The following is a 576,716-nucleotide window of genomic DNA, read 5'->3' as shown; positions in this document are numbered from 1 at the left end:
CGAGATCCTCGCTTACATAACGTCCAGTCCATCCAGAGGAGAAGAGAGATCTTTGTCGTTTGGTTAAACATCCCGCTCTAACGACCGACCGACCGTCCTCTCTCGCTTCTATCCTGTCGGACTCGAGACCGTAGGACGAATCGACGATTTCAGAAATGATTACCCGGCGTATATCCGCGATTCGATGCGTCCGAGATCGAAGATCGTTCGCTCGATCGATTTTGAGGGAAACGGTTTGTTACAACAGCAAACAAATAAATTGCGCTTCGAACGCAACGCTATCATAAAGATTATTCTCGACGGTGGAATTTTGGGAAACGTAAACAGGAAACTGTGAAAACGGAAGTAATAGAATTCCATAACTACCATAAATAAAAATGCGTTAATCCTTTGCACCCCAAGGATTCATTTTAATAAAAATAACTGGCTGTTTAAATTCAATTTTGTGATACCATTTTAAAGAATATTGAAATTGTCCATTTAATTAAAAAGTCCATTTGTTTCGGTTAAATTTTGCTCCGTTGCTCGTGATTTTTGTCCCCTCAAATAGAACCGAGCAAAAAAAGAGAAATAGAAAGAATAGAATTCTATAAATAAAATATGGAGCAGACGTGGATAATTCCGAAGGGCAGAGACTGACGCAAGTACCACCGTAAATAAAATTACGAGCATCACGGTAGACCGTAAACCGGCGTGTCATTGGTAGAAATGGCGGAAGCTACGCGAGCAAAGCTGTTCACGTTTCCACGGCCTTCGATTACCGTGCGAAACAATGGAATACGAACTTTCCTCGCTTTCAACGACGGTCGGCCGCTGTTTCAGCGGTTGTGACGCGAGCATTATCTAACTGGCTCGGCTACGCTGGAGGAAATCTCTCTCGCTCCGCGCCTAAGTAACCCACTAAACTACAAGAGCGTCGGGGAACGAGGACAATGGATCCTCGAGAGTCGCGAGCGTCGTTGCAGCAGCCTCGGCGTGGAACTGCGCGTGCAGCCAATTGCATTATGGAGAAAGCTAGCCCAGGTCTTTGCATCTTTCGCCTCTCCTCGCCTCGCCGCGAGCCACTCAACTTATTTCGTTCTTTCGTTGCCGTCCCTGGCGCTTATTATCTCCGGAAGGGTTGAAACGAGCCTCGCGATCAAGATTGCGCCCAAGAAGAGATCGTTCGATTGGAGTCGGAAAATCCTTTTTCAACTATCGAAACAGGCTCAAAAATATATTAGAAGACTTCCTAATAATGTCAGAGACATTACTCGAAAAAGTACAGGGTGTACAAAAGGTGGGGACCAAACTTACACTACACATTACTCAGGTCAAATACATGCAAAAAGTTCAGATAAACTTATGACTTAAAATACTTTATTGAAAAGATATTTATGATTTATAGTGTTTCATCTGTATTGGAAATAACAATAAATGCATTTCTTGCATGACCTCATAAATAAAGGTGAATTTTCCAAGTAAATCTTTGAACGCTTATATCGTTTCAACGAAGCATTTTCAGTCACAAGTTTATATAAACTTTTTGTATGTATTTGACATGAGTGATGCGTAGTATAAGTTTGGACCACTTTGGACGTCCTGTATATTTACAAACAATTTACAAAATGTACGCCTTGATATTGTTTCGCAACTGAAGGATGGAAAAGAGTATCGATCGAAACTGGAATGTTTGAAATATAACTGTAAAAAGCCCGGGACAGGCTCTAGCGTAGAATTCTATTCAAGTTGGATCGACTCAAGCACCTGATCGTTTAAAGGAGAATCAAACGGTGCTCGAATCGAACATTCTGATACCTTTCGAGGCATCGATTCACCTTTCTCCTTTCCTGGAGTGGATCGCGGACAGAAATATGTCGTGTAAATGGCAAGTAAGGTCCATGTAAACGGTCCCATGCGGAAGGTGATATAGGAGATCGGTCACTCGCCACTTAACCCCGCGGATCAGGAAGTCGTTTTCTATCTCCCCGACGAGCTCTGCGTGAAAGGGAATATCGAGAGTGAACGCGGATCGTGGACGAAGGGAGAGTAACAGCGCCGAGGAGATAAAAACATTAATTGCGCTTGGGAACTGTATATCCCTGACTCGCGTTCCTCGAGAAATCGAAGAAACAAATGGAATCGCGTACAATTTCTCTTATTAAATTAATCCCAGGCAAATCGCTTGACCCCTCGCTTTTTTATTTCAAGCTGGACTTCGTTTTCAGTCGAAAATACAATTTTTTAAATAACTTTTTATGAGGTGATTGTACTTATAATTGAATACTAAGATAGTTTGTAACTGGTCGTGTTGCTGAAGAACGACGTCTAGGAAAAATTGGTTGTAGCTTGTATTTAAATATGAATTTATGTGATTTCACGTTTGGAGCTCTGTTTAAATTGTGTTTACATACGCAACTATCGCAATGTAGATCAACTAGATGTGTATATTTTGGCAAACTATATAAAATTTTTAAGTAAACACGCAGTGTCTATTGTCTGACTAGATAGTGTGAGATTAATTATTAGTGCTAGAAATTCAGTGAAAACAAATCATTAACCCACGAATGAAATACTCGATTAAATCGAATTTATTTGAAAATTTGGAAATGCAGTTATCTCCATCAATTTCTAGAACTGCTTCGACGAGGCGATTATCTACTATAACTATAACTCACGATCAGTAATCTATGAATGAATCATTGGAAAAAGAAAAAGAAAATTTATATATTTTCCAATTTATAAGTGTGAAATTATTTTAATCGCAATGGTTGAGTTTCTTCCAATGGAAACGATACCAAAAGAGGCCATATTTGCTCTCATTGGTAAGAATTAAAAATGGAATACAAAAAAAATGCTTTTTATGACAGTAATGTTAGTAAAGTGAGAGATATCAATAAAAAAAAAAGTAATACTATAATGCAAATATAAGAAAATGATCATACAATAGTTGATAAATACAAGTATTAACATAACACATACTATTTTTAGGGTATAATACACGCCTTATTTAATGCATATTTAAATAACAAATTTCGTGAATATTTGTCTGAAATGTATTAATGTTATAGAAACTTTTACTCTTATTTCCATTTATTTTGTATTACTTTTACTAGTTTCTTATCGTTAAAACAATTTTTCTACTATTCAGTTTACTAACAATTGTTTCACAAAGTAAGTAGTAGTTTGAGAAATAGTTTAAGATTGCAAACTACATCTTTTCGAGTTGTACCACTATTGCAACAAATGAGCAATTTATTTTATAATCAAAGGTCGAATAATCGATGAACTACATATATATAAGATATATAACATTATTTTTGGTAATAATAATCTATTGAAACCTTGAAAGAAACAGTTGACAATTCCTGGAATAGACCCTCCCTCGATAACGTTCGCATCGCTGCAAATTTTTGTCTCATAGAGGAGGAGTGTAAAAAAAATAGCCAATCGTTAATAATTCGGAAAGGGTCGAAGGGACGTCGAAAAAGGATCGACGAATTCCGTTGGAAGCAGACGCCAGGACACGAAGACCCCATTAGCCCGGTAGAAATTCCATCAAACCGGCGCGCGGCGCCGGTGCGGCCCGTTTCGTGCCACCTTTCCACACGCTTCCAGGTAACAGCGTTACGAGCAGCGCGGATTATGTTTCATGTAAATAGCATTACACGAGATCAGTCACTCGGCGAGCGCACCGGTCGATTCAATGCAAACGTCTGCATTATTTGACTGGAGTGGCTCGACAGAGGGATCGCACGCCGCATCCGTCGCGACGCTTGTCGGCTACACGCCGCGGTTGCGTTCGTGAGCTCTTCCATGACGGCCCGCGGAGATATAGACACGTGAGACAATTCCTGTCACGCACGTCCAGGGACTCGCGTGTACAGGGTATTCCCCGGATAAGCGTCCACGCGAATCGTATTAAGTTTGCAATTCAAACCTCGAACAAATAAAAGACTAACTTTGGTTACTGCACAATTTTTAGAAATCAAGATACGCAGCATAGAGTATTTGACCACCTCTTTCAAATTTTATTGAAATATATTCACTATTGTGCGAGTTATGGCCATTTGAAAATTGGACCACGTGTATGGGTGTTTTCTAACTTTACGGTGTTAAGAAACAACTTTTCCAATATTCTCAGAATTTCTACACATTCTTGACTAAAATACGCGTCGTTTGCATTTCGAAACATTAAAATCGTCCAATCCGTTCGGGAATTATGGCTTTTTAAACATACGCATGAAATATCAGGGAATTCAGGTATTCATGATCAGACATTGTGTTTTCGGTAAAGAATTTTTTTTCTCGAAAGCGCGTAAGATTTCGAGGGTATGTGTATTGACCAAAAATGATTGTAATTGACCCCCGCAACCAATAGTAATTTTTTCAGAATGATTTGAAAAAATTTTTTGCACACGGCACATTTTGGTAATTTCAAATAATGTTCAGGTATTTTTATTCTGAAGAACAAGAGTTGAAAATGCAAATTGTACAGATAAGACTCTTTATAGTCAAGATTTACAATTTATATTTGTCTCAAAAATTTAACATACACATAAACAACAACTTTTATAAATAATTACGCTTTAAAAGCTATATGAAATAAGATGTCAAGAATGGGTTGTCGAAAATGATTAAAATAATTTAAAAAACAGTCTCCTTCTACGCCTCCATTGAATTGGATTAAAATTAATGATAAAGAAAGTGGGGAGGAAACTTAAAAAGAAATCGCTTAAAAGGAAATTTCTCCATTTTTTTTAACCACTAATTTTAATGCAACTCGACAGTGACATAAAAGAAAAGCATTTTTATCTGCTTTCATATAAGATATTTAAAATTGTATGCTAAAGCTGTTGTTCATTTATATATTAAATACACTTGTGTGCTCCATATCTTCATTTTTTTTATTTAAATCGCGTTCCAACTCGAAGTAGAGTTTTGCCTGTACTTGCTTCTGTAATTTGTTGAAAATTAAATTTAACAGCTATTTTGTTCCATAAAAATTTCTATGAATATAGACATATAGACACGGGTTATTCCAAGGTGTACATTGTCAAATACTTTTCTTCCCTACTTGACTCGTCGCTGGAACAAAGTTAGTTTTCGTGGAGGAGTAACTCGAGGTGACCTTGAAATCTTGAGACCTCCGAGGAGCATAATAGAACCGCGGGGAACTATAAAAAGACCATAAATGGTGCGTCGCATGACATTTCAGCCGCTTTGAATGCCGTGTGGTTCGTGCTCGGAGAAAAACAGTATTTACAAAGTTATGGTTCCAGCTACGCGCGCCATCCTGTGCGGCAGAAACGTGTAATTTCTTTGTCGCTGACGTAATAAAGTTTTCCTCGCTCCGTTGTTTCCCCTAGGTGTATCTTTTTCCTGCCCCCCGCGCGCGCGCGCGCGCGCGGTATCGCAGTTATTACCGCGGCGAGTCCTGTTTCGCTCGTTGCTTGGGTAAAGCCCTCGTGCAATTTGAATGTCTATGCCAGCGTGAAAATCATGCAGGATAAAGAGCCTTCCAGGGCAATAATTATCCGTGGGGGGTTTCTTTATTCTCGGTCGGAATATATATTTTTTTTTTCTTCGCCGTTCCTAGCTTTCCTGCCTTTTTTCAAAGGAATCCTCTGTCCGTCTCGTTGAGGAAACAGGGGAAGGATCTATTTATGGCGCGAGTTGTCCATTGTTTCGTTAACCCGCAATTAATTTGCACGCCGAATGGAAATTCAGGTTTGCTGGATTAGGATCTGAACTTGGAATCTTTCGTTTACCCAACAATTATGCCGTGCGAGCGCTTCGACGACCTCAGAATTAATTCAATTACCGACGCTCCCCTTACGAAGTAATCATCCTTCGAAAGCGTTTACTCCATGAATTTTTATGAGACTGAAAGCCCCATAGTTAGCGTTAAATTGTTCGATAGACATATGCTGCATCGTAGTATATCGTGTTACATATTACTTTATTTTTTAAAATAAATAAATCTAACTGTAATAAGTAATATATATGTATTCCTTATTGAAAGTCGTTGTTCAGTCCTTGTTACTTCATAAGTTGGAAGTTGTGTTGGATTTATTTACCCACGATTACTGTTGCACATCTTTCAGAGAAATTCACTTTGGAAATATCAAAGCACTATATTATGCATTGAATTTAATTGACTTCCGTACGAGTAACTACAGTTCCATCTCTGGAGGAAGTTCCAGAATTGCTTCTGCCTGAATTACCAAGCTCGCCCCTTTACGTTCAGTTTAATCAGATTCCAGAAATTCCAACTTCAGACGCAACCCTTTTAGAGAAATGATTCGACCAAAAGTGTCCTCTAATTCCTACGGGGCCGGCAGCTTCAGAGTCGCTACTGTCTGAATTAACGATCGTACTCTTCTTCAATTTAATCAGACTTAAGGAATCCCCTACTCCTCTTCCAAGAATTACAGTTTCACCTCTGTCGGAGAAAATCGTCTGCTAATAATTTCTATGAAACCAGAAAATCCAAAATAGTTGATTTAACAAACTGTCCCAGGACAATTTAAATAGAATTCCATTTTGCAACAATTACATTTCCACCCTTTTTGAGAAAAATAATTCGTCCAAAAGGGGTCTTCATATTTGTCATAAAATCTGACAATATTTCTATAAAATTAGAATAGATTACACAAACTCATAATCAATTTAATTAGGTTTCAGGACTCCTAGTTCCATCTTCAATAATTAATATTCCACCCCATTTTCAGAGAAATTATTATTAGTCTAAAAGGGATTATCACCAATTCCCATAGCATTAGAGACATCAAAGACACTATTAGTCGTTTTAGCTGTCCTGATACTCCTCCATATAATTAGATTCTAGAGATCCAAACTTTGCTTCTACCAACTATAGTCCCATATCTATTAAAGGAACGCCCCCTAATCCCATGATACCAAAAAGTTCCACAGTCGCTACCTAAATCGACAAACACACCCTCATTAGATAAATTTAATCAAATTCTAGAAATCCTCAACTTCCAACAACTACGGTCATATCCCTTTCAAAAAAACGATTAGTTGTCAGGAATCCTGGCTTCATGGAAAAGTTACGATTAAACTGTCATAATCAATTACCAATTCTCACGATATTAAAAACATCAAAGACACTATTATTAAAATGAATTCCCAATATAATTAAATTTAAGAAATCTCAACTTCTTTCTACCTAATCCCAACGAAAACCAAACCAAAAAAATCCTCTGATTCTCAAGCCATCAAGAGTTCCACAATCCCATTAGATAAAAATCAGATTCCACGAGTGTGAAACTTGTCTTCGTAGAATAACGATTCCAGCTCGAAGAAGCGTAGATTCGTCCGAAAAGCAACCGCGTTCGATTCCCACGAAACCAGAAACTCCGGTCACCAGTGTCTCATTCAAGTTTACCAGGTTCCAGGGACCGATCCTCACTGAATCACGCCCTCAGCTCTCGTTAATAGCCCCGACGAAGGTCCGGCAGAAATTTGCTAGCCAGCAGGGGACCCGGTGACGAAGGTGTCGTTGATTCCACGCACTTCCGCGAAACGAGATATCCTAGACGATTCTGCTTCTTTTTGCGATCCACCGGGATCGGGGAAGCCGACGACACGGCTGAATTTACGCACGCGCCTCGGATTGTGCACGCCGGGAATTCTCACTTTCCGAGCGAGGGACACCGCTCCTTCGTCTGACTTCTTATTTCCACGGGTGCTTGTCTACGACGTAGGAAGTTCACTGCTCCGTGGAACATCGCGTGTTTTCCGCTCTGAATTTATCGACGCGGTAGCCTGCACTTTAAACAGGCGATCGCCAGTTTTTCCCGACTCGACTCTCGGTTTTTCCGCCTCGAATCTGGATTAGGCGCACATCCTATCTGGTTGGGACTGTCCTAGGTCTGTATTTGGTTTCGTCCATTCTTTCGAATCTGAATTAAGTCTAGATTACGTCTGTCACTTGGTCCTGTTAGTTTAGATCTGCATTTGATCTGATTTAAATCGAGGTCTGCTTCAGAGCAGTGCTAGGTTTGGGTTAAATCCGTAACTGTAACTTGGTCCTGTTTGTTTGATTCGTCTCGAATTTGTATTAGGATTGGGTTAAATCTAGATCTGCACTGTGTCTGTCTTATGTCAGTCGAGTGGATCTGCGGTCTAGTTCTGTTGACTAGATCTCTTCTATTACCGAGGGTCTGGATTATATCTAGCTAGATTTGGTTTACGTTTGTATTAAGTTTAGGTTAAATCTGTAACTGTGTCATAGCTTTGTTTGTTGGATCAGCTCTGTCCAACATGGATCTGAGTTAGGTGTGTTTCAATTCCAATTTCATGTAGTACACTAGCAATAATGAGAAGGTTTTAAAAGTTTGTATTAAATTTAGGTTAAATCTATAACTGTAACATAGCTTTGTTTGTTGGATCAGCTTTGTCCAACACGGATCTGAGTCAAGTCTATTTCAATTCCAATTTCATATAGTACACTAGCGATAATGAGAAGATCAATTTCTGTTTGAAGGCTGTTCGTATCAGCGATAGAACTGTAATTAGCTAAGTAAGGGTATAATCGTGTACAAAATGGAGGACGATCAGCCTTCTGCGCAACGTTTCGCATGGGACGAGCGTGCATTTAATTTTCTGAATCACGTGGCTTTGACCCAGTTCAGGCTTATCTGTCCGGACCAGTCAACCCGGCAGTCAATATTAGTTCGTGGATAGGAATGTGCACTATGCGCATTATGCGGAGGAATGAGGCTGCTGTAACAGTATACGTTACGTCGTCTTGCCTTATGTGGAGCACTCTTACTACGCGACTTCAATTTCTAGGGTACATGAAAGTCTCGCGGACGTAACGTATGACGCGTACGCTGTACGTACGACTTCAGTTTCATCTTAATTGCTCGTTTCGCTAACGTCGATCCATCTTCGACGCGATCTCTACAATGACCAAACGATCCGGATGATAAATATCGACGTGTCGACCCGGAAATTGTTATCGTTCTTCCAGAAAAATTGTACAAAGTTTCAAAAATATTATATTTATGCACCGCAAATATAGAAACGAATAAGTCATAATTTGAATGAATCGAGAGGAAAATTTTAATAACGAGTGGGATCTTGCTTCTTTTCTATTAATGTTTCGATCGAAATTCATCATTTACAATAATTTTCTTTTAAACTATAAATCCTTAAAAATATCAATGGTGCTATATTCATGCTCTACAGCGTAGAAACGAATCGAAAATTAGTATTCGTCGTTCGCGAATAAAATTTGCCCCGAGACGAGGATGGACCAGCCAGAGCGTGGTATCAAAACTGGCGGTTAAATCGTAAAGATGGTCGGAAATGCAACGTTTCCGCAGCGAGTACACCCTTAATCCGATAAGCGTCATCCCGTTTATCGATGAAACAACGCGTCAGATCCGCCGCGTTGCCCTCGGCCCCGAAGAATCGGCCGGCAGGTTTATCTCGGCGATCTTCACGCTGACGGCGCCACGAGCAGACCCGTAAAAGGAAAAGAGGAGGTAGGGTTGGGGTGGAGAGAGAAGAAAAAAATTGAACTAATTGCTGCCCTCCCGGAGCCAGATTCCCGGAACGAGGCTGAAGCGCTGGCCTTCTGATTAATTAAATTACTCGGCGTGAAATCAGAAGAGCGAGCCGCGTTACGCCGACGATGGAGCACGCTATGTGTACAGTTTGCCTACTCGGGGGCTCGTGTTCACCGGTAAATCGTCGAATTAACGTCCGTATCTTGCCACCGCGGCAATTTCACGCGGCTCACGCGCCATTTTTTTTTTTCCTTTCGGATCTGGTTTGCGCGCGTGCGCGTTCCGCGATAACGATCCGCGGATGTATAGACTGGAGAAAGAAAGATCGATCTCGGTTGGTGTCGCCTCGACCTCTAATTAAGGCTACGGGACCCAACATTTTTAAAGTCCGCGTATAAAAATAATTTCTATATCCAGACAATATTTAAATTTATTAGATATTTCATCTGAGATTTATAGAGGAAAATAAATTTAAAATTATAACTCCTATGTATAACTTCTATATAGCTTTCTTCTGACCCCTGTCTACGATGCAATATAATTAATATCTCCATTTTCAATTTCTTAAATTCGAACTTTATTTACTTCCGAGATACAGAAGAGTGTAAACCTTCCTTCGTTCTACTGGGGCGTAAATTAAAAAATCTACGCAATAGGTCATAACAGATTATTTGGTCCAACGATTGCATCGGTCAGAACCAACCGAACCGCGAATCTTTTGTTACGTGTTATTAAACGAGTCGATTGAGTTCTAATGAATTCTATTTAACGCGAAAACCTGAAAATGTCACGCGTGTCTCTGTCCAGACGCGATTCTCTATGGACGAGGGATCCTCTTTGCACGGGGCCATCGAAGTGTTCCGTTAGCCTCGGGTAATGAGTCCGCCGACTAACAATAATTAACAGAGCCAATCAAACGCTCATTAGGTAAAGTAAATAGGGGATGTAATTACGAGCGATACCGCGCTCGGTGCGGTACACCGTGGCGCGCGACGCAACGTAATCGTGCGTGCGAGTAATAAGCGGAGTTTACATAGTAGCGTTAGATGTATGCAAGTATCGAGGAAGCCATTGCAGTATTTCTGTGGGATACGAGAAAAACTACGAGCACGGGGCTGGCTGCTGTAACCGAAGGATTATAATAACGACTGGACCGCGGATGTTTAAGCAAATGCTGAAGCGTAAATGATCGGAACAAATCCCGATACCTAGCCATTAACGCAAATATTAATTATTATTAAGCACGTGTCGGAAATCGGAACAGCGTTTTGACTAATTTATATTATTTGATCGTGTAACTTTATTTACTTGTATTTAAAATTATATTGACGTAGGCTTCTTTTAAAATGTTTAAAAAGTCGTTTGTATCGTCGAAGTTGTATGTATGGCGAGTTTTGTTGAGATATAATCCGCGATAAAAAGATAGCAGGCTAAGTAAGTTTGATACTTTTCAGTTAATAATACATTACACGTGTAAATAAATGAACGTAAACATTACGAATGCTGTATTAATAACATAACATTTATTCAACTTCAGAACTTAACACACAAATAAATGAAAATTTATGCGAAACTATACTGAAAACACGCATGTTAGAAAGGTGCAAATAATTAGTAATCAAATTAAATATTCGAGCTGCATTCCACCTTCTGCAGCGCAAGGTTCTACTCTCTGTAATAAAGTTTTATGTATAGGTTCAATTCTCTGGAACTTCTTTGTATATTTTTGCATATTTTATATAAATTTTCCCTTTACTTTGTGTGTTAAGTTCCGAAGTTGAATAAATGAGCATTCGTAATGTTTACGTTCTTAGTGTTACGTATCGCCGAATAATTTCAAATATTGTGGTAATCGATTCGATAAAATTAAAAATACCTAGTTCCATTTAAAAATATAACAGTGACCTTAATTTTCTATCGAAAATCAATTTCTTTTTAAATTTTAAGCAACTGCAATGTCTCGTCGCTTAAGGGGCTTTTCTACTTTGTGGGATTAAACAAATTGATTTTTGTTTTGCATTTTCTTTCAGTATGTAGTCTTGAAAATATATCTACCAAATATTAAATTGAAATTTGAAAAACTGACGAAGTTATAACAACTGTATAACAACTGGACGTGAAACTTTAAAGCTGTTTTTCTCGAAACTACATTTCTCGGCACTGTGTATGTGATAACGAAAAAACTATTCAAGATATCACCATGAAATTTATACAGTATCTTTAGAACTGGTCTCCCTATAGCATGAACTACGATAATTGCGATATATGCAATACTTTTTCTTTTATTAACAAAAAAGCAACCGAATATATGAAAATATTCAGTATTTTTTCGTAAAATAGCTGCCATTTTGCCATTTGTTGTTTTTTTGAAAAGATCCTAGTTCATGCTATAACCACATTCATCTACATTAAGAGTATCGTTGGTTTTTGGATTTCGGATAACTTCTTCGCAAGATATCACATACGTAGTCGGGCGCCGTTCGTAAAAACTGTTGTTTGTTGATCAACAAAAACAACGTAATCAATAGATATTATGCGTTGCAAAAATTCGTAAATATAGCTAAATACATAATAAATGTATCTACAAAACACGGAATTAATCTCTCTTTAATAGCCCGTAAAAAAAAATCACAAAGAAACATGTATTTTTCGTGCCTACAAGGTAGAATGGCCCCTTAAATACTGATTAATTTCGATACGAAACATTTTGTTGTCAGACCATCCAAAGGGGGCAGAAAAATCGTGAGGACTAATTCGTGTCTCACCCCGTATAAAATCCGTCGTACGTATAATGATCCCCACAAATCAGCCAACATATTGTGGTAATCGATTCGATAAAATTAAAAATACCTAGTTCCATTTAAAAATATAACAGTGACCTTAATTTTCTATCGAAAATCAATTTCTTTTTAAATTTAAGCAACTGCAATTTCTCGTCGCTTAAATACTGACTAATTTCGATACGAAACATTTTTTTGTCAGATCATTGAAAGGGGGCTGAAAAATCGTGGGGACTAATTCGTGCCTCACTTCGTATAAAATCCGTCGTACGTAAAATGATCCCCACAAATCAGCCAACATATTGTGGTAATCGATTCGATAAAATTAAAAATACCTAGTTCCATTTAAAAATATAACAGTGACCTTAATTTTCTATCGAAAAACAAATTTCTTTTTAAATTTAAGTAACTGCAATTTCTCGTCGCTTAAATACTGACTAATTTCGATACGAAACATTTTTTTGTCAGATCATTGAAAGGGGGCTGAAAAATCGTGGGGACTAATTCGTGCCTCACTTCGTATAAAATCCGTCGTACGTAAAATGATCCCCACAAATCAGCCAACATATTGTGGTAATCGATTCGATAAAATTAAAAATACCTAGTTCCATTTAAAAATATAACAGTGACCTTAATTTTCTATCGAAAAACAAATTTCTTTTTAAATTTAAGTAACTGCAATTTCTCGTCGCTTAAATACTGACTAATTTCGATACGAAACATTTTTTTGTCAGATCATTGAATGGGGGCTGAAAAATCGTGGGGACTAATTCGTACCTCACTTCGTATAAAATCCGTCGTACGTATAATGATCCCCACAAATCAGCCAACATATTGTGGTAATCGATTCGATAGAATTAAAAATACCTAGTTCCATTTAAAAATATAACAGTGACCTTAATTTTCTATCGAAAATCAATTTCTTTTTAAATTTAAGCAACTGCAATTTCTCGTCGCTTAAATACTGACTAATTTCGATACGAAACATTTTTTTGTCAGATCATTGAAAGGGGGCTGAAAAATCGTGGGGACTAATTCGTGCCTCACTTCGTATAAAATCCGTCGTACGTATAATGATCCCCACAAATCAGCCAACATCCAACATCCACGCGAAACAAGCATCAGACGAAGGCAACGGAGGCAGTGGAGAAAAAAAGGAACAACGATCAGCCACGCGTATACGTGGAATATCGACGCGAGTCGTCGGTTCTTCGCGGCCCTTTTAAGGTGCCGAAGGGTACCACCTTCCCCCCTGTCGCGACGCTGGTCGAAGGCATTCCGCGCGATAAGAGGGATTCCCTGGGCCTATGGCGTAACAATGCTGCCAAGCCAGCAGAAACGCCGGCTTCTAATGGAAGGGACTCCGTTTCCTGTCTGGGGCTACAGATCGCGCATACTAAAAACTTCATCCACGGCTACCGTTACCATCCGCGCGGCTCTGGCCTTTTGCTACCGGCGGCCACCGTCGTTCCGTCATGCTGCACAGGCGAAACGACGCGAGATGAAGTTGCATCTAGCTTCCTGCCGCATGCGTGGCGTGCGCAACGCGAGATTTTCAACATCGATCACCCGCCGCCGAGGGGTCGACGTTCCCTGACCCCGAATTTCCTGACCTCGACGCCGACCCCACGAGCGCGGGAATTTTTTTCCCGCCGCTCTTTTTCGCGCGGGAGGTCTCTTCTTCCTAGCGCGGCTAACGATCGCGCCACGCGAATTCAGGAAAAACTTTTTCGCGATCACGCTTAACAGGTTACTTCGCGTGGTTTGCGTTTCCTTTGGATCTTTGCACTCCCACCAAATTTCTAAATTACTTTGCTGGATTATTTTAAATTTCTACTAGGAAAATATAATCGTATAGGAATCGACCCTTTGCAGTCTACTGACGCCGCCATGGCGACGAACATAATACGTTATAACTAGACTGCGGATCTTTATGCAAATTCACATTTTTATTAATAGAATTAATGAAACGGAAGCTTCGCAGAGGGCTGTCTCAATCCCTAAATATAATAATTCGTATCTTACTTTAAGTATTTCTTATATAATTTGCATATTAAATGCATTTTGTAGTTTTTTGAGGATTAAAATTTCCCATAAAAGCATAAACATCCGCAGTCTAGTTATAACACACTATGATACGATTTATACGTTTTTGTGGGGGAAAAAGAGCATTTTCTTATTTTTACAAATCGAGTTACTAAATTGCATTGATATTATTAGTTGTTCATGTACACTCGATTTAAGTTTCATTTATGGTAATACAAACTGGAATTTAAGAAATACATGAATAAAATTTGAATTATAGGTATTGCTAGTTGTTTATATTAATAATGACTGTCGAATTGCAAAGGGTTAATATAGTTTGATATGACTCTTTGAAAAGTGCAAAGAGTTTAATCTAACCTCACTATTATTGGTTATTAGATACAAGATTAATAATTAATTTTATTTATATGCAGGTATATAAGAATTAGTAAAGCAATAAAATACGAGAAATAAAATTAAAATTTGCGTTGTATAAAAATGAGGGAAATAACAAAATTAGAAACAGATGACTATATAGTCCAAACGTTAAAATAATAATTGTCAATGAACATTGATCTGTTTATTTATAAACCCAGCATAAAGGCTTGGAAAATTATTTTCCCCTTTCTTAAACTGTAAACTACAAAAAGAACTTATTTGAGAAAACATCGTATAGGAACGAATACGTATAATGTATTATACCGGTATTGACACATCGAGTTCTTTGTGTTTTAGAACTTTGAAATCAATTCAATAAACTGTGTATTCATGTAGGATACGCGAAAATTAAAATAAATTGAAAATCTGTACAATTAAAATACAGTGAAGACTTGTAGAATTAAAATAAATTGGATATTTGTAAATCTACACAATTTATTTTAACACAAATGTTTAATAAATAAAAAAACTGAAGTATAAGAATTTGGTCCATGTCTAATCTGTCTGCACATGAATCTTCTATTATATGAGAATCCACAAAATTTGACATTTCACATGCATCGAGTTAGTATTCCCTACATTATACATACATTATAGTGTAATCATCGCCTAAAGTTCCTCTTGACACATTGACGCCATGTCACCCACATGTGGAAGACACGATTTTCCATTAAGGAGCTAAGAAAATAAATTCTTAAAATTAGATCTTGAAGCAAATAAATCTAAAGAGGACTCTCGAATTTCCACGAGGCTATAAAAATAAGTTCCACGACAAATTTTGAGTATCCCAGTTTCTAAATTGTCTCAACACAAAGTTTCGTTTTCGTAGACAATTCTAGAGGTTTGGTCTGATAATCAACGTGTTAATGGGCCAGAACAACGAACACACGTAAAATGAACGGAATTTTTTAACTTTCTGGGGTTAAAAAACTGCTCGGTTGCAAGAAAGAAGTAATCGAAGCGTAGGTTCGAGGACTTTGGGGTTCCAAAAATCACGGAGCCCGTTCACGGAGGATCCCGACCAGTCCCCCCGACCCGCGAAGTTTCCCCATATATGGGACCCACGTACGAAACCCTCTCTCGACTTCCACCTTTACCGTCGTCGTTTTCTTTTTTCCTGCCTCCTCGCGGCGTCTTTTACTTCCTGCTCGGTTCTACGGTTCGCGAGGCCGCGCTTAACTTTCCTCCGCAAATTGCGCTGCCTATGCAGCGTTTAACCCCGCTAATTGCGGACCGAAATGTAACTCCGACGAATCCGGCATCGCGCTGCTATCGGCCGGCGATATCACGCTTGGATTACGGAATGGCGCTTGTAAAGGGAATTCCCCCCACCTCCCCCGTCCTTCTCCCTTGCGGCAGGTCGAAAAACGAATTAAATCACTGACCTAATATGCGCGGGAGAAGGAAGCCGGTCGCAGCTGCGAACTTCGAGATCGTCGAGGATGCTGTTAAATAATCCACGCTCGAATTGCTACGTGGGAATACGGAGACCTTCCTATTTGCTTCCAACCTTACTTTCCTACTTGCTTTTCGTGGATTTTTCATAATTAAACTGTGTGTCATTTTATGTAATCATTAAATCCTTGCTCGAACGTGCCCTGAATTCAATACGTAATCTTCTTTGTATTCGGTTTGAAAGTAGTCTCGATTTTTCAAATATCTGTACTTCATTTTTCCTGGAAAATTGACGACGAAGTAAACACGTTGATCAACGACACAAGAAAATATTTTTTGTTAAAGCTGGATAAAATTTGGTATCAAATTTTGCTGAATTTCCAATGTAAATATGGAAGGATGAAAGGAGAGCGTCTTCAGTTTCCACTGTCTTAAAACAGTCTACTAATGAGTATTAAAAAATTTTAATTGATTCAAGTGGTTTGCTCGAGGAATTGCGGTATTTCCCATTGATTCCTCGAACCTCGGTGGTTTTCCATTTTCCGTTGGCTCGTCGCGTGCAAGAAAAACTTGACTCGGCTGGAAGACTCCGCGGAGCTTATAATTCAAACGAGATTCCACGGGTTTCGCGTGACTGCGTGGCCCAGCCGCGAAAAGTGCATCTGCGTATGCAACGAGCGTGCATCGGTGCGGGTGCAACGCGGCGCTGGCTGCTGCTCATTGACATTTAACTTTCGAAATTGAACAGAGAACGGCGGGATGCGGCCTCTCAGACCGCGGCAAAATACCACCGGGCAGATAGAGCTAACATTTAAATGCCATTGCTGCCCCGCAAGACGCATGGCTTGCGTCGAGATGCGCCTGAAAGGGCTATGTTCCGACGCCTCTTGTGTCCCTGTTCCTCCTCTTAGACCGAACAGGAACATCCAGCCGTAAAATGGTCCGTAACGCTTTCACGCTTTTCGCCACGAATCGCTTGCAAATTACGACGAAATCGTGACAAGATTAAAAAACGTGTCTGCGACCAAATCGATAACGCGTATAATAGCGACGCAATTTTTAGACTAGCTTAGCGTTACAGAGCTCATTGCCTTTAAAAACTATACGTTAACAGCCTTTAACAAGCAATTAATGGACTCGCGTAAGTTTATGATTAACGAAAACATTCTATGAGTAGAAATGTTTTCATCAATCTTAATTAACTGGTTTCATTCTGCAATTGTTCGAAAATTATTGTTAGTTTCGGTTTAAAATTTCGAAGGAAAAGTATTTTCGCTAAAAGCATTAAGCACTTAATTCTGTCGAATGGAAATGTGTATATATTCTAAGATACAGGTCCAAAAGAATTGAGACGGAAGAAAGGACAAAGTTTAGGAGATTTTTCACTTTTGAGCCGAGCGTTCGAGAGAAGGAAGAGAAATTGGCTTATCTCTAGCATTATTTCCAACATAGACGTCTCGTGTTTTCGCGCGCAGAACGCTTTCTAAGGCTCGCGTGACCGTGCAAACGATTTCTGACCAGGAAGCAGGAACAAAGTGGCCAGAAACGGCGAAGATCTTCTGTTCGTGAACTTCTAGCAATCTATTTTAAGAGTACGGAAACCGGCTGCTTTCCTTTTCGAAACATGCCCAGCTCGATACACGAATAAGATCAACACGACGCGATAGGGTTCGCTAATTGATGAATCGGGCACTTTCGTTGAACACTTAGTGGATTCTAAATACGCAAATACAATTAAACGATCGATATATTATACCTAAACATCTTTATAACTGTTTGAGATTCATGCATCGATCACTGCAGATGAAATAGTTTTGCAACAGGAAACGTCAATCCGTGCATCTGTATTCAATGTTGAAGTGAGATGTTGCAGAAATGATAAAAACAGTTGTTATACTTAGTGAAGAAGAAGACAATTTCAGACTCTTCAGAAATTAAAGAATTGCATCAAGGGAAACTGGAAATCTTTGAGTAAAGAATTTGTTAATTTATTTAAATCTCTACCAAATCGTTTATTAGCAAACAAAAGGTGAAGCAAGAAAATATTAAAATAACATATTTGTACAGATAATAAATTATTTAAGAGATATATGCTATCTTTTTGCAATATTTTAATATAAAATGTATTCTTTTTGCAATAAATATTTTGAAATATACTTTTATAATTTGTTATTATTATAAGACATTACAAACATCAAAAGCAATGCAATATGAAAAGTTAAAAAAATCTTTCACTCATACAGTGTGCTATCTTTTTGTTGCGTAGTGTATTAACTTGTGCTTGTGCGAGAATACTGATTTTTTAACATTCAGATCCTAATTCCTCAATTTTATTTGGATCGACTACATCGATAAACAAATTTTTTCCTGTATTTCTCAAACATTCAATAAAATACCCTGGACGTATTCAATTATATATTTTTAACAAAATTCCCAAATATTTTTTAAGGAACGTCGGTTATTACAATCGTAGACCAAGGAAACGAAGCAGTCGAATTGAAAAAACGTCCACGAAATATATTGTTTCAAAAGTTAAAATATTTTATACTTATACAGTGTGCTATGTTTATGTCGAGACAAGAACAAACGACAGAAAAGAGCCATTTTTAGGGATCTACCTAGATCCGAACCGTTTAGATCGTCTTTGAACTACATCGTTCGAAGACTGATCCAGCATCGGTCGAGAAACAAAGTTGAAAGATGGATGATGGAGCAGGAGGCGACCCTTCTCGACGATCCCAAGCCCTTAATCCGTCGACACGTAATGGGACATAATGCGAAATTAGCCGGTCGCTATGTACAGTTACGCATTACGCTAACAAGACTTACTTCCGATTATAGTCGAGTCCCCCCATTGTTTGAGGGAGCCAAGCATCGTGCTCTTTAGTGGTCCCGGGCTGCTCTCTCTTCGGTTATTCCCCGTGCGTTGCCCATTTATCTATCTATTCAGTCGGCCTGTACAATGCGCGATAGATTCCGTGTAATCCGGCCGACACAATGCCTTCAAAAGCCGCCTTGTATCACCAGGGAATCTGACACCGGAATCTTTTCTGATTTACACTCGCGTCAGACTCTTCTACCCGATGTCACGTGGCTAACAAGCCGCCCCGAAACAAGGACCTCAGAGAAATGACTCCAATTAATCCCTTGCCCTATGATTTAAAGTCCAACAGCGTGAGCCCAAAATTTAAACAAAACTGCCCAGCCTTCGGGCCATTCCACGATGGCACGTGGTGTTCACATTTGGTCCAAATACCTGACCACGAGTCTCACACATGGTAATCCGTTTTGGTCCAAATACCTGACCACGAGTTTCACACGTGATAATCAATTTTGGCCCGAATACCTGACCACGAGTCTCACAAGTGATGATTAGTTTTGGCCAGAATACCTGACCACGAGTCTCACACATGGTCGTAAGGCAAAGGGTTAACGAAATGTTCAAGAAATCGAATAAACGATAAAAAAATATCGTTCAGGATTCTCGTAAATGTTCTCATCAATCATACTTCACAATGACACGTTGTGCAAAGGGTAAGATACCATGGTCACCTGACAAGGTCGATGAGATTTCCAAGGTTTCCAATACTTAAGATTCTAATTACCGATGTGACTTCTACTTCTACTTGACGCGTATTAAATTTGCAATTATAAGTTTACAAGTGTTTCGAGAACTCGAGATGCTCTGTAGAAGAATTGCTAAAGCCATGCTAGACAGGTAACTGATGTCCCTTCTGTCGGAGAATAGCTGCCGCGTGTTTACTGACTGCAGATTAGATCTACGATTCCGAATCTTCTTGGATAACCATTTTGGGTGTCGGATGGTAGTCTTATAGAGACCTACCCACTCTCGCGTTACCCTTCAAACAGCGAGATATCTGAATTGCATAACACGGGGTTTCGAGTGCCATCGAATCCTCCGAGACCCTCTTCATTATACGCGAAATTTATTCGAACCTGCCAGTCTGTAGATTTAGTACAGTTCCAGTTATCGGTTTATCGCGTGATTGGCACATAATAAGTTACTATTTGCATTGTTTCACCGCTCACGTTCGAACGCAAAACCATTTACATCGAATTTTGTACGACCAACGAGGAAGTGAATTACGCCGGCGCAATTGAATTAAATGTTTGTATTTTCAGGCGGAACGCGAGGTCGTGTTGACGTCAATCTTGTCGAGTGAATTGAAAGCTATGGGAGAACCTCGAACGGGATCTAATATAATGGCGTCGGGACTAGCGACAGCTCGCGCGATTATAATATAATCGTGATTGAACGTATACAGTTGTCAATCAATGTTACTTGATTCCGAACTCGCCTATTCTCGAAATTAAATCTACGCACGACTACGCCGTATCCTTGCGACTTCGATGACCATCTATCGAAGTTCGTTAATTTGTAACGTTTCTGGACCCATTTCTAAATTTCAATTATTCGGTAAAAAGTTGAAGTCTCAGGTGTTATATCACTGTGTAGTAAATACTCAGTAAACTCAATGAAGAAAAATAAAACAACGATCATCGGTAAGGTTGCAATACGTAGCAGTGGACGAGCTCTGTTTGAAATTTGCAAAATTCTGGTCTCGAAGGACCATGTCGCGAGAATTAATTTATCCAAGGGATTCGAGATTTCGAGGAATTCGGAGCATAATTGCAGAACGGCTGGAACGGCGGTATTCGGCGTAGAAAAATGACGTTCCGCGCGAACCGCCGTGCCATCCACATTCTGCTTATCCGTAGTACCACATTCCCCTTGATCCGGGACTGTTCTTTCGTTCTCGGTGCAATAGCTGGCACGAGAGGTCGCGTCCTCGTGGTAGCAGAGCGCGTGGTACGCGATTAGCCGCGACGTGGATTGTCAAAAGCTTGGGCAGGCACGTGATGTACCGTTAAGCATGCGTTCGCCTATCAAATATTCGACCTACGACCTGGCGACGCTCGGCAGCGTGAACGCGGAAATGCAGGTACGCGCGCACCGTCGGCCCTCGAATGACCTTACGCGGAGTCCGTTTGTCTCTTTGCCGGGATACTCACCGACGGAGGCTCGCTTTCGATGGGATAATCGCGGATTCCTCGGATACAGTGATTTACGATCCCGCCTGCTCGTCGATGCAAGACGAATTTCGTGGCGACGAGAACCTGCGCGTCGCGAGATTCTAATCGTCCCCTCCTCTTTTTAACATTCTTCTAACCTCTCTACGCGTCTCAACTTTCAACGAATATTTTCCCATCTTTCTTCCAGATACTTTCAACTTACGCGAAAAGAACACCCTACGATCGATGAACCTCGCCCTTTCGCCTTACTTCCTACAAAATATTTGATTTATTTACCGGGAAGAGGATTAATAAAATACTTCAGTTAAGATTTTTTACACGTCCTTTGAAATTAACACTTTTGTATCTACTGTTGTAAACTACTTTGTTCGATACAATAGAGGCCAAAAATACTGAAAAATTATATATTTCAATGATAGAGTTTGAGAAAATAAAATTTGTTTCAAATCCACCAGTGTAAAAATATGGTTACGATCGAAAACATACGTTAATTTGATTTCGTCGTGGAAGAATACAGTCGTAAATGAACAGAAACTATTTTGTTCGGTACGAACGAGGCTAAAAATACTACAAAATTATATATTTCAATGATGGAGTTTGAACAAATAAAATTTGTTCTAAATTCACCCGTGCAAAAATCGTTAATTAACTCAAGTAATTCGGAACGATGAACAATGAACTCGTTTTTCACAGAAAATAGCTTCAATGTTAATCACACAATTACTCACGAAATGTATAATTTAGTGTATAATCGTGTTACAAATATTCCACGCGATCGTTTCCGTTACTTTCGAGTCTACGAACAGTGCGAACGATTAGCAGCCAATTAATTGCATCGAGCTGAAAAATGTTGTCGTGCCATTTTGGGTATTTCGAATAACTTCTTGGCTCCTAATGGGAACCATGATCGTTCGACCGTTGAGAACGGTGATTATTCTTGCGGACTGTTCGTCGATCCGCGATTACGGCGCCGCGGATATTATACGAATTGTAAATGTCCGAGATGGTTGTTTAATTGTTACAGAAGGCCATTATTTGCGTAAATCGTAGTCGTCGAGGAAATTGTTTAGGCTCTGTAAGCATTTTGAGCGTCCGTACGACCGTTACGCCGGCTCGTTATTCGCATGAATTGTTAAGCGACTCGTAATTACGCCGCGACGATGGGGAAAAATCGTTTGATTTATAAATGTCCCGGGATGACATTTTATTACCGCGAATATTGAACGGTACTTTCAATTTCTCTTATTGGTACTTTTCATTATATTCATTTCAGCAATCTCGGTTGCGATTGCAATAACGGTTCATAAAATGAGAACCCACGACGATTTCTCGAGCTTTCGCAACGATACGAATTACTTCCATCTAATTCCACATCACAGTCTCATCGAACAGAAGATTCGTTAAAATACGCGATCCAATCTTTACGATCGCCTAATGCACAATTTCTCGAACGCGGGTTTCCCATGCAAGATTCTAACCCAATTCGACCGGCCAACCCGGAGCTCGATATACCTGGGGGTACCGGGGTTCAACAAATCTGTAGATCCTGGAGTTTTCTCGGAACCTTCTTCTAAGAACAGCGCGTATCTCGGTGTTCAATGTTCGCAAAAACGTTCCTTTATCGCGTCCTCACTTCCACCTCGCGTTCCTTGATAATCATCCTTCGTAAAATTCCCTCTCGACTCCAGGAAGAAGACTCGGGGCGAGCTCGAAGAAAGAGGATCAGCAGTCGGTCAACGTCGTCGCTTCAGCGGCGCAATAGAGAATTCAAATAAATCGCTAATCGCGAGCATTTATCCTTTCGCGCCGGTGACGTACGGAGTGGCGAGTATGCGGTAAGCCATCTTCCCTCTTTCTTCCACCGTTGCACTCGACCTGTTCCTTCTGTGCGTCTTCATCGGTTTTATACGCGAGCACCTTTGACCACTGGCGCCGTTCGTAGCCATCGCGGGGCAAAAACCGCTCGCGAGAGCACTCTTCTCCACGGTTCGTACCGTTACCGTTATTTTTCGGGTCGATGTCGTCTTAGTAATGCGATCACTGGCTACGTGACATTTAAAGGGCAAACGCGTACGTCGATCCGGGGATCCTCTTTGATCGCTTTAAAATTCCAGACTCCCAAATGTTCCTATTTCTTGGCTTCGTTGATCCCTCGACGTACGATTTAATTCCAAATAATTTTTCAAACGTACGCTATTTAATTTTGTTCAAGTTTGGTCGTACAAGGAATGGCCACGAAAAAGAATATCTCGTGAATGTTAACACTAGATTTACGAAAGCCGTCAATTTGACGGATGTCAGATTCCATATTTAAAATTGTAGAACGCGTAAATATTATTTTTTAACTACTTATGTTAAATTTGTTTGGTACAATGGCATGTATACATATTCTAATTAAAAGAAAAATCGTATTTTAAGGTAATCGTCAACATGAAAGGTATCAATAAATATACGTGCGATCCATGCCCGTAAATCTAGTGTTAAAATGTGTTGACTTTAGTATATAAGACTTAATGACGAATCAGTAGCCTCATGATTGTAAAACTTGTCACAAGTCAGACTCGTCATTGTATAGTAATTACATGTCGAAACAAGAACGAAATAAAGTAGAAGTTCCTTTGCTTTTTATTTGATCGCATGAATTTTCTTGTCGTTATTTGATTTTTCTTGTTTTTAACGAGGAAGGTTTAAGTTTTACAGCATCTATGAAGAATTGACGACGTGGTCTGGAATCCTCCCAACCTCGAAATAACGTAGAATTTTGATACGTCGCGATTATCAAATTTTCAAATCGTTTTCCAACGAACAATTTTCTGCAATTAAGATAGCCCTTCCACCAAAGGGTATTACGACTTTCGTAATTGTACATTCCTACCTAACGACCTATTTCTCTCTGCCCCTATCTTCCCTAATGGCTTCCAAGGCATTAAGAGTCGAAAGTTCGAAAAATCAGGTGAAATGGGTCGACACACATTTTGCGCTCGATATTTTCGCTCTACCTGAAGATAATACCTCGTGTGCACATGACTCAATGCGAGATATTATCTTGGAATAGAGTGTAAATATAGACCTCACCTAACACAAGATATTATCTTGCGGTTGAGCTAAATATCGAGTGCGAAATGGTGATGCGTCGGTTCGTTTTGCTCGATTTTTCAAGCCATTAACGTTTAACATCTTGATCATCGTTAAAGCTGGCAACTGAAATACTTTGCATGTATTAGCTACCTCGGACTGGGAGTTTAGACGCCATTTTCGTTTAGGGCACGCTAACTAATAATTTTCTGAAAACGTTCCCACGTCTAATTTGGATCGTTTGCAGGATAACAAAAATATATATGTGATTATTATAACAATTTTTAAATAATTTTTTTTGTCCCGACACGCATTCAAGATATTGTGAATAATAGCAAACAAAAAGCAACGCTAGTTCTTTTTCTTTTTCAAAAGAAATTTTAACGCCAGACGTACTACTCCTACACTATCATTTTAATATCTCTAAAGAGGTTTCAGAAAATTGTAAACGTACAGTGTGTCACAAACTTGTCGACTTTAAAATATCATGTCTCGGTTTCTCGAGACTGTGAATACGTAGGTGGAAAACACTTAGCGAGAACGGTGTTGAATCTTGATCAATTTGAGGCGGAATGGTTGTTACGGGATCACACGGATACTGTGCCAAGTCAGGGTTAAAAGGAACCCCGCAAAAGGCTGCGCCTATGCGTTCAAACCACTCCTTTAAACGAGGCAGCATCGAGCACGGACCCCTTGGCTATCGAGAAGAGAGAGACAGGGGAAAGAGGGGGGTGGGGTCGGGAGAGGGAGGTAGAAAAATGAAAAAGTCACCGATGCCATGCGAGCGACGTGACCTCTCGTCGGTGACCCCGGACGAACCGGCCGACGACGACGAGGAAAGGGGGAATGCCAGACCTCAGGCTACGTTCACAGTTCGCCGAAAAAGGCATGCTACACAACCGGCACGCCGATTGTGTTGACCGGTCAACGTGCCTCCTTTGACAGTCGGCGTCTCTCTTTTCCTGGTCGCGTTAATTTATGGCCGATACAAATGGAAATATTCACCCGTACGACTTCTTCGCGAGGGACTCTTGTAATTCGAAGTCACCAGCCAGCGTGCATCTTCACTAACCCACCGAACCCACCATTTTATACTGGATTATTTCGTGGCGCCATCTTATTCGCTGCAACGCGATCCCCAGAATTTTTGTCGGAGCTTATTTTAAATATAGAGCACTTTATTCCTTGACCTACCATCGTGACGTACGACTCAATAATAGCCCTAAAAATATGATTGGCGAACGTAAAACACTTTAAACTGAGAATATTCTTTCTGAAATACGATACACCTAACCTTTAAATACCAGAAGAAGAAAATGGAGTAGTTTCTTATGAGACGATTCCTTCCGTGAAATTATATCTTTCCAAATTGTTGAATTTGGGTTTAAGTGAAATTATAAATAACGTTACGAAAAGTGTTAATAGAAAAATTTCGATCGATGTTTTCGAGCGTAGGTCGCAACGATCAATTATATTTTACATGCTTTTTTTTTACAAATTATGTAACATTTGTTACCTTAATAACAGAAAGGAAGCAGAAATCTGTTTTGTATTAATAATAAAAAAAAATTATAATTTCCGAAAAAAACGAATATCTGGAGCATTTTATTTCTGGACTCGTAACCGAGATACAGGGTAAACCTAACCTCGAAGCGAACCGAAATGTGCATCGTGCGATATTAAATCGCAGAATGAAATGCTTGTCTATTCTCGACCCCGCTTTTATATTTTGAAGATGGCCTTGTTTCGAGAACAATAGTCGTCCTATGCTGGAAGCTAATGTTAGTTATTCGGTACGGGCGAATGGAACAACGGGTGAGCCAAAGTTAGAAACGAACTGGAACGAGATTAAACCGTAGAGTGAAACTAGTTTGTTCCAGGCACCCCCTTTATACTTGGAAGTTGACCTCCTTTTGGTACAAAATGACACGGTGACAATAGCATTCCCATGCTGAAGACTAATGATAGTCGTTAAGTACGAACGAACAGGACTCTAGAATAAACCTAACCTCAAAGTGAAGTGGAACGTTAACGAAATGAAACTAAATCGCAAAACAAAACGCTTATACAATATACAATAAAATTGTTGTACTACAATATAATTTCATTTTTTATTTAGTTTCAATATATGTGGTTTCATTTGCATTCTAATACTGTTTGAAGTTAAGATTATCGCAGTTCGTTTATATACGAGACATATGCTTGTATATAATTTTATATATTAAATAATTAAAGTGATATATACAATCTTGACGCAATGGAGATTATTATTAATCCCCGGAGTAAGTATATTATATCACGATTTAATCTCGATTCATTTGCGTACCAGTTCGGTTTGAGGTTAGATTCACCGCAGTCGTCCGCGTTCATAAGGTTATATACGGTTCACATTAAGGATGTAATTAAAGTTAATACATCACCGTGATGCAATTAGAACGCATTATAAGTTATATAAATTATACAAGTTGCATCACGGTTGTACGTGGGATTGTACATGTGAAATTAGAAATAAAATACGATACGTAGAAATAGAAATAAATATACAGTAATGGTGCAACGGCACACCTATAACCTGTTATTAATCTAACCTAGAACGTCGGCGGTCGACCTTGCGTCGATCGTAGCGCCATCGCGGTAACAGTCGTTCAGTCTCCTGCCGAGTTTCGTTTATCCCCGACGACGGAGCAGCCGTCTTTAACGCAAACAGCTACCCAACGATGCCAGGCGAGCTAGCACGGCGGTAAACTCGCCACTCCGCGGACAGAAAGGAAAAAGTCTCCCGGGACGGCTGCCTATTTATCCATTCCTAGTACGACTCGTTAGTCTCCTTCGACTTTCTTAACTTCCTGATTGCCTTCCTAGTCCGCCGCATCGTGTACCTGCCTGGCCAGACAAATTCCGGTCGTTAAAGCTCAAGTGTCCCGGCATTTCCGCGCGTGTGTGAACCGCGTGAACCCTGCCGGCTAAAACTCGAACCCTCTTTGGGGTCCGCGTGGACTCGATGGCTTCCGTTCGCCTCGCCAAAAAGGGAAAGCTCCCACTCGTGACACGAGAAACGCTTACGGTAGTCCCGTACGCTTTGACTTCTTATTCGCGAACCTCCGGTCCGTTAACCCGTCGTTGTTTCACGCACGAGTACGCCATAACCTAACTTTCGAACGTCACGGATGACGTACTGGTACGCGGAGGATAGGCGTGTCGCGTACGTGGTCGCTGAAATTTCAGACGATAGTAACTTACGCGCCAGATGTTTGGCTGTCGAGGGTTCTCAGTTGATCATTTTTGCAAGATATTGGGTTTTGCTACGAGAAAAGGAAGATCACTATCAGGCTACCTGAGGATAATCGTAAATCAAGGATCGAACTACAAATTTCCTAATTTTCGTCGGATAAAAGATAAAACATCTTTGGAAATGAGTTTTGTTTCAAGTCGATACCATGGTTCCAGAGAAAATAATTATTTACGAAAAAATCATCCTGTATACAAATTTAAATTTATTCTCAATTAAATAAACAATGTATAACCCAGTTTCATCACATATCAGTCATCTAATCAATAGGAATTGCTGAAACTTCATTGGGTATATGAGGTCGAAATAAATGGCAAAATAAACATAGAAGATGGCATAAATTATAACAGTAGTTATATTCATCGTATGGAGGATTAAATGCCCTTTAAAACGAGCGTTCGAACAAGTCGATAGCTTTATTAGTTCCGGAGATATAGCGATTTTAGTTTCAAGTCGATGCGGTGGGTAGTTTCGGAGATACGAGGATCCGAAGCGTTTGTTTACGTTTCATTCGGATCAATGAACTCGCGCGCGCGACAGTAGTAAACAGTGCGTAGTAAATTCTTGGAAATACTACGACTTCCTGGTCACGTGATTCTCTCGACTCACGCGCGAGAGAGAGGTACTACGCGACGCGTCAGACGGAGACAGAGATAGTCAAATTAAGAAAAATACACTTTTACATAAATTACGATATCTCGAAAACGGAAAGTCGGATCGACAAAATTCAAAAGCCATTTCAAAGAGGAAGCTTTGCCGCTGCCAACGGTGGCTCAATAATGAATAAAGCACTGGTAGTTTCGGAACTACACGCGTCTAAACTTTTAGTATTTTTAATACGCATTAATAGCCTTTCCTAAGGCGGAGAGCGGAATTTTAAAAATTACCCTTTCATTTAAATTACGATATCTCGAAAACGGAAAGTCGGATCGACAAAATTCAAAAGCCATTTTAAAGGGGAGGTCTTGCCGCTTCTAATAGTTGCTTAATTATAAATAAAGCACTAGTAGTTTCGGAACTGCATGAGTCCAAATTTTAACTATTTTTAATACGCATTGTTAGACTGTTCTAAGACTGTAGAAACTGAAGATTCTCTTCTTTTACCTTTGCTATATATTTCCTATTTGCATCAGAAGCTAACCAGAACTTGATACCAAATTTTGTCTGCTTTTTAACAAAAAAATATAAATCGTTTAACCGGTTAGACTACTTATTTTTTTCAGAAAACAAACAATAAGAATAGAAGTGAATATTGAAAAATTCATTGTACGTATACTATAAGGAAAGTCGTGAAGTTAAATGGCGCTAAAATAACATTGTATATTAGAAATTTTAAACTAAAATTTAAAAACGGTCATTTGTTCAAAGTTCGTAGAGTGGCCTCGATCGGCCAAAATATTCGAACAGCTGGTAAAAATGATCAATTTCGTATGTTATTCCTACACGGCGAAGAGAAATCGTGCTCAACGAATCAATTCGTTGACGCGTGACAGCTATTACCGCGCGAACTTCTCACGTCGATCACAAGGATCGGTTTAATGGTTCGGTCATGGATCGGGCCAATAATGGACTGTCGAGCGGTACAAGCGAACTCGAGGCTGTTACAGGATCCGACTCCGGGTAAATAGAGGCTGCCCGTGCATTCACGACAATGTGAGAAGATATTCTTCTCTAATTCAGGTCGCGATGTCAGACAGGATTGTTAACGAACAAGAAATTGCCCGTCCTGCGGTTTTGCCGTTCCGCGAGGCGTGTCTTTGACCTTTGAGGGTGGATCGTTTCCCATCGGCGGGAAAGATATCCGCGGATGGAAGAAATGACTTCTGGCCGTAATTAAACCATTGACGTTCGAGGTACCGTAAGGGTCAATCCGCGGTGTCTCGATCATGGCAGTCGACCGAACAAGGAACGCAGCCAACGGCTTTCGCATAACTGCAACAACGCAATTAATGGATGATATTCGTACGAACGGCAGCGAACACTGACGACTGTTCAGAGTGGAAGGAGGCGGACGAACGGCCGAGGTATTCAGAGGATTCCTCGTAATCCGTGACTAGACCCGGTCACCGATTAATCTCACGACGATCGCTCGATTCAATTCGCGTTCCTGCCGCCGTGCTACGACCAGCGCGCTTATGGTGTTCCTCTCGAAAGTTATTTCCAGCATCGGGGTGGAATCGAGGTGAAAGGTGTCTCTTGAGATCCTAGCGGCGTTTATCCAGAGAAATTTTCCTACGGTAGCCGCGGAAGGCTAGGTTAGGAATACCTTCGGATGCCTTTCGTCAAACTAACAACGCAAAACCATTTAACGGTCTGGGTTAGGAGACAAGAACAAACGTCAGGAACGAAGGAAACATCATATAATGGGCTCTACATCGGATGGTTTGATGAAATGGGTTTGCCTGTGTGTCAGGAGACAGAAACAAGCGTCAGGAACGAAGGGAATATCATATAATGAGCTCCATATCGCGCGTTTTTCGAATCATCGGATAGTTTGATGAAAGGTAGACGTTTCAGAGGGTGATCGTTTATGGAACTCACCGGACAAGGCACTTAGAGGATTCTACCAGGGACGTGTTCACAGATTTAAGATACAACATCCGTTTCCAGTTTGTCATTGCAAACATGGGGGATGCATAAATACGACTCATACATTAGTCACCAGTCGCTGAGCGTCCTGGCTGAAAGAACCCAATTGCTTCGCGCGGTGTATAACAACTGCATTAACTCTTCCAGTATAAGAAATATTCACACGAGTACCTGATACTTCGGAGTCGCGAAACGTGCCATTCAATCTCTTCTGCCATCAAGATCCCATCTCCGATCGTTCCTTCGCGTCTTGTGTTAACTTTGAAGACGGATGCGCGTCGATTACGCGAACGCTTCGATAAATATAATAATGTACGTTTCGTTTCAGCTGTACGGTCTTACCCCACCTTCGAACGTTCAGTCGAGATCCCATCTTTAATTACTCTCCGGAGGGTAGAATAGCAGACACTGTCTTCCTGATTCGCGAAAGCCATCAACCAGGTCCGAGCAGGATACAACCGGCCATCCAATCTCTGTCAACGTACCGTCTCTAATCATCCGGCCCAAAAGGAGGCATACCTCGGTCTCGCCAAAGTGGGAAGATCACCGGAATCAATCTCGCGATTGAACCGAAACGAGGCTCCCGCGGCCGTGTTCCACGGTCAGGATCCCACCTCCAATCATCGTTGAACACGGCAGCCGGGGCACGGCGTATGTCCATAAATTTCCGCCGGTGCTTGCGGCGTAAAAATCAATCGACGCTTCCCGCGAAATTGTCCTACATCCCAGGCCTGCCTTGGATTCTTGGTCTCGGTCGCTCCGTCATCGGGCATCCTCGCGGCGTCTCTGTTGCTACGGGCAAACAGGCACGGCCGCCAGCTCTACCGACTGGCTGTCAGTGTACCTGCCGGCCAGACAAATTCCGGCCATTAAGCGTTCGAACGTCGTCGTGGCGGCTGTGAACCCGCTCTCCTAAGGCCCCCGTGTGCCGTGGAATATAATGGTGGACCGTGGATTGACCCTTGCGGTACTCCCACCATCACCATCACCGGGATCACCTACACACGCGGCCGACCACAATCGCGGCCGTGCGCCTTGGCCAACGACGCACGACCACCATCGTGTGTCCCGGGGCCTGTCGGGCCCCGAGACGCGCCACGACGCCTATACGCTTCGCCTCGCGACCGAGCCGTACGTGCCGGGGTCATATTCTCATCGTCGATGCATGGCCGCCGCCGTGCGTCGTTGTCGTTGGGTACAGTCGACCGAAACAGTTCGTCCTAGGCTCACTTAGGGCCACCAAGTGTGGGGGGAGAGGGGACGAAAAAAAAAAGGTAACCAAGCGGAGAGGAACTGCTGGCTGCCCGATAGAAATCTGATCGCTCGTTACTCGTTCCCTCTCCTGTGCGCCGCGTCAGAGATATCGTGACCGTTTTTGCGCCGGGTCATCGGGGTTCAGCCAAACGATGCATCCGCGGGGCTTTTTGTTCGCGTCACCGTGGGGGGAACGCTGATACGACGAGCAAATGGAACCGGGGGCCCGATCGCGCAATCGATTGATGGGTGGCACTCCGGGGACTTCCAAGGAAGTATACCTAATGGGGACACTAACAGATTAGGTTCGTTGAAATACTAGTACGGATAGTTAATAAACGTTGCTCGAAGGACATCCGTGCACGGTCATCCGACCGGTTTAAACATGACAAGTCTACTGTAAATGATTCGATCGATGCTGTAACTGACCTTGCGTGACCTTGAACGACCTTCGGTTGCAGGTCATTGTCATTACGTGGGTAGAAGATGGATACGAAAATGTTCGATTTTAAAATACGGAAGTACCAACGAGGGTCGATAATTGAAAAATAAGTTGAAAACGTGGAATAACATTTTTTCTCGTAATGTTTCCTTTTTTGGATATTGGGGTTTGAAAATTTCTCGGAAAATAAGTTGAAAACGTAAAATAACATTTTTTAATCGTAATGTTTCCTTTTTAGGATATTGGTGTTCGAAAATTTCTCGGTTAAACGTTAATCGTATACGATTTCGTTGAGACGTCTGTTCGTTACTCGCTGTTTCTACTTATACCGTTGTCCAACTTGTACTACTACTTTATTCTATCTTTTTGATTTGTTTTTTTCACGAAAAATCTGTATACGCATATTTCTATTCTTGACTATGTTTTAGAAATTACGGATCACGAATTTTTCCTATTATTTAGTACTTTTTTTTCAAATGTAAAACCATGTACTAATACTTTAACTATACAAATAAATCAATATTAATTTACTTTAATTTACTTAAATTAATTTAATTAATTTACTTTTTTTTTACCTTAACAAAATTTAATATTTTCAACCATTTAGTATGTACGGACCAGCTGCACTATATTTGCAGAATTTATTTTCATAACTCTGTTATCCGTATGATTATATCTAGAATTCCCGCGAAGAATGAAATATATTTGAAGTGCATGGTTAGTATCGTAGCGGCCTGAAGCGAATAGATTAATAAGAGCCACGACACTGAAATGCTGAAAGTACACAGCTCAATCATAGTAACTAACCTATTTGACCCTTCTAACTGCGGAGGTATCTCTCGTACTCGTCACTATAGGACTGTACAACCAATTTCTTTCCTGAAAATCTTTTACTCGCTGATTCCTGCATATAATAATACGAACGTTAAAAAATTAGAATTGTGTAAAAAGAAGAAATTATAAATAAAAGTATACATTTGAGTACAAAGACGAAGTACAGCTATTATACTCTTATTAACCTAACCTTGATTATACAAATACACGTTCCACAACCTGTCATTAAAAGTCCCCGCGTCTAATGTCTGTTATTAAACCTCATCAACGAGTCCACTGATTAGTTTTTCTTCCAATTTCAAAGATTTCAACCACCCACAAATAAATAATAAGTCCAAATATTACTCTCCTTCGAGCAATTTTGTAAATTATACACACGGAACAGAGAATTTTTGCGTTCCTTATCGACTAATCTGACATGGACGATTCAGCGTTTAATACGATTACGTTGTTCGTTCGAGGAACGTGAGCTTCCCTCGCGAAAAAACGCTGAGAAAACACGTCGATCGATCGAGCACTTTTCACGACCTATTAACTCCAGATGTAACAGACCATTCTTCTTAACGCGATAATACGTTCACGGTATCGCGTTCTGAAACAACCGGATGCTAGCGAAACGCAAGCCCCGAGTTTGGTAAGACGATACAAAATGGATCGTGGTATGCATTCCCTTCGATCGAAAATCATGCAACAAAAGCCCGATCGATTTTACCGTTCGAGAATAAAGTACAAAATGACGAAAATTCTAACGGAATTATAACGAAGAAGTTCGTGACGTGCGATCGAATCAATCGCAAAACAAACTTCTTGTCTCGAGTTCTTGCATAATCGAGAGCCAAACAAGAAAGTCATCGACCTAGGACGCCCGACGTCGTGACGGGGAAAGTCTCGTTAAAAACGCGTTAATTGATCGTGGATGACTCGATGAAACGCGAGCTACGAGTGACTCGACTCACCGACAATGTTGGTGCTCTCTCCACGTTGCTCCGTCTTTTCGATTCCGTTCTGCCCCTGAAACAAGCAACAAAAATTATGAAGAATTTACGAGCATACGGTTCTATATCGTCTGTTTAGAATGTAAAATGTTAGAGCAACGGGTTAAGTAATTCGACCTTGATACAGGTACTTTGTCGGCTCAGAGATCTCCGCTAACTTTCCACGAACAGTTTCAATTAGTTTTGGCTGTGAATTAACGAACAAACAAACGAAACGCTGCGGTATAGGTGGTGCACAAAGACAGTGGGAGTCGAGAATCGGCGTTAACGAGCCATTTACCCGTTACGCCTTAATTTGTCCAACCGTGCATGCTCGCCTAACGACGATCAATCGTCGGAATTAACTTTTTGCTTCATTTGCGGCCCCGGTGGATCGTTAAACCGACGAGTCTCTGCTCTTGAGCTAGCGAAACTTACGATTAGATCCACCGTGAAGTTTAACGTTCCTCTCGCGTTACCTCGCTGAATCCTCCGAATATTAATCTCCGGTTCGGCTCCATTATTGGAACACCTGCGATCATTAGATCATAGTCCCTGGCGCACATTGATCCGCAATCAAGTTAACTTTAACTTAGTTGAATTTACAATTCATTCGGAGAGAAAAATTTTCAAGTATCCTCCGGGGATCTTTTTCCAAACCGGTGCTTCTGGAAACTGGAGGTCAGATTAGTTGCCGGAAGAATAAATAAAAGTGTGTTTATTGCACTCTCTATTTGAAGAATAATAAAAATTCTTCATTCTCAATCGTTCCGTTAGAAAATAGGATTACTAATTGTATACTTATTGTTTACTTTTTGGAGAAGTTAAAAATTCGATTGTGTAGTCTAATTTTTCAAAATTTATTAATTCACGTTTAGTATACAAGGTATACAAGGTTCACGTTATTATGTGATTTTTTAAAAACTATTGTGGAAACATACTTAATCCGTAAAAGTGAAATGTGAACATTTTTTGTAATCTTACTAACGCAGAGTTCTAATAAATTTACTGTTATGAAATATTTAAACTTATCATATAATACACGAATGAACTCGTCTTGATATGTACTTTCATATGACGTCAAAAAATATATAGCATTACATTTAAAAAATTGAAAGTCACCTTCATTTCTTGCAAAATAATGTAAATATGCAAAATTGATATTTATATATAATCACAATAGTTTTCGAAAAAATCGCCGGCTAGTAATAACGTGAATACCCTGATACACTTTCCTCGCGACTTCATAAGAGATGTGTTCCGCCATTTTTGGAAACACAAGTTTAGGAAGTGTACAGTGTACTCTTACTCGACGATTACAAAAAATGGCGACTCCAAACATTGTAGAAACGAAATATATACGACGATCGTTGCGTTTGGAAATCAGTATTCCGGGTACGTAGGGCATTGGTGGACGAAAATTCGAAATCCTCATCATCGTTCCCAATAAGTCCGAGTACCCGGGACCGAGACCAGTCCAGGAACGTGACACCGCGTGTCGGCAACAGGCTCGAGCTGCACCGGATTATCCAAGTAGAAAATGTAATGGAACGAGTAAAGTTTGCGTTCACGCGTCGTTGAACCTGGCTAGAACCAGCAGCGGAGAGGAGAGACGGCACGGAGGAAGGGAAAGAGAGACAATGCCGTCGACGATAGAGCACCGCCGCGATTAGGTAACCGAGAACCGTATCGACGTGCTCGGACCTGGCTGTGTGTGGGTGTACGATACACGTGCAAGAGGAACAGATAGGGCGAACACATTGGCCAGATAACGCGTTGCATGGACCCGTTCCAGATTCCGGGGACCAGCCTAGTTTCCGCAGGAATTTCCATAAAACGTCTTCGACTGGTCTCGGGGAAAAGTCTGGGGATGCGTAGGTTGACGATACTTGAACGATCTTTCGATTAGAAGAGATTATGAGCTGCTAAGGACACGGTGACATGGTGCTTTTTTGATTATTTTGTGTAATGGGAGAGTGTATAGGGAGTTGAACATTTCTATTCCTCGCGATTGGGGGGATTCCCTTTGAACCAACCAGGATTCAAGGGTGCTGATGATGATTCGTAGAAAAGATCATTCTTTCTATCTCATTTGCTCTCACTCGATATCCTCTTTTTCGGTTGTCGACTGTTGTGTATGTATAAGTATCTGTTAGTGTCGAATTTTGCTTCTGGAGCGACGTTCATTTTAAGAATCATTACTGTATTGGAGTTATTTCCTCTAATGGGGGGAGTTGTATAGTAAAGATTCTTAAAATGAACCCCAAACGTGATTCATAAGTTGACCATTTCTATTTCTCACAATTGGGGGGATTCCCTTTGAAGTCAGATACGAACCAGGATGTAGGCGACGATTCGTAGAAAAGACAATTCTTTCTTCAACGTTCATTTTAAGAATCATTACTGTATTGGGATCTAGAAGAAGAAGAACTTAAAAAATTTCTTTAGTAGTCTCTTGATAATGATGTGTCAAGGGGTAGACATGTTCATAATCTTCAGATTAGAGGGGTTAGAGGCTTTAAAGCATGAAAATACTTTAGTATTATGGTATTGAAAGAATCTGAATGAAGGGGGTTAATTTTTTGGGATACTAACACGGTTCTTTTCTAAATATCTTGTAAATTATGAGAGACGAATTATGAACCAGGCGATGAGAGACCTCTAATAACTATCTAGGGGCTATGGAGTTTGAAACAGTTGGACACTTCTATCGATGAATCCTCTAATAGAGCTTGCAAAAAAGGACATGATCTCTTTCTTAGCTACTTACAACAAGATCAGTTTGATACTTAATCCACTAATACAATTTATACTAGAAATGCCCATCTTTCTCAACACGTTGACCATCATTAAACTTAGAACGTGTTGTAAAATTGTAACTCTACTGTCATTAGGAATACTGAAGAACACATCGTTGAATTATAAAATATAACCAATTTCGCGTTATAGTTTGAACAAACCTCGAGGACATCTCTAGACACGAAAAACAGACGCCTCCAGTCAACTTGTTAATTCCTCGATAAATAATTATAGGATTTTCATTACCATCCCGGAAGTTAGGACTCTTTCCTGATTAGTTCGCAACTGATATCGCCTAACCCGCATATAATTCAGTCTTCATTACACGAGCCTATCAATATTCCTCTTAACAAAGCATGACCCAAGATGATTACTCCGTGAATCATTAGATGGTCTCCATCACCATCATGGAATTCCTGTTTCCCCTGTGTTTCAAACCCAACCAACAATTTCGCATGATTCATGTCATCAGTTCCTTACCAATAAATTCTCTATCACCGTGGACTCTAACAGGTCTCGTGCCATTATTTGCTGGCAAAGAGAAGGGAATTGGCCTGGCAGACGCCAATAGAGTTGCTCCACAATTTATTGACTCCTGTCATCCATTGAAATTTGTACTCGATTGTCGCGGAACAATCGGTACACGGATCGACTCGTTGCTCAACTACCTATCGATACTCCGCTAAACAAAGCATGCACCAAGACGATTCCTCGGTCAATCGTTAGAGGCTTCTAACGATCCATCCAAACGGATCATCGGATCCAACGTCGATTCCTCGAGACGCGATTCGACTATTTTCAAAACGTTAGCTACGTTCAACGAGTCGATAAGAAACGGTTCGAGTCTCCGATTGTAAAGGTTAAAACGTTAAGAACTCCAGCCATTAAATACGAAGGTTATCACCTCGAGCGTCGCCGGTGTTCACGGTTCGAGCTCATTTTAGCAACACTGCGTTTAACAGCGCCTCCAAGGACAAAGCAGTCCTCGTTGGTGTTTCTATCGTTCGCAGCCGGATCCCCTGGATTTTCAGCGCGCCAGGTCCGCGAGAAACCGGAGAGGGTGGCTCGGGACACCGCGAGGCAAAAGAATAGGAGTCACTCGGCGATACAGGGGCGCGGGTCGTTAAATTCTCTCATGGGTGATTATCGGGCACGGGTAACCTTCCTCCGTTTTCCGTTTTATCTGCTCGCGGGATCCCCGTGTTCTCCGGCGAGCGTTCGCGTTTCGCCTCTCTCGAGATCGTCGCCAATAGATACGGCCGGTTGGAAACTCCGCGGCGCGCTCGCGAGAACGCCACCAGAGATAGAAACGCGCGAAACGCGCGTTTAAAGACTCGGACAAATTGAGGCCGGGCAGCGTGTGTCCGCCTTCGAGCCGGCGCGGCGCATTCTACTGCCGCGACGGAACGCGCGTATAAATATGCGAGTGCGCGGGGCCGTGTGGGCCGTGTCTCTGCACGCGACCGAGCCGGTTTCCTTTTTTCGGGGCCCCAACGGTTAACTGTATGTCACGGGGCCTTCGTCGCGGTGGGGGCAACGCGCAGACCGATCCGGGAATTTAGAAGGTTCGCGCGGACACGTTCCGTTCCAGCAAACGTTGCTCGCCTTCGGCAGTTTTCGATCGTCTCGTCGCCATAGCGGCATGGAACGCACACGGAAACACGTGATTTTAGGATCTGGTCCATGGAAAACATTCGTACTGTAGAAATTATTTGTAGAAAGTTAGTTAATGGGAATCTAGGTACCAATGTATGACTTGGAAGCTTTTTTAAAACAATAACGTTTATTAAATGACAAAATCAAGTTAAATCTAACTCACGGTAATTCTCGCGACATACAACTCACAAAAGCACACAAATATCTACGAAAACTCACTCACAACTCGCTAAACCTGCATTTAGAATGAGTATTAGTGTCTGATTATGTTAGGGTGAAGTGATTTTTTGTGTCCACTTCATGTATTAGTGCTCTAGGGAAAAATGTCAAAAACCTCGTTGTCATTTGTATGTCTGGCGATGAGAGTAATAGGGTGTTAATTATTTGTAATTAGTTATGAGTTTTTCTTCATTGCACGAAAAAATATCTTACCGTAAGAAGAGAAACAAACAAACCATGACAAAAATAAACATCGACCAATATATTGAATTACAGTTTTTAATATATCGTCTGTTACATTCTAATACGATCTACGTTCTCGCGAATAGTACACACGAAATATACTACAAATACAGGGTGGTCCACGCAATTGTTACAAGTCATAACTCCGTTATTATTGCATTTCCGAAAAAATGTCAAAGGAAAAAGATAAATGGTTCGAAGAGCACTACATCTGTAGGCCTTTACATTTTTTTTACATGCAGCAGTGCATGTGCAATTAACAATTGCATCATTTCTTTAAATAGAAATGCATATTTTTTTTTAGACAGATCGATTTTTTTGTTCATTCTACGTAAAACATGATTAGGGTACCATGGTCAAAAAATTATTAGATCTCGAAATATTTTCAAAAAATATCTTTATTGAAGAAATTATCTGCAGTTATTCTGAGATTCTCTACAGAATCTATGGGATTTGAATAAATTCTATCTTTCAAATAATCCCACAGAAAAAAGTCAAGGGGACTTAAATCAGTTGAACGGGCTGGCCAACGTATTGATGCAAAAAACTTATTTTTTAAAAAGTTTCTGTTATGATAACAATATCGAAAGGGTGTTTACCTTTACAACATAGTCATGAAGTGTTTGAGCATCTTCCTCAATAAAGACATTTTTTGAAAATATCTCGAGATTTAATAATTTTTTGGCCATGGTACCCTAATCATTTTTTACGTAGAATGAACAAGAGAATCGATCTGTGTAAAAAAAAATATGCATTTCTATTTAAAGAAATGATGCAATTGTTAATTGCACATGCACTGCTGCAACTAAAAAAAATGTAAAGTCCTACAGATGTAGTGCTCTTCGAACCATTTATCTTTTTCCTTTGGCATTTTTTCGGAAATGCAATAATAACGGAGTTATGACTTGTAACAATTGCGTGGACCACCCTGTATATTCATAATATGCAAGAAATATGCAATACGTATAGAATATATATTATATAAAACACATGTGATATGCATCATATGCAAAATGAAATATATATTTTTCCATTACTCTAATAACAAAATAAATTTCTGTGCAGGTCCCAATGTTTATATATTTCTTATTAAAATATGTATTTGCATAAACATCCGCTGTCTAAGGATTAGTCGTGGATTAAAAATAACGTAACTGGCGCTGAGAAGGTTAGAAAATACAGAATTATGAAACGTTAACATAAATACTGACAACATGCAGGTTCGTATCTATTTCGTTTGACTACATTTGACTTCGTGCAATAAAAATAAAATGTGAATGGTTCTAACGAAGGATTCGAAACTACAGAACTTGAAGTTTACGTGTGAGTTTGATTTACAAGTTCGATGTTGATTTATGTTAGCACACGATTTCGATGAAAAGTAAATAGATAATATCTGGAATTCCGTTCCGTTTGATCGAGTCTAATAAGTTTTATGGAAACGTACGGAATTCTGATTAGAGATCGGAGGATCTAGAATTATCGAGAATTATGGCGCCAAAGGGACAATGTTACTGGGCGCACGGAACCGCGCGAAACGGATACGAGGAAAAGGAAGAAACGTTGCTCTGCTTGCAAATAGTTATCTGATCGAAATTTTCTGAGCAGCGTCAGGGGAACGCTATCGTTTTCAACGCGGCGATGGTGTCTAATGGCGGTATAATAGCGCACGGATTTGACTCGAGAAGGGAACGCTGGCAGGCGACCACGCGGCAATAAACGTCAGTGGAAACGGCTGAAGATTAGCCGAGATAAATCTAATTGACCGCGGCGAAATAAGATAATAACTGCATAAATATCTATCGGGCGTCATTGTTGTCAGCGAGCCGGTCTCGAATAAAAGCAACGGAACAATGCGTCTCTGACTGCGCGTCGGTAGCCGGTTGAACGCTGGACGATGAGCTACCGAGAGATCGTTGCCAGATAGATACAAAGATATGTTGGACAACGAGCAATAATAATCTTATTTGCTGTCAATCCCGAGGCCCGTATCTCGTTCCATTGAAAACCTAACCGTCGCAGCTTTATCGATCCCCTTTGTCCGGAATAAAATCCCCCGTTCGAAGGGACTTTTATCCACTCTGGCCTCCACTATTACCGCATCAGTCCGTTGAAAGATTCCCTCTCTTCCCCTGTAACAGTTATCGGGAACATCTATTGGAAATTGTAACGACCGGTGTATCTCTAAATACCGTCTCGTTTCCACGGAACTCTCGTAAGAAATACTACCTGGCTCCTAAAGATTTCTCGAAACGCTAACAGGCCTTCGCGGAGCCTCGTTCGTCATCCGCGAAACGAACCGTTCACTTTCACTCGCGAACAAAAAGAAAAAAAATAATATAAACGAACATCCTCATTGAATGGAAAAAGAAAATCAGAAGGGATGAAATAAATTTCCCGAGCGAGATGGCGAGCAGAAGAGGAGCGCAGACACCGTGAAACGAAATACGAGGCGCGCCATGATATAGTGGAGGGAAAGGTTAAGTCTCGAACTCCGTGGACGATACGTTATATCAGACTCCGTACGAAAACTAGTAGGGCAACATGACTCGGAACGTAGTTGCCTGGAGGGTTCCCATTATAAGACCGGAGTATCCGAGTCGTTCCAATGGCAGGATTAAACGTATTTCGAATGAAATTGGTAGTACTTGCAACATTGAGCCTCGCCGTCGCGCACCGTGTCTGCGTTCGTGTACGATTCCTTCCCTCTCCCTTTCCCTCTTTCTCTCTTTCTCCATCCCTCTGGCCGGCTGACTAGCAGCAATAAATATGCTGATTAAGCGGCAACATACCGCCGGTTAATTTGCAGTATATCAGTATCCAACAGTGTATTTTAATTGGTCGTGAAGCATTATTGCAACGTATAATCAATGATGCTACACATCAACGACGATCCCTATTAACGCTTAGAACACGGACAAGCGGGAATCCGGGAAAAATCGGCCGAGCCGCGCGGTATTGAAACCAAAGCGGCCGTCCCACAGGCGCGACTTTGATCGAGAGCGCAATACTTTAGCTTATTTCCAGCGAGCCGCGAGCCTCGCTGCGAATGGGAAGCTTCCTCGCGGACGCGATAAATTTCGACCTAGGTGCGATACTCGTACGAACCAACTGGACATTTCGGGACTTTCCGATTCTTAGATTGGAAATTCTAAGACAGACTACCATATCTCGAATTTAGTGGGAGACGAAATATGGTACCCTCTATTTTCACCTTAAAATGTACATAATTTTTCACTTAGAATCACGAATCATTGACAAATTGAAGAAACAGGGCTCCTCTCTTCCACTATCGATTAATGATATGGTATGCCGCACTCGCCAGCAGAGGGCGACGCTCTCTCGCAAGTACTCGACCGATCACCTATTCCTACATACAGAGGGTTCGAACACCCGTGAGAAAAATTTTAATGGGTGATTCTAGAGGCCAAAATAAGACGAAAATCAAGAATACCAATTTGTTGATTGATGCTTCGTTAAAAAGTTATTAACCTTTAAAGTTTAGCTTGTAGAACGACAATCTGCAAACAGCTGTATAAACAATGTATGTTTATGCATTAATACGCATTGTTTGCATTTTGAAACATTAAAATCCTCCAATCCGTTCAGGAGTTATGGTTTTTTAAACATACGCATGAAATTTCAGTGGAATCAGGGCAGACATGGTCAGACATTGTATTTTCGGTAAAGAATTTTTTTCTCGAAAATGCGTAGGATTTCGGTGGTATGTCTATTGACCAAAAATGATTGTAATTGATCCCTGCAACCAAAAATAATTTTTCCAGAAAGATTTAAAATTTTTTTTTCGCCGAAAAATTTCAGCACCTACTCGAATTTTTTTCTCGAAAATGCGTAGGATTCCGGTGGTATGTCTATTGACCAAAAATGATTGTAATTGATCCCTGCAACCAAAAGTAATTTTTCCAGAAAGATTAAAATTTTTATTTTCGCCGAAAAATTTCAGCTCTAGTCGATTTTTCCTAAAATTTCGTTATTCATTTTTAATAAATTTGTTGGACGTCCTACGGAAATTTTGTTTAGTACTATTTTGTAGGTATCCATGAGCTCTACTTCGGAAAAAAGTTGCAATGAGATATATTCATTATTGTAGGAGTTATGGCTGTTTGAAAATTGGACCAGTTTTAGGGGGTTTTTTTCACTTTACGGTATCCAGGAACAACTTTTACAATATTGTTAGAATTTCTACATATTCTCCACTAAAATACGCGTTGTTTGCATTTTGGAAAATTAAAATGCTTTAGTCCGTTCAGGAGTTATGATGTTTCAAAGATTCGCATGAAATTTCGGGGAACCATTTCTGGCCAGAAATTATATTTTCGGTAAGGAATTTTTTTCTCGAAAACGCGTAGGATTTCGGTGGTATATCTATTCATCAAAAATGATTGTACTTGACCCCTGCAGCCAAAAGTAATTTTTTTAGAGCGATTATTAATGTTAAAAAGAAACTCTCTAAATAGTTATAGACGTTATTAAACACTAACAAAATAGTTATTTAAATAGAAATTTTCTAATACAAGATAATTTATTTTTGCTAGTGTCTCAAAAACTATTAATCTCAGACTCTATTTGATACAATACTTTTTTATGTAGAATTTAATATTTCATCTCAATTCAGGAAAAACTATTAACCATTCCATTTAAAAAATAAAGTGTCCTTCATATCCCCTCTAAGAACCATGCAACTTTTATCTGAAACACTTTTTTGTACAACAAATAATTTATGAGTTATTTGAAATCGTCATGTTACGAGACTGTCACTGTATAGTATAGAGATTACTATTTACGTCGAAGAATAATCTTCCTTTGGAGATGTTAAAACTGCATAAAAAAAGAAATCTTGCAGTCCTTTTGAATTCATCCTTCTCTTCTAACATTTTTCTCTAACTTCGCTCGAAACGAACGTAAGATTCGCGTAAGAATCGCCCCCGTAAACGTTGGTGGTCGAAAAGAGCGAAGTTCCAAGCGGAGATTTCTGGAAATTCCCCGAAGCTTCTCGAAATTACAGAGTATACTGTGCTCGCGCAAGAAGCGATTTCGCTCAGCTAATTACGATCAACTATTAGACAGCCAGTTGTGTCAGATTAACTCCGTAATGCCGTTGTCGATGCTACGTACAATGCCTGGCGTTGCGAAACTGTCGTTGCGGAGTCGCAGATTTCGTTGCAAAATCGCTAAAAGGTCTGCAGCTGACAAGAGCGCGACACCAATCCTCGTTGCAACCTTGAAGCGTCGAAGCCTAGATGCACTGGCGAGCGTGAGACTCCGGCCTATTTAGCTGCATCGGTGCACTTTACCGCGAGAGGGGAATCGAGATCGCGATACTTTTCATCGTTTCACAATTGAATAGATCATTCTCGCCCGGGGAATTTCATTCGAACCGATCCGGGACTAACGCTAATCGCGATCATTTTTAATTACGCTGAATTGGCAGCCGCGGAACGGAACGACAGTACGTTTGACTACTTCGAACACGGTACGATTGCACGACAGACTTTCCATTGTTCTCGGCTTGATCGAAAGCATCAGTCTCGCGAGCGAAACTAGTTTCTCTCGATCGGTGTCGACAGATGTTTACATTTCCACTCGAGTATCCCGTCTGTTTTATCAGACTTGCAGACTTGTCGAATTCGTTCTAGTTCCAGGGTCCAATTAATACCTTACTGACACGTCGTGGAACGTACGATTATTTTACACTGGTCATAATCATGTTGCAGACGTGCCAGCAACTTACGTGGGGGCTCGAAAGACGTAGATAAATTGGAATAAAAATTTTCTTAAGTTTCCTTATTTTTTACTATATTAATTTAATACAAAGTTTGTACTTTCACTGTGTACGTTTAAAAAAGGAATTTAGTGGAAGGCGTTTAGGAAGCCTCCAATTCCAATAAACCGATGATGTCAGACTTAATCGCCGCAATCATCGGATAGAATCGTTACTTTTATCGCGCAGACCTTAATCCTCTAATAATTCTCGTAAAGTCAAGACATCAAACTGTCGTTAGTCGGCTAAGAGAATAACCCGCAAAAAGTGGATACTCTCCGTTGGAATACATTGTGAAAGCACTCTGACCTTCTGCAGCGTCGCCAGTGATCGTCGAAGATCGTTATAAAGGCCGTTCCGGAATCGGTTCCATTAACTTTAAGTGCCGTCAATTATTGCTCATCGCGGAATTAATCTCGCGCGCCGACGAAATTTCACGGCAATAATAAACGTCTCCGTGGATAATCCGGTGACTCTTTGTTTTCTGTCTCCCGAGGGCGACGTGACGCGAGTTTACATGGATCGGTCGCTGTACAAGGTGGACTCGTTTAAATCGACCCACTCGAACACTTTCAAAACAGTTTTTATATTTAATAAAAAAAATAGTAGTAAAGTTGTATCGTATAGAAATAATTTATTTAGTATTTCTCGCTGGTATCGACTTTCGAGAAGAACGCACCGATCGAAAATGAGTGTCGAATTCTAGATCGAATGCTGGTCGAAAGAAAACGAACAGAACTGGTCTGCAGCAATACATATCCATTCCCAGGTCACGTATCGGTTGTCAACGTGCTGACAGGGTGTCAGTCACCGTACAGTACGACTAATCGCGCAAGAAGCTACTGGCTTACCAACTACAGAATAAAAAAACTCTGCATCGATTAGCTAACAAAGTACCCCTTCGACGGATAAACGTAAAAATCCCATTTTTACGAAACGTAATAGATGCCGTTAATCTGTTGCTTATCTTTTAAAATAGGATGCAACTCTTCCTGCTTTTCCAGTTAAACGTTCCCTTAGTCACCTCCTCGCAACCTGTTCTCGATATACCTTTCGCGATTAGTATCTTCTACTCTTAAATGAATTACTTAAAATAATCTCGTTCGCCGTTTCTAAATTAATATCGCGACTCTTAACTATCGTCTCAAATTAAATATGCTCTTTTTCACTATCCTCGAAACGTTAACCATATCCTGAGAAACACTGTCGCCTAGTAGCTTCTGGAAATCAATCCGCGGCAGTGTAATGTTCCTATTGTTGTTCGTTGCTTTAAATCTGTAGATTGACTGCTCAGGCCTTTAACCTAACCCCCCCTTTTATCTGCTGTTAAACCCGGTCGTTGCCTCAATCTGTTCTCCCTTCCTCGTATCTACCCTAACTGTCCTTACTTGCTTAAACCATTAGTGTAATGCTTCCCTGTCCTAATGTTAACAAAGATCGTGTCTCTGGGAGTTGTATCAGGTCCTGGCAGCAAGAATGACCCAAAAAAATATTCCTTACATCAACTAGAGCCTGGCAGGTCTTCCATAACCAGTCATTTATGACTCGGATAATGACGAGGAGGCCAGTTAATTCGAGTCCAGAATCACTCATTAGCGATGCAACAGGGGGTATGCATGTTCATGATCTTCGCATCAGAAAGATTATATGCTCCTAGTCCCGATACTCCTGAATACTAGGAAGCTGGACTGGCTTAGTGGCTATTTGGTACAAGGGATTGTCGAATACGAGTCTAGGTAGTCTTACCGACGAGGATAGTAATAGAACTTGGACTAATTGTAAGAAGAGACATTCTTGGTTAGTAATAGTTAGACAGTCCTTGTCTAAGTATTTCGTACAAAGGATTATGGAAGATTTTGGGACTTTTTATCTGTATAACAGGGTGTTATAGCTGAGTTAGGCTATTTGTGTGAAGAAACTACATCAATAGAATCTGGACGAAGGACCTTTGGTTACTAATATACTCCTTTTATAGATATTTAGTAAAAAAGACTGTGAAAAAGAGTTTGTTAGGTAGTTTTAGTGACATGTCACTGTTAGAACCTGGACCAACTGATCATGAATCTTCCAGTAGATGACAATGGCAATATGGTTTACTAGTAGCTGTTTGTATCGACGGACTATACGAGTATGACTGATTTGTATAGTCTTATCGATGAGAACACCAACAGAATCTGGACGAAGGGTGCATCTTTGGCCGATGATAGTAACATAATCCTTTCCTGAATATCTGGTTCACGAGACTATAGAAAATAAATCAGTTAAGTAATCTTAATGACCAATCTACTATTAAAACCTGAACCAAGCGATCATGAACTTTCCGATAGATTGCAATGCTGTAAAGTTATGCTAAGGAGCTAGGGAGTACGAGCAAACTAGATAGCCTTATTAATGAGTTTCCTGATAGGGCCGAAAGTAATGGAAACCGTGTTTTTCTTAGCCATTTAGTGAGAGATTAATTTATCACCTAAGTCTCTTTTATCCAGTTTACGTTACACATGCCTATCGATATCCCCCTTAACAAACTATCTTCCAAGTTGATTTCCCAGTGTATCGTTGCAAAGTTTTCATTACCATCATAGAATTTCTGTTCCTCGCGTGTCTGGAATCTAATCAACGATCTGTTCGAAAAGATACAACATTAAATCGTTGTTTAAGACTTGTTTCTGACCATTTGGTTTGAGGTTAATTGTTTCCTAGTCTTGGGCTCAGTCTTAAATTGTACATGAAGTTAAGGCTCGACCAGTTTTTATTATTAACCATGCTACTCGCGGAAGCGTCCCGACAAGCTACCTAATAAAGAGTTAAAGAACCATCTGGCCACTGTTGGAGCTAACCTCAACGTATATTAAATCCCTAAAAGCTTCCTAGTTCCAGAAGTATTTCCAAACCCCCCCACAACCTAATTCAATTTACCATACACCAAGACGATTAACTCAGCGAATCGTTATGGGGTTTCGATCGACATCACGAAATTCTTGTTTCTCCCGTGGCTCGGACCCAACCGACAATTTCGTGCGATCCTTGTCATCGGGATTCCTTGCCATTAAATTCTCTATCGCCGTGGCCGTAACAGGTCTCGGTCTCGTGCCGTTAGTTGGTAGCGAAGAGAAGGGAAACATCGGCACCGGTGGACGCCGATAGAGTTGCTCCGCGCTTTATTGACTCCTGTCGTCCGTTGAAATTTGTACCCGGTACGCGCGGGACACCCGGTACGCGGGCCGACTCGTTGCTCAACTTGTCTCGCAAGAGCATAACCTTTGGAGAGACGGACCGACGACGCCGCGGACAGAAAGAGAAAGGCGGAGGGGAAAAGCCAAAGGGAAAGAGGGTAGACGCCGCGTGCATAGGCAACGAACTCGCAATCATCGTCGCCGGGGATAAACCCGGGGCCCGGGCGTTATTGCGACCCCGGTCCCGGCCGGTAACTTTGTAATTTAGCGACCGCTTTTGCCGGCCGCCACCGCGAATTACGACGCGGTCCGCGTTTCGACTAATCACGGCCGATAACGCGCCACCGTCCCGTGAACTATCGCCGCTTGAATCGCCAGCAATCCGGTTGCCGGAGTTGCGTGACCGCGAAAATCTATTCCTTCGTAATGCTATCTGTTATTACGGGTATATTTACTTAAGAGTATTAACGAGCCCGCGGCTACCGTGGCTAACGACTCTGGAATTGATTTAGATTGTTAATCGTTTCGAGTTAGGGTCGGCTCGTTCCCCGATGCCCGGCAACTAATGGTTTCAGGGATTCGAGAATGCGTCGAGGAAACGTTCCTTGGCGCCATCGCGGCCAACGGGAACGAATTTATCAAATTCAGATACCCGTGACGGACGTCGATGTTCGTCTGGAAGAGCTGACTTTTGTATTGAGAGTTTAGGACGAGAGATTACGGACTCAGAGGCTAGCTATAAAGCTTTGAGAACTCGAGGTTTGTGGAATCCTTCTTTTAAGAGACACATGTCTAGCTTAGACGTGGATGAAAACAAAGTTGTCGACATTCGTTGGATCGGGGCTACCAGAGGGCTACGCTCTTGACTCTCTCGCAAGCGCTTGCCTGACCACCTCGGCCACCTCTGAGAAAGAATCTAATGGAAGATTCTAAAGGCGAAAATGAAACGAAAATTAAGGATACTAATCTCTAAACTGAAGTCTCTAAAACGAAGCCTCAATCAACAAATTGGTACTCTTGATTTTTGTCTTATTTTGGCCTCTAGAAAATTTCTAAAATTTTTCCCAGGGGTGGCTGAACATCCTGTATACACTCCTCGATCGACTACCCAATATCCCATCGTCTAAGGCCTGCCAGGAAGCCATAAGACGACCCAGTCCTTTCCTTTCCTGTCGCCTAGAGAAGCAACGCCAGAGGATTATCAGTTCGAGGGTGAGCAGTCGGACGACCCAAGGCCCCACTTTCGCGTTACGTCTCCTCCTTCGACAGGAAAACGAATCTCTCTCCGAGAGCGTCCTCCATAAATCTAGGCTCTCGTATCGCATTAACGGCCCCATAACTCGACGAGGACTCGCCGATCGGTCGCAAACCCCGCCAGGGTAGATACGAGAACCCGACGGTCAAACTTCCGTTTCTAAAACTGGCCGGCGATCGAAGATCCAGCCGCGGAGATAAGCCCGGGCAGTTTCAACGTTCATTCAATTAGCACGTTATTCACGCGAGGCGCGGTCGTAACTTGGCGAACGGTGGCTACGCCGGCCGCGAGTTATGACGTTTCCCTTGCGTGGCCGTAAAGATTGCGCGGCCTCTCTCGGGGGGTTAGGTTATCTGGCAGCAAAATCGGCCGACTATCCGTGAAACTATCCTCCCTGTTTACGAGTCGGCTGCGCGGCGCGCGACGTAACCGCTGATAGTGGCCCGGTAATTGCGTCGGGACTGCCACCACCTCCGACTCCATCCCCGGGGACCCTCCATCTCGGATGCCCGGTCTTAAGTACGCCGTGGCTGCTCTTAACGCAACCGGACGCCCACGCTCCCGAGCCTCGCGTCGCTAACAAGGGACTGCTTTTCCACCTCGAACCGCTGTTTCTGTTGGTTATTGGAAATTCACCGGTCGAAACCTGTTGTACGCGGAGCGCAACAACTAAAGAAACCTCGCGGGGAAGCGTGAAGCCTCCGAGAACCAAACCATTAAGGAGGTATCCTAGCGTGAGATGCGTTTTTCTAAACTTGGGGGATTTTATTCCAGAGAAACTGTAACACCTTTTGCACTCGAACGTACAAGGATCGTTTGCACGCGTTTTAATATTCTACAATTCTTTTGGGGGATCGAAGAAAGTTAAAATTTGGTGGTATGTACTAGATCCTCTCAAACATAGTCGGTGTCCATTTTGCTTATTTGATACGAGGAAATGCGTTTACTGTCATGGTGGACATTGGTTTATACGTGTAAATTTTTGAATGATTTAGGAATACTACAAAGTAATGAGTAGTCTAGATACTGAATATTTTTTGTTACGCTATAATGTCGAGAATACCTCTGCACAAGACACTAAATGTATTACTTAGTATGAATTTAGTAGAACATTTATCTTTCTAGGAAAATATGGTAAAAATGTTGGTATCATTCTTTCGACCGAGCCCTAGCATACGGAAGAACTTGGGTGGATATAAATTGTGCCAAGTTCATTTGTAGCCCAAGCAGTTATGAAACATCGATCGTTGCCGTTGCATTGGTTAAGCATACATCAATGTCTAAACCTATCTTGGCGAACCAGACAATGAGAGAAGTTCAACAACGAGCGATAACGCGACCTTTGGCGCGAGCCTCGAGTGCAAGAATTCGTGTAAACGAAAATCCTGATGTCAAGGTCATCGAAAGGTCAAGCCACGAGCGCGAAACGTCAGCGTACGTTGGCTACAAAATCGCGCGAACGAGACCGCGCTGAGCCCCACTTCAGAAAACTATCGACGATCTCGAAGGCAAGATCAGCGATCGACGACCTTCGAATAACCTGTTCCAAGAAGAGTATCCTCCAAGACGCATTTCGCGTATTAAATAAGTTACACATTTCTGACCATCGGGACTGGCTTGTTCGACCGTTAGAGTCTTTTAAATCCTGCTATTTATTAATAATGGTACCGATATCGGGATCCTCCCGATGAATATTCCCCAACGGATGCTTCGAAAGTTCGATTCTCGGTAGCGGATCGACGCGCGAATTCCGAGCGGCTAATCACGCTCTACCTCCCTCCCCTCCCCCCACCCCATCTGCCTCGAAACCGGCAGAAATCTGAGAGGATGTCCGTTTTTCTGGATGCTCCCCTTACCTCCATATTTTCTCGGTAAGGATAATCGTTCAGTGGAACGCGCCCGAAATAAAATTTCGCCGAAGCACGTACGAAGAAACTGGTTCCAGCGACGAGAGGCGCCCTCCGCCACTCTCTCTCTCTCCTAATAAACGAAATTAACTTTCCGCGGGACGAGCGGCCCGAAAAAGCGGTCGCGTTCGTCGGAATGCTCGTCCTTTCCGAGTGTATCTCCGCGGGCAGAATAAGGATTCTTCTTCCAAGGAGGAGGATCTCGCTCGCTCGGCGCTCCTCCGCGGCTAACAGTTCGGATTTAACGAAACGAAGACGTCCTGTACTCTCGATATTAGGTCTTCCCGTATGTTCGAGTTTTGTACTACAACTTAAAGCAATATTTTAAACATATAATGGAATTTTATGAAAAACAGTAAACCTCTTCTCGTTCGATAACTACCTCCCCTTCGTTTGGCAACTATATCGTCGCTACAAAATTTCTTTTTTTTTTTAAATGTAGTTCAATGCTTTTCATTAAAACTTTGACATTTTCAAATTGTTTAATGAGTCTAGAGATTATTGCATTTATAAAGTTTTATTATACAATGCTAACATATGGATTCAAGCACGATCGAGAAAATTTCGTTCCGTAAGCAAGTGTGAATTCCAAATTTCGAGCTTTGACGAAATATCTATTTGTTTCAAATTTCTATGGATTTTACATGTTAATTTGAAATTTCAGAAATGCCCTGAACTAACAAATTTTGTTTGTTTTCTATTAAGAAGGCAGGACTCTTTAACGTGTTCAAAAGTAAGGCATATTACAAATAACTGCAGAGACGAAAATAAATATTTGATTGATATAAATTTTTATCATAGTATACGCTATACAAAACAGCGATAATTTTTTAAAAAATGATCCTCGTTTGCGTTTGTGACGATATGAACTGAAACAAAAATTTAAAAACTGCTTGAAACTGTAATTTATTCTCTAAGGATTGACGTTCGAAAAATTTGATTTTAGTAAAAACTATCAAAATGACAGCTATGTATTTGTATTTGAAAAGTAGAATTTGGACGAAAAATTTCTATGTTTTCTGTTTAGATTTTCCAATAGATTAAAATTAAAAAAAAAAAATGGCTACGTTTGATAATACCAATAAAAAAAGATATTTATTTTATTTCAGGAGGTGGTTAACGCTTCGATCAAACTTGCAAAGAGTTGTATTTACTTTTACTCTACTATTTGCTTAATATTATTCCCAAGGAGCGACAGGATTCTAATAGATCGGGATTTTATCTTGATTTCTCATGAAATATTCATAATCGATGTCTAACCTAAAAAGTCTTTGTACCTCGCAAAGGTTAAGAAACGCTTTAAATATTCCCAGCTAAAAGACTACAAATAAGATCTATTTCGCGATAGTAAGTTTCACCGTGGAGTTCGGAAGAAATAGAACCTAATAAAATTGCTAATCGCGTCTTACGTTAGATCTACAGACAAAGTTTTTTCGACGTGTCCAAGTATCCAAGACAAACTTAGAATATCATTTGAGCAAAAATAATCAAAATTCACCCTGTCAACATAATACTGGTTGCTTTATGACAACGTACGAGACGAATGGAAAATGCTCTAGCAGATGAACTGGTTAGAATTACCATATTTAACATTTTTTACTTTTAAGATACTATTAAGGGTATCCGTTAAATGGTGATTTTCCATCAAAAAGTGAATGGAAAATATCGAATAAAATTTTTCCATTCGAGGATTTGTTTTCAAGGAAAACGACTTTGAAAATTTATGGGGCACGCGCCGGATTGCCTCGATAAAACGGACTTTGTCGTAGCATTCTGGTTCCTTGAATTTTGAAAAACGAATAATGTAAAGCAATGTCCTTTGTTTTGGACAGTTAAGGCAATTTATTATAACATTTGAAGGACTAAAAATGTAAACTATTACATTAAACAAGGTTCGTTGAAACTTACGAAGAATACGAGTATGTGTATATTAAAATGGGCACCATTTTGAGGAATATCTTAGGTGATAACGTTATAACAAGTAAATTAATAAAAGAATCTGTTTTAAAATTTTTTGTGTAACCTTAAATTTAATTCAGATAGTAATACACAAAGAAAACTGGTAAATCGAGGCATCCTGGTGCGCCATAAATTTTCAAAGTCGTTTTTCTTTAAAACAAAGTGTTGCATGAAAAAATTTTACTCCGCATTTTCGATTCATTTTTTCACATAGAATCGCCATGTTGCTGTTTGTATCGTCGATTATCACCTTGTACATTTGTAGCGATCATAAGGCCAAGATTTTTTACAGAACTGAAATGGGGGGAAATTTTGCAAATTAAAAATAATATTGCATTCACTTTTTCACCGTTCGAAGTACCTAGCTATATTATTAATGTTTCAGAACTTGGCTATTACGACGAAAATCTTTGAAACGTCGAGACGAGGCACTATTCAAAGACAAAATTTAGCAAATTAAAAGTAATTTTGCATTCACTTTTTCACCGTTCGAAGTACCTAGATATATTATTAATGTTTCAGAAGTTGGCTATTACGACGAAAATCTTTGAAACGTCGAGGGGAGGCGCGATCCAAAGGGGATTGAGGAACACTGGCTCGGAGTAGCACTAAATAAAGTAATCGTCGCGGTTAATGCAAGTTTGTTCAACGACGGGTGTAACCGAGGCGGCTGGTAAGTAATGCGTGCTCGGGTTCACCGATGGACAATTTGAAAACCGGTCGACGAATTTTCTCGGGCGCATCGTCTGAATGCTAGGCGCGCTGAATCGGCACGCCGCACGGCTGATTACACGCGTTTATTGCAACGGCGTTCGATTAGCGCGTTTAATTTATCGGCTGGTTTACGCCGCTGAATACGGCGCGGACCTTTATTGCCGCGGAGATATGCTAATGCAGCGCCGATAGTTGGCCAATATTCTCCTGCTCGACTATCGACGCCGATCGCGACCGAGTATCGCGCTTACTCGCGCAACCGAGCCCGCTCTTGTTCGATTTAGTCACAGTTTCGCGAATTACGGTCACCTTGTGCGTTATCGTTCCAGCCTCTTCGCCTTTATTAATGATTCGTGGCACGAGAATCTCCGCGCAACGATTGCCAATACCAGCGCTGCTCGCTCCTTTCATTCGCGTTAACCGTCTTCTTATTCGTATTCGAAATTCGAACACCGGAAAAATAGGCTAAAATATAGGCCAGATGACGGTTGTAACATTTATAATAAATATTAACACAAGTTTCGGGTGCATAATAAAAAATAACGTTTGGAACACGCTCATCTATCATGCTCAGCGAAAGAAATAATTTTTCTTACTACTTTAAAATAATTCATATATTATATGAATTATATATTATATATTATATATTCATATATTATTTCAAAATAATTAAAATATTTCTTACTACTTTAAATACTTTAAAATTCTCTTTTAAAAAATGTAATCCTTCTTTCTTGTTTCAAATCTTCAATTAGCTGTTTCATAAAGAAATGTAGATACAAAGCATTCATAAGCGTACCATTAATGAAAACTTATAATAATTAAAGTTTAGAAGTAATCAGGGTATAAAAATATCAAAATATAAAGAAAAGACAAGAAGATCAAGAAAATTATTGCATTGTGTTTAAGGAAAATAATGAAAAATTGGTTCAATGTTGTAATTGTCAGGATTGAGCACATGAGAAATGCACTGACCAAAATGATTAGTATATTTATTATATTTGTAACCTCTAATAAAAATTTCACTTTCCAATGTATGAAAACATTAATTTTGTCTTTTTTCTTCTAATAAATATCTTCATTTTCTCAAATTAAAATAGCGTTACTATCATCTCTATGGTGCGTTACAATCGTCCCAGTTTTATTTAATAACTCAGATATTCGTTAACATATAACAAAATAGCTGCAATTCAGTAATCCCAGATGAGACCATTTAACATGTTCGTACAAAGCACTGTCGTGTAAGTGCAATCTTATGATAAAGGTCAAGCGTTTCAACCATAATCGATCTACACTACGAATGCACCGAAAGGAACGCAATTAATATCAAATTTGATAACAGAATTCGAACGTGGAAATATTATTGTGATTCTGCTGATTACCGAAACTATATTTCACGTTCCCTCGCATTTTCCAAACGAATTAAAATTCTCCCGCGTTCTGCGTAACTACTGAAATAAACATTGTACATAATTGCAACTATAACTCATCCGGTTAATAGTCTATGACTTTGGTCAACTTTCACGAGCGGTGGCGCACTTTTTCTGCGGGAGGTGATTCACCAACGATGACGACATTAAACGTAAGTGTGTTTAGGTTTTTATTTTGCATTCAAAGAACCAGCATGGCATTGCAGAGACACGCAATTGCTTTCAGAACGATGACAGGAACCATAGATTGTCATCCAAGAAATTACGTTTCGCTACGCTTATCGCTTAATGAGTTGAGACGTTGAAATGTGCAATACTTTCTGGCACACTCTAATAAGTTCGAGCAAAAATTTACGACATCAATGCACATGCATAAATCAAACGTTTTTCGCTATATAATTAGGAAAGAAATATATCATTTTTAATCTACACAACGTATAAAAGTGTTGTACAGTGCAAAATAATAATTGAAACAGGATGTTGTTACTGCCTCATATTATAGAGTGGACTGTCGTTAGTAACAAATTTTTTCATCGATTCATTTTTTGCACTTCACAATATTTTTATACCTACTTTAGATTTGAAATAAAGTCGTTAAAAAGAAATTCTCCCGCTGGAATAACTATTACTTCGATAAATTAAAATATAAAAATAGTTCTGTATCGTAACGAGTTATACATGTTTTCTCGAGTTATCAGCTTTCTATCTGCGAAGATCCGACAAGGTCTTAGACCCAGAGTCGATACTTAATGTCTCCAACAATGATAAATGTATCCTATATTTAGCGACGATTAATTTTCTAGGATTCATATTGTCATGGACAATAGTCCTGTCCAGCGTGTCACTCGTAAAACCGAGCTCCGCGAATTCCAGTTTGCCGCGTGAAAAGAAAATGACCTCGGCGTTAACATCACGTGCATCACGCTTTTTTCCAACCAGGATTGATAAAACGAGTCTCCTTCACCTGGATAGAGAACGAGTTTGCTAGATTCCTGTTCAGTTTCCAGCCCGCTTTCACAATTTCCTCGTCGTTTCCCCAGGAAACATCTTGGCGGTCGCTCGATTCCAGTTTCGTGGAAAGTACTCGGAATTCTCTTTCGACGCGAATCGTTTCACCGCGTTGCTCTGCGAATTTCGACGCGACTTGCTTCCCAGTTGTTAACGGTTACCATAATCGAAAAAAAACAATAATTTCGTGCTCGTTCGGTACAGACTACGATCGTTTGTATTAATATTTGGAATAAAAATCATAGAATCTGCGATTTATTTAATAGCATCCTTTAGGAGTGCTTAGAAGTTCAAAAATTGAATTTCCACAAAGTTTAAATTATTTCAGCTAAAAAATAGTTGTATGAGTTTTAAGTTTCTAATAATAATCTGTACCTTTCGGATTGCAATTTATATCGACCAAATACTTATTTATCTCGTCGTTAATCTGATTTTTTATTCAGAGAATCGTTTCTATCCCTGTTTGTGCACCAGTATCTGTCTCGTGGAACAAACAACGTTCTCATTAACGGGCGCTAAGGTCTCGAGCCGATTTCCAACGAGTCGATCGAACCAATCGATTCGTTTCCTCCGTTCTCCAGCCGTCACAACGATTCCAGCACCCCCTCCGCCCCTTGGCATTCCATCGATCGGGTCGAAGCGCATAAAAATCGTCGCAATTAAGAGATCCTTGTAACCAATCGTCTGGCAATCATTCGTTGCTTAATGGTAGCCGTTGAAATTACGCTTGAAAAGTAACTGAAACGACCGCGGGGTCGTGCGTCATCGCGCGATTTGCGCAAGCGGCTTCAATCGACGCGCGAGCATCTTTAATCGCTCAATTGTCGCGCACGCGACCCCCGCGAAACTCCTCGTTAGAAGCTTTCGACCACGATTACTTGCGACGCGTTTGCGTTCTGTCGTCACCTTTCATCGTGGATTACGCGAACGGACCGAGAAAATACTATGTTGGCCGGGAACGTTGCGACAAAGCAAGGATTCGACGACCTCGAACGAAAACGAAATGAATTTTATTTCTGAAGATCATTAATATATGTATATGAAAGGTGAAAGAATGTATGAAATATTAAAATTATGTATTTTATAGAGAAAGGAACCCTTATAGAACCCTTGGTGTGGCTTTTCGCACCTCTAATTAAAATAATCTGAAATCTAAATCGTATTTCTGTAAATAGAATAAGTAATAGGTATTTTATTTTTTTCATTCCTTCTTTCTACGTTATTTCATTTTATTTATAAAACGTAGAGTATGTATTCCATAAAAGTATCCTATTTACAAAATAGTGAAAAGAGATAATTTAAAAATAAGATGTATTACGTAAAAAAAATAATAAAAAGAATAAAATACCTATTAGAGACACGAAGAAGTATAGAAATTGCAAGAAGCGTAGAAATAGGATAATACGGGTGCGCCGAGGTACAGGAGTACAGAGGTACAACGGAGTTGAACTACAGAAATACGTATGTAAATACAGATATTCTAAAATATGGGACTATAGAAATTCAAGAGTTGAAAGATATAGGAGTACCGAAATTCAGGAATGCTGAAATACAGAAGTACGTGAGTATAACTTTCTAGAATACAGGCGTATAGGGAGACAGAAGTAGAGGAGTACAGGAGTTCAGAATTATAGGAGTACAGAAATACAGCAGCGCTGAAATATAGGGGTATGCAAATATAGATATCTAGAATATAGAAGCATAGAAACGTAGGAGTAGAGAAGTACAGGGGTCCAGAAATATAGGAGTACAGAAATACAGTGACTTTGAAATACAGAAGCATGTGAATATAGATATTCTGAAACGTAGGAATAGAAAAGTACAGGAGCTCAGAACTGTAGGAGTACCGGGGACACAGTAGTGGTGAAATACAGAGCTATGTAAATGTAGACAGTCTGGAATACAGGAGAGCATAAATACAGGAGCTCGGAGGTATCTGTATACAGAAATATAGGTGCTCGGGAATATAGAAATACTGAAACATAGGCGTACAGGAATATAGAAATATAGGAAAATAGGTGTATGGAAATATGGATGACCAGGAATATAGAAATTTCAGGAATACGAAACTACTGAAAATAGGGGTGCAAATGTATATAACGAACGTGATCAAAGATGAATATAAAAATGTACAAAAATATTGAAGACTATAGAAACGTAAAAAAGCAGTAATTTATGGATACCAAAGGTTTTGGTACATTGTAAAATCGGTGTTTTTGTAAACGTAAGAATACTAAAATATTAAAATACGAATAGACGTTTCGTCTTGCTTCGAACATTCTTAAGACCTCGCCCTTTTTTATTCCAACGTACAAAGACGTTAATCACCAGCCTCTCGACAATGACTATAAGCACGTATCCGTCGAGATACTTTGCACGAGGAATGCCAAACGTTCGTTGCATTTTCATTTGTTTTAATACCGAGTCCGTGTATCGGTTCTTAAACAATTTCGTTTCGGTACGCTGCAGTGGGACGCGGTGGAATTTCACGGTTAAATTCCTGGCGCGTCGAACGTGGCCCGCTTCCACGTAAAGTTTCGTCCTACCCGTCTCGAACCTGCCGAACCGGTGACCCAGTGACGTACTAAACAAAGCCTGCCCCATCCTTCGATCCGCGTGCTTTTTGACGAAAGGTATGCCGGGAATTAAAAGGGGAACTTCCCCGTGTGGCTGCCGCAGCCCGAACGAGTTTCTAATATTATCTCAATTGCAAACGAGCGGATCGAATCGATCCCACATTTTTCTGTTTTCTCATTAATTCACTGCTATTTTATGCATACAATACCCGACAAAATGATAGCACGCTAAGTAATTTTGATTCTTTTCGTAAACATATATTAATTATATATTGCACATGTTCAGGGTCAACATGTTTTTCTACTTAGTATGTCAGAGGTAATTCGAATGATAGCACACAAAACAACAAATTATTATAAGACATTTGTACGTTTAAGAGATAATAAGATTTTTCATTGTTTTTCAGTATTGTAAAATGAAATTTAATTTTCTCGCAAAAAATATTTTGAAATATACTTCTATAATTCGTTATTATTATAAGACATTACAAACATAAAAAACAATGCAATATATTATTTCAAAAATAAATACAGTGTGCTACCTTTTTGCCGCAGAGTGTATTTCGATAACATTCTAGAAAGTTGGAAAAACCAGGAAAAGATAATTAATTTAACAATGGCTGCAAGAAACGTCGATCGTATCTTTATCAAAGTTCAGAATTACCGTATTAATTTCTACACCGGCCAGAAACTTTCTTTATAAAAGAAACGTACAAAGAGCAGCTTTATCGAGGAATATTCATGGAGTAAAATTTTCAATCCGGAATAAAATCGTGAAAGATCAGAACTTTCCAATCGAGAGTCCGACGAGCTCGTATCCTCGAACACTGATTGCCAACCCTTTAAAAACGAGCACGCAGTTAATAGGTCAAGGGGCAGGCGATAAGCTGGAATCACCGAGACCCGTTCGCTTTGTTCGTTAGGGGTTAACAGTATTATAAATAACCTTCGCGACGACCTGTTCTTGAAATAAATAAACGAACGTGTTTGAACGACAAGGCGAGCCGGTGGTAACTGGGACGAAGATATTAAATAAAGTAACGTACAGTTTCCTTCGGAAACAGTGTCACCGGGCAATTAAAAAAATCTCTATCGTCGAGATCGGATGGATAATATCGTTAGCATTGTTCCTGACAGGTAATTAATCCAACTCGGCAAAACATACTTAACTGGTAATGGCATTCGAGATACACTGGCTTATAAAATATGCTCGTGTCAACATGGACTCGACTTCCACACAATTGCATAGTCTCTAATTAATCAAAATGAAATAATTATTTTCTAACTGCGTACTTAGGGTTTGCAAACGTTTAAAATGTTATTAAGTATCTAAGAAAGACTTTGCAAGTTCGAGTGTAATGAGTTCTTCTGACGTGTCTGTCCATTGCCCACTGTTTCTACTTAATTCCTATCTCGTGTATTTTTTCATTTTTTTTTCATGTAAAATCACATTATTCATGTATGCTTTAATTACTAGCAATTTTTCAAATGTGTACTATTTAATTTTTTTTTTATATAAGATGTTCACGCTATTACTAGCCAGAGATATTTTTGAAAACTATTGCGATTAGAAAAACGTGAGAAAGGTAAAAATTTTATAGTTTTTTCTGATCAATAGAACAGTGTATATCACTTTGACATATTTACATTATTTTGCAAGAAATGAAGGTGATTTTCAATGAAGACGAGTTTATTCATGTACTATACGATAACTAGACTGCGGATCTTTATGCAAATTCACATTTTTATCAATAGAATTAATGAAATGGAAGCTCTGTAGAGGGTCTCTCATTTTTTTTTAATCACAATAATTTTCGAAAAAATCGCTGGCTAGTAATAAGGTGAACACCCTACATAAACGTTCTCCATATTTTGATCGAATCCAAGTTTATTCGCTGCTTCCTTCACGAAGATGTTTTTGCCAAAATTCCCCGAATTCGATTAATTTCGTCTGAAAATTTCCTGTCGCGCCATGGAGACTTCCCAGCCAACAGAAAACACAGACTCTTTTTAGGAAGGATCGTTTCCAGCGTCGACGAAGTCTGCAAAACTGTATGAATCACCGAGGAAATTCAATTTAAACTCTAAACAAACCAATCGGTCGATCGATAATTAAAATTGCGCCCGTGCGCGAGCATTAAGCAAATACAATGGTTGGCGGCGCGATCGTTGCAACAGTCGTTGTCATTCCAGACACATTTTCTCCTTTGTTCTATCCATCTGGCAGCTATCTGTCCTCCGCGATTCGATTTCCCAATGTGCAAGCCGGGCCCAACCCTCGATTCTTTTCCTTCGCGTCGTTTCGTTCCTCTTCCACGCTTTTTATTTTTCTTTTCTGTTTCCCCCTTTGGCTACGCCGGGCGCGTCAGGGTGTCGGGCGCACCCTGTTGGCCGCACCCTGTTGTCATCGGAACAGAGAACCCGATTAGGCGAACCGGCCGCTCCGCGTAATTAAACGCAAGAATTTTAATCGAGCCACCTCTACCACGCGTTTCGTATTAATTAAGAGAGTGTTACGATAATCGAGACTACCACGATTCCAGGCTTCTTGGAAACCATCCCTTAAAAGGGTTGGAAATTTATGCGCCCCAGATACCAGAGAAATAAACTTTGGTAAATTTTTACGATCGATCAGAGAAATATTTCTTTTTTCTTTACCTTACATCGACGAACAAATTATTTCTCCGAATCGTATTTTATTGAGATCGAAACGTTATCGAAATTTCTGAAGACGATTTTAAGCGAAAGTCGAAACGTAAAATTTTCGTTTGCTCGATCTGCATCTAGATTTCTCGGGATATTTTCTTGCGTTCCCTATATATGGTTTACAATGGCCAATGGGTAAATTGATTGGTCTTGGTTCAATATATCTGAACCACTTAACTGCCACGCCCGAGTTAACTCAAACAACACCGGATAAACACGTGAAACCGTGCTTGGTGAAAGATCGCAAAGATTTGTTCGTAATTTTGATGTGATATATACAAATTACTGTCAATTCTCTGCAGAATATTCACATAATTGCAAAAGGCGCACGATATAAATGTTAGACTCTCGCGTCTCGTGTGTCTGAAATACATGAACGAGATTTTGTAGTTTAAATTGTAGCGATAATGGAAAGAAACAAGAAAAACGACACCAGAAACAATATTGTCTTGAGTAAATCAGTGATCTTCCTCACTTTTTCATTTATACGAATAAAGAAAATTCTAATATAATACTGAATCGTTCATTGATAATAAAGTAATTGTAGAGTATATACTCTACATAATACTGAATAATAATCGTGAATAACCCCTTGACGTACGATTTAATTCCAAATAATTTTTCAAATGTATACTATTTATTTTTGTTTAAATTTGGTTGTACAAGAAATGGCCACGAAAAGGAATAGAATACCTCGTAAATGTAAATATGAGGAGCCTAAAATTTGCCTACAAGAATTTGTAACGAGTCAGACTCGTCATTATAAATCCTATCAGTAATAAATTTTGCAGTATTCTCTTTTAATTTTTAAAATTGTGCGAAATTCTCTACGTTTCGAGCAAAAAAGAAAATCGAGACCTATTTCGAGTCTACATCGCGCGGAGCCGCGCTTCTACATCAACCTTTGAAGTCACAATAAAGCGTTAAAGTGCATCGCGTAAATTGATTATGCTATTTCGGAGCTGGCGAGCACTCGGTGCGAGAGAGCCTTCCCGTGTTCGTGCCGAAATGGTTAATAAAATTATTTTTCGAAAAAGGACAGAACTACGGCCGACGATTTGACGCGTAGAACAATCCGCGGACGATCCAAAATCCCGCGAAAGTCGTAACGACAGCTGGAAAGCCTATTAAAAATACAATCGCCGCTGAAAGTAGTTTCGCTATCGGCTCGCCGAGACACACAAAGAAACACTCGCCGACTCGGGACGATAAAACGAAAACGAGCCGCGATAAACTGGCTAAAAGTTCGAGCGACCGGCCGAATGGCGCAAGATAACGGAATTACGATCGTTCGTTACGAAAAGCGGGGAAAATGGGGTAGTAAACTAAACGCACTAGCAGCCAGCGTACGTATGTAGATTCGACAGGAATTTTTCCAACGACCGATCGTAACGAATGTAAAACCGACGAGCAGAGGTGTTCCAAGGAGTTCCACTCGCCGGAATATAATAGTAATCGACGAGCTTTCTAGAAAAAAAAGTCCTAGAAGACCGAAACGACCAGTCGAGATATTTACGTAGGAAACTTTAGTGTCAAGTTTTTAAATATACGGAACGTGTCGCGTAATTGGGACCAGGTGTACCTTAAACTTGGTAAAATTCGAAAATTAATAAAGTTGTGCAACATTTGCCAGTGAATAATGAAACTTTTGAAGCGATCGAAATTTAAATAATAGACTTTTCTGACTTTTATGAATGATAAGAATAAATGTATCTTATTTAATATTTAAAGTAATGATTCACAAAAATATACAATTAATATAGTGCTAAAGCGTATCAAAATTACCTGTATTATAAGAAAATTTTAGCACTATATTAATTGTATATTTTTGTAAATCATTACTTTAAATATTGAACACGATACATTTATTGCTATCATTTGTATCTTTATTGCATACATGGGCAATTATCATCCAGCATCATATACACTGTGAACGCAATAAACATTTACAATAAAACAAAAATTAAACAATTGGGGTCCTTGTTAGATACACGAGTTGTCCAATATTTGTTAAAATAATACGAATGATGAATTCAAATAAACAAGTGAACTACTCGAGAAAGATAAATAGTTAAAGTGTAGAACATTATTATTTCGCGTACCAGTGACATTTCGATAGAATCCAACGATTGAGACGTTCGTTTGAATTCGACGAATAATACGGTCCACTTGTTCGTTTAAATATTGATATTTTATTGCTCCGGTGTAATGACACGGCAGTTTTCAGCGTGCATAAAGGCAAGTTACGTCGCGCAACGAAGCGTATTTCTCGGTCAGCGTCCGCGTGCGTATCGACGCGTTCGTTTCGTGATCGTCGCAATTTCTCTGAATCGCTGGCGTGCTTTCTAACATGCATCACGACTAAAGAGGTTACCAATCACCGTTTCAACTAATTGCACGTGTCTGCTTAACCAGCCGATAAAAACTTTTTGACGCTCGCTCACCGACCGACATCGAAAGTTACGTGAAAATTTCGAAATTTCGTTTTTCTATACTTTGTAAAAAATCGAACGAAACCTTTCTCTTTTTTCTTATTTACAGTGAACCAGGAAATAGGGAATTGTGGAATTTGAACTTAATCATATAAAACTTATCTTGATTCGAAATCGACGATAAGCTAATCTTGTTTATAAATTGTGATTTGTACAAAGATATTTCGTTATCTCTGGCGTGTTTCTAATTAAATTTTGTACATTTAAAAAGTGATCGAAATCTTCAAGAATCTCTAATATCATCGAAGATATACTAAAATAAAATATTCTTCGACGACATTAAAGACTTCCGTGCTTAAATCGACGTTTCGAAACACATGATAAATCGTGAAATATGTGTCGAATCGTTCGAGTCGTTCATTGGCGTGCAAATAATCGGGACGTAGGATGATTCGTGGCGTGCGAGCTAAGCGGAATGGTAAAAATTCAACGTCGATTGCCAAAAGTTCGGGTGCTCGCGTGCTCGTTTATGCACGACGCGGGCAGAAACTGCTAAGGTTATTTCTAGAGAGCCGAGGCAATTCAACCTAATCCCTTAAATCGTCCAGGATGATGTACCTAGACGTTTCGTCGCGAATACTTACGGCCGGTGGTCACGAACGCGCGCGAAGTCGGTGACTCTGTCGGAATTTCTGCTCGTGGCTCGGAAAAGAAGAAAAACTCCCGTAAATTTCGTTCCACGATCTCGATCGTTCAACCCATTTGTTCGACATTGCAAAACGTTTCACCCAAAATGTTAACCCCTTGTTGTACAACAATGAGTCTGACTCGTCATAAGTTCTTGATGTCAAGTTTCACAACCATGAGGCTTCCTACTTGTCATCGAGTTGTATGCATTAAAGTCAAAACAGTTCTTTTCTATCTATTCTTTTTCGTGGCCATTTTTTATACGAACAAATTTAAATAGTATACATTTGAAAAAGTATTTAGAATTAAATCGTACGTCAAGGGGTTAATCACGATTATTATTCAGTATTATATATTATATAAACTCTACAATTACTTTATTATCAATGAACAGTTCGCTACTAGATTACAATTTTCTTTATTCGTATAAATGAAAATATGAGGAAGATCACTGATTTAATCGAGACAATATTGTTTCTTGGAGTCTAAAATATTAGGTCGTCCAACGCGTTCGTGTACTTTTCATTTCGTAGTACACAATCGACTGTTGATACTCGACTCGATAGCTTTCGTTTTTATTGTAGTCGTTATTAACGATGTAGGTTAAAAACAATGGAGTCTCGAACGAATGAAAATAAAATTCAAACACGCGTTTGCAACAGGATAACGCGTGAACTTCGCGCGTCAAATTAAGCAAGAATGACTTCGTTCGAGATCCTAGAATGGAGAAGAGAGATCCAAAGAGCCGCGATTCTCCGTGGATCTGTTACGTAATTGCTCTCCGTCGTTGCGAAAAATATGAAATTTCTGCAACGAGAAACTCCATCATTTCCTCGTTCACGGAAACGTCAGAAATATTATTACGGCAATAGGAATGGGAGATTTAGAGCGAGAGCGGACGCGTTTTCTCTAGATATTGGCCGAACGCTCCAGGTGCATAATTATATCGTAAAGCGAGCGTTCAATTGGTTTTAGAGCCACGTGGAAGGAGGTGATTTTAATATCGTACAGATTGCGGCTCGTGCAAATGCGATCTACGCGATGGAGGTTAGCGCATTACGCGCAATAAGAGTCACTGTACAGGATGCTAACAAAAATTCTTCGGGACTTGGAAGGCCTCTCGCAGAGGTCAGCAACCCAATGCGAATTGCACGCGTTTATTTACACTGCGGTGCATAACCATAGCATGGCTGACATTTTTAAAATCTTTATAATTTAAATGAAAAATACAAAGAAAATAATTGTATAACATGAAGAAGTAATTAATGAACTTCAGTTGAAACATACTGATGTACAATTGGTGCAAAACTAGAGCACCATTTTCATTCTAATTACACTTCAAGGGTTTTGAGTTAATATTCAAATTATAACTTAATCATTTCATTGTAACTTAATATTGTTATTACGTTATAATTGTATTGGTGCTATAGTTGTGCACCTGTAAAATACTTGTGTTATTGTTATATTTTGTGTTAAATAAATGTTATGTTCGCCCTTTCATTTTGGCCTGACTTACGTAATACTATTAATATTTAGAAGTCATTAATTAATACTTTGAAACTCTCGAAAATTGGTGCTATATTTATCTTTCGCAATGTAGTTACATTATTGGGGCTCTGTTTAAGTCACATAAATGCATATTTCGTAAAAGGGGGTAATGAAACATGATCTGAAGTATACGAGACTTCGAGGGTTCGAAAATGTAAACGCCACCCCTATAAATTACAAGACAGAAATAGAAATATTAAAGTTTGACGATTTGCCAATAGACAAAGAAATATCTCATAAGGATTAAGATACAGATAATGTATTTTTCTGTCAATGGGAGAGAACTAGAGCCTCTATAGTCACCCCCTTGTATTCCTAATACTTTTTAAGATTATTTTCTGTAATTATGTATGGAATATAAAACCAAGATGGTGCCTATCTGTCCAAAGTTTAAATTTTCGAAAGATATTCGTGTCACCAGTTTTGAGAGAATTGCTAACACAGTAAACGGAAAATTAAAATCGAAGTTAACGACTCCATAATGCTCGTTCGTAGAATCGAATAAATTTCTCCGATTCCCGGGGATTGATATTCCAATTTCGTCCATGGAAATTGAACAGTAACGTATAGCGTAACGCGACACGTCACCCACCGGAGAGGACAGAAAATTGAAAAAAGTCCAGGGTTGAATCAGTTTGCATACCGACGTCCTGGCTCATCCCGACTGTTTCCCATTTGCAGCGTCGCGCAACGAATGCCAATCCCACACGGGGCCCGCAAAAGGAGGGGTTCGCTTTCTCGTCACGTATCAATAACGTCTGTCATTCCCTGCCACGGCTTCCTTATCCCCCGTGTAAATGTGCATTCTCCTCGGGAACCAACCGCGTAAAAAAAGAATAAAAACGCCACGCACCGTTCCTTTTGTCAGCGTAGACAATAGAGCCCGCTAGAGAGTACCGCTTGCGAAATCGTACATCGCCATTTTTTAATTCGCCTGCCCCGACACCGGTCATTTGTATGGTCTGACGCTTGGACGTCTCCGACCATGGAACTATCGACACCCAACCTCGTCTCATGGATTATTAATTTGCCACTCGTTGATCTCCATCTTCGTTCTATTTATCAATCTTCGATAAACCAGCGGTTCTTAACCTTTCCGAGTTCAATGCGTATTTTCGAACAGCGATGAAAAATTAATCGCGCGTATTCTAATTCGGCACACGAATCCATTTTATTAGTTAATTAGATTTACTAGTGCATCGTACCAATATTCCAATTTTGTCTTTTAACGCGTTGACAATTTTTTGGACAAATTCCCATCGCGACTCTGAGCGACCAAAAAACTTGTTACTTTTTTTATGAATAAATATACATTTTTGTAATGAATCGTTACTTACAAATCGTACTCATGGTTCGTAGCGGATCAAAGTACAGTTTTCTTATTTTATTTTTCATAATTGAAAATGTGTGGTTTTCATTCATTCTATCATCAAGTGACAAATAAGAGGACTCTTTTATAATTAAATATAAATTTCTGTAACGAATCGTGCTTGTGGTTGGTAGCGGATCAAAGTACGGTTTTCTTATTTTGTTTTTTACAATTGAAAATGTGTGGTTTTCTTTCATTGTACCATCGAGTGACAAACAGGAAGAAAACTCGAATCCCGAGTTTACGAAAGCGAATCAGGCTCGAACTTTCTATCAGCGAAGACTTGGAATACTAACATCATACGGAGTTTAAATTTCGAATGCAGTTTCTGGTAGTCATTTTTGGCAAGAGTCACTCTTGTTGCAGCTCGCGTCGTTTTGGGGTTACCTTTGTTAGTGCAATGCCTTTCTGACTCTCAATGAACGACGTCTACTCTGTAAATCACGACTAACTTTCTGCTCTTTTTCTCCCGTTCTCGGTCGCTCCGAAAAATAAGTATTTTGGGGGGAATTTACTTCAGATGAACGGTACAATCAACCCGGTCGAGGTTTCTATAACATTTTTAGCTCGTTTTTATTATGTAATAAATATTTGAGAAAATGGCAACACCTCCATAGCGGGTAAAATACTTTAATAAAAAAAGAATTTTATATTAGTCAGATGACCCTTTTCAATATGAACTAGAATAATTTAAATTCTCAAATTTAACCAAATGGTGTTTTAAAGAAAGCATAACAAAACTAAATCATGATAAAATTACTATAATAAAATTTGTTACGAAACCAATGCTTTGATTTTAGACAGTTGTAAACAACATAAATTAAAATTTGTCTCAGTACTTATTTTTATAAGCTCGCTAAAATTTATGAATTATTTTTAGTTCCAAAGTGAAACGTCTTCTAAAGCCAAATATGGCCGACGAGGGAGTCAAAGAATTAAGGGAAAAATGCTACTGCAAGTAGAACGTGCTCAACGACGAATATGCCTCGCGAAGGCTGACTATAACGTTTAACCCAATACTACTAGCGCAAAATCTTCTTTCTCCGCAAAAGGCGAACGTTGCTTTCGCGACCGATTTTCGGGGTTGGACAAAATGTACGGGAACGCGAAATTTCGTACACGTTTACGTTTTTTTTAGAGACGACAGGATGTTTGAAAGGGGTCGAGGGCCGTGTTCGAACATTCTACCTCGCGGTGCAGTACCACGAAAATCGAGCGAGTGTTCTTCGTGCAGCGAATGGCAATCCCACGCGTGTGCAATGTAACAAAGGCTCGACTTTCTCGTCACGTATCGATAATACTTTGTCAAATCGTGTGTCGGTACTGCGGCACTTCCTGTTCCTTCCATCGTGCACACGCTCCTCGTAATTTATGCGTCACAGCCGGTATAGAAATATTAAGCCGTTCGGCGCTTCGGAGGTCGTTCACCTTTTTATCTGGTCCCTCTCTCGTTCACGTTTTCGTGTCTCGATTCTTCTCCGTTTCTTCGCGAGATCGATGGGAACGTACCCCGAAAGCAGTCTCGCCAGTGTTCGCAAATATTAACCCATTAACCCTCCCGGTCGATGTTGATTTTTTCAATTTTCCGTGCAAAGATTCCGACCATCTTCATTGGTTACTTTAATTCGGTATGGACTGTATACAGGGTGTCTCAACTTCGGTGGTACAAGCGAGAAGGGGATGGTTTTACATGAAAAAACAAATGGAAAATAAAAAATAAGACTTTTTCATTTGAGCTCTTATTGTTGAGAAAACCAATATGTAGTGTTAGTTAACTCTGTTTATGGATTTAGAGTGGATTTAAATGAAAATATGGCATATAATAAACTTATTAGGTTAACTTAATTAATACAAAAATTGTTGAAAATTGCTCATTGTGTTCTCTGAATTATAGTTCTATGAACGCATTCTAATGTATTCTGTATTTTTAATTCTTCAATTGACAAATAATTCTCGCTTTTAATCGAGGAAAGCTTAAAATATTTTTATACATTTTTGTTTTAAAATATTGTTTAAAAATTGGATCATTTAATTTTGATTTGTTTTTTCATGTACAATAACCCCCTCCCTGGTTGTATCAAATTCATATCAAATTCAGGAAGAGCTTAATTATAATTTGTTTTTAAACCATTTTAAAACAAGGTTTCATACATAAAGTCACGATTTTCAGGGGAAAAATAGTTTGGTACTCGATGGATTGAAAGTGTAATTTTTGCAAAATGCTTCTAGTATATAATTTCAATTGCAATTTCAAAATAAGACCGAGTTGTTCACGAGACGATTATTCGGAAATGATTCCATAGAGAATGTAATAGAGGGAATTCTATTTTAAACGTAAATCTAGTAGATTAGACAGAATCGAGTCAGACGCAACGTCGCCGTCTGTGCCCGCTATTCTTCGCTAGAAAATTCATTGCCATACTCCACGTTCGACACTGAAACATTCCGAGACTGGCTAGTCTTCGAACTCGAAGGAATTTCAGTCGCCAAAATCCAGGTATGCAAATTTCTTCTACGAGAACGGCTCCAACGACCAAAAATCCTAATCGTTACGTCAGGAGAACGGATCGCGGTCAGGATGACTATAATTCTTGTGATTCGACGAAATCGCGCATTCTTGCATAATTTGCACGGAAGGATTTCATTCGAATCAGAAAAAAATGAGAACATCACTTAAAAAATTTTCTTTGATCCTAGTTGAATTTCTATTTAATTTATTTGTTAAATATTTAGAAGTTACGAAGAAATAATTTGATTCCATCGAGCCCAATGCACAAACAAATCATCTCGAATTGCCCGATTTAACACTAGAACTAACGACAATTATAGTGTATTTATTTGTACGAAAGAAATTAAAATGATAGATACTTGAAGAAATGTATAATGCAATGAAAATAAATGTTCATTCGTTCTCTTATAGAATGACCATGGTAAATTTGCAAAAATCCAGTTGAGTAAATTTGTAGCAATTTTTATTAGAAATTACTAATCATTTTTACCAGTTTGGTAGTCCTAGTGCTAATTAGTAACACAAAAAAAATGGTTTTAGTTTCTCTAATTGGTTAAGTGATTGATGTTCGTTCGAAAGTAGAAATACACTAAATCGATCGTACAAGATAGATAAATATGGCAAAATTCGAACAAACAACATAAAAAATATGACTATGACACGCGTTTAAGTAGATAATCCCGATCCTTGGTCAGACATTATCGAGTTTAGTATTGAAGTAACAGTCGACACAGTTATATCTTCTGTATTTATTGCACATCGTATAATACGTTGGATATTGTTGTTACCTCATTATTACTATTGTTATTGTTTAAAAATTATGCAGATTATTTATGGGTTAGGCTTAATACGAACCTAGAGCCTCGTCTTTTATAGATCTTTTATAGAGGATCTTTGATCACGATCCTATTATTGTTATGTTACAGAATATTTATTGTTTCGGAAAAAAAATAATTCTACTTTCTATTGAATATTCTATTGTATTGATACTTCTCTTCAGGCACTGTGAAATGCAACTAACGTCGGTTCAGATCTTAAAAGCATTATTTGATAGTTAACATTTAGTTGTATATTTTCACGAAAAAGCTTGAGGATCGGATTTTTTTTATAATTTTGGTATAATTTTACAAATGGACATCCAAATGGAGCATTTTCCATATATTATACTGTTATATTTTGAAAAAGGAACAAATGAAGCGCAAATCTGTACAAAATGTAAAACTTACGAAGAGAATGCCACCAAAAAACGAATCAAAAGTAGTAAAAATGTTTTCTAAACATTTTGATTTTATTTAAAATACGCTCTCCTAAGAGATCATTAAATAGTGCTTGTTAAGCTTTTTATTAGAATTATAGAGCTATCTAAAAGATGGGAATAAATTATAAGTTAGAACCTAAAATTTATTATTGAACGAAGATATTTCCTACCATGAAAAAATTGCCTATTTGCACATTTAGAACCACCGTACTAATACTCGTGGTACCACGTTCCTCTTAACCCTTTCAGTATTTACCACTAAAATAAATTCTCGAAACTTGCCATGCCATTTATCAAAATTATACCTATTTCTAACTCATATTGTATCCGTACGCAAACAGAAGTACCGGTATCTGGTTGGATTGCGTAAACAACTCGGGGGCAACAACTGGTCGAAACAATTTGCCATGCGTGTACGAACGCGCGGGTTTATTTATCCCACGTGAAGCCGGAGTAATTTAGCTAGTTACGAAGCGAAATTTAGCCAAGTCGTAGTCCGGGGGTCCAACTGCGAGATCGCGCGCGGTTTCCGTGTAACTCGGAGGTACGCGTTCCGCGGAATCGAAGGCGATGGAGGAAGTGCACGGGGCAAACGGCCTCGAGCCGTCGATCGAGACCGCTAAGAAGGTCTCGGCTGGCCGGCTCGCAGTTGCACGAAGACACGAACGTCGCCGTACAAGCTTTTGCGCAAGAGGCATAATTACGGGCCGAAGAGGAAGCGAGCCGAGTGCGTTAGCACACGTAGGACGAGCGTTGAACGATGAACTTGACACTGCGCGCCAGGGAAACCGGGAACTGGTGAGATCGAGAGCGAACGCGAGAGAGAGAAAGAGCACACAGGTTACGCCAACCAATCCAAGGATGGCGAACCTACAGCCTTTTCGATATTTCATCCATCGTTTCATCCTTCGACGCTCCTCCAAGCGTGTTGCCCTTAAAAAAACTGGCCAAAACGTATCGCCTCGCGGTTCGGAACGAAAACTGTTGTATGTTAGTTTAGATTAGGTCATCGTGGGATCTGAGTTAGGTCTATGCTCGGATGCTGAAAAGAGTTGGGCGTGAAGCATGGGAGATTATGCCCCTGGCGATTCCCAGTGCTCCGTTCGATTCCAGAGGTAGGTCACCGGGGACGTTTCAGCAGGTATAAATCCTACATTCCTCGAGAGGTCATCTTTTCAAGACTTTTACACGCGTAAAAAAAGCTCGGTGTTTATCCGGGTTAAATCTTGGCTGAATCTAGGCTATGTTTCGGAGCAAACGATGCCACTCGTGATCAATATAGATAAACTGTGACGCCCTTGCAATGGCTTCTTCAAATATTAGCAAATATTTACATGTAATACCGAATAGTTTGTACGAAAAAAATGCTCCTCTAACGATTTGTGTAAGTACTAAAGTTTAATCATCGAACTCTTATCGATTACGATCATCCTACAGTTTAAGATATCTTCTTCAAATTTTTATGTTTTATACTCGTAAAACAGACCTGTTATTTTCTATGGTCGCTACATGTACGAATATACAAGGTGTCCACGCTATTACTAGCAAACGATTTTTTAGAAAACTATTGTGATTAGACAAAAATTAGAGAGGAAAAAGTTTTATTGTTTTTTATAATCAATACGACAGTGTATATGCATATTTACGTTATTTTGCGAGAAATGCCATATTTTTTTATTTCATATGAAAATATGTGTCAAGACGAGTTCATCCATGAACTATACGAGAATAAAGGAAGTTTGAATATTTCATAACATTGTGTTTATTAGAACTCTATATTAGTAAAATTACAAAAGATATTCAATATGATTTCCTTGCGCACGAATATGCATTTCACTTCTACGGATTACGTTTTCACAATATTATAATTTTCGAAAAAATCGCTAATAAAAAATTACACAGTATACATTCAAAAAATTAAATTAAATCGTACGTCAATGGATAATAAATAAAATTTCTAATCGCCTCGAAAGTTTCGCTAATGGAAAACCACGTTCAGTTTCGCGTCTCGTAAGTTTGAAATATTAAAGTGGAACGCGGGAACGCTTATCGATATCTCTGCAACTTTTAGGTAAAAGGAGGTTTCAGAAGCCAAGGCCGCTATTTTTCTGTCCCACATTGCGTTCGATCGAGATAGCGACGGACTCGTTCGAGAACTCTCGAGTCATCCGTGAAATAAACTTCGCACCTGCAGCGAGAGAAATTGTAGTAGAATTCTGTCGACGACGGTGGACTCGCCTTTCACTGTGGCTCTAGAAACCGAACGATGAAGAGTCGCCATCGTTCGGCTGAATGGCCACCCTTCCACCGCGAGTTACGAAACTGGGACAGCCACGGAAAACGTACAATTATAGATATTAAACGAGAGAGCGGGAACGGGAACGAAACGATACGTTTACGCGACAAAAAAGTTCGTCCTCGGGTTCGAGGCAGGTGGACGAAGACGAATTTACCCGTCAGCGACACGTGACGCTGACGCGTCGGACGATCACGATCCCCATGACGTATTAAGATCGCGAATTAAGATAGACGCCGGATTCAAGGCAAGCCATAAAGGATATCATACGCAGCTCGTTTGTGTTGGATTTGAAGTACGTGCAGAGAAATCAGTCTTCCTTCTTTCCTCGGACGTTTAACAACCCGACTGCTAACGACCATTTTCGAATCATGATGTATTACAATGTTTCGAACTCCGATCGAGATAAGCTAACGAACGTTCGATCGTGCAAAAATCTACTGAATACGCACTGCTTAACGGTCAGACAGATGCTCCGAAACGTGGTCAAAATTCGAACGGTCGATTTATCACCGCTCCGAACACGAACGTGATCAATCATTTCGAAAAGTAATATATTACGAGCGTGAGATAATGGAAGAATAAACAGAGACGAATACATCAAAATATTTCCCGATATTTTGATACTGGTAATTCGAATGAAACATATGTTGCAAATGTGTAAACATGTGGTATACCTGTGCAACGAATATATCTCTTTATTAGATAAGATAGAGGAATTGTTTTTTACCTTTGTGTGAAAATAAAGATTAAAAGTCATTTGCATCTCCCATGTTCTTCTACTCGTGACTTTGTAAAATCTGGCAAATTAAATCTATTAAATTTAATACCTACAAACCCAAACATTTATTACTAGACTGCTAGTGTTTATACATTTATGTGAAATTTTAATTCACAAGAAACTACAGAATGCATTTAATATGAAAATATGTAAGAAATGCTTCAAGATACGAATTATTATATATAAGGGTTGTCTCAACCCTCTGCAAAGCTCCCATTTCGTTAATTCTATTAATAAAAATATGAATTTGTATAAAACTCCGCAGTTTGTTTATTGCAATTTCATGATGGATGGTACTATTAAAAAAAATTTCATAATTGCACATATTGGTCGTGCTTTAGGGATTTTATCCGAGTGTGGATTCGACGAGGCTTCCTCCTCTCGCGGATCTTTTCCCGAGAGATTATTAATGGTTTTCCTTGCTGGCTGCTACCACGAGCCAACGAAGCTCGCCGTCAGACGGTCGCTAAAAAATAATTAACCCAATATCGGAGATCGCTCCACGGATAGCGGCGCAGTCGATCATACCAGACTTCCAGGTTTCGCAAAGGTCGAGCTACTCGAGATGAAGAGGTTCGATACTGCCGCGTTCCGCTGCTCGTAAGAGAGATATACAGGGTTCGTTCTAGATTCACCGGGTCCGGGATCACCAGCTTCCTTCTTTCTCCCGTTTGTATAACAAAGTAAACGTGCCCAGCCAATTTTACCAACGCCGTGGTCGACTGTTACTCAACAGCGGGGGCGTCGCGCCGATAATTTATATCGTCGTTTCTGAACTATGAGCCGCTATACGTTATGCCAGGAGTAATACCGATCCGATGTTAAAAGTCGACTTCGAGCAATAAACGATTTTATAAGTAATAATTAAAAGCTCTGCTACCGAAAACACTAGCTTCGAAATCATGTTTAAATGAGTTAATATCAACGACAAGTCTGAAGCTATTTTTGAGGTGCTGAGAGGAATTGCAGTGATAAATTCTGATACCGGTGCTTGCAAATTTTTCAGAAAATCGAGGTTGAAACGGATGTCTAAATATTGGAAATAGTAAATGTTCTTATAGTCTTGTATATTTTGAAAATGTCATGAAATTGAAAAGCTTAAATGCTTTGAAATTCTTCTACAAATCTAGTCTTTTTGAGAATCTTCAACGTGGTCTTGGACGTTTCAAGTGTCTTAAATATCTTGAAAGTTTAGATATCTTGGAAATTTTTATACTCTATTTACTGGACAAGAGTAAGGATAAAATGGTATTCATTTATAATTAAAAAAAGAAACAAAGTGAGATTTTGAGACTCTACCAGGTGAATGCACCTACATAGGGGTTAAATGTCTAAAAATATGGAATATATTGAAGGCTTTAAAGATGTTAAAAGTCTAAAATGTCACGAAAGACAAATCTCATGACTACTATCATAGTTTCTGAAGTCCCGAGTGTACTGAATATATTCGAAGCCTGGACAGTCCCGTAAGTCCTGAATGCCTTTGCAATCTTGAATATCTTGACCGTTTCAAAAGTCTTAAAGGCCATGAAAAGCTCGAACGTCTCGAATACTTAAATCTGTCGAAAGTCTTCAGACATCTTGAAAATCTTAAAAGTCTTGAACGTCTTCGAAACGGTGAATTCATCCGCGGTTCGAAAGCCTCTAACATTGTAGCGGATCGATGAGGCTCGAATCGTTGGTTCTGCACCGCGTCTCACGAGTCACGAAAATTGCTGCTAATAATCGCTAATGATCGTGTACGAACAAAGAACAACCGTTAGCTTTCGGTGGTAACGATAGAACCGAAGGTAACGTTAGAGGTGGCGTTTATATGCAAATTCGCGACTCGAACCTTCTCACGTCGAACGGGTCGGCGACGCGACTATCCTACGGTGAAAAAGCCAAATTATTATTCAGATAGCGAGGGAAGCCGATCTATCCTTCCCCGATCGCCGCGCCATTAGTTATGCAACGCAGTACGTACGCGTACGTCCTGACTTTTCGTCCTTTCTGTTGTACATCGGGTGTCGAATGAGTTTCGTATCAGGTCGTATTCATAAAGAATTGAACGCGACTACAAATACCAAATTTACGAAAATTAAAATCAAATGCTGGAGCTTTGATTTAACAGATCGATCAAGAATATCATAACAATTGCGCCATTTTGGAAACACTCCACAAAATACATCACACAAATCAAGCTTTCTTAGCTTTGTTCTTCGAAGGTTACTAAGTTCATACATAATAATAAAATAAGAAATGAATGGGATTTATATTTGAAATGGAAATTAAAATCAAATGATTTAATCGTTCCATCAAGAATGATGGCATAGCTAAGTTCGTAGATAGCAATAAAATAAGAAATGAATAGGATTTATATTTAAATAAGTTTCTCAGGGGCACGAGAACTGAAACGGTGTGCGAAGTTTGCAGGCTTTGAAAAATTAGTGTACAATGGCTACGTGTGTACAGGCAGAGCATACTACGCGGTATCTTTCAATCTTGTTTGAAGAACGTGAAAAGCGACAGCTTGCAATGTTAGTATCGCCGTATACAATAACAGTCGATGCAACTATGAGTTTCTCATGCCTGCTAATGGACGTCTAACAGTTCAAGGACATCAATCAAGATCTCGCAGTCCCAAGAAGCCGAGGAACGTGTAAACTTGAGGTTTCCGGGTACGAGACACGTCCGTTTGGAAAGCAGTCGCGAAGACATTTCACCAGAACTGCTCCATCGGGCGTTCTACGTGTTCTGTTCTACTGTTCGAGCAATTTCACTTTCGTCGAGGAAGGCTGCATCCTCGCCAGTGGGTATACAAAACAGAAATCCGATCGACTGTCACCCGGTAGTCATTAACCACGTATTCTCGCGAATCCACGAACCTAGACACGTACTAAGCAACGAGAAAACACGTTTCGGACGATGATAAAGAGACGTGCAACATACGCGATCCGGAAATAATTGGAGGGATCTGATACTTGATCGACTGGCACTCGATATCGAGAAGCTTTAATGAGTCGATCGATGTATTTGACAATTTTATCCCAATGATATCGGATAAAATTCTAATAATAAGACCGTAGCTGATCGATGGGAACGGAAATATTGGTAACGAGTCTGCAAAACGGAAGAACTGGCGGCTTAATTAGCAACGAGTTACACGAATCGATACACCCACGCGTGCACTGTGCAACATAAAAGCCTGCTCCAGATGAAGGTAAACAGATATAAGTATACTTGGAGAGATCTGATTCTAGGAACAAATGATTTATAGTAGCTAATCTAGCCTCTCAGAGTGGCGTCTGAACAATGTCAGTCTGAATCCAACCACGTTGGAAGTCCTGACATTGTAACAGATCAGAGACACAGACAATGGTTATCCAAAATTGTAATCTAATCGACTGTCATTAGCATCGTATTCTCATCCATGCATAAACGTATTCAGGCAACGTGCAACGCAAAATTATGTCCAGGGTAGTAATAAACACGTGTCGATGCATAATTCAGGAATAATTCATGAGACCTGACTTTTGATCAACCGAAACCGAATACCGAAGAGTCTAGGGACAAAAATAAGTATTTTATAAATTTATAAAGCATCGATAAAAAATCTTAAAATAGTTGTTGTAGAAATATTCTTAACAAAATCGTCTAAAAAACAGAAATGCAATTCAAACGCTTTAAGTTTAAACATTGTAGCAAATCTGTCAATATGAGAAACTGAAAATCCTATAGACTGTGTCTTGGCGACTGGTTAGTATCGCATTTTGATGATTCGACAAACCTGGCCAGGAAACGTGCAATACGAATGCACGTTCTTCCAGGTGATAATGAACACGTGTCCAAGGTGATTAAGCAGTCCACGCCAGGCCTTTTATATCCACGTGGATAATCTCACTTAGCTAGAGCGCGTTTAGGAACAAAAACATAATGAAAAGCACAACATCGGCGGAGAGGAGGAGGGAAACGCAAGAGAACGCACGCGTGACTGCGTGCTGCACGCCTGCACCGGATGCGTTTCCTCGGCTGTTACTTTGAAGGGGAGCGATCCGGCATACGAAAGCAAGGACAACCAGCATTCCCGCACGAAAATCTAACAAACCGCGACTGCGATGAAAAACTTGCGACAAAACTCTTCGCGAACGTGGAAACCCGAAATGAACACGAGATATCAAAATCAAACGATGAAACTAAACTCGCGAATCCGTATTAATCTCTTTACAGATGCAAAATCATTTTTCATTGGTACTAGAATCGTATTTGTTGCAGGTAAAAAAGATAAGTGTGAATCATGGAATACATATATGACTGAATATTCCTACTTTGATTATAAGTGTTTTGTGAATGTATACAGAGTGTCCAAAAAAATTGGAACCAAAATTACACTAATATTCAGGTCAAATAGACGAAAGTTTATATAAATTTTATACCTGAAAATGCTTTATTGAAAAGGTATAAGCGTTCAAAGATTTACAGGCAAAATTCGTTTTGCAATGTAATAGAAACAGAAGGTCAATTTTGGAAATGTATTCAAAATGTAGTTATTTATTATTTCCAATATAGATGGAATATTTGAAAGAGTTCGATTACTAATTCGACGAATGGAAATTTATATGAACTTTTATTATTTATTATTGATCTTGGTCACAGGTAGAGTAAGTTTAGTCCCAAATATTAGCTAAAGTGGTGGACAATTCTTAGTGTGTATAAACAAGTGTATGAAAATTCTAGCTGCAAAAGATCGAATATGTAGATCTTGGAAAAAAGTAAACAGCCAAGATCGTTGCAAGAATAGACAAAGTTAAGCAGAGTATAGAGTCTATATTTGATCTAATTATAATTAAATCCTGTTCAAGTATACAGTATTTTAATTTAAAATGATCTTTCTTTGCTCGAATCTATCGTTTCTCTCGACTTCTTATATCGTCGATGCTCGAAAAAGTTCAATGCGTGGTTCGACGTGCCCCGCGGCTTCTTTGCGAAGTAAATGTTTCCCCGGCGATGAAGAACCGGTGTGAATACTGTTTAGATACAGTATGAAAATATTTGACGCCGACAAACTAGCGTGCACGTTCGGTTCAATGGAAATACTTTCGCCGCCTGTGCTTCCACGAATAATAAACGTTGGACAACCGACCGACATTGAACCGAATATCGCCATTGAGAGTCATTGATTCACGATCGAGGCAAACGGTAATTAGATTAGGGGTTACCAGTAGCGAACCTTGCTTTAAAATTTGCAAGCAAGTTAGAAATATAAGACTTTTAGTGACTGGAAAATGACGAATGTGTGGAATCTCATAAATTACTTGCAAGCATTGAAAGTTGTAGAAGTCTTGAATGTCTAGGGAGTCTACATTGTAAATCTCAAATAGCTTGAATTACTTGAATGTCTAGAATGTGTACAATGTCTGGAAAGAGGTTCAAGATCTTAAGTATCTTGAGAGATTTTAAAGTCTTGAAAGTCTTGAATGTTTGAACATTTTGAAAGACTACGAAGTTTTGTTAGTCATGGAAATATAGAATGTCTTTAAAGTCTTATAATCTTGCGAGTTTTGAATGTCTTGAATATCCTGAAAATCTTTGAAAATTTCAATTGTTTTTAAATTCTTGAATATCTCGATAATGTAAAAAATGTCTCAAAAGACTCGAAAGTCTCAAATGTTTTTACCTTCGATATATTAAAAATCGTGATACCTACACGAACAACCCAGATAGACGAGCAAAACGTGTACGAATAAAACTAACAAGAAACGAAATCAAGGGAGGAATATAAAATGCAAAGCAGAAATTTCAAACAAATTGTCGCAAATTATCTACAATTATATAAAAAGTGATATAAGAAAACGTTGCGTTTTCAGGCTACGGGACAAAATTAATCGCGAAAGCGTTTGAAGGATGATATCTACGAGGGGTCTGGATCGTTTCTATCTAAAAAAACACGATGATGATAATTCGTCCACAGTGATTTCGCGCGTGCAGAACACGAATAACTTGCGACTAGGGTAGGTCGATTTTATAATTTGTTTACCGCGCGTGTAGTTGAGCACCGATCCGGTTGGACACCGCAATGAAAAGAGCAAGGTCTTTCGAACAGGATTATTTATACACCGTGCATTACCATTACGATATTATTCACTTACCGGAGTTGATAGGTGTTATGGAAGTCAATTATGCGACTACCGGAAAGGGGGCGCTGTGTAATAACGCACCGTGCAATTTTCGATACGTACCGATGTGCCTGTAAATTGGCCGCAAGCATCTCGTAATAGAGTCCAATTATTGCTTTTCAATGAATAAAAGGGATTCTCCGATCGTTGCTACAAAACTACGCCATCGCTATTAAAACGCTGATGGATAGTAGGCTGTTAGAAACATTTTCAACGATTATACGAGTTTTATTTGTTTATCCGGTAGACAGCCCGCTGGCAAATCAGTAAATTAAATCTTGTATAAATATTTTAGTTGTAAAACCAATATTATATATTATTCATCAACTTCTCAATGAGTAGCTGTGATAAATACCTGTGACCAGAAATTTCTTTGGAAATTAGTTGTGAATTCGACTACGTTTAACTCGAACGGCTTACCTGAAACAAAAAGAGAAAATCGAATTAGTAAGGAAGAACAACAATTTTGGTTTTGATTAAATCAGGAGTGGGGGATATTTTTGAGGTCCTAAATTCCTATTTCAAGTTTGTAGATTAACACTAGATTTACGGACTGAGCCAATTAGACTATATATAAAACTTAATTATTATTTTTTAAATAGAAATGTTGGTTTTTAGTTATGTAATGATATATACATATGTAAATATTAATTCCTCCCCAATTTGACTCACAAAATGATTTAGCAGTTAATCGCTTTAAACACATGGAATTTATGGCTTACGTTTATCAGAATTTTAAAAAACTTCAATTTCGTTGTATGAGTCAAATTGGCTCACTTCAGTAAAAATAAGTATATAATTAACTAGTTTAAAGAATATTTCGAATCTTTGAAGGAATGAAATTTCACACGAAAGAATTAAAAAATAAACGAATAAATGAAATCTTATTTGTCTACGTAGATCATCCTAATAAGTACACCTAAAATGTTTCAGGTACCGAATTTGTGGAAATATTGTTTCGTTCGTGTCGATGAGAAAGCACCGTTTCCATTCGCGACGACCGAGGTATCGCGTCGACGGTCCTAAAGGTACCAGTCTTCATTAAATACCAATGGCATGTAGCGCAAACAATGAATTCCAAGTCGAGGGGAGGGAGAAGGAGAAGCAGATCCAAGGTAAAGGGAGAAAGGCAGATGATCTCACGCGGCAAAAAGCGAGACGCCAGCCGCAAAGATCACGAGCGCAATTACGCCAGGCGTTACATGGCCGATCGAATTTAACGATCGCGCGCGCCGGATTGACTAAATAAGAAAACGAATCGCCCTCTTTTCTAGTTGACTCCGAGGCGCCGTGGAAATTCGCCGCGAGTTCGGTGCCCAAGGTTCGACGAAATTCAATTAACCTGGCCTGATTACGATTGAAATTCTCCGATCACGTGTAACGATTCTACGGCTGTTAATCGTGAAGGATCGAACTGGTTATCGACCGAGCAGATAATTGAATTACCGTGAAACTCCGGTTGGAACTTGTTGGGATTCTGAAGCGAAGGTCTAGAGCGTCGATGCTCGGAGAAATTGGAGAAGTAGGACAACGCATGGTGGACCAAACTTCGTTCGTAAAACAATAAAAATAATCCGCTCGTTTCGATAAAAAATTTTCTGTTACTGCTTCTATGGATTCCAACGAAGCTTCGATCTAGTAGGATTGGATACACTTCTAAAGGATTGTAAAAAATAAAAGATTTATTTATAAAACGAAACCTTCGTAACAAAACTTATACACATCATGCAATAAAAGATAGTGACAGAATTTTTCCAATTTCCACATTGCAATGACAAATTTAAAAATAAAATGTAAGCTTGTCAAGCACAAAAGAAAGATAGAATTTAATAAAACAGAAAGAACTAAACTTATAAATTGTAACATTTTCTAAATTTTGTATTCGATCTTGGAACAAGCAAATTAATTCGAGTCATCTCCAGTCTATCGAAATGGGACAAGTTTGTATAATGTAAGAAACGTTTTAAAAAATAAAAAATCAATTTGTCCTGAAAGAAACGTGTGATTTCCTTCGAGAAAAAGTGCAATTGCATCTGGCAGATGCGTCGCTGCTGTTACGAGAGTAAACCTCGTTAAACTACTCAACTTTCTTCTCTACGGTTTCTTTCTTCGATGGAACAGGTGGGACGACCCGTCCCAATTGCACGAGGCGTACTATATATTTCTACACGAGACTTGTCAGTCCTCGGAAAATTGCATTAAACTGAACGTAGCGCGTTAAGAGCCACAGAAACGAGTCATCCGTGTAAATCATCCAGTTCCGGCCCCCGATGTAATGGCGCAATGATAATATCGAGTTACACGGAGACGCGAATTAGTAATGTGCAATTTACATGCGCGACAAAGTAATTTTCAGGAAAGGGGACGTTCCGATACTTAGCATTTAATGGCTATTAGACGACCTCGAGCCTCCTCGCGCACTCGTGCGATACAAAATGGCCCCTACTGTAACAGGGAGTTACACTTCGTGTTTCGAGTATCGACACGCTGGATGTTCATATTTTAAGATTCGACGCTCCGAGGGCTTATCTTATACACGATATTCAGTTGCATTCGCGATCGCGGTATACTAGATTCGTGCTTTGCTTTTGTGTTTCTCGTTAAATTCGCGTACAATTGGAATAACTAAATAAGAGTACAATAACTTTGTCATTCAAAATATATTCTTAGAAGTAAAAGAACCACAATGAAGTGACTTCCTGAAGTTGAGGATACATTCGTGCCCTCAAAGCAATATTATTAATGGACGAATCAAAATGTTTTCTTCGATTATAAAAATCCTTCCAAGTTAAATTTCTAATAAAACGTAAATATTTGCTTTCCCCGAATATCCGTTACAATTCGTGGAACTTTCCATCGATGTCGCGATGCACGGTTCGAATCGACTACGGGTAAAGGGTTTTACTCTTTCCACTTCAAATAGAACGTATAAACGATGTCCGATGAAACAAGAAAATGAAAACACGAAAACATCGGTTTTTCCAATATGTCTGCTCATCTGCCTGGAACGAAGCACGAAGTAGAAACCTCGTCCTGGATGAAACGACTCGCAAAAGGAACAAAATCCCGCGCGGCTCGCGTGCGATATTTACATAGAAAGCCCGTAACAGAGACCTGTTCCCCGTGTCATAGTGGAAACCACGACGTCCGCAACCAGCGGGAGGCGTAGTTCGTTGAACTTTTTCACGACGTAACCGTCTAATTAGCGTCGGCGTACAAAGTGGAGTCGCGCGAGCACGCCGGGAACGTGACGTCACGTATTTATAAATAATTGTCAGTACGGGAAAGCGTGTATCGTCACGTTCAATGCCGCGCGGTCGTTCTCGTTCGCCGTCTTGTAATTTTATTCGCGTCGGAATGGTATTCCTGATGACGCCAACGATGAACCGTCCTTCAAGAACACGCACCCCTCACGTTCCTCCCTTCGCTTCGTATCATTTTATTAAATCCTTCTCACTTTCCATCCTTTTTTCACCCTCACTTTTCTTCCACAGTCCCCTCTTCGCGACTGTAGGAAAATTTCAACGCCACCCCCTTCATTTTTCATCGTCGTATTTGGTACCTCGATTACACTTATCTATTCGTTTACCAACGTATAATACATTATGTATGTGATCTTTATGCAAATTCATATTTTTATTAACACTTCTTATTCGTACATTCGTTTTTTTACTTGAAGATATTTCTTATATTTTTATACAGGGTGTTCGGCCAATCCCTGGGAAAAATTATAATGGGAGATTCTAGACGCCAAAATTAGACAAAAATTAAGAATACTAATTTGTTGATCGAGGCTTCGTTAAAAGGTTATTAACGTTTAAAGTTCCGCCTGTAGAACGGCCATCTGCAAGTAGACCTTACATCCAATCGTATTTTTTCGACCCATTTTTCTGGGGTTCTAGAGCTCCATTAATACGCATTGTTTCAATGTAGAATCATTAAAATCCTCCAATCCGTTCAGGAGTTATGATATTTTAAAGATTCGCATGAAATTTCGGGGAACCATTTGTGGCATCACGTTAGATTTTCAGAAAGGAATTTTTTTCTCGAAAGAGGATAGGATTTCGAGGGTATGTGTATTGACCGAAAATGATTATAATTAACCCCTGCAACCCAGAATAATTTTTTTAAAATGATTTGAAATTTTCTAATTTCGCCGAAAAGTTTGTCCACTTACTGAATTTTTTTCTCGAAACAGGATAGGATTTCGAGGGTATGTCTATTCACCAAAAATGATTATAATTGACCCCTGCAACCAAAAATAATTTTTTTACAATGATTTGAAATTTTTTAGTTTCGCCGAAAAATTTGTCTACGTACTGAATTTTTTTCTCGAAACAGGATAGGATTTCGAGGATATGTCTATTCACCAAAAATGATTGTAATTAACCGCAGTAACTAAAAATAATTTTTCCAGAATGATTTGAAATTTTTTAATAACTTTTTAAGGAAGCCTCAATCAAGAAATTGATATTGTTGATTTTCGTCTTATTTTGGCCTCTAGAATCTCCCATTAAAATTTTTCCCAGGGGTGGACGAACCATATCAAGTGCATTCTGTAGTTTTTTGAAAATAAAAATTTCCAGGAAATTATAATACAAAGAATTACCAAAAAAATACAATGATCGATTGAAAACATTTATCGCGGATAACGAACATGTTACACTGATTTACGATAGCTGTTATCAGAGAGCGCGGTATCGAGGGGATCGAACCAAATAAAGAACGAATGAATTTGATAAATTAAGAGAGACTAGGCGAACAATCAAGGCAACGCTCGGTAACAGTGAATCATCTAACGAGGATGTAAGTACGCGTCACTTTGACGTACACCGACGGTGTAGAATTATCGTAATCTTAGAACGTATCTTCGTATGGGAAGAGGATTTAACCGTTTCAATGCTACCAGGACGCGCGGCGCGCGTAATTTAATGAGGCCACGAACGAAGAGGCTTTTATTTCTCGAGACGGCCGCGTCCGCGGCGAATAGAATGCATTTTTCAACGATTATGACATTGCGTCTTAGCGCTATCGTGGGATTTTTATACGACCAGCGAAAGAGAATTTCGAATCGCGTATAATACTTCGTTCAATTCCGATCTCGAGAATTCTGTTAGAGTGTCTTCGTCAATCGTTCAAAGAAAAAGCTGACGAAACTGGTTTCAGAATTTTCTTGGTATCGATGATCTCCCTATTCCTTGTAAATAGTGAAACACCAGATTGATTACTTTCTTCTGTTGTTTTCATAATACTATTAAATTGCACGATAATTGCGTTCGAGAAATCAATTTTGATGAGTTTCTTTAAGTTATGTACCGAAAGAAACGATCGCTGTTTGAAAATACTCTACCACAAGAATTTCTAAAGAAAAAAGCAAATTAAAACGCCTGGAATCGAGAATAAACTTGACGAATCGTAATTTCCATGATATAAATTAATTAACGCTTTGCACGTTCTTTATGATCTAATAAAACATCCATCAGGGGATTTTGTAGTTTAGAAGAGTATATTTAGAAACTCTCGAAGCTCCATAAAACACCTATAGCGAGAGTCTTTTTTGTTCGAACGATAGACTGGAATCTATGAGACAGGAATTGACAATAAATCAGATCAGAAGTGATTGTCTACCGCCAAGCTATTGCTGCAGGTTAACTATCGCTATACATCCTTTTATTATCTAATAAAACATCCCACAGGGATTTTGTAGACCAATAATGTGTATTCGCAAACTCCTGACGCCTTGTCTCGTATTAAAAGTACTTTTTGCTTGAAAAATACTTAAACGAGACTCCACGACAAGCAAGACACACTCTTTACTATCTAATAAATGACGAATCAGAGACGATTTTGTGGTTCGACGAGAATTGTTCACAAACGAGTACTTTTTGTTCAAAGGATAGACTGAAACCAACAATAAACCGGATCAGGAGTAATTGTCGACTATCACGCCATTGGCACACACAAACACTATAGCACCTATTTATTATATAGTAAAGCATTCATTATTAAAAGTCCTTTTTATTTTATGGATGACTAAACATAAGTCGATAGTAAACCAGACCAGAAATAATTGAACACGACCACGCTGTTGATAATAAATATTGACTAATAACAAGACTATACTATATACCCTAGTTATCGTCCAATAAATATTTAACCCCACACCTATTGGATAAACGTCACAATATCTTTTTTATCGATAAAAATATTTGATTTCTATTCCTCTTTTGTTATTCAAAAATGACCAATAATAGGTAGAGAACACTTATAAATAAACTCACCGTTTAGTTTGTCAAAGAATAAATAAATAAATTGTCGTTCCTTTTGAAGAAAGAAACTACCTTAATACACGTATAATGCTTGTTAAAATTTCCAAACAAACCGATAATTTTCATCGAACCAACGAATTATCAATTATTCACTGACAGAAACAAACGTTTATTTACGAACGTTTTAATCCTATTGTCGGTTATATTCCGATAACAAAGTTCATCGATAATTAACAAGGTAAAGATAAAAAACTTTTTTCGATGGTCCACGAGGAACAAAACAATTGCAACGCTGTGCTGCATTATCAGATGATAAATAGGATATATAACCTTAATCAATCTGCCAACAACGTAGTCGTGTTCAATTATTCCTGGTCTGGTTTACTGTCAATTTATATCTAAGTATCCATCAAGCAAAAAGAACTCTTAATGCAATAAGTGTTTATGAAATTTTAAGAGTTTCAGAATAACCCTTATCGAGCTAAAAAAAATTCTGATGGGTACTTTAGTAGATAATAAAGAGGGTGCACAGCGTTATTTAATGGTACCAATAGCGTGGTAGTCGACAATTATTCCTGGTCTGGTTTATTGATCATTCGTGTCTAGATATTTATCAAGAAAGAAAAACTTTTAATACAAGAAGTGTTTATTAAGCATTAAGAGTTTCTAACCAACCTAACTAATTTGTTGGACTACAAAATACCTGATATATCCGCTTTAGCAGATAATAAACAGTGGCCTGTTATTTATTGTATTTAACTATTTTTGTCAACTAATCTTCTTGCGAACGTGTGGGGAATTATATATCGAAGAAGACTCACCCTTCTGGATTTTAATAAATGTTTAGTGGCTATTCCGCACGAGTTTATGGGTATATGCGTTTGAACAAAATAATATATGCCCATAATTATAAAAATGATCCGAGCTATATACTTCTTGTTTCGAGATATTTAAAGGATTACATTTGAATAAATTAAAACATATTTCTATATTAACGGGCCCCATTTTCTGAAAGATTATTTTACTTATGGATCGAGGTAGGTTTATTAACGAAGTTTCCTCCTATTTCTTGTGACATTCCCATTGCCTCCAGAGTAAATAATTATTTAAACCAATGCTGAAAATCAATCTGCGAATTATAAATTCTCACTTCCTGTATGCATAGCCATAGATTCTAGAAACTAAGTGTTTATTAGGGATTGAGATAAAATTGAGTTTAGTTAGCGTAGAGAAGTAAAGATATGCCTTCCATACATAATAAAAAGACAATAGATTAACGAAATTGGTAAATGATCTGTCAGTGACTTTTCAAATAATAAATAAATAATTAAATAGGAAAAAGAGGGACGTGTTGTTTGTAAACACAGCTAACGTCCGCGATACCGGTACGAGAGTGGACGATACAGCGTCGCGCTGATTACTGCTAATTGTAACGGCGATAATAGTGATCAGGGATACCGCGGCACGTGCTTCCGGTGAAACGTAAACGTTGCACGGTTGTCGAAATCGCGGCTAGCAGCCCATCAATTACGGGACGTACATAAATCCAACCGGCGCGACCAAGCTTCCACACGATGCGCGAGTCGGGACGACGACTGAAATAGGCGTCCCGTGAAACTAGTTTTTACCGTAAATCCGTGGACGAAGCGGAGTCGGAAGAGTCCGGGGATAGGACTGGCCGCAAACTCGACCACGAGCGCGACCTTCCGCGACAAAGGGACTCTCCGTCGTCGTTGGCGCAAAAATAAATCCTACCCGCTTATAGAGCACCGCAGCCCCGACTCCCTCTCTCGAAATAGTCCTCGAGAAACGTAGTGCCGAGTTTGGATTACGATCGTATCATAGAATCCGGCTTTTTTACTCCGTCCGCTTAAGAGTGCATCCTTGATCGCGACCGGCAAAAATAAGATGCTTTTTACGGAACGTTTTTACCCTGGAAAACTACCAGAAGGAACGATTTGATGTTTCAGTGGAAGACCGTAGGAGCATCTTTGATATATCTTGACATTTTTTTAAAGATACTTTATTAGGCTAAACCGATGACGGTTGTAACATTGTGAATATCTCATAATATATAATAAATATTAACGCAAGTATCGGGTATGAAATGCAAAATTACATTTATATAAATAGCACTATATTAATCAACTGTATCATAAAGGAAATAACTTTTCGATACCCGATAGTTTTTTACACTTTAAAATCGTAATTAAATGCTCTTTTAGCTAATTCAATCCTTCTTTCTTGTTTTAAATCTTCGATTTTATGTTTCGTAAAGAAATGCTGATCGTTGCAGATCATTCGTAAGCGTACCATTAACGAAAACGTATGATTAAAGTTTATAAGTGCAGTTGTGGACAATTGTAACATATAACAGAATAGTAATAAGTGCAATCTTATTCTAAATTTCAAGTATTACAACCGTCATCGGTCTACCCCATTATTCATATGTTTAAGGTAATTCGAGTAATTTATGGAAGTAAAAAGCAGGTTCGATATGATTTGTTTAATCAATATCAACGTTTCAGAGAATTTCGTGGCCCTCTGTAGATCAATGAACTTTAAATAGCGAGTTCGATTGTGAAACACTAGATTAATGGTATCGTACGATAAGAATCGGAAATAGCGACAAGAATGGATCAAAGATACTGATAAATCGTACTTGAAGAAATTAAACTTACATAAATACTTATGTAACTTACATTAGTTACTTATAGTCTGCGACAAAAGGATCGGTTCGCTAGGTTTTATTGTACTTTCTATTACACAACCGTATGTGATCCAATAACTTTGTATTCTTAGCTATTTCCAAGGACATAGTCGAGATAATACTCGACAGGAATTACTGACAGTCACTTTCTATGGTGTGAATGTAATATTACGCAAAAGTGAGTCCTTTTTGGTGCCTTAAAAGGGACTGTTGCAATAAACAAAGAGTCAAAATATCAGAAATTTATAACTTAATGTTTACTCTTGTTTGAAGCTTATTTACAGGAAATGGCTACATCATAGTAGCCGAAACGTTGATATCGATTAAACTAATATAGTCGGTGGAAGACTCGCCGAAATATGGACTGTGGAAAATAATCGTGATTCGATTTTCGATACGAGTCAATTTTATGAATATGTTAGGTCGTCCCATAAGTTCGTGCCGTTCGATATTCTGAAATTGTAATTTAATAGAAAATAAACAAAATTTGTCAGTTCAGGGGATTTCTGAAATTTTAAACATACTAACATCAACAATTCATACAAACTTGAAACAAGTAGATATTGTGTCAAAGCTCGAAGTTTGATCGTGCTCGAGCCCGATTGCAAGAATATTTTTGTTAGCATTTAATAAAACCGAACCTCATACGAAATAAAATATAATAATCTTCATTAGTGGATAAACAATTTGAAAATGTCAACGTTTTAATGAAGATCGTTGTACTACATTTTTAAATAAAAGGTCGAAGAAGTAGCGAGGATGCTTTTGCCAAAGAAAAGGGAGTTAAAAATATTGCTTTTAGTTGTAACCTAACCAAACCAAACATTTAAAAATAAAAAATGAAATCAATCTTCCCATCAAGGTGTGAGAAGCGGAAAGTTCCATCGAGAGAATATTGGTATTTCCAGAGTGAAGGTTTACGTCGGATTCGACTCGTCCAAGCACACCCTCCGAATTGAATCGTATTAACCGATCGATTATACCTTCGAGATATCGCGCGGTGCACTGGCCAGGCTCGCGTCGTGCTCACCGAGACCGTTCGTATACTCTCCTCAAGGTCACGGTCTTCAAGCAGGGGCTGGATGCACAGCGTTGTCAGTGAAAACTAGCCTTCAGACCGCAGACATTCGCGCATTTAAGGCAACAGGCAACGATCTTGCTCGCGCTTACGATCGCGTCCCTTCTCCGTTGCACGCGTACGCGGGTCTGGTCGCGTTTAAGTAATTAATTCGACGTGGCCGATTCGCGTTCGTCGATACCACGAGCGGAACGTGAAATCGATCCGGTTCGTTGAACCTCGCCGGATGAAGGAAAGAACCGTCCGCGATATAAATAATTCCGGGCGAAATTATTGGCAGTCAGATCGGACGGGAGGACGACAAAGGCGTGCTCCGCAGCTGGTCCGTCTGAAAAATTAACCGAGTCGTTCTCGAACATGGCGGGGAGAGGGTAGATCTCTCGAGAGAGAGCCGCTTTTCAAGTTATCGGAATCGAAAAAGAGTAACGAAAGAGAGGAGGCGACCGCGCCGTTGTCCGAGCCATTGATCTCTCGACGGAGAGAGGGATCGCCGCTTTTTCACCGACGTTTCCACTACTCCGGTACGTCTACCCGGCGTCGACTGGAAGAACCGAAGTCGATTAACCGAACATAAATACGTCTTGCTATGGACAACCTAAGCTAAGGACAACATCGCGATAAACGCGCAAACCGACAGTCAGAGTTACAATAGTTTTATTTAGTCTTTACCGAGCGATACAAAGCTACTACTTCGACGTTTCCATCTCCTTTCTTGGTACTCTTCTTTTACGGTGGACCTCGGAGGAACTGCTACGCAATTTCGATCCTGCTTTTAAAATGCTCAAACGCTGCGCATTCCCTGCCCTTAAATACGAGTGGCCACGTTGTCAGCCATCTTCCAACATACCCCAACTTATCAGCTACGAAATTCTTTATATTCTACAATACAATATATATTTCACCATACACGTTTTATACGTTGCATTTATTTAACATGAAAATTTAAATTTAATGTTCTGTGCCTGATAAACACTGATCTCATAGTTCTTATAAAATGTTGGAACGCCATGCATTCCCTGCCCTTAAACACGAGTGGTCAGCCATCTTCTAACAAACAGCAAGTTATCAGCTACTAAGGTGTTTATACACGTTGCAATTATTCAACATGGAAATGTCCCGTGTTCGAAAAACACCGATCTGATTTGCAACTTCGTTTTATAATTTCGTACTCTGTGAAGTCTTTGAATCTAAGGAACGTGTACAAAAGCATTCTATAAAGGTCCAAATAGTAAAGAAATTATTTTCTCCTGCACAAATAAGTTCACTCTCGTGTAACAGTTCGCGACTAAACAAGACGCATTCTGCGTCGATCAAAATTACAAGGATAGTCGGGAGCAACAAACGGCTACTTTTTATTCGTTCTAAATACGTAAAAGCGGTCGGCCCGTTGGACTTGCATCCTACTCGGTGGCGTCCGTCCGTCGTTTTAATATTCGCCTTACATTTCCCGTGCTCGGAGGATGCGCGCGCTTACGAAAACAGCGCAAAAACCCGCTAATCCTGTTTCGTTCGGGACGTCGTTACACGGTTGCAAGAATTATTATCATTATTGATTTTTATCGATGAGACCGCGGCGAGGACTCGTTACCCGTACCGTGGACGAGGCCGACACCCTCCGAGCAATGTCTGTCGTTTTTCCCGGTTTCAACATCCGCGTCAAATGAGTACTGTACCGAACGCGTCATTATCGGCACAAAGTTGCAATTGCTCGTTTCTTTTCGCGTACAGGATGTTTATCTGCAGACAGATGATTCTCCGTACCAAAATAAAGAGCATCGTCTCGATCTCGATTTAAAATCTGTCTATAATTAGTTACAGTATGTTACAAAGGCAACAAAATGGTCTTACAAGTCCAAATGTGTATGAAAGGGTTAACGAAATACGAACTGTCTGTGCCCTAAAATCAAATTTAAATTTTAAGTAAAAATGATTAAACGTTATCGTTATTTATAAATTAAACTACAGACCTCCTATGATTAGAGAGACAATTCCTTGAAAATATTAAAGTTATTAAAAATAGGCGTATCGTAACTCTTCTTGATACATTTAATCTCTTATCGTTTCCTCGCATATAAATCAAATTTAAATTTTAAGCAAAAATGCTTAAATGTTATCAAGACATTAGAAGACCTTATAACGGTAAGAAATAGCTCGAAACTGAATGAAAGAAAATAGTCACTGTTACGTACATCGTGTCTAAACGTCCCATTATTATGCAACGTGATATTAATAATTAGAAAGACAGCGACAGTTGGGCTCGTTTCCCGAAGACACGAACGAGATCGAAAGTGTGACGAGAACGGTGGACGGTACAGTTTCGGATCGAGGCCCACTCTCGCTTTTTCGCGACGAAACAAAACGATAATAAGAGTGCCCGTGAAAAGAGCGACGCGCATTCGCGTGCACGTATACAGAGACAGGAAGCTGACGCGCAAAAAAGCAGAAAGCAATCACGATCAGGCCCGAATATGGGCGAGTAAGGTCAGGGTGCGAACGCAGCTGAGAACGAGGAATGCCATTACGCGCGTTTCGAAGTCGCCGCTCGCGCGGTTCGCCCCCTCTTCGCCTCTCTTCGCGCTCGCGATCTTTCTTTTGTCAAACATTTTCTAAATGTTAACGGCCAGAGACAACACTACGGTGGAAATCCCCCCACGGAGTAATTCAACTCGGCCGTGAAAATCAGTTTCGTCGACGTCGAGTCCGGAGTAGATCTCGCGCGTCGTCGATCAGCCGTGTCTGGTTAGGTTCGGGTATAATCTACTTAAGTCTCGATTGGCTAACTTTCGAGCTAGATCACACTTTCTACGACCGATATACGGCATTCCACAATTCAAGAACTCGTATCGAAAGAATCAGGCAATGTTTATATCGAATTGTTTATTAAAAACGTATATTGTTATTATTTAAAGTCTATTTCCCCATTACGAATATTTATTAAATGGTTGTTGTGTTTAGAAGAATTTTGACTTCAACTTGAGAGATTAGATTAAATGTAAACTGTATTTATTACGTTCATTGAACAAAATGTTTACAGGCACTCTATGTTTGGCAAACAGTTTTCAAAATTGTTACTGCAATTTAATAAAGGAAAAGTTTAGGTTGAAACACGAATTTTCTTTTATCTTTTCAAATAGAAACTATTCTATACCTGTAAATACGATGATCAACTTCTTTTTAAGTGGACATGCCAGTTTTTCATCGACGAATTTAATAGAATAACGCAGAAAGGAAAAAGATCTAAGTGGAATTGAAAAATTCTAGAGATTCTACTATTCGATTTATAATAGAAGAATTAATGAACAAGGTAACAGTCACTCTGAAATATTAAATAATACAGGAGCCTGAGACTGCAAATGAACAAGTAAAAAGAGAATTGAACTTATGAAAGAACAGATTTAGAAGATTAAAAAGGGATTTATTTACCCACGAAAAGAAATTCAAAGTTTTTACTTCCGATCATGGGCATTAATTTTATACTGTATTTATAAACAAATAAATTCTTTGAAGAGAGCCAAATTAAATATTCCAAGGCGAAAAACATTAAGAGTAATTATATCCCCGAAGGTTGGAGTTTATTTAATGGTAGCCATTTGAAACTCGTATCATTATTTATGAATTAAACAGCGGAGCTCTTGTGTGTACAGAGACAATTCCTTGGAGCTATCGCTGGTACTATATTTACCACCAATTCATAAAATAATAAAGTTATTAAAAATACGTATATTAATCTCTCATCGTTTTCTTATGTATTTCTATTATTGTTTCGAACGCATAAAAATTTCTTTTAACGGTCTCATATAACTGAAGAGGACGAGTGGAAACGTGGTTGTTGCTAAATAAAGCACGTTGCCTACATCCTAGCAGCGTCTTGCCAATCGATATATTGCTCCCTAGATTTTCCCCTATGAATGCTATTTATTTTCAATTGCTCGAGCGGTGTAAACCTCGCGGACCCAGTGGCGCCTCTCGTCCGGCGATGGGAATTTCGCGTGATTTCGGGCCCAGCCGAACGGAAAGGCAGGACGACAGGGTCCCGCCACCGTGTTACGTGCGGACGCGCGTTTAAAAGCGGCCAGCGATGCGCGCTGGATATATATCGCGTGTTTCGAGCCGAGTGCAACGCGGGCCGAACCGTGAGCGCGCACGGCGCGGCGTGCATCGCAATGCAGCGCAGCCAGCATAAAACAAGCTGCCATACATGGGGCGACCGTCAGCCGACTCCGGGTTATAGCAGGACCAGCTAGCTCCGAGCTTCGGAGCGAGAGGGACCTGGAAAACGGACGCAGGGGGGACGGAGAAAGAGAAACGAGGTTGGCGAAGGGGGGACCGAGGTTCCGAGGATCGAACGAGAGGAAGATTACGAGGATGGTAGAGAGGGAAAAAGAGGGAATCCGGATGGAAGGAGGAAGGGACGGAGGATAAAGGTACGAGAGAGGGCAAGTGGAAGAGGAGGCCAGACCGAGGGAGAGACAGCGGTAAGAAGCGGAAAGAGAAGAGTGGTTCAGGGGAGAAGAGACAGACACGAAGGGTGGAAGGACGAGGAGAGACAGAGACTCGGTGTACCGTGTTATCCGTGGGTACATGCGCACTCTGGGGCCGTGTTCATGAAACCGGGCCTCTCCTCGAGATAAGCCCGACTCGCTGCTCGCGCACGGGAAGCACGTGAAAAGGTCTCGAAGGTCCTCGACACCCTCGGCTGGACGTCGATTTTCGACGAACAATTCTGACGAGGACCAGCTTATCGTGCTCGCGATCGCGAGTAATTGGGTAGCCGAGCGTGGTGGTTTATTAGCGAAGGAAGTTGACCGATCAACGATAAGCCAGAGCACGACACCCGCTGATGACGGAGATCGTTTGTCAAAGTCTGACCCAATTCTGGCGCTTACTACTCGACCGATTTACGAAATTCTAACGACCGGCGTCCGCTCGCGAGTTTTCCGCTGGAGAGTCGATATCGAGAACGACTGCTCGTTCGCGCGGGCAAGCGGAAGTTGCGTCGTACCGTGCAAGGTCGGCTACCAGGTGTCCGTGTGAAGGAACCCTTACTCTCAATGTTGTGTCCACCGGAGATTCTTACTCTCGATAGCGACTCTCGAGGTCAAAACTCTTCGGTGAACATCGGGTACGGTGGAACCCTGATTATCCAAACAAATCGAAACACCGTTCGAATAATCGAATGTAACTTCGTTTTCTTGCGAAGATCGATTTTGAATTATTGAAATTACGACACGAAAAACTCGTTTAGCCAAGTTTCACCGAGGAGGATTCCAAGGACAAAAACGGTTAAAACAATTGTTAAATATACGCCTGAAAGGCTATTACTGCTATAGAATTGTATTTAATGACATCCATTTTGAGAAAAATATACACCTATAATTATTAACACGCTACCATCGTTCAGATAAAAATCCGTTCGCCACTAACCACGCTGTATTATGATATTCTTATTAGGTGCACGATTCTAATTATAAATACAAATTAAATATAGTAAGTGTTTTCAATATGGTATCCCTTTCGGATCATAGCGCTATCTGTTCTTAGGGGTCGCTACTTTTAAAAACCAGTGGTGTAAAAAAAAACGCAATGGATAGATTCGTGGGAATGAATTTACAGTACATTTGTCGCATTATCCCATCAAATTTAAATAAAGGGAAAACAGCTGTCGAGCAATCAAGTATGATCCATTTATCATTCGAAGCGCGAGCAAGATTATCCTTCGAAACGTCCTATACTTACGATAGACCAATGGGTTCCAAAGAACGGTATATTTAACACTAGTCGCGGGTAAAAGACAATCCCCTCGGTCATTAGCCCTTTCCCCGACCAGACCTCTCTAACTTGGATCTCAATTCCGTGCTCGCGTGCGCGTTAGAGCGCCGATTATTCACGCCCACACGGTGCACCGTGCGTACACGCTGCCCTCTCTCTCTATCTAACAATTAATCTGCCATTAAAGGGAACGCAAAAAATGCCTTCGCTGAATATAACGACGCGTCTCCCTGGAGCAGTAAACGCCCGCTAGTTTACAAGCATCGCGCGTGCGAGCGCACTTCCGCCATTCGGGAATCGATACTTAACCCATTTGCATCATTAGTGCGTACTTTTCCACGACCATTATCATCATACCTTACATTAAAAATTATTCTTCAATTCACCGATAACGGTACAGTTTTTATTCCCGCGTATTATGCAAATTGGGGCTCTGCCTACTAGTTCGCGCAACATAATTTGAAATTTCTTTCATTTTTTACGAAACTATTGCACATAAGAATTTCAAACCTTGTACTGTGCGTCTGTGAGAAGTTGACTTGCTCTGCCTATCCGTCATTGGACTCACCAAGTGACTGTAAGCACCAATCAGACCCGCATTCCTTTCGCTAGCCAACTTCTTGCGAACGCACAGTACATATCGCTGTGTTAATTCAATATCGTAAAAATATCAGTTGATACATCAGAGGCCAAAAATAAAAGGCGAAAGAAAGTTTTAGCAAAGGAAAATGTTTCCAGTTTTTTTTTACTTGAATCAGTAGCGTTATAGAAATTTCTATCGGCGTGAAATCGGATTGAATACGTTCGGCGAGGAAGGTGTTGATCCGCAATTAATTAGACAAGAAAATGGCGCATTTTATCGCGATGACTGGCGGGTAGCGGCGCGCGTTGCAACGCGTGCGCCGCGCGTGCGTGTCCCTCTAGCGGGCGGCGTTCGCGCGCGACGACGAATCGCCGAACGCGAGCGAGCGCGAGCGAGTGATTAATTCGACGCGTACAACGCCGTCGACTGTACGGTTCCGCGCGGCGTTTCTTCGCCGAGATCGAATTCCCCGTAACCTTGTAAAGCGGCGGTTACACGGCGTTATACATATCGGCGAAGGTGTCGAAGCCGCGCGACTACACGCCCACGCGCCAAACGGACAGATGGATTGGACAGATACATACGCTTATTGGCTTTGGGAGCGCGCTGCCTCGACTATCTCCTTAGCACCGGGGGGATTAATTCACGCTCGAAGAACGGAAGTGCTCGAAGACGGCGAGAATTTCATCGACCGCGGCGACGACTTCCCACACTCTCGAATTAATGAAAACGGAGACACCTCTCGTTCGCGTTGCGGTTCACGGAGTTGTCATTGACGAGGCAACGTGCTCTGTTTTATTAGGTCAGCTACTACCGATGGAAGTAATTTAGCTCTTTGCGGTTCCGAGACTCTTTTCTTTATATAACGTTTCGCAATTCAGCTATTTCCACTCGCAACCGACGACTCGTGTGTATTTCCTCATCGCCGGTGACATTATCGGAGACATTTTTTCTGTAATATTACGCGATTCAGCTATTTCTACTTGCAATCGACAGCTTGCAATCTGGGTTTGCTCTGTTTCTCTCTCGCAAAGAGTCGGAAAACCAATGGTGTATTCATGGAGAAGTCTTCCTAGCGGCGCGTCTCGTCCCGATCCTCTCGACGTGACAAATCGAATCGGGGCCAAAGGAACGGTCGACGAGCAAGACCGATGAATAGAGGAGAGGATCTGTCGCGTTTAGGTCGATCTGTACTTTTTCTGCGACCTGTCTGGACGTCGTCGTCGTTCGCGGATCTAGATCTCACCGGATCTAGAGAGTCACCGGTTCACCGAGACGCGCTCGATCGAGTTATTTTAGACACGGTTCCACGCGAAACGATCGATCGCGGTTCACCGTTCGCTCTTTTTGTCGTTCCGCCGATCGACATTCGACGAGTTCGCGTTGCAAATTCAGAATCGATGACTCGTGTAAACACGAGAGACGAAGCGAGATCGTGCATCCTGGAATTGCTTTTTAGTTAAGTGCAATAGAAACGTGTAAAAACTTTACGACGGCGTTAATGCGAGACAAACGGTTTATTGTTCGGGGAATTTATCCAGTGGGACCGTTTCTGTTCGAGAGTAGAAGTTCAAGACGACAGTTTTGGTAGGGTTGGAATTACGCGTCGAGAGTAATATATTGCTTATCGCTCGTATCCACCGGAGAAATGTCAAGGTTGCTGTAACATTCTCGTTAATAATGCGATATAAATAGCGGTCGGGCTGGTTCTGATGTTAACCGCAAATGACGGAGAAAGGGAAGAGACGGAGATGATTTTTTTTTATTCCTTAAGTGCAACCGACAGGTCGCTTTTCAAGGAATACCACCGGTGATATTACTCCGTCGGTGTCTAATAATTTTCACGAAAAAACCTCGATATACATATATACAAGGTGTCCCAGTATCAATGGTACAACCAGAGAGGGGATTATTCTAAATGAAAAAAGAAATCAAAAGTAAAGAATGAAATTTTTTCATTTGAGGCTTTGTTGTTGAAAAAATTGATTTTGAATATTCACCGCGTATGTTTGCATTTAACTGTCTTAGATAGATAGATCTCGATACAGATTTTTATTATGTTTTCTGCACTTCTGCACACTCACATTGACAAAACCTCCTGAACACGTATTACAATTTTATTTATTGTCTTAGAATGTTATTGACTTTGATTTTGGACTATGGTCCACAGATTTGATACGTATATTCATACAGAAAGAACATGAAAATTCAAGGAGCTATATTTTCTAATATTTAAATTTTGAAAAATTGATGATTTAGACAAAAATATAATCATTACGTTAAAAAGAATCCAAAGTATAAAATAAACATTTTCCGTGCAAGTCGTTGTTTTTTAAATAAATGATGTTGATATAACTTTTCTACTTTTACTTACTACTTTTTATCTAATTCCAACTATTATAATTAGGCTGATGTTTATGCATTTATGGGTTATTTTAATTCTCAAACAACTACAGAATACACTTAACGTACAAAAATATAAGAAACACTTAAAGTAAGATACGAATAATTATATTTAGGGGTTGAGACAACCCTCTACAAAAGTCCAATTCCATTAATATTATTAATGAAAATATGAATTTGTATAAAGATCCAGTCTAATTATAATGGCTAACGAAAGACAGATAATGTTTGAGAGCATCGATACAAGTAGAAACAACGAGTAATGGACAGACAAGTGATCGACTCGCTTACCACGCGTACCAGACAAATTTTCAAAACCCATGTTTCTTTTTTAACAATACTTCTGAACCGTTGATGCAACTTCAGAATGACTGAATCCTTGTTAGATGAAAAATTTCAAAAGCAACAATCAGAAAGCGCCGGCTAACGTAAAGATTTCCACTGTCGGGAAAAAGAAAAAAATTTGTACGCTTACATGACGCGAAATTCTATCAGTGAGTGAATGGAAGTACGTCGCAGCGTTTTCTAGCAAGGAAAGACCTCGTGCTTCCGTTCCCGACCGGAATTTCGAATTCGGGGACGCGAAAAGGCCCCCTAAGGGCTTGATCGTATACTTTTCCCCTGTCGGTACGCATCCCCGCGTGCTTTTTTTCCGTCAACGACCTTAGTGGACAGGGGAGAAGAGGCTCGGGCGAGACTATGATCGGTCGTAGCCTTGAAACCTGTCCCCTCGGGCCCGACGAGCGCAGCGCGGGTTCCTCGATTTACACGGCGCCAGCGCCGAGGTTCGTCGTGGAAATGCGTGCCGCGGCGCATTCTTTTTATTAATGAGCCATCGCGACGAAGGTCGTGCCTCCTGATGATCCTGATTAAACGACGATCGTTCGCCGGCCGAGCAACGCGTCTACCAGAAAGAAATTAATTATTTTACTGGAACTTAATCTCGTTTCTTCTTTCCACGGGCGGCCCATTAATCAACGACCTCGCTACTTTGTTGCAAGCGATGAGGCCTTTGTGCAACTGCAGAGTCTGCGTTTGCGGCTAGATTGACGTCACAGTGACATTTACCAGGCATTCTACCGTCTCTACCCGACGCGAAGTTTCTTGGGCATTAAAATAGCTCGTAACTGTAATTTCTAACGAGTAACGAACGCGCGTACCTCGTATTAATAATTTCCAAATAACCTTCGAACGTAAAAATGATTGCACGGTTGGAGTAGAATTAGAAAATGCTATCTTTCGAATAGTCGCGGACCGCGGTCCGGTTCGCTGTTCCTTTCTGCGTGTCGCCACGCTCGCGAGACCAATATGGCCGCCACGATGTTTCTCAACCCTCTCCCGAGCGATCAGAAAGCGCAGACCGTGGCGTTCGAGGCGCATCGAGATATCTGATTATACAAGTCTCGGTTTATAACCGATCCTATTTAGGAAACACCGTCGCCCGGCGTGCTTGTCCGTAAAAAGAAGAGCCTTCCGCGAAAGGGCAAAGGGTCGCGAACGTGTTCGCGTGTTCGTCACCCGGCCACAATTTGTCTCTTCGACTTTCGTTGTACCGCGCGAGAGTCTCGGTTTTCGTTAGCCACGCCAGTTCCTGCAACGCGCAGCCTTAAACGTACCACCGGAACGACAAAAATCGGCCGGCGACCATTGGTGCACGCGGTCTTTGTTATTTACGAGCAGCGATACCCGAGTATTAAGTAACGCTGCTTTCACTGTCGCCTACACGCCCGTTTGAATTCCTGCCGGTTACTCCCAAATCCGATCGCAACGCGACAGAGTTGTATCGTTCACCTGACGTGCATTGTTCGGTGCTGCTTTGCCAAATCGGTCCTCCACCCACGAGAATCGCGCCGTGAAAATCTTTCTCGCCGTGACTGGCACACCGGGATACCAACCGCTGACCATACCGAAACGGTGCTACCAGTTCGCCGGTTGCTGGCATTAATAATTCTATTGTGCAACGCGTTAAAACACGTATCAGGATCCCTGAATGTTACTCGACTAAAATACTTTTCCATCGCGGAAGTGAAATTTTAGGTTCAAAAATATTGTGCAATCATCTATGCGTCGAACAATGTCACTGAACTTTGAATAATAATGTCTGAAGACCATCTACTTCTTAAAAAAACTTTTACTTAAAATTGATAGCTTAACCCGTGTCCTCGACTACTCTGGATTCAAAATGTAATCACTATTAAATGCATAAGGGGCGCCACTAAAATGTTGTTGACTCCTAACCTCGATAGTTGCTCCCAATGTATAACCGAGAGGGTGCTGGGATGGAATTCCGAGCTGGACAACACTTTCATTATTTCCTTTTTCTCGTTTAATTTCGCAGTTTCTCGCCTGGTTACATCGAAACGCTCTCGTCCAGGTCGCGACCTCGCCCTATAAGGAGCGCTCGCATTTCCGACACGAGCACGCTGCACCGCCACGACTCGATCTCCCTGCGTTTTCTTAAATATTTTCACGACCACAGTTTCTGCTACTTCTACTAAAAAAGAACGCTAAAATAAGATTGTTCTTAATATTCTTAATTTACTTTAAAAAGTAAACGTTTGTGGAAGAACATCGATGCAAAGATATTTTTGATTTCGATTACAAAGTAACGCTGGCGCACCGGGTGTGGTTTTCGCGAACGCAGCCAATCGAGGCGACCGCAGAGGCGCAGTAATACTGTTTCCTCGAGCAGGAATCCCAACGTTACTTTTTCGAACGTTTCACAATTTCACGACCGCTCGACGAGAAAAACCGCACCGCGGGAGACATCCGCGGAACGACGGAGGAATGCGAGCAGATCGAGCCAGAACGAGAGAGGATGCGCGTGCGCGAACACACCGGGATCCCCACAATGGGTAACCTTGAATTTAGCAGAGCGGAAACGACGGCCGCATCTCACCCGGCGATCTCTCTTTCTCTCTAATTACTTTCTCCGAGCCGGTCTATCGCCGTGATCTGGTCTAATATGAGCGAGAAACCACCTTGGCTCCGCGCATGTTGCCGCGCATGACGTAACAGTAACCTACTTCCGCCCCGCGTGTGGTTCATTCATGTACCCATGAAAGAAACGGAACGACGAGAGTAAAACGAGGGAAATAGAACGCGGCCACACAGAGACCGGCCAACGCCGCTCTCATCCTTTTCTTCTCAGACACGCACTTGTGCGTCGGTCGCCGCGGTTATCGCTGCATCTGTTGCACGATACCCGGCCGACTCCGGCTAGGCTCGTTGCATTAGACCAAAAGTGGCGTTCAACGCGTTGGAAACGTGCTCGTACGCCGACACCTTTACGATCGTCCAGCGAAATCGTTAACTTCGTCCCATCTGATCGGTGCCCCGATGCCCTGGCGCGAACCCTCGTCAGATTCGATCTACGTTTTTAGGAAAAATTTTATTACGAACGGATGCACCCCACGCTACGGCCCCCAGATATGAAATTTAACGAACGCTATTTTGATTGGAACTACCGAGACTTGGTATGGTATATTTATTTGTTACCAAAGAAATTAAACCGATAAATACCCGAAGAAACCTATAATGCAATGGAAATAAATGTTTATTCATTTTCTTATAAAAAACTACGGTAAATTCTCAAAAACTTCTCAAAAAATTTTGAGCACTTTGGTTTAGTGTTACACTGTCCAACGGAAGAACAACGAGAAACGACAAGACAAAAACAATGTTTAAAGTAAGAATAATCCGAGTCTTAAATTGCTACACAGATAAGTACGAGTAAACGCCTAAATTAAAATTAATTCCTAGCATGTTTCGACTAAGTTCTACCCCTAATTCCGCGAATCGGCGCACGAAAACGCATGCATTTGCATAAACGTTCGGGGCCCGGTAATGAGGATCGTTACGCTTGTAAAAATAATGGCCACTGACAATTTCGAGGCCGTACGCGATACAAATTAGGAGCGCGCGGCAAAACGGACGTCGCGAGAGCGTCCGTGCGTGCGCATATCCGTCCATAAAAATGGCCGCGGACGCGCACGCACGCACCTCTGGAAACCCTCGGTCGGACGTGCAACGGCCGTGCTTGCTTCTGGCGGGAATCGTGCGGAGGATCATTTGCGTTGCGCGCGTGAAATAACGCCGGCCTAACGATCGACGCTAATAGCGAGGAGGAAAGGATATTAAGCGTCCCTCCGTTTCGCGCGTGGGAGTATAACTCTTGCTTTTGCTGGAAACGAAGACGAGCCTCGAGAAGTTCGACCACCGTCCTGGGGTCACGCGAGAACGATCCTCTCCGGCTGAACCCTCACCTCCGGAGAAACACGAGAAGCGAAGGAACTCCAATTGTAGTTCACGGACGGTACCAATGATTATCGAGTGGATAAGTATTTAAGTAGACGGACTCTCGACTAGTGAACAGAGAACCTTTCCAAAGACGAGACACGCGAGTAAAAGGCGCGGGGTAGCAATAACCTCAAATCTCAATAAGTGTTTTAATATTGGGAATTAAAATATCCGTCTCGCTAATGCATCCTTAAAAGTTTTTTTAAATAAATAAATATTTATTTAGTCTCCTCTAGAAAACTACTAGGGTTTATAGAGTGTTCGCGTCGTTGCCAGCATTCGTTTCGTAAACGGTAAGTGTATTAAAGAAACGAAAGAAAGAACAGTTTTGTTGTCTTTTATAGCCATCGTAATTCGCAATAATTCTCACGACGAGTGCAGCCTCGCTAAACTCGACGTAAACAACTTATGCGGAGTCAGACTCGTCATTGTACGACAAGGGGGTTAGAAAGTGAAAGTCATGGTTGGAGTGTCGCGCTTGGAGACTCTCGCTATTAGATTCGTCAAGCTTCCTGAAGCGTCCAAAAAAAGCTATCGCGGATACTCGACAGCCAGACCAAAGCGTCCAGGGGAACGAAAAGGAAAAAATGATACGCTGCCCACGAATTCGCGACGGAGACCACTTTCGCCGGTCTCGCGTACGTCTAGTCGGGCAAGAGGTGTGCGGTCGCGGCTGTTAACTCGCTCGACTCTACGGGTCCCGCGAGTTGCAACTAAATATGCATATTGTTCGCGCGCGGTCGGTGTCTCGCCGTGCACGGTGCTGGAAACACGTTTCAGGATATCATCCGAGGCGAACAATGGGGAATCAAACGAGGAACGTAGGCGCTCAGAAAACGTTAGGTCGGGCGAATGTTCTGGCTGGCCGATCGGCGTTGCAGAATGCGGTTGACATTTCTCGGCAAGTAGAGCGTTACCCCGAGGAACCGATCGCCGATACCCGCCATGCCGTCGATTCGCTGTCGTCGCAGCTGCTGCGTGTCGATCTTTCTCCGAGGAGAAACGCTTCCATGTTTCCTTCCTGTTCCTAATTCCAGCGGGGCGGAAATATTCCAAACCCGTCGACCGTTGGACCGTAAACTCCGACGATACTCGAAGCATTCGCTCAAATCGAAGGACTTGATAGAGGTTGGTAGAAGGGACGACAATGTTGAGTATAGCCTAGTTTCTTCCAAGTGACAGGATACTTAGACCCCGGTTGCCTAAGATGACCGGTTGAATAATCTCGACGACAGTTCTATTTCGCAAAGTAGAGTTAAGGGCTTGGTATGCAAATTGCAAATTTAAATGTGTCAGCTCGCACACTGTCCGGCAGAGACGGTAGAAGGTTAGAAAGGCCGTCCATCGATACGTGAGACTTGCAACCCGACATCGTATTGGTAGTTCGTGTTGCTACAACGTGTAGATGTGTTGATTGGATATACTACATTCCCGATACTCACGGGGGTGTATGCTAATACAAGCAGCGGACTCGGGTGCAGCGCAGCTACCTTATAACTCAATAACTCTCACTGTTCCGTAAGACAGTTCTGGCTGACCATATTGGAAACTAGTTGTTGAATTATAGGCCCTAATGGCACCTAAAGCGTTAAGTGACCAGTACCATTGCATGGTAATTTGAGTGGTAATGTTATGGATTGAATGATATCGCTGGCATCGATAAAAGTGATGACAGGTTTGAGTGTTGCCTAGTCACTTTCCAGCTTTGTAGTGATAAGGTACTTAAACCTCGATCCTCTAACATAGTCTTGTATCATATTGTTAAGGGCTTGCGACACTAAATTGAAGTTTAAATAGATTATGCTACAGACACTAGATAGTCTGGATACATGAGATTTGCAATCTAGAATCGTAATCTGGGTTACAATGTAGAGATGTGCTAATTGGATGTTACATAGTCACATTCTAGCTCTGCAGTGATAAGGTACTTAGACTTCGATCCTCACGACATAGTGGTGCGTCATATAGTTAAGGGCTTGCTACACTAACTTGAAGACATATCAGATTTGCAATCTAGGATCGTAATCCGTGTTACAATGTAGAGATGTACTAATTGGATGTATTCTACCATTCGAGCAAGTATAAGGTGTATGACGATAGAAGCAAAGAGCCTGGATGTAGTACAGAATCGTTATTACTGAATCGCACCAGTAAGAATTTCCTCTGGTCGGTCTTATTGAAAACTGGTTGGCTGTTGGGGTGTAGTGTCCCTACGCATCCGAGAAGCTGGTCGTCCAGTACTGAGAACTGCTGGACAACTTGACGGGAAGTGATGCTGATGGTACCTCGGGGATTGAATGGTATCACAGGGATCGGCCAAAGGCACGACAGGATTGAGTATTCTCCAGTCACCCTACGGCTGCAGGGTGACAAGGTGCTTAGATCCCAATTTCTTAAGCCGATCGACGAAGTTAGTTTAGATACGTCGAGTCACGAACCGTCCTGATGAAACAGTAGAGGCGTACCAGAAGACGCTTAGCGCTGAGCACTGCAAGACACCTTGACTGAAAGTGATGCTGATGATGCCACGAAGGTCTCACCATGACTTAAACGATACCCCAGGGGTTGGCAACGGTATTGACAGGATATACTATATATTCCCTAGTCCCTCCTAAACTCCAGAGGTTGAATTATCGTTATGGCAGCGGTACCCCCATATAGAGCTAAGGCTTGTCGTGACAGTTGCAATTTATATATATCAACTCGCCCACTCTCCTGCTGAGACAGTAGATGTTTAGAAGACGTATAAGCCTTGCAACCCAGTACCATACTCGTGGTTCGTGCTACAACGTGCGGGTACACTGATCGAGTGCATCCCCAATCCCAGGAGGAAGTATTTGGTCTGCTATAAACAACCTGGATAAAACGAAGCTAGCTTTTGAAAATTGGAAACCAGCGTCGTTGGCTGATTCAGGGACCCGATAAGATCGAGACACGCGATGCAAGATCATACTTTTGCTAGGAAAATTGTCAGATATTGTACGTGACTTTACCTACTACTTGTCCCTCAACTTTGTTACGGCAATATCGTTTGGTCGGAGGTTCTGATTACTCGCTCCTCGGTTGCACCGTCGTTCCGTTGTTAATCATGCGACGCGACAAGACCGCATTACGGGACACTTTTTTCCAAGCGCGAACGCGGCTTTAATTTCGCTCGAGTAAGCTTTGTTGCGTTAATCCCGAGCAACGCCTCTCGGGGCCGGGTCGCGGACCGAGCTTCGCCTGGCTGGCCTGTATTTATCATTACGACGGCGGATTGTACTTTCTACGGGGCACAGAGAGTGGTTGTTCTGAAATTCAGCGATCTGGCTTGGCATCCGACGCGAGATACCTCTTTCGCGAGAGCGCGCGCGCCCGCGATTAATAATTCTTTATCGAACAGATGTTTCGACACGTCAGACATGCAACCGGACTATCCATCACCTGGTTGCCGACATAACAGGAAGTTGACCTGAAAAGCCACGGTCCCGCCGTTACATACTATCTTCATTATGTCACGATCGCCACGAGTCCGGCGTTACACTCCAAGAAATATGTCCCGGCTGATTTGATTCGCCTACAAATTACTGTCGCCTCGTTGCGACACGCCAGGATTGATCGACATATCCCGAAACGCGATCTCCGTTTAAATCAAAATAATTTATTAGAAAAATAATATCACGAACACTTCGGGATATAAATGCTTGCACGAGAAAGATATATGTAAATTCTTATCTGTTCCACGAGTAAACGACTAAGAACATACGCGTATCTACTCAATTTATCGTCTGAGAATATAAGTCATGACTTTGTTCGTGACGATATAATGTGTGAAATACGTAAATTAATCAATTTCAGTTAATTCAAAATAACGTGTAAACACGATGCAGGATTAAAAAGATTAAAAGGCAGGATTACCTAAAATGGTAAGTAGATTACGGATCTTGATGCAAAATCATATTTTTATTAATGAAATGGGGGCTTTGTAGAGGGTTGTCTCTACCCCTAAAAGTATTTCTTATATTCTATTCGTATTTAACAAAATAATAAAGTCTTTGATGGATGCTGTTTGGTCGTTTAAGGATTCCAGAAATCGTAACGCGATAATTAGACAAATCTGATCGTAGTTTGGAATAATGCACCGAGTCGTACGTGTCGTATGTCATTCGACAAAGGTCTCGACGGTAAAATTGTCTCTGTGGTCGACGATCCGTGAAAGCGGAGAGAATCGTAGCATCTCATTGGGACGAGCGACAAAACGTCTGGGCTGAAAGTGATTACATAAATGACGACCATTCGTGCCGTTCAAGTAATTTGCCTGCTGTGTCTGGGGACCGTATTTTGCAAGCATTTAATAGCCTATGCAAAACAGAAGTCATAGTTCTTGCTTTACTTTCTTACACGGAACATTTATAACAAAGTTCACGGAACGTGCTAATTAATAAGACAGTGTTGGTCGATATCGAACGACGTTAATTTCTATTATTATTATTTTTACTATTAAACATCCTTATTACTCGTATGTGGAAATATATAGATGAATATATTGGAAGCGTAAAATCTAACGTACGAAAAAAGTAGGCGTGCAAACGATTAAATGATAAACGAATTGCAGAGTTTCACAGAATGTGTTACAGAAGCATATACAATTTACCTAGAAAGTTTCTAAAATGCTAATCATTCGCCAACGTTCGGCAGAAACGTTAAGTAAATATTTGCAAAAGTACTGAAGATACAGAGTCCTAATTAACGCGTTGCAAACATTCTGCCTGCTCAGTCAGCTATCATATATGTATAATAATTTCCAGTTTAGATAGACTAACAGTTAACTCGACGTGTCTCTACTCTAAACCAGTCAGCTTATTTGTAACAAGACTGCGGATATTTATGCATTTATTGGAAATTTAAATTTTCAAAAAACTACAGAGTGCACTTAATATGCAAAAATATAGTATCTTCGAGTAAGATACGAATAATTATATTTAGGGATTGAGACAATCTGCAAAGCTCCCATTTCGTTAATTCTATTAATAAAAATATAAATTTGCATAAATAACTAAGAAAACAATCTTTACTACTCTGTTTACGTTAATAGCAACTACTAAGTTTCATATACACAATGCTTTGTTTGACTAAAATTGTTATAGAAAAATTTTTGCACAGAGATCTGTAATCTATTATAATTGAGCAAAATCTTGATCTTACACGCGAAATCGTTTAATTGAAAAAAACTACAAACCCTAGTTTGTCTTTGACATTTCTAGGCGTACGTATCCCCTGATAACGATCCACGAGAAACTCGCAAACCATTAATTTCACACAGCAACGCGAGCCGCCATTTTTATGTGACGCTTTGCGTCTTCCAACGAAACGAAAGTAATCCCAAACGGTCGATTTGAGTGCTTGCAACGCGAGTATCGTACAATTTTCGAGCCACGTTCGAATACTTAAAGGCCACGATATCGTTAATCCGCGCGATCATCAATTTTCCCCGGTATAAAGTCGATGTTATCGGCGCGTATGATCGATCGATGGAATCCGAGAGCACGTTCGTACGAGAGTTTCGATGTCAAACGATTCCCGCGTTGAAAACGGTTTTTCCGTGATCCCGCGCGCGCGGCAACACACGCGATAGGTCAGCAGCACGATAGCGCTATGCTCGGGATTCTATCGCGGGCGCAGGAAAGTGTGTCACACTGGTCAGAATGTGAGAGAGACCACGGCAGGCCGATTGCGCAAAACGCTTAAATCTTTGGAACGGGTATAACGGGTATTCGTTCAGTATGCCACGAAGAGGCATACAATGTGCACCGGAGGTATACTTGTAACACTTACCGCCTGGCGTTACCATCTTACGTCTTATTGTTAGATCGTTACATATGTATGGATGGTACGTGTGACGCGCGCCTTCAAACAGAATCACCGATTTCGAACGACCAATTCTTACCAACACTGACAACTGCTCGTCGAATTAATCTGTACTCAAAAATTTCAACGCTTCGTTTTGGGTTGATTTAATCTTAGAAAATAAATATGGATACGAAAGAAACAGTGATCTATGGATAGATAATTTGAAAGGATTGCCGGAGACACGAGAAGAATCAGCAGTATTAGCATAATTACACAATCCAGTAGCAGGATAGATGTAAGAAAGATTAATTTTAAAATTATTTGCACGGAAAAGAATTTGAATAATCAAGTTCTTTATGTTCGTCAATCTTTTTAACTATATTTATGTTCAAGATATTCTATCAAAGATATTTTATATAAGATTTCTATTTTAATTAAAGAAGAACTATAGAACAAAAATTTTGCGTTATATTTCCCAATAACCCTTAACGATCCAAGCTATTTTTCATATAGAATAAAAGATATTTCTTTTTTAGTAAAAATTCATTGATATATTTTCAGAGTAATAAGATAGTGAATTTATAATAATAAACATTGGATCATTAAGGGTTAATATTCGAAGTTTGTTCGTAATATTCAACTAGCTATAAAGCATTCGACTACTCTCAACCCTAATTTTCACCGCATCGTTTCGAGTTTCGTATACCATGGACAAATCTATGAACCACCGTTGTCGATGCTCTATGATTAACGTCGAATTAGCGACCCATAGAACGCAACTAAAAAGAAGAGAAAATCCTCAAAGTATTATGCTTCCAGACTTAATAACAGTCGTATTCCAGCGTCTGCGAATAGAAAAAGGATAGAAGAGATATATTGCATATTTCTTGCCGGATTCGCGCTTAATGGAGGCCGATGCGTCGGGGGTCTGGCCACCCACTCCATCCCATAGATCAAAGAATATTCCCCCCAAACGCTTTCGATCCCAATCCCGCGTAACATCCTTCTTTTCTGCAACTTTCGGACTCTGGTGTTTCTGTCAGCTCGCGTTTGTGCGGCCTATAACTATCTTAAAGGACCACCTAGACGCGATCGAACGGCCATTCCAAAGGGCCATTCCACGACGGATCGTTTCGTTTCTCGATACCGGGGCCGCCCCTCTGATCTACCGACTTCTCGATCCTTTTCGATTTCCAGGAAGCAGACTGCTTTCGAAGGTGACCTGTTTGGGTATGCCAGACGCGCCAGACTCATGGTCAATTTTTGGGAATTCTATTAGATACCTTCCAGGGAGTGGTATTTACTGCGCCATTTTAAGGGAATGTTAGATGCTGAAATATGTAAATGAACGCCGAGGACAGACAGAAGTGGATAAACCTGGATACCGTTGATTTCTTGGCTACCAATAATTTATGATGTTCTAAGCATAGCAAAAAATCCGCTATTATAGACTGTTGTATACAGGGTGTTCGGCCAACCCTGGAAAAAATTTTAATGGTAGATTCTAGAGGCCAAAATAAGACGAAAATCAAGGATACTAATTTGTTGATTGAGGCTTCGTTAAAAAGTTATAGAAACATTTCCGACCATACAGTATATTTTCGGTAAGGAATTTTTTTTCTCGAAAATGAGTAGGATTTTGGGGGCATGTCTATTGACCAAAAATGATTATAATCGATCCCTGCAACTGAAAATAATTTGTTTAGGACTATTTGAAATTTTTTTTTTTCACACCTACTCGAATTTTTTTCTAGAAACTGGATAGAATTTTGAGGGTATGTCTATTCACTAAAAATGATTGTAATTTACCCCCGCAGCTGAAAATAATTTTTCCAGTTCGATTTGAAATTTTTTAATTTAATTTTTTAATGACTTTCTAACGAAACCTCAATCAACAAATTAATATTCTTAATTTTTCCCAGGGGTGGACGGACAGCCTGTATAAAATTGGCAACACTTATTTCGGAGTTGAGACAACTGTTTGAAACTGAAAATCTTTGGCCACTTAAACGTATGTATAAAAAATTGACATAATTCCCCCGTTTCGCCCAGACATGCTACTCATAACTATAATTTACTACTTTCACGATTTCCCGCGACGTCTCTTTTCGAAAACCGGATAGAAATTCAGCCGACGACCGGAGTTCAGCGACGTCCCAGAACGTCTAACGCTAAAATTAGCGCGGAATACCGTTTTTTAACCTAGTCACAAAAACCGGTACAGAAACGTAGCACAACGAAGGTGTTCTCCTCGAAATGCTCGCTCGAACGACCATATTAGGATTTCTAACCATATTAACGGGAATTTTGACGGCGGTGAGCGACGTCTTTCGATCTTCCGGCTCTAGGAACGACACACTCCAGTTTACGCTCGCGAACGTACGGTAACGCGACGCTTTCGCCTGAAACGAGGCAATAAACGTTGTCCCGGAGAGACCGAGGATTCGCCGGGCGAATTTAATAACAATAATTTATAACGATTCGTTCCTGAAAGCGCAACGAAACGAGAAACGCGCAGTTTTCGCGGCAAAGAGGCGTTTGTTCCCATTTAAAATGGAGCAACGAGAACTGCCTAGGCCTATGTCTCGAATCGGACGCGAGCTAGACAAGCGAGCCCGAGGTGCTGCGCGCATTATCCGCGAAGGTCGTTACGCGAGCGCTGCGCGCTATGTCAAACGGCTAGAATTGCCATAGTCGAGCAACGCGAAAACGAAACGGGGGCAACGAGAGCCAGCTCGGACGCGAATGCGCGCTCCGCTATTCTCTGGAAGAAAGAACCGCCTCCATTGTGCGCCGTGAAATCTCAGAACGCTTGCTTGGAACGTGTCCTCAGGGCACGTTCGAGAATTACCATCTGGCTAAATGACAAAGATTTAGGTTGGGTTTGTCTTAAGTCTGCGTTAGATCTTTGTCAGATCTCTCTTAAACCTCTGCTAACCTTACATTAGTCGCACGAGTGAGAGTATGTTATTTAATCGCACGACGAATGGCTAGAATTGTCACCAATTTCCTGTTTCTTTTTTTAGAAAACGTAATTATAATAGTGTGTTTAACCCTTTGAGTGCTAGGGACGCATATATAGTTTGTTCGAAAAATATCAAGCCACATTACGTATCAAACGAGTTTTTCGTAAAATTATAGGTTTACAAGAAAACCATTTATTAATGAGCAAAATAGACGAAAAAGATTGCAATTTACAAAAGAGCATATTAATAAGCCAGAAGAATTTTGGAATAAAGTCATATTGAGCTATGAGTGTAAATTTGAAATTTTTAATACCAAAAGACAACAAAAACATGGCGATGGTCCCCTGGGTGGTATGGGTATGGATGGTATGGGGGTGTCATCTACTAGTGTTGGAAAGTTGAACTTTATCGAAGGGAAAATGGACCAAATACAAGTATTTTAAAAAATAACTTAAAAGCAAGACTTTATTTTTGAAGAATCTGAAATTCTTTGCATTAGTGTTCACAACAATTTATGCACGTTTTTTCTAAAGAACGTATCCACGTTTGGAAAAGAATTTCCTCGTCGCCATGTTCTAAACGACATCGAGTAAGTATGTAAATTTATCAAGAACAAAGAGAGTTGTCATTCTTAGAAACTTTTGTTTAAATGTTGAAAAACTAAACAAGTTTACGGAAAGGTATAAAGGAAACGGTAGAGAATGTTTTCCTGCGCACTGTTAGGTGCTGATGGTGACGCATTGTCAATTCAACCCGCTTTAGAAGTATAAAGAGAAATATAGACCTAAGTGACTAACAAAGGATTTTAAGTATATGTTAAGTATGTGCTAAGTAAGTATTAAGTCAAACCTACATTTACTGTATGTTAAATCTCTGCTTTGCCTGTGTTACATCTATGTTACAACTCTATTAGCACGTAGGCCGCGTACAAATTGCTATTACTACTGCTAAATCAACCAGTCTGAAGTCTACGTCAGGACCCTTGGTTACATCTTTTGTTAATCAATATTTAATATATATGAAGTTAATTTCATATTATCTCCAGACACTTTTGCTATCAACTACTCTAGAATGACATTATCACTAATTAAATTTTTCCACTCTCTTTTATCCTCAGCCCATCGCGGACAGAACAACAATCTATGTTCTGCATTATTGCATGAGTTCCCACACTCGAAGTAAGCGCTGTTTTCACTTTTATTATACTTATTTTTTTCCCCCTCGACCCATTATAAAACAGCTTACGTGCTTTTCCCACCCACATCTCCACATTTAGGATCAACCTTCCGATCCTAACGCTGCTTTTATATTTTTTCCAAATCTCTCGTCATTCAATCGCTATACTAGTCCTTATCTTTTCAAGGGTCTCCTTCTTCCCCTCCTCATAAAGTCTTGCTAGGGCTTCCTCGAACATTCTTCGTCTCTTTTTCATCGTTAACTCTATGTTTTTGTCGGTGCACAAAGCGCATTACATACCATCGAGCTATAAACTACGGCCACTCTCAAAGGTGCTATTTTCCGAAGGCTTCTATGATCAGATTGAACTTAAACTGCGTATAGTCTATTGTTAGAATATAAATTACTGAAAATTGTTGAAGTTAGACACAAAAAAGTGGAATACCTTTGTATTTTTGTTGCTTTTTTCATTAACATATAGTTAATAACTTTAATGGAAATCGCCATCTTTATTCATAGGGAATAATAAAATCGTCGAAAGTAATGCCGATTATTTCCAAGAATGCAAGACGTATGAACAAATGGCAAACTTTTTGAAGAAAGGCATCGAATTAACTTTCAGACGTTCGTCTGTTCCAACGTTCGTCTGTTCCAACGTTCTTCTTATCCTGCAACTCGAGGTCCTTAAATATCTAAAAACGTCAAGTCCGAGAGTCTATGTGCAATCTCCCTCCGACAAAAACTCATTTCCATGAAAAGAAGCAAGGTACTGGGCATCTGATATTCCGTGCCGGACGAAGAGCCGTCCGAACAACGAACCCGCCGTGCAGTTTCTACGCCATTGCGCGAGGGTTGCGCCAAAGAAACTCAAGCTAGGGGATCAAAGACGCGTAAAGACGCGCATGCAATCAAACGAGGGAGTAGAGCCACCGGTCGGCAACGTGCATTTAAACTGCACGCGGTGTTTCTTGGTAACAAACGGAGGGAAAAATACGCGCAGGAACTGTTTCTCGGGCATATAACCGACCATAATGGGAAGGCGGAGTGCAGCCTTATCCCACAAGCGGGTTACGTTCGGCCGCCGTTGTTGCCCCGACGCTTGCACCCACCGTGTCTGGGTGACGTTCCCGTGTATCTGGGTGAGACTACATGGAAACGGATAATGAGAGAACATAGGGAAAGAAGAGTCGTGAGCTTTACTGCTCTTGACCCTGCTCCCCAGGTTGGAACTGCCGTGCTCGAACCGAATGCTCCACTAGAACCGTCCGACGATTTTAATTTATTGCGGGACAGTTCTCTTCTATTTTATGGATTATAATAAACGAGAAATATTCTACGTGTGGAGATTTATACCGAAAGAAGATACACGAATCTAACGATGCTCTGATTTAAGAACTCTAAAGTCAGGGTAAATTGTTCAACGTTCTCTAGAGCAGTTTTACTCAACGAATATTCGGTCAACTAACTTGTATTTTTGCGAGAATATTGATTTTTGAATTCTATTCTTCTTAAACATTCAGTAAAATACCCTGGGCCTATTGGATTATATGCTTTTAAACAAATTCCCAAATATGACTGTTTAAAGAACATCGATCACTACGATCAGAGACTAAGGAATCGAAACAGTCGAATTAAACAAACGTCGACGAAATACGAGTGTGATCGAACGAATTCGCGTTTAACAGATCAGAAAGGCAAACATTCGATCGTAAAGAGAAAAAGAGAGCATATTTTGCGCTCGGTTCTCACATCTCGAGGTCTGATATTTCGCGCCCCTTTACGGAGGGAAATGCCTGATCCGCAATTAACGACGGCCGAGTTTCGCACGGTTAAGGAGCACTAAACGGTTCTTGACCCGGTTATTAAGCCTCATATCCTTCGACCAACGATTTCTCTCGTTAGAGAAAAGACATCCACCTCCTCCTTCTCACGCGAAATCGAGCATTGCCGTAACAAAACGATATTACGCCGCTCTCAAAGCGATTTGAATGCAAGAACAACCGGCCAATTACATGGCTAGGCTGGCTCCGATCGTTCCGCACGGGTACTACGGGTGGTGAGCATCCGCGAGCTCGACGTCGAAATACCCAGAGACCCAATTTACCCAGTACCGACCGACGGTTATTATTAATTTGCCCCATAATCGTGCGCATCTTATGGCTGTAAAAATGCACGTACCGTCGCTTCCTGAGCTCGTTTGATAGCTCTGCGGCATGGTAATTATCGTCTCTTGGAACTTAGGCGTTGCGTAGAACGGAGATCCGAAAAGGTGCTGCGAGGCAAGAGTTAAATCATGGAGCCAATGACTGTGGCTAATGACTGATCATTAGTTGACAATACTTAACTGAGACGGATCATTCCTTGGGAACTCGTGAGGTATACCCAAGCATTGAACAACCTTGACTGTATGTAACTACCGCAAGCGGCTATAAAACACGGTTGACCGGTTTTTATTTAAATGAAAATCAAATGAATCAAATGAAATTTCATCCGGAACACTATCGCATTTTAACCGCTCGAATAATGGTAATTCGAATATAACTAATCGTTTACGAAACATATAATCTTACGGTTGCACGTCTTTAATCTTTTCGACTAAAATCCCCATTGATAATAAACTCTCAAAAATTCTAATCGCTAAATCGAAATTCCATCCGAGAATACTTCTCGCCAGTATGCTCAATGACTAACTCGTTCGATAAGATTCTCTCTCACGGTTTCATTTTCTTCGCCAATAATAAATCTTAACTAATCCGACCATCACAGGTCCCGTTCGCGTTACACCATTAGTTTATTCGACGAAGTACCGTTCAGCGTACGACGGTTAACCCACACAACATTAACGCGTTAATTGCCATGTCTGTTTTTCACATCCACGGATATCCTCGACGTTTACTCAAATTTTCGTGCGAAATAGAAATATTTAAGAATTTAACGACACAGTTACCGTCTTAAAGGTTTATAAACATCGCGATTTATTAATTATACGTGTTCGAAATTAACGTCGTAAATTAAAGTAAATATTAAAGTTATTTCCGCACGGCCTCGACGTTTTTCGCCGTTACTATTGGGTCTCACGATGTTACGGATACGCCGTTTATCAGAACATATACTAACTGGACCTGGGCACGCCCGGTCAGCTAATCGTTACCCTCGATACACCCCAGAATATTAATTAAGCGCGTGATTAATAAAGAAACCGAGGCTGGACCCGGGCAGAAGTTAGCGGCGATCATTGCGACCGACCAGGCGCCACAGTTATCGTAATTATTGTAATTGGCGTTTACGAGGGCCATGAAGAGTCGCTAGCTGGTCCGTTTCTTGGAAGCATCGAAGCGGAGAAGCGACTCGATCTTCCGGTTCTTCGACGATCGAAGGTCGGTCAGAGCCTCGTGGATTAGAGCACGAGAGAGGGAAAGAACCCCTCGATATTTTAACAACGTTATTCCGTTCGATGAAACTTATTAGGCGAAGTAGAACGGTTACTTGGATGTGAAAAATGGAAAATTGTCGGAGGCACGTCGCGACGTTTAAGTTCCTTGGATAACGAACGATCATCGAAATTGCACGATGAAATATCACCGTACGAAAATAATATAAAAATCACACCCTAGATGTGTGACAATATCATTCGTAACTAATTAAATATCTGTGTTAGAAGCAATTGCCAAAATGTATTGCAAATTTTGTATTTTAAATTTTACAGTTCCCGAGCATGATTTCTTTTGTTTGACCGGTGGCTATGTTGCCCGAGTTAACTCGGGCGCGGCCGTTAAGTGGTTAATACGAGCGTCGCTCTGGTGATTTCAATGCACGGTAAGAGTACAATCGCTGGACTCGAAGCATCGAAGCGTTCGTATAGTTCGCTGAGCGATGGAGTCGTAAGTACAAGCAGTTAATCTATCGACTATTTTGAACGGTGTACCTCAAAATGTCAGCTACCGATACACGAACCAATGATATAACAATAACTTGTTGTTTCTCTTTTATTCTCAAATCAATTACTTCACTTGAAACGAGCAATCGTTTCCTATTTCTCCCAGGAGAATATTTGCACCATAATGTTTTATTTTATTTCGAACTAAGTTTGAACAACGACTAATCTATTCCATTCGAGACAGATTTCGAGAACTGTTATTAGAAATCATTTTAGCCGAAAGAAATAATGATCAAGATGTCGCGTTTCTTGGTTTTAATTGTCCCAAAAATTTGGTTCGTTCGATATCGCGAAGTTAGAGGAACTTTAATGACTCGGAGATTTCCTGGATACTCCATCGAAACGGAAAACGATCAAATCGAAAGCTTATTGCAGCTTATTATCGGGCAAAAACTCTTTCCATGCTTGAGGAACCCTCATGCTCAACGATCTACGATTCGTACCTTCAATAATTGCGACCGATAAAACGTTCCATCGCAACGATTACTTTCCGTGGCGGTTTTTTACGCGAATTCGCTATCTCGTTCGGGGAAAAATAAAATGGAGTAAGACTCGCGTGGCGAGGATGCATTAATGCACTTTGTCTAAAAATCCCGCGGAGCGTAACGCGTTTAGCGCGATATAATCTGACACGGTGATGCAACAGCGCCGGTAATATATTAGCAAGTCAAAGTTGCAAGAACGCCAAACCGGTTCATAAAGCGTTAACAAACTATTTCGAGCGGGCGACCGTAAATTATCGTCAAGCCGCTCGATGCTGAATCGGGGCTCGAGCTTCGCTGTCGGGAACCGCAACAATGTTCGCGGCTTGGTCTACGGGCAAAAACGAATTCCAGAAGAAACTCGTTGCGACGGCCGAGAGTTCGAATCACGCCCTCGAAAACGAGAGTCTCGATTTATTCCCCGCGGACTACTCTAGCGTAGAAAGTCGATAAGCGTCGTGAGCGTTGGTCACAGCTCGATGGATCGCGAGGCGTCTCCGAATTCCGCGAAGCGAAATCGAATTACTATCCCAATCGACGAAGTTCGAATAAAAAGAATAAACAGAAAAGTTTCGAAATTTGGTACAGACCTATATTAAGGCGAATCTTTTCCGAGGTGCCAACATCCCTTAACTTTGAAATAACAAAACTTTGCGTTGCAACGAAATTAACATGGTATAAAGAAACGATCGAGAGCTTTATTTGTCGCGTACGAAAACTAAAATTTCACGGATTTTGCACTTTGATTTTTGATCGTAATGGTTCTGGAGGTGTGTGCATCCGGAGGAAACCGGCGAACCCCTCCTAATTGAAACAAGAAACTGTTTTCCATCGTGGTGTTATCCGCGACCAGGAGCGAGAAAGAGAGAGTCAACCGTTCGCGAGATACGTCGCGCGATGACAAATTTACGATTCAGATCTAATCGCGTTAACCGGCAATGAATGTGATTAAGGGAGCCCCGGCGCGACCAACGACGAAGCGCGAACCGCAAATCAGCCACGGTCCGGACGTTCGTTACCATAAACCAAACGAAATCTGTATCCCAATTAGCATGCAATTAGCATAATTACCGACGACTCGATGCGGGGCATAAATATGTCTTAATGACGGTTAAAATCGCGGATCGAGGAGACAGGCGTCCCGGGACACGAAAAGAAGTCGCGAGAGAATTTAACTTCCTGATGCGCTCAACGCGTGGATCGACTTCGATGTGTGCACATTCTGAATGCTAAGATAGGGAAGTGTACTTCAAGGGACTTTGACTCGAGCGTATAAACTGGTTGAAGTCATCCCCGAGACTTCTCTACTGGTTTGCAGTACAGAGAACATTAATTCGCAATGACGTTTAATTTTGTTGAATAACCAGCCTTCTTTCGATCGTTACCATCGGATCTATTCCACCCGATAAATTTATGCGTGCAGTTCGTTTCGAAACGATTATGCATCGCTGTCTCTGCTTTTTTATTTTCGAGCAAGGTTGGAAATTCTTCGAATAATTTGATATTGAAATAATTTATAGAGAATACTTGTTCTATCATCTATATCACATACTGTTGAAGTACTACGCGAATTCAAATTCTGAAACCAATATTAAAGCATCAATTAATTTTAGCAATACTGTACGACAATGTTGTTAGGATTTGTACGAGAAGGCGAAACTGATTGAAATTCAAAAGATACGCTGCTGCGACCGAACCCTCGTCGGAATCGTTCCTAAAACAGGAATTGAGAATTACCCATCCCGTATCTCTTCTAAACTCGTCCGATTTCCCATTGAAAGGGGCGTGCAGCTAATTAATCGCTCGCTTGGCTGGCAATTATTCAGCATCGGTAACCGTGAGAGCCGTGGAAGCAGGGAATATCTAAACGCGCGTGATTTTCCGGTGAAACGATCGACGATCTACGCGCGAGTCTCGCTCGCGCAGCGACCGATATCGCGACGAGAAGCTGTTCACCTTCGCGAAATCGATACTGCTAGGTACCGATTGATAAATGAGACCGGCACGGAGCCCGTCGGTAGCGGACTTCCTCGCCCCGCGGCGATCGATCCCGCGCTTTATCTATCCACGTAAACTAATTCAATTGGATTTCACTCGGAACATCTCGAAACGAGAACTCCCCCGACACCGGTGATCGAATACCGGCTGGTCGATAAGAATCGCGGAAAATAAACGACGCTGCCCCCGGCAGCCATTTCAACTGCCGCCGCGGCAATGTCCTTGCGCGCATTCAAATCACCGGTGTTAACCACCGCTCCGCGGCTATTGAGACATTTATCACCACTCGTATAAAATTGAGAAAAACAATGCACGGTTTCGGAACGGTAAAAGGAAAGCCATGTTCGGGATAAAGAAATAACAAGTGAAGGATGTCTAAGAGTTTACGAAATATTGATCAAATCACCGAGCTCTGTATTCGTGCTTATAACATTAGGTCGCCTGAAAAATTCGATATTCTGAAGTTGATCAGGATACATTGCATTACGTAATTTAATAGAAAGGAAACAAAATTTGTCAGTTTAGAGAATTTTTGAAATTTTAAACATACTAACATCAATAATTCATAGATTTTGTGTAAAAACTCGAAGTTTGATCGTGCTTGAGCTTGATTGCACGAATATTTCTATTAGCATATAATGAAACCGAATCTTGTAAGAAATAAAATACAACAATCTCCAGGCTTATTGGTAGGTAAACAATTTGGAAATGCAACGTTTTAATGAAAAATAAAATGGAGGGAGTTATTGAACGAGCAGAGGTTTATGTTCTGTTTTTTATAAAATTCCATTATATGTCTAAAATATTGCTTTAAGTTGCAGTACGAAACTCGAACATATGGGACGACCTAATATCAATTAGCACCGGGTCCAGAGTGTATTTCGAATCTTATTCAAACCAAAAGTGTTACGAACGTCTCGACAAGTCGTGTGTGTCTTGAGTGGATTAAGACGTTCAATACTTGTCAGGTCTTCTAAGAGCCACCACGTGTTTCAAGACACTAGGACTTTGAAGATTGATTGAGACTCGAGACTCATTAAGTCTTTGAAGACTCATTAAGATTTTGACATCTTATTAAATCTTTAAAAACTCATTAAGATTTTGACAATTCATTAAGACTTTGAAAACTCATTAAAACTTTGAAGTCTCATTAAGACATTTACGACTCGTCAAGACATTTACGACTCATTAAAACTTGGAAAACTCATTAAGACTTCGACGACTCATTATGACTTTGACGACTTATTAAGATTTTGACAAGCCATTAAGTCCTTAAACACTCGTTAAGTCTTGGAAGACTCGGTAAGACTTTGGAAACTCACCGAGACTCGGAAGACTCATTCAAACTTTAAAGACTCAGAGTGACTCGTTCGAGAATTATTGAAACTCGTTGAAGACTTTTAACGTTGGCCAAAATTGTCAACGCTCGATAATACTTCAAAGACCCACAGACGTAAAGACGTTTCAAAGTCATTAAAGCTCGTTAAGACTTTTGGTTTAAGCGCTACTAACTTAATTACTTCGAGAGAAATATCCAAACGCCTTTCACTCATCTTACTTTCCTCGACTATCCAAGTACTACTTGCTTGCCTATCCATCGGCCGGCACGCCAGTAAATTTATTTACTATTCAAGTTTATAATAGATGAGGTTGTTCGACAATTTTGACTCGAAGTTAACGACAGAGTTGAAATGCAAACAACAAGAATTAATTGGTATTAAATACGCCGCGATTATTCTGTATCATCTCGTTGCATTCCCGCGTCGAAGCGGACTGCCGACGTCGTGCCTCGCAGTATTCACTGTTGTTTTCAACCGAACGCCACGTACAAATAGCTAATAATTACTCGGTTGGATGCAGGAAGACGGAACCCGCGTTTCGTGTAGGTGTTTAATCTCGAGGAATGTTTCCTGCTTAATTTTGCTCGTTAGAGGTAACCTTATTGATTTTACGCGCATAAGATAGAGACCTGACGCAGGTATGAAACCGTAAGAGCATTCCGCCATTTTTTAGGGGACGCAGTTAAGATTGCATAAATAGGAAAAACTCGATCTGTAAGTCAGAGTACGCCTAGCAACGTTTGTATAAGGGAAAACAAGCTTCGCTCGGAAGGGATTATCCCATAGACCTCTCGCTGCTTTTTTCGACAAAAAAGTAGTCGAGATTACGGTATCATTGATTTTCAAAACTAGCACTGGGTCGATAATTTACGTACGTAACTGTTCGCCGATAAACACTCGAATCGAAATTCCAATTAATGAAAATTCTTCGCGTCTCGCGGCTCCTACCCGCGCCGAGTCGTTCCGCGCGGAATTGTGATCATCGTGTTCGCGATAATTCGCCATATCGGGGATAGCAAAACAAACGGGGACCAGTTCTAATTAGTATTCCGTGATATAGTTCCCTCGGAGCTCGTCTTATCTTATCGCGTAATACGCCAACAATGTTCTCGTTATCGTCGGCTCGCGGACAAAACCGACTCGCGTAATTCGGTTTTAACGCGTATCCCTGTAATCACCGAGCTGTTATCGAACGACAAGCTGGCCGAAGGATACGCAGGTATTTCAGCATAAAACCGTCGAGAGCGAGCGGAATTGCACCACAGTCCACGGGAACAGGAAAACGTCGCGCATTAACGATGCACCTCTCGCTGAATTCATGTTTCCTGGTTTGTATAACGAGACAGGGATTCCCTTTGTTCAATAAATTAGCGACGAAACTTGTCTTCGGCCACTTTGAGAAACCTAATCAGGGAATAAGTTGTCCATCGGGGGCAATGGAAGACTGTACTTTCGTCGCCGCGAGAAAGGCAACGCAACTGCAATCGATGAGAGTCGAACGCCAATCTGTTCATTTCTCTATGAGTCTAGTATTCTAAGTAACTATCACCAATGATTGTCTGTATTTAATTGTCTTGTATTTAATCTATGCTTGGCTCGTTTCTAAACATTGCGTCACTTGTTCCTGTAAATGGTGAACGTGAGATTGAACATGACTACGTATCTGATATACCCATGCAATTCGTATTCATTTTATTCTAATTGCTAATAATTAGAATTTGTTACGATGAATATCATGTTTTTATTATGATGAATATAGTTATTAAATAAGAAGAAAATAATAAAAGATGTTAAGTGTGTACTCAAATTGAACGACGATATTCAGAATGTTTCTTAGAACAGGGTTAAAGTAATAAAGTATTCAGGTAATTCAGTATATCGCTGTTTCCTCTAAAAGGATTGATCTGCAGACTAAAATTGCTCTAATGACTGAGCTTTCTGTAACTAGTTTAATGAACTTTACAAATAATACTTTACCGAAATATTTTACTCTACACTGTGAAGCATAACTATAGGACCACTGATACTTTTAAGATTTGTATAATTTAAAAAAAAAATTTAAACAAAGTAATTGTACAACACGAAGAATCATTGTAAATAGTGAGCTTCAGTCGAAACATACTGAAGTGGTTTGCGTATGTATCGAGATAAAAGTAATGCTCTCATAGATAAAAGTCGAAGAAGTGGTTTGAAACATTTAACACGAAATTAATGAAGTAGCCAGCATGTTCTACAGATTAAAATCTTTATGCACACAATCGATAGTTTTCAAGTATTTCACAGTTAAGGGAAGCTGTAATTGAATCATGGAATGCAATTAACGAAGAAACTTTGAGAAAACTAGTGACGAACATGCCCAGTTCCATTTTTGAATTAATAGAGAAGAAACAAACTCCTAGCATTATTAACATTTTCCATTCTATTCATTCAAATTGTAACTTCATCATTTCATTGTAATTTAATATTGTTATTACATTATAATTACATTGGTCCTATAGTTGTGTAGTTGTAAAATACTTATGTTATTGTCATATTTTATCTTAAATAAATTAATAAATTATGTTCGCCTTTCTTTCGTTACTATAATTTCATTTCAGCCTGATTTGCATAATACTATTAATATTTAGAAATCATTAATTAATACTTCGAAATTTTCGAAAATTGTAGCGATGCTATAGTTATGCTCCGCAGTGTACTAATGTTTTACTTTATGTTACTTAATTACCGTCCATTAATGTTATACATCAACCTTATTAAATGATATTTAGCAATGTAAATATTCTGCCCCGTGTTTAAGTTTATGCAATCGTTCGATCGAGCCAAATTAAACAGTATTTTCGAAGCGCATCGAAGTGTAGGACACAAGAAAATATCATCCTCGTTCATACCTAAGATCAGAGTTCCCATAGTATCGTCTACCTGTGGATCCTGTTCGTCGGACCAATACGACCATCGCAAAGGGCCCTTCGGGGAATTAAGGCGAACCTATGGCTATTTTCAAATACAAACGATTTCCCCGGCGCGTTATTTTCCCATTCCTCGATCTCCGCAGCATCACCCTCGCCGAAAGAAGAGGACTCGAAAGCACGGCCATGGAATCGCTATCCCGTGCACCGTGAATTAGAGATCATCCCGGGTGCCTCCTAACCGCGGCGTCCTTTCTTCCAACTCGGGTATTACGACAGGATCGTATCATCAAGGGGGCCTTTCGAGGAATCGCGAAGATGGACCAGGGAGCCCTTGTACGGCCTAGGGACGCCTGGCCAGCATCCCCGGGACTAACAATGTTTGTTATGGCGGAGACGTACGGCGCAGAATGTACGCATTATATCATTACGCATTATTACCCATTACATACCTCGTTACACCGTACATATCGTATATTACGCCAGCTAACGTCTGCAGAAAAAAACTGAGGGATTTCCCTTCCTTCCCTTCGCGCGCCGTTGATGAGACTCGCGGGACCATTATCATGCGCGTCCGCGTGTACCTGCGCGCGCATCCCGTCCCGCGTAATACATACGTGGCGCGGAATCTCTAATTGTATAGTAAATAACCTTCGTGAATTACGCATATAATGCTTAATGCCGACGTCGAGAGGCACACATTGTGTGGCATCTATCGCGCCGTGACATTCAGGCCCCGACGCTTCGACAGATCTCCGGGCCCAATGGTACCTCTCTCACTCTCTCTCTCTCTCTTTCTTTCCGAAGATTCTCATCCCTTTCTCCCACTCTTTCTTTTTCTGTCTCTTTTTCTCATCGACAGACGCAACGTCAATAGGAATCACTCGGTGCCTAGAATATCGATAATGCAAAACGTCCCCCTTTGGAGAAGTTGCGCCAAGAATGGCGAATGGCCTGTCCGTAAAGACGTTTATTGGCTCGATTTCAGAACCAGCCGGTCTAAGGCCATTGAACAGAATATTGGCGTCTTTAGAAGGAACTTTTCCCGCCGGCAGACCTGTTGAACCCGAGACGAACGCGCGTGCGTTTGTACGGCCGATAAAAGTCACGTTGCGAACACTACAGTGTGCGACGTTTAAATCCACCGGGAATATGCGACTATAAGTTACATTGAAAAATCTGTGATACGAAAATCGAATATCGGTACGAGTATAAGTTGCAAATAAATTTTTAGTAAACGTAGACGCAGCAATCTTGAATTTTCAGTTTTGTTTGCGATAAACGAGTATTAGACCAACACTCGCGTTTGCGTAATGTCAAGCTTTACATTTCCCGTGAATTTAAGGTAAGAAATGACAGTCATTGATAGCGTCTATTATTCTGTAATACGCATCGATAACGAATGCACAAAGCATATAAAATTATCGATAAGAGACGATAAAGCAACAATAACAATAACACGACATTCCATCGATAATATCATCAAGAGATTGGTATGGTATCCGAATGCAAAACAATCTATAAAAGAACATAGTATCTTGTAAACATAGTAGACGTTTATTTAAATCACTAGCAGTACTTCAGAAAAGATTATAAATAGGACACGTAACGAGGCTGAAACCAAAAAGTGTGGTCGATAAGATCTTCTACGACAGTACTTGATAACAATTCTTGTAACAACCGAACGAAACGAATATTCCATATTATTATGAATCGGAAGATTGAATACATAAATATTGCGATAAATAAGATACGGACCTAAAGAGAGCCATCGACCGTCGTTCACGTAACTATTTTAGCGATAGCGCGACTGTTAAGAGGATCACGGAACCGCGAAACGACGAAGAGGACGCAACCCGGAACACGCGTGGTTGCACAACCCGTACGAAACCTTCCAGCGTAACATTGACTTTTTCAAGTGTAATTGCCGCTCGCGCTCCGATTACTAATCGACGCCACGGTGAACGTGACACATATTCGATTTTAACCTCGACGGCCGGCACTCGTGCGCGCCGCGTTCACGTATTCACGGGCTATTGTCCGTTCAGGACGCAGAAAAAAGCTGCGGGAAAATCGTGATCGTCGCACAAAGCCACAAGAATTACCGTGATTCGAGGAAATCGTCAGCGAACACGCTTTTTGTCAGAACCTTCGATGCCAGTAAATGGTACTCGTGCCACACTTGGGTGCATTTCGTATAAAAAAACAATTTTAAAATAATGTATAGAGCAACCAATTATTTGAAGCAAGCTCTGATTCAAGTATTAAAGAATAATTCGTCTGAAATGATGTTATATTTTTTTAATGGGAACATCGATGCCAGCAAATGGTACTCATATCGGAGTTGGGCGCAATTTAATTATGAATCGATAATTATTTTTAATGAATTGTTATTTTATGCATCAAATAAAATAATATTATATATTTTTAGAGATGGAATAGTTAATAATTTGAAATAAGCTGTTATTTTTCAAATACTCCGTTTGAAATATTATTTTATTATAAAAATTAGAACAATAACTCGTCTAAAATAACCAAGTGTTTATAGAACACATAATTAAGGAAATGAATGCTGGAGATAATGGAACTGTATTATATTTTAGAAATAACTTTTTCATTTCCGAATAGTCATGAAGCATGTTAAATTTTCTTTTTGGATCACCAAAGCAAAGTATTTAATTTCCAACAGAGGTTTTATTATGAATCTAAAATTCATGTATTTTTAAATATTTCGTTTTGATATTTCTAAAACTTTCCCAATTTTTTACAATACATCCACATAGTACACTTGTTACAAAACCGAAAAACAATATGAAAATACGCGTGAATCAAAATTATTATGACTTTTTTACCATTACAGCTACACTATCTCGTTATATTTGTTCTTGTGATAACCAAATCCTCTGTAACTATTTCGCAAAAAAATAACAGCAGCCTTCCGTTATTAAGCAACAGTTTCATATCAAAAAATTTACGAAGAATCTTTTGTAAAGTCTAAAATCAAATAGAATTATAATTTTTATCTCGAATTATATTTAAGCAGTGGCCAATTAATGTATGAGACTAATATGTTCGTTTATTTTAAATATCGAAAGATACTCTAAAATTCGGAGCAGCTATGTATTATAACTAGACTGCGGATTTTTATGCATTTATGGGAAATTTAGATTGTCAAAAAACTGTAGAATGCATTTAATATGCAAAAATATAACAGAAACTCAAGTAAGATAAGAATTATTGTATTTAGGGGTTGAAAGAAACCTCTGCGAAGCTCTTATTTTGTTAATTTTGTTAATAAATATATGAATTTGCATAAAAATCCGCAGTCTAATTATAACTATTTATTTTTCTTTATACATTTTTATAGACGTGCGCCTATCGCTCCTTCTAAAGATAAAATTCCCGTGGAAAACGATCGAAACCTAAACGAAAACAAAATTTGTATTTATTATATGCTATTTCGAGCACGATGCAATTCTACTCGTTCCCAAGGCAATATCCTGACCACTGCTAAGCAAAGAAGTCAACGTTACGAGAATCCGGATTTGCAAACCAGTCCGGTTCAAGCCGAGCATTAACAGTTAATAATAGTAACACATAATTACGATGTTTTAATATCGGAAGGGATCGCAAAAAATCCAGCCGCGCGCATTACACGTCTGCATGTAACCTATTATACTGTGATGTGACTAAAAAATACGTCTGCTGAGAAACACCTATAACAATCCTTTTTTCCAATTGATACGTTCGAAGGATCATTATACCGACAAACGGAACATTATCTTAGTCCGGTGGGTCGATAATAGCGTACTTGATCGATTCTAAGCGCTAAATAGTTTCCTTATTCTGTGCACATACTCAAGGCTGCAGATATTCGAAAGTACAGATACTTCGGAGTACATATATACAAGGTGTTCCCTCTAAAGTGTGACTGCTCCCTTGGAAAATGACGGGGGATGAAAAAATAATTTGTTTTCCCCATTAAAATACGGAGGGTCCTTTGATATCCACTTTGAGCCCTTAAAAAAACAAATTAAAATATTCTAACGGTGAAAAACGTAAAAAAAAGATTTCGAGGAACTTATACTATAATTGCATAGATGCCAACAACTGTTCCAAACTGATATCTAAAGAAAACAAATGCATTTTGACAAGAGTTACTAAAAATTGCAAATATTTTATAACGTACAGGTAATCGGGACTACAAATGTTCATGACTCTTGGTACTCGAGAGTCCAGACTTTCGGTAGCCAGAATAGCCAATTCTGAATCCTATGTAACCAGTGTTCTACTGTACTCATAGTTAGACTAGATTGTACGTCTTCAAATCACTGAGCCGTCGGAGAAAGGTCGTCGTAAAAACGGGTCTAAGTGTTTCGAGGAGCGAATGAAAAGCCAGTAAGGAGTAAAGCTGATCAACGTGATCCTCGACGGTAGGACGGGCCACTAACGGTAAGGGACCAAAAAAAACGGGGAAAAAGGTAGAAGACGAAGAAGAGAAGAGCGACGGCCTACCAGTCTTGGTTTTATCGATCACCTTGTGAGAGAAATCGCTCCCTCCTTGACCGCCATTTTTTGGGCGACGCTAACAAATGGAGAGGATAGAATCTTTCGGAGCCCATCGACGCGGAGAACAGAACGCTCGAGAAGGGAATCGATCAAACTTTAAAATGTAGATGGAACGAGCTAAACGAAGTAACCGGGTCAACGAACGTTTTGTTCTATTCGGAAAAGGAAAGGGGAAATAATATTTGACGAGATGTGGAGCGCGTTCGGGAATGTTTTTCCGTCGTAAAACAGTGAATCGTCGTTCCAGGTAATGGAACGTGTCGCGTCAGTGTGTACATAGTCGAAAATAAATTGCTCTGTTTCATGCGAGATTAAGATAACGTGAAAGTAATAGCTACGCTAACGAAGAGTATGAAGAAAGTACTCTAACATCAAATGAAATTATTTTTTTCAGTGCTCCAAATAACTACCTTTCATGCGCTTGATATCGAAATTAACGATTGCAGCGAAGTTATAGATCTGTACAGGGCAGCATTCCTTACGATAAACTAGATTATGAAAAAGCTATCGGTGTTCGGTATGTACGATCGCTCAGGCTCCGAGTGGATACGAAGTGTGTACGGCCGATCTAACGCGGCAGACGCTCGCTCCGTCTATTTAATCGTCCGAAAAGTTCCGCGAAACACCTTGAAGTAACTCGGACCCTGAGGGACGGAGGGTCCAGCCGACAGGTCGCCACGAAACGATACCCTACAAAACTTTCTACTCACCTGCTGCCGCTGTACGATCCAGAACGTGGTGGACGACGGTCGCCGTGAGGCACGTCCGTTTGCAAACTAATTTTTGTTTTCCCCACTGGTAACTCCACTGTGGCACTATATTACTGTATATGTTACTATACGTACGTATGTATATCTGACTATCTGTACGCCGTACGCGGATAACCGGCCGCGAAGCGTGCGTTCGCGTCAACAAGGGACGCGGGTCGGACCGACGAAAAGTGAAACAAAGTCAGACCATCGGGTACGTGGACGGGGGCTTCGAGGGAAAACGTCGATCAGGGGACGGAAAATCGTGCGAGAGACGGAGAGTGACGACTGGCCCTGCTCTGACACAGATCACTGACCAATTCCGCTGGAGGACTGACGCGATACTGACTCGCCGTTGCATCTGGCGAGGAGCGCGACAACCGGCTTCGCGGCGTTCGTTCGCGTTCGGAACGCTTCGGCCACGCTCGGCCCGCGAACCTGTAGCCGCAGACGCGCTCGCGTACCGACTGAGTGCGCGTCCGTGCACGCAAACGTACACGCGTGTGCGTGCAGATACATACTGGGTATAGTACATCAAGGTAAGTAACGTGTACGAACGTATAGGTACGCCCACGCAATTTAGGCCCCTGACGATAATGAAGAACTCGGCTGTACCTTACGTGAGCGTGCATTATGGCCGCGTTCGCGCGTTGATACCGCGTCTCGCGAACCGTTTCCCGTGACCGGGTAATATTTATTTTCTTTTTCTTTTTATCATGTGTATTGATAGAATCTGCCAATGGTAATTAGCGATTGGTTCTTTGAAACTCCCAATAATATAAAAAAAAAGTATTGACGCTTTGGAAAAAGGTTAACATTTTTTATTCCAACGAAGAAAGGTTTGCCTAGAGAAAGCGTAACACCGAGCTGGAAAAATAGAATATTCGAGCAATTATGAGACACAATGACGGGCGTGTCATGGTTCGAGATTGTACGTAATGTAATGGGGTAGGAAATGTAGCATTAGTCGATGGAATCACGAACGCTGAGATGAATATCAACGTGTTGCGAGATAATTTACCGCGGAGTACAATTATATTAGACGTACACGAAACAATTCGGTTCCAGCGAGATAACGATCCGTAGCGTACGGCCAGAAAAACAAGAAAGTGGCTTCTTTACAACGTAGCTAAACAGCTTCTTGCTCCGCTGTAATTACCGGAAGTAAACTCCGTAGGAAAACCTTTAGCATATATTGGGCTTGAAAATTCAATAAGAAAAATAAGCATTTCAGGCTGGAACCATTCCTCGTCGGACAATATTATGCAGTAAGCTCCGACGCGTGTTTTTCGCCACTACGGTCGCGTTGCTTTTACTCTCGTTGCTTGCAACTTTCATGAACTCTCGAAACAAGCGAACTGTTCGACCCGGAGCTATGAAGCTGTAGCACGACACTGAAGAAAAGTTACCGTTTGCATCGTTACTTATACCAGATCCTCGAGGAGACCTACAGGTGGGACGACCTAATATCACGGAAGCGATCCAGGGAAAAGGATTCCAGCGTTCAGCAGATAAATCGAGCGATCCGACGAGGTGGCGTTTAGCGATGTTAACGAAACAATTTACTGCTGCGCGCGTTCGCGGCGCATTTGCATCGGCCCGTGCCCGTGTAACGCAAGCAAATTTATGGATTTGATAATAATGACCTCGCGGCCGCATTACGTTGCGCATATTACGGAATTACACGGCATTACACGACGTTCTGACGTTAAGTGCAATATTCAAAGATATAATAGAGTGCGGTAGATCATAGGAGGCCCTAGCTATGCCCGTAAAAGCGAAATAAGGAGTTGACGCGGAACGAGAAGGAAAAACGCCCCGGCCGCGGAAAAGTTATTACCGCGTGTGCCTGTAATATTTTCGAAATATTCGGAGCCATAAATGCGTTAGGCCTACCTAAGTGGTATGAAACGATGTTTGCACAGCGCGATATTCTTCTCGTTAACTGGCTTCACCGGCTAGTAATATAATATCCCTTCGATCCTTACCGAATATCGTGTAACGGTGCCGTTTAACAGACGGTCTATAAATGATTAGATAAAATAAGAATCTCCGGGTCTGGACAATCTTAATGGCCGATAAATAACAGCAAAGTAATTTTCGCGGTACGTCGACGGTTCGACCTATCGCATGTCCCACCGTAAACCTACGATTCTCATCTTCCTTCCCTTGCTACTTACGATAACGTCGATATTGGGGTACTAATCTTCCTAGAACGTTCGATCGTCGAAAACGGGGGGGATCGATAACACGGAGAAAAAGAATTCGCGATCGGTGAAAACTTTCGCAGCTTCAATGATTTTATCTACGATGTAGATTACATTAAAGTGCTACTTTTTTATAGTCATCGCGAAAAGACCGACTGTGCAAATACTCGTTCGACGAAAGAAAAATTTGTTAGGCACACTTTTATTTACCATCCGTTTTTAATATTGCTTCTCGACGTTAATTCATGAACGAGTAGCAGGTACGCACTGGAGTGGCAAATTAACGCGCGTACCGTGCTGAGTTGAGATGTTTGCCTCTGCGAGATAGGTCCCATTCGTCAGAACAGTATCACCGCCTTCATTGAAGCCTACGGTTAAGTTAGATTTACATATAGAAACTGTCATCTGTTGGTCAGTGCACCGCCTGGTCTCGCAGACGCGTACCACAGAAATGTCCTTCGGGTTGAGACTCGGTGGGGTTCGGACTGCCTCACTCTAAAGAACAGGTAGGTGAAATTTAATCGATCTTGCCTCCCCTTGGAGCGAGTACGAAACTACAGAGCGAGCGAGAAGCGGATAGAGCGATTAGGGAACGCGTAGATCAAGCGAGAAACAGCGAGAGCGAGCGAGATACGGTTACGCTTAATCGTCGAGAGTCTTCCTTGTCCCTCGTTAATTACATATTCCTCGTCTAATTTAAAATCACTCAAATGTGCTCGTGTGTATGGTATTATTTTCATTCTAAAAGCCTCGTGAATTTCACTCGAGTAATTTTATAAAAGATAAAGCAAAGGAATATAAAACTTTTACTTTTTTAAAGTTAATCGAGGGTCGTTGTTGCGTCTCGAGGCGAAAATCTGTAATTTGTATAACTCGTCCAGCGCGATGGTTACAACGCTGGGTTCCGCGTTGGCCCATGCAGGGTCATAAAACGCTGTTTTGTGCCCATATATGGGCATGATTCAAAGACTTTCTACAATGGAATTTTTCACGACCCCCACGATAGCTCATCCCCTGCGCTCGCCGAACAAGCCAATTACTCCGACAACACATTACATTATAATAAACATTTTTCCAATCACAACTAAGCCTCGTATATCGATTATTGTTTCCACACGACTCTACAGCATTAATTTGTTCTTGGAGATTGTTAAATTTCCCAACAGTCTTCAAACTTCAGATTTTCCATCGTATTTGATAGCTTTGACCTTCTGCAGAAATGTACTTGTACATGAAATCCAATTATCAAGCATTACGCGTCCACAACTCTTTGATTTAGACATTTCGTACGCTGATTCGCATAAAACATACAACACTACTGCTATCTAGTAACGAAATATCTTACCGCAAGAAGAGAAATAAAGACCGCGACAGAATTAAACATACATAAAAAACAAAAATTACAGTTTTGAACATATTGTGTGTTACATTCCAGTACGATCTACGTTCTCGTGAATAGCATATACGAAACATGCTAGAAATATGTTCATAATATGCCATATGCAAAACAAAATATATATTTCTCGATTCCGCTAATAACAAAATACATTTCTGTTCAGGCCCTAATGATTTAAATATTTTCTATTAAACTATGCATAAACAACCGCTGTCTAGTAACAAAAGTTTAGTAGACATCGATAGTAGTAAGATGATTGTTTAGCAAAATCTCGCATGATTTTTGGATTCGAACTACTGTGCAGTGTCGTTGCATTCTACAGTACCGCGACCATTTCCAATAGAGTAGAGAAAAATCGGCCGACGACGATTTCGCGGGACACGCATACGGCGCGCGTTACCCGGGAGGTTTAATTATAAGTAATCTCGCGTCCTCGCTGAATTTAATGCGCATACGAGAGATCGAAGAAACGAGGATTTAAGACCGTGTCGCCGGCCCGTTATGAAAAAGCGACATTATGGCTGATGATACGGACACCGCGCGTGCTCCGAGTTCGCCGATCGTCTGTATAGAGGATCGCGGCGAGAAAAAGAGAGGGATCCACGCGGCACGGCAACACGCTAAACAGTACATTCGCAATCATGAGGGTTGGCGGACATGTAAATGTACGTGGGACACTGATCACGCATACACACCGGGTACCACCATACGCCGGTTCATGAAACCATACGGTGTTCGCGTAAATCCTCGCTGTTTTTCCAACCCGGGAATAACGAATGGCTTCGGAGATTCCGGCGGGTTCGGCTCTCACAATTAAAACGAGAAATCAGCCACGAAGTGGAAAAGCCTCGCGGTGTAAAACACGTTTCGCGAATATACGATGGGAAGCATAATTGAACCAATAAAAGAGTTTCTATGAAAAATGATAATTCGCTTATCTATGTACTTGCATAGAATATCGTTAATCTACATTTATCGTACTTTAATCAATGTTTAATAGTTCTATTATATCCTATTTAATTTACAAATGATATAATTTTGCATCACTTTTTAGTGCACACAACACTGTTTGCATTCATCGTGAAAGGACCACGTACAATAAACTTTTACACGATTTTTTAAAGTTATGACACATGTTCTCTACTTTATCATAAGCGATACATCCTTTTTTATACGATGTTCTTGAGTCATTTTCCACCCAATTAATTCCAATAAAAAATAACGTCAATGGTTCTAAAACTTTTAAGCTGAGGAATCCCTGGCTCCACCAATTGCTAGGAGCCATGATCAAGAATTATCAGCCCTCTCAAAGTTTCCCACATCATTGAAGATGAGTACTTGTCGACCTATCTTAACTGCAAGTTAACTTAATGAGTTTTACTCTCGGGTCTACTTTAAATTCTGGTCAATTCTGATTCATAGCGACACTTGACCCATTTCTTCTCTGTACCGTATATTATAGCCAAAATGAGTCCACCAACTTCGTCGAAGTTGAAAACATCAACTAACTCGAGGTTTTCGATCTGTGCAAGATCAGGAAGACCCACTCCAACCTCTTGCTCCCATAGAAGGATTTACAATCAGTCCTTGGGTATCTTGAAACCAGACTGAATCACTCGTAAATCCGCTCGAATGCGGTCAATGATCGAAAAGTAGCATAGTCGCGGGCGCATAATTTACCTAATAACGAGTCCATTAAGAAATACCTTTCGTCTTATTAACGAGCACGATAATGAGACCGTAGACCCCTGAAGAATTTAACCTCGAACTTCCGTCCGCGGTTCACACGAATAAGGCATGTCCCCGAACGAATCAGGCCGAACGTTTCCCTGCGGTACACAGGCGATCCGCAGCGGTCGTGAGATAATTATGTAAATGAATTTCGATCGTTAGGGGGGCGTGGACGAGCGCTCCTCCGTGACACGACCTGACCTCAGCTGGCCGGCCCCCGCCTACCGCCGTCATTTTCCCCACAATTTTCGTGCCTGCGTGTAAATACATCGAACGGTATATTACCTGCCACTAGCGGCGCACCGTACTCTTCCGCGACACCAAACGACCTTTCGTAGACAATGTGTACACCCGTTAACTTTTAATCGTACGAAAAGACCGCCCCTCGAAATTACACGACTGCTAAAAGATTTTTCTTCCGTGGCATTGACACGATGGAAGAATGAAATATCACGACGTCTCCGAATAAACAAAAATTATAAACGGTGTCTTGTTTTTTTTCCGAGCACACAATTACCGAGTTAGATACGTCAGTGGACGTGGCTGTCGCCGAAGGCGGAGTCAAGAAACGTCCCCTTACGCCACGGTATCTCCCGGGTCAGAACACTCGTGCTTCTATCTATACAAAAACTTAATTACATAGGATTACTTTAGGTTGAGCTGTAAGAGCACTGATTCGTGCTATGCACCGTCCTTTGCTATCCAGGTTGCTATTCTTTTCTAAGGCGTTAAAACGACTATCAACTCCATTGCAACGACGAAACGACTACCTAACGACGAATATTATTGGAAGTTACTGATATTACGGTACCACTCATACCGTAGAAAAAGTCGCGGAATATGACGTTGATACATTGACCCGCTGCGAAGAAAATTTTATAGATTAATTTACCAAGAAACGCTTTATTTTCATTTGACTGGAAGTATAATTCTACCATATCTCAAGTATACAAATTTTTACTTCAAAATTTCTGCTGGAAGTTCAAGTGAATTTAAACTGAAAACAATATTTGAATTTTTGTATGTTCCAACTACAAAATAAGATACCTAATAAGCCAAGAAGCAAAATATTGATAGTAGATTCAGAAAAATTTTACTTTTTGATAAAATAAAAATAATTTTATAAGAAATATTAAAATAAAATTCGCAAAAATGACTAAGTTGCAGAAGTTTAAGTAGATGTAAAAAATATAATATGCGTAAACTATTCTCTACGTGGTGTTAAAGACATATTGACTTATTCAGAGATTTTTGAGATCTTTCAAGATGTGTAACAATGCGTAACTACTTATTCGGAATAATAATGTTCCTTAAAATGATTTTAGAAACCCATCGCAGAAGTTTACTCGAGGTATTTTGATCGAAAATTATACGACAACTGTTCTCTTTGCGCGAATTGTTTATCTTATTTAATACATTCGTGAATGTGCACCTTACGTGCTCTTCGTTTCTTATTGACTCGCTATCGTCACGAATAAGACGATGAATAGTGACCTCGGAATCCAGGAAGTCGCGTTAATTTTCATTTTAGCTCGCGAGTGCATTTTTAGGTTGAGGCATATCGTAAGACTCTTTCCTTAATTATACTGGCAGCAAATATCATTAGGATATCGCCGGGGAATTAATATGTGGTTGCCGTGACGATCGGAAGGTCGAGGCGTCCTGGGAAGACCTGATTATAGCCGCGACATTAAGCAATCTCGCTGTATCGCGGGACATTTCGTAAAATTGTGCCTCATGTAAATTCAGAAACACCTCTGGACCATTACGGGAATTGCACGACACTTGCCGAGTGCATTAGCGTGAATCGGCCTGCTGGCTTTCGAGTCGTTAAAACCATTCGCGAATAAATTACGCGTGCCATATCCTATCTGTCGCGAATAAAGTAATTACAAACCTCCTTCTTCCACGAATCGGGTAAATATGTCTCTTACTTAGGAGAAGATAGAAGGTGGACGTGCGCGTCAGCCCCCTGTGGATTTTTGCCCGAGTTCTCGGTTAGAATCACCGATCGTCCAACTACTGGATCCGACGTGCCAAAAATAATTCAAACAGGTTTCCCTCCGGGAACGCGTTCGTTACCTAAAAGGAATTAAACGCGGTCGTATCGTTCTGTTTCTACTGAAACCCCTCGAACCAAGAAAAATAACCTACTTCTTTTCACGACAGAATAAGAAATAAACGGAAGCAATCCCAGCAGTCTCTATCGCGACTAACCTGGGAAAGAATGTACAACGTGACCCAAGTAGAAATGTTCCATCGGGGGATGATAGACCCGCTTGATCCACTTTCTTAGAAACTGTCTATCGTAGCAGAAAGCTAGCCTCTATTCATTTAACTTGGATTATCTCACAGATTTTTTGTAACAAAAAGAGTATTAGCTTGTACTTGTGCGAAAATATTGATTCTTGAACATTCAGGTCCTGATTCCCCAATTTTAATTGGATCGACTACATCGATAAGAAAATTTTTTCCTGTTCTTCTCAAGCATTCAGTAAAATACCCTGAATGTATTCGATTATATATTTTTAAACAAATATCATTTTTTAAATAACATCGATCACTACGATCATTGACTAAGAAAACGAAGTAATTTAAAAACGTTAAAAAATGTTACGCTTGTACAATGTGTTACTTTTTTGAGTGTAAGAAAGTTGCGTCTCACTTCCAGGGGAAAAAAATAGTTTTTCAGAAGAGAAAAAGTTAAATCGAGGCAGAAACTTCCCGAACCTGCCTTTGGAGCTCGAGTCCTTCGTATCTGGTGTGACCTGTAGAAGGAATTCTCGAGATACGTCACGATGACAAAAAGAACGACCCAAGAACGGAAACCAAAAGAAGAAGGAAAGAAGCGAGAAATTGGTCGACGACGTGGCCAGACCACCAAGGCTGCCCTAGCGCGAGGCACATATCCGCTCCGACTCGTAGGGGCTCGTATTTAACGGCATTACGGTCACGAATCATGCATAATTTATCTGAAAGCACGGTGAAAAATAGTTTTGACCCGTAGGGCCAGTGGCGAGAATGGCGTTCGTACGACGCGCTAGGCCTGCTGATGCTGTCTGCATAGAAAGTGGTTGCTCTCGCGTTAAGTGCGAGGGTGCCCGGACTGGTCCCAACAGCGATGTGCCACTTTAGGCCGTTGTTAGAACCGTCCATTGATTTCGATATCCCGTTACGGTCGGCGTGGTTCCCGGGCACCGTGTGTCAGCCTCCCGTCCCGGCTATCTTGATCTTTAGCATCGTCATTACCGTAATTACGGTTAATCGTGTTCACAATTTCCTTTCGTACACGCGTTTCGTGCGGGATCCGCCTTCGTCCGTCCCTGTCCTCTTCGAGTTAATCGGGGAATCGATATTCATGCTGGTAATCGGAGTTGTAAGACCGTATTATCTTCGAGCGGTTTGCGGAGAACGGAATGATCCCTGGTTTGATACAACGTGACCTTGGCATTGTGATTTGCAAATTGAGCGAAAATTAGTTTCGAGGGACACGTTAAGTCGTTCCGGAAAGTTCGTGGCGTTTCTACGACTCACAGCGATCTTCGTTTCTTGATAATCGATTCATTCGTCGATATAAATTAAAAAGTCTAAAACTAAGATGGAACAACCTTGGAATTGTAATTCACAAGTGCATTTTCGAAGCTAAGAAACCAATTGCAACACCGAACAACAAAGACTTGATATTAAAATTCGATAAGATTTGGATTCAAGGAATATTGTTTCCGTAATATTTATACAACTTTTAAGTCCGGAATGATCATAGAATCTAGCAACGTGCAGTCTTACACAGATTATGCCTACGAAAGAGGGTGTCGGAATATCCGAAATCGCGGGACGAGCCGAAATTCGCGATGGCTCCGATAAAATCTTCGTCCTCGCGTTATCACCTGCCAGAGGAACTTGGCACCGCTCGCTTCAATGGCTTCCTAACAGTGTACAACGCCACGGAGAAACCTGTTTGTCATGTACCTCGTTCTCTGGATATATTAACAGCGCTCTGTTGCTCGCGAGCAATGCCTCGCACTTAAAGGAAATCGTGTTTCTCGCTGGTTGTATGGCAATATTACGTACAGACAATAAAACTTCCCGTTCCGATGCGTGCGCCGTAATCGTTGTTCCTTTCAAATTTAATAGAGTTTACGGCCAGGCGCGACCAGCTACGTGCTTTCATGTAAATTAATTACGTCAACTTTCTCTGATTGCCTGTGTCGTCGACCGCGAGAACGTATATCTTCGGCCGTCGATGGATTTTTAGGCGAATGAACAGCATTCTGACAACGGTCACCGTCCCGTAATTGATCGGCTCAACATACGTGCACAGGTTTCGACGATTGTTTCGCGCGCAACCTTCCATCCGAGCAAAAAATGTTTATCCAAGTAAGCAACGTTTGTTCAAGACAAATACAAACGGACGCCTTTTCACCTTTCGTTGGCAGCGGAATAATTTTAGAGAGTTTCGACGCGTTCGTCTGTTTGGTTTTTAATACTCGGACGGTGGATGGCGAGCCTGGGTAATTTCTGAATTTTGGAACAAAATGTGTATTTTTCATTAGTTTGAAAAATCTAAACGAGACTGTCAAAGTCTAATCAACGTAAAAAAAGTGAGGCAGGTTCGCCATACACGGGTCGAGACTCATTTTCCTTCGATCGAACAATACGTGCAACGCTGAAAACTCGAGAGTTGAAACGGAACGGACGCGTACACGCAACTTGTTTCATACGCGACCTTCGCCAGCGAAAAGGAATTAATCAAAGAACCCGAAGGACTCATCTACCCTGCACGACGACACCAATGGTTATCTATAGCATCGCAGGGGGAAACAAAACCACCGCTGAAAGCGATATCCTCGCTCCGTTCGATCGAACGCTCGATCCACGGCGCAACATCGTTTGTCATGCTGTATCGAGCGTTTTTCTCGAGTTTTTCAAACGTCATCGCTTCCAAGCCCGTTACCGCTGACACTCCCGCTGACCGGCCGCGCCAGCAGCCACGAGATCCAGTCTCGCATAATTTTCCACCTGAAGATGTATGAATGTTACCGGCGATGTCCGTCGGGTCAAAGTACGGCGCTCTGTTGGAGCCTGTGCCAGGACAGGACACCGGAGGTCAGCTAGTCTCTAACAAATGTACCTGATATACAATCTTCGATTTTCGAAAATACTACGGATTCGAACCAAACAGAAAAGACCCGAGGGAGAAAACGTCTTTGCATGCGATAGTTCTTGGAACCAAGAACGAGTCGTTCGAGTACCCTTTTCTTCGATGACACGAAGATTATTGAGAGGACTAGCAATTCTGGGTCTTTAACCCTTGGTGTGAAGCGTCTAAAGGATAGGTCAGTAGTGATATAGGCCAAATTATGGGTTTTCAAACTTTTTAAGACCTTGCATACTATAAAATCTTCACTACTGTCGAGATTCTTGAAAATGGAGGAATTTCTGGAAAGCTTCAGGAATTCTTGGAAACCACTGGATCTCTAGAGATCTTTGAAACTTACAAAACTATAAATGCTCTGATCAGCATTTCTTTATAGAACACCAAATTGAAAATTTAAAGCAGGAAAGAAGGATTAAATTTGCTAAACAAGCATTTAATTACGATTTTAAAGTAATAAGAGAGGTTAACTTTCGGGTGTCGTTGTGTTAGTATTTATTAGCACTGCTTCCAACATTAATAATTTGTTTCTCAATACACGGTGGCAATTTCTTTTTAAGTCCTCCTTTCTTACGTTTTCCACATATCGAGAAACCGCGTAAAAAATTCAATACAAATTTTCGTACCATTACACGAATTCCCATTTCTTTTTTCCAGCGAAGTATTTACTATGTAGAATTATGTAAATTAACTATAAAAATCTGCGTCAAGTAAAAATTTTATAACAAACACTATTGAAGCGTAATTAAATGAAAATGGTGCTATGACTTTGCACCAATTGCACAATGTTTTTCGACTTTATCTCGATACCACCGAAGTTCATTATTTGCTTCTTCGTGTTATACAATTACTTTCTCTGAATTTTTCCTTTAAATTATAAAAATCTTTAAAATGTCAATGGTGCTATAGTAATGCTACGCAGTGTATAACCAGCACGAGTCTCGAGCTATTGAATCTTAGAGCATCTTCAAAGGTAAGTGTCTAGACCAACAAGTCCAGGGTCGTTCGTATAGAATCTTGTGACTCTCCGGGACTATTTCTGTCCAACGAAACCGTAGTACGGAGAAACGTGTCAAACATCGCGTTGCAGGAGTATAAATGTACCTTCTGTTCCGCAGAAAGTAACCAAGATCATTAGTATTGGCCGCACGTTCTAACAGCGGGTCGTCGGGCAGCAAACAAAATTATTCTGTCGATTCGAGGTTCCGCGAGCGGTCTGCACGCGGATATGATAAATGACGATCTCGTCGTTTTGCACGACCCTTCAGAACGACTCTATCCGCTGTCACTAACGAGCTGTCACACGCTGAATTCCACGCCGCTGGTGACGCACGCAACGCTCCGGACATACGCCGGCAGATCTGTATCTGATATTTATTTATGCGAATAGCAGTGCCCCGTACAAATTAAACGGATGCGCGCCGCGCGAGCTTCCAGCATCCATCACACGCGTTCTTGCTCGCCTCTTTGCCGGCTCAGTTTATTTCCCTATGACGCGTGTCTCGCGTTTCGAATCTAATCGCGTCTACTCCGTTACGAGATCCTATCGCCCCGTGTCTTATAATATATTTATAATGATCGCTCGATATCATCGAAAACCGAATTGATTACGAAATAAAACGGACCCTTCATACGCTCTGCGTGACTTCAAGATCGCACGAACGTCGCTTAAAATCGTACGCACATCGATTATGTACAGTTTAACATTTCGAAATACGAAAATGTATTTTGCTATTTTTTATCGAATCACGATCGTAGGATCGTATGATAAGAAGTACCTTGTTCCAATAAAAGAGCGGAAAGAGCGTCGAGAATGTCTGTGTCGGTGATTTCAATGACGCTAAAAATTTTTTGCAACTTTAATTCGCAAAACGTTTTAGACCCTAGCATTCGCTTCCTACGCCGGCAGCGAAACTGCTATACTCTTCGGAAGTATAATATAAACATTACACGCGTCGTTTTGCACGTTTTCTCGTGATGCACCGTAATTTCGTCGACATCCTGCGTTTAATTAAACAAAAAGTCTCTTTCCTTAACGCGCACGACGCTCCCGATGAAATCTTCCCACCACTCGGCGTCGTGAATCGATAACGTAAACACCGGCACCAGCTTTGTTTAACTTTTTCCTGCGTGTAAATTGTAACGCGCTACCATTCAATCGAGCTGAATTACACCTTTTGCATCTCGGGGCAGACCGGCGCGGACGGAAAAGTTAAATAATGACCCAACGCGTGTCCGTGGACTGCCGTGTATACTTTCACGGTAAAGACGAGATCTAACGAGTATTGATAAAGCTATTCCAATCAGTCAATCGTCACCGATAACCGTGCGCGTTGAAAGAGATACGGATGGTTCGAAACATTTATCGCGGGTCATCTTTTTCCTTTTCGAACTCCAGTTTAATACAATTAACTTTTAACCACGATTTCGTTCATTCTACCAACAGTAGTGCATAAGCCTATACCACAGACGAGATATACGAGTAGACCTTACATCCAATGTATTTTTTCGACCCATTTTTCTGGTACTTTAGGGCCCCATTACCATTTTGATGCCACTCGAAACATTACCAATAGGTTATACAAATGAACACAAGTGGAAATAAAACAAAAAATAAAATTACAGAAATTTTATTGTGTTTTAATGAAATGTTTATGTGTGAAATTTAGGGAAACCATTTCTGGCCACATATTATATTTTAGGTAATTTTTTTCTCGAAAATGCGTAGGATTTCGGGGGTATGTCTATTCACCAAAAATGATTGTAATGGGCCACTGCAACTAAAAATAATTTTTTTACAATGATTTGAAATTTTTTAGTTTCATCGAAAAATTTGTCCACCTACTGAATTTTTTTCTCGAAAATGCGTAGGAATTCGGAGGTATGTCTATTCATTAAAAATGATTATAATGGACCCCTGCAACTAAAAATAATTTTTTTAGAATGATTTGAATTTTTTTAGTTTCATCGAAAAATTTGTCCACCTACTGAATTTTTTTCTCGAAAATGCGTAGGAATTCGGAGGTATGTCTATTCATTAAAAATGATTATAATGGACCCCTGCAACTAAAAATAATTTTTTTAGAATGATTTGAATTTTTTTAGTTTCATCGAAAAATTTGTCCACCTACTGAATTTTTTTCTCGAAAATGCGTAGGAATTCGGAGGTATGTCTATTCATTAAAAATGATTATAATGGACCCCTGCAACTAAAAATAATTTTTTTAGAATGATTTGAATTTTTTTAGTTTCATCGAAAAATTTGTCCACCTACTGAATTTTTTTCTCGAAAATGCGTAGGAATTCGGAGGTATGTCTATTCGCCAAAAATGATTATAATGGACCCCTGCAACTAAAAATAATTTTTTTTAAATGATTTGAAATTTTTTTTTTCGCCGAAAAATTTCTACACCTCTGGTTAGTGTAGCAGTCAGATTGGGCCATGAAAGTCTACATATAAGGTATAAGGTCTATTCGTATACCTCGTCTATGCCTATACTCTATGTATGTTATCGTTGATAAGTTATCGACGATGTAGAATCTAGCAAAATGACTCTGTGGTCGTAGACCCCGCTTCTGAGCCTCTATAAAATATCCCTACGCGCCTTTCAAAATAATTACGTCATCCGTTTCAGACCAGCAAAACAAAATGTATATTGTATAGAAGGAAACTCGGTCATAGCGACTCCATTAATAGATTGTAGAATGTAGCAAATGGTTTCAGTTGCAACGTTGACTTTCTCCCATAATCAATGAGTTCGTTTAAACGCTACATTGGCAGAACACTGATTGATATACAGTTGAATGTATCAGTTGTAACGTACTGTATATCAATGTTTCTTAACCATTCTTGGCTAGTGGCCTACTTCTAACTATTATTTATCTCTCTACTTTCCCCTATGGTTGCTGTTAGTTGATAAAAATAATACTATACCAATTGTTTATTTATAACGCGTGATATTATAGAAAAAAGTACACCGGTGCTTGTGAATTAATTTCCACAATTTCATAACCGATGCAAACAAATGAATAACAATTCGTGACAAACTATAAAAGAATTTTACGGAACGCGTCACGTGGAACCAATCGGTTCCCGCTAACAAACTGTCCATCCGACCGAGCACGGTTTTTGCGCTCGGAAATCGCATTGCATTATCTCAGCCACGATCGACGTAGCTGCAAAAATCGCCAGCCATTCGAATTAATCGTTATCCCCTATAAATCATCCTGTCTCGTAGAGTCGCGGGAGATACGAGAGGCGTGCGCAAGAAACACCCTGTGTATACACGGGGTAATTACTTAAAAACCCTTTAGCAAGTGTTAATTTCACGTCCAGCCGGGGGCAATATGCCGAGTAACCGCGTCTAAGTAACTACGCCGCGGCCGAGAACTTAGGCCCAATGGTATTTCGATATCTCATGGAGCGGTCGCGGCGTTAAAAATCGGCGTCGTTAGGTCATCGACGTCCCATCAATTTCTCCTCGTTCCCTCCTCGCAAAGCAGACACCATATTGTTGCTGTGTTCCCGGTTCGCCTGTAATTACTAATTACAGGCCCCCGACAGAAGTCACGGCTCCGGAAGCGACCGGACCGCCATGACTCTCCGTACACCCCTCCGCCTCGTCCCCGTTGCCCCCGCCGTTCCGTCCACCTCTAACATTTAATATCCTCGGCAGAATTGTCTAATACAGCCGAGTCATTGATTGGCAGAAGGTAGAAGCCGGTTACCTGGCTGCGCCAGAAGCTCCTCGTTCCGAACGCCAACGACGAAGATTAAATTTCCTGTATGATACGACCATTCATGAATATAAGCCCGTGGAAAAAGAAACGGCGACCAAACAGAACCGCGTGACGCGGTTTCACGCCGCCGACAGACCGTTAGTAATTCCGTCTGAGATGAATTTCCGTAGGGATCGAACTTCCTCGTGAAAAACTGATGCGAGAAGAGGCGGACTCTAAACGTCGCTGAATACCGCAAAGCGACGGGCATTGAAGTCTCCGCGTCTTCGAACGGTGGATAATGGAGAACGAAAATAAACGTCTTTCGCGCTCGTCGGGAAAGAAACATTTTTAATACAACGTTCGTCCGTACGTCCTGAACAGTCAGGAAACAATAGTTTCTTACTGGACGTGTAACGGAAAAGTTGTAGCAAAGACACATAGAAATTAATTGTACTCGTCTGTTATTCAATTTTTGTCCGAGGACTTTTAAAATTTTTTGTTAATTTCTCCACACTTCGTTATTCAAAATTATTCTTTTTCGATGTGGATGATTAATTTTGTGTTTCTATCACTAATATTATTATTAGCACCACTAATAGCTCTTATTAAAGCAGTCTGCGTTTCTTTTGTGCACTGCAGTATCTATATACTGTCTCGTTTGAAATTTTCTATCGCATTTGATAGCTTTGTCATAAGCTTTACAATATATGCTTTGTCCTTCTGCAACAATGTATTAGTCTTGTATGTATGGAAGCCAATTATCTAGTATTATACGTCAACAACTCTTTGATTTAAGCATTTCGAACGCTGATTGGTATTAAACATACAACACTGCTGCGATCTAGTAACCGACAACTGTGCGGAATAAGTAAATAAGACATCAGATGAAGAAGTATCTTGCCTCAAGAAGAGAAACAAAGATCGCGACAAAAATAAACATGATCTTCGATTAACATATGCATGAATTGCAGTTTTTAACATATTGTCTATTAGATTTCAATACTATCTACATTCTCGCGAATAGTATACTCGAAATATGCTAGAAATATGTTCATAATATGCAAGACATATGCAATATGCATCGTATACAAAATAAAATATACATTTTTCGATTCCTCTAATGACAAAATAAATTTTTGTCCAGGTCCCAATGCTTTATATATCTTCTATCAAAATAAATATCCAAGAAACGATTGATTCGTATAATTTTAGAAAAATAAAATTCGCTTCACAGCGGGTTGAATTTTCTAAAATCCTACTTTCGATCAACGTTCGATTCAAAATGGAGGACATTGCTAACCACGCGTAACTCCAGACCCCACCACTCGAACGTCAAACCTTCGCCTCGTAGAATTGTTGCTACCTAGGATTACCCTCCCCCTGCTGCAGTTTCACCACGCGTCGCTGAATCGATCGTTTCACGGCTAAAATCGTCTCGATCGCAGAAAAATAAATCGCGTAAAAACGGTCGTACAATATACTCCGAGAGGCTGGGGATCGTTTCGAGTGGCCCCGTAATTACTTTCAGCAGATTCGCGGGCAAAAAGCGTGCAAAACTGTACGAATAAAATGTTTTGCCGGCGTTATTCTTTTCTTCTTGCACTCTTTCGAACTTTGCAACAAGAGCGGTCCCGTGCTACCTTATCGATACAGCGTTGCGAACACATCCAGAGCAAGAAGATCGATCGCTGAATAGCCGAGCAAAATGACTGAATGAATAACGGAGCAACGAGGAGCGTGAAGAAGATAATTGAATGAGAAACGCGGATTTTTACTGGGCGTTCACGGCGTGGATGTTGCGCGTCGATCAGCCGAGATGAAAGCACCACGAGCCTGTCGACGGCGAGCGTTCATCGCTTCTTTTTTTTCTCTCTCTGCCAGCAGCCGCGGACCCCGTGCACCACGATACGCTTCTGATACGGTACAGAAGGCTTTCCCGACACCTTCCGCTCGATTTATATAATATCGCTGCTCTGCATAGAGCGGTTTTACTTTCCGTTTTATCCCTGCCTCGTTACGCGCGTTGTTACGATCGAACCGAGCGAACGCTTTCGCCTTCGACGGCTCGAAAGCATCGAACACCCTCGGAGATCGGCGTGTAACCGTTGCAAAGGTTATGGACGCGACCCAGCCTATACGTATTCCAATATTAAAAAATTGTTAGACGGTAATGCGAATAGAGTAGACTCCCGTATAACGCGGTTGATGGAGGATTCTCGTGTAACAACGTTCAAATTAAAGTTTTTAATTCTTTTTCATAGAGAATTAAAAGTTCTACTGTAGTAGACTTTTAGGAACATAAAGAAAGACTTTAAACTATACGAAAATATTTTTTAGTCCATTTTTTATTATCTTTTATTAAATAGTAGTTAAGTCTTTTAATCCATAGATCAGAACGTAACAAACGAAAAATTGTCTTAAAGGTTGGTTTCCACTGGTACTAAACCTATAATATTTTAAACAAATAATATGGAAAAATTTTTTCGTATAATTTGGGTCTCTCTTCATATCAATCGACAATTTAATAGTACCTTCCTCGATTAGCGAGGAACTACCGTACGTTACGCGTCGTTCGAAACACTCTGCGAGCACAGGACTCCCAACGGTACCGCGAATCGCGAAATTCAACGTCGAAGGAAGATTTACGGAACGCAGGGTGTAATCTTGCATTAACGAAGTAAGTAGAACAAATAGATAATAAAAGGGCGGCGTTTCGATTTCCCCGGCGGCCGGAAAACAGAAATCGACGGCAGCCGTGACATCGTGCGCGTGCGCGTCGATTAAAGCCTGATTCACGCTTGTTTTACACTAGGAATATTCAAATATTTCTTAACTAATATCGCAAGGTTTAAAAAGAGCTTTCGAATGATTATAAGTACATTTTTTTGCACAGATTTCAAGGTTTTCGATACTTTGATAAATAGGATTATTCTTGTCACTATGCTACTAGAACTGATGTCAATAGAAGAATAATCCAATACTCGAGCACCTTAAATATTTCGATTGCTATTGACAATAGAATTTAAGAATTATTTTTAATTCTTAAAAATTAAAATTATTTTTAAATTAATAAGAATTTAAAAAGAAATGTCAGAGGTATTGTCATTGATATCGAGGCAAATACAATAATGTGTAACAACATAACCTACTATCTTGATTTTATGTACTGTCACGAGCTCTGAATTTATTTAAGTTTGCTTTGGTATAGCTCATCAATTCTCATAATATAAAAACGTTAATATATGTATATATGTTAACAAACAAACCTCACTGACTGCAATTGCCAACATATTATAATAAAATATTGTGAATAAAATGAACAAGAAAGTTGAACTCCTTCCTGTATGTATTTTTTAAAAAGACTTCCAGTGATTTCCAAGACGTAAGAGTACGAAAATTAGCCAAGATACCAACAACATTTTACTATGAATGAACATACCAAGAATGAAGAAAGAAAAAATACGGATACGATTGTTTTGAATTTGAAAAAATTGTAAAAATTATAGCAGTTTAAAGAAAAATGGAACTTTCAACGACGTTTTTTTATCATATATTTAAAAGTAATTTAAAAAGAAAAAATTGATACGTCAACTGATACAGAATGTTATTGAGTATATATACATATACCAAATTTCATTGTGTAACGCCATTTTCTCCTCTATAAATGAACGTAGACATTTAAAAAAAATTCTTCTCAAAACGTAAAGAAATTATTTATACACGATAAACAGGCCATTTCGACTGAACGCACACATTTTCCATAGAAAATTCGTGAAAATACCGTTTGTTTTGGGTTCATCAAGAAGGCATGACCTCTTAAGTAAAATAGATAATTGTATGGACACCCCGCGTTACTCGTAACCGAGCAAATACCGTAGACATAATATCGTCCAATATCTCACGGTAGAACCACGAAACATTGAATTTGATAGTTTCTGCCATTACATAGTAACTATTACTAATTATCGGGGAAACCGATGGGCCGCGGTAACTATTAAGTGGCGGCAAATGATACGTAGAAGCGTGGATGCCCGCTAACCTACAAATTAAAATCGGATAAAATACGGATCGTTAAAGTTTGAGCAAAACTGCCCTCATCATCTCCGCAGACTTATTTAATTAAGTCTGCTTACATGATGGCGACTCGAGGCGTAGAGTTAGCATCGTTTCGACGGAAAACACGCAACTGTTTTCTTCCTGGACGAATAAAACGCTCGCGATTAAAGCGTGGCTCGCGTGGAGATTTAATCGATGTTTTTGAGTTCAAAACGATCCATGCTAAATGAGGTTTATGAAGTTATTTATCGGTCACCGACGATTACTAGCTATAAATTAGAATTCAAAAGATAACGAAATCGATCATCGATCGAACGTTTGAACGTCAAAGTTAAACTAAACTATTCGATTCTTGGATCGATATCTAGGAACAATCAATCACAGATGTTCGAAAATTTAACAAGTGATTTTACGTGAAAAAGGATGACGAAAATCAAGAACGTCGAAATTGCATTTGAGACTTTGTGTTGAAATGCGAGAAAAACTAAGATTCTGTTTAATTTCTTTTCTGTAGCCAAACATACTACTAGCCAACACGCCCCAAACCTCACTGGTCTAGACCAAACATCATTAATTCACAGACAGGTTCAGCCCTAACGCCCCTAATCCTCGCGAATGATAGGTTAAATCCAATTCATCGTGTTTAGGGTCTAGACTCTGTATGAATTAATGATGTTTAATTTGAGTTAGGTGTATTGTCTGTAGAACCCGATAGAAGTTTTCTATAATAGTAATATCTAGTTTATTAATATTATCAACAGTCTCTATGTAGTTTAGGGGTATTACGACTGGGTTAGGGTTATTATCTCCAGACTGAAATCTGTATATCTGGGTTACGAGTACTGGATTTAAATTAGAACAGTTATTTTCTAGTCCTGTGTGGGTCAAGGTACCAGATCTGTCGTACGTGTGTCAAAACTAACTCATAATAATTACAATGCATTCAAAACATAAAGGGCGTTAGGTCCATCCATCGATCGTTTCTAGAAACATTCTTTGACGGTTATTACGCAGAAGTATTCACACTCTCCACTGGTGTATTGTGAGGCGGTCCCTTTGAAGAATGTTTCGACTAACAGTCGACGAACGAATAATGTAAATACAACTTGGAGCTACGGTCGGCCCTCGGCTCTGATAATCAATATTGACCGATGCCAGTTAAGGAGAATGATTACCAATTTGTGTGTTCAATCACATACCAGTGACCACTACCACTAAACCAGGGATTCTTATCTTGAGAATCGTGGGCCCTCGGGAGACGATATATTAAATTGTAACATGATTCATTATTAACATAGCTACGATTTTTAAATTATAATCTCCATTAATATTTACGATGATAGAAAAACTCTCGCGATAATTTTAAGATTTCAATGTTTGAGAATGTTTAATCATCGTTGAGTTCGTCCTTGCTTCTTCAAAAGCCTCGATTGTAATTGTAATCGCTAGGAATTTTGTAATTGTGATCGTAGCCAATCACAATTACAATTCTCAATTACGTTTGCAGTCGCGTGCAATTGCATACTATAACTGTGATTATTGTCCCTGTAATTACAACTATACTAATTGATTACGTAATTCTGATGGCTGGGTGCCCAAGTCTGGTGCCAAGTTATTAGGTCGTCCCATATATTCGTGTTGAATTTTGTATTACAAAACTAAAAGCAATATTTTAAACATATAATAGAATTGTATGAAAAGCAGTAAACCTCTTCTCGTTAAAAAAAACTTCTTTGATTTTTTATTCAAACGTTTACATTTTCAAATTGTTTACCCACTAGTAAGCCTGGAGATTGTTATATTTTATTTCTTACAAGGTTTGGTTTTATTAATTTTTTAATAATTCCACACATAAGCCAGTGTGGATTCCAAACATTGAGCTTTGACACAATATTTATTTCTTTCAAATTTCTATGGATTGTTGATGTTAATTTAAAATTTCAAAGATGCCCTATACTGACAAATTTTGATTGTTTTCTATTAAATTACAAATTTTATCCTCGTTTAATTTCAGAACATCGAAGGCCACGAACTTATGGGAGGACCTAATATTATTTTATATTATATAATAATAGGCAGAACAAGCCTGTAAAATCAAATAGGCACCGAGAAAGATACGCATGGGTCAGACTGGCCTTGCATTCCTTTTAGATAGACATAGAAACCCCTGACCTTCTGGTATTAAATTCAATCTATACCTATCAAACGCGTAGCCAGTGTTAAACTAAGATTAGTATAACTATCTGCGAGGTCGGATCGGGATAGAGGCTGCACAATGCAATAACGTCATCTTTCGAAGAAATCGTCTTTCGCTTTAGATCGCCTTGACTCCCCCCGGGTCAATGCCGATGTATCATCCAAAATGTTTGACGAGTCCTCGCCATGACAGCTGCGATTATTTGCATACCAATGCCCCCGAGGGACGTTCCTCTTAGCTCGTACGAAATTTGGAAAACATCGAACATTCTATTGATAAACACTTTAATACTCGTAGGCCGAAAAAAAACTCCATTACAATAATGAGATTTAAGTCTTCACAATAATGTTACCTAATATTTGCTAAATATCGTTGAGCTAACTTGTCGAAGACTCTTGACAACCGTGTAACGCGTACCATCGAATGAGGTTAACGTACACGCTTTTTTAAAGAGAAAAGGACCACAAAAATTACGTTTTTACCCATTTTGGGCCCACCATGCTTGTTGCATAATCGCGTCAACGCGTTCGATCCCAAAAAACGGAATTAATGCAAAGCAAGTAGGGCAGACCAATGACGGTTGTAACATAGTAAATATCTCGAAATTACATTTATATAAATAGCATGATATTAAACTGTATAATGAAGGAAATAACTTTTTTATACCTGAAAGTTACCTGTTTTTACTACTTTAAAATTGTAATTAAATGCTCTTTCAGCAAATTTCATCCTTCTTTCAAATTTTCAATTTGGTGTTTCGTAAATAAATGCTGATCGTTACAGAGCATTCATGAGCGTACCATTAATGAAAATTTAAATAAATGAAGAATATTATTGCATTGTGTATAAGGATTCAATGTTTTAAAAATGATTTATATTTGTCACATTTTGGAATCTCAATAATTGAGAAAAAAATACAATTTTTTATTTTTCACCTTTCTACATATCAGAACATTAATTTTATCTGTTTTCATTATAGTCTCGAAAATTAAAGCGTTACTATCGTCTCTATGGTGTGTAACAACCGTCCCATTTTTATTTAATAACCCAGATATTCGTTAACATATAAGAAAATAGTTGTAATTCAATAATCCCAGATAAGTCCCATTTAACATGTTCGTACACTGTTGTGTAAGTGCACTAGCTTTTATGTAATCTTATTCTAAAGTACATGCGTTACAACCGTCATCGATCTACCCTATAGCGAGAGAAAGAAATGAACGGAGGATTTGTTTTTTATCGCACGCGTCTGAAACTCGATCGACTAATTTCAAGGTTCGATAGGCCGACGATGCGAACGATCACGCTTCTAAAACCGATTTGGATGGATTGATCGTCGTTCGATTAAATGCCAATTGTGAGTAACGAGTGGCTATCGGAACGTACTGATGTACGCACGCCTGTTGCGTTCATTTCAGAAGCACGGAAGTCCGTCGGATTCCGTGTGGATAATAACATATTCTCCGGTTTCTAGATACTGCTCGGCCTATCCACGGCTCGGGGATAATCAATTTATTGCTTACGTTACGAGAACACCGCGTAAATATCATCGATCCGTTACATCCTTTGGTTAAACTTCTTCGATATCCCGTGAGACATGTGCACACGATTGCATAAACGTTCCTCGAGATCGCTTCAAACAACTCTGCAGATAATTCAGCAGGGTACAAATTATTCTGTCGTTTTCGGATGTTTATTGGGGAGGGCTTGTCAGTGTTCGAAGTCAAACCGCGCAAAACAGATAAATAGAAAACCTGTTGGAAGCAGAGTTTTCCTTCTATTTGTCCGAGGAAACGTTTGCTCGATACACCAAGGCAAAATAGTTCACTGGAAACCGAGTACTTAACGATCCTACTGATCCTGGTCGTCTAAGTTTATACAGCAGATGATTGTAGGGTGGTTTGTCAACAACTAGACACCTAATTACCCTTTTCCATCCAGTATTTTAAGTCGAGGTTTGCATAGTAATTTGACACCATAGATCTATAAGAATTTAAACATCCGGTAATTCCAATCGATTATATATCACAACCAACGTCTATACAACATCTACTAACGTCTCTACTGTCCTACTCTATTTTGTGTTCTTAGTTTTTGGATGCAGGGATGGTGGAAGAAAAATTATCCATCCGTAACACCAAACGATCTAATAGTTTTTAAGCTACCTACACTTCGCGACAAAAATATAGCACACTGTATGAGTATGAGAACTTTTAACTTTTGAAACAATATATTGCATTGATTTTGATGTTTGTAATGTTAATACTTTCACAGGATTTTAAAACTAAAACTCTCACAGTATTAAATATTTACTCGTGTGATCGTTGTTCTGGAGAAACAAAACGTTTAACATACTAAGCAGAAAAAACGTATTTTCCCTGAACACATGCAATATATTATTAACTGAAGAAAAATTATTATTATTTAACTACATTTACGAAAAGTATCAGAATCACTTAGTGTGGTACCTTTTTGTTGCGGATTGTAGTTGCTAATTAAGTACTCTGTTCTCGTTAGCTTCCGTGCAGACTGTTCGTTGGAGAAAGGAGGGAAGAAAATCGGAGCAACGTTTCTGATTGATTTTCTATTAATTTCCAAAGGATTCGATTAATTTCCCTCTAATTACGACAGGCTTGTTTGTAATTGGTAAACGATTCGCAATTACGCTTCACGATCGTCGATAATAAAATGAACAGAGCCAAACGAGGGACGCTACGGATGAAAAGTAACGCCTGAGAACACCGGGGGAGGGGCTGGCAACAAATTATCGACGTTACAAGAAATCTAATTATGATTGGCTCCCCTCGGTATAAAATATAATAATGCCGACCGACAGATACAGTAAACATAATTTCACGCTCGCGCGGAGAAAGTAATTTGGCGCTCAATGAAAGATGAAATTTCAATTGCGGCTAATTGCACAACCGAGCCACGAACGAGACGCTCCTTCCTGTTCGCGTGAATAGAGAAGTGATGACGATGACGGATTCGAGTTATGATACAGTGGATTGCTAATTACTACCCGGAATATTACTTATCGCCCCGCGTGAATCACCGCTGTCGATGATATATTGCAGTCGAAAGAGGAGAGAAAAAAAAAAAAATAATACAAAGAAAGAAAGAAATAGAGGTGGCTAGACACGGTCGGTTCGTGTAAAAAATAACTGGTAACGACGCTTTGTTGGTAGACAAGCGATGACTACGATTTGCATTCAGCCGAGACAGAAGTAATGAAAACGCTTCGGAGAATACGTTTCTGCGCCCGTGCTCGCGTCTACGAGAAAGCAATACAAGAAGTTCGCGTGCGGAATAATCCTCCGCGCATTGTCTACGGATAATGTTATTGCCGTGTGCAAATAAACGTAATTAATTATTAAATTAGGGAGCACAAAGGAGTCGTACATACACGCTGTCGTATATAAATCGTGCGTGGAAAATAACGGAAAAACGCTTCTCCGGATATTCGATGCTTAGTAAAAAAAATCTACGCAAGAAAAGCCCCGTATTGACCAAAATAATCTATTATTCAAATTTTAATTGCTTCGAGAGATTTTTTCTTGTATTTGCAATTTCTGAGGGTGGGATTTTCGAATTTTTTTCGCAACAACTCCCGTACTCACCGGTAGAGGGCTACGCTCTCTCGCAAGTACTCGACCGAGCTATTCCTATACATACTGCATATACACTCCTCGACTGATCATTGGAGTGTAAACCCAAGACCAAAAGCACCCCTCTCCCGTTTTCCTTATTAAACAATAATTATAAGACTAAGAATTTGTAATAGAAGATCACTGACGGTGAATTCGACAAAATTTTACCAATTATTTGAAATTGAGGATTTTCGTTGAATTTAGACGAGGGAAGGATTTTAGAACCCCCATTCCTAAATTATGATACGAAGAAGAACAGTATTTTGACCTCTTTAAGAGATGTTTGATCGTTTTTGTGTTAGAACAGTTTAGTAAATTGCTACAATAGCTGTGCCTCTGAAAGTCTCCTTAATCTCTGAAATGTTCCAAGTTCCATTTGTTCTCACATCAAGCTGTGAAAATGAATTCCCTTTAATTCCTACCATTAGAAGCGCCGACGATCCTATTCGATTCTGAATCGATAACATTGTTCTGGTCGTGAGATAGAAAATTTTATCGAATACTCTGTGAATTGCATAAATCTGTCGTCGATCGCGCAAGAACTTGCGGGAATAGACGCTGATAGGAAAAAACCTCCGCAAATACTGAAATACCATCGGAGAAAAACAGAAATTCGTCTAACTTTCGAGTACATTGTTAGTTTGCTTATTTCTTGTACATCTAACGCGACGCACAAAATAATTTGAGTATCCAAAGCCCGTGTTCCGATCGAATAGTTTCCTTGATTACTTTGAGCAGGGTGTAACGAGGGGCTCGTTAAACGAGATTGAACGATTTCTACGGAATAAAACAACGAGATCGAAACGGTAGCGGAAAATCTTTCGATTGCGGTTACCCGTTCACCGCTGCCCGTGGAAGTGACTAAGGTGTAGTCGAAGAACGAAAGCGTGACAATATGCAGAGAACTCAAAGAAAGACATTTCCAATCGTTTCCCACAATGGTAAACGATGTGTAACGCGATAATGGAAATACGAGTCCGCAGTTCTGATTTCCAGGCCCCTTTTTCCTGGTAGCCTTAATAAACTAACATAACATAGTCACACAAATAACAGTATTATAGTATACAGCATTATAGTGCGGATAAGTTGGAAAATACATCCCCTAAAACATGCATTCGTACCTACAGGGTCAAGAATTTATTTAATTTATCAATAATATACTATGACTCAAATTTGCTACTTCATATCAATACTGCGGTTGTTTATGCATTTATGGGAAATTTAAATTTTCAAAAAACTAAAAGTAAGATAGGAATTATTATATTTAGGAGCTGTGACAATCCTCTACAAAACTCCCATTTCATTAATTCTATTAATAAAAATATTAATTTGCATAAATAACTAAGAGATCTTTATTACTCTGTTTACGTTAATAGTAATTTTATAAAATAAACTAATATTTATACGTTGAAGAGGTAACTGCAACTACTAAATTCCAAACACACAATGCTTCGTTTGACTAAAATAAATACTTGCCACAGAAAAATTAATCATTTCAAGGTGACAGTCATTGAATCATTCGAGTATTTATTCGTAGTCACGATTTTTGACGATTCAAGGTTATCTATTTCTCTATAACATGACTATAACTTTTCATTGACATAATGTTATAGCTGACGAAACGGTAAATGCAGTAACATGATACAATAGGACCTTTAAATAACCTTTCACTAAATTACCATCCAGAACCAATTTCAACGAATCCTCGAACAAGAAATACAAAGTCTAGTCTATTACTTTTATATAAATGGTCATTTCACATACACACAATCGAAGTTCTATTGTATCAACACGATCACGCAACATTCAAAGTACGTAAACAATTTCAAAATTTTTAGGAAAATTATATTTTACTTTCCCTCTAAGTCGTGAATGCACGTTGAAATTAGAATTACAAAAATGATTTCGTTCGTTGAAAAAAAATTAGGAAATTGGAAATAATTTTTGTTAACCATTTATAAAAATTGATTTTGGTATTTGAAAAACTCAGGTTCCTTGGAGAGTGAAACCTACTTACAGTCTTCCCCAGAATCATTCTCTTCTTGATCGATCAGGTAATACCCTACATTTTTTTACCATCCTCTGACCAGCTGAATCATCTACTCCCGGTACATGACTTTAAACCTTCCTTACCGATAATTATTGTAACGGTTCTTGTAACCTCTGCATCCCTCTAATCACTCGATTTGACTCGACAATTAGATGATCGCGATATTAGCAAAATGTGGACCGGCCACGAGCGATGTATTCGCGATCCTCGATAACGCGCGGCGCGATCATCGCAACCCACACAGTGTAATAAGATTCGACGAGCTTCTAACGAGAAAATACGTCGAATGTAGTTACGTGGAATTTTAACGCGGTCCGATTACATCTGAGGAAGATCCTCGTTAGGAACAGTTACCGACCTGTATATACGTACCTACATATACATACATATATGTATATACTTTACAACCAAATATCGTAAGACTTTACAGATCCTGGAAGTAATTGAATCGCCACAGAAAACGTCGAGGGCGTCTTTGACTCGTTCTCGCTTGTTAACACAGCAATAATTGCTCGGTAATTGGCTCGAAGAATCTTGTATCATCTAATGTGGAAAGAAACAAACGAAGGAAACGACACCGTTGTGTTTCAAACAACATAGTTCATATTTATTAAGTAAAGTCTCGATCAAATTTCGCGTTTTCGAAACGTTTTTATTCAGAAATAGTTGCGTCTATTTTGCTTCACTCGTTTTTTACGAACGGGGCGATGCTGCCATCTCGTGGCGTGAAATTTAACTCGTTCAATACCTGTGATCCTATAACAGACGGGGCATAGGATACCTCGTATTTTATATCTCGTCTGTGGTGTCACCAAATTCACTGAATTAGTATTGATAGACAAACAGTTGTAGTGTTACGTAAATACATGTGAGTTGACTATGGCAGAGATTAAAATTAATTTCTGAATCTGTCGATAACGTTGCGAATGACACGAAAATGGTAATGGGGTTTCACGACCCCATAAAAATAGGCCGCAAAAATACATTGGATGAAGGATCTACTTCTATGTATAGTTCGTTACGATTAATCGTAAAAGATCATTGCCACGAAGGCGAAATATTCTCAAACGATGTGATTTTCAACGATAAAATGTTATCCACGAAAATAATTACTTTACAGTAATTATTCAATTTATAAATATTATATCGCCGACTTTCACAGTTAGAGTTGTAGGAATGATTGTATTTATTTTATCGAATGTTTGAATATATCGTAATTTTTATAAATATTCCGAAATTTGCAAAAATTAAAGTTCGTTAATTATTTATGCTTTAATAGCATATTCCAATTACGTAGTTTCTACGTTTTCTTACACTTGCATCGAAAATGTATGCAAATTAGAATTACAACAATTTATAAAGACAGATTTATAAGCAGTCAATATAATAAATAATACTCGCGGCTAAAATACAATTAAATATGAACCTTTCCAATTTACCCTTAATGTCTACTGTTACCCATTCCTAAGTATCTATATCGAAAAAGGAAAAAAGTTCATTAACCATTTTCATGGTTCATCTTAACAAGGATCGATTATAAAATTATGTATCAACAAATACTTAATAAATAGATAAAAATATATAAATATTAATATGTATGTTCATTTGTGTTATAATAGGTTAAACGTTACCAATATTCCCTTCGAAAGTCGAGTTGTCTGCCATCTATCATGGTGTCGTTTACGCGGCAATATTCCATGGCGTCGTATTCCAGAGACTGCCACAGAAATAAAATACAAATTAAAGTCAAATGCATTGCAGTAAACGTATCTAATCATAATTAAACAATAATTGATGTACACGATACATAATTTTGTTTGGGGAGATACAATGAATCGACGCTGATTAGATATCGAAGAAAACGCGCGAAACCCGATTCAGTTTTTGTCACAATTCCGACTCAATTTATAGTAGAAAAGTATTAATATTACACGAAAGCAGCGTCACAAAGTAAACGCGAGTAATAATAATGAAAAGATATCAAAAAGTTCAAAATACGTACCTCGTTGGTCGTGAAACGTCGACAGGTCTGAACAGGTTCCGACACGTCTTACCCCGCTAATTTTTACAATAGTAATGGCGACCCCTCGTTGTACCCAGCATCGCTCGCGAATTAGGTGGGAGGGTGGGGGCGCCTCCGATGTTTCCCGAAGCTTTTATTTCGAAAAGGAGTCCTTAACAGAAATAAAATACAAATTGAAGTCAAATGCATTAGAGTAAACATATCTAATAATAATTAAACAATAATTGAACTTGAAATAATATTAACAAGATACGTAATTTCGTTTAGAGAGATATAATGAATCGACGCCGGTTAGATATCGAAGAAGACGTGTGAAATACGATACAGATTTTGTCACAATTTCGACTGAATTTATAGTAGAAATGTATTAATTTTAAACGTAAGCATCGTTAGAAAGTAAACGCGAGTAGTAATAATAAGGAAATAACAGGCTAGAAATAGCTTGGTCGCGAAACGCCGACACGTCTTGCTTCGTTAATTATCAGAGTACGAATGACGACCTCTCGCGGTATCCAGTAACGCTCGCGAATTAGGTAGAGGGGTGGGGGAGACTCTGATGTCTCGCAAAGCTTGTATTTCGGAAAGGAAGGTTGAACTTCGTTCTCAAAACTTTGTTAATTCGCGAAACTAAAGATGCCTCAGGTAAAAACCGCGAATACAAAAAAAAAAAAATACGGAGATACTAGGCCTATGTACTAGAGAACAACGTAAATATCTTGACTTTATTGATAGTTGACGGTACAATGTATAACTTAAATATAACTCATATTTCTGTCGATTTATGGTAGCAGGTGATAAGATTCTTGAATTTATTAACATTATTCACTTCGATGATGACATGTAATTATAATGCACGAAGTCACATTTCTACGTATAGAATGTGTACGCGAGACGACGAACATTTCCATTCGATTATCGATCAAAGAACTTTAATTCTAACCAATTCAAATAAACTGCAATTCTAACAAAAATATCGTGGATATATCGACACTTCCTATTTCGTAGCACTCATCGTATCTAGATTACACGTTTTAAAATAAATATATTTCTTATAAACACTAGTTTAATCGCCAATTAAATATTGTTTACAAATGAACCGAAATACTAACCACGTAAAAATCAGTAGTTTACAGCGTACTCTGTATTTAAGAACAATGACTCTGAGAATCATATTTAACCCGATCATCGATAGTCGGTAACATCAGCTTCTGATGAAATATCGAAAAAAGTTTTTAACAAAAATTATTACGCATTATACGGTCGTATGTCACATGCGACATTATCAATCAAGAAAATATTGTTAAAAAACCAATTGTTTAATTGAAACCAATTAAATTTTGTTCGTGACGTCAGTTGAATTTATGATCAAAAATATATTAATATTAGAATAGAAATAGCGATAAAATATCAACAGATAAATATATAATCAAAAGATATACGCAATATTGAATTCTGCAAAATATTTCAACAATAATAATTTCAAAATTAAAAATAGCAATCAATAATGTAATATTACATTCAGTCACAAGAATTTAGTATTTGCAAACATTCCAACTTTTAAAGATTGCATTGATTATATTGTTTGAAATGGAAGATCATAAGAAAAACATGAAAATGATTTTCACAATGATAGACACGGAATCATTCGTTTATAAATACCGCCTGAATAATATTTTGTCGCTTCACATTGGCTGTGCTGCAGATTCGATGCACAGAATGACGTTGGCTATCTTTCCGGTTTTGATCATTCTTTCACTAAGGCAAGATGGCTGATCAGGTACGTGTTTAACGCTAACAATGCCAATATGTACAGTTTCTTATGTTTAATTAAGTTATTTTCTATATATCACTATCAGTACGAACATTCTTAACGTAATAATTAATAACGGAATGAAAAAATCCGTTTCTTCGGAATGTTTTAAAAACATTATGACTCGTAGTGCAAAGATTGCACGTGGTTAGACCATTCACGTAGTCAATACTTGAATTTAACGACAGGGCACTGTGCCCCGTTATCGTGTATAAAAATGAAAAGTATACAAATACGTTACTGTTTTTATAGACTGAACGTGCGTTTCAAAAACAACCCACGATCTTTCTTAATCGCAAGAAAGGTCTGGGTCCTAAGAGAAGGAAGCCCATGAGATACAGCCGAAATGTTGGGCTTGGATTCAAAACACCTCGTGAAGTAAGTCCCCTTTTATTTATTTAAAAAGTAATATTTACGGAAGGAAAGTACTTACAGTGGAATGTCCATTATTGAAACACAAACACTGTACATTTTAAAACTTGTAACTATAATACATAAACAATTTTTGAACATTCTGCCTATAATTCTATTATCCTAGTTTATTGTTTCACGCATATCAAGTATAAACATATAGTTAAAATTATACATTTTATCTACATTTAATTTAAACTTTTACATTGAATTTAAAAAGAAATAAAAGAATCTCTAGCTTGGTCATGAAATGTTGAAAAGCCAATGATTATTAGAATTAAATGTAGTTATGAATCAAAATTATTGGAATTTTAAAACAAGGTGTTGTAATTGAGGCAATAATATATATGTCCAGGAATTATTAATTCCCTCTTTATAGTACAGTTAACATATGTTCTTTTATACAGTAATCCTACATTTTTTTTAATTATTTTATTTTCTATTATGCTGTGTAGCTGCAACTTTGGTTTTCTTAGATTGATTATTTGAAAAATAAATTATTAAAATAAATTTATTTCCCTATTAGTTTTGATAATCAACATTCTACTGTAATTTCCATTTTAATATAACATTTCAGGCTCTTGAGGGAACATACATTGACAAAAAATGTCCATTTACTGGCAATATTTCCATTAGGGGACGTATTCTCACTGGTGTGGTGCAAAAAATGAAAATGCAACGGACCATTGTTATACGTAGGGATTATCTACATTACATCAGAAAATACAATCGTTTTGAGAAACGTCATCGTAATATGAGTGTACATCTAAGTCCTTGCTTCAGGTTAGCATTATATGATCATTTTATGTAACTTATAAACTCTTTACATTAATGAATATTGAACTGTATGATGATATCAAACGACGGTCTTCTGAAGAACAAATTGAAGTATTATATATTCGTTTCCTGAATAAAAATATGTACATAATACATTTGCAATAAGCAAACATGTTTCTTTATATTTATTATTACTGTTATTTATTACAGGGACGTAGAAATTGGTGATGTAGTCACTATTGGAGAATGCAGACCGCTCAGTAAAACAGTAAGATTTAATGTCTTGAAGGTCTCTAAAGGTACAGGATCAAAGAAGAGTTTTAAAAAGTTCTAAAATCGTGGAAACTCACCCTATGGTGAGTACAACTCCCAATTTCGAATAAACATGCTTAAAAATATTAAATGATGAAATTTACGACGGTCTTCTGAAATGATTAGAGTGAAGGATATATATATCGTATTCTGAATGTAATTATTATTCTTTAAAATATATTTATGATATAAAAACCCAATACTTCATTTGGATATTATTTATTGCAGAAGAATTTGATTTAAATTGGGAAAGGAAGGTACGAAACATTGGATTGATGAAAGTCATAAGAAATATGAATTACCATCTTAATCTGTAACTAATGACATTTAAGATAAATAAAAACATAAAGAACATTTGTACATGAAATTCTTTCAGTTGAACGTGTAAAACCTTACACTCATGCTGTTCTATAAATAATATATAAGTATTAGAGGGTACATTAAGCGAGGCATAACTTAATGTTAAAAAATATATTTTTATAGATTTCAACAAGAAAAAGTCACTATTAAAAGAATATTTTACATAAACTCAAAAAATGATCTATAAGAAGCTTATTGTCAGATTTACATTATTATAAAATATAACTACAGAAGCTGATAGTTAATTCAATTTGTATACTTTTTTGAAGTAATAACAATATTATGGCTACTAAACAGAAATTTATCACAAATAGTACATAATATCAATGTTTATGCTCAGTGCTGTTAGAAAAAAACAAAACGTAATTAATATCACGTAAGACTGAAATCTTATTTTCGAAGTTTAAAAAAGAATAAATATAGTACAAACTTTGGGTACATAAATATAATACTAGTCCAAATGAAAAAAAAGTATTAATAAAAGTGGCTTTAAAAGTTAATAATGTCCGAGTTAGAAAGAAAAATTTGATTTTATCAGTGTCTGAAGTGTCTTCCTTTCATTTTGATTTGAGACATTATCTGTTTGCGATTAGCTCACGTTTAAAAATACGTAAATAACTTATCAAAATAAGTACAAAACTATTAGTAAACTTTGGTCTAGAATTCACTTGTTTACAGATTAAAAGACATACCTATTATAAAATTGTTGACTCAAATGTCCTCTGTTTGTGATTGTATGCCAGTTTCTTGTCGAGAAATAAGAGTGAAACCTGGCATTCTTGAGCGAACTTTACTGAGGATACGTGTCGAGACATGCATTGAAATAGGCGTAAAACACTTCGAACACCTGCGGTGATATAAAATTTTCCTTATGATTTGAAAATTTGATTCGTACAACTATACTCACTAGCACACTTTTACTTATTTTGATGAACACTATGCGTACCCAAAGTTTGCATCGTCAATTTTAGCATATCCTATATTAAGCCTGATGAACTAGAGATCCGCGGGCCATGATTGGCCCTTTTCCCCCACTTCCTTAACCTCCCACTCGATCGCCGAAAAGTCGCGGACCGCGGTGTAGGAATAGTGAGCAGTATAGCCAAGAAATAAGCTAAATGTTATTTTTGAGGAGTGGGGACCGGCAGGATATCGTGGGGCCTTCATTCGTCGCTTGCATTTTTTATAGTGGAGGAATCGGCTAGCTGAAGGGAAAATCGTCTGGCCCGCGGAAAAGTTCGTCAGGCCTGTTCCATATATTTTTTAATTCTTCTGTATAAAATCCTTACAGGTAGCTCAACTGCCAATGAGCATATCTTTGGCAATCCCTGTTTTCGGTTATCATACTCACATAATATTCAGTACAAATACATCAAAGTTTAATAAGATGTATTCACACATGCAATAGCATAAACATTCGCATCTCTTCTATGTAATACTAATGTGTTAAATAGATAATCACAAAGGCACTTTAACTTACATATTATACTATTTAACATTAGCGTCGTTTTGATAAAAATGTACCTTATTTTTACATTCTTCTAGTATAAGAAAATAGTATCTTCAGATCTTTCAGTAAATATCATTTTATGCCAATACTAACAATGTAATGGCAAGTACTGTGCTCCGCTGGCAAAAATTCCTCTGATTGCAATGCAGGAAACTTCTAGTCAGCAGAGCACTGTAGATAGACATTTTCAGTTTATATTTAAAAGTAATCTCACTTATTCGAAAAACGTAGTTTTCTACAGGGACAGGCAAAATGAATTTTAAAAAGTATTCAAATGATGAATACAATAATGCCTCACTAATTCGTTTAGTATTTATTTTGAATTTATTCAATTGTTTATAAAAAATTTGAGGAGCAAACACCACACAAATACCATATACACATGATCTGAAACAGTAATGTATTTTTTATTCATCAATGAAACTGGATGTTTTCTTTAGATGTATTTCAATTATAAAATCATTCAAATGTGCCCATCCCTGTTGCAAACTTTCTGAACCTAATAACTTATTCATTATAATAACAATTAATATATTTTTTAACTAAAGCATTACTAGTGATTAGCAAGTGTCTGATTTTTAGATGAAAATTGAGTTATGTAAAGTATGTATATAATAGGCCCTGCAAAACCTAATAATAGGGAAAATCCAAGGAGCTGGGTCCAAGATAATCCACAATCGTCACCAGAACATTTAAATGTGTCTGTTAAATGAGAGTTGTTTGAATTACTCTCTGTTAAAGTAAGCAGTGTATCACATTCTGAGCTAGTAATTTCTAACAAATTATTACTGTTAAACGACGACAAAGGCTCACACACAGAATTTAATATAATTGTATTAATCTCTGCCTCTGGCAATTCAGTTACTACTGGTTTTTTTATTAAATCTATCAATGAATCGTTGGTGGCTGCATTTGCTGTCTCTCCTTCGGATGATAGTATACTTACATCATTTTGGTCTGCCTGCCCACTTCGAGATTGCTCCAAAGTTTCACTCAATATGGAAAATGGTTGAATAGGTACTTTTATAAAACGCTTTGCAAAAATTTCATTTTCTTTATGAATTTTGTTGATCCTTTTCAATTCAGATATCTGAAAGCATAATGTTTTTATTTGATTTTTATTGCAATTCATGATAATTATTAGGGGTGTGTAAGAACCCGATGGTCGAGACGAATCGGGATGAGGTCAAGTCGAGTCGGGTCGAGCTCCCGATTCTTTTGGGAATCTCGATTATTTCGAGAATCTCGAAACTTTCGAATACCTGTCCCGAACCCGAAAAAATTTCGTGTTCCCGACCCGACTCAATATTTCGGGATCTCGCACACCCCTAATAATTATATACTTTGGCAACATCACCAATTTTAACAACTCGGATCATTACAAGCAAAATGTAATGATCTGGTTCTGTTTTCAAGATAATAAGAAGTTTCAAATAATTAGATATTAAAAATCAAGAGCCAGTAACAATTATTTTTTGCTCCAGAAAATATTTAGTTATCCAGTTTATTCTAAATCTTGTTTATTTTTTTGTCATTACCGTGCATCTATATCGCAGTGCCAAAGCTTGCAAGGTATCCTCAGACTTCAATTGAACATTAATCACTTCCACCTTACGTGGTAAGGATGTAGTCTTAGTACGTGGCTGCAAGGGAATGTTTTCTTCATTTTCACTGTTCTCATCGTCTGAATATAAAAAGACATAATGTGGGGAACCTTCCCTTTGATTTCCACGTTGATAAACCATTTGTCTGGAACAAATTACACATTTTAAATCATCTTTAATATTACACAGATATAAATGCTTTTAAACAGAACATAAAATAATAAATCAACGCGAAGAACGTCAGCTTCGTATAAATAATTTTATGGATGACGTTTAAATATTTGATCTGTCAAATGTCGTTTTACAAATAATTACAGCTGTCAATTACCTTGCACTTTTCGGCCGTTCGTAAATTTCCTTTGTTATTTCTTGTCACTCGTCATACGTATTATTTGAACGTAAATTACATTTATACTGGGTACAGCATCGATCTCGAGTAGAATGCAAGTTCCTTTCACTGTCCATATGTATTGGATCAGATATTCATGATAAAGAAAGGTTAGGTTTTCTTCTACGGAATCAGTGAAACATAATATACACTGCGTCTGCTTGCGTTTGATGCAAGAAATTTTCGTAATAAATTTGCATATTAGTTATTTTCCAAGATGATGCGCTACTCAGAAGAAGGCGAGCAATTGAAAGATAAATCTAGATGTGCCCACATTCGAGCAAACTTAAAAATGTGTTTATTACAGAGTGATTGTTGTAAAATTGTGAGTGGTCATACTATACTTTCGTATCTATCGTAATCTTTATTTGCACTATTACAATGTTTATAAACTTCATATGAATTACGTATGTAATGCTTTAGCGGTCTATATATAAAGATACGACTTTCAATGGGTCCCTTTGATACAATATATTTCGTCAACATAACAGTGCTTTATTTCAGCATAAACATACTCCAAGAGAATGTCTTTTGAAAAAAGATGGAACTGTACCAGATGATTGTTATTTGCTGAAACAAACATTTTTTGAATGCAAACATTCAATTGTAAGTTTCACTAAATGTAAATGTATGGACATGAATGTATTCATCTTTATTTCAATTTTTCAGATTGATGGAAGACGAAGATTTAGAGGACCCAAAGGTAATTAGCGTTACCTCATAGTTTCAGTATATTTTGTATATTCTGAGTTTGTATGATATGATAAATCTATGTCCCCAGTTGTATATTATGCGCTAATCTCTATTTTACATGCTCTGTAAATATAATTACCTTTAAAATATTGAACATACGAACTTTGTTATTTTTTTAATTCAATTTTTATAATAATTGTATATGTGAATATAGAAATTTAATAATTTTGTTATGCTTGAGAAAAATATGACATATTAAATCTATCCTGTTTTTTTTCTTAGCAAACTTTTATTTTTTGATGAACTTTTATTTAATAAAAATGTATTCATTAGATAGATAATCTGTTATAAAATAAAGATATTATGAAGTTGCTGACAGCTTTAATTGTATAGTGATCATATGTCTAGATTACATATTTCATAAATAATAGTTTAATTACAAACAAGGTTTATGGGAGTTACGTCACATAATTGAATATCGTAAAAAATCAGTGATTTTGAAAACTTTAAAATAAAAGAAGTGAAGATAACAAATTAAAATTATGTCAAAATGAAAAATCTTTTAATCCTTACAAAAATAGAAGAAGGGGTTTAAATCATTTTACTATTTTTTAAAGTATTTAAAAATTGTAGATTAACAAAATTTCTATTGATCTATATTTTACTTTTGAAAACGCGCCTTAATTCGAGTATCGAATCTCATGTTCCATACATCGAGATCGAGATATATGTCCACCATCTTGTGGCAGGGCGCCACATGGTGACTTGAAAATGGTGATTGTGCGCGATATGAATTGCCGCTTAGCTGCATTTTTCATTCGTTTTTTCTATTTAAATTTGTGAACAAATAGCATCGGTATTATGCAGATCGAAATTTTCGAAAGCTAATTGACAAACGATTCCATTGTATACACATGTCTTTATCAAAATGTAAATTTCATTTCACGCGATTATCAATATTCGAAGGGGCGGTGTTATCTGATATTTAGCGCGCATGATGACGATAAAATTCGCGAATATGGCACCGCGTTACGAAAGAGTGGTGTTATGTCGCGGTTTGTCAGAAAAGAATGATTCGCAAGAGGTTTACGTGAAAACATTAAAATCTGCCGGTTATACGTGTGACTATTTGCCCACTTTATGTTTCGAGTTCATAAATACATCGGAATTGCGAACATGTCTCCTTTCGCCGAACTCGTATGATGGTAGTAATATTTCTAACGTTCTTGTTCGTTGCAGTTCTGAATTATGTGCATTCCAATATCACCCTGATCCACCGTATATTAATGTTATGTTAATAGGTCTCGTCTTGACAAGTCGACATGCAGTAGAAGCGATTGTACTTTCATCGAAAGAGGACGACAACATTCTACTCCCATGGAGCAAGTTGCCAGTATATTGCGTAGGGCCAGCAACTGAATCTTTTGCTAAAACTCACTTGGGTACTGAAAACTGCTTTGGTAGGGAGACTGGTAATGCTAAAGAACTAGCAGAAAAAATAGTTGCCAATGTCGCAAAAGGATCAAAACCTTTGTTATACCCTTGCAGTGAAATTAGTCGAGAGACAATTGAAAAAACTCTTAATGAAAATGACATACGAGTTTGCAAAATAGTTGCTTATAAAACTTTACCTAATAAGACTTTAGAACAGGATTTGTTGAAATTCATGGATAACTTGCCTAGAATATTTGTTTTCTTTAGCCCTTCTACTGTAGAGCATGTAGTAACTTTATTGAAGAAAAAACTTTACGATATAAATAATATAAAAGCAGTTGCTATCGGGCCTGTGACTAAGCAAGCATTATGCGATGCTGGTTTAGATACTTTTGCTACTGCTGTCAATCCTGATCCAATGTCTTTGTTGAAAGCTATTAGTGATGCTGAAAGAAATGAAGTTAACGAAAACACTGTATGAAGAAATTCAAGAAATGATGTGATATTGGTTTATTGTTGTAAGTATATGAATCTTGTTAACTCATTAAGACTACTTAATCCATTGACATCATGATTGAAAAGAACATTCTTGTTAATACAAAGTTGTTACATTTTGATTTAAAATTAGGTATCACAAGTTTGATTCATTATGGTCTCTATGGATTAAGAGAATTATTTGTTAATGTTTTATCGTGTTGTTTATGTAATTTATTTTGGTAGCGTTTTAAAATAGATCATTAATCTCAACCACTCACTGGGTGGATATTTTCAAGTCTTATTTTTGTTACAACAATAAATATATTGTGTTTTTTAAACATACCGATTTAAAAAATAGCATTAACGTGTATTTACAATACAGCACTACATGAATATAACATAAAATATAACATTGCTTGCAATGTTAAAGAACAATTAAAATACGTTTTCCACAACGTACTAAAATATTGCCCTTTAAAAATAGTACATTTAGACACTGATAAGGTAAAATGGAGTACAGTGTGTAGAGTTGTGCGTGTCAGTCTTTGCTATTAATATCCACAGGATTTCCTAGTACTTCTTAAGAAAGTGTGTGTGAATGATTGTTGGAGAATACTGCATCTTGAAAGCATTTATAATACTTGATATGACTGTGCCTTTTTTTTTTGTTTGATATAACCTCTTCCAGTAGTATTTATAATTTATTAGAAATTTAATATCTACTTCGATTAACAACATTACTGAGAAGGCACGAAATATCTGCTCCAACGATTGTCGATTGATTAGCATAGTAAGGCTGCGGAGGGTTCCCCCCGTTGTTGTATTTCATTTGAACGGCAGTTTCATAATCAGGTGCGGGTCTGTACGATGGAAGTAAGGCACGTAAGTTATTTATGTCTGTAGATGACACGGACACTACAGGGGGATATGGCGATGTAGAAAGGTCATTGTAACTCGTCCATGGGGTGTGTCCTTCCGCGTTTCGGTTATCCAAGTTTACAGACACTGCATGATCTCCTGAGTCGTTTGTGTCGCTATCCTAAAACATAACATAAACATTTTATTTCACCGTGTCTCGCAACAATCGCGAAACGGCGATACTATCTTCAAAACTATTGGATATATAAGGAGGTTTGTCAAATAAATTCTGTATAGTTTTTAACAGAAAAAATGCATTTCGCGGATGTTCTTTATTAGACAATAAAATAATACTTACGAAATATCCGTTAGCCGAACGTTCCAATGGACGAAATTCTTGATGTTGCATGTAAAATGTGTGCTGTGCTATGCACAGACGCCATACATACTTCGCATTACGCGATTCGTTGAAAATAAATTGCTTTGCATCTTCACTCTCAGCTTGACATTCTATTCTAAACGTCTTTTTGTGATTGATGACATTACTTATGTCTTTCCATCTAGGATACAGATAGTTTTACGTTATATTTATTGATACAAGATTCTGATGTATTATGTGAAATAATTACCTGCAAAACTGTGTTGTCTGTGTGCTTGGATAAACAACCATAATCCCATTGATGGAAATGCCAAGTATTACCTCATTATTACCATTGTCCTGCAAGTCAATTGTTCCGTTCGGTCAACACGGGGTTTCCCGCTCTTTTATGTTGCCAGATGCGGAACCGTGACTTAGTCGAAAAAGTCTTCGAGTATTCCGTATCTGGCAGATTTCGTCGTAAACTTATGAAGCGCTTTGTCGAACCGAAAACGCTAAACCCGAGTTGACCAGCGAAGGGCTATATCGTTCCGCGACCATCGCCAACTTGTGGAACAATACAGTCATAAAACAGCTGCAAACCCGTTTTTTCCTCGGCAAAATTAACGCAACCTTCGACTTGGGGAGGAAACCTCGTCCAGGGTACCCTAAGACTCTTCCTCCACCACATTCGGGTGTGAGGAAGGAGTTTCCCGCTCAAACGGGGCATGAAAATGGGTCCTCTTTCTCCAAGTCGATGGCCAATCTATCGAGCTAAAAGTCAACACGAAAATCGGTTGACTCCTCCAAAATCGCGTGTCGGAGGGGGTTAGGTCTGAGGAAGAAACGGGCTTCGGAAACATCGAACATTCTTCGTTCGATCACCAAAGCAATCGTGCTTTATTCTTCGTTCAATAGTCGAAGTCAGACGTATCGACTTATTCGATAAATCGTTCAATCGTAGTTTACTCGTGAACTCGTCGTTCAATCGCCAAGTCCAAGGTTTCGTATAAAGGACTTCGTAAAATCGTTAACGCATCATAGAAAATCATAGCTTCCGTAAATAGACAAACGCGACATCGTTTCGGTTGCGACTTAATTTGAATAAGTTACTCAATATTAATTTGGCGAGTGACAGCTAAGAGACACGCGCACTACAACGGTTACTGGGCCTTACAACACCAGGAGAATTTAAAAATACTCGACGCGACGGTATGTTTCATCAATTGTTGCAAATCATTGATATTGTTATGTTAAGATGTTAATGTTTTACCTTAGTAGAAAATGTTTCATTCCCATAACCCTCTAACTGCATAACAATAGAAATATATAATTCCTCCGATGCAGCTTGAGTAACACCAATTAGATTCTTATATTGGCATACAGCAGTATGCAAAAGAGAATCTAAACCCCCGGGATCTGCCTGAATGACATCCTAATGGAAAAGAATAAAATAAAAAATGAATTAAATGAATCTAATTAAGATTTTCTTAATATTTCCTTAACTACCTTAGGAAATAGTGTACACTGTTGTAAGCATTCCATTGTGTGCCTTTCAGCATCGTAATTACCAAATTCTGCTTGCATCGAATAACTTGCTAAAAGGGTAGCTTGTCTAGAATTGCAATGAAATCTACCTTCCAGTACATCACTTTTCAACTGAAGGTAGTAATGATACCTAAAAATAGGATACTTGAAAATTAATTAAAAATAATGAGATTTCAGAGTATCTACCTTGTCATTTCATCTTGAATAAGTTGCACATCTGTTACATAGTACATAACTCTCAAATAGAGACTGAAATTTTTTGCCTCTTTCTCGAGCTGTTTCTTTAATGGTTTGTCTACATCCACCCATCTTGGAGATGGAGAATCGTGTCTAGATATATAACGTAGGCCAAAGAATTCTGGTTGTCCCAATCCTAAACGTTGAGTGACATTGTCCAAGCATTCTTGTCCAAGACTGTCAATACTAAGTGTACACTCTATGGTAGTTGTGTCTAATAGCTCAACACAAATCACATACTGGTTTTTTGAAACCACATTATACTGCCGACTTTTTTTTAAATGAAATTTAAACGGCATTTTACCTACGCGGTTGACTGAAAATTAATATGAAATTACACAAAATTGTTTTAACAAAGTCAACTTGTTTTATATTTTTGTCACTGGTACGTCATATCAAAGTACAGTAGTCCGAATATCTTAAAATAAACAATTTCACAGAGTACGGTAGTCTAACAATGATGGAATAATAGTGAAATAATTACAACACTGTTATAATAAAGGAGTAAAGCAGGTACAATAATCGTCTGAAAAATTTAAATATCGTATCGCTACGAACAAACACCAAAATATTTCACATTCCATGATACTTTTACTTTTAATTGAAATATATGTGCATACAGGTACTATGTACATTCCACTCTGTTAAGCATGAAAAATGTATTATTTTTCCCGATTAACAAATCGAAAGCATTTCTAACCTCGTTTTTCACGTCATTAAATCTAGTTACAATTTTGCGGGACACAGTTCTTCCACTAACCGTCGTAAAAAATTAAAACTAAAATGAAATGAAAAATAACTGTAGAGAAACCATAGAAAAACTAGATTAATTATTTGATATGCATAAGGAGAACATATTAATACGATTATAAATACAATTAAAGTCTGCTTCACTGGAATTCCAGTATTTTTTTTAAAAGCTTTTTCGCAACATACAATATATCTTTTTTACAATTGCATAAAATTAATTATTGATATGTACATTCTGACAAAGTCAATGACATTCGAGTTCATATTCCTGTATTAGTAAAGAATTAGAAGTGTCAAATATAATTAAATGACACTATTAAACACAGTTATTGAAAAAATTCCCTAGACGCATTTTTATCGATGTTATTTAAATTCTTTGGACGTATTATGTAGGATGACTAACAGTCTTATCAAGATTGATTGCATGCCATTTAACGTAAATTCTGTTATCGTGTTTTATCGAAAACATAACAAATTTCGGGATAACTTCTGTGATGTGTACGAAATCGAAATTGCTAGATATTTCGCGTCTTCCCTATGTTACATACTTGGCAGCAAACTTTAAAGCCTTTGATTATAAAAGAACAATTCTCATACCTTAAGTTTCACGAATAAAACTAACAAGACAAATAACTGAATACCTGATATTCAATATAATAAATATATTTCGTAACAATAAATAAATTACGATTTTAGTACACGCACTAATACAACATACGTCTTAAACAATGCAACATTTAACATCTTATTAATTAAACGAATCTCTGTGTGTCCATTCTAAATCGAGTAAAATTGTGTGGCTGTAGAAGACTGCATTTCTATTTGGCCCATCTTAAATTGCAGTCGATGCAACCATCGCAAAAGCGTGGCATTAGATTCACGACGGGATGAGGCGAAATGCTCCGTCATCTTGTTCGGTGGAAAGTCTCGACAATTTTGCAAACGCACTTGCAGATGCCCTGGTAGCTGAACATAAAAATGTCTTTCGTTAAAACTAGTTTTATTCCGATAGTTATCTTAAATAAATATTTAAAGAAATTATATCAGAACCTGAACGTGACGCGAATACAAAATGGGGCTCCAGAGTGGTAGTAATTTGCTCAGCAAAATGGACCCGCACTCGAGAAGTGCTTCCAATAAACTTAAGAAATGCAAGTTAACCATCTCAGCCAGCTACAAATACAAATTTTTCATTCATAATCGTTATTGAATACACATTTTTTAAACTAAATACTTAGTATGAACTTAGTGTGAAGGTTCAAAAATATACTTTTATATATAGTATACTCTATTTATGTAGCAAACTACTTACGACTCTCGAACACCCAACCAGTTGCAGTATGCAAGGCGTTATCTTGCCCCAAAACTCCAGCAATATGTTCATCGTGATATTATGTCCCTCGCTGTTCGATGGATTATTTTTCGACAGCTCTTCCAGATACATAGTCCACAACTGAACAGATAATTATGATACTCTTCGTGTAAAAAAAAAGCTAACATGGAGTAAAAGTCATTGTTTTCTGTTACTTTCGTAATAGCGATGTGGACTTACCTGGCAAAGTATAAACGCATGGAACAACGAGGACATGTGCAGAACTGACGCCTTGGATTGTTCAGGGAACCCAGAAAATATCACTTGCACGTGATCCGCAACATGACAGGACACTTCCTGGGGTATTGGTTGTGCCGTCGGGATCGATGGCCCGTGGCTCTGCGTGTTGTTGTTGCCAGCATACATTGCCGTATGTGTGAGAGAGCCCAACAGAAGCCAGGATAGCAGCCTAATGTGCCCTATGCAGTCGACGTACTCGCGAGCACTAAACAGAGGCATCAATTGCTACAGTGTGGCTGTAAACTGAAGCACATTTGAGTCTCAGGCATCAAAACCCCAAGAATGACCTTTGAACACTTTGTCTACCTAATCCAGACCTATTGAAGTAAGTGCACGTTTCATTTTTATCCTTAATGGTATGATTTTCCATATCAATTGAGTGTGCCCATAATACTTAAACCATATACTACAAGAACCATAAAATCGACACGGTACCACGACCTAGACTTAATACAGGATTAGAATTTAATTCTATTTGCGGTTATACTTATTTTACTATAATAGTTTATTTACCCTTGGGGTATCATAGAAGGGGCGCTGTTGAGCCACGGTAGATAACGGAGCACTGCTCTGTTCTCCCTGTTATTGCCCCTCGTAATTTCCAATGCCACGTATTGCGCGAGACCACACTTTAATATACCACCCAACGTGTCCTCGTTCAGTCCTGCCTGCATGCCTTTGCTGTAACTCTAAGCAATCAAAGAAGTTTGTATAATTTAATAATGAATTTCTTCATCATTTCGGTGTCAATAGGCAGAACGTGTATTGATTTGTTAAGCGCAGTATGGCGACGAAATTTTGAAATCGATCTGGCACGAACGGTATAGAATAAGATATAAAAAAATATAATAGTATTTGTGTTTCTCAATTTCGGTTGAGAAACAGGAAAGCACAGACTGTTGCAATCGTTACCTTCACTTTGCTCAGGGTATGAAAATCAGCCAAGAAGTCTAGGACATCTGCCAGCTGGTTCTTCAGGGACTCTGAGGCGTTAGTATTGTAGATCGGCGACATATCCGTGTGAATGTTCTCCAGGGCGATTGTGTTAGGCAACGATCCTCCAATGTCCTAAAGATTTAACGTTTTGGGTGTCAAACTATCGATCTGACTTCTATCGTGCGTTGATACTATCGATTTACCTGAAGCACGAAGTGTAGAAGCAAAAGGAAATTGGAGTCTGGAATGGTGGTCTTGAATTTCATGGCTTGAATCAGTTCGAACACAATCGTCCTGCCGAAGAAGTGCTTGTCCCTGTCGCGGGTAAATCCTCTGTGACAGAGATAGCATAAGTCCGTCAGGTAGCTGTATCGTATCGTGGAGTTTTGTATGGCGTAGCTCAATACTTTGGCGAACGGGTCCAGCATTCCCTGTAAACACGTCCTCGTGCTTTAGTGTTACGATAACTGATACTTAGACTGAGAAATTGAAAGATCTTTAAGATGATCGAGGAATTTTCGTAACGAAACGAACCGTGACCATAAACTTAAAACACGTCGTAAATCTTTTGCAAACGATGTTCAAATGGCTTCTCGTCATCGAGAATGCCTGACTATTATTGTTATTACACCGGATCGGTGTAATATTTTGCAGTATTTAACGTCTTTTCAAAAGCGGCAACGATTGGCGTTATAATGATAATGATGTGCAATTTACGACCTGGTAGGCTGAATAAATACCTTTGATTGTTGGATTCCTGGAACCTTTAATAAAGATATCATAATTCTTAACAACGGCGTGGTGTCCTCGATAGAAGAAAGCATCAAAACGAGTCTTCGAAAGAGGCTGTCAAATTGTGCCAACAGTCCGTTCCAGGTTGTTGCACCTGGACCCAGACCTGCTTCCAATGGCAGACAGTCCAAGTAGCACGCTATATTATATAGTATCACTGGCAGTCTTTCCGTTGGCAAAGATTTCTTTGCGTTTAAAGCCTGAAACGAAAATGATTACACTTCAGTTGCTTCATAAAGTTCCTCTGCGCCCAGCAAATGTGTTATGTTACCTCAAGTACTAGCTGCAAAGGTGCAATTGGATTTAGTTCGTTGAAATCGACCAGAGCTTGAGCAACGCTTTTAAAGAACTGCATCCTCGTAGACTCTGAACGATAAATGGTACAGACGGATTAGTGTCATTGGATGCTTGTCATATAGTTTTGACAGGAAAATTGAAGTCCATAGAATGTACCGTTCAAGTGCGTTTGGAACATCTGCATAAATACACCGTTAGGCGCCAATTGGTGAAGAACGCAACGGAGGAACTGATGCGCCACACTAATCGCGCCACCTGGAAGGTGCATGTTGGTCTCGCTTTGCCAAGGATACATTGCGTTTAAGGCCACTCTGCAGATATCCCAAAAAATAATATTAAAAAGAAAATGTCTGGACATCGTATCGTTTATGTAACAAAAAGTATGCCTGAATGAACTGTTCAACCGACTTTGTGATGACCCTCAGAATCTCTGGTAGAAGAGGCGCTGCTAAGGACGGCTCGCGATGAACAAATGTACCCAAGTTGATGATGCAAAGGCCGAGTTCTTCGTCAGAGTATTCTTCCTTTATCGTCCCACATTCCGAACACCTACAACGAATCCAAGTTACATTTGCATACGGAAAACAAACTCCTAGCGTTACAATCGCAACGCGAATACCTCTCGTAAATGCAATCGTCTCCAATACGAAACAAGCTCTGCTTCAGGTTGAAATCGGCATGATAGGCCTGTTGCGAGGCAGTGTCGAAATTGGGTTGCAATTGAGGACCCGGCCTGGAAATTGGTGAAAATAATAACAGATACTTTTCTCGAATTTTCCACAAAATTGTTGACCGTGCTTTAAAATCTCGTACCAAGATTCCGTGCGCCTCGTAATCGGTGTATCCTGTGCTTTGATAGCACCTTTCCGAGGCCTATCGCGCTGAATGCGTACGTGATCTTGTATCTTCGTCTTTCGATCATGGTCGAAGGAACGACAGGGATAATCTAAGGGATCCGGCATCGGAGGTGGTGATTCTAAAGCTACTTGCTTGATCAGTCTTCTTGGACTTGCCGACCTACTAGAGTGTACCTCGTTCGATGTTGGCACTAGCGATGCTGACTGAAACATCAAGTTATATAACGATTTTGATTGAATCAGTTCAGAATAGAAGTCTTTTGTTGTGGTCCAACACTTAAAAGGCTTAATTTCATTTCCACTAAGTTAGAAAGTGATTGTTCTGTAGATATGAAAAGCCAATGGAGTACCATGTTCTCGGAAGTTGTACTATCTTGCTTCACTGGCGCCAATCCGTCGCCTTTGTTTCCATTCCCATTCCCATTGATGAATTTATTAGAATCTGAAACGTGGAATAAGACATCAACTATCACCAAAAAGTTACAATTTTGTCGACTATGAAATAGCAAGCTTGATACCTTCGATTTCTTGGACACCAAGAGCTTGACGAACGTGTTCGACCAAGCCACTGAAGTCTCTATGCGGGCCAATGGGTAGAAGGCGTTCAGGCGTAGGGAATTCCAATTGAGACGTACTTCTGGGACTCGTGATGTCACTAGACATGCAGGTCTCGCTGTCCTGATCGAACGAGGAACCTAATAAACATGATCCCTCCGTCATTAAGATCCTACTCAAATCCGGTCGAATCATTTACTTATTTACTAGTCTCTCTGATTTTACTCATCACTCACTGACTGTCAAGACGTTCATCTTTGATAAAGGTGACTCTGGCGACCCACATGTGTCTTCGCAACGCAGGATACGTTGAGTGGGACGTGGTCCTACGACGTCAACATATTTGTATAGTCTGTCACGAATGATTGTATAATTCTTAGAAGGAATATAGTGCGTAGGATTGACTATACCCTTGATAAACTCACTATATTCCTTTTACAGAGTATAACATTCCAAAGTGTTTACCCGTAGGACGAGTCGTAGTGCCAATTGGTAGTAAACGCTCAACCGTCGGCGTTGTTAAGGGATGAGGGATGTCGTTCCAGCCGGTATGTTGGCCGTTTTCCGTGCTAGTGACTTGAGACGAGATCGGGCTGACCGCTGACGAACTCGACTGATCGCTACTGGTAACCGTCACCACTTGACTCGGAGACACCGGGGACGGCACAGTCACAGGTTGATCTATCCGTTTCTGTCTACCCAAGTGTTTGGAACTCGGCGAGTCCGAATTACTGGAGGTCGCGGTCGTTGGCTTCTCTTTTGGTGGCTCGTGTCTGCAACGTGGATACTTTTCACTCGCATATTCCACTCCTTCAGGATTTTAATTTAATTTTCAAGGCGTTACTTTTGAGCTTGAGACGTCCCAGTAGCAATAACAAGAGCAGTTTCGGTCAGGCCAAAAGGTTTGGATGACACCGCGTCTCCATTGAAAGCTACTTGCACAGTGACGCTCTTCTCCTGAATCGTTTTCTCCAACACTGGCTTCTCTGTTACCGCTTTCTCCAGAATCCCCTTTTCCGGGCCTCCTTTCTCCGGCACTAACTCAGAGAGAGCCCTTGCCACAGGGCTGTATTTTTGGAAATCTGGCTGTCCACCTAGAAACGAGCTCGTCACCATCATTTTTACTCCCTCGTGTACACTCCATTTCTTTTGGGGCCCAGCTTTCGTACTCTGCTTGATAAATAGCACCGATAAGCGTCAGATTATTGCAAAATAGTAGCAGTACAGTAATGCTCGGTTGAATGGCGTAGGATCTTTGGAGAATCTTATCAGTGAATCACAAAAATACTTGATAATTCAATCGCGCACTACTGTACGGACAACAGTAAAATTAAACAGGTACTTGATGAGAATCGTCTTCGCTTCCTAAGAACCAAGTAGGTCTGGAAACTACGTCCGTTTTCTTATTAGCGTTCTGGCTACTCCACTCCGATTTAGTCACTATGTCGATCGCGGTCGAAGTTCTCGGACCATGAAGAGACACGCTTCTAGTGACCGCAGCTGGGCTGTCCTCCAGTTCACCGAGCGACCCACCACTGCTGCCATGTAACGTGCTGTCAGATTTTGGGCTCTCGGGTATTGCAGCCAGCTCGGACTCCGTATCATCCGTATTGCTCGAGTAGCTTTGCAGAGCATTCACAATAGCGGAAATTATAACAAGCAGCTACTAATGTAAGCACAGGCACATGTGATGTACTCTCTGGGTCCTGGGTACTATCGATAAGATACTCTAAGATGATCTAACCTTGTACTATTTCGTGAATGCAACATTTAAAGATACACGATGGATCCGCTAGTCCATTATTTTCTTATTTTCGTTTATTGGTGTATGATACACTACTTCGTGACGACAGACAATCGACATTCTTGCTCTTTGGATCTGAGGTGGTGTTGTTGCAAACGTCTAAGAAGTTCTGGGGACTACTAGTCTAACTGTTGTACTATATGTTCCGTTAGATTATGATTTCAGATAGTCTAGGGCTGCTAGTATTGTTATTTCAGTATTGTTTTTTCTCAATATATTCTCAATGAGATTCTTCAGAAGTAGATTAATGAAATGTTCATGACAGTGCAGAATCCACGAATGTGTTGATGAGAAAAAACATTCCAAACTAAAGTAGCCTAATGCTCTACCGTCTCCAAGAGAATCTATATGGTATCATCTAAGATGCAGTGGTATAAGACACAGTGGTATAAATAAAATGACCTGGAATGCTTGTTTGTGTAACGACACGACGGTGTACTTTCTTCCCAGTGAGTCGCCATTTGACTGTGCGTGGCTCCCGGGCTACGTTGGTGCACCGAGACCATTGGTGTCCTTATTGGAGGACTCTCAGCGTTCATTTCTCCCATAGTGCTGGCCGCTAAGTCGTGGTCCACACCAAGGGACGGTTGAGATACGTCTGTCAGTGACAATAGTCGTTTTTTAAACAGTGTCACTCGTTGACGGTTCTTAATTTAATAAAATTATCGTGAAATTACCACGTGATCTGGAAGGTGGAGCACCCATGACCACCGTAGCCGGGATCCTCTTGCATTGATGATGCTGCATGTCAAGCGTGTTTAACACGATCTTGATTAAAACCTGTAGCTGACTGCACCACGGTTGTTGACCATACTGGCACTGAATAAATCATTGTGTTTATATACACGAATCGAGTACGATGAGGATCGTTTTAGAAGTCATCCATCTCACCTTGTAAAGTATCACGAGAAGAGACATCAACCAAGAACGCCTGTTCTGGGGTTCGAGGTACCAAAGGCTGTATGTTGGAGCTTGATGATCCGAAGAAGGTATACCTTGTGGGGGACAAGGGCAGTGTTGCAAGATGGCTAGAACTGGAGGCGTCATCACCCATCCCATTACGTGATTTTGGTCCAGGAGTTGAGGGAGGTTCGCGATGAATACATTAAAAACCGGCGACACTCTGGAACGAATCGTGGAATAATTTCAGTTACTAATTAGAAGCGTTTTACTCGACAAACGATCATCGATGAAGTTCCGTACCGTAGGCGTTGCGGAAAAGTGTGAAAAGTGCGTTCAGTTTGGTTGTACCCTAACAAAAGGTACAAGTGGCGCAGCACGATCCCTTGCGTCTTCGAGAGTGGCTTCTCGTCCGTTGGAAAAGCCTGAGTGTTCGACGTTTATGGTCAATACTGGTTTCTATCAATTTGATCGAAATTCATCATCGTACCTGATCCTGCCTGGAAAGAAACTGCATCAAAAGGAAAACCAATAAATGCATCGTTTCTTTATCTAGCTCTTCGAAATCGACGATTTTGTGGGTGCATCCTGGTAACGCGCTAGCCTCGTCGACCATGTTGAGCGAATGGATATGCCCATCTGTAATAGTCACTGACATTAAGGTGCATTCTCGTCCCATGGGAATTCGATCAAATGCAAAAATTCGTTCTACAAAATATTGTTGGAAAAAATTTGACAAAAGTTTTAATACGACTATGCGATAAAAAGATGAATTGTTAGTCGTGTTAAAAATAGAATCTTCTATTTCCCTTGCATTCATATTTCATTTAATTCATCGTTCATTGTCAACGACCATGCACAAGCATAGTGTTTAATCACTGACATCAAAATAATGATTGTGATCATTCATGATACCTGACAATAACAATCGAACTTATCTTACTACGTGCATTTACATTATAGTCAGATGAAAATCAACTGGACGATTAAAATCACTCAATAAATTCATGTTTACTCAGTTAGATAGAACTTCATATGTATCCACATAGTATCATTGCGATAACATTATCTTTGAACGACCAATTTCTTTTCATCAGATTACAACAATGTTTGCAGTATTTGCAATGCATAATTATGATGAAATCTACATATAAATTTGTACACACTATGTGCTATTTAAACGCGTTCATGCTGCAATCAACGCCAAGGTCTAGACTAGGTAGCAATAAATGGTATTGAAAAGAGGAGGAATAAAACTGATTCCAGCGTAACAAATTTACTTTGTCCTGAAATAAAACTTACTCGGTCATCAATAAATACTTATAGTGATACTCGAGTTCCAAACATTCTCCCAACTATGAGAGATCAACAATCTTTCGAGTCACTCGATAGGTATAGAATGGTAAAAGTAAAAGCTGTCTCGAAAGGCTGATCAACGATCAGACTTACCACATGTTCCACACCGAACACACACGTATCCTTTGACATCCTCAAAAATATGATCACAGATCGCGTATACAGAGGAGAGGAGGGAAACATTTACGTGTAACACATATGGAATGCGACGTCTAAGGCTACGGCAAACACTACTCTACCTGGTATACTGTTATTAGGTGGGGTGGACCCCAGCAACTGACCCAGTCCGAATCTGGAGCTCTTGCGCTTCAGCATAGGCGCCGAGTATTGCCGGCTGTACACCTTTTCCTTTTCTGCACGATGCAGGAAGTGGAACAAGTCAGAAACACGTCTACGATCAGGGTGTGAAGTAGTTTGATCATCGGTTTCGGACGACTGATTAGCGTTCATTGACTCTATAGCTACGTGGATCAGGCGTGAAAGTGTACGGGAACCATTAAAGAATCAGAATGCCTTGCGCGATACCGCAATTTAGGTATTTTTCGAAATTATGAATTTTCTTAGCTCGACCAATGCATCGAGGTACCTAGAATTTAAGAAATCTAGGAGTCATTCAATCGCCTGATTCTTTTATGGATCAAACTGTTACTAACAGTGCCTTCAGAGCTTGGTAGATCTACGATCTAGCCTGATATTACTTCTAGCTTAGGAATATAGCCTGTCTGTGATCTAATTGTAATTAGTTCTTCAGTTAACCGGATGAGTTAACCTTTCCTTTAAACTGCTATGGTTCGTGTGACCACATAATGATGGATATACCTGAGCACCTAGCGTGGAATGGATTACGTTACACTTTCCGTAGCTGTTATGTTTCTTCTACCTGGCTTGGTGTCCTGTCGAGAAATCATGGACGTGGGTGCAGGCATAGTGCGCTTATAGGGCCACTTGGCACCGAAACTTGCACTCAGCGTCTTTATCGGGTTGGTTCCGTTACCATCCGATTGCGACAAGGCTTCTTGGGCTCTGTGTAGCTTCTTCATAAAGATCTCGCTGCTCGTGTCCGTATTTCGAAGGTCTACGGAACAGTTTGTCCATTAGTGCCTTAGAAGTATCGATCGACAGCTACTCTCTAAGATTCTCTTTCTGAAGATAGTTTCGATCTCAATCGATATCAGAACTGACCGCGCAGGTAGGGTATATCTCCAGACCTTTCCAATTTGATCTGAGCTTCGAGGAAGAGGGCGTCGAAGCGATTCAAGAAAAACTCCCAGGTGAGAATGTGTCTGTCGCTGAGACTGTTGTGAAGTTGGTACAGCGATTGCAACACTATAGGCCGGTCCTCTATCTCCGTGTCGAATTGGGTCTCCAAGCAGAGGATCAGTGACTAAAAAATGATCGAACTCAGTGGAGGACGTTGACACGATTTCTCAAGAAATGCAAGGATCCGTGCGAATCTTACCCTCATAGCTGTGTCGTGAATGGTACCAAGATACAGGGTGGCTCTCTGAGCGACGTACACGTTACTGTCGTCCATGCTGGCGATCAGATAACAGAACGCGTTCGCCAGTGCAGCTTGCAAGGTCATCACGTTTCGCAGCGGAGTGGAATCCATGAATCTCGCGATCAGCGTGACCCTTTCGACTGTTGAGTATCAATGAATATAAAAATTCATCTTGGAAATGTTCTTTAATGGACCTGCTATAGTCTGTATAAAATTAAGCAGATCACTATCCCTACTACTTGGTTTCTATCATCATAGCACAAGAATGCTAACTAATGCTGCGTTGTATGTCTAAGAATGGCAATATAACTATCAATGTCTGCAATCTATTAACATTTCATCCTAAATCTGCTGGGCGGACACGTCGCCAAATTATTCTGCGAATCAGTTGGATGAATTCAAGTGGAATAAAATGTCAGCTCCGTACAAATATAGCGCTGATGCAAACATAGATGTCGTATTCTGGCATAATTCGTAGAAGAGGAAGTGGCCTTAATTTGGCGCATGGGCATTCGATGTCATGAACGTGATTTAATGAGCTTGTTTATCTTTGCAACTACGAAATGAATTGTATTGGCTCTTCGTACCTGCCACGAATCGAACACGCCAATCAGTGTTATGGAATTCTTCCTGGATCAGACACCAGAATGTACGGGTTCCGGATGGCAGCGTAATACAATGGAGCAATAATGGCACGGTAACTTGCGCAATATGCGAATGTTCAGCATTGAGGAGTTCCCACAGACTACAAGCACAAGGAAAATATCTCAAATAAATTGTCGTCCATGATTTATCAAAGTTTGCAGACCGAAGATTCAAGATTTTACTTCTTTATGAGTAGATTCTCCTGCCACCATATGAAGAATCCTTTGTAATCCTTCACCGCTATATTGAAGGCGTCGCCATAGAGGCACATCACGTTCAAACATTGAAGCATGTAGTAGAGTATGTCAGGCTTCTCGATCGTCATTATTTCCTGCACGAGAAAAGGAAAAAGATAAATTACATCGTTTCGGAATGAGACTCGTACCCCACCTTTAGCAGTTTGTGTATGTACTGCAATTGTTCAGGAAGATCCTCGATGTTGAACCTGAACTTCCCAACGGAGGTGTACAAGAAATCGTCCGTTTCGTTTTCCGGACTTAGGTTCACCGGCTGATCGTTCTCTCCGATTAGCCGCGGTTTCGCCACGTTCACCGTCGCGGTTGCTGAAACAAAGGTCCGGTATAATGAGTTTAGCCGCGGCGCTAAACTCGTTAGAGGCTGTTCTCTAATGCCTCGAAGTAGAACGAGTCCCTGCGTGGCCAGACGGCGGACGCGCGGTCTCACGCCGATCGATGGGCTTCTTTTATTCAAAGGTAGCAATTAATTCACCGAAGTAGAATAACTCCCTGTATGACCAGACACTGGACATAAGGGTTCAGACGATCGATAAGCTTCTTTCGTTTGAAATGCTACGAACAGGCTCTGATTAAGGGGTTTGCAATATTTGTCCTTCGAAAGTTCAACGTTTATAATTCAAAAGAATACGAGCGCGATGTCAAATATTCTCATTTGATTTTATCAGATGTTAGATGTACGATTATTTAATGGGAACATAAGTGTACTTACCAACGTCGGTCTCCGACAAAGTGACGGCTCTGGCGACGGCTGACGTGACCTTCTCCGTAGGCATGATGGCAGCGAGATCCAGTTGCTCCGAAACTGTCTCTACAGTGGCTGTCATGATCTGTCCGAAGAACTGATATAAACGATCAAAATAGCTAACCCTGGCCACATAGATTAGCCTACCGTGTCAGTGGTCACGCAACGCCATTTCGCAGTGGAAGAAGAAGAGACAGAGATAGGCACACACAGTTTAGACGAAGAGCATGCTACAGTTTGTTGTTGCATAGAAGTGTTTCGCACGGAAATAGGGAGACAGACGAGTGTGTCATTTCTTTTAGGCGGTGTAACATATCGCGTATACAGATTCCGATCATGTCAAGGACAACGTTCTAGGGACATACCTGCGGCATGTGGACGAGCACACCACCCACTGAGTGCATTTCCGTAGGCGGCATACTGATCACCACATCAGATTTCGAGTCGCCTTTCCTCGAAGCCTCCGGGCTCTTCCGACCGTGATCCTCCGCGGTTTCGTCCACGATTTTCTGATAATCATCCACAAATGTTAGAGTCGAAGCAGATCGTTTGTTAACCCCTTGCACTACGAGAATCTCTATTAACATGAATAATGTAATGTGACTTCTAAAAACAAACAAATTTATAAATACCTATAATTTAAATTTTATTCATATATTTCCCAATCTTGAATCGAGTCTACGTATTACGTTTGTCGCCATAGCCAGTGGAGCGCAAAGGGTTAAGTTTATCGAATACGATTATTTGAAAAATCAATGGTGGTGTTTCCGAAATAGTTCGAGACCTATGATTTGATACGTGACTCATTAAAAAAGGCGCGTCTCTACTTTTGGTTCTGTCCTCATTTAGACGCAAGATGTCACGGAGCTGAAAGTGCCAGAAACATCGCGTGAGCGTCGAACGCTGATTCAGTGATCTACTTGTTCGAACGCGCCGCGATCATGGTTATTTCAGGCCCGTGGCCTAACGAACTCACGTCAGGCGGGTAAGCTGGATTTTCCGGCGCCATGTACGTGACCAACTGCAGGCACAGTTGATGCCAGATCACTCTGGACTCGCAGTAAGTGCACTCGGCATCGTAACTGTCCGCGCTGCACACGTGACAGCTGTTCCAGTTCGAGGCGACGATGGACTTCATCAGGTGGCACGCGTCCCTGCACACCCACGTGTTGATCCCCGTGTGCTTGTCTATGTTCTGAAGCTCCATCTTCAACATTTCACACAACTCGGTGTCAATCTTTCGCGATGAGAATTTTCTATATCTTCTTATAAATTCTTTCTATAGTAAAAGTCTCTCTAGTTTTCTCAGGAACGGTAAATATAACATTGTTATCCGGTTCTTGGTTATTCGAGCTAGCTAACATCTTTCTTCAGAATTGTTTCGTCTCTACATTACAATTTTACAGTCTTCTACGTAATTTTACCTGCTTCAGTAGTATGTCCAGCATGAGTATGCAACAGGATAGGTTCAGTTCAGCGTTGGTTGTGAACTCCATGTGTCTAGGTGTCGGGACCATGTCGTCGGACAGTGGTGTTGATTTCCCCGACTCGTTTTCTACAACTGAACGCACACGTTTTTCGAAACTTCAGAGTAATTGTAAATCAATTATTTATTTTGTGCGTACATATAGCGTTTCCGTCCTCGTCCTCCTTCTTCGACCCCTTGCTGGGCTTCTGCTCGGACTCGGTGGTATTCATGGCACCCATGACGGCGACGCCGTCGCTGAACATCGAGAACAGTTGACAGAGAGGAATGCTGATCTCCAGCATGGTCAGTGTTTGCAACCAGTTCAGCGCCTGCTCTTGCACCTTCGCGCAGGTGTTGACGAACCGCTTCGCCACGAAGTTGTACATCTTTTTCGCGTCGAACCCTAGAGGGCTCATGTCTCTATCCAGGATTTTGCTGGAATTAGTAGTTGAAAATTGAAGCTTTCTTCGATCTCTATTTTTATCCAATCCAGATAAAATTTTATTCCATACCATAAAATCATCTTTAACTCGTGGAGCTCGTGTTCCGGGACATCGTTCACCATTGCTTCCATCCAATGTGGCATCACGTAGTCCCACACATCCGACGTGATCACTTCGTAGGGCACCAAACAGAACAGTCGATTCAGCCCATCTTTAAGATGCGACGTCCTCGAAGCCAGTGTTTCCCTAAATTACAATTAAGAATTTTCACGTTTCTAACATCAGAATTTCGGGTCGTCATTTTATCCGCGCATTGAAGTCACTCTGATCAGCGTTTTGAATAATATTAACGTTCATCGAAAATTGTCCTCATCGTCTACCCAAATTTGTTATTCTCTAGTGAATGTCGAGCTTTTAATCATAATTCGTACCAGTGGCCACCGACGCGAACATAGTCCGCCGGATGCGGCAGAAGACAGGAGATGAAGACCTCGTAGTGCGTCTTCATCACTTCCGCCAGCCAGCCGCAAACGTATTCGGTTTTCAACTTCTCCAGCGCGCTCTCCGCTTGCCCTGCGAAGTCCCCAGCCGAATCAGACCTCGTTCCCGCGAAGATTTTTGTTGGGAGGAACCGCGAATCCATTGACGCGCGTTCGAAATGAGCGGTGAGATTGAAATTCGTTGAAATGTTACGAGCGAATCGCGTGTTAAAGTAGATGAATTCGAAAACGCAATACAGTAGCGAATTTCGGGACACATCGAAAACAGAGGAACAATTTAACAATGTAAAAGCTGATTAAATCTGTGTTGGCTGTGTCACGTGGCATGCGAGAAGGTTCGTTAAAACTCGATTCGACGCAAGTGAAACGCGTTCAAACGGATTTTAGTATAATTCATCGATCCGAGGATTCTTCGTAAGGTCGTGTTGTTTAATTTTTCTATTCCCATTACGGGATCACTACTTCGATGCATAGAAACATCGTGGATCGTCAGCGTGAAAATAGAATTATTTTGCCACGAGATACGATTTGTCATTGGATAATAAAAGATCCACAGATTCTATGCATCGATGACTAGAGACTCGATCAGCCGCGACGCAGACGCACTCTTGTCCCTTCTCACTTGAGGTTCCCGTGACCAAAAAGAGCATTCAATTAAATACACAAACGCATATCGTTCCAGCGGTACTCGTGTGTATGTGGCATGCACACGCAGAGGCAACAGTTTTCTTCAAAATGTGTACGCGAGAACGCACAGGCGCCAACTAAGCAGACAAGGAAAGTCTTACTGTTCTATCATCGAATCGTATCTACGTTTACTCGAAAACTCACAGAAATCGAATCTCTAATATTACATGGTCGCTAAGAAATCGTTCTAAGTACTCGATACCGTAGAAAATTGAAATGATCATGACAGAATCTCTACTCACAAGAGAAGAACATTTCTAGATGCTTGCAACAACTACAACGATAGAAAGTTAAAGAACAAAAATAGAATAGAAACGATAAAGTAGGAAGCAGCGAAATAGATCAAAGAAAAGTTCAGTATCTCCAGAGCTGACGCCTCTGCGAAAAGAGTTGGGTACAGCGTGCCACGAGATGGGAAACATCGAATACACTTATTTACTGGTACGATTTACAGGGACACCAAAAACGGGGTCACAGAATTTTCAGAGACGAAAGATCGGGCAACACAGAAGCTATTTAGTCGAAACGTGTCGAACAGCAAAGGGTTAACAGTTAAGCTTGGAAAAACACCGACGTTACGAAAGCACGAACACGTATACATGAATGTTTACCCACAAGTCGTACAGAGAAGATTCGGTTTTTGTTTCTTTCGAAACCGCCATTTTGCCTTAAATTCACTTTAGCTGCCTGTATCTTTCCCGTTAGAGTTTTCAAAAATAATTAACTTAACGGTTAAGTTGCGTGAAAATATATAAAACATGGAACGAGATAAGGCAAAGTGACGAAAGAACAAAAACAATCAGCGTCTGCAAGGTGGCGTAAGAGTTGTTGGTCCACTCGAATGTGCCTACGATCGCGGCCAGAGACTACCTACGTCTAGTGATGGGCTCGAGAGGCTTCGAATCACTTTGAGCACAAGGACCAACCGCCACATATTAAGAACGATCAAGATATTCATTCGACTTTTTTAAATACTAAGACCTGTTTAGACTCGAAACGCAATTTGCATCACTGTTGTGCTCAAAAGTGTCCAAGAGAAACGCAGAGTATCGGCTGCCCATCACTACCTACGTCTTCTACGTCTACGTCATAAGTGTATATATGCGAAGTGTTAAATTACCAACAGAAAAGATAAGGTGCATAAGGCTTTTTTTAGTACCATCGAAAGAGTAGGCAGTAACATGAAACCAATGAAATAGCATTGACAATAAACGCCCGAGAATTTCGACCGAGGTATCCTGGTTCGGGTTGCAAAGCCCCACCAGCAGCCAGACACCGTATCTTCCAAGAAGCTGCCTCTCCTCCAGCGTCGACGGATCGTACTGTCCCCCACCACCGCTACCGGCGCCGCCCCCGCCACTAGCGCCACCACCGCTGCTGGCTCCGCCTCCTGGGAATCCTGTGCTGCCCTTATTAGTATTTATTTCCGAGATGTCTCGATTACTATCCATACTTAGCGGTTCAGCTTCCTTAAGCAGGCTGCAAGTAAAGAGGAACGCTTATGCGGATGATGCATGACACGATCTGCGGTCACGTCTGGCTGTGGTCGGCTCGGTGATGTGCAATTTTCGGTAGGCTAGTTTTTGGAAAATCTGATGGACTCTTGAGCTTTGATGGAATCGACATTCTCTGTGGCGCTTTCGCTTAAAATTGTCAGACGTTAGGAAAATTCGCGTTCGTTCGACTCAAGTTGCACGCGGAACATTTTATGGAAAAAGAGAGTAGATCGAAGAAATAAAGAGGCTAAGAGGATAATAGTTGCGTTTGGACAGAAAATATTGTCCGCTGGAGGTCACTTGGAAGCTATTCCCACCATCCACTGTCCCATTGCTCCGCCTCTCGAGTCTTAGCTCCGCCTCTCGGTGCTTTGCTCCGCCCCTGAATCACTTATTTGCAAATTTTAATGATGTAACACTGGATATCGTATTTAATACGATACGTACAAGTAGGGAGTGACCTCGAGCGACCAATATTTCCAATATTTAACGAGCAATTATTGCAACAGGGATAAATGAACTAGATTTCTTGTTATTTCATGCGTTTGCTAACAATTTTAAGCGATTCAAAAGATAAAAGGGCATCAAACGTCGAAGAGTCACAGCTTCCACGTTCAATAGTGATTTGAATTCCTTCAGGATCGAGTTCATCCTTCGTGAAACTTTAGGGATTCGTGGTGAATCGAGTAACGATGAGAGTCAATCGAGCATTTTGATCGTGAAAAAATTCATGAAAAATTACTTCCTGCGACAATGTCGATCAATGATTCAGGCATGTTTCTGGAAAAGATGACGGAGAACTGATCGGTCTAGTTCGACCACAACGTCTATCGGAGCAGACGCGACGTCAGATCGCGATCTTCTGGGATTTATATCGATAAATTTACAATGATGAAGATGTGATCTTTGAAAGTTGACGATAGACTAATAACCAATTAGTATTTCGAGTAACAGTAACTACAATTTATCAGGTTTCGTGTTCTAACTATTAAGGGGGTTCATGCCAATTACAATATTAAAACTACGTGAATGCAAATCGAAAATCATCTTGCAAAAGTATGGCTAAGAACAGGTAATAATTTATGATGTAAAAATCTTGCAGAAAATTGCATTTTGTCCTTTGTCTAAATCGAGAAAACAAAATTGTACTATCGAAGTGTTTTGAAACTCGACGTTCACTGTTCTTTGTGATTTCGAAATTATGTACAGAAGATAGAAGGAAATCGCGACAAGTTGATCACTGTTAACCAATTATCGATCGCGACAACGACGGTAAATAATAAAAATAGGTTCGAACGTTCCATTAAAATCGTGTTCATGTGCATGCAGCATACCAGTGTGTCTCAGGTAATGGGTATCTATTCAAGCCTGCACCAGTAGGTCTGTTTTTATTTGTGGAACGGTACCAGGAGCTGGTGTGTAGTATCCAGGACGTGCACGGTGTCCTCGGTAAGGCGCAATGCAACTTTTAAGGTGCACTTTTCCTATGCTCTACTGTGGGCGAATGCTTCAAAGTCACGTGTCTTACGCGGCCACTTGGACAGTCAGAGAAAAACTTGTCCGCGCTAAAACGACCAGCTTCGAGCGTCTGAGACTTCTTTGAACCGATTTTATTGTTCCACTCTCCAGACCTGCATCCTGACCAGTTTATAGGCATTGTAAATACATCCGCAGTACTAACCTATCGTTCTCTTTCAGCTAAACTTACATTTACTTCTTTCCAGAATTTCTAAATCGGTTAGTTCAATATTTGGGCTATCCCAGTCTCTATTTCCTAATAAGTTTATTATTCTACTTTTGAAAATGTTCGACTGTTCAGTTTATTAGTAGTACAAGTATCATCTTGTGGTAAGAATGTACTTACAACTTATTAGAATTTGAATCACAAGTCTCGTTCATAAGCTAATCAATTTGTCAAGAATTTTTTATCTGATCATCTGTAGTTTTACTGAAATTTAAGATGACCTTTTATCTGTAAAACGAGCTTCTAATTTTGCATTTGCAATGTCTTTGCTAACTTTTTCACACTACAGTCTCAGAATCTTCAGAAGCATGGCGGTTCTAGCGGCAACAGTTGATCGAGATACGCGTGCAGGATATATTAATTACAAAGAAAAAATCCACATGACTCACTGAAGTTGAAACATCGTCGCTTAAATTATTTGTAGCTGTGAAATCCTGCTCGCGATATCTCGTCCATTTTCGTGAGTATTCAAAAGACAAAATACCGAGCATTTGGTAACCACGTTTAGTGGAAGACGATCAACACTTACTGATGCTATCGCGAACACAGTTCTAGACTCTCTCAGACGTTTTCTGGACCCCCAATAAACGTGACTACAATGTCTTACCAAGCAGGATGGACCAGCACGAACAAACACGCAAAGCAACAATGATCCTGCGATCATTCGTTAGTACGCGTCATCGTGTTTTTTTTTCGAACAAATCGAGGGTTAAATATATCGTAGTTAGTGATTAACAACCATCGTTAGCGACCTGTGCCCGTGACGAATTGTTCCAATAGTTTCGTTAATCCATGAATACTTTAAGCGATGGGCATAATAATAAACTTCGCGTTAAAAAGTTATTAATTCGCTCTTTGATTCGCGCTTGTAAACATTCGATGGTCGCGATCTGCGGGTTGGTAAACACGAGCAGAACCAATCGAACTGCATCAACGTGCGTCACATTCGTTCGAGTCATCAAAAAAACTATCCTCTCGCAAAACGTACTTCGACATGGACGAAACGTCGGAGGGAAGAGACAAAACACTGATCCCAATGATTCGTTGTAGCATATTCCATTAACAGTATGATCTGGTAATAGCAATGGAACGTCTACACCGTATCTTGGATAAGAAAATATCAGCAAAATCTTTTGTTCGTCACTTTTTCAGCTCTGTATAGTATTTAATATACACTGCCAAACTATCGGGAAAAATAAGAAGAGGCGGAAGAGTTTCCCTGAACTCTATCTCGAGTTGATCCTTTCATAGACTAGTTTCCACCGAGTTCTCTTCCCTCCGCGTATGACATCGTCTCGTCAAACTCGTGCAAATCAGAACAACTGAGTGTTTCTTATCCAGTTTCCATTCTCCGTTCCCATTTCGCTCGAACGGTAAGCGGTACACGATTTCTCAGCAGACACAACAGAGGATGAAAAACAACCGACGTCTCTCACCTGACGATCGCCTGGACCATGTAGGTCTGAGTTTGAGAGTCCAGCTGCGAGATGTGAGGCAACGCCATGTGATACACGTGATCGCCGCCACGACGATTGTTGTGCCTGATGTTGTGACACTGCTGACAGTAGCGTATGGGGTGGTTGCCATTGTAGCTGGCGCATTCGGTCGAGAAGCAGACGCTGATCGCTGACTTGTCGGTGGCTCTGCAGTTCTACAATGTGGTCGAAGCTTGTTTAAAAATTTCAAACCTATCTCATCCCTCAAATTAGCTTCATTCTAGTTTTATAAAAACATTTCTCGATTCTTTGAGTCATTCTTGTTACGACTCTTCCAACTCGCCTTGTTCTCGCATATCATGGACACCTGTTGCATGGGGTGTAAAATATCGTAGAACATTTGATTCGGATGCTCCCTGTGGATCTCGTTCGCGCACTCGATGCAAAGATAGATCGGAGGCGGTGTTTCCGTCGCGAATGTGATGGATATTCGATGATCGTAGCAGACTTTTCCGGCTTCAGCGTTGCCAGCGTTAGGGCAGGAGTCTCTTTGACAGACGAAAGGCGTGAGATCGTCTGAAATTATATTCGAAGCGAACGGTGAGCCTCGTTCTTGCATTATGGCGAAGACTCGAGCGATCTTTGGAATACACGTACTCGCGAATTTCATTAAAACCGCTCTACGGTCGAAGAGATTCGGATTGAAAGATGGCCAGTAGTAGAAGAGCAATTTAGCAGCGGATGCTCTTGCTGGCGCAGTACCGTAAGCAACCACGCAGAGGATGTCTTTCACCACGCCAGGTTTCAGCGCCATCAGACACTCCAGCAGTTGGCAATGGTGCGCTGAAAAAGCATTCTATGAACTATCTAATAGACGATCTAACGATTTGAGAAGCTGTTGCAGTATTGCCTCGCTTCTTCTAGAGCCTCAGAAATTAACCTGGTTGACTCGATCAGATTGCAAAAAGAGAAGCAACACTGTGATTCTCAGTTGAAAAGTTGCTTATTTAAATTTTATACCTGGATTGCTGGAATACTGAAAGATCATCATGATCACGGCGGCTATGGACTGGCTAGCAGCGTTTTCCGACCCATCTTCGGTTTTCCTTGCTACAATATGAGGGATATATTGAATTTACGATCGTGTCAGAATTATTTCACGAATCGAGGAAACGGAACACTCACTGATACTGAACGGCAGGATGTAAAAACAGAGATAGTTGACGATCTCTTGGTGAAGTTCCACAGGAAGTACAGAGATCGCACTGGCTGCCAAGTATGGCACGTTGTCGATCAGATCGTGATCGAGGAAAGGCAGTAGACACGCGAGACATTGCAGAAGTGCCTGACCAAATGCTGAAAAATCAGTGTTTTAAATATTTTGTGATCGATTAAAAAAGGGGTAATGCTTGGAAAATATAATAAATAAATAGTAAAAATATAGTTCTTGCGAAAGAAAATAGGAATGAGCGAAGTAGAAGCAGCGATCCTCGTGGTCAGACCTTGCAAACCAATGTGAATGGAGGGAACGACGTCCATCAGCTGAGTCAGAGCGTTGTACAACTGCTTGTAATCCAAAGTGGGGTAAAGTGCCATTCGTTCTACATCGAATTTCTGCGCCCTGACCATTTCGAGGGGGGCTTCGCGAACTTCTTTCAGTAGAGCTGGAAATAAAAAACAAATCAAGTATCGATTCAACGTAGCGGAATTGAAGTTCTTACACAGTAATGTTTGGGAGAAAAATTTCACTGTATTTGCCATGTCGAAGCCAGAGGGTACAGGTTGACTGCCGTGAAGAAGTCGTTGATAATAGTCGTGAAGACTGGTCAACTTCAGCGAATCTGATGGAAGAACACACGTGTAAAAATCGAAGACCCTGATCATTCTACAATTTAATTGAATTAAATAAAACTGGTACATATTTTATCGTATACTTAGAACCTAAATGTTTTCAAGATTTTAAAGCTAAAAGTCTTAATCTTACAAGCACCTACAGGACAGATACTAATAAAAACACTCGGTTGCTCTTAAATTGCAATTATTTTTCTTCATATGACAATCAAAAAGAGTAAGAAAACATACTTACACGCTGCAAATCGGGTCCCCATCTTGCATAACTTTTATAAACTACAAACAGTAAAATTATTCTCGAAGTGTCACGATATTTGTCTCATAGTTTTGCTCAATCTTTATTATTACAATAACAATGTATCTGCACGGATGATAACAAAAACAAACGAATCACGTAACACCACTAATTCTCCGAAATGAAAATTAAAAAGAGCGAACCTGATACACTGCAAATCAAGTCCCCATCTTGTATAACTTTTATAAAGTACTAACAATACAATTATTCTCGAAGTGTCATGATATTTGTCTCATAATTCTGCTCAGGTGCCATGTACCTGCACAAATGGTAACAAAAATAAGCGAATCACTCAACACTAACAACCCTTTGTGTTTGGTTTATAATTTCGTCGACTTTTTGGTGACACTGTCGCGTCGATCGACGACACTGAACACGAGACTCTGCTTCTTGACATGTTTCGTCAAGTTGCAGAATCAGCACGGGTCCATCCCAGAAGACATGTAGGTGGAGAATGAGCGCGGGCGCCGTATCGACCTGTTTGGCAGCACTGTGCGCTCTCATCTTTTCATCCCCTTCCAGGATGAAACTCCGTTCCCGGGAAAATCCAAGAAGCGTTTTGCGCGAATTTCACCCACAAAAATGTTTTAAATCTTCGAACGAATTCTTCATAAAATGATTTGCTTGAATACACACTGAAGAAGTCATTTACGATATCGTAATCCAGATTAACCCTCCGTGACTTTAGAAGTTACATACTCCTTACCTACACCTCTGAAGTCTGAAATAATTACATCAAGAAATTTTATACTATAACTTGTATTCTATATAATTATACTTTTTCTCATTTCTTTTTTGTGTATTGAGATTGGATATAACAGTGGGATTATTTATTGGGACACATTTTTTTGTTAAATTTATTATGGGTAGTTTTCATGACAGTAGAATTAATGGAGTTATTTGGATTTTGATGTCCTCATTAATCAATTATAAACAGTAATATCTGAAAGGGTTGATTTTCCCTTAAAGTACAAAAAACTACTAAAAATCTACCACAATCTGTGCGTGTCACTTATCGATTGTCTGTTGTAAAATCGTGTACCAAATGTATTCTATGGTGAAAGAAAAAGCAGTTCTGAAAAGAGTCGTGTGTCACGTTGGGTTAGACATTTTAATCGATCGATTAAATTGGATACGATTATCGGTGCTGTTCATACAAGTAACATCGTTCGTCCAACGACGGAAAATCGTCTCAAGACACGTTACGCAAGAAGCTTCCTGCCAATTACGTAAGTTCGATCGCATGAGGTTCGACAATTATACGGTAACATCGTTATCCCTGATCCAATAAGTCGTAATTACGGTTTTAAGAGATTACCGTTCAGCGAAGAATTTATGATGGCGTCGCATTAGCGAATGAAAACCTTTTTATCAGTCGCAACGATTTTGGATGGTGTTTCGGCGATGTTGATAAGATAAAGTTGCAGCGTGCAGATTTATTCTATGCAAATACAGGGTATGCTTATGTTTTCGCACTTTGTCGGTAAAATTATGCGAGTTTTTTAATTCTTTAGGTATCTCGAAACTCTTATTTTTGTTCCTCGAATTTGATGATTTATATGCCTTTTAATTTCGAGGTTTGAAAATCTATTCTTCCTTCATTTTTCCTCTCCAATAAAATTAAAAAAAAGTGTATAAAGAAGATAGTGAAAGAAGTCTTGTTTTATATAGAGAGAAACAAGAATAGGGTACTCATCAATTTTTCAATCACGTCGAAGTAATCGTCGTTAGACTCAGAGTAAGGTCGATAACCAATCGAGATAGATCAATAAATGTAAAGAAAATTATATATAGAAGTATGTACAAAGACGCAATCTGCTATAAATACTTTTTATTGATACAAATCTAGAAATATAAGATCGTGTTGGTCTCAGTTTGTTCCAAGGCCCGAGAATTTATTATTTTCGTTTTAAAAATTACAGAATTTGTTTTTCCATCGTTTTCAAGGCCTGGTAATTTATTTTTCCTCGATGTTCAGAATTTTTTAATCGCCATCGTGGTATTCTTCGATCTGGCGTACGTCCAAAGGGCGTGCAGAATTGTGTTACAGATTTCGACCGGGCTTTCGTGCTAAACCACTGTCCACGGTGGGCAAAGTGTGTCACGTGGGGTCGATTCTAGGTCGACCTATGACGTGCAAAAGCAATCGATATTATCTAAATACGATGTACACCTGCAAACGGTGAAGTCACTCTCTGGAATACGTGCACCTTAAGTGAACGCGGATGCGGTTTCGATCGCGTCGAATCACCGTATTAAAATAATCCAGAACGAAACGGGAAGTCTCCCTTAAATAGACCTCGTGTTTCTTTCGTAAAGGCAAATTATCGATACGATTAAACGAATTGTACGTTTCTTACAAGGAAATATGCTTAGTCATAATTTCGTTCAAACACGAAACCATTTGTAGGGGATTAGAAAATATCAAACACGTATTTCTTTATTCTCGTATCGAATGGTTTAACGGGGTTGAAACGTCCTTTCAAAGTTTTACTCCAAAATATTTATAAATATATTGGATACTGACACAGAAATTCACCCACCTTTTCTCTGTTTTATTAAAGTGGGAAATGTGGACAGCAGTATGAGTATTACTATACATTACATTGCTTTGTACTTTGTAATATTTATCGATAAAAATTCCTGAAACGTTTCCAAGCGAATAGGTCGGAGTACCCAAAGGGATTGGAGCATAGGACTGCGTCTTCTCCTTGATAAAGGGGTAGGAATCGCGAGGGGTGTGAAGAGCCCCGGTCCGAAGGCAGGTGACCGGATCGATTCTTCTATCTCGCGCGCGCGCGCGTGCACACGTGTTCGTATACGAGATGCGTGACTGTGTGAACGATTACAGCATTGACGTAGACGCGTGTCCATGCGAAATCGCGTGTCGAAGAACCAACTCGGGAAAGCTGAACAGGGAAGCGTAAAATAAAAAAAAAAAATCGAGCGAGAGAAAGAGGGATACAAAAGTGGAAAGAATGGGGTAAAACATGGGAAGGGATGAGGACGATCGGGACGAAGAAATAAGTGATAATTATCGAAGCGAACGAAAAACATAGAGACACGTAAAAATAAACAATTTGGGAAGCAAAGTACGGAGAACTGACAAAAGTGTTCTAAGAATTACAAACTGAACAGAGGGTAGCAAAATATGGAAGAGAGAAAGAGAAGAGGAGATACATATTAACCTGACAAGGATAAATTAAAAATTTAATATAAAAGAATGAGAGTAGAATGTACAAGATGATCAAGACGAGGAGAAGAATGGTAGTTGAGGGTAGATAAGCAAAGAAAGGAAAAATAAAAAGATACGAGGGCAGTAAAGGTCGTCATATTTACAAAGATGGGTGAAAGACGAGCCGGAAGAATTCGAAACTAGGGGTTGGAACAGAGAAACACGAGAGGGAAAGGAAGAAGAAAGTAATAGTACAACGGCGAGAGGGTAGCAAAAGTGAGTGAGGGTGAGGGATGAAAGAGGGTAGTGGGTGGAGAGAGAGGGAGGAGGACTGAGTGAGTCGACGGATATACATGGAAAGCGGGGTTGCCTAGGACACCACATGGACGCCACGTTCGACTGCGACGTCACGAGGCTCGAAGGGGGGTTAAAGTCTCGCAACCCTCCGGGCATCGAGGTGTCTTAGAAAACAGTGCTCGCGGGGCAGGCCACGTTGGAAGTCATGCCGTGAACCTCGCGTCGCTCCGCGTCGATTTCTGCACCCCTTCGATCCCCGCACGGAAGGTACAGGAAACAGATCATCCCTTAAGCTAAACACGTAGATCGTAGTTCGCGCGACCAGTTCAAAGAGTGATTAAATTGTCCAAGATAACAATTCCGAGGCCTTCGAAAGTAGAGACTGCTACTTCTTGAAAGTTCGGAGCAGGTAACTACGAAACTTGAAGATTGTACGACGCGTCTCTGAGCAAATCTTTCGACTATGTAATTGGGTGTAATTTAGTTGTCAACGGAAAGTCGAAATAAATTAGTAAACGAAAGTTTCGAGTTTGTGAAAGTAATTGCGGTTTTACTGTCAGAAAGGTATTGGAGATAAATAATTTTGTTTTTCTCCCTGCGCTGGTTTCGTTGAATCTAATACAAATAAGAAGGCACGAAATTGCTCGAGGTGCTTTGATTTTACCCCAACGCGTCACCCATCGATAGTCAGAAGTTATTTAGGGTTTCGATTTCAATACGATTTGAAGTTAGAGGGATTCTTATAGTCGGTATCCTTTCTATTGTTAAACCCACTCACTGTGGGGGTCACGAAACCTCAATTACCTATTCCTGGTAGCCAATTCCTCCTTGTGAAAGTTTCCAGTCATCTTGATTCGTTGCTTCTTTGAAGTCCTTTTCACCAAGTGGAAATGTCTTTGTCGACTCGGGCTATTCTCCAACTATCCAATAGATTATATAATTCTACGATACCAAATGTTCCATATACAAGTCAGTGAAACTGGAGACTCGACGTAAGTTATATAATTATAGCAAATGTCAATATATGAAAATATTTTTTAATGTAAGTGTTGCGATTGGTTAAGCTGCTCAAGAATTGTGACATTATTCCAAGTAAAGGCTTGAGGGTCTAGTTCATTTTAATTTTCATGGCCATAAGAGGCGGATGGAAAGAAAGTTTCCATGATACTTTTTCTTTTATAGACAGTTGTTGAATACTTTCTGATATGAGATTTTTACAAATTCTACATAATTTTACTAAAGGAGTATTCCTTGATAAATTCCAGTTTTAAGAAAGTTTCGCACCACATACGTATTATTTAATTTATATTTGTTCCATTCGACTGGAAGTAAAGATTCCATAATTCTTTACGGTCGATGGAAAATCGTTTAAGATAGAAGCAACCGAATGATCGTTTATGCGCGCGTTCGTCGTCTCCGCGACTGATCTCGTAAATTGATTAACGCCACCCTCGACGGGATAGCCACGGTGCCTTTCGGTGGTCGGTGAGATAATAAAAAGCAAACAGATGAATCAACCTAGCGTACAAGGCCAATAGGCAGCGACCGGAGATCCTGGGGGGCTCGTGAGGGCGGCCATCCCCCTTTGTAGCCTTGTCAACGGGCATGACGAAGCTGCAAGGGTCCATGTGATTTGATTATGTTGGTAATATGGTCCGTATGCCACCCTAATTGCTGCGGTATACCCCCCACGACGCGATCTTTTCGCAACGATGACGTAGGAACTCGAGATTAAGATGGCGCGACAGTCACGGGGTCGAGAAAACCCCCTTTATTTATCATTCTAACGCTCAAATCGTTCAACGAACTAGTGAAACTATTAATATTAACTGACTCTTCCATTTGCAATATCCAATATCACATGTAATGGACTGTATAGGAAAAAATGGAAAAAGATTAGTGGCTTGAAAAGTGGTATTTGCAATATTACTATTACTTATAAGAGATGTTTAAGTCATCCACTTTACTCTGGTCTACATTAGAAATGGTTTTCACGTCCTCCTCTCCACTAGGGGCACTTGCCTCCTCTAGGGGTCACGCTCCCTACTTTGGAAAATACTGGTCTATTTTCCAAGACAACCCTCTTGTTTACCGTAGGAGTTGTGTCTGTACTAACACTTGAGGGTACAATGATTTGTGGATCAAGGTCGTCTGAAGGTCATACGTTACATTGAGATCACCTTGACATCAGTTATAATACCTTATAACTAACAATATACAATTTCTTTTAATCAATTAAGTATCAAATTGGTTTCGTAAAATTAATGTTTATTAAATAGGACACTAGTACACAATGCATTAAAAAATAGGCTTCTCGATTTTCCTAGACAAGATTGCTCGAGTTGATCGATTCGTAGATCAGACGTTGCGCAATTAATTAAATCGCATGCAGAACATTTTCTGCACGTTTCGATACATTCCATTTGCATCAACGTGCGCAGTCCAATAGTAAACGATATGGTCACCGCGGAACTAGAACGATTTAATTATTATGTTGCCTTCGGAGGGATAAACGAAGATGATGTCAGAATTATTGTTGGAACTGTGACGTCGGACTATTATGGTTAGAAGTTTCGAAGGCGATTGAAGGTCTTCCGTGACTGCCTGGTCATTAATATATTTAGCACTGTAGGTCAGTAACGATCTGAAAAATTCCTTTATCGCTCCAGTTTCAAACTGAACCGATTTAATAATCTTATAAACGATCATTTACTTCAAATCCTCTCCAGGAATTTACCGTTAACTCTTTTACAAGTTTTTATATCAAGCTAAAATTTATTCTTTTACTTAATCCCATTATTAGTACTTACAAAACTCCAAATATAATCTAAGTTATAGAAGGTTCATCAACCGAACAGAATCAGTTACTAATCAGTTCGTTTCAGTGTATAAAGTACTTTGGACATTTGAACTAAAGCTCCATACACGAACCAGCCCAGCTTTCAAACTTTGGTCAAACTTTTAACACGAGGTTGAGAACCAACGACCGAGGTTCACGAACTCCGTTTTGATCCCGAGAACCCGGGAATCCCAGGCTCGTGGTCAAAGCACAAGTGCCAGAAATTCGCTCGGTTGGGTTCGAATCCCCATTTTCAGGGCGGTAACTGTTCCTCCGCAAAAGCTTTTTGTCTAATCGAGCGCGAACGGGGGAAACCGTCCACGTATCGACGAGCACGCCACGCCACTCAATCAACCAGCCATCGCTGCATAATTCATCGACTGGGTTCGTTTGCGAATGGAAATTAGCGCGCGTTTCGTTCGCCGAGAGACGCCTTTCGATACGCCAACAGGAATAGATTCCTCGCAGTGTGTTGGTGAATGCGTGTCGTGGGCCCAGATGCGGGCCACAGATACGCGGAACACCTTAACCCATTAATCGTGGAATTCCACCCCTCGAAAAGAGCTATACAGCGGCTTACTGCTTGTAAACAGACAGATTTATCGAGGCTGTAGCTCGTAACTGCATTCGCTACTGCCTTGCTTTGGTTACAAATTTGGCTATTAAAAGCGAGAAAATTTAATACGTTCTAAACCAGTGCACCAAAATGAAACTTGCGTACTCTTAGGGGAGGAGTTTTATAATCCCAGGGGGGAGCACGAAATTTTTAATGTAAAGAAACGTGGATAATTCAAAGGGGGATTTTCATTAAGGACACGATTACATAGGTAATCGTTAGGGTTTTGGAATTTTTAAGTCTTCTGTCGGATTTGTTTTACCTGTCCAATTATCTAGATACAGATTTATTCGAATAATGCCTGACTTTGCTAGGCAACGGTCCAAATCGTTACGTTGTACATAGTTGTTGTATTAAATTATTAGATAGGAAGCGATAGGCAGGTTTTTTGGTACGTTTCCAATTGTCTCTGGCAGTCGCCTCGAGTCGAGGTTTCCGTTGTTCATTAAGACGGTAAATCATTAAACGCGAGGCAAGAAGTTCGCGTCGGTGACGCGGTAATAACAGTATTGGTAAATAATAGCCTGGTTGAACTGGCTGCGGCAATGTAGATAGCTAGTAATGCGGTAGTGGCACCGTTCCGTTGTAAAGTAGCCTTAAGGTGTGCTCACAGCGTCTGGTTACGTGAGCGTTCTCGCTCGATAGCGGGCAACAGTTTTGTCTTCGGTGCTCGCGGGAAACAACGCGTATTGATTCGTCTGGAATTATGCCCGACGTCGTTCGATATCGTTGTGCGACGATAAAAATATGCATCCCGATGGTAATCGCGATCACGGCTACGGCGGAATCGTTGATAGTAAAATAAGATGGAAATGTGAGTCACTAACGCGTATTTCGTGCTCCAATTTCCCGTTGGGAAATCTATCGACCAGCACTCGCGATCTTCTTATCGAAACATCGTTACGAAGTTAAAAATAACAGAAGCATATTTAAAACTAGCCTACTGAAAACATGGACATCAAGCATATGGCTACTAAATTGGGATTAAAAGTCAAAATTTTGAAGTTTTAATATCGTCGAAGTAACGATACTGGCTTATAGGGTTTCATAAAAGGAGCAAATAAGTTCCACATCGTTATCTTCCAAAACGAGTATTTACATCTGTAAATGAAGTTTTGCTCGCACGTTTCCATCTTCAGCGGCCATTGCTCTACGCGCATGGCCATCTTACCAATTCCGCGCGTTCGATATCGTCTGACGTTCGAATAAAGAATTGTACTCTCAGCCGTGAATATCCATTACACAAAAAAGCTTCGAAAGACTTTCCTGTCCTTATTACAGAGATTTCTAAGTCAATATTAATATTTCTCCTTACAAAATTCTTCCTTAATCTTCCTTAAAGATTTCTGAAACTGAACTTTTGTTCGGACCAAATGGAATTCAAATAAATTGAGTGTTACCGGACTCAAACTATTTCCAAGGGCGGATATTTATTTAGTACGGTAAATCGAGGAAGCAAAAAGACGCAGAACGGTGAAAAGACCGCCTGGGGAACGAAATTAATTATGCACGAGCTACTTTCGCGGCTGAAACGGGCGTTTAGACGGCCGCCTTCGAGCCTGTTCTGGTAGGCTGGTAGTGACAGTGATCCGGCGCGAGGCATGAAACAGTCTGAGTCCTTGCCGCAGCCTTGCGTTTTCTCCTTGAAGCTTGAATTCTATTTAAATACGCGGCATACTACGAAGCATAGTGGTGGGGGTACCGTAGAAGTCACGGTATTTCTATGTTCTTTCTGCGTTGCTCCCACGCCGTGGACAATATTTGCTAGCAGTGTCTCTTTCTCTCGATTCAACGACACCGTCACGGTGGCCAACAGGAAGCTCCGAAAGGTCGTCCGCGATTATCTTCGTGACAAGACACGATTTCAATCTTGATAACGAGTTTTATTATCAGACAGTTCCTTCCTGATTACTCCTCGTCCCTTTTTTGCGTCCGATTTGCAATATGTTTGTCCCGAGATTAGGAAACAATTATGCGGTATAATAATTTGGATCGTTGCTCGGTGGAAAATTAATTTTAATAATATCTACGTCCTATAAAAATTTCGAAACCACTGATTCAATCTTTATCACGCGAGTAATGGAACACGTTTGCATGAAAGCAAATAATATAATATCGAAGTGCATAATTGACGGGACGCAGCAAAAACGCTGTTATAAAACTGACGCGATCTTATTGACTATTTGCAAACCAGTTTTTCATATCTTGCAATGACTCATTATAATTCGTTATTTTGATAAGGGCACTGTATCTCAAATATTTTTAATGTGCCTGTAAGCTGGTCAGTTCCATAATTAAAATGGCTGTAACTCGAAAATCAGGTTCTCTCTTTTTTCTGTAAAATAGGTTTAATTTTCGTGAATAAATAAATAAATAAACCGTGTTACTTTTGTGTGCTAAACTCATATACGAAGCAGAGGTTGCCGCAACAGTGATTAGGGGTTAGTGTCCTTTGTGTTTGCAAGCTGGGTTCTCCTCGCACGCGCAATGATAATGACGATAATAGCACGTTGTTATTGCGTCACGAAAGTATATACACAGTTCGAAAGAATGTAAGTCAACGGAGAAAACGAGAGAACAAGTATAATTATGTTGCGAGGTATAGTTATCTTCTGCGTGGTTGTGTAAAGTTTTCCAAACTTTGTGCACTTTCATCTCCTGTAATTCTATACGCGAATATTTGAATCACCAAAGTGTCGAAATAAACAACGTAAGATCGATCGAAATATATTATTTCCGAAGTAACATTGTTCGAAATAATTATTTTTAAATTACTATTCGAAACTTTCACCCAATGTCTCAGATACGTATGTTCAACTAGAATCTTAAAGGAGCATTCTCGTGTTTCTTTTTTATTTTTTTTGTAAGGAATTAAAAGTTCTATTGTAGTAGACTTTTAGGGGCATGAAGGGAGATCTTTAAAGTATACCAAAATATTTTTTTAGTCCATCTTTATTATCTTTGATTAAATAGTAGTTATGTCTTTTAATCCCATCCGATGTTAACCATAGTCTTAAAGATAATTCGTTTCCACCAGTGCTGAACCTATTTTAAACAAAAAATATGGACAATTTAGGAAACTATAGCATTTTGAAGAAAACTATAACTTTTCAAAGTAAAAAAAAGCTAACTACTATTTAATAAAACATAATAAAAAATGGGCTAAAAAAATATTTTCGTATAGTTTAAGGGTCTTCCTTCGTGTCCTTGAAAGCGTAGTACAATAGAACTTTTAATTCTTTACGAAAAAAATAAACAAGGACACTTTATGGATGTTGGATGTTTAGCAACAATCGTGATAGGTTTGCGAGAACGTTGTTAATACGGTAGGAAAATTAGGGACAAAGAGACGTATCGTTCTGGTTCACCTTGGCGCGGAGCCCGTGGAGTTCCTGTTCCCTCTTCAAGGTCCTTCGGTGCCCGGTCGCCGTCGTCGTGAGTCAAAGGAGTCAACGCGCTCCCGGCAGCTGTCCCTCGTGTTTTTCCGTCGTCGATGTTATTCTTGCGCAAAATTGTCCGCCCGGGACATTGTTCGCGATGACCTGCCGCACTCTCATGGCCACGCGGGACTCGACGATCGGAAGATTAACTGCTTGGCTCGTTTCTTCAGGGTGACCGGAGGTTAAAGGGGTGGAGAAGGTTTTCTTTCTTCTCCTTCGGCTTCCCTTGGGACTTCGAGTCAGGGAAATTACTTTACGAGCCACTGGCGAGTCGCATACCTCTCTCAGTGAGCCATCGACCATTTCAAGTTTCTTGCAAATACATGAAAAGATAATCAAGGATAAAATTTTTCCATTTCAATTTGTCTCGTCTGTCCAGTACCCGCTGATTCTACTTATACTGAAATCCAAATCGCACACCATTGCATACATAATGAACTTGTCAAGTCGATTTCCTGATGAACGAATCCTCGAACGAGACAATATTATTCTTCGTTTTCTGTTTATTTATCCTTCGACCCAAAATTATACAGGATATTCAGTCACTTTTGGGAAAAATTTGAATGGGAGACTCTAGAGACCAAAATAAGGTGAAAATCAAGAATACCAATTTATTGATTGAGGCTTTGTTAAAAAGTTATTAACGTTTAAAGTTCCATAACGATTGGAAAATTTTTCGACGAAATTAAAAAATTTCAAATCATTCTGAAAAAATTATTTCTCGTTGCGGGGGTCAATTACAGTCATTTTTGGTGAATAGACATACCTTCGAATTCCTACGCACTTTCAAGAAAAAAATTCGAGTGCCTAAATTTTTCGGCGAAATTAAAAATTTTCAAATCATTCTGGAAAAATTATTTTTAGTTGCAGGGGTCAATTACAATCATTTCTAGTGAATACTCGTACCACTGAAATCTTACGCACTTTCGAGAAAAAAATTCCTTACCGAAAATACAATGTCTGACCAAAATATTCCCCTGAAAATCTTTAAAATATCATAACTCCTGAACGGATTGGACGATTTTAACGTTTCAAAATGCAAACTACGCATATTTTAGTGAAGAATATGTAGAAATGTTAAGAATATTCAAAAAGTTATTCCTTAACCCCGTAAAGTGAGAAAAACCTCATAAACAAGGTTCAATTTTCAAACGACTATAACTCCTATAATAGTGAATCTATTTTATTGAAATTTTAGGGGGAAGTAGAGCTCATGGGTATCTACAAAAAAGTACTAAACAACTTTTCCGTAGCTCCTCAAACAAATTTATTAAAAATGAAAAACTAATTTTTAAGGAAAATCAACAGGGGTAGGTGCCCAAAATTTTTCAGCGAAAATGAAAAGTTTCAAATCATTCTGAAAAAATTATTTTCAGTTGCGAGGCTCAATTACAATTATTTTTGGTGATTAGACATACCCCCGAAATCCTAGGCACTTTCGAGAAAAAAATTCATGTAGGTGGACAAATTTTATTAATAATTTTTAACAATAATTTTGTTAATAACTTTTTAACGAAGCTTCAATCAACAAATTGGTATTCTTGATTTTCGTCTTATTTTGGCCTCTAGAATCTCTCACTAAACTTTTTCTCAGAGGTGGCCGAACACCCTGTAAACGTACGTAGTCGTGTTTGCCCTTCTACGATGAAAAGGATAATATTATCGTAAATGCGCAACGACATTCCCAAAAATCGCAGCTGCGAAAATATTTCCATAATGAAAACAGCCGACGCGAAAACGTTCTTGGAAGTGACGGAAGTCGGTAGGTTCGGGATACTGCGTATCGGGTACGCAAAAAACGAGCTGCTGGAAGCCAGGTCCAGGGTTAATCCGTCGAGTATGGTGATTCTGGCGGACGATCGTTAATGGAAGGTCCGTCGTGATTTTAAAGACGCCTCGTCGCGGTCTCGACCTCCGGATTTTCCACTTCCCGGTACATACGTGATTCAGGCTCCGCGCGACGTAGCGTTCGCGAATCGGTAAACATCAACAACCGCTGCGCGCCGCGACGATCACGATTCGAGGAATCCGTCGAACCGCCGCATGATTCGCGATCGCGATTTCGAACGACACGTCGCTGGTGCCGTGAATAACAAGGATCCGTTTTCGTTTCAGATCGGGCTGACGAGATTTCAGCGCCACGAGCATCGTCGAGCTGGAATCATGTAGCTCCTACTGTTCGAAGCTGAACGGCGACTAGGACAGCCAAACTGGAGACTAACAAGATACCTGGAAAATGTCCGATCTCGACCTCCTGGTTAGAATTCAGGTTTGAGTGGAGTAATAATAATCTTCAGTGATCGGAATTGATAAAATTTATTTGTTCTTGGTTAAAATCGTACCATCCGAATACAATACTCGCTTCTCGCGTTCTATACGAAGCCCGTGGCTCGATTACCGTAGATCTTACTGTAGATCGTTTCAGGGCATCGACAGGCGCCAGTGAAAGGGCACAAAGCGAACGCTCTGAACGCGCATTAAAGTTAAAGTCACCGCGAGACGTGCCTACCTAAAATGGATTTCCCTCTGAAATACGTTCTCATGGTTGCCTTTTACAGATCCTCGATCAGCAGACTCGAGACCGACGGAGGCACAACGGACGTATCGGCCGGTTCTATCGAATAATAGCGGCGAGAAGGTCTGGCGTGATTTAACGAGGAGGTATGCCAGCGCGACCTCCGTGCTCGACTTCCCGGTACGTGAGTCAGGATCGCAGGAATCGGCAGCTACCACAAGGATGAGCGCTAAGATATCCCTGGCTGGGCCGTGCACGGCGCAGTCAGCGGTGAACCATCGTGGTAAACCATCGTCGGGGCTGTTGCTCGCCGGGACGTCCGTGAAGAGACCGTCGTCGATGAGTAAGTTCGCTCGCGAGAATCTTCTCGATCGAGTCCTCCGTTCTTCGCGCGGACTCTGCGTGTGTCATTAAATCCACGATCGAGGAAAACCGTGTCAGCAGAATATTCATTTGGTCTGCGTGGCTTTGTCGAGGATCCCACGTGTGGACGAAGAGTGATAGTGACAAATAGGGTGACGATTCGTATCGACACATTCAGAGACAACACAAGTGGCGAATATCATTATTTTACAATTGACTTGCCCTCTCACGTTAAATCACATCGAGACCATTCACTTCTAGAATTAATTTAAACGTAAAATCCTGTTTTCTTAGCGGTATTCTTTTAACCTCGTCAGGACCAAATTATTTTGTTTCTAATAAACAAAAATGCAAATTTGACATTATGATGTAATATTCAAAATAACTTAAATACTAGACGTACACATATGACTCAGTATCCCTGAAGAGGTTAAACTATCATAACTGGTGAACATGTTGATGGAAATTAAGATAATGTCTTTTAGTTGAATCATTCCAAACTTACTCGATGTTACATGTCTATAGTGTCACGGTTCAGGTCATTGAAGGATGCGTTGAAATGCAACAAAGGGTCTTCGTGCATTTCATAATTCATACCACAGATATTGTACAAGTTAGTGGCTATTTAGCCTCGAGCAGAATCTCGCTCCTCGTTGCACGAAGCGATGAAGATTATCAATATCAGAAGTCTCTTATCTCTATAATAGATGTAATAAATTCCCAACGTATACGACCTTTGCAATTTATAACGACCCGCCGATCGCGTTGGAAAAATTTGTCGATTACCTCACGAGACACTCTGTATGCATTGCCGTTAAAGTATTTAGTATTGGCGAGCTTGCATTACGGTCATCATAGCACGTCATCGTTTTATAATGCGTATCTCTGAACCGAGTCACTGATATTTAAAACAAACCAACTGCTTCAAAGTCTAGAAAATAGAGTCCAGGTTCAAAGGGTAATCAGAAGATCGCGAAACTAGGACGACAAGCGTTATCACCGGAGGCAGAAGCGCGTGCAAACACCGACGTCCCCGTATCGCTGATTTCCATCGCGGTTAACGCTGACAGTGAACAGCAGGACGATGAATAATCAATCGACATGGGCCGCGTGACCAACCATTGTGCCATAACACCCGAATAGGAATTCCAAATCGCAGAAACGTTTATGCAACTGCGACCTGGAATAATTTCCGATCGTCTCATTGTTCGGGAACGGAACATCTGCTTCTCACGTGCAACGTAGGCCTCAATGCCGATCCAACTTCGCGTCGTGTGGATCTCGTCTCGAGGTCGTTACCTCGCCGAAAATACGCGAAACCGTTCGTTTCACGGGTTTCGGTTCAACGGAGTCGCGCCCGATCGTCGAATAAGCAACTGCTGACTTTGAAACGGAAGTTGGGCCACCGCATTCCTCCGCATTTGCAGCGTAAGCAACGTTAAAATTTTTACGAGCTATCGTTCGAGTTATGAAACGAAGTCGAAGAAAAAATATCGAGGAAAAGGATAGGGACAAATAGGAGAATCGTTCTGTGTCTGAGTGGTAAAAGCATTTCGGCGGATGACACATTCCAAGGAACAATAGCGACACGAGATATTCCATCAATCCCTTTTCCCATGCTTCCCCGCGAAGATGATTCCTTGGCAGGCGAGACAAATTCGAGGAAAGGAAGACCTCGCGTCTTCGAGATCATTTTGGGATTCTTGGACAGCCTCGCGCCACGTGCATCTGACAATGGTTTGTTACAATAATCAGTGGCAGGCTGATGTCCAAGAATCTTGAGACAATACCGAAGAACGAGAATTGGAAACTTGCCCTACAGACACATTCAAATCTCTTTCAAATCTCATTCGCTCTAAAGTGATACAACAAATGTTCATTTATTTGTGATACTTTTATTCTCAAGCTACACTAAAACTGTTTATTCCTTCCAAAGTCTACAGACCTCATAGATAGATTTCTTCTTAACATTAGAACTACCGAACTGGTAAAAATGACTCATTCCTAATTTTTAATCAAAATTTTTGCAAATATACCTTGGTTCTATAAGAAAATAAATAAACATTTATTTCCGTTGCATTATACTTTTCTTCGAGTATCTATCGTTTTAATTTCTTTGGTACAAATAAATACACCATAACTGTCGGTAGTTCTAATGTTAAATATTAGATATCGTACAAATTCATATTTTTATTAATAGAATTAATGAAATGGGAGCTTCGAAGAGGGTTGCTTCAACCCCTAAATACAATAATCATATTCTTCGAAGGCATCGTTGTGTCTTGTACAGAGTATTATAATATTAGTATAGTATTTTCGAATTTGGTACAAGTCCCACTCGATTTTTCACCTGGCCACCTTTCTGAAAACAGTCGTGGCGTCACATTATCGCGTAAAATTTTGCAATTCGTTGGGCAAATGACACACAATGAGCCGCGATTTAATGACACACCGTACACGTCACGAGATTACAGGCGTCAACGAAGGATACGTTCATTAGCCGTAGAGGTGACTGGCACCGAGGAAAGAGCAGTCAAACGAGCCACTGTTCCAGAACTGGAAGCATCGTCCAACTCGTCGCGACCGAACACGTTGTCGGAGAGAGAGAGCACAATGCCAGCCTTAGCGCGTGCCTGCACTACTGCCACTCTGCCAAGGATCAAGAGATTCAAATTCGCGTCGATCGGTGAGTGCGTTATCTTCCTGTGCCCCCCTTTCCGTTGCTGGATCCGTTCTCTGGAGAATTTTCTGTCGCGGTGCATTCTCGTTTGCGTTTCGATAAAGTTATTTGCTGGAGTAAGATTCTGTCGGGGATTACCGTTGTTTATACAGATACGGACTCACGCAAACGCCCGGGAGACGAATCTGCGTGCAATAATACTGCAAAAACGAGCGATAAAATTTCTTTGTACGAGACATCGTATTCGGGAAAATTGAATTTGAATATCACGAAAGAAAAATTTGATTTAGATTTATTAAACTCCGTGTATATTAGCGAAATAACGGACGCCAGTTCTTCGAACGTTGCGATCACGATGTCGTGTGTTTCTTTTCCCTATCGATGACAATTCATACGCTTGATCGTAGATCACGCCGCTTGCGTCAACGAGCGATTATCAATTTATCGATGATGTTGTTCAAGGAGACAACGTATCACATATGGAGTATGCGTACATTTGTCTTCCATGAAAGTAGCACATCAATATTTACGTTCAGCGAAGTCGATGTTTCGTCATTTCTATTGACGGTTTTTCGTATCGATTGTGTTTTCGTTTCTATTAGTTTCAATAACAATATCTACGTTTCGAGTATCGATAAGTCTCGAAGAGGCTGATTATTAAATCAGATTAACGCCCGAATATTTTATAGGTTGCTACGAACGGACTTTTGAGTGTTCCCAAAGTGAAAGATTGAATTTTAATATTTAAATAATAACGCATCGTACCTATTGCAATACATTACTCGACTATTATGAATATCTAGATCAAGGAATCGAACAAATTTGTTGACTATTCGAATGCATAAAAGTTGACGAGCTATCTCGCTCTAACTTTAACACTAGCATATTTTTATAGTAATTCGATGCGTTGACAGTTACATTAAAACGCAGCTTTTATTTTAATTAGAGTATACAGGGTGCTCGGCTACCACTGGGAAAAATTTTAATGAAAAATTCTAGAGATCAAAATAAGACGAAAATCAAGAATACCAATTTGTTGATTGAGGCTTCGTAAAAAAGTTATTAACGTTTAAAGTAGTAGTCTGTAGCAGTGGTTCTCACTCAATATAAGAAACTCTACTCACTGACGTATCGACAGTCTCACAGTTTTCTAAGTGAGAACCACTAGCAGCTGTTCGTAGATTGCCGTTCTACAGGCGGAACTTTAAACGTTAATAACTTTTTAACGAAGCCTCGATCAACAAATTGATATTCTTGATTTTCGTCTTATTTTGGTCTCTAAAATCTCCCATTCAAATTTTTCCTAGGAGTGGCGGAACACTCTGTATAGTTATATTATTGCATTAATTAAATTCAACATAAATTGCCAAAAAATAATATTTATGAGTTCTGTAACGATAGGTTTAGTATCTGAACGCGTCAAATTGTTAGTGTTAACATCGTATCGTATCGATACGGCGCGTCGATCGGTAACGGGCCCGCTATCGGCCGTATTCGCGAACCATCGATCGGACGCTTGTCGTAATGAAACTCGGACGCGGCTCGAATACGTAATTACCGCGGAAATAGTATTACGAGCGGGTCTGGTCAACGGCATAAATATAAATACCGGCGGTCGACGGTTGGGTAAGTAAGCCGAGCCACCGTCGCGCGACACGCAGAATCGGTGAGTCAACTTGTGTGTGACGCCACTCCAGTTCGAGAACCACTTTCTATCTGCCCAGGCGCTCGCAGACACGGCATTCCGCTGTCTTTCGTATCGATGGCTCCCGCCCGTCACTTTCCGCTGGAAAAAAGAAGCGATTCTCGCGGAAAAAGTGCAACCGCGCCGGGCAGATTTCGCGACAACGGCGAACGATGAGTTGGCTCGACGATTTTTCGGAGCGATCGTATCGCGATTAAGCAACCTGGGCTCGAAGAGTCGAGCGTGTAACTTTGGACTCCTATTGCCGCAATATTTTGTAATACCTTGCAGGAACTCGAGCGATTATTAAATTAATTAATTGGAAGAATTCAGTGTTCCAAAATGGCAGGTACTTGGTACCACTGTCAACGCAAATACTGATGGATTACTTGAATATCGTTATAGTAGTTCTATAGTTAGACATTAGTTTTTCTGTGTCAAGCGAACTGTACATATTTATTTGTTTCAGTGTTTCATTGACCCCCTTTCAGAGTCTATAAACTGCAATTATAACTTAATCGTGCAATTTCTTTAACCCCTTACCGTACAATAACGAGTCTGACTCGTTAGAAGTTCTTGATGTCAAGTTTCACATTCATAAGTCTACACACTCGTCATCAAGTTTTATACAGGGTGTTCGGCCACTCCTAGGAAAAATTTTAATGGGAGATTCTAGAAGCCAAAGTAAGAAGAGAATTAAGAATATCAATTTCTTGATTGGGACTTCCTTATAAAGTTATTAAAAAATTTCAAATCATACTGAAAAAATTATTTTTAGTCGCGGGAGTCAATTACAAGCATTTTTTGTGAATAAACAAACCCCCGAAATCCTACGCACTTTCGAGAAAAAAATTTAGGAAGGTGGATAAAGTCGACAAAATTAAAAACTTTCAAATCGTTCTAGAAAAATTATTTGTAGTTGCAGGGATCAATTACAATCATTTTTGGTCAATAAGCATACCCCCGAAATCCTACGCACTTTCGAGAAAAAAATTCTTTAAACGTTAAACGAACTTTAAACGTTAATAACATTTTAACGAAGCCTGCATCAACAAATTGCTATTCTCGATTTTCGTCTTATTTTGGCCTCTAGAATCTCTCATTAAAATTTTTCCATAGGTGACCGAACACCCTGTATATTAAAATCAATTTTTACATTCACGAGATATTCGTAGAACAAATTGATTCTTTTTCGTGGCCATTCCTTGTACGAACATATCTAAACAAAATTAAAATACGTTCGAAAAATTATTTGGAATTAAATCATACGTCAAGGGGTTAAAAATAATAATCTCTGTTAGTAGAATCATGGCGATTGTTCGTCGTGATTTCGCGAATCTGCCTTTTATCTGCCACACTTCGTGACGTCAGATTGATAGCACAAAGACATATGTTTACACGCAAGCGCGGCTGTGTACCGCGCGTTATCAATATAGCAGCAAGTGTTACGAACTACCATAAGCCTTGAGCATCTGAGCCTGTGTAAATCGCAATCGCTTGATATACGCGACAAACAAGAAGAGAACTCGAGGCTGTCGTGAAATTGAGAAAATCACAGCGCTCCTCTCGCCTCGGAGTTAATTTTATTCGTGATAAAGTGTCACTTTCGTCGAATACGGCGCCATAATATTTATAGGATCAAGGGCGGCGGAAAGAAAATTGTTCTCTACGATAGAAGTTGATTGGCTATCCTTGGCCAAGTTTACTTTGACTCGACACTTTCGACGTCTCAATTAATTCACGAGCGATCAGTAGAGAAGATTTCTTGTTTTTGTAGAATCGAGATCGAAGAGAAGATTCTGTTAGATATAGGCTAGAAAAAAAGCTCTTATACTTTAACGCGCCATTCGACTATAATTGCAGTTAACTCTATAGGAAACTAATCAATTCTTTAAGAAAGTATAGCATCGTTGATGCTTTATTCGATTCCGATGTAGCTAACGTTTCATTCGAAGCCAATCAATGTTTAAATTAAACTTGGTACCCTTCACATAATGGGAAACTCAGTAATAACTAATTTACTCCATCCAAAAGTAATTTGTAACAGAATGATTTTCGTTCGTTACTTTCGATTTCTTCTTTTTCATTACAGTACAATAGCGTCTGTTGTGCGCCAATTTTAATATTTTGATGGATATTTCACGCTAATTATTCTCACCTTTTATTATCCAGCTGAAAGGTAACTTGACTTAGTCATAACAAAGTTCGACACAACATCACACGGTTCTGATTATCCATCAATTCGCATGTTTTCTCGAAAAATGCCTGTCTCGCGACAGAATCTTTCGACCACCTCCGACCGCCATTTTCACTGGAAGTACATATTTACACAGTGCCTCATCCAGACGAAAAACAACCTAACTCGGGTATAATCAAATTGGAAACAACATTGCAAGGTTGTGATTATCCTCAAAGTAGCATTCTTTCCATAGAGTGTGATTTTTAACTAATAATATAGTAAACTAATTTCTTTTTAGTACACTAATAAATCTAAAACTTTTATTCATTCCCAACCCTGCCTATTGTTCGTGTCTCCGTCCGCTCTTTTCGCCATTTTGGCAGCCCCTCGCGAATCATTCTCATTTCTCATCCGACTTGAAAATAACATAACTCAGGCGTAACAATGTGCGAAACTGCGCCACAAAATTTCGATTATCGCTCGACGCGCGTATTTTCTCGAAATTACGCCTGTCTCGCGACAAAATCGTTGGACCGTCTCTGCCTCTGACCGCCATTTTCGCTATTTTGGCGGAGATCATGCGCTCGCGATCGTCGGCGCGTTGGCCGGGTGCATTGGAAGATGTCAATTGAGACAGTTCTAACAGGCAACGTAAACCTTCCGTGTGCGGAGGCATCGTGCAAGCATGTTTATCGCTCGTTCGACCCGAGTGATGCTTCTGTGTATGATGTCAGAGTCTATCTTTGGCGCGGAGTGGATGACCACGCGCTAGCGAGCTCCGCGCATCTGCGCACACGCGTGGAAATCTTTAGTGAAATTCGACTTGTACGATTTGAATTGGGCAACCCACCGAAGAGGAAAAAAGGAAAGTGCGTTTTAAACGCTATTTGCCTCGTTTCCAATCGCATAAACGGTTACAATTAAAACAGTTTAACGGCGAAAAATAAAAAACAAACAAAAGTGACGAGAAGTTTCTTAAAAGCGGGAGTTTCGAATCGATAGTATTTTCTTGCGTTTAAACATTTTTATATATTTTTTATTTTAAAATACGAACGAGTACAAGTGTTCTATGAATATATTGTGAGATGCTTCGCTCTCCGTCACAAACTGAAAAGCACTTTTGGCTTATGACACGTTGAAATCGTCCGTTAGTCGCGAGTCAGTGCTTCCTCGTAGCGGTCTTCCGGGCCTATAATTTCACTTTTACGTACGCGTGCCCTTTTTTCGTGGGATCGAAATAGAACGACCGTCGACGCACGATTTTATATTCTGAATCGGTAATGGTGACCTGCGATTCGAGTCGAGCATTATCGGCAGCGGGGCGATAAATCGTTCGCCACAGTGTCACCGTGTACATTCATATTTATTTAACGAGCGGACGAAAATAGACGCTTCTAGGTTGCGAGCATCCAGATTGGTCGTCTACGACAGCGTTTCCTAAACAGTGTTCCGTGGAACACCGATCTTCCACTCGATCTGAACAGGTATTCCGCGGAGAATCGTAATTACTAAATTAATCCTCAACAGCCGAAATTGCGTTTGTCGTCTGGAAAAAATTATACATCGATATGAGTTGAAAGGTGATTTTTCATAAAAGCAACCTTCGTTTTCGTAATAAATTCAGAACCTCCTTGGTAACTGACCTCGCGATAATACCAGTAAATATAACACTTTATCGTGGAAGGAATGAAAGAAAATGTACGTGGCTGATTTGTTTCAGTTCGTTTTGAAATTCTATTTGCTACTTTCTTGGTGTTTCCTGTATGAAAATGAATGGCAAACGGCGACGTAAGATGGAAATCTAAGCAAAGAAACTGAAATAGACGCGACTCGGGCGTGTAAGGAGAACCATCGATGAATCAGGGGTATGATTTTTGTACATGTTCACCTGAAAAAACAATTTACGTCTGCGCAACATTGGCTCGCGATTCAGCGGAACACCTTTTCGCGTTCGATGAAATTGGTATTCGCGGGAAACGCGTTAAGCTTGCTGAGCAAACGGACTTTCCAGGATCAAATGCTCGGAGCAAAATTAAAACTGTCGCTATTTAATACTATAGTTCGCGTGTTGAGAATGTTTACCGCCCAATCAGCGTGACGCAGCATGCAAGAATGTAGCAAAATTAACAGACGCGAGGCGATTTTCAAGAAACGCAACGTACATACTAATTACACGAACGCGCAAGAAACTTCTAGTCGCGAAATATCGTTCGGTAATCGAGCGTATGATGAATTATTTATGACTGCGCGTTCGTGAAAATCGCTTACGGGCAAAGAAAAATGAAAAAAAAGAGGAAAAGAAGACACGATAAACGATAATAACGGTGTATGGATGGCGCCATATTGGTACATCGCGCGAATAGACGATGGTGAGATACGACAAACGTAAAATTTCATCGGAAATACAACGACGATTCTCAAGAATACGTATAAATAACCATCACGTGAACTTTCACCGTGTCGTAAAACCAGACGAGACCGAGAGACAGGTGGCGCCATTATTGCTTATTCTGTCGACGCAAATTTCACGGAATTTGATTCACGATAATACTTTATATAGATGCAATTGTTCTATTTTATTAATCTAATTTATATGAAAGACGTTATAGAAATAACTTTGTACACGTGTATAGAACAATGGTAAGATTGTTTTATTAATCTACCTTACATCGACTCTACAATTTTTTATATAAAAATAATTATTATAATCCTTTATTAATCTAATCTAATCTAAATTGACAATGTTACAGAACATTGACTTTAGTACTCTTTATACCTATAGGAGCAATTGTTCCAACATTTTATTATCCTAATCTAAAATAATGATGTCGCAATAACGACTTCGGATATGTGCACGGACTAACAATTGCAATAGTATTTTATTAACTCTACCTATACTGGCACTGTTACAAAGTGATGATTCTAAAATTGTTTGTATAGAAGCAAACGTTAGAGTCTTTCATTAGGTTAACCTAAATTGAGGATGTTACGATGGATTGACTCTGAAACCTTTTATATGGAATCAATTGTTACAACATTTTATTAGCGATATTGCAATCACTAGACATCTGATGTTACGTAACAGTGACCCTAGAGTTCTTCACACAGGAGCAATTATTATAGCGCCTTGTGCGTTGCTGACTACGTTTTCTTGGGCCTTAAAAAACTCGTATTTACAACCGTGAGCCTCTTAAAAGCGAGATATACACTTATCGTGCACGTCTGCAAGAAAAATTTAATTCCCTAGACATCTGTTCACCAGCCACGGACGTTTCGTTGCAGACAGTAGGCGACTCTTCCGAGAGTCCGCCTCTGTCGCGTGGCAAATCGTACCATATTTTCATTAAACTTGTCTGAATCGATCAGGTTTACGACCATAAGTACACGTTTCTTTAATTAACAATAGGTCATAAACTTGGAGCGTCGAACGCGGCATCTTCGACGATCTCTTTGTGACCGCAACGGACCCACGTGCTCGGTGTCATGGCGCACAATGGAACGAAATGTATTAATTTCTAGACATTCAATTACCTTGGGAGCAAACTGATCGAAAAAGTTAAAATTCGCCACCATTACTTCTATACAGAGTGGTTCAGAAGTGCATTTAAATTCTTAAAAGTTTAAAGAAAACAATACATTTATAATATGTTTTTCTGAACTGTTTATAACGGATACTATTAAGTTTGATCTAATGCAAAATAGTCACTTTTAAAATCATATCTTATAATTGTATTAAGTAACGAAAGGGTTAATATCCTGCCAGGAACAGCGACCATTACATGGTCACCTGACGCCGTTCTTTTCGCGATATCGTCCTTATCAATGGAAAACTCGTCATCGATCCTCCCGAAAAAGTGGAAGCCCTCTGCCAATGGGTACTCGCGTACTCGTGTGCATGTGTGTGTGCCTGTGCGCGCGCGCGTTGAGTGGCGAGAGGTGACTCATTGGCTGGCTTTCAGTCACGTGTACGTGCCTCCACATGTACGTGAATGCATTCGTGCGTCTATGTTGATGTACACACAGCTCTCCATTTTACAGTGCCGTACATCGAGCGTACGGATTCGAGTGAAAAAAAAAAAAAAGAAATACTAACTTCCTCGTATCGTTGATAAACCTAAGTGTTTAGTCACCTGACGTAACGAACAACCGAAGCTTTTCCTTATCGCGCGTGATGCGCACTGAGTCATGCGTGATTTCAAACCGTTGGTGTTGCTTTCGAAATATCGCGATGAGAATTGAAATTTTCTGGACGAACGTGTTTCAAAATTACTCGTTTTTCGTTGCACAATTCCAAGAGGAGGCATTTTATTTGCGTATTTCTTTTTTAAACTACTTCCAATTGCTCAAACACGATAATTAAGATACAGTTTTATCCAGGCGTGAGTTCTAAAACAACTGCTTGTTTGATGTAAGTTTTCCTGTTTTGTTTCGAGCTTGACAAAACGCGATCCTGAAATAAACGATAAACACAAAGTTTACTACGGCTGTCGGGTTACGAGCGAAAAGTGAAACGTGACGGAGTCGGAAATAAATTTGCAAACAGTAAACGACGAGACGGTTGGAGTACTGAAAAACGTGCTGTATAGTTGACTCGACGAAATTAGCCAAATTAACACCGTCACTCCTCGTATACAATTCTTTTTTATCGCGGGTAGAGTATACACAATATTATTAAAGGATTTGTAGGATAGACTTGCTAAACAGGTACTAATTCTTGCTCCACGTGTGCGAGGAAATGTGCCAACAGTCGAATGCTTAAAGTGTGGATTATGGTTGGACTGGTATAATATTGGTCTCGTGACCGGCTCTTCGGCACTCGCCAGCGCAAGGATAACTTTGGTAATTTCTTTCACACATTCGTGAAAATTGGTAGTTAAGGTTCCGTGACAAAATTCAGTTTTTTGTACTCTGGTATAGGAAATAAAAATGGACGAGGTTTCGATCTTTGCAAGTTTTGGAATCGGTGATATTAAGGGGCTTCGACACTAGTGCTCTTTTGGCGCAGAGTTAAGTAGATACTTCTCAAAGCCTAGTTAATTTGTTTAAGTTATCTCCTAGATACTCCAGAGCATTCATACACAGCTAATTTTAATCTAATTCTTTGTCTGAATCGTATTGTTAAATTTCAGTATCTTATTATTGTTGTTATATTCGGCTTTACCAGTGTTATACGGATTATTGTCAAGCATCATGCAATGTTTTCTCTGTCGTGCCAAGAAACGTCTTGTTATGTGACATGTATCCAGTATAACAGATCCCTCCATTTGTTCGGTTAATCCATTGTTGTGGTATGTTTGTAGTCGTTGTCGTAAAACCGAGATATAAATAAATAAAATTTGCGGCTTCGCGAAATAGTGGTACGATTCACAAAGCGTTGAAATTTTTTCACGAATCGTCTCGATTTCAATGAACGAGAATCGAAATTTAAGGCGACATATTTTTTCTTTTCGAAAATAAAAACAACCATAAAAAAAATATAAATATCGTACATTATGATCCAACCATAAATTGCAGGGAAAAAGAAGAGACATATAGAGTGTCCAGAATGGTTGGGGTCAAACTTATACAACGTGTTATCGAGGTCGAGTGGATGAAAAAAGTTCATACAAACTTACGTTTGGAAATGCTTTATTGGAAAGTTAAGTAACCTGTTATATGAAATCACAGACAGACATAAATAAATAATAATAAAAAACAAAGTGTACGGAGGGAAGACAATATCGTCTTCGTTTTTAGAAGATCCAGTTAACTCAAGGATAGAAGTATGCTAATTGGACTTTGTGATCCTGATTCTGTAGGATCTAGCACTCCATAAAAATTAATTTGTGGTTTTCAGCTGGTGGACTCATTAGCTCTTATTTCTAAAAAAATAAAGAAGATATGACTATTGCGAGCGTTACCGTTCGATGATTTCATCTTTACTTCGGCGCGAATTGTCTGGAAATTATCGTTTCATCGTGATCGAAGTTCAATGATAAAATTATTTCGAGTAATACAGCTGTCAACTGGCCATCAAGTTCTCGTGACTCGACGCCATTAGACTTTTTCTCGTGGGACCACGTTAAGTCTTTTATTTCTTCCAAACAAACTGTAAACTGTTAACGATCTCGAAGCAAACATCGTTATTGATGCGATACAGTCTGATTTACATATGTTCCCCTAATCGCGGTGGTCATTTAAGTGATATTAAGTTTCATATATATGATGTCATCGAATATACATAAAAATAGAACAACGAGTTCCAGATTATCTTTCGTAGCATTCATTTTGTTTCGAGTCAAAGTTCTATATCAATCTTATTGGAAAATCCTGAAAAGAAAATAGAATAACAGGCCCCAGACTATCTTTCGTAGCTTTCATTTTGTTTCAATTCGAACTTCTATATAGATCTCATTGGAAAACCCTGATGTTTCGACTGAACCTCTTCATGGAAACACAAAATAGAATAACGAGTCCCAGATTATCTTTCATAGCTTTCTTTCTGTTTCGAGTCAAAGTTCTATATCGATCTCATTGGAAAACTCAGTGGTTTGGCTGAACGCGAACACAAAGGAATGAAAAATTGGAGCACGATATCGTCCGAGAAGAACAATTCGTCGCGATATCAGCGTACGTACCTGCGTTGGTTCGCGCTCGCGCGCTCGTACCTCACAAAAGTCCCTCCCGATGGCTCGCATGCACACAAGTTTCCCCTCCGGGCCGTGGCCTCGCGTCGCTAGCACTCGTGGATCGCGATCGGTCGTACCGCGGGGACGAGTGCCGCTCAGTCTCAGCTCGTCGGCCGCCGTGAACGGATCTATCGAGCACGCTCGGTCGATCGCACGGCACAGCATCGTGTTTACTTCCGGCCTCTATCGTGATACAGACCGACACCGGAAATGTTGACGAAACGAGCCAGGCACGGGGGACGTCGTACCCGCGTGCCAACGCTCTCCTGAACGACCGACCTCAAGCACTTCCTCGTTCTCGTAACTCGTCGAGGATCTAACCCTTTTTCTCAGCCCTATTGTCTCTCACTCTCTCTTCCCTTCACCAGATACTCTTGTCTTTGTCTGTCACACCGGCACACACTGTCTTCTTCTTCTTGTAACCCCTGGTCCTTCCGGCTCGGTTCAGTCCCCCGCGTACCCCGAGGACAGTGCACCTCGAACCGTAATTCGGACGGAGAGGACAGTGGTGGTTCCATGCGGTCGCACGTGGATTATCGTCGACACTTATCCAGGATACGCAGTGCACAGGCTCGTGAACAGGCATCGAACGACAACGACGGTGCGTCACCGGCACGGCTCGTGAGGCGGCTGTTGGTTTCGTCGTAAAGGCGAACCGGTTCGACCGATCGGGAAAGGTAGGTGCCTCTGACGAACTACGGCTCCGTTCGGCCCTATTTTTTTTTCTCGATCCCTCCTCGACGTTAACTCTCGGCTACCCGCGTGTCCTGCCGATCCTCGGACGCGATCAATGAACGCTGGGGACCGACTTCGGGGCACCTGTCTTCGCCAGGCGGATCTGGCAGAACAGATACCTATCTCCCGTAATTGGAACCGTAATCGGTAGTGTGGATGACTCTGAGATCATTCCTCGCTAGACTGAGGTCACACCTGAGCAGGAGTTACGCGGTGCACTGGGTCACTTCAGGTGGCTTCGGTTCTTCCGCGACGGAAGACTCGATGACGCGCGCCCGGCGATGGTTACGAAACGTTGTTTGGTCCTCTGTTTTCGTCCGTGACGGGAGCAACGTGCAGTTTTCGTGATCGAGAGTGGACCAGAAACTCGAAAACTGGGGTCTCGTTGGCAATTATAGGACTAAACGATAACTATAGAAATTTGAAATTGTTGTTGGTAAATATTTTAATCAAAGTGTTCCTCTTTGTGGCTCGAAACTTTAGCAAAAGAAGCAATCTGCTGGTTCTATAGATCTCTGTTTAGATCTCAAAGCTGTGTCCCGGGGAATTCCCTTATTTTCTGATCGTTCATAGACGTTCATTGCTAATATTCAATTAATTGAAGATTACTGTGTATGTATTTATGATCGAGCGTTTTGGAGCACAAGTAAAAAAATATCACTCACCTAAAAATTACTTTACCCACGTACACTTTGACTGATTCGTAGCAACTGGTTTGTAAAGAACTTCTCGCCGCGCATCTTCAAATAATTAAAATACGACACATAAGAGAATCCTGAATTGATTAGAGAATCATCTAATAATCGATGACTTCATAGTTACGTTCAATGAATGAATTAAGTATCAATTTACATGATACTTAGTGGGATTGTCGAGGAATGAAATCTTTCGACGATTACTATTCATGAACAATGACTTAGCAGTACTCAGTAGCAATCACAAGACTAACGATCCTTGCAAATCCTTTCTACCAAAGTGCAACATCTGTATAGTCTGAGGACGGGCAGTAGTGATGGAAATAACATCAATACCACAGAATAAAGTATCATTTTACATGATACCGTTTTAATTATACGTATCAAGTACAATTGACACTTATTTTAATACCACCCATTAGCTACTTACATCCTCACTCTTATACTTATTTACGTTCACAAAATTCCAGATTTCCGTGTAGTTTTATTTTGTATTTTTTATTTAATAATCATTCGTCGTAGCGACGAAGTAAACGCAAAAGAATATATAAGTTTAAATACGTGAAAATGTGATATATATTGTAAAAAATAAGACAGAAGGTTCAAGTGGATATTGATATAAATAACAAATAATAAGAAGCTGTTAAAACTAAATTAACTAATATTTTATAATATTATTTTTACACCCTGACAGTTACAAGTACCTTTCCTATCGGGAAATTTTTTCTTTCATTTTTAATCTTCGGCTGGATAGTATTTTCCATTTTGCAATAAGTAACAACCGTGACTCATTCTGACTCGTGTATTTATGTTTCTCCTCTTCATGGAGGAATTATTTTGTTTAAAACGAAAACAATTCATTTATCACTCTTTTGACGAAACGTAATCATAAATATCTATTTTCAATTTTAGTGTTATAGTTTTATTTTATCTTTCGAAAAAGAAATTATATTTTGGTTGTTTGTACATATATTCAAAACATCGTACGCGAGTCCTATAAAATTTCTTCGTTGAGCTTGAAAAGGGTCTTCTTCATCCTTGCTACCAAGTATGTACTTCAGACTTTGATACTCTTCTATTCTACCCGTGAAGTGTTCCGGTATCGAATTGCTCAAACATCGTCGACGAAAAGACAACAGATGAAAATAGAGTTCAGAGAAACATACTAGCTACTATTAAATTATTGGAATAATTATTATTAGAATATTTATATTAAATAAATCATCGACCAAAGCTTCTAAGCGAAAACAAGTTGTTCCTAAAGTCATTCTGAAACCGATCTGGATTTACGGAATTCAACTGCGGGCCAAGTAAACCAGCATAAATTGAAGATTGTAATCTCAATGAATGCTATGACATCAAGGATCTCCGCAGATTTGCTACAACTTCTTAAACTTCACAACACTCCAATACTCTAGTAAAGTATTTTATAAACAATCGTCCCGTGGTACGAAGACTTGGGTGAAAATGACCTACAGATCCACTACCAACGTCTGAAGTATGTTACACTGCATAGCTCCGCTAATAGAAGGGAGTGACATCGATGGATGACTTCTCCCTCCAAGTCATAACCCATCATCCAATTTGCTCGTTGCAATTAAAGTTTGTAGATTGCAAGATCATCATATGGTATGTGTAACAGTAGTTGATCGTTTAACAGAACATTGTCACAAAAACTACACATAATTAAGTTCTTATGGAACGGTCGCAACAAATTTATGGGACCACTTTTATCATCTTACGAGACTAAAGCTTACCAAATATGCAATTGTGTTCAATTTTTATAAAGGAGTCTATCTTATTGAAAAACAAGAGGCAATTCTTTGTGTGGGTGGGCAAGGATGAAACTGCGTGATTAGTCTATCATCTGGGCCTCTAACCTAGGGTCATTAGATCCTTAGACTTTTCCGGAGTATCAAGAACAAAATAAAAGAGCAACTCTGCCCAAAAAAAAGAAGAAAAAATGTTTTGAGTAGGACGACAACGAGACGTCACGATTCGTCGACGTAAGGACGATGGAAGGCAGAATGCTCTGAAGAGGAATGGATCTGGAGGTAGCCGCGGAACGGAGGCAGCAGGTGCTGGCGCTACACCTGTCCGCAGGCTGAATACCCGGGCCCAGGTTGTGCGCGCCGTTCGCCGCTCGAAGCGTCGAATTCCACGGCGTTTACTCATTCCAAACAACGAACCCGAAGACTTGCCGTGGCCGAGGAGAAACTCCGTGGCGGCGCTGCGAACACAACACACCGCTGGCCCGACTAACAGAGGAACAGAGAAAGAGAGACAGAGACAAAGAGAGAGAGAGAAGGAGAGAGAGAGAGAGAAATGAGCGAGCACAGCACACCAGGGAGAGAGACCGGGCCAGAGCAGCCTCCTCACCTTCTAATATTAGTTGGCTGAGTCACTCCGATTCGATATTGCGGCGTCGCTGCGACGAATAGCGTTGTTAAGTCCGTTGGCACGGCATTGACACAAAAGAGCCGCCTTGCACGCGCGGGTCACCGCCGTTGGCTGCTCGAGTTCGCTAGAACAATCGCGACGATTCGTTCTGTCCTTGCGAGGGACACTGACCAAGTCATTCGCGTCGATTCCGTTCCCGAAATACGCTCACCCGCGTTACTGAAACGGTTCCTTCCCGGATAACTGAAACGCAGTTGTACCCCGCGTGATTTCCCTCCGGTACGGGTGACTCATCGACTCGGGTTCGCGAGAACGACCGCGACGGTTCGCTCTGTCCTTGCCGCGAGACATCCTCGAGTTACCGAAACGGTTCTTTCCCGGATAATTGAAACGCAGTTATACCCCCGCATTATTTTCTTTCGGTACGGGTGACTCATCGACTCGAGTCCGCGCGAACAGTTCGTTATGTCATTACGGGGGACGCTGATCGAGTCTTTTGGATCTATTTCGTCCTTGAAATATATTGACTGATTCGCGTATCGACGCCTTGGTGTACTCTTTTAGCCTGTACTACCATGATCCGAAAATCACATTAGGGATAAAGACATAGAATTATGTACTAGACTCAACATTCTCTGTATTACTGAGGAAGGTTGAATGACCCAGTCATGACTCCAAGTACTGTTTTCTCGCCATTAGCGAGCATCTACTGCAAACGACTCTATTTGTAAGAGAGAAACAGAATAAATTACTGCAAATTCTTCAAAAATGCAGTTTATATAAGTTTCAGAAATGACAGTTGTTTCGAAGAATATGGAGCCAATGGTTCATCTATTATTTTGTAACCCTTTCAAGGGTCGAAATAGCAAGGATTTAATATAGTCTGATTCTAATGGGACCATTCTGTTCGTCGTTTGTCGAACAAAAGAGTCGGTTGCTCGCGATCCGGTTAAGCCTCGTAATTTCGCGAACGGCGTCGAAACGTCACCTCGAAGGGCCACTGAAAAATCCCCGACGCATCACGTAATTTCTAAGTTGGGCCACCATCGTTCTTGCACCAGGTCTTTCGTAACGTTTCGGGACCACTGGTCGTCGTCCAACTTCCAAATTAGAACCGCTCTCTCCCTGTCGGTGCTCGTAACAATGGCATAATCGCGTTGATGAATTTTCCGGCGATAAATCGAGTTGAAAATTTGGCAGTATTCGTTCCACGAGATCAGTTTAGCGTACAATACCTATTGTATCTGTCTAAGCCTGAGATGGAGCAACATTTTATTCGAGTAACAAATTTATGATGACCGATATCACGCGGCATAGGTCGAGAAGATATACTAATTTTGGGTCAGGTCTGTATTATTTTCAGGTAGCGATAGGCTGAATTTGCCCTTCCATAATTAATTAAATTTCTAGTTAGGTTTTCTCACCCCGTCCCTAATATTTACTTACTAAAACCGCTATATAAATGAATAAATGAAATCTCGCTGAGGCCCCATTAAATAATTCTTCGAGCCAAACTAAATCGGTTGAAACGCTCGATAACGAAATGCTCGGTCATTTTTGTTTAATAAAATGAGACGCACGTCCATCTTGGTTCGTTCACCTCTTTTATCGGCCGTTCTGCACCTGAAACACCGGAACAGCCTAGGAAAAGTGTCTCGACGATTGTATTTAGTCGTTATCTCGCCGCGTTGTGTACAGGAGATACAACCGGTAACGGTGTTGCACACGAACGATTCTAATGCAGCCGACGAACGTGCTTTCACTCTCGACCGAACGGACTGTCGATTGTTATGCAACGCGAGTCGCGGCCATTATTTCAGGTTCGCTTATGAACGACATCCTCCAAGGTTAATAAAATCAATCGTTCGCCTCGATGCCAGTTACTCGGGCCTGATAAAGGATTATGTGTCGCTTAAACAGCCACGCCAAGGCGGTTACACCGACGGCGAAGCACGTGTTACGGTGGGACGCTCGTTTCGTGGCGTCGCGGCGCACACTGGGATTATCGCATTTGCATCATACAGATGGCTGAATCTATTTTCGTGCTCTAATTGTACGGGTTCTGCTCTCCGAATTAACCCTTTTCTCAATTGTTATACCTAACAATTCTCTTTCTATTCTTCTATATGAAATATTTTATAAAACAATGTTTTCAGTGGTCACGTTTCAGCACTTTCGTAAACCAGGAAGATCAGAAAAATATTGTAAAAATTTAAAGCATTTGTTCCCAAAATGAATTTACTCACCAAGAACGTTTGAATTACGCGCCATTCTTTGGACCAGCCATACCTAGATAGGAAGCACCCCTTCATCGATTGTAAAAGTGTTTTATCTAACTTTTAATCCCTTTAATTCGTTGACTGATCGCCAAAACTAAATTTTTTAGCCCATATGGGAAGTATTTAATCTCTTCTAGATCCGCCATTGTACCTAGAGAATCGTTTTGAATCTCTGCGGGAGATTGTTCTATGAAAACGCACGTTTCTTGGCGGCAAAAAGCAACGAGTCGACGTCGAACATAAAACGAGTCGGCTGACATAATGGCTCGGGATCACCGCCATTACCATTCATCCGCGAGACGTCCAATTCTCCGCTTTCGGCCGAGATAATGACTCCCGTAGCACCTGTGCAAGCCGTGGAATATTTTAGTCGTCGAGATCCGCGCGAAGCGACCGCAAACACAAGGAGCGTATTTCGGTAGGCTGACTCATCGCGTCTGTATTGCTATTTAAAAGCACGGAACGTCGGTAACGAGTGTATCGAGTTCAGTATTTACCTTAACATCACGATGATTCCTCGAACGGTTGAACGGTTGTCGGGGGGATCTATTTCTCGCGCCACCGAATGTTTACCAAACACGATCTTTGAGTGATTCGATCGTGTTTGAAATTTATTAGTATTTTACTTCGCTTTAAAATCACCAAAAGGTCTTGTTGAAACTCAACCTAGTCTCTTTTTAACTCCATATTTAAATTTAATTTGAGATTGCTGAATTTCATACGAAATACGACGCAAAATCACACGTTGTAGTATACATATATTTTCACTTACTCTCTGCGTAATCATATGTTCTAAGAATGAAGTGTTTATTAGTGATTCAGATAAGAGTTTGTCATTAAGGCGAACTTATATATACAATAGAAGACAATATACTATAATAGATTAATTATATTAGAATTGTTCTCCAGTAATCTTATAATTCCAATAAAGATAATATTAGTTTGTAAATATAGAAATTAATCTACCAGTTGGAAACTACATTACTTAGATCATTCTTTTTTCTAATTTCTTAGACCATTAGTAAAAAATTCTGTCATTCATATAAAATCTTATAATAATACGATTAATAGGTAATGCGTATCGGAATTAGAGTTATGAGTAAGAAAGTGAAACATTGATAATTAATTATCTGATACATTTGGACAGCGCGTGCAGAATAATGGGTTCCAACAGGATGGTTGAATTTATTATTGGCGATCTTGAATAGTAAGGATAGGTCAATAACTATTCTGCTTTCCTTCGTATGTTAAGAAATAGCAATTGAAAGACTCGAAAATGGTCACTTTTAATTAATAATCGAAGCAACGAAAAAAGAACTATTTGTTCAAAATAGTTGAAATGATTGGTTTCTTGAAAAGAAATATAACTTTGATTAAGAGTGCAAATTATGTATGTAGAATTCACGTTTAAGAAGTCTCAAAAATTTGCACTGAACCTTTTCTATAAGCATACTTTTATTGCCCTGTCTAATCTCATTGTAACAGTCATTGTGTTGTGATCTCCACACCACAACATAATTTCTATCTTATCAATAATGTTGTTGTTCTCGAGAAACGAGCAACTATCGCTTTTCCTGGTATTTTCCTTTCAATGTGTAATTAATTATCGTGGCCTTGGCCATTTTTTCGTTATTTAAATATATTCTACTTCCTGAATCAGATACAATTCTGCGAATCGCGTGTGCATATTTGTCTACAAATATTGCAACATCATAGAAAGTTCCTCGTGGAATACAATTGATTTTTTAACTTTTACGGGTGTCTCCCTATTGTTACCACTCTTATTCGAATAATGATATTTGATATTCGTCAAGTATCGAAATATTAAAGTGCTGGAACAGTTCCAACCCTAGTTGCTACCCGTTCAGCCTGCCCCTCGAGAAATCGTTCTCGCGTCGGTCACGCTCAGAAATCGACAGAGTTAACGACCAGATAGCCAGTACAGCATATGTGCACTGATGTTTTATCGTAGTTCATGACAGTCTAGCAATAAGGAAGCGCGAGATTCCATAAGCCGCGAAACGATCGAGTGACTCACCGATTAAACGTCTCTGAAACGTAGTATCGAGTGTTCGAGATTCGAGTTGTCACTTCGCGACGATAGATTAAAAGGTCGCTGCCACTCTGTTGACGATCGTCTTCTGTCCTCGGGATATCATTGACCCACGCACACGCATTTATTTGTCGCGGTTCGAGATAATAACGCGGACGAAGACACTCGGTGTCGCTGGCTACGACTGTTGCTCGAAATTGTCTAGGCCTAAGCCTATTTGTGAAGTTTCGGTTCTTCATAAATCACGTACGTACATATTCATTAAATACATTAATAAATAAAGAATTTACGAGTACGATAACGCAAACAATTCGATCTGAAATAATACAATTTAGATTCGGGTCAAAATGGACCCAGAACATTCGAGGATCAGAGATCATCCAGGTCTTCTCTAAAATTATATTCGTTACAATACCTTCTTAATAAATCGTGTAAACAGTCTGGAAACCTAGTTTCGTCTTATTTTGGCGCTCGGAGCATCCAGCCCTAAAATATTACCCACCTGTGGGTAGCAGCTCTACAGACATATTTCCTGGTAACGTCAAACCCGAGTTATTAAGGTACTCAGGTGGTCCGACATAATTTTAATTGGAGAATCCGCTCCCCTCCAACCGCGAAAGATTCCGCGGAGGAGCCAACGTCCCGCGCGCAGCCCAGTACTCACGCCACGTCTGACGATCTTCCTTCTTTTACAGCGTCGACGTCGAGGCCGCGTCTCGATATAACCGCGACTGACGTCAAGACAACGCATCTCCAACATCAACACCACCACCAACAGCAGCAGCAGCAGCAGGCGTCATCACCGATGTCGACTCTGGTGTGCTGCGAGCCGGTCTCGGCCGGACGTTCTCGGGACAACCTCAAGCTGGTTCTGAATCGTAGTCTGAGCGAGCCAGGTCCGCCCGCTGGCGCGTCCAGCTTTCTATCCTCCCCTACGTCGACCGTTTCACCGAGCTCGTCCACCAGCAGCGGCGTGGACATCGTCGACGCCAGCGACAGCACTAACTGCAGCCTGAACGCCAGCGGCAGCAGCATCAGCACCACCAGCAGCAGCGGTACTGACTGCGACCACCCTCTGAACGACGTCCACCGTCACTACCACCATCTCCATCACCACCATCACTTCCATCAGCATCAGCTGTCGGCATCAAAGCGCTGCAAACTGGAGACCGTGAGCCTCCCAGCCAGCCCCTGTTCCGAGAACAACACGCTGCAGAGGCAGCTGGTGCTGCAGAGGACCGGCACGGTCACCGCCGACGAACTGGCCCAACGTCTGCTCGGCCAGAAACCGGACAGCAGTCCTGTCCTCCTCGACTGTCGACCCTTCATCCTCTACAACGTGAACCATGTGAGAGGTGCCATCAACGTGAACTGCTCCGATCGGTTCAATCGGAGGAGGCTGCAGTTGGGCAAGGCGACGCTCGCCGACCTAGCCACCACCAGGGAGGGAAAGGAACTCCTACGGAAGAGACACTACAGGGAGGTGGTCGTCTACGACGACTGCACCGACGATCCGGACCGTCTGCCCGTGCAACATCCATTGTTCCTCGTGTTGGTCGCCCTGTTGGAGGACAATAGGGAGCCTGCTCTTCTGATCGGTGAGTAATGCTTTTTTTCTGTACTGTTGTGGAGGTTTTGGGAGGTGGAATCCGATGTCCTGTTAGCGTGAGTTGCGGTTAATTGCTTGTAGAAGCTTGGGTAGGTGGGATTTGTTGCCCTGTCATCGTGAATTAATTATTATGTGTATATAAATAAGTGACGAAGTAAGGAAAGATCAGAAGTCCTGACATATTTAATCTAAGTAATTATCTACACATAAATAAGTGAAGAAGCATAAAATTTTATTGAAAAGATTTACAATTCGTTGTATTGTGGCTAAGAATATTTAATATTTAATACTTTTCCTGTTGTAAATTACTGTTTTTTTCAATAAGTATTTCTGATAATAGACTTTTCATTGTGCAACACACATAAATGAGGTGGTTTATAAAAGTACGATAGAAACTGAAGAAGCATAAAGATTATTATAGGAAGTATAAAACTTATGGGGAATGTTGTGCCACGATTAAGTAGAATGAGTACAGTGTCGAGTAAGACACAGTCGCAGGCCTCACGAAGGCTGACTAGCTGTCTGACCCAACACTGGACGCGATTCCTTCGAGGATTGATTTTTCTTTCCACATGAATCCACTTTTTTTTTATGTATAAAAACTTTTCGTTTATGTTTCACTTAGACCAAACGTTTTTGACTCAATTTATACTTAACACTAGTTTACGAATACTCGCGAATTTTATTGTAATTCGCTGTGTTGACAGTTATTTTAAAATACAGTTTTTCTTTTAATTAGGGCATATATATATACCATTACATAAATTGCTAACAAATAATATTTATTTCTATAACGATAAGTTTAGAATCTGAATGCTTGAACTAATGCTTAATTCGAACTAAATGTTTGCCATCGTTGGATCGAAGCATGACTTTTTTAATAAAAGTAAATTTATGTTTCCTCCTCTTTTTACATCATTTTTCCAACGTCACTTATGTATATATAGAAACAATTACACGATCGTTTAAACATTTATTCGTCTTCGATAATACAGTATGATACATTCGAAAAGGGCAGGTGATGGGTTCAAGACGGTTTAATAATTTTTTTTTATTTCGCGTGAATTTTACTGGCGAAAAAGCACGCGTCGTAACGTTATATTTGTTGTTTGTTGTTTACGTAAGATCACGTGGGAGCGCCTGACTTTCGGAAATAACGATGATGCAGACCGCCTCGAAAGTTGCGTCTGCGCTTTTTCTTTCCACGACGTCGAATCTCCGTTCGATCGTGAAACGACAAATGTTGCGGAACAGTCCTCGCTATTTACCATAAACAACAACGATAGTTTCAACAATGGCAATTTTGTGAAAGTTTCCGCGCGGAACGCCAACCATATTTTCTCACAGTTTTCATAATGGGTATTGTGACTATTGTGCAGTGTCTTATATCGTACATCGATATGCATTAAAATTTAAAATTACGAAAAATTAAAATGTAGATGTCATTCACACGCGTGTAACGTGACTTCCAATGCAAATTAAAATTTAAATGTCATTCATAAACGACGTTTTTTTACAAATTGTTTCGAACATGTGAGATTGTATAATTACCATATATTTCCTGACAAATTGCCCGTATGTATTTACGATTTCTAAACATCTACGTTTTAAACATCTTAGACCTTCGACTCGACCATCTTTTTTCTAAAAACCACAAGGTAGCTTGCACTATTCTCCGAAATTTTTATCGTTATTGCTCGAAGATGTTTCCTTGCAAATTGCCTATAAAAATTTGCGGTCTCTCTGTGCGAATTAAATCCTTCCGATTTACCATTTTATTATACCGAATGTCTGTGAGATAATTCTCGTCGCGTAACGTTCGCGGTAATCGTTCTCCAAGTACCATTTTTACCATTCGTTTTCGCGAAGGCCTCGAGAGGAAATATTCCGAGCTAAAGTGGGAAACGGCAAAAAAGGTGCACGTTTTTCACAGCCAGCGCGGTCTCCATGCTCGTTTCGCTCTGCTAAATTAGGTGGGCGATGAATTAAACGGGAAACTGAATGGAAAATGTCGAGGAAACGTGGGTGGAAAGATTGCGTATCGTCGGTGGCTCGTGCTCCTCTCTATCGGGACTCGAGTAACAGTACTCCCGATACGTACTCCACTAAACGCGTTTTCTCGCGCTCGTTCCGTCGAAACGCGCGCGTACGTGCTCGTTTTACGGAATGCGACTTGCCTGCAACGTCCGCGCGCCAAACCAGACGACCACGATCCATTGACGAGACTTCGAACGAGTTCTTCGCTTTTCCGTGACGATCCGCGCGCTGCACCTGGCGCCATTCCTATCATTGAACCTTGTTTCATCCGTCGTCAGGATCTTTAAACGTTCTCGATCGTCGATGCCGATAAAGATCACATGTTCTCTTATCTCCGTCAATTTTTACCATTCCACCGGACGACTGGAATAAACATTCTGATACCTATCGAACCCCATTAGTTGCATTAATCTACTCGATCTCGACTTTTCTTTCCTTTCGGCAAAAACAATATTCTCGCGTGCCACAAGTTATTTAGAGTCTAATAAATGTAGTTGAATTTTTATAATTGTAGCGATATTTTTGGACAATGATTCAATGATATTTATAGAGTTACTGTTACTTCATTTCTTCCGTTGTGCGGAACCTAAACGTTTCTTGATCGTCGATGTGGATAAGGATTATACATTTTCTTATTTTAATCTTTTTTATTTTGTTGGACGACTGGAATATAAGCATACCGATTCCTATCGTGCTCCATTAGTTGCATTAATCTATTCGATCTCGATTTTTTTTTAAATAATATTCGCGTGACTCAAGCTATTTAGTGTTTAATAAATGTAGTTGAATTTTTGGATTGTGATCCAATGATATTTATAGACTTCTCTTCAAATATCTCTATCTCGTAAATTTTTCGCAATTCCAATATTCCAGGTGAATTCAGTGAGTGCTCGAATTCAGCAAGAAAAGATTTCGCGCTGGTGGTAAAAATAAACTCCAGTTTCGTTAATCGGTGTAAATCATACGTTCCAAAGATAATCGCAAAAAGCGCGTCGCTCGATGTGCGCCGACCTCCGCGACCCGCGGTCGTAATTTGTTAATGGTCCGTAAGATTGATAACCTTTTCTTTTACAGCGGCAGCGTATCTTTCCGTTACAACGTCCGCGCGCGATCGTTGCACGTATTGTTTGGATCGGCGAGGATCTAGCGATCCCGATAACGCGACGCGCGAAGTCATCGTAACGACGACGCAGAAAACGCGGCTGAATGTAGTAAACAGGATCCCCGAGCAAACGACTCGCGGTGAATTAGACGCGAGGAGGCTTGTGCAAGAGCAACGAGCCGCGTGCTGAATGAAACGTTGAAAATGTAACGCGACGCTTGCAGCTTGCGTGCGCAAAAAATTTTCCACGGCCTCGCGAATCGAGCGACTCGCTCGCGCTCAAAGAGTTTTCTAGGATGACGCGATCGCGACGGAAAGTTTTCGACCGTGCGGAGGCAAAACAGCTCGCAAAAAAGACGATATTCCCACAGGGGCGGATCCAGAACACTTGCTTAAAGAGGAGGGGGACGAAAACTGTCGGGTGGGGATCGTCGACTCTCAAAAGGAGTTGATATTGGACTGGAAAAAGATTTCTTATTCATAGAGAGCTACTCCAAAATTGGCATGTCTACATGGATATTTTGCCTAGATAATTTTTTCAAATTTCAGTACTTGTCTTGCTATCAAACTGGCACTAACAGCATTTTCAAACTATTCCAAGGTTTATTGCTACTAATGAAAGAACTTTCCACAACCTGGCATTTCGAAAATTGAAAAATCGTGTTAACAGCAGTTCGTAGCGTTTCGCAAATGGAATTTACGAATTTTTGTTCAATTTATTTCCCAATTTGCACCGCAACGGATCGAAAGGTGAATGGTTAATTGAAAGGTGAAACGCCCAAAATGCAACAACGTGAAAGTGGACGCTGATTGCGACGAAATATTGCAACTTCGTCGCGAGGGGAGGGGGAGAAGGCGTAGGTGGACTTGCACGTCCAGTTTTGAAAAACAATGACGCGTAGATGGGGATGGAGCGATGGCGAGGCGCGAACTGTGACGCTCGCGAATCGTATCGCGATGTTCGACGTTTGGCAAACGGAATCAGGGACGGGAGCAACCCGGTGGCATAGTGTAGTGCGCAAATTCTGGCCGACTATTCGCGGTGTCATCTCCGACATGAGTCATTCCTATGAATAGATCCCCCACCTTTGGTCGCCGCGGCGCGCGTATATCGCCGGTGACTTCGGCCCCTGCGACGTCTTTCTGCTCTCTCCCTCCATCGCCATTTTCCACCTATCGTGCTAACCGACGGTTCGCGCGCACGGTCTCGTAACGTTTCCGACGATACGCCAGCGAAAAATTAGGTTTTCTTCCGGTATCCGCATCGTTCGTATCTTGGATCGTTGCGTTACGAGATCTAGATTCTTCGATCTACTTCTGAATCGAATCGTCCATTTTGTCGTATCTTCAACGGGGCGTTTAAAAGCATACAAGTATCTCCTGGATAAGATGATAGTTAGGTTGCAAAACAAAGAACTAAATTATTTGTTATTAATAAATTATTTATTAAGGGGGTATTCTAGTGTGAAGTGCATTTTTTTAGACTTTCCTGGAGAATTTTATGAGAGTAAACTATAATACCTTTTGCAGTCAAATTCACAAGGTTTATTTCTACATGTGTCAGTTATTTTGTAAAAATTTTTGGGCGAGAAAAAATTAAAATTGGTGGCAATGCATACCCTCAAATATAGTCGCTTTTAAGAAAGGTCGTCTCACGGTATCCATGATTCCCCATGAATGAAAAAACCTGAAAGATTCTGAATTAGTATGAATTTAGCTATACCTGGTACTAGAACGAAAGAAAACAGTCGATAATTTAAAAAATGGCAACACTTTGAAGTTCGATTATCAATTTTTTCATTTTTTTTATTTCTAATTTTGGGGCCCAAAAAAATATAAAATAACAATTTTGCGTTGATTCTAGTACGAGCTATACATTATAGTTATACACGTACTGAATGTGCATCTAAAATTTTAAGTCAATTGGTCAAGTAGACTTTGAGATATCATGTGGACACCGTTTTGGTAAACATACTTTCGAGAAAAACTCTTTTAAAGTTTCGTATTCCTATAAGAATACGTCCACCATCACGTCCTTTAAACAACCGTAACTTCGTTAATTTTAGGAATTTAAGCATAAGGTTTTGCAAATATATTTTTCAAATTATATTCTTTAAAAAAATTTTGTCAAAGGTTCGCACTAGAATTCCCCCTTAAAACGTTAAAGTTAGAGGATCCAGTGTGCCTACGAAGGGTTAATATTGTTATAATAATTTTCGCTCGTGAACCGTGGTAGAATTCCATTATCTAAACTACGTCGCGTTAAAAAGATTAAGAACCAGTGTTTCAGGTGTTGCCAATTTTATTAGCAGCCCATATCTTTTAATTCGAAATATCTCATTTTTTAATCTTTTTCCTATCGTCATTTTTTTTGTATTTCGTACGCGAGACTTTATTTTTCTTGTTTATAATAACGAATGATCTCATCCTCGGTCCTCTATTTTTCTTTTTGGGTCACGAACGATTTAGCGTCTCATTTTTTTATTTACAAGCAATGGTTTCCAAGCTCCTCTTTATTACTCATAGGCGATATTTTTGGAGGTGTCGCTTTTTTTTTAAGATTTGACGATCGTCAGCTTCGAAGGCGTTCGCGAAACCAGTCGATCGTGAGCGGACTCGCTTGCACGTTACACGGCCGTGCAAATCGTCGGGAGTGACTATCCTGACAGGGGAAATTGTTGTCAGTAGTTCAGCAGGTAACGCAAATCGGGTCGCTTATCTGCAGCCGCTCTAACTCGCGTTCGAAACGTTATTTATCAGCGTTGAAACGCCGCGGCCTTCTCGAATGCACGTGTAAACGCCAACTTTTTCCAGACGATTCGAGCAAGTCGAGTGCTCGAATAATTGCATGCTCGAACGCCGCGAATTAACTTGGATTTTTCGAGCATTCGAATGTCACGGATCTTCGAATAAATGAATAATGTATGGCCACAAATGAATTTCGAACGTTCGAGCATTCCCAGCTTTAACGCATAAAATCGATCGGAGAGAAAATTTTTCCCGATAAACGACAAATATCTGTGCATGACTGTGCTAGGTAAATAATACTCGACAATGCATATGCATAACCCTCGAGTAGAAAAAACAGTGTCAGCCTTAGAATTATGAAAAACTGTATGACTCATTGCATCGGATGGCCTTCTGGCTTCGACTTGCGTGAAAATCGATCGTAGAAATTACCTTTTTATGTGTGAGCAAATAAATATTAGCTGCTGATTCAGAAATATGAAATTTCTTTTTATTCTGTCCGATGAATTCACATTATTATAATCTCTAACTTTTTGTAGTAGATTTTTTGCGTTCTACATTTCGACAAATTCGAGAGCCATCGATAATATATTTCATTTACAAAAATGTTAGCTCGATCTAACCACTGACAAATGCCTCCATTTTTTAAATACAGGTGATCTAGATTACTTTCGAGCATCGAAACCATTTAATTTTTTCTATCTCGTATCGTTTTAACGTTCGATGAATTCGCGTGATATAATTTGGGTATATAAATGTGTTCAGTTCTCGTTCTCGCCACCAGAGGTGTCGCTCTCTCGCAAGCGCTTGACTGATATATGCAGACCTAACCCAATGTCCCAGTAAGACAGAGAAAACCTTATTGATGAGTCCACTAGGAGACCCTGGACGAAACGCTTCCTTTTCCTTTTCTTACTGTTGAATATTTATTGGCTAAATAAATACGACAAAGTTAAGAAAATGCTGTTCTTAGCTTGACAGTTTTCTGCAAATTGAAAAAAAACGAGACGTTCAAGGGATGCAATAAGTCCTCCTCAGGTAGTAGTGACCTTTGCAAGGGAGGGGACTGCACCAATGGATGCAAATTTTCAGTAAAAATACATGCATGCAATGCTTATTCTCAACACTTACTTCCAAACCATCTCGCTTAGAAATTCGTCCATTTAGCAAAGGTATAAAAATCTATGAAAAGGGGAAAGAAATCGGCGGGTGAAAGAGGATTCCCAGACAACCGGAAAGAGAACGTGCCGGCGCCAAGGAACGATCATCGTGCCACGATTCTTTGGACACTTCGGAATCCGCTGGATTTCAGCCAAAGAGGAGCGACGACCGTTGCCGATTATCGGTCCTCCCACTATCCGCGCGACCTCGTCCTTTCCCGAGCCGATCGCGGACACCGTGTCGCGAAACGACACCGATACTCGATCGTTCGACGTCAACAACGTTTCGACGATCGCTCGGATATCGATTATTTATCGAACCGGGCTACCGGGACTGTTGGACGATGTCGAAAACAGCGCCGCGATAACCGATTGCTGGCAAGGTGAACATTGACGGATGCCATTAGATATCGTGCAGTCATTAATTAATCGCTATCCGCCGGTAATCGGAGCGGTCGCGTATCGCTGGAACGCGGCTCGTTATCTTCTAATCGATTTTACCTGTTCGAAATATTGTTTCCGATCGACGTTCGGCCCGATCGACACTCGTCATCGACTTTACGCTCGGAACGTTGGAATTTGGAAACCTTGACACTCTTACGACGCGTTACGCTTTCTTTGTTTCCGCTGCTAATTGAGTCTTTGGAGCACAACAGGCGCGGCAGGTGTCATTCGTCTAGTTTAGTCTATTTTTCGTCGAAGATAAACAACTCGGATTAAAAATAATAATATTGAGAAAAATAAAACTCAACGTACTTTGTTCGTCGCTTTTCGTTCGATGCGTAAATATGAAAGTAATTATTTCCATTATACGTCAGCACGTATGTACTTTTTACAATCTACCTGTCTTGATTGTTTCTAATCGATATTATAATAGTTAGACGTGTGCTCGATACTACGAGCATCGGGGAATATCAGATTTTCTACAATAGAAATGGTCAGATGGCAAAACTTGATACGTTAGTTTTTTGTCAAAATAGTGATACGAGCTTTTCTCTCGTATGAGTCTGTATCTAGATAAAATTTATTAGTTTGCAAAATATGACGCTGTTTATCACAAACAGTTCGTGACATAACAAATCTTTTTTTATTCTAAAATGACATACTGTCAGTTTTTGTTATTAGAATAAGGAAATATTGAAAGGAAATATCAAAAATGTATCAAACCGCGGAGAGCAATAGATACGTGTTTCTCGTCAATCTATATTTACAATTTCGGCACTCTTCCTCAAACTGTTTATGTCATGAAAGAGAGTAACCATATTGCGAGAGCTGAAAGTCTCGTTTAACATAATCCTGATATCTGATGTCAATAGATCATCGGTTCGTATCGTTATCGATCAATTACGAAATATTAAAATTATACACGTTTCTTCGTATAAAAACTAGGAATAACTTCTTACAACTGTCTTTAATTGATCTAAATGCTGAATCACTAATTTCGTAAAAAGTTCTAGATATTCGTAGCTAATAAAATAAACATTTTTAGCTTGTCTTAATCACCTATCTGATATCCGTCGTAATTTTTTAATGTTTGAAAATATGCACATTTGGCAATTCCTATTCATGTGTTCCTAATAACAGCTTACAACCCAAAGAAATTACCTAATTATACCTAGTGCCTTTTTGTTATTTTTATAGAACATAACTTCGTTATTACAGACAATCTATTTTAATATTTTCCAGAAACAAGTGGCTTAAACATATTCTATTTGATAATTATTTCTTCTTTTTTTCGTCCATAAACAAAATATCGTTTACAAATTATTTAACAAAGTTATTTAACAACAAGTTATTTAAGGAAGGATATAACATAACGAATACCTATTCTATCGAACAAATTTTCTTTATTTGAAGATAAACATACATTTTATTATTATTCACAGTTAAAATAAAATACAGTAGACAAAAGAAACTTCAACTAGTTCAATTTTCTTTTTTCTTTATTAACAGACATTTAAAAAATTTAACATAGTCAAGTTCAATTGAGATTAATATAGGAAATTTATTAAGACATTTTTAATTGATTAGGATTTTCCAGTATGCCTGTATCTCTATTAAGGTTAACGGTGCAAACGATTTTTCTAATTGCTTATCTTCGTTGCAACGTTTCATCGATATAAATTTCAACTTAAACAGCAACTATCCTGAATGATGATGTTAATTCTGACGAATCTGTGGATGAACTTTGACAATTAAAATGCTCGCAAAGAATCAGCATGTCTCGAGCGGACAGATAATTTTCATACGATTTCTACTAAACTATAAATCGTGATAGAAGTCGTTTCGCGTTAGTATTTTATGGATTCAAATTCAAATTCAAATTATGGATAACAAAACCTTCTCGTGTACCGATTGAAAAATGTTTTTCATCAAAATTCTCGAACAGACTAGCCCCGTTAAGAAACAGTCTATTTTATTTCTTTACATCGAGGAACGAAATTTATCGTTCGATCGTTCTCTGAAAATACCGATCCCACGTGCCCCACGGTCGTTTTCGACGTCGACTTCGTCAGAACTCCAATAGGGAATAATTCTTGCCTCGCGTCAGAGCGACCCGTTTAAATTTATCTTCGATTTGCGTCACGGAGTTCGGTTTATTGCCAGTAAAAGCTCAAAAGCTTCCAGTCTGCCGGCCAGTCCCGACGATTGTTGTTGCAAGATCCCAGTTACGCGGCGTTTTCGAGTAGCCTCCATCGCTCTCGTCTGTGATTCAAAAGTTCCTCCCGCAGGAAACGTTCAAAACTGTATTCTAAGCGATCTATCCCATGACTAGATCGCAGAAATTTTAATTCTCAAAAAACTACAGAGTGCACTTAATATGCAAACTTATAAGAAATACTTCAAATAAGATACGAATTATTATGTTTAGGGGTTGAGCCAACCCTCTACAAAGCTCTCTGCCCGCAGTCTATTCATAACTGATATTAACTTTTTCAATCATTGATCCAGCTATCGGATAGATGTTTTATAGACGTCGAATTCTGCGCAGATTTCTCGCGTTTCATCTAGATATGATTTTTTGCACGTCTCTGCCACGAGGCCCGCGCGAGCACCTGGTCCGATTATAAATACATCTACGTCGAATCTTCTCGAGGCCGAGTCGAGGGGGTTATCGACTGTCCACGGTCGAAGGATATTGCTTTTTCGTACGATGACGACCGCGCAGGGCGGTTAACTTAGCGATGAACTAAGCGACGACGTTCCGCGACGACGCAGAAACGCCTCGAAAGCACAACAAACAGAGAACGACACTCGTACGCGCGGTTCTTCCGCGTTCCTAATCACGCCGAATCATGCACTTTCCCAAGAAATTCTATTCCACCCGTTAGTTAAAGAAATCAGGCCCCTAGAAAATTTTCTTCCTTCAAGTTCCCACTCATTTTTGCGGGAATCCCCACCGATCCATTATAATACTTTCATTGATAACACTGACAGTTCGACAATAGAATTTGATTCAGCGTATCTTATCGACAGTTTAATCCTTTATCAAATGAATTTTTTATTTGTTTTTTCCTCATTATTCAACGACTTTATTCGTTAAATTATGTAAAGAAATGCGTAGGTACAGACATCTGTAAATTGGTATTATATTGATCTAATATATCAATAGTATCCCTATGTAGGCATGTATGTGAGGATAAACGTATAATTATATCTAATTATTGTAGTGAATGTTTAAAACCCCAACGTCTAAAGCGAAACTCTTATCAAATAAAAACAAAGAATGTTAAACATTTTTTAAAAATCTTTCCCAAAGTTTAAACGATTGTAAGGTTTGCATTGCTTTTATATAATTTAAAAAATTCCACGATAAAACTTCGCACGGGTGAAAATATAATAAACATTTGATGTTCTATAATGAATAATTAAAACAAATACTCGTCGCAGAGTCGACTAAACAGAAGTAATATTATGGAGTTGAAAGAAGAGTAACAGAAATATTCTTCTAATATAAAAGTTTGCGAAATAGACTTTTGGTACCAAAATGGCGCCCGTTGTACCGAAATTACTCATCACTGAATTAATTAACCAGAAGTAATATTTTGGAGTACAAAGGGGAGTGAAACAAAAATATTCTTCGAATATAAAAGATGTAAAATAGACTTTTGGTACCAAAATGGCGCCTGTTGTACCAAATTAGTCGTCACAGAGTTAACTAACAGAAGTAATATTTTGGAGTACAAAGGGGAGTGAAACAAAAATATTCTTCGAATATAAAAGTCGTAGAATAGACTTTTGGTACCAAAATGGCGCCCGTTGTACCGAAATTACTCATCACTGAATTAATTAACCAGAAGTAGTATTTTGGAGTTTAAAGGAGAATGAAACAAATATTCTTCGAATATAAAAGTCGTAAAATAGACTTTTGGTACCAAAATGGCGCCCGTTGTACCGAAATTACTCGTCACTGAATTAATTAATCAGAAGTAATATTTTGGAGTACAAAGGAGAATGAAACAAATATTCTTCGAATATAAAAGTCGTAAAATAGACTTTTGGTACCAAAATGGCGCCCGTTGTACCGAAATTACTCGTCACTGAATTAATTAATCAGAAGTAATATTTTGGAGTTCAAAGGAGAATGAAACAAATATTCTTCGAATATAAAAGTCGTAAAATAGACTTTTGGTACCAAAACGGCGCCCGCTGTAGCGAAATTACTCGTCACAGAGTTAACTAACGGAAGTAATATTTTGGAATACAAAGGAGAATGAAACAAATATTCTTCGAATATAAAAGTCGTAAAATAGACTTTTGGTACCAAAATGGCGCCTGTTGTACCAAATTAGTCGTCACAGAGTTAACTAACAGAAGTAATATTTTGGAGTACAAAGGGGAGTGAAACAAAAATATTCTTCGAATATAAAAGTCGTAGAATAGACTTTTGGTACCAAAATGGCGCCCGTTGTACCGAAATTACTCATCACTGAATTCATTAACCAGAAGTAATATTTTGGAGTTCAAAGGAGAATGAAACAAATATTCTTCGAATATAAAAGTCGTAAAATAGACTTTTGGTACCAAAACGGCGCCCGCTGTAGCGAAATTACTCGTCACAGAGTTAACTAACGGAAGTAATATTTTGGAATACAAAGGGGAGTGAAACAAAAATATTCTTCGAATATAAAATAGACTTTTGGTTCCAAAATGGCGGCCGTCGTGGGAGATTGGTCTAAATCGGTATCAGGAGCGACGGTTTCTTCCCTCTTTCGCAAGACGAGGAAAGATTAGAGCGTCTGTCGTAACGACTCTCTCGCGGAGATCGAGCAATTCTCGAAGAGCTGCTAAAAAAAGTGCGCCGCCGTCGAGTCGAGCGACGCATTCTTCGGGCGAGAAAAGCCAGTTTAAATTCACCGATGAACTAAGCGCCACCCGGCTCGCTCGGGCGATATCGCTCTCGGGGAGATAAAGACGAAGCGATTCGAATCGCGTTCGCACGTTGCACGCGCGGCCGCATGTGCGTCTTCGCCGGTTGTGAATTATGCAAGCGGCTCTTCTGTGTTACATGCGACGTCGCGAATGCGATTAGACCGCCTGTTATGATACCGATTGCTGCCTCGACTCCCCCGGTGAACCGGAGACGGTCACGCGAGCGGTCATCGAGCAAATTCTTCCGAAGATGAATTTTCTGGAGACTTCCAGTGCCTTTTACGAACTTTCCATTGACGTCTTTCTTTTCTTACTCGAACACTGAATCGGTGCAAAATGGCTACTTCGAACAAGCAGTCAGAATTTCTCGACTTGGTTCGATCGATCAAATTTTCTTCCGAAGAAGAATTTTCTGGAGACTTCCAGTGCCTTCTACGGACTTTCCGTTTACGTCTTTCATTTTTTACTCGAACATTGAAAAAAATAATGGCTACTCCGAACAAACAATCTGAATTTTTCGACTTAGTTCAAACGATCAAATTTTATACATTTTACCTCCCTAGTCGCTTTTACTAAATAGTGGTAAACCTGTCTCTTAATTTAATATAATATTAACTCAATGATCACATTTCTTCAGTCTGTCCCGCCCAGAATGAGTAATTGAACTGCCAATCTTTATTCAAATTCATATATTTATTAATAGAATTAATGATATGAGAGCCTTGTAGAGGGTTGTCTCAAGCCCTAAATATAATAATTCTTCCTCTAAGTATTTTTTATATTTTTGCATATTAAGTGCATTTAACATCATACAATATTTCATCTGACGTTTCTAACATAAAATTTGAAGGAACACTATTATTTTCATCCCTTAAACGATCACATGAAACGGACATCGTCAACAGACTCGAACGCGAACGTTAAGGGGTTGGTCATCCCCTAAATCTGCCATCTAAATTACTCGAAACCCGTTTGTTATTTGAGAAAATGTTCACAACAAAAATGATAGAATACAAAATGGAGCATACGTTTCTATGATTGGACCAACTTACACACACCTATACACACGTACATTGCGTTTATTCTGGAACGAATTAATACGTAAGTTGGGGATACTAGTGTACCGACAGAGTCGTTCCGATTTACGACTTTTTCCGCCGCATTCGCTATTTTCGATCTATTCCGACCAGCTCGAGCATCGCGCGCTTCCCGCCACGCCGGTGGCTACGCATTAAGGTCAAAGTGGTAGCCAAGTCTCGTAATCCACGACTGAGTCACCTCTAAATATCCGAAAGGGGGCGAGACCAAGAGTCTCTGAAGGGGGTCCAAGGGGACTTGATGTCTGTCGTTGGTTCGCTCGCCGGCGCGTTATGTAACCGTGATTTTGACATACGGGCCTCCCGTTCGTGCGCTTTAGCCGGCGTAAACACGCCGCGGGGTTAATATACACGGTGAGTCATGCTTTAGACGGAGGAAAGCGCGATTGGACCGACCCGGGGACGTTGCACGGTCTGCCTCCGTTTGCCAGAACGACGATAAACTTTTCTTTCTGGCTCCTCGAGTGGCGTACCCTACCTCCTCCTTTCGTCGATTATGCTAATCGGGATGGGAGAACGTTGTGGTCGGTATCGTCCAGATAACAACCCTTTCTAATCTGGGATTTTAACATTTCGACGAATAATATTATTCTTCGCGTGTCAAAGAAAACACCAGTTGCACAAACCTTTCACCTTTCGCGGATAATTCTCTGTGATTCTTTTTATCTTTCTATTTTTTTTGTCGCCCAACGCGTCGATGATGATAAATACTTAAAAGAAAAAATACAGCGGATGAAAAAGGAATACTTCGAACAGTATTATATTAATTGCTTTTTGAAAAATGTTTGCTCTTGTCAAAAATTAATCGTCAGGGTTAATAGCAACTTCGTCGACGAAGTTTTTTAAGTTTCCGACAATGAATTGTTTACGAGACAGAGGCTGGGTCTCCCGAAGCTAAAATGGACGAAGTTTATCGCTTCTGGAGTTTGTTTTTGGCTGAACGCGTTTGTGAATGAAGCAATGGCCGGATTAAATCACGGAAGGGATTTTATTTTTAGCTCGTGGCGGTGGTAAAATATTTTACAATAAAGCTTGTGAATCGATAGTGATTGGCTAGAGACAGATGGAATTTTGTATGTTCTTACTCGTATAATTTCTAAAACGATGACCCGAGATTATTTGGGTACGGGGGAACAGAGTTTGTTGCAGAGTATAGTAATTTTTGTATCTTCGCTTGGAAAAGATCCGTATCCTGACCCAGTTTATCAAATCACCTTCTATACTGACTCTAAAAGTATTCGAACGTCCCAAGTTCCAGCACAGATTCGTTTCAGAAACGAATCAGATAAGCTACGGTTCTGTTTGATTATGCATTCGATGTTTCTTATACACCTATCTACATTTTTCGAAGGTGTAGTAAGGTGCTTGCATACATTTACATTATGAGAACGTGGTAGTTTGTCCGTGAAGGATAAATCATGGTCAGTCATCGCACGAAGACGTAAAAGTATTTATTACCGCATAATCATCAATTTAGATTAGATTCGTAAAATGCAGTAACAATTGCTTCTCTATAAAGAATTTTTAAGTCACGCTGTAACGCCATCAATTCAGATTAGATTAATAAAATACTATAATAATTACGTCTGTATAAACAATTTTAAATTCGTACAAAATGGAGGTTTTAAAAATTCTCCAAAGAACTTTTCGCTTACGATACGTCCATATTTGTCCGTGTACAAAGAATATTAAAGCGTGTAAATAAAAATTTAACGCCGAGTGAAAGTCATGAATTGTTATACGTCGGTTTTGTTGGTTATCTGTCGTGGAATAAAATGTTGCACATTTCCGATCGTAACCGAGGGACATCGTTCACTTTCATTCAGACTCCGTAATCGTGTTCATTGTTGCGAGTCCGCGCTATCTGCCGCTTCGTCATTTTATCGTGACTTCCGCTACGTTAACGTTGAATTACGTCCTCGCAGAGCCACCCACGGAAGAGGTCGCGCGACCAAACCACGAGGAGACTCGATTAGCCCAATGATTCTCGATCGCGCACACCCTCGGTTCAGGGATTATCGTCTGTAAACTATTGATAAACGATGCCCGTTATCGCGATGATTACGCCCGTTCCGATCCCGTCGGAACCAAATTCTTCGACACGAGGCACCGACGAGCACGTCAAAACCGAAATAAAAGAAATCGAATTCTACTTGACTTTCGACCCCGGTTTTTAACTCCATTCTCTGCGGCGACGATAATTTGCTCTCTTATACAAATTCATTTCGCGCCACGATATATAAATATATTCAAGATTTACTCCTTAGTGACATAAATAAATTATTTAACACAAATCACGATACGTTTTTGTTTTAAAAAAAAATATTTTTCTGTCAACGTTTCAAGAACAAGAATGTTCCATAAAGTAAAATTAAATTAAAAATTACCATATTGATGTACCAATAATTTCTTTATTTTTTATGTAAAATTATTTTACCAAAAAAATGGAAAATTCGTCTCAGCTTGTATTGTGAAATCATCGATCTGATGATTGAACTTATCGGCAGACAGTGGCAATTCACAGTTGTGTCTATATATCGATCCTCTTCTAATCTTTCGCGATTTGCAAACGATACATTCGGTCGCCGGAAAGCGTGTTTGATTCGTCGAATTTTGATGAAATTTTCGGTAGGATGTTAACCAGATCTGTTTGATAAGATTACAGAGAATCGAGAGTTCTGTCTTCTTTGAATTACTTTTTCTTTAAATTAAGAGTTTTATTCTGTTCTATCTATTTTATTCTATCAATATATTACTAATAGAATCAAAGTTATTTAGTTTTTATTCGTTCTACAACAGTTGCTACATAATTTTGCTCGTCTCTGCTATGATAAATCAATTATTATAACTTCGAGTTACTATTAGCTTTCAGAGTAATTTTGTTTTTGCTTCAAAAATTAGAACGCCTGAAATTCTGTTGAAATGATCGAAACTGTCGTTAAAATTCGAGTAAGTTCCAGATTCATCCACGAAGTTCTACTTGAATTTTGAAAACAATTGGATCATTGTCACGCCTCATTTCGAACTTGCCTGGCGATTATCATTATAGGTGCTAATTTTAGAATTTTATTAAAGCACTCGTGCATCGTGAAATAGAGAATCTCGATTGGCGGTGATATCGTTATCAGAATCACGATTGCCAATGTGTACTTTTATCTGTACACGATCGTTCGCATAACCGCGGCCGGAGAAATTTGTTTACTCAGGAATTTCGACTTGTTAATCAACTCGATTACCGTAATCGCGGTTTAAATGTAACGCTCGTCGAAGACTCGCACGGTTGCTTTATTTTGCTCCTCTCAGCGAGATAAAAAGGTGCTCCCAGCGGATAAATATTTTCCAAATCGCACACGAAAGAGGACAAACACACTCGTGATCGCGATATGGCAACCCGCGACAGCGCGAAACGAGGATAATAATTTTATCAACGATAATGATATGTGTAAATGCTTGTTCGCTGAACAAAAAGATCGTCAGAACAATTATTAGCTGAAACAATTTTAGTTTTCCTCTATGAACTATATTTACTATATTTACTTCAACATACTTATACAATGTGTAAGTATTATAGAGCATTTTCTAATAAAAAATAATAATTTTACATTTTTCTGCTCAACTCGACGTAATTTTTGTCAATAATTTTTTTGCATCGTGCTCGTAAAAATTTATTTTAGTATTCGAAGAAACAAAGCCTGAAGCTAGAGCTTCCCTCGTATTAGGGGAGCGAAAATTGGTCGACGGAGATTTAAAATAAAGAAATAGTCGGTTGTTTCGATTAATAATGTGTCTAATGAAGTTTATCGATGGCCCCGAGCCTTCTGCGCGCATGAATCACTCGATCGATCCAATAGACGCAGCGTAGATGCACGTGTTACGTTCGAGTATCTTATTTGCCGGAGCGTTCGTCCTTCTGTCGCGATAAGAGGAAGGACGATGCGTACGTCACGCGAACGAGCGCGTAAATATGCGTCGTTCCTTAACGATAATAATTTATGGAAATTGCATTAGCGAAATCAGTAGATCCACGAGTCGCCTGGAGGCACTGTTGGTTCTACGGAATATCGGGACGAGTTTGTTTCTGTAATACGAGAAGTAATTGCAACGGGGAAACTGGTTGACAAGTGTCCACCGTTTAAGTTAACTGCATAAATCTCTTCCCCTGGCAGGAACAAACTTCATTACGCAAAAAGAGACAAGTATTCCGCAAGTGTTCCGAGAAAAATTCTTGGGAAACTATTTTCTTCGCATGTGAGGTGCTCGTTGGACGTCAATAAGGAAATTACGATGGTCAATATTATTAGTCATAGCATTAGGCAGATGAGAAGTTGAGAATGATTATATAAAAAAAAATGTTTGTTTAATAATATGGGGAAAAATTAGGTTAAATAATAAAAATGATGGAAAACAAACAATACAGAGATACATTTTTTATTTAAATTCACTTTTACGTATTACGAATAACATTTATTGCTTCGCGTTTTACGACGCAAAAGCCGCAAATTCGTGTTCGCATTTTCTGAGGTGACCGCGGCGTGGCACGTGACCGCGCGCCGCGTCACGTGACAGAAACGTGTTCCCTGCCATTAATCATCGACATCTTGGATCCCGAAGCGTGCATCGACGATCGACGAACGCGTTTAAACGCGGCAGGAAGTTCGCGTTGCGCCACGGCCCTCGTAAAGATACGAAATCGCCGCGAAAGAGGCGGTTGCCCGTTTCGAAAAGAAATGGAAAACGAGGGTAATGAATACCTCGAGCGTCGATTCAAAGCGCCAGGGCATTGTGGACTGGACACACGATCTTGCTAATTCTCACGATCTCGTTCTCTCCCGGTCGATGGAACAAAGAGAATAACGCGGTTTTGCGTGTATTGCGCGCGTAACACACCGAACGACGCCCGGTAATTCATGCAAATTGCATTTACGTCCAGCTAGCCGGCCTGACCGACGACGGTTCACCGAAACCTTTCATTCAGAGGCTCCGCCATTCAGTCGTTTGGCACCGCGATTCACGCTAATTTCGCGGAAAATCGCTCGGTGCTCGTTCCCTTTGGCCGTCGTTTGTTTCTCGCGATCAGAGTTGGGCAAAATTTTATACGAATAATTCTTTATTATCGCAATTAAATACTGAAATACGTGCGACAGGTACTTATGTTTTGAATGTTTTTATGATAGGTAGACCTAGTTATTGTATGTACATTGTTAATCATAATATTAGTGTTTTAAAACAAGGGAATTGTACTTTGAAGAAAAAAAGGATTACACTATAAAATGATGGTTTAAAGGAACCACGAATGCAAGAACAAGATTTCATCCCAGGAAAAGATTAGTGTTGTAGTCTATGTCCTTGCCATCGAATTATATTCCACTTATGAAAGTTTAAACAGTAATATCATCAATGCAATTGAATATCTTCTTGTATTGCAATACTTTCCAACCAGCAGTATATATTGTTTCAAGGAAACATCATGGCGCCCTTAGAAAATAAAATTCTATCTGTTCCGGGGATTCGCTCGACAGAATCCATCGAGCAAAGGATCAAATATTAAATATACACATCGGTTGAGCGATCCGCGCACAAAGGACAGCGCCGAATCGTCAATGGCGGGTTGAATCATCATCACAGATGAAAAAAGAAGGAACGCACTAGGGGTGGGTGCTCCTCATTACCTAGATCGGGGCCCGTGGGAGTCGCCCCTCCATAATCGTGGACAGGCTGCGGGCCAAATTGAAAATCGGAAAAGCGTGGAAGCGTGAAGGCTGAAGCGCGCCGCGTTGGCCCGCGCGACCAGAAGCCTTAATGAATTAGTCATCGCTTTTTGAGGACGCTGCCCGACCAACGGTGGGGATCAAGGGTCCGAGGGATTGGTGGGGGGGGGGGGACACAGAATGGCTATATTTTGCTTTTGTACGCTTTTCTCGGTCCCTCGCAGCATCCTGAGAGGCCGTGTCCGGAGGGGGGTGAGCCACCCTCGAGCCACGGCGTCCGGGATCGAGGGAGAGACACGGCCCGCCGCGTCATAGAACGCATCTGGATCAGCTGTCGATGACGATTATTATATATGAGTCACCCGCTAGAAGCTCGGTTTAAAGTGTATCAATGACTAACGTGTGTCCAGCGCACACGTTGCCCCGTTCGTCGTCCACCCCACGAGCGGAACAACCGTTCCCTTTGATTCTCGTGGCACCTTCTCTTGCTTGCGCGTCAACCCCCCTTTCGAACTGTCCCTAATTCGTGGGCTTATTCATCGAATGCGTATGACGTGTACGCTTTGTTTCTCCTCTTTTAACCACCGCCACCCCTTTCGACCTAAGCCCCTCTGTCACCGGGAATCTCGGATAGGAAGAGGGATGGGGATTTCGAATTTGGTTGAGTCATTTTTTGCAGTGACATCACCGGGATTACAAAGTTGCGAAATGTAATTGGTTCCTAGAATTATTTTTGAACTTGCGTATACCAAAGTTCCAGTTATTTATCTTCCTGCAAATTTATTACAAGCGTAGGACTATGGTACGCGCCATAATCCATCACCGAGCGTGACCTGGCACGAGCTGGCGTGATCTGCTATGATCTAGCGTGAATTATCGCGATCTCTGTCGATGTGGGTATACCTCGGGCCACAGGATGAACGTCCCCATACACCATTCACGCGTGAATTCGAGCCAGGAATCTCACAGTAGGACACATATGGTCGGTGGATGATGCATGGTCCACGCTGATATCTCCTTCCCTCTGCGTCTTCTTCGTCGTTCCTCCGCAACGTACGGTTGGATAATCTCGAAGAATCTTCGTCCGCGTGCACATCCTCGCGAGGACATTTGAATCGGGTTCTTTTTTCTCGTGATGGACTCTCGCCATGCCGAGTCCGAGTCCCGGTGTTCTTAATCCTCGAGCTCCGCAACGGAGTCGAGAGGATTCACGCCGCGAGTTGGATTCTAGCCTGACGAGGTTCTTCCCATGAAAAAGATACCGGGGATTTCTTTGGGGGATGAAAATTGAAAGGAAACGTTGAAGGATTAGATCATTTCTTCTTGGAATCCTCGTAACATTCTACTCTTTCCTTCCTTCCATGTCGTTTGCGCGGTACAGTCATACCACGATTTACGTCCACCCGACTTGCGTCATTTCGCAATTACGTAGTTTCTTTTAACCACGCAATCGGCATTTGTTTTAGATATGTGAATATTATCTGGCGCTGTTTATTCCAACTAAACTGTTTTCTCAAAACAACTGGATAGTTGCCTTGATATTATCGACATTACCACCGATGAAAATGAGACACAAAACTATTTATTATTTATTGAAAATTTATAAAACAAAAATGTTATCAACCTGATAGTTCATACGATATTACGATCGAAGAAAATAAGACACAAAACTAAATTTATTAAAAATTTATAGAACAAAAATATTATCAACCTGATAGTTTATACTGCTATAAAATGAATTAAGATTTTGGGTCTTGAAATATATTATTCAAGGTGCAGTTCGGTTCGAAAGCGAGTGCCGTTTATAGCCAGTGAAATTCAGATTAGCATTTAGTTTTTTACCATTTTTAAGTCTCGTAACCAATCGGTTTAGTCTTCGGTATTCCCAGATCGAAGTTCCCGTTATCGTTGAGTCGTTTTCGTTGTTCTCTCGCGGTTCCGCGAATCGTCGGGTGAAACGCCGGTGACGCATAACCCCTTCGTTTGTTCCCCATTCATCCTTCACGGAATTTGTTATCTCGATGTGCTGATAAACAACCAGCGTCAGTAATCACACAGACGTCCGAGCAAAATATTGTTCCATGGAATGCACCATGACGCGCTCGTCGATGAAAAAACGTCGATCGTTGAACTTTAATGGACGATACTCGCGCAACAGGTTCAAAAATTCAATTCTACGTCTTCCTTGTTAATTGTTAATGTTTCTTAAATAAGCTCTCGAAATTTCAAGATCGAATTCACAGAATAATTTGTTTACCAAAAAAGGTGATTTTTCTGACAAAAACACTGTGAACTTTTCAATTTTTCATTATTGTACTTTCAAAACAATCTCGATACCAGCTATCTGATATCAAGGAAATTGTTCTTTATAATATAGGAAAATACTATGTTGATCGAGTTATGGTTTAGGAAATCGTGGTTTAGAGTATGAATCAGTGCATTTTATACGTCATTACTCGATCTTTTCTTCAGTAGGAAAATATACTTTCGAATGACGATATTTTGATGTAATATGGAGAGATATAAAGTTTGATAATATATCGAAAAATAAATTGTTGTCTTGTGCTAAAACTTGACGCATCAAGATGGCTATATATTCTTTACGGTTGTTGGTCGTTCAGGACTTTATCGACCCGCGAAATCTTCAACATCCTCCGTACAGCCGGGTTTCGAAAGCGAGTTTATTCATCGTCACAGATTTCAACGTGCATCCTTCTGCATCATCCTTGTCCCCTTCGAACAGACGACTACAAAAGCATTTCATAAAAAGCGAAAGTGGTACGATTCATGAATTTTTCTATTTCCGAATTGTCGATCGAGGATCATCGTGAGTTTGGATATTGCTTAAATTTCGAACGCGTCGATACCTTTGAGAAATGTGTCGAATCGTTTGGAGTTCGTCCCGTGGGAAGGATAGACGGCGTGAAAAGCAGAAGCCCCGTGTGACGCATCATTCGGTAATTCGTGGCGTGTCGGGATGCGAACGCGTGGCGCCGTCGAATTGTTTTCTGGCTGTCGACTCGGGGGATTCGATACTCTCGACTCTCGACTCGAGGAGAACGAGGATGACGCGCGCGTCTCGTCGCGTGCCTCCGACGTGGATCGAGTTCTCCAATCGACTCCTGCTTCGATTCATTTAAAGTCCGTTCCCCGGTAACGAGGTCACTTTTAAAGCCTTTCTCAATCCCTTGTTTACTTTTGTACGCTTCCCCGTTGCTCCGTTAAGCTCCAGATGACTCGTAGTCGCTTCAGTTACATCAACTCTTTCATTTTGTTTTTATTATACGTAGATTTGTTTAACACATTGACTACCAGACCAAAACTCTACAATTTTTTAAGGGACCATAACTTCGATTTTAGACAATTGTAAACTATATAACTCAAAATTTGTCTTATTTTCATAACCTCATTAAAATTCATAAATCCTATTCAAATTTCAACTTTAACATTTCATCCTGAGAATTAATTTTTCTAGTTCCATAGTAAAAAATATGGATGACGTACCAGTCAAAGTGTTAAATGGGAAATGACATAAATTTTGTGTAATCGAATTTTTATCTATTCCAAATTCAAACATCGTTCGAATCATTCCCGATTCTCGGAACGTATTGTTTAACCAAATTTAATGTATCCTGAAAAGTGAAAAAGCAATAAGTGCACCGCGATATCTACAACGTATTTTTGAAACGTCTGAGTCAACACACGATAACCTTATACCATAGGTGCCTTAGTCATTTGTTTGACTTTTTTTTTTTACTCAAACAAAATATGACTGTGTAGCTTTAGTATTCCATCTTTCACTTTATCCTGGAATTGTAAAGTCTATTCTGGGATCGACATAATTATTCGCGAGAGATTAGCAATCACCTTTATTGCCGTTTAGATATTACGCGCGAAGAGTTTGCTCGATTATTTTCCGCTCGTTCTCATTTCTCGGCTCGATATAGGGGAAAAATATAGCAAAGCGTGACGCATCGTTCGATTATTTGTGCGTAATGCGATACGCAATTACTCATCGAGAATATCCGTAACGTTTTCAGAGTAGCCATCGAAAGAGGATAAATCGTTCGAGGATTCTGCGTTGTTCGTTGCGAATAAGGTACTTTTGTCCAACGGTAGATCTAAAAGAACAGTAGATCAGAAGAAAATCTCACCCCTGGAAATTATAAATAGAAATATTAAAGTTTCAATAATTTATCCTTTAACTAAATTTCTTGAAACTCCTCCCCTGAATTCGCCATTGCTTTCGACAGAAGACTTATATAACGAATGACACTGTTAACTGTAATATATAATTTTGCATATTCGCGATATTCAGTTGAAATTACTGCTTCCGACTTTCCATTCATCTTTCCCTTCCAGTGTCATATATTCTACTTTTTCCAACAGTGTTTTTCCGCGTCCTTTCACTCAGCACGCGGTATTTAAACTATTTGCAGTTTCATTTTCCTGTCGCTTGCTCCAACGCAACTCTTCTATCGATCTGCATAAAATTATTATTATACCGGAAAATCTACCGAGAAATTCAAACCGTCTGTAATTACTTCAGGTACGCATAACAATCTTGTCTTTCTCCATTAAAATAGAAATAAATTAACCGGAAAATCTACCGAGAAATTCTGGCCGTCAATAATTATTTCAGATACGCATACAAATGTTGTCTTTCTCTCCATTAAGATAAAAATAAATTGCATATTAAGAAACGGTTTAAAAGTTATCATTATCCTAACACAAATTTCATTTCAATTTAGCGAATTTTCATATACGGGTTAAAGAAATTTTTTGTTTCGATTTACACGTTTACAGAATTTCGTTACGAACGTCGAAGTTGATAAAAGAATCTCGTTTAGCGTTTGCAGACAAAGTTGGGAGACCCGAATTTGCGTCATAGAGATATGGATATTTAGGGTCGTTGCAATGCGCGTTTAGTCGAATATATTAGGTGCACCGGGGGCAGATGACTCACGACGAAGCTGTTGGCCGCGTCTCGTAACGTTTCCTCCGTTTTCGTGGCGCGAACCGCGCGGAACAATACGACGCCGCGGCCAGCGGGCGATGGCCCCGTGGAATCGCGTTTTCTAATCCGCGAGCTCTGTTCTCCTGTCGTGCCAGGACCCGTCAAACCGTCGAATCACGGAGGTGCCTCGTCGCTTACTTTCTCTCTGAGTCACCCGGAGCACACGACTCGATCCACTTGTTCCAGACGGCCCAGGAACGATCGTTTCGATCCCTGGACCGGGACCGCCAGGCCCAATAACCACCACCATCACCAAGAAATCGAATCGAAACTCATTTACTCGCTGTACATTTCAAACACACAGAGATTTAACGTCGTGGTGTGAAGCAATAATGTTGGGAGCACACATTTTTTAATGTCCTTTTTCCAAAGGTATCAACAAGAAAGGAATAGCCAGCTTTGTCTAGGACTATGTATGGTAGTGGAAAAGATAAGCAGAATGTGGTGTACCGTGCGTAAGGGGAATGTGTCGAGTAATTTTTGCGCAGTCGAAGGCCTTTGAAGGCTGACTACAATGTCTGACCCAGTACGATTCGCAATTCCTTCCAGTGATTAATTTCTTTGCTCGGCGCCCGTGGAACTGTCCGAGCAACTAAGGCTGGAACTACTTGTCGAATTTATCTCTATTGAAGTATTGACACGCTACGGTGATTCGAGTATTCAAATATAATTAGAATACTATTCAAATTGTACACGAATTCGTGACTGTTCCAATACGATAATAATTTTTGTATATTCACTGATTTTACTTTGATTTATCACAATTACGTCTGTACGTTTTAGGATATTCTTGCAGACTAAAGTTACACATTTGTGTCAAAATATTAGATCGAGATGTTAGTGATTTATAGTTGTTTGTACCTGCACATTTCTTTGCAGGATACTTATTTTTCTCAATATTGAAAATGTTGGAATACTCCAATATTCGAAGCTCATTTGTAACTACACGAATGCCTATGAAAGTATTCGAACAGTCCCAGTCCCGATCCGAACTAAAAATTGTTCGTGCGCGACGTTCCAGAATGTGAACAAACTTTTATACACGCCGACTCAATAATCGCGTCTGGAAATTTAAAAACGTGCCGTATTTACGAGGCAAAAACTCTTAATAAACGTGTCTACGTGAATCATTCATTTTCTCAGCTACAGCCAGTTTAAGTTACGACAATGGCCGTTTGGCAATAGCGAAGTAGACGCGGTAATTCTTAGAACGAATATCAGGAAATCGTGTCGGCGAGTTCCTGCGACCTTCTGTCGGCACAGACTCTTCAGGAATTGCAGAAACGCGTGGCCAATGTATGCAACGCGATTAGAAATCAACCGCGAGCGTTGATTGCTGGGGAGTATCGCAATAACTTAGGTCGTATCTCAGAAACGAACCGTTTGTGAGTCCATTGCGACTTCTTTCCTCGATCTGAATGCGTAGAATACTCGAATGAACTGTTGGGTCGCTTAGGAAAGCTCGCGGCCATCTTGGTGCGTCACATTTATGGAATTGCACGCAAAGCTGAACTCTAGAGGGATTATTTTTAAAACAATCGACCATTTTTAAAAATTCCGCAATAGGGACTTGAATTAAATTTAATTTATAAATCTAAAATTAGATCGAACTTAGATATTTACCATCTTATCTTTAAATCAGGCGTGTAATTATGTTCGTGACTTAGTCGATGCTCGTATTTTATTTCCCCTCCCTATTTTGACACAGAGTATTTTCGTGTTATAGCGTGATAAAACTGGTCCATAAATAAATGAACAAATTAACGAAAGTGACGGTTCGAAAGCGAACGATATCCAGCCGGTTCGAGGGAAGTGGATTTTCGTTTTTGCGAATCGCGCGCGAGTGGCTTGTCGACAGCGTCTCTCGGATCTGTCGCGATTTCTGTCGCATCGATCTCACGCCTGGGACAACCGGCGAGCCACCGTTGCGAGTTTTTAATCGATGTCAGGTGAAAGTAACGGAATTAGAGCAGAACGGAAATGTTTCTGTCGAGCGGCGGAGAAGCGGAGTCCATTCCGGTGCAACGCGTTCGATCGGGCTGTTCCGCCCGAGAAATTGCAAAAGACCGGGCACAAGTATTCCCAGGACGCGGGGGGAAGACGCTTTCCAAACGGCTGTCGAAGAACGGTCCTTCAGAAACGTCGTAAATATTCCTGTCAACGACGCGCGTAGTATGTGTCGTCGCTCGTCGAGGAGAGTTGCCAAAATCGTGACATTTCGGATATTTTGTCTTATATCTTCCTATTTTATTGGAACCTGTACGCGAATTGGAAATCTCGATCCCTAACAGACAAGTTAAACGAAGAAATATGAAATAAATTTCGATCAATGGCTCAACGATTTCGTTTTTACCAGCTCGTATAAGTACCTTCTATGCAAGGAGGACCTTTAGGGTTCCTTGTAAGTAAATAAAATTACGTGCATGGGATGGAGCGTTGAATAAATTATCTTGGAGCAGTTTCATTCAATCGTACGCGAACGATAAATCGGGACGAGGATCGAGGGATCAACAGACGAACGGTGATAATTTATCGCGACTAGCACCACGGCGATTCACTGCCCCACCCCGCGGAAGCTGGCCACCTTCGGGTCTAATTCCGGCGAATCGGTGACCGGCGACGACGAAGCACGAATATCTAAACCGGCCGCGAATAACGAGGGGCACATTTTTCACAAGGTGTCCGAGCGTGGACGTCGTGCCAGATTCGTCAGCGAGGCCCGATTTAGCCGGCTTGGCGGGCATTAATGAGCAGTGAGGTCATCGTCTCGGTGCTGCCAAATAAAACGGAGAGACCGCCGACACCGGTCGACTCGACGCTCGACCTTCCCTCGAATGTCGTTTCCGTGGATTAAAGAGCTATACCCAGTCGCAGGATTCGAAAAGTTTCGAATTTTCACACAATTTCTCGACAGAATTCAAATCTTTTGACTCTCGATTTAGCGCCTATTAACGTTCCTCCGGTTCTGGACCATCTATTAAAATAGAAAAACAAACCTATTTTCACCAAAAAAGACGTCAAACTTCATGTGACCAGTTCTGAACCATTTATTAAAATAGAAAAACAGACCTATTTTCAGCAAAAAAGACATCATACCTTATGTGACCAGTTCTGGATCATTTGTTAAAATAGAAAAACAAACCTATTTTCACCAAAAAAGACATCAAACTTCATGTGACTAGTTCTGGACCATTTATTAAAACAGAAAAACAAACCTATTTTCACCAAAAAAGACATCAAACTTCATGTGACTAATTCTGAAACATTTATTAAAATAGAAAAACAAACCTATTTTCAGCAAAAACGACATCAAACCTTATGTGTCCAGTTTTGGACCATGTATTAAAATAGAAAAACAAACCTATTTTCACCAAAAAAGACATTAAACTTCATGTGACCAATTCTGGACCATTTATTAAAATAGAAAAACAAACCTATTTTCACCAAAAAAGACGTCAAACTTCATGTGACTAGTTCTGGACCATTTACTAAAACAGAAAAACAAACCTATTTTCACCAAAAAAGACATCAAACTTTGTGTGACCAGTTCTGGACCACTTGTTAAAATAGAAAATCAAACCTATTTTCACCAAAAAAGACATCAAACTTTGTGTGACCAATCGAAATGTTGGACAATCTTGTCTGATGTATAATGTGAATTATATTCGTGGAAGAACATAGCACAAGCTGAGTTAAGCCGTTAGGCCTATGACAAGATCATACATCACAAGACTCAATGACTATTACACATGAACAATAATTTCTGAAAAAGCATATTTTCCACCCCAGAATGCTTGTTAAAAGAGCCCCAAGAATGAGTGGACCTATCGAGTGCACCTATCCCATCGGTGATTAGAGTGGCGAACGGCGAAAGGGAGAGTGAGATAGATTGGGTTTTGGGGGGAGTGGGGAGTATAAAGAAGCGTGGCGAACGCTGCACACGCGTCCTCATCGTTCGTCCTTCGTCTCCCATTCGGCCACTTGGGGAACGGGGAGTGAATCATTCGGGCCGGGATGAAGCGGATGAAAGGAGCCGTCGCTCGAAACGCCCGTCAGCTGGTGCACGGGGTCGACGAACGCCGTTTTATTTCGCGACGCTGCCCCGGAGACTCGAGACGCTCCCGGACACCTTTGTCTCGAGCGAGGTTGCGCGATATTTTTGGGAAAGTTGATTTTCTTCTTGGAAAAATGACGCGTCCGTCGCGAGAAAACACTGATTTTAGACGTTTAGACGAACGGTTGGTAGGTGACATTTTCAGAACTCCAGCAGTTTCTAGTGACCTATTAGGGTAGATATGGCTAGAGATGTCATCGACACTACTTAAAATTAGAGTCTTTAGGAAATGATGCGTTGCTTTCAGATCACCTAAAAAATGGTTGAAAGTCTCATTGGTATCTATTCTGCCCTTTGAACTGTTTAAATTGCTTCCAAGTTAATTGAAACATTGACACAATTCAAAAGATAATTTGTCTAACAAATATTCAACTGTCTATTTTCATCTAAGAATATATATCTCAGAAAAAATCAATGTATTGCTTGCAAACTGCAAATTTTATGCATTCATGGAGTAACATACATATGTGGAATACATCTCGAAACGATATTAATATTTCATGCATTCTAAACCGTGCAGCACGTATAGTTCGTACTCACGACAATCTATAAATGCAGTCTACCTGCGACAGAAGGTTTATCGCAAGTATGCCGATCCGTCTGTAAATTGATGTTCCTGAATTACTATTATCCCGGTAAATAGCTGTATGCCTGTAGAAGGTTGCGTTCAATATTAACGTCTAACTAGAGGAATATCGAGAGTTCGTAAACATCGATCCATGAGTCAACTCGCGGCTCGCGTATAACTCGACCGCGATTGTTATGCGTCGGGCGTCTTTGTCATCGCGATGTTGACGATTTTGGAAAGATGATATCATTGCAGAAACAATTTTTCTCGCCGCGAACGGGTCTTTTTAGCAACAGAAAGCAACGGACGTTCTCTGTGTCAATAAACGAGTACAGTCAAACGTGAGTCATCAGTCCAACCGTTCTTTCTTCGTGAAGTCACTCGGCTTGCAAACAATTTCTCCTGATCGTGAACCGTGAACAATGAGCGCCACGATGACTCGAGGCGTCGATAGACAATGCTCGGGACCTTAAAGCTTTTAACGACAGACAATAGTAGTCCCATTAGAAATACCAATTGCGTTTCGGCAGATATTCAATCGTCAAATATCAAATTACGTACACATACTATTTACATAATAGAATATAAATAGTAGAAACATCGTGTTTTACATCTCAATACTGTCTGGCAGAGATAATGATTTAGTTTATGGTGATGTCTATATTTAAAAGCATTATGTTTCATCTATCTCTTCAAGCCCTCGTCAAACGTTTTCTTTCTTTCTTATGTTATATTGTAATTTGTATTGATAATACTTGAAGAGCATCATGCTATTCTTAAGTTAATAATACGTAATCTCTTGCATGGGAGATGGCTAAAAAACTAATGGAGTATTTAGTTGTTAAGGAGTGGTGTATGGCGTAGTGGCTAGAGCTCTCGACTGTGATCGCGGAAGTCCCGAGTTCAAATCTCCAAACCCTGGATTAGGCTGGATTAGGTTTTTTCCATTCGGTTTTTCCTTGATTCTACGCTCATACTCTATATGAAGTCATACAAAATAAAAAAAATAAACAGTGAAAACAAAATAAATAGCGGGCTTATTGTTCTAAAAACTGAGGCTTTGTTTGTATCCTTCTAAGTAAGTAAACATCATTATAATAAGAGATATTGTGTTGGTGTGTGTAAGGTTTTCTTTCACCCCGTATAAGTAGGGAAAGTGTACTCTACTATAATATTTGTATAAATTTCCAATTCCACCCCTTGGGAATTCATCAAACAGTGTCATCCAAAATAAAGCTTGCAAGAAGTGTGACACTTTCGAGGAAAGAAACCCCCAAAAACACAAAACACACGCACAATAATAAAACTCCCTGGAACTCCCCACTATAAGTGTCTATAACAAAGTATAAAACCCAATTTCCACGAACAAACCCCACACAAAAGTCCCCCACGATACCGTTGTATCCACACACAAAGGACAAACAAAAATGGCGAATGAAGTCGCAGCAGGCCTTTCAAGGAGGCCGGGTTTCGATTGTGTTCAGGTGCGGAGGTGACGACAGGTAGCGGCGATTGCGTTTAGGAAGACCGGATTGATCGAAAGTCTGGGAACGGGGGTGGAAGGGGGGAGAAGGGATATACACGTTGTTCGACAATGAACGGAGGCCCGAGATGCCGTTGGAATGCCGTTCATTGGCAGACCTGCACGAGAAACGACGACGAGGGTAGGAGGGAAAGGGCGGTCACAATGCGGGTTGCTTTCCTCGCGTGGCCTTCACACCTTCACCTCGTCTCACCTCTCGCTCGGCCACGCCAGTACACGGCGCCCGATTTCCACATCGTAACACGCATTAGAAGCTTGTCTACGTCTAGCAGGGACTCTCTTAGCGAATCGAGTATTCCTTTTCCTCTTTCTTGAACAAAGCCTCGATGTCGGTATCCCCAACGAGCATTAATAACCAATAGGTTAACGCGAGTTGTGTACATTTTCACACTGTACGAACTCTATTTCAACAATGTACCTTGCACGTTAGTAGAAACATTTTTATTTTTAATGATAATTTGTATCCATTCGTGTAGTTCCCTTCCTTGCAAAGGTCAGTACTACCTGAGGAGGACACTCGTTCATTGCACCCCCTGAGCGTCTCGTTTTCCCCCCCCCCTTGAGCCTCCAGCTCAGTTAGCAGAAAATCGTCAAGCTAAGAACAGCATTTTCGTTTCGTAAAGCTACATTAATTAAATACATACTTAGGTCGAAACTCTGTCATATTTATTTAGCAAATAAATATTTAACTTATTCTTTACACGATATGAGGATGCAGGGTCAGATTCTTCTTTTTTTAACAATTTCGTCTAAATTCAATCTAAAGTCTTTTGTGAAATCCTGATACGTTATCGATCATACGCGGTTCCCACTATTTTATTGACAATAGAGTTCAGTCGGACGTGAAAAATCTAGATAACGGGTACACGACTTCGGAGTCTCGTGCAGGGGGGTGTTACAACGGAAGTTCGGAGTAGCGTGCAAAAATTTGCACAGGGAAAAGTATCCAGGATTAATATTAGCATATCTGTGCCGCGCGTCAATTACCTCAGTCTCTAAAATTAGACACTTTCAGCCCGAGATGAGAATGACGGTTCTGTGCTCGCTATTCGTTGTGTAACAGAAGTCTCGTTTAGATTTTCACATCGCCGGGCGTAACGAGCCCCGACCCCTGCCGACCGTGGGCAGAGATTTTACGACGGAATCATCGAGATTCCCGACGATCGTTGCTTCTCGTTCGAGCAATCAGGCTCCACAACGCCCGGAGGTTACTTAACCATTAGTCGTAAATTACTTCTTCGGTTTTCACTTTGGGCGTAGCTTCGCGCCTCGCTCCGACACCCTGATCTCTAGCCTTTAACGACTGCTTTATTTTCTTCGCGGCTAAATACACGTGATCGTCGTCCACGCGCGTCCGCTCGTATCGGTAACGCCGTTTAACGACTTCTAAACTTAACGTTTAACAGCGGAGAATCTTGCATTAAACTTAATAAAACATCGTAACGTTGATTTAAAAGGACTCGCGTTTTATGGCACGCCAAGTCGTTAGGCACATTGTACGATAAATCTTTCTCTTTATATTATAGTCGTCGGTGCTATTAACACGTTCACTGCCAGACAAAATCAGGCCTTCCTCTGAATTGCTCCTATTCGAGTCTCAATTACGACTCGATCCTTCAATTTTTGTCGATGTGAATTCGAGCGTTTCACGAATTTCCTACGAAGAGATCGTCCTTTTCGGAGTCGCGTTTGATTTTCTGCGGAGGCACACGATCGTTGGAACTGAAGACATTGTGTAAATTAAACGCGCGTTAACCGGTCTCGTAAAAGCGTCGCGAGACTCTGGGAATTTTTTCTGGAAAAGCTGCGCCGTCGCCGCCACGTTACATAAACTAGCGGTTTACGATCGATTACGGTGCATATCCCGTTTCCGCGACTTTTCCGAGCGAAGTGAGGCTATAGTCGTACAATCGGCCAGGAGGAATCGAGCATGGTCAAAGGAACGATCGTGGAGGCGTCGAAATTATAAATTATTGAACAAAATTGACTTTCACTCGGCTGACTATAAAATTTTTTTTTAGATATCGCATCTAAAATATAGAGATGAATGGAAAATTGTAATCGGTATCATTTTCATTTGGAAGATTCACTTTTAATTGTAATTAGAATATTCGAATATTTTATAGGTATTTAAAGGCTACAAATTTATTTAAAATTTACTTGTTTTTTGTTCTAGGTAAGTCACGAAATTACATAGACGAATCCACGGCTAATTCCCGAAGAAACTCACTTCAGGTATTTCTCATACTTACTAGTTGTTAAAAAACAGTATTAGATTATTTCATAAATATTCAGCCATTTCTCTTTTGATTTTTTCGCTCTTATGCATCTAATCGTTATGACAAAAAGATCGATCGTTGGTTTATGAATATTTAAATAGATATTCGTTTATATTTAAGCAAGTATCCCTGCATAATTTTGGCAAATTGACAAGTATGTTGTCTTATGAGGAATCCGTGGAGCGACATGCGGCCTTCTGCTGTCAAACGGTTCCCTAACTCTTGGTCTAGACTCTAAGCATCAATCAACTGTAATTTATTTCGGTTTCCTTTACATTGTATTGCCTTATGCCATATTTCGTTTCGGTGGTTCTTGTGGTAAGCATTTAGTTTCCTAATCATGTTCCTGTCAATTCTCTGCTGTAGTATTAATTTATAATGCCATCGACAAAGTCGAGCGTGCTTCGAAGAGAGATAAAGACGATTAAATTTCACCTACTTCCCACTCTAAGAGGCATCGTCCAACTTAGAAAGGATTCAGAATTTGTTGTAAACGCTTCTGCTACTCTAAACGACAGTGTTTCGTTAAACAATTTTAAATGAAATTTACAAAGATACTTAATTTATAGTTAACACGACACTCAAATAATATTGAAATATTCAAGTATTCTCTAAATATTTGAGTCAGCAAAAAAAAATTTGACAAATAGTCCTAGCCCTAGGTCTGACTCCTTTCCTGGCGATTGGTCGCCATTTCCGTGTGGCTGGCGCCATAATAGAATTAGTCGAACGTAAGCAGAGATTTTACGAGGGAATCGAACCGATCTCGAGACTTTCGCGTTTGCATCACGCAGGGTAGCTGGCGACAATGGTTGCATTACCAAGGACAGGTGAAAGGAATAGATAAATGTGCACTTTGATCTTTGCAAAATCGCGGATGTCGGCCTAAGAAGCATAGAATCTTTCATTTTTTAGCTCTATTCATTCGCGAGTCCTTTATTCTATTACCACGCTGTTATCTCAACGTCCATCGCGATATCTTTTTAACTTTTACAATTACCTATCCGTCAGACTTCAACTAATAGTACAAATTAAATAAATATCCAAAAATATTGAATTTGTCTCTTAAGTTCGATGGCTAAATAAAATAACATTGACATATGATTTTCAACGTTTGTATCTCTTCTACTCGTTACACTTCGCTATGTTTGAACCGATTCTATTATACAACTGCTTCGAGATTTTCTAGAGTCGAGAATTTCAAGACTTCCAAGAATTCTAAGCATCGAATCTCCGTAGCCTTACAAACGTAACCATTTCAAAGCTGGGATTTGGACAACCCGTCACTAGTGATGGATGACGGGATGTTAGTCCTTTTCTAAAGTATTCCTGTCTTTTACGAGTAACGACAATGGCAGGAGACAGACCTAGCTTTGAATTTAATACGTTCACTGCCAGATCAAAACCGTATAATTCTAGGCTACATAACCTAAAACTTGTTTATTTCAAATTTATTTTACTCAACGTCTTAACTTGAGAACTAATTTTTCTAGTATCATAATCATAAATCCTGTCATCCATAGGTGACGTCAAAGTGTTAAATAGATGTGGTGCATGAAAGTTTGTTGGCACTCGGCAACACACGATCTGTGCACAGTACATTCGACCTCAGCACTCCTTGGAACGTGGATCGTAATAAATATTCTGGATGCGTCGATCGCGAAATTGAACGCCGGTTTCGATTTCACGGCCGACAAATAAGTCAGCCGAGCGAGCGGCGCAGCCACCTTAAATTTCATCGATCGCGCTCGCACGCTGGTAGTTTTCACGCGCCGCGTGCAATCGCGTAGATCGTACTTAGTCACGCCGTTTTACGACGCATTGTGCGAAACTGCGCCAAACGATAAACTGTTTAGCGCGTAAATAAACCCGGGACGTTCTGACGGCTGTCTAAAACGAACCTTAAACTTAATTACGATAACGTGTGCTCGCTCGGGACACAGATCGCTCCAATACGAACCGTTTCTAGCAATTAGGTCAGCCTGCAGCTCCAAGCAAACGAAATACATAGAAGAAGACGTATTCGAAACAAAAAAAAATAAAATTTTTATATAAACACCAAAAAAAAATCGAATTTTTTATGTTTTCTTAGGACAGAGCTATAGCTTGGCCCAATTACTATAATCGCCCTGTAGCGTCACGATGCAGCAATCGCGATGGTTCTGCCCGCGCTAAATTACTGCAGGCATTTTTACGAGCTGTTTATGTACTTTCTACGTATAGTTACTTTCGCCCGGACAGTGAAAATGGAGTAACAGATCAGTGTGAATCACTCGTGAATCATAGGTTTCGTTTACCGTTGTATAACGTTGTAATTTATTTCGTTTCGTACCTGTATTCTTCGTAATGAAAAAGCACTGGTTCAAGTTCATGAAAACACGATGCATCGTCGAGGAGGGTAGGAGCAAGGGGCGAAATCGAACGAATTACCCTTTTACCTGACCTGTATGCGGGTCATAACCTAAGTTATGGCTTCGGGACAATGCCTTCCTAATATTTTAAATATGCAAATCTAACTTAAAGACTTCGAAAGTATACGATACCTCGTAAAAAGAAAAGTTCAATTTTACGCGGTTATAAGTTTACTATGTAGCAACAACGCTACAAGCCATGTCTTTAGTTAGCTCAATGAATCTAGTTGGAGACGTAATTTAATATTAATAAAAAAAAAAGAAAAAAAGTAATTTTATTATAATTTATCTTCATTGTACATTTCTTCCTAGTAATGGCACATTCAGATCAGTCTGGTGACTTTTTAAAATCTATTATAATTTCTGTCTGCAGGAACAAACAGAAATCTAGGGGGATTGGGATTATAGTTATTAGTCTAGTGATTTTTAAAAATCTATTATAATTTCTGTCTGCAGGAACAAACAGAAATCTAGGGGGATGGGGATTATAGTTATTAGTCTAGTGATTTTTTAAAATCTATTATAATTTCTGTCTGCAGAAACAAACAGAAATCTAGGGGGATGGGGATTATAGTTATTAGTCTAGTGATTTTTTAAAATCTATTATAATTTCTTTCTGCAGGAACAAACAGAAATCTAGGGGGATGGGGATTATCCGTGACACTCGTTCGTAGGTATAAACGTTTCCATGAGAAACGTATGCTGCCTGGAACGCATTAACTTCCTCGTATTCCACTTCGCCGTATCGATTGTTTCGAACATGCGGGTACATGGTCGAGCCGATCCGTAAACAAGCTACTGCAGGTACCAATCAGTGGCGCGGGTGCGAGCGCACATAAATCGTACGGTTGGGGGACTTCCGTGAAGTCCCTGTCGCAGGGGAACGCTTGTAGCTCCTTCGTTTTTCACTAGGGAATTTCAGGCGTAATTGGGACCGTCTCACAACGATAAGAGGGAGTAGGTTCCCTTGCAACGGCGGTATTAATAAGAATTTGAACCCGAGATAAAGTTTTACAAGCCCGTTTTAAGGGCCATCGGGAAAGGATAGCTGGGGGGATTCTTGAAATTGCTGGGGATACTGGAATTCCTACTTCTTGGCTCGAGTGACAGATATAAAACGTTTCTGAGGGCTCCGTGAAAGATGGATCTCGAAATTTGTAACGAACACAGGAATTTCTAAACAACTTCATCGTAGCTGTCATCCAAAATCCCTAATCGTCCTAGAGATGGGCTAGTTTCGTATCTAGAGTAAGCGATTTAGTGTCTCAATTGGCCATCGCTCTTATATGGTGCTATTATTGAATCATATGAAAGCCATGACTCACTATTCGCATTCTAAAAGCTAATTGAAAATGCAAGTAATGCACTCTGCAAATAATGCTCGAGGATAACGTAGTTGAAATTACCATAAATTTACGCGATTAGTTTGCTGTGTAAAGTATTTCGAAAAACATTGATTGCGTCTTCTCGAACACGCGACGCGAATAAAATTGAATTTAAGAGGTGTTTTAAATTCTTATCTAAATAACTTTCAATAAAGAAAATTAAATATACATATGTCTGTTTAAAGTGCATTTAATTTGAAAAATAGTCAATTTATACGAATCAGTACCAACATAATGTTTCCCAAATGGGGATTTACCGGATCCCCAGGCGTGTACTTAAGGGTTAATTCGTTTGCATAATCGTCCGTTATCGTCGATGGGGGCACGAGGCGACAGTCGCAGCTGATAAAACCGAGTGCAAATTTTGCTAGGTGAGTCACCCATTGGATTTTCACGCGTAACGGCCGTGTTTCCTTTGATCGATGACATTTGCTCTTGGTTCAAACAAAAGCCACGATGACTCCTTCGGTGTGCACACGCCCGACATCGACACCGAATCAATTATGCAACTGAGATTCAGACAGAGTCGCATTAGTGACTCAAATACCGCCATAAATAGTGTCGTAATTGACAGTCGCGCGTGGCAGAGAAACGTATTTCAACCGAGGAGCAACCGTCGCCTCAATGTCGCATGGAAGAATGCAAAAGCTGTCAATGCAAATTCCAGGTGACCGCGATCGCGCTTTATTTCCTTTAAATATTTGTCGAATTACTCATTCGCGGACGCGAGCTTGGCGCTCGATGAAGTGGCAGTTACGCGGGCAAATAAAGGCAGATGGAACTTTATGGCTGAAAGTGTTCGAATATTTTCTGAGACTTTCGAATTAACTTCGTACATTGGAGTATTCGAATATCTTTATCGAAACATTTGAATAGTCTAATATCATTATTAGAAATTTGTGAAATTTGATGGTTTTAATACTAGAACTACCGAAATGATCAAAATGATCCATTCGTAATTTCTAATAAAAATTATAAAAAATTTGCTCGCCTGGATTTTTGCAAATTTATAAAGCTATTTATTTCCATTGCATTATACAATTCTTCAAGTTTCTATTGTTTTAATTTCTTTGGTACAAATAAATACACCATACCTGGCAATAGTTCTAGTAGTTCTAGTGTTAAAAATGGGGAGCATTTGGAGACAAAAGAATTTTCAAATAAGCTGTATTGCAATTTACCATTAATTGACCAAAACGAAGAACCTAAAATCGATCGAAATACAGTAGAGTTCTGATTATCCAGCACCCGGTTATCCGAAATGTCCTAACCCAGACCTAACCCCGACTATTCTTTGGTGAATGCTATTCTTTGGATTATGTTTCACAGAAACAAAGAAAGCGTAGGAATTTTATATATTTTATTTTTTAGTAATAAATTGTATTGCTACATTACTTATAGTTGTGTTTACTAAAAATCAAAAACGAATTTTCAAGAAAAATCAACATGGGGTAGGTGCAGAAAGTCGATGAAATTAAAAAATTTCAAATCGTTCTAAAAAAATTATTTTTAGTTACAGGGGTCAATTACAATAATTTTTGGTGAATAGACGTACCCTCGAAAACCTACACACTTTCGAGAAAAAAATTCTTCATCTGAAGTAAAATGTGGGGCTAGAAACGTTTCCTCAAAATTTCATGTGTATGTTTAAAAAATCATAACTTCTGAACGAATTGGAGGATTTTAATGTTTCAAAATGCAAACAACGCGTAGTATGATGAAGAATATTGCCAAATCCTAAGAATGTTCGAGAAATTGTTCCTTAACCCCGTTAAGTGAAGAAAACCACATAAAAATGGTCCAATTCCTCGTTTTTATCACTGCACATCCGACATTGCCCCAGTCTCGAGTATACTGGATACTCGATTATTTTGACTGTTGTTCCAAGGAATCGAAAGTACCGATTAAGATGAAATTTGTAAGAAAATGGAAAAGGGGGTGATTAAATTTATCCATTTTAAATAACCATTCGAATTTCGTCCAGGTCTGATTTCCACGACATCGATTCGAAGCTCAGGTTCGTTCGTCGTCGTAGAATTCTCAGGAACGAGCGCGGCTAGTCCCGTGCAAATAAAATCAGGGTCGCGGGGTTATTAGCGCGAAATGAATCAGAGTCGTGCGTGCACGCGGAAAGAATGCGGGAACGACGCGGCGCGGGTTAAAGCGTCGTACCGCGCGTCCTTCGAGACTAGTCGGTTTCCTACTACGATCCCTGCTGACTCAGACTGCCGGCATGATTCCGTAGGTTATTCGTGGCACGAGCACAGACAGCATGGACCGCTCGAATAAATCACGAAATCCGTCTCCAACCTTATTCCAATATCGGTTCGCAGCTTCCGAATCTTGTCATTGGTACGCGAGACGCGGTCTGGGTTTCACTTTATCTCTAGACGGAATCATTCGTCTGGTTAATTCATGAACGTGTTTATTTATTCGTTAAAGGATCGAATATCCATCGTATTATCGCTAGTTACACGGTCGATGCAAATTATGAAAATGTAAATTGACAAACAACGAAGTTTGAGATTGTCGAGTTTGAGGTTATCGTCGCCATCTTGAATGTTGTGGATGGATCCCTTCAATCCTACAGAATTAAGTTAGTTTTTAAAATTACTAGAACGAGGTTTAGACAGGAAATATTTTCAAATTAATTAGCACACGATTCACTGACGAATGGTGTCTATTTTAATATAAACAACCTTCGACAACCCTCTATAACCAACCTTCGACAATCCACAATGCATGGTATCGGTTTTACTATATGCACTTTCACGTATTACGTAAACTTCGCTGTTAGAGTTATCTCTTTTCGATAATAAATCGTTCGTAGCCGATGTACTCTCGGCCAAAAAACCGTAGGAATGCTTTCGTCGAATAGCAAGGAAATCGTTGCGTTATCGATCGTGTTCCCGCGTTATCGGGCCTTACATGCACCGGTGTTCTCGGAAATTTAGCAAGATTTTCCCGCGAGAAAGGAGCGCACGTTATCACCTGGCGTTATCGGTTTTTTTTTTATCGGAACAGTTTGTCGACGTGCTCGACCTATTCTTATCGGTCTGCGCGTCCGTTCTTTTTTCATTCTCAATCGGGGTGACTAAACAGTTGCGTATCGAGCGTGGCACTTGAATGATAAGTGTCCGCGATAAATAGTCCGATAAGTCGGCCGGTCGACTAACCGATGAATAGCCCAAAACCGTGTCCGCTCGGGGGAATACTAATTTTTCTGCTCATACACCTGCCCCCCGACTATCTCTGCACTTCCACCGTCGGCGTTACAAACGATCCATTATACCAATAGCTTGTGTTTATATTTATGCAGGACGAGTGATCTTCGTTGTCCTCGATTCGAGATAAAAGTCCCTCTCTGACGCGTGTGTTCCGTTTGTTTACCTCTGGGAAAAATTATGGTGTCCATTTGAAAACAATAACTCTTCCTAACTGGGAAGATGACGGGTAAAAAAAATTTGTAATATCGTCGCGAATTAATTTCAAGAATCTCGATCGGTATCTTATCTACGAGTTTATAATCTTTGCAATTCATACCGATAGTTGGGTATCAACAATCGACGAACGGAGAACTGGAAAAGGGTTTCCTAAAGAAAAGAACACGTGAAAGGAGGGGGAGTAGTGGATTATCAGAAAATTTGTAGACTGACTCACTGTCGATGCTCGCTGCCAGCTCATACGGTTCCATTCTCTTCCGACTCCCTCGTTATTTCTTGTCATTTTCACCCCTCTCGGAGTTCTTTATACGCAGCATCATCGCGTCGCGACGCCCGCCATTGTGCAATCGGTCCGAAACAAATTAAACGTCGTATCCCGTGTCCACTTACGGCTGGAATAATAAGAGAAGCGTCGGAAAATAGCCGGAAGGGTGGAATCGATAGCCGCGGAAAGCGTCGAACCCCTCGTCGAACGTTAATTGCAACGATAATTCCGTTTGATCGACGAGCTGCGAGTAATACGATTAACAGCGATCTCTAATTCCCCTGTGGACTCAAAGGACTCGAAGCTGAAAACGATCGTTCTCGGTAAAGGATTGGCTGTGAATTTACTGGACGCTGTTCGTATCGTTCCGGCGATTCGTCACGTTTCGACGGCTGTTCGAGTAATTTTTCTCAATGATCGATGGGCTCGAGGCGACGAAAATACTCCCCTTTTGCAAGGGTGTGTTTCCTACGATGATTTATTCGTAGTTATTAAAAAGTAGTTATTAAAAAGGTATTAAACCGGTCTTGTTACTTGGGTTCTAAGCAATGCTGTTTAATTATGAACAAAATGTGCAATTAAATTTCCTATCTTTTATCAATTTCAACGGAAGTTAGATTGAAGAGCGATGAATATGTACGAAGCATGAAACAGTCCTGATGAAACTGTATAAAATGTTGCAGCAAATGGAAACAGTGGGTAGTGGACAGACACGCCAAAGTGACTCGTATTCAGTCGCAAGCGTTTTTTAAATTCGATTATTTCAAAAACAAAGCCTCGAACGAACAAATTTTATTCTTTACTTTTGATTTTTATTTTCGTGTAGAATCGACTAAGTGCTAAAAAACACAAACACACAATTTGTTCTGCTTCATAGTTTATTGACAATAGTAAACACAGCTTATGTCAAACACAATTTCAGAGTTAACGTAAAACAACTCATCGATTTGCTTTTCGACTAATTATTGTATTTTTTTCTTTTGAATTTTTTAAAATTAGAATACGGTTGTATTTTTTAATTTGTCAACGATACCGTGTTGTCGGATCGTTGATCGAGGGATCGCACGGTTGCTCGTTGTCCGGTACAGAGGGATCGTTGTTCGAGAGAAACGCTGGCCGTGTTTGCGCGATCGCATGAGTCACGATTGCGTTAAGGCTTTGCGAGACGTCGATCGGACTTTCGAGTAGACTTTGCAAATGACTTCGTGATCTTCCTCGATACTGGGAGCTTTCGTCTCTTGCCTTCTTATTGTGAAACGACGTCTCGATATTTGCGAATTTTAATCTCCCCGACAGGACAGATATGAATCAGGGAAAAAGAATTTCCTGCGATGCAACGTTTAATTCCTAGGAAGCTCGAAAGAACATCTTCCTCTTAATCTAAAACCTGGAACGATCAATTTTTTGTATTTAAAAAGTACACTATTCTAATGAAATCAAAGGATTACCAGTTTCGTGCCTCAAAAATTTATTAGGAGACACGATCACGTTTCTTTCTTCCGCCTCGACAAATTCTAGTTCATTTCTTCATTGTGTCTCGAGAAATACAAAATTGTTTCTTCCTTCTACCCCCTTAGATTCAAACAGACTTCATTCTTCCACTTCAAACACTTCTTCCTTCTACGCTGAGAGATTAGAACACACCTCTTCCTCCTAATCCGATAGATTCGAGCTAATCTCTTCAAATTTCTTCGTGGGGAGTAAGATTAGGTGTTGAGGTAGGCATAAAATACAGTAAGATAGAATAAGTAAACATAAATAAATGTATACTTAACATATCTTCTCTTCCTCCCACGCCAATAAATTCAAGCAGACCTGTTTCTACTATTTCAAATGATTCAGATACCTCTTCCTCCTCCTAGAGATTAAAATATACCTCTTCATTTTATCTCGAGAGATTCAAATACACCTATTCCTACTATCTCGAGAGACTCAAATTCAATTCCAGTAGATTCGACCAGACTTGCTTCTCTCATTTCAAACGATTAAGATTCACATTCTGGGTATCCAAACACATCTGTTCCTATCTCAAGAGACCCAAATCCTTTCTTCTGCCCCAATAATCTTGAAATCCTTTTGTTCCTACTTGCTCTTATCTTTCTCCTACCCTAAAAAATTAAAACACATCCATTTTACCGCCTCAAAGAAGATTTCTCCAAGTACCTCGTTATTCGTTCCGAGATCTCATGAAATACTAGCGACTGGTCCGAGTCCCCAATCCGATTTTGAACGTCGAACCGATCCGTTGATCGATCGTGTTGACCATAAATCGAACCGATGACTCGTAAAGCGCTACCGAATACAAATGTCGCGCGGCTCGAATAGACGAACAACAAATATGGCGGGTGTGACAATCGAAAGTTCGATCGTTGTTATTGGAAACGAAACGGTAGAAGGAATATTACGCATGCCCGACGCGTGTTTCTCGTTAAGTGATTCATTCATGCCGGAATCCTTCGTGACGCGTTCCACGCGTGTGTCCGGGACGCTGTTACACGAATTCCCGTCAGCCGGAGGACGCATCATCGGTCGAACTGCATGGCAGGTGGCCGCCATCGTCTTCCTCGTTGGCGTGCCTCTCTCATCCGTCGCGTTTCCCTTCAGGAAACGACGGTACATTAACCAGGGGGATTACGTGTGCCCGTCGCTTCTGTTTTCCTGCTTTGTAAACATCGCTTAAACGGTCACTGGGGTGAGCCCCGGGGACGATGGCGGCCGGGCGCGTGTCGGCATCCTCGCGAACCGCCGTCAGACGCCAACCCCTTTCGACAGGAGACTCCCGCCGCCAATCTGATGGAATTAATCAGAAATATTTCGTAGACACCGGTGTAAAACGACACCTGCGACTAGGGGGGATCGCGACCCTTGGACTTGCACGGTTCCACAGAGGCGGGGGTGCGATACGTTTCGAACGGGGCACTCGGGGAATTTGAACGATTTATTTGAGTAGCAATGTGCAGATGTTTGGAAATCCTTGGACCCCTTGTCATTTGGAGTCGATGATTTGGTTTGGATGGATGGCTACCAACCTTGTTTCAATCGTGCACCCTTCTCGATAAAATACGTCTGATAGTGGTGGTAAAATATTCAAAATTACACCCTACGTTTGAAAACATTGATTTGAAGTTTCTTGGAACATTATCACATTTTGTACTTTTTTTCAGATTAATTTAAATACAACAGTCACATTTACCTACCCCTATTCAAATTAGAATAAGAGTTTCAATTGCACAACGAGTAATTATAGGATCTACAGTTTATACAGGAGATCTCAGCCTCTTTTGATGGTCACAAAAAAATGATTCGTACCGAAGTTAGTCAGTATTTAACTGACAAGAAATTTCAGTTACTTAAATTTAATAACAAATTGATTTTCAATAAAAAATTAAAGTCACTGTTATATTTTTAAATGGAACTAGGTATTTTTAATTTCATGGTATTGTAGGCGACATCGAAATGAATTCAATGACCTGCTACACTATGACTTTCAGATCTCATTGAAGAAAAAATTGTCACAATATTTGAAATAATACTACATAATACTAAGCCCTCGCATTTAGATGTAAACAAATGAACGCAAACTACGAATGCTTTATTAATAGCATCACATTCATTCAATCTCAGAATTTAATGCACAGGATATAATAAAAGAAAAATTTGATACAAAACCAAATTGAAAAAGGTGCATGTAACTAGCAATTAAATTACTCTTTGTAATAAAGTCTTATGTGTAGCCAATTAGAGAACTTCTTCGTAAATTTCTACGCATTTAATATAAATTTTCCTTTTATTTTGTGTGTTAAGTTCTGAAGTTGAATAAATGAGGTCTTGGTTTTATGTACCGCCGAATAATTTCAAATATTGTGTAATCAATTGATGAGAATTTTTCTTTCAATGTAATTAAGGTTATAGTGTAGCAGGTCGTTGAATGAAAATACCTGGTTCCATTTAAAAATATAACAGTGACCTCAATTTTTTATCGAAAATCAATTTGGTGTTAAATTTAAGCACTGTAATTTCTTGATAATTAAATACTAATTAACTTCGATAGGAAACATTTTTTTATCAGACCATCGAAAGGGGCCTCATACTGTATATTAATGATACTTTATTTATCGCTAAATTATAAAATATTTGAACTAGTTTTATGATACGAATGCTAGTGATCGCAATATAAATATTGTCGACAGACTCTACAATTAATCGAACTCGATGCAATCCCAAAGTCATATTTTGCTAAGATGAAGGTTAAAGAAAGATAACACCTTTTAATATAGACTCGTTACCGCGCACAGCAGGGAGATTAAAGTGAAAATAGATCAGGAACAATCGCGAAGATCGATGAGTCACATTGTTTAAGGACACGCTGGTTTCCCCATTTTCCATCGCGTCGTTGAGTCACCAAATGTTGAACAAAGATTAATCGAAGATCAATGGAAAATCCGTATTATCGAAGGCGTCAGCGTATAAACAATTTTTATCGCTAAATAATGGGTCGCCCGTCCGACAGACGCTATTATTGCAAACCGCGAGAAAGAACAAAATAGCATGACTAACGCCAGAGATAAACGCCGGGAATATTGCGCGGCGCTTAGAAAACGCGTATCGATAACAATGATTTATTAAAAATTACGACGACGCCCTATCGGCAATTTCGATCGATTAGTAATAAGTATAAAACAATAAAATTTTCGTTGAACTTCCCAGGGACGAACACGTCACGATACTTTCCAAGACATCGCTATAATAGCTAGTTTAATTGTATTAACGCTCGACATTTTGAGTTATATATTTTTGTTATATTTTGGTCCTATTTTTTACCAGGAAAATGGCGAAGTTTGCATAGGAAATTCCGGATAACTCCTGTACAGTAGCTACCAGTGAAAGGTTTACGAGAATCTCGCATAACTTTGATCTTGAGTGACGCGTGTCATCCGTCAAAGAAACCGACTCGAAAGCTATATTAAACAATTCAGCTTCGAAGCTTGCCAGAACCTCGCGACGAGCAATGAAACGCTGGGATCGCCGGAGTCTGTGCTGGTAGACTTGCACGAATCTCGCATAAATTTCAGCCTGAATCATGCGCGTCGTCCGTCAAAGGAGTCCCGGCTCGAAAGCTAGTAAACAAAAGCGCGCGTGGATCGCGCGCGAGCACGCGGTTACTAGTATAATTCAGGGTCGCGTAGAGCTCCGACAGTGAGTCATACCTAACCGCATCGAACATCGATATCAACTTTTACGTCTCAATGTCCCCCTCGGTCTTTCTACGCAGCGAACGAAACTTACATTTCCGGCTGATATCAAACGCGGGGCCGACGAAACGTAAAATGCATAATTTAATCGAGAGGAAACATCTCTAGATCCGGAGTTGGGCAAACTTCATTCTCGAACGTCGATTAAAAACGTTAGATTCGCTTGCAAACTGGCTTATGCTCGTCCGAGTGTTGGTTTGGAAAATTCGTCGATCGATTCTAATTTGTAAATTAATTTATGTATCAAGCGCATAAATATTTTGCCAAGGTCGATATTATGAGTCACTTTCTCCTATGCATATAACCGCCGTTCGACTTTAGTTTCGAAGATACACAGAATAATATTTTCAATATTATACAACGTACTTGTAAGATTCGGAGTATATTTGGGTTAGGTTAAGGATATAAACTATCATCTGTCTCGATTATGGTTTCACAATCTGACACGTAAACGTCATTAATTTCTAGAATTTGCTGGAACCTCGATTCTAATGTGTTTGCCCCCATTCAATCAACTTGTGTTAACTATCTTCGTCCATTTATCTCCAATATTCTAACCTAACTCCACCATAACTATCGTTTATTATACTACATGTTAATTCTCTAATTTTGATTTGTATTTAACTGTCCTTTATATTCGATATTTTAATTTCTATGTAAGAATATCGAATTTCTGGTGTAAGGCAACGATCGTTTCCCCGCCATTTTCAATTTTTTCATTTTTCCCGCGCGAAAAGATTCCCGTGGACGTTTACCAAACGTGCATCATCCCTGTGTCCAGCCGGATCGCGATATCATCGATGAACTTTATTCCCAAGAACTTTATTCCCGACGTCCAGCGCCAGAATGAATCATGGCGGCTGTCGTAACGAGAGTCTCGGAGCAAAGTCGTATCTCGCGGTCTGTTTACAATTTGATTCACGTCGATTTCGCGGCGAACTCTCGATCTCTTCGCTCCGGGCGATCGACCGATCGCTTATTCGCGTCTCGATTCACGATTCGCTCTCGTTCGGTCGTAGTCGAGCTTGGAATGCGCGCAATAAGGCATGATTAATCCGTCATTAAGGATTCACAGTACGCGCTACTGTGTTTTCGTTCCATTCTGTGCGTCCATTGCTGGAATTCTTTGAATAGATTGAAACTGTTCACATGCAGAGTCATAAATGCGGCGCTTAATATAATGAGGTAATCAATATTTTGAAAGCTGCTGGTGTTACGTGTCGTCCTCTTTTATTAAATACACGCGACACTGATTCTCGTATCTCGTATTTTCTTCGTTCACGAGATAATTAGCACCGGCGATGTAAAAGTTCTTTCTGAATGCATTTGTCCTTATTTACAACTTTTACCAAAACGTTCGATATCCTACTGAAAACATTCACAATTTGTGACTGTGTGTGTTTTCATTTTGTGAATCATTCTTTATTCTCGTGTTTCGCATTTGGCTCGTACACGAGATAATACAAATTCTTTGGTTTCAACTTTAACCAAAACATCCATTATCTCATTGAACACTTTCATAATTTGTATCGTTATCAAAGTATCGTGTGTTTTCATTGTATGAATTATTGTTTAAAGCTGATACGTTTCTCGTAATCGTTTCAAAATACTAATAAGATAGTCGTGGAATCAATCTGCACTGTACAACGTGTTCTACAAGACGAGATCGTTTTATAAAAATTGCAAACACGTTTTAGCTGTTTAGCTGTGTTAAGGCAGGGTTTCAGTTAGTCGAGCAATAAAGTATTACATCAATTTTTCATTGAATTAAACTAGAATTCTAGTTTAGCCGACCTTCGGTCACACTCACATCTTTCAAACGCGCGAATGTAAATGATCACGATCACGATGGTCTGTATGATCACGAAGATCATCCGCAATCATAGTCCGTGGAATTATAAGAGGCGTATCGTACAAAGTATCCTCCCCAAGTTGATCTAGTCCGTTTCCAAAGATGATCTCGACTCGTCAAGTGACTAAGCTGGACTTTTAGCCCCGTTGGCTGACTAATTCCACGATTTAACAAGCCACCATGACATCTTAGTGCAAACACAAAGCCAGGAAACGTTGTTTCATACGTTCTCCAGAATTTTTGATCCTCGCCGGACAATGACGTCACGGCTGGGAATAATCCAGAGATGGATCACCTGCCCCGCTCGCGATGACTCCTTTTTCTCGCCCGGAGATCGCACGCCGATGACATTATTGTATCGCGTTCGAGAAACCTTGAGGGATCTCGGAACCCCCGGGAGGAGAGTGACGCTCGATAGTGGTCGTCAATAAGCGTTTCTTCTAAACGTTAGTCATTGGCCTTGAAGGGATTTCTATCCAGCGCGTCCAATTGAATCACTCGCGATGGTCTGCGATCGACAAAACGATCAACGAGTGCCCCGAGATGCGTTTATCTGATTTCGATCGCGATTTGACGTCTTAGGCCACGTCACTTTCGGTGTAAAGTTGCGTCCAGTCAGGAACTTGGGCTAAAATGATCGCTTTTGTCATCGGAATTCTTGACGATTATGGAAAATAAGAATAATAATAAATTTTATGAACTTTATGAACTATGATATAATTCTTGGCAATTTGGACCAGTGAATGAGGAGAGATCCGCACAAAATATGGTGACTTGTTTATTATAATTGGATTATTTCTGATCTATCCAAGGACGAACCCTTGGAACCGGATGAAATTCAGAAATAATCCAAATGTAATAAACAAGTCACCATATTTTGTGCAAGGATCGAATATCATCAAAAGCAGAGATGATGGCTCGAAGGTCTTCGATATCACAAATTTGTCACTGGAAATATCTTATCACGCGAGCTAGATGTCTTGTACAAATTCGAAACTTGGCTCCGAATGTTGGACATTTCGGTTTAGCGGAGCTAAGTTCAAAGATCCGACACGATAGAAACCTCCAAACTTAACAGTTCTGTTACCTTTGTATTCTTTGTTGCTCAATTGAGGATGATGAAATTGTCGGTTCTGCCTAATGAAATCCTTCAAGCTATACCAAGAAATCGTCACGCTGTTTGAGAGAAGCGTCAACAGTCGATGACGAACGTTTCTTCTTAACGTGACCGCATAAGATCCAAACTATCGATAAAAAAAAACAATCGTAACCCTGTGATTGCTATTGGGGATTTTCCAAAATCTTTTGCTTATGAGGATATACCTCGGAAATAGAAATTGTTGCATTATTGCGGACCATAGACGCTTGCACCAGGATCAAGGAAGTCGAAGCAACGCACGAGATGCAAACACGAGATTAGGAATACGGCTACGACCATTCGAATAATTTAATCGTTTTTTGTTTCATGGACTATGGAATGCTAGAATAGTTAATAATCATCAAATAAAAACCTATAATCAACGAGTATACGAACATTTTTTAAATATATTACGAGTAAACAGTTTTATTGAGTTACCACATATTATTTTGTCTTCATCAAAATGAATATGTATCGAATATTGTAACTGAAAAGTGAACTGATAGAACTTTAAAATTCTAGTAGTGTAGTGAGACTTTTAAATTCACGAGCTGGTGTTTGTTCAACGAAGAAAGGAAATATTCTTCCGAGAACGGGACGCGGAAGATCGGAGCTCAATGGCGTCCGTTCGCAGCGTGGATTTCTCCGCGTTTTCACGACTCGGAAGCTGTCGCGTCTTAAAAACTTTTGTCTCGTGTAACAGTTTCCCGAGTACTGGGACAGCGCGATAAGTCGTAAAATTAGACGCAGGTTTGTAGGCAAATTGCGTAACCGTCTTCGGCAGGTTCTCTGCTTTACGAATGCAGATGCGTGAATCATTGCGTTCGAGAGACGCATAATGCCTCGGATTTATTTTCGTGCCCCAGCAAAAGTCAACCTTTGATCTTTTCGAATCGAGAGCTTTCGGCGAGAACATTTTTCCTTCGATCCAGGTTCTCGAGAGTTCTCTGCGATAGAAAGTGAATCGGAGATGTGGACATTTCGTGTGCAACTAGAAAGTAGTCATTCAGATATTTCGAATGTAAATAAGAAGTTTGTCCATCTTCAAACAAGAAATTCGAAATAAATTGTAATCTAGCAGAAATAGAGAAACCCTATCGATCGCATTGAATTATTCATAAGAATCCCATCATCGTCGATATCAACCTGTTGAACGAAGCAAATTCCTAAAAGAGAATTGTCACGATCGTGGGTCACCGTTGACCCACGCATGTGTCACGGAGATCACCGGTCCTAGCGGCTCGAGGCGGGCCCTGTGAACTTTCAAACTTTCCGTTCGCGATCGCGACGAAAAGGTCGATTTATCGACGGTTCGACAATTAAGTAGCGTTACGTTATGTATTTACGAACAACTCGCGCGACAAGGTCGTCATAGGACGTTGCGGAGCGTTGCGTGCCGCTACGAACAAAATGCACGAAGCCCCGCGAAAACTAGGAAGGAACGGGAGACAGAGGGAGAGAGAGAGCAAGAAGGCCGATTGTCAGCTACTCTGGAGAAAAGGAGACGGAAGGTAGCGTGGTACACAGACAGCGCGTGTACCCGAGTACGTTCGTGTGCTTTCGTCTCGCCGCGCGAATCGCGTACGTCACGGCGGGGCCGACCAATCGGCGTCGAGCCGGATGACTCATCCAGTCGAGCCTCATGTAAACTCTCTCGTGCCGCTTAGCTAGCAGTCTCCCGCCAACGAGCAAAAGGGCGAGCGCCGCTTTTGCCACGTATCTTTCCCTAACAGTTCTCGTTTTGCCGTGAACGCGTAAACACGCCTCGTCGAGAGGTTGTAGTCGCAATCGTCAGTCTGGCAGAGAACACGCCGGATCGTTGATAAAAGATCGAAACGGCACGTCGACGATCAACGAGAGACCCCGTTCTCCCGTGATCCCAGTTTGCGTAACCGCGAACCCGAACGCCAAGTGATCGTTTTGTGATTCGCGAGTGACCGAGGACAGGGATTCGTTTGTTCGCTCCGTGACCGTGCGTGTCAAATGGTGAGGTGAGAGTCTGCGAAAATCGTGGAGCAAATCTCGCGAAGATCGAACATGAGGATGAAGAAGCAAGCACCGTGCCTCGTCCTGAGGCTCGTCCCTCTGGAGAATCTCGAACCGTGGGGTAAGAGTCCCGAAAAGTTTTGTGTATTTTACGTTTCGTCGAATGTGAGTCATTCCGGCGTGTGTACGTTCCTGCGGCTCCTCCGGAGACCGGGAGTCTCGTTAGCCGCGTCGCTGGACCGAGATACGATTTACGTTTTTGTCGCCCCCGAAGCGTGTGGCGGTCCTCTCTTTTTCGCCTACGTTTTGGCTCGAACGATGATCCTGTTTCTCGAAAAATGTACCCCGAATGACACGACGAACAATGCGAATTTCTGGTATCCTCGAGCGTTTCTTGTTACTCGGTAGCGATGAGGGTTTAGATATTTCTACGTGGTGTTGAGTTCGAGATAAAAATAGTCCACTCAGCCATCGTCATAAGATCCTAAAGAGTTGATCTCTGTTGGTCATCCAACGTTCGGTATTCTAACGTATGTTTCGTTCTGCTGACTGTTCGCGTCGGTTCCTTAATGTTGACGTATCTTTGAAAACAAAACACGAACGTATCGTGAATTGGGTCGTTTGATAAGAGGGGGCTCAGTAGTGGCAAACACCGATTTCAATAAAATTGTTATGGTTTGGTAGGTTTTATATCCATGAAAGCTAAATTAATTTAAGAAAAGAGAGATTAAGGTTTGAAAAATTCCATTTGGACCGTGTGTGTTAGTAACCATATTGTTGCACAGGATAGAATTATATTACACAGTTAAAAATATATTTGCTAATTTCTAACATTAGATAGTCAATGAATGATTTGTTGAAAGTAAAGTAAAATGAAGTTTGTTCTAGTGGGATTTAAACGCGAGTCAGAAAGTTATGATGCAGTCTACGCTCTCTGCAGCCTACAGCTCGACCTCTTGTTGAAACAGTACGGTTAACACATTCCGACTCGGCGGAATTTTCCAAACTATAACTTGTCTTTTCTCAATAGTTTATAGCAATTATTCTTATATTTAGCGACTATATTCACCAAATGAAAACAAGAAAGCAAAATCTAGGATTACAATTTAATATAATTTATAACCTAGCTAAATAAATAAACCTATCTCATTAAATGTTTATGCAGTTCCAAAATTGCGTTAAATTGTATATGTTTAAAATACTATTGAAAGACTTGCACTACTGTATTCTGTTACTTCATTATAACACAAACCAACATTTAATGGCAAAAGTAATTGTTTCCTCAGAAATATAAAATTAATATAAAAATTGCCTCGAACGCGTAATAGTCTGGCATCAATCCTGTTTATATTAAAATCTGCGTATGCCATTACCGATCCTCCTTTCGCGAGTTGTGCGACATTTTGTTTATCTTCATCTTTATTTACATCCCCTTTGGCTGGATGCCACTTGGTGGCGCGGTTAATCACACCTCGCGGCTGGTTACCTGTTCCATTTGGCCGCCTAATTTCCGACGTCAGCCGACAACTATTATGGTCAAAGGTATTTCTGAAACGTCTGGACGCGGCGACGGGAGAATACGAAGTTGGACGAGGCGCGCGGGTAAATACAATCTCCGCGCGATGACTCAGGCTTTGGTATCTCGGATTTTAGGCGTAACGCATGCTCGATGACTCGTTTCGTGTTAATCTCCGGAATGGTGGAATTTACGGATGCCTTATCCACGGGTGGTTGCGCTTAAATGTTTCTCCGCGCCGTTAATCGGACTCTCGTTTGTGCATTAAATCACACCGTAGATAACCTCTTATCCGCCGCGAGCACGAAGAATTCTTTCCATGCGTTCCGTAGTTTGATTAAAGGTTCCCCCGTGAAGTACCAACAAAGAGATAGGACACGTCGTAAGAACTGGAGGATTTCCATTTCATTCGTGTGGGGAACTTTTCTTATGACGTTCATTTTCGACAATTTACGATCTGATGTTTTTTTTTGTAGTCTGTGAAAATCATGACCAATTTTAAGTTTAATTGTGCAACGAGATTTATCTTAATATAAACATAATAATAAACTAAAAACAAAAATTGAATTTACGGAAAACTTATCGACCATAGATACGATTTATTCTTTTTTACATTCAGGTAATTTACGGATAATAATGTTAACAAGTGGTATCGATGTTAGTATCTCAAATCGATAAGTACTATCTTCGGTTTCGACCTTTAAGGATTTCTGGTACTTAGCCTTTTAATTAATTGTGACGTTTAATTGGAATCGGTTAATTTATCGATGATTAAGTGCTGAACTACGATGTATCTGTGGAAAGATCTGTGTCCGGACAAATGCATATGGCGGGCAGCAGTTGTGCACGGTCGCTGTGTGGCGGAATGTGGGTCGCTTCATTTGGGTCATTATAACAATCAAGTTGTTCGAGGTTCGTTGCTCTGGTTTCGCAGGTGCCATGAAAATGTCTCCTCTCATTACCATATTAACCCAAACTGTCGTCATTTTATTGCAAATTGTCAGTTATCGAACGGAACAAATGTTACTTCTTCATTATCGACATTCCACGATAATTCGAGTTACCAACTGCTCTATTAGTAACTAGCTTCAATGGCGCTTGGTATTTATTTACCATTATATATATACATATATACACTTCAGTGTCGATTAAAAGAAGTGTACATACTTTTCTATTTCAAATAGATACGTGTTTGCTTTATACATCGCGTTCTCGAACTAAAACGAGACGCACGCGTCACTGCGTATGTATTTAACCCTTCGAGCCTGACACAAGACAATATACCGACTAATAAACCTTCGTTAACGGTCGACAGTTTGGCAATATATTTCTGTATTTTTCAATCAAATTTTATCCATTAAAAATGTTGTGATAGATATCGTATGTATCTTTGGTATCTTTTCTGTCAAAGATGGGCAAAATTAACGAAACATTTTTAATAACGAATAAAATGTGAACAATTTCATACACGTTATTTTTATTCATTTATTATCGCGTTAAATTTCATCGATCTCTGTTTTCTGTGGCATAGCTCTTAAAAGTTACTAACTATAAATAACTAGCTGAATCATTTGAGATTGAAAGCCAGGTCATGTTCGAGGGGTTAAGAAGTACAAGGCAGTAGCGTTGGAAATCAGGCCAATGCCCTGCGAAGAAACACGCGTACCCCTTTTCTTAATAATTGCGACCTATTAAGCATAATTACGGTTTGCCGGTCGACAGGAGTACGCATCGGGTATCGCGATGGTTAAACATGAACTTGTGACGTCATAATGTATCATATATCATAGTGTCACGTATTTCGGAATAGCGTGACGGTGCTACCATAGAACGCCTACAATAAAGTTGCAATTTCCTTTGGAACCGGTCTTCACCGTGAGATGTCGTTTCCATCGATAGGTGGCACGGTTGTGCCACTTTGTTAGAGGTATCTAGATCGTACTACCAACTAACCTAACTACGTTAACGAACTGTCTTGTAAGAAATTGAAAATTGTTGCACATGGGGTCTCACTATCTATTCTAACAGCTAGTAGTGTTACTAAAAGGTCCTTAATATTCGAAATAGTTTAAGAAGAAAATACATTTTCCAATGTTTATCAAACTTTATCGACAAGCAGTTGCATTGCAGGCTAAACGAAGGGCCATCTGTGCAGACAAGAGAGGTTATGCGAGGCCCCCGTCGATATGTTGCTATTCATTCGACGCGTTTAGTATTAAATTTACGATTTCCGGCAAAACCTCGGAAGTAGGTTACGGAATTGCATTACTTATACAAAACCGTCGATAACAGTTAATCACTCGTTCAAATCCGAATACTTGCTGTGCAGTGTTGACATTCACCGATCAGTGACTTGAATTTTACATATATATTTTCTAGTTCTAGTTCTCGTTTGTTACAAAAAATATATAAATTGTGTAAGCTCATATTATCGTGATTATCGAAAGGTTATGTTCTCAGTTTAGATACTTGAGCAATTTACTTCTTTGCAAATCGTTGCTAAAAATATACGTATTTTTAACGAAACAAATAGTTGTCTTACCAACTTTCTCAATTGCATCCGTGTCACTAACAAGTTAGGTTATATGGATAGTTTTCAATATAAATATAAGCGCTCCAGTTTAAATTACCAGGTTGCATTTAACCTAAAATTCGAAGGTATTTGGAGTTAGTTGCGGTTTATGATCAATAAATCGTATCGTTAGGTGGAATAAGGACGCGTGTCTCCGTTGATTATATTAAATAGAAGTAACGCGGCGGATCGAATTGAATCCGGAAGGAGGAGGGCCTGCCCTCTCCCCTATCCGAAAGGAAGTTTCGTTGCGGCGACTGCGGAATAATCATCGGCCGCGACAACAGCCACGGGGTTGGCGGCCGTGCGGCGCGACGGCAGGGGGCGAAAAGAGTGACTCATCGTTGAGCCAGGCCAGGCCTCACGAGCTGCAGGTCAGGAGAGGAAGACACTTTTAGCCCACATTTCTTCCTTGCCCCCCTACCCCCTCGCTCATAACGTTCCTTTATTTTTACCCCGGCCGTTTATTCGCGGGATCCCCGTTTCCTCTCTCGCTTCCTCTTTCGTTAAGCTTTTCCTCGTGGCTTTCCTGCTTCGTTCGCTTCAATGATTCCGATCAGACGTTACTAAAAACCATTCGTTTGCATTTAGTTTTGAAAGTGAGAATTTCTTTACCACTGTTATGGGCATTCGAAGGAAGAATTCTAGTTACTCGTAACACTAGACTTTCTACGTTACTTCTTCGCTCGCGTACCTTAAGGCTGGAAGACTTTCAAGGAACAAGATTCGTAAAGTAGCATCGGTAGGGCTTCGAAAACCGCAAAGAACGCACCTAGAGTGTAAGATTCTAAATTCTTTCGAAGCTTAAGGGCGTGCTAAACGTATTAAATATCCATAGGGCGAGAAGGTTTAAAGTTTCTCTTATTTCCACTGCCAAGCGACAAACGGTACAGGTTTGAACATTGCACGCGGAAGTATGGCGGACCTGCTACGCCGATAGGTTAGGTTTATTAGCTGGTCGTTTTACGAGAAATCGCTGTGTACACAATTCCAGACCGCGATTCCGCTCGGTGGGGAGTCAATCGGTGCATTGTATTCTACAGGGAACACGGAAAGGAAACGGAATGCCTATCCGTCTCGGTCTTCGTTTCCCGTCGTCAACTTTATTTGCGGAGCATTTCTTGCGGTCGTCTTTCAAGTTTCGCTAAATTGTGTAAACAGAGAGTCTCTACGAGTGTTTTCGATGAGTCTCGAGTAAAGCAAACAATGGAATTACGGTGGAATACCGCTGACAACAGGTTCGCCTCCATGTTGGTCATCGGTTACCGGCGTCGAATCTCGATGCTTAGTCGGTCACTGCTAACCGACCATAACGCGGATAACAGTTTACGTTCGTTTGATCACGAGTATAACTAATAATTAAACAAGGCATTATTTTTTCATCTGTGTTCAATTTTAGTCTTTAACCCTTTAGAATCCCCATCTAAATGCAGTAAATTATTAAAAATTATCGAGAAAATCGGAGCTTGAGTTTCGAGCCTAAAGAGTATGTTTACACTGAAAGCTAGACATTTAGTTTGCGTTAACACTTGTAAGGTGCCCAGTCGACCGGATTTTTCCACAGTCCGGGCAAAAGTTAGGTTAGCAATCAGTAAACAGCACCTGCGCGGTCAGGGTATCGGTGCTTTACCAGTAATTTGATACTTCACGCGACCGGTTCCCACGACCAAAGCGGTTCGAGCCGGCCTCGTTAGTCGTCCGGCGTACCTCTAGCTCCCGAAACCGAACCGTTTCTCGTTCTAACGGACACGATCGTCTGTTTGTTTTCCAGGTGGACACAAAGAGTTCCACAGGCGGCACAGGGACCTCTGCGAGGACACGCTTCTCCCAGCGGGCGGAGCCGGCCCGTCGACGGTAGGCGGTTGTCCGAGCCCGGGACCAGGTTGTCCGGTGTTGAGTCTGTCAGGACCGCCGACACCCCAACCCGCGGACATCGACAGTCACCCCGCGTCCCGGGTTTTACCTTTCCTGTACCTTGGCAATGGCAGAGACGCGGCTGATCTCCAACTCCTTCGCGCGCTAGGCGCCACCAGGGTCCTTAACGTTACTTCACAGTTGCCCGGATATCACGAGGAGAGGGGTATTACCTACAGGCAGATCCCTGCCTCGGATTCCGGGCACCAGAACCTCAAACAGTACTTCGAGGAAGCCTTCGACTTCATCGGTGAGTTGTCTGCCCGCGATAGCGACCCTCAACACGTTCGTTGTCCCCAAGATTCACATACATATTGGTCAAAACAACTTCGACTCAGCGGTTCTATTGCTTCCCTAGGGATAATAATTCCTGCTTATGGCGACAGTGAACGTGTTATAACTATACTTCGAGAGTATGAAGTTCTCGGCGGATTCGGCCTCATTTGTTCTCGTTACGATAGAAAACTGTAACGTACGTGCGAAGGCGCTTCTCGTATTGGCCACCAGAGGGATCGTTCCTCTCGCAAGCGCTTGACCAACATTAGTACATATACGTTTCTCGACCGACTTTCAATGTCCTAGTGTCTAAGGCAGGGTCTTCTAGGATGCCTTTCCTTTTCCATCTCTCATCAACAGGACTCCACATATGTAACAACTGTTTGTCATTAGACACATAATCGTCACTATCAAGTAATTATCCTAACAACAAACATTCCTTATTCCAAATTTAACGAATACCCAAACGAGTGCAACTAACTTTCCTGTACTTACACACGTTGTTTCTGAAAAATGAGAATAGTTTCTCGAGAAATGAGTTTTGAGATCTCAGCGTCAATCGTACGGGCTGTAGAGCAGGTTACCGTTAGTCAACCGAGTAGTTGATGAATCGGATGATGAGAGAAGCGTCTGAATAGTTGGCAAGAGGAAACGCGAGACGCGTTTATAATGTATACTGACATTGAACGAACAAGCGTGGTCGATCCATTGACGCTTGCAAACCTGTTGCGCGCGTGATTCGACGAAAATAGGAGGACATATACAGCCATTGGGGTAAATTGGTTTAATTGCATTGACGGTGCGAAGCGCTAGGAGGTTACGGAGGACATTCGCGGAGGCTGCGTTTTTAATTCACCGTGAGAGAGATCGGGAAGAGCGAGCGTGCTCACAAAGAGACACGCGTTGGCCTCTGTCGATGAGTAATTCTTTCGGCTGACTGGGTGTGTCCTCGGGCAATGATCGTCATTGCCGTTTGCGTCTGCGGACGCTCGAAGCTCCTGCAACTCGTTCACGGTTCGTAGTTCGAAGGTATCGTTGGTCGAACAAATATAGCAATCCACTTAAGCTAGATCCAAAGTGGTCTATTACGGATACAAATCGTAGTTTGTTAACTATTCTTTACTGGCTATGAGGATTTTCTAAAAGACTTTGTATAAACAAAATTTTAAAATTAAGGACACTAGCATCTTTGACTGCACTTTTTACGAGATATATTCGTTCCATCAAGTGTATAGAAACGGTTGTTTAGCAGTCGAGATCTAGGTGGCGGTCTTCGTCTAGGCTGTACCAAACGCAACAACTTCCTAGCGGCCCCGATTTAAGGCGTCCCTTTTATTTCCCCTCATGGGAACCAAGGACTCGATCCTTTGTGACTCGCGGCGGTTAAACTTTCCATCCCGTCTGGAGCTTGTTGCGAGGTATAAAAAAAAGTTCCCATGTGTGGCGATGGTGTGTTCACTCGTTATCAAGAAGATTACCTGAGGTACACATCGATGGATGTAGACTGGGAACTTAAAATTAAATATTGTTTGATCTCAAAATAGTAGCGAGGCACAGTCTAAGGTTCTTCGATTCAATTGCTCCTTGACACAGGAACTAGGACTTTTTGTACCCTATTACAACTTCGGAAGTATGTTAGCTCGTACTAGTTTCTTGACATCAAGTATATCCTATTTGCAAGAGGAGGAATTCAGTAAAACATGAGTCGTTTTTGTAAATTCTTATTAAAATTGGGTCCTACCCTAAAACTGGCATCTTGGTCGCCTGTTTTGCATACATGCCAAAGCGTCGGCTACCAGTTTCCTGCGCGGAACAGCTGAACGCAAGACCTTGAGGGGTGAAGTCAGCGTTGCTTTGTTTGGCCACAAGAGACGTCTTAACGGTCAACGCTCCAAGGTGCCCTTCGTTTCACGCAACAGTCCCTACGGTGTTGGGACGGTTGGCCAGGTACAGCATTCCACCAGTTGCACATTCGGTAGGGCTCTCCCCGGTCGCGCGTACCCGTGCATGCACGCATGAGCACACACGTAAACGATGCTCGTTCGCGTTACGCACACGTCCCCGCGTGGGTACAGAATGCGGTGCAATAAACACACGACTGACACGGACGAAGAGAGGCAGACCCAGGCACTGGGGCAACGCGAAGAAGGGGATTCACGGGTGTGCATTCGCTGGTTCGCTCGCGCGCGTGACTCATGGTTTCATGAATGGAAGCCTTTCGTCTTCTAGTCCTCGCGCGGTGAATGGTCCACCGGAAACGGCTGGTTACACCCTGTTTCCGTTACACCAAACTGCGTCGTGCAACGCCACCGACGAGGGAAAAAACGGGCGAACGTTGCGTCGACGCGCGGCATCCGTGGATCTGCGCAGGAACACCGGGCAGCTGTGCCCCGAACCCCATCAGCCTACTGTCTTCGGCGAGCTTTCACTCAGACAGGGAAACGTGCAATTATGTTCCGTGGTAAAGAGTATTCCGGAGATATTCTTGTAGGGGGGTATTAATAATTATCAACTCAACATTTTTCATAATAACATTGAAACAAAAATTTATCAATTGCTGTTATGAGGTTATATTTGAACCTCATTGATCTGCGTCTTAGGACGAGAAGCTTACACTAAGGCAAAGGAATATTCGTTGCACTCGTATACTATATTAAGGAGTAATCAGAAAATTATTAAATATTATGTAAATATTCATTTGACTTTGATTTTCAATTGAATTTATAATGTATAATAATATAAAACTTATACTAGCTTGGATGAGAAAGTTTTGCATACACAGGGGAAACATTCGTTGCAATTATGTACCTTATGTTAGGAAGTATTCGGAGAATACCTTTGCAGTAGTGGTGTTAGGGAATATGTATGTTTGTTTCGTACGTACATATGCCTTTGTTTGTGGCGACTCGTTACGAGAGTCGTTTACAAACCCCGGGGTTAAAAGCTCAGCTTGACCAACCCGTTTGATAAATATCAGTCCAATTCCAGAACGTTTGATCGTGCACAATTGCGCAGCGAGTCGTAATAGCTTCACGTGTTCCGAGAACATGAATCTCCCGCTTTAATTTTAACTTTCCAAAGAACCACGGAGCCCCCGGGGGAGAAAACAAACAGCGCCGAGGCAACAAGTATGCCCGATTTCCCGGAACTCCATATCATTTTCAGGATCGCGACAGGTGTCGTAGCTTTTCGTCATTGTGTACACATGTGCCTTCTGTTACCAAAATATATCTCTGCGGCACCCTGCCCAGCCACTTCTCGTTACTCTCTCCCACTATGAGTCACACCCTCTCCCACTTTTTTTTGATAGTATCATTTTTTCACTTTTTCCCCTTAAATAGTTAGCAATTTTCTATTTTAGATTTTTATATCCATTCATGGGTATGTACCTACTTCTACCAGAGGAATCAAAATGATTTATAACGTATAAGTTCTGAAATTTACTTTTTAAAGTTTACCTATGTTCTGTGAGGGGTTAAAACCTCCCCTCTTGGTATATCCAGCTACACTAGTTACGTAGCGTTAATCCGTTTTCTCGTGTTTTCCTAGCTCGTTTCATCTTTAATGATCTCCGTGCCCCCTCCCTGCATTTTCCCTCACCCTTTCATTCTCCCCTTTTGGTTTCTCTCACCCCAATTTTTCCCGTTTCTTTCTGGCCATTCGTCAGTCATGACTCATAGCAGATGCCGGCTCGCAGTCTATACGAGCAATCCTAGCACGCACAACGCTCAGCTAGTGCGTTACGGGTGTCATTTAGGGGGCTAATGTACCACCCCATATCGCCTCGGCCAACGCTTACCTAAACTACTTCGATTACGCGACCCTCGATACATGGGTTAGATAAGATTCGTCTCGCTTCCAATCTCCGTTTAGCGATTTATTAACGATTAATCGACACTTCGGGCGATGGGTCAGGAATACTTTCCAAAATCAAAGGTCGTTCTCCCTCATTCAAACTCTGGGTACATTTTCCATTCTGGCGATTGTTATCGTTGAAACTAAAATATTATTTGTTTTATCATTATGGCGTGATGGTTGAACTCTGTAATGGTTACGAGACTTTTTGAAAAAAGGCATGATGTTCCTCAATTTTAATATCTTATATATTGTGTGGGTCATCTTGTACATCAACTTTTACATTTTTGAACAATGTTTCATCATATTATCACTCTGCGTCACTGAGGCCTAATTATAGAGAATATAAATAATTATTAGAATGAAAACAACCAGAAAGCTGTCTTTATCAAAATTAAAAAACAATGCAATTTATTCCATTATATTTGCCTCAAAAAACTAATTTTTATCAAAATTGCGTAACGTAACGTTGAAAGACAGTTGGCGAGAATTTGGGGACCAAAATTGCTCGCGAACGCAATGTTGTTCTTTCGAAACCTAACCTCGCAGGAATTCTTCCGCAAAAAACAGCGATCGGAGTGTGTTTTTTTTCGCGCGGACAGTCGTCGCCGCGTGTGTGTGCACGTGCACTTGCAGCGGCTCTCATGCTCTCTTCAGCACGTAGTAGGACGTTACATAGGATACGGGCGCGCGTCGCCGTGACTCATTGGCGATACGATAGCGTCCCCCATGTTACGTAACCGAATCGCCTGTTTGGGTTACAACGACTGGTTTGTTTGACCGTTTATAACGCGATCTCGCGTCATCCGAGCGGGTTGCACGGCCGGCCAGAGCGTTGTGTTCGCTCGTTCCCGTAAATCGCCTCCTAGAAATTCCGGATGACGTAGACCCTAGACACGCGTCGATGACCCTCATCCCTGAGCCCGTTTCACTCTAACCTATGCGGCTCGAATTTCTTCGGACGGAACGGGTTCCTTCGAGCTCGGCCCCGACTTCGCGGAATCCTATTTTGCACTCTTCTTTCGCTCCGAATTTCTTAACGAGTACGAACCTCTGAATTCGTAAATGATATTTAACCTCTTCAGTACCCAGTTAATAAGTTAGAAAGCCTGTTGATCAAACCATAACATTTATAAGATACACAAACGTGCATCTATAAGTTTTCATATTTTATCGTCTCGGACACGATCTTGTAGTGCGAAGGGATGCGAGACGGACTAACGGGGTAGCCAAACGTTATGTAGTAGCTACGCACTGACCTTGACCAAACAATATTTTCCGCCTCGAGAACTCCCGTTACCCTCGTGTAATAATTCTTTTGCTTTGTTCCTCGTAATAACAAAGAAACTTGTTTGGTTTACAGAGGAAGCCCGAAAAGCCGGAAGCAGCGTGTTGGTGCACTGTCAGGCGGGAGTGTCGCGCAGCGCGACAATCGCAATTGCGTACATAATGCGGCACAAGGGTCTGTCCATGGTGGAGGCGTACAAGCTGGTGAAAAACGCGCGACCGATCATCAGCCCGAACCTGAACTTCATGGGCCAGCTACTGGAGCTAGAACAGGGCCTGAGGGCGTCGGGCGGCGTGGCTCCGGGGCCCGAGGAGCCCAAAAGTTGTCATCAGTGTCGCTGGTCGCATCAACAGAACAGCGAGGAGGTCACGTCCGGGTGCAGCGTGTGAGGACAGCATCCGGATACGTTGGGCCCCGGTTGTCGTCGTGCCCCGGGCCCGCCAGGAGAAAACTACTCTACACATATCCTGCATATCCGCGCGGATCGAACTCGTTCTCCCTGTTTCTCCCGCGGAAGAAGAACTCGGATTACCTTGCTACACGTGCCTTGGCGATCGCCCCCAGATACGGGAAAGGCTGATTTCACAGAGACAGTTTATTTCTTATTCACCGGATAACTTATTTGAGTGGAAGGGAAGATGAGAGAGAGAGAGAAAGAGAGAGAGAGAGCACATCGTTGACCGGCGGGACAGCTCGAAGGATTGGGGGGATAAATGGCGCGCGACGTCCATCTTGCGGAGGAAAGGTGAAGCTACCTAGCGCGCCACCATGCTGTTCCCGTGCAGGCAACGCGTACGCGCCACACGTCGCGAATTATTTATTTCGTCGGAGAGAGAGAGACTTGGTGCAATCGTCGTAAAATGGTGTACTTACGCGACAGTGTTCCGCAGGATCTTGGTACGAAAGGCCGAGAGACACGCGAATTTTTTCCCTCTCGAAAAAAGTAACCTCTAATTCATTCTCGTCGGGGGTTAGCGAGAACAGTCGAATTCACGATGCGTTCGTTGTCTTCTCGTTTGGAAAGGTTACCACGCGCGAAAACGTTTCGAAAGACAATTTTATTCGTTTCAAACCCCGTTTCGTTTTGCTTTTATTCGTACATTTTTTTTATTCGTCCACGATCGAAAATGATTTAACCCCGTTACGAAGAATCTTAGATGTACCTTGTCAGGGACACTGCTTGGAAACGCTGTTGCGCACGAAGACGACACGAGTCCTTTGTGCATGTTCGAAATCACTGCACCCCGGGTATAGCCAGTTTGCCATCGGAAGACGCGTGTACGTGGAATGGAAAACGGTTGAATGTATGTCAATTGAGATCAATAATACCTATGTTTGCGTTTTTTGCCTTTGCCTATTTGTATCTGTATTCGTATATTATATTACTTGATAGCGAAGTGGTTTATATTTGATAAATAATATATCGTTAACCGGAATTTAACTTAACCACGAACGCTCCGTAGCATTTAAGGATCTGGTTGAGATCCAACCATCGTGATCTAGTCGTTTGTTGGGATGTAATGTTTACTGTAAGGTGCGAAAGAGAGAGTAAATGCCCCCGCCAATTTAATTTAGACTATACAACGTCGTCGACAACTCGAGGGACAACGGTTACGATTTTAAACGAATACACGATGCCAAAACAACGATTTTTAGTTTCGAATTCGACGAGTCTCGGGGCTCCGGGCGAAGTTCGACGCAACGACCAAATTATTATCTATCGCCGATCTTGAAACGTGCGCGTGAAATTAATTGGATCGTCCCGACCAATGTACGTGCATCGAAATCAAACAATTCCACGTGAGAGATACAAGGCGCCTTCGTGCTGCTTGTTTTAAGTGTTCGGTCACGTGTTGCGCGATACAGATGCGCGAACAAGATATCTAACCTCGTTGTTACGTTTATCTCAACTTTTATTTACTCTGCAAAATTGCTTTGTAACATTCTATTGCAATCTTATGTTAGAAATCCAAACGAATGTAACATATTTTATCTATGTTGCACATCACGCGATCGACGAGGAGAAACTTTCTTTTATCACCAAAGTCTTCGCGCCTGCGAATTGTTTGAGATGTTTTGCACAAAACGATTCAACGGAATTGTGCCACGTGCAGGAAGATTTTCTCGTCTTGGAACTCGGTCTGCGTTGGATGTTACGTCGAATAGAATTAAAAAAACGAACGCTTTTTAACCAAGTAAATATAATTTTTTCTTCTCGCTTAATTTCGTATATGTATAAGATATTGTGTTTGAATTTGGACCAAAGACCTTTTTTCCTCGTGTGGCACGATTCCACCCGAGTATTTATATTCGAACGCGTTGCAATGCAGTTTCCGATCGTCTTTAAAAATAAATACGCAGCATTTTAATCGACGAATTAACCTCGTTAATTCACGCGAACGACGGCCACGAAATAGAGTCGACCGTGGCGCGCGGAAAGAGAAAAACAAAATGGAGAATCCAATTCGTTGAAATACCTCGAGCAACGGCCTGTACACAGGAGATGTTGATTGAAGAAAAAAAAAAAATGTAACACGTGCGAATACTGTTACGACACGACAATCGCCGCTGTTAATCAAACCGAGCAGCTGTTCAAAAAAAAAAATAATGTCGCTTTTAACCGATATGCCTTTCTACATTAGAGACTCAACTGTTGACAATAAAAGCTCGACAAGCGAGAAAGAGAGAGCTGTTGTGCGTGAAGAAAAACGAGTAATAATAGCATACGAGACAGAGCAAGTTCCTTCAAATTCTCTAATTCTCTCGAGAAACAAAAAGAAAACGGTACATATCAAAGAGACGTCGCCTTTATTTTCCCTCTTTTATGGATCGCGGAGAAGTCGCGTTCGCGGATGGATGGCAGCGGGGCCTGAAGTATCCTCCGCGTCGTCGCGACGTCTCCGTAGACATTGTAAAAAGTGTAGTGAATAGCGTTGTAAATAGATATAATGTCGCAGATCGAAGACACTGGCGATCACGAATAGAATCGCGGAAAAGAAGAGACCGATTGGTAGCACCATATTAAAAAAAAACAAAGAAAGAGAGAACGAGAGAGCCACACGAGCGCGTAGTACCTGTTGCGTCGTGAGAATGTATATGACGTGTATGTAGCGTTTACTGGATTGTGGGAGATCTTTAACAATAAAATTATACATGTGGACCTGCGATAAATAGTCGTTGCAGTAGCGATAACTGGCTGTTATGACGTGATTTTGTGACTAGAGCTGACAAAGTAAAGCCTTAAAACGGGTAAACAGCAAAGGAGTTGTATATCATTGCACGTTGAGAGTTGCCTGAAAAAGATTTACCGTCGAGACGGATTCGACTGACCGTTCAAGGCCATCGAGGGCTTTCCTCCATCGTGACGTTCAATTTACCACGCCCCCTATCGTTGCGACCGAAATTCCTACGGATGATATACAATTTTGCGAGGCTGCATTTTGTCTGGTTCCGTTTTGTATCGACTCCTGGATATTCGCGATTACGATTTGTCGTAAATTGACGTAACCTTTTATTGCTGGTGTCTTTCTGCGTCGGTATGCACATGTTAAGGTTAGTGTACTCTGTAACGGTCGTCGTTTGAAACAGTGCCGTACGATCCAGTGGCGCGCGCACACTAGTTGGGGACGGAAACTGGCACCAAGCTGACCAACCCGTAGAAACGCTCCTGTACGATCGGATCCTATCGATTTTCATTTTAAATGTACAGTTAAATGTAACGTAACGTATGCATACGCGCGAGGACAAGTATTGTATCATATCAAAATTTATTTAGTTATTTTATGAATAAAAATGTAAATCGCACGCTTTTTGCGGTCGATTCCTTGCGTTTCATGAACGATGGCTTCCCGTTTATATATTTTTTATTTCGTTAACGGGGTCTCCTCGCAACTCGGGTCGAAATATATTTGGGATTTTATTTTCGAGAAAAATACGAATATAGAAACTTTGCACGCTAATTAATATTTTTGCAAAGATATTGGCTGAACTTTTTCGCGCAATTCTAACAGTAAACGAGTTATTAATAATATCACAACAGTGCATCGACAATCGATGAACATGATTACGCTTCATTTAGTAATTAGAAGCGAAAGATACAAATTATTTTTTTGCACGAATATGGAAGAAATTCAGGAGCTAAAAAATTGACAAAATGACTGCACATAGGATGGATAAAACGGGATTTATTACAAGTTTTTTTACCTTATTTTTACATTGTAAGAAAAGTTTTTAACATACTGAGATAGTCCTAATACAAATGAAAATTGTAACAAAAATTTCGAATTAATCGACTACCTTCTGAAATAATAATGTTCATGCTAGTTCAAATTTTGTTTACGATTATGTTTTGCTACGCATTTGAATCAAGGCATGAAGAAAATGCCTAAGGCGCCGGGACAAAAGAAAAGAATCTTTGCGTAGCAGGCAGATTTTGTAACATAAAAGATACGATTGTTAAGAAAATGTTTATTTAGACAGAAAATATCGAATTTCGAATATAATAAAATTTCCAAATTTTCGCGATGTAATCGGGGATAAATCTCCTTAGACCGAACGATCCCTTTTATCGATGCGCTTTTTTCATTCCAAAGGAATGGAAATTGATGTAGAAAACCAAGTTCGTAGACAGATGGCGGCTGTGAAATGGTGCACACAGTTAAATAATAAACGGAAACGTGTTCGCAGACTTTTGTTTTTTTTCAACTTAATTCATTATTTTCGACCTTATTACTGGAGTAATAAAAACATGATTGTGCATACGATGAAGTACGTAAATACAAATTCGATCTGTTTGCTTTCTCTCGATTCTGCTCGCTTACATGCATAATGCACTTGCACACCTCAGTCTCCTGCTTTCTAAATGTATATGTATGTATGCTTCGCTGGAAGTAAATATTAGGTTGCAGCGGTAATATATATATATATATTTATATATATAACTAATAGTAGAATAGGGGTCAATGCCGAGTTTCTGCTTTCTCTTCGTGACGCACCCCTTTCGTTACGTTTCGCTCCGTTCACGACTCGAAACGCGAAAGATGTTCGTTTCTTCTTGATCAAATTAAATGCATCGTGGTACGGAATTGCTTCGTTTGTGCTTTTCTATTTACACAAATCGCATTAAACTTGTGGTCGCTGCGCGACAATGCAGTTCACTTAACCTTACACCAATGCGATGCACGCGGCGAAGCGAATAACTCCGCGGGTAAAAAACTTACGCAGAACAATTATAGTCGAGCATTACCGATAGATCCGTTAAAGAGTATAAAACAGACGTTTGTTCGATTCGCGTGGATACTCGCCGACGTTCAAAGGGTTTACAATCGCGTCAAGCATAGATTCGCCAATGTTTACACATCTCGTTCGCGCGTCTAATCAACAATGACATAACAAACTGGAGCACCTCTTCTACCGTTAAGTTGTTACATGACGAAAAACATATTTGCCTCGATTTATCGCACAGAGATTAGATACCAACAATACGAAGACGCAAAACAATATTTTTCCCTTGCCACTGCCAGAGTTGAGCATCAATGAACTAATTTCGTTCGATTAATTGATCGATCAGGCTACGCGTTCGAAAAATTTTGTCGACGGAAGTAATCGCGATCGCTACTAATCGAATCATGCCGGTTAGCACGCATCGTTAATCGAATTGATAACTTTATTATTTCTCAAAAACACTACTGCAAGTGACGTTATTTAAAACGAGAGTAAATTCCGTCAAATATCACTATTTTCGTATTTTTTTGGTTATTATTACTCGTGTATTTCTCTATTAGAAACAATATTATAGAGCACGATATATTTATCTCAAACGAATTAAATAATTAATATCTACGTCATTTTCCAATGAAGGTTAATCGTTGATACATTCAACGATGAGCCTTAACGAATGATTACTCGGATAAATCGCCTTGAACGATTAACCATTAATTCATTTGTCAATTGTCAGTTATCTGTGACGACTAACGATTGCTTCAAATGATCACTAATTCCTTTATAAATCGTGTATGTAAACGATTGATTATTTATAATTGTAATCAACAAGCATTACCTCGATTAAAATCTGCCCAACGCTGGCCCGCTACGTAATAAAATCCGTACAACTAAAGCCCTATAGGTGAAGCGGATAAATTATGATTACCTGTACGCTCGTACGAGATCTATTGCTTGTTACAAAAACATGATACGGAGGAATCGAGAGCGGACTGTAGTATTATTGTGTAACTTACCCTGATTCTCTTGCCGAGTGACTTATCAATTAATCATTTTTCTTCACTGCGCGTGTATGTGTTCTTTCTTGTCTTCAAAGTCGCTTCGCTGTTTCTCTCTCGACTATTATTAACAAGTAAATTCACGATAAATATAAACTATTGGTATATATATATATATAGCTTCTTAACCCGCTGATTCAATGATTTCTAAAAACGATCGTAGGATTGACACGTAGCGTCGGGTGGTGTCCTCGCAAAAAGGAAAGCTAATTACTGGCCAGGGCCGCCATTGCGCGAATCAACGCTGCGTTCTCCTCCCGCAGCCGTTCACGTTCTATAGTCATTTCGTGCTGTTGTTGCAACAGACGTGCTTCGAGCGCCATGATCTTGTGATCTCGATCCTCGAGCAGCGACAATAGCCTCCTGTTCTCTTCTTGCGCTCGTTCAATCAACTGAAATTTTAATAAGAACTTGCACTCGCGGGCAGAGGCACTTAACTCTTTGGGGCACGCTGGGACTAAAAGTGTCCCGCCATTTTGATGCACCGTAATGCACGATGGGACATTTTTAGCCCCACCTCGAAATAGGTTTATATTTCGTCTTATTCACGTAAAGCAGTTGGTAATATCTTCCAACAAATGTTACAAATCTATTCACTTGTATTGGCAACTCAACATGCCAATACAGGTTCATTAATAGTTGTAAACGGAAGGTTTATTGCGACAACTATTACTATTTTTTTTTTATGTTTTTAACATGGTCTATTTTATTATCTGAAATCCTGTGCCGCAAAGAGTTAACGTCATTTTCTTGATTATTAGGAACAAATCTTATGAACGTTCAATGTAGTCGTAACAAGTCTATCCGTAAACAGTCTGTGATTATTTTATACACATAGAGATAATGTCCGTATATATTTTACGTTTGTACTTCGCTATGACTACATGAAACGTCTGCGATTAAATATTTCATTGAGAAAATACTTCGTGCGGATTGTCTCCCGTGGGCGTAGGCAGTCTTGGTCTATTGCCAGTATTCACAGACGTCTGCGGCTCGTGATTTCCGTGGTCAGATTGATTGACGCTATCTGATTGATTCAGAGAATCAAACTCCTCGTCGTCTGCTTCCAAGTCTGAATGACTAAAATGAAATCGGATATTTTTCGTATATTAGTGGACGCGTGTCGGTCCGTCGATACGGACTGCCTATAAGATCATATTAGGCACGACCCTTAATGTAAACGATCCTAATATCCGATGACGTCTACGATCTTTTTATTCGTTCCTCGAATGAACTATTCTGTGCTTTGGCGCAATATGAGGCAATACATGTTACTATAAACGACAATTACGATTCTTATCGATTCGAGATCGTAGAGTATAAAAGATATAACAAAAGACTTACGTACTTGTTACAATACGCAGGCTCGTATTTAAAAGAATCTACTAGCTCTACCGTACTTCGTACAGGTCGTGCCTAATTGTACTTTGTCACGTACAGTAGCACTTACCAACTGTGCCTATTTATACATGACCTGTAGGAAGTACGGTAATGCCTAAAAAGCAGTAGCAGTTTATTACAAATAACTACGAAATTTCACTAATGCTCTATATATATAATATGTATGTAAATTTACTACCGTAGTCAATATTACAGTGTTTTATACCTTTTGTTTCGCCTTTGTGTAAACATTTTTGCTGTCCGTTCCTGAAACACGCGTAGTTTGACATACATACATAATTTCTGTTAGAGAATGATTGACTTTTTGACCGTTGTGGACGGTAATAACGAATATAATTATTATTATATATATATATGTATATACGTATATATATATATATATAGCACACGAACTTACTTCTAGGAGTTCATGATCAAGGAACTCATTGTGATGTGTGTTGTGTTTAGTTTCAAGACAAGTGCCACTAAGCTCTTCCTCATCTTCTCCTGTACTACCTCCTGTACTCTGCAGAATTAAGTGGCTAACGAAATTACATTGCGGAGTAACCAACGGTGTTGCACACAAAACTTTTTACCAATATCCATAACACTCGTGTACGAACGCGTTTATCGTTAACGATCGCGAGAAAGCGTTTCTAAGTGCAATTCTACTACTTTGTTAGACATTCTGTGTGTGTTGCGATTCTAACATGACTTTCTATAAAAATACATTCGCTCAAGACATTTTTTTGTACAGATCGAGAACACCAAAATACATTTGACACAAATTCCACCACTGAAATTTTCATTTCAGATCGATCAGAGTAAACGTTTAAATTATTATTACAATGAATATAAAAAGGAAAAAAAATCTCTAAATTTCTCATGCAAGATACAAAGTTGACTAAGAATTTCATATCAAACGAGCATTAATGCAAAAAAAAAAAAAAAAAAATTCTTTAGAATCTGAGAAAGTGCTGCGAAGAGTCGTTAAGATATTGGGACCTTAAGGTGACTGCAAACAGTGACAAACCTCCGTCGATGGCAAATGTACCACTCCCGTACTTCGTCTCTTTTCCCTAAGCTTTCGTCTATCGCGTTGCTGCTTCCCCTTGTTTATATGCGTTGGCCTGTGCAAACAGGATACGACACTAAAGACACTAGAACCAGATCCAGAAAGTGTTAGCAAAATATGCAAACTCTATACTGGTTCTACTTAGTAGTGCGACATACTCGAATTTCGAAAGCGTAATCTTTGGTTGCCATGCGACGACAAATGGTTTACTTACCGGCCAGTCACTCGTTTGTCCTGCTTTCTCATTATCGGTTTGTTCTGCTGGTTCTCATGCTCGGGTGCATTGTTTGAACTTGTATCGCACACTCCTTGAGATTCCTCTACGTTCGGTGCATTCTCTGCGAGCAGAGCAATACGAATTCCAAGTAACACGTAAAATAAACTATCGAAATAACGGACAAAAAGGCATTGAATTACTTTGAAAGCCTATGGAAGAGCCATCCCCTGTTCTGGGAGGGCCAATGCGTGCTCGAGCCGTTCTGATTCTGGACCTTCTGGATGATAGTTCAAAATCATTGTCAAAGTCCTCCTGGCTGACGGAGCTCGACGCCATGCCGGTTATATCGCTGGAAAACGAAACTCCCACAGTGAATCGCGCTCGATAGTTACCAAAAATTGTACGAATTGGAGCAAAACAAAGTAAAAAAAGGCTCTTACAAAAAATACCTGGACATCTGAACAAAAGGGTGGGTGATGACGTGCGATACCTGTAGCGGACCAGCACAAAACTTGGAGGCCAAAAAGCGAGTGCTTGATTAGGTATGTCTAAAGGAAAGTAACAAAGCATAAACCGCTTTTAGCTACGAGCAAGTGCGTGCGCAACAGATGATAACACAACTTCGAGAGAAAAGAGAGTAGCAGCAATTCCTAGGCTCTTAGTCACCTGTCGAGGTGAACGGTCTTCACCCAGTTCCACTGCCAATACCGTGACTCACTACCAACCTATGTGCGACTGACAGCTGTCAACCATTGAACATCCATAAACACGTATGGTCCGCAACGATTACATAGTTTAGAGATAGATGGGCATATCGATCGTCCATGAACCTCGGCTAAAGTGCAATACACAGTGCATGGTTTCGATGGCGTCGCATCAGAGTTTGAAATGCACCGAAAATAACTAGAACGCGTGAAAGTTACTATTGCGACGGATATCGTTCGAAATAAGAATTTTTTTAAAAACGTGGAAGTAATTGGGCGATGCATACTTAATAAATAATAGTTTGATCTTTGGATCGATGCTTTGCATATGTGTGCAACTAAATAAAATTGGTTCAGTATGTCTGCTAACTACCTACTGTTTCTACTTGCGTTGAATTCCAAGTTGTACTCTATTGCACGCATATACAATGAATTTTCTAAGTTGATTTTCTCGAAAATGAAGTCATTTTTATTAAATGACATTTATATTTTATTAATAAATATGAGTTACATTTACGAAGTGTGAATTACGTTTAATGGATGCGGTGAAACCATAGACGAGGTACAGCATAGATTGGACGTTCAATGGTATTTCATATCCCATGGTTTGGTATAGTGACAAAAAATAACATTGTTATAACTATTATTAATGTGAAAATACATTGCGCGTCATTTTAATTCAATTATAAATCTTCGCTCTGGACGGCAAAATGCCCATATTCGTCGAGAAATAGTTTCTACTGTTGTCGGTTTGAGATGTTAATTTTTATTTTTCATTGTGCATGTATCTACACAGTTTTCATCTCGTTAAGTGTAATATACATTGACTTGAGATTAGATACGTAGATTTATTTGGTAAACTTAGTCCAAAGTTTTATAATAATGAAGAAGGCATTGAACCTTCAATGCATGTAACTAATGGTATCTTCTAATGACAGCAATAGAAATTATTTCTTGACAAATTTGAGTATCTTGCCGTTGAGAGTGAAGCCTTTATAAATAAATTAAAACAACGAGTAATATATTTTCATATTAATAACAATAGCTATTTTTCGATCGAATATGCTTAACGTGCCATCTAGTATCAAAGAAAACGAATTATTCCTCGACAAACTTGGGCATTCTACCGTAGATGGGGATGCAATCCAAAGTCCATATACTAGGTTTAATTATTTAAATAAAAAAATACATAGCTAGGTTAAATAACTAACAATTGTTAGAAAACATGTATTGCTGAAATAAATCGACGAGAAATTTGTTTGTTATCATAGTTTAAATTGGGTATTGTATAGGAAATGAATCGTTACTAAGAAATATTTTTGTTTAAAATTTTATTGAGAAAATGTTTACAGAATATCCCAATAAAAACGGTGCAATTTTCATCTCTAAATCACACCCGTGGCTTTTCTATATTGGCCGAAGTGTTCCAAATATTGTTGTATGGTGTCCATGGGTTGATAAATATCGTTCATTCGGTTCTATAAAAAGAAATATGATCAATCTTCTGCGGACGGTGTCTGGATATAAAATACGCTAATATACTAATCATAATTTATTACCTGCAAATATTGTGGAGCTTGATTAGACACGGTAGGTCCGAGGAATCCTTGCAAAAATTCACGCATCAGTTCCCACGCGCTTCCCGGAACAACACAGGGCCTATATTCTACCTGTAACAGAAAAAATGGTAATGATTTCAACGAGTCGTAATAACAGGACGATTATGTTTCGTTGCTATAATATCGAGAGGTAGGCGATTGGTAATTTAAACGGAAGACACGATGCAAAACGAAAGTGGGAAAACGTTCCATCATTAAAATCTCCTCCCTGTTACTTCCGGTCGGGATACGGTTATAGCCAAAGAAAGGTATCATGGAAACGAAAACTTCATAGAGCGTTGGGCACGGAATTGGCACTTTTGCCGGACCATTGGCCGGCCAGAATGGAACGCGAGAAAAAATGAGGATACGTGTTATGAATGTGTGCCCTCGAGCGGCGCATTTTATTCTCCGTTTCGCAAAGGGTTGAGCCAATCATAAACCGTGTACGTCGAATAATGGGAAGACCCAAATTATTTATACACCATTAACGTTTCATCGTTTTTGACAGCCCACGGAACATCGAGTTTACTTTTGCCTTCGTACATTTTACCTGATTTTATGTAATTAGAACAAAATTCTTTTCGAAAGTACAAGAAATGCTTCGTACATAGTAAATTCGACAGAATGCACACAATTTCTATAAAAAATTTGTAGAAATAACGCTAGTTTTGGGCCAATGTTGAGGTGCTGTCACAAATCTAACCTCTTAACACACTTCGCATTCATTGAATCGAGAAACGAAACGTTCGCAGAGGCAGGTAATTATCTTGCTTCGATCGACTCGAAGGAGGCTTTCTTTAGACCTAGAAGATAACGTCGATACCCCCCGAGAGCTTCGTTAGCGATTAGCTAGGCATTAGTCGGTGTTGATGAGTTGCACCGATAAGTGCTCGGCCACTTCTGCGAGCAGTGGCTTGGAAATGAGAGAAGATAGGAAACACCGTCGGACTGTATGGACCTGCAATTCGCCTGTGGGGGTTGAATAGGGCGGAACTAGTCGACAAAACGGTGATTCCCAACGAAATTAAGGCTATCGAAAGTTAAGCTAAGTTAAGAGGTTAAGTCTCGCGAAATATCTTTGGGTTCAGCTCGACGTAGAATTTATTGACTTACAAGGAACCATCGCGAACGGTCCGGCTTCGATTTTGATGAAACTTTGTACACTTATAAAGCAGCCAAAAATAATCGACACGTATTTTTTTTTAGCTGCGGTAACTCGAGTTTAAGGGGTGAAACCACCCCTTGAAGTTTTGGCTCGAAACAGCTATCTCGAAAACGGAAAGACATACAAAAAAATTGTTAATGGGCGAGGTTGATGGTTTCTTATGTACAATAACATGGTGTTAAAAAATTTAAAAAAATACAATTTGTTTATAACAAAAAAAAATTTATTAACTTAATTTTTCATTTTATTGAAATTTTCATAATGACAAAAAATGACGAGCATTTTATTCCAAATCCATTGGTATGCGATTTTTTAAAATTGCCTCCTACAATTTTGCAGATTTTGATGATTTACATCTTGCGCGCACATCCATTATGGTAGTAGCTGTTCTAACTTTGATTTTAATGAAGCACTGTAGGCTTGCACTACTTCTAGAGGACAAAATCGGGAAAAATACAAGAATACCAATTTGTTGATGGAGGCTTCGTTAAGAAATTATTAACGTTTAAAGTTCCGCCCGTACTGAATTTTTTTCTCCGAAATGCCCATGATTTCGGGGGAATGTGTAATGACCAAAAATGATTGTAATCGACCCCTGCAACCGAAAATAATTTTTTCAGAATGGTTTGAAATTTTTTAATTTTGTTGTAAAATTTCACACATTCTCGAATTTTTTTCTCAAAAGTGCGTAGGATTTCGGGGGTATGTATATTGACCAAAAATGATTGAAATTGACTCCCGCAACTGAAAATAATTTTTTTAGAACGATTTGAAATTTTTTTTTTTCGTTGAAAAATTTAGGCACCTACGCCCTGTCGATTTTTCTTAAAAATTCGTTTTTCATTTTTAATAATTTTGTTTGACGCCCTACAAAAAAGTTGGCCAATACTTTTTTGTAGGTACCTATGAGCTCTACTTCAGAAAAAAGTTTCATTGAAATATATTCACTATTGTAGGAATTATGGTTGTTTGAAGATTGGAGCATTTTAATGGGGTTTTTCTCATTTTGCGGGGTCAAGGATCAACTTTTTGCATATTTTTGCGATTTCTACGTATTCTTGATTAAAATACGCGTCGTTTGCATTTTTGAAAATTAAAATCCTTCAATCCGTTCAGAAGTTATGACATTTTAAAGATCCGCATGAAATTTTCGGACAACATTTCTGGCCATAAATTACATTTTCGATTAGGAATTTTTTTCTCGAAAGTGCGTAGGATTTCGTGGGTATATGTATTGCCCAATAATGATTGTAATTGGCCCCCGCAACCGAAAATAATTTTTTCCTGGAGGATTTGAAATTTTTTAATTTAATTTTTTAATAACTTTTTAACGAAGCCTCCATCAACAAATTGGTATTCTTGTATTTTTCCCCATTTTGTCCTCTAGAAGTAGTGCAAGCCTACAGTGCTTCATTAAAATCAAAGTTAGAACGGCTACTACCACAATGGATGTGCGCGCAAGATGTAAATCATCAAAATCTGCAAAACTGTAGGAGGCAATTTTAAAAAATCGCATACCAATGGATTTGGAATAAAATGCTCGTCATTTTTTGTCATTATGAAAATTTCAATAAAATGAAAAATTAAGTTAATAAATTTTTTTTTGTTATAAACAAATTGTATTTTTTTTAATTTTTTAACACCATGTTATTGTACATAAGAAACCATCAACCTCGCCCATTAACAATTTTTTTGTATGTCTTTCCGTTTTCGAGATAGCTGTTTCGAGCCAAAACTTCAAGGGGTGGTTTCACCCCTTAAACTCGAGTTACCGCAGCTAAAAAAAAATACGTGTCGATTATTTTTGGCTGCTTTATAAGTGTACAAAATTTCATCAAAATCGAAGCCGGACCGTTCGCGATGGTTCCTTGTTAGTAATTTCTTGTAATATTACGATTTGATTAAAACGATGCAGGAAATTATAATATTAAAAGGTGAACCGATTTGAACACGAAGATAACAAATTATGGATAATAATGTTACTATGGAAACTTTTTTAACCTCATTTTTGTTAAGTCCTGGGTCTGCTAGTAGACTCATCAGTAAAATAACTTTAGTAGGCACCAGGATATATTATATGATCGGTCAAGTACTTGTGAGAGAGAAAAGTTGAGCGTAGCCCTCTGTTGGCGAGTTTTAGAAGCGCTGTCATAGTAACATTTTTCCCGCACTGTTTGTAAATGCTACGTTTGTGAATAACGTTTTTATTTTTAAATTAATTTGTAACGTTGAGTAAATTTTTATATACGGAGACTTTTTCGTACGTAAGAAATCGTTGAATTAACATAAAACTTATGCATTGGATAAAGTAATATTTAGGTGCAAGTTACTTTTCTGCATTCGTGCACTAAAATGAACGTTCGTTAAATCTTTCGTGGCCTCCAGAAAATGCCAGCGTGTCCCACTGGGGGGCCGCGTGGCCCCCGTTGAGAATCCCTGCTCTAAGCGATCCACCGGTCATTCGTATCGGTAACGGCGCTGTTTGTACCCTCCCACGACGTCGAATACGTTACGATAAACCCCTCGGTACCACCATTAATTTCACGGGAGAAATATCACGGCGTCGGACCACCGGCTCGCACTAACTTACGGTCTACGGTCGCGTCTTACCGCGAGCGTAAAGAAAAATGTCGTTGGAGCATTCTACACGCAGATACGAGTAATTTCGTGGCCTCGAGTCCGTAAACCGCTTACACCAACGGAATGGAAGCGTCGCGAGGGATTAACGCGGGCGTATATATAATTTTAAAAGGATAGTAAATCACGGGCGGTAAGAATAATGCAAGATCGGACGTCGTTTATCCTCTTTCGAACAGTTCTGACCGAATACTCCAGCTGTTGCTTCCGGTTGTGCAACCGTTGCAACCAAAAGCCGCGCGATTTCGATCGCCGCGATAGAGCCAGAACCCTTTTCCACACCCAGTCTCAGCGATCTTGATCCGACGATCGCGGGGAAAAGAGAAACGAGCGACGAAGACACGATCAATACTTGTTTCGGTGAGATAGGCTGCTAGATAAATTGTATTTCATAAATCGAAGGTTTTGCATACAGGATGTTCAGCCACCCCTGGGGGAAATTTTAATGGGAGATTCTAGAGGCCAGAATAAAACGAGAATCAAGAATATCAATTTGTTGATTGAGGCTTTGTTAAAAAGTTATTAAAAAAATAAATTAAAAAATTTCAAATCATTCATGGAAAAATTATTCTCGGTTTTGGGGGTCAATTACAATTATTTTTGATGAATAGACATACCCCTGAAATCCTACACACTTTTGAGAAAAAAATTCCAGTAGGTGCTGAAATTTTTTGGTGAAAAAAAAATTTTCAAATCGTTCTAAAAAAATTATATTCAGTTTTGGGGGTCAATTACAATCATTTTTTGTGAATAGACATATCCCCGAAATCCTCCGCACTTTCGAGAAAAAAATTCGAGTAGGTGCTGAAAGTTTTCGGTGAAAAAAAAATTTTCAAATCGTTCTAATAAAATTATATTCAGTTGTGGGGGTCAATTACAATTATTTTTTGTGAATAGACATACCCCCGAAATCCTACGCGCTTTCGAGAAAAAAATTCGAGTAGATGCTCAAATTATTCGGCGAAAAAAAATATTCAAATCGTTCTAACAAAATTATATTCAGTTTTGGGGGTCAATTACAATCATTTTTTGTGAACAGACATAGCCTCAAAATCCTTCGCACTTCCGAGAAAAAAATTCCAGGAAGGTGGACTTTTTCGTCAAAATTAGAAAATTTCAAATCGTTCTGGGAAAATTATTTCTGGTTGTGGGGATCAATTAACATCACTTTTGGTGAATACACATATCCCCGAAATCCTACGTACTTTCGAGAAAAAAATTCTTTACCGAAAATAATTCTTTGAAGCATACTCTATAAAAACATTAAAATAATTCTATTTTTGACATTATAAATTACAAACACTCTTTGAAGCATACTCTACCGAAACATTAAAATTATTCTACTTTTTGACATTACAAATTACAAATCATTCTTTTTATTTACCTTTAGATCACTGATAACTCTTACTTAGTTATATCGACTTCTACTATTGAAAATACGTGTATGTATAGTTTAATAAAAATAGTGATCATTATATGGATTAGAAGTCATCATCGATATGTAAAAATTGTTGGTGAAACGATTGATTGTGTATTGGTAAACCAATGCACGTGTTTCGTGTGTGCCATCGCGAATCATACGAGCAGACTAAACTTGTCAATCGATATCGCGACGGACGTCGTCACGTGATCGGCAAGGCGTCCCGGAAGCGGCGTATTTTGCCAGTTTCGAAGTTTAATCGCGAGTTAATTAGGCTACCACCGTCGTCCTCCGGCGTTTCTTCGCCGCGGGGACGCCCCGGCGACGAGTTTCGCGAAAATCACCGGGGCCAGACGTCTGCCGCAATTATTAATTCAACCGATTATCTACACCCCTCCCCCTCCCGCTCGTCCATCCCGAGGAAAAGTTTCCCCGGAGCATTTGAAAACTTTGAAATTTCCAAACGCGAAACTGAGATTTAAAACGGAACAGATGCAGCTTTCCCCGTGAATCTTGCGTTACCGTTGACCTTAATTGAAAGATTCGCTGCAAGAATCATGTATCCCAATTCTCGGATGAAAGTGAGTTAAAGCGTAGGGTATATATATACATTTGTGGCGGGGCTGTTGCAAGAAGAAGCGAATGAGATAGTAGGAGGGAAAGAAAAGTCATTCGATGGTCAGTCGAGAAGTGTATGTTCACGAATAGGTGGTTGGTCGAGTGCTTGTGAGAGAGAAAGGTTGAGCGTAGCCCTCTACCGGCGAATGTGGAAAGTGTCCTCATATACTCCCCCGTCAGTGATAACGTTACATTTGCAATATACTATTTAATTTTGTTTAAATTTGTTCATAGATGCTCGTGAAAAAAAATTTATGTTACGAATACCTTGAAAATATGAAATTGTGTTGATTTTAATATATGAGACTTTATGACAAATGTAGTCTTGTTACTGTACAGCAAGGGGTTAATTTATCTATCCAAGAATTATACTTACTATATACATAGTTATTTTGTTAATGATTAATAATGTTCACTTTTAACATTACCACTAATCTGTACGGTCTTTTTTCAGAATATCGTGTTTGCTGGCGTCTTCAGTATTGTGCCTCTATCTCGATGCAACTGCTATACTGAATTCATCTCAGTAAGACAACCCTAACAGGACTTGCCTTAGGCGCTGGGACATTCAATGGTCGGTCAAGGAGCGCATATGTATGTATGTAGGAACAGATCAAGTACTTGTAAGAGATCGTAGTCCTCTGCACACGTTTCTAATTTATTTACTTAGTTTGTTAATTTAATTAAATATTGTACGTATGTCGCCGTAGGAGCACCAGAGGAATGCAGAGGATCAGGATAGTCTGTTGCATTGGATCGTTCAATCGATCCTACGATAAGAGATTCGCCTTCCATTTTGTTTTGATTTGGTTTCACTCACTTCAACTAGAACGCCTTTGAAATTCTGGTTGATCGTGACGCTGCCGAGTTTCACGCAGAAATCGCCGATCTCGAATCGCGGTCCCTTGGACTCCATCTTCTGCATTTTGTTCGTGTAGATGCTGGATATCTTGTACATCAATAGATCAAAGAGGCCGTCAGCTATCAATGGCACCACTTTGTTGCCTGATTCGAGAATGGCAAACACCGATGCCGGCTGCTCGGAGTTGTGGAGAACGTGGAGGGTCCTTTGAACGCCTGGGGAAAAAGATAATTGCAATTAGCGTATCACCCGGATAACTGAATTTGATTCGTGTCTGTTGCTGAGCAGACATCGGTTATTGTACACTCAGTGTCAACGATTCGAGTATCAGGATATACAGAATCTTGCGCTTTCGAATATTTATTTTTTAAATACGTCCAATATACAGGGTGTCCAAAAAGGTTGGGACCAAATTTATTCATAATAAAAAGATATTTATGATTTGTTGTGGCAGTCATAAGAAATGTTCAATCGGTAATGTATCTATATACAGATGGAATATTTGAAAGAGTACGACAGTCACTAATTCGACGAATGGAAGCCTGCACGAATGACTTTAAAAGCTTATATCTTTTCAATAAACACGTTCCATATAACAGAGGAATAAACAACAAAGAATGGTAACGTCAACCGAAGTTTCAGGGACGCGAAAACTATCGAAAAGGAGGAGAGCTCCTGACGAGCCACGAATCAGTGTCGAGAGCCGAACGAGGCAGCGGAGGGGGAACGATTCCAGGTCAATTATCGGGGGCGAAATTCGTTCAGTTATCCGAACTCTAGCGCGTTTCGGCTGGCGTCGTTCCAGAAAACGGGTAATGTCACGAACTCGCGGAAAAGAAATCTCATGCAGGACGGAGGGGGGACAATAGAGGCGCAAAATCGAGTACGACGATGCACATCTGCTCGGTATGCTCGAACTTGCTCCTGTTTACACCGGGGCGTGCACGTGCGCGTAACGCGAACGAGCGAGCTAAACTTGGACGCAACTTGAAGTTCAGCAGCGCTATATCGAACTTTCTGTACCGGTAGTATGTTGTCAACTCGCACGGTGAATCCCCCGGACGCGAAAACTATCCGGATCGCCTGGTCGTGTAGGTGGACCGATCTCGATAAATTCGAAATTCCCTAGACAGCCAGTTAACGAGAACTAATATCCGTGGTTGCTCGACTCGCCTGTTTCCATCAGTTTCCTGTCCCGCTGGCGACGCGACAACGATTCCTCGTTGTTCCGAACGGTCGATGAATTTATGTTTTTACTAGAATATACGAACAGTTTCGGGATACTCGGATATAACTGGATTAATTCTTTATTTAATTACTATTGTTCTTTAACACGTTCACATTTTCATTGTGATGCAAAATCACATGAATAATATTCATATTTATAACACATATTATCATTTTATATAATTTTTATTTTTTTAAATTATTATGCACTTTAATGTAATGGCTAATTGTGGTTTGTGAAGTAGTTTCATTCTATTTTGATTTTGTGTATTTAAAAATTTCTTTTAGCTAGCATATTGTATAAATTAACTAGAATTGCATCATTTGACGTAAATCGTTCATTTTTGCAGCTAATGAAAATTTTTTATATCTGCAAACGTGTGGAGTTCATTGTTTATTTTATCATCTTTACTTTGAGAGATTTTATATATTTAATTACTGATATTAAAATGTTTCAATATAAGTCGAAAATAAAGAATACGATATAAACGAGAAATTTTGATTTTGTGTATTTAAAAATTTCTTTTAGCTAGCATATTGTATAAATTAACTAGAATTGCATCATTTGACGTAAATCGTTCATTTTTGCAGCTAATGAAAATTTTTTATATCTGCAAACGTGTAGAGTTCATTGTTTATTTTATCATCTTTACTTTGAGAGATTTTATATATTTAATTACTGATATTAGAATGTTTCAATATAAGTCGAAAATAAAGAATACGACATTTTTTTACGAAGCTTTATTTTCGAGAGAATCGAATTTCTTTTATCGAGTATCAAATGTAGGTTTCGATTTTACGGACTTTTGTTTCTGCCAGTGTTTGCGTTATAAACACGGGCAATGTATTATCTATTTCCTGTCAATGTTACTATCATCGTTACTGTCGATTTGTGCTATTAGTCTCTTTCATTCTGAACGATGTCAAGATATATTGCGCGAGAATACCTGGACATGTTTCTTTGTTTAGAAGCGTGAAATGGTAACGCATCTGTTGTCGAGTCGTTTATGTATATCGAAAACGTTATCCGAATTGTCGTCGTCCCGATAGACGACAGAAACATCGAAGAATTTAAAGCGAACCATATGTTGACTTTTAAAGAATTTAAAAATAGAATTTATGATACAACTACAAGCAGTGCATATTAATTTTACTCGAATTTGATTTCGAGCAGTTTCTACGCTATTAAATATATCAATATGAATATAAATATATGAATAACTTGTTTACAAAAATCAAATTGTCCAATACATTTCCAATAAAAGAAAATATACAAGTATTAAGTGACCGTAAAATAAGTTTAAACTAAAGCCTATATTTTGACTTTTAAAGAAATTAAAAATAGAATTTATGATATAACTACAAGCAGTGTATATTAATTTTACTCGAATTTGATTTCGAACAATTTCTACGCTGATAAATATATGAATGATTTGATTGTAAAAATCAAATTATCCAATACATTCCCTTTACAAAAAATGTACAGGTATTAATTGATCGTAAAATAAGTTTAAATTAAAGATATCGAATATTGCATATCAACGTTCCGAGAAATCGTAAACAGGGTTATTATTGAACCGGTGTATATCGTCATAAAGGTAAAACCGCAAAGTAAACGCAATACATACGCGATAATAAATAACAATATTACATACAGAAAATAAACGATATTAAATTCTCGTTTACAGTCGCGAAGTAAAAAAACATGGCGGCGCGTTTTGCTCGCGAAATATAAATGGAAACGTTACGTGGCGCTTTAAAGTTGTTCCCATTGGTTGCCATTAATTACGCAATCCCGTTCGACGGTGCAGTCCAAACAGAAATCGCATCGTCCGCAGTATCGCACGCTCGACGCATTAAAACGAAAACGCGGATCGAGGCGAATCACGGATCCACGGGCGCGATTTATGTCTTCGAAATACAGTTTTTGTCGAGTTTGGATTTTCCAAGGAATATTCCCAGTCGTTTGACGATCGTCGGTCGGACGATATTAAATTTTATACGGATTAGGGGTGAAAGAAATTCGATTCCGACGAATTTCCATCGTGCACGTGGGATTTCGCGTGCATCAAGGGGATTAATATTGGACAGTTCGAAACATACGATGTGCGAATTACGCTGAATATTCATAATTCATCCGGCAACCCCTCACCTGGTTCGTCCACATAATAGCAGGGTATTGCCGCGTGCAACCACCGCCGCATGAATTATTTATGGGGCGAATTATAACGCAACCCTCTCCGCGCCCGTCAAACGACAAAACTCCTAATTGCAGATCACGGAAGCCGCGGACAGTTTTATGATATTTAATTGTACACCACTTAGGAGTTTATTTATTATAGCTGTATTTAACGTAATAAAATTTCGTAATTTGTTCGAATGGTCAGGGAAGTATTTTTCATCAGTCAAATTAATTATGTTGCAATGTAGACGCTTCAAACATGCGTTTATTTGTGAATTTATTCGTATAATCCTTTGCTACAATTTTAACAAATTTAATACTTTTCCATTGAGCGCCAAACGGCGAAATAATGCAATTTTTAAACGTAAGATTGCTTGTCATTTGCAAAAATAAAGAATAGAGAATTTACTAAATATTTCAATTTCTCCAAACATTATAAAATGTTGGGGATGTAGATGGAAGAAGAAGTAATTTTTAGTTACAACTGTGCATCGATATAATAATTTTTATACTAGTAAAATTCTTTATTCTTTGCAAAACTAAAGAATAGAGAATTTACTAAATATTTCAATTTCTCCAAAGATTATAAAATGGCGGGGATGTAGATGGAAGAAGAAGTAATTTTTAGTTACAACTATGCATCGATATAATAATTTTTATGCCAGTAAAATTACTTATTCATTGCAAAACTAAAGAATAGAGAATTTGCCAAATATTTCAATTTCTCCAAACATTATAAAATGTTGGGGATGTAGATGGAAGAAGAAGTAATTTTTAGTTTAACTATGCATCAATATAACAATTTTTATACCTGTAATATAACTGTATATTAATCCATGAAGAGCCAAACAGTGAAATAATACAATTTTTAGACATAAGATTGCTTATCCTTTGACAAGTATCCTTGCCAAAACTAAAGAATAGAGAATTTACCAAATATTTTAATTTCTCCAAACATTATAAAATTGTAGAGATGTAGCTAGAAGAAGAAATAATTTTTAGTTACAACTGTGCCTTGATATAATAACTTTTATACTAGTAAAATTCTTTATTCTTTGCAAAACTAAAGAATAGAGAATTTACTAAATATTTCAATTTCTCCAAAAATTCTAAAATGGCGGGGATGTAGATGGAAGAAGAAGTAATTTTTAGTTACAACTGTGCATCGATATAATAATTTTTATATGAGTAAAATTCCTTATTCTTTGCAAAATTAAAGAACAGTGAATTTACCAAACATTTCAATTTCTTCAAACTTCAGTAAATTGTAGGGATGTAGATGGAAGAAGAAATAATTTTTAGTTAGAACTATGCATCGATATAATAATTTTTATGCCAGTAAAATTACTTATTCATTGCAAAACTAAAGAATAGAGAATTTGCCAAATATTTCAATTTCTCCAAACATTATAAAATGTTGGGGATGTAGATGGAAGAAGAAGTAATTTTTAGTTTAACTATGCATCAATATAACAATTTTTATACCTGTAATATAACTGTATATTAATCCATGAAGAGCCAAACAGTGAAATAATACAATTTTTAGACATAAGATTGCTTATCCTTTGACAAGTATCCTTGCCAAAACTAAAGAATAGAGAATTTACCAAATATTTTAATTTCTCCAAACATTATAAAATTGTAGAGATGTAGCTAGAAGAAGAAATAATTTTTAGTTACAACTGTGCCTTGATATAATAACTTTTATACTAGTAAAATTCTTTATTCTTTGCAAAACTAAAGAATAGAGAATTTACTAAATATTTCAATTTCTCCAAAAATTCTAAAATGGCGGGGATGTAGATGGAAGAAGAAGTAATTTTTAGTTACAACTATGCATCGATATAATAATTTTTATGCCAGTAAAAATACTTATTTTTTGCAAAACTAAAGAATAGAGAATTTACCAAATATTTCAATTTCTCCAAACATTATAAAATGTTGGGGATGTAGATGGAAGAAGAAGTAATTTTTAGTTACAACTGTGCATCGATATAATAATTTTTATATGAGTAAAATTCCTTATTCTTTGCAAAATTAAAGAACAGTGAATTTACCAAACATTTCAATTTCTTCAAACTTCAGTAAATTGTAGGGATGTAGATGGAAGAAGAAATAATTTTTAGTTAGAACTATGCATCGATATAATAATTTTTATGCCAGTAAAATTACTTATTCATTGCAAAACTAAAGAATAGAGAATTTGCCAAATATTTCAATTTCTCCAAACATTATAAAATGTTGGGGATGTAGATGGAAGAAGAAGTAATTTTTAGTTTAACTATGCATCAATATAACAATTTTTATACCTGTAATATAACTGTATATTAATCCATGAAGAGCCAAACAGTGAAATAATACAATTTTTAGACATAAGATTGCTTATCCTTTGACAAGTATCCTTCCCAAAACTAAAGAATAGAGAATTTACCAAATATTTTAATTTCTCCAAACATTATAAAATTGTAGGGATGTAGCTAGAAGAAGAAATAATTTTTAGTTACAACTGTGCCTTGATATAATAACTATTATATTAGTAAAATTCTTTATTCTTTGCAAAACTAAAGAATAGAGAATTTACTAAATATTTCAATTTCTCCAAAGATTATAAAATGGCGGGGATGTAGATGGAAGAAGAAGTAATTTTTAGTTAGAACTATGCATCGATATAATAATTTTTATGCCAGTAAAAATACTTATTCTTTGCAAAACTAAAGAATAGAGAATTTACCAAATATTTCAATTTCTCCAAACATTATAAAATGTTGGGGATGTAGATGGAAGAAGAAGTAATTTTTAGTTATAACTGTGCATTGATATAATAATTTTTATATCAGTAAAATTCCTTATTCTTTGCAAAATTAAAGAACAGTGAATTTACCAAATATTTCAATTTCTTCAAAGGTTACAAAGTTGTAAGGATGTATATGAAGGAAGTAATAATGTTTATATTTAATTGTCATCAATATAACCATTTTTATACCCGTAGTATAACTGTATATTAATATTACGAGTAATATATTTCAAGTAAACGTAGATTCAATTTATTTTTCGAGCGCGAGTCGGACAGCGTCGATTAAATTTTCTCTGTATTCTACGATATTGAAGGATCGTGACGGAAGCGATCCGAGCCAATACTAACGCTCCTAGTAAAAGGGTCAAGCGGGCTGTAAAATCTGATGGCCGGACCGTATGTTTGTAACGCGTGTCGCAATGCATAATCCTGAGTTATCATCCGTCAATCTCAATCAGAACTAGAATGTCTATTACTCGAGTTCAACTCGAGTTCAGCAATGATTTCTAATCACGTTTTGAGTCATAGCGCGCAATAATCTATTGATATACAGTTTAAGTTACACGGGACTGCGACGTAAAATATCTCCGGTGCATTTTATGACGCGAGAAAATCTCTCTGGTGAAATATATCTGTTACGAAAGATATTACGACCGAGATGATTTTTCTCTTTAAGATTTAAAAATCCTCCACATTTTTGTAAATGGAATTATACATATATATTTTCATTATTGTGATACTGTCGATGATCAAAATTAAGATAGTGTTTGCTTTTTCGATGCTACAAGAATGTTGTTTTTATCTTTGTCAAAAGAAAACAAAAATATAATTTCTTAACTAAAAGGTATTTTAGTTGAGTACATTATGAAAATAAATAAAGATAAGAGGCCTAATTACAGGACATGTAGTAATGACTATTTGGTTTTAAAATTCTTTTGGGGTATATTCTGATTTATTTTGCAATACTTAGGGTTGCAGAATTGATTATTTATAATTTTTATATATGTATAAATTTCTTTTAAAAACGAGATTAGGTTATGTCATTGTGTACATGGTTCGTTATGTGGTAGTCACTATTTAGTCAAAATTTTTATTTTCTTACAGTTTTGATCTATTTATGGAGTAGAAACACCTTTTATAATGTATTATTTCAGCATTATTCTTTAGCATTTTCTATAATGAAAATAGAACCAATTTCAAAAATCGTGAAACACCTATTTTCATCTATCATTTTCCATATTTTGGAAACAGATTATTCCTTACTTTTAAAGATTTAAATTTCATTAAAAAAGAACTGTCATAATTGTATTACTTCGCGTATTTTTCGCGATTATTTTTTATTTAATTGGGCCTTTTGCTCTAAATAATTTCTCTATTTCTATTTCTAAAACAATAGAAATACTATTTTTACAATTATCTACAGCACCGTATCTGATTTTAATATAATGTGTATTCGATGAAAGAGGATGGGTCGACGGTTTTTCGATCCACCGGTAAATGGTTGCTTAAATCCTTGGACGGAGGGATTTCGTCAGCTGAAAATCACGGTTTCGTCGATACAACGATAAACGCAACGTGCGTGTTCCGGGCCGTGACCTATATTCCCTCGTAATTTGCCGAAAACAATGCGAATACACGGTACGCGATTCGGGATTAACGAACAGGCTGATTAGAAGCGTCCTTTCCACCCCCACCCTCCCCCTCTATCGCCGGTTTCTGGGGTAATTCGCACCAGCGCTCGTATACGGCCCTGTGACGCGCCGCATGCCGCATTCCGCATCGTCTGCATCGCGCGTATGCACCGCTACACGGATGCACAGGCGCCGCAGGAGCCGCAAATGTGGTCCACCAACCCTTGCATCCATAAGGATCACCGAGCAATAACATCTTATCGGTGCAACGACCCCTAAATAAATATCCGTTATATTAATACCGAGACGCGTTACAACCCATATTACCACCGATACCAACACTTTTCCCCCAAACCGCGTATCCGTGATTTCAGGGACCACCACTCGTCGGCCGCACATCACGCACGCGTGACTCGTTCCTTTTCTCGTCGATGTTTCACCCCCATTTTTCACTCTTAGTCATTTCATGTTACGTAGAATATTTTGAAAGAGACTTTTCTAGATTTTTTACAAAAATTGTACGTGAAAAGAAACATATATTGTCCTTCCACGAGAAGAAGGCACAGCGTGTTTACATCCCCATTCTTCCTGCAGTTAGTTGATTGGCTGGTACATCACGCACGCGTGACTCGTTCCTGTTCTCGTCGATGTTTCACCCCCATTTTTCACTCTTAGTCATTTCATGTTACGTAGAATATTTTGAAAGAGACTTTTCTAGATTTTTTACAAAAATTGTACATGAAAAGAAATATATATCGTCCTTCCACGAGAAGAAGGCATAGCGTGTTTACATCCCCATTCTTCCTGCAGTTAGTTGATTGGCTGGTACATCACGCACGCGTGACTCGTTCCTTTTCTCGTCGATGTTTCACCCCCATTTTTCACTCTTAGTCATTTCATGTTACGTAGAATATTTTGAAAGAGACTTTTCTAGATTTTTTACAAAAATTGTACGTGAAAAGAAACGTATATCGTCCTTCCACGAGAAGAAGGCACAGCGTGTTTACATCCCCATTCTTCCTGCAGTTAGTTGATTGGCTGGTACATCACGCACGCGTGACTCGTTCCTGTTCTCGTCGATGTTTCACCCCCATTTTTCACTCTTAGTCATTTCATGTTACGTAGAATATTTTGAAAGAGACTTTTCTAGATTTTTTACAAAAATTGTACGTGAAAAGAAACGTATATCGTCCTTCCACGAGAAGAAGGCACAGCGTGTTTACATCCCCATTCTTCCTGCAGTTAGTTGATTGGCTGGTACATCACGCACGCGTGACTCGTTCCTGTTCTCGTCGATGTTTCACCCCCATTTTTCACTCTTAGTCATTTCATGTTACGTAGAATATTTTGAAAGAGACTTTTCTAGATTTTTTACAAAAATTGTACGTGAAAAGAAACGTATATCGTCCTTCCACGAGAAGAAGGCACAGCGTGTTTACATCCCCATTCTTCCTGCAGTTAGTTGATTGGCTGGTACATCACGCACGCGTGACTCGTTCCTTTTCTCGTCGATGTTTCACCCCCATTTTTCACTTTTAGTCATTTCATATTACGTAGAAAATTTTGGAAGAGACTTTTCTAGATTTTTTACAAAAATTGTACATGAAAAGAAATATATATCGTCCTTCCACGAGAAGAAGGCACAGCGTGTTTACATCCCCATTCTTGCTGCAGTTAGTTGATTGTCACCAATAATTTGACATTTGAATGTACAAAATATGCAATTAAGCAACCCTTTTCAGTGCTTATTGTTAGATTAGATTACTATACAATTTAAATTTGGCGCATTTGTAATTATTTGAATTTCCTCTGAGGGTAGTTAGCGGAACACTAACGATCACAGTTAACGTGAACTGCTACTAAAACGTGAATGGAGTTTAATCACAAGCGTGATCGTGATTTTGAGATCACTGTGATAAATCACTGTTAGTAATTTTGCACGCCATCTCTAATACGAACGTACTTCTAAAACAATTCATGTTAGATTAATCGCTGAAGTCTTTAGTTGCGTAAACCGCTACTAAAAAAGCCATCTTTCGGATCACGGTCGTGAATGGAGTTTAATCACGAGCGTGATCGTGATTTTGTGATCACTGTTAGTGATTTTGCACGCCATCTTTAACACGAACATAGTTCCAAAACAATTCATGTTAGATTAATCGCTGAAGTCTCTAGTTGCGTGAACCGCTACTAAAAAGCCATCTTTCGGATCATGGTCGTGAATGGAGTTTAATCACGAGCGTGATCGTGATTTTGTGATCACTGTTAGTGATTTTGCACGCCATCTTTAACACGAACATAGTTCCAAAACAATTCATGTTAGATTAATCGCTGAAGTCTCTAGTTGCGTGAACCGCTACTAAAAAGCCATCTTTCGGATCATGGTCGTGAATGGAGTTTAATCACAAACGTGATCGTGATTTTGTGATCACTGTTAGTGATTTTGCACGCCATCTTTAATACGAACGTAGTTCCAAAACAATTCATGTTAGATTAATCGCTGAAGCTTCTGGTTGCGTGAACCGCAATTATTTTTAAGAAACAAGCAAAGTGTCGAGAATTCGGTATCCGTAGATCGAACGATTCGGAATGGGATAATCGCGGACGGTAATCGAACCGCGCGTCCGCGATCCCGCGACCTGCTTTATCTCGTAATTCGTTGCTAACTGCCGTTTTACGAGGCCTGTTTCACGGCTATCGGACGTGTGCAGTTCGATAACGAGCCGCAATTGCAAGCTGCACGGACGGCGAGCACGAGCACCCGATCGAATACCCGATACCCTCGATTACGGGCCGCCTTCTAATGGTCGACGGTCACTCGTAGTTCACCTTCGACCTTCGTTCGCGGCAATCCTTATCCTCCACCGTGACTATTGGCCGTGCAATTTTCCCGAGAAATTAAATTCCCTTTTTTCCCCTTACCGAGACATCCATTTTCGAGGCCTTGCCTCGCACCTTTTCCTTTTGCAACGAATCGAAACTCCCCGGGAAAAGTACGAGTCTCGAATTCCACTCTCCTGGACGAGAATTAACGCTCGCGAACGCACTTGTAATACCACCCGACCTCGCTATTGCAGGGAGAAGAAAGGAGCAGTCGCTGATTAACCCTTCTGTGAACGCGAGGACTACGATGGTAGACTTGAATAGTAAGCAATCTGTTGTTCGAACGGTCTAAGCAGTTCAGTGTGTTCAGTAGTTTCCCCCATTATACTCTTCTACGAGCTTCTTTAGGTTTTTTACCGAACAATGTAAACGGTTATCGGAAACTTCTGGGGTTTTTGTTATCTACAGAAGCTTGACTCCCAGTCTAGAATCTGAAATGTATATTTTTTTGTGATAAATGTAGTATTTCTATTGTTATATGGTTCTAAGTAACTTATAGACAAAGCAAATTCTTATTTTCCGTAGTTTATCCGTAGTTTGACCAGACTAAGAATTATTTTCGAAGCTTTTTCTAACCGTCACAGTATCATATATATTATTACATCGTCAGTTTTTCTGCCATTTAAAAAGAATCCATACAGTTGGTCAAATAATGATGATACTAAACAAGGTTAGTCACAGTCGATCTATCTATAACCATGCTGTTCATCAATGATGATGTCTTTGCAAAGAAATGATAATTTACGACTAATTAAGTTTTCCATAATCTTAGACATAACATTTTGAGTACTAATAGACCTAAAGTTTGAAATCGACGTTGAGTTAGTAGATTTAGGAACCAGCTTAATTAAACATAACTTCCATAACTTGGGAAAGATGCCAGCAAATAAAGATTTATTAAATATTAACCATAAGACTCTAGACATAATAAAATTACACGATTCAAAAAGTATGGGAGCAATATTGGTACCTTAAATAATTATTAAAACTTTGGTACCTTATAATAAAAATTTGCGATAAAGATTTACTAAATATTAACCAAAGGACTCTAGACATAATAAAATTACATGATTCAAAAAACATGGGAGGAATATTGGTACCTTAACAAACATGGTACCTTAAATGATTACTAAAACTTTGGTACCTTATAATAAAAATTTACAATAAAGATTTATTAAATATTAACCATAAGACTCCAGACATAATAAAATTACATGATTCGAAAAATATGGGAGGAATATTGGTACCTTAATAAATCTGGTACGTTAAATGGTTGCTAAAACTTTGGTGCCTTATGATAAAAATTTACGATAAACTGTTACTCTGGTTTCCCGCCCCCGCAGGTGGTTCCCCCACCCGTTGTCAGGGCCCTTCCCTTCCGCGCGTTTTATCATTACGATGCAGGCCCGCGGGGCGGCCATTAATTACTCTCATTGAACGATCGCGCCGTCGAGATTGCACCTGTCTTTGTCCGCGCTATCTGCCGCGCTGATCCAATTTCGGCGAAAACGAGGCCCGCGCGGCTACGATGTTTCGCAGCCGCGAGAAATTATTAATGAAGCGTTACTATATGAAGGGGCGAATTATTTGGCCGATAAATCAGCCGCGTTTTCGGGACGCCGCTCGCGCTGGAACGAATTAACACGCACTGGAGCCCCGATTAAATTTATCGTCGCCGGCGCGTTTGCGTGCGTCGGGTCGCGTCGCTCCGATTTTGAGACGTCTACGATAGAATATCATTATTATTTCTATTATAAACGATACGATAGCCGCGTGTTTCGCATAAAAACTATTCCCTTGGCATCAGACACATTAGAAGTTATTGGATATTATGGGATATATTCAATACGACATTCGTATAACGATAACCATTTATTAGTAATCACGTCTCGCTGTAGCGGTTGTTAGGACGCTGTCTGTGGTTTTTAAACATATACGTATCTAGATTCTGGATATTCCTGAATCTATCGGGTGAATTCTTTTATACATACATCCACAGGTACAATAACGTCTATTTAACATTAGTCGTTTCAGTTTTGTATTGTATTTATAGGATTTCCAACAGAAGTAATCGTACATACTATAATTTGGTTTTAGAGACCAATTCTTACGTTTCAGACATCTAGTGAAAAAAATATTGAATAATTTATTTCAATAATTTTAAAATGACATTTTATTTTTTAATTAAATATAATTATTATTAATATAGTAATTTATTTTTTATCAATTTACAAAATTTATATAATTTGTTATTTCTAATACAATTGGTATAGAACTATGATCAGCACCAGAAATTTCTGAACATTGACCAAAAAATAATCCTCATCGTATTGAAATTAAAGTTATTTCATTAATTCCTCCTGGAAGTGAACCTATTTTTATCCTTAAAGATGGAATAGTTCAAGAATGAATTACATCAGAAGATGTTAATAATTGAAAGGGGTTTGCTCGTCCCACTACAGCGCCATCTAAGTGGTGGTCGCATGGTTTTTTTCGGCGCCATGTTGTCATGCTTAGCCGCATGCTTATTTGACTTTGTTGGCTTTATACTTATAGTACTTACTATATAAAGACATTTTTTGAAAATATCTCGAAATCTAATAATTTTTTGGCCATGGTACCCTAATCATTTTTTACGTAGAATGAACAAAAGAATCGATCTGTGTAAAAAAAATATGCATTTCTATTTAAAGGAATGATGCAATTGTTAATTGCACATGCACTGCTGCAACGAAAAAAAAATTTAAAGGCCTACAGATGTAGTGCTCATCGAACCATTCATCTTTCTCCTTTGGCATTTTTTCGGAAATGCAATAATAACGGAGTTATGACCTGTAACAATTGCGTGGACCACCCTGTATATTTACGTGTGATAACCAAATATATATTGACTTATGTGCGCAAGTGGCGTATTATTTAACACCCCAACAATAATCGAATGGGAGTATTAAATGAAATAATTAATCAATTATCAACATCTAATAAACGAAATGAATCTAACTCATCATAATCCTTAATTACATAAGAATCAAAATTAAAATTCTTAAATTCAGGCGAGAATTATTTTTAATTCGTGCGAAAACTATTCCCCTGGCACCAGAGACATCCGGAGGTTTCGATATAACGAAAGTTTCCAAACTATTTTCGCACGCGAAATTTTTCGATTTAACATTTTATACATATTCAAACATTAATCCTGCATAGTTCGAGCACCGAGGAAACACGCAAACGTCAATTTTATTAATTCATATGCCCCGTGAATATCGGAGAGACTATCTGCATATATTCGTTATTCTCCAGTTCTTTTTAATGTAATTTTTTTAACTGCATATTTCAAGAGCATCCACAGTCTCTTTCATGCAAAAATATTAAATATTACAGAAGTTACGATGAATCAGAAAGGCTTACAAAAATGTTAACTTTTGCCTGAAACATTTTTAGTATTATTAATAGTTTCGAAGACTATGAACTGGATCGATATCAGTTTCATTTTGTATAATTAACATGCCCTCGAAGTGAGAAAATAAAGATAAAAGTGCCTTTATAAAACTTAGCTTCAAACATCGTTCCTTTTCATTTGTTCGTGAGGCAATAATCGCTATCATTTGTCGTTTTAATACACAAATATTTATTTACAGGTTTAACACGAATCACACACTATCACTATACCGTTAGACGCTATTACAATTTTTACAATTTAAGATACTTAATTATACTCGACTGTATTTCGATTCTTTGTTTCACTATACAAGTTCACTATGTGAGTTCTCTATATAATAAAAATGGTTCCTATGCTCAATTGTACGCGCTGTTGCTCTCTTCGCGCGTCATTATCGCAATCAGTGAGTTCAGAGATATTTGTAGAATCGCGTACGGGGGTATTTCAAAAATTCAGTCTCCGGAGCGATCTCGAACGGGGAAACGCGGACGTTCGTCGGAGGAAGAAGGATCGATTCGAGGAATTCGAACCGACCGATAAAAGTGATGGACCAAAGAGGTACGCGACGGAAGTGGTCGATCGTTAATCTTGAAACGTTTGGAGTGTATCGATGCTCCATTAACTTCGCAGGCGGAGATCGCGAATTTATGTTCTTCAACGGTCGACGGTCGGGAAACGGAGACGTAAATTGATGCTCCGACGTTTCTCATTCAGCCTGTCCTCGCGCGCCGACATACTGTAAAGCTTTTGCCCGCGTTTCGTCGCACGCGCCTCTTTCTGCCCGTCGAAGAATTTACAACGACCGTTATCAATTTGATTTCAAACTGCAGGACTTGCGAAACGAACCGAAACGCAACCCGGAACCCGCGGCAATTTTTAATACCGGAATAACGATCCGGGGAAGGGTCGTTAAAAATATACGACACGGCTGCGTTTCGCGATGAATGAAGACGTTTATGGCGCGAGCATTACGATATTGGCCATTAGGGAAACATATTACACTGACCCGCGATGCGATCAAAAAGTCTTGGTTACAGTATTTGTTTACGTTGTAATGCAGCGACACTGTAACTCGAGGATGATTAGGTTGGCATTGCACTAGAGGGCATTGCTTCTTCAGGAGAAAGTAAAGGATCATAGAGTCTGTCGTTCGAGAATTTAAATTGTTGATGCTGCAGATACTCTCATAGCATTTGAATAGTATAGAGATCCAAGTATCTTGAATTTTGTTTCGAATTGACACCGCAGTTAGTTCCAGAGAAAACGATTATTTACGAAAAAATGGTTAGTAATTACGCGAACACCCTGTATACAAATTTAAATTCATTTTGAATTAAATACATAGTTTATAATCCAGTTTCATCGCGCATCGGTCGTATAATCAATAGGAATTGCTGAAACATTTTTGGGTGTATAGTGTCAAAGTAAATGTTAAAATAAACATAGAAGACAGCATAAATTATAATAGTTGTTATATTCATTGGATAGAGGATGAAATGCCCTTTAAAATGAGCGTTCAAACCAGTCGATAGCGTAATTAGTTCCGGAGATATGAGGATTTTAGTTTCAAGTCGATGCGGTGGCTAGTTTCGGAGATATAAGAGTTCGAAGCGTTTGTTTACTTTTCGACGCGAGGTCAATGACCTCCGCGTCACGCGACTGTCTCGACTCACGCGCGAGAGAGAGGTCCAACGCGACGCGTCAGACGGAGACAGAGACAGTCAAATTAAGAAAAATACCCTTTAACATAAATTACGATATCTCGAAAACGGAAAGTCCGATCGACAAAAACCAAAAACCATTTCAAAGAGGAAGCTTTACCGCCTCTAACAGTGGCACAATTATTACTAAAACACTAGCAGTTTCGGAACTGCGCGTGTGTAAAGTTGAACTACTTTTAATACGCGTTGTTAGACTGTTCTAAGATAATGGAAACTGAAGATTATATTTCCTATTTACTACTATTACTACTATTAATTTATACACCGTAATACAGTAATGATTTTTAAAATGAACACCGCTCTGGACGAGCATAAGAAGAAAAATTTTAGCAGGTGGCAAGAAGATTTGAAAAAAGAAATATTCGAAAAGAAAAGAACAAAATAAAAAGGGTTTTCTGACGATAAAAACGCGTGATATAAAAGATAAATAATTACTACTAAGGATTCATCAATTTTCGTTGATTATTCTTCCTTTTTAATAAAGTTTATTTCAGTTAATAGTCAGTCGTTAATGAGTTGAAAATTTTAAATAATATAAAACGAATTCCGAGACAAAGCTTATGAATAATTTCCAATGATGTTGTTTCTCCGACATATATATTTGTGTTAATCCTAAGTTAACAAACAAACCTTATTAATAAAATTGTGTTTCCTCCATCAGAGATAGAAATGTCTCATTAGAAAGTAACACTTATTTCTTAGTAATAATTTACCCCAAATTCCGCTTCGACTAATTACAAAACAACGAATTTCTACATAAAACTTATTGCAATATATTAAATTTGAGCTGACAAAATCTTAAAATATAATAAATTAGTCAGGAGTGAAAAAAGTAACTACATTATTTCCTAGTCACTTTTTATGTTTTCTCAAAATCGATACTTCTAGCCCCGATCTCTGCTACTAAATTTACTTTTCTGGCAAATATTATAGATTTCCAACTTACAGTTTGCGAAACAGTGGTTTATACACCGTCGATCTCGCGACGCGTATGCAAACCTTTCACGGTCCACGGGCCCCGAGAGTCTTCCTTTTTTCTCCCCCTTCCAAGAAGTATAAGGATATCGAGTTTATAAACTTTCACTGGGCGCATCGTCGATCGGTAGCAGCTGGAACTTTTAATAAAGCGATCGCAAATCTCGCCGACCGCCGACGCGAGCAGGATGAGAAGACCGACCTCCCTCGACGTGACTTTCTCTTTCTCTTTCATCCCCCTGTCTCTAAACCTCCCGTTCCCTTCGATTATACAGCGTAAGGGTGTTTGCTCGAATAGTTCTCCGAACTATTGACTTTGATAATAATGTTAGGGCTTAAGGAGGAAGTTGGAACGATGTCGGCGAAGTTAAACGGGTCGGTGATCGATAAAGAGCCCGCGCATCCGTTCTACCTTTTAATTTCACCGCCGAGTGAAAGGCTTTCGAGTATCCCTGTCGCGTTCGTCGAATAAAAAAACGATATCAAACGGTTCGCGTCGACGTTCGACGGGATCGTTTCGCGAAAGCCTAGATTTGAATTAGAATATAGCTTTCGAACGACGAAACATCGCCAATTCGCTTGAAAAGGGGGTTGGTTGCGATTTTTGTCCCTAACTAAAGCTACGTACCACGAAACTTCATCAACCAATGCTCTTTGGCTACTTCTATCAGGTCCTCTTGAGCGACCAAGCCTTTGTCTTGTCGCTCTTTTCATTTTGTTTAAAACTTTTAACTAAATAAACGATCAACTAATAACTGGAATATACACTTCACTAACAAGCAAGAATACTCAACGAAAACTGATGAGTCCTTTGGTAGGAATTATTTTAACTTTTATATTACGCGTCTTTATAGGCAGGAAACCCTTTTTATTCTGTTCTTTTCTTTTTGGTATATTTCTTTTATTTCAACTTGACTACTTTCAAAGGCAACATCCAAACGTCATTCTTCGTATCGATTAAAGACAACATAATTTTATTTATACAGCGTCAAGTGATATGAATGTTGGTAATGAAAATTTTCCAATGGTTTACGACATATATATTTATATCATCGACGAGTGGTGAATTAAATTCAGGTGAAGTTTGGAAAGTTGATCCCTTGATTCTGTCTTTTATACTGAACTCTCAAGGATTCGATTCCTATCAGATACACTATGGGGTCAAGTTCTTACATTCGCGATATCATCATTTTTTTTTTAAATTTGCAAACGTGGTCTGCCTCCTACCTTGTACTTCCAAGTATTTATCCAAGTATTAATAAATAATTTTATTTATTCAATGTGAAGTAAGATGAATTTTCATAATAAAAATTCTCTAAAGAATTACGACAAACGTGACTTTTTAAGTTTTTTGGAAGCATCAAAATTTTCTTTTTAATCCCTTGATGTACGATCTAATTTCAAGTAATTTTTCAAACCTGTACTATTTAATTTTGTTTGTACAAGGAATGGCTATGAAAAAGATTTGTTTTACGTGTACTTCGTGTATATAAAAATGTGTTGATTTTAATATGCAAGATTTAATGAACTTATAACAAGTCAGATTCGTGATTGTACGGTAAGATAGGAGTAACTGACCCTATTTCTCGCGATTGGTCGTTTAGATTAAATATTACCCAGTAGAGGGGATGATTTAGCCACAGTAGAACCTCGATTATTGCACGAAAAATGATGATCGCTGAGCAAAAAATAAAGTTAAAGACGCCATTATTGTTTGGGACTTCCTTGGATAAATTATGTTGATTGCTGCTATCTCAGCCCCAATTTTCCACGAATAATCGAGGCTCCACCGTATCAGTGTCCGGCGTAAAAATCGTAATTCGAAAGCGGGACGTCGCAATCAGTCATCGACTCGATCTCGGAACGATTCGCGATGTCGCTAAGCGCGCTGCTCTAAAAGTCGTGACAAATTGGAGTCGATGTCGAAGATTAATCGGGAAGAGTACAACATCCGGGCAGATAGGAGGCTCTTCTCGTTCGTTCTGGCTTACAGGAATTCGTACCGTCGAAGACCATCCTCTCTCGTCGACAATAACAGCCGGGGCCAGAGAGTCGCCTGCGCGCACCCTTTATTCTCCCGTTCTCTCCCCCTGGAGCCGCCATTCCATTGTATTTTGTATCCCTGCACGGGGTCGAAAACGAAAAATCCAGCCGGTAGGGGGCACAGAGGGGGCACTGGAGCTCATTGTCAAGCAATTTATCCTGCATTCAGACTGCGACCGATACGTTGAATCCTTTTTCCGGGGCGTGTCCCGGTGCTCCGGGACGAGGTTTTATTGCGGCGTTTAATTCGCTATGGTTTTGTACTCGTGGCCTCGTGATTTCGCTCAATCGAATGCGTTAATGCAGTCTCGTTGTCTCGGGCGTGTTCCTAGTCGAAGCTTTCGAGATCCCACCGGTGTCGTCTGGTCTCGTCCTTTTTCCATTATTACTTTTCTGACAGGCGATATCGCGGAGTCACGATGCCTTTTGAATAAATCTTCCACTCACGGTCCATTTATAAACTGTCTTCGATCGTCGTCAAACTATTCCAAACGTGACTTTGTTTTTTTTCTATTCATAGTCGGTTTATATATTACCATAGAAAGTTGTAGTAACTATTACTATACTTTTCTTGAGTACATTCCTCGCGGTTCTAGGTAATTGTAATTACTTCCCAGTTGGACACTAATTGTTGTGTAATTGCTCTGTAATAATATTCGTAAATCGCTAAACCGCATAATCAACGTGTGATTATCTTGTTAGTCACGTTAGTCACTGGTAGACCTTTCCTTCTACTGTAATTTAATTTGATTTAAGTACTTGGTTTTACTTTCAGTTGCTTTAAACTTTATAAAGTTAAACAGACGCATGAAAATATTAACTTGTAGCATTAGAGAGGTTCAATTATTATTGAAAACCTTCCCAAAGGTTTCAACCAAGATTCTCGTGCAGAGTTAATCAAATCTTCGTCGTGTCTCTGTTAATTATCGTGTACTTTGAAGATTACGTATCGAACGATCGGTCGGAGAATCGTAAGTTTCTCTTTTCCACCGGCTACCCAGTTACAGATATCTCTGAAAACGTCAACTCCATCCTGGACTGTGATTCATCAAATTGACGTATTATATTAAATAGAATCACCATTTATTAGCGGACTCGTAACGGTCGACAACTGGTCCGAGCAAATAGCCAAGTTATCAACTACAACTGATCGATCCTGTGAATAGTCGCGACGTCTACGTTACCATTTCCTTCTATTTCTCCCGGCTTCACTTCCGTCATGGATATTTACTTATTAAGCAAACGGGTTCTGTTATATAAGGTAGCCCATTATACGTGCATATTCTACATTGTAAATCAAACATAGCCGGGCAAACTTGTACGAACATGAGAAGATCGATATCGGAGTCGATAAAAATTGAGTTACAGTACTGTTTCTCAGGTTGTCATGCAGTTATCTCCATCGCCGTTAACGTTGTTTTACTTGTTCCCATTGTATCTGATACTTGTTCCCAATATAGAAAGTCGACAAACGATCGTGAGACAATTTAAACGTAAAAGACACAGTATCTGTGAAATCGACTGTGAGTAGTCTATAAATTAGAATCAATTATCCATTATTACCCATTATTTTTAGAGACACGAAACAGCTTCGTTCGCGTGTAATTGTTTCGTGGGTGGAGATTTTCTCACAGGTTTCAAGATGGCCTCTATCGTTATATTTTGTTGTTTTAAGAATCTATACATATATTTCACGCGAAATAGAACGATTCGTGTGTCGTAAAAAGTGTTCCAGACAATTCATTATAATTGCAACGTGTAATTGGTTATAGGTGTTTAAAGTTATCGTTCCATATCGCGTATAAATAAAATATACCTCGAATAAGTGAGTAACGGACGAGGTGCAGCTACAAATGCTGTTATAATATCTAACCTCGTTCTACAAACAGGTTCTTTAGAGCTGTAATCGATACTATGAAAAAGAAGATTTATATCGTGCGTAGATTTTTAGGGTAAATACAACATGTGATCGAAATAAAGGTTTACAAGCTATTTTCTTCGAAACCAACGAAGATATCGACTTCGTTTCTTTTTTAAATAAACGATTCAGAGGATTACTTTCTGTTTTATTGTGCTCAGTTACGGAGTTAAGACAGACAATTAAAATCGATTTACAAGTACGTTTCCAATCTATTTGATAGCTACTTTAATTCTTAAAAAACTTAATAAAATGTTAGTTCGATAAAAGCTATTCGAATAACAAAAAAATACTACGTTCAATTTAAAAAAAATTAACAATTGCCCCAAAAAGAATTTATTGCATATGAAAAAAATAATTTTGACCTTCGTTGGTCAAGATGAACAGCCTATTCTACTTAAAATAGTTAAAAACTAGATTTACGGAACACGTTAATTTGACGAGTGTCAGATACCATGTTTAATGTTACAGAATTCGTAATTATTATTTACTAGCAATTTATATTGAATTTGACTAATGTATAAATATATGCTTTAATTAAAACTCGCATTTTACTGTAATCGTCAACGTAAACAGTTTCAATAAAAATATGTGCAATCAATATTCGTAAATCTAGTGTTAATATATCGATTCCGACTCACGACTATAATCTTTTAGCTTTGAATTTTTAAAAAGGTTTTACTTAAAAATTTCAAAAATGATAAGCATCGTACGGAGTAATTAAAATGTTGTGAATTCATCAACTTTTATTATTTAAAATTGGTCAGTGCTGCAACGTTTGTGCAAGATGCACGGAGTTTGCAAGCCAAGGGAAATCCAAGTTCAAACGTCGTTCCATCGTACGAGCGGTTCGCTGTTTCGAGGGCGACCTAATCGAAAGTCAGGCTATCGACGGAATTTTGCATTGTTTTGGACCAACGAAATCCAATCGGGTTTATTAGAGCAGCCTGCAGTCGCGAAGCTTCGCTCGCTAATTACCGCGTTAAGTCCATTGTACCGGTTCCACGGTAATTTTATTGCTGCTTCGTAGAAACTTCGCGCCATACGGTAGCGACAGGATTACACCGTATTCGGAGGGAAACGCGTTTTCGAGACTCTTTGTTCCTTATTCGAAAACTTCTCTTTATGAAACTTCCCTTCGCTTTCTTTGTAATTTTCCGTCATTCGACAACGCGCGCGCGCGCGTACCGTAAACACAAACGGGAAGAAAGAACTTCAAGCGCAGCTTATGAAAGATGATGGAAAAGTTTCTCGTTGTAACGGACACCGGAGAAGAAATTACAGCAAGAGCTCGTTTCGTCTCTGTACGTTCATTTGTATCGAACGTCAAGTGTATTATGTAATGCATTGGAACATAGATATTTGGGGAGAAATTAGAGATGAAATTACTAGTCTGAAGAGTAAATTCTGTGTTCTTAAATTTATTAAAGTTGAAAATGATTTTACAGATAGTATTTTTAGTCGTTGGTAGATGAGACATGAATCAATTGGGGTTTAAAATGATTATATGATGAAAGGTGTCTATTGTTCCATAATATATATTAGTACTCATAATTAGACGATTTATACAGTTATATTGGTCATATTGGACGTGGCGAATTTCCATGGTGAAGAAGGATGCCATTTTTAATAGTTGTCAGTGAATATGAGATCGATTTTCACTGTGTTTTTTTAAACAAATGTAATTTTATAATTCAGGTGTCGTACAGGGAAATTAGAAACGAAATTTCAGCTTGAAGAATATTTATCTTTGTTTGGGTAAGAGTAAGAGGAGTTATTAAAGATTTTATTAACGAATTTTCGATTGATTGTTACGTATGTAGATAGGGTAGCAAAATAATGGTAAGAAAATAATAGGGTTTATGGTTCTTGCTTAAGAAAAATTTTGAAAATTGTAATGCAATTAAAAATCGATAAATACAGGTAAATAAAGGTACTAACGATATTTTAAATTATGGCAGGAGCTCTTGTCCATAGGTACAGTAATGATTCTTAAAATGAGCCCCTTCCATGATTCGAAAATTGAGCATTTCTATTTCTCCCAACTTGTTGACAATCTTGTCAACTTGCATTTAAAGACCACAGCTTATTAACTTTAGAAAGATATTTCTAAAAATATGCTATTTACCATGTTAAATTATTTAATAACTCAGTAATATAATAGTGTATGATGAATGTGTATCATCAGATGTATTCAATTCTGACTAAATTAAAATGAATAATTGCAATAGAGTTGTTTCAATTTTATATAATTTATAAATTTGTACTAATATATATTTATGAATTTTCCTGAAAGAAATATTGTAAACCTTTTAATACGTTGGTTACCACATTATCCATATATGGGTAACAAGACTTTTCATTTTGGAACTAAAACAATTGATTTTCAAACTGAAATGTTAAAGGAAATAAATTTGAATATCACATTCATTAATTTTGGCGTGGTTAGGAAAATACTTAATAATACATTTTTCCCAGGGGTGGCCGAACACCCTGTATATGTATCTTCTGGTGTCGAATTTCACCTCCGCTGTACGAAAGATGAACGCATCAACCTCGAAACGACGTTCATTTTAAGAATCATTACTGTATTCGTAGAATGACATACACGTTAACAGTTTCATTAAATCGCTAATTTTAAATTGACAGGACAAATGAAAAATCATACAGAAACCTTTTCCTCGACTCTCATTCATTTTTTCTAACTCGCTGTTTTTTTTTTACAGTTGTCGACTGACGGCGAAAGATAAAGACAACAGAGGACTCTGGGGTTCAACGATATAGTCGTAAACATTATATAATCGTTAAACATTCCCTGGCACCAAATTTCTACGCTGTACAAAACCTGAACGCATCAACCCCGGAACGACGTTCATTTTAAGAATCATTACTGTATTCCGTGTTGGACGTAGTCACGAGCGAAAATCGTCCTGACCCGCATGTGGGTCAGCGTGCAGCGGGTATGGAACGCGTTGGAGCGGGCACGCGTGTCCGGTAATGGTAAACGAGCCCCAAAGGGACCCATCCAGGACGCGAAATTCGTCGTTTCGGCGTCGAAACTGCACCGGTTCCTCGCCGCGGTCTGCTCGACAGCACGATCGTGGGACGGGGCGAGCGTTGCGCAGGGGGTTTCCGTGCGCGATGCCACAGCCAACCGACTGGTAGTATCTAGGGGGCTGTTTTCTCCCTCTCAGTTGGCCGCGATTCAGCGCCGGGTGTATGTCCCGCTCGTCGCGGGCTAGACAGACGCGAAAACACGGGTGCTGGTGGCCAGATCTCGCGCGTTCTCGTCTATCCTGATTAATCTCGCGTCGCCAGAAACGACCAGTATCGCGTTTTCACCCTCGCGAGTGCGAGCGATCCAGTGTCGAATACTGGCTCTGGAAGCAGGCCAGTCGGACAAGTGGCGAGGAACGAGGGGAAACGGGATCGAGAGGTCTTATTTTCTCACCCGTCGATGGATCAGCGTGTTACGTGGATCGAGTAGAATTTCGAAAGGTCGATTGTGCGTCGATTATATTCGGTTACAGTAACGAACGGAGTTCACGGAATCGTCCCACCGGGTTAGATCAGTGCGATTAATCGTTTCGAAACAAATAAGAAGATCGGTTCCCCACATCGTGACCGAGTGGACTGCGTTTCCGGGTGGCGGCGTCGAAAGATTGATTGCGTTAAAGAGGAACTGGTGCACGATCGCGTTACCCATTCCCGTTCCGATCGAGCTGCATTTCGAGGGCGTCGAACTAGCTGGTGTTTCCAGCCAGCGAATCAATTTCTCTACGTGACCAATCGACGCACGGACCGCCTCGCCCGTTGGGAGGACAGTAATTAACATCTCTCGATCCCTTTTCCCAAGTTTCGTAAGGTTATCGGAACCCCTTCTGGAGATGGTCGAGTCTCTCTCGCGGATCACGACCACCGTCATTCGAAAGCTTTCTTCGTCGTTTAAAACAATCGATAAACACCAGGTTCCTTTCTACTCCGTCGGCTTCGTGTCCAAGGCTCCCATCGTTCAAAGTCCAAGTTCGACGAGGTCGCGAATTTTCCCGGAAGCCCCGATACTATGCACCGTTTCCGCTCCCGTGGATTCGTAGACGAAGAAGGAAGGCACGGAGGATGCGTCTCCAGGGACTGACTGCATCGAACGATCGATCGTAGCTTCGACAATAATTGCTAAAGCCACTGCAGCAGCCTCCTCCGCGACTGAGTGGCTGGCTGCTACTCAGTAATGCATCCTGAAAGGGTCGCTGCGTGCACCAAGATTGCGACTGATCGTCTCGAGCATGAAAGGCACGCGTGACTCCTGAGCGAACCGGGTCGATGCACAGCCGCCATACAATTACTACTGACGGGCCTCTCGGAAGACGGTCTTCCGCGAAAGATGATGATGTTCATCGGTGACCTGGATAGGTGTCCGATCGGTAATTAATCCCGACCGTGGATCAATCCACGAGAAAATTGTGAACGATGTTTCCGAGTGACCTGGATAGATGTTGAATCGTGGATTAATTCCGGACAGTCCTTGAAAATTCGATGATGCTTCCGAGTGACCTAGGTGTTTAGAGGTGGACGATGATAGTATTTTCGAAAAGAATTCGCGAGTGGTGTTATCGAGTGACCTGGATGCGTATTTAATCGTCCGGTAATGTTGATAGTCCTTCGAAACTAGATCGTAGAAGAGAAAGTCGCGGGATGATGTTCCCGAGTGACCTGGATCGATGCCCGATCGTAGATTGATGCGAATGATTATCGAGAGCTTGGCAAGCCATGAGTGCGTTTATTGGAACCGACAATAATTTTAAACCAACGATAACCTGCTCTGGTGGACACAGTGGACGACGATCAGAAAATTAGAGAAGACGAGATAACTTCCATTTTATACGTTCAAGAATATTTACAATAGGATGCAACATATCAGGATTTCACTTGCTCGGAATACGAAAACGTTCTTCCATAGATCCGTGAAACAGTCTCATAAATCCCGTTGAAATCGTTTATGCAGATTCATCGAGATTCCGCTGTCCCCACGTAACCAACAGATCCTCGATTATCGAAGGGTTTGAGAAACCATAGAACGATACTCGTGCAAAAAGTGGCCTAACCAACGGCGAACATAATCCGACGATACACCTAGCAAGCACTCCGGGTGGGAAAAACGCGTGTCGAACATGCATCGTTTTAGTAGGTCATCTCGGGCAGAGAAGAAACTTCGTAACTCCAGAACTTGAGGAACATTCGTGTCAGCAAGTGTACCGAGGAGAGGCGTGTGTGTGCAGACAACATTTTATCAATTCATTCGCCCCCTCTGTTTCCTGAGAAGAGTGTAACGAGAGACGGCGTCGAGGAGGCCGATTTTCTGGCCGATCGGGAAGGAAACGTCGTAAGAGGTGCTTGTAAATCGACGTGAAACAACGCGAATTGGCTCGTACGTTCTCCCCGTGGGACACACCGAGCGAAATGGAACCGTTGTGTGTCGCTTTTTGAGCGAAATCTGATGTCGATAGGGGGTGGCGCGTCTTGTCGAAACCGGGCCAGGGTGATTAATCGGCACTGCGGATACGTTGACGAGTCGATGCAGCCGGTTCGCGCGATTCAAACGGGGAGACCTGACGGAGCAAATGACGCTCGTGGAAAGGCAAGAACATTCACGGAATCGCGTGGAATCGCGAACGAGGGATGACCGGTTTCTAAACAATTATTAAACGTCAAAATATCGATTCATTCCTATTTTTTTTAAGGACGAATTCAGAGAAGTTATTTTGGAAACTCTTATCACCAGACTGTGGATCTTTATGCAAATTCATGTTTTTATTAATAAAATGGGAGCTTTGAAGTATTTCTTATATTTTTGTATATCAAGTGCATTCTATAGTTTTTTGAAAATTAAAATTTCCCATAAATGCATAAACATCCACAGTGTACTTATCACTGTAACTGATGGACCAATCTGGTTACATTTCACCTTCTGAAGTGAATTACAGCCATTTCTGTGCATTATTGTATGCATTTGAGTTAGAGATTTTTGCATTGTTTACGTTCTGCGATCAGCTGAAAATTCCAATTTCTTCTTTTCTTCTCGTTCGAGTCGAGAGGCGTTTGACCTCTTACCGCCATAATTGACATACTGGTCTACATATAGAGTATTTCGTAATATAGAGCACCAACTTGAACCGCATACGTGGGACACAATCACAAAGGAGGAAGTTCATATTAACATGTGTGCTTCGTTTGACCTTGTTTCTGAATCGTATTCATTTTTGTACAGAAATTCCCTGCTATCAAACAGCAACGTCATTCTCGTGATATTATCAACAGATCGGTGAAATTTTCGCGATTATATTTAACTCTTAAGTGGACTATTGGGGCCCTTCGCAAGTTTAAGTAATTGCTTAATATATTTAAATGTAATTATTTGAAAATTTATGTAATTCTCCATTTGTTCATTATTTTTTGAATGCTTTGAAGGAAAGTTGATTTTCATTTACCAATTTGGTAAAAATTAACATTAAGTAAAGTAAGTTGAGACTGAGAGTCCATTCGAGGGTTAATTATGCATAAAAATGCTTCTAAATTTCGTAAATACATGGGTATTTGTTTACAATAATCGTTGCCCCACTCGATGGGTCGGTGAAGATATATAAATGGTGGATTATTGCGTTAATTACAATAAATATATCTCTAAATAATGGATTTGTTTTGTATAAAATCCCAAATAGAGGAGAAACAGGAACGTCCAGCGCAAATTGGAAAATAATCCACAGAACGGAAAGATCGATCGATCGATGGACCCGGATATGGGTACATGATTTTCTCGCGGCGAACTTCTTTACTGCCAGATTCAGGGCTTCGAGTTTTGTTCGAGGGGATACAACGGGGTTTATCGTACGATTTAATGGCGTATGAGACGGTTATTGATTCGCGCAAACTTGGAACGTTGATGAGGCTGTGAGAACCGCGGCGAGAGCACGTAGCTATCTTCCACATTGTGCAGAGGCTCTCGTTTCGCGTTGGACGATCGATCGATAAATTTAATCTGCGCAAATAGCGGATGGTCTAGTGTTATCAATAGCGGTTGCGGATCTTCCTTTTCCTCTTGTTCGTAAAAATGACGATTGCTTGCGTGGAATTCGAAACCCGTTTCACGTCGCTCTTCGTGCACCTTCTTTCTCTGCTCTCGAAGAATTCGTCCACGCTTAGAAACCCTTCCATCATGGCAGTTGGTTCTTGACAATTACCAGAAACTAAACTAAATTCGATCTGTTTAATATTGTGTAAATCTCTGACAGGTGTAAATCCAAGTTCAATTTCTGGATAAGAATGAATAGATCCTCATTTCAATCTAGTCGTTTATCAAAAATAAGTTCCACTTTTGCTTAACTCTCTATGGGCCCGTGTAACTAGTATATCGACATTTTACCAACTAATTTTAATTTTTTCGCAAGATGAAGTATACGTCTTAATTATATAATGTCTCTCTGTTAACTAATAACAATATCGATGACGGTTGACAGTACCATCAACCTGAAATATCAAAGTAAATGCATTGCAAGTTCATATTTAAGAACAAAATTCGATCCATAGAGGGTTAAGATTGTGTAGATCATCCCGCTTAGAAATCCTTGCATCATGGTAGTCATTTTTTAACAATTATCAGAGACTAAACTAAATTCAATGTCTGTTTAATATTGTGTAAATCCAAGTTCAATTTCTGGATAAGAATGTATAGATCCTCATACCACTGTAGTTGTTTATCAAAAATAAGTTCAACTCTGACTTAGAATTCTGTAGATCATCCCCACAGATTTTAAGAAATACCAGAAGTTATTCCAATTTCTGTTTAAGATTTCGTAGATCCTTGCCCCATTACAACCATCGATTGAAGTTGAATTTCAGCTGAATATCGTGTAGATCCTCCTACCACGGTAGTCGTTTCCACGGTAATTACCGGAGGCCGTTAATGGTCCAAGTTCAATTTCTGCTTAAGACTTCGTCCTTCAAAGTCGAAAACTGTGAATCGCTTGGAATTTCTTCGGGCAGACAGACCATCGCGATCCGGTCGGAGCTCGGTTATTTAGATTAGCTTTGTCTTCTTCAGGGTAGATAGACGCTGGTTATCAAGCCCCTGCGAATTCCCGCGATCCGGCAACTTCGGGCGAACTTTTGTTCCAAAGTCAATTTACGCGAGACAGACTACGAATTAATTTTAACCGATTACGTATAATCGACTGTGGCCCGCGATCCTCCGACCGCCGTCTCCGCCACGCCTCCGCTCGAGGTATCGACACTCCCGGTCTGTCGTTGACAGTTAAATTGTTTAACAATTACGCGCAGTGGCAAATGATTATCATCCGTTGGACTATTAATCAGAGCTTCGATCGACTGTAACCCGGTTGAGCAGGTGCGTGCTCCGTTTCTCCTCGAAGGGTCGATGAATCCTGTGTTTAGCGAATCAACGTTACCGTATAAATGCGTGGGCGTGACTATAAAATACCTCTTTGGTCAATTATAGCGTCGAGGACCTGCAGTAACATTCTTTGATCTCGAAGTTCAACGAGACTCGAGGTCAAAACAATGTTGAAAATGTGTTCCGCGTTAAGCGGAGACCAAGCTATGGAATACACCGGACGCGTTAGGATTCAGAGCAGTAGAAAGACGATTTCTCCTTGTCAAATGAACCAGCACCAGCTCGAAACGTCTCCCAAAGATTAGGCCCCCCCGGTACAAAACGTAATTCGCTCCGTGTGATCCTCCGCGATTCAAGAACTCGGAAGCAAGAACTCGAGGATTCCAAAGAGGTCTCCTTTCGTTCCAGGCGCGTTTCACCCTGTTTTGTTCGTCCCCCTTTCCTGCGCGGTCGCGTTTTCATTACCCAAGGACCCCTGGCCTCGACCACGAAATTCCCAGGCGCGAACAATAATTTAAATTAATCACCGGCGCAGATACAACTGATTTAATGCGCGGCTTAATCTAGGCGCTGACACGTTCAGCGTGCGACTCACGATGAGTTACGACAATTCACGCGCAAGACAGGATCCATTTACAACGGAGACATTTACGGATTAGCTGTGCACAGGGTGTGCCTCGGTGCAACATTCGCGAGAATTCGCGGCGTTGCATTTTAATTCGAAGGAACGCTGCATTTTAGCCGTTTGCGTGTATTTTCGATAATTGTTCGTTGATAAATCCTCGTGGGATCGAGCTTCAGTATTCTCTGGGAACTTGGAGACTTTACGTATTCTTTTACGTTGGTTTTAGTGGCTAATTTCTATCAAAGAGGGAAGCATTTCGTCATTCGTCGGTCGAGCACTTGTGAGAGAATATAGCCCTCTGGTGGTGAGTGCAGAAAGTGCGCCATGTATGAATAATATAGATGCACCTCTACGGATATGATATTCCCAAAGTTTATAAAATTGAAGCATTTGACACTAGAACTAATAAAGTTGTCAAAATAACTCATTTGTAATTTCTAATAAAAATTGTAAAAAATTTACTAGACTGGATTTTTATAAAACTGTGGTTTTCTATAAGAGAACGAGCAAATATTTGTTTCCATTGCATTATACACTTCTTCAAGTATCTATCGTTTTAATTTCTTTGGTACAGATAAATACATCATAATTGTTGGTAGTTCCAGTGTTAATAGTGTTTTGAAAGGCGAAATCCTTTGCATTTGTCTGACAGAATGCACAGAACGAGGTTCGAGTGCAGGTATCGAGGAATGGGAGTAATATTACATAATTAAGAAATCGTTGGAAAATTAGTTTTAGAAACTTCAACAAAAATTATTTTGGTATCGATAATTTTCTGAAGTCTCTTTAGTACATATAAACATAAGACATTAAATGGTCGGTCGAGGAGTGTATATATAGGAATAGGTCGAGCACTTGTGAGAAAGGTGGAGGTTGAGCGTGCCCCTCTAGTGGCGAGTGCAGAAAGCGTCGCCACAGTTCTGTGACTTAAGATAGTTTAGGGTATCTTACAAACTTGATAGAGTTATAATATGAAACATACGAATAGTCCAGTAGTTCAATAGTTTCATTCATTCTACGTGTTTTAATAAATGAACTAGTTGACAAAATTCATTATGGCGAAAAGAAAAGGAAAGGAAAGGAAAGGAAAGGGGCATTCGAGGAGTGTCAGTCGAAAAGTGTACATATAGGAATAGGTCGAGCACTTGTGAGAAAGGTGGAGGTTAAGCGTGTCCCTCTAGCGACGAGTGCAGAAAGCGTCACCACATAACATTTTCTATTACATAGGACACCAACAAAATTAACAAGGAGTCTATTAACTCTGTGATTACGTTTCGATTACGATACCAAATTAATTTATGGATTCTAACGCGTCACACCCGGTAGATGGGAAAACTGGCGCGTGCCCTTTCGGATCTATTCCCTTTAAAAGGGTCACGCGCGAACTCGTGCAAGCGGACGCGAACGAAGGGACAATAACGCGGGATAATTCGCGCGCGTACGTAAATCGTAGTCCGTGCACGTCGATCTGCGCGCGTTTTTACGATGAGGATCGGACGCGTTCATGCGCGCGGAAATAAATTCTCGATCCCCGGGACTCTTTGTCGATTCCTCCTGTTGTCGGCGCAAAAACACCGTGGCTTCCCACCGACAGGGAAAAATGTTCGGACGATAAGAAATCCAGTTTTTCCAGCGGGTGGGAACTAAAGGCGTATCGTTCGTTACGTGTCGGCTCGGGACAGGTCAAGATCATCGTGTCGCGGTCAGAAAATTTCTCGTCCTCCGTCCCCTGTGACATACTTTTCGCCATTGTACGCGACGTACAGAGGAATCGACAATTTGGAAAATTAATTATTTTTACCACATACTTCGCCCCTTTAAACAAACCGACTTTTGGAAGAACACTTTCTTGAAGAAAATAAAAATAGTAACAGCATGGCTTACTCTAGAATAAGGGTTGTTATATTTTTAAAATTTTACAAATATTTCTATTCAATATTACGGAAGATACTGAGCTTAAACTGTAATTACCTTTCCAGTAGGGGTTGAAACTCGACAGAAAGGGTTTCCCTTTAGGGGCTTATCGCTCAGCATGTACCAAAGTTCAATTCGGTTAGGGGAAACTTTTGCCATGCTAATTCGACTATACCCTTTGTCCATGATTTGTTCAGCACAGATTTCAAAGACCTTATTAGAACTGTTTGCGAGGTACCAGACTTCGATTATTATTCAAACGCGAAACTGTCATTGAATGTAACAGTTTTTATAAATTTTAACCGTCCCTACTTTTCAAACTCGAACAATATATTATCGAGTGCTCGGTTTATAATCGCGGTCCGCGCGTTGTTTGGTCGACCATGGAAAAAGGGAGGGAAAAAAAGGAATTGCGGCGAGGAAGGCGCGCGGCGATCAATTAGCATCGATCAGGAAGCAATTTCAGACGCGCGAGGCAGATTTTTCCAGCGAACGGCGACGAATAAACCGCTGCGTTATAGGTTCATTAAGCCGTTTCCTGAACGTCGAAGCGTTCGCTTTTGCCGTGAATAGCCTTTAATTACAAATTTCTCGTTGTCCGTCGGATCCCAACGAAAGCAAAGAGTCAAAGACTCGCGATTTTGCGCAAACATCCGCGCGCGTTACGATCGGCTTCGATCGCGCCCGTCGATCTCTGCTTTCGACTTTGACCGATTTCTTTTGCCCCGCTCGCGGTTATTCGGGTTATTTCAACGCGTTTTCAGCGGCGGTTTTCCATTAGGCCGTAGCTACTTAGCCTCCATTCCGTCGAATCCTCTGCACGCGTAGCGCAATTGTCGTGCATTTGGCAAGCCTACAGCGAAATTACGCTAAAAGTGTTCCTTGAGGCTTTCACGGTCCAGTTTATACCGAAGGTTCCCCAGATGTACTTTAAAGCCGTGTCGTTCTGGCAAAGTGTTCTGGCGTTTCGCTAGCATGCAATTAGCTTCGGTCTGAGGATGAAGTGCGTATCATTGTGTGGGTTAGTATAATACGATACAACGGTGAGACGATGTAATAATATGTATGATACTGTGAGGGTTGGAAAAAGTTTCGAAAATAATTCTTAATCTTTTTGAGTTCATGATTACTGACTTTAAAAATTACAGAAAATAAGAATTTGATTTGCTTTGTTTATTAACATCAGCATAGATATAGCTAATATTCATTCAAAAGAAATTAGTAAATATATTGTTCAGTTATTATATTAGGTATATTAGTATCTTCAGAAGGATCATTACATGGGTTGAAGATATATGGTTACACCTAACCCTATTTCTGGTCAAATAATATTTTTTTAAATGACAGAAAATGTTGAGACGATGTGATAATATTTATGATACTGTGAGGGAAAAAGTTTCGAAAATAATTCTTAATCTTTTTGAGTTCATGATTACTGGTTTAAAAATGACAGAATATAAGAATTTGATTTGCTGTGTTTAGTAGTTAATTATAACCATTGACATAGGCATAGTTGTAACTGATATTCGTTCAGAAGGATTTATTAAATATATTGTTCTTTTGTTATTATTAGATTGTGAAACTTTATGCAAATTCATACTTTTATTAATAGTATTAATGAAAGGGGAACTTTGTAGTCTCAACCCTTAAATAAAATAAAATAATTTTTAAGAATTAAAATTTCCCATAAATGCATAGACATTCGTGGTCTAGTTATTATCATGCAAGATTAAAAATATCATTGTACATGTCAAAGATGATTTCATTGTTAAAGTCAGGTGCAAAAGTAATTAATGAAATGGGGTCTTTGTAGAGGTATGTCTCAACCGCTAAGTATAATAATTCTTCCTTTAAATATTCCTTATATTTTTGCATATTAAGTGCATTCTGTAGCTTCTTGAAAATTTAGTTATTATATTAGGTGTATTAAGTTCGTGTTTTCTGAAGGGTTGTTCTTAGATGGGTTGAAAGTTTCTTCCAGTTGAACGTGTTAACCCAGACCTATTTCCGGTGAAATAATATTTTTTTTTAAATAACAGAAAAAGTTCAGCGTTATCTGGGTTAATGGAATGCTCGAGCTTGATGTACCTTCGGAGGTACGCGAGACAAACAATGTCTCGCTTCGCGTACAACGCGTTAAAATCGTTCCCTCTTTCGCTGAAAATCACAGTTCGCGTAAGTATGATGTAGAAAATTGCATCGAATCGGGCGGGGATTGCCGGTGCACTCTTCTATAATAGAAATCCAGAATATTTCTATGGATAACCGATTGATTTTAACACCCAGCGATCCAGAAATATTCGAGCACCTCGATAATTCGAACCGTATAACGCGGAGGGAAATGGAAACGTTTTAGACTAATGGGCGTCTCGGGAAGAGTTATTTGTAAAAATAGAATTAAATGTGGCGATTTTTAAATGTCTTCTGTTTTATTTTCAAAGTCAGGAAAATTTGCAGAATAACTGATACAATTATAAAATGTACCCCTGTATAATGTTTCTAAATTTAGGAAAAATATGGAAATCATCGTAGTAGAATACTATGACATAATTTTAGCTTGTTTCATATGTTCGTGCCAAATTTTGTGCTACAACTTAAAGTAGTATTTCAAACATATGGAATTTTATGAAAAATAGTAAACCTCTTTTCGTTTAACAGTTTCCTTCTCTTCCTTTGGTGAAGCCATTATATCGTCGATACAAAACTTCTTTGACTTTTTTGTTAAAATGTATGTCAACACTGTTTCTTAAAACGTTGACATTTTCAAATTGTTTACCCACTAATTAGCCTAGAGATTGTTGTATATCCAGTCATTAAGAGATTCAGAGAAGGTTTGGTTTCATTATATGCTAATAAAATTATTCATGCAGTCAATCTCCAGCACGATCAAGAAAATTTCGTTCCACAAGCCAGTGTGGATCTCCTACTTTGAACCTTGACACAGTATTTGTTTCAAATTTCTATGAATCGTTGATGTTGATTTAAAATTTCGATAACCCCCGAAACTGACTAATTTTGTTCATTTTCTTCTGAATTACAAATCTTATTCTCGTCAATTTACGACAAGGAACAAATCAAAAAATAATAAATTAAACAATGGCATTGGACTAGTAGCGTGTACTTGATTGGATGAAATCCGGTTAGAAATGGTTGTCCGGATAAATAAGACGTGGCAGTGATCGCGTTAAAACTCGTTGTCGTTCACTTTCGTTTATTCGCTACCGAGTCGAGTTTATTTCGAGCGCATCGTCCTCGATGCAAATTCGATAGCCGATGTTGTTCGATTCAGGTGAGAAGATCGCCTCGGTCCGCGGATCGTGGTGGGTCCTTGATCCTCGAGGACGAGACCGACGTGGGTGCGGCTTAAGGTTCTCGTTGCGGGAAAGGGGGATCAAAACTTTTTATCCGGTCGGCGTTTCATAACTTATTCCTGTACGAGTGACAGGGACACTTTGTGGAGGCTGCCAGCCGGCATAAAGACGGAGGGGGATTCCTCTTTTTATTTGCGTTCCGCCGCGACCGAGCCACAAATCCCACAAACGAGCCGGGACAAATTATGTTCGCCCTTTTTTACGTACAACTCGCCTCTTTCCTTTCCTAATTACCCATCGGAAGGGATTACTCTACCGACGTGTCGCGCGACCCGTTCCTACGGCCTCTATAAAATTTACGAAAATGCATAGTGAAAGGTAAACATACTTACTAGTGAATTTTTGTGTGAATAAAAAAATAAATAACATCAAAATTAAATTAGGATAGAAATCTCCCATTAAAGTAATATCCATGCGTTTCGATTTCAAGAGATATTGTAAATGCAATTTTGATTAGTTCGTGTAAAATAATTTTGAATATTGGAAGCTTGGAATTCATATTAAACGCACTTTACTTCTGAATTTTGTATGAATAACAAAATAAATAACATCAAAATTAAAACAGGTTAGAAATCTCCCATTAAAATGATATCGATGTGTTTCGATTTTCAAGAGATATTATTAATATAATTTTAGCTAGCTCGTGCAAAATAATTTCAAACTTTGGAAGATTGGAATTCATGTTAAACACACTTTACTCGTGAATTTTGTGTGAATAAAAAAATAAATAATATCAAAATGAAAACAGGATAGAAATCTCACGTTAAATTAATATCCATGCGTTTTGATTTTTAAGAGATATTATAAATGTAATTTTAGCTAGCTTGGGTAAAATAATTTGGAATTTTTGTAGCTTGGAATTCATGTTAAATGCGTTTTACTCGTGAATTTTGTGTGAGTCAAAAAATAAATAACATCAAAATGAAATTAGGATAGAAATCTCCCATTAAAATAATATCCATGCGTTTCGATTTCAAGAGATATTGTAAATGCAATTTTGATTAGTTCGTGTAACATAATTTCGAATTTTGGAAGCTTGGAATTCATGTTAAACTGGTTTTGCTCGTGAATTTTGTGTGAATAAAAAAATAAATAACATCAAAATGAAAACAGGTTAGAAATCTCCCATTAAAATAATATCGATGCGTTTCGAATTTCAAGAGATATTATTAATGTAATTTTAGCTAGCTCGTGTAAAATAATTTCAAATTTTGGAAGATTAGAATTCATGTTAAACACACTTTACTCGTGAATTTTGTGTGAATAAAAAAATGAATAACATCAAAATGAAAACAGGATAGAAATCTCACGTTAAATTAATATCCATGCGTTTTGATTTTTAAGAGATATTATAAATGTAATTTTAGCTAGCTTGGGTAAAATAATTTGGAATTTTTGTAGCTTGGAATTCATGTTAAATGCGTTTTACTCGTGAATTTTGTGTGAGTCAAAAAATAAATAACATCAAAATGAAATTAGGATAGAAATCTCCCATTAAAATAATATCGATGTATTTAGAATTTCAAGAGAAATTGTAAATGCAATTTTAATTAGCTCATACAAAATAATTTCGAATTTTGGAAGCTTGGAATTCATGTTAAACGCACTTTACTCGTGAATTTTGTGTAAATAACAAAATAAATAACATCAAAACCCAAACAAATCTCCCATTAAAATGATATCGATACGTTTCGATTTGCAAGAGATATTATAAATGTAATTTTAGCCAGCTCGTGTAAAATAATTTCAAATTTTTGAAGCTTGGAATTCATGTTGAGCGCGTTGTTTGATCAGCGAAATCTCGTCGGATAAAATGGACGCGATCGAGATACTTTGGAATAGACGGGGATTTTTGCAGGGGTTTTTTTTTTTTAAATTAACAGCGCGCCGCTGGGCGAATCCCCCGCGTCGACGTTGCAGAAAACACGCGTTGTTTCTGACAGGGTTACGCGCCACGTGTAATTGATGGCTGATCGATGCAATTGCAGTTACGAAGACAACCGTGTTATCCGCGATACCCTTCAACCTTTCATTATGCAAATTTCTCCGGCCTTCGGGGAAAATAAATACGATCATCGATAGGCAGCTCGAATCAAATCCACTTCATTATCTAGTTCAATAGTCATCCGACAGCTTCATGCTTCAACTAAAAGGAAAATATCGCAGAGAATAAAATTTTAGTTAAGTTGTGAAAGAGCCTCGTTCTTTCCTCTATGTATATTCTGCATTTAATTTTATTAGACAAAGTCCACGCATAAAAATAAAGTCACCCCTTGAAAAGTTAGAGATATCGAAAAAAACTTTGCACGAGAGTCGAACTCTTCTCTTATATCCACGAAACTGTGTACCAATAATTATCGAAAAAATCCACGCTTTTCAAGTATTTGTTTTTTACTTGTTTCCTCGATATACTATACTGGTTAAAAGAAATTCCACTTTCCTGTATACTTTTTATTCGATATGTCTCACACGAAATATCTGTGTTTTTCCAAGGAAATTTCGTTATTTACAATTTTACTTCAATTCAAATATCGATCACCAGTGATAATCAACGCGTTAATGGATTCTAGTTTTCTAAGAAATTTCGTTACAATTTTACAAGTATCAGGCTTCCACTGTGAACAATACTGCAATACGTCGTAAGTTCAAAGCGTCGGTCACCAGTGACCATGGCAATCAACGCGTTAATGGATTCTAGTTTACGAGTGACTACATTTTATGCAGGAATGTAAACTTTTCGCTCGTTATTCGCGAATAAAATTTGTCCAACTGTGAATGCAAAGCATTTTACTCGGGGATTATGGTGGGCTGCGTCACCCTGCGCTGAATGTACACCTAGGCTGAAGAGGCAGTTCGGTTGCCCCGTCCGCTCGATATTGCGCGACGAATAAAATTTAACGAGCGGAAAGGATTTCCGTGCCGTTTTGTGAAACTGTCTTGGTTCGTTACCGTGTTCGGCACGGCCGTTCAACTCTGGACGAATCAACACCGAGACGTTGAAAAATAGCTAACCTTCAGCGTGGGCCGCGTGGAATCGCTCGAGACAGCAAATCTCAATAGAAATAAATATTCGAATTATATTTCTCCAATATATAAATCACTCGAGCGTTTAAATATTTGACACGTAGACAGTTACTCGGAACAAAAGTCTTCCATAATCGGCTCGAGCACCTATATATTGAGGTTTTTGGATTAAAACAGTGAAACCTTATTTTTGAAGACGATATATGTAGTATTTGAGGCTAAAATTGAATTATGCTGCCTGATACAGTGTTTTTCGTTAATAATTCAAAAACGAAGCCCCATCCGACATTTTTGCAAAGGAAATTGTTGTTCAGAATCGTCTCAGCTACCCCACATTTCCGGTTCTTACACTATTTACGGGACACCCTGTATAATCTAGCCCTTCTTCTGATCCTTCCAATCATAAATGAGGGTGTATAGGAAGATGAATGATTTTTCAGAATATAAAGGTATAGAAAAATGATTTCTTTCACGTTCAGTTTCTTTTACAAGTTTCTATTCGTTTCTAAAAATTTTCAAAAGATTCTATAGAGTTCTATCCGGTTTATTCGATTAAACCTGGACTTAAATGTCATCGAGATTGTCACCAAACAGTCTAGCAACCCCCAAAGCTATGGATTTGATACTAATATCGGTCGTTTTCGATTATTTTCCACCCTCATCCCCAGGGATGCTAGGGGTGTTTTACCCCCACAGTATTTTTTTGTAGATAGCAAGTCATCCACGTATCAAGTTTAGTTTCTGGCGTTTCAGAGTTATGCTAGAACATTTTTATATTTATATAGAAGATTGACAATAGAGACAGAAATTAATATTTTTGTTACGTGTGTACTATACGCTTGCTTGCTTTAAACAGTTTTAAATCTATTGTATACAGAGTTATTTCATGTCACTAAGGGTTGTGGTACAAGTAACACTCATACATATTTGTACAGTTACTCCCAGTCGTATTCGTTCACTATAAGGGTGATTCACTGTAAGTAAAGAAGAGCTTGTTCCCTATGAACTGATTGTTTCTGGTATGAGTACATTTTTTGATACATTGAGATATTTAAGGGTTCGTGTCCGAATAAATTAAAAGTAAAACTAGTTAAAAGTTGTGCTACGGTGGAAATATCGGTTTTAGTTTAATTACTAAAAGTTAAGCAACATTGGACGTGATCAAATACAGTACTTTGGGATGGGTGATCGCTTGGAAAAACACCACATACTATTAATTTATATACCGTTTATATATCATTTATACTTCTTTATTGGGTTTGTAAGTGGGCAACACTTGATTGTTAATATTAAAATTTTAGAAGTAGTACAGTGTAATAAAACAACATTTGATAAAAATAAATGGAGGCAATTCATAAAAGTGGGAGTAACTGGTATACAGGGTGCTCGACCACCCTTGGGAAAAATTTTAATGGGCGATTCTAGAGGCCAAAATAAGACGAAAATCAAGAATACCAATTTGTTGATTGAGGCTTCGTTGAAAAGTTATTAACGTTCAAAGTTCCGTCTGCACCATTATGGGGTGCATGCAGCTGTGCGCAGATTGCCGTTCTACAGGCACAACTTTAAACGTTAATAATTCCTTAACAAAAGCCCAATTAACAAATTGGTATTCTTGATTTTTATCTTATTTTAGCCTCTAGAATCTTCCTTTAAAATTGTTCCAGGGGTGGACGAGCACCCTGTATACATTGTAATTCATCTTATCGAAGCATACAAAAACATTGACGGTTGTAATTGGGTCACGACTGTTACTATTAAAATAAAGAAAAAACTACTTCGTAAATAGAAGTAATACATTATAAATAAACAAGATTTGGTAAAAATAAATGGAAACACTTCATAAGAGTGGGAGTAACCGAGTATATATAGATTGTAATCCACCTTATCGAAACACAAATAGATTGACGGTTGTTCTGCAACACTATGTTACAACAGCTTTCGAACTTTAACCCGATGAACAAAATGTCGTCAGGGACGTAGCAAAGGCTGTCGGGTCCCGAAACGGTCGTCTAATCCGCCGGTAATTACGGTAAATTCGATCGAATTGATGCGTCGCGTCGGTTGAGTTATCGCCGGCTGCCAGAAACAGTGCCGGACTTCGTGACCCGATATCGCGCCGGAACGTTCCGATATTGGCAGCACTTCGGCCTCTCAGGAACGAAGAACAATAGGAGCACCGGCGTGTGCGCCACCCGCTATCTGCAGCCAGCCCGCGTCCCGTTTTGCTTTCGCCCAACTTTCCGTCGCGTTTACCCACCCCCCTCGAATCGTCCGGGGCCACGCCGGCGTTCAACGCAGCCCCGCGTTTCGATACGCGCCACCCACGCGACCTTCGCCGGGGGGAAACGATCGCATCGCGCGCGCGAAAATAGGCGACCCTCTTAGCATTCTTCCCCGATGATGGATGATGGAACCCGGGGAGGGTAAACCGCGATCGCAGCTTGCATTCCCGCGGATTCCCGCGATCCCTCGCGTGTTTCGTCTCTCTCTGGTAAATGTTTACGCCGCCCACGCATTAAAAGCTTCGGGCTTGTTAACATCGTGACGCATCCGAAGATGGGAGCTGTATATCGGGAGACGAATTTATATCCGCGATGGGTGGATAATTCGTCCGATATTCGGGATTTCGGATCAGTTGTAGGGGTGGTGATTTTGTTTACTTTGTTTGCAATCCTCGAGGATTTTGTTACGATTTTATTGCCTGGTACCTGTTCTCTGGTTGGTGTAAAGAACATGTTTTAGTTTCTATCGATGTCAACAACTTCTCGAAGGCACAAAATAAATAAACGATTAATATAAACGACTGTAATATCGTCGACCACTTTCGAAGAGATTAATGCTCGCAATCAGCCTTGAATACGTTAACAGCCAAGATGATATCGCGTAATTTCCCTTGGCTACCGTTCTAGATTTTACCAGAATTTATACTCTCAACCCAATATCTTTATTCCAATCTATACTACCATAACTTTCTACGCACAGAGTTTATACTTTCAAACATTCGTTGGATTTCTACATAGCATTAGTCGCGTTTGTATGGCATGCCATAACAAATGTCGCCGCAGTAACCGCAACATTAATTTCATGCATATATGCATGACATGACAGTCAACGTGTTAATGGAAGCTTTTTCATTGGATCTCGAACCGTTTGTCGCGTCTTTTTATGTTCCCGACGCGTACTCTACGATACACCTCTGACCAAAACGACTCGGTGGAACAGTAGTCCAATGGGATTTCGATCGCGCTACCCTTAAATCATTAATTTCTTTCTATCAATCAAAATAACTTTCTCCTTATCCTTGCCATGCAAGCAATATAATATTGGTCAAAACTACCTTCAACAAATTTTTACTGAAAATTCTTTCAAAATTTAATCATGTTTTCCCAAATACAAAGGTCTCAAAAGACACCCTTTTGTCGAAATAGATAACATAAAACCGCGGTAGAAATAGTATTAATTCAAAAATATTGCATCAAGCATCAGCATGTAATTTTCTCTAGCACCTATCATTAAGGGGTTTCCTAATCATTAATGATAGGGAGATCGATTTCTCACTTTTTATATTTCCTTAGAGATTCGAGTCTCCGTTTTAGCAAGACGAATATGCTAGTCATAACACGGTACAACAGGTTAAACGCTCGTTTCGCTTTGGGGACGTAAGTGTTTCCACAGGGGATTGTTTCCAATCCACCCGGTACGTGGCCGCGGTCTGTTCGTCGAAACGTTCAGACGAGAAAACGTTGTTAAGCGGGGCTGCGGATTTTTGCATGCGCAGCCAGCCGCGGTGACGTTCGCGTCGTCGCGGGCACTAATGGACTGCGACGTTTTTACAGGCGGGACTAAAAGCTCTGGGCCATAAAAGTGACGTTTCGCGTGCAGGCTATTTATTCGCGCGCACTGTTAGCGTACCGGCTGTTACTCTTCGCAGTAACGATAAGCGCGCGAATAGTCGCGTCTCAAGGCCGCGATTTCCGCCTCGAACCGCGGCAAGTTCTAGCTGAGGAACGTTCGAATCGGTTACGCGACTCTACTACGCAGGTGCGACACGAAAACAATTATACTAATATGATATTGGTAATTGATAACAATTAAACTAATATAATATTGATATTGGTTATAATTTAAGTAAAAAATTGTATCATTGACAATAATGGAATACAAATAACAAATTGTAACGAAAATTCGATATAAATTCCATACAAAAATATCTTTTTCGTGATATGGTTGAGTTCTGTCATCCGTACTGATTGTCAGCCATATTGGTCTCATGACTCTAGTGCGCAGGCGCGGTAGGAGAACTCGTAACAATTATATTAATGTCATTATTGATATTTTTGAGTCAACAATTGTATCATTGACAATAATATAACACAAATAACAAATTGTAACGAAAACTCGATACGAAAATACCTTTTTCCTGATTTTTAGTAGAATTCTGTCATCTGTACTGATTGCCATCCATATTGGTTCCATGACTCTAGTGCGCAGGCGCGGAAGGAGAACTTGTAACAATTATACTAATATCATTATTGATATTGGTTATAATTTGAGTCAAAAATTGTATCATTAACAATAATATAACGCAAATAACAAATTGTAACGAAAATTCAATACAAAAATATCTTTTTCGTGATGTGGTACAGTTCTGTCATCTGTACTGATTGTCAGCCATATTGGTTTCATAACTCTATGCGTATGCGCAATGAGAACTTGTTTTAGGGATTCTTTGGCAAACAGACGATAAATCTATTCGCTCGAATGGGAAGGTTCTTGCGTTTTTGATCAGACATTTCTATATTCTTATTCTTACTCCTTCCACATTTTCGAAGATTATGATTGAAATTCTTTTTCATTGGATGGCCATTGTCGACGAAGGAAATTTCTTTCACGTTGCTCGTAAACTAATATTATTCCTCTTACATTATCAATAATTTGAGCTAAAAATTATATAATAATATTCAGCCCTATTTTCACAAGTTCTTCGCAGTGAAGTAACTTAAATTTTAAGTGAAACAAAGGTTCGAAAGTTGTGGAAACGTGAAGAATGGATTCTGACGGGAGCCTTGTATGCACAAACGAGCGATTTGCGACCGGTAGAAACGCACCTACAGCAACCAAGCACAACAAAAGTTAACTCTCGAAGGAGGATCGTCACCGTCGAGTGTTTGTACTCTTTGAGGATCGTAAGAATAATGCAGTCGGTCTTGCAAAATCCTCCGCACTGTTACGTGTCCGACATTATTATCCATTGTTGGCATTTTCTCGAGCACCGACGCCATCATTTCCTTCAACGTGATTCAGGATTCTGTCTTTCAGGTTAACAGTTCTGGTACTAATTGGTTTACCGACGTCTGTCACTCGTTTTTTAAACGAACCTGTGTCTAAGAGGCGTTCGTGTATTCTCTGGAACGTGTCCCGTCTGGCAGACGTCTGTTGGGGAAACGATTCGCATACAGATGTCTTACTTGAGCTGAATTACATTCACCGAGTGCATACGTCAAATGGATGTTTGCTGTTTCCTGGTTCGAATACCTGTTCGTTACCTTTTCTAGCGTACAAAAAATTAATAAAAGTGAATGAACTGCATTGACACGTAGAACGGAATAGTCAGCAAGGTCGAGGGCTAAGACGTTGAACATTGTATAGAGTATCTAAAAAACAGTTTAATGAGCTGAGTTTGCTATAAAATTCGATAGTTCGTACGAACTTTACTTGTTGTTTTCGTATCTTCTCTGAATACAGGGTGTATTTAACGATTGGGCCAAGTAAAGTTAGAACAAAAGCGAAGACATTTTTGAATACCATTGTACAAGTGCCAAACGGTACCGAAAGGGCAAAACAATAGGACAAAATTGAAACTTTATGGCTTCAGGGGTTACATGGTAGTTCTTCGCTAGGCAGAGGTGTAAAACACGTATCTGCATTGCAATTTTCGAAGCATAAATCAGTGTTCTGACACCTAGGGAGGCGACTCACAACTTAGAGGGTGAGTCTAGTAACTGAGTTGGACTATAATTTTCTGAAAGATGATCCTGTACAAGCTTTCCCTACCGTTACTGGACTCACCCTTGAAGAACACATGATTTTTATTCAATCAAAGTGTAACCACGGTCGAAGTATATGTCGTATCATTTCAAATGTAAAAAGTTTGGAAACCAGTGGCACAAGTCGACGCACGAGGATTTTCTCCCGCCGAGGAAACTCATTATCTTTATAGGAAAATTCTTTCCTACGGTGATGCCCGTACAGTTTCAGCGTTCGTTTCTTCGGAAAAAAAGGAAGGAATTTTTTCCCCGGAGTCTATTTAAGAGAAGATCCGCGTACTTAGCGCGCAAACGCGCTCGCTGGAAGGCTCGTAACACTTTCGAGGCCGGTGCACGTAGAAGCACCGATCCTTTCATATGCTAACTTCGCGGCTCTCTTAACGACTATTGCCTCTGTTTGCGCGCAATCGTCCGTGCTCAATAACCGATTACACGTCCGTAGTGCACCGTACACCGACGCTTTCGTAATTAAATATTCGCGAAAGAATCGCGACTACCGTTCGCTCGTCTCCGTATTTCACACGGCTTCTCCTTAAGATGCGTGCCGGATCCGCTTTCAAGAAAAATAGCTTATTCACTGACTAGCGATTGCCATTCGTAAATCCACGCGAATATGCATGCCGCGCGTGCGTCTCGTTTTCTCCGGACACGGACTTTAAACGGGTATTCTAGTTCGGAACAGAGACGTTTCTACGCGAATTCCACTCCCAAACAATGTTTATCGTGAATTTTTTCATAATTTTGCTCCCTCGTACAATCTATGCAAGGTGTTCGACCATTCCTAGAGAAAATTTTAATGGGAGATTCTAAGGGGCAAAATAAGACGAAAATTAAGGATGTCAATTTCATGATTGAGGCATCGTTAAAAAATTATTAAAAAATTAAATTAAGAAATTTCAAATCTTTCTGAAAAAAATATTTTTAGTTGCGCGAGTCAATTACAAGTATTTTTGGTCAATAGACATAACCACGAAATCCTGCTCACTTTCTAGAAAAAAATTCGAGAAGGTGTGAAAATTTCGATAATATTAAAGAATTTCAAATTGTTCTAAAAAAATTATTTTTGTTTGCAGGGGTCAATTACAATCATTTTTTATCAATACATATACTCTTGAAATCCTACGCACTTTTGAGAAAAAAAATTCTTTACCGAAAATATAATTTCTGGCCATAACTTCTGAACGAATTGGAGGATTTTAATGTTTCAAACGGCAAATAACGTGTATTTTAATGAAGAATATGTAGAAATTCTAACAATATTGAAAAAGTTGTTCCCAGGACCCCATAAAGTGAGAAAAACCCCATAAAAATGGTCCAATTTTCAAACGACCATAATTCCTACAATAGTGACTATATTTCAATGAAACTTTTTTTTTAATTAGAGCTCATAGATACCTACAAAAAAGTACTAAACAATTTTTCCATAACAAGTCAAATAAAATTACTAAAAATGAAAAACGAATTTTTAAGAAAAATCGATGCTGAAATTTTTTGGCTAAATTGAAAAGTTTGAAATTATTCTAAAAAAATTATTTTCAGTTCCGGGGGTCAATTATAATCATTTTTGGTGAATACACACACCCTCGAAATCCTACGCACTTTCGAAAAAAAAATTTGAGTAGGATAACAAATTCGACAAAATTAAAAAATTTCAAATCGTTCTGGAAAAATTATTTTTGGTTACGGGGGTCAACTATAATCATTTTCGGTGAATAGGCACACCCTCGAAATCCTATGCACTTTCGAGGAAAAAATAAAAATTGGAATTCATACCAAACAAATTGCTTGAATTATAGTTCATGTATAAAAAGTCCTGAAACTTTAAATAAAGGTAGTGAATATTTACGAAAAAAGTGTGACAGAGTGTTAAACGGAAATAAGTCACAGCAGATAGCACGTTGGCTGTAGCTTCGACGATAGAGATTCGTTAGAATGGTTCATCACGTTCCGTATCGAGCCAGTTTTATGTGATTTGTCTTCCAGGCTACGTGGGCCATCGATACGATTATATACAGGGTGATTCTAGAAACTGGGATAAGCTGTAGTTCTTTTCTAAGCGAAGTACCAAACAATTTTGTATGCAAAACGATAAAGAAAATCGATTCGTGTTAAAATAATGCATAATTCGATTAACAAAATAAGTAGAAATGCATATATTAGACGCAATAGAATAAGATGGAGGATGCAGGATTCAACCTTTTTTGTATTTGCGCTCAGAAAAGAGTCACAAGTTTCTAGAATCGCCCTGTGTAATATTATCCACCGCTAGAATCCAGCGATTAGTTTAATCGCATCGACGAATGCAAATAAGGATATTAAAAGCTAAATCGAATTACCTTTGTCTTTAACCTTCGAGCAAGTGCTTTGGCGCTTCGATCACTTTCAATCGATAACTAAGCCAATTTTTCGGATGAAATTTAATTGCATTCTTCGTTTGCAACGAGATAGTTTTACCTGAAAGTCAAGTAACGAGAATTTTGTGATACTGTTCGATAGCGAAACTATTTTATCGTTAAATGTTATTTGGTATTAAACAGAGCCTATGAAAATTCTTTGTCGTGTTCTGTAAAATATAGAATTTCAATTTTACAAACGTTTTAAATATATTTAAAAAATAATATTGGAACAGAATAACAAAATTATTTTCAACGCTTCAGAGGGGTTATTCACCAAAAATTATACTCGAAATATTAAAATATTCATTTACAGAAAAAAGTATATCAAAGTTGCATCAAAATGAAACATCGTTTTCAGTAAAATTTATTTTACACGAAATATTATAAATTAGACGAGTTTTATAGTTTCATTAACTAGATTCGATGTTTAAGCGTTAAATATATATCGACTATTTTATCCTTTGTTATAAACAAAATTATAAAGCTACAAAGTAATATTGCAAAGCATCAAAATATTATAGTAATTGTTCTCCAGTCGCTAGGGATGTTTGGAAAATTCTAAAAGTTTTATAGTAGAATGCTTAGGTGTTTTTGGGATTAGCGACGTGGTTAGCTAAAAATTTGCAAGTTTGCAGTTGCGTTATGGTTGTACTTGACCATCGATATATATTAGTCAGGCTCAAAATGAGTTTTCGTTAGAACATCGATTTCGTATTTTCACGAGTCGAACATTGGAGCAAAATGGAAGCCGGAGATGAGATTGTGCGGGTTTCGAGGAAAACCCAGGAAGGCTTACAGCCTCGTGATTCTGCGGTATGAGAGACCAGGAAGCTTTTCCGCTCTAGCCACATCGAGACTAGAAAATTAATTTCCCCTTTCTTGAATTTCTTAAAAACATAAACACCAACTCGAACGTTTCCATCTGACATATCATGTCGACTTCAAAAGAAACATGTCTTTATAACTAGAATATCGATGCATGTTTTTCAATTGCTATTCTTCATCCTGTAACCATCCCGTTTCATCCCCATTTACCATATCAAACAAAACTCAAAACGACTTGTACGAGTTTACCAATAGACAAGTTAGTTTAATTCTATCCCGGTTGGTTAGTCAAAAATTTTCTTTCATCGAGAAATACTGATCCAGGCAGAGATTTTTCAAACTTGTTTGAACAATCCACTCTGACGGTAATTGCATCGTTATCTTGTTCAGGTTTCGATGACACTCGACGTTCGAATCGTATCGACATTTCGATAAATATCAACGTGTAAACATTACCGATACCAACGATCACTTATTTGGATTATTTATTATTAACAAGCATTTCATTCGATTTATCAATAATCGTTCGGTTCGCGATTCCACGAGATCGGTCAGCCTTCTGAAAATCTTTGTCAATGGGGACCGTTTTCACAGGAGGATCCCTGGAAAGGCAGAAGAACAAAATCTGAGTCGAATCGCGATGGCGGAAACGAGCTGCTGCAGCCAGTAACCTAGATGCGCGCGCGACAGAAACGCCAGGGAAAAACGACAATAATGAGGAGACCAGAGATTGACTGCAACCTCGACAATAATCACGTAAGACTGACGCGAATCGATTAGCCCGCGGCGAACAGAGGGAAAAGAAGAGGAGAGAAATAAGAAGGGAAGAAATAGTAGCGGGCCATCGACGCGGAGGAGCGTATATTTTCATCGCGTTTCGCGCGACGAGACTCGTCTCGTCCCTGTCCAACGAACGTAAGCTCGAACGCGAAAGAAGAAGCTCGGGTGGAAAAAAAATGTTCGAGTGCCTCTGAGAAGATTACCGAGCACTCCTGCGACACTTTCTGACCGAGAAAGAGCGGCGTGGCTGAATACAGAGAAACGAAGAGATGTCACTGAATCACAGATATTACGTGAGTATCAGACATCCTACCCTTTCAGGGCTTCTAAAGTTCCCGAAGAGGGGATTAAGCTGGTTTTGATTTATGCATTCATTTTTCGAACAGACTCTTTTTTTCCTACGGGAAGAAAATAAAGCTTGAACGTTGGTTTCGAACTTTTTGTTCATTTTTCAGAGAGAATTGTGCAAACGCAGAAGCTCGAGTATCAGTTTAAATTCAACGTTTGATTGCTTGTTTAATAAAATCCGTTTTTTTCTGTGATCGTTAAATAATTGTACAATTCCAGAATGTTACGAGTAAATTTAATTTCATCGACCCCTCGGATTAAAAACCCTCGAGAGGTTTCGAAATACGACTGTCGAACGAAATATTTTAATTCCCACCTGCTTTTGTCGTAACGAGCGTGAAATTAAATCTGTACGAGCGCAAACGAACAATATTTGCAGGGAGAACGGAGAACGAGCAAATATTTTTAAACAAACACGATCGTTTCGCACCTTTTATCGTTCGTTTCTTTCGCACGGATCTAAACCGGTGATTGATATTGGAAAAAAGTGAACTGTTTTGTACTACGTTTCTTTCAGAATTTAATATTTTCGTTAAAATTTCAAAGATGAGACCAGCGAATTAACGTCGAATAAATAGTACTTCTAGTCTCGACAGTAGAATTTCAGTCCTGTAATTTATCAAAGGGAACCCGTGTTGATCGAACAATTATTTTTGCCGCGCTGCGAATGAATTCTGACTGACTGCGCGTCGATGGAATAAAAATGATCGCTCATCCGTGGTTGAATCTCGTCCGATAAACGTTATTCCGTTTCCAATAATATTTCTTTTCACGGAACAGCCGTGCTTAAGATGTTTTCAGTGAGCCGCGGACTGATAGGACCCGCTGTTATTTCCCTCTTTTCCGCTGGCAAAACTTTTCAGTCTTAAGAGCCCCGAAGGAGCTGCCGCGAACGAGAACGACGCGAAAGTCGGTTACTGGGTTGAAATCATTCCGAAAGGGAAAGACAAACCGCCCGGACTCGACCGAAATATTTTACCGATGATGCTTTGGACGCGAGTCGTTAACTCTTTCCCTTCTAACGCTGAAACGATACTCGCGCCAGATCCTTGTCTGAGTAAACTATCATAGAGAAATCCAACGAATACTAATTCGAACGAAACAATAAATTACCATCAGCCAGAGTTGGTGGTGTAAACGAATTCAATAAAATTTTCATTATTCATTAAGTGGCTACCTTACGCGATTTTTTTCTTATTAATGCTTTGTAATTTATTATCTTTACATTAGTGATTCCTGGTAATAATATTAATTTGTTTCAATTTTGTACATCATTCTGCAATTACGAGTTATTATAAAGTAAAATTTAGCAAAGAGTTAGTGTATTCTTTTTCTTTTCGTTGCCTATAAAATATTTCTTCTTTGAAGGCTGTTTACCCAAAAATAATTCTGGATAACATTGCTTAGTTTTTGACGACGCACAGTGGGGCCATTGCAACAATAAACGATGATTATAATTTTGGATGATTTTAAGATTGAACGTTTCAAAATCATGTAATCGTATCAAAAATCGACAAATGATAAAAAAAATCACACTAAATCATGGCCCATGTGTCCCATTAACTATTAGTGAATCATTATTTCATTGTGGGTATATTTGTATAAAACCACTTTTTGCCGCGTTTGGCATGCAATGACCCCCCCACTGTGCGACGATAGTGGGATTTAGGGGAACTAAAAAGTATAGAAACTCTTAGAATTCCAATCTTCTGCCAATTCGAACTATCGAAAGTTATTTGCAGAATTTACTCCGAAATAATTATGAGTTATTACGAAAGTAAAATTTAGTAAAGAGTTAGTGTATTCTTTTTCTTTTCGTGGATATTATTGCCTATAAAATATTTCTTCTTTGAAGGCTGTTTACCCAAAAATAATTCTGGATAAGATTGTTTAGTTTTTGACGACAATAGTGGGATTTAGGGGAACTAAAAAGCATAGAAACTCGTAGAATTCAGGTCTTCTGCCAATTCGAACTATCGAAAATTATCTGAACTATTGTTTCCTACAATCCTGCCGCAGGATCGAATCCTGGCATAAAGGAGTTAAAGCGGAACGCGTCATAGCTCCCAGCCGCGCTGGTTGCATCGTCGTTTGCATCGTTTTATCATACATTACTTCTTGTTCCGTCCTGCCACAGAAATCCGACCTCTTGCGGAACAATTTCCCTCAGGAAACTCGCTCGTCGCGAAAAATTATTTTCAAAAATTGCTCCATCAATATTTAGCTAATACATCAAGGCGTCGCGGCATAAATATTTGGAGAACACTTTGATCTTCATGGAAATAATTTCAATTTTAATCGAAAGAAAATTTTTCACGTTATAATTTGTGGAGGTTATATTAGGGATGATAATTTCAGTGAAATTTTAATGTACGCATAAAAAAAGAGGGTCGTTTTGAATATTGAGATCGAAGGATGCCCCAAATTTTTCGACAGCAACGAGAATTCTTCGATCTTCATGGAAATAATTTCAATTTTAATCGAAAGAAAAGTTTTCACATTATAATTTGTGGAGGTTATATTAGGGATAATAATTTCAGTAAAATTTTAATGTACCCATAAAAAAGAGGTTCGTTTGAGTATTGAGATCGAAGGATGCCCCAAATTTTTCGACAGCAGCGAGAATTCTTCGATCTTCATGGAAATAATTTTAATTTTAATCGAAAGAAAATTTTTCACATTATAATTTGTGGAGGTTATATTAGGGATAATAATTTCAGTAAAATTTTAATGTACATATAAAAAAGAGTTTATTCGTTTTGAATGTCCCAAACTTTTCGACAGCGGCGCGTATCCTTTAAGGGAAGCGATCTTGAAGGGTTGACGCGCGGCGAACTATTTATTTAATCTGCGTAACGTTAAAATGGAAAATCGATCGACGACGGGAGAGAGTAACATGAAGAATGCGCCGAGCACGGCGGTAAAAGTATTGCTGACGCGTTGGAAAAATCACTACCGTTTCTGGGGGAATAAATTATTGATATATGGGTCCCTCTTTCTCTTACGGTTCACCTGCTGGCCGAGTTCAAGAAGTTAAAGGGGACCTTACCGTCCTTCCTTTACCTCTTCAGCCTATGACTATCTCTTTCACGATCCTCAAGTTTTGGTTTTCAATTAATATCAATAATAATATCAATACTACGTGGATTTGCAAATTAACAACGTCGATATATAAAGAAATTACAAATACGATAATAAAAATACAGACATGGAAGATCCAGTGATCTTGAGGTTGCAAGATAAATACCACAAAATATAAAATTGAATGATGAAATGAACACTATTCAAATGCATTGAATAAAACCCACTGTATCCAAAAATTACGAAATAAGAGCCTTTGATGTTCCTGATCTCTTTCAGGGTCCTGCAATAGTTTTGGTTTTCAATTAATAACAATAATAATAATAATACTAAGTGGGTTTGCAAAATTAACATTTAGAAATACGATAACGAAAATACAAAATAAAAGATCCAGCGATCTTGAGGTCGCAAGATGAATACTTGGAGATTAAATGATAAAATACTATTCGAATTCATTCAATAAAGCCCACTGTGTTAATCTTCCACCACAGAAATTTTATTGTACCTTCCAAAAATTACAAAATAAGATTCTTTGACGTTCACTCATTCATGATTTAATTAATACTCGACCTAAACAGTAATTTCTTTTTCCCTGGGTTCTCGATCGGTCAGATTATGCAATAAAAGGTTATTACAAAATTCGTCGTAGTTTCTTTTGTACTTCATACTACCAAGGTAGATTACATGCCCGGGGTTGGATTTAATTTAAGATTAGACTGAGTAGCAGCGTATCTCTTCATCGCTGAATCCCTTTACACCACAATTTAACGTTAGCTTCCTGTAATTTCCTTTATTCCCCCATTTCGTTACACAGTCTTTACGCGAGCGTCATAGAGACGTAATCACTACTATTATAACTGCTGTCAGTATTCAACAACGCACTTTCGAACCAATATTTGCGTAACATATTTATCTTCACAGCTATGGCGAACAAAATCTATATTTGCAAACTTTTGTTTACATAATGCCACGCAACGTCTATACGTGTATTAACATTTTTCCACGGGACACGAAGAGGCGTGTTGTTTAATGTGTAAAGTTCTGATGAGTTTGCGACACGTCGATCTGTGGAGGAAATACGCGGCGTTCCTCAAGTTCTAATTAGAACGTCGATTCTTTCCGGCCAATGAAGTCAAGTACAATGAATAATGGAAGAATAAACGAGAAAGTATTGTGCAATATGAAATTTCGTAATTAAAATAATCGATAAACTCTGGACAAACAAGAGTAAAAATTGAGAAATTAGTGCTGCTTATCAACGAGTCTAACGTTCACATCAGTGTGCTGTTATATCTAAGTAAGCAAGACCTAGTTGATACTTATAAATTATTATAGTTAATATTTTTTTCAAGTCACAATATTAATATTACCTAATTCTTTAGTTCAAAACATTAAAATATACTCTTCGAAAGTGAATTGTATAGGACATTCCAGTAATCACGAAACAGCTACTAAAGGGGTGATCTATGTGAAAAGAATAAATCAAAATTGTAGAATAAAATTTGTTCACGTGATGTTACGTTTTTAAGATAATTGAATTTAAAAATTTGTGGGTCACGCGTGCGATTGAATACAATTTCCTTAGCGCGTCTGACCATTATTCGCCATTTCTACTTGCACGGGACGTCCAAGTCTCGAACGCATATATTTTCAATTTCTGGACCTGTTCAACCAAATTCCAATTTCTATTTTAGTTCGATGTCTTTTTGCTAGGATATATTCCTTTTGTTACTATTTATATTTTAAATTGAAATAAGCCAAGTTTAGTGTTAATATCAATTTTAACAAATTTAATCCATAGAGAGGTGAATTTTCAATGAAACTTTTTTTAATTTATATTCTGTTATTGTGAAGTAGATCGAGGATTGTATATATAGCAACCGAGGGGTCGGTCGAGCGCTTGTGAGAGCGCGACCCCTCTGGTGGCGAGTATGGGAGGCGACGCCACATGTTTTTAATTTATATTCTGTTATTGTGGAGTACTTAAGACAGGTCAATAAAAATGAAGGTATGAAGGTTTCAAAGGACCCATCATTCGACGCGAATCATTTTCTCACAAGCAAAGAACCACGTTTAGTGTTAATATTAATTTCAACAAATTTAATCCATAGAGGTATTTGTTCTTACGGTAAATTTTCAATGAATTTTTTAAAATTTATATTCTGTTATTGTGGAGTATTTAAAACAGGTCAATAAAGAGGAAGATATGAAGGTTTCAAGGGACCCACCATTCGACGCGAATAATTTCGTTACAAACAAAGTATCAAGTTTAGTGTTACTATTAATATCAACAACTTTAATCCATAGAGAGGTATTTGTTCCTACGGTGAATTTTCAATGAACTTTTTTATATTCTGTTATTATGGAGTACTTAAAATAGGTCAATAAGAAGGAAGGTATGAAGGTTTCAGGGGATCCACCATTCGACGCAAATAATTTTCTTACAAGCAAAGAACCAAGTTTAATGTTACTATTAATTTCAACAAATTTAATCCATAGAGAGGTATTTGTTCCTACGGTGAATTTTCATTGAACCTTTTTTAATTTATATTCTGTTATTGTGGAGTACTTAAGACAGGTTAATAAGAAGGAAGGTATGAAGGTTTCAAGGGACCCACCATTCGACGCGAATAATTTCGTTGCAAGCAAAGTCAGCTGGTCGCCAAAGACGAACGAAATTTAAAATCTCACGGTTTCTTGAAAACGGGCGCCGTTAGTCGAATAATCTATTATAGTCGCTGGGCCCCGGACTTATTGCGAAGTTTTTCGACTTTGATAGAGTGGAATTCTAAACGGTGGAAAGTTTCAGGAAGGTTCCCAGGAAGACGGACGACGATGGTTACCAATCGCTCAAGCGCTATCGAGAAAATATGACCCTTTAACGAGATTTCCCTGTTCCGAGCGTGAATCCCGCACGGAAATCTGCGAAAGTTTTTCATCCCCCCTTGGTTTTCCCGCGACGCTCGGGACACGTCGAATTAATTTACGAGCGAGCCAACGAACAATTCCCTTTAATGAAATCAAACACAATACCCTCTCCACGGTTTCATCGCTAGCGTCGAACTTTTAAAAGGTCGCCGATATTCGCGCAGAAATTCAATCTCTTTTATGTCGTTTTCACTTCGGCCCCGATGGAAGTGTCGTTTTTATCGCGAACACTTTTTCACGAATCGAATCTCTTCTCTCTCGTTCTATCTTCTCTTTTTTTTTTTTTCGTTAAATTGCACCGCGTTTAACCCGGCTCGCGATAAAGAGTGCGATCGAGTAATTTACGATTTTAACCGGCGCGTTTTATTGCGATCTCCGGGGAAACGCGCGAACTTTTCAGAAGCTTTTCGCGATCCTGTGTGCAGGATCGTTCAGCCAGTATCAGGGAAATACCCTTTAACGAGATTTTTCAGTTCTTTCGCGAAGAACGTTTCGAATAAGACGCGTACCCGGAAGCGTTTCCGGTTTCCTGTGCGCGTTCGCCTCTGATTGCCTTTGATTGACGATACATCTCTGCTCGATACATCGAGATTCTTTATTTGTACGAGAACGACAATTCTACTAAATAATAATCCTATAAGTCTATCTGAAAAGAAACCTTCCCATGGAAAATGACGAAGAATTGCAATTATAAAACATCTCGATGTGATTACTTCTACGAGAACGAGTGAATATCGAAATAAACGACGATTTTACCAAATGATAATATAATAATAGCATTTTCTTGAGATTCCTCGAGTTGCAATTTGTACGAGCTTCTCGAGATGACGACTGTCAGGGACCTGATAAAATAAAACGTAATATTTGACAAATGTTTATAATTTATCGTTGGTTGCAATAGAGCAGACTAAGCTCAGGCAACAGGCTGAGATTCAATCTTGGCAACATCACCAAATAACTGACAACGCGTGGTCAATTTGAATTTTATGCCAGCGTTTTTCAACGATGACAGCACCTTGTAGCCGAACAAATGGACTTTCTAAGCAGATAATGTAATGATTTATTACTTACGGTAGAATGGCTGTTGACCTTTCGACCTGTTGTTTAAATATTTGATCGTTAACACAAAGCTATTACTAACTCCCAACTGTGATTAATGACTGTTGGGACGAGTTGAGTAGTTTCATCATCTACTTACTCGTGTAGGGAACCCGTGTCACCAATCAAATAAGTGATTATTACAATGAACGGACTTCGTATTCAAGGTTTTCCTTTCGATAAATTGTAATTCCTTAGCAAACATATTGGAAACACGCGTCGACAAAAAGTATTTTAAAAGACGTGACAAAGTTACCTGGAATATCAACCTGACAAACGTGAGATCAATCGCTTTGCCCAGAATGATAAATAATTCGAATAAAAATAATTACGATTACAATGTGATTTTCTACTATTTATCAAGTTTTTAGAATTATCATTTTGTAAGGCAATTTTATCATTTTGTGACGTATTTTGAATTAAATCTATACTATTATTATTCATTTATTAACAGGAATCTTTAGTACAAAAGTCAAACATTATCGTTTATAAAATTTTAACAGAATAAATTGAATTACAATAACTTGCAAGGATAATTTTAGACTTTCTATAAAATTTCATGATTTAAAACATATGGGAGGAATATTGTCATATCCTGGACCACAATTATTTTTGAGTTCGTTAATGTAAATATTTCACCAATATCAAGAGAAAGGTTAGGCCTGGATTAGATGAGTATTCGAAATCAGTAGAATTATTATGAACAATATCCTCTGAATATGTCGATTCAAAAAATTCAAAAATTGTCCATCAATATATTATCCTTATATACTAACCCAGACCTAACCCAGACCTAACCTAACCCAGACCTAATATATAACTCGCGGCAGGTGTCTTAGATTTTTTTTAACGAATTAATAAAATTCCAAATTTTAAATTTAGGATTTTACATTTCGATCTCACGTCGGAAAAAATTAGGTGGTCTTCGTAGGGTTTGGTGACTTCGATACGAATATTAATATTTGTCGATGAATATTCGGTTGGCTGCATGAGAACATCTGAATGGCTTTATAATGGTTCTTCTTCCACTTCGCCAGGTATTTCTGCGCAACGTTGTACTTTTGCAACTCCGTTGCAGCGAAGAGTCGGAGTATCGAAACGGAGGGAACTTCAGCTCTCGTCGAATAATAAATCACCGTTTCAATGAATGGCCCGTGACCGCCTCAATGGCGCGAATAAATTCAGCCGGTGAATAATCGAGAGAAACGGTTCCGTGGAAGTCGGTGAAAAACAGTTCCGCGAGCTACGCGATCGTCGGCCACGCGGAGACAGGAAGTCGGTCCCGTCGATCGACCGTGAGCCACCGTTTTTCCGATCCCGATGAGACGCTCCGCGCTGGATGGATTCTGTCTGTATCGAAAATCGGCGAGATCGCTCGGGGGACTCGAATCTCGGTCGAATCTCGCCGGCTGTGACCGAGTTCTACGGATCTCCGCGTATCGGGATTGATAATGCAGCCTATCGCGGAACGGCTTCATTCTGTTAGAACCTAACCGCTCAACCATAATGCCTTTCGAGGTTGGCGTATGCACGACGATGACGACCTGGAGTGTCGTTGCTCCCTGGAGTCGAGGTTCCAGACTCGGATGCCTGGCGAAAAGTCGAGTCGAACGACTCTTCGGAAAATCCGACTGGTTCTACCGAGTATCCACTTCGTGAGAGTCACAGTCTCTCACGAATTGTACTTTATCTTTCGAAAAAGGAACTATTTCAAATTTATCGCGACAAACGTGGGAAAAATTTGATGAAACCTAAAGTTTCTCGACCAAATTGATTACACTTTTCGATGAGATGCAAGGTAGAGATTTGTCCAAACTGCCTAGGGAAGAGTCGAGTTGAATGACTCTTATTTCGGAAAATCCGACTGATTGTACCGAGTATCCACTTCATGAAAGTCACAATCTCCCTCTCACCAATTCTACTTTATCTAAAAGGAACTATTTCAAATTTATCACGATATACGTGGGAAAAATTTGATTACACCTGAAGTTTCTCGACCAAATTGAGATTACATTTTTCTCGAGATGTAAGGTAGAGTTTTGTCCAAACTGCCTAGGGAAGAGTCGAGTCGAATGACTCTTATTTCGGAAAATCCGACTGGTTCTAGCGAGTATCCACTTTGTGAAAGTCACGGTCTCTCACGAATTGTATTTTATCTTTCGAAGAAGGAACTATTTAAAATTTATCGCGAGAAATGTGGGAAAAATTTGATTGAACCTGAAGCTTCTCGACCAAATTGATTACACTTTTCTTGAGATGCAAGGTAGAGATTTGTCTAAACTGCCTAGGGAAGAGTCGAATCGAATGACTCTTACTTCGGAAAATCCGACTGGTTCTACCGAGTATCCACTTCGTGAAAGTCACAATCTCCCTCTCACCAATTCTACTTTATCTAAAAGGAAATATTTCAAATTTATCACGATATACGTGGGAAAAATTTGATTACACCTGAAGCTTCTCGACCAAATTGATTACACTTTTATCGAGATGCAAGGCAGATATTTGTCCAAAAATATACCTTTTCCTTTATTCGGGTGGGAATGATGACAATTTTGTAAATTCGAGTTTACTGGATGTTACGTTTAACACTGGATTTATGGGCATTGATTGCACGTATATTTATTGATACCTTTCGTGGTGATGATTACCTTAAAATACGATTTTTCTTTTAATTAGAATAGGTATTCATGCTATTGCATCAATCAAATTCAACATAAGTTGTTAAAAAATAATATTTACGCGTTCTGCACTTTTAAATATAGAACCAGACATCCGTCAAATTGACGGCTTCCATAAATCTAATGTTAAGTACAAATAGTGGAATATCTCATGAGGTAACAAAAAAGTGTTCTTACAAAAGTTGTTGTTATTTAAAGGGGCAAATTATTTATGTGGTATAAATAATTTTTGTAGTGGTGGAGGAAATTTCAAAATCAAGCTAATTTTTTTAAATGGAACCACATATTTTTTTGTTAATAATACGATAATCTAAATCTCTTTGGCGTTCCAATTATTGACTTAACAAATAACTCCCAGTTCAGTTACATATAGAAGGAAACATCTCGTCGATTATCGAAATAACTCTGTATACAGTTTTCTTTTGAAGAGATTTGAGATTTGTCCAAAAATATACTTTCTTCTTTAACAATTTTATAAATTAGAGTCTATAATCTAAATCTCTTTGGCGTTTCGATTATTGACTCAACAAATGACTCCCAGTTCAGTTACATACAGAAGGAAACATCTCGTCGATTATAGGAATAACTCTGTATACAGTTTTCTTTTGAAGAGATTTGTGATTTGTCGCAAAATATACTTTCTTCTTTAACAATTTTATAAATTCGAGTCTATAATCTAAATCTCTTTGGCGTTTCAATTATTGACTCAACAAATGACTCCCAGTTCAGTTACATACAGAAGGAAACATCACGTCGATTATAGGAATAACTCTGTATACAGTATTCTTTTGAAGAGATTTGAAATTTATACCAAAATATACTTTCTTCTTTGACAATTTTATAAATTAGAGTCTATAATCTAAATCTCTTTGGCGTTTCAATTATTGACTAAATAAATGACTCCCAGTTCAGTTACATACAGAAGGAAACATCTCGTAGATTATAGGAATAACTCTGTATACAGTATTCTTTTGAAGAGATTTGAGATTTGTCCAAAATATACTTTCTTCTTTGACAATTTTATAAATTAGAGTCTATAATCTAAATCTCTTTGGCGTTTCAATTATTGACTAAATAAATGACTCCCAGTTCAGTTACATACAGAAGGAAACATCTCGTCGTTTATAGGAACAACATTGTATACAGTTTTCTTTTGAAGAGATTTGAGATTTGTCCAAAAATATACTTTCTTCTTTAACAATTTTATAAATTAGAGTCTATAATCTAAATCTCTTTGGCGTTTCAATTATTGACTAAATAAATGACTCCCAGTTCAGTTACAGAAGGAAACACGAACACCTCGTCGATTGCAGGGACAACGCTGTACACAGTTTTCTTTTGAATTTCTCTATAATATACCAGCCTCGTTACGTAGATAATAAAGTCCTCGCGATCATCGGCGGGATAACGAAAAATTAGAATTCAGTCGGACGGGCGGGAAAGTGGCGGTTGTAACGAATTAATCAAAGACACGTAGATAAAACGTTCGCGGCGTTAACGTCCGAGATCGCGTCACGCTGATCCCCCCCGGTGGAAATCATTAATCTTGTTAAGAAGCTGTTTCGAAGTCTGACACGTGTTCGCGAGGCAACGCGCCGGGATCAACAGCCCCTTCGTTCGGTCCAACCGAACATCTCGCGAGATTAGCCTAGCGCGAAAGAACGAAGAAATAGACGCGGCCTGGACGGAGCCTATTTACAACTATATTTCAACGAGTCAACAAACCCGGAGCGATCGCGCCGATAAATAGCAGGGAGGAGCGTAAACTTCGTAGACGTCGATCGATCAAAACCGTCAGGCCATCGGGCGATGAATTAAAATAAAACCGTGCCGAAGCAGATCCGATAATCTCGACTCTCGACAGTTTCTCGGCCGAGTCTCGATTGTTTACCGAGATTAATCAATGGCCGCCGCGGCGGTGGGGAAAAGAAGCGAAATGAAACTCTCCTTCTCTCTCTCCGCCTCTGCGTAAATCCGCAGCGGATATAGCACAACGCCGCGTCCCGAGAGCGGAGGGATGATCGCGAGCAAAGGTGGGGGGTGGTTGGGCTCGCACTGCCAAAACCCGCGACCCAGATACCGATCGACCCACCGACACACATTAGACGGGGGGAGGGGGAGGGTGCAGAATACTCCCGGAGCGAGACGAACGTAGAACTCACCCCTTTGTCGGCTATTTAAATTTCTTCGTTGCTCCACCGTTTTCCGTATTTCTGTTTTCAACGTCGTTAGCTCCCGTTCATTGTTTCGCGACTTTCTTTCAACTTTTGCTTGTGATACTCCCCCACCCCCCTCCCTCCCTCCCCCTCCTACGCGATACTCCGGCCTTCTTGTTCGTCTCGCTGCTCGGCGTCTTTTTGTGCAGTCGGTGCTTTTTAATTTTCCCTTCCCTTTGTTACTACGTTTATTATTCCAACGTAACCGTGTACGCAACGCCTGGTGTATTCGTCGGTTTATTTATTTTTTACATCCCCGGTTACTGGTACACAACAGACCGGAAATATTCGATGTCCGTCTCGACTCTCAGTCAATGCAAAACAATTGCAAATATTGTACGTATAACGATCGACTATTTTTACTGTGCATTTTCTATATTTTCGATGGAATAATATTTCTGATCTTTCATATACTTTGTATAAAAATATTCAATAGATAATTTCTTCTAGATTACGAAGATATAATAGGCGTAAATAGTTTATTGTAACGAAATTGCATTTTCTATATTTTCCACGTCATGTTCTTTTCCAAATCTGATCAAATTTCATACACTTCATATAAAAATATTTAAGTAGTACTACTATGAACAAACTGTCTTTCGATTTTTTATTTTAGATAAAAGAAAAATAATTGTTGAATCTTTAAATGTTAAAGAATATACGTGGAAAGTGGCGAAAAGTTTTATCAAACTCATGCTGTAAAAAAATTGTCAAATATCACTTCTCGTCTTACCATTTTACTTCTGTCTCCCCCATTAATACATAATTTCTTCTGAACTGCGAAGGGTTAAAAGACGTAAATAATTTACTATAATGAAATTGCATTATCAATATTTTCCACGTCCATGAAATTTCTTTTCGAAGTCAGATCAAATTTCAGACACTTCATATAAAAATATTTAACATATAATTTCTTCTGTTTACTTCTATTTAAAAATATTCATTAATACTTCTAAAATAGCACAATACAATTATGTCTTAAATTGACGTGAAATCAGCTATAATTTAAAAATTTTAACTCAAATGCGGCACAGATTCCCGTTTCCCAATCACTCTAAAATTTTGCACATGTTATTTTCTCTCTAAATGTCATAATTTAAGAGGGTACATACTATACTTTTTCCACTCTTTTCCACCAGACGCTGCACTGTATAGGATTCTGAATATAACAATGAAAATCACACTCACGTTATTGTTTCAAACATAAGAAATTATAATTTCACTAAAAAATATCAGTCTACAATTTTGGTGTAAGATGATACAAGTGCATCCGACGCGAAATCATAAAAATTTAAAAACTCTAACTCAACATATTCACTGCCAGATCAAAACCGTAAAGTAAAATTTTGATTTTAGACCAATGTAAGCTACATAACCTAAAATTTGTTTGAGTACTTAATATGGTAATCTTGTTAAAATTCATAAATTTTATCTAAATTTATTTTTCTCAACGCCTTAACTTGAGAGTTAATTTTTCTAGTATCATAATGATAAATCCTGTCACCCATATGTGGGTCACGTGGCAGTGAAAGTGTTAAATAGGGTACGTGTTCCTATTGTCTAATCTCGCTGAAATTTTGCACAGAACTTCTTTTTCACCAAGTGTCACAATTCGAGGGACGCGTAAAAAAGAAATTGAAAGTCGAAGAATAAGGAGCACCCTACCGCGCATGCGCGAGCGCGTGGCGCGCGAATACTCGCCATACGCGCGATTCTCGACGCTTGGTCCCAGACAGAGAGGCTCGCGCGCCCTCGTGCCACGGTTCCGCCTTGATGCGTCCGCACTCGGTGCACAGAGTGCACTTAAAGCGAAGTTGCATCAGCGACTGCTTCCTCCCGCGTTAAACGCGGAAGCACAGCGAAGACGAAGCTTCGAACGGTGAGCGCATACCGCTCAGAATAGAATCGCGGTTACGCTGTTCCCCGCCATCAGCGGAGGACATTGAAACGGACTCATCGATGCGTTCGCGTCGCTTCTACGTGTCGAGCTTCTTTCCACCGAACAATACGAAAATACGTTTCGTAAAGCACGTAGTTATTAACGCAGAGCGGTAAAACCGCGTTTATTGCGCGAGAACCTCCATGTTCGTTGCACGGTGTCAACAAGCGGAGGAGTTTGGTCGCTAAACAACAAGCTGGGTACATTAGTGGGAATTGGCTGCGTAGGGTTATTACGCTCACTTAGATCCTCTGCAATTTTCTGGATGCTAAAGTAGTACAGTATTTCTCGTTCAAATTTAAGTAGCACTGCGTTTTTTTAATTCTTTTCAAACTTCTAGTTGGTCTGTGTCTACTTATTTCTCTGAAGGTTTCAAGATTTTATTGTGTTTTTATAGTGCCACATGATACTAGAAACGTAATTTATTAGTTTTTTGTACCCTGCATATTTACCAAGCAAATATACTTTTTAATTGTACTGTTCAAGATCAAATGATACAGTGTGCATGATAAATATACCAACCCCTTAAAATGTAAGGAATTTGATCTTTTGGAAATAAAGTAAGCCATAATAGCACTTCCTTTTCCTAGATAGTGCTATAAAAATAAATATTCAAAAGCATTTTAGTTAGTTTATTATAATCAATAATTTAAATGACGGAAATACTGTTTAATCTGTGTTTCATAAATATACCAACTGTAAACAAAACTCATTTTATTTTAAATCGTATGTTTCCATCACTATGGATTACATTAAAAACTTGATTTTGTATACTTGCAATAAGGTTTTTTATAATATTTTCATTTACACTACTTATCTATACTATTTATGATACGCACTGTATACCAATAAATTTATTTGTTGTTTCAAGTGGTACGATGCGATCGAGATGTTTCGTATAAAGTACCGATAACTCGTGCAATATCGAAGAACAAATTTTCAACAGGATTTAACAATAATTACGTCAGATTCGTGTTACGCGTTTTCTTCGCGAATCGAGTAACTCGATCAAACGCTCGGTGTAAAGTAGCTGAATGGAGGCAGCCAAACGATAGTCGTAAATTTGTCGTTTTAACATACTAACTGGACAGAGTCCAGCAGCGCGTAATCTCGGCGCTGCACCCTCCCGGTCGCGGTTAATCAGCCGTCGCGGTAAACTTAACCCTTACAAGTTTGTGGGACAATCCGTTTATGCATATTACTGTTCTAAATGTGACGCTGGGTTATACGACTTCGTATCTCGTCAAATTTAATGCGGTTACGAGAAAGTTCAAGATTCTGCGTGTCCGCGCGATCGGGAACACCGATCGTGACGCGAGACTCGCGATTCTTCCCTCAATTTTATCGTACACCTGGCAGACTTGTCAGAGGACTCGAATATTCTCCAATTTATCTGAGATTTCTATTTTTTGGGGCACTGTTATACGAAATAATTTCAGGTTTGAAGCTCTTTGTAGAGTTTGCAATACTGTGACCTCTATGATAAACCTACAATTAGAATATTTTCTATTTTGTCCAAGATTTTCATTTTTCGAGATATTGTTATACGAAAGGATTTCAGGTTTGAAGCTGTTTGTAGAGTTTGCAATACTGTGACCTTTATGATAGACCTACAATTAGAATATTTTCTATTTTGTTCAAGATTTTCATTTTTCGAGACATTGTCGTACGAAAGGATTTCAGGTTTGAAGCTGTTTGTAGAGTTTGCAATACTGTGACCTCTATGATAAACCTACAATTAGAATATTTTCTATTTTGTTCAAGATTTTCATTTTTTGAGACATTGTCGTACGAAAGGATTTCAGGTTTGAAGCTGTTTGTAGAGTTTGCAATACTGTGACCTCTATGATAAACCTACAATTAGAATATTTTCTATTTTGTCCAAGATTTTAATTTTTCGAGATATTGTTATACGAAAGGATTTCAGGTTTGAAGCTGTTTGTAGAGTTTGTAATACTGTACCCTCTTATGATAGACCTACGACTAGAATATTCCCTATTTTGTTAAAGACGTCTACTTTTCGAAACATTGTATAGTAATACGAAATAATTTCAGGTTTGAAGATGTTTGTACATTCTGTAATACTGTACTCTCTATGATAGACCTTACATCTAGAATATTCCCTATTTTGTCTGAGACTTCGATTTTTCGTGTCATTTAAATACGAAATAGTTTCAGGTTTGAAGTTGTTTGATGAATCTTTAATACACTGCCCTTTACAATAGATGGACAGTAATCTCACTAGTAAAAACCAAAGTAAATCTCTATTTCCAAACAGAGGGAGTGTGTCTTCATCACGATACAGAATCCTGATTGAATTCATTTACTTTCAAACATCGTCTTAACAGTTTTGAAATAAGCTATCGTTGGTCAAAGTCATTGTGATTTGAAGTGCTCAACAAAGTTGTCTACACAACATCCGTCAAACTGACGGGTTTTAGATATTATTCTTTAAAATAATCACCATTTTTACAATGCGTCAAACGTTCAGCGACTTTCGTTTCGCAGGATCGTGGACGGTTTGGTGGCCTCGCGATATTTCCGGGTGCGCACACACGACGCGTTGGATTAAATTTAGGGCACGCCTTATAAATTTAGCTTCTTATGCACGACATCGCGCGGATACGTGACGCTTTAAACGAAACCGTAGGGCGGTGGAGCGGAGGCCCGCGGCGTTATTCCGCCTTAACAATCTGTCGATAATAGGCCTGGAGGGTCATCAAGCGGTGAAAAAGGAAACCGTGGATTGGCCAGGGTGCCAAGATCCAGCGCAGCTGGGTCAGCCCGTCGAGAGGGTTGCTCCCGTTAACGTTTCGATGATGATATAAAGAGACAGAGCGCGCGGAACAGAGCCTCGGCCACGTTCTCTACGTGCCTTGGGTGTGTTCATAATTTCTCGGAGTTCGGCTGCCGCGAGAAAGAGAATCCCGGGGGACGGGCCAGCGTGCCAAGAACGTATCTGGCAACGATCCGTTGTACCGGATCATGCCACCCGGGTTAATGAATTTTTGACATTTGTTTGCACCCTCTCGACCCGATTTCCGGGACGGTATCGATGAACTTTGAATCGGTTACCGGACACCTACAACGAACGTACAGTTTTCTTGGGTTCCCCTCGGGTTCCAATTTCGCTGGGAATCGGTTCTGTTTGGGGATTTATGTCGTGGCGCGCCTGGCGCCTCGAACTTGCACGAAGTTGGACGCTCGTTGGGACACGTGCTTCCATTCTAAATCAATTGCATCGTCTTATTCTTTGGGGCTCGACCAACTCCTGGCGAAGGAACGTCGCGTGTATCGCCACCGACCTGTTTATTGCTGTATTTCTGTATCAACGTGAATCGTTGAGTTTGCAGCTATCCACGATATTAAGTCGCGAATACGAGATGTTCTGTGTTCCGAGTATAGTTATCACACAGGTACGCTAGATTATGGATGCTTTGCTCGGAGGTACACTTCAGTCGCGAACCACTCGTATTTGACTCCCGACGAATCTCCACTGCGTAGGAACGCACATAACTTAACTTCAAACACGGATGTACTGTACTCTGCTCTATCTGGGTCAAGAGTGGGCTGTCCATCTCTTCGAGTGCATTCTCTACAACTCTATTTGCATTACAGACATCTCGTTTAGAGGTCTGCCCGAATCATGCAGAAGATATACTTGAATCCCGGACGAATACGAGCAGACAGCTTCTATCGAGTCACGAGGGCGTTACATGCTCACCTTTACCTAATCGTAAACGTATCGTTCAACTTTATAACTCTATTTCCATCATAGACGCCTCGTTCAGAGATCAACCTAAGTTGCGATACTATTCCTGACCGATCTGAAGTGTCTAGGGAAATTATTACCCACAATTTAACTTCTGATACGAGTGCACTCTACTCGAGAGTAGATTAAGACAAGGTCCACCTCTGAAATTTCATTTTGCCTGACTCTATTATAGACTCTCGATGAAAGATAGTTCACGTCAAGTCGTTAGCGTCATGTTCTCCACCACGAACTCAAAGTGTCTAAAGATATACAGGGTGTTCAATCACCCTTGGGAAAAATTATAATGGGAGATTCTAGAGGCCAAAATGAGACGGAAATCAAGAATACCAATTTGTTGATGGAGGCTTCGTTAAAAAATTATTAACGTTTAAAGTTCCGGCTGTACTGAATTTTTTTCTCGAAAATGCGCAGGATTTCGGGGGTGTGTCTATTCACCAAACATGATTGTAATTAACCCCCACAATCGAAAATATTTTTTCCAGAACGATTTGAAATTTTTTAATTTTGTCGAAAAATTTATCCTATTCTGATTTTTTTCTCGAAATTGCATAGGATTTCGAGGGTGTGTCTATTCACCAAACATGATTGTAATTAACCCCCACAATCGAAAATAATTTTTCCAAAACGATTTGAAATTTTTTTTTCCGTCGAAAAATTTCATTACTTCCCGAATTTTTTTCTAGAAAATGGACAGGATTTCGAAGGTATGTCTATACACCAAAAATGATTATAATTGAACCCCAAAGTTAAAAATAATTTTTCCAGAAGGATTTGAAATTTTTCTTTTTCGTTAAAAAATTTAGACAGCTACCCCCTTATCGATTTTTCTTAAAAATTCGTTCTTCATTTTTAATAAATTTGGTTGGCGCTGTACAGAAAAGTTGTTTAGTACTTTTTTGTAGGTATCCATGAGCTCTACTTCTCTATTAAATTTCAATGAGATACGTTCACTATTCTAGTAGTTATAGTCGTTTGAAAATTGGAACATTTTTATGGGGGTTTTATCAGTTTACGGAGCCAAGGAACAACTTTTCGAACATTTTTAGAATTTCTACATATTCTTCACTAAAATACGCGTTGTTTGCAATTTGAAACATTAAAATTGTCCAATCCGTTCAGGAGTTATGATGTTTCAAAGATTCGCATGAAATTTCAGGTTTCAGACTATATTTTCGGTTAGGAATTTTTTTCCCAAAAGTGGGTAGGTTTTCGGGGGTATGTTTATTGACAAAAAATGACTACAATTGACCCCTGCAACCAAAAATAATTTTTTTAGAACGATTTGAAATTCTTTAATATTGTCGAAAAATTTCACACCTTCTCGAATTTTTTTCTAGAAAGTGGGTACGATTTTGTGGGTATGTCTATTGACCAAAAATGCTTGTAATTAACCCCCGCAACTAAAAATATTTTTTTCAGAATGATTTGAAATTTTTCAATAACTTTTTAACGAAGCCTCCATCAATACATTGATATTCTTGATTTTCGTCTTATTTTGGACTCTATAATCTCCCAGAGATGGCCGAACACCCTGTATGTAATTTACAATTTAATTTCAGAAACGAATACACAGCGCCTCAGTCATCACTCCTATTAGCATTACGTAGACGCTCTCTTCGGACATTGAAGTCAATCTCAGCCTCTGTTTATTCCCGCCCACCCAGAAAACATCTAATCGGGAATTACCGTGGTTCGGTGGAAGTTCGATTTCATAATTCAATCCTTTAGTCGCCGCGGCGATTAAAACGCGGAGTCAGGTCAAAGAAACGGTTCTGTTTACCAGCGTGGCGCGATCACGGACGACCAACGCGCCGCCATTATCGCCGGCGCGTTTTGTAATTGAAAAGAACAGCGATACATAGTATCGCGTCTAATTAAGATAAACCACCGACACAGCCAGATTCACGATAAAGGGAGAAAGTATTGGCGCTCCCGGATCGCTCGCGATTCCGTGGTTCATTGGTTAGACGAGACTGCTACGACTATGCGCCAACGCTTCGGGGAACCATAGCCGTTACATCTCCGCTGTCTTGGTCGCAATAACTCTTTCGTAGCTGGACAAATTCGAGCAGATATCGGTGACACGGCGAAAGCGACCGATTATGAGTGATAACGACGACACGACGGAGTGGCAGCCAGCGGTTTTTCATCGGCGCCGGAGGAGAAAGTATGATTTTTAGCGTCAATTACGGGTAGTCCGAGCAACGATTTAATTTACGAGCTGAGATTGTCTCTGACATAACTGGGTTGATTAGCAGCCGGGGCGTTCTTAAAACACTCGCGGACGATCCTTTGCTTTCACAACAACTTAGCCCAGAACTCATTATCTCGAAGGCTTTACGTTCTAATTGATTTCTAGCAATGAATATCCCCATAAAACTTACGACGAAACGCACAGTGCTCGGCGACAGAACGATATTTGTTTGTTTCACAGGGTGAGTTTACTAGAACGGGTTATGTCTTGAATTCGATGAGAGATAGAAAAGTACTAGGCAGGAAAAAGATGAACAGTACGATAAAGCCTATTTTTCTAGAATTTTTCTTCAAATTTTCTTCAATTTGATTAAAAATTTCCACTCTAAATTTTATGTTTCTCCTATCATTTTACGTTTTATTGTCTCAGACGCTAAGCATGGGTTCCATTGTATGTCCGACTCTGGATTTGTTCGAGGTAAGTCAGGCATCGGGAGTTAAGTGGTCGGAGGATCGACGATCGAAGAAGAGCAGCTTATTAGCGAGCACTGTCGAGTTTTAACGCGACGACTAAGTGGCCCGGGGAATAAAAAGGCCACGCGACGAGATCTCCGATTCGCTGGAAACGTTCTGCGGACTCGATCAAACTTTCGCCCGAGGATCAATTAGATTAAAGGAGAACGATAGAGGCGGCTGCTCGTTATCGTTTCCGCGACGAGGCGAGAACGTGGAAGTTCCGAAATCGTTTCGAGTCCAATTAAATCCGGACAATGTTCGGGGTTACCTACTCCCGGGGCACTCGTTACTCCATTTTGTTAAGGAAGAGACCAGATACAGAGAGGATGTGTCTTAGACACTGTCATTTCTTTTTAAATCGTTCAGTTTTCAAGCAAAAACAATCGAATTCTCATCGTTCGTGTCTTGAAAAATTAAATCATAAATTTACTAAAATAACGGAGCTGAAAATAACATTTTTGTTTACACAAGTTTGATTCTGTTTGCTCCTAGCAACCATCTGTTGAAATTTCCACTTTTAATTTGCGCTTTGAAACATGTAATTTCTGTAATTAGAGTCAACAACAGACGATGGCGAAAACATATTTGTTGTTGACCAGTGTTATAGTAATAGAATGAATGAGTATGAAACTCGTTGGCGACTGGATGGCGCCCAAGTTAAATGAATATTATAGTAATCCTACTGTTTGCAGTTAGGTAGAGATGTACGAGATCGAGAGAAATAGTAAACTGGGATCAAGTTGTTCCTCCTGTTAGTTCAGTTATTATACAACGTTCCTGTTCTCTTCCGGTGTAAAAACGTACATATTTCTAGAAATTATAATTGGTCGAATTCGACAGAGAAAAAGGATCGGAGTAAACGAGGAAATAAATATAACAAGCTTCCCCAGAACTCAGATATTCGAATTTAATTACACAATGGAGGATTGCTTTAACACTAATTCAACTTGGATGTCATCCAAGCAACGGCTCTCATGAATTTTATTATTTAGAGCGCACAAGACATTAGTGTCCCGAAGACTCTAAATTAAGACCGTGAAATATCATGCGCGTACATACTAGATGCATTAACCTCTTCGGTACGAGCGTCGATTATGGACGACAGTAACCAAATGCGCCCTTACGACCGATCGACGATTTTAGTCCACTGTTTATGTTCGTTTGTTCGATCGTTTAGAAGACTATTATAAAACTAACATTTTTATTACATCTGAAAGCCTCTTTCATCATGCAGAAAGATAAGAAAGTTAAAGAGTATCTTTACTTTTAAAATAATATCGAATTGTTTGATTGTATCTTTAAAATTATTTCTTCGATTTATCAAAAGCAAATTTTCCATTTCGATATTACATCGTTAATAGATTTTTACAAAAGAAGAAAACTTCTTTAAATAAAGAAAACTTGCATCACAATCTAGTCTAGTATTCAGAGAACTTAAGTGTCAATAGTGTCATTATTATACAGGGTGATCAGCCACCCCTGGGAAAAATTATAATGGGAGATTCTAGAAGCCAAAATAAGACGAAAATGAAGGATACTAATTTGTTGATTGAGGCTTCGTTAAATAGTTATTAACGTTTAAAATTCCGCCCGTACTGAATTTTTTTTCTCGAAAATGCGCAGAAATTCGGGGGTATGTCTATTCACCAAAAATACTTGTAATTGACCCCCGCAACTGAAAATAATTTTTCCAGAGCGATTTGAAATTTTTTAATTTTGTCGACTTTATCCACCTTCCTGAATTTTTTTCTCGAAAATGCGCAGAAATTCGGGGGTATGTCTATTCACCAAAAATACTTGTAATTGACCCCCGCAACTGAAAATAATTTTTCCAGAACGATTTGAAATTTTTTAATTTTGTCGACTTTATCCACCTTCCTGAATTTTTTTCTCGAAAATGCGCAGAAATTCGGGGGTATGTCTATTCACCAAAAATACTTGTAATTGACCCCCGCAACTGAAAATAATTTTTCCAGAACGATTTGAAATTTTTTAATTTTGTCGACTTTATCCACCTTCCTGAATTTTTTTCTCGAAAGTGCGTAGGATTTCGGGGGTATGTGTATTCACTAAAAATGATTGTAATTGACCTCCACAGCTAAAAATAATTTTTCCAGAACGATTTGAAATTTTTTAATTTTGTCGACAAAATCCACATTCCTGAATTTTTTTCTCGAAAGTGCGTAGGATTTCGTGGGTATGTCTATTCACCAAAAATAATTGTAATTAATCCCCAAAGCTAAAAATAATTTTTCCAGAACGATTTTAAATTTTTCTTTTTCGCCGAAAAATTTAGGCACCTACCCCCTGTCGATATTTCTTAAAACTTCGTTTTCCATTTTTAATAATTTTGTTTGTCGCCCGACAAAAAAGTTGTCTAATATTTTTTTGTAGGTACCCATGAGCTCTACTTCAGAAAAAAGTTTTGTTGAAATATATTCACTATTGTAGGAGTTATGGCTGTTTGAAAATTGGACCATTTTTATGGGGGTTTCCTCACTTTACGGGGTTAAGAAACAACTTTTCGAATATTTTTGGACTGTCTACATATTCTGCACCAAAATACGCGTTGTTTGCCTTATGATGTTTCAAAGATTCGCATGAAATTTCGGGGAACCATTTCTGGCCAGAAATTATATTTTCGGTAGGGAATTTTTTTTCTCGTAAGTACGTACGATTTCAAGGGTATGTCTGTTCACCAAAAATGATTATAATTGACCCCCGCAACTGAACATAATTTTTCCGTAAATGATTTGAAATATTTTAATTTAATTTTTTATTAAGTTTTTAACGATACCTCCCATTAAAATGTTTCCCAGGAGTGGCCAAACACCCAGTATGTTATACAAAATAATAGACTCTTATAAAGCGTTTTGAGCAACAGCGTAAAAAGAGTATGCAAAGAGTGACAAAGCTCCGAGCATCGTAAAATTATCCGAACTTTCTCCTGTCGATACAGTTTGAATTCCGATTTGTTTTCCATCGCGTCGGTCGATTTTCATTCGTTGGAATATCCGCGGTATTCCAGGAACGCAAGACAAACATTCCAAAAACTCGGCGCGGCCGCGAATGAAATAATGGAGGAGCGGAGGCGAGTCGATGAAAAACGCAAAATCCGATAAATTCCACGAGTTCTCATCGCGATGTTCCGAGTTGACGGGGGTGTAGCTTCGACGTCCATCCAAACGAGTCGATAGCTCCTACAGAGAACTAATCGACGATTTGTTGTGTAATTAGTTCAGAAATTTTTCTCAATTTCGCAACAATCTCGCGCAGCGATCGCTCGTAACCGTTTAATTTTTCTTCGTCTTCTGCCAATTTCATCCCTTAACACGTCGGCTGCCGGATCAAAATTGTAACATTTGTCTCTCAGTACTTATTTCCGTAACCTTACTAAAATTTATGAATCCTATTCAAATTTGAGAATCAATTGTTTTAAATAATGATGATATTCACAAAACTTTTCAGTCTTTGAGTGACTATTTTCAGTAATTCCATTTCAATAATCATCTTTTTTTTATATAATTTTAAGTTGATTATAAAATATGATTATAAAACATGTTACTGTTGTGGTTAAAATGATTCGTAATTTCTAATAAAAATTGTAACAAAACTCGATTGGATTTTTGCAAATTTATCATGGTTCTCTATAAGGGAACGAATAACCATTCATTACTATTGTATTATACATTTCTTCGAGTATCTATCGTTTTAATTTCTTTGGTACAAATAAACACACCATAAGTGTGAAGAGGTAGAAGGTACTAGAATATCAAAGAAATTTAAGGTTTTAAGTTTGTATTCGGCTGTTATGAGAGAGCAGAGTAAAATAAACTATTAAACCCATAGACTTGAATTGACAAATTTACCACACCCACAGGGCACCAATTTTAGCAAGTAAAACTCGTCTGTTTCATGCTGTGAATTTAAAAAGGGGTTGAAATTTTATGTTTCGACCCAGTTGCGTGGGACACCCTGTACAGAGAGATTCGTCCGTACCCTCGTCGGACATTATAGTCAGGCGACTACGTAGGTGGCAAAGATATACGAGACACCCTCCGTAATGGTCACGCTAACAGAAATAAAGGCAATCGATGCGTACGAACGCTTAGCACAGCACTGTTCTCGGGGGAAAAATTCGTTCGACGAGCAATATACTATCGGGGGCGTCGGAACTCGGCGATTTTTCCAATCCCGTTGCATCCACCCACCTTATATCCGCGAGCGTGCTCGCCAGGACGACGTTCGCGTATTATGCGAGGGCGCGAGAGGTCCTCCATTGTCCAAGAGGCGGCCGGGTCGGTCGTTATCATCTCCGTCGGACGGAGGAATAAGAATCCTTTGAAAGGTCCAGGAAAAAAGGCGGGGATGATGGCCGGCCGAGGGCTGCGATGCGCCAGGATGCATCGGCCAAGTAACGAGGTCTATACAGAGAACGGGGTTAGGCCGCGCGAAGGTAAGACGTGATTTATGAAACAATTTCCCGTATCCCGAGAGGCTCGACTCTGTCTAGCTTCAAACTCATCCGCCGCGAAAGCGAACAGTGGCTCTCAATACCAACCGTTTCACCTATCAACCCTTCCACCGCCAACTACGCTGCTACGAGCACTGGACGTCCATTCAGTATTTTAATACTGGTATTATCATTTAGCAAATCTATACTAAAGTTTGTTATATGGATTACTGGACTGCTAGACTTTATGCAAATTCATAATTTTATTAGTAGAATTAGTGAAATGTAGACTTTGTAGAGGGATGTCTCAACCCCTAAATATAATTTGTGTCTTATTTGAAGTATTTCTTATAATTTTGCATATTAAGTGCATTCTGTAGTTTTTTGAGAATTAAAATTTTGCATAAATGCATAAACATCCGCAGTTTATTGGCTACATCCCAGTAGTCTCTTCAAATATAATAAAAATCATTTAAACTGTTTTTTGGTACTGTTGAACCAAAATTGATATATCGATTACTGGACTGCGAGTTTTTATGCAAACTCATAGTTTTATTAGTAGAATTAATGAAATGGGGACTTTGTAAAGGGATGTCTCAACCCCTAAATATAATTCGTATCTTATTTGTACTATTTCTTATAATTTTGCATATTAAGTGCATTCTGTGGTTTTTTGAGAATTAAAATTTCCCATAAATGCATAAACATCCCCAGTCTACTGGCTACACGCGAGTAGTCTCTTTAAATATGATAAAAATCATTTAAAATGTTTTTTGGTACTGTTGAACCAAAATTGATATTTCGATTACTAGACTGAGGGTTTTTATGCAAATTCATATTTTTATTAGTAGAATTAATGAAATGGGAGCTTTGTAGAGGGATGTGTCAACCCCTAAATATAATTCGTATTTTACTTGAAGTATTTCTTATACTTTTGCATATTAAGTGCATTCTGTGGTTTTTTGAGAATTAAAATTTCCCATAAATGCATAAACATCCGCAGTCTATTGGCTACATCCGAGTAGTCTCCTCAAATATAATAGAAATCATTTAAAATGTTTTTTGGTACTGTTGAACCAAAATTGATATATCGATTACTGGACTGCGAGTTTTTATGCAAACTCATAGTTTTATTAGTAGAATTAATGAAATGGAGACTTTGTAGAGGGATGTCTCAACCCCTAAATATAATTTGTGTCTTATTTGAAGTATTTCTTATAATTTTGCATATTAAGTGCATTCTGTAGTTTTTTCAGAATTAAAATTTTGCATAAATGCATAAACATCCGCAGTTTATTGGCTACATCCCAGTAGTTTCCTCAAATATGATAAAAATCATTTAAAACGTTTTTTGATACTGTTGAATATAAAGTAACGATAAGGACATCTACGTAATTACCATAACTAATAGTAAAAATTAGATGCGCATCTATTATTAAAACTAGTGAAAATTCACTGTGACTAAAATACTTTCCTACCCCTAAAACAACAGATACAATAGACAATAATAATTCTTATCGTCTCATCCCATATAAATGTTATCTAACCTAACCCAGACCCAACTCAGACCAGACGTGCATCTATTATTAAAATTAATGAAAATTCACTGTGACTAAAGTACCTTTTCTACCCCTAAAACAACAGATACAATAGACAATAATGTTTCTTGTCATCTCATCCCATATAAATTTTATCTAACCTAACTCAGACCTAACCTAGACCAGACGTGCATCTATTATTAAAACTAGTGAAAATTCACTGTGAGTAAAATACAATAATGTTTCTTGTCGTCTTATCCTGTATAAATTTTATCTAACCTAACCCAGACCTAACTCAGACCAGACGTGCATCTATTATTAAAACTAATGAAAATTCACTGTGACTAAAATACCTTCCTACCCCTAAAACAACACATACAATAGACAATAATATTTCTTGTCATCTCATCCTGTATAAATTTTACCAATCGACGAGCTTGTATTCACCGACATTATATATTTCTCATTTTTAACCCACCCCAATAACGAAACAAATTACAATTAAATTCTTCTCTGTTTTCTATGAGACTGTGATTCCCTAACAATTGCAATTTATTATTCGCGCCACGTTTAAACCACCCCAATAACGTAACAAATTACAATTAAATTCTTCTCTGTTTTCTATGAGACTGTGATTCCCTAACAATTGCAATTTATTATTCGTGTCACGTTAGATAATGTTAAACGGCGTCCGGCGACAGAAGCGAGCAACAGTACCATAGTTAAACAAGCGATACGCTGTTAACTATCGAGAAACGAGGTTTACGATCCACGTGAACGTAATCGTCAGCGGATGACTCGAGGGGGTCGGTTGAAATTTCCACCGTCCCTGCGAACTCCATTTTCCCAGCGTAAATTTCGTTTCGCGCAGGAAATAGCTTGACACTGAGCGATTTAGAAATAAATGGAGCCGCGAAAAAGTTTCTGGCCCCGGCACGCTGGAAATAGAAACAGTTATTGGAAGAGAACTCGTACGTCTACTCCTATTCGCGTTGCGACAGTATTAGTAAAACTCTGCCCTCTAATATTATTTCCGACGGCGTAGTGCCCGGGGATGCTTTGCAACGAAATCAATAAAATTTAACGCCGCGAATGTGTCCCGTGTTTCTCTCGGTGACGTTACAGGATTTAACGTTGTTGTACCAAAAAAACCTGGTAAATTATGGGATACAGTCGAATTGGTAAAAACACCCTCAAATTCAACTTTGGATGTATCAATGGATAGGCTCTGCAATGAAAATTTTGTCTCACAAATATTAATCCGCTACCCTTACTATTATAGTAATCACAGAGCAAATTTCACTGTTTAAGCTCTATTCCTTTTCTTGTATAGAATAAAAAATTATGAAATAAATTGTAAATATTCTACCTAAAAGCATACACGTTTTAAAATTTTTAAACAATTAAAAAATTACCAGTGATGTTTTGTATGGGCTGGGGGTGTCGATGTCTTTTTATGCTACCCCTACTATTAAAGTAATCACAGAGCAAAACGCATTCTACAATTTAAGCTCCATTTCTGTTCTTGTGTAGAATAAAAAATTATGAAATAAATCGTTAAATATTCTACCTAAAGGCGTACACCTTTCTGAATTTTTTCAGAATTTTTGCCTGCAAAATGGAATTTTAAACAATTAAAAAATTACCAGTGATGTTTTACATGGGTTGGGGTGTTGATGTCTCTCTATGTGTACGTTATTTTGTGTTATAAAATCATAAACTAAATAAAGATACTTTCAACACCCACGATTTCTGACCCCGCTAAAAACCTAACCCTTCAACCTTGACGTATCGAGACAAAGATTCAATGGTATTTACACGGGCCATTTTCATAATCATCGGGCACAATTACGGGACAGACGTTTGCCAAGCCGACGAAATGCTGAGGAAAACCCGGTGTTTGCTCGCGGTCCACAAATTATCGATGACAATATCTGTTTGTCGAGTCCCCCTTCTGTCTTGGAGAAGACTGATCGCAAACGGAACAACAAAGAAGTCGGTCGATTCGCTCGGTCGAATCGCTCGGAGCATTTTAGACGGTCTCGAACGGGGAAATCTTGTTTTGCGACTGCATACATCCACTCCGCAGAAAGTTCTTGGTGAACGACCAAGGACTGCGTTCGGAAGGAGGTTGTTGACACACCCGGGGAACTGCATTCATCGCGAGGCAACTTCAAAGCTTCCGTACTAAATTCGCGGTTACCCCGCGAGTAACGCTGAAATATTTATTCGGCAAGTGCGTGCAAGCCGGTGTCCACCTACGCGAACCGCGTCCGTCTCTTTGAGCAAACTGCCACGAGCATTAACGTCCGGTTAAAATATTCACTTCCAGAACCCGTCCGAACCAAGTTTCCACAACGTATATAGAGTAGAGAAAAATATTGCACCGAAAAGAGGTATATTGCGATGAACGAGGAGCAAGAGAACTTGCGGGACATTAAGCGTGAAATATACATTGTCTCTTGAATAACTGATGAAATTTTTCCGGGTATATTCATTCTTATTTTTCGGTGTGTCTTTGTGGGAGTATTATTAATAGGTTGTTGAGTCTTTCCCGAGGAAAATGAGTACAAACACGACCATATTTGTTTCGACATATCTCGAGTGACACTATCGCAGACAGGGTGCATTAAATGTCTGTAATTGAAAGTTGTCCGAGTATAGTCGTGTTTGGGCTCATTTTTATTGGGAAAATCATGCCAATCCACTAGTAATATAGAGATTTATGCGTGTGTATTTTAAGAAAATACCACAAATGACCTATTTAAACGATCTGGAATACACCGATCGCCGACGAAGGTATCGTCGAAACGTTGAAAGTTGAAATCGATGCCAGGCGTCAAAAGCTGACCCGCTTCTTCTCGCCCCGGAGGAAAAATGAAATATCAATGTCGAAACAGCGAATATCAAGGGGCGCGGTAGACGGGATTTCGACGACGAGGTGTCCGATCGCGCGTCCAAGGAACCAAAGAGGATATTAGACGCGTCCACCGCGGACGAGGAACGAAGTGGACGTGCAATTCCGGTAGACTTCCGGTTGTAAAACGGGTCGAATCGATCGACGAAGGTCGAGTGACCCGAATAACCCGGCGATTGAATTTCACCGCGATTATTTATTTAGGCGGGCCTCGTCGGCCGTGCAATCTCGAGGCGTCCCGATGGGCAGGAAGATGAAGACAGAGGGCGGACGACGAACAGAAGGGCGGAGAAACGATCCGTTGGAGATACGGTCGGGCAATGATCGATTTTAATTTCCGCCCGGTCGGGGAAATAAATTGAAATTGTCTGTACCCGGGGCTCCGACGACCCTGCGCCGACGCGCGTGCATGTGTGCATTGCATAGCGGTGCCGCGGAATTATTATGAGTTCATCCTGTTTGACACTGTTTGCGCGACGCTTCTTTCGGAGGCGGCGATCTTTTCGTCGGTAAAGTTGTAATCGAGGTTTCTAATAACGTAACGCGGCAACGTCGTTAGAATGTTGATAAATCTCGTAGATTAACACTAAACCTACTGACACTTCACGTATGTATACCCATTCCTACCAAGACCGGTCAAATGACCAGTCTTCTTATCTTTTACGAGGCAACGTACTTCCAATTTTTGCATTATATGTATAGAAAGTTGTATTTTAAAGTTTGTTCCGAAAGATATTTTTCTCTTTTATGTAGCATATATTTTGTTAACCGTTATGTGGATTATTGGGGCAGCTGCTCCGCAAGTTTAAACTAATAATTATTTGAAAATTTATGTTATTTTCTATTAGTTCATTATTTTTTAAATACTATAAAGGAAAGTTGATTTCCATTTACCAATTTGGTACAAATTAACGTTAAGTAAAATAATTCAGTTGAGATTTTAAAAACCTGTACAGAAATATTCAATAATTTTACTCTAAACATGCATATTTAGTATTCTAACTTCACTTTAAATTTATTTTCAATTAAATAAGTAATTTATAATCCAGTTTCATCGCACATCATTCGAATGGTCAATAAAAATTGCTGAAACTTCTTTGGATATATAACGTCATAGTAAATTCAAAAATAAACATAGAAGACAGCATAAATTATAGTAATTGGTATAGTCATCGGATAGGGGATGAAATGCCCTTTAAAATGAGTGGTCTTTCAAGTCGATAGCGTAACTAGTTCCGGAAATATAAGGGTTCGAAGCGTTTGTTTACGTTTCATTGTTTACATCGCGAGGTCATTGACTGCACGTGACCGTAGCAAATAGAACATAGTACGTCACTGGGTCACTCGGTCACGACTCCCGTGCGAGATAGAGAGAGGTCCGGCGTGTAAGATGGTGACAGAGATATTCAAAAATAAAAAATTACCCTTTACATAAATTACGATATCTTCAAAACGGAACGTCGGATCGACGTAATCCAAAAACCATTTCAAAAAGGAGGCTTTATCGCTTCTAACAATGGCTCAATTATGTTGAAATCACTAGTAGTTTCGAAACTAAATATGTGTGAACTTCAACTATTTTCAATAGACATTATTAAACTGTTCTAAGACAGTGGAAACTGAAAATTCTCTATATTATAAATGAAATATTTCTAATCAAGTTTCCCAATAACGTACCACGGCAATATCGTTACAATTTTGATAGATTAACGTAACTTTTACCGGGCAAAATAATTTGCACCTGAACTTCAAAATGTCCCAAAAGGCGATAAAATAATTTTTAACGAAACAGACGACATCAAACACGCAGAAGCATCGTCAAAAATTAGAAAAACGTGTCACGATGCTCGTTTGACGGAGAAGTGGCAAAAGTAAGCGCGCGTTAAAGACCGGAGCCCTCTACTCTAGTGTCCCAGTTTCGGGCGACGATTCACGACGACGCAGAATTAGCCAGAAATAATTAAGCGCGTTTCAATATTCAATAATAGGCGCAGTTTGGACGACTTTTCTTAATTCCCCGGGCTCGTGCATATGGATGACGGGATTGGTGATCCGGGCGCGAGTGTTTCGTCGAACCGTGGCGTTTCGTCCTAAAGGGGGACGATGAATAAAAACGATCGTCGGGGGCGGAATTGGACGGGAGGATCAAAGGGAATCCGGGGAAACAGAATGGAACCGTGCCTGCGAAAATCGATCGCCGCGATGTCAACAGATGATTCGATACTTTTTTCCGGAAGCACGCGAACGCGGCTAATTACGAATCGTCAGTGAACTCTGTACGATGACATTCTTTCACAATGCATAATGATCTTTTGATACTCTAGTTGTGAAATTTTTAAACAAGGAATAAGATTTTAAATTTTGTAACATCATTTCTGGTTGTGTAATAGAAAGTAAATAACATTTAAATGTTTTTATAATAGTTTGTACCGGGTTGTTAAGAAAGTCTCTATCAGATGTCCCCATCTATCGGGTAGCTGCTCAATTCCGCTGGCCCACAACTCGGAAGGCTGCAAGTCGAACTACATTCCAAGATTTTCTTATCAAGATCACTGTTTATAAGTCTGGGTTCATGAGGTTAATATTTTAAACGTAATTAAAATTTTGAAAGGTGTCTTGGAAGATTAACCAAAAATTGCGTGATAAAATAATTACTTACTCGACGTTAAACGTTAAACAAGGGTTCCTAGTGTCAAGAAATCCGCTGTTTTCGTTGATGAGAGTTTTGCAAAACGCTCCCCGACACGGGACTTTTTGAAATTGCTGGAATCCGACGCGCTGGACATTTTAATCGAAATTCGAGGACGCGAAAGAAGGAAGGTTTGCTCGACTGAAACGAAAGACCAGGAGCACGAAGGAACAAAGAGGAGAAATAAAGGGAAGTCCAGCGGGGGAACGGGACACCGAGTTGCGACCAAATTAATTATCGGTTTTTGTCGTTCTCCCCTAATTTTTTTCTCCCTCCGTGCTTCCCAGTGGCGCAGCAACGGCGGTGCAAGAGAAAAATTGCTCCACCTGCCGCTAATATCCATTTCTTAAAAAGACTAATATGGTTTTTATATAAACGCGAAAGTAGACTGAGGCCAGCCGCCGCCGTAAATATAAATTTTAAACTTAGAACCCGTATTATTAGTTTCTTATTAGTTCCGTGCTTGCTATTCTGTTTTAAGATTCCGTTTCCTCTCTGTTTATTAATAAAGTTCGTGTCCGTACACGAACAGCGTAAAACCAACCGCTACATACAACCAACAGTTTACATTTTGTTTACATATACTTATTTATATATATAAATTCACTCTATCGAAATCTAATTTTTAATTATTGCACATATATTTTTATCTTTCTTTTAATTAGTAACCTTAAAGATGGAATCCAGGATACGTAAATCTAATATAAATCGTATCGTGTAGCTCAATCTTCGAACTTGCAGTTTCAGTCGCATTTCCCACGTAAAAATTTTTGCTGCTTCCGGTATCGCTCCGCCGTCTCTTCCGTGTTCCTCCGCCTTCGTCCTGTGTCCGTTTCCTTTTTTTTTTTCCTTTGCTCGGATGCAGGAGTTTAACCCAGAAAGGAAAAAACCTGCATCACAAAGCAAACGGGCTGAACGTGTCCCTTCCGAACTCATCTAACGTTCCCGTTTCCTTTTTATCGTTCTTTCCCGCCGTCTCCATCCACCCGTCCACCTTTTGTTCTCTTCCTCTGCTCGTCGTTCCAAATTTTTCGAATCCATCCCGAGGTCCGGGCGTAAGCACTTTGACTCCCCCGCTGCATTGGCTCGTTTTTCACCGGTGGCGCTTCTGCCCCGTCGCCTCATTTCGTCGTCCTTTGGCCCGCGATAAGCCGCCCCGGTGAAATCGTTATCATCCGCGTGAAAAGAACGTAAAAAGCACGTCGTCCGAGTCACTATTTGTCTTCGTCCCCGCTACGTGGTTCTCGATACTTTTTCAAACAGCCTTTCAACACCAGGGAACGCTGTACCCAGGTCTCGAGACGCTCGATCCGCGTGAAAGGAATCGATTTGGGAATCAAATTTAAATTTTAAAAACTGTTCTTCTAGCATCATTTTCACAGTTATTTTGCACAAAACTTCTGAGAAATTTAGCCGATGAAAATTAATGGAACTTCTCATTTCCGATGGGAGAACCTCGCTATTGATAATATTTTCACAAGAGCATGGCTCATATCAGCGACGAGACCGTAAAAAACATGTCGTCGCCGAGTGGCGACTTGTCTTTCTCCTCATTGCGCGGTCGTCGGGACCTTTCGAACAGGATTTCCCAAAGTGAGAGCCATAAGTCCCAGAGAGGGTGGAGGGGACCAATCTAAGCGGATACGAAAGAAAATTTTTAACGTATACATATGTGCATAAGTTAAACACCTCTTCCTACTAATAAAAATATTTATCTTGTATCACTTCAAGTACACGACTTATTGCAACCATCTGACGGCGGAAGCTTGAACGAGCCTGCAACGGGTCATATTTTACCCATGGTTAGATTCTTTATGTACATACATTTACTGTTTAGCTAAGAAACGAAATGTGTAAATAATTTTGAATCTTCTTTTTTGCAATCTGAAATTTCTTTGCAATTCGTTCATGAATATTTTTATCAGATACTAAAGTAAACTAATTAATGAATATTAACAAACGTTTGTAGAATGTAATATAAAATGAGTAATAAATTTCGTAACTCTTGAGGAAGGAACGAAAAGTGTAAATGTATACTTTTGAATCTTCTGTTTTACAATCTGAAATTTTGTTGTAATTTGTTCATCAATATTTTTATCAGATAGTAGAGTAAACTAAGTAATGTATACTAGCAAATGCTTGTAAAATATAATATAAAATGAATAATAAATTTTGTAACTCTCGTTCCATCGACTCTCCCCTGCTCTATAGTTCAACTCGAAACGTACACTTGTTAAATCTTCATCGCTGTATATTTTCTGGAAAGTCTACAGATAATATTCGTCTATACATTCCATAAGAATAAACAATCGTCCTCAACAAATGTTCATTAGAACGCCTCGAGACTGAAATTAGAGACGCCATACCCTATTGCAACCAAGAAAACGTAATACCGAGTACATCCAGGCGAATTATTCGACGCCCAGGAGCACGGTGGTACGTTTACAAAACGCAATAAATTGTCGTTGCAGCCGTTTCGTACCCGGGCGTTCCTTTGTCCCGGCGACTGCTGTTGAAATTTTTAGCTTTCCACCGGCGAATCCAGAAGGAAGCGAGCATTCCCGTCGTTCAACGACGGTTTGTTTTACACTTTTCCCCTCCCACCCTCGTCGCGTGCTTTCCGCGGCGTTTTCGTCTTCCCGGATCCCCACGGCGGAACGCGAATTACCGCTTACCGTCGCGATCCTTGGGACTCTTTACCGCAGTGGTCGTAAAAACGCCGCACTGCAGAGCGCGAAGGACTTTGGAAAACGCTCGGATAGCGTGACCCAGATGCACCCCCCGTCGAACGATGCGCGCTGAAACACGTGTCAGATACACCGGGGCCGCTGTCGGGGGACGTTGCTTCGAATACGAGTCATTTTTCTCCGACTTCTGCCTCCGTTTCTTTTGTCCGTTTCGCTAGTTGTGTTTTGCCCACGCGCGTACGCGGAATAATCTCTTTTTTGCCCCTTTTAAAATCCGTTACTCCGCCAAGAATCAGGGCTGGGATCGGTCGGATGCATAGGTATATTCAAATAGTACGAATAAATCGGAAATATTTGGGTATTTTAGACTTGTCCCAAATTTTCACAATTAAAACACACTTTTATATTTACGAAGTATTCATAAAACAAATCTATCCCTCTTCGTGGCCATTTCTTGTATGAACAATTTAAACACAATTAAGTAGTATGGGTTTGACAAATTATATAAAATTAAATCGTACAAAGGGTTAATGATATCATCGATTATTAGAATATTAACAGAAAGGAGTAGGGGGTTGGTAGTGAGATTTTTTCTTTAATTCATAGGACAGTATTCAAATAGTGAAGCATTTGAGTTTTAAGATATTCGAAGTCTTCAAATTATTCTGAAAAAATGATTTTTGATTGCGGGAGTCAATTACAATTATTTTTGGTGAATATACATACCACTGAATTCCTACGCATTTTCAAGAAAAAAATTCAGGTAGATGCTGAAATTTTTCGGCGAAAAAAAATTTTACAAATCGATTTAAAAAAATTATTTTTGGTAACAGGGGTCGATTACAATCAGTTTTGGCCATTACACATACACACGAAATTTTACGCGTTTTTGAGAAAAAAATTCCTAATCGATAATGTTGCCCCAAAATTTCATGCGAATATTTAAAATGTCATAATTCCTGAACGGATTGGAGGATTCTAATTTTTCAAAATGCAAACTACGCGTATTTTAGTGAAGAATATGTGAAAATTCCAAAAATACTCGAAAAGTTGTTTCTTAACCCTGTAAAGTGAAAAAAAAAACCATAGACATGGTCCAATTTTCAAACAGCCATAACTTCTACAATAGTGAATATATTTCAATGAAACTTTTTTCTGAAGTAGAGCTTATAGGTACCTACTAAAACGTATTAGACAACTTCTTTGTCGGGCGACAAACAAAATTATTAAAAATGAAAAACGAATTTTTAAGAAAAATCGATAGGGGATAGGTACCTAAATTCGACGAAAAAGAGAAATTTCAAATCGTTCTGGAAAAATTATTTTTAGCTGTGGGGGTGAATTACAATCATTTTTGGTGAATAGACATACCCTCGAAATCCTGCCCATTTTCTGGAAAAAAATTCGAGAAGGTGTGAAATTTTTCGATGGAAAAAAAATTTCAAATCGTTTTGGAAAAATTATTTTTAGCTTTTGGGGTTAATTGTAATCATTTTTGGTGAATAGACATACCCCCGAAATCCTACGCACTTTTTAGAAAAAAATTCGGGAAGGTGTGAAATTTTTCGACGGAAAAAAAATTTCAAATCGTTCTGAAAAAATTATTTTTAGCTTTGGGGGTTAATTACAACCATTTTAGGTAAATAGACATACCCTCGAAATCCTACGCATTTTTGAGAAAAAAATTCAGTACGGGCGGAACTTTAAATGTTAATAACTTTTTAACGAAGCCTCAATCAACAAATTGGTATTCTTGATTTTCGTCTTATTTTGACCTCTAGAATCTCCCATTACAATTTTTCCTAGGTGTAGCCGAACACCCTGTATATACAACATCCACATCTCTCGTTCCATATAGAAATACCTTTTTTTATACCCAAAACAAGTTGAATAGTAAAATATTGGAATGGTCAAGCAATCGAATAGTCAAGTACGATATGATTGACGTTTCGAGAAACGTTGTCTTCCTATACGTTAGCTTGAACTTTGGCGTCCAACGAAGAACGTTGACCTTTAACAGCTCCATTAATTTTGGGAACAGTCTTAAACTTGGGGTTGATAAACGTCTCCGTTGTTTCCTGACTGCAATGCAGTGTTGCGTTATCGCGATGCAAGAAAAAGACTGCCCGGTACACGAACCAGACCAGGGTTGGGGACGTTCCGGTAGCGGAGGCCGCATATCATTTCACGAATTTCTCTCTGAGGCCACTTATTTCGCGTACACTGAATTCTGTCGAAATTCTGAAGACGCATATCAAAATTCTCATACAAAAAAAACACACGAAAAAGTCTTCGTTGATTAATAATAAATCGGGGGTGAAAATTCCAGCAATAATCGAGGCAATCGATCCAAGGAGGAATAGTTTACTTGTCGACGCCATGTAACGAAGGAAACTTTCATTCAATAATCGAGGTACTACCGTTCTCGAGTTACGAGTCAAACTAGACGATTAGACAATTAAAACAGAATTCGATAGATAGATTTCAAAACCATCGAGTAAGATGCAAGAACTGTTCCCAGATACTGACTTTGCAATAGAAAAATTCGATCCCCCATAAATTCATCGGTTCGACGATCGTTAACGCTGATAAATATTTCGCTGGCGGATCAATTACCTGTACTGACACCTTGATACGCGAACGAGAGGCGTGAAAAATGGAGGCAGGGACAGCAAGAGCATCTAGAATAAGAAACAGGACGAGACGAATCGTTCCGTGTCGCTGCATCGGACCGACAACAGAACCGGATTAATTTCTGTAGGGCCTAGCGACGAGAACTCAATTAATTAGTAACGGGGCAGCCGACCGGGTGGGGACGATCGGGGACGCGGAGAAGAAGAACGAACGCGTCGACGTCGGGAAACACGACAGGACGGAATTAATTATCCGGCAAACCGAGGTGCAGTTGAACTCGTGTTAGAAGCACGAGACAATTCCAGAGACACGCTCGTGTACCGCCATTGTTCGCCGCCGGATCGGATATCGTTGTTTCTGAACTCGATACGCTACGACTTGATCGAAAGCTCGACTTTAATGCTCGTGCGTGGGAGGGTCGAATTAAGTTTTTTAAGTCTTAAAGCTAGAAACGACTAGAAACTCGACGGGGGAAATGGGGACATTAAGATTCGAAAATAGCTTTCAACGAGCTCTTAGAATACTTTTAGTTCCATCGAGAAAACAAACCTTCGTTATAACCATTTAAAATGTAGCATAAAAGAGCAAGAAATATTTTTCTACAGATGCTTTGTTTCAAGCTTTGTGAAAATCCGCCTAGGAAAAGTTTAAGATGCTGATAAAGACTTGGTAAGAATGCTCGTAATAAATTCGAACCCAGTTTGAAGTATTAAATTGCAGGGAGAAATGTTTAAAGCAAGAAGGCTACAGAGATAGAATTATTATATTTGCACAGTATAGATGCAGGTATTATGCAAAGTTGGGATTGTCGTTTCGAATGTCTGCAGATTTGAAACGCTGCGATTTTGCGTAGAACGTCAAAGCGGAAAACGCTGCATCCGATTCTAAATGGAGGAACGGGTCCATAGGGCTTCTTCTCGGGAAACAAATCGTGAATGAGCCGAAAGGATTCCCTTGTCTCTTAAAAACTGTCGTTCAAAGATACTTTTATTTCGCGGACTGTATATTACAGAAGATAGACAAACACTCGTAGCCGGTCTTATTCGTTGGAGTGTATGTCTGAGAACCGTGTATTAAAAAGGGAGTATAAGAAGAAGATCGATAGCTGCGTAACGGAAGACAATGGATTGAAGACGTAGTACCGCGACAAAGGCTTGCAGTTTTAGGTTATGAAACGAGGTTGTAGTAGATTTAGAACCATCGGTTTTAAGTTACAACAGACGTAATGGTACGTGTACCTTGATCGTAAATATGTTTTATTTTACAAAAATGTTAGACACTCTAGTTATTTTCGTTAAGATAAATGAATTTTCCTTCTAAAAATTACAACTCTAAATCCGCTAAGAATGTGGATATTGACAATATATTTCATACAGAAACAAAGTAAATAAATGTAAAGAATTAGAATTTACAAAATAATGGAATTTCAAACTGATGATACTTCTATTAACAAGAGTATCGATTATCTATTATTCCGACCGAGCTTCGCGTTCAAGGATCACGATATTTCCGCGTTTTAATCGGCGTACTTTTTCCCCGCCGAGTTGGGATAAATAACAGCACGCGTTCCCGCGGCCCCATTTTTAATAATTCCGTGTAAATCCCGGGTCCTCGATGTCGCAGGGACGGTTGGAAATTAATAAAAATTTATTCTCCGCCGTTACTAACCGCCGTTGGATGGTAAACGTTTCATTTTCGCAGTCGCGCGGCTACCCCGTTTCGCCAATAAGCGACAGCGAGGAGATTGCGCGCCCCTAGTTTCGCCGATAAATGTGAATTCGAGCGACGATTGCGTGTCGCCGCTTCCACCCTCCGCGTTAATTCACGGCAACGCGATTCTCGATCCTCCCGCAGAGAAAATTGAACGTTTCCCGAACGATCCACGAGCAGCAATTACGCTCTTCCGAGGTTTTTTCTGGTTTTCAAACCTCTTTTTCCAAATAAAATAATAGAGATATATCAATTTCTTCTTTGTTCAAAATTATATAGTATCTAAAACCAAACAATTTGATTAAGCTGAAAGAATTATAGAGAATGCAACTGTTGCAATATTTATAATGAATTGTAGTGAAAACTGTAAGCAAAACAATTCATATTTGTTTTGTGACTGTTTCAATTGCAATGAAGATAATATTAGAGTATCAACCATGAATTAATAAAAGCAGAACACATAATTGATATTAATAATAATACGAAGAATTTTGTTCTATTCTACACCATGGTCGAAGGAATAGGTTTCAACGTATGTAATGAGAAATTCTAGAACGAGTTCTATGCCCGAGAGCTCTGGAGAGAAAAGGAAGCTTGGACATCCTTTACCAGATCAGAATTTCAATTTTGAATCTTCGTTTGTCCAACCCCTGATAGGACCAATTGAGCTATCCAGGCCTAGATTCCTTCTGGGAACAATTGTATTCCAAATGACTATCGGTCTACGTTAACTATTTTGGAAGATTCCTTAAATTGTGGACTTGTAGATGTTGAAGGTAAAACGAAGACTCGATGAGAGTTGTTTTCTCTATCAGACAATAGCGAATTTAAAATTCGAAAATCCCAACCCCAGAAATTACTGATAAAAATTAAAAATATTCGAGTTAAAAATTTGAAAAAAGTTGAAATCCTGCCTTTGCATCTGCCACTGAGAATAAATATTGAATATTGCTAAGCTATGCAGGCCCAGATTCGAGACTAATGTTTCAAATAAATATCAGTTTACTATACAGAAATTGATTTGTACGATCCCTTGAATTATGGACGTCGATCTGAAGTTTGGAGGGGTTGAAGCATAAAAGGTTGAACGAGCAGATGATTATACAAAATAAAATTTACTCGTGACGGTAACGGGCCGCGAGAAGACGCATTGAATGCGGGGCCAACGAAAGGGGGATGCATTACAAAGGGAAATAGTAAATCACCGACGAAAATGGGTAGCTCATTAATAAGGAGATCGCAGGGTGAGGTTGGTGGTAGCGGCCACTGTGCTTGGAACTTGCAACTGGCATGGTACCAAGTCACGAACAATACACCCTGGAATTCCGACGCGTTTCCCATTGGTACCGATCGAAGCTGACTCGGCCGCTGAAAAATATCCTGTTTCAACCGATACTGTTGTTTCCCTCGTTTGCGAGTCCGCAGAGGAAACAGTTCTTCGTGACAGCGACCACCGAAAGAGACCATCGCTATTTCCGATTAATTCTCGCGTTACGCCAACCCTTTGAAGATCCATTTACATACGAAAGAAATAGTCCGCGTATCCAAAATACCGCAGTCACGGGCGAAATTTTCAAATAGTAATTTAAAAATATTTATTTGAAACGACGTTAATTGTTATTTGATTGTTTAAATATTGAATAAGCAGTTTATAATCCAGTTTTATCGCATACCAGTTGTATGATTAATAGGAGTTGCTGAAACTTCTTTGGGTGTATAACGTCAAAGTAAATTTAAAAATAAACATAGAAGATGGAAAAAATTATAGCAGGTGATATGATCATTAGATAGAGGATTAAATGCCCTTTAAAACGAGCGTTCGAACGAGTGGATAGCTTTATTAGTTCCGGAGATATAGCGATTTTTGTTTCAAGTCGATGCGGTGGCTAGTTCTGGAGATATAAAGGTCAGAAGAGTTTGTTTACTTTCTTACTACGGCCTTGTCGAGGTCGTTGACCGCACGTGCTCGTAGTAAATAGTAAACGTGACGTCACTCGGCCACTCTGTCAGTGGGTCAACGTGCGAGAAGGAGGTCCGTTACATAAATTACGATATCTCGAAAACGGAAAGTCCGATCGACAAAAACCAAAAACCGTTTTAAAGGGGAAGCTTCACCGCTGCCAACAGTGGCACAATTATTAATAAAACACTAGTAGTTTAGGAATTGCATGTGTGTAAAGTTTTACTACTTTTAATACGTTGTTAGACTGTTTTCTAAGACAGTGGAAACTGAAGTTCCTCTACTTTTATCTTCGCTATACATATGTATATATCCTATTTACTAGCTAACGAGAACTTGTTCAACTCAACCCGATTAAATCGAATTATTCGAGTATGTGTTTCTTTCTACTTAAAAAATTTACCCACGATCGATTATAAATTCACCACGAAGGTTATTACTTATTAGGATGATTTTTAAGCGAAGTATGTGGGTGGAAGAGATTTCGACTTTGCAAGTTTAAAGCTTCAGAGTACCATGGCTCAAACCTTGAACTCCCAGGTGGCTCCCAAACTTCTTAGTTAATAAGACTATTATCAGAATATGTAATATTGCGAATTTCAGATTTTAATAACTTCCTTTCAAAATCTTTATACTTCTTTAAATTCGATCTTTCAATTTCAAGAATTATATTCACAACTGAGCGTCACTGTTATCTTATACTCTACATTAGAAGTATATTATATCACAAGTTTACTTCGTTTTTACCAAATTCAACTTTGAAATGATTTTTCACGAACTTATATCTCCATCCAATACGAAAAGCATTGTTCCACAGGTAAATACTGCAAAGTTGAATTTAATAGTGCTATTTTTTATGTATGTTTACATAATCCTGCAGAGGAAAAAAGGAGTATATTCTGCCACGAACGATAAATGACCCAAAATCGAATTTGTACTTTTGTTCTGCGCCGATGTTACTCGTAACGATTTACCACAAATTGCTGTCGTAAAACCTCACCTTAATTTTCTCGTCAGTGGCTGCGGTTTGAAAGCTATTAGTTCGCGCGAAGATATTATCGCGTTTATTCATTCCGTATTAACGCGTCACAAAGCCGTTGCCCTTTGGCATCGTCTTAATTCGGAGTGAAACGAACAACGTTTCAGGCAGTCGTTCGCAGGATCAATACAGAGTGTGTATAATGTTGGCCAACGTGGCAGATCAAAGCCGACTGCCTCTTCTAACGCGCTGTAGCTCACGGCTATAATCATAGTATGGATATAAACGCCTTGCGCTCTGCACTTGGACGCGCTCGTACGCGTGCACTTCGATTTCACACATCATTCTATACAGGGTGTATGGTTAACATCGTTCAGAAAGGCTTCTCGTCGGTGCCATTTCTGAAATTTGTTACCAGCGCGCCTGTCATCGTCGAATTCAAATTAAAATTGTTGGAGTCCACGGAAGAACACGAGTTGGTGGTGTAGACTGGTTTGATATCGACTGGACTCAAGAAGGTCCTTTTTCGGGGTTTTGTCCCTATTTATCTGTTTGTAGTAAGAGGGGAAAGGGTGCCGGATGACCACTCTAGTAGCACTCGGATGAGTCCTAGTGTTGATGAGTAAGACAGTGTCCTAGTGTTTACAATCTAGGGTACACTGACTTTTCACAGCCTTACTCAGCGATGTGACTCAAGGGGGAAAATAACATGATTCATGCGTGTCATCCGACAAAATTATTTCAAGGGAAGATACATAAATCGGTAGTATTTATTATTTAGCAAATGCAACGTCAGAAAGTTGTTTTTTTGTGATATAAATACAAAAGTAAGAGACTAGAGTGTAACAGGAAGTACATAGGAGTGTGAGAAAGAAGGTGCAGCTAAAATACAGTTATTTACACGTAACCTCATTACATATACAACTAATTCCACTAATAAGTGGACAGAAAGACCTAACCTTATTACACTCCTAACACTTCTAATTGTATATCCTATTAACACATTACTGCACAGCGTTGCAGTTGTCCGGCACTCGTTTGTAGCCAACAAAATACACCATATTTATACAGAAGTTGACTTCAGCTATGAAATTATGCTATAGCAAATTGTTATTAAATTTTATGTCGACATCCAAATGGAAACTCCCATCCAAAATTAATTTCGTTGCATTATTTGCACTGGTAATAAACAGGGTTAGATTACAATGCAGCAATTTGTTCAGTCTCGTTCTTTTTCTGAATATACAATAAAATAAAATGAAATAGAGTAAACAGAAAATCCAAATCCAAAATTTTATTAACTTCATTACACTATTTATACTAGTAATAAACAGGGTTAGTTTGCAACACAGGAATTTGTTTAGCCTCTTTCTGAATATAGAATAAAATAAAAAATAAAATAAAATGAAATATAATAGACAAAAAACCCCAATCCAAAGTTCTATAAACCTCATTGCACTATTCATACTAGTAATAAACAGGGGTTAGTTTACAACACACCAATTTGTTTACCCTCTTCCTGAATATAGAGTAAAATGAGATATAATGGGCAGAAAATCCCAATCCAAAATTCTATTAACTTCATTACACTTTTTATACTAGTAATAAACAGGGTTAGTTTGCAACACAAGAATTTGTTTAGCCTCTTTCTGAATGTAGAATAAAATAAAAATAAAATAAAGTGAGACAGAATAGACAGAAAAGCTCATTACCCTACAAATGCTATGTTACTGGTAAGTGGATAGAAAACCTAACGTGATTGTGCTAGCGATGGGAGTAAGTAGGCAGAAAATGCAGTGAAAAATTACGGCGAACGGGCGTATTCAGGACGATATTACTGTACGACACATGTGATTCAGCGGCGAACTTAGCGAAACACCCTGTGGGCATGTAACATTGTAAATGCCCGCGCCATTCAACCGTGACGTGGGTGTCGCGAGTCGCGAGCAGTCCGGAGCTTTGTGGTAACAGGAAATAGAGCGACGCTTTGAGCAGCGCGAAACTTTCTTACGCCTCTTTCGCGTTTTCCTATTGTACACCACGGGCTATCGTAACCGGAAAGCGAAAAGAGGACGGAATTTCTCTTGAGAATGAAACGCGAAGAGAGGGAGGGGAATAGAATTTTTTAGTTTCTAAAGGCTTTTGACTAAGAGCCGTTCCACAGAGGGTGGACGATCGCCAAGGAATTCCAATGGCGTACAAAGATAGGAAATCTTAACGACCGACGTTCCGGATCCTTCGGTTCTCCTTATTACTAGGTTTCTGAATTAAAACGGTGTTTTCGATCTTCGTTGCGACGACACGAGAGGGGAGACGATTTTGAATTATAAAGGAAACATGAAATCACTTTTAGTTTAGGAATATCTTAAAGTTATCTCACGGTGCAACGTAGTATTAGATCTACGATTACTTAAGTGTATAAAATTTCAGGAAAACGAGTCTGCTTTAGAGAAAATGGAAAAATTAACGGTCTGCTTCTGGTTAAATTTGTTATAAAAGTTGACAGAATTTATTCGATTTTTTACAGATAGTTTTACTTGGAAGTCAAAATAATACAACCATTCACATCATTGTAATATTTTTAAAATACAAAGAAATTAAAAAAAAAAAAAGTTTGAAAGTATGTTACAAGCACAATAGTTCCTCAAGAAAATGAATGAAAAATAAGTTCCAGAGACACTAGATTTAAAAAAACAACATTATTATTTCAATGATTTTCGTATATTCAATTCTGAAAAAATTACCTGGAAGTTGAGCAATGGGTATAATACAACCATTGACATCATTGTAACATTTTTAAAATATAAAAAAATTAAAAAAAAAAAGGAAGTTTGAATGTAAGAAATATTATTGTTTCAACGACTTTCAACCACTAAAGTGCTACTAAACCTGAATTATATAAGTCTATGATTTTCCTACTTGTAAGAAAGTTAACATTCCAATAACGCAATATCATAATGGAAATTCCAGTTTTCGAACTCCACGAATCCCCCTCGTAAGTCGAATAACGACAAAAACAGCTAATTGAATCAATCGTCGAGTCAATTAGCGCACGCGATCGCTTCGAGCACTTGACTCCGTACCCGGCGGATTCCGCAAATAATAGCACAACGAGAGAGGAACAGATTCCTGGTGGGAAGTCTGGCGAAACGTTCGTCGGATCAAACTCGAATACGCGGAGGAAAACCAGCGTTCGAAGGCTCGTCGAATTTCCCTGTTTTCCAAGGGGGTGGTCGGGCGGGATGTAAAATCGGGACATGCACCTGCAGAGATCCCGTGAGATCGAAACATCGGTTGCAACCGGGATCGGCGGTTTCGTAGCTCGCCAACTGCTGCAGCGTTTCCGGGGGATTTTCGCGGAGAGTTGCGAAAATCGGTACGACTTAAGATATTATATCACGATGCTGGCTGAACTGCAACCCTTTCAGACCCTTACAGCGACTCTAGCATAATTGATCAGATCGCAAGTGTCCTTCAAAATTAACGAAACAGACAGAATTAATGCGGAGTGCAGACATCGAATTTTATTTACATAAATTTTCTACCAGGACAAAATCAAAGAAAAATATTTTTAGAAAATAGAGAACATTTAATAAAATGTTAAATTTATATATTTATAATGTTTTTATAAATAAAAACAACTGAACTTTTACTGTATATACTAACATTATAAATCCTTTTATTTTCTAATTATATTTTATATATTTCTATATTGGTTACGAACGCCTTGCATTTTTGTTTACTGGATTTTGTAAAGGGGAGTTATTGGAGCAGTGGACGATTAGGTGACCCCTGTATTCGGAGACAGGGACACTCGAATACACCGAATTCCCCTGGTCCTGATCTCCTCTGTTACCTGAGTGTTCTCATCATCCTACACCGAACTTAACCTGGACCGTTATTCCGAGCTAATTAAATTCTTCGTTAACGAACGAGATAATTACGAACCGAGCGTAGGAGGACCGCTTTTTCATCTTCCAAGTAGCTGTTACCCTTTTTTTTTATTATTCGGTTGTTGGTATCGCCGGAGAATTATGCTGTTTTAATTTTCTCCTTAAGTGCTATTCCGCTTCCGTTTGAATTTACGAGAGCTCTTATTTTTATGAATTTAGTATTTAATCGCCCCTCCTGGGTATTTGCTGAGCAGACCCATGAACGTAATTATGACATTAATGAAGGCAAGTCTTTTGAACGTTTAGACGTTGTTTTCCCGCGTTGCTTTTAACTTTCCACGAATTCGTGTACGAATTATTGTTTCGTTTAGAAAAAGGAGTAGATAAAAGAAAATAAGATATTCTGTTCGTTACAAATTAATTAAAATAAATAAAATAATTTGAAATAAATTAATCAACCGAACTCCTGTTATTCATATTGATTCAAAATCAAACAAAAGGCTCTATAATAATTACAATAAAAATGTTCAGTACATGGACACAACACAGACCCAGTAAGAAAAAAACAGAAATGTCGTCAGAAATGATTAATAGCTAATTAACTAAATCATTAAATATTTTCTATGTGTACAAAGAAAGTCCGTGAATATGAATAAATAACTTAAACTTAACCCCAAGTTTCGATCGAAAATCGGAGCTGGAAGTGGCGACCACCCCTTGCGATGCCCACTGAACGCGTCTCGAGCGAATTAAGACAAATCGCCGTCAGTTTTTGAGGAATAGTAATCGCGAGGAAGGTGGACCCGACAGCGATAAAGATGCCAAAACGCGGCTTGGGCCACGAACGAGCATTAGATCGCATCGTAAATATCGGGTAAATTCGATAATTACAACGTGGCCGGGGTCTAAGATGCGCCGCGATGGGCCAATTTGTCCAAATAGGGAACCCCATTGGTCTTTCGCTTCTTTTGCTCGTCGCTCAGGAAACCGCCGCGAGGAGAAGCTTCGAAATAGCTGCAATTAGAATCGTCGGGCTCCTTTTCGGAGAATCCTCGAGACGCACGGCACCGCCAACGGCGCTGTCGGTTCCAACGCGGACTCGTTCAGGCGATTTTTTGGCAGCGGGGCACGTGAAAAAGGGCACGTAATCTATTCCAGCGAATGGGATCGCGCAACAAATGACATTCTCGAGCTAAGCGGTTACGTACAGAGCGTCTGCCAATCCATTTTAGTCGAGAAACACCGGATCAATTTTAAACAAACGATAAATCGACGGTGCAGTCACGATTTATTAAACGTTTTCGACCAGAGTCAGCCATCTTCGATCGACAGGGTTAGTCGACTCTGGATCATTTGTAAACGAGACTAAAAGGCCTGTACGATTACTTTTCAATTTATAGTTATATTTATTTTTTAAAGAAAACAAATTCTTCTTTTCATTCTACGAAAGGGGGGCAAACGTTTGAGTCATTTTCAAGGCGACATTTTGTAATCGGAAGGTGTACAAAGCGTTAGGATATGCCGCGATCATTATAGAGGGATTCTACACCTTTGGAAATTGGCCTTGACCAGTTTTTTCAAGGTCAAATTCTGTTCGATCCAAAAAATTTAACCTTGAAGGAACTGGTCAAGGTCAATCTTGCGATAACTGTTTTTCAACAGTTCTCCATCGATCCAAAGGTGTGGAATCTTTCTGTAACGATCGAATTTATTAAATTACTCTGCTTGGTTGTTCCTCACCCCGAAACGCAACATATTTCTCATTATGGTAAGTGCAGCCGCATCGAGAACTCCGAACGCTGCCTCATGGATTGATATTGCTTAACCTCTTTCGTCGATTCCAGTCGCGTCGATGGAATTTCCGTCGCGGAAAACTTTGCCCGCGACTCGAGCTGAATGCGAAACGTCGTCGCTGGCCCTTCTGTCGCGGCTGCCTTTTTCTTCTCGCCCCGGTAGGGAAAAATGCAAGTTTTCGAGAGGAAAAGACCAAACAGAAAGAGAGAGAGTCGCTCGGCTAATGAACAAAAACTGCTCCGGGTCCTTTTGAATTTTCCGCTGGAGCCAGTTTCTTGTATTTTAATGGCTCGCGCGGACCGTGAAGGAACTCCTCGAAGAAAAACGGATCGAGGAATTTTCATCGCGGGCAAAGTATTTACGTGCTTCCCGCCGCGACGAGCCTCTCGTGCGATGAAAATACGGAAATATTTTCTTGGAGTCGTTCCTTCGGAAAAATAATTCCTGCTTTCCATCTTTGCGATAAAAGCGTGAGAATACAGTTTTCGAGTTACGAGTTAAGTATGGTCTTCTTTCTATAAAGGAGTACCTACGTATGAATTCGTTTAATTTTAGTTTATTTTTAGTAGAGAAAATTGTACCGGGTTCCGGAGATCTTTCTCTATTTCAAATTATAGCTAACTAAATAAAGCTAACTAATAGCAAATTATGTTCTGGTTAAAATTGTTTTAACGCGAATTTAGGCGTAACTAAATTTAAATTTGATATATAATTTAAAAGTAAGGAATAGAAATAGATAGAGATTGGAAGCAATTAAAAATGTGATATAAAAGAATAGATGCAACATTATTAAGAAATAAGATTCACTATTTTAAAGTTGAACTATTTGAAAGTTACATATGCACTTCGATTTCTAAACGATTTTAGAATTTATAAAATAAGCAAATATTGAATATTTCAACAGAGATAACAAACAATTTAATAATACCTCCCTCGATAACGTTCATGTCGCGGACTGTAGCCAGAGAACGTTAACGAGGGAACTGTGTAGGTCGTAAAATTATGGTTGAAAATCACGCGAGTGGTCTTCATAACAGAAGATAGGATGAAAGACTCGAAGTACATACGTCGAACGTCTGGAAAGTGTCTTGTCGAAACCGCAGCGATCCGTTTGCTCGTGTTTCTCCCATCCTCCGATGTTTTCCTAAACTCGTTCGGTGCTCGAGGAACGACAGATTTAGCAGGCCGTACGTTGCGAGATATCTTTGATATTTATTTAGCCGAGGACCGGGAGCCAATAAATTCGGCGAGGAAACTGCCGCGAGCTTATTTCGACCCTTCAGATAAGGGTGCATAATTTAAGACGAAAGGAGGCGTTCGTAAAGAAAAGATGGTGGAACAGAGAGGAGGAGAGAGCCAGGGACAAGGCGACGTTCACGGTTTGAGATACGTCCCTTTACCTCAACCGTAAGACGACGCCAAAGGTCCTGAATGGGGACTTCACGAAATCTCCTTAAGCATCTTATAAATCCCTAGTCACTCTCTATGGTGTTCTCTATGGGCATTCCCCCCTCCTCGTCGCATGCCACTTGGAGGAACCTTCGCGCGAAGAACTAGTTTTTTGGGCCTACCGATGTTGCGTGCTTTATGGACCACTGGCGAGCCAGCATAGACGATGGCTTACGATTTTTTCTCTCCTTGGAACCCTTCTGTTTACGTTTTGGATAAACCATGAAGCACTGAGACAATAATTAATGTCGCTAGCAACCTACAAATAGATTACGAAAACATTCTTTGGTGTCTCTTCTTCCCAGGATTCAAGGGACTTGAATTTTATCGCACGTAGATCTTATTTGATCACAAAGAGTAGATTACAGAATTCGTTCTCTGCGGTCTATTGATTATACTCGATTATTTATTGCCTTTTTTAAATTACTCAGAACTACTGCTAATAAATATTCTGTATCTGTTGACTTCTTTAATGTATCTTTTGAGAAATTTCGAGGTCTGAGATAGTTTTTACATCCAAATGAAAACAAAACTTATTATTCAACTGTAAATCTATTTTAGCACGATCAGTTGTCTTTTAGAATTATTAGAGCCTCAATTCTGAGTGTCAGTTTGGATCTCACGTGGTTGCAATTATGATCAGTACGCTGAAGAGCGTGAAATCTATTTTCCATATCAGTACACGCCATAAATGCATACAAAGTGCAGTCTACCGATCACCATAAAGGAAGAACGTAGTCTCGACCAATCTATCAGTAACATCACGCGACTCTAAGCTAGAAGATTCTTCGAATACAAGGACAGGAAACGGAAACGCGAATCGTTCGAATTGGCTATTAGCTAAAAAAATCGTAATCGTGCGGGGAATTGCAATTTTTTGGAGGTTTTTTGTCAACGACACGGTCTCTCGTGAACGATGGCGAGATTCAGGGTGGTCCGAGGCGAAGATTATTACAGGCGCCGTGCCTCGAACGAAGACAAAGACCCCTTCTCGGTAACCCGAAGTCTCGTGCGTTAAAACGCCCTAGCGAAACAGTTCTTTTTTTTTCTTCTTTTCCCGCACCCTCGCTTTTCAGCGATATTTACGACTCGATCGACATTTTTATTTCGAGCCTGACGCTAGACAGACGTCCGTTGGATGTTATCTAAAAGAGCCTCGAAACTCGCGCGACTCGGTCGGCGGTCGTGGTGTTTACGCTTTTAAAAAATTGGGCACGAGCCGTGACACGGTAATGGTTAAGCGTGAGAAATAGTTGCCCCCGATTAGCCTTTGCACTCGCTGTGTCGATTATGCGACGGAGGTTCTCATATTCGGAGAACTCGAGAGTCGGGGAGCTCGAATATCATTCTACATATTTAATATATTTATTATCAATGTTTATCAGCTATAAGAATATACAGTTACTCGTATTCGTACGCTATAATGGTGATTCACTAAATGAAAAGAAAGTTTGTTTCTTATAAACTGAGTAGTTATTGAGATTGGTATAAGTCCATTTCATACATTGAGACATTTAAGGATTTGTGTTTGAATAAATTGAAAATACAAATACTAAAGAAGGACCAAGATAAACTATTTTGTAAATAGAAATAATGCACAGTGAAATAAATGGAAAGAATTCATAAGAAACACAAGTTTCCGTTCACGAATAGTGAATCGCCATTATGGTGTATCATTACCAAGTTGCAGCAACCAGAAACAGATGAAAATAGTAATCTCGAGAACAGTAAAATATAGAGCATCAATAAGCATAAAATAAAGGAATAAAAAAATGAATTACACCGAAAGTAACAAAAATAAAATGAAAGGAGCAAATATAACCTGAAGTTCGATAATAAAAATTGAAGACAAAATCAGCAGAATGGCAAAAAGTTGGTAATGCCCAGCGACGAAAGTTCGAAGAAGTTAAAGGAGTTAATTAAATTACTAGGATCGTTTTGCACGGTGAGTGGACGAACCCCTTTCCAATCTTTCTCCAACGTAGGCGAACCACTCGTTTATTCAGACGCGTAGATGACTTACGAAACGGCGAATTAACATCAGCGTTGTTCAAACACGGCCACCGACGCACCCGAGTTTCACCGTCGGGACGTAGCGCGTCGCCCCCCATCCCCCCACATTCTGTTATCGGATTCCAGCGTCCCTCCACCGACGGGGACGCGTCTCCATTGTCGTCTCTCCACTTTCCTCGCTGGAAAGCGACCCATCGACACCTGTCAATAGCACGGACACGCCGACGAACGACACGCGTTATGGACGAGGCGGGTTCTTGCGCGGAGGACGCGAGTCGAGTTTCCGACCGCGGAACAAAAGGAGAGCCGCTGACTTAATTGGCGGCGTTTAGCATAATAGCCATTCCCGGGGCCGCTGAATGAACCTTCTTTCCCGTATTGCCGTTCTAACTAGCGATGGGATCAAGTTCAATGCGTGCTCACGAATCAAAGTTCGGGGACTCGTAACCAAGTAGAAACCACCGCCATTTTAAAGTTGCACCTTTGTAATCTCTGTGGAAACCGAAATTCTGGAATACTGGTATACATACGTATAGACTGTGGATCTTTATGCAAATTTAGTTCCCTCAATCCCTAAATAAAATTATTTGTAACTTGCATATTTGAAAATATTTCTTATATTTTTGCATATTAAGTGATGTAGTTTTTTGAAAATTTAAAGCTCCAATAAGTGCATACATGCAGTTTACTGATGGGTGTATTTACTTATATTCACCAGATTTTAGATTTCATTTCAGAAATCGGTATTATTTTCTTATCAATATTATACCGATATTCTGAAACTTTTAACCTATTAATCTTGCAGAAACGAACGTTATTTTTATAATTATACCACGATTTCGATATCGTCTCTGTATTGGTTTCGATACAGCTTTGCAAAAATGCTACATTAACAGATTTATGGAAGTCATCAATTTGATTTCAAATTCCACATTTAAGATAACAGAACTCAAAACTATTATTATTTGTTAGCAATTTATGTTGAATTTGGTTAACGTAACAACACGAATATGTATTCTAATTAAAAGAAAATCCGTATTTCGATGTAACCATCAACACGATGAGTTTTAAATAAATCTACTGTTAAATCCTTGACTCTGATACTTAAGATTCGTGTTGGAGATTGGAATATAATGTTTAGTGGTTGATTTGGATTCGAAGCTGCTTGCAAGGTGTTTGATCCCATCGCTAGTCGTAACCAATTATTGTTGCCGGCCCACAATGGGCCAACGTACAATATTAGCGGCCGGACGAGCGAACGACACGCCTGTTCGAGCCATTTCGCGGGCGAATTGCGCGGCTATCGACACCACAGCTCTCCATTTTTCTGTGGTACCTTGGATGAACGCGTCGTTGACCACACAGAATTATGGATTACGCAGTCATTGACGAGGAGACTAGCGAACCACGTAACTCGCCCACACCCATCGTTTCTGTTACCGGGACGCAGAGATATTTCTCTGTTTCAAATAACAGCCCTTTTCGGCTAAAACAGTTTCAAGACTACAAAAATTTAAACTTAGAAAGTAATTTAAAGTTTTTAAGAGTCTCTTCTTTTATACATAACAGACATAAATCAAGAAGTTGTATTTAGTAAGCACTAAAAACCTGATACAGTAAAGTTCAGTGAAACAGAAAATGAAATTACAGAAACATTTCTGGTCACACATTATATTGTCGGAAAGTGTGTAGGATTTCAGGGGTATGTCTATTGACCAAAAATGATCGAAACTGACGCCTGCAACTAAAAATAATTTTTCTAGAACGATTTAAAATTTTTTAATACGCCAAAAAATTTCTGCACTTCTTGAATTTTTTTCTCGAAAGTGTGTAGGATTTCAGGGGTATGTCTATTGACCAAAAATGATTGTAACTGACGCCTGCAACCAATAATAATTTTTCCAGAATGATTTGAAATTTTTTAATTTCGCTGAAAAATTTCTGCACTTCTTGAATTTTTTTCTCGAAAGTGTGTAGGATTTCAGAGGTATGTCTATTGACCAAAAATGATTGTAACTGACGCCTGCAACCAAAAATAATTTTTCTAGAATGATTTGAAATTTTTTAATTTCGCTGAAAAATTTAGACATCTACCCCCTGTCGTTTTTTCTTAAAAATTCGTTTTTCATTTTTAATAAACACAACCATGGGTAATGCAGTAAAATATATCAAATTTCAACGCTTTATTCGTCAGTTCGCTTCTATCGGATAACAGGGTGCCTGATAATCGGAACTTTACTTTATGTGGAAACAATTATAGTAATCCCTCTCTAAAGTTCGTTGACTCGATTCCGTGATGCGAACGTTATTGAGGGAGAGTCTATTTTTGGCGCGTTCAAAAAACTTATACATTTTTAAATTTCGTTTTTAACGTTTTCGAGGAAGTCTAGTTAGTTAATTTCTTCATTTCATCTCCTACATTTATTTTCTATTCTTATAAATTTCATTTAAGGTTTTAACAGATTATCATTATCAAAAATAATATTTATCTTTTATATATAATCATTTTTTTATATTTGCATTGCAATATTGTAATGCTCAAATTCTGCGTATCGATCATGGTTTTATTTCCAATATCACGGGGGTGTGCTGTAAATTTGAAGAAGAGATAGCGGCGTCGATCGATACATGATTCGACGCGGTATCGCGCAAATCCTGTTTTCCGTGCGACGTTCGTTCCAGTACCGCACCTTCGGCGATTTCGAGCTGGACTAAATAGGAGTCCGTGTGTCCGCCACGAGTTATTGGAGAACTACGCGGGATTATTAGCGGATTAGTCGAGCGACGAACGTTTTCCATTTCGCGATTCTGACGCAGGATTACCGGGGACACGTTCTCGATGAGCGGAGCTCGGTATTTGGGTTGATCAGATGCAGACATCTGGGAATCTGACGTTGAATACATTTTTTCGTTCTATTATTCGATTTAACAACATTTTCATTCTCGGTTCTTCTATCGATATTCCAATTTTATTCCTCTATTCTCAATATGAGACCATTTTCAAAGTAAAGACCGTTTCGAAATGCCACAAGCCGGGAGGAAACACTTTTGTCATTAGGGGCACTTTATTATATTTCATCTTTTCTTTGCTATAAATGGAATGAATTTTATTTGTCTATGATATGATTTCAACAAGATGGTACCATATGTCACGCTTCTGCTATAACCATCGCTTTATCGAGATCGAGGTTGCAGCTGTCATCCGGTCACCAATATCTCGCGACTCGGCGCCATTACAATTTTTCTTGTTCTTGCCACGTTAAGTCTCGCGTTTATCCCAACAAACTACAAACTCTCGACGATCTCGAGCATCGTGTTATTGGAAACACAGATCGTGGTGGTCATTTAAATAACACTGTATTTCAACACCAGATTATTTTCTGTAGTTCTCATTTGACGTCGATTCATAGATTAGAAATCTTGAATTTCGATCGTGGAGTAAATTGAGCCGCGTTGGGACCAAAACGCAGTCCATCCAGCGGAACGAAGAGACAGGTTTCCCTGCGCGCAGCGGCGCACACTTATCAAAGTCACGCATTCTTCGCGACGGGAATATTCCCAGGTAAATTGGATACAAGTGGATAGGCGTGAAATTGAATGGAAGCCCCTGAGACCTTTGAATAAGCTGCACGGTTACCTGACGATCTGTCAGCCGTTATCGAGAGGAGGCAAGCGCATCAAGTGGCGATGGCTGCGCCGACAGAAGGAATCGGGGGAATGGCGGATGGCCGTGGGGCCGATTACGAGCGACCTCCCAGGCGTTCCCGAATAATGCTGCCACGAAAAAGATGCAGGGCGAGAAAAAAAAGAAGAGCTCGATGGATATCCTCGTCAAAGTCACGCACGGGGCTTAAACTTAGGTTAATGGAAACGTTAACGTCGACGCGGGAACCCCCCTTTTATGCCACGGGGAGCAGATTCTCCTCGTTGCGTGATGCCTTTTTTATCGAAACGATTCGCGCGAATCCCTCGAGACGAACGGCGAAGAAGACTTCCTGCGATATAGATAGATCCGGACTTCGTGAGTTATAAATATTTCACAAATATTTTAAGTTTTACTCTTGTTTGGTCGCGAGAACGATTTTATTAAAAAATAAATAGTATGAGAGCTATGCTTCGGTCGATGAAAAGAACCCTTCCCTTATTTCGTATACAAAATCATTGTTATTGTTACTCTTGAATTTTTACTCATATTTGGTCATGAGATCTATTTTATTTAAAAATAAATACTTTACGAGCTACGTTTCGGTTGATGAAAACAACCCTTATCGAGCATAAATATTTTTAATTAAATCTACTTATTTTATCATTACCTCGTTATTTTGAAGAAGGTTTCGTATATATTTTTTTAATCACCATGTTATTGTTATACTTGGATTATCAATAAATTAATTTATTTTTGTCGACGATGAAAAAGTACTTGTCGAACATGACGCGTGATGCATCGATCGCGGTAGTTTAATGGCGCTATGTCTGATGAATATTCTGGGTGCCATAAAACATTCTAATCAAGTTGCTACATGTGTCCATTGTCAATCTCACGACGTGAGGCCTGGCATTGTTATGCAACTTATGACTACCAGTCCACGTGGAACCCACTTTCTCTATTTTCGAACCTTAGGGATTTCATGTAGGTGGAAACGTGTACAATACCATCAGATTTATGAAACTTTTCGATATTTATTACCGAATAAACTCGAACAATCACCCCAATTTTAGTTCGATTCTTTATATTCAGATTTTGTTTGCTATCCTACCAAGAGTTTAAGTAGGTGATATTTTCTCCATTAAGAAAGAATGTAAGAAAAATTCATATTTGCTTTTTTAAACTTAACGCGATGGCTATCAGACCAAATAAAATCTGTCTTCATACTTATTTTTGTACCGCTAAAATTTAAATTTATTTCTTTTGGCGAAAAGACCTGTCACCCACATATGGCGATCAAAGTGTTAACACAGTAGAAGCTCTACATATTCCTCCGAAAGATCACAATTCGTGACAGTATTCCCGAGCTGAAATAGCTTGGAAAATACACGTTTTAACGAATTAGAGACTCTGAAATCGACACTGGACGAGAGCCAGCTAATTTCTGTGAAAGGGACATTGATGAATTAACTTAATGATGGAAATAAATTACACGAGAAGGATTGCCACTGTGGATGATTAACATTTTCAGCGTATAGGCACGCATTTTCCTCGAATAAAATTTATACGAACGAAAAAAACCAAGCACTTATGAAATGACACAATATCTCGGGGCAACGTTATTGATGGCCGCGCAAAGTGAATTCTCTTCCTTCTCGCGCGGAATATAAAGGTTCCTCTGCAACGATTTGCATCCGTTGATAAATATGACGCCATGGGTTTTAGCAGACCCGCGTACGCTTGAAATATGACAGCATTAACAATTGTACGTGTCTATGCTTAATGGAGGGATAAATTAAGAAATTTCACTTTGGCGTGCGCGCTGGCTGAAAAATGGCGCCAGCGCGCCTCGCATGCGCGCAAATAAATGAACGCCCGGCCACGGGACGACCGTCTCTTTCTTATAGGTTATTTCACGCTTGAGATTATACATGCTCGTACAAAAAGTGGTCCTCGGGTCCTGGGGCCTGGACATCCTCAACTTTGCGACGTGTAATAACAGAATCGGCCCCGGTGGATAGTTCCCCGCCCGTCTCGTTGCAAAAATCCGCCTCCTTTTTGCACGAGAGCCACTTTTTTCGGTCCTGGGCACTCGAAAAGCTACGTGTCCTTGAACCATACGGGTGAGACGCATTCTCGACGGTCGTCTGCGAATTTATGCTCGATAGAATTCGAGGTCTATGTCCAGATGCAACAGCTCGGCGATAGCTCCCGGAGGAGGGTGGTAGAAAGTGGTAAAAATTAATGTACTGAACTTTGCAAGCGATAGGGTGATTAGTCAGGTGATACGTAGGCAAGAGATATCTTGTTAACTATTATCGTCAAGATTTTTCAGTGATCCCTCGTTAATGTTCGCTGCAGTGCATTGTAAACGAAAGAGAGAAACACTGAGGGTGAGAGAGAAATAGAGAAAAATGTTCAACGCTTGTTTATTCTACAGATTCTAAAACCGTTCAGAAGTTGAAGTATCAAATGTAATTTCTTTTACAAATTGCATGATTCTCGTATGGTTTGTTACACCGTATAACACATTCGCCAGTCATCATCAGCCTATTCTTTTGCAATCGCGTTCAACGGTAGGTCTTTGTGTATTTTTTCTTTCTTTATTTTTGAACTTCGAACTAGGAAGTTCGAATGATTTAATCACCAGAGAATTGGTAGGACTCCGCGAACAATATCGAGGGAAAAAGTAGCGAACATTAACGAGGGACTACTGTATTTTCTTTGGTCTTTAAAATATATTTTCTTCATGAAACAATAATCTTTGATATATTTGATAATTACGTTTGACCTACGCTGTGAACGTCCCACTAAAATTTTGTACCGAAGCGACCTTTCGAGAGGGTCCAGGACTCCCCAAAGATGAACCTTGGAAAACGGAGCTTTGGTCGATGAACACCGGCATATCACTATGTTATACAAAGTCTTCGAAAGACACAGCGCTGCGACAAAGCCTCCGTAGTCTCGGCTCCCAAATTCCGTAGCTCAAGAGAGCTACGTTACAGTACGCGAAAACGTTAACGTCGACAATTGGAACAAAAGTATTCCAGGATTCCGGAGTCCCTCGCGGGACAAAACCTCCGCGTAACAATTTCGGTCCCGTCCGAAATAATTTCACCGAAAATACCGCGAGTCGACGGAGTCGATTCGTTCAAACGGATCGCATCCGGGGAGCCCCCGGGGGCCTGCTCGTTGGAAAGCGTGAATTCCGGACGAAAGCGGGTGTCGTTTACCCCCGTTGCGGCCAGGAAAGTTTATTTTCGATCGTACAATCGGCGAGGATACGGCTTCGGCAGCCGGATTTAATTAAAACTTTTACGACAATGGACCGCGAAGGCCGGAAGGCACGGGGGCGGCCGCCAGGGCCGTAAGAGAAGGGAGCCGGGGCCTCCGGAAAGGAAGACCTTAGCGTCGACTAATCAATCGACATCGCGGTAATCAAGAGAAAAAGTATGTCAGTCCTGGTCGCCGTGCGCTAACGAGAGCCGAACGAGAGTCGCGGAAACTGAAGGGGGGGAAGGGGAACGAAAGAGGCGATAATGAGGAACGTACCGTAGGGAACGGAAGGGAACGATATCGGTCATTTCCTGGCCCCTGGAACCGCTGAAAAGTTTCCGTTTGCGATGGCGCCGCCATTCTTACTACTTTATTTCACGGCCGTTTCGTATACAGCGCTTTCACGCGAAGACAGATACGGAAGCCTTACTTTCAACCCCTTGATGTACGATTTAATTCAAAATAATTATTCAAAGTTATTTTTACGATGGCCACGAGAAAGATCTGATTTCTTTTACGAATACATCGTGAATGTAAAAATGTGTTGATTTTAATAGATAAGATTTGATGACGAGAATTCTCATGATGGTGAAACTTGACAGATTTACGGACATTATAGTCTTTTCACTTATTTTTGTTGAGACGAATACGATAAATCTTCGATGACTCCAGTACATAAATCAGACTGTATCTCAATTGGTGGTTGGAATAATAGTTGACCCTCTGCGTGTAGTGCAATATACTTCTAACATTTTGGACGTAAATTCTTTAGTAACCGGTGACCATAAATCAATTGAAATAATATTTATGCATTGGATAAAGTAGCTATCAAACTCCTGCTTTAAAATGTCCACCCCGAAAGGGTTAAATATTCCAATTTTGGAGTTAAATTTTTAAATTGCTTGCTAACACAAATACGAAACATTCGAACAGTCCCAATTCCTGCGTCCGACGATCGATAATTTTTTACCCGTCGGAGGCGGTCGTCGAACAAGTCGCCACTCGAAATTACGGTTCACCGCGGGTCAAGGGCTCGCGTCGCGAGAGTTTCACCCGCGGCTCTTAAACAGGCAGTAAAGTAGCGTAGAGCTAGTTCGCGGTGCACAAGTTGATCGATGATTCCATTGGACAAAGGGCCATATCTTTGTTATTGCTCGGGGAATATTGACAGCAGAGCGCGATGCTCGGTTTTACGCGCGTATTCCTTGTATCGCTGTTAAATCTGCGGCGACGACTCGGAACGAGATGTCGAATCTTTGCGGGGCGGGTATAAAAATCATGTACGAGCGGCAGACTGCGCGGCGAGTCCTTTTTACGGTCTCTTTACGATTTAACGGGCTCGAGGTATCCCGCAAACAACGCGTCGTCGAGATTGTCTGCGCCTAACGCGCGAGAGAAACGCGAGAACGATAACGCGTTACGATCTCCTCGAGAGACGGTCTAGGCGGAATCAATTGGCGGCTCAAGGCCGCCGAAGAGCTCTCCACCCCCACCACTTTCCACTCCGATCCTCTGCGTTCCTTGGTTCGCGTGAATTTCGAAGCAATCTCTGTCGTTTAACATTTTTTAATCCCAAGGAATCCATATGGGAGTCCTGAGAAATTAAATTAAAAAAGGTCCAACCCACAAGTATTCCATGCACGAGTGGATATTGGAATTAATTTTTAATTAACCCGTTAACGCTCATATTTTTCGGGTTAACCAACAATGATCAGTTTTCTTTATTGAATTTGTTTCTAAAAATACGGTTTTGTTAATTACAATGTTGCATCAAACGTATAATTTGAAGGATAACAAATATTATTATCCCTTAAACCGTTGGATTAAACAAACATTGTTTTTCAAAGCAGTCAGACTCGGGCATGAACGTTAAGGGGTTAAAAAGTGTTGGACTGTTAAAAACACGTAGTTTAGACGATATTTTACTAATAATTTAGTTAATAGAGAGCTACGTTTAAATTATGCTCGGACGTTTGAAGGGGTAATCGCATAACTTTCCGGTGCACGCATTGTTTTATCATGCGCGTGCTTGATTCCGTCCTATAACGGTACACAGAGTGCGACAGAATGGCGTGAAAATAGAAGTCGTGCGTGACACGATTCGGAGTGGGGGGCAGCGGCCTTGAACGGCCGGTTCATGCGACCCACATCAATGAGAATTCTTCAGCGATGTTGCTAATTCATTCTCATTTAAAGCTGCAGTTCGCTGTTCCCTCTTAACCAGTCATTCTATAACGGGTGCCTCCATGCCAAAGAGGACTTTGTTCAGAGTAACGTTTCGGATTTGATTGAAATTTAGATGAACCTTTAAGGGTTTTTCGAGCTTTCGACAATTTTGTTTATTTTACAGTCAATTGAAAAATTGTTCTAACTTGTATTTCATTTAATGCTAATAGTACAAAACTTGAAAACGGTGGCCTAATAAAAATTACTTCAATTTAAGAAATACACGCCTTTGATAGCTGAAATATTTATTTTATTGGAAAATTTAATAGAATTAATGCTATATGTATAGAAATTATATCAAATTTGGGATATAGAACAAAACAAAGGCAATACACAAAAAATCGATCGAAGGAAAAAGTTAAATCCCCCAAGAGGGATTTCGATGATATATTTTTCTTGATGCATATTGCAGTTCCATTTGTTCTTTAAATGGAACATCCTCTCCAACGCGAATCGATTCAGCCCCGTCATCCTGCGTATAGAGATACAGTAAATCCTTCCATTGTGTCACGATTTTCTCTTCTTATTGTGTCACAAAGTTATCTCCGCGAGTTTCTGGAACTGCTCGTCTCTTCGTTATCTCCGACACGCGACGGGTTATTAAGTCACTTATTAATTCCCTTTCGTTATGTCATTGTTCGTACCCGCTCCAGTGACATAATGAAAGGATTAGCTGTATCAAGGCATTAAAATATTTGTAAAATATTTTACACTCCCCGTTCGTATTCCGCGACTAAATTTCCGTTCGCATCCGCATTGTTAAATTTCTGAGTCAACGCTGAACGCTTTCTATTGTCTCTTAGTTTTAGAGAGAAAAACCGTGTTTGTTCAAGCTATTCCCGTTAATACGACGAAATTTAGGAGCGGTGGGTGCGATTATCGGCACGGCGCACGCCGTCCGTTGCACTTTCCTCTCGCAATAAACAGCGCGAGTTATCGCGCGGTCGGCCACGCTTCTAAACGCGCGTAACTTATGCCCGCGAGCACGCGAACACGCGTTCCGTCGACGCGGTGAACCTTTGAAGCCGGCTACGCCAACTTTTCTAGCGGCTGGATCATTCGTTTCGTTGACAGGCGCGCTTTTAGCGCGCGACGGTTCGTCGGCCCTCGGTCGCCGTCGCCATTGTAGACGGTCTCGGATCTGACAATACGAATCAATTCGTTCGGGAACAGAGCCGCTCGCGGAGGCGTAAATAACGAGATCGAATATTTTACCTCCCCCTTGTCGCGTAGGCGAATATCTTCGAGTGGATTTATTGTTTTCTATTTTGGATGACTCCAACGACCTTGGAGCGTCCTTGACGTCTTTATCGTGAAACTCACTTCATAATTTTTGGTTTAGAAAGCTGTCCAAGCAGTCTCGTTCGCGTTTAAGAGCACGTTGTACCGATTGAAACGAAGAAAAGATGAGATCCTTTCATCATGTCGCTAGATCGGGTTTGGACAGCGACACGATGAAAGGGTGGGCGGAGAAAATCAATTCGTTCTCATTTTCTCTCAGTGCAAGGTTCATCTGTGTTTGTATACATTGAAAATAAGAGTAAGATACTATTAATATTTAATCTCGATAATCACCGGACTATTTTAAAAAAAATTTTACAGAAAGCACATAAGCATTTCGTGTTTAACGACTTCAACTAAAAATTATATAATTACTTAACAAAAAGGGCAATTATATTTCATAAGACTATGTCAATAGAAATGATCAAACCATACCAAATGTGTTTATCTTCGCTTAGAGCGGAGCTTTAACCTAACCCAGTTACCAGTATCTCCCTGTATAGATTGGCAACGCATTGCTGCCAAAGTTACAGCCTTTCAAATTTTCTTATTAGAGGACATGACTCGATTGGAATGCGAAAGAACACGATTCTAATCCGCTCGAACATAGCGAGTAGTTTGACATAACAACAATCGTAGATACGCGTTAGATATCGATGACAATAATAATGGCAACGACGACAAGAATTCACGTGGCGTACTGTGAAGTTTGTAAAAGGAGGCTACTGCGAACATTTCATTAGAGACATAAGTGCGAGGTTGTTTGATATCGACTAGCAAACGCACCAGTTGGATAAAAATCCAGTTTGCCAATGTAATGTTTTTTAATAGCGACTGATATTGTTTTAGGGTAAGTAAAGGAAATTTATGGTTTGTCGAAGCAGGTGATGTTTTCAAGGCAATACTTCCTACCACCAAGTGGTAGAACGTGACCGGCGAAAGCGACAGTGACAGATATCACGCGACAATAGCCATTAATTTACTTACAGAACGATTAACTGGCAAATAGGGAGAGTTGCTTGGCCTTAGATTCGTAAAATGAGTTATTCTCTATTATAGCGGGGCTCAGAGGAAAGATAGAAAAGGAAAAGAGCTAATAAGTAGCCACAAAGCTAAATGAAAGCGAAGGTAGATAATTAACTCTAATCCTATCGGGATATGACATTGATTTACGCACCAGGTTTGAATAATTGTAGAGCCTGCGAGTAAATTTATACACTAATCGCACTTTGTGTAATATTAAGTTATAAAATAGATAAAATGTGCTCGCTACATGAAATTCTAAGTACTTTCTATCAGGCTCGAATAACCAAATACCTATTTTAGCAATCTCAACTATAGTTTCACCAAACAATTTCAAAGACAATCGTCTAGGATACTTTGCCAAGTTTGAGACCGAGGAGAGAGTTAGGCGTGATTCTTTAACTAGCTCGTCCCTGCGTAGATCAGGAAGGAGGGTGAAAATCGACGAACAGCAATTTCAGGAAGTGACGGGGATAAACTTTCTGACAGCCTGACTGAGAGAAATCGTGCCCCACAAAATCATATAAATCCAGTTTTTATTTAGGGGGAAGTCGTGATAGCCTAACAGAGAGTACTGTATCCCTAATAGACTGTCCACCATTCTCCGCTAATAGATTAAAGAACAATAAATCATCGCGTTGGTCCCAGTATTTGCCAACGCTGAACGTACGCAGCTACCTCGCATCGACGTCCAATTAACGCCAATAAATTTTCCTTTCAAACGTTTCCACTCGCGCATGTAACCGTCCGAGTGCATAGTTCTTCTCGACAACCCGAATAAGAGAAACGACATCCTGCGACTTCTAAACGCCAGCAACGTTGCGTAATGGTGTCCAGCGAATAGTTTTACTCTTAAGAATAAGACTTTGTTGCAGTGGACGTAGTGGTAAAGGCAAGGCGATAGATTCATATTTGCGAAAACAAATTTTGGAAAAAATATGCACAAAAGTTTAGGAAATTCGCGTAGTCATATAGTAATATGTAATTATGTCTACCTTGACAGGAGATTGATTTATTTCATTTCAATTCGAAGTTCTGTCTGGTTCGAAAAACATTGTCGACACGCAACGAACGAGATTTTCGTGCGATAATCGAGGTTCTATGCACCGAAAGTCCTGCACGGGGCATATTTGACCCGAATATTAAGGTACGAAGAAAGCTACGGAGCAGTCGTACGACTATTACAGCGGCTCGATGTGCTTCATTTAATCGTAGAATAAATCGTTAACGTCCATAGTCACGGAACGCTCGAAACCTGTTATCGAACACGCATCGTCGAATTGCGTTCGATTCCGCGTCGGAGCGGGGTACCCGAACGCGAAATGTAGATGAACTTTTACCACGCGCAAAGTCTCAACTTAGCGACGCCGATGAATTACTGCCAGGACGCGAACTTGGGGACGGTAAATGTCAGGCGTAACTTTGATTCACAGACGCGATAAATTCGCTCGTCAAAAAAATGCAGGTTATTTATGGAAGTACGCCGAGGTTCGACGTTTACGAAAAGCGACCTTTACGATGCTGCGTCCATGGTCCCTTATCTGTAATAATGATTCTTCAAATGAAAACACAAAGCATGCAAGATCATAAGCTAGGTGCATGTGCAAAAACTGACTGGTACAGTAATGATTCGTAAAATGAACGTCGCTCCGGGGTTGTCACGTTCATCTTTCGTACAACGGAGGCAAAATTCGAAACCGTTGAACCTCAGGGAGCACCCTAGTTGGTAGGAATAGAAATATTCAACTTACGAATCACGTTCATTTTAAGAATTATTACTGTTATGGCGATACAATGTTGTACGTGAACGTTTACATTAATTTAGAACCGAAAAAAATCTACTTAACTTTCAATGTTATATAGTTAAAAATAAAATTGATCCATAGTGACACTTCTCTTCTGATGTATTATTCAACTGCTGGGACATAGCAGAACATATAAAAAAAATCGTGAAGTATAACAACTGGCTCCTAGGGTGATCCCACTACTTAAGAGGAACAGAAGTGTTCAATTTACGAATCACGTCTGTGGTTCATTTTAAGAATGATTACTGTTATGGCGATACAACGTTCTACGTGAACGTCTCCCTTCAACAATTTAGAATCGACACAAAAATATCTGAATTTTCAATGTTAAATAGTTAAAAATAAAATTGATCCACAGTGACACTTCTCTCCTGATGTATTATGCAACTGTTGAGACATAGCAGATCATATAAAAAAATCGTGAAATGCAAAAACTAGCCCCAAGGAAGATCCTCCCAAGTGGAATGAACAGAAACGTCCAATTTACGAATCAGATCTGTGGTTCATTTTAAGAATCGTTACTGTACGTTCCGAGGAAACGAGAATTCGGTGCGGACGCGTCCGAGTCGTCGAAGAATCGGCCCTCGAGCGAGCCGCGACGGAAAAGTAATTAATATTCATGGGACGCGCGTTGTATGGACATCGGTTCGGCGCCGTCACGTGCATGGAAAACGGCTACACGCGGAAGGGATATTAAAATGGGAGGGGAAGGCCCTTCACCTCTGTCGTCTCGTTTTTTCGATAGCCCGTGATGCTCGGGCACGATTAAAAAATGCATCCAACGATACGTCGCGCGGCTGTCTTCTCTCGTCGGCGTTCGTTCTCTCTCGCAAGATGAAACCTGCATCCGTGAATAGATATTCGAACGATAAACGCGGCGCTTGTTCTTTGGGGCATCAATTGGCTCGACGTTGATTCCTATCTCGTTCGAAGTTATCATTGTGATCAAGGCACCTTGCTGCGCGTTAGTTTCGGTTGTCGAGACCGCGACAATTTCTCGTTAAATAATATGCGAGCGTATTAATACGCTCAAGGCCGCTGACGCATTATTATGTCGTTTTTAACTCCACGGTTGGGTTGCTGCGGACGCAATTTTACGCCATTTTATATTTCTGATACATTGTATTTATGGTTACAGCGGCTAATTTACATACAGTTGCTGAGAACAGTTAAGAAACAACGTAATAAACTACACTCATCAAAGTCGGGAAGAGAACTAAACATCTCGAAATATGTTTGTTTACATTGCGGGCTCAACTTGTTACGAGATGTTTGTACGTTTCTTGACTTTTCTCACGCAGCTGTGTTTCGTTTTTTCGGTTCAATATTGATTGTATTCTTTGTATGATGCATGAAATATTTTCTCTTTATGCTATTTTTAGTTGAAACCTATACACGCCAGAAGATAAAGAATGTAATTATCAAACAACTATCTCGTTTCTAAACTCTTGTCAGCGACTGTATATATTTTCCTAAATAAGAATCTATCGATTAGTTGCTATAATTACGAATACTTGTTCGTAATTAAAGTTTCCTATAACGTGACGCGACAACATCGTTACAAGATCGATAAATGTCATGGGTCAGTTATTTAACAAGTTTGCCTAACATTTTTTCTCGACGAAGTTGTAGAATGTTGACTAATAGTTTCCAGATTTTCATCCTGCAATTCCCGGTTCTGTTTCTAACCCTATTTATAATCGACAAACCTCTTTCAAACGCTGCCAAAAATAGTGAAAAGTACACATTGTTCGAAGTACTTGCACCTGAATACTATTAAATTATTTCAATGATACTTGTTGATAAAAACTTCTGTTTCACTCCAGAAGAATATCAGAAAAGATTAAAATTCTGTACAGTCTAATAAAAGCTGCATTTTCCAAAAGAAACATTCCAATTGCAAGAAGCTGCGCGTGAATGTTTAAACTGATCGCTGTAACAAGATGAACCTCGATTCAGAGGCGAAATAAATATGACGCGACGTCGATAATTCCGCTGATGCAACGGAAGAAACCGATGGTAACCAGCGGACTACGCGAGCCGCCTCCAATTGTAAATTAAGTTCCCCTTCACTGTCAAAGAGAGCAGAGAAATGTCGCAAGCTCCTCCGTTCGCGTGAAACGTTTCCTCTTGAATGGCTCATCGACACGGACACGGCAGCCTCTTCGAGTATGACGTCGAGCGTCTCTATGGCGCGGTTCAAAACGGGAACGAATCCCGGAGTCACGGATTTCTCGAGACTTCCGTTTTCGTCGGGACGATAAGAGACGGGAACGCGGTGCACGCGTAGACCAGCTGCCGCGCGCGATAAGACCCTTGTCACGCTTCCTCCGAGTCACAAAATCAAATCAAACATCATCTCGAGCCGCTGAAAGCGTCCCTCCAAGAGGCCCTCGAGCTTCTTCAACCGCGTATAAGAACGCGGTTGAGATGTTATTAGAACAAATATTATCTTTAGGACGTTCCCAACTACGGTCTGTCAGCTACCAGCAAGTTTCACCGCGCCTCAAGGACCTACACCCTTTTGACCGACTTTTATTTTCAACAGTCCCACCGATCGAGGCGATACCAAACGCTTCGAAAGCCAACGCGTACCTGTTCCAAGATTATTTTTACGCAGAACGATGTTTGGAAACAGAGATCAATTTTATTATTTATTTCTGGGTCGTTGACATTTTTTTAAATACTTTTATTTATACTCCATTTGCTTTACTCTTGAATCCATCTTTAAGTTTTTGACGACATACTCTGTTTCAATGATTCTCATTTCTTTTGTTCGTCGTGCTGTTCGATCATTGAAGAACTACAGTAGCATGTGTTCGCGAGAAATTTCAGCCAATAGCGTTAAACTATAAACTAGAGTGGGGATTTAGGTACCAATCAGACGCACAGTATACTAAAAGTGTAATAGGTCTATTGGATTTGCATTAGAACGTCAATTAGATCGTCAACATTTCAGATCAAGATGTTAATAAAATATAAGCCAGATCCATTTTTTCTAAAATAGTTTGAATATCTAAAATCTTCAGCTACGTTTTACCAAGATCGACCATAATCGTTGCACAGTACATCCATAATGACTGGTCCCATTCGAAAGGAAACGTTTTACTCGCGAGGCTGTTGAACAATCAGTAGCGCGAAGGCAAGATCGAAGCATTCGGTGATCAAAAGAGAAGACCGATAATTTGGACTGCAGGTTAGGCTCCACGGGGACGTGGAACGTATCGCAAAGTGAAACAAACTTTCGGGCAATCTAAAAAAGTGTAATCAAGTCGGTTCCCCGAAAGCGTCCCTCGGATTCTCTCTCACCTTCTGCCTGGAACCGGGCTTTTATTTTCTTTACAACGGGTATATTTAACCGTACCGATGACGTTCGGTTCGCCGGCCGACGTAATTTCTCCGAACCGCTGAATCAGTCGTCATTTACGAAGAATCGCGTTTTTACGTAGCGCAGATGCTGCACGCCCGAGGACCACTTACCACCGCATCGATCATTTTGATCAATTACCTTTAATCCACGCGTAGCACGCGCGGCTAATCCTTATCTATGGACCGTGGCAAGCAGAACGCTCGCGTCTCCGTCGGATAGGATTAAAATAGAAAACGCGCGGTAACGCGGTAAATAATAAACCCGCGGGCACGGAAGATTAATCGACGGCGCGCGGCAAAGGTTACTTGTAATCGCATTCTCTGCCGTGCGCGCGCCCAGTCTACAATTAACCGGGGAAAACGTTTTTTGCGCGACTTCGATGCCGAGATACCATCGCGATAGCTATTTTTTAGATAACCGCAGATACCAGGGAAATAAGTGAAATAAAATGTAATACCTGATGGCGATTCTCGCAACGAGTTACCGATATACGTCGACAACGAGAGAAAGGTCTAATTGGATTGGTTCAACGATTCTTGACACGTTCGCTGCGCTGACTTTTTAGTGGACTTTCATATTCGAGGGCAGGGGTCAGTTGCACCACGCGCGAGAGTTTAATCTGCTGGTTACATGGTGGAAATAGCAACGAGAAATTTTTAGTTACATTATATGAACAGATGTAATTTTGATCCAGACAGGATTTTTAAAATTAAGCCATACACAATTGTGATTGTTTTACATTACGAGGATAATAGTAGTTGAAAAAATCAATCAAAGCAATCAAATTAAAAATTGCACTGGGTGCATTTTCTGTAAATTGTGCAACTGTCTCAGATAGATCGAGAATCTTTTTCTGGAAATAAAATCTGTTTTTAAGTATAATAACTATTTATATGCATCGTCGATAATAAATAGTTTCCATCAGAACACTCACGCTTCCATCTATATAGATTAGGAGTTTCCAAGATACTAAATTGTAACAGATTACTTCACTCACCCTGAATAATTGATCTTTCGTAACAATAAGAGTTAATGGAGTCAAGTGTCTACATGGACAAGTTCTTGTATTATCAAAATCGTTGTCGTTTCCAGTATCTTCATTTCAGTCGGACTAGGATAATTTGATATTCGAATATTATTACTAGAACACTTGAGAATTAGACTACGACTCGAACTACTTGCTGAACAATAATCAAAATACAATAGTTCCTCGCTAAAACGTTTGAACTCGTAAGAAATTCGATCAGAATTGTATTCACTAAAAGAATTAACCATGTACGTTTTATCGAGGTCAGAGAGCGACGTTTTATCAAGGTTTAGCTATAATTCGAGAAAACGTCCTAGTTTAAATCTACAAAATCAGACCACTGTACAACATGGTGCAGAAAATATTGAAAATAAAGTCCACAAAGATCCAAGGTTTCCTCGGAACGTTGTAATTATTCCGCCAGGAGAATCGTCCCGTAAACAACCTTCGAAGATCACTTTTGGCACGGCGGCAACCCTACGCGAATGCACGGACACTCGTTAAGGGATAAATAAACGTTACTTCTCGCGCGGTTTCGAGGTAACGGAATTTCCACGAACGCGTGTCACATTTTCCGCGAAATGCTCGAAGCGACGCTCGGTTACCTTTTTCCCCCATTTGCGACGCGACTCGGCCATTCTACGGATTTTTCGTTCCAGTTCCGAGCGCGCTGCGGAGGATTCCTATCGTTGATTCGGGAGGCAATTAACTTCAGGGGTTAACGGTGTTACAGCTGCTCGCCACGTGGCACACGGTTGCCAAAACGAAGTCGTTTCCGAACGTGCCAACTGTTTTATCGCGCGGATCAACGCGATTTATTTTTCCGCGCGAGGAATCAGGAGTTGCTGGCACCGAGCCGTGTCGCCTTCTCTCACGAGGACTCCGAGCCTCTGACTGTATAGATGGCGAAAACATTCGTGGTAAACGTAGCTCCCGCTATAATTCCCTTCGATATTATACTTTCCGGCCAAAGGAACAACATTTCATTGCGACTTATCGTTACGGTACGAAGAACTCGACGTTACTAAATTGGAGTTCAATGTTATAAGTTACCAGAGCAGTGGAAATATAATTGGGTCGCCTAGTTTTCGACACGTTCTTTCAGATTTCAGAAACTATAAATTATATTAAAATTGTATACATAGAAACTTAATAAAGATCAAGTATTTCAAGTTTGCGAGTACAAATACGGTCAATAAAATTTGATACACGGTTGAAAGTCACACGCCAGCGTATAAATTAACCGACGAGCTTTACAGTTATTCGAACTTCGAACGTGATTCAAACGCCTCCCCGCAGGATTGGGCTCGAATCATGCACCCAAACGACGTCCGCGCGATTTCTACATTACAATTAACGGGGATCGTAAATTCGACGGGGCGTCTATGTTCGACAATTAAAAAAACTACTCATCCACGGGTGTCACTTTCCCCGGGCTCGAGTAGCAAGATAGACGAAACGACGATTGCTTTAAGATCGATCTGACACGATCCGTGAATGAACTGCCAAACGAAATTCCATTAAAGACGCTAACTCGAAGAACGTTGGACGACTGACGATCGTCATCGTCGAGGCTGATATGTATGCGAGCCCGTGTGTCCTTTTACTTATGCGCGTTGCGCTCGAACGCCTCGCGACGAAACGGACACGCGATTTCCGACCGATGTTTTTCCACGGACGTCGTGAAAAAAACGGATTTCACCGGGGCTGAAATATTTTTCACCGGAAGCCGCGCTTGTTTTCCTTCCATCTTACGCGGGGTGCTTCTTTTTTCGCGAACCGATTTGGAACGTTTCGTGCCGGAATATTTACACGATGCTGTTCGCCGGATGCACTCGTCGAAATGGTGGAAAAACGTTCTTGGGGATCTGGAAGTGCGATTTCGAACGAATTCCATTAACTTTCGGACGTATTTGAATCAAAATACACTATTTTCCGCGCGATCTCAGCGATTATTAACCTTTCCACTATCGATTCGATCGATTGTAGAATACGTCTTTGCGTTGCATTCATTTCACAGAGATTTTTTAACATAAATATTTAGAATTTCACTTTTCAGTGAGTAGCTGAGAGTAATATAGTTTTCAATTTCTTTTTTTAAATTTACGAATTATTCGTTTACCCTGAATGCATGATTGGTTGTATATAAGAAGACAGATTTTTAATTCCTTGATACACGTTACACGTATCCCATGTACACGTGTCTCTAAACCGTGACCTCTATTAGATGGTGGTTTGGGTTAGAACGGAAATCAGGTTTGTATGCCCAATAACGCATAATAAATTTTAATGTTCCTCATATAGAAGGGTTAACAATGCACGTGTTAGGAAATTTCATGACTTGGAAACAGCTAAAAATAAAAATCGATGAAATTGTCTTATAATCGAAGCACAATAAATCTTAAATAGATGAAACATGAAATACGATTAAAAAAATATTGTATAATCAAGAGGACTAAAATAACAATTATTTCACAAAATATACACATACAGCTCTAAAAATCCAAATAAATACTTTCCGTTGAAAAAATTTTCCTAGTAATTTAAAGGCAATGATAAATAGTACAACTTTTACTGGAAACACTTTCCAATATAATAACTGATCGCGTATTAACAGCAAATAGAAATTATCTCTCGATTGCACTTTTTATCGATTCTATTTTTACGTTTTTATAAATTAATAACTTCAGCCCATAAAGAATTTAATAGACAGAGTTAATAATACGCTTGCATTTTCCACAAAATTATATAAATGCGTTTACGTGAAAATAATAAGGTCGTACGAAGAAATTATTCAGACAGAGAACTCTCGGTTTGGATGTCGGAGTTATTATCAGGCGGATGAAATTTTTAAGAAAATCTGAACGCCAACCTACATTTCTAAATTTGTATTTTACATTTTACTATCGAAAACGTTCGGAACGCTAATTATTCCCGCTGCTTTCGGATTCCAGTTCGTCGCAAAAATTGTTCAAGCACTCGGTCACTTTTGCGAGGTGATAAACGGTTAAACAAACCCCATTGAGTGTCACACGACGCGTTTCTCTTCGAGATTCGATCGAACGAGTCGCGACTACTTTGGTACTGCTCGACGCATCCATAACTGCGCGCCGCCTTTTAATATTATGCGAGTATTTATCGATTTGAATTTATATTTGACTCGTCACGGTGCATCACCGCCTGCATAATCGGCAAAAAACGAGGCTTTTCGAACCGCTTCGCGATAATAAAAATATTAATACTGTATCGATATCAGATGGTAAAATTTTATTACGCAAGGCATTTTCAGGATCGATTCCTTACTTGTTAAACATAACTGTACGTTATTCTCAATCTGTAGTACTTCTTCCTAATAAAGGGAACTCTAATTTTAATTGCAGGTTCCTAATTCTTCAGTGTATGCTATTTTATTTTACTTCATTACGCAGAGTGTTTAGAAAAATATTAAACCATTCATCAAGATCCTTCCATGCATTTAAGTAAAATTCTATTTGTTTAGATATGACTGTACATCACTATTTCCAATTTTAATTATTCTATATTTTGTCCTAATAAAGAGAGTCCTAATTCTCGAATTCCTCGTGTTAAGATTTAATAATCATATTACAAAGAGTGTTTACAAACATTCGAAGCCCCTTTCCAGAACCGATTACTCGTACAAATACGAGTAAAAAAAATTCTTGCCCGTTTTGCGATTCGAAAGTTCGTCATTAAGTTTAAGCAGTTAAAGATTTTATTCGTGCGTGAATGATCGTGTGTGTGTGTGTGTGTGTGTGTGTGTGTGTGTGTGTGTGCAGCCACACGATCCGCTGACTGGAATATAAATGGCGCGTGCCAGGAGTCGCGTCAATAAACTTTAATTGCTCTTATCTGGGTAACCACGCCATAGATTACAAAATGGGAAAGGACTATTTCGATTTCTTTCTGAACGAAGGATTAATTCCGAAGGAAGGTTTACAATCGATATCGTTTAAAGCGAGCAGGCATAACAATTATTGGAAATGTATAAAAAATAAGAGAACTAATCGACAGATGCATAATACAATAAATTCTATCCCCAGTAACCGGTTTAAAATAGGCGATAATCCTTGTAAACAAATCAGAATGCAAACACAGCTTGTCGATGGGTATACGGGAAATAAAATGGATGGATTTTCAATTCTTTAATACACGTTACACGTGTCTGTTCAAAACCGTGACAACCTGAAATCAGGTTTGTATGATCGATAACGCATAATAAATTTAGAAAACGCTGCAAGAAACGGTTAATTCATCGTCGATGCAGCGATCTACGGGTTATAATGAGGAAGTTTCGTCGGTGTTCTGGTGCTCGTTATAACCGAGGCCCCACCGTATTTTTAAAGAGCCCCGCTCGTTTCTCCGGATCAACGAGCCGAATGGCGGAATACCAGACGGTTCAAAGTTCCCGCGAAAAATCCGCTCGAGCCGCGGAATCGTCCTCGAGACGGAATCCGTCCCGTCTGAGACGCTCGGCTCCTCCTTTTCCCGACGTCGTCGCGCGCGCATATTTTCGTGCATGATTCACTGGCCTGGCTGCGATCGACTGGCTAGAACGATATTTCTCGACGTCAAAGCAATCTCGATCGATCGACGCGCGAGTCTATTAACCCTCCGGCGCCAGGGCGGCCATTTTTGCCCACTGATTCGAAACTTTCCGCATGGAAAATCAGTTTAATATTTTCAAACTTATTTTTCAAATATTTATGCATTCGCAGATAATTATATATTTATTGAGTAGGAATAATATACAAGTAAAAAAAGTTTGAGTACAGGAAAATTCAACAGGTGGTCACAATCTTTACTTGGAGCAGCTAAATTAATTAACTGGGACCCCATAAATTTGCTCGCCGCGATCCCTAGATCGATCGGTTGTTCTCCCGCGTTTTCCCTCGACGATCGGAGGGGTCGAGCGGATAAAATGGATAGAAACGACGCGCACTTGACCTTCGTCCGCGGGGTATAAATAGATAATAAACGTAGCTATTTGGCGCTCACATACGCACCATAAAGTTTTAACTGTATAGTAATAGATTGTCGAATGATTTACAGTAATGAAGGTGACGACCTTTGTGTCTCTAGCAATACCGACTGCACAAAATGTATATTTATGTTTTCCATTCAAGGTGCATATAATCGACAGGCGTGGTCACATGAGTGCAAATGCGCGTCATAAAATTTAATTAGAGTATAATGCACGGATGACTGATTTGCAAAAAGCGTGAAGCGCTCGAATTTTGAGCCTCTGAATGATCTAATAATTCGAAAAATCTTTCAGACGGAATGTTTCGAAAAAGGTTTAATAAATTATTTATATTAATTAACATTAATTAACTGAAAATTGAAAATTTTAAGCAACGAATCAAAATTGTTTTTAATCTAGAATTGCCGGACCGCTTAATTGCATGAGATCATCGAGCGACGAAAAATGGAGTACAGGAATTACAGGCGTTCGATGTAATTTTATACTTGGAACACTTAATTACCGCTCGAGTAATTGAAACTCCGGCGGACAAAAAACCCGCGACCGCCTTAATGAAACATACATCTGTGTCCGGCGAACGCGCTCGAGTTTTCTGCGCTTCGGTTTTGGAGCGCGGGGGTCGGCTATCGATTCGAGCGGGACCGACGACGAAGTTTCGGAAAAGGGACGATTTCCAGTGCCTCGCTTAAAAGTTTCCACGAAAAAGAGAGTTCGCGTGTAATGATAGCCTGAACGGGAAATTACGCCGCGTCCGAACTCGGTTTCTTCTGTTTGGCCCCGCCCCCTCGCGTCTCGCTGTGTAACTTAAAGGAATTCGATACTTTCACGACATTTTCCAGGATTAAAATCCCGGATTAAAGTCTGTAAAAATGGCCGCTAAATATAAACGTTAAGTCACCGTTAGATCCTAGAGTTAATCGATGAGAATGAATTTAAATGGCGCCTGAGCGACGAAGGGAGACCGTTCTTTGCTATCTTAAGGAAAACCGTGACCCCTTTGAGATAGGATTTCATGAACGAGGAGTTTATTAGAGAAAATATCTAATTAATATCGTAGGTTAGCGATCTTTGAGAAATTATTCATGGCAGTTTCCAAGTTCTTGCATAGTATTTTAGATGCACTTTACCATCTTCTTGCAGGTTCGTTTCATGAAAATTAAATGTAAGTCTTCGTCAAAGATCCATTATAGATTATTCTTGAAAGGCGTGTGCTGGGGGAGAAAATTGTTTCTATAAAATAAAGGGGCTAAATTTAGGGGATATTATCGTGTGCCTATTAAAAGGAATAATTATGGTAGTACCTTTGAAAATATAGAGTATCATTCTGTATACTAAGATAATAAAGGTTTACTTCAAATGTTAAAAAATCATTCTTAGAATTATTAACTGTATCTCATTTTCGTCTGGTACAATTCATAGAATTACAGAACTGCCTCGTATAATGTCACAAGCTCGGGACCAAACTGTGACAATACGAGGAGGGAGTGGGTGAAATTTGATCGTGGGTTCGAATACATTTTTTCTGCTTCGCATTTTGTATGCTTAATAAAAAATTACTTGTAATCTATCTCGAAAAAGTTACCGGAACGTTGTTCAGCCGGTTTCACGGAAAACAACAACGGAAAGAGTGCTCTCGTTGCAGAAACCGCGACTTATCTTGCTACTTACATACTTAATGATAGAGCAGCGTTTATACTAGTAATTATACGTGCAATAAATAATTTAAAATTGGACATATCGCTATAAAGTGCTACGAGAATGAAGATATCCACCGTATCGCTGCAGCCTATCTCAAAGCGCGAAAATCGACACGCGAGGCAAGATTGTTGGAAAAATAAAAGAGAATTACTTGGCCAAGAAGCTGCATTTGCTTGCAGCAGGTTTATCGCATGGCTCCAACGAAGGCGCGTTACGTTGGAAAATTTCATCATTATTCGTATAATAATCGATACTGGAACTTTTTACGCGCTTTTCTCGAAATCGACCTTTTTAATCTGGCAGGGCGCGACTTTCTCAAAGCGATAGTTCGCTTATCTTGGGCGCAGAAATGATCTTTTTTTTTAGTGGGCGCCTCTCACAAAGCTTGGAGATTAGTGAGGCATTGAAAACATTAATACTTTCATCGAACAAGCATATGATATAGAAAAATCATGATAAATTGAATTTAAAATAATATATGCCAAAAATAACTAGATCTAGTAAGACTCCCGACACGCCTAGTTACTTGAGGATGAAAGACTCATAGATCTATGTAGATCTACATAGAAGTTTACTTAAGACGTTCGTGGACAGTATAGATTTTAATGAGATGCAAAAATGGGCAGGTGATTTGTTCTTCAATCGTTACACTAAAGTGCATAATAATTTCAAAAAATAAAAACTATATAAAATTGAATGTTATAGCATTCATGTCATTTTGCATCACAATGAAAATGAATGCTATAGAATGAAAAATAGTATCTAAACTTGTGTTGTCATATGCTCTGCAATATCAACCCATTCGTTATCAAGCCTAAATTATATGAAGTTAAGTTCAGTTATTTCTTGATAACTACACATATATTGCCATAAATAATTGTTTGCATACATAAAATCGAACACGAGTATCCTCGTGGTTGGCAGTGGGAACACTTTTATATTTGTGGCCACAAAAGGTTTACAAATTCAAAAGACACTATATTATAACATATTTAAGGTACCACTAGTAGGTAGCTAGGGACAGCAAGACAACAAGATGAGAAAAGGAGAACCCAAGAACAGATGTGTTTGACACATAATATTAATTTCTGTTATTAACCCCTTCCCATACTTTGAGTCAGACTCGTGATGAAGATTTTGGCCCGAAACGTAAACATCACGACTACCGCTTGGGCCCGAATTTCGTAAAGCTGAATGTCACGGGAAGAGGTTAATAGTTTTCGTTAAAAATTTCGTATCCAGCGTGATTGAAATTATTCATTCGCGTGATTATATTATAAAATATAATTCTCTCAATCCTGCGATATCTAAAAAATCATCCCTTAGAACAGTGTCCCCGGAAGCGTCTTGGAAGCTCAGGTTCGCCGATGTTGTCGCGCGTGTGCGCGCGGACCACGTGCGTACACACGTGGAGCAGAAATACCGGCATAGAGGAAAAGAGAGAGCACAGAGCGGGTAGGTTGGTTGGACAAAGAGGGAAGCCAGTGCGGCGAGAGACGGAGCGAGACGAAGAGGCTGGCGGGTACTCGAAGCCCTACGGCTCGTCGCTCGAAAGAGAGCTCAGTGCTACGATGGTCAGCGGTCGGGCAAGTCGCGATCGCAACGGCCAGCTCCAACGCCAGTCCCATTGCTCGGTCCATCCGTCGAACACGGTCGCGCAGAAGCGGGAGGAAAGCGCGTGTCTCGTTTAATCGCGCCTAATTAAGACGATTCCTCGTCCGGCGTGGACTGTTCGCGCGCGCACACACTGTCATTGACCGTCTGCGGTCTGTCGCTCGTAAATCATCGTGCGCTTCCCTCCGGCGGAATGTCGGGTGTAATTGTGTCACGGTTGATATACGAATTTATTTTCGTCGGGTCCGGGATTGATTAAGGGAAAACAGTCCGCGACGTTCGTCCAACGAGCGTTTCCTTTCGCGTCCAGTGCCGCCACCGAGTATTTCGGGATCGAGTTTTCGCGGACGAGATCTTCGGGGGGTCGCGTGATCCGGGGGAAACGAGGGGGAAAACGATGATCGCGAAAAGATTTCGATAATCCCGGTGCGCGCCGGTGAGGAGGAAAAACCGCCCTTGGGTCCACGAGACGGAAAGTCGCACGTGCTCGCGGTGTGTTACGGCGCCTCGCGAAGGAAACCACGTGGCCTCTGACAGCCGGGGATTCTATCTTTTCGACGGTAAGTTACGTACACTAGATCAAACCCAAGAATGCCACGGTAGGGTCCTATGGACCCTGGTCTATTTTCTCGTGTTTATGTCTTTCGGCGGAGAGTTACGTTTCGGAGACCCACGCCCACCAGGAACGTGTTTATGGGTGTCAATGTTATGGTTGATGCTATATATGCTTGGAAAATTGGAACAAAGGCTGTGCACGGTCTGACAGAATCTCAGTTTGCCTAGAAATTTCCATTTAGTACAGTTAAGTTTTCAAAAGTCAACGCTTTACATTTACTTGCAGAGAACTTTATGCACTTTTTATGCTATGAGATTGAATATAGACTTGAAAGAAAAGTTGGTCGAACATTAGAGAAACGAGATAACGCAAGAGAAAGAGTATCCTCGACAACGTTTTCGACAGCTAAACGATTAACGAGATAAGAAAATTGATGGTTAAATAGGTTCTTGATTTATGCTAACCTTTAACTTTGCGAATGTACTTTGCATCTAAACATGATAGAGCGACCTAGTCAACCTACTCTACGTAGGTAACCTCAGTCTCCAAAACGAAGATGCAAGAAAATTTTATTCCACATTTTCGATTTATTTTCTGCGGTTTCTGTCGATCGTTGCGTTGACATTTATTGGCCTTACTTTTCAAATTATCAAGCAGTGAAATTAGCAAGGCATACATACGCTAATGTGTACACATATTTACTGTCTCTTCACTTTTATGGTATTATATAAATTGTAATTAATTTATCACTGCTGTGAGAAAGAAAGAATCATCATAAACGACGAACGATTGATGATCGAGTGTTCATGCTGGATTCTCGATTTGAGGAGTACACGCGAAGATTTGACATGCATGGCTATACGCGACGAGATTGTGTGTCGTGCGTGTGAGATCATTAAGAATGCCCTTTGATCGAGAGGCGAGAGTCGTGTGTGAATCGTTGACCGAGTTGATAGAGAGCTGATCAGTTAAGAGAAAAAGAGTAATCGAAGAAATTGGTACGAGAAAACGACAGGACATTCCAAATAAGAAATAAGTTATAAATAAACTTTGCTATCGGGGTTAATAAAAGAAATGGAACGTGTTGACACTTTTTCGAGCGGTCTTAATATACCAAAACGCTGTTACGACACAACGAGTTTATATTTGTTTGCCACGGATAGATACATTTTAGCGGATCTGATGAGTTAGAAAGATTTTCCCGACAATACACTAACGAGGTCGAATCTTATGCTGGAAGTGCCGCTCCGTGAGATGTTAACACTTTAGAAGCTTGCTTGTTTTGGCCAACGTTCAATCACAAGTGTCGCGTTCAACTACACAGGATCTAAAATTGGTAGCCAGAAGATGTTGTCGTCAGAAACAGGATAAAAAGTACAATAATTCTGGACAGGTTCTAATTACTTTTATTTAACCTTTTCGCCGTGTGATTCAATTCGTTATTCTTGAAACCTGTGCATTGTTTACGAAAAAAGATATTCAATTTTCAAATGTTTCGTGTTGCATATATTATCTAAAAGCGTAATTTTTAGATCCTCATAGTGATTACGGATTTATTTCTTCTCTGGTTATCTCATTTCTGATTTTGAAATAGTACTTGAACCTTGTTCGTGTGTATAGTATATTACAAAACAGGATACGATGTAATATGGGTGGTTTGTTTCCTTTTGCATTCACCTTTTCTCTTTGTGAAACATTATGGAGCAACAGACGGTAGAATTGAGTTTGTTTTATTCTCGTTACATTCGAACAGTCAAATTTTTATCTGTTCATCGTAAACTGTTTTGCTCTACAATTGAAATTTGAATTTCTTCGTTATTTGAAGTTACTTTCTCTAAACTGTACCGTCGCACCTCGTAATGGCGATCGCTGGGAACAATGTCTGGCGTCGTCCGGGAAGAGCGACATCCAAGCACGCAATGTTATTTAAGAGAGGCATAAATAATTGCTCATTCGATACCAGAGTTATCTTAAAACGAGAAGAACAAAGCGGCCGCGATAACGGGTGCACCGTCGATGAAAATAATTCTTCCCCGGGTTCGAACGGATTTTTTTTCAATTTCCGACCGTCGTCTGGGCGCGCTGGCGGATTGCGTAAAACCGTCCCCCGCGGTTAATGGAATCGGTCGAGTTAACGAATGGTGCACGCGGAACCGGTTCGTCCTTAAAACGTCGCGGTGAAACGCGAGACAAACTGTCTCGCGGACAGCGTCGCCGGATAGGTTCCAACGGCTGACGATCGATCGATCTTTCGCGCGCGATCGTAGAAATGTCCCGGGGATGCTTTAACGCGTTCACCGCCGCGCGAAATTTCCATATCTAGAGATATCCTCGACACGTGTTCAAATTATAACGTGAAACAGCGATTATTCAGTAACTCGTTCGTAATGGCATTAATGTTATTCACAAGTTTAAAACTTCCTTAGAAAAAAAGAAGGATCATTCTACAGATCTCAAGAATTTATAAAAGTATTTGCAACAAATATCGTGAAAGAGCTATTTAAAAAACAAGTAGATATAATAGAACTTGCATAGACTTCAGACGACTTCATTGTTTCGAGACGTGAAATAAACATGGGCACAACTCTAATTCAAACTTTAATTTGCAAGCAATAACAGATCAAAGGTTAAAATAGTAATAATTGTAATTTGTAAACCCTAATGTGTACTTCAAATTCAGTTAATACTTTAAACTTTTCCCTATTATTAATCACTTTAAGTTTTCTCAGGAATTTTCAATCGTAATACAAGGTATTAGAATTTTTAGAAACGCGAACCTCCGAAAAAGTGTGCTGCTTTTATCGATAGAATTCAAACTCCCTTTTGAAAAATTTAATAGTTATTTGTCTTGTAATTGTTAGACGATTTTGTCTATGCAAGAATTTTGGGAATTTCTTGCTAACGAGTGGCGCGAGACCGTCTTAAAATGGTGATCTTTTTGTGGTCGAAGAACGGTGGTGTGAATGGCCTCGCGGAGGTCTGACGTTCGTTAGCTGTCCACTCGGTCGTATAATTTCTGGGCCGTGCGTAATTTAACGCACTCCCACTTACGTCGCGCGATTATATCGTTTCCGTGGCTGTTTATACACCGCCGTTCGGTTTTAATTGTCGCACCGTATTGTCCAACCACGGAAATTGCAACGCGCCAAACTGCAGGATATCGTTTCCGAAAGTGCTTCGACGATGATTACTTTCGCTGCTGTTCGCCGATTCTGACAGCGTGGGACGAAAAGACAGCTGACTTTTCGAGTAATTACGCGGAAACGTTCTTATTTATTTACCGAGTTAAGATTTCAGGTTTCTTTACTACAGATAAATCAAACTCCGTCATTAAAAATTCAGGAATATTTGAATACAATACTCTTATATTATTTTATACTCTACAAGATTCTACTGGTTTGAAAAAAAGTTTGGTTCTTGGAATGTTTATTACTTTCTCGAATAATTTCTAAATTATCTTTATTCGAAACGTCGATCGAAGCGATACAGCCAATATGGTTTGCAATCTGTACACAGGAATAATTTGTTTTAGGAATAAGTCGAAGATACTTTCGAATTCGTAATACCTTGCTTATCGTGAATTTTAGTAGGGTTGTTATTCGAAACGTGGAAAGTGATTCAGACAGTTTGAATAAACATTAGACCTGACCTTTTCTGGCTCGACCGGAACAATCCCGCGGAAATTTACGACTTATCGTAAGAACGAAGGAAATCTCGGTGCCCCGACAGTTACACCCAACGTTAAACCGAGTTTATCTCCAAACTCTCCAGTCACGCGTATTGTCAATTTTTCGGATACTTTTGTTCGAAATGAAATACGAGAGGCACCCAATTCACTCTAATTTCTGAAAGCAATCATTCGTAAGTATCCTGTTTAATGAGCTGAAATTCCACTTTCTCGAGCGTCACGAGGATAAGTCAAGCAGAGATATCTCCCAATCCATAAATCTACTTATCTTCGTGTATTGGCAATTTTTAAATTGCTTTCGATAACGATCCTGTCATCGAGATTCAACGATACATTTGACTTGACTTTTCGGAGTCGGATCAAAACTTTCTTAAATATTAACCAATAATTATTATTAATTTATTTACAGTTACATTTACCTTTCATTAAAAGAAGTTGATATATAACGTAATATTATTCACCTATAAACATTTAAAAAGAAACTAAATAAATTAATGTTGGTAAAGTCTTTTTACTAATATATTTTGTCAGCAATTCTAAGAAGGTTTTATTTGTCCGAGGAATGGAGATAAGTTGCCTCTGAGCTCGCGAATTTTCGTGTTCGTTTTCAAAGAAACGTTAAGCTTGCGTCTCCGAGTAAAAGAATTATGTATATTGGACGGGAAGTTTATCCGTCGTTTGGAAATACATCACAGCGGGATAACGAAGGCCGAGTTCTAATTCCGAGAAATGTCTCCAAGTGCCTCTTCAAAGGCTAAAAAAATTTGTGACCACAATCAACAAGAGCACGCTTCCTTGGAAGAGTTTACAATTTTAAAGCTTCGAGAAGTAAATAGAAATACGTGTTGTACAAAGTAAAGCACGTACACGAGTTCGAGGAACAATTTGAAGAACTACGCGTGGCAGGCTTCGGTTAAAAACACTTCGAGAATAAAATTGTTAGCGTGAGTTATTTTATAAAAAAATTGGTGTTAAATACAGTGAAGGGTTGCAATACGGGACAAATAAAATAATGACAACGAATCGATGGAAGAAATTATTTCGAGTCTCTTGAACTTTCAGCGTTCAACGCCTCCGTAACGAAGTATACTAAACAACTGAATTCCACGCATTTTCCAGTATCTAATTTATCTGCGACAATAAATATTTAACGCATCGGGACCATAAATCCTTACTCCCCCTGACAAGATATATTTTACAGATTAATCTCATGAATCTTCAGTATCTAACTTCTCCCTGACAAGGAACATTTTACAGATCAATTCCATAAATTTCCGGTATCTGACATCTCACCGACAGCATCCATCGAATACATTGATTAATCGCGTTTCCAACATTTTATTTCCCTCCGGGGGAATAAATTACGGGGTTCCGTGTACCTGGACAATTTGAAAAAATTGATTCCTGGCTTTTAAAGCTTTATTAACACTCTATTCCGTAATGTAATCGATCGGGACCCCGAGAAAAAGAATTTCCAACTCGCTGAGGATTTCTTGTGGAGATAGTAATTCTGCAGATACATTTATTGTTAATTAATTCGTGGATATATACACGATTTTATAAAAATAAAACAAAAGTTTTGGAGTAATTAATCCTTATTTTTGAAAACTAAAAATATGATGGTACTGGAATATTCAGAAAAATGTTCTTTACTGAGATTGAAATTGTTTTTACCATCACGTGATTTAAATACAGTGCTTTGTTATACTTTTGTAATCTTTTATATGATATTTAATAATTCAACAATGAAACAATTTATTTGACTTTTCTTATAATCTGTTTTGTCTTATTATTATTTTGTAGATACTGTTGCTGGATATTTTGCACTGTATACTGAATAAGTGTCTCGATATTATTACATATTTCTTGGTGGCAGTGTCCCATAAATAGGGCACGTAACCTGTATCATTAACATTTCAAGATATGATAAATTGTAGTGTCATTTGGCAACTGAAGTTGTTTTTGCTTACATCACTAGTTAGTTGCACTGTCATTTTAAAAACAGTTTCAAAACAGATGTCACATCAAACTTAGAAATACATATTTTATTTTATTTTTAATTTCAATTTGCATCGAAGAGCTAACAGTCGGTACCAGTGTATTTTTTTTATCATTTGTATAATACCAGGTAACATTTGTACTTTTTAATTACATTTTAATTCTTTTCACTTCACTGACATCGCTACAAATACACAATATGGACACAACTCTAATAGAATTTAATTTATACTAACCCAAACAGAATTAACGAAACAATAAAGTATTTTTAAATTTTGTGAGTAGAAAAAACATTTTCAATTTTTAGAAGCAACACCACAAAACTGTCACCTAGCTCTGCTAGTCATTTATATTGAAAATAATTCTTGAAATGCAAAGGGTTAATAATTTTTTTTGAGAACATGTGTTTCATGATTTCAAAATAATTTATTCGAGACAGCAAGAGATAAAAGGAATGTTTCTGGTCTTGAAAAAATTAGTTTTACGGTTCGATAAAGTATCTTAGAATAGTATCAAGAATCAATTTCGAAGAAAACAAGATTTTGATGCTCGATGGATCAAGGGGATCGTTTCCATACGATTCCCATTCATATCGATCCTTCCATCGCCAAGGCAATGAATGAATGAAACGAGTGAATGGACTCCGTCGAGTGAATTCCAGGAATACTCGATGTATGTAGCAGCGATAGGTGAAAAATTCGCGCGAACACTTGTCGTCTATCAACGACTCGTGCATACGACTCGTTAACGAGGAATCACGGTCGTTAACCCTTTCACTCCCGAATCAATAAAACGTTACACGGGAATAATATTTATTCGCAATTTTCGGGCCACTCAAATAGCAAATAACCAATTTATGAAAATAAATAAATTCTTCGAACTATTTTCACTGCAGATATATTTATACGTCTGATTTAGTTTCTCATTCTATATCTTTTAAAATCATTTCTTAAATATATTTTGTAAATGATTCTAAAATACTGCATTTCTAATTGAGACATCTTACAGTTATAGCACTCGAATCATTTCACTGTCACTTTAACATTAATCGTAATACTAAGTTATCTGTAATCGATTAAGTAACCTAGTTTGATTTCCATTAGATCCCTCTTTTACCTTCAATTTGTATTTCAAGAGACTCTCAAATTTTAAATACGTTTTCCAATACTTGTCGATCAAATGCAATGTGAAATTCAGGAGTTCGAAATTGTCAAATTAAATTGTTTTGTTTCAAATAGAACACTTATTTTAACCAAATGAATCTAAATGTAAGACGTTGTAGAAATGGTAATAAAAGATCGGTGATTATTTTAATTAATTTCTGGGCAGTTGTAATAATTTCTACTTATTTTAGTTGACTGAATGTAAATGTAAGACATTGTAGAAATGATAGTAAAATAGTTTTTTTTTAACGTTTAGTTGATGGTGTTATTTCATTCGTCGTAATTGTTTCTACTTATTTTAACGGACCATTTTATTTTTTCTCAAACGTTCGGTCGGTGAGAGAGTTACTTTTTTGTGGTAATAATTTTGTTCGACGGTCCTAAATACGTGGCCATATGGCTACAGTGAGAACGAAAGGGTTAAAGAGAGTCGATTGCTGGCGGTTCGCGGTCGATCGTTGGCGGTTACGATCAGGAAGAACGAAACCAGTCAAAGGAGAGGCCGTTTCGCAGGCGCGCGCGACGAGAAGAGTGACGCGGACGGAGTATCTTCATCTATTTCAGTGGATTGCCTTGTCGGAAGTATCACTCGACGGGCGCTTCCTATTGTGATAAAAGCGGGTCCGTGGATTCGTATCTCTTGATCCTCGCGTCGTCTGAACCGCGAAACGGTGGCTCGCGACACGCTGACGGACGCGTCGACGAGAAACGATAACGCGACGCAGAATAAAATGGTCGTTCAGAATTATCGAAGTGGAATTTGGTTAATTTTCCGGAAAAATCGGCAATGCTGCAGCAAATTTGTGTGATCGTCGACGCTACGAGCTTTCGAAAGGTACGGAAATAAAATTTTAACAGACAATTAATTTTGACCAAAGTAAATTTGCACCAGCCAATCGAAACACCGACGAATTTGTATAACAATGGGGGGAACCGATGTTTAAATATTTATGAAACAAACTGAACCACGATTGTAATATGTCGGTCATAAGTTTTGGACGTAATCCCTCGTAGAACAGGGCTACATTGTCGCCTAATATTTTTGTCGTTCGTCCTCTTTGTGAGTGTTCTTCTCTAATTATTATAACAGAAGGATGTTTGCAAACTGGTTTCGAAAGAAGAATCGTTTCGGCGTAATTCGTCCCTTGTGGACGCGCAGCACGTGCCGGGGCCTTTCTAGGAAGCATTCGCGTGCTTGTTTTTTTTTTTTGGCACTACGACTGGAACAAAGCTACGAAAATTTCTGCATATTCATCGGTCGATGACGGTCACGCCACCGCCCTCTTCTGCTCCTTTTATTCGGGAACCCGGGGGAGGGATTTGGAACCGGTCGAACCCTTCGACAGCCAAGGGCCGACCTTCCAATCTAAACTAATCGAAAAAATGATCGCTCGACGGGACTCGAAAAAAATATTTATCGACAGTCGCCTGGACGTTGGAAATTATTATTCGACGGACGAAGCTTTTTCCTCTTGTCACTCGGGTGAAGGGACAGTTCGATCGTCGATTCGATCACTAAATCACTAAGTGCAACCGAATGAACATCCAACTCATGAAAAGAATTCCTATTTCGAGATACGATCAACAGTTTGTTCTTACTTTCGTGGTTTCGAAGACCTACGTCAAACAGAATCGTTACTAAGTATACGAATCGTCGTTTAACGACTCTCGGTCAAAGACGCGAACGGGAAGAGGTTAAATCGTTGAACGGTCGATTCAAGTTCCGCGGCTCTGCCAGCAATCGCAATGGAGGAAACGATCACTTCCCAAGGCTCTTATCTAACCAGGAGCCACGGCTGTGCCGACAGCTGTCAAAACTGTCACGAATAGAGTCGCGCGAGGTGCTCCAATGGAATCGGATCAATCAAACGCTTCGTCCAATTTATATTTGGCAAATTGCGCTTCCTCGCCTGGACGATTTTTCCATTTACGAACGACATTTAATTCTCGATACATGGCTCGTTATTCGCGACTCCGAGGGTGGAATTTATAAGTGGCACTCTTGACATTCGCGCAGCTGTCGCCAAGTCCCTTTAAACGCCTGCCTTATGATTGATATATTTATTGAAAAATGGTATTTCAATTTAATGATCCTCAATGTTCAATTTGTTAGCGGTGTTCAATAATACAGACCTAAACAAAATTTTCTGCGATATTAATTCTTATTTGTATACTGTTTTTTATTTGAATCATATATAAATTATTTTCGTTTTGGTAATTCTTCATGTAATAAGAAAAAGTTGCAAATTATCAACACAATTTGTACATATTTGTATACTGTTTTTTATTTGAATTATATAAGTTAAAATACGGAATTATTTTCGTTTTAATAATTTTCGATGTAACAAGAAAAAGTTGCGAATTGTCAACATAATTTATACAATTTTATCTGTACAATATTTTATGGCTGTAGAATGAACTTTATATGCAGATTAATTCGTCATAGAGTTAACAAAATTATAAGACTCATGAATTTCTATCAGCTTGCAGAAGGTAAATACAACGAGAAGTGACGACTACCGTAGTATTCGATGGTCTAAAAAACAAAAGTTCGAGCACCCGTGTAGGTTTGGAACGTGTTAAGGGGACGTTTATGACCGTTACTGAATCCGAGTGAAATATCTTTGGTAGTAAACGGGCATCGTAAAACAATCGACAAGTAGTCGCATTTAACGCGCGGACAGAGTGTTAATTGTCACGTAATTAACGTTTGTCTATCCGTGCCGTAAGAAGTGGAAGCAACGAGTTAGGTGGACTTATAATTACGTGGCGTGGATGCATGACGCGGCAATCGACCCGACTGAATAGAAAACATTGATTCTTGAGTCTCGAGAGACCCATCGAGGATGCTACGACTGATAAAGAGTCAAGAGGAACTGGGTGAGGTCGTTTCCTGATCTTTGTCTTGGTAGGAGGATCTTGACGAAGGTGACAGCTGTCATCGTAATCAAGCTGTACGCGGTGCAAAACCCTTCGCGAGGACTTCGACCGTAGAGGATCTCGCGCAATTTGCCAATTTTATGCACACTTCGCGAATAATGATCGAAAGTAGAACACGTGACCGCGGCGCGGCATTGTTCGTCGCGCGACAATGGAATCGGATGTTTTGTTGGGGATAATAGAGCGCGTGGCCCACACGCTAATGAAAGGGTTGCACCTTTGAATACATCGAACGCGTATATACGGACCTATCTAGGGTTCAGCGGTGCTCAGACGCGTCTAGCCGTGTCCAAGGACGCGTCGAGCCGAGGGAATACCCTTTGTCGACGATCTCTGCCTCTTGTAACAGATCTTCGATCGGATCGAGGCACAAACGCGGGCTGTATTGGTCGACTATTACAGGGTTTACACTTTGGGGCTCGTGACATAGGGGGATCTTTTGACTCCTGATGCGACTGAAGGGGGGCCATTCAAAAATAAATTGAAAAAGTGGAGTAAAATATTTTTGTAGGATGAATCTTTTATCCGTTTGATTTTCTATTATTATAAGACGTTGCTTACTTTTGTGTTTCATGAAGAGGGTGATTCAAAAATAAATTGAAAAAGAGGAGTAAAATATTTTTGTAGGATGAATCTTTTGTGTTTCATCTGGCATTAGTCACCTACTATACCTGAGACATTTTTTTTCACTTTTTGATAAAAGAAACTCAGAATTATAAAGTGGGGATACGTTCAAACATCTGTTTTAATAACACGATTTATAAAAAGTGTGATGTCATTGAATTTTTCGAGAAACAATATCGCTAAGTTTCTTCGTTTCGATCGCGACGAGGGTTCGACAGAGTCATGCAGAGAAGTCCATTAATTACTCGAAGCAGTTTACGAACGATATCCACAGAAGCAACGTGGCCCGAATCTGAATTTCCATTGTCAATACTCGGAATAGCGAGCAGTCGAGAATCCTGAATCGTTGATCCCGCAGTCGCTGGAACGCGAAAGGAAGCTACGTAATTGTTTCTCAAGTAATTGCGCCGGGCGACCGTAGCCCAGGGATCGAGATCGCGACGGGGATTGGTTCGACGGGCGATATGAGCACCCTCGTTTATGCGCATAGTTGGCTACTGAAACTCCCGACCGGGGCCAATGTCAGAGTTCGAACGGTGTACTTTAAAACTCGGTTGGGACAATAGGGGCCGCGTCCAGGCCTGGAAGTAAAAGTGCCACTGCCATTTGCATGTCCCGATTGTGCGAGCCTAGTATATATGCGCGAGTCCCGTGCGCGCGATAGCGACGGCTGCACAATGCTGAATAGAAGAAACCAAAAGTGCGATTACCGCTCAAACGGGGACACGGAAAACGTTATTCTCAGCAGTTATCTGCCGACGGCGACGACGGGGAGCCGAGAACACTCGGAATCGACGATAAATCAATTCGCGTTTGAACGACGTTGTCGTACAATTGTCAAAATCTCCAGACGTTTACACAGTGAAAATATAGAAAGCGTATTTATTTATCTACGCGCGCAATAAATCTCTAAATTTAGATATTTCTCTAATTTTCCTTTCACCTACAGTTTACGATATTATTATTTATAGATAAAAAATTTGTACACTCGTAGTAATATAACAAACTAACTGTAATTTAAATCGACGAACCTTCGACCCATAATTTAAGTGGATAAATATCAGTATACAAATGGACCGTTTGTATTTTATTTAAAACGTTTCGATATTTTTCGAACGAAATGCCAGAAAGTCTATTCCAGAAATGTTTCGTAGACTGGAAGGAAACGATGGCGCAAATGCGTTGTATCCGCTGGAAATTGCCTCGAAGGAGACAACATAAATATGAATGAAAAATGACATACATTTTCGAGCGAATAAAAATTACACGAACGTAATGATCGAACCTGGTACGTGTACTCGCGTGGATGCTTTTACGTTCGCGTAATAAAGACATCTGACGATGATAATAAAGCGAAAACGAGTGGAAAAGCGACAGATTGAGTTCCGCGTGGGGGCCAATTAAGGATCTCCTTTCGGTGATTGTTATTTAAACGAGGAGGAATCGATCGACGACTGTCGATGAGAAACGGCTGCGGCCGATTCTACTCTCATAAAAGCCGATTATTTATTCAAGTCGACGAACACTCGACGTTCCACATTTAGAGTATCCCGTCTGCGGAGCTAGTGAATGACTTCCGTTGGTGCGTGAACGGCATTTCACTTTAATCTCCGTGACACCCGACGTCGACGCAGCGGTTTTGCTTTCGAAAACGCTGAAGACCGTTCCAGCGCCTCCAAAACCGCGCGTAAAATATACAATACACACTGGATAAGCTACTAAATTCTATTAAAAAGTTATTGCCGACGTAGGCTGTGTATTTCTTCCAGTCGTGTCAAAACGATTCTTCGCTTATTTATAGACGTTAAAAAATGAGCGGAACTTCGCATTAAAATATTTCCTTCCATTTTGTCCAATCAATTTAAAAGAAAGATTCGCCTCTAAAATTGCAATTAAACTAATTTCCACGTAGCCTGTAGTAAATGATTTTTAATTTATACACTTATTTAAAAATTGTAGTCCAAATCGAAGTTATATCCAGAAATATATAAACGATTTTTTTTGTCGAAAAAAGGCTTGAACAAGCGCCGAACAGTATTCAATTTACGTTACTTCGTTTAAAGCAGTAGACAACTGTCGCTAACAGTCAATTAAATGAAGTGGACTCTGAACTTTAGGTACTTAAAAAAAGAATACCCAAATATGCATTTACACTCGTAAAAAATTAGCGCCCGTGTCTGGGAGTCGTTCAACCCGCGCGATCGTTTATTACAAATTCATTGGCGCCCGTTGTCCAAGCTAAAAACGACTTTGTTTCAGAGTCCCGTCGGCGCGTTCCATATTTATAAACTTCAAATTGCACATTGTTAGCCGGTCTAATGAAAATTTAACGAAGCCAAGCAGGAACAAGGGGCGTTCGTGACCCCGCCGCGGAACGGGTCTAATTTCGTGTGTAAATATCTAAGACTCGCGAGACGGAAGAGCTCGTTCACTCGCGGGCGTCTCTGAATAAATTTCACCGTCCGTCGAGGACGGGGTTCGCCAAAAACCGCGAGAGCCGATCGCGGGCTGTTTGCGGCCACGATTTCCGTGCTCTTCTGGAAAACGCTTGCTCCGCGACTCTGTGCAAAGACGAGCAGCTCCGGCGCAATCGGCAAATATTTGATAGCGATAAGGGAGAAGGCCGAACCATCCCCCAATTTCCGACATCCACGCGATTTTTCGATATCGGACCAGGCCCGAGCGGATCACCGGAAACGATAATCTCCCGCGCGTGTCTCTGGAAGACATTACCATTTACAACCGCGTTTTACAAAAACCGGAAGAAGGGTTCTACAATCAAAGGGGGCGCGAATGGATATTTTTAACGCAGAAAGACACGTGAAACTTTAACGTTTCTACCTTCCTACTAAATACTATTTCCTTCGTTTATCACCGATAAGTAGCTATCTTCTTCTTCTCCTGAGTTTATACAAAGTAATCTTTGTATTTTTAGAACACCTCCTGACGACTCCATCTTTCGACGTTAATAAAATTCGGAGATCGTGCATGACAGTGTTGTTCTTTCCCAAAATAAGAATTCTTAACGAATTTTTACGAGATCGTACGAGACGTTCGGCGTGGAATTAGCCGAGAAAACATTCCTCCTTTGCTTTTCTCGAGGAATCGGGTTATTTTTTTAGCGAGGTGATTTCGGTGGAGGTTAATAGTTCCATCGTCGACGCTCGAGGAATCTCGCTGACAAAGTGACGCGTCGAGAAACACGGTTCTGGCAATTTATTACAGCGTTACGTTCAAGGAAACATCCGCGAGAGGCGTTTTTAATCCCCCCTAACAGGATCGCGGAGATTTCTCGTCCCGCGACCGTGGAGCATACATCAAATTAACGTTAAAGAGGTTAAACCGCGCTTCTAGATAAGTCGCTATTCAATTTAGAGCAGACGGTCGTCGGTTTCGTATCTGTGATGGGTTGCAGGGATGCTTGAATTTATTTTTAAACGTCTTGGCCTATGGACGTCATGACTAAACTGACAGCTTTGCCGCGTTTTCGCGCTGAACTCGCTTTGTTCCGTGCAATTGTGTGCGCTCGATATACGCATGACCCGTTGTTCCATCTAAATTGTAAACGTCGCGAGGAAAGAGTTACCCCGTTGGAAATTATGATTTCTTCGATAGGCGCGTATACAATTAAAATTTGAAAACTGTTAATAACAAGTTCGAGTCTCCCCATAAATTATTGTTACTTGAACTCAGAATGATCAACCTAAAAACCCATTACTCTCAATTCAATTTCCAGACACCAAAATATGGAGGCAGAAAGGCGATTTTTAGAACTCGATATGACGAATGCTCTTAAAGCAATAAAGCAATAAAACGATAAAGGATTATTACAGTCGTGGAAAGTTGAAGACTCTCCCGTTGCATTGAATGGGCTAATTTCGAAAGAAAGCGAGGAACAGTTACGCTCAGCATCTGCTAGACGCGCGTTAAATCGCTGAATGAAACGCGACTGAGACATTAATATGAATAAAATGCAGTTCTGCTTGTTACTGCACCGCGAGAAAACAGCTGGAGCAATTGTAACGACACTTGGAGCGTATTTATAAAGCCTGAATGAAAATCTAAAATAACTGTATCGCTCGTATAGCAAGCAGCGAGATGTCAAGATTCTTTTTTCTTTTTGGTTTTCACCGATAATATTTTTTTTAAATAAACGAATTATAAGTGAAAAGTGGCGTATACACAAGTGACACTGTGGCATAAAGTGCACGATATATCGTTTGTAGTTGTTGGAAATTTAAATAGAATCGACAGGATCAGAGATAGCGACCTGACACTTAATTTTCTACCCCATGAAAATACACAAGTACAGACCTCGACTAAACTTCATTTATTTTTTATGTCTCGTTAGTTTAACCGAGACTTTATTTACGCCGCGAAAAATAAAATGAAAAAGGTGTACCAGGTACGGTTGAAGTAGCTTTCATGTAAAAATAAATCTCAGAATCCGGAGTTGTTCGAGCATCGTTGCAACCTTCGAGCGTCCAAGTAACACCGTTTCCAGCCTCGAACGAGATAACGTTCGACGGGCTTGCGGTGCTTGGAAATACCGATCGCGATCGTTCGATCCGGACGTCGAGACCACGAAACATCCGTCCAATTTCGCGGACGGGCGACGTAATTCGAACTGGAGGCGACTGTCGTCGTTTCGTTTGGACAGCGAGCGTCACGCGGGTCCGTCGAAATGGAACACCGATCCAGACGGAAACGAGAGGTCGACGACGGGGCTATAGAAACGCTCCGTCCCGAATCCGTACGTACACAATGCCGCGGTAGAACCCTAGAAATGCAGCCGGGAGGAAGGAACGAAGGGCGCCTCGCGTCCTCCCCGCTGACAGAGAAATTACATCGTGCTACATCGTGTTACGTGCGCTGTAAACGATACCCAGCCAGCGTCGCTAGAATGCGAAACGAGCTGCTGCATGCGGTGCAACGTAGCCCACTATCAAACGGTGTCCACGAAACGCGAAACAAACCCACCGTTCGACGAAATCACCGGATAACTGAAACGAAATCGCCCCCGGAGTCTTTCACTTATCCGAGAGAGTGGTTTTGGGTACTCGCATACAGTGGCTCGCACTGAAAATTCTCCACCGGGTCTTTAGAATACTTTATGTAACGATTGTATGTAACAAAATGATGCATAGTATCCGAATAGAATTTGTACGATGATTGGTATTCGGATATTATTAACTGAGACTCATAGTTCGCTATAAACCACGGCGGCATTCCTTTTGAGTCTACCGGCTGGAAAATCGCCCTATACATTTGCAGTATTCGAATACCAAATTCTATTCGAATACTATACATTACTTTGCTACACAGAATCGTTAAATAAAGTACGTAGAATATAAGGAATGCCGCTGCCTAAACACCACGGCGACATTTCTTTCGAGTCTACTAGTAGAAGAATCGCCCTATACATTTAAGGACACTTAAGAGCCAGCCAGTCTCGCAGACCATTTAATTCTCAACAGCTGTCGTTTTCGAAGTATCACTGCCGGGGAACGGTTACTTTTAATGCTTTTTTTCCACGAAGTTAGCCTCGACGCGAAGTGAAAATTAGCCTTGGTAGGGAACTCGATACCCTTGGAGTAGCTCCGTCACGCGAGCCACGGTTCCACAATAACTAAAACGACCGAGAGCTAAAAAGAAGCGATAACGTAGTGGCAATAAAACGGACTGTCTCGCGGCCGTAATTAATTAACCAATCGGCCCTCCTATCAGCACGCGGTCGACTCGCTCGGCGTGGCCGAGTAGCGGTGCAGCAAAGTGCACATCGATGCACCGGACGAGCTCGTACCTCCGTCCCCCGGGAGGGATGATTACTTATCAACGGGCAGCGTACCTAAGGCGACGTCCACGACCGCAGACCGGGCCGTTTATTCATGGATCATGAGCCACGTGGACGAATAATTCTCTCTTACGGTCACCTCGGCCCGACGTGTGACTTCTTCTGTGTCGTATCTTGCCTTGAAACCAGTCTCGGGTGCACGCGACGCGCCGTGGTTGAGTTAAATATTGCCCGCCCGGAGCTGTCGCGTCTCCGGAAAACTCGAAACGCCGAAGCTCGCGAACTGCTTTATCGGGCAATTTCAAATTGAAGGCGCGTGAACTTGAAACGCGGAAGAGCGTTCCGGCAGCGCGATCGAAAGGTGGTTGGAGGGCTTCGGTCGAACGGGTTTCGAAGTCGATTCTTTTGTATTTTACCGGTGTCGAGTAATATAGGGTTTCTTCGATAAACGATCCAACTTTTCCACCGATAAACGACCCTTGGTTATTTCTGACACTGTTCTGTTTACAGGTAATTACAGGCAAGATTTATGAAATAGGAGATTTCAATTTCATTCTTTAATAGGTAGTTTATATTGTTATTTTCTTGAAAGAAGGAGAAATAACAGAAAATTGATATTTCTATCGATGCATAAGTCAACGAGGATCGCCCTTGGTTGTCGATCCAAAATTTATTCGATGTTGCCCTAGTCACTCGTTTCGGTGAATGATATATTGAGTTCGAGATAAGAACGTCGCATCCTGGGACAAGTCCCTATGAGTGTCTATCCCAATCGGTATCTCAACTCTGCCCATGCCTGAGCAACGTATCAATGTGTACCGTAGAGAAAGAGTAATCTCGGGAAGTAGTTGTTTTTCATAAAGGAGTACGTATAGATCTATTAATCTTTGATTAACTCTTGAAACTGAAATTGTATATCAAGGGAGGAAGAAAAATTGGCTCTGGAAAGGATCGTGAGTCTTATCTTTTCGGCAACTAATAAAAAATTCCTAGATACTACCGTTTCAAAAAAAAATCAAAGTAGATGCATGTCTGTCTGACAAGACGGTACAGTGACCAATCGGTGACTGTTTATAGATCTCGCTCGGTCGCAGATGTTGAGGAGGCGGTTTCGAATATTTTGGCAATAGGTACCGACCGAGAACGAATATTTCAAGCTCCTATACACGCAAGGAATCTTTTCATTTTACGGGTTCTACTCGATTGAAACGAATCCTAGTTTCTGAGCTGATCGATCTATTAATGTTGATCCCGCAACTATCAATAGCCCAGTGATGTTTCACTCCCAGACTTTGCATTTCGAGTCATCTCGCACTACAAAGCAACGTCCATCTTTGAAATTATCCACGGTGTATTAATGTTTGCAGGTGCGTTTATCCGTTACACGGTATAAAAGGCCTGGAAAAGCGACTCTCTGGGTCTCGTTCGCAGAGAAGCAGTTCGGTTTTGGAGGACAGGGGGTACCCAAGTGGTTCTAGCAGGGTTTCACGAAACTCGTAATAATAGAGCGCGAAATCGAGGGGGGTAATGCGCGACCAGAAGTTTCAGCTGTCTAGAGGCGACTAGCAGAAGTAACACGGCTCGTGGCACAACCACGCGAGCTATTCTCGGCGTGGATTTCCACGGCGGCTTCTTTTTGGGCGGAGAACAAAAGGCTGTGCGCGCTGATGGCCACGCGCGACTCGACGAATTCGTCGCGAATCCAAAGGACAAGCGAGAAAACGTCCGTTTATTTTTCCTCGATTGATGGGAGTCGAAAATGCTGGATACCGGCACGTGACGGTGGAATCTCGACGATGTTCAACCAAAGAGGATCCGCGAACACGTTGAAATATTAGGTTCTAATACGCGTCCATTTCTTTTGGTCGAACCAAATACGCTTTTACTTTTGTTAAGTTTTTGCATCCTAGTTTGACTCGTGCTCCTTCTGTCAGACACGGTTGCTATCTTTAAGTAATTGAGTTGCTATCTTTAGTTAATTGAACGTATCTATCCCTCTAAAGGCATACATTGAACGTGTCAATCCCTTTACAAGATTCAACAACATTGTTCTGTGTCGAATTTCGTTTCCAAATGTACGAAAAATGAACATGCCAACCCCGTAGCGTTCATTTTACGAACCATTACTGTACCAGTCCACCGTAAGACGACAGTCGATTGCTGTGACAAACAGTTACCAGACCAGGTCAAAATGACCCAGCATTTTGCGTGCCAGACTTAAGAATGATTCAGAAAAGAGCGAAGGGATAGGTTTCGCGTTGTAAGATACTATCGGAAACACCCGTTCTCGTGTTCCGGGCCGGTCGCTCCACGGGTCTGATCCGTCTGTACGTCGAGTACCCTCGTTGTATTCCGTCCTCGGAGTGTCGTTCGTCAAGGTGCGCGGCATTTGTTAAGGTAATCGATCCGAGAAGTTTGCTCCGAAGCGTTCGTCATTTTACCGTGACTATACGCTTTAACGCTCCCGAGCGGCCCGTTCCGTGTTCCTCGGATATTCTCGACACACCTTCCGTCCCGCGACTCGAGAATACAATCTCCGTTCCGTGCTGGCTCTCGATACAGTCGCCTCTGCATAATCCTTATCTCGCTGCGTGTTATTAATTTAAACCTTTGGCCTTGAATGGGTTCGCGCGACCAGTCGCGTCTATGAATAATACAACGTGTCCTTCCAGCCAGTATCCTCGCGTTCGGACGGGACGACCATAAATCATCGTAACTTTACCCCCTTCGTCGCAACTATTAGGTTGTAACACGTGAAATGTTTGTACGGACGTTCTGCGTTCTTGTAAATACAGCCTCCACCATCCCCCTTCATTCCCCTTATCCCTTTGAGGCCTTGGATATCTCATTGTCGTAAACTATTTGTTATTTGTAAATGTCCAATGATTCTGGGTTTAAATTTCACAATCTCTATGAAAATTATTTACTGGAATCGGAAGAACTATGGTACCATTTAAGAGTTAAAATAATTTTAGTGAAATGGGATTATATAGCTCAATAAACTATTTCTCGTCGGTGTCGTAATATAATTCGAAGGGGTGAAATTACCCCTCAAGCAGGACCAAAAAAAAATTATCTTTTTGAGAGCAAAGAATAATCGAACCCATACTCCTCAAATTATATCAAATATATTTCACCTAAAGCTATTCTAACTGCTCCGTTAGCACGGAATGTTTCAAAATTTTCAGCGGTTTCGGGTTGATGAACGTTCCTCTGTAATGCTGAGGCCAACTCGTGACCCTGGATCGTGACTTAAATCGAGTTCTGGTCATTACCCGGCGAGTTCCAAGCCAAATGCATCGCGCGACTCGGGGATTACGGGGTAGACGTACCCTCGGTATCGAATCATCCTCTCGCCGTCGATTCATAATTCCACGAGAATTTATTACCGCGGCCGAGATCTTCTAACTTCGCGGTACTTATTTCTTTTTCGCTTCCCCATCGCCTCCTTCTCCCGACGAGTATCGAGCGAGGCTGAGGGGTGTTCTAATTGCTCGAGAAGACGCGTCTAGTTCCCGAGACCGAATAAAATTACTTTAAAGAAAATACCTTGTAACTTTTCGCGACCCTCTCGCCGCGTTATGAAAGACTATGAAAATTAATGCTCGCTACCGGAGCGTAAAACCATTAGCCGTTAATTAAACGATTTGCATACAAAGACTTTGTTCCATTGGTAATAACTTCAGTCGTAATTTAGAATTTTTGTTTCCTGTTTTGTTTCTTTCGTAAACTTTGCCCAGGTGGCCATTCTGAATGTATAATTTCGTTTGACATCTGACCGTTTCTAACGATTATGCATCTTCCATTAACTGTGGGAAAATTCCTGTTGACGTAAAAATGTTATTTGTCACTGAAACTTTTCGTCACTTGACATTATTCACGATCAGAAAATAATTTTAATCGACGTTATACTGCACATCCAAAGTTAGATTTCTATTTGTGTTTCTGGTTTCAAGCGTTGTACAGTGACCACAAATAAACGAGGCGTATCGCGTGGAGCAAATTGCTCGAAAAATAAATATTTTCTTGGCGCTTCATGAACGTTTGCACCGTATCCGGACGGTGGCTTGTTCCGCGTTCTATTATTTCCCGCGAGTGCCTCGACGACGGGCGTCTCGCGAAAGAACACGATAAACGGACATTAAAAAAAAAAGGGAAAAATAGAAAGAACAAAAAAGGAGCAACGTGGCGAGGTAGGTGGACGAAAAAAATAAAACGGCGCGGGGAAGGCGGTGAAATATGGCAGACAAATTGGTTGGTTGCTTTAGACGGCCACAGTTGGATACAGATATTCATAGCCACTTGACCCGAATGCACGGGTAAAAGCAGCCGCGCGCGGGGAGGGCGCAGCCTAATAAAACGTAAAATACGGGGTGTAAGCTGCATTTCATTACTCCACCCCGCGCTGCACGGCGTGTATTTCCTTCCTTGGAATTGATACGTCTTCCTTCGAGATACTCTTTCCCCTCTATTGATCGTTTCCTTCTTCCCCTTTTTAGACGAACGCCGCCGCGACTCGGATCGTTGAAATTCGAAACACGATGGCCACTCGAATTTCAATAAAAGAACAAATAAAACATGTTTCCCCCATTCGCGTTCTTGTATCCGCGATATTTGGATATTTTTGTCGGACGAACATAGTCCATTCTAAAGTGAAATCGAGTTAAATGTTAAGAAAAACTATCATGGGTCGTGGTATGATAGGAAAAACAAACACGTATTGTTTGGAATAATTAAGCAAAATTTACTAAAAAAATTGATTCCTAAGTTGAGATGTCAAGAGACATAAATTTGTGAATTTCAGCAAGGGTGCAAAAATAGTCTGGAATCAAAATTTTAGTGTTGCAGAAAATAGTATGGTTTTCATTTGACAGTGAATGCGTTAAAATGAATTTAAAAAAAGATACTCGAAAGAAGCAGTTTCGGTTTAGCGTCGAGCACTTTCGTTGTTGAGTGCATAAATTCGGCAAACGCAACTCATAGAAAACTCTACAAATAACGGACGATATTAATGACCCGAGTTTCAAGCGGATTCCAAAATAGTTCCGGAACTTCAGCTTTCAGCGGAAACGACCGAAAATTCACGGGAGGTTAGCAATCATCGGTAACGGGGCAAAACAGGAGCCAGACTTCTCGGATGATCAGTTCCAAGAGGAATCGGTGCGGTCTCGATGGAAAAACTTGGACGACGATCGCTAAAACTCGCTAAACTTTCGGCTCGATCGATCGCTACAGTAGTATATAGGGTGGTCCCACGCAACTGGGTCAGGCTGCAATTTCAAAACCGTTAGAGATCGAAGAAAACCTCATAAAATGAAACACTGAATGGTTAATAAGCCTACTTATTGAATATTCTACCAATAACTTCCTTTAAATTAGGGCCAATTACACTCGTTAGATCTTTCATATATTTATTATGAACAAATGTTTAAAGTTTCCAGAGTAATCATGGATTTCGATCATAAATGTTTGAAAGTCTAAAGGAACTTGTGTCTTGATAAATAATATCGTTTGCAGAGAATCCAAAATTCCTGAATCTGTGTTACGTTCGATCGTTTGAAAATCACAGCTTGATCGAGATTCGGGCAACACGGTGGAACGATTCGAAATTTCAGCGAGAGGAGCGGAGGAAAGGGAGGACACTGTTTCCTCCAGGTAGGAAGTAACGATCGATGGCGAACGACCGAGTTGTACGAAACTGGCGAACGAAAATTTCCAATAAATCAGTCGCGATCGGTGCGGGTTTAATCGAACGTACAGATGCGGCCGTGTCGGTAATTAATTGGCGCGCGTTTAAAGGCGACCTGCGATCAGGTAAACGAGATACTATCTTGTCGCGAAGAATTACGGCCGGCGGCCAGCGCCGATAATATTCACAATATTTAATTAACATCGTGGGCGAGCCTAGATAGGACACTGGTAGCCCGTAAACTGGTCCTTCGATACGTTTCGCGCCAGTTCAACCGTGAATATTAATTACGATATTTGTGTTCCCTTGCTTCGTTAGTAGCGATGGGACCGAAACGTGTTCAGATACGGCGGAACAGTGTTCATCAAATTGGTGGGCGCGACCCTTTGAGTGATGTCTCGCGATCCAAGAGTGGAGGCAAACGAACGTTTTCCATGTAGAAACATAACGCGAATAACTTGTACATATTAATACACGTGAATTTGAATGTAGTAATACGTTGACGATCGATGGTTAACAACTGTTCAAGTCCTTCTAATAAGAAATCATCCATCATTGATGGATGAGGCTCATAAAAACAACGTTCGTAAGAGATTATGTCTTCGTTCTCTCTACATGCATTTTCATTCTCCGGTAATTCTTAATTACAAACTCAGCTAGCAGAGCTTATTCTACCAAACTATTTGCAAAGGAGAGTAAAACGAAACCGGGTAGACGGGACAGACCAGGTACCACTGTTTTTCCGCAATGAATGTTACGATCTCTAATCAACGCGAAGTAGTAGTTCCAGGCTTCCCCCAACAGCGTTGCTTTCTATAGCTTTTGCAAAGTATTCTGACGTTTACATCGATCTTTCACCTTACGTCGGGGTCTGCGAATACCATGTCTAGTAAATTATATTACGACCGAGCAGAATCATATCGAAAAAAAAAATTCAACACTAGATTTATTAGATTTCAGATTCCATACTTATACTGATATGATTATATATTTTAATTAAATATGTGCAATCAATGTTAAGACTCGTGAACTCGTTAAGTCCTATTATATAAGGTAAGGATATCAGGTCAAAGGAAAGGAACAAATTAAAAAGAGAAGTTATACTCAGAGCAGGAAAAATGGAATTATGTACATATCCAAGAAAAATAAATTCGATACCAGATTTTACTTTACTCTTCTCTATACAACGTTCGATGAGTCCTTGCTATCGCCCAACCTTGTCGACTATTCCGTTCTAGGAATCAGATTAGTCCACTTTCTTGAGAAAAGCCCTTGATAATTCATTCGTTTGTTGTGCGTTAGAAGAAATAATGAATATGTATTCAAACCAGGAAATGGCGACCATGCATTTGATGTATGGACTTACTGAATGTGATTCAGTCGAACGAAGACATCTGTATGCGAATCGTTTCCCCAACAGACGTCTGCCAGGCAAGAGAACATTTCAGAGAATGCAAGAACGCCTCTCGGACATAGGCTCGTTTAAAAAAGCGATTGTCAGACGATAGCAGATCGTTCAGTACCAGAACTCTTAATCTCGAAGAGAGAATCCTAAATCACGTTGAAGGAAATCGGTCCACGAAGTATGTAGCAACGGAGAATATTGAACACACGACGGTGTAGAGATTATTGCACGTTTCATCCTTAACATGTTCAGAAATTATAAACGTTGAATATTGTTTTGAATGTTTGATGTACCTGAGTTAGCAGCCTATAAAAACTACTCCAAAACCATAGAATTATGACTCAGAGTTACTAGCCCTCTATATTTATCGCCAATTTACTATTTTGTTTGAAACGAGTAAAATAATTTAAATACAAGCACAATTTAATTTTAGTGACCATTGAACGATTCCATTCCGATACTGGATTTTTTATTTTGATTATTCGAGCAAATAGTGACAATAAAGTTGTCAGAAACTACAGTATTTATGAAATACGTTAAAATCTTTGTTAACGGAGCAACAAAGAAGCGAGGCGATGCATTCATTTAAATTTACATGTTTCATCTTGGTATGCGAAATTGGACCACGTGATTTTGCAGTCAATGGGGTAATAAGTGTGTAATTGGATTGAACCTATCATTATCCCTCAGGATCGACGATGCACGCGACGAGAGATATACACGGGGATCGATAAAAATTCGATTGGCGTTCGATGGAAATTGAACGATCGTTTGGTGGACACTCTTTTTCGCTTATAATTTCACGAAGAGCTGAGAAACGACGCTCGCTTGCGTTTCACGGCTCGTGTTTTCGTTAAAGACGGACCGCTCGCGTTAATGAAATCCGTTCTCAGAAGATACTCCTCGTAAAGGCATGTAACGAGCGCGTCGAGAGAAAAGAGCTTGGGAAATTAAAAGTTGTCCGTCGCGGCGCTCGAGTCTCCGTGCTAATCGATTTCGCATTCCCGCTCGCTTCGTGCTGGAATCCACGATATTACAAGTCTCCCGAAGCCTCGTCATTCTTACAAATTAAAAGTTTCGTCGCTCTTTCATAATTCTACACAGACCGTTCCTTCGATTTAAGATTAATAAATTATCCTTCGATGATTCTTAGTATTGCTTCACTCGCGTGAAAAATGAAAACTATATAAAATTTATAAGTTTCGACAAACCGTAGATGGTCACCTATGAAACTCTCAAAGTCGCTTCTTTTTGTTCATATTGCTTCACTCGCGTGAAAAATGAAAACTATTTAAAATCTGTAAGGGTTTCGACAAACCGTAGATGGTCACCTATGAAACTCTCAAAGTCGCTTCTTTTTTTTCGTATTGCTTCGCTTACGTGAAAAATGAAAACTATATAAAATCTGTAAGTTTCGACAAACCGTAGATTGTCACCTATGAAACTCTCAAAGACGCCTCTTTTTTTCGTATTGCTTCGCTTGCGTGAAAAATGAAAACTATATAAAATCTGTAAGAGTCTCGACAAATCGTAGGTGGTCACTTATGAAACTCTCAGAGGCGGTTCTTTTTTTTTTAATGAGCAAGATAAAATTTTTCCAGGCCATGTAATTTGTTTCTCTTTAATTAACATTATCTTTCTGTTTCAACTTGACACAGAATTATCCCCACCACTGTTAAATGTATCTCCCTCGTCCCCAATGTATACAAAGTCCAGCGAGCCGGAGATAGATAACAGCTCGGTTCCGAGCCTGTGACAACCTGACAGGCAACACTGTACCTGACAGTGAGCATCAGTTTCTTGAATCGCGAAATTAAATAGCGATACCGTTTACATTGTCGAGAACACGCGTAGAACATTACATAAACGTAATTTTTTTTCTAGTTGAAAGAATCGACGCGCGAATCGTTAGGAAAAAGTTCGAGAAATAAAGGAGCCTGTGACAACCTGATAGACAACGCTACACAGCAGGAAAATCTTTCTTTTAAATCGAAAATAAAAATGAAAAATTCCTACTAGTGAGTAGATCGATGACAAGAAAATAAACCATTTATAGTAATAAACTTCTTGCAGAATCGATGACTCCAAACATTGAGGAATTAATATTTAGCTGTTAGAAGAAACGTCGAATATTTAAATATTTTGTTCGCTTGAAAAAATCAGTTGTGAATCAAAGTTACAGTTACGAAGAAGATCAACAAATAAATCGAAGCTCGTTTCGCTGTGCAAGCCCCGAGGGCAAACGAATGCTCATTGGCACGAACGAAGCGTTCGAGCGAAATTCGGACCCGATTCCGATGAAAACACCAGATAAGTTCGGTGATTAATTTACGGGGATGGATCGCGTTGACGGTTCGAAATATTCGTCGAAGATGAAGCACGGCGTGAAAAGTGCAACGCGCCGTGGCAGGTTTTCTTATCCGTTAATCGAACGGGGCTGCGCGAGCCGCTCGTTGATCGCTGATTCATCCTGACAAACTAATTTGCACGCGACAATTACTAGGAATTACCATGTCCAGGCTTGTACCATGCGAGTATGCATCTCTGCCTACGAGCCAGAACGAACGATTTCGTTCGGGGCTGCAACCGCCGATAATTAACAACGTTCGAATCACTGTTCGTTATTGAATGCATCGTCTTAATCGAGATTCTTGAATATTGAAACGTTTGAAAGATATAAAGTGAGTTATTTTTACAGTAGTATTATTATTCTTGGTGGGCTGATTTTTTTAATGCATCCTCTCTTTCGTAAGTTTCGATGACCGTCTTCAATTTGTTATTGTTATTGTTTGCAAGAATAATAAAATGGGGTTTTGGAATGAGCAACAGTAGCATATACAATTTTGATTATACACCACAATTTTTAAGATTTTATAATAATTTGTCTGAGAGACCAACCTCGATCGAATCACTGTTCATTATTGAATGTATCGTCTTAATCGAGATTCTTGAATATTGAAACATTTGAAAAATACAGGGTGAATTATTTGTATAATAGTATTATCGTAGTATGTCGTGTTCAATTTGTGAAAATATTCGCTTAAAATAGTTTGCAAGAATAACAAAATGGAGTTTTGGAATGAGCAACAGTAGCATGTACAATTTCGAACATACACCACAATTTTCAAGATTTTATAATAATTTGTTTGAGAACCTATACAAACACGTTCGAACCCATCGCTATTTATCGCTGCAAGCAGCTGAAATCTGGTCCAAGTCGTCCCAAGTCGATTCTTTCTTCGATGCAACCTTTTCCCCTATTCTTTCCGTTTCTTGGCAGTATTTTTGTTTATCTTGTGTATCAGTAATTAATTTGGTTCCGTCGAGACGACATGCGATGGAACGATTTCAAAACAACGTCCAACCCCCTTAGCTCGCGGCAGCCATTCTTCGCGGGATCTCTTATTAAATCTCGGCATGAAATTATTATTAACCGTGCACTATCGTGGCGTCGACGATCCTTCGGGGCGCATACTTCGGGTTTATACAGGGGTAACGTGTCTAGGGAAAATATTATCCGACTCAGCCGCTCTGTATGCACGCGCACCGTGCTCCGGAATACTCCCTCGAATTCAGATTCATCTATTCAGATTAATCCCTCCTCCTTTCCCCCGGTATAAATCTCGTCCTCTCTTTTAATTTTCTGCAACCGTCCACAAACCTCAACCTCTCGATGCACCTTTCACGACGCGGGTTCCCAACCCCCGACTAAAGGCTGGGGGACTTTTTGTCCAATGATTTGTTTCTCGAATATCCGAGCAGCGCCAAGAAAGGCATCGAAAACAATTCAAACCGAATATTTTTGCTATTTCTGGTTAATACTAATCTTTATTTATCGTTGATTTTAATTTTGGAAATAATTTTTTTAGAATCTAAGTACGATCGACGATCGACGATAATTAATTCTTAGCTGAAAAATGTATTCGAAATGTCTGGAAACTTTTAATATACCGTACTTTGCTCTAGTGCTTCCTCATTTAGAATATTGTTCTTTCTATCTGGAATCCTCATCACCGTGCCGAGACTGGTTCTTTGGAAAATGTCCAGCACAGGTTTCTACTTTTTATCGCTCGGGAGATCTGTTCCAAAGAAACGTTTCACGACTACTTTCTTCAATTATATTTAAAATCTTTGGTTTGTCACTGGACGTAATTATATTGCTCATTTTATGTTTTATTTATACGATGCATCATTGCGAAGGAATTTACACGAAAATATTTATCGAAAGTCTAGGAAAAATAAGCTGTTAACTGCAATCACTGAAGAGAACCAAAAACAAAGGGTAATAATTATTTAATACATGTCGTAAACATTAAGTAAAATAATTCTGTTGAGATTGAGAGTCGACGTAAGGGTTAATAAATAAAACAGTAAAGCTCGAGTAAAGATTTTGTTTAGAAGAGTATTCCTGAATCTGTTTAAAGTCAAAATCGTTCGTCGAAGTGTCTTAACTGGCACGAATAAGAATCAGGCACGATTCGATTTTCAAATCGTTGGACGATTCACGACTGCCGCGAGAGAAACGCGACACTTTTCGATTGAAATTCTCCGCGTTCTGCTAGCCGCGATAATAACAGTGGCGAACCGTTCGCCGGCAGAGGAGTTCGATTAGTCTTCCAAATCGGTTTCGATGCGATCGTTCAGAACGAAGAGCGTCCCGGCGCCCCGAAGATATTGATTTCAGCCGCGATTTGCCAGGACGCGGAGCCACGGTGCTCTGAAAACCTGGAGGCGAGTCTTCGAGGGGGGATAAATCCCGTGGGAGGGGTGCTCCGAGGGAGAAAACGTGAGAAATCACATCTGAGGGGACCCGTCGAGCTTATCTGCTATCTTGTCGGTTATTGAAAATCGGCGGTACGTCTCCAGTGGTTCGCGGAAAAAGGGGAGCAAAGTGGCGTCGAATGGGGTTGGAAAGAGGGGCTGAAGAGGACCAGGCCGCCACAAAAACAGATAGAACAATCGTAAGATCGTCGTCGACCATTTATCACACGAATTTTATTTCGCTTTTCGAAGCTTGTTCCTTGCTTGTATTTACTCTTTCAAATAACAGGCAGGGCACGATATCTAAAAACGTTTGGTTCCCATTTTCGAGGTGTTCTTAAGGTGTCATGGAATGCTTTTTATGAATACAAAACTCTATAAAATTTGTTTTGGAACTTATTTTTGTAATATCACAAAAATTCATGAATTGTATTTAAATTTATTTCCTTTAACATTTCAACTTGAGAATTAATTGTTTTAGTTCGACATTTAAAGTGTAAATCTAAAATTAACTTATTTGATTCAGATATTTAAAATTGAGGTTAACGGAGTACAAATTGTTGGATAGCTTGTTGTGTTTGAGGCTACAAATATATAAGGGTTAAAAATATTTCGATTTTTAGAGTCGTATAGCCTCTCGAGTCGAGTAGGTTCGTAGCGATGGACGGCGTCATCGATTTTCGTTGATGCGTTCGACTATCGCGAGTCTAGTGGATCGTTCGACCATCAGGAAGTCTTCAGCGAAGGATGGAGGGCGGCGTGGGAAGAGAAGACGTACGCCAGTGATTCACTCCCTCTATTGTGCAAGCCTAGACACGCGTTCCTCCATTGGTATCTTAATTGCAAGAAGTATCTATCCCGCGTTTCTCGCCGGCTCGTCTATAATTATCCAACCTCTATGAGCACCTCGGTGGAGAATCAAGGTACTCGAACCCGATTGCAATAAACAACCGCTGTAAAAAACGCCCGCATTCCCGTGCTACGAGTCGATACATCTAAAAAGGGAATACCGCGGCCGCGTGCACGCCTCCTAAATTTCCTTATCAGTGCCCATGCGCGCACGCTGCCTGAGGGTAGCGCGATACCAGCGCGACTCGCACGAAAAATCCGTTCGAACGATAGGTTTACGATACAGGCACCCAGTGTTCTTTAGAAACACTTGCTAGAAATACTCGCGTATACATTTAACCCTTAGTTAATCTAGTAAACGAGAACAACGTACTTGGTCGCGCTTCTTGATAAAAATATAGCAGTCTTTTTTGTAAAATGAATTATAGAAAATTTTATACTTCGCTGAAACTGATTTTCATTTTTAAACAAGCAACAGAATTCTCTGACAATTTTACCTACAAAATACAAGTCCCCTGGTGGTCCATGCCATCCTCTCATAGTCTTATTCCTTCAAAAAGGTATCAAGTGACATCGACTAGACCATAGATCCAAGCGATAGTTTAATGGCGCGATCTCGATCCCCCTCGATCGGGTTACTACTCCGGACCCTATTAAACTAGTTGCGTTCTGCGTTTCCATTTCAAACACTGTACAGATTTCTCGAACAGCACGAATTTAACCTACTTGAATTCTACCGGTATTCTGGACTCTCTATTCGCGCAATAACATTCGTATCCCGTCGACATTCTACTTCTGTTGCCGTTAATGAAGTCGTACCGTCGCTGGGAATACAATTTGTCATTTGCCAAACAATCGGCGCCGCGAACTTTGCAGTAGCTAAACAAGAACGTCTTTCTCTTTCCCCATTGTTGGGCAGCGGCGACAGGCCGCCGAGCGAAATTTTGTCACGTGAAACCAGTCCGCTGTAAATCACGAAAGGCGTGAACGGAATGGACAGGTCGAACAACCGTTACCATCGTTCACTCGATATCTAAGGGGTCCAGAATGCGGCTCCGGGTCTCTCCGTGTCCAATATCGTCGGTGGAGCTAAATGCACGCTCCCGGTGACAGTTTCGACCGGCTACTAAGCGCGCTGCACCCGAAACCGCTCTCTCGCTCGTCAGGTGGATGTGAATAAACAAGCCGCGAGGCGTGTAACGATCTGCATCGGAAAGAGAGGACAAGAGAGACAACCGGCTGAGGATTTAGACGTAACGAGCCCCGAGCGACCGACTTGACGGCCTGTCAGACGCAAAAAGTTGGCGTTTTCCTGCGCCAGGACACCACCGGGCGTGGGCGTCACAATTGCCTGTACAACCAGGGACAATTATCTGTCCGGGGTCTCTAGACAATGGTTCCTCGGAAACTGTCTTATCGTGGGCAGCAGCGGTTACTTACAACTGCTCCCCTTTATAATTTCTGGAAGCTCGTAAACTTCGGGACACGATGTCTCTTCTCTCCCCCCCCCCCCCCCCCCCCCACCCCTTCTTCCTGTTCAGCTTTCAATTACGTTCGCGGAGCTGTTTGGCGAAACGTTTCTGGTTTACGACCCGCCGAGGCCGCGGGCTACGGTTGACAATCGGCTCGACTGGCAATGATCCGTGTACAAATAGCGAAAACAATGCAGAGAGGCTGACGCTTAGGCGTGTTCCTCCGAGGAGAAAGATAACGCGAACACGGTACTAATGGTTAAGTTGCCGAGCTGGACAGGCATGACTAATCCAGCTCGGGGACGGGGATGGTAGGGATTTGTTGCCGGTCGAAAGTGGAAATTCGAAGTTCGGCGATAGGCCTGTTCGAGACAAATTCGACCTGGCAGGGTCGAAGGGAATTTGTCGTCGACTCTCGGCGTTTGATGGACGGATGCTGTACAGGGAAAGTGCTGTTGCGAGTTCGTATCGAGTATCATCGGTATCTTTCTCTGTTCCAGGTAACGACCGTGCCGGACGAGGGCGAAAACAGCTTTAAAATGCCCAGGGCTTCCGTGGTACACATGACGTCGACGGCGACGAGACCTCAGCACATGTCGCAGGTATTTATACTGTCTCACTAACGCGACGTATGATTCAGCTGCCTAGATCATCGACAGACTATTCCTGAGTCTGATATTTGAGAAATTGCGGACGATATTTTAACAGTTTACTTTAGTATATTCTCTTAAAAATACTATTCACGACTGGCTATCACTTGTGTATTTAGAAAAGAAATTGTTTTCTACCACGATGACATACGATTCTATAATGTTTGACGATGGAACTGAAGTTATTGCAGCTTAAATGTCTCATATTACTTCGATTTATTCCGTATAATAAAAAATTCTTTCAGTGAAAAATTATGGAAAAAACACAGAAGAAATAAATATATACACGCATCTGGAATTTTTATTAAATAAAGTGATGGATTTTCTATTATAAAGAGATATTTAAATTATTTAAAAAACGACAGAAGATCGTAGAATAAAATGCTACGTATAACATTGACATGAAAAACTGGCAGTATTTGATATTCTTGCAAAGAGACGCGAACGGACTTATTACACAACCTAATACTGTGCGTACGTAAGAAGTTGGCTAGCGAAAGGAATGTGGGTCTGATTGGTCCCCAAATCCCCACTCTAGTTTAGAGTTTGGAGAGCCCACGGTCCTATTGGCCGAAACGGCGAAAGTGGGAATGGTTGGAGCAAGAAAAGTAACTTTTCGCGAACGTGCAATAGAGATACAGTCGAGCGGATTAAGCATATCGCGAGCAGTATCGATACTTCGTGAGACATATTTCAACCTGGTATCGAAGAATTCGTTAAAAAGCTTCTCTCGTGCCAGCGACTTTGAAAAAACATTGTATCTGGAGCCCAGTTCCACCACTAAAAAGCAGACTTAAACGAATCGACGGAATCGAAATAGAATCCGATGCAATTGCGATTATTAGGAACAGGCTGGGATTTTCTCGTCCGCAACGCGGCGATTTACATCTCCCCAGCCGTGTATCTAGCGAGTTCTCGAATAATCCAAATCCAGCAAGCGGAGCAAATCTTTCCTTCTTGGCATGGGTCCATATTGATATGCAAATACCGAAGATAGCCGCGAGCTTAATTGAGTGGTCCGGCTTAAAATGCATATCGAGCACCGAGGCGGGTCTTTCGATATAAGCTCTCTCCCCCTCCCTCCCCCCCCCCTGTTCCAACCCTCTCTAGCCTTGTCTCTCTGCGCTTATACAGACGCGCGCACACTTGGCGTGCACTTTACTAGCCCGAACTGACCAGCCATTTTCATAATACCGCCACTCTAAAGACTTTCAAAGCTCTTTTTCCGCGGGTTCTTTTTCTCGTTTGCTCTCCTTTCGCTTAGGACCGGGCTAACAGTTTTAAGCTAATGGCTCTCTCGGTTAACTTCGACCTAACTCGAGCACATCCTTTCTCGGCGTGGCTTGGCGCAAACGAGCTTTTAACGTCGTGCCGCTGCCAGAAGAAACGCACGGGAAACCTACACACCGCCGCCCCCAGGAAATTCATACTCTGCCGAGGATCGTTTGCTTGAATTTTCAGTGTTCCAGCACCGGGTGCTGTTTGCACGGGGCATTTCACTCGATTCACCGTCGCAACTTTCGCCGAGCTTCGCGTGGCGTCGCACGGTGTTCGAAAACAGCGATTTGGACGTGAAAAAGTTCAATTTTTGACCATCTTCGATCATTTATCCCTAGATATTGTTTAAATAGGTTAATATTTACTCAGAGACTAGACGTTTCTATTCTTCTTGGAAATCTGTTTTTGCAGTTCATATTTCTCCTTCTAGGAAATAATGAGATTACAATAATTTCATTTTGTACTGTATCAATTTTGCACAGGAAGATACCCACTTTATTTTAGAATAAAAACAATTGATCAAAATTTATTATAATTCTAAATACAGGCAATCAGAAAGATTGGTACATATTGGTCAAAATTCCACCACGAGTTTGTAGTTTATGTTCATTTCTTTGGTTTCTCCGAAAATCAGCTGCTACTTTTTGAATAATATAACTTTAAAGTTAGTGAATCTTAATCTTATTATTTTCTTCTTTATTTACATACATTATATAACTCAAAATGTTATGCAGCAGTGAAACTTTTATAATAAATATATTTCTTTAATTTAATTTTCATTGAACATGAAATAATATAAAAATTATTAAACAAAATTAATGTTAACAGTGTTAATAATCGTCTATAAACTTGTTTTCAAAGATTTATGCGCTTTTAAGGTAAAATATAATTTTTCACGTCTAGATCGCCATTTTCGAACATTTCCTACGCCCTGATTGATAATCCGCGATCAAAAATCGTTCGAATCGCCAAAGTAATGTTATTAATATTAAAAAATTGAAGATCAATGCAAATCTACAAAATTGATATACACTGTCCTATTGATCATAAGAAACCAAAATTCCTGTTCTCTTTCATTTCTATTCAATTAGAATAGTTTTCGAAAAGACTGCTGGCTAGTAATATCGCGAACACCCTGTATAGTTCGTTAGGCAATGCTAAGAGAAATACGTGCGAGTATAAAATGCAACATGGTGAAATACATTTATATAGAATAATAAAACACACATAAAATACTGAAATGTAACGTAACTAGATGCAGCGGGAGATTCTGTTTCGAAACTCAGCCACGAACTTGGCCAATTAATAAGCGACATAATGGAGGGGCAGTCGGGTTAAAAACGACTTCCATTACGGTGGATCTTCCTCGATCAGTGGGCGAACCGATATTGCGGGCGATAAAAGCTACCCGTCGCGAGCGCGGCATAACGCCGTTTTATTATTGTTCCGAGGCTCTAACGGCGGCATCAATATTTGCACGGCAGAACAAACCGAACGTACGCGTGCGATACAAATCCATTTAGTCGACCCCCGGTGGGAATTAGATTTCAGTATTATCGAATGCAGGTCGTGCATCAAAACGGAATCGGGTTCGCGGCCCGTTCGAGTTGCGCCTCGACTAGAAATTACCGGGATCCATTCACGCTGTTTCTAACTTTGACGTTGTCCATTATACACCAATTAGACGGCGAGGATAATCGCATCCGGCACGGTAACTAGGCATCCGTGTTATTGGACTTTGAGCAGAAACCGAATAGCTTCGTTGCAGCGTCGTTGCTGATTTTCGTTCGATTTTCCGCCCAGCAAAGCCCCCGCGAAAGTTTGGGGAAGGAGCCTGGCAATTTGGAATCATAAAATCATTTTTCTTCTATTTCAAAGACGGAAGCACAATTTCGTTTTGCACTTTCTCTTTTTCGCTAAAATGTTTGGCTGTTAAAAACTTCTCGATCTTCGAGGCCTGTATCTTCCGAATGAAATTTCTCGAACAAACGTACGCTAGTTTCGCCCCAAGCTTTTTGTATATTTGGAGTAGCTTCCACTGCGTTATGACCCAGTTTAAACTCGCGAAGGATCCCTATCTGTAAATCGAGGTTCCTCGTGTTGAAAAAAGACCGTGTGCACCTAAGCTTCTACAAACGATACACTGAAATAGCGAAGGTATTCTATTTTGCGACGACTTTATGACTGTGTAAAAACAATTAAAGGAATACTAAAATCGATCAGGGTTTCTGCCATCGTTACAAACAGCTTCTTCAGAAGTTAAACGACACTGGGGTATTAGTGTACGCCATATAGATTTAGTCTATTGATATCTGTGTTCATGTCACGGATCATTGATTACCAACCACTCAGCTCGTGTCACGGATCGTTGGTCACCGACTAGAGTTTTAATTCCTCGGATAAACAATAACGCAAGTGTCGGGATTGAGACCGTGATAGCCTCAGATATCAAATTCAAATGCTGTTCGTTACCTTGTTACTCTATAAAAAATAAATATCTCGTTGATCGACCGTTCATTTCCCACCGATGCCGCGATGGACCAGAAACAATGATCTGTTTTCGAGCCTCCTAGATGCGTATGCCCTCTTAATCGTGACCGTAATTCGGTATATCGAACGAATCTATTCAGTTCGTGTCAGAGCACTCGTATGAACGTTTGATGGACATGCGCAACGTGCCAGGACTGTAAACACACCGCAAACGTCGCGCGCGCGCGCGTTAGGTTCGAAGTCAGCATCAAAAGGGTTAACGCGTTCGGGCTGGGTCACCAGTTGGACGCAATGCTGCGGCTGTTACGAAGCAACGAGTCCCCGTCGGTGGTTTACAACAACCTCGTGGCTGTCAGATGGCGTAAACCGTCGGTGACTCATGTCGCTACTTCTTCATGCCGATGGCAGGGTTTGTATTCAAGTAACTCCGCAAGACAAATATACGAGAATTATTTCCCTCTCGAAGAGGAGCAAATGCATTTACGTCTGTCTGGTGTATCTGGCGTGTCCTTGAGCACTCTTGTAACATATTGTATGCAAACCATCGGCGAGTCGGGTCGTTACCACCTCGCGTTGGCGTCGGATTTTCCGTTCGAACGATCCAGCGAGGTAAATTCGCGAAAATTCCGCGCACCGTACGGGGAATGTGCGCAACGATTTTCGGGGGTCAATTTAGCCCATTCGGTTGAGTTGCGTTTCCGACACGCGAATGGAAATTTGCGAAATTCGCTTTTGGACCTCGATTTTGGGCACTGTATTTGATAAAAATTCAGTAATTGAAATTTCAAAGCCACTGATGGATATAAATTATTCGTGTATGCGTATGTTATTGCAGGATCCAAAAGGGGTAAAATTGAATCGTATTTATACTAGTCTCTAGTGTCTCTTTTGCAACTACGCGTAGATTTGAAAATTCACTGGAGAGGTTCCAATAGAGCAGTGTTTTTCCACCTCTATTTACATATCGACACACTTACGAGGGACTAACGTTTACGTGGCACACTTTTTCAAATAGCAGAGATTATGTTAATATTGTAACGACATTTTTTATAGTCGTATTATATTCAAATTAGTATTATATTCAAATTATCACCAAATCTTTATGATCAAAATAAATTATATGTTCTCTGCAAGTCAAATATAAAAATATTTTTAAAAGTAAACAAAGATACTTGCAATTCCTGACCTTAAAGTTTACAAAGATCATCGTTTTACTGGGTGAAGTATTTCTAAATAATGATAATTATTTTCTTAGAAATTTTACTGTAGTAGTCACACTTTTCGAGCTACAGAAATTGAAATAAAACTGATTTTTACGATTTGAAGTGCTATTCCATCATCACAGTCTGATCTAACATATCTGTTACGTGTACAATCAGCCTCAAAAAAAGGAGAAATCTAGTTCAAGTTAATTTATTTTTTGTATCCAATATCTGGGAACGGGAAATCTGTTCAATTTATAATTAACACTACACTCAAAAAATGGAATAAATAGTCTTGAATATCTTTCCAAGATCATTAAATCCAAACAATTAAAGCAAAAGGTATGAACATGAACTGTTATTTTTTAAATGTTTTTCTGTTCGAACTGGACTTGAATATCTGTTATAGTTATATGAAAGTGCCATTAAATTTCTCAATCGGGACCATTGTGAGACGGACGGCTAGCTCGGCGAGCGCCAGGCGATCGTGTGTCATTGTTGCTCGCGCGACATCGCTCCCCAGGTAGCGTTACAGTTTTCGCGCGATCAAATCGGGACAGGTAAAAAGCTTCCCGATTGGAAAGCGGCTCGCGACCCACACGTTATTGTTCGCGAACGGTAGATCGACGCGACCAGGCCGTCTCGCGGCGGCGGAAAGGTCAGCCAGGCGACGTTTAATCGCGCATAATAAGCTCGTCCGCGTCTGCCCGCGGTGGGAGCGAAATATTGAAAGTCTATGCAAATTTACGTGGGATCGGCGCCAAGAATGCCTTTTAAAATTCCTGCGACCTAACGTAGGAAAACTGTAACAAAGACAGCAGCGTTCAGTCATTGCACTTTTTGTAACGTGCATACAGTGTGTCACAGAATATGTACTCCGAACAAACGAAATTAAAATCGAAATTAAAATTTTGGAAAACATTACCGATGGATTGGTGGGGCTTTTCCAATCAAAATGAGTACAAACATGACATACTTCCGAGTGCTTTTAATTATGCGTGAGATAAATTGCATTTCCAAAATTCCAAATTTGTAAACTATATAAATTAATAAACCTTCGAACGGGGTCGTGTTTGGGCTCGTTTTAATCGGGGAAATCTCGTCGATCTGTTGATCATTATTTAATGTGAAATATCAAAGAGTTTCGAGCAAACTGATCCTGATTTTGAACAGCAATCACTATGTTTGAGTTTGGTTTTCGAAAACAATTTTGAACATAACAATTTGTTTGATACGTAAACTACGTGTCATCTTTCTCTAGGATATACAATTCATTACAAGACACGCTGTATATGCACGACGAGAGAACGGACGTCCGCGTGCGTGTGTCGCGTGCGCAAGAGTTTAATATGAAATATCGACAGAAGTTCACAACAGGTGCGAGCGACACGGCTTTAGGGATTCCGCGGGAAAGCTGCAGGGTGTATACCCGACGCATTCGCAATTTTTCTGCGACTTTTTTGGCCCAGTTACAGCCACTGTACGGTATGGATGATTTATTAGAAGAATACCGCGTTGCTCTGTGTCTGGGATATTAGGTTCCAGAATTTCAGAAATCTGTGAAGCGAAGAGAGTACGGCTGGCGAAAGCTTTTATACAGAGTAATACTATACATATATGTAAATCATAAGCAGCATCATAGACAAATTCTAATTAGTCCAGCTCACTAACAAGTTCCAAATCCAACAGTTTTAATGATGAATTCAGTGCACAGAAATTATATGAAAAAGTTACGGAATTTATTATATGCTCGGATGAAAATTTAAAACATCAAAATAATAATTATTTAATTTTAAAATTCCAACGTTCCTGAAATACAATTAATTTATTTTTATCGAGTTTACATACTCGCTAAAGGGAAACGATAATTAAATAAAATGCTCGCTGAATCGTTAATCGAATGTATTTATAAATAGTCAAGCGAGATTTCGAGGTCTCGGAATTGAGTGCAAATCAATTTCAAACGTCCTCCGTAAAAGTGGACCAATTACCGGCTAAAAATGTATACTACTTTCTGCAAATGCGCGACTAATTCGCGTAACGCCGCCAGTTACTTTAGCAACCCGTGGCCAATAATGCACCGAACCGAAATTAAATTTTCCCCCTCCGCCATAATTCAATAACCGCTCAATTTTGCTCTCTTTCACGTGAAATTAATGCATTTATCTCGCGATCTTTAAGCGCGGTAATGTACTTCACGCGAAGCAACCCCGTCGCGACACGCTCTCATGAATAGCATAATAATTACAGGCACACCTTGCATTATCCGTTATTAACGCCGGTAAATAATTCTTCTCTCGCCTGACCGACATATTTCGGTAAAAATTTCCCACGGCTAGCAGGAACTGTGGAAATCGAGCCTCGACACGAATATTATCGCCTAGATTGTTTTCTCTGGCGGTTGATGTCATCTCTATTTCTCGTTCATCTGACACGGATACCGGTCTCGGAGCGAATCGAGATAACAGACTAGATGTCGGTAGTCACGGTTGGATTTCGCGTGCAAAAAGCTCGCGGTTCGAGCACTGGATAAGATTTACGTGTATACCAGATTTCATTGCGACATTCGGCGAATCGTACAACCCAGACTACATTAAAGTGCGTTCACTTTGCTACAGCAAGCAAAACGAGAGGCGTCTCGCACAGACGCGGCACCAAACGATTTTGAACTTATCAAATTCGACAGAGAGATCCGTGAAAGTCAATAGACTCTATATTAACAAGATTAGGTAGAGAAGACTTAGCTAAGTTCCCGGACATGGACGATTCAGGACCAGTCGGATCGAAACCCAATACGGGCGATTTTGGATGAACAAGATACGATACAGGCATTTACGGGCTGACACCGAACACAGATTACCCAAGATCCAGGAAATTCAATACAAATCGCCCCAAGGACTTGTAACACCTGATACCGATGACCCTAAACGTGGTGACACCTGATCGAACGATTCTGGAAACCCTAACAGTTAACGCGAACGACCCCAAGAGCCGTAATATTCGGTACAAACGACCCCAAGAATTGTTACATTTTATCAAAGGGTGGTAGAAATTGATAAAGGCGCACACAAGATTATAAACTCTGAAAGTTGTGACACAATGTCAAATGACCCAAGGAATCGTATCGATCTTGAGGGCAGGCGGCCATGGTCAATGTACTTGATAAAAGAAATATAAGGAGACCCTAGAAAACCTAAAAGAGCGAAGACGATAGGATACTCGAACTTTTTGGGACACTATGGAACGCACGAAGGACCCAGGAATACTTCAAAGATGTGGACGTTGCAACTTTCCACGGCTCCGTGCGGCGAAAACACGTTTCGCGAATTGTACCCTTAAGAGTATCTCTTTCCATAACGCTCGAGCGTGCTTCGAGTACCTCGCTATACTCCTCCTCCCATCGAGAATACACGATCCGTGTACGTATGCACGACAGCATCAGTAATATAATTCATGTACATTTTCGTGCACGCCCGGACCACTTCGACATTCCCCGAAAACGAAAAGGAAACCGGAACTCGTTTCGCGAAATAACGAAAATACCTAAGTTCGTCCGTTGGGGTGAATCCACGCGAAACTAATTTCACGTGCGTCGCATAATCCCCAATCTCATTTCTCCGTATAATCCAAACAACGCGAAACAAAATACACCCCCCTCCCATTTCGGTGCATTAGCAATTTTTCTCCTTTGTGTATTTTGGAATAGAGCGAGAGTGGTGTTTCGCGGGAACCAGAACGGAAAAAGGGAATAGTTGAAACGCGTCGTCCGTCATCGAAAAGGCTCGACGATGCGCGAGGCCAGTGGCTGGTCGGGACAACGTTCCGCGTTCCTCCGCGCGAAATTCCGTTGTTCCGTAATTTCGGCTCCGTGCACCGTAAAATCGGCAGATTCTGCATAGGAGGAACTCGAGCACTCGACCATTGTCACGCGGCGGAATACGTGCGCCCGATGCACGCGGCGCTCTGGAAACGATCGTTGCGGAGATGCACACACCAGTCCCGGGCTGCGCGAGATGTTTAGTATTCCTCGCGAAGGGTCGAGAGCCCGGGCTTTCAATTTGCGGCCAACAATTTGTCCGACGGCTGCGAGCCGCAATATGCGAGCGTGATATACACACAGCGCTCCCATATTCCTCCAATGAACGAATTCGCGGTTCTGCGTACCCACCTGCAGATTCCACCTACCCGATTTACCCCTCTGTCAATAACTGGCTACTCCTGGTAATTATATTTACTTAAAAATGTTTACTTTCTCGTTGGCTATTAAATATCACTGAGGGGAGAATATTATCGTCGGTTTGAAATTCGACGCCCTCAATTTCTTCACGATTTTTTTATATGATCTGCCAGGTCAGCTGAATAATATATTAGAGAGGATAATTATTTTTAACCATTTGACATTGAAAGTTAAGAAAATATTATGTTCACGCATGATTCGTAAGTTGAACATTTCTATCCCTCTCAATTGGGGGAATCCCCATGGAATCAGTTCTTGGACTATATGATTCTTTTATATGATCTGCTATGCAGCAGTAGTTGAGTATTATATCAGAGAGGAAGTGTTGCTATAGATCAATGTTTTTTAACCATTTGACATTTAAAATTAAAAATATATTCCGTTTTGTTTCTTTCTAAGTGATCTTTACTTAGCACGTTGTGTCGCCATTACAGTAATGATTCTTAAAATGAACATGATTCGTAAGTTGAACGTTTCTATCCCTCCCAACTGAAGGGGCCTCTGAAGCTTAACCATATAGCTGCATGTAAATATCTACTGATGTAGAATTGTGCCTATGCTGTACGAAAGATGAGCATGCCAATCCAGGATCGATGTTCATTTTAAGAATCATTACTGTATTATTCAACTGATTCTTTTAATTTTGGGAGGAATTGCACCTAGATTATCAGCTTGTAACGAAGACTGACTTATTTGTATGCTTTGCGAGATTCCTATCGTTTGAAATTGATACGTTTGTTTAGGTGTTAGCTACCCTGGCGCTATCGATGGGGACGCTGTCCTCCGGCCTGGCGAAGGGTTACACGTCGCCGGCCTTGGACTCCATTCTGGACAACCAACCCCTTCACCATTACCAATCTTCGAACAACACCTGGTAAGTCTTAGCAACGCGGCAGGTTGTAAACTACGGCGGGCACGCGTTAAGAAATAACAGCGCGGCGTTGTAACAGGCGCAGCGCGTGCAATAAAGGTGAAACTTCGTAAGTAATTGTGGGCAATACGTGTCGTGTCCGGTAACGATTAGTGTCGGTCCGCAGATAAGCAAATTAAATAAACTCGACGAGATATTTCCCTTCCCATCCCCACCGCTCTCCGGCCGCGCGTAATAAAGCGCGGGCGAATATCTTAGATAATTCACTTAACAAATGCATTAACGTCACCCCGTTTCTTTTCGAACGCTGTCGCACACTTTCTCCGCGATAGTGGGTTCAGTTTATCGCGGCCGTTGCAAAGGAAGCACGCTGCATAAAGTAGCAACAAACCGTGCCCATTAGTTATACTCGGCGTGTAATACTCGACGTTCGGTTCTTTGCGCAACGTTGAAATTTACGACCGGCAATTTGCTTCCGAATTTGCGGAATCGGAATAAATTAATCGTCAGATCGCGGTAGAATCTCTGCAATCCACCGGGCATATCGATGTCCTGTTTAAGCGAACAAAGGACATTCGTAAAGACTGTTTACAACGGTTTAATTTTTACGCATTCATGAATTTTAAAAAGGTCACGATACAACTATGCCCTGGAATTCCAACCAAAATTATTACTGGATCATGTTCTTCTATATTTTCAAAAAACTCTGGTCGCTATTGATCGCGTCTTGGGTATTGCAGTGCAGCACAATCTCCACTATCAAAATAAAGAGCTCAATCATAACTTTTGAATGGATTGAAGGATTTTAATGTTTCAACGTGCAAACAATACGTATTAATGGGGCTTTGGAGCCCCCCAAAAATGGGCTGAAAAAATACATTGGATGTAAAATCTACTCGAATACCTCGTCTGTGATGGGAATTACTATCGCTTGCACGCAGCTGTTCTCAGATTGCCGTTCAACATGCGGGACTTTAAACGTTACTAACTTTTTAACGAAGCCTCGATCAACAAATTGGTATTCTTGACTTTCGTCTTATTTTGGGGTTCTAGAATCGCCTCTTAAAATTTTTCCCAGAGGTGAACACCCTTGATATAATCCCGATTGTTCCTTTTTCCTTAATAATTCGATTAGTTCGTCGCGCACAGGGGACCAGTAAAGCCTGAATCCTCCATAAACAAGCGCGTATTCTCCGCGGAGTACAACGAACGTAAGCTATCCTTGAACCGGTTACGAAGATCGATTATGCACGCGCGGCGATCGATCCCACTCGCCAGGTTAATCGTGGCCAGCGTCGGAGACAACGCCGCCTGGTATTAGGGAACGATTAGGTTCCGGCATTACGTTACACGGCCGCTGTCATCCGTAATCGTGTTGCCATTTGTCGCAGGTCGGCTTTCTCGGTGACGCAACAAGAAGCATCGTGGGTAGCGTCTCTGTCGATGCTGGGCGCGTGGTTCGGCGCTATGATTGGCGACTGGATAATGAGAAGAGGGCGTCGATTGGCGCTCCGCGCGACATCGTTGCCTCTGGCTGCGGTTTGGATCTTCACCGGGATCGCGCATAATGTAGAACTGGTTTACGTCACCAGCTTCATCGGAGGCCTTTGCTGTTCGGTCATCACCATGGTTGCCCAGGTAATACCATACAGCGACCCTCAAAATCAGATCCTCCCAGCAAACGGGGCGTCGAAAACACCTGGGGCTAAACTTCAGGGACTATCGAGAACAACTGATCTTGGTAAACGTTGGTTTTAAACGTCGGTTGTTTGAGATTTATGAATCATTTTTAGCTGAAAGGCAGCGCAAGCTCGTCTAGCTTGATTTTTGAGAAAATCTATGGAATAACTTTTTTGTACGCTTTTTATAGTAGGAGTCGTATGAACTAACCCTACCCCATGAGCCACACTACAATACGAATCCAATTCTCATTTGATTTAATTCTCAGTCGGAATCATTTGTAGGCTTTCAATAATTGTGAAGCCCATTAGTCTACAATTATACACTTCGAGGGTCCCATAGTAAGTGAGTTATGTGGTTTATCCAAGTAGGTCACATGCAGAATAGTTTGAGAAACACTGCTGCAGGCACAGGTGTATCAGACCCACGTTTGAGACATTTTTGATGATCTTGATAAATCATGTGTCCCTTAATCCCGATCTTATCAGGACGTTTGAGTAATTGAAGGGTCTAAAGGGAGCTGTATCGTAGAACTAAGATATAACAAACGTTCACGAGACTTTCTGTCTAAATGTATAATACATGATCTAAGTATTATGCCCCTGTTAACGATATTACGATACATTTATAATCTCCTTGTTGACCTAAGATGAAACAAAATCCTCCCCATTTCTCGACACCCTCGATTGTCCTACCAACCCTCGCCCCTATTAGGTCGGATAATCGAGGGATAATCGAGGGGCTCATGATATTTGATCCACTAAGTTATAAGATACATAAAATGCTACTACACTTTACTTATAAACTTTATAACTCAAACGTAAGATTAGCGATAAACTTGGCCCCAATTTGCATAGCTTCTGTTCCCTTTTGTACTATAAACCTTTCACCTATCAAGTAGTATTCTACGTAACCCTGGTCGACAATGGAAGAATGCTGTTGCAACGAATCTTTGAAGCTAGGTTTCTTCTCCGATTCAGGTGTACATATCAGAAATCTCGATGCCGGGTATCAGAGGCTGCCTATCGGCGATGCTAAAGGTGCTCGGTCACGTCGGCGTGTTATTGTCGTACATAGCGGGCACGTACATGAACTGGCGGCAAAGTGCGCTGCTGGTAGCAGTAGCGCCGTCGATGCTCTTTTTGGGTACTCTCTTTATACCCGAGACGCCTTCGTACCTCGTTCTGAATGGCAAAGACGATGAGGCTGCCAACAGTCTGCAGTGGCTGCGCGGCGATCACGTCGATATACGACACGAACTCCAGGTAACATAACAAAGCTTCCACGAATCAGAACTGTCTCCTCTTTATAACCGCGGCCCAAAGTATCGTCGCGAATGAATAACTTCTCTGTGGCAGGTGATCAAGACGAACATTCTGGCCTCGAGGGCGAAGCAGTACGAGCTGACGTTCAAGAACAGCATGTTCACGCCGCGATTGTACAAGCCAATTGCCATAACGTGCGGTCTGATGTTCTTCCAAAGGTTTTCCGGGGCAAACGCGTTTAATTACTACGCGGTCATTATATTCCGACAGACACTGGGCGGCATGAACCCTCACGGAGCGACCATCGCGATCGGGTTCGTGCAACTGTTGGCTTCTCTGCTATCAGGTACGATCGAAAGAATAATTCCATATCAAAAACTTGAAATTTGTGAAACACCAGAGAGGATCATTGGTTTTTATCGCGCGCAGGATTCCTGATCGATATCGTGGGCCGACTGCCGCTTCTGATAGCAAGCACCGTGTTCATGTCATTGGCGTTGGCAGGTTTCGGCAGCTATGCCTACTATATGTCACAGACGCAAAATCTGGGCAATCCAGACAACGCGGTTGTCGGCCAGCACGACTGGATACCGTTGCTCTGCGTGCTCGTCTTCACGACAGCTCTGGCTCTGGGCATATCGCCAATTTCGTGGTTATTGATTGGCGAGCTCTTCCCCCTGGAGTATCGCGGCCTCGGTTCGAGCATCAGCACCAGCTTTAGCTACTTCTGCGCGTTCGTTGGGATTAAACTCTTCATGGACTTTCAGCAGGTGAGACTCTTTCATCGCGGAAAAACTGGAGAACGGTCTAAACATTGAACCGAATATCAATATCTAGTTGGCATTGTTCTACTCGAGTACCCTATTGCCTCTGTAGTACCTCAATACGTAAATGCTTCAATGCCTCATTACTATACCCCAGGTATCAGGACATTGTTAAACAGTTCGGTTCTTGATCAAATGCTTCAGATTTTATCAACTTGCAAGTATTTAATTCGGAACAGATTTCTATATGGTCGAAACAGTACTTAATTGGTTACACAGTTACTCGTAATACTCAACTGGCACTTGAACAAATTAATTTAATCAAGTTAAGAAACTTTGTCTTCTACCATGACCAGTTTTGAAAATATTCAACCGTCACTATTTATGTCCAGATATTAAAAACCATTCGCGAGATCTGAAATTGTTGATTCAAACACGAATGAATTAACGAAGGACTTTCGTAAACGGGTGATTTGTTGCAGACGTTCGGGCTGCACGGGGCCTTTTGGTTCTACGCGGCAGTGGCGGTGTGCGGCTTGTGTTTCGTGGTCTGTTGCGTCCCAGAAACGAAAGGGAAACAACTGGACGAGATGAACCCAGAGTACGCGCAAGCTCGGTAGTATAAGGCCTCGCTGACAGGAGGCCTGTCGAATCTGGAGAAGACCAACAAGCCCCTACCAGGGGGGGCTTATCCCAATCAACACGATCCACGGGATCTGTACAACGCAAATCCAGGTATCGACGTTCCGACCACGTCCTGTCAGACGTCAGACAACAGATGCAGTCATCGAAAGTTATCGGACTACTGCAACATCTTCGCGGAAAAGACGAACAGGATAGGGAGGAACGTCGAGAGCTTCATACATTCCCGTGGATTCTTCACGGGTCGTCGTTCCACCGACGAGAGTTCCAGAAGCAACTTGACGACCCACAGAAGCAACGGTGACGTGATCAGAGCCGATTATCGGTTACCCGGTCGACCGATAGAAAGGAACGAGGCTCGCCAGGAGAATCGTCAGCGTTGCGGACGAACCGAGAGGAGCCATCGTGAACGATACTCGAACGTTTATCCGCAAGAGAGGATCGTTGACGCGAGTCGCGTCGATCGCGATGCGGAGATGCTACCCAGAAGAGACAGAAGGCGCGATTACGCGGCTACGTACGAAGACAGGCACGCCTGGAGAGACGGACTGGTCGACCTGAGCGTCTCCAAGCCGATCCTGAGGAACGGTATCAGCCACGCGAGAGGCGAGAGGCTTTACAGCTCCACCTTGCCCAGACGAAGCAGAACCATCAATTTCAGGGATCAGTCAGGTTTGCTCGAGTGGCGTCGCAGTTACCCGAAGAGCCTGCAAGACCTATCGGACTTGGAACTGGATGACAGGATCAGGGGTCCTGGTGTTTCGTCTTTTCTGTCCCCCGGTAGCAGGGATTGGAGGGACAGGTGGGACGACGGTTACAGGCGTCGAAGATACCGGGAGGACCAACTCGAAGATGACTATCTGAGACTCTACAGAAGCCTGTCGAGGCTGGACAAATACACCCAGGGCGGAAGATACGAGCCTGGACAGGTGCACTACGAGAGAGAGTGCAGGACATTCGGCAAGGACACGGTCGCCTTTATCTATTACAAAACGTGTTACTTGTGATGCACGAGGAATGACAGGGTCGACAACCGGTCGGGGGTCCCCTTATCGGGTGATCGTCATCCACCCACACCGACTCGTGATTTGTATGGAGGGCTGAACCCGATCAATGACCCAATCGCGACGCTCGTTCTTCCAATGCATTTCGTGATTGATCTCTCGACCGACGCGCGGGAAACGGGGTTCACGACCGTTAGAATACGTCTGAAATTTCGGATGTTCCTTCGAAATGTTAGAATCTGTCGTACAAGATCACGGGAGCATCGGTAACGTCCTGAATCTGAACTGTTTCTTTGCGGTATTAAAACGAATGTAATTTCTGTCAGGATGAGATCTCATTAGCGGTGACTTTAGGTTACTAAGTTCCTTCTCGAGCGATTTGGGAAACGCTGTTTGAGTTTACTCGATAAACGAGTGGCTGGGGATCTCGCGCATTTACGGCGTTTGTTAATACAGAAATGCGAAATATATTTTATAAGTTAATATTATAATGATATTTCATTTTCCACGTGTGTATACAGAGTATCGACGAAAATTTAAGATTTTTGTACGTATCGATTCCTCGTATGAATGGAAATCGAAAAGTCCTGTACCATTTTGCTGTATGAAGCTTCGTTACCGAGATGTAAACGATTAAAGTGTACTTATGGGATTCCCCATACGCGCCATTTATGTGGCCACGCATGCGCGCATTCAAACTTTAACTGGTTGTATATCGATAACAAAGCCTCGGATTACAAAACGGAAAAGGACTTTTCGATTTATATTCGTACGAAGAATCGATACCCCGACAAAGATCCTACATTTTTGTTAACACCCTTCATTTTCTGTGTACGATTAGCATATAAATTTCATATTCGCAGACACCGCAAATGCAAAGAATCCACTATCCAGCGACGACACTCGAAATATTTAAAAACTCAATCGCTGGTGTGTAGGATTGGTCAGAATCTATTTACGAATCCCTTTTTCTCAACCGTGTTCTTTGAATACTTGACATTCTAAAGACTTGTATCGCGTAATCGAAATGGTACAATTTATACGAAGTAGCATTTAGACGAATACTCGTAAGGGCGCGGCGAGAAATTTAATATTCACTGTTTCTTTGACCAGTTTTACGGCTCAGTTTTCGATATAAACGCGAAGTCGAGCGTGAATTAGAGGAGAGAACTAAATCGCGCGGTTTGTAGTAGCGATCTTCGTATCTGCCTTGAAACGTCGAACGATATTTTGACCAAGATGCGCATATGAATTAGCCGTACGTTACTTTCGGTAACTCTCGTAACTGTCGAAATTCTTGTGGACTTGCACTCGAAAGGATCTCGTCGGGACAAAAGAACGCTCTTCCGTGCAACGTGCCTTCTCAGAGAGCACGCAAACTACAGTAGACGTATGTAAATACACGAAAAGAGGAAGGAAACAGTAGTACATACTTAGAATAGGCTCGATAGACTGGTTCGTCGATGATCGACGTTTCTCGCGTTATAAGTTTCACGGTGATATTTTCATGGTAAACGTCTTCGAATCTCAAATCGCGACAATATACGAAAAGAAAGAAAAACAAAAGAAAAACTCGTAGATGATGATAGCGTCGAAGCAGATTTCACTTCTTCCAGAAATCAAATTCTCGTTCTTTCAAACGCGTAACGACTGATATACGTGTATATTAAATTTAGCGGTTATAGTTTCGCTGGCCAAAATCGGGACTATAACTCGTGAACGCTGAAAACGTTGTTCTCGATAGAATCGACATTGATCAGAAGACAACGGAAATTTCTATTCCGCGTGTGCAGCGACTCGAGTTATTTTTTCACCGATTAAACGCTATCTGCGCGAGCATAATAATTAATGTTCATTCGTAATTTGTGGTACAAGTGAAAGTAAGGCGATTCTTTGTCAAAAAATACGTCGAAAGTGTGGGGTAAAATATTTTTGTAGGGGGCATACTCTTTGAGATAATTGAGTTCGAGTATACGCGGGGCATGCGCCAATTTTATACATTTACGGCGCATTTCCAAACAAAAATACTAAATAAAAAATTATTATTTCTTATTATTTATTATTATTTATTATTATTATAAATTTAAAATTAGAATATGTTAAAACATAAAATGAGAAAACAGCAAAATAGATTAAGTAATTCGTGATAACGATGTATAAAGGGGAAAATAATAAGGTTTGCAAAGACGTGTCTACAAATTGGCCTAATATAGTTTGCCTCGAGAAAAAAATTCTATTTCGCGCTTTCGATTTATTTTTCGACAAAAAATCAGTCTTTGTTCGAATTACGGAAACCCTTGTATAGCGCGGGACGTAATACCCTAACCGAGGGGTGACGAACTGATGGCTCGCGTCTTCCCCTACTTTTCTGTGTCGCATAAGCGTAGAAAAACTCACCCCCACTATGCCCACTGTACAGAATCGAGACGAAGGCTGGCTGAGCACCCAACTACTATGGAACCTGATGATGAGAGAATCGGTTTGTTAATAGCGGAACTCTCGGTGGCTCTCGAGGGAAAAGAAGTTCGTCACCCCTGCCCTAACCGACAAAGAACGTAGAACGGAGAGAAATTAGACACGCTGAATGAAATATTTTACGTCGAATTGCAAGTATAAACACACTCGGGGCCTCGTTCTAAAGATTTAGCGCGGGGGGCCATTGACTTAATGATGACAATATTAACTGTAGATACTATACATATATATATACACGCGTACTATCTTTCATACTAAGTACCTATTGTGTAAATCGATTATCGTTGTACATTGTATACACGCGCGTGTTCGTGTGAAACGCATGGCTGTCGAACTATGCGACGCCAGAACGAACAAACATTGCGACAATACTATTTAGCCATTGCCAAAACACGTGGGAACCGTAGAAATTCGGCAAAAACGGCTTCTGCGTGGGATCGTCTTTTTTGTAACGTCGAGGGCAGTCGTGTCTCGAATTGGTAACCTAAATGTGGAGTGTCTGAACGTTGATATAACATAATAATTACTGAGGAAGTAAAAAATACTTGGAAACGGAGCACGATTGTTTTTTGTAAAAGAATTAAGAATATTTGTTGTTAGAAAGTTACTTTGTGTGTCTCGAGATCTCAATCTTTTTAAAGACACGTATCATTCGAAACAAAATTAACGTGAGTTTGTATTAAAAGTTGAAAATATTTGACTAATAGGACTCTATTTTTCTTTATAATATGACCATTGAAGAATCCAATAATAGTAAAGAAAATTAAATAACTTATTAAAACAGTAACTTAAATAGAAGAAATCAGTTTGTATTTATGTTTTGAATGCAGCATAAAAGAATGCATCCATTAATTTGTACCAGCTGTTTTCAAAGAAAATGTGATAGTTTATTGTGCAATATCGAAATTGCTTTGAGAAGCTAGAAATAATTTGGGTTATAAAGTATCAGATTCTAAATAAATCGCTAGGAATATTCTTGTACTTTTTACCATTTCGTAATCGTTACGTAGATATTTCCGAGACACTGTACATGTATCGAGGTTACCTCTCGTCGACGTGGGGATACTGCTGCCGCCGACGGTCACGCAATTTTTTACAATTCTCGTCGGTATAAGCGTTCGTATAGAATAACCATTCGTGCAATGATACCATCCAATCTCGAATTTGAGATAGGAGTCGCGCGTCTCTTAGGGGGGAGGTATTCGGAGTATAAAAAAAAAGAAAAGAGAAAAAAACGGCATTTGTATTTTGTATTTTTATATAGTTTGTAGAACGTCAGCGTCGAAACTTCGCGGAAACGATGTCTGCATCTGTGATCGAGCGCCTAGCCTTCACGGACGAAAATATTTTTCACGAGTCATGCTTGTTTCGTAGACGCGTGTGCGACGAAAAAGAAACGAAAGAAACTCGTTAAATCGTGAATTAAATTCGAAAGTCGTATCGGTTTGATCGTTCTGATATTTTTCTACTCGTCGAATCGCGATTTCAATGAATTGCAATCGAATCGCCCGTGACCAGGGACGTCGATTTTAGCATATCAACGATACACATTTCGCGCGATTAATGTTATATTAAAAGAACACGCGTGATTCTTGTTGATTTACTTTTCAACGTCGACGATAATATTTTTTTCCGTGCAGTCTAACGGCAGGACTTCTTACATCTATAATCATTTACACCCGTGAGTCATATCCCTGCCATATCCAATATTCTAACGAAAGGTGCTCGTTCTGCACTGTATAGAATAAAAAAAAAATCGTGTACTTAAACGTTGAAAAAAAAAAACAAGAAAAACGATTACTTTTGTAGACAGTGATCGGTCCAAGAAACGAAATCTGCGTCTTTCTCGCCCCGTAAAAATTATTCTACCTACGTTCCATCTCGGTCTCGTAAATGTAAAAAGGAGAAGAAAAATGTAAACTAAGACATATCTGAGAATTAATAGATATCTACTTTTCGCGTCACTGTCTACAAAACGCAAAGAGCGCAGCACCTTCGACTCTCATATCTAAATGAATCTTACGATGCTCAAGGGCTTGGACGCAGTATTGAATAACAAATTATACAATTAAGTTAGCGCAGGTGTAATGCTCGTGAAACGAGTGCACGTAGAGTAAGAGAAAGAGAAAGAGTGAGAGTGAGTGGGAGGAAGAGAGAAAGAGTGTGTGTGTGAGAGAGAGAGAAAATACTTCTGTATTCTATAATATACAAACAGAGATGGGCAAAATTCTTATCTAGAGACAAAGGTAAACAACTGTTTACCCATTACTCTAAAAATTTCAATTATCAGATAAAAATGCAACTGTTCGAGTAAATTGCTATAGGTTGGTCTCATCGGTTATCCATTGTTGGAACAAAATTTTGCCCAACTCTGTATATAAATTGTACAGAAAGATTCTTCGACCATCATAACGAGTATCTCGTTTTCTTTAGTATACTGCGCCGAACAAAAGTATATGTAGTATCTTTTAAAATCTGCCGTCGAGGGAGGCGCGATAGTTCGCGGTAATCTCACCGAACACCTGTTCTACCTACGTAGCGACCTTACTCCCAATTAATCGGAGCGCCCTTCTTTCGATTAAGTAGCTAAGTTAACCCAGCGAGGAAACAAAAACTCTGCACTGCGCACTCTCGTGAATTGAAGGTTTATCGTAATCGTAGGTGTAGCGATTAGCGAGTCGAAAGTCAGATATAATTCTTATTACTGCACGCGTAGTTATGCGATCGATCGAGGATCCGTGAGTTGTTTGATGCAGGCCGTGGTCGATTCGTTCGTTGGAAAGGGCAGAAATTTTGATCGTGATTCGAAATACTATGATTCCGGAACTCCTAATTATTCACAGTAAATTCGGGTAACAACGGGCCAGGTGCAATTCAGAAATTTATTATCAACGCGTTTGGAACTAGATCATCCATCAGAAATACATGTTCGTCGATACATAAAAAATGAAGAAAATAATGCCCACAAAAAAACAAAAAATTCAACCCCATAGAACGATAAAAATTGTATCGTGAGAGTAGCTTTCTAGATTTCACCGATAATTTGCCATTTTTATGCGTATATAGAAAATTCCATTACGCCCAATATCAAAATTTTCGCTCGAAGAATGGAAAATGAAAAGTTAATCCGTGGCCCGCATCACACGCGCGTTCGTGTACGTGTATCGTGAGTGTTTGTGTACGTTTGTATATAACGGATGGGCAAAATACTTCAGGTAAAAATTTCGAGTAACCAAGAAAAGATAAATAACTTACTATCACAATTATAACAATTATAATCTGAATTGCAAAGTAAAATTATATTTTACGTTTAAAGAATGAAAGTTTTTCCATCGAATAAGCATTGCGTATAAATTGATATAGAATTTTTGTATTCGTCACTTATTATTGGAAATTTTGCTCATCTCTGTGCTGTATATACAGTGAGGGATAGAAATATTCGTACACTAATTACGTGGACATGAAAAGGTCTACAATTCCTAAATTATTCATGTGTATAAATATATATAATTGTATATTATACATAAAATGAAGTAACAACTAATACACAGGAACGAAAGTTACTGCACTATATAAAAAACGATAATAATTTAAAATTCACTTAAGGATAACGTTTCGACAGGACGAAAGTATTTGTACGATACTAATTTTATTTGTAAGTATCCAGAAAGCGGTTTGTCTACACGGTTAAGTAGTTTCGAAGTTTCCCGCGTAAATAAAATTGTATAAATACGATGTATTGCAAGAAGAAGAAAAGAGTAGACCAGGGTTAAGAATAATATTTCCTGTTATTTTCGGAACAGGAGTTAATTACATTGAATTAACAGATCTATGGATATTCCAATATGTAAAGAAAAATTGAAGAAAACTGTATTTAATATGTGAATATACACATAAAATGTATATAAGAACATAAACAGAAATATAACCGTGTATTTACAACTCACTGTACTCCTTGTAAAAAGATCTTATATCGACTGAAACTAAGAAACGTGAAAATGCCATCCTTATATGAATTTTGAATTACTATTAACTATACAGTATTGTAATAACTCCTCTTGCTGCATATTTGTTGCCCCTAAGGTTCGAGTATAATATGTAATTACATATAATTAAGTATAATTATTTATACATAATATAGCTCGTTTTATTTCCACGTCCTTGCTGTACGAATACTTTTATCCTGTACATGTACGAAGGATAAGGATAATTGAAAGTTGCTTTTAAGTGTGTTGCATACAAAAAAAAAAGGAACATGTAAAAAACGATAAAGAATGGTTTCGATCGTTGAGAGACAGAATGGTAGCACATTCGGGCATTAAAGTCGCCACGGTCTGCCAAGTAGGCTATATACACATGCATAATTATGTCTTCTATTTATCGACAATAATTTAATCGGGAATTATTTACAAGTTGACGACAATAATGGGACACTCGAAGGAAGCGCTGGCCGTCACCGAAGAGGGATGTTCAAACGTTGTAGATACGCTAATCGAGAAGAGAATATTCCGAAAACGTATTTTCCAAAAGCTACGTACATTAAGATTATATACAGTACTATAAATATATACATACAATATATGAAAAAAAAAAATATATATATATACATATATCTGATCCTAGCCTGAAAGGGTCGCGCCTAGCTTCGCTTGCTAGATTTAATATTTTTGTAATGACGCTTAGACGTAGTTCGTTTGTACCTTTACAGAGTAAACATGTTTGATTTCGGGCGCCATCGTCGACGCGATCGATGGACGCGCGAAATTCGAATGGAAGCAAGGCAATTGACTCGCGATCATAGCAGTTGAACGTTCGATCGAATGACCACGTGAATTCTACGCGATAGGAAACTATAAAATGCGACCTCGAAAAGAAAAACAAAAAAAAAATTCGTGATTCTTCGATTGAAATTAGGCTTCTCCTAGTCAACCTTATGGACGTTAACGATTTTCTCCGATTACATTAGACGTAGCTGCGTCAGTCTGTACGAGTCCACGCGTTGAAAACATTGGTCGTTTAAAAAGACGGTAAAAAAAAAGAAATCGGATTGTTTGGTCGTCGTCAGTATGAAAAGTAGACGAGATCGATACAGATTTGCGAGGAACCAACTGTCGAAAGAATGTCGATCGAAGAAATACGAGTAGCACAAAACAATCCTGCCGATACGGTGGCGCGAAATCCGCAGCGAAAGAGACGTGCACTTCCGGAACGGATGCGCCGTGTATTTATGTTACGCATAAGTATGTATGTACTTAAGTCATAATTCGTTAGCGTCTGCGTTTGTACCTCTCTAGAAGTAATGAACTGGATATACGATCGCTAAACGACCTTCGGCGGAACCAAACTATTGCGTGTTTGTATAGAAATCCATATACACCTACGTAAATGCCAAAAGAAAGCAGATATAATCGTCAAACGATAGTTAATTTTCTTATTTCCGTCCTAACCTTACCTACCGCTCCCTAAATAGTATAATCTTCTAAAATCATCGTGATATCTTCACGTATATTTATATTAAATATTTCTATTTTGAAATTCGATGCATCGCTGTTTCATAAAAGCGAGAGATTTCATCGTTTCGATCGAGCGTTTTTTGTAAAAGTACTCTCGCGGCCATCTGTGTTCGAGACAACACACTACGCCGCGCCCGACACGGGACGCGACGTTCCGAATATTCAATTTCAAAATGTGGAAACACTCACCCAACTGCGGCACGGATACGTAGGTTTCGCAATCTACCAGGAACTGGCCGGTTTGCACTGCACCGAGGGCGACGATTCTCTTCGTTAAAAACTCGATTGTTTGCGGGCCGGTTCTGTTTTCTATCATCGGGTACTGTTGCAACCTGACGAATACACAAAATGCCGGTCACGGACGAGACAACGAGCACTCGTTTTTATTACATTTAAAAGCACACGACAATTAGTATCGTTTACAGCGTGCACTGACCATTGGAACGATAGAAATATTCTAGAAGGTTCTTTGCATTCTAACATGTGCTAGGCGCGCTACATAACCTCCAAACGTCAAAAATGTCGATAAGCGCGTACAGCACGTAAAACGAAACAGCCGCGTTCGTACGAATCATGCGTACGAATGATTATAACAAATTTTTTGGATTATAAAAGTACTTACACGGTGACACCCATGTCTACGGGAATGTTTTATAAGTCGAACACGCCGGGACGCGTCAAAACACCACAGAACACTTGTCAAAAGGAAAGAACGCGCGTAACTTAAATTCGTTCCCGGTGTTGCCGCTCGATGTCGTTAAACCTCGATGGATGGCGCTACAAAGACAAAATGTGGCGCACTCTACAACACGATTGAACTATTTTATCATTTTAATATAACCACAAACGAAATATACGAGTAGAGGTTGCATTCAATGTATGTTTTCGGGGTATTTCTCTGGGGCTACAAAGTCCAATCACAGACGAGGTATATGAATAGACCTTTCACCTAATGTAATTTTTCGGCCCGAGTTTCTGTCATTACCATTTTCGTGTCACTCGCAACGTTATCAACAGATTCAGAAATTAACACAAGAGGAAGTGAGACAGAAAATAAAATTACATAAATTATATTATTTTTTAACGGAATCGATTGAGATTATTTAAAGATTTCAAAATTATTAAAATACGTAAGGATCTCATTGGTAAATACACCGCAAATCCTCTATTTTTTATTTTAAATTGTAATAAGAACGCAGCCATTAGCTCATATTATTTGCTATGTAATTACATAGCATATCCAATAAAATATATAACTCATATAAAACAAATAAATATGAAAAGATATTTCTTCTTGGTGTCTTGATTAATCCCACGATGTTTCCCTGAAACATAAATCAGACAATAAATAAAATTCTACAAAGAAACTAACTACATCAAGCTACTTCAAACTACAATAGAGTGGCAAATATGGGGATGAAGTTAGACGTTTCAAATATCGCAACACTACGGGGCAACAACGCGATAAATCAACAATCGCAACGCTAATTTATAATAGAAAAAATTCCAAACGCGACTTGTAAGAATAAAAGCAACCCGCGAATGGTAATTATTCGCAACACTACCCTGAAAAGCAAACGCGAAAAATAGTAATTCGCAACTCTAATTCGCAATCGCGTTTACTAAAAATTCGCAACGCTATTTTTAAAGCAAACGCCCGGTTCCTAGGTTTACATAAAGACAATCACGAATCGTATTTATTCGCAGCACTGATATATCAACGCGATAAATATTTGTTCGCAACTCTACGAGCAAACGCGAACATTGTATATTATTCGCAACTCTAACTTTAATCAGGGGCTATTGGTACATGTACATAGACATGTACTGGCCACAAAATAAACTAACTACTACTAGTACTACAATTGGGGTAGAATTTGGGCATTGAAAATATCGCAACGCTAAATAAAAAATCGCACGATTAATCAAGATCGCAACGCTAATTTATAACGTGAAAATTACAAACGCGGTTGACATCCATTATTATATATACAAAAGAGTAAAAAAGCAACGCGAATCGTGATTGTTCGCAACACTACCCTGAAAAGCAAACGCGAAAAACAGTGATTCGCAACTCTACAAGCAAACGCGATTATTGGATATTCGCAACTCTATGTATATCATAACCGCGGGTTATGGGGACGGATGGCTGGCATGTATGGTGCAATCATGTACCATCAGGTACATGCATACGTGAGCGAGTCAGAAAAATAAACTAACTACAACTACAGACGAGTTAAGTGACAAAGTAGTAACAGGAATGACTTTCCATCCTCATCCGAGGATAAAGATGAAAAACCATTTGTTGTAGCCCACTCTTGAGACAGTTTGTCAGGGCCTCTTCGGCTCATTGAGAGCCTTTTCTTTCTTCGGCGGTCCTGCCGATGCCTGAAACTTACGAAAGACCGGGCTCGAGATTTTGTGCAATACGTAGTCTTCCAACAATATACGAATTGTTGCAAGTGCATACGTGGTGAATCTCGAGGGGGCGAACGTTTCGAAAGGGACCTAATCACGACCGCGAGCGCGAGAGAGCGACTTTAAGAGTCGCGCGATTCGAGGAGTCGAAAATAAAGCCGAAACAAACAGCACAAGTGCACCGTTTGAATCAGCAACATTTCTACTCTCGAAATCGTAACTACAGGAACAGAACTGCCACGCGAAAACGCGCCTACCCGAATTACTAATGTGGACAGTCCTGCCCTGACCCTACCTACTTAGGTTTAAACACACACACACCAAAAACAAAGTTACCTACCTACCTAACTCTATATTTAAAAAAATGCAAAACTCAGTCTCTCAAACAAACACTCCACGGTTCTCATTCTCAATGTCCGGGCGCGACCTAAACTAGAGAGGACTCCCCGGGGTTCCTCCGACACCCGGACACAACCTCATTCATACTCTAATTGTGTACGTACCTGTTTTTGCAGTGGACTGACAAAGCTAGTGCCCATTGCGTAATTTTATTATTTATGTAAAACATTTTAATATATCTGATATAGTCTCTATTAAAATATACTCTATACATATATGATTATATAAGATTGAAAAGCTAATTCATTATGCATTTTACAATATTATCGACGTGTATGCAATACGAACAATTGCCAAGTAAATAATAACTATAAGTTTAATATTATTATTGTGATTGTTATGAATCTAATGTCAAAAAATTCTGTATCTGAATTGTGATGAACTTTTGATACGATGCACTTCCACAACCTAACCACAAACACACATATGTGGACAGTACATCGTGCTCGAGACACTAACATTGTCAGTCGCACAGATAAATTATTATTATAAATGTTACAAACTAAGTCATCGTGCCCCGTTGCCTTCGCTCGTGCAAATAACACTTGGGCATGTGCATGAACTTAGGCAAAGAACACGGGAAAGTATCCTGAAAATCCTGAATAAAACAACTGGTTATTAATAATTAACTAAACGGTATCTATTCTCAGTTAAAATGACTTGTTATATGTAATATATCAACAACAGAGTACGTAAATATTGAAAGATATTATTATTCAAGAAAAATTTGTGACTGAAATTTAATTGTTCAAAATGTAAGACTTTAATAAAGATTTCATGATAAAATAATTTACTTTGCAAATTGAAATAAATTTGTTAAATTATTATTCAAAATATTAAATTAACCTTGGTCGATTCTGTCGTCAAAGTAAATTTAAAAAAAAATAGAATTAACATGCATGTTCCTTTGAGTAGAAAATCGACCAGTCGCGAAACGCCTTCTTGCACATAAAATACATCATATGATATATTAATTAATAAAACGAATATTTAATAATTATATTAATGATGTAAGACATTTTACTCAATCATACGATTAATATAATGTTTTTACATTATATTAATTCATATTCTACTCAATTATTTAATTCATATAAAGATAATAAACATATTTCATATATTTTATTAAAATTGTGTAATAATCATATTGTGTAATATTTATTGATAACATTAAAAAACGCGAGTGCAAGAAGACCCTAGCCTGCACTAAAAAAATATAACTCATGGGTATTTTTCATACCCGCGGTCACTTAACTCGTCAAAAATACCAAGTATACAACTGGTCACCCGTGTTGATTCGGATATTTCATCCTACAACACGGTTGGGGACCAGAGGAAACAAAATAGCATGCGACTCACCAACTGTAGAATTCAAGCACCCGGGCGACGATGTTGCATAGTAGGAGTCATCAGCGAAGTCATCAGCGACGTTAGAAACGAAGTCAGCATCAAGGTCAGCAGCGAGATCATCGTCGAGTTTCTCTGGATCCACAAGTACGATGATGAGATGTCAGGATCCTTTAGAAAGAAAAAGTAAATGTTTTTACGTAAAGGTTTCTACCGTATTTGAAAACTTGATGGCAAATTTAGATCAAACAATTTTTTTTAAGCGCACTCGGAACAAAATACGAAGAATACTTACATTTTTCGCACGTGGGCATCGCCAAATACTCTTTTTCGTATAGATACAGGTTTCCTATCGAAACGTGTTCACAAACTCTCAAAGCATTATGGCGTCGCGTGTATAGCGTGACCGTAGTTTGGCCGCAGTTGAGAATCTCATGTGGTTGAATTGTAATTACGAGCTGCCACAGAAATAAAACACGAATTTGTTAACAGACACTTATTAATATTGGAAAAATGCATCGATGAGTAATGACGAAAAGATGAGAACCGGTTAAAAATGAAAAATACGTTTGACCGTAGTTGAGCGTCCCGTGTTTGAATTGTAATTACGGGCTCTTACAGAAATAAAACACAAATTTGTTAAAATGCACTTATTAATATTGTATAATTGCATCGATGGAGAATAACGAAGAGAATAGAAATGGTCAAAAATAAAAAATACGTACCTAATTAGACGCGAAGCTGTCAACGTACTTCTCACACCACTTTCCAGACGAAGAATGACGAACAGGATCGGACACGTCTCTCGCGCGAGGAGTGGGGAGTGGGGAGTGGGGTGAGGGAGTCACGTAGTCCGTCTCGACTCTTGATGTGTATCTTCGAAATAAAGGTTAAACCTTAAGCCGCGTCCCCACTGGGTCGGCATTTGCCGTTCGGCACGGCCGATCGGCAAAAGCCGAGAATTGCGTCTACACTGCGTCCGCATCTGTCATCTAGCACGGCCGATCGGCACCCTAAGTACTTCTCGGCAAAGCCAAACACTGCATCGTCTTGGATAGCATGGCTTGAAAAGCCGAACGGCATGCCGACGAGTCGATCGGCACGATGTCGGTAACCATCAAAAGAGATCGTGCCAAGACACGAGAGCACGAAAGTTTCATGTCAATTTCGTTCCAAAACCATCATCGAGATACAAAGATACAGGAACTTTAAACATTAATAACTTTTTAACAAAGCCTCCATCAACAAATTGGTATTCTTTCGCGATCGAACGGAAAATTTCACAGCGCGACGATTGCTACCTCCAGTTCTGAAAGGCCCAGGCAGGGCCATAAAGCCCCGTCTTGTAACCAAATATGGTCATAGGCGAAAGATTTTTTCCTCGTGCCCATATTTTTGCATAGTCGATAGCCTTTCGTTCCATTCAACGACGGAATTTTCCGCAACCCCCACTAACTGTTCATCCCCTGCACTAGTCGACGAAGTCAGTGTTCCGTTTGATTAGCTCAGGTTTTTACGCTTTTTTATGTTGCCAGATGTGGAACCGTTACTTCGTCGCGAAAGTCCTCGAATATTCCGCATCTGGCAAATTTTGTTGTAAAATAATTTAGTGCTTTGTCGAAACGAAAGCGCTAGGCCCGAGTTGACCAGCGAAGGGCTATATTGTTCCGCGGGTGGTACGGTCTTCAAGGCCAAACGTCGCACAGTGTGACAAGTATATGGGAGTTCGGGACAAAATTAATAACTCCTAAACTATTCAATTTTCGACTTAAGGCCTCTATACTTTTTTTAAGAGGATACAAAGATGCATCGATTTATGACCAAAAAAATACAATTTTACAAAAAAAATTAAGGTGATCTTAACAAGTAATAAGTAACAATAACAGTAACAAGTTTCTTAACGGCAATGAAAAGATTAATTGTTTTTACACCCACATACCCCTCCATTCATACACCCACATACCCCTCCACTCATACACCCCCATACACCTCCATTCATACACCCACATACACCTCCACTCATACACCCACATACACCTCCATTCATACACCCACATACCCCTCCACTCATACACCCACATACACCTCCATTCATACACCCGCATACACCTCCACTCATACACCTGCACAAAATATAGAACATAATTTTGACACTTCATAAATATAGGATAGAATCTAGTAAAATAAATTATGTATTGTATTGTAAATAATAGTAATAAATCTAATATAAAAAATAGGATTAATTATTTAATATTATAACTAACGTGATCCAGCAATACTTACTTTTATATAATCTTGAAGTACATCAATGAGAGCTTCACATACTTTTGGAATGATTTTTGAAATTGTTTGTTTTGAAATTTTAAATAAGTACATAAGGGAGTGATATGAATCCCCTGTTGCCAAAAATCGTAATGTCACACCAAGACGCACTTTTGCAGGGATTGCTTCCCTAAAATTTGTGTCCTTCGCAGCAATTTTTGACCCGATTAAATTTAGCAATTGTTCAAATTCAGTAGAGGACATGCGGAAAAAATTTTTAAAGCCACCGTTACACCTGTATTCCAGATTGATTGCGTTTACGTCGTCCAAAATTAAATCTTTCATCATATCACTGGCACTATATATTCTTCTGCTACGTAAACTCGGACGCATCCAAAATCTTCGTTTTTTAGGCATTTTTTTTGCATTTGCTATTACTATAACTGCAGCAGCACCAGTTATTATTTCGTCGTCACTGTACATTTTTTGTGTACTGAAATGGCTTTTCCGCGGTGCATAGCAGTGGCACGGCCGTGCCGCCTTGTGCCGCCTTTTGCCGAACGCTGTGCCGATCGGCAGTGCCGATCGGCAAATGCCGAGCCGTGCCGACCCAGTGGGGACGCAGCTATCGGCAAATGCCGAGCCGTGCCGACCCAGTGGGGACGCAGCTTTATATCTCGAAGAACTGAAAATAAATAAAATTAAGACATGAAGAAAATAAAATTAATATAAAAAGATATCAAACAAACAATTAATTAATGATTTATAATCTTTATACTCCTGTGACGTCACAATGAGAAGCTGTCATTGGCTCATCTAATATCGATCTGTTATTGGTTGCATATATAACTAGATCAATTAAAATATATTAATTATAACCATATAATGCGTAAGTATTAACTTTCAATCTAAATTTCAATCAGTTTTTCATATAAAAGTTTCTTTTGTTTCTACTAAATTTTCTAAAGATATTTATTTTAATTCTCACTGGATATCCAACCTTCTTTGACGCGGTGTCGATAACACTGAACTTGACGCAGTTTGGTAAGAAGTCTTCTACAGGCATAAACGAAGTGTGAAGTAGACGCCGAACGCGATATTTTTTCGTAACACAGGGATTAAGGGCACAGACAATGCATAGTATAGACGCATAAAACAACAGTGTTAGTGTCACGCAGATCAGGAATTCATGAGTCCATCTCCAAGGTGAAGTCGAGAGGCCGGCGTCCGAGAATGTAAACACAACCTGACCGAGCTTTTAAAAGATAAGAAACGTATCGCATCATTATCCTTGGCTTAGGAATGCTAACAATGGTAAGAATAAAATTATTTTTAAAGAATATTATAGAATACACTAGAAATAGGTACAGACGAGTAACAGACAGGAACAGTATTCAGTGGGAGTCCTATGACGCAAAAGAAAAACATCGTGAAAAATTAATATATTTGTATATTTTATACATATTATTTGTCTATTGTTGTTGCGTTCACTCAATTTATATGAAAAGCATTTATTAAAATTTCAATCAAAAATGAATATATTTACATATTAATTAGTACATATTTCGATAAAATGAATTCCCTATGTATATCGATATTTCATCTTTAAGAGACACTATTGAATCTATCGAATAATCGAAAGTCGGATGCTGCTCATTGTGACGTCGCAGGAGTATAAAGATTATAAATCATTAATTAATTGTTTGTTTCATATCTTTTTATATTAATTTTATTTACATCATGTCTTAATTTTATTTATTTTCAGTTCTTCGAGATATAAGGTTTAACCTTTCTTTCGAAAATGCACATCAAGAGTCGAGACGGACTACGTGACTCCCTCACCCCACTCCCCACTCCTCGCGCGTGATCGTGTCCGATCCTGTTCATCATTCTTCGTCTGGAAAGTGGTGTGAGAAGTGCGTTGACAGCTTCGCGTCTAATGAGGTACGTACCTTTTAATTATTCTTATCTAAATGTTTCTAATCGCTGTTACTACTCTCTGTTATTCTGTATTGGTACTTTCGTTGAATATTAACCTGTTTTTATTACGAATTCAGTCTGAATTGCGAAAAAAGTTGAATCTGCTTCCCGCGTTTTCTTCCACGTTTAATCGTCGTCAATTATGATACCTAGAAACGAAAGTACCAACTCATAAACCATATTTTGGGTTCAATTGATGCTGAGTTAACATATAGCTACATTTATTTTAATGCATTTGATCGAAATGTGTGTTTTATTTCTATTACAGGCTTGTTGCTGCAGTTTGTGTCAAAGCAACGCTACCGGCACACGATCAACGACATGATGCGTAAAATCGACTTTATTATAACAAGTGAGTACGTACTTATACATATTTATGCATTTTTGTCTTTTTATAGATGCAGTATTAAATTTAATACTATTACAGTAATATAATATTTTGGAATTGATCAATCACAATTATTAACACAGTATCCCCTATGAAAAACATAAAAGTAAGAAGAAAAAAGAAAGAAGAAAAGCACACTATTGTTTATTTAAGTGGTTTAAGTAAGAAGGAAAAAGAAAGTAGGAAAGCACACTATTGTTTTGTTAATTATTTCAAGTAAGCTCTAGTGTGCCTTTCTGGTTTCCATTTTCTTCTTACTTTTCTGTTTCTCATAGATGATACTGTATTAATAAAAGATACTATTTAATAAAAGTAACTGTTCAATTTGAAAATGTTAAATTATATTATATTGTAATACTATGATTGAAACTAACTTACTTACTTCTACTTTTATTAAAATACAGTATTTCCTATGAGAAACAAAAAAGTGGAAAAGAAAAGGAGGAAAGCACTCTAATGCTTTCTTAAAACAACTAAGTAAACAGTAGTGTGCTTTCCTACTTTTTTCTTCTTGTTACTTAAAACACTTAAACAAACAATAGTGTACTTTCCTACTTTCTTTTTTCTTCCTACTTTTCTGCTTCTCATATGAAATACTGTGTTTTAATAAAAGTAAATATTCTCAACTCATTATAATACAATACAACATAATATTTTCAAATGGAACAGTTACTTTTATTAAAACAGAGTATTTCCTATGATAAACAGAAAAGTAAGAAGAAAAAAGAAAGTAGGAATGCATTAATTGTGTTAGGTAAGCACTTGTTTCTTCTTAAATCAATTAAATAAACAATAGTGTGCCTTCCTAGTTTATTTGTTTCTTCTTACATTCCTGTTTCTTATAGGAAATACTGTGTTAAGAAAAGATATATTATATTGTTAGTTGAAAAATTGTCAGTTGAAAAACTCACTGAATTAGTGTGATAGGCAGCAACTAGTGCGTGTAAATGCATACCAGTTGAAAAGTACGAATTATTCACGATTCCTTGACTAGTTAAAATTGTAAATAATTTGCTAAAAATCAGTCTATTCGCGGTTTCTATTTGAGGCATCCCTTGGGTTCGTAATATAAGCTTCGCGAGACATCGGAGGTTCCCCCACCCCGCTGCCTAATTCGCGAGCGTTGCCGAGCACAGCGGACGGCCATCATTCGTATTTTGAAAATAAACATAGCAGGACGTGTCAAAACGTATCGGCGTTTCGCGACCGGGGTGCGTACTTCTAACCTGTTGATCCTTCCACAATTACTATTCGCGTTTTAATTACGACCTCTTGCAATACGGTATCGATTTAAGCATTACTTAATTGTAATAATCGTTTATGTACTTTAATGCATCGTTCTTTCGTTTCTGTTGTAGTCTCTTATTGGAATTCGAAATTAAGAAATAATAAGACTTGTTGCGGCGTTTCGCGACCAACGAGGTACATACGTGTTTCTAACCTTTTAATATTTCTTCATTATTATCAATTATTGTTTAATTATCATTTAATTTGTATTTCATTTCTGTTGCAGTCTCTGATTGAAATGCGACGCCATGGGAAGTTTTATTGGCGCGTAAACGACACCATAACAGATGGCAGACGAGTCGACTTTGGAGGGAATATTGGTAACTTCTAAACAATTATAACCAAAATTAACATCCATATCAATATTTATATATTTGTATCTCTTTATTGTGTCATTCGTTGCAAGCATGATCATAATTTTATAATCGGCCATTGTTAAGATAAATTATGAAAATCTTTGACAAACCTTTTATCCACTTCGATATAATATCGAAGTATACAGAAATGGCGTCGGTAGATATCGACGATAAATTGAAATAATTTATATTTAACTGTATTCTGATCGCGATTGAACATTTCCGAGTGTTATTTATTTAATTGATTGTTCATATTTCTTTATGAATTGTTGTAATTGCAATTTGCATATATATTTCGATGCAAGTTTAAGAAAATGTAGTAACTTCGGCGTTGAAATATGCTATTCGAGCACAAATAACCAACGAACTTTAATTCTTGCAAATTTCGGAATATTTATAAAAATTACGGAATATTCTAACGTTCGAGAAAGCAAACATAATCATGCTTACAACTCTAACTATGAAATTTCGTGATATGATATTTAAAAATTGAATAATTACTTGTACGTAATTATTTTCGTAGATAATATTTTATCGTTGAAATTCTCATTGATTGAGAATATTTCGCCTTCGTGGCATTGAACTTTTACGTGACAAATTATATATGCAATAGTATTAAGTAAAGCAGTATTTCTGTTGACGAACTGTTGTAAGAAGATGAAAAAAGAAAACCGGTAGGCTAAGCACAGGTGTGCTTGTTGTGTTTCTTGTCTCCTGTCCCTTTCTTTTCAGCTCTTTTCTTTCCAGGAAATTTGTTGGCCGCGCGCAATGCTGCCGGTAGATTCAGTGATTGTGCGTAGCAACAAGTTTGTTTCTCGGGGCAAAGTGACCCCAAGTACGTTGTCGTTCACGTTGTTAGGCAAACGCGAGAATAGAAGCAGTGTTTCTTACGCAGTATTAAATTATTTCCAGAGCATCGTGGCTCTTTCTGTTTTCTGAATCGCGATAATAGAATTATTTGTTCGCCGATTTCAATCTTCGGCTGCGATAATCTAATTTAATACTTTCCAATCAAATTAATTATTTTTTCAATTTGAAATTTAAACTCCTCGTTACCGGAATTAGAGTCGGTGCATCACCGAAGAGGACTATTGGGCGATGCTCCACGAGCAAACAATGTAAGTATAAATTTATACTTTGAAATTTTTAATTAAAAATCTCTACAGTTTTGACAATAGATTCTAATTGTTTTCTTACAGTTTTCTTACAGTTTCTGAGCATGATCCTGGGAACCAGTAGCAGTACCCGGGGGGTATCGGGCGGTGAACCACAAGCGAACAACGTAAGTATAAATTTATACTTTGAAATTTGTTAATTAAAAATCTCTATAATTTTAACAATCGATTCTAATTGTTCTCTTGCATTTTTGTTACAGTCTCTGGACCTGAATCTAACCAGCAGGACCATGCTGACTGATGGATGATTTCGAGGACTTCAAGTCATCACTGGTAAGTCGCATGCTATTTTGTTTCCTCTGGTCCCCAACCATGTTGTAGGATGAAAGATCCGAATCAACACGGGTGACCAGTTGTATACTTGCTATTTTTGACGAGTTAAGTGAATATTAACATCAACTGTTATATTTTTTAAAGCAGGTTTTAGGGTCTTCTTGCACTCGCGTTTCTTAATGTTACAAATGAATAGTACACATTATGATTATTATAAAATTTTTACAAATATACAATCTTTATAGAATATATGAAATATTTATCTTAACTTTATATGAGTTGTATGATTGAATAGAAAATGAATTAATATATGTAATGTGAAAACATTATATTTATCATGCGATTTAATGTGCAAGAAGGCATTTCGCGACAGGTCGATTTTTGAGTCAAAGTAACATGCATTTTATACTAGTTTCACCTTTAAAAAATTTACTTTGACGACAAAATCGATCAAGGATAATTGAATATTTTGATTGACAATTTAATGAATTCATTTCAATTTTTAAAGTAAATTCTTTTATCATGAAATCTCAAGTAGAATCTTCAATTTTAAATAATTCAATTTCAATTATAATAGTTTTATTGAATAGTAGTATTTTTCAATATTATCGTATTTTATTATTGATATATTACATATAACAAGTCGAGTCATTTTAACTAATAATTAGATACGAAATACCGTTTAGCTATTAACCAGTTTTTCTAGTCAGGATTTTCAGACTAATTATTCCGTGTTCGTTGCCTAAGTTCATGCACATGCCCAGGTGCTATTTGCATGAGCGAAGGCAACGGGGAACGATGAATTTATTTATAACAATTCAACGACATATTGAGGACTGACATTGGCTAGTGAATCGTGCGCGACGTACTGTCCACATGTGTGTGTGTGGTTAGGTTGTGGAAGTGCGTCGTTTCAGATGTTTTATGATTGCAATTTACATACAGAATTTTATAACATTAGATTTTTATGAATAATAATATCAAATTTCAATTTATCATTTATTTGAATACTGTTGATCTTAATGGATTTGAATCTTAATATTTTTCAATCTTGAATGATATATCTATACAATAGATTTTATTAAAGACTATATTCCATATATTGAAACGTTCTATACAAACGTTTATCTATATAATATAAGAACGCAAAGATCACTAGCCTTTGTCAGTCTCAGAAACTAGTAAGTCCACAATTAGAGTATGAATGAGATCGTGTCCGGGTGTCGGAGGAACCCCGGGGAGTCCTCTCTAGTTTAGGTCGCGCCCGGACATTGAGAATGAGAACCGTGGAGTGTTTGTTTGAGAGACTGAGTTTTGCATTTTTTTAAATATAGAGTTAGGTAGGTAGGTAACTTTGTGTCTGGTGTGTGTGTGTTTAAACCTAAGTAGGTAGGGTCAGGGCAGGACTGTCCACATTAGTAATTCGGGTAGGCGCGTTTTCGCGTGGCAGTTCTGTTCCTGTAGTTACGATTTCGAGAGTAGAAATGTTGTTGATTCAAACGGTGCACTTGTGCTGTTTGTTTCGGCTTTATTTTCGACTCCTCGAATCGCGCGACTCTTAAAGTCGCTCTCTCGCGCTCGCGGTCGTAATTAGGTCCCTTTCGAAACGTTCGCCCCCTCGAGATTCACCACGTATGCTCTTGCAACAATTCGTATATTGTTGGAAGACTACGTATTGCACAAAATCTCGAGCCCGGTCTTTCGTAAGTTTCAGGCATCGGCAGGACCGCCGAAGAAAGAAAAGGCTCTCAATGAGCCGAAGAGGCCCTGACAAACTGTCTCAAGTGTGGGCTGCAACAAATGGCTTTTCATCTTCATCCTCGGATGAGAATGGAAAGTCATTCCTGTTACTACTTTGTCACTTAACTCGTCTGTAGTTGTAGTTAGTTTATTTTTCTGACTCGCTCACGTATGCATGTACCTGATGGTACATGATTGCACCATACATGCCAGCCATCCGTCCCCATAACTCGCGGTTATGATATACATAGAGTTGCGAATATCCAATAATCGCGTTTGCTTGTAGAGTTGCGAATCACTGTTTTTCGCGTTTCCTTTTCAGGGTAGTGTTGCGCCTTGGCACGATACGCGATTGGTTTTTTGCAAACTTAGGTACCGAATGTTTGCTTAAAAATAGCGTTGCGAATTATTGATAAACGTGATTGCTCGTAGAGTTGCGAAATACTATTTTTCGCGTTTGCTTTTCAGGGGAGTGTTGCGAACAATCACGATTCGCGTTGCTTTTTTACTCTTTTATATATATAATAATGGATGTCAACCGCGTTTGTAATTTTCACGTTATAAATTAGCGTTGCGATCTTGATTAATCGTGCGATTTTTTATTTAGCGTTGCGATATTTTCAATGCCCAAATTCTACCCCAATTGTAGTACTAGTAGTAGTTAGTTTATTTTGTGGCCAGTACATGTCTATGTACATGTACCAATAGCCCCTGATTAAAGTTAGAGTTGCGAATAATATACAATGTTCGCGTTTGCTCGTAGAGTTGCGAACAAATATTTATCGCGTTGATATATCAATGCTGCGAATAAATACGATTCGTGATTGTCTTTACGCAAACCTAGGAACCGGGCGTTTGCTTTAAAAATAGCGTTGCGAATTTTTAGTAAACGCGATTGCGAATTAGAGTTGCGAATTACTATTTTTCGCGTTTGCTTTTCAGGGTAGCGTTGCGAATAATTACCATTCGCGGGTTGCTTTTATTTTTACATGTCGCGTTTGGAATTTTTTCTATTATAAATTAGCATTGCGATTGTTGATTTATCGCGTTGTTGCCCCGTAGTGTTGCGATATTTAAAACGTCTAACTTCATCCCCATATGTGCCACTCTATTGTAGTCCGAAGTAGCTTGATGTAGTTAGTTTATTTCGATCATGTATGTTTGTAGCTACAACTGAAGACGCCAGCACCTGATCCAGCATTTTTGGGCAACGGGATTTGCATTAGCGTTGCGAAACATAAATATATTTCCATTAAAGATAGAGTTGCGAATATACAATAATCGCGTTTGCTTGTAGAGTTGCGAATTCCTATTTTTCGCGTTTCTTTTTCAGGGTAGCGTTGCGAATTCCATACGCGATTGCTTTTATTGTTATTTAAGAATAGCGTTGCGAATTATCTGATCGGTTTGCTCTTAGCGTTGCGAATTACTATTTTTCGCGTTTACTTTTTAGGGTAGTGTTACGAATAATTACCATTCGCGGTTGCTTTTATTGGTACAAGTCGCGTTTGGAATTTTTCTATTATAAATTAGCGTTGCGATCTTTTATTTGTCGCGTTTTTTATTAATTAGAGTTGCGATTCAATTCCATCTTGATCGCTCTTAGGGAAATATTTCATACAATTCTATTTATTGTCTGAGTTTATGTTTCAGGGGAACATCGTGGGATTAACCAAGACACCAAGAAGAAAGTATCTTTTCATATTTCTTTGTTTTATGTGAGTTATATTTATTGTATATGAGTTTTCGATTCAGTTTGTCTCACTTCCTCTTGTGTTCATTTCTAAATCTGTTGGTAACGTCGCGAGTGACACGGAAATGGTAATGGGGTCTCGAGAGCGCCATGGTCGTTTTCTATAGCCTGTTGGTAATGTTGCGAGTGACATTGGAATATTAATGGGGCTCTATAGCCCCAGAGAAATGATTCGAAAAAATACATTGGTTGCAACGCTTATTCGTGTGTCATGTCTATGACATGAACTTCTATAAGATGCATAATCTATCCTATACTTCATCTGCGATTAAATATCTCGTATGTGACAATAGTCGATATAATACCAACTGCGGGTACAGATTTCAGTTTCGTCTATTCGAATTTATCATTATCGTAATTACACTTCCAAAAACGAATTTCCGCAAATATTTCACAAATTTCAAATTCGAAGAGAATGACATCATTCCCGAAATTCTATCATGTCGATAATAGAGGACCCGTTGAATGTAATTGCATTTCTCACGAGAGATGGCAATGCAATATTTCAAATTCGATGCAATGTCCGTTTCTATTTGCTATAGATTGTTGACAATAAAAAGACAAGATCTTCTTGTTTTTTCAGATATTTACAAAATTTCTTTTGAAATTGTATTAAATTTTTCCTGGTTGTTTTTTATTTCCATTAAAATTTTGTCGTCTCACCAATTATTCACATTATTTTAAATACGTATACCGGAGCAAAAGAAGGAAAGATTTATTTGTTGAACCGTTCATAATCTCGCGGCCAAAGTGGCGACACCTGTAAGGTTGAAGATCGTGCGGGGATTCCTGTGGCTTTTGTTCGAGTCGAGTGGTCGGCATTACTATAATTTCTTACATTAAACTATGTAATGCTTGAGGAACAATTAAAGTGGTTGTGTTTAACATTTTAACATTGTCTATATATATTTATTTAATCAGTCCCTATGCAAGGGGATCTGATATTTTTCAACATTATTTAAAGAGAACTATTAATTCCAAATACTGTTGTATAACCATACATAGCCTTCCATGTGTACGTAGAGGGTGCAAACTCGTAGATATGAATAATCAAATAAATCAAGGTGAGAATAATTCACACTTTACACGCTGTGCAGGTCGACGTAATCGATCGTTCGTCGATTCTTGGCCGTGTTTGGGCATCTATGCCGGCCGTGCGTTTTGTTTCAAATCCCGTGACATCGATACAACAGATATGCAATCGTATGCATTTCGTGCGCAATTTGTATGCATTTAATTGATCGTTTGGCTTATAATGTATCGCGAAATGAATATTGCAATTAGCATTGCTCAAAGGGTCATGAAAGTTTCTCCGCTCGAGAACGACAGAGAATATTATTATCTATTCGTGACTGTGACCGAATACGTAGGCGAATCGAATAATAAGTCGGATGTATACATACATTACGGATGCTACCATTAGCACGTTCGTTGCCAACGATATTTAACTTGGCTGTACTTTCGGTACTTGGAAAACAAACAAGTCGTACGGGATGTTTCGAAATACGTGACACGACTCGAACGGAGTCGATGTCTTTCGATAGAATTTATCGAAAGTGTGAAATAGAACGCTTTTATGCTAACTTTCGCGTATGCTACGCAAATATCAAACTAAAAGAAAAAGTAGAGTCGGAATTTGTATCGATGTTGGGTCAACTTTTTTGAAAATCAGCATCTTCAACGACTGACACTGAATAACCATAAATTGAAGGATTCCTATGTAATAATCGTTCGACTCTTCCACGAATACAGTTCGCTTGATTTGTGAAATGATTCGATGCAAATGGTTTAAGCTTGGAAGACCAAGTTGATGGGATTTTAGGAAAGTATCTCGTTCATCGGCGATTCGATTAACCATAGCGACCGATGTTCGCAATTTATTATACTTCCTTCGCTCTTTTCACGATTCCATAGTCTTCCATCGACCATGCTCATTAATCGTTTTCGCGGTTCCATAAATCCGATCCACGGTCGGTTTCCTCGGTATGAAACACGGAAGGCATTTCTCTGAATCTCTCCGAAGATGGATACCTTCGACCCATATCGCGCAACACACGCGAATTTTTTACTCGAATCACGGTTCCCTCTATCCTCGTTTCTCTGTATCATTCTCATTTTCTCCCGTGATTTCACCGAGCAGAAAGAAGCGTTTCGCACAGCCCTTCACCGACGGCACGAATATCCCGATTAGGAGGAAAAGCGAGTCGACAGCCCGTGAATATCTGGCGGAAACAATTAACGCCGCGAGTTCGTAAACGCCGTATTCGAAGCAACGAAAATAAAATTTAGTGGCTTTATTTGCTCCGTCACTGATTTATGAACAGAGGCGTGCCTTTTTTATTATGAAAAAATTAAATTTATCGGTCCCCTTCTATCGGCTAATTTACGACCCTGTTCTGGTATAAACGCTGTAAATAAGGCAACGCGGTAAAAACTGTGGGATCGGGAAGATAATGACTCCGCTCTGTTCCGTTCCGCACAATTTTATTGTTGCTGTCGTACAACGACGTGACTCGTGGTGCGGGTTACGCTCGACTCTCTGGTACGATCATCGCCACCGTACCAAGAGGCCTTCAAAAACAAAAGACGGTCAGAGACGACGACAACGGCTTTTCGGCTCACGCGGCTCTGGTCGTCTCGTGTGCAACCATCGTCTCGTGTGCAACCATCGTCTCGTGTGCAACCATCGTCTCGTGTGCAACCATACATTGTAGCGGCTTCGAACGGCTAAGGCGTATGTGGCGCCTTGGCCGCCACACTACCCCCCTGCCAGTAATTGGCACAATTACGAAAAATTGACCGACTACATTACCACTACCATTTACTCTATTATATAAAATACGTTATCCTAACTAAGATTTACATTACAGTATTTGAACAGAGTTGAAAAAAAAAGGAATTTACATGGAGTTTAATATATAATACGTAATACCTAAAAATACATGAAAGTACATAAAAGTGATGGATAAAAATAAATGGTATATGATACTTATTATAATAATGCGCAAGCCTTAAGTACTACCGCGTAATTTGAAATCGATCGGGAAAACGTACGCGTCTACCTGAACGCGTAACACGTTGCTGTATAACCGGCGCATTGTCAGGTACGTTTGTTTGTGTGACCGGCTGATTTTCTATGCTCACGGGATCCGGTCTGTTTTCTGCTAGCATATAAGCAGGCTTTAGCCTTTCAATTGATATATTTATTTCCTTACCTCTAATGTTTATTGTAAATGTTTTTTCGCCTCGGCGCACTACGGCGTATGGACCTTCATAAGCGGGTTGTAAAATAGTTTTGGCTGAATCTGTTCGGATGAAAACATGTGTTGAACTGCTAAGATCTTTGAAAACGAATGTACGATTAACGGAATGGCGTGATGCATTAGAGGGACTCAATTTAGAAAAATGGTTGCGTAGTCTATTAGTAAAATCGGAAGCATTTTCTGTGCCTTCCGCTGAATGCGAAGACAAGAACTCTCCCGGTAATCTTAATGGCTCGCCATAAACTAATTCCGCTGAGGTAGCGCCGAGGTCTTCTTTCCAGGCGGAACGAATACCGAGTAGAACCGTCGGAAGTATTTCTGTCCACTTGTCGGATCCGTGGCACCTTATAGCCGACTTGAGCTGTCGGTGAAAACGCTCTACCATCCCATTGGCCGCTGGGTGATACGCCGTTGTGCGAAGGCGTGTGGATCCAATTAAATTGTTCAGCGCAAAAAATAATTTGGATTCGAACTGCCTACCCTGATCGGTGGTAATCCGTACGGGAGCACCAAACCGCGCTACCCAACCGTCATAAAAGGTTCGAGCTACGGTTTGGGCCTCCTGATCGACCATGGGGAAGGCTTCCGGCCACCGCGTATATCTGTCTACACAGGTCAGACAATACCTGAAACCTTCGGACACCGGTAAAATTACTATGTCTAAATGAATATGTTCGAATCGCGCAGAAGGTTTAACAAATGTAGCCAATGGTGCAGTCACATGACGGGAAATTTTTGATCTTTGGCACGGTATACAGCAACGTGTCCACGTGCGAACATCTCTTTTAATCGACGGCCAAACATAACGTTGCGTTATGAGCTTGATCGTCGCGTTAATACCTGGATGTGATAATACATGTAACATATTAAAAACTGCGCGTCGGAAAGGAGGGGTGACATAAGGTCTTACATTCTTAGTCGAAATATCGCAAAAAATTTCGGAAGACGTGCCAGGCAACGAGACTTTGCGTAATTGCAGGCTAGATTCGCTATTCAACAACCGCTGCAACTCCTCATCCTGGGCTTGCGATTTTGCCAATTCTTCGAAATTAATCGAGTGGTTAACCGTTTCCACTCTGGACAGTGCATCGGCAACGACGTTGTCTTTACCGGAAATATGTTGAATATCTGTAGAGAATTGCGCAATGTAATCTAGGTATCGGAATTGTCGAGGAGAGCATTTATCTAATTTCTGTTTGAAAGCGAAAGTTATGGGTTTATGGTCTGTAAAAATCGTGAAATGTCTGCCTTCGAGCATATGTTTGAAATGTTTTATTGCTAAATAGATAGAAAGTAGTTCCCGGTCGTAAGCTGAATACTTCTTTTCGGCAGATCCTAATTTCTTAGAAAAGAATGCTAATGGTTGTCGTTCGTTGCCGACGCACTGATGTAAAACAGCTCCTACGGTGTAATCAGAAGCATCGCAGGTAACCGACAATGGAGCGTTGACCGCAGGATGAGAAAGCAGGGTTGCGTTTGCTAAACTATTTTTGGTATTTTCAAAAGCCTGACGCGCTTCCGAAGTCCAGGCTATCGAGGTCTTGCCCTTTAAATTGCCGGCTAGAAGGTCGTTCAAGGGTGCTTGAAAGCGAGCGGCATCTGGGATAAAACGGCGGTAAAAATTAAGCATTCCCAAGTACTGCCTCAAATCCTTCGCGTTTTTCGGAAGGGGAAATGACTTTATGGCTTGTACCTTGCCGGGCAAAGGTTGAGTGCCGCTTTCATTTACCCGATAGCCTAGAAATTTAACTTCTTCCTGCCCGAACGTGCATTTATTCGGATTAACAACAATGCCATAATCTTTTAATCGTTTAAATAATAATTCTAAATGGCGCAGGTGATCGGCTTGGGATTCTGAGGCGACCAAAATGTCGTCTATATACGCGTAACAAAAATCGAAACCGCGTAAAATTTCGTCGATAAAGCGCTGAAATGTTTGCGCGGCATTTCGTAACCCGAACGACATGTACGGGAATTCAAAAAGCCCAAACGGCGTTGTAATGGCCGTTTTTCCGACGTCTTCCGACGCAACCGGAATCTGATTATAAGCTCGGACGAGATCTATTGTGGAAAATACCTTTTTGCCACTCAGTTGTTGCGCAAAATCCTCAATGTGACGCACGGGGTATCGGTCGGGAATTGTCCGTGCGTTTAACGCTCTATAGTCACCGCAAGGCCTCCAAGCTTCTTCGCCCTTCTTCGGAACCATATGAAGGGGTGCTGACCACGCGCTCTTCGAAGGACAAGCGATGCCCATCTTCACCATCGCGTCGAACTCCTTCTGGGCAGCCCTGAGCCGGTCCGGTGCAAGCCGCCGCGGCTTGCTGGAAACGGGTGGTCCAGGGGTTGTCTCGATGTAATGCACCGTTTGGTGCGTAGTCCTCATCGGGGTGCCGCTAGGCCGTGTAAGTTCCGGCATCTGCATCAGGAGCTGGTGGTAAACGGTAGTCCCTGCTACTGTCTTCACCGACGGCGTTTCATCCTCGGCTCGTGTTCCGCGGACCGTTAACGACGTGGTCCGATCGACGAGGCGACGATTGCGGATGTCCACCATAAGATCGAAGTGATCGAGAAAGTCTACCCCGATTATGGGTTTTGTAACATCCGCAACCACGAATCGCCACACGAAATCCCGTCGTAGGCCGAGGTGCAGGTTTAACGACACTGTCCCGTAGGTGTTAATTACACTCCCATTCGCCGCCGCCAGCTGGTACTCCGATCTTTCTCGCAATCCGCCTAGCAGGCGGCGCGGAAAAACGCACAAATCGGCCCCGGTATCCACTAAAAATTCCGTCTTCGAGCTGTTGTCTAAGATGAAGAGGCGGCGTGATGCTGGATTTGTGTCGCTGGCCGCCATCAACGACTCCCCAGGTCGTTTCCCTGATCCGTGGCGTTCCAATTGCACGGTGCAACGCACCTCTGCGCGGCCGGACCGAACCGCCAATGGTACCAGCATTTCCCTTGATGGTCCATTTGTCCTCCCGCGGGCCGCTCTCGCGATCGCGATAGAGATCGTCTGCGGTAGCGCGAGTTTGGATGATTTCGGTGGGTCCACCTGCGACGGGAAGATTGCCCCTGGTCCACCAAGGATTCACGGATGGCAGAAATTTCCTGCCTCAAGGAAAGAGCCAATTGCGACATCTTAATGTTTAACATGGCCTCGATGCTCGGGCCCGGCGGGGGTATTTGGCAGGATGTAGATACGCCCGTAATCGCGGCCTCCGTGACGTGTACCCGCGGTGTCATCGTATCCGCAACAGCGTCTGCCAACTCTGCCACCTTATCCAGCGGGGTGTCCCGCTGCGTGGCTAAAATCACCTGCATATTAGCAGGTAGTCGGCCCATCCAAAGCGTCCGCAATACACCGTCCGAAAAAGCCGTACCGGCCAATCCGCGCAGGTGACGAAGAAATTGGGACGGTTTTCTGTCCCCGATTTCCTCGTGTTCCAATAACCGCCGCGTTTTCTGTTCCTGCGACGCACTAAGCCGGCGAATGAACTCATTTTTTAGCGTCGTGTACGGATCCGCGGCCGGGGGATTCATGATAATGTCTCTTACTTCCGCGGCGTGTCGCGCACCTAACGCGCCGAGAATGTACCCGAATTTCGTGGTCTCCGACGTTACATTGGATACCTCAAAACTTCTCTCTACCATTGAAAACCACATCTCCGGGTCTCCCGGACAAAACTCGGGTATCCGTACAGCGACGCGATCAACTGCCAACGGCACACCCGCGGATGTCCCTGCGTTAACGTTAGGGTCAGTCATTTTACCAGTCTTAGTCACAAAAAAAAATAGTTTCACCGCACACACACACCGCGCTTACTATTTGTCAGACCGTGTCCTTTTCTTATGTCCTTAACACTATACACTTATTTCTCTACACTAACTAATATTGTCCGTATACAAAAAATGTCCAAATTTTCTTAAAAAAAACTTTACTTGCGCGGCGAGATCACGTCGGGGTCACCAATGTGGGATCGGGAAGATAATGACTCCGCTCTGTTCCGTTCCGCACAATTTTATTGTTGCTGTCGTACAACGACGTGACTCGTGGTGCGGGTTACGCTCGACTCTCTGGTACGATCATCGCCACCGTACCAAGAGGCCTTCAAAAACAAAAGACGGTCAGAGACGACGACAACGGCTTTTCGGCTCACGCGGCTCTGGTCGTCTCGTGTGCAACCATCGTCTCGTGTGCAACCATCGTCTCGTGTGCAACCATCGTCTCGTGTGCAACCATACATTGTAGCGGCTTCGAACGGCTAAGGCGTATGTGGCGCCTTGGCCGCCACAAAACCATGGAAAATAGTTCGAGAAAGAAATTTTTATTTCTTTGAGATTTCATAACACTTGGCGGGAAAACGGTCGTCTCACCCCCGGGAGCCGCCCCTGCCCCAGACAAAGTTGCTTTTTACGTCGTTTCGCCAGACGTGCAACACGCATTCTTGAAAGTGCACGCAAAAAGCTGCTTTCCCAACTACAAAGGCCACGGCACGCAAGCGTTTGACTCTTTTGAGCACGTCTCTTTTCGCATAACCTGCATTACTTCCTTTTGTTTGGTCTCCGTTTTTATGCGTTCGCAATTGCTTACAACCCCCCAAACGAACGGTTATAATAGACAAGCGTAAAGCTTAAAATTCGAACTAAAAGGATGCTTATAATGCTTCGAATAATTCGATTTATAATCAGTCGTATACGACCAGCTTTATGTTTACATTTCTAACTTCACACGTTTCCTAAACACGTTAAATAAAATACACATTTCTTTGCATAGCTGTTTTTTTGTTTGCCACAAACTGAACAAATAAGAAAAGAAATGTATATTTACAAAACTAGTCAATAATAATAAAATCTTATTTGATACTTTAAGATTGCAAGCCCCTCGATATGTTTAACAAGATTGCTCATCAGATTAATAAAAAATTGTCGATCTTTGCAATCGATTCAATCGACCCTTCTGGTACAGGGCCCTGTTCGAGGTTAGTTCGCTACTGGTTGGTGCGTTCCTCGGAAGACGAGATTCGAATGCGTAGCCGCGAGCTCTCTTCGTTAAAACAATCGGGAATCACACTTCGAGGTTAAAATACAACGAAGTCCGGTAACTATTGAGCGAAATACAAAAATAGGCGCCAATCACGGCCGAGATGTACACTGGCAGGAAACTACGACCGGATGTTCGGAGGCGCGTGCCTCGAATGCGGAACCGCTCGCACCGGGACTAAGGCGGATCGTTAAATATTCCGTCGATATTCGACAGTAGCTGAGAACAGCTTAAATTTTGTCTCGGATGGGGCGAACACGAGAACCGACTTCCAGTTACTCGACGAGTACGTTTCGGATCGTAATTCGACCAAATGTAATCCGATCAACGGAGTTACGATTGACTATAAAGTATGCACATGGTAATTACACGGTAATGATCGTAAATTATTAATCGGATTATATTCTGCCCAACTTTAGCTCTGATTAACACATAAATGTGTGACAGGACTTTTCATTGAGAAGCTAAAAAAAGTAATTCTCAAGATAAAAATAAATTATATGACAAAAGTTTCGTTTTCGTGGGCAATTTGAAGGGTTTGATATGACAATTAACGCGTTAAAGACCTCAACATCTGTTTTTGATGCTATCGACTGTTAGAAGTGCATTTTATTAGCAACGTCAATTGGTAAAGAAAAAATCGAGCAAAACGTATTTGAATATGGTCCAATTTAGGCAACCTTCTACACGCAACTTTCGCGAAACTGTTCCTGATGCTGTTTCTCGGAATCGCGACGAAGATGGCCGAAAGAGTCCCCGCGATTAAGGTCAATTCCGGTCGCGCGGTTTCAATAAACGAGACCTTGTGCCAGCACAGTTTTTAACGCACCCCAGAAACGAGCGTGCTTAATCGGAATGACCCGTATTTCCATGCTGTTTCCTTCTCCCTTTCACCCTCCCACTCTCCTTTTTTCCTCGTTTTTCTCTCCTCTGCTCGCGAACCGCGGAGTCTTTTTCTTTCATCGAAGTTATTTCCTGACGGTGCATCTTTCCCGCGTAAATGTCACCGATAAGAGTCCGCGCTCGGTACGACAACACACGGCAAAGTAACCCTTTACCGTCTTCAAACAACTGTGTTTCGATTCGAGGAGCAGAGAGCGAGACCGTGTCGAGCCACTAACGCGACATCCTTCGGTCATCAAACACTCGCGTAGGGACTAATGAGAATGCTTGGTATCGATGATGAATTAATATCTAGGTTAGGTTTTAATAATAGTGTACACGCCTCTGCATCGAGCGTATACTTTACATACTTCTGTACATTAATTTTCTTTTCTTTCCTCGCTCGATACAATATTTCTTATTCTTTATTACGAATTATTATCACCAAAATTATTGTAAGTGACCCCCGGAACTGAAAATAATTTTTCTAGAAAGATTTGAAATTTTTTTTCCGCCGAAAAATTTCAGCAGCTACCCCCTGTCGATTTTTCTTAAGAATTTGTTTTCGATTTTTAATAAGTTCGTTTGACGCTGTATAAAAATGTTGTTTAATACTTTTTTGTAGGCACCTATGGGCACTACCTCAGAAAAAAATTTCATTGAGATACACTCACTATTCTAGGAGTTATGATCGTTTGAAAATTCGACCATTTTTATGTGGTTTTTCTCACTTTACGACTTATAATCGAGTAGATAGAACGTGGAAAATATTATATATCAGTTTAGGTTACTAGGTCAACGCGTTAGGAATCTTTAGAACTCCAAAATTTTGCACTATACAAATAATAGTATATTTAAACTGTACACATTGTGAATCGTTACCTAGTTGAATCTATTTTTATTTGCGTTGACGTGTGTTTTTGCTATATTAGTTATTGTTTCCAACGAATTCGCTTATCTCCTCGACTATCTACTCTTCTAGCTCCGTGTATGCAAAATTCGTCTTTCTATACCACGAAGTAGATTTTTTTTTATCCGTCTCCTTTCCAAAAGCCCTGTGCACGTTCCCTGCGTAAATTGCACCGATGAGAGGTGGCACTCGGTACGATAACACATAGCAAAGTAACCCTTTGTATCTTCAAACGGCTGTGTTCTGGTTCGAGGAGCAGAGAGCGAGCCAATGTCGAACCACTAGCGCGAGATCCGACGATCAACAAACCCTTGCGCAAAGGATTAATTGTGCCACTGCTACGAATGCTTGTAAAATCGTGACCCGGTTCATAAAGTCACGTCGTATCGAGGTTACGGACGACGAGAAATTCCGATACTGTGGCTTCGGTACTTTGAAACACGGGGTGCGCAACGGAAGAAAATAATTAATACGATACAGTCGTGTCAACGATGTAGGATGTAAACGCTTCCGACTAGGTTCATTGGTTCTCTTCGAGAGAATCAAAGAGAATCAATCGGTTTTGGATCTAAATTACGAACGAACGTTACGACGGTGGGAAGAAAATTTTTAATCGAACGAACTACGCGAGAATTTTTCCGTTGAAAAATTTCGACGTAATTAATATCGGTAAGGAGATTACATCGTTTACCGTAGTCGCTGAAGTATTTAATTCCCAGCAGCCCAGAGCCTGAAATAGTTCACCCCGATGCATCGCGGAAAGTTGAATTCGTCTGAAATGCTCTTATCTACTTTGAGTAACACCAAGAAAGCCGCTTTGCCCTGACTGAAAGTGGTTAGAGGTTATTGGTCTTGTTTAACGTTGCGGAGAAGCGAACGCGTACAATTTATTTTGTCGGTGCTTAATACAACCTACTTACGCCCGTGAAAACAAACTCGACCAGGGGAAATGGATAAATCATCGTGGTTTGGTAACTAACCTACTTCTTTGCAAGTCCAGCTTTCGGGCATATTTTCGGAGCCAATGTTTTCGTACGCGAGCGAGGACGGAACGATTTCTCAAACGGATGAATTTTCAAAGATTGCAAAAATATTTGCGATCGGTGGTTCGTTTTCGCAGTTTAGAGACATCGTATTGTAATAAAATATTGAAAAAATTCGGTAGAATGCGATTGGTGCACGTGTTAATTAAATTTCTGTTTAAAAAACATTTCGAGACCTTTTTAAGACGTGGGCGTAATTGAGATACCAAAACCTCTCGTATTACTCTTTCTGGTTAGAAATACAGGGTGGAGAACGCAATTGTGATAATTTTTTTTCTTTGCGCATAATATGACATTTAGAGAGATTAAAATCACAGAGAACTGTAGCATTGGAACATCTGTTAATTTCTCAAAAATTATATTTCTGTTTAAAAAACATTTCGTGTCCTTTTTAAGGTGTGTGCATAATTGAGATACCGAAACCTCTCGTATTGCTCATCCTAGTTAGAAATACAAGGGATAATTTTTTTTCTTGGCGTACAATATGACATTTAGAGAGATTAAAATCACAGAGAACTGTAGCATTGGAACATCTGTTTAAAAAACATTTCGAGTCCTTTTTAAGACGTGGGCGTAATTGAGATACCGGAACCTCTCGTACTGTTCATCCAGGTTAGAAATTCTTTTTATCGCGTAATATGGCATTTAGAGAGATTAAAATCGCAGAGAACTGGATTATTCAAGTTTCGAAACGAACGGTGGTCGAGTAATATGTTCTGTTAACGAAGGTGAATCGTACTAAATAGTAGAGAAATGAATGCCGTCTCTGTAGTCTCGAGACGATATTTGCGTTCATAAAAAGCTGATACGGGGAGCATCCATACAGTGGGTCCAGATCCTCGGTTCACAGACTTCTTCGTTCAATTCCGTACCAGGAAGCGCGATCTAGGTTTGAACCAATTTCCACAGGCTTTAAAGTTCTCGTCTCGTTGACGTGGAAGGCGATATAACTTATATTCCTCGCTGCATAAAGGGTTCGTGAAACGACCGCGGATATCAGCGGGGTGATTTATGTACGGTTCACGATTCGCAAATCTATTGCTCGTAAACACAGTCGCGTTTTAATTAGTTTTAGTCGCCGGATCCGACAGTCATCTCGACGACCGTCGCATATTTGCATTCGTCGATCGGATATCGAATGTTCCGAATAGTTGACCCGATTAAAACGCGTTTTCATTTCAATATTTTTGCATTCCCGATCGTTCCAACGATCTTCAGGCCTCGATTATCGCTCGTTAGTTCGTTGATAGCAAAATTTCGACCTCTTTAAAAAAGACGTAAAATTTAGAATTGAATATTTCACAGTGCAATTAGGTATCTTTCGAAGAAAAGAATATGAGTAGATCCTGTAAAATTTCAGTAGACTTTATCGAATCTAATAAGGCATATTATACAATAGAAGCACAAGAGCATACTTTCTTAATTATCTTCTTCGTACTTTGAAACCCTCGTGAGCGTGAGGAGAAACAGCCTGGCTGGTGACAAGGCCTGACTCGGAAGGCAAGATCTTCGAGACGACGCGACGTTGACATGGTGAAAAGTAAAATTCATTTTCCAGCAGCTCACCTACTTTCGTCGAGGAAGGAAATCGCATTCACAGGCTCGTTGGCGGATAGTCGCGTTTGCATGCGACCCACGCAGCTGGCTTTCTCATCTCCATCGTCGAGGAGCACTTCGGGTTTCTCGAAACACTTGGCTACTCGAGTTCTCGAGTCCTTGTATCGGGATAATACTATAAGTGTATATACATTGCTTATCATATTCAAAACAAGTATCGTAACAAATACGACGAAGCATGATTTATTTAAAACATACTCGACTCGATTTAATTCGTGTTCCCTTAGGTGGACGAAAGATGATTAATGCCTGGAAGTTTACGAGTAAAAAATTCGTGCAAGTAGAACAAAACGTAATTAAAACATAAAAACGAGGGTGCTCGTAATCGATAGTGAATTAATATCGAGGTTGGGTCAATAACAGCGGTTGTGCCTTGCCTTTGTATCGAACGTATACTTATTTTTACTTCTGCATATTAATTTTCTTCGCTCGATGCAGCATTTCTTAAGGAGTACAATTTTTAGAAAATCAGTCTCTCGTATATTAAATTAATATAACTTGTAGTAAGAGGGCCAGGAGTTGTTAACACACAATTTGGTTCTGAAATCGAGTTGTTCGAGCGCACCCAAAGAACGTTTCACGCTCCTTCGACTCCCATGTTTTGCTCCTTCGCGTCTCCACATCATTAGTTGAGCCTGTCGCTCTCTTCGCCTGGGAACCATTATACTCGTGTCTAAACTTCGCGCCAGTGCGATACAATGTACTCCGATTCAATACAATTTCTTACGGAGTTAAACTTATCGGTAAATCAACGATAACGTCTATAATCAGCATAATCGATAACCGTGGAGGCTTATCTCGATAGCAGCACCTCCGTTTCCAACCTTCAGAAATAATTCAGACGCTTTCCTCAGAGAGTTCGCCTCTCAATCAGGAAACCAGCTTCTGTCTCTTGCTATCTCCCTCTTTTCAAGGGCCAGCTTTCGCGTTCTTATCTTCGCGTTCATCCCCGGTTCGAGCTGACGAGCGTAAACCGTGAACTCCCGGGTTCCCTGGCCTGAATCGTATCTTTCACGGGGTCAGATCCAACGTCGGTATCGTTACAACTCGTTCCCGGTGATCTCGTTACTGCAAGTCGAGAGGGTGATGGCTTTATCGAGTTTCGAAAGTCGCTAAAAAGGTTGAGCGTTCGCCGTTCACCTCGTTCCGCGGGATTTTATTTTGTTTGGGCACCGTCGGCTGTATTTCACCGCCCGTCGAGCACACCGACGCTTATGGCGGCTCGATGGAATGTTATTGCAAGCTCCCGAGCGCAAGCTCGAATCAAATTCCAGACATAATGGACCAACGGAGACGGCGGTCGGCCTTTCCCTTCGGGCATCTGTTCGCATTACTGACGGAGTTCATCGTAAACACGCGTCTCTCTGCGTCCGGCTGCGAAATAATCGTTGTTGTCGGACCCAGAATAATCGCTATTTGCATAGACAGTTTCATAGATGTGCAGCTCTCAGGCATTTCACACACTCTCGTGGGAATGGAGACCTCTCGTCGTCGAAGGTCGACGAATCCCGTTGTGGGATTCGCTACCGACGATCTCTGTGTATCATCAGACTATGCTGATGCTCGTTGCTCTCGTCCAATTATAGCCCTTGGTTATCGATTCCGAATTTCACTTCTGTAAATATAACGTTGTTTGTGCTTTGAAATTTATATTTGTCTTGCAAATATTGGTCGCATGTGAACACATTGTGCCGGTTTGCTGGTTGGAAGTAGCAAGCGAGCGTTTCGGTCGAGTACTTGCGAGAGAACGTAGCCCTCTGTTGGCGAGCGTTTGAGTTTCCACAGAAAGTTTGGAGATCTTTTCTTGTTCCTCGCCAGTCGTACAAAAAGGCCAGCTAAATAGGTTACTTGCTTTGAAAATTGATGACGGTCTGTTCATAGACTCCATCACCTTTCGAGGTAAATTGGTATTGATTTAGGACAACCTATTTTGGTCGTCGAGTCATAGAAGATTTTGTCTATTCTATTGCGGGCCAATCCACCGGAAGAATGTCGAATCTAGGTAATAATTCAAATTGATCACTTCCCAATATCCGAGGCTCGGATAAAAATATCTAGAAATTCGTCAATCTTCAATATGTCGATCTTCCTATAGCCTTTCAGTAGGAATATAGAGAAGAAATATGGTATCTGGATTGAGCAAAAATAGCAGTAGTCATAAAAAAATCACGAACACAGAGATTTTTGATTCATTGCTAGTAATATCGAGAAAACACTGAAGGAATGAATTTAATTATTTAATCAACACCTATGGACTACAGTTTACGGTTTTCTTTTTGGTGTAAAGCAATTATAAAGGAACCGACAACTTGAAAACAGAAAGCTACGTTGCTGACACGGAGAAGTAATTAGGATAGTATCTTAATCTTCGGAATAGTATCAAAACGATGGATCAAGGTTAAGTGGACACCGGTTTAATTACAGAGGCCATCTAGAATTTTACTCGGACGATAAAGTATTAAAGTCGACTTATCTTTTCGCGAATACGATCTGCCTGTGTGTCAAAGGACTCTTTTCTAGCGTGGATGACGAACGTCGTAACGAGCTTTTTTAGTTCACTTTGCAGCAACTAATGAAACGAATCTGGTCGAACGAGCCGAGTGACGATTACTCGGACCGTTTCTGAAGAGATTTATTACTGTTTACGACCTGTGTGTTTTGCGCTGGATACAATATTAAATTTTATTTCAACGACGTCTGGTTAAACGCGATTTTAAACTGTCGAGTAGAACACTTAAATCTATTACACGTATGATTCGCATCTTGATTTTAGTTTTCTTTCTCCACTGTATTTTTTTAGAATTTTTTTGTCGGAACGTCTATTTAATTAGGCCAAATTAGATGAGTTTACTGAGTTGAAAACAACGTTCTGCTCCCATGGAGACCCTTTTTAACTACCCTCGAATATCTGGAAACAAGATACCAAAAAAATGACCAGGCGTCGATCACTGACATTGCCACCAGCGTTGACTCTAGTCATTATTAATCGACTGGTCCCGAAAGACCATAGCTGCACTATGCGTTGCACTGGGTCGGTCGTCTTTCATCCATCTTCGTTTCTCGTTCTTGTAATCGTCCCACGACGTTCAGGTTATTTCGGCTTCTTTCTCCTTTATCCTCGACGCCACCCTAGTTTCGTCCTGCACCGACGATAAACGGCGTTCATTCTGCAGTTCACGGGACTAATCTTTTTTCTGGGTGCCAACCGAATCGTCGATCACAAAAACGACGTTGCATCGATGCCAGGCCGGGACATCTGGTGTCGTCGTAAACATTCTTGGAGCGTGAAACCGACGAAAAACTTCGCTGTAGACGATGTTAGATAAATCCCACGATGTAATTTCGCTTGGACTCGACAATAACAATTAAAGAACGACTGTTATAATGACCGATTGCTTTTAAAACTGCTGAAAATATTGTAATAATAGATTTTGTTTTTTAAAAGCACCTACCTTGTCGATTTTTCTTAAAAATTCGTTTTTCATTTTTAATAAATTTGTTTGTTTAGTACTTTTTTGTAGGCACCTATAAACTCTACTTCCCCCCAAAATTTCATTGAAATATATTCACTATTGTAGGAGTTATGACTGTTTGAAAATTGGACGATTTTTATGGGGTTTTTTTCACTTTACGTGGTCAAGAAACAACTTCTTCAAAATTCTTAGAATTTATACATGTTCTTCACCAAAATACGCGTCGTTTGCATTTTTAAACTTTAAAATCGCCCAATCCGTTCAGGAGTTATGACATTTTAAAAACTCGCATGAAATTTCAGGGAAGCATTTCTTGTCTCACATTATATTTTCCGTAAGGAATTTTTTTCTCGAAAATGGTTAGGATTTCGAGGGTATATCTATTGACCAAAAATGATTGTAATCGATCCCCGCAATCAAAAATAATTTTTTTAGAATGATTTAAAATGGTTTAGTTTCGTACATACCTCCTGTCAATTTTTCTTATAAATTTGTTTTCGATTTTTAATGAACACAGGGTAATGTAGTAATACAATTTATAAATAAAAAGTAACCGAACGTATTCATGTTACAAGCTCGATAGTCAAACATTGCTTTGCTGCACCCGAATTACCAAGTAAGAACGAAGACGCGTAGAAAGAATACGAACAGAGAGAAAAGGGGGGGAAGTAACGAGTAGGTGTCGGTGGGAGATCAGTGTTGAGAGTCTTTGCTAGAGACCCGGGGGAGTAAAACGCGGAACGAATAGAAACAAAAAGGGGAGAAAAGCGCGGGACGCTAGACGGCGCACGAGAGGGAAAAAGCGACTCGGTAGGGAAACGCAAGGGGCGGATAAGAGAGGTGCAGTGGCACTTAACGCTCGAGATGAGTTCGTCGAGTTGAACCAATTCTCACCCAGTGACGCGATCGTTCCCGTGAACTCTGAACCGCCTAATGAATCAGCCGGCGTTTATAGAAGCCATAAATAATGCGGGCTAAGCCAGACGCGTCTCGGACCAACCTCGGAGAAAGAAGCTGCGCTTGCTTGCGTGCGCCCGCGATATTATCTGTACCATCTATTTTGTTGCTCGGTATCGTTTGTGGTTTTCTTTAATTTGTACTTGCAATCAATTCTAGTTGATTACGAATTACTTGGACAACGGACTCTGACGATCCGAGGTAACTGATCGGTAGAGGTTTTAGAGGTTTCCAATATGGATGATCGTTCCGTCATGTATAATCGATTAGAGGTAGATTTAATGATTCCTGTTTCATCCAACGAGAGAAAGATGCAATCAAGGACAAAGCAAGTACTCTGACAACAAAAGAGTCTCGGTGCAACCACGAATGCTCAGCTCCTTGAGACTCCGATTCGTTTCATCATGGGGATGATTCCCAGCCCTTGACACATAAAAGTGCAAGTACCAGAAACCGTTGTGGAAGCAACGAAAGATAATTCCGTACGGCACACGGCGCAGTTATCTTCTGGTCGGAAGTCGGGGTCTTTTCATTCGTTCCTATCCACGTTGCAGCGCGTTTTACGGGCGTTGATTTCGTTGTTCGCGGCTTCAAATATAACCTCGCCAGTATGGAATCTAAAAGTATCACGGTTGGCTCGTTGTGAATCACCGGGTGCATCGAGCAAACTGCGTATAACGGGGCGAGCCGCGGGTCTTGAGTCACGTAGTGTGTACGAGCACGTCCACGAAATGATTAAGGTGTCCCCACACCAATTTCCCCACAGAATTGACACGTATATACCTTTCAAACTTTTCATTGTCGAGTATTACTTTTAACGAAGGTCCCACGACGTCCTTTTTGATGTTTATATATATTCCATTCGATTCCTACGAGATGGCTTTATTAAGATTTATTTATACACCTTTTGCAAACAATAATTTAAGTTTTTTGTACTTGTCTATCTGTCGATATTTTTGCCAACTATTTTTCTTTTCCAAAAAATTAACTTTACTCGAATACAAAGAAAGAATTAATATTTACAATAACTTTCAATATGATGAATAACCTTAACAATTATATATCCTTATTAGATTACTAATCATTTTCGACCTAATTAGTTGCTATGCCAAAATAGACGTCGTAAGTTCCTCTGCTGTCGATTATTGCCGATTAGCGTGGCAAACGCGATGGACCATAATTGTCCAAAGGTTCTCTATGGGATTCAGATCCGGAGAACATGTGGCCCAATCCGTAACAGTAATGCGATGTTGCTGGAACCGTTCACGGATAGTGCGCTCCGTCGAACAATCACGTTATCTTGTCGAAACGCTAAAGTTAAACAAGAAAGGTATCAGATGCTTAGATAATATCATTCTACATCCAAAGCTGTTAAGTTATTCATCAAAGCAGCGTTTAATAATTTAACGATTTGCTCAACAAGTCCATGATTTCAATAGTTTCATTTAATCATCGTCTTACCAGTCGATTCATTTATTCGTAAAAACATTTTCAGATCCTAGTCATCGCGAGTTTTATACGTCCTTGCTTAAACGATAGACGCTTAGTCTCATCCTTGACACTGAATCTCGAGGATTTTATTAAACTCTCTAAGCTATAAATTTATATCATCCTCGAGCCTCTTAAACGCGTGAAATCGAAACGTCCAGACACTTGAATTTCATATTCTTCGCGTTCTCAAATCCCCGAAATCTTCTGCTCGGGCTCAGTCTCTGATTCAAGAATAAATTCTAGGAGGATATATCCGTTCAAAGACCAAGTCGGTCCAAGCAACATTGTTGAAGCGGTGTCAGAAGTGGGCAAACTTCGCGAGTCCTCATAACCGGTCTGTTGTCAGAGACGGACTGCTTCTCGGAACTCTCGAAATGGATGGAGTCTAGACCGCGAACCGCGTACGCATCCACCGAATTGTCGTTTTTTATCGTGCAAGCCGGACTCTACGATCTATGAAATATAATTGCGAGACGTAAATTGGATATAGAGCTAAGTTTTCGGTGGAACAAGTCATCCATCGATGTCACACCGCTCTAACAGCACGGTTTGATGTTCTCCAGATGTACAGCAAATTTCTAGGCCATCTTCTTCTTGGTTTCCTCGGTGGTTATTTGCAAAACTCTCGACCAGATGTTGGAATACTTTGGAAGTTTATTGTGGTAGATTTTATCAAGTTTTAGGATTTCTTCTGCGACGTGTTGACACAGTATGCTGCATAGAATATAACTTTAGTTTTAGGTGATGTTTGTTGAGTTAATTTGCACAGTTCGATGTTCTCCAGATGTTAAAGAGTAAATTTCTAAGCCATCTTCTTAGTTTCCTTAATGGAAGGTGGCTAAGTGCAAAGGAGCAGATGTTGGAATACTTTGGAAGTTTGTTGTGGTAAATTTTATAAAGTTTTAGGATTTCTATTGTGACGCGTTGATACACTATGATGCATTTGTTATAATATAATTTTTGTGACGTTAGTCAGATTAATCTTTAATTGATGCCAAGGGTGTTCGACCTTATCGTATTCAGATATAGGCTCGCTGTTTGGAGGGGCTGGGCAAGTAGTTTTCGTCGTAGCCTTTACTCGTCATTTGCAGAACCATAACTGTAGTTGGTGTACGCGTTCTTGGAGGGTCCGCGGTGCATTCCAGCGGAATACAGAAAATATTTTGACTGTATGGGAACGGAAAACGCGTGTGTGGACGTTTCAGGGTTTAGACACGGACCCGGCATGAAAGGACTCGCGCATTCAAGGTCCACGGGGATGGCGCGACGCGGGATACCAAGTCTGCGTAGACGGCACTGTGCAGACATTAAACAAAGCTCCCCCAAATGAATACGCGAGAATTTAAAGGGAAGTGCGGCGGATGCGGCAATCTTTAGTATTCAGCGCGACCGACGCAAACGTTCAAGAATCCCGCGGCAAACGAGAGGAGACCGAGACCGACGCCGACTTTTCAACGGACGAAAACACGCGACGCGATGTGGGTACCAGCTTTTCGCCATGCGTGACTGACGACTAGCGAAAAGATGGCGAACGCTCGCTGACTTCGGTTCATCTCACCGACATATTTTCGATAAACAACATCCACCACTGTGTCGATCGTTTTCAAATTTCACTAAAAACTGTAGTTCTGGGTTCCAATATTCTTTATTGATTAAAACCAGAACAAGTGTTAAGAATGCATCATTTGGAGAATTTAAACTGTAGTACTATATCGATTGATTCCAAGTTTAGAAATGATAATTCTGGGTTTACAGAGTTCCAAGTTTTGCGATACAATTGTTCTTTGATCCTCTGGTTCTTTTTATAAATACTTTTAAACAGACACATCATGAAGATTGTTAGGAAAGAGTAGTCCGCGAGTGAAAAGATGTTACGTCGATGGTACTTATGGCAATTAGAAAACTGTACTAATTAATTCATTAATGGATTGGATAAATATTTTTAAAACAAACACATCATGGAGATTGTTAAGAAAGAGTCTGCGAGTGAAAAGATGTAGTATTACGTCGATGGTATGTTTGAAAATTAGAAAACTGTACTAATTACTCCATAAATATTTAATGGATTTCAACATTCACTGGTAGAAGAGTGTCCCATAATATAAAGATCTCACGAATTCGACAGATAAGAAAACGCAACCTTGCTTTAACAGCTGCCGAGATTTACAGGCTGGAAAAACGTAATACTACGTCAGTAGTTTTCAAGTCTCTACGCCCCAGAACGTTAAAACTACAGCGATAAATCGCAATGCTCGGGAGCGGAAAGAAACTGTTATATGTAGAAATCGTTAACGACTGGAACTAAAATCAGGTAACATTGATATTAGAGTTTCTTCGTCAGGAAAAGTAGGGGGCCGGTCTAATCTTCTTTAAAGTAAAAGGAACACGCAAGGACCTACAAAATGTTGAATAATCGAGTCGACAAAGGGGTAATAAAAGTAAACGGAAGCGAAAGGAAAAACAAGCTTTAGGTAAAGTGACGGAGATCAATCATAAAAACGTAGTACTACGCGAACAGTTTCGAAGTTACATAATTCGTAAGGACTCTCTACTTGTGCGAAACGAAACTGTAATATCGCGTCATCCGTCACGAGAGTGATTGCAAACGAAGGCAATAAACCACGAGGGGCAAATGACAGAACGCGAGGGGTAGTAGAAAAAAAAAAAAAAAAGAAAAGGTTGTAAAATCATAGTCGTTGCAGACGTGCATTTGTCGTTGGCGTAAAATCGATCGAAATAATCACGAAACGAAAGACGCTCCGCGGCTACCGTATCCTACGCTTAATGACGTAATTAGGGATGAGTTATTCGCGACTACGCCAGAAGGCATGCCTATTTCCTCGGCGCTGATGTCATTGGCGGTGCTGCAGTCGGCGAAATTGTCGCTCTTTCCCTTCGTATTACGTTCTACGTAGAGGCAACCATTGTGATCGGATCTGGATGTGCGAAATATTTGCACGGTTACGCATCGCGCGGCGAGAAATCGAATTAACGAGAAAAGGAAATTGTGCTGTTTCGTAACTCCGAATCTCCATAATGATCGAACAGTGAGAATGGATACAAGAGAACGAGGATAAACATAATTATTATTTAATTTTTCAATACACGAACGAGTAATTTGCTTTAAATAACATCGTAGCGAAGAATGTTGGGCTTTTGTATTGGAGGGTTGTAACTTGATATTAAACATAAAAAGCTGATAAAGTTTTTTGTTGTGGTGTGTGCTTAATAACAGAAACACTGTAGTTTTATCGGATAGTCGAAACGCACATTGATAAAGGACTTTTTTCGAGGAATGCTTCGTAATTTTCATAATGGCACCGACCGCCCAGCGACACGATTCGTTATCACCATGAACACATAGATTAGGAGAACCTATGTGTTTCTTGTCAGCGTTATCTGGTAAGAAATCTGGAAACTTCGGTGTTGCCAGCTACCCTTGTTGCTTTCAGTCACGGTCCTCCCCTGTATCGACAAACAGCTGCGAATATTAATGATCCTAAGTCACATAGTGGTCGTCGTAAACAATTTATTTAGAGTGCCTTCGACTTTTAATTTCGAGTCACTCAGTCTGTCATGTCTAAATTTTTTAAAAGTGCTTTGGTTAAAAAACTGGAAGACTAACGTAGTAGTAATTTCATATTATTATAATAAACATAGAATACAGTAGGGGTAGAATAAAATAAAAGTTGTAATACATTTAAAGTCGATGATTAAGTAATTGTTTTTTAATTCTAAAACTATTTACTTTTAATTGTAGCATTTTGTAGTCGATGTTGCGCCTCTGACGATTAATTCGATGGTCACTATGATCGACAATCGTTATTATTTGAAGCGAACGCGTCATGTTGGTCGATCTGTCGGGTTTAGGAAGAACGTCGAATGCCAATTGGCGAAGCGTTGAGTGTTTAATATCCAACGACTTGGTTGGTCTCGCATTCCCTTGTCAGCGCGTCACTCGCGCATATGTAACCCGTGTAACGCCCCGATACAAGATACGAGGGGGTGAAAACCGTGCGTGCCTCGATTCACGATTTTTCACCGTTTCACGGATCGCCGATACGCAGCGGCGGCGTATTGTACACGTCGCGAATAATATCGCAGACATTTCTCGGGCTCGCCCCAACTCACGCCGGTGCTCATCTCCCTGCCAGAACCTCTCGCGATGTTCCGCCACGTTTTTTTCCACCCCCTGTTTCGTCAATAAACTAGACGGGTGCGTATTATACACTCGCGATACGACGAGACAGCTTTCGAACTTGTCTCCGAAGAGTTATTTCGAAAACATTCGATCGTGGTAGCCGATTGCTAAAATTACGAACAAATATTTATCGTTTCTTAATCGTATCACGCGGCAACATCATCGTGACAGACGTTATTAGTCGATATAAATATTTATTTCAATCTATTTCAAACAATTTAGTTCTTGAAGAGGTTGAGTACGATTAAATGGACGATCACTGTGTTTGTAAATATTCATATTTAAATTTATGAACGATATGACAGCGTCGCCACGAGACTGAAAGGTGTATAAACGAAACACATAATTAAACAGTTTCAGTTTCTAAGAAGAATTATTGAAAGATTAAATCGTCCGTGACTCGGAATCATTATTACTTGGTTGACCGATAGGTTCTCGAAAAATAGAATAAATAATTGATCTGGTCGTAGAATAGGTGAGTGCATATTATATGCTCTGGGCCAATACGTCTAGACAGCTTTCGAGCGTGTCCCCTGAATTATGTCCTAGACCGTCGCGTACAGTGTGCTACGAATCCCGAAAAAACGCGATAAAAAATTGTTCTGCTGACACTTCATCATTTTTCGCTCTAAAAACGGTTTAGACTCTGACCTCCAGGTTAAAATTCATATTAAAATTATTCGCTCTAGACAGGTGCAGAATTATTCGAAGTATATTACAATATATTTAACGTTATTTCTTAGTTTATTTAAGCTATCGATAGTTAATTCCAACATAAATTGTTGAAAGCTAGACAGTATTTGCTGATGAAAAAGATATGAGACAATTCGACCAATTTATAAAATATCGTCGTTACCATCCGCAAATATTTAAATATTCACAATAAAAAGATGGTAAATCAATTAACAAATACTTTTTACCACAATCAATTCAAACTTGAAATTAGAAAGTTTCAGTTACATTTTACACTACAGTTCGTGATAGAAAAATACAATGGACAAAAACTAAACTAACTGATAAAATTCCTCCGAATCGGGCAAATTCTATTCGCGAATAGCATATGCTCGCGTTATTAATTTAAAAAATTCGCTAATGGCTTATAATTTACGAACGAAGCTGATTTACGAGCGAATTTGAAATTTTTATTCGTCGTGCGCGAATAAAATTTGACCGACTCCGGCGCCAGTGGTTCTCAGCGCGGAGCTTTTGGCGGTCGTTATCGATACCAGTCCGGAAATGTCGCGCCGCGAACGTAGTGTGCTTTGACTGGATTGAAATACGCCTCGAGCAATATTGCTGCCAGTCGCGCGCCGCGGAAGCATCAGCGGTCTTCAACTCGGAGCTTTACGATCTCGGCCACGGGCAAAGCGGCTTATTTTAGACCGTCGCCGTGCCTCGTAATGCTTTTAAACGCGTTGCGCATAATGTCCTGGGTGTAATTTCATTTTCACACCGCGCACTGGTTCTCAACGCAACTCGCTGGTATAGTATAGCTGGACCAATTTTATTTTTGAATAACGAATAAAATATGTTAACGCTTTGACCCCTTGTTTTACAATATCAACTCAGATTTTAAGTTGGAAATTTTAACTTAACAGGGCTTGTCTTTATCATTGAAACAAGTTAAAAATTGATACAAAGAGAACATAAATGGGGATTCATCGAGACGAGGAAAGCTAGTTTACCGATAAGTCTAAAATTTTCATTCATTATGCGCAGAATTAAAATACGTAATTGCATTCTCGTTGCATCGATCGTTAAAACCAAAATTGCTGGTTGCTCGCAAAGTATTCCGACCGCATTGGTGGTTCTGAAACTGTTATTGGGCAGGGATGAATGCCAGCGGTACGTTGAACTGTCTTAATATTTCGTTACGTGTGCAGTGGAAGACAATAAAGGAACTACGAATTCAGTAACAAACTGTATTTAAACTCAACAATTTGGACGTTCCAACTGTACGATGCAGCTGGAATCGAATGCGAATTTGTAGAAAGTTTTGACCGGTGCAGAGGCAAGCATAGATCCGGGATGAGCTGCAATTGTGATATTGCATTCGGGTTTAACGAGTTTAATAGAGAAGTGGGGATAATGGAATAAAGTTTTGGAGGTTAAATAACATGGGGGTTAATGTATCCAGGACTCGTGAGAATTTGAAGTTGCGTAAAATTTTCAGAAAGCTTCTCAAGAATAGGAAAAAATGCTGGCAGTCCATATTATACGCTTACTTTTATTTATTTATCGAATAAATATATCTTTCATCAAAGCTGTTCGAGCGAATACTGTATACGCTCATAATTTTCCACCATTTGGTTGCTTTGAAATTTCCGGTTTCGAGTTCCCTTCGAAGACTAATATTTGAGTTTTCGCCGCTGAAGAAGTTGGAGCCACGTGCGCTTAAAACAAACGGAATAGCACGCGTCAAAGATCTTACCCCTTGATGAATGAAGGAACCGCACTATAGCTTCCAACTATGCCGCGGCTGGCAGCAGATTTTCATCCGTTCTTGTTAATAAATTGGACGTTTCACGCTAGGAGATCTAGGAAATCTAATTTAGGTCCTTCTCGATAGACGGCCTCGACTTAAATTTCACTACCGGGAAGTGTCGCGTTATAACCAAGAGAAGATTTCAACAGTATCGTTTTAACCCTCTCGGTCTCAAATTATTAAAATGTTACAGGGAAGAACTTTCTATTTTCATTTATATTAGGTGATAATGTTCGATTTATGGAAAGCAGTTGACCGTTTGGAAATTTATTTTTATTATTAATCGTACTATTATGGTATCTGAAGGACCATGCATTCCATTTCACTAATTTTTTAAATCAAAATGAGGAATGCATTCACAGAGACTATATTCCAGACTGTGACTGTGACTGTGTCGTGACCCCTTAAATTTCTTTATCAGCTGCTGGAAGAAGCCTTACAGAATTTAGAGCGATTATTTTCGAAGAGATTTTTCTAACGACACACCCTTAACAAGTAAAAACCTGAAACGCCAGTCACAGCCCGCGTCAGATGTCCTCGACAATCTCGTCTTTCCCGGGGCGTGTCAGCTTGGAGCTTCTCAAAGACCATCGATGCATTGTATTTCGAATACGTTTCGAGAAATGCCACTGACAAGCTTTGACACAACCGTGTTGGTGTTAGCGATGCTCAGTGCGGCGAATCTCACCAATCTACCCACCCTCGCTGCGTTATTTTCTCATCTATAGTCTGCCACCGACCCGATAATACTGATATCGTTTCGACCGATCTCCCAAATGTTTCTGACACGGTCGTTTCGGATCCTGCCGGCTCTCGACTCTCCTCTAATTTGCGTTATCTACCCCCGAAGCGCTTAACCACTTACGCAAGAGTACGCGCCATTAAACATTGGTACCACGGTATCGAATTTTACTTTGAAAACTTTTGTATTTTTCCTCACGACGACGAAAATTTTATCAATCCAGAGATTATTAATATCAGACGTCTTTGTTACACATACATGGACGTATGAATTGTGTACCCTAGTTACTCGACCTCTTGAAGTGTTTAAATTAGTAATCATTGTTTTACTTTAAAGTTGGGTAAATGATAAAGATTTTAATATTTGTTAGAAATAAGTGTTTTACTTTTTGTCCTAGTCTATCTTGCTTCTACTCACGGAATTTCCTATAAATTCAGCAAATGTTGGCAAGATTTGTTATCTAAATAATAATATATCTATTAGGTCCTAGAAACTATAACACAACATACTCACAATCTACCTGTTGCCCTATGGTGAAAATAAATTATAAATAAATCTATTAGAAGATTGGTTTCCAAGCAAAGGCAAGTAATTCATAAGCCTTATAGATCCCTACATTAAAGCATTCATGCGTTTAGAAAAAGGGGCTATGTTGATAAGAATAGGTAGAAGAAAAAAGTTTAATTCCATGCAGCTATAATACGCGAAAAAGCTCATGAAACTGACAAGGAACATCGACGAGTGGTCCCCTCCCGATTTTGATGAAACATTTTGCCTCCCTCGAAAGCATGCAAATTTCGTATACGTCAATGTTTCATTCAACGCATAATTTATACATTATTCAAAGCAAGCATGTTAAGTACCTCATCCTCTCTGTAAAGATAAAATACAAGCAAAGTAGTTACGAGATAAAATAGAACCTAACCCAAGACTCTCTGAACTAAAACCACAAAAATAAAGCAATAATGCTGAATAATAGATACGATAAAGAAAGTAACAATGAAGACAGGATGGAAACACTGAGAATAAATTATGTTTGGCGGGACTTTTAAACGAAGTATAAACTCTTCAAACTTTACCTTCACGCGGACGACTTACGAAGCAAAACTTTTAGTAGACTCCCTAGGTTATAATGAAATTATTTCTCTCATACATTGTACAACTGTTTTTGTAAACAAAAGTCTTTTTTTCTTTCGAAAATTCGCAAGTTTGAGAAATAGTGGAACGTGGAGTTGTTATATGTCGAAAGAAAGATTACATCCGTGGATACGTGTACTGGCGTTGCAGAATATTTGGCGAAATGTTTCCGTAGGGCACGTCCCAAGGTATTAGAAAATTAGATTTAATTAACCATCGGTTGTTTCGTTTACGCAAATGCGATTCCGTCTCGCTCCTGGACGATTTCTGGAACGGAATACGTTATTCTATCTCATGAAATGTTCCTTCTCAAACACGTGACCCGTTTGTTCAGTAAATTACACAAAACTTTTCCCTCCGCATCACCGGAAACCGCGTTTCATTACCTTCGGTACTCGTATCGTTCCGTCGGCTGGAAGTTCCTCGATTCCTCCGCCGCGATTCTATTTCCGTAACATTTATTCGCAACTCCTGCGACTAGCTTCACTCTAAGCTGCACTTTTTCTTCGGGAACGAGCTGCATGTTCGCCAGGATATCGTCGCGATCGTATAATGCTAATTCTTCGAAAAGAAATTGAGACTGGATCTCGCGAAAAATCGAAAGAAAGAAATTCCCTTTCGGGTTGGAGTCAAATCTCGTTCGAAAATTAATTTAAATTCTTTAAAAATTAATCGAACTATTTGCTTCTAACCGGAACGACCGTTCGATTGTACGCGACTGTTGGCTGACGAAGTTTCACGAATGAAGTCAAGTAGAGCGGAACAAAATCGTTTGGGTGCACTGAACCGAGAATGTTTTATTTATTTGTGCTCGAGGATGAGTCAAGCTTCTTAAATTGCTATCTATGAACTGAAAAATGATGGGAAACGGTGGTTCTTAATTTTTATTTAGAGAGACGTACTAGTTAAAAAAAATGACAATGATACAGTTGTTTGCTGTTTAGAAATTTCAGTAAGTGTAAGATTATTTTAGGAACTGTGAAAAATTATATTTTGAAAGCCTAGATAGAAAAAAATTGATGCAACATGAAGCCATTCAAATTTTTTACAATAAATCTAGTCATCTTATACTGCATATGAAAGTATTATGGTGTGACCATTGAAAACGTAATACTTTAGGAAATATTAGGAAATATCTTAGGAAGCATTACGTTTTCAATGGCTGCACCATAATGCTTTTATATGCGAAATAATGGGAAGATTCGATTCATTGTATATGCATTCGATTTATTCTACAAAAATGGTTCCATCGTATCAATAAATAAATACCACTTGAAAGAAGTGAAATACAGAACTTCGTTAAGGATTTTACTTCTCGAAAGCACGTGGCGCTACGTGAGCGACTTATCTCATGAAAACTTCATTTTCCGAAGAAACATTGGAACGAACATCACGTAGCGGGTCGAAGTATCGATAAAGTTCTACAAGTTTTGTAGCGACGAGGTTGAAAATAACCAGGAATTAAAAGTCAAAGGCACGACTTTGCGTATTGTGATTTCAATCGCGGAACGGATGGCGCGTATTTAAAATGGCGGAGGTCAACGAGGGGTGAAGCCCGGCTCATCGATGGGTAGTTGGGAAGAAAAATAACAGTAAAAATAATCTCCAGCACCCTTTTCTTGGTCGGTTCAGCGGTTCTCACCGGGGAGCCCTCTCGAGGACCCTCGCGCGGACAAGGGTCGGTTCGATCGTTGGTCTTTGTGCTTGCGATATCGCGGTGCTTCCTCGAGGGATAATTCCGCGTGTGCACCACTGCTTACTCGGGGCAAATAGGTATGCAGTTATTCTGAGACTGCCGGGGTGAACGGCCAGGTTCTCGTACGGCGTTGCAGCCTCTCCGTGTGTTCGCGAAAGCTTAAATCAAATATCGCAGTCCGGCGGCCGGGATCCCCGCCACCTCGACGATCGCAATAACATGTTGGATTGTTTGGCTATTCGGGCTTCTCTGTGCAACGATGCACCGCGACGCGATCGTGCCGAGAAATTCGGTCGAACGTGCATTCAAACGTGCTCAATCCGTTCTATCTATCATTGGCGGCCAGTTGCCCGCGAATTCTCGATTTGCTCGGGTTGCTTTGATCGGTGCTCCTCTAACGGGGAAGTCTGTCAGTCAATCGGTACACGGATTTTCGGCAACGATGGACGATACAAATGCTTCGTTACGTTTCGAATCAAATTTTCCGATTTTTTCACGAATTCCTGGCATGGGAATCATGATCGAAACGCACGGAAGCGTTTGGTTACAGGGAAATAAGAGTGATAGCGATATTTCTCCGATCTCTAGTTTTACCGAAAATTTAACCATTGTTATATTTCCATCTTTTATAGCAACTTGTGTTTTTGATAAATAAAATTTTATTTTATTATGGAGAGATTGTAGGGTTTGATAAATTCCATAAGTATTATTCTTTTATGAAAGAGTTAAAAGTCAGAATCTGAAATACATTTACAGATTACAGGTCTCAAAAAGTTCTATTATTTTTTTTTATAGCTGACACTGTACTTCTTTTCAACATTCCACGATATCGAATCTAAGATGAAAATTCATCTAGGAAATAGATTTTATAAAGACATAAATTAATATCGTTCCTTTGTCAATACGAATATTTCAGAATTCTGACGTTTAATTCCATTTACCTCGATAAACAGAGGCTATGCACACAGGAATCGAGGAGCTTTTCAAACATTTCGTCGTGACCTACAATCCAGGACATATATCTCCTGGTTCTTATTAGGAATTGTTCATACAGGCGTGAATCTTACTTTGAAGTCCGCTTTAACCGTTCAGACACTCCAGCTTATCCCGGGTAGGTAGTCATAGTCAAAGTTACTTCAGATTCAGTGAGTTATTTCGGGAGGTTGTAAGTTTAAGATTCTATCATCTTCGGAAATCTGGAACGCCAGTTTCGAGGTTTATGGGCTCGCGTCAATCCTTGTATAAATTTGAACGTGGACTTAAGCGATAGTGACGTAATACATTCCTATTAACCTCGTCAGATTTCCTGTATGCATATTTGCACTGTACTTCAAGATTATTTTTTAACAAAATATAATTTCCTCGAATAAAAATACCAGAAGTCCATATTTGATCTCTTCTTAAAAGATTGCAGATAGTTTGGTACTGACTCACTGTAACTAAGATCATTTAAAATGTTATTCTGAGACTTAAATTTCAAATTTGCACAATATAGAAACTACCACCAATGGTTTACAAATTTTTGGCGAAATAGCCCATATCAATTAAAAATTCGTGATTATAACGTTGTTGGACACAAATGAGAGAATTAATCGTACGTTCGCGCGATTTCCGGTAATTTGCCAACAGCGGGAGAATTAAGGGCGGCCAGTTTAACCGCATAAACAGCTTCGTTTACGGTCATGGCAAATACTATGGAAATTTAGAAGCTATCGCAACCAACGACCGGCGCGTTTGAATAATTTTTAGCGACGGCAAACAATGGTTACAGGCGCGTATGGCGGCTATAAAATTTATAACTTCGTAGACGACGTGTACACGGTATTGTGTACGGTTCGATAACCGCCAGCAACGTCGCTTAAATAATATGCAAATTTGATTTTCGCCAATTCGCGGCGGAACGTCTATTTCCAGCTTGCGTCACGGTGCAGGAAACGGGAAATAATTTATCGTCGAACGAAAACGGAAATTGAACGAGTTCATTAATCCGCCTGTATAATTCCACATGGGATAATTTGATACCGTGGTTTTTCGTATCGGTAAACCGCTAATGTGCATTGTTTAGCACGTTCGACAAACACGAGAGATCAGCATAAAAAACTAGGAATATCGCACCAACGATTGACATTCCTATTCTTTCGACAGGAAGCCGCCATTTCCCGCCATTTTTCGAAAGGAAAATGGGCCAACTCTGGCAATAAAAATCTCTTGCCGGAAATTGTCGGGAGATTCGATTCCAGTGTGCTTTTATTGGAATATTGGCAGCTTCTCTAATATCCTGTGAATTAAAATAGAAATCTCGTATAAATATCAGCATACCGTTGGAACAAACTTCGATATCTCGCTGGAATCCAGTGAACCTAATTCGTTTCCCCATATTTGCCTCACCGAAATTCAAATCATAGTTTGCATTCTACAGCATATTAAATAAAATATAACCCCGAAAAGTGTAAAGAAGACACGTTTGTAGTCTCCACATGGGCGAAATTGTTACTCTGGATCCACTTTACATCATCTATCTCGCAATTCTGATTTTCTGATTTGGCAAATTTTGATTTTGGAACTGTTTGTTTCGTCGAATCGCGTAATCCGTCATTGTGGCCAGTCCGAATCGTCCCTAACATCCGAATTACGCAACGACCGTTTCGGTTAGTTAGGTCAGAATAAATTCAAGGCGAGGCTGGGATCCGTCAAGTTGGTCTAACGATCCTCCGCGTTGCTTTGTTATTTCAAGTGGAACGTATCGCGCGTCTCGAAGTCAAAGGGTTCAAAGCGAAGATCGATGTCAATCACGGCCGGTTGAAACGTTCGGAACGTAACGCTAGCGTGACGTTTATTTGCGATAATCCCGGAGGGCTGATTAACTGGAACGGAACCGCGGGAGGCTGAAGTCAACTTCTAATGAAACGTCACGTGCATGCTTATCCGACGCAAATAGAGCGAACGATAGATAGGCGGTATATTCCTAATTCCGAACTTCTCCGCGAGGCTCCGTGATCGCCGGGCCACTGCACCCTCCCGAGAACGAACCCTCGTCACCGCCACGACGCCTTCCATCCGCGTAATCAACCCCTCACGCCTCGTTCCTCGCCGCGCGAAATACTAATTGTAATTTTAACAAATCGCCCATAATTATATACGAAATGGACCACGTAAATGGGACTCTGCAACACTCAAAATGATATACGCGTACGATTTTTTGGGGGAATCGATAGCAAAATTGCGTTAAAGGTGGAAAATATTCAGTTTTTATTGGGAATAAATTGGTATCGAAGAGGGAAATTTTTTTAGATTTAATGGAACGTTATTTATTCGTTTTTATCATATTTTTACGCCTGGAAATCTCATTCGGTATCAATTCTCAGAACCTGGGCTTCGAAAGTCTCATTATTTGAGAAAAATACTGTCACTTATAACCATTTGAATATCCTTGATTCATGTATCTTGCCAAATTACTTGAATTGATCGACAGTGACGGTAGAAATATGTATGCCTAAATTAAATTTAAAGTAAAATTAAGAGTCAGAACCTATAGCGTTGCACGTGCTTCGACAATACCGGTTACATCACCGGAAGTATAAATGCAGACTGGGGACAGCACAAAATTACACGCGAGACATTTATAATACAATGCTTGAAATAGGAGGTGGTAACAGCAGAATGAAAGCTATAATTTTAAATGAAAAATTAAAGCATCGTATATCCTATTATCGTGTATCCATAATTTAATTCACGGTTGATTGTTGGAAGGTTTTCGTGCACATTTTAGAAACAGCTTCGAATAATACAAATCAAACAGATTTAAAAACAGAGAGCGGCGTAGGTAATAGGTCCTTCTGGACCAATCCATCTATTCGGGAAATCATTCGTTCGGGAACTGTCTGGTTACTCGGCTGTAATGGAATGTACAGCATCTGATAAATTACCCAATAATTTGTGCAATTGATGCCACGAGAAATTGTCTTAAGATTTAATTGTTGGATCGACGAAAATTAAGTTACAGAAAGATTACAATCGGAACTGTCAAATCAACTGTACAAATTGTTATAGATTCTGTATTAGCTGAAAGCAGAATACCAAATAGAAGAAAACGTACATTTAAATTTAATAATGACGTGAATATTGCAACTCTCTTATAAAAAGAGATTAATTCTAGAAATTGTATACTAAAAGTTATTTAGAAGCTGTTACCAGGAAAATTGATACCGTGAATTTCAATAACATTTATTTGTTATTATTATGAGACTTGCTATAATATCTGATCCCCTCGCCTGCAGCGTGACCATTGTTACGTATTCACGCCACGCGCGTCTCACACCACTCGTCAGCAATAGTCACATGTACACATCCGTCATTAGTCACATAGCATCTCGCCATAATCCTATGGGGAAGGCAGCTACCGTTAATAGCCGTATTGTGTCAATTACGGTACAGAATGGACGCGTTCATCACCATATATGATCTTCCCTTCGTCTCCACGCGGGAATGCACGAATCAAGATATATACAGGGCACATTATCACCCATCCACATACAGATTAATATTCAGGATCACGCTTCTTAGTGTCAAATGTCTCGTTATTTCTCAAGAAAGTATACTACTATTTTCACAAACAAAAGTTTTCGACGGTTCCTACAAACCTAACTCAATTATTGGAGATTGCCAATTTTCTGTAAGAGAGTAGATACCTCGGAGTAACTTCTAATTTATTTAAAACACGGTCTATTGATCGACAAACATATTTCATAGGGAAGTATTCCGATTTCGAACCATCATCCCCCGGAGAGACGAAGTATCGTTCGAATCGATCGCATCTTTTGAACAAAAATCCAAACTGAATCCGGATACATCCCCACGGCGACGTCCAATCGATAATCCAGACGGTTCTCTCTCATTCAGAAATATTTCAGTTCATTCAGAGGCTCGTTTTGACCGCTAATTGATGTCGCGTCACGTCACATCATTCGTCTGCGCTCAGGTTAGTCAGCTACCCTTGCGCAGGGGTTGTTCGCGCTAATGCGGTGGCTTCTACGACTGTCATGCAAACGATAGAGAGTGGCGATTATGGCATGACCGTCGATGGTAGATAACGTTGAAAGACACGACAACGATCGAGGGTCGACAAATCGATCTACTTAACTCGTTCTTCTTATCGGGCACGTTAATGGAAACATTTCTTTTTCAAGCAAATGCCCCAACGATTGGGCGATTAACGTAAAACCTTCCATCGTTAAAACCGTTTCTCTACTAATACGGTTTAAATTGATGCATAACAAATTGTTTATTTACTGGATAGCATAGCAGGTGCTTATTTTTTATGTTAGGACGTCGAAGAAAAACAAATTTAGCTCGAGGCTATCGGAGCTCTCTTAAGTATACTTATACATTTTAAAAATTCCTAAACGTAATTCGCGAGCAGAGTTTTATTTTTACGAGAATGACGAATCTATTTTTGTGTATGATGTTCCTTATTTATGAGGAAACAGCGTGTTGTAGGTGTGTCTCAACAACTTAACGAAAAAACGCGAATTGAAAGATAATCCGAGCCGTGTTTTCCCGTTTAAGCAAATAATCGGAGATAACGAGAGAAGTTCAGCTGATTTATTCGCTGTTCCAGGAACGGGAACGTGATTAACTTCCTCTTGCACTGCTCTTGCGGTCGACCAAAATTTCTTGCTCTTTGCGCAATCGTCCATTTGCACTGCCGCAATAGGAGTCGCTGGGAGTCATGCGGGGCACTCGGGCTGAAAAGTAGCTGCGCAATTTCGGTTTCATGAACGATGGGACGCCCGCGAGATTAAGCGCAGAAAATTTTAGACCGATGATACCAAATACGAGCCACATCCGAGCTTCGTTGGAACTGGACGACCATGATTATAGTCTCTCGGGATACGTCGTAAATAATCTGCAGGATACACGGGGGTCTAGAGCAACGATTCTTAACCTTTTCAAGTTCACGGTACAGTCTGGAAGAATATTATTTTTATCTCGACCTGATATTTTTAAGCTTCAACGAATATATTTGATTTTGAAGCAACGTTCATTTAAATGCACCTTTAAATGTTAACGTGGCAATCTCTTGTAGATTAGCATTGCATTGAAATGGTGCTACAGAATTGCAGAAAATATTTATTTCACGACGAGTTTGGGATAATCTTATTATGGGATCAGAATATTTCAAACTAAAGAAATGCAGTTTGGACTCCGAGAGAGGAAAGTTTCTTCGAGTTGCTCTTTAAACAGGCTTGTAAGAGTTTAATGTCAAAATTGCTCGAAAGCATCAGCCACGTCTGACTGAACGAGAAAATGGTACAGACTTAAAAGTTGCAAAAGGATATGACTACTTGAACACACGTAGAAAGTTCGTTTATAGAAAACTAAGAAATAAAGAGAATTGTTTATAATTAGAAGCTTTATCTAGCCTCGTTCAGAGGACTGTAAATCAGCGGTCGAAACGTTTATGATGGAAATAAATTATGCAGATTTTACTGTGGATTTCCTTCCATTTTGTCACAGTACACAAGCTACGCGAATCTTTTGCAACTAGTTTCTCTTAGCAATGATTTGACCTTAAATGCATAGTAGTTATTGTAGGGAAATCGGTTCGAAATCGTCGCTTTTATCGCTCTACGCGATACTAACTCGCATGTATCGGTACGTTTCATTGCCTTACGCGGGTGTATATAGGTATTCCTAGGTTATAAACACCTGACAACAAAGTTGAAAGGCCGACCTAGTTGATGCTATCTCCTCACGAGTTCGTGAACAATAGCTTACGAGATACGCGTTAAGTGCTCGCGCGAAACTGTAGTTGACTGCGTTTCTGAATGGTTTCGATCGTTTCGGAGCGTTTTCACCGGCAAACTAGACGTTTTTGATCGAAATAGGTACATCTGTTTTCGAAACAAACACGGTAGAATTTCCATTAACCGATGGAACAGGTAGATACAATTGTTCCATTAACGCTAGACTCACGGGACTATTTATTAGCAATTTATGTTGAATTTGATCGATGTAACGATACGTGTACACACTCTAATCAAAAGAAAAATCGTGTGTTATATTTATGTTCAGATATTTAACAAAGGATAAAGGAAAATGTACCAATCTAAAGTACGAGGGTATACAACGAAATGTACGTTTGTTTTCGTTAACCATGACACTGTTCGGTTAATCGAACATCGAGTTGAACTGTATTTAAATAACGAAACGGTATGGGTAATCGAGGCAACCGTATTTAGGAATCGAGTGCTCCCGATTCGATGGAAATTTTGGATTCGATTGAAATTTTATTTCCCGTCGAACCTTATACGAAACGTCATAGTCACGTTCGGAGACTGCTTTATATTCACCCAGTAACATGGAAATAAAAAATTCCCAGCATCGACGTATCTGGGCGTGCGAGTTGCAAATTTATTCTCCTCGTAGAATCTTCGCGAATGTATTAAACGTCGCGATTTGCATCGAAACGGATCGTTCCACGTCCCGCAGAAGCGATTTCCGAACGCTGCGGGGGAGTAAGAGCACCACTACCGACCGTACCAGACATTAATTGCCAGTTTTGCAATGGTCGTGTCGCGATATTTGTGTCACCGCGACGAATATCGTCCCACGTCATCGCCTCTCAGGGACGCGAGATTAGAATATAATTTCCAGAGTTGTGCAATCGCGGTGTATTGTTAGCGTCTCGTTTCCTCCGCGAGCGTGCATTATATTTTTTCCCCCCGTTATATATGTTACACCGTTCATAAAAATGGATTCGTCCGTGGCGCGGGCGTCGCTCGATCGATGGTCTTTGATCTCGTTCTTTCTTCGCCTTTGATTAGATCCCTTTGATGTGCGCATAAATACCGACGCGGGGGTCGTTTGAGATGATAAAACGCAGGTTATTTCGACCATTTGCGAATGAACGAGCTACGCAAACGCCCAACGGGGTTGATTTATATAAAAGTGCTCTTTGAAATAATTCTACGAACGTCGACGATTCGCAGAAAAATTCTCCTTCGTCATTTTTCCCTAACTACGCTTGTAATAGAGTTGTTTCATAATTGCTTTACGGTTCTATAAAATTTTCTCGAAGAAAAAAAAATAGTTGCACCATTCGGTACGATCGTTTATTATTTGAGGCGTGTTGGCGGTGGCCAACAATTAATAACAATAATAAAGAGTCGGAACGTCCGTTCCCGTTCGCAACCCACGTATGAAACGATCATCGGATGTTTTCATCGAATTAACACGTTCGATCGTCGTTCGATGAATGGATTCGCTCCCGGCCAGCTAATTACGAAGCTCGGAGAGAAAATTACCATATTGTCCGAGCGTCGAATCGGAGTTCTAAAGGGGATCGTGAACTCTCTCTCGTTCTCGGCGAATTATTAAGCGGGAATGCACGCGTGATCGAGGATAACGAGCGAAGTGCGACGAGGAGGCGAGGCATCGGTATTTAAGGCCAGCACGGTCGCGCTGAAAGACCGGATGTGCCGACACACGCAATTGATTTCGTAAACGCACTTGAAAATAGGCGAGGAAACCAGGATGGCCTCGTGAGTCACGACGGGTTCCTTCTTCTCCGCGTCTGCGGCCTCAACGTGCGTGCTGAAGTTGCAAAGGGGTCGACGAATCTCCTGAAAACCGATCGGGCTCTCGAATCGCTCGAGCAGCCTGAAATTCGACCTGCGAAAACGTCGCCAACCCCTTGACTCTCTGATTTTGAAACCTATCTCGTCAAAAATGATCAGTTTTCATTACTGGATCTGTTTCTAGGCTACATAACAATGTCGTATATCACGTTTCTGACGTAGAATTTGAAGGAAACCAATTATTTCCATCCCTTGGACGATCAGATTAAACAGATATTGTTTCTGAAACTATTTTTGGAAGAGTCGTCAGCTCCTTAATACTCACATTTTTCGACCTATTCCATAAAAAATGATCTGTTTTTCTTATTGAATTTGATTCTAGGCTACATAACAATGTCGTATATCACGTTTCTGACGTAGAATTTGAAGGAAACCAATTATTTTCATCCCTTGAACGATCAGATTAAACAGAAATTGTTCCTGAAAGCATTTTTGTGAGAGTCATCAGCCCCTTGATCCTCACATTTTCTTATCTATCCCACCAAAAATGATCAGTTTTCTTTATTGGATTTACTTCTAGGCTACAATAACAATGTCATATATTACGTTTCTGACATAGAATTTGAAGGAACCCAATTATTTCCATCCCTTAGACAATCAGATTAAAACGATATCGTTCCTAAAAGCATATTAATCACTACATGGGTCAGATTCGTGAGTATTTAGGGTTTAAGTTGAATCGCGCTGAGGATAATTCGCGTAGGTTATTTGGATGTTGATCAAGTTCACAGGAATTATTTATTTACACAAATGCATGCCGAGAATGAAATGCAAAAGGAATAATAAATAAAGGGTGAGATTGCTCCCAATACGGCTCTGAGCAGTAACGGCAATAACAGTAATTTCTCTGCCGAATAAAATACGAACAAATTCAGCTGCCTGGAGTCCCGAGAACCAATAAAGTAGATCGCTAGCCGAAAACGAAACGGTCATCGAGCACGTCCGTTGTTCCAGACCATCCTCCAGGCGCGTTCGATCTAGGAGGACCTCTCGTTCCACGCTTCGGTTATAATTCACCGAGTTTCCGGAGGTCGGAAAGATTTTCCCGCATCACGCAGCGAGATCGTTGCGCCGTGATTCCGTCGCTGAGGGGAGATCTCGCCAGGATCACCGGAAGGGATTCGACGCGATCTAGTGGAATTGCTATAAGGAAACAATCGGCATAGAAATAGGTAGTTGCCGCGGTGCAGCGACAAGCCCCGACGTTGACGAGTTAGCATGCAAATTGTTGCTCGGTTAGCTCTCGACAGTCGGAGAAGTTACGGTGCCCAAAGAAACTACGACCGCCATGTTTTCTCAGCTCGATCCAGGTTCAATTTGGGAATTGAAACGTGGAGCGGAAAAGGCTATTCGAATCTCAACGATCAGGAGAAGATTTTGCAAATCTAGTCGATGGTCGAGGATTCGTCTATCTTGAGACGCGTTAGGATTTCGTTCGATGGCAAAAATAATGTATTATACGCTCTTTCTTGAGGTTCCTTTTAAGATTAAGTGGCTATATCGAGCACTTCCTGCGGAGGCGACCAATAGCACATTACTGGAGTACGAAAATGGGCATAACTTGGGAACAAGGTCAGACAGAGCACATGTTCGTAAACTTTCTTCATTGTTTTTGTGTCCTCGATCGATCGTTAAAGTGGGTCCCACATGTTAGGATAGCCCACTTTGACGAACGGTACGAGGTCCTTTCCACATCCGTGGACTCTCCTTGTCGCGATAAATTTTTGAAACATTCATAATGTGCTTAATGTATTCAAAGATCCATGCATTCTCAAATCTTACAAGTAAAACTCCAGCGGTGACATTCTATCTAAGAGGATGGTCAAAGTTACCAAATAATAAGAAAGTGAACAACTTTTCGGAAATTCTTAGAATTTATATATATTGTATACCAAAATACGCGTTGTTTGCATTTTGAAACATTAAAATCCTCCAATCCGTTCAGAAGTTACGACATTTTAAAGATACGCATGAAATTTCAGGGAAGCATTTCTGGCCTCATATTAGATTTTCGGTAAGGAATTTTTTTCTCGAAAATGCATAGGATTTCGGGGATATGTGTAATTACCAAAAATGATTGCAATCGGCCCCTGCAAACGAAAATAATTTTTTTAGAACGATTTGAAAAAATTTTTTTTCTTTCACAATTTGATGCATTATTTTTTTAACATTTTTTTCCACTCTGAAGGAGTGTATATTATGTTATAAAACACGCATGATTTGGAGGTTGAACGCATATTTCGAACAAAATTAGCAAATAAAAGAATAAATGTCACTCAACTGCGAACACGTCCATCGCATTACATTTGTTTAATTTTGTCGCTCGTCTCGTCTCGTCGTTCTACTGTTATCGTGCCCTAAGTCGCGAAGGTCAGTGTCGTTAAGCGAACCGGAAAGGAAAGGAAAGCCACGCGGGGCAATTAGCATCCGTGGCGCCAAAGGTGCAACGAGACGTTGAACCCAGCTGAATCGCAGATCGCCTTTGTGATTAAACAAAAGTGGGTTAATGTCGTGCGTTGGATTCGAGCATCCGTAATGACGTTGACATCCTGGACATCTCTCCTGCCCCTGCCATTAAGAGAACAATAGCACCGCGTCGCGGATTGTTTGTTAACGTGTTTCTGTGCTCGTTTTACCGAACAGCGGGGCAAACAATCGGTACTAGGCGCAGCCTCCTTTTAATTGTGCGCACCGAACGATGGCGTGCCCTTTTTACACTCGGTACTTCACCCGATGCATCCGGAATACAACGTCCGCGTTCCTTCGAGATGCTTTTCCCGTTCCGTTGTGCGCGAACCTTCCATCCCAGCGTCCGTAAATCGTATTTTGCCCGACGTAGCGAACCTTTGGCGATCGAGTGCCGTTTTTTCGTCCTTTCCAATTGCGTTTACTTCGAAAACTCCGTTCGCTGCGTCTTTGATATTTCCGTTCCGAACCTTTCGACGTCTGTCTACCGACTTACGTCCAAATAATCGATCGTTCCTCCAGTCAATATGTACAGCGAACATCGATCCCAGATAGTGTAATTGCCATGAAATATAAACACACTCCAAATTCGTTAACATCGTTTATTAACTTAACGGTTATAGCTTGGGTAATTAGAGGCTTCAACGTGGCGGGTACAATTTATATTTACTTGATTAATGGCCAAGTAATGACCAAATATTACCCTTGGACATTTGTGCAAAATATAACCGTTCTAATATGAAGCGTTTTTTAAACATAATGTGTTTTCACGTTAAGAGCAGAAGCTATTATGAAAGGTGACATTTTCCTAAACTTAGAATCTGTTTAAGACCACATAACAAAATTGAATTACGTTTATTAACATTGACAATTCAAACTGCATAGAACTATATATTCATGAATTCTTAGTTTTAGTTCGATACTGAAAAATCTTTGTCATATGTAAAGTCAATCAGCAAAAGTTGCACTTTCTAGATCACGCTACTATTGTACAGAGCATGAAATTTGATACTTCTTTGTGTCATACAAATTATTAGTTTTTCATACAAGTCGTACCAGACTTACAAATGAATACCAGAGAAATGAAACTTAAAAAATTGTTTAATAATATTTGTGAAACTTGGCTGACTATAGTCGTCGACACAGTAAAGGTACAAAATATTCCCGATACAATGACGTTGAAATCCGTGTGCAGCCTCAGTGTGGAACACGAGTGCGAACCTTGGCTTTCGCTCGGAGTCACCGACACCAGCGTCAACCTTTTCACCGCGCATTTTTCCACGACTAAATAGAACAGTCGTCGCCCTTCTTTTAATCGCGCGCGTGTCGTGCATAAGACGCGGCTTTTCTCCGCGTCGACACTTGACCCGGCCGATCCGCAGAGCACGTCCGCGTTCCGTCATCGACGTCCGTCGTTCTTCGGCGCTAAGAAACATCCGCGGCCCGGAGGGCAGCCACGAACGCGACGATGGACGGTGTCGACGCTTGAATATGCATCGCGTAGCGCACCATTCAAACGATTTTCACCTCTCTTGCACTTTACGCGCGCCTCTCTGCGAGCTTTCCAGTTCGATACGCTTCCAACTTTTCCACCCTCGAAACGCAGCGGGCACGGGGGCGGCGAGAGAGCTGCGGAAAGTCGTGGAACAAAGCGCGGTTTCTGCCATTCGTAAACCGCCCGCAGCCACTGCCGGGGCCGTTGGCGCGTTATCCTATAAGCAAAAAAGACATCTGCCCGGGGACCATCAATTGAGAGGACCGTACAGGTTGATTCTAGAAACTGGGACAAGCTGTAGCTCTTCCAACCGATACAAAACTCGAATCCCCCAATGGGGATTGCCTTTCGATTGTTAGTTTTTCGTTGCGATACGTTCTTTAACGCTTTGATCGCCATTTTGACGAAACGTAACCCGGATAGTTCTCGATAGTTTCAATTCTTTTCAAAAATATAATTTGTAAGTTACACTCTCGTGTTAATTTCTTTTTGATTCCATTTTCAAAGTCGAGTAAATTTTAATACACCGCTGGTTTAAATTGAGTCGTAACTGTAGGAGACCTGGGGGCTTAACCTTCGTCGTAAATACTTCAAAAACGCAATAGCGTCGGGCCGAAAACCGCTGCTCGACCGTGGCGAAAGGGATAAAGATGTGCTTTATTCGTCTCTTTTATGTCGGGTCCCGAAATTCCATTTTGACTCGGGTCTATGAAGATATAACGCGCTACCGTCCGAAACGATGTCCTGCCGGGGACCGTGTCAATAAAGCGACCGGTGACCAAAGTTCCAGGTACGATAACGACCGTCGTGGAAAACGTAATTACGCTTTATATTTCGACCCGTTAAACCTTTATCGGGGCTCTGCGTTAATCCTTCCGGTGCGTCAGGTATTCATTGATTAATGGCTATTAGAACGTCCCAGCTGGACTCTGATCGTCACCACCCCACGATCCTGTTCCCAGATAGCCAGTATTTGTAACTCTTGATGCCGATCTCCCTCTGTTGGGAACGAACGTTCCACCCCAACAGACTTTCAAACTTTTGTTGAATGCTCGATGTCGATCCTATCTTACTTTGTAGCGGTACTAGAAATTTTCTTTCGTTATCTCGTGGAACTTTCATTCGTCTCGTTAGACGGTAGTCTTTTTCTAGTCACTGGGATAGATAAAATAAATATTTCCTGCTCGCCAGGCTTTATGTACACGTGATAATGACGTATTTCATATGATAAATATTGAGAATTCTGAGTTTGTTGATAAGGTATTCTTGTTCGCGAATTATATTAGTAGTTAAAAATAATATTGCCGTGGAGTGTTCCAGCTATGCAACGCCCTTTTATATAGAAACAGAAAATATTAGTGTTCGTCTGCGAGAAGTTGCATTCTTTTCACTTGCCAACTTTTCGAGGTAATACCACTACAAGTCCAGTCATTGACAGATTGTTTCAATATTGATATAATGCACTTTTTTGGTATGAAATCGCTGGGATTCGTTGAAAAAAGGCCCTTTGAAAAGTTTTTTATTTTATTTTAAAGCAGTTAATGCAAGTAATTGCTGTAGGTTTTCGAAGAACATTGATCGATAGTGTAAGGGAAATGCCCCGTTTCCCTTTGGAAGTTAAAGCGCGCGTGATGTAACTACGAGACTATTAATAATAATAACAATGTTAATGAACCGAACAGCGAGACGCGACGTCAATGAAGAGTGAAAGCTTGCGGCGTGTCATATTCTTCGGGCGCGACGCCTCCGTAGCGGATCGAGCGGAATGAATCTAATTTGCGACGCCCTTGGAGAATTAATAGCACGCTCGATGGTCGCCAATTCACGCTTTCGTTTCTCCCTCGTAGCGCTAAGTAATTCGCGACGAGACGCGTAGCGGAGCAAGGATGATCCCCTCGCCGGGGGAGGCTGCGATCGGCTAGTCCTGGACGAAGTGCCAGGGAGCGTCAGTCAGCCGGTCAACAACCCGACTCCTTGGAAGCAACGCGGTATCGCGTGCCTTCGTCCATTAACCCGGTTAATCGCGCGCTCGTTAATTCCCATTTCGCGCGGCGCTTCTGATCCGTTCTGGAGTCGTTCGCGTTTCGCCGTATTTTCCCGATCTTCTCATCCTGCGATGAGGCAATCTCGATTGGCCGAACGGTCCTCTTCGAACCGCTTCGAAGAACAGCAAGGCCGTCCTCCTACGTCAATGACGCCATCGCGACGCCCAGTGTTCGAAGAAGTCAATTTTCATTATACTCTGTTACATCATTTTTTATTTTTTTGTGTTTCCAAATCTCCAAGGATCGTAAATTTTACTACTGTTCGTTTGTGGAAATTATTTAAGTAATACAACGATGTCATCAGTTTTATCCAGTTTGATTTTTGTATGTCTCCAAATCTTCAAGGATTGCAAATTTTACTAGTCTTCATTTGTGAAAATTATTTAAGTAATAGATACACCGAAGTAAACAACTTTTATTGTGTCTTTAAATCTCCAAAGATAGCAAATTTCATTAATATTTACTTGTGAAAATTATTTAAGTAATAAGTAGAGAATGTTATTTAGCGGTAGCGATTCTCATTTCTTCTGCTACCTTGACAATAAAATATAGAAAATCCCAGAGATTCTGTAAAGGGTAATACACACATTTTTATTTGCAACCAAAAGGCATTCGAGAGTATGCTTTCGAAAATAGTGAAGTTTGTAACAGTTATACTTTGGGTTTGGGACTAGGCAAGGTGTTCGTTCCGATTCGACGTACAGGTGACTGTCAAACCATAATTTTTTCAGCCGCATCACAGTTGCATTTGGAGATCGGTCTAATGCCTCGGCACAAAGAATGCGTTTCTTTCGTGCATTGAGAGGGTCGAGAATGAATACTCTGTTTTTAGTTATCAGAGTAGAAAGAAATCATGGTCTGAGCTATCTTCTTGAAGAAAGACCTCTGGAAGGGAAAATATCCGGAAAAGGTGAAAAAACAGGAACTGGGGAGCTTTGTGATAGATAGTGGTGGTTTTGTCTACGAGCAGACTCGAAGGTTCTTGAATATGAAAGCACTTTCTCGGCAACTTTCTGCGATGATTCTTACACAAAATAATGTTGAAAATTCTGAATCGAACGAATGAGAATTAATACTGACAATATTCAAAAACACTAGAACGTTAACAACAGACGAAGTGTTATTGTTAGATCTATTTCTCAGGAATGAATAAAATTCCCATCTAAATGAAAAATTCTACTCATTAGAAGATTTAGAAAGTATAATTCTAAATTACAATAATGTTCAAATTTAAACCTCTGACAAGATTACTATAGCTACTCACAAATGATCTATTTATATTCTATCTGCAGGTTATATATTATCATACACGTCGAATCATTTTCTATTGTCTCTACCAAATCCCGGGTAAATTGGATAAATAAATAACTTTTCGGGGATCGGATCTGGAAATCGGTAAAATTCGAAAGGGAAGCGGAGACAAGTATTGATCGACGTATCCTACGACTAAAGCTGAAGTGGTCGCGTAAAAAGCGTCGATCGGAGATTCGAGGAACAAATCACAGGAATTGGTCGTCGCTGAGACCCCGGTAATCATCGATCTCGAATTCGTGAATGAAATGTTTCACGCGTCCATAACTGTCTTGGAAATCCCTGAAACCGAATTTTCCGCCGTGGCGGTCAGCGGTTTGAGTTAAAGAGAGGAATTCGGGAAGACGGGAATTTATCGGGGCTAACATCACCCGGGGACACTATTTCGGTCGTTTCGTGTGTCGCGCCGTATGCAAAATTCAATATTGTCGCGGAAACAACTCGTGCCGTAGATCTGTATATTAGGAGATGCCACGGTGTTATTCATCCTCCTGTGGATAGTTGAGATGTTCTCCATGATTGGATAATACATTCCCACGGAATAATTTCAAACATTGTGAGCGTGTGCGCGCGTGCTTCAAACACCGGGACGATACTCGGATACGAGTGCATTCTTGAAATGAAAACGTCACGATTCTCCATGGAGAAAATCGAATCAGTTAAATTGTTTCGTGTCGAGCAATCTGCGTTATTGTACAGGGCGTACCTCGAACGACGGTCCTCGCTCCAGAAATACAAAAAAACCACGTTTATCAAAACACGGGTAACCCTTTTGAATATGATATCCTAAAATCAATAATTTTTTATATGTAAAATACAGGATGATCCATTTAAATCGAAACTATGTAAGCTAAAAAATGTTTCAAACAAAAATTAAATAATTCCAAGTGGCACGAAAGATATGAAAGTGAACTCTGTTTTCTTTTTAATTAAATCATATATAACTCGTCGTTTAGAAGTAGATTAATTTTAATATCAGGTTAGCACTTTTCTAATGATAAATGGGATTTCTGCCAGGAGAAGATTGCCTTGATTAAACTATTTCGAAAGTAAACTCGACGTAAATTAAATTCGAAATATCGAACGTAAAAGTAATTGTCCTGGAACGATACCGTCGTTCTCGCCAAGTTAAGCGGACAATAATAATTTTCGGATACCGTGCCAACGACCTGTAATTATTAATAATTTCCGCGTCGAACGGAATCGTTCAGGTTCACGCGTACAAAAATTTACCGCTCATTGGGGTGATCGCCGGAAGTGAAATCGATTTACATTCAGGACGAGTTTCCTGTTCTTTCGACCGAGAGAACTTTCCATTCATGCTTGCAGGGTGCGAGGCTCGTACTCGGTGATAATCGTCGTAACGTTTCCCGTGTTATGCGTTAGGGTACGTCGTGAATGGAAGTAAATTACAGTTGTTTCTCTGCGATACTCGATCTCCCGATTTCTAATTTTTTGGTAAATTCTCTACAAATTGTCACGAACATCGAAACTGTTTCAGAATTAAAATAATAATTTAAATGGCGCTAAAATATAAAATATATTTTATTTTCCACGAGCATTAGAACTGTTTGAGAATTAAAATAATTTAAATGGTGCATGATGATCGAGGAACTTTTACACTTTCCTAAAGCTTACATTATAGTAAAAAAATATATTTTACAATTACAATAGTATTATAATTAGATGTTTTCTAATTGTGAATGTATATAGTGCATGGAACTGTATTAATAGTTTCAGACAGAAGCTGGTTGGGCTACGATAAATGCGTGCCAAGTATTTTTGGTCGACGTGCAGCCACATAATTTTCGAAACGTGATCGCATATAGTTAACCGTTTAAACAAAAATTCAGAAAATTTGAGAGATCGAGAATCGACAGTCGAACAGAAAATTTCGATTGAAATTTTATGCATGCCGCGACGATTGCAATAGCGGAACGCCGTCACAAACGTGACTTAGAAAACCTTAAAGGTGGAAAAGAAGTCTTCCCCACGGAAGAGGGTTAATCCTCATTAAAATACGCGAGGTTCGAAGCTCGCGAGCACGACGAAGCTTTCGTTCGGGCCAACGCAGACCAGGGTTCGAGCAGATTCTGGTATAAATAACTTCGAGGAAAGTCCGCGCACGTCCACACAAATAGGAGCAGTTACGCGAGTCTCTGTTCGTACCGGTAGAGACACACTGAACAGATTTAAACCTTCCAAGGTTTTCAAGATCGAAACGATAAATGGACCAGACCCAACTTTAGAATCAATATCGATCGCTCGGGCAACAACAATAATATTTTAGAATTTATTGTACGCTTCGATAGAGATTTAAGTGGACTCTCAAATTTAACTGAATTATTTTACTTAATATTGATTCTTATCAAATTGGTAAATGGAAATCAACTTTCCTTTAAAGCATTTAAAATACAATGAACTAATGGAGGATTACATATAATCCACTTAAGGAATAAATCATAGAAGAAGCGATTATTTTAACACGAGAATATTTGACATCGTCAAAAATATAGAAAAATTTTTCTATAATCTTGATGTTTAACCTTTTTAAGGTATATTATAGAATTATAGATTAGTGGTTACAATGTTTAATAAAAATTTATTACTATGGAATAAGGACTTTGTTTTATGAATTAATTTAATGGAGGCTGGATATAATAGGGGGTAATAGTAATAGTTACGTAAATATTAGGAAAATTGAAAACTTATCTTATTGAATCGTTTATATACATAAGAAAATAAACGAACTCGCGTCATTACAGACTTCGAGGCGCTCGAAATTCAAACAATTCAGTTACAGAATCAATTTAGAAGCGACCTAAATAGTCGCTTGATTGCAACGAGGCCCGCTTTCGCATGGATTGGGAGGCTCTTCCTCTTAATCGGTGAATATATGAATAAATAAACTAAAATTGTTGAATCCTTCGAAGTATCAAAGACCGGAGCAATAAATCTGGAACACTAAGAATAGAACAGAAAATAAATTCTCTCAAAACTGTTACGTTGCTACGCGCGTGTAATAAAGTCATGAAGAAGTTACGGTTATTGAAGCTTATATATGTTTCCAAGAAACAGTAACCGTATTTCAGCTTGAAGTTATTATATAAAGTGAATAATATTCCGGGTCAACTTTATTGACGAGTCCACCGGCAAAACCTGGACCGACACATCAATTACACGTATTTTTATTGACATCTGTTAGGTTGACAGTTACATCAAAATTCTGTTTCTCTTTTAATACATTTATGTCGATCAAATTCTTTCTAAATGGATAACAAATAATATTTACGCGTTCTGCAACTTTGAACATGGAATATGACACCTGTCAATTGACGAGTATTACTTCAGAGCACAACTCGAGAGAGAAAGACTTTGTTATACTATTTAATAGAGAGCTAAGATGGGGTTCAAACGTCTGATCATACACCAGTTGTTGATCATTCATTGAAAGCATCATCCTAAACACCTCCTTATATGAGACATGGGGATGGAGTCAGAATGCGTATCTCCAATTCGAAGAAGCTCAACATGTCCAGTTCTTATCGTAACAGCTTGATGTCGCAAGACTAAACGAGTTTGAAGAGCTTTGAAGCGTTCGAGCCAACCTTGGCTGGATAGATCGCAGATATACACCGTTTCTGGGGTAACTCGTGTCTAATCTAAACTATCAGAGATTTAATCCAGACCCAGCACAAACAATCCGAGATCTAGAATCCGAACCAATATCCAGATCTGGCGATCAAGGCGAGAGCACAGTTTCGGACGACCTCTAAGACCGAGCGATCTCTCCACAGGTCCTCGTTCCAAATTAAAGGTGTTACACCGTTCGTGGCAATAAATCAGCCCGGGGAATGATAAATCGTTTCCCGGCTATCGTGGCGCGACGAGCTATCATCCAAGCAAAGTTTCGCGATCCAAGAACTAATATCCTATGGAACCATCCAACTCGGGAGCCTGGGCATCTCATCCTCGACTATTACCCGGGGCCGTCTCTGCAGTTTGCCCGACGTTTTACAGCGTCCCCTTGGCCGAGCTTCGCGACAATCACATCCGGTCCCCGCGTTCTCGAAGGACTTCCGCGACATAGCCGGCCGCCTATCGGGAACACCTGAAATTTGAAATCCAAACAGACACGGTCCTCGACTTCCTTGTCGAGTGCGCACACGTAGCGAGGGGGGGCGCGAACGATCCTCGTCTCGGATGACTAATCCTGGCCCCCTGCCAATGTATACGTGGAGATTCGCATGGCGGAGAACCGTGTGCACCGCTGTTTTCCCAATTGCACACGCGTCGGTCCCACGATGGATACTTCGGTTCCTCTCGCGGAGTTTTCGAGCAATTTACAGACCCCCACGGCCGGGGAACGTTTGCAAACTTATAATTGCTCGAACTTGCTACCGGCGAAGAGTTTCGCGAGAACTTCGAAGAGATGCATCCGTTCCCGGAGAAATAGGCAACACGCGTTTACGCTGACGAGTCGCGCTGATAAATCGCCTTCCTCGCTTTTCGACGAGCGGATCTCAGACTCTCGACGTACCTCGTTGATGAAAATATCACTCGTGGAAGAATGTGCACTTTGGGGAAAGGTCATCATTGGGTGTTGTAACGTTTTGGTTAGGTACTTGTAGCGTTCGGATAGGGGGATTTGTTTATGAGTATTATTCTTCAGGACAAGTGTAGCTCTTTTTATCAGTCAAAAAATTAAGAAAAATATGATTTCAGAATATTTCCGTTTCGTTGCTCCTGGAGGAAGAGGTCCTCCAGGTTCGAGGCTGCGTTGGATCGATGAGGTTCGTGTTTTTTCGGGATCCCGTCGACGAGAACAAGCGGGAAAGTTTCTCTTTTACCGCATTACATCTAGCTGGTCGGTATTTCGTTAAAATCTTCCACGTTATTTGACGACTCGCGCGGCAGGTTTTGTTCTTTCCGTTCGCGTAACGCCCTTCAGGAAGACCCCTTCCGCGACCGGAAAACGAGGCACTCAAACGTAGACGAGTACTTCTTCTCTCGTAACAGACGACGAGTAACGAGACGGTCTTGTTACGTTACGTTTCCTTTTTAGTCGCGTTGGCTGTCATCGGAGTACCAATACGCGGTTCGCTGCTTCGTCATTTTGTACACCTATTGTCAAAGGCATCGCTCGGTGGCACGATATATTTCTTAACGATGAAGCGGTTCCTTGGCCCCGTAGGTGTTCCAAGAATACCTCGCGTTTTACTTTGTGGCTCCTTGCGAGTTCACGTGTGCTGTATAAGCTCCTAACAAGATGGCTGTTCCTGATAAACATACCGTTCCAAATATTCCTACGCTTCCTTTAAACGCGATGCTCGTTATTTTATTCCTTCGCGTTTCGTCTTCCTCTTAGGTGTAGCAGAATCCTTTCGTTCGTCGCTTGAGTTAGATTATAACCTCGTATTTCCACTTCATACCATTTCAATCTGGTTCCAACATACAACTTTGTCTTTACTTGATTTTTTCATAAAATTGAATTGTCTTCAAATAACGGATTAGAAAAATAAAAAATCTACAAGATGATTAGCACAACATTATAATGAGAAGGTTGTGTTGACAAGTAATTTACAGCTGAAGAGAGATCCATAAAGAACTACCAAAGTGGTCAAAATTCGTAATTTCTAATCAAAATTGTAAAAAAACCGTAGTTTTTTTATAAGAAAATGAATAAACATTATTAAAAGTATGTATCGGTTTCTTTGGTACAAATAAATACACCATAAGTGTTGGTAGTTCTAGTGTTAAAAATAGATTTTAGTAAAGAATTTTCTTCATTCTTAGGACCAAAGTAACACGATGCTGACGGTATATTTTGAAACGCGCGGATGTATTCCCATACATATTGAGGAAGTAATCAAGCCAATAACCGAGCCATCGCCTACGGTGATTATTCCTCTGTCGCCGTCTGCGTGTTTTCCTTAATTTTCGTCTATTTTCGCGGCGGCCCCGTATTCGCTTAGGAACGAAATCGAAATTTCGCTGGCCGTAGGCGGGATTCGATCAAGGTCCGCCAGGAAACCGGCCGAAATTGAATCGCGTGCGTCCTCTGGGCCGACGAGTCCGATAAAGCCGTACGTAAATATCGTTTTCGTGACAAACGGTTTTACTTGGAAATCACAGGGGTTAGGGGGGCAACATGCCGACAGAGACAGAAGAAATAATTGCGGGCTTCTCTCTGTATGAGCGGCCCTAATGCGCGCTTAAACGTCTGGAATTGCTGGTAGCTATCGCACGAACTCGCAATTTGTCCCTCGGAACACGAAACTTGAACACACAAGTCGCGATACATTTTTCGTGTATCTATACTCCATTACGAAGAAGAATAAGAATACCAAACTCTAAATACTCATTACTATTCCTTTAATTTTTATAACAGAACTTCCCTAAATCTCAAATTACTATAAAACTTTTATTGAAAGTATGAAATGAAATTTTATTCTCTTACGTAGATCACAAAAAATAATTAAAGATTGTATCAATTCCTTAGTTTTCATATTTGCATCGAAGAAAGAAAAACAGAGTTCTGTGCCGCCATAAACAGGAGTTGCATACGCGTGTGCACAGTTTCTTCCGTTTTTTGTTGGTATTTTCTCTGCGAGAAATTAAGAGAAACCTTTATCTATCGTGCTTTCTACTTTCTTCCGTATTTTTCTGTTTTAGTTTTACTCTTCTGCTTTAGAAAGCACGGTCGAACTTGCACGGTCGATCGTTATCAGCGTAGAATTCACGGAATGCAGGCGGACTTAATAATGAATTCTTCTTCCTGCCCCCGTGATATCGTAAAACTCGCTGAAAAAATGTATCGAAACTAACGCCGTGCACCGAACAGTTTCGCGTGGAATGTGCAACTAACGACTGCTGCTGGTTCGATTAATTAACTTTTTTACGGGCGAAATTTCTTCCACGATGGGCTTCGTTCCGATTAATTGAAAAAGCAGAAACTGGGTTCGAAATTTAAATTTTAATTATGATAACGGTGACAAGAGTCTGTCGTCTACGTGTTCGTATTTTAATTAGAAAGTTTAATTAAGTAGAGGAATACGTCTCTGTTTTAAAACAGTAGTTTAAGAAATGGTCGGTGTTACACAGAATACAGTATGTCGATCGTCTACAACGTATTTAACAGGGAAACGGCTTCTAACCAGTAGTTAGTCTTCCGATGGCGTGTTAGTTTCTATTTGAAGGTTCAAGAGAGAAGGTAAACTCAATCACTCCTACATGTGTAGTTCGACAGAACCCTATTAGTGTGTGTCTTCAGCCAAGCAATTACAAAATGGTTGTACTAGAAGAGAGACGAATGGGCTAAGTTATAACGTCGAAAAATACGTTCTGGTTGGAATAAGTTGTGTTGAAAGGTTAAAAGTATCTCTTTATTTTATCGTTCAGCGCTATTCTATTTAAAATATCCACCCGATGACAATCTCCACATTCAATCTTGTAGATTAAATCTCTGTTCTATTCCTAGCTTGTCTCTTGTAACATCAATTAAAATATCTTCATTAGCTATCGATTGGAGCCCATTTTCTACAAAGTTAGTCGTAAACGACCGCCTTAATGCATCATTTTAAATAATTACTGCATTATAAATTTAAATTATTTTTCTGTATTTTTTCATATATGTATAATCTTACTTTTCTTTTTAAAAAACTTTCTCCAGACAGGTGTTCCGAAAGGAGATAATAACTACTAACCATCCATTAAAAAAACACGATAAATCACGATCAGGCTATTAAAAGTACACGTAAAAGTGATCTTTAATAATAAAAAGAAAAGCATTATAAAACAATATCTTTAAATTATAATTATATACGTGTCATGACTTGTAAAATATAGTTTTATATATAGATATAATTGGTTTTCAGTAATTAAGAACATTTTATATTTTTTTGACAAAAGAAAAATGTACTTTGACCGATCGATTTACGCGGTATTTTTTGTACTCGAGTATCATTTAACACAGTAATGACTCTATTTACTCGATATTATTTCTGTTTACGGTAACAATTTTCGCGTTATAAATTTACACGGTTGACAAAATGTTTGCCTAACATTGGTGTCAAAAGCTTATCAAAAGTTATTGCAAGGTCGCAGTTAGTGTGTCGTCGAAAAATGTGTACTTAATGGTAAACAACTTCAGTCTAATTTAGGTAAGAAAATATTCATTCTCGTACAAACAAGGCTAAAAATAATCTACTGAGTAGTTTAGGCGAAACAAAACTAAATATGACCCCATTCTTTAGTCGAGCAAAGTAGAAATTTCTTAAATAATTTTTTCTTTTATTAACAGGTCAGCTAAGGGTAGATAAAACACTCGTAATAATACTTACTATTAATAATTTTTGACTAAAAAATACATCGGGTATCACTCATAGAAATAAGTACTCCCAATCGCTATTTTATTACGCGTCTTCGAAATTTCCTATTCAAATTAAATGCAAGGACTATACCGTAGTCTGAATCTTCAACCGACTCGTCTCTTTATCAAGAGCAAATAGAAGGCGTCTCAATGTCGATACATGCAAACACACACACACATTTATGTGGCACGCGAAATTCCATCGGGAACTGGCTATATGCAATATATGTGACGGAAGGCTGACAGCACGATGTATTTAGCATAATGATAATCTGCACGCCAACCCGACCATTGTGCGGGGATTTAACGTGTTCCGACATTATTGATACTCGCGCCTTGTAATATTGCGCTTGTTTCTCGGCCCGCGCGGATAATATCAATCCCCGATGCCTGAAATAGAACACGGTAATTTCTGTCGGTCGAGTTCCCGCGGATTAAATCGGATCCCCGGGCTCTGAATGTAAATCAGAATTGTCTCATCGTCCGTTACTGGTGTTTCGATTGGATTTATTCGACTAGCCGTTAGAGTTTCGCGTCGCGCGTGATTGAACGCCGCGTGTGCGAAAATTTGCCGTGGATTTTGGTGCAACACAGTCCCTATCTAACAATTTCATCCCCCATAGATTAAACTGTAATCGTTCCTATTACTATGTCGATCCACTTAACGAACTGACTCGTCGACTACTAAAAGATTCTTCTCGGATGGAAATTTAAATTTTTATATTCCCCGCTATATTTTGGTGAGAATGAATCGGCGAGTCTGTCGCGATCAAAATGAGTCCAAACACGAATATTTTCAGGTCACTTTTAATTATACTTGTTTGACGCACGGCGTCCAAGATGGCGGCGCTCGAGTATGCGAGTTACGCCGAACCAAGACGTGTTTGTATTCATTTTCATCGGGGAATCCTAGGTAAATTGTTGGTAATATTTTTGTACAGATATAATGAACAATATAAAAATTGTAAGTTTCACCTTTAAAATTTTAATATATTAAGTTTTATCTATAACAGTCCAGAAATACAAATTCTAATAGCTTGCATTAATATTACATCCCATTTAAATAATTTTACACAGGTATCAGCTAATTTTAACGTACGTCATAAAAGACTGAGGAAAGCTATAAAGTATTCACTCTCGAACACGAGTCCCGTGTTCCGAGTCGTAGCTCCATTGGAAATAATAATCCTCTCGAACGCGCGGAGCTAATTATCTCGAACGATTGAACATTCGAATAATGGAAATACATGTAATAGAGGTTCCACCGTAATTCGTTCGGACAATAAAACGTTCGATTAATGGAACGAACAGATGGTTGGACATTCGTATAATTGAGATTCTACTTTGTTTCGCAACAAACGTTTTGAGAGCCGGGTAACTGGGAATCTTGGTAATGGCGTCTTCAATCGTCTTGTCCTCTAATGAACGTTCAGGGACTCTCCGCGAAGTGTCGATCGGTATTTCAACCGCAACCACTGGTGTTGCTGCACAATTCCCTGCTTCGGATTCAATTAATCCTGTGCTCTCCGACGGAACAGTGTATTTCGAAGTTTCCGATTCGCTCGCGGATGAAGTTCTCGCAAGACACCGCGCCGTTATTTGCACTACGCTACACGGTGATTTAATTAATCGTGCAAGTTCTCGACCGTGCTGCCAGGATTTGCATCGAGAGCTTCGATCGCTAGGGGTGGCTCCTCGTCGTTGGACGAACGTCAGGACGAGGGTCGTAATAAAGACACGATGTCCGTCTCGAAAAGGAGCAGAATCTGATTCGACGTTTACCGGTTACCGGTGGCTCGAATACTCATGGAACTGGTTGGCCTGTTAGTCTTGGTACGTTATCTTTATAGGATCTTCGAATGGATAGTTCTAGGTATTGATTTGTCAGACGGTGGACGATGTTTATTATACAGGATGCCTCAGAAACGGTTCGCCAACATTTCGCGTCGTAGATTACGAACCTTGGAAATATTCGAAAGGGAAGTAAATTTGTGTAATAACAAATTAGAAGATAAACAACCGAGGACGCTGATAGCAACATAAAGACAGCTGATAGCTGCTCGTTTTCCAATAAACACCGTAAGAAAATTGTCGTTACCTTGCATTACTTGGTAATTAAGAAATACTGTTAGGTTTCACGATATCAGCATAGTTTATTTTTAATTTGTTCGAAGATAGAGTATTTCTATAATAACTTGACACAATGACTTTCTGCGATAGATTAAGTTTTATAATTCTGTCCTACATAAATTTCGGTCATCTTGTTAGCAAGTAACATTTTTATTCTTTTTCTTTTATCGTGTACGTAGTGATAGTTGAGTGTCTTTTAATTTTGTCCACCAGTGCGTGCATCAACATTACTCGACCCAGTTCAATTTCGGATGTTTGCGGGACAGAGAGTACACGCGTACAGGATTGAACGAGGAGATAGAGTGGGAGGTGCAATCGAACGGCGTGGTGGGGGTAATGGCCTTGGCAGTCAGTCCATTTCGCTCTAACCCAGGTGCTGATTTACTCGTTTCTATGCGTCGCGTGCTGTGTAAAATCAGATTATCAGCGTTAAGAACGCCAAGGTACTCTTTCGCCATCTTTTGTATCGCTTTATCTCCTCCGTCCGCGTTCCCATTTCCCCAGATTTAAAACGCCGCGCGTATTCTGCCCGAAGAAAATGTCTCGCGTCTGAATTTCCGAGTTTCTGGATTATTCAAGATTTCCCCCCGCCGTGTTCTCGTATTTTTCACAGCGAAACGGGAAACGTTCTATCCAGTCCTTAAGGATGTTTGCCCTGAATAAATTTCAACCGTTGAACGGCGCACGGTTGTCTCGCTGGTTTTCTGTCCCACTTCCAGGCTTCGCGGTATCCGTTTCCAAATCGGAATAGCGATCGTTGCTCGTCCGCGAAAATCGAAAATCAATCGAATTATTTACGAAAGCGTCGCGAGCTCTTCTTTCCGCGGAATAGCGGATGCGTGAGTCTCTTAACAGCAACTCTCGAAGGCGATTCTGACAGTCGATCGTTCTTTTGTATTGCAAAGTAGACGATTCAAGATGGAATCAACGAGGGCGTACGAGGAGATGTGTTTGAGAAAGAAATAGGCAAACAGACGTCAAAGTATGTGGTTTAGGCAAATTTACTATGAATAAAGTATCATTTATTAAAAAGTACAAAGAAATAGATAACTCATTTTGATCGAACGTAGAAATTTCGAGTCTTACGCGTTGTTTTGGTATTTTATATCTACATGAAACGTCTGCGTCTGGAAGACACCGTTTCCATCACGCATCCCTTCTTCGCAACGTTTGAAGGAAATTCGCTGGTCCGGAAACTACGGCTCAGAAGGGTCCACTTTCTCCGACTTATTTGCCGTTCAACCGGAAACTAAACTTACATACTCGACACCGGTGTATCGCACGACTTCATCCAGGGATCTAATGGTATTTCGATACCTTCTTGAAACGCGTTCATATTTTGTACGATTTCCTGAAACCTCGGAGTTCCTCAACGAACACGTTACTTTGTTTTCTTTTAGGGTGAAGTCTACGCAGGGGTGAACGGGCAAAGAGTGACAAGCATCTCCGAAAATATCCGCGACGTGGATAAATATTATCGAGCAAACACGACATCGAGGCCTAAGGGCGATCGCTCTCCTCCAAGAATCATAAAATCTTAAAAGATTTATTATTCGTTCCACGTTATGTTTCACAAACGTTTCTGAACGTGCGATGATTTAATTAAACGACCAAAGAAATAATTAACCCAAAAACTAGATCTAATGTCGTGTGATTTAATAACATAAAGTCCTGTACAGAAAATGTTGTAATATTCTCGCCTAATCTATGCGTGTTTCCTCAGTCATAAGCTTCTCTGGGAGCCACATAATCTTCCAAAATCTCTATCATCCGTATTCTAGCCTCCGGTATCCTGTCACAAACTTTCCAAATCTTGTCTTATCCTATCTAAATCTTGTCTTAAAGTATTATATAATACTTTTCATGATTCACTAAGAAATAGTAGCTTTTCGTTTCTTTACATTATTCGTATGACTTTCAAACGCTTTAGCAATGCAAGTTGGCATAGTTTGCAAGGATGAACGATGGCGAATCTGTGGCGCGAGACAAAATTCCACTTGGAGCCGATAAATTATTCAGAGTAACGTTCTATTTTGTTACCTAAACAATTTCGACGGCCAGAACGCGGTAAAGAAATTGCCATCGTGCTCTTTCTGCGTAAAAATACGGTCTTCGCGCGTTATACATTTTAATTCGTTGTTTTTCCCTCCCCCGTCTGCTGTATCCGCGAGACGTCTCAGGAGAAATCGCGAGGCCGCTCGCTCCGGCAGCATTCATCGCGGTTTTCGTCAGAATTTTATTCGCGGTACGTGGTTTTGTACCGCAGCCGTGGCACAATATTAAATAAACATTTCGAACGGGCATCGAGACCCGTCGCGGAAGCCGGATTTATTTCTAGCTTCATGGGAAATATTATTCAATACCGTATCGATGAATATTCGTACCTAATAAGCTATGAATTGAATTTTCCTTTTATCGAACGTAACGGAAACTCTTTCAAAATACCAAAAGGTTCCTAAAAGGCTGCAAATCATCTAAAACATCGCAACTTCTTGATAGCTTTTTGTACGTACGATGCGATGCAAAATAATGCCCTGGGAGATTAAAATTGCTTGAAATAAAAGAAACACCGGAAAGTCGCGTCTGTCGCGTAATGCATGATGGCGAATGTGTTAATCTTCATTTTTCGTTCGCGTGGATGCTTCGAAATCCCAGCGAAACAAAAGCATCGGGCAGTCGGAAAGTGGTTCGATACGAAATTGCGAGGGTTCGAGCTATTTTCCAGGCGAACGTAACAAATCCCTCGGCTCGTTCCGGTGTTCCGTGGCCCGGGTTGTTAACGGCGTGCCAGGAAAGCTGGAATTTTAGAAAACAGTCGGACGGAGAATAAAGGATTTGATGGGAGGGTGAACAGGAAGAACGAACAGTCTGGCGAAATCGTTTAACCCACCCGCAGTTAAAAGGGTATTTTTGCCTCCTGATAAAAATAATGTGATTCTTTCGTTGAAGATTCTACAATATATTTCACACTACAATTTTATTCAGCTCGCTGATCCAAAGATTTACAATCGCAGTCTTTGTTTCCTTCGTTATACGTTGCGAAAGTATTGCGAGCGTATAAATTTTTCTACTCTAGAAATCGTAGCGTTTCAATTACGCCAGTTCGTTTCGAACCGAGTTATTTGACGGTGCTTTGTTATACGTCTACCGACGTTAACCGGAAGAAAAACGGATGTCGAGCGCGTCGGCGTTTGTCGGCGAGTTAAAGAAAACGATCTTGAATTCCAGCGAGAACGGCGCCTGGCGAAGCGACGGAATGAAACTGATCCAGTCTTTTAATTAAAACGCGTGATGCGACTTACTAAAACAATTCGTGGCCGCTTTTTCCACGACGGGTTTTCCCTCGTTGGCGTCTATCGCTCGTTCGTTTTACAATTAGTCCGGATCATTTTCACGGCGGGATTTAAGAACCACGTTACTGTTCCGTCACGTGGCTCTGCGAGACTCCAACCAAATCACTTATAGGATGCATGCTTGCATCACGTGACGTGTCACATTGTATCACACGATCTCAAACATCCACACGCTGTATCACGTCACGCGACGTCACACAACCTCTAACGTCACCTGTTACTGTACGTCACGCGATATCACATAACAGCACCTGTTACGTCACGTATCACATAACTTCTAACATCACGCATCGAGTCACGTCACTCACGTCACACGACATATTTGTACATATTTCATAGAATATCGGTAAAAAAAACTCATTTCTAAAGGGTAGTTTTACATATTAAAATTCTTTTTTTAACTTTCTAAAGGGGTCAAACTGAGGTTCGAAGTTAAGGGTGCCAGAAGTTGATTTTATTGTATCTCGTGGCAAGTAAAACTAATTAGGAAATGTGTACAAGGGTAAATCACCCTGATAAATATTTCGTTGCTCCATAAATAATTCATAATTGGCTCGAGAATTGGTGGAGAAGATGCATAATTCCGTCTACACAGAAGCAATACGGTAGAGTAAAAATATACCTTAAGATCAAAGACGAATTAGTTTTTTATAACGTGTACAAGAAAATCTAATTTTCACTCACTTATACTAACATCTTCTATGTTGTATAAAAGAAGTTTCTACCTCCTTGGACGACTTTTCTTACGTCTTTTGTTTCTTGAGTCTCGCGTGCGAAGAATCGAAATAAAAATTGACAGACTTATATTTAATCACGCCCAAAAGCAATTTCAAATATGTGCGAACGTTTGAATATATCAAAACTTGAATTGACAGATTTCTTCAAAGGGGTGCAAACGTTTGAACATATCAAAGTTCAAACTGGCAGATCTATATTCAGACACTGCATCTCCTCTTCGCAAAATTGGCTTCGCGTTAAATAAAAATTCTAATCTAATTTCAAGAAAGACAAACCTGATTTCAAAGTTGACTCTGCTAAGAAATTTTTTAATCGAACGAATTGATCCAAAGTTTATTCGCTGCTCTCCAACGAGAGCTACGCTTAGCTTTAGCTCGCTTTTTTAAACCGTTGTTTGCACCATGGCGGTGGCGTAAAAAACCTAATCGAATAAAATTTCCGTCCGTCTCTGTTAAAAACAACGACGTTCGGGCTCGCATTTTTGAGGGGCGACGCACAAACTATAATGCGTGTCTGGCTTTTACTAGCTCGAGATAACGCGAAATAGACATCGTTGCGAAAGAACGACGGCGAGGGAAATAACAATGTAACGACGATAACGCTGACCGAACCGACGGACGAACGTACGACTGCTATTTCCTTCACGGTTCATCGAGATTTTTCGATTCGCCCGCATCGAGACAAATTTACGAGGCGCACTTTCAACCGGAAGAGGCTACCGAGCAAAAAGACCGCCCCCTCTCTACGTGCAATTGCTTGTCTTCATCCATCTTTTCCCGGGGCTACTATAAAAGGTCGCTCCGCGTTGCCTTTTTGCCAGCCTGGTGTATTAACCGGGAGAAGCGCTACTAATTAAAGGAGCCGCTGTTATCGCTCCGCAGCTTCCAGCCAACATTATTTCGCGATGTGCAAAAACTCACGTCTGATATTGTTCCCCTCGACTCCCCATGAACCTTCTTTTTTAATGATTCGGGATGGGTTAATAACAACGTTCTACCTTGGCATCCCGGCTTTTGCATCCTAACTGCATACTTATACCCCTACTTCCGCGTTTCGCATTTTATTTAACCCTTCAATTCGTATTCCGTACAACTCTGGCGCAATAAGAACCGTTTTATTAACTCGATACCAGGATTTTTATTCAATTCTCAGCGTGTAGCTGTCGAGATCCCATCGTCTGGGGATATAACCTCTTAAATATGTTGACCGTCAGACCAAACCTCTCAAACTGTTCACGAAAACGAAACTTTCTCTTTATGTCATCCATATACGATAGAGATATGAAAAAGAAAGAGAACTATTTGTGATAGTAGGCTCATCAATAATCCTAGCAAATCCTGCATTTTCCGCTGAAAAATTCAATGATCAGTCGAGCACTTGTGAGAAAGCGTAGCCCTCTGTTGGCAAGTACGCGAAACCTCGCGAATACATCTCGTGTACTTGAAAGAATCGAAATTGAGGATCAAAGACACCAAATACTATAATATTTATTTTTAATACGATAAGTAATACACAGAATTAAAGAGTTCTTCCACTAAATAATTAAAAATTTGACAAAGTTTGAAAAGATACAAAGAAAGACAGATAAATATAAAAATGTGGTCGGTGAATGTATCGTTCTCAATTAAAATATTAAACGTGGCGCGGTATTTTTTTCCCGTTCGATCTGGTAAAACCAATTTTCACGTTTTCGAGTCGCCATGCAAATTGTTCCGCGCGTGAAAACGCATCGCACAATCGAACAGCGAGTATCGACTCCGTCGAGCAATCGCGCGAGCGAAGGTAGCCCGTTCATGACGAATCGTTCCCATTCACCTGTCGCTGCTAGATATATGGCAGTCTTCGACTCGAACGAAGAAAACTAGAACAACCAGTCTGGTTTCTGTCGATCGAATTTTTTGATATACCAGACTGGATATGTTTCCCTTTTTTTTTTCCATTTCCCTTCCTGTTTTGCAACTTTCGAGCTTCGGCTCATCGCTACCTTGTTCGTTACGGTTTTAACATTCTGTAGCTGCTGTTAACAGAAACGGTACAAAATAATCTCCAGGATTTTTATTAACGTTTCCGAGCCCATCGTTTCCTTATAATATGGAACCTCGTTAATTAATTTTCGTCCTTTTACTCCTAATATTACGTTTCTCTATTCTTTTCCTTTTTCATCTAGTTTGTCTCTGTTGTCTTCTCGTCTTCTTTTATTCTTACGGAAAAGTTGCACGTAGGATCGTTGAATGTCCACTCTTCTTTCTGTCATAAACACCGTATTTACTGTTACCCACCCTGAGTCCTTAAGACCTTCCGTCGAAGTGTCGGCACCTCGACGAGGATTTTAAGACATGTTACACGAGATAGTGCACTTTCTAGCGCAACGGACGGTTTCGCGTAAAGACCGACTTTTACCGTACCAAATACCTTAGCATGTGTACAACCTAAAAATTGCATCAATGGGAAGGTCTAATCCATAGAAAATTCGCTTGACATCGATTTATCTACAGAGTGTCACCAGAAAATGGGGCGGTCTTTCGTTCAAAAGCAAATCTAAAATGTAGAATAAACATAGCACAGTATTACTTAATCGAAGCAAAACAACTTTCAATATCTGTCTAGAAATTGCGCCGTGACAACTTCTGAGGCAGGTAGGTGGAATTTGATCGGTACTATCTAACTCGTTTACCTCACAGAACGTAAGAAACAGCGAAAGAAAGTAAAATATAATTGCATAAAGAATTTTAAGTAGTGGTTCTCGGATACTACTGGGATAATAAACTGTCATTGCAACGAAACGTTTAAATAATAAACTTGCTATTCCCGACGAAGACTCAACGTGTGGGGGGTCGAAACGTTGATTCGTTGATTCGATAGAGCCATAATGAAATTCTGGATGATCCGATAAATAACCGTTATATATATATATTTTTTGCACACTTGGCATAAAAAGTCGAGGCCGGATGTCTGCGCTCACACTTCACAGGTTCAGGCAAAAACGTCCGCGCGTCGATGCACGATAACCATAACGACTCATCGATCGACAGAGCTCGCTGCCTTTCCGCCCCGTTTTTTTCACCCTGCCGTTACTTTTTTAATCCGCTGGGAGTCGAGCGCGTTTCATCGTTCCGGAGCATTATCCAGGCTCGGTGTGCGCGCGTAAAACGTGACGCGGCCTCGTCGAGGATCGAGCATCGAGTTTCGATTCGCGCGGACACACCACCCTCTACGATCCTGCCGACGAGAAGTACGCCCAAAAAAAAACAAATAGTAACAATAATACGTACGACTTGGCGCAAAAAAGTCAAGACTGGGCCGCCTGGCCGCCTTCGATCCCTAAATTAAAAAAAATCAACGTTTTATCGCGCTGTTCGTATTTAATATTTTTAAACATTGTTATTGACCACCTGAGCAATTAGGCATGTTTAATTAAAATGAATGATTATGGGTTCTTTAATGAAAATACTCATATGCATATTTAATATTGAGAAATTTAGCCATTGAAGAGTAATTAGATCGATTTTAAAAAAACGAACATGTATTAGGAAATGAAAATATTTCAAAGTATAATTGTTGGTTATCTCAGATTAATTGGACGTATTTAAAAAAAAAGAGGAAGCAAAAATAAATGCTTGTATTATGATTTTTGAAAATATTCAAGTTTCATGTAATTTCTTGCTTTGGATGCAATTAATATTTTGTGATGATATAGATGTTCGAAGTTGATTCTCGAAAATTGGTGTAATTAAATGGAAAAGCACCGAGGGTGGAGCTAATAATTTTAATGGGTTTATGATATATGCAACTCTTGCGATCGTTATAGAAATCAAGAGATTCTACATAAATTTCGTTGCTGAAATTGTAGACATACAGAATGTTCCATGTAACTGAGTAAGAGATAGATGAGAATTTCAGAATGCAAATTTGAATGTTATCGAATGGTACACAATTGGAGTCAATTTTTATGCATCGATGCATTTAAAAAATGCAATACTTTCATTTAGAAATACCAAAAGAGCAAATACGTCCATTTTGTCTATCAAATGTAATTTATTAGAAATGCTAAAAATTACAGAAAGGCACAAAATAAAAATGTTTTATAATATAAAGAAAGTAATGAAAATACGTAGTAATTAGAGAAAAAGGAGTACATATATGCGCAATAGTAGCATCTAGATTGAGATTTTGAATGCCTTGGAGGGTATTATAGTAGTAAGTCAGTGTAGTAAGAAAAAGGGTCATAAAATTTTGATGGGAGGTGGCTTAGGAGGGCAAAATGATGGAAACGAACGGCTTCCTGCGCGGTTTCGCGGCGTTTCGCGACGAGATGGACCGAGGAAGCTATCAGCTGCGGTTACCTGCGGATGCTGTACGCGCATCTGGCGCGCACTGGTCGATTAACGCCGTGGCCACGACGATCGATCGTCGCACACGATTTCCATGCACTCGCTCGATCCCACGACTATCGAACAGCTTCTTTAATCCTCTCTGCGCTAAGATAACGCTTGATAAGCATCAGTCCACGGAAATCTGGTCGAAAGAAACTGTAGCTCCCTGTGCAGATTCTCGAGAAAATTAGATAAAATTCGCTTCGATCGTGATTTCAACGCTATATTCAAGTATCTGACGCGTTTTATATCGATACACTTGTACAACATTTGCGAGAAAAATAAATCAGTCCCCTGGAGTTGAAATCTAAGTCCTAGCGACGCATTCCTTTCCAGACTCATCGGCCCGCAGACGAAATTCGCAATAATCGTCAATATTATGTTATAGTTCACTATACGGCATCTTCTAGATCACCTGTAAGCAAAAGAAACTTAATTTAAATTTAACCCTTTCAAATCCTGAATTTGTTGACTATTCCAGTAATGGGCAGATACGATTGTGAAATTGTAGTGGCGTTAGTATAATGTTTAAAGAAATGCTATAAAACCGGGCGTGTAGCTTTTCTCGAAGTAACCGTGAGAAAATTAATACAGACAAATGTTGCTCGGCTCAGCGAGGTTTATCTTCTTGCCGTCATATTTCTATCCACAGATGCACCTACGAGATACAACTGTATTTTCTTTTTAAATGGGACATACAGGCCGAGTCCCATGAAGTGGGTGAACCACGTAAAACGCCCACCGTCTCATAAAACGTTGAACAAAAATTTATCCTCATTTCAAATAGGTCCTGAGTATATTGGATGTATCCTTGTATGTGGTCTATTTTGTACATGGTTCTATATAACTCGATTTCCGACATCAGTGACGGTATAAAAGTGTCGAGATAGGAGTATCGGGAAGTGAATATTTTACCCATACGTTCGGAAATAAACTACGAAATATTTCAACGCTGCACGGAAACGGTGAAAATTCGGAAAAATTTGAAAAATTGTCTACTAAAGAACTATTTTTCATTCGTAATTTCGATTAGATGAACAAAAATTGCCCCTTTGACGAAGTTGCTGCTGTTCCTTTCTTGTAGACTATCTTTAGAACAGCGAGAAATATTGAAAAAAGTTTATCTATATCTACAAAACTATGTAAAATATTTCTCGATAAAAGAGTATGACACTTTGAACCTTCTGTGTACATTTTTATTTCGATATTTTCGACTCTTTTGAAGATATTTCACAAGGTAACTTTATTCAAGGGATGATTTCTCGACTTGCATACAATAATAAAAAGTTTTTGAATTATCGGATTCTCGATGTTCTCATGTTAAATCAGGAAGCCAGAAATAGTACCAAGTTTAAGAAGTCGACAAACTCTGAAATATTTGGACCAATTATTGCATAACCAAGAACGGTCGTGTAATGGAATCTCATCGTTTTAGCATCTGTATTCTAAAATAAGCTTCGTGTTATTTTATAGATTAGACTATTTCGGTGATCGTCTACATCAGAAATTAAATTTTACGAAATACGCTAAGGAACGCTATCGATCGCCCAGATATCAACATGTTTCTCTCAAACGAGTAGAGAGTTTCGTAAGGGAGCTTTTGCTGCCAGCAACATTCCAAAAGCGTCTCAGTGAAGCACACGACGGTACAAAGGGGTGGATAGAATTTTATTCGAATAACAGATAAAAGATCCAATTATTGCCATCCGAACAAATTTAGCAATGTTGCATTTTTCTTTTCTTTTCCTTGTTATTATTCAATATTTTTGATTTAAAAAAAACATACAATTTTTTAAATCCCTATTTTCATCTATCAATTCAACAATTTAAGAACAATATTTTTGGGAGCAATTACTGTCACTCTTGAAATGTGCTTGACCGGATTACTGACACTCCAATTACTGTCAGCTGACCAAATACTGTCAGGATAAAAGGCCCAATCAACCCCCTTAACCAAAAATCAAATTCATGAATATTAAAAAAGTATTTTAGATCAGATTTGGAATAAAATCAATCCATTGATAATGCCGGTTATCTCTTCTATTATTGTAGTTTTCCTATTTTGTTACTTGCAACTGCTTCAAATGTTTTAAATAACTCTAAATTTCACAAAAGATAAATAAATAGTTTTACTCTATTTACGAAGAAAAAATTAAATAAAATAATTGACACAGAATTTTACTATTCTTGATTTTTGTCCTATTTTATAATTTAAAATTATCTTTTCAAGCATTCATCAAGTGTACATTTTTAATAAGTGTTTTTTACAAATAAAAATTTGTTGCACGACAAGACAGAAATAAACTTGCACATATTTGTGCTGTTGTAAGCGCGCGCGCAGCGGTAATTGATGCGTATGACGTACAGTCGGCTGTAAAGCGTCCAAATCTGAGAAGTAAAATAAAGATATCTTTGTTCTATATTACTTAAACACTTAATATATCTTGTTCAGGCTTTTTTACGTTTTATAAAATAGAAACAGATGTTCCTCTTTCTCGAGACGTTACAAGGTTATTTTTATAGTCGTGATCGTTTAACTACTAAGGAAAATCCAAAAAGAATATTCCGAACAAAAACGAATAAATCTTAGCACGAAGAATGCACGCGTAAAGTTTCCAAGTGATTTTCACTCTTTAATGAATTCTAACCCATTGCGCGTCGTCGCGATCGAGCCACGAGCTGATTTCCATGCAATTACGGGAACCGTTTCCATCATCTATCGAATAATTACTATAGTAATTGCCATCTACGAAGAGGAAACGCCATAATCACCATTATACTTCGTGCCATTCCGTTATAACGCCGTGGTCTACGCGTATGTGATTTAATTCACTCATCGGTTCGTCGATTCTATCCAACGTTCTCATCGATTAATAGCGACAGAAGTAATTATAGTTTCGTTACTATCCATATCATGTTGTAAATTATCTGTTTTAATATCTAAACGAAAGTATCGATTACGTACATATTTGGTAATTACAATTTATGTCGATAGTTTATTCAAATCGATACCAATTCACGTCGATTGATTTTACTTTTTATACTTCGAGAATAGTATCGACGAATAGTGCTGGTATCGATCAAGTATTCCTTACGAAAGTATTAGTACGAGTATTGCCGTGTTCGAAATTATTTTAACTCCTTGACGTACGATTTAATTCCAAATAATTTTTCAAACAAGTAGTATTCAATTTTATTTAAATTTGTTCGTAAAAGAAATAACCACAAGAATAATTGTTTTACGAATACCTCACGATCGTAAAAATGTGTTGATTTTAATGTATAAGATTTGATAACTAGTGTAACTTCATCATTGTGAGAATGAATAACCTCGTGTGTGTATATTATTTATTAATAAAATAATAACAATCATACACTCGTCATCAAGTCTTATATATTAAAATCAACACATTTTTACATTAGCAAAATATTTTTTCTAGGCCATTCCTTGTACGAACAAATTTAAATAAAATTAAATAGTATACGTTCGAAGAATGATTTCGAATTAAATCGCACGTCAAGGGGTTAATATCGCGCGTGACGGTCGATCGCACGGGGCGAGTCTTTGCGCTTCGAGGAATGAAATTCGCGAACGTAGCAGAGATAAATAGAGGACGAGAGTCGCGAGACGTCCGACTAGCCCAATTTCTTTCGAGTAATCACGGTGAAAGAAAATGACAAGCTTCGACGGAACGAGCGTCCAGGGAGTAGACCGGGTGGCTCCGCGTTGAATCTTTTATTTAACAACTTAAGCCCCCGTCGCTTCGGCGGAGGTTCTCGCGAGAAAGCACTCGTGGACGTCAAGAGACGAGACGGGAAAACGTCCGTCTCTCGGAAGGAGCAATATCGCTGAAGGGAATTTCAAATCGCAGCTAATAGAAAGGGAACGACGAACGGACGAAATAAGAGGCGCTCCATTGGGGATGATACCCCCAGCTGGTGACTCGGTTGGTCCCCTTTCATCTCCATGGATGCACAGACTCTCAGTGACTCTCAACCATCCCTGTCTCGAAAGTTTCCGTAATCAACAGGAGTTTGTTACACGAACGATAGATGAACAAGTATACTTGTTTTAATCCAAACAGAGGCATATAGCATGCTCAGCGTATAGTTGCACAAAAGCTAATGTAGATATCGACTTTGTTTATATTTTAAATTGAATGGTTTAGGTGGACCAATAAGGCAGGAGTGACATTTAGTTTCTGTGCATCGTCATTACTCGAAACGTCAACAGTTAAGTAAATGACGTTTACCTGCGCTGTTGTCCTTGTGATGGTATCAATTTACCCTCAACGATCCAATGCCAGTTTATGCAATTTTTTCTTGTCAGATCGAATGTTTATTATTACAACTTGGTTCTCTTATTCCTAGACTACAACAAATAACTAAAGAATGCACTTAACATGCAAAAATATATGAAATACTTAAAGTAAGAATTATTATATTTAGGGGTTGAAACAACCCTCTGCAAAGCTCCCATTTCATTAATTTTATCAATAAAAATATTTAAAATTCACAGTCTACTTATTACTCTGTAAATATATCAATGAACTTTCACTAAAAAATAAATATTGATATAAAATAATTTCTTTTTTTACGAAAGTAATATTAAATAAGCTTGAAATACTTCTGGATCGTCGATGGTTAACGAAAGTTGAAGTGGTTATTTCATCCCCCGGTGGCGCTTATAAAGATTCGTGGATCCGATCGTCGCGAAGGAAGCGTGCTCGCGCGTCGCGAGAGGAATTAACGCGTTACGCAAATAACAACTTCGTCGAGATGGGCACTTGAACGCAATCAATATTCCGGCGCAACTTCCATGTAACCGTTCCGTGGAAAATCGAGCGTAACGTTGCACGCTTAACTTTACGATCCACTTTATTAGGAAGATATTATTTCCTAAGGAATATCGAAGAGCAACGTGTAACGGCACCGTAAATCCGGATCGATAACCGTTATCGAGCATGATCGGCAATTAGCGTAATTCTAACGAAGTAATTAGACGGCCGAGTGTGTAATAAATCTTCAACGACAAGGCTGGCAGCGTCGAGGAGATGAATCTTCGAACGATACGATCCTTCGTCCGAGAACGGGTCATTGTAAACTTTGTTGACCCTTAATAACCCCGTGCGTATATATATTTAAATTCTTCTTTCGAGTTATATCTTGCTCAAAAGTAAAATATAATTTAGGTTATATGTATTAGCAAGGAAAACTTTTTAAATCTTTCTTTGAGATTTATTTTTTATTTCGTGCAGTTTTGGTTTGTAAGATGCTTATACGTGATGGGGTAAAATTTGAAACCTACGTTTCGACCATATTTTAATTCCATTCGGTGGAGAATTTACGAGCGTACGGCTCGTTTGGTGCGTTTTGCAGAGAATTCGGTGTGTTTTCGTCGCGTTTAATTTCCCACAAAGGGGCCTTATATCTTTCCCCATTCTTTCTGTTAATATTCCGCTCGCAGCAAAATGAATCATCTAACCCGCGACGTTCCTACCTTCTCTTCGTTTCCCTTGCATTTTCTGCATCTCGCGGATGCCCACGTGTCTCCCAGCGCCTACTCTGCGTTCTTTCGGACGAGCCATTCACGAGATTTTCTGCGCGAGATGCTAATACTCGTTTCGAAAGGCGCTTACGTAAAATCCTTATACCTTAATGCTTTCGCGACCTGTAACCTCCTGGGTGCTCAAGTTTTTTGTCCTCGAATACGAAAGAATATTTTTCCCCCACCTCGAGCGATCCAGGACCAACAAATGCAATGAAGTTTAAACAAAATTACAGCATTTTAACTCGTTTTTAGGGTGAAAGAAAATTTTTAAAAGAGGTTAAAGTTTTTCAAAAATGTAACTTTTTATTGACCCTTTTATACATTTATTTATCAATGTTTTCTAAGGATTTTGTGTCGAAGTTTTTCTACTGAGTTTTTTTGATTCGTTAAAATCTGAAATCCACCCTCGATCGGAGTTAGGAAGAATGTAATCTGATTACATTTGTCACAGTTATTACTCGTTCCAGAGATTTACGTTTCTCGCTACACCGCACTTAGACAGCAATTACTGTTTGATTGCAGTCTAATTGCAGCGTGATTACGTGTCATTGTAACGTGGCGAATGTAATTGGATTACATTTTGCCCAACTATGCCCTCGATAAACATGAAAATCCGTCGTCGTGCTATCAGAGCAGCTTTCCACTCGACGAGACGCGTTAAAGCCTCTCGCAACGAATATCTATGGCGTCTCCCCTTCAATTTTGACGAAGCTTTGCAGGTTTATAGAGCGGCCAAAAATAAGGGAAACATATTGATTTTAGCTCCGGTAACTCAAGTTTATGAAACGAAACTACCCTCCGAAGCTTCATTCCCTAATTCTGTCTTCGGAACTGTCAAAGGTGCAAAGAATTTTCTTGGATAAATTCTTTATGCTGTTCGATACAAACATATTTACTTTATTCTTAACATCTTTGAAAATACAAATTTACAAATAGCCACAAGTACATATTGATAATTGAAAACAGAAAGTGATTTTTAACCACATTTAGCAACAAATTTTATTTATCTTAAATACACACTTATCCTCGTGATCATAATAATTATAATTTCAGCGTTATCATTTAAACTATTACCGAAAAATAATATTAC

At 39.9% G+C, this 576,716-nt stretch overlaps 10 protein-coding genes across 19 annotated transcripts; 5 read left to right on the top strand and 5 right to left on the bottom strand.

Annotated features, from left to right (window-relative positions):
- Positions 1-158,418: 158,418 nt before the first annotated feature.
- LOC122400651 (lysM and putative peptidoglycan-binding domain-containing protein 3) lies at positions 158,419-165,634 on the bottom strand. 2 transcript variants are annotated; one of them, XR_006259370.1, is made up of 4 exons: positions 165,496-165,634; positions 165,102-165,312; positions 162,746-164,653; positions 158,419-158,534 (listed from the first exon to the last, which is right to left on the bottom strand). XR_006259370.1 is itself a non-coding variant. In XM_043402199.1 (3 exons), exons 2-3 carry the CDS (start codon positions 165,306-165,308, stop codon positions 164,117-164,119), a joined length of 744 nt encoding a protein of 247 aa, XP_043258134.1. In that variant the 5' UTR covers positions 165,309-165,312; positions 165,496-165,634; the 3' UTR covers positions 162,399-164,116. The 2 variants fall into 2 exon arrangements, 1 of the variants encoding a protein (XP_043258134.1); XM_043402199.1 differs by lacking the exon at positions 158,419-158,534 and having other exon boundaries at positions 162,399-164,653.
- Positions 160,126-162,053, top strand: LOC122400652 (40S ribosomal protein S11). Its single transcript, XM_043402201.1, has 5 exons — positions 160,126-160,160; positions 160,446-160,571; positions 161,182-161,387; positions 161,592-161,737; positions 161,922-162,053. The coding sequence occupies exons 1-4, from the start codon at positions 160,149-160,151 to the stop codon at positions 161,713-161,715; spliced, it is 468 nt and encodes a 155-aa protein (XP_043258136.1). The 5' UTR covers positions 160,126-160,148; the 3' UTR covers positions 161,716-161,737; positions 161,922-162,053.
- On the top strand, positions 165,582-166,352 carry LOC122400653 (cytochrome c oxidase assembly factor 5). 2 transcript variants are annotated; one of them, XM_043402203.1, is made up of 4 exons: positions 165,582-165,665; positions 165,761-165,880; positions 166,060-166,161; positions 166,225-166,352. In XM_043402203.1, the coding sequence occupies exons 2-4, from the start codon at positions 165,773-165,775 to the stop codon at positions 166,264-166,266; spliced, it is 252 nt and encodes an 83-aa protein (XP_043258138.1). In that variant the 5' UTR covers positions 165,582-165,665; positions 165,761-165,772; the 3' UTR covers positions 166,267-166,352. The 2 variants fall into 2 exon arrangements, with proteins under 2 accessions (XP_043258138.1, XP_043258137.1); XM_043402202.1 differs by lacking the exon at positions 165,582-165,665 and having other exon boundaries at positions 165,741-165,880.
- A 746-nt stretch (positions 166,353-167,098) lies between these two features.
- LOC122400659 (uroporphyrinogen-III synthase) lies at positions 167,099-168,197 on the top strand. Its single transcript, XM_043402216.1, has 2 exons — positions 167,099-167,453; positions 167,550-168,197. The coding sequence occupies exons 1-2, from the start codon at positions 167,243-167,245 to the stop codon at positions 168,161-168,163; spliced, it is 825 nt and encodes a 274-aa protein (XP_043258151.1). The 5' UTR covers positions 167,099-167,242; the 3' UTR covers positions 168,164-168,197.
- A 642-nt stretch (positions 168,198-168,839) lies between these two features.
- Positions 168,840-172,058, bottom strand: LOC122400656 (tyrosine-protein phosphatase non-receptor type 14). Of its 2 annotated transcripts, XM_043402208.1 has the most exons (7): positions 171,861-172,058; positions 171,110-171,476; positions 170,885-171,053; positions 170,649-170,810; positions 169,647-169,735; positions 169,376-169,577; positions 168,840-169,198 (listed from the first exon to the last, which is right to left on the bottom strand). In XM_043402208.1, the coding sequence occupies exons 2-7, from the start codon at positions 171,457-171,459 to the stop codon at positions 168,872-168,874; spliced, it is 1,299 nt and encodes a 432-aa protein (XP_043258143.1). In that variant the 5' UTR covers positions 171,460-171,476; positions 171,861-172,058; the 3' UTR covers positions 168,840-168,871. The 2 variants fall into 2 exon arrangements, with proteins under 2 accessions (XP_043258143.1, XP_043258142.1); XM_043402207.1 differs by having other exon boundaries at positions 171,110-172,058.
- A 626-nt stretch (positions 172,059-172,684) lies between these two features.
- LOC122400654 (protein unc-79 homolog) lies at positions 172,685-194,514 on the bottom strand. The gene is made up of 47 exons (XM_043402204.1): positions 194,025-194,514; positions 193,660-193,779; positions 193,441-193,602; positions 193,124-193,294; positions 192,959-193,048; positions 192,596-192,781; positions 192,282-192,514; positions 191,939-192,153; positions 188,383-188,741; positions 186,507-186,648; positions 186,145-186,321; positions 185,790-186,067; positions 185,589-185,725; positions 185,141-185,371; positions 184,530-184,673; positions 184,132-184,261; positions 183,556-183,728; positions 183,348-183,496; positions 183,108-183,265; positions 182,479-182,660; positions 182,202-182,403; positions 181,900-182,094; positions 181,259-181,372; positions 180,154-180,302; positions 179,967-180,088; positions 179,655-179,886; positions 179,441-179,582; positions 179,166-179,361; positions 178,302-178,581; positions 177,804-178,132; positions 177,425-177,732; positions 177,196-177,285; positions 176,923-177,099; positions 176,755-176,846; positions 176,361-176,608; positions 176,167-176,280; positions 175,956-176,096; positions 175,704-175,858; positions 175,522-175,616; positions 175,199-175,450; positions 174,662-174,889; positions 174,435-174,590; positions 174,036-174,211; positions 173,463-173,727; positions 173,223-173,363; positions 172,961-173,083; positions 172,685-172,876 (listed from the first exon to the last, which is right to left on the bottom strand). The coding sequence occupies exons 1-47, from the start codon at positions 194,044-194,046 to the stop codon at positions 172,688-172,690; spliced, it is 8,370 nt and encodes a 2,789-aa protein (XP_043258139.1). The 5' UTR covers positions 194,047-194,514; the 3' UTR covers positions 172,685-172,687.
- Positions 194,515-197,847: 3,333 nt separating this feature from the next.
- On the top strand, positions 197,848-297,256 carry LOC122400655 (dual specificity protein phosphatase 10-like). Of its 2 annotated transcripts, XM_043402205.1 has the most exons (7): positions 197,848-197,965; positions 206,567-206,720; positions 207,010-207,309; positions 209,830-210,015; positions 229,398-230,300; positions 286,649-287,041; positions 292,286-297,232. In XM_043402205.1, exons 3-7 carry the CDS (start codon positions 207,189-207,191, stop codon positions 292,597-292,599), a joined length of 1,917 nt encoding a protein of 638 aa, XP_043258140.1. In that variant the 5' UTR covers positions 197,848-197,965; positions 206,567-206,720; positions 207,010-207,188; the 3' UTR covers positions 292,600-297,232. The 2 variants fall into 2 exon arrangements, with proteins under 2 accessions (XP_043258140.1, XP_043258141.1); XM_043402206.1 differs by lacking the exons at positions 197,848-197,965; positions 206,567-206,720; positions 207,010-207,309 and adding an exon at positions 208,422-208,757 and having other exon boundaries at positions 292,286-297,256.
- LOC122400658 (PRKC apoptosis WT1 regulator protein-like) lies at positions 295,973-302,027 on the bottom strand. Of its 6 annotated transcripts, none has more exons than XM_043402210.1 (10): positions 301,827-302,023; positions 301,610-301,708; positions 301,361-301,509; positions 301,158-301,281; positions 300,902-301,028; positions 300,287-300,394; positions 300,095-300,135; positions 299,939-299,983; positions 299,412-299,568; positions 295,973-298,880 (listed from the first exon to the last, which is right to left on the bottom strand). In XM_043402210.1, the coding sequence occupies exons 2-10, from the start codon at positions 301,615-301,617 to the stop codon at positions 298,695-298,697; spliced, it is 945 nt and encodes a 314-aa protein (XP_043258145.1). In that variant the 5' UTR covers positions 301,618-301,708; positions 301,827-302,023; the 3' UTR covers positions 295,973-298,694. The 6 variants fall into 6 exon arrangements, with proteins under 6 accessions (XP_043258145.1, XP_043258144.1, XP_043258146.1 ...); XM_043402209.1 differs by having other exon boundaries at positions 301,601-301,708; positions 301,827-302,022; XM_043402211.1 differs by having other exon boundaries at positions 301,158-301,263; positions 301,601-302,027.
- Positions 302,028-303,234: 1,207 nt separating this feature from the next.
- LOC122400596 (mediator of RNA polymerase II transcription subunit 20) lies at positions 303,235-491,383 on the bottom strand. The gene is made up of 5 exons (XM_043402119.1): positions 491,272-491,383; positions 491,025-491,167; positions 310,126-310,382; positions 303,424-303,534; positions 303,235-303,342 (listed from the first exon to the last, which is right to left on the bottom strand). The coding sequence occupies exons 1-5, from the start codon at positions 491,316-491,318 to the stop codon at positions 303,250-303,252; spliced, it is 651 nt and encodes a 216-aa protein (XP_043258054.1). The 5' UTR covers positions 491,319-491,383; the 3' UTR covers positions 303,235-303,249.
- On the top strand, positions 467,198-482,376 carry LOC122400595 (facilitated trehalose transporter Tret1-2 homolog). Its single transcript, XM_043402118.1, has 7 exons — positions 467,198-467,366; positions 477,365-477,495; positions 478,884-479,130; positions 480,153-480,437; positions 480,531-480,783; positions 480,867-481,207; positions 481,684-482,376. Exons 1-7 carry the CDS (start codon positions 467,304-467,306, stop codon positions 481,819-481,821), a joined length of 1,458 nt encoding a protein of 485 aa, XP_043258053.1. The 5' UTR covers positions 467,198-467,303; the 3' UTR covers positions 481,822-482,376.
- Positions 491,384-576,716: the final 85,333 nt, after the last annotated feature.

The sequence above is a fragment of the Colletes gigas genome, unplaced genomic scaffold (assembly GCF_013123115.1).
Source record: "Colletes gigas isolate AHSC1104 unplaced genomic scaffold, ASM1312311v1 Colletes_gigas_Sc00019, whole genome shotgun sequence".
Lineage (NCBI taxonomy): Eukaryota > Metazoa > Arthropoda > Insecta > Hymenoptera > Colletidae > Colletes > Colletes gigas.
This window is presented reverse-complemented; position numbering and strand designations above follow the sequence as displayed.

Excerpts from the sequence above, each read along its gene's own strand:
- LOC122400658 (XM_043402209.1), bottom strand. Across the intron at positions 299,984-300,094 it reads ACACAAAGGCGAAACAAAAG|GCATTACCGTACTTCCTACA; the intron begins GTATAAAACACT and ends ACTGCTTTTTAG. Across the intron at positions 299,569-299,938 it reads TGTATAAATAGGCACAGTTG|TCATTCAGACTTGGAAGCAG; the intron begins GTAAGTGCTACT and ends ATTTCATTTTAG.
- LOC122400656 (XM_043402207.1), bottom strand. The coding sequence starts at position 171,459 with ATGCCGTTTAAATTTCATTTAAAAAAAAGTCGGCAGTATAATGTGGTT. Across the intron at positions 171,054-171,109 it reads ATTCAAGATGAAATGACAAG|GTATCATTACTACCTTCAGT; the intron begins GTAGATACTCTG and ends TCCTATTTTTAG. Across the intron at positions 169,199-169,375 it reads GTTCGGCTAACGGATATTTC|GATAGCGACACAAACGACTC; the intron begins GTAAGTATTATT and ends GTTATGTTTTAG.
- LOC122400651 (XM_043402199.1), bottom strand. The coding sequence starts at position 165,308 with ATGGTTTATCAACGTGGAAATCAAAGGGAAGGTTCCCCACATTATGTC. Across the intron at positions 164,654-165,101 it reads CACTGCGATATAGATGCACG|ATATCTGAATTGAAAAGGAT; the intron begins GTAATGACAAAA and ends TTATGCTTTCAG.
- LOC122400653 (XM_043402203.1), top strand. The coding sequence starts at position 165,773 with ATGATGCGCTACTCAGAAGAAGGCGAGCAATTGAAAGATAAATCTAGA. Across the intron at positions 165,881-166,059 it reads AGAGTGATTGTTGTAAAATT|CATAAACATACTCCAAGAGA; the intron begins GTGAGTGGTCAT and ends GCTTTATTTCAG. Across the intron at positions 166,162-166,224 it reads TTGAATGCAAACATTCAATT|ATTGATGGAAGACGAAGATT; the intron begins GTAAGTTTCACT and ends TCAATTTTTCAG.
- LOC122400596 (XM_043402119.1), bottom strand. The coding sequence starts at position 491,318 with ATGTTAGAATGCAAAGAACCTTCTAGAATATTTCTATCGTTCCAATG. Across the intron at positions 310,383-491,024 it reads CGTATCCGTGCCGCAGTTGG|GCGTTCAAAGGACCCTCCAC; the intron begins GTGAGTGTTTCC and ends CTTTTTCCCCAG. Across the intron at positions 303,343-303,423 it reads AAGCTCCACAATATTTGCAG|AACCGAATGAACGATATTTA; the intron begins GTAATAAATTAT and ends TTCTTTTTATAG.
- LOC122400595 (XM_043402118.1), top strand. The coding sequence starts at position 467,304 with ATGCCCAGGGCTTCCGTGGTACACATGACGTCGACGGCGACGAGACCT. Across the intron at positions 477,496-478,883 it reads CAATCTTCGAACAACACCTG|GTCGGCTTTCTCGGTGACGC; the intron begins GTAAGTCTTAGC and ends CATTTGTCGCAG. Across the intron at positions 481,208-481,683 it reads TCTTCATGGACTTTCAGCAG|ACGTTCGGGCTGCACGGGGC; the intron begins GTGAGACTCTTT and ends GATTTGTTGCAG.
- LOC122400659 (XM_043402216.1), top strand. The coding sequence starts at position 167,243 with ATGATGACGATAAAATTCGCGAATATGGCACCGCGTTACGAAAGAGTG. Across the intron at positions 167,454-167,549 it reads TTCGCCGAACTCGTATGATG|GTCTCGTCTTGACAAGTCGA; the intron begins GTAGTAATATTT and ends TTATGTTAATAG.
- LOC122400655 (XM_043402205.1), top strand. The coding sequence starts at position 207,189 with ATGAGCGCTAAGATATCCCTGGCTGGGCCGTGCACGGCGCAGTCAGCG. Across the intron at positions 230,301-286,648 it reads GGAGCCTGCTCTTCTGATCG|GTGGACACAAAGAGTTCCAC; the intron begins GTGAGTAATGCT and ends TTTGTTTTCCAG. Across the intron at positions 287,042-292,285 it reads GGAAGCCTTCGACTTCATCG|AGGAAGCCCGAAAAGCCGGA; the intron begins GTGAGTTGTCTG and ends TTTGGTTTACAG.
- LOC122400654 (XM_043402204.1), bottom strand. The coding sequence starts at position 194,046 with ATGGGGACCCGATTTGCAGCGT. Across the intron at positions 182,404-182,478 it reads TTCACGACACAGCTATGAGG|TCACTGATCCTCTGCTTGGA; the intron begins GTAAGATTCGCA and ends ATCATTTTTTAG. Across the intron at positions 179,362-179,440 it reads TCCACCTTCCAGATCACGTG|ACGTATCTCAACCGTCCCTT; the intron begins GTAATTTCACGA and ends TGTCACTGACAG.
- LOC122400652 (XM_043402201.1), top strand. Across the intron at positions 160,572-161,181 it reads GATTCAAAACACCTCGTGAA|GCTCTTGAGGGAACATACAT; the intron begins GTAAGTCCCCTT and ends ATAACATTTCAG. Across the intron at positions 161,388-161,591 it reads CATCTAAGTCCTTGCTTCAG|GGACGTAGAAATTGGTGATG; the intron begins GTTAGCATTATA and ends TATTTATTACAG.